Source organism: Prionailurus bengalensis, chromosome C2, assembly GCF_016509475.1.
Source record: "Prionailurus bengalensis isolate Pbe53 chromosome C2, Fcat_Pben_1.1_paternal_pri, whole genome shotgun sequence".
Taxonomy (NCBI): Eukaryota; Metazoa; Chordata; class Mammalia; order Carnivora; family Felidae; genus Prionailurus; species Prionailurus bengalensis.
In genome coordinates, this window is record NC_057350.1 from 109652537 (window position 1) to 110196400 (window position 543864).

The window sequence follows — 543864 nt, forward strand, 5'->3', positions numbered from 1 at the left end:
TACAGAAACATGTATATATGTGGGCTAAGCTACACATACTTATTTCCTAGTTTTGTCCACTGAGAAAACCCAGAAACAGCGATACACACCCCAATAGCAACAAGCACACTCAGCACCCAGATCTTGGTTTCTAATACCATTCTCCAATAAAAGAAACCAGGCTCCTTGAAGAAATGGCTGATTCTAGGGCTGATTCTTGAGGGTGATGAAAATGTTCTAAAACAGACTGTGAAAATGACTGTACAACTTAGTGGATATACTTAAAACCATTAAATTGTACACTTCACATGGTTGGATTTTATGATATGTGAATTCTATCACAATAAAGCCAGTATTTTTTAAAATGGAGGCATGTTCAACAAAATACCTGACCAGCATGCCTCAAAATCATCAAGGTAATCAAAAACAAAGTCTTACATACTGTCACACATAAGAGGCAGTGGAGGAAACATGAAACTAAATGTACAGTGGTATCTTGGATAGGATCTTAGAACAGAAAAAGGACATTAGGACAAACCAGTGAAATATGAATAAAAAATGTTCATAGCAATATACCAATGTTTGCTCCTTAGTTGTGATAAATGTAGCACACAGTAATGCACTCAGGTTTGACTCCACAGTCTGGTGTTTTTAACCACTGAACACCCTGTCTCTCTTGTAGCCCTTACTAATGGGAGCTGAGCCTTGTTCCTGCCTGAGTGCTGCTTCAGTCTGCGACCACCTCCCTTTCTGAGGTTGGGATTCATAGACATGTGGGGATTGGGAATAACCCTGAACCATGTTAGGTATACTCATCCAAGCCCTCACAGTGGAAGCTTATCTATCTCATCCAAGCCTACCTCTGAGATCCCAGGAGACACCATGAAAAAAAAGTTGCACAGGTTTAAAACAGAATTATCACTTTCTTCATAGCTCTATCTAGAGATTAAAATATAAAGCAGAATCAATATATCTGAGAACCATGTTAATGACTCTCTTCTGTTCAAGTCATGAGATGATTCACCATGGAGTGGGCATTCAAATGTTGAATAAATAATTAAATGAATTAGCTTTCAAAGGCATTAAGTATCTTTTCTTCAAACATTTAAAAAGTTAAATTCTGCTTTCCCAAAGACCTCTGAAGACTGAAAAATCACCGTCTATAATCTGATACAAATTAGCTTGAAAGAGGAAAAGATCTTGCAGATGGTGTTTCTCTCTCTGCTAGAACTCTGGTCCTGCTTCCAAGAGGCATGGTGCATTTCTAGTTTCAAACTAAACTTGACAGGGATGCCCCAAACGTTACTTTTGTGACCCAAGACATGGACAAGACTAATAGGAAGAGGCACTGGCTGTCAAGTGTGGAGGTTCAGGGGTTGAGGGAGGGGGAGGGGGCATGGCCTCCCTGACCATTAGTATCTGCAGGGCTGAAAGGCAGCCTGTAGCTATAAAGAAACCCCCCAAATCAGAGTTCTCCACCTTTAACCAGGTATGCAAACTTCCCACTGTTGGAGCCTGAGTTGCACTTCGGGATTAAATACAACCGTTTTCACAGATCTTTACCAATTCTCATCTTCTACAGACTGGAATGAACCACAGATTAAGTCTCAAATAACCTTGAGGCCAACAGTATTTCCTCCCCCACTAAACGTCTTTACAGGCTCAAGTATGAAGAAATAAAATTAGCTAGTTTGCGTTTCTATGCCTGTCCCTCTTCTTTCCTTCCCAATGACCAAGATGATAACAAGCAGTTCAGTAGCTATAAAGTCAGGTGGTAAGAAGACAGGAAGCAGAAAGCATAAATAATTGGGCTTGCATTAGCACGGATAGGTATCAATAAGCATTTTCACCTTAAATTATAATTGTACCAAGTCATGCTACACAAGCTCCAACAGCCTGCACCCACCAATTTATATACCCTATTTTTATTCTTCCTAGAGACCAAAAAGCTCCAGAAGTGTAATAACTGATAATTGCTTACAACAAATTAAAACTGACTTCACATCATTTTTTCCCCTAGACATCTGGTTGCAAATGTATTTGAGACAGGATGATTTTTGGTGCTAAAGGATGAAAAGAGAAAGGAACCAATTAAAACAGGAACTCCTTTCCAGGCTGAATCAGAAACTTAGCTGGTAAGAGCTGTCCCTCAACTTGGGTGGTGGGGGCAGGGAGAGGGGAGATGGGATATTCTGGACATGATTAACCTTTACTGTGCAAAGAGGACCCTTAGTAAATCTTATTTCCTGAACTATTAGAACAGAATGGATGGATTGTATTGGCCCATAATTTCATTGCCTAAACTGCAAAACTGAACTAAGATTTTTTTTCCCCTTTGTTGTTCAAATTTTCAACACAGGTAGCATTTAACTTCAGTTGTAAATGGCATAGTCTGTGGACTCCTGCTCTCTGGTTCAGTTCTTTTGGCTCCTAATGCCAAGCTCCTATCCATCACATGAGTCATGAGTGTGACCTACCAGCCCAGTGCTCTGTACCCTTGGGCCACAAGAGACATTTGAGCCTCCCGGGGAGAACAGACTACTTCTGTCAAGCCTCTCCAGTGCAGAAAGGACCTAGGGATCAGATTGCAGACAATTCCTTAGTAACTCCCTGTCTGGAGAAGCACACCAGGCACCAACTCTGCAGATACTGTGTGAACCTGCCTGACCAGCTAGACAGTCACAGCCCTAGGAGGACAGGACATAAGAGCAATAAAGCCACACACTACTCGATTCCACCTCTTGACTTCAGTGGCAACACGCAGAGGGCCACTCATACTTTCCAGAAAGCTGTTAAGAGCTACTCAGAACTGGGTCTGCCATCTCTTTCCCACCCTCCCTCCCCGATTGCTGCCCCAGTACAGTATCCCTGCTTTCTGTCCATCCACCTTCTCCTGGTTGCTCACAACTGCACCTTGCACAGGGCCAACACAGCCTCTCAAAACCCAACTTTAATTTACCTTAAGTTCCCACATCCCTATGTAACTCGTTCTTTTAGAATCACCTAGCTTAACTTCCTGCGGCAGGAAATAATGATCAACTATCTAGGAGAAGCCCTCATGCCTGGCCGTGTCTCAGGTCACTGGCCAGTCTTTGAACAGGCTGCCCAGCTCTGTTCCTGTCAGTTGTAGCTTGGAATGTTTAAGGTCACACGAGACAAAACCAGTGTACTGAAGCAGCGGAGGCTGTGGGCGGAACAGGCAATGTGTACATATGACCATTTGCTGGAAAACTGTTATGTGTCAGCATTGCACCGGTGCTACATTTCAAATACCTTATTTCGTCTTTACAACAATCCTAGTAGGTAAGTAATATTTTCATCTCATTACAAGTGAGGAAAAAGGTTCAGAAAGATTAAGTAAACTGCCCAAGATTATACAGCTGATCACAAATGCTGGAGAAACAGCCTCAAGAAATCTCCCTATCCCATGTTACTTCTCTGCTGCTGACCTGCTTGTCACGTACCAGCCGCCTTTGACCTACTTTACCCAGCCTTTTAAGTTTGGATGATGAGAGTCCAATTTCTCTTTCAAGCACAGATAATGGTACTTTATGAAAACTAAGCCAAAGAGCAAGCAATTAAAAACAAATACAAAGCATAGAACATAACCTTGACCAAGCATTTGCTGAGCACCTGTTGCAGGCCAAGCATCATTATGGGCGTTGATGGGACACAAAAATCAAGACGCATTCTCTCCCCTCACAAAGTTTACAACTGAGTATGGGGAATAAGCAAACAACTGCAAAGTAAACGGAATAAATGCCATAGAACAGATGTATACCATGTGTTACAGGAATGTAGAGGAGAGAGCTAATGCTCTGACTTAAACCAAGGAAGGCTTCTCAGAGGTGACTGGAGCTGGGCCCTAAAGCGGGAGCTAGTTTCATGTCATTTGGTGGTCACACCAGCCTGGGTAGAGCATGGCCTGGACCCCCACAGAGAAGAAAGATGCCTCAAGTGTGGGGAATGGCTAGAAAATAGTTTTAGAAGATCAATCTGGAAAAATAATTATGTGGTAGGTAAAGTGGCCAGGATGCTATTCTGTGGACAGAGGAGGTTATTGATGTGTTCTGGGCAAGTAAGGTGACCAGAAGGTTCTGAGTCCATCACCTGTGTTTTGAAATGGAGGTACTAGCTTGGAGAGGGAAGAAACAAGGGGTGGAGAATACTACTGTCACTGCAAAAACATAGTTCAGAGACAACTGAGGGCCTGGACTGTGGTGGAAGCTGGGAATGGAAAGGAGCCGACTGAAGGGCCATCTGGGAAGGAGGAAGCAAACTGGATATAGGTGTGGAGGGCTGGCTATGGTGAAGAGCCAGAGGAATGGAGCATGACAGGACCTCCTCCGGGTCTGGAGACTTGTTCTCTGGAGTCCAGCTGGGGCTCCAGTGCTGGGCACAGAGCAGGTGCTCAGTGGTTACTGCCCCGAATGAACTCAGGTCTGCTTGGAGGGTAAGAAGTGTCAAGTTACATACACCTTCTTCTTACTAAATAAAGCAAAATGTTTAGAGGAATTGTGATGATGGGTTAATAAATCTCTCTCTTCTATCATTGAACTACAAAATAAATGCAGCCCATGGCTGCCTCATGTTTGCCAGTCCACTCAGCAGCACCGATAAACCTTGGAAGATGAATCCCATTATTCTTTATTTTTGTTGGATAATGAACTAGTGTTCCCTGCTATAGCAAAAAGGTGAAAACACTGAAATCCTAAGACCCGTCTAACCTTCTTTTCTTCCAACTCTGCTTATATCTTCATCAAGAAGAGTACTTACAAGATGTCTAAACAAGAGATAAGAGGCTGGGGCGCCTGGGTGGCTCAGTCGGTTGAGCGACCGACTTCGGCTCAGGTCACGATCTCACGGTTTGTGAGTTTGAGCCCCGCATCCGGCTCTGTGCTGACAGCTCAGAGCCTGGAGCCTGCTTCAGATTCTGTGTCTCCCTCCCTCTCTGCCCCCACCCCCCCACCCCCACTCTCTCTCTCTCCTTCAAAAATAAACATTAAAAAGAATCTTTTTTTTAAAAGAAGAGATAAGGGGAGGACAGTTTCTGAAAGAAACCTCAATTGCCAGTTGGCCAGTCTAACCATAAGCACCATGGGAACTGCTAAGGCCACCTGACATCAGGACTACCACCCCACTTCTTTAATTCTTTGGTTTTCTGCTTGCCACACAGCCAGGCCCTTAACCAGCCAATCTCACTTAATACAGAAGATCGAACAAATCCCTAATAATTGCATGGTATTCTCCAAGCACTCGTATTTTAATTTACAATTCTAACAATTTGCCAAAGAACCAGACTGTCTGCCGAAAGTTAAAACAGTAATTTTTAGAAGCACAGCAACTGCACTTAGGGTTGTAACACAAAAAGCTGAAGCTACACATAGGTTAGAATATAAGCGGTTTCCTATTTGGTGATTTCAAGTTATGCAGGCTAGGTCACCTGGTTGAGCTCAGTTTCTTCGCTTAGGTGTCTGATGCTTGGAATTCTACTATTAGACATATATTCCTTTGAAGTATGCCTTGTCCTCCTGCAGGTCTTTCAAAAGCATTCCATTTTTACATTTTATGAACCAGGCTCTAGAAGTTCAAAGATGAGGAAATCACTGGTCCTATAAATCAAGAAGTTTATAGTCTGAAGAAGTGTTACTCGTAAAACAGAAATAAATGAAATCAACAGTCATGGAATTCACCAGCAGTAGTGGGAGCTGAGGAGTGCTCCATTCTACAGACATGATGAACTAACAAGTTTTCATAGAGGAAACCCTCACAAATATTCAAAGCTGACTGAATGTGTGCACCGTGGGGCATGAGGACCCTGGGTCTGGCGCTCCAGGCCGCAAGAGCAGTAGGGGCCAAGGTGAGAAGTGGAGCAGCAAGGGAGGTGAGGGACCCGTAGGGGATCAGTCTGCCAGCAGAAGGCAGTTAGGCCAGATTGGTGAGCAAGAGTGAGGCTGTGTATAGCCTCAAACATACAGCAGGTCACTTGAACCATACAAACAGCATGGGAAAAGCCTATGTGACTGACTAGCTGACTACAGCTTATCAGAGACATCATATACAGCAAAAGAAAAGGGCTGGTATGACTCTCAAAGGTAGCCGGGCCACCACAGACAGGAGCTTTTCGAGTGCTCCTGGCTTATCCAGCACATACTCCTAACTGGACACAATTCCAGCCTTTGGTTGAATCACAGTCCTCCACAATTTGGCACCAACTCTCCAGTTTTACCTTCCCAAACCACCCAAGCTGGTCAAAGTTGATTCGCTTGGGGCTCCTCCTGGCCTCCACTCACCTGGAATATGTTCTACCTCTCTGGAGCCTATCACCAAGACTCCGCTCCAATCCAGAGGGTGACCTAAAGCACTTGAACATCACATGAGCTTGAGGTGTTTCCCCTCACCTCTCCACATTCTATGGAAAGTGCTGCCTGAATATTTAATTCTGCAATTACTCACATGCTGACTTATCACTTCCATTTTGTTCCAAACTTCTTCACCCAACTATGAGATTGAGAGGACAAATGTCTCATTATTGCATACACCACTAGAATCAGAACAGAAAGAAAACCACACGAAATTTGTGTAGTTTTCAGTGCAAGATTGGAGGAGACAAGAGACAGTTCTGTTCCCTCTTAGTTAATATCAAGTGGCGTAAGTTTCATAAAGATGCATGCATACATAGCCCTTGCATAGTTGAAAAGAGATGATCCCATCCCACCCCATCCTCAAAATCTGAGATCTGACATGGTATAATTTTATTTGAATTATCCCAGCTAAATGAGCACAATGGGATTATTAATCTCGTATCTTTTGTTACATCTGTACTGCCATCTGTTTTAAATACCTGACTATGCTTACACCAGCATTTTACAGAGAAGGCATATTCTCATAATGTATTCACTTTTCCTACATTTTGTCACTTGACCAACCAGGTAATATTATTCCTACATCACATCCGAGTTAACCACTGCCCAGGAGATTGCTGCCTTGCCAAAGGCAGCACAGCTACATGGAGTCAGAAATACATCAAGTTAATTAGATTTCAGGCTAATGTTTTATAAGCAGAATTAGGAAGAAATATTTCTAAAATAGATTCCCAAAATAACACCTAGCAAATGAACTAGGAATCTTACTCTAGGTCATTAATATTCTAAGATTTCATGACAGATTCCTATTCCCAATTCTCAATGTTTTCTACAATGGTTCCCTTCTGAGATCCAGAGAAGTCACACAAAGGTGAAACTGTATATAAGAGAGCTATGCTTTCAGTAAGCTTTAAATTCAATTTATTCCCAAACTGTGATGAATGTTAATTCCCTCTTTGTGTCTTGATGAACTCTAAAAACATTCAAGGGATGGCCATCACTGTGTATTTAACAAAAAGATTTTTTTTTTAGTGTGTTATGTGACTGTTTCCAGTTGTTTTACAAAGAGAAATCAATATAGTATTTAATGTGTAGAAAGCATATTTGGCATGTGTAAACCCAGTAAATATTCACTTTTATACAGTATAGAAGGTGTATAGTCTACATCCTAAAAAGCACAGGATAGTTTTAAGCCTCCGTAGTAACAACTGTAACTAACAAAGCAAAGCTCCAAAGTGAGAAGTACACATCCAACTTCGATGTAGGCAGACTCTATACATGTTTACTTTATGTAGCATGGTATACCTGTCTCTCCCCTAAAATGTGTTGAGATTTTTAAACATCTCTATCTTTGCAAAATATTCCAACTCTTAACATCAAAACCAAGAAAGACAACTCTTTCAATTATTAAGGATACAAGTATATTTTATATGTATCCTTTGATGTGCAGAAAGGAAAAAAAATCAAAATACTCAAGACACCACGGTTCTCAAACTATTCAGAGGTACTCCAAGACACTGCAGCAAACTCAGATACACGCAAGGTGAACTACTAGCTTGTGGTAGGTCCATTTCAACACAGCAGCATGCTGCACTCCTTTCAATGTCTTATCTTTGCAAAGCTAAGTATTCAGTGGCTGCTGTGATAAAAAAAATACTGTGCAAAACTCAGCATGGACTAGAAAACGGAGATAGCAGTGTTCATCTATACCAGAGTTTATCAAGTTGCACAGTCCCCAATAGAGCATACATTTAGTAATTAACTCGTTATTCAAAAATGAGATACATTGTTTCTTTCAATGGATGTGTAATATTTTTTCAAGTGGCTACTATGTTGTTAGGACAAATATTTTTCAAGTTGTTTCAACATTACTATCACTTAAAAAATGGAACTATTACTTATTTTGGTCTAGGGTTGCTATTAAAAAATCACTAACAGAACTGTGAAAGGAAAGCGTGAAAACCCCTACTAAATTCACATCAGTTGCTTTAAGAACCTGACCAGGAAAAGAAAAGAAAAAAAAAGTAAAAAAGATCTTCCAAAATGTTTCCTATTCAATGGCAAATTATTAAATTTCTCTTTAAGCAAAAATCTGAAAACAGGCTAGAATGGCAACATAAATACTGAAATATTCCAAGATACTGCATTTACTTAAAAACCTCTCGGAACTTTTATCAACTTTGGGGAAATTTCAACTATGTGCTCTATGGTTTATTCAGTAATTAAGGAAAGGCACTATTTTAATTTTTGAATCAGAGTAGTTAAGAGTATGTAGAGAGTGCTAGCTGCACTAGTTCACTTTTTGTAGGCTTGAAAATGTTTAAGGAGATTCCTGAACACAAAAGGGTCATGATATATATCATTCTTGGTGCTTTTTTTCCCCCAAAACAATAAGCACTATGAACAAGTCCAATTCATTACATCCTCACCACCCACACTATAAGAGAAGTTGCTTTTGAAAAGAGTCAGAAGATGGAATTTTCTTGCACCTAGCTGAATACTTTTTGTCTGTTGAAACTTCTTAATTTTTTAAGTGATCTCTGCACCTAACATGGGTCTCAAACTCACAACCCTGAGAGATCAAGAGTCACACTCTCTACCAACTGAGCCCGCCAGGTGCCCCAGAAGCTTTTTCTTCTTAAGAACAGGTCAATCACACCACAGCAATGTAGCTACCTGAAAGTAATTACTTAATTCAGTTTCTGAACATGGTTATTTCCCTTTATCATATTAGTGACTTAATACATTTACTTTCATGGGTTTGATCAATGCTCACAGTTCTCAACAAATAGGATCCAACTTTTGTATCAAATTAATAAAGGTAATAGATGTTTGAAATAATTGAGGACAGAGTTGATCAAATATAAATAAGTATGCATGAAGTCAAATAAGTTGTGTGTGTGTGTGTGTGTGTAGGACTTTAATTTTCAAAACACATACACACAGCTAACTATTCACTTAAAAAGCTATCTAATATTTTGTGTCTATCATGTCCACTGTTATACTCTGGGCAAAATCCTGACACCCTCCCACAGAGACAGATTCAACTTATTATCCAGAAACCCAACAGTATATGCAGTTTCTTACTTCCCATACCCTGATAACGTCTGTCCTCTTTGTTCCTCCTTCACCTTCTCATAAACACTGATGTTTAACGACAAATTATGAAAGTCATCACTGCCTCCCTTACGAAGTGTATTGAAAACAAAAGGCATTAAAGTCATTTCATATTAATTTAGCAAAGCTATTTTATGCCAACATCACCACAACATACAAGGTATTTCAATATACCATGAACAATTCACAACTATACTACTTACTCCAATTAACAAAATACTTTTTTATAAAAAAATCTGTTCAAAAGGTTACATTCACTTCTTCATTTAATACCATAAGGTTTTAACAATGCCACATTAGGTTCAAAGACAGAAAATTACTTACCTTAAATATTTGTATTCTCCAAAGGCAATACTCCACTTGGATTACGTAAGGTTCAGGCTTCCTGAACAACTTGAAAGATTTTGGAGCTACTGAACCTAGTATACCCAAGAAATAACGAAACTCTCCCCAAAGTCTCATAATTCTGCTAATCAAAGAGCCCTTAACAAGGTCAAAAGATGCCACGGGATCCACCAGTAAACAAAGACACTAATGGATACGTAACTTGAAATGGAGCTGTTCAAAAAGTCCTCCCTCAGGGAACTTAGGTTACAGGCAGGTAATCTCCAGCTCTCTAATGAATTATATCCAAATGACACAGCTCCAGAAGGATTTCAGTGGGTGCAGTAATAGCTCAGTCTGTTTCATGATCTAGCTGGAGTCAGATTCAGAGAGGTGGCTATAACATAGGGGTGGATTGCTCCTCTTTGACAAAAAGCAAAAGAAGTTGTCGAGAGCCGCTAGTTCTGAAGTAATTTAGCTATGAGATGTTCAACAAGACGTTATCTGTCGCCTTCTCTTAGCATTTCTCTTATAGATTTGACTACGATTTTAAGCCATAACTAGACAGACCAGGTATATCTTTCAGCAATAGTTTTTTCCAGCTGAGATTTAAAACTATCAATAATGGGGCCCTACCAAGATTCTATTTTAATTGATTTGATTGTGGGGTCTAGACATTATACAGATTTAATTCCTAAGGTTGAGACTTAATTCCTCTCCAGGGTTGAGAACCACAGACAAAGGGTCAGAGCTGGGTGGAATACCTGGGCCTCTTTAATATGGCATTTTGCTGGCATTTTGGTACTCTTTGCAGGATTCCAAATCTCTTCACTTGTCATTAAATGGTCAGGGAATAAAAAAGCCAAGGATGCCACCATTATCGCTGTTATAACCCTACAGTGGTTAAAAAAAAAAAAGATACCCTGGTGGCTAAACTACCACAGTGAGAACAAAGAGGGTGCTTTCTAAGGGTAGAGACGTCCAGCTTATATTCAGTTCCCTATTACTTTCTGAATTGGGTCAATGACAGGAGTACCCATTAGCTGAGGTGTGTCCTTACCACATTCCAGTGAGAATTCAGGAAACAGTGGGAGAAAGGAGAAGGGTATGGAGTGGTGGAAAGGAATAAAATAGAATAAAAAAGAAACAGAGGTATAACACTGGGCATGACAGAATCTAACCATTCTATTATTGCAAATAAGGAGAGAATTTACACTTTGTAAATACATTTATCCTTGATGGTCAACTATCCGCTGAGAACCTCCTGTTAAGCCTTGCCTTGAAGGGCCTTCGAACATAACCTCTTCAATACAGAGAAGACAAAGCCTGGATTCTAGCTCCAGCTCTGCCAACAATTTGCTGTATATAACAGATAATGGGACACTTTTCATTAGTCTCAAAGCCAAAGCACATTCTTGGTCAATTGTTCCAAAAACACACAGTAAAGAGACTGCTATCAGGCACATATATTAATGGGTAGTTTCCAAGTATTGTGGTCACAACAGAAGATTAAGTGGTCCAATTTCGCTGATCTATACTACAGCTACAAAAAACAAGGTAATTAATATTTGATTTCACAATGTATTGTGATGTTTACCTATGACTGGGCAAAGGTCGCATCTACTATTAAAAGAACTTAAAAGCCAGGCTGTTATTTCCTGTACAGCTGAGGAGTATAAATGGCACCATTAAGGTGAAACTGGGTACTTGAAAATTCTTTTGTGCCTGCCATTGTGGGGAATAAATGATGTTTCCACTGATCTGCCTACCCAGCCCTCATGAGTACAAATAAACAAAATAATTAAATAGGTATCCCAGGCACGTGGTAAGTGATGGGAATGCAGTCATAATCTACCAAGGATCATATTTAATTCTGAACTTCACTAGGTAACCATCCCTAAGCTGAGCTTGTTTCCCTAATGTAAAATGGACCATAAATCTTAACTTTTCCCAGCTGCTTGGATGACAGACTGTGAAGATACAGACTAATACTGTACAGCACAAAGCAAAAAGCACTTTGCAAAGGAAAAGAGGATACAAAAAAACATCAGGGAAGATTTCTCAATTCCAGAAAAAAAAAATTTTTTTTTTTTTTTTTTTTTTTTTTACTTTATGATGTCAGGATATGTTTTGGAGAGACCATTTTTCCAGTATTAAGAATTATAAAAAGGGTTTCGCAGACAGTATCAGGAAAACATTAAGTTAAAAAGTTTTAACAATTGCTTTTAACATCAAAATCTCTCAGAGCTTTGAATATAATGTATACCATGACTTTCCAAGACAGGACAAGTGAACAGCACTTTCCCAATTTATATGACCACCTAACCCTTTTGACAAGGTTCATCTTGGTGGAGCAGTTTTCCACAGAAGATACATTAAAAAGAAAACACTTATTATATATTCTTCCTAGTTTCCTATTTGCTTGAATACAAAACTGTAAGACACTTCTGCTACAAGAGGAATTTTTTCACACAATGTAAATATTTGTAAGCCTTTTAGAGGTTGTCTATTCCAGGTCTAAGATAACATGAGTCCAAATCTGTTAAGGCCAGATCACTTACATTTCCTCTTTCCAAAAGGCAGTATGAATACCTCATCTTCAGGACAGAAAATAAACCCTTCAAGTTCTGTAGAAGTCAAATACCCCTTTGCTTTGGGGACGGGTCTGTTACAATAGACAGAAGTTCTTCCCTTGCAGGTCTGGCAATACAGTTTTCTTGTCCTCTGGACCAGTCAGAATAAAAAGTAGACTTCTACATCGCATAATTTTATGATTTACCTAACACTGAATCCCCAAGAAAATTTTGTACCTGATTGATACAAAGGATCTTGAAGAGGCAGCAACCTGAAATGGGTTTAGTATGCCAACAGAAACTAATCTAGTACATGTCAGTTAACCTCAATTTAAAAAAAAAACAACAAAAAACAAAAACTCACTAATGTTCTTAAATAGTAAGATCAGCTAAAATATGGAGAAATGGTTGTAGAATTTAAGTCTAGTACTATTTTTATATTGCATACATGGATGTTATAAAGGATCTGGTAGAAACCAGTGGCAATGGCAATGAGTCCTACACAAGTTCTTGAATCTTTTCTTATGAATGATAGAAAGACTATAAGGTTTGGCAATATCTTGCATGGACCAAGAACTGGTCACAAGTCTTCTGAGCAGTGGGTAATAATAAATCCACCTACAGATTGCATCTAAGAGTTCATTTTACACTCTTTACTAGATGATATAAACTGTGGGCATGCGTGATGGTTTCTGTAGGCTCAGAGCTGGCCCTCTGACCAAATGAGATTAAAATGCTCAGACTTTATTGATGCTACACCAGAGATAGCCTCTTGTGGGAAAAAGAACAGAAACTTCCTCGGCAAGGCTATGGGAGCTGGCAACACTGGGGTGGCGGCGGGGGAGGGGCGGTGATAAAGCTCCTTACTAATGAACAGGTTGACGGTGAACACCAAGGCATCTATGTGGAACAGGATTTGAAAACATTTTAAATTGAGGCCATTCATAGCTTCCTTCTCCCATGGCCTCCCATGACTGTGATATGGCAGCTTACATTTGATAGCCCCAGTTTCTGCAAAAGTGACTGAAACAACCCACCTACACCTTTATCTGATTATGTTCATCCCTCATCCCCACCTTTGGAGGAGTAAGGTTACTTACAGGAAAATTCAGATTCTCTGGAAGATATACATACTAAGTCACACTGGTAAATAATGGGTGTTTTCTAACAGCTCTTAGAAACTGGAAAGGGGACAGAGGCCCATTACTAATCCCAAACTCAGCCACCTTCATACATCTTCATTGACAGAGACATTAATAGCAACAGTGAGTTTATACATAAAGAACAAGTGAGGCAAAGGCAAAAGCAGTGTCAATCTGTCTGAGTGTAGGCAATGGTGCTTTGATTATACCCGTACAAACTCTTCAGTCCCTTTTAGTTATCCCCAACTCAGCTCTTAAGCCGTAGATTTTTGCTGTAGAGAACTCAGATGTGATGCAGCCGCTCCAGTAACTCTTTTCACAGTACCGCATGTCAATACTGGGAATGGTTTCTAATCAATTTAAACTGAACACAATACTTTAATAGAACAAGAAGTTTATTACTCCCACTCGGTAGTTCCTGGGGGCTTTGATGTTAAGTCATACATAATTCGAGAAATACCAGGAATCTTCTTAATCTCAGTGACCATCTTTAACACCACCTGTTATAAAACAAAGATCATAAATAGAAGAACCAGGATCCAGTGCACGTCCAACAGACTTAGAAGGCTTGCATTTACAATTAAAATGTGATCTATCTGTATTATTGTCTTTCATGTGTATGGCATGGTCTCTGATTAGTGTTATGAGGTGAACCTAATTTCCCTCTATAGATTGAAGTGACTTAACTCAGTACTACTCAAAGTGCAGTCTGCAGTTGCCAGTCTGCAAGTTACGTTTGTTGCTTGTGCATAATAAGTGTTTAGAAACACTGATAGCAATGTGACATCCAAGCACGTGATTTTATATGTTAAAGCCAATGTGTCACAAATTCTGTGTGGCTGAAACATACAACTCGGAGGCCAGCAAGGTGGCACATAATGCACTGTAACAATAACCACTACCAAGTGTACATGAGGAGGAGGAGCCCTGGTCACTTGAAAGAACAGAGATTTGGCAAATTTGAGCCTAAGGGAAAACAGCCACACTCCCCAGCCTAGCTATCCAGCTATAAGCAGAGCCTTGCATTAGAGTATGGGAGCTGCGGGCCACCTAATAAAGTTTCACTTTGGTTTTCATTTGCTATTATGCAAATAGCTGCTTTGGAATACTCCAGTGGAGAGAGAGATAACAAGAGAGGAAGATGGTGATCAAAAACAGTAAGTAGAGCATTAAGCAATTCATGGGTGCCTAGCCATCATTGCATCAAATCTCATCTTATTTTCTAATAAACTCTTCTTCGTTCCCAGGGCTTTCACCCTTTCTTAGAAAACAATATTTAAAAATATTATTATTGGCAAGATTAGACAGAATTACAGATTAGAGGTGGATACTCTCCATATAGTAATCAGACATCTGGAGGGTATAATAAATTTAAGGTCTTTTCTACTACGGTACATTAAATTATTATGTGGAGATTGAAAAAAAAAAGCCTATCTTATAAACAGAAAACCAACCCGAGAAATACGAATTTTATCATAGCCTATTCCATTCACCAAATTACAAACTATAAGAGATATTAAAAACGTGTATGAGAAAAAAATATATAAATTACCTCTACAGGGATTTCATTGCCAGGCGTTGCAGGTATACCAGTCATAAAATCACTAGTAATAAAGGTTCGAATAACCACAGATCTCTGACATGAAGGCTGCTTCTGAAGCGGGTCTCGATCAAAATGTAATGGTGTCAAAATCACTGGCATCTGGCTAATTTTCCCAGCATACCCTAGAGAAAGGAAGTTAACATGCAGAACCAATCACGTACCATGGAAAAAGCCCTCTAACCTAGTTCCATTAAATCTTCCCAGACAATATCTAAAATCACATACGTAAGCATAACAGTTAAGACCATCATCATGCAGCATTGTTTTCAACATCGTTGTAAGTAAACTCAATCACAAATACAAACAATAGAATTTGATGACTGTATTAATGTTACAGTGATATGATTTTATTCTTGTAACCCAAGGTAGTTATAGTCTATTCTGCAAACAGTGAATTAGTAAACAGTAAACCACTGTCCCTAGAGGAAAAACAGAGTTAGGTTCCTGTAAGCCTCTGGTCACAACATTTTCATCAACCAATCAATATATAACCTGGTTTTACATGTGTTTCTGTTTAAAGACACCTCATTTAATATTTATTCTGGATTCATTAACACTGAATTCATAGCCAACAGCACTGTAATTCATACATGAACAAAGCTTATCTAACCCACGTATTTTCTCCATAAGGCACATGACAGCCATTCTGTGCTTAGAAACCCAGACAGCACCTCAGCACTATGCTTGGGGGACATTTCAAATAGTAAAAAAGCAGAAACAAAAAGCACAGAAATGCAAAACATATGGTACCAAGTAGACTGCAAAAAGGACACTTGTTTACAGTAATAGAGTGAAACAAAAAAATCACCTTATATAACCTAAACTGGGAACATGGGAGTCAGGCAACTCAAATTTTTTGCCCCTATGGACATGTCCACAAATAACCATAAAGGTGAATAATTTTGTATAGCAGGCAATATCCCAGAACAATCCACAGAAATGAATAATAAAAATAAAAGCATCTCGAAATTCAAACTTGCATCCTCCTACTAGAAACTGTAATGCCACACTTCCAAATTCTAGTTACAGCATGTAGTGATAAAATGAGCAACTTACCAGACTCCCTGAGAATGTTATGCGCCTCAAAGTCAGCTTGGCGTAAAGTACTGAGCACCCCTGTTGTCAAGAAAGTGGGAGTAACATCTGTAGGAGGTTCTTTAACTGGTGGGCCAAATATATAGACAACTCTGGAAGGGAAGTAAAAATTATAGAGAAATTACATTTTAGTAGAAGCAAGGCAAATAGAGTATCATTCTTTCCCTTTATCCTGAGGCCCCTCTCCTACTTCCAATCACCACATGGGTAAGACAGGATGTAAGATTATAGAAGGGTCTATGTTCCATGTACCTTCCTGCAAGTGTATTCTTTGGAATAATAGTCTCTCAGAATGTACAAATATATATGGAATTATCACGATTCCCTTTTCATATAATGTACTGGATAGATGGGTATCCCCCAAACTTCATGTCCACCTGGAATCTGTAAGTGAAAATAGGGTCCCTGCAGAAGTAATCAAGTTAAGGGAAGGTTGTAAGGACCAGAGTAGGCATTAATCTATGAAGGCGTCCTTCTGAGAAGATGGAAATTTGCAAACAGACACACATAGAAAAAAGAGGGCCATGTGAAAATGGCAACAAAGATTGGAGTTATACTGCACAAGCCAAGGACTGCCAGTAAATACCAGAAACTAAGAGGAAAGGAAGGATTCTCTCCCAGAGCCTTATATCATAGGGAGCATAGCCCTGCTAACCCCCTGACTTCAGACTTCCAGCCTCTAGAACTGTGAAAGAACAAACGTCTGTTTTAAGTCTCTGAGTGTGTGATAATTTGTTATAGTACCCCTAAGAAATCAATCCACAAAAGTCTGGGGAAACACTGAATTGAACAAATAAATAGGTTGCTTTATGACAAAACTTCAGAAACTGTACTATGCTAATATGCACTAGAAACCTCCAAGATAAGTTTGGGAAATGCACTATAGGCTTATCTGACTACTCAATTTTGTTTTCACTTTGGGAAACACTGATCCCAAAGATTCTCATTTCCCCATTCTAAAAGGTGTGACCTGGGAATGCAAGCTGGTGCAGCCACTCTGGAAAACAGTATGGAGGTTCATCAAAAAACTAAAAATACAACTACCCTACGACCCAGCAATTACACTACTAGGCATTTATCCAAGGGATACAGGTGGGCTGTTTCAAAGGGACACATGCACCCCCAAGTTTACAGCAGCACTCTCAACAATAGCCAAAGTATGGAAAGAGCCCAAATGTCCATCGAGGGATGAATGGATAAAGAAGTTGTGGTATATATACACAATGGAGTATTACTTGGCAATCAGAAAGAATGAAATCTTGCCATTGGCAACTACGTGGATGGAACAGGAGGGTATTCTGCTAAGTGAAATCAGAGAAAGACAAAAATCATATGACTTCACTCATATGAGGACTTGAAGAGACAAAACAGATGAACCTAAGGGAAGGGAAAAAAAAGTAATATAAAAACAGGAAGGGGGAAAAAACATAGGAGGCTCTTAAATATGGAGAACAGGGTTACTGGAGGAGGTGTGGAAGGGGTGATGGGCTAAATGGGTAAGGGGCATTAAGGAATCTACTCCTGAAATCACTGTTGCACTATACACTAATTTGGGTGTAAATTTACAAAATAAAATAAAAATTAAAAAAAAAAAGTGTGACCAAAATAGAATCTGGCATCCTACTATTCCCTGCCAAAGGAATAAATCACTACTTCTTTAAGTATATGTTTAAAAGAAAGATATACGCTTCCTATCTTAATAACGGTGTTAATAAAATTAGCTTATAATAAAAGAACAAGGCTTGAGGAAATTGGGATCAGGTAAGTACAACAACTTGAGGAGTCTTACCACTGGTTGGGAGGATCTGTTCCACAACCTTCACCCAGGAAACAAGGGGCAGTCAGGACACGGGTATGAACATATCCTAGCTCTCCCCACTCTTGACTCCAGCCAGCACACAACCGTCCCTCTTCTCTAGCCCTATCTATCTTTACCAAAGACAATAAATATCTCTTGGCAACTTCCATGATAAAGTTTAATGAATTTTTTTTTCTTAGTAAGTACTTGGAATAAAAACACATAGAAGAAAACTGCATCACATCAAAACTGCCACTACCACCAACTAATTGACTGCCTCCTCCTAAACCTATGATAGCAAGCAGGTTTTTATCCCATGCATAAAAAGCTACACTTCGACTCAGCAATACAGTCCCTAGAGTTCATAAATGATTCCCTGAGAGGAAAAAGAATGCCATGAACTTGCTCTGTCTTATTTTTTACAAACAAGAGTGTTCACAGAATGTACAGGAATAGGTAGTCTTTTACACCGTACAGAACAGTGAAACTGGAGCAGTCCCTCCCTATACAAAGATTCCATAATGTGAATTAGGAAAATATTTGGCAAAAATAGAAAAAAAAAAATGTCTTTAATTATTTAAATTCCAATTCCCAAAAAGGACCCTGGCAAAGACATCTAAAATTCACCAAGACTCTTTTAAGGGTTTGTGATTCATGTTTTAAAAGCTATTTTTTGGGGCACCTGGGTGGGCTCAATCAGTTAAGTGTCCGACTCTTGATTTCAGCTCAGGTCACGATCTCACGGTTCCTGAGTTCGAGGCCGGCATCGGGCTCTGTGCTGACAGTGCACAGCCTCCTTGGGAGTCTCTCTCTCCTTCTGTCTCTTCCCCTACCCTCACCTCTCTCTCTCAAAATAAACTTTAAAAATTAATAAAATAAGATCTATTGTTTTGTTTGTTGTTTGTTAGACTTTATTTTTGGGGCTGTAGGGGAAATGTTTGGGAAAGGAGGGAGGAACACACAAGGGAAGAAGAAGACAGGCAGAGAAACCAGCATACAAAAGTCCAGAGATAAAGTTTAAAAAGGGTGAGTGTCCTTTAGCAAAAGAAAAACTGAGCGAGAGCTCAAACTGTTAAGAATGCTGTGAAATGAAAACCAAAAACAGCTGAGTCAAATTCAGGGAAAAGGAATTTTCTATATGACCTAAAAAGTTTATTTAGGCATTACGTATTCTCTAGAAGATGGATTATAAACCATTATTGTAACCAATTATCTCCATTCAAAATAAGCAATTACAAATTTACTGTTATTTATTAGTACTTCTTTTCAGTGTCATAAAGGTGCTTTCTGTATTTGCAGGCCTTAGATTCATCACGATAATAAGCCTTTTTAGTAAAACACTGGCTTCCCTGCAACTCCCTGTCTGAGAGCACAACCCAGCAGGCAGTTCTAGAACTATACACATCCTGCCAGGTGGACACCAATGGGTAGGTTCTTAATTACTGCAGCAAACTTGACTAAACTGAAACCTCAAGAATTTTTTTTGGAAGGGATTATGCTGAGTGAGGTAAGTCAGAGAAGGACAGATATCATAGGTTTTCACTCATGTGGATCTTGAGAAACTTAACAGAAGACCATGGGGGAAGAGAAGGGGGAAAAAAAAATAGTTTTTACAGAGAGGGAGGGAGGCAAACCATAAGAGACTCTTAAATACAGAGAACAAACTGAGGGTAGATGGGGGGTGGGAGAGAGAGAAAAAGGATGATGGGCACTGAGGAGGGTACTGGTTGGGATGAGCACTGGATATTGTATATATAAGCCAATTTGACAATGAAGTATATTAAAAAAAATATTTTTGGTTGTGAATTGCTTCATACTCATGCAGAAAACAAAAAAGTACCCAATGGTGAAACTGGAACATCTAATTAGCAATCTGGTACTAAACAAGTGATACTTCTTGAACTATAGATGGGACAATGCAATTGAGTATTACAAACAGATTATAAATCAGCTGCTGATACTCCCAACATAAGAAGTTAATGTGCAAATGAAAGGAAAACTAGACCTGAGAAAACCAAAATCAACATAAATTCTGCATGTATTTTAATGATATCTGGCATATGCCCATTTCTTCCCTTTGATTTCCCTTGGGATTGTTATTAAATTAACAAAGTCTCTATTGAAAATTCTATAACCAGGGCGCCTGGGTGGCACAGTCGGTTAAGCATCCGACTTCAGCCAGGTCACGATCTCGTGGTCCGTGAGTTCGAAACCCCGCGTCGGGCTCTGGGCTGATGGCTCAGAGCCTGGACCCTGTTTCCGATTCTGTGTCTCCCTCTCTCTCTGCCCCTCCCCCGTTCATGCTCTCTCTCTGTCCCAAAAAAAATAAATAAACGTTGAAAAAAAAAAAAATTAAAAAAAAAAAAAAGAAAATTCTATAACCTGTATGTATTCCTTCTAGTAGAAGAAACCCGGGGAGAAATCCTGGAAGAAAACATATTATCATAAACCAAGAACTAATAAGATGATAATATGAAAGATACGTTTTCTTTTCAAGTTTATTTATTTTGAGAGAGAGCATTGAGTGCAAGTGGGGGGAGGGGGAGGGTAGAGAGAGAGAGAGAGAGAGACAGAGACAGAGAGAGACAGACAGAGAGAGAGAGAGAGAGAGAGAGAGAGAGAATCCCAAACAAGCTCCACACTGTCAGCACAGAGCCCGGTGCAGGCCTCAAATCCATGAACCATGAGCTCACGACCTAAACTGAAATCAAGAATCAGACAATTGACTGAACCACCCAGGTGCCCCTGGAACACAAGTTTTAAAAGTGCCTTTAATATTTTATACTAAATAAAAAATCCTTCCTAGTTTTCCTTTAAACAACAATAGAAAGCTTTTTAATAAGCCAGTGACTACGCTGTGATGAAGGAAGAAAACACAAGCTATTATTAAGTATCTGTTCAATTGTTATCTATGTATATGTTGAGTCTTTTGGTCTCTCAACAGTGAGAAGATCTTAAAAAAAACACATCTTCCCATTTCACCTCACCCCCTGTCCCCTGCAGAACATACCTGTTAATGTTGTGACACATGCGAGGTATAAGTCTAGCCAGGAAAATAAGAGATTCCCAGTCAGGCTCATCTTTACTGGAGATTCCACACACGTAACTGTAGGAACGACAGTCACCCTGAAAATAAAAATTTTCGATATCAATAATTTTTAATGGTTTTATAGAAATCAAAACACGGATTGGAAAATATTTCATTCATGATAACACCATCAACAATCATTTTCTTTTTTTAAACAAAAACATGCTTGAATAAATGCATATTTAAGTATTTCTCTAATGATATAAATAAATCTTAAATTAAAATCCCATATTTAATTCTACCTAAATGAGCTCAGACAAAAAGTATCTTGGTAATTTTAGGGGCGCCTGGGTGGCTCAGTCAGTTGAGCCTAATCTTAGGGTCAGGTCATGAACTCAAAGCTCATGAGTTCGAGCCCATGTCGGTCTCTGTGATGACAGCTCAGAGCCTGGAGCCTGCTTTGGATTCTGTGTCTCCTTCTCTCTCTCTCTCTCTCTGCCCCTCCCCCACTCATTCTCAGTCTCGCTCGCTCTCTCGCTCTCTCTCTCTAAAATAAACATTAAAAAAAATTTTTTTTAAAAAGAAAAGAAAGTATCTTGGTAATTTTAAAAATTCATTCAATGCATGGGAGCCTGGGTGGCTCAGTTGGTTGAGCATCTGACTCTTGATTTTGGCTCAGGTCACGATCTCAAGGTTCATGAGATAGAGTCCCATATCCTACTTCAGATTCTCTCTCCCTCTCTGCCCTGGTCTGCTTGCGCCCTCTCTCTCTCAAAATAAATATTTAAAAAAATTATTATTCAACACATGCCAGAAGCTCACTGGGATTTCATTCTAAATATCTGCCAAACTGTATATAGCTGGCATACTTAATTTGGCAGACAGGATCTACCAATGTTTTACCTCAACATAACAAAGGCCACATATGAAAAACCCACAGCTAACATCATCCTCAATGGTGAAAAACTAACAGCTTGTCCCATAAAAGCAGGAATAAGACACATATGTCCACTCTCGCCACTTTCATTCAACATAGTACTAGAAGTCCTAGCCATACCAATCAGAGAAGGGGGGAAAAAAAAGTTATCAATATTGGTAAAGAAGTTAAGCTGTCACTAGCTGACGACATGATGCCATACATAGAAAATCCTAAGGACTCCATCAAAAAACTACTAAAAGTAATAAATGAATTCAGTAAAGTTGCAGGATACAAAATTAATGCCCAGAAATCAGTAGCATTTCTATACACCATACATAAAGAGAAATTAAGAAAATAATACCACTTACAACTACACTAAAGAGAATTAAATTCCTAGGGATAAAGTTAAAGAGGTGAAAGACCTAGCTCTGAAAACTATGAAATACTGATGAAAGAAACTGAAGATGACACAAACAGAAAGACAGGATTCCATGCTCATGGACTATTATTAGAATGTCTCTACTACACAGAACAATCTACATATTCAATGTAATTCTTATCAAAGTACCAACAGCATTTTTCACATAACTAGAACAAGTAATACTAGAATTTGTATGGAACCACAAAAGACCCTGGGTAACTAAAACAATCTTGAGAAAGAAGAACAAGGTCTTACAATTCCAGACTGGAAGATATACTATAAAGCTACAGTAATCAAAACAGTATGATACTGGCACAAAAAAAGACACATAGATCAGAGGAAAAGAATAGAGAGGCCAGAAATAAACCCACATTTATATGATGAATTACTCTATGACAAAGGAGGTAAGAAGGAAAAGACAGTCTTTTCAATAAATGGCACCAGGAAAACTGGACATCTACATGTAAAAGAATAAAACTGAACCACTAACACCATGTGCAAAAATGAATTCAAAAAGGATTAAAGACCTAAATGTGAGACCTGAAAACCCTAGAAGAGAACACAGGCAGTAAAATCTCTGGTATTGGCCACAGCAACATTTTTCTAGATATATCCCCTAAGGCAAGGAAAACAAAAAGCAAAAATAAGCTACTGGGACTACACTGAAATAAAAAGCTTTTGCAAACGAAGGAATGTGACAAACACAAAAGGCAACCCAGTGAATGGAAGAAAATATCTGAAAAATGATACATCCAATAAGGAGTGAACATCTAAAATATATAAAGAACTCCTACAACTCAAAACTAAAAACACCAAACAATCCAATTAAAACATGGGCAGAGGACCTCAACAGGTATTTTTTCAAATACCTACAGATGGCAATAGACACATGAAAAGATGCATCACTAATCAGGAGGGAAATGCACATCAAAAGCACAGTAAGATATCCCCTTATACCTGTCAGAATGGCTAGTATCAAAAAGAGTTAAGTGTTGGCAAAGATGTGGAGAAAAAGGAACCCTCATGCACTGTTGGTGGGAATGTAAATTGATAGAGTTATTGTGGAAAATAGATCCTCAAAAAATTAAAAATACAAATGCCATATGATGCAATAATTCTACTAATGGGTATTTACCCAACAAAAATGCAAACATCAATTTGAAAAAATACACACCTCTATGTTTACTGCAGCATTATTTACAATAAACAAGTAAAAACCTTAAGTGTCCATCAATAGACAAATGGATAAGGAAAATGTGGTGTCTACACATACGTGTATACACACACACACACATACACACAGAATATTACGCAGTCATAAAAAAAGTGAAATTTTGCCATTTGCAAAACAAGGATAGACCTAGAAGATATTTGAGGGGGTGGGGGAGGAGAATAGACCTAGAGGTTATTATGCTAATTCAGTCTGACTGAGAAAGACAAATACTGTATGATTTCCCTCCTATGTGGAATCTGAAAACCAAAGAGACGGCAGAATCAGACCCATGAATACAGGAACAAACTGATGATTGCCAGAGGGAAGGGTAGTGGGAGGATGGGCAAAATGGGTGAAGGGGGAGTGAGACACAAGATTCCCAGTTAGAAAATGAGCAAGTAACAGGAATAAAAGGCCCAACATAAGGAATATAGTCAATGACATTATAATAGGGATATATGGTGACTTGTGGTGAGCATTAGCATAGCATATGGAGAAGTTGAATCACTATGCTGTACACCTGAAAATAACGTAACATTGTGTGTAAACTATATTTAAAAAAAACTATGAAAAAATCTGCCCGTTTATTAGGTGGATAAAGCATTTCTAAGTCAGATAAAAATAATTTCTTAAACATTTATTATCAATTTCTTCAAAAATGAACTAAGAAAATCAATTTAAAAATAATGAATAAAACAGGGGCGCCTGGGTGGCTCAGTTGGTTGAGTGTCCGACTTCAGCTGGGGTCATGATCTTGTGGCTCGAGAGTTCGACCCTCATGTCAGGCTCTGTGCTAACAGCTCGGAGCCTGGAGCCTGCTTCAGATTCTGTGTCTCCCTCTCTCTCTGCCTCTAACCAACTTGCATTGTCTCTGTCTCTCTCAAAAATAAATAAACATTAAAAAAATTTTTTTAATAATTAAAAAATAATGAATAAAACATAATATTGATTCCCTTTTCCTTTGTCCTTTTTAATGCAAGTGATTTGCTTTTTATTTAAAATATTTTTTTAATTTTTATTTTAGAGAGAGGGAGAGAGCAAGCATGTGCGCAGGAGCAGGGGAGAAGAGTAGAGAGGGTTGTGGGGGAAAGGGAGGAGGGGGAGAGAGAAAGAATCTTAAGCAGGTTCCACACTCCACAGAGCCCAATGCAGGGCTCAATCTTATGGCCCTGGGATCATGACACGAGCCAAAATCAAGAGTCGGACACTCAACTAACTGACTGAGCCACTCGGTTGAGCATCTGGCTCTTGGTTTGAGCTCAGATAATGATCTCACGGTTCATGGGTTTGAGCCCCACATCAGGCTCCATGTTGTCAGTGCAGAGGAGCCTGCTTGGGATTCTCTCTCTTCCTCTGCCCCTCCCCTACTCGCTTGTTCACACTCTCTCTTTCAAAATAAATAAACTTAAAAAAAATTTTTTTTTTAAATTAAGGGGTGCCTGGCTGGCTCAGTCAGAAGAGTGTGCAACTTTTGATCTCAGAGTTGTGAGTTTGAGCCCCATGTTGGGTGTAGATATTACTAAAAAAAAAATAAAAACAAAAAATTTTAAACTAAAATAAACAATTTAAAAAGATTCATTAGCTAACTACCTACTAGCCAGTATACTGAGATATGAGAATTGACTACATGAACGCTAATTTGATAGTATCTACCAAAGTTCAAAATGTACATGCTCTTTAACACAAGACATGATATTATAGAAGCACAAATAACTGCTTAAAAATTATGATTAATATTTGCTGAAATACCTATAGTAATGAAAAAGTGAAACAGTTTAAATGTCCACTGTAAGGGAATGATTAAATTATGGTTATGACCATACGTGGAATACAAGGTAACAGTTAAGAATAATAATCTACTTGGGGCACCTGGATGGCTCAGTCAGTTGAGTGTCCAACTTTGGCTCAGGTCATGATCTCACAGTTCATGAGTTTGAGCCCCACATTGGACTCTCTACTGTCAGTGCAGAGACCGCTTTGGATCCTCTGTCCCCCCCAGCCCCCTCTTTGCACCTTCCCTGCTCCCACTCTCTCATAAATAAACATTTCTAAAATTTTTAGAAAAAATAATAATCTACTTGTAATGCCATGTAATAAGAAGCCCATGATGTCAAGTTAAAGGGAGAAAGGTGACAAACAATGTGCACCTATAATTCCCTTTTACTTTCTTTTTAAAGTAAAAGTAAAAGGGGAACTCTCTGAGGGGAGAAAAGATGAAAATATATATATATAAATAAATAAATACCAAAAGCAACAAAAGATTAGAAAGGAGGCACCACCACCAGAAACTCCAACTCTACCAGCATCATAATGGCAATAAATTCATATCTTTCAGTACTCTCTCTAAATGTCAATGGACTCAATGCTCCAATCAAAAGACATAGGGTAACAGAATGGATAAGAAAACAAGACCCATCTATATGCTGTTTACAAGAGACCCACTTTACACCTAAAGACACCTACAGATTGAAAACAAGGGGATGGAGAACCATCTATCATGCTAATGGTCAACAAAAGAAAGCCGGAGCAGCCATACTTATATCAGACAATCTAGACTTGAAAATAAAGATTGTATCAAGAGATGCAGAAGGGCATTATATCATAATCAAGGGGTCTATCCATCAAGAAGACCTAACAACTGTAAACACTAATGCGCCAAATGTGGGACACGCAAATGTACAAATCAATTAATCACAAACATAAAGAAACTCATCAATAGTAATACCATAATACTAGGAGACTTCAACACCCCACTCACAGCAATGGACAGAACATCTAATCAAAATATCAACAAGGAAACAGTGGCTATGAATGACACACTGGACCAGATGGACTTAACAGATCTATTCAGAACATTTCAACCTAAAGCAGCAGAATATACATTCTTCTCCAGTGCACGTGGAACATTCTCCAGAATAGACCATATACTGAGACACAAATCAGCCCTAAGTAAGTACAAAAAGATCAGGATCATACCGTGCATATTTTCAGACCACAATGCTATGAAACTCAAAATCAACCACAAGAAAAAATTTGCAAAGGTAACAAATACTTGGAGACTGAAGAAAATAGAATGAATGGGCTAACCAAGCAGTTAAAGAAGAAATTAAAAAGTATATGGAAGTCAACGAAAATGATAGCACCACAACCCAAAACCTCTGGGATGCAGCAAAGGCTTCCTAAAGAGGGAAGAAAGATCTCAAATACACAACCTAACCTGACGCCTTAAGGAGCTGGAAAAAGAACAGCAAATAAAACCCCAAACCAGAAGAAGACAGGAAATAATAAAGATTAGAGCAGACATTAATGCTATCGAAACCAAAAAAAACAGTAGAACAGATCAATAAAACCAGAAGCTGGTTCTCTGAAAGAATTAACAAAATTGATAAACAACTAGTCAGTTTGATCAAGAAGAAAAAGGAAAGGACCCAAAGAAGTAAAATCAAGAATGAAAGAGGAGAGATCACAACCAACACAACAGAAATAAAAATAATAAGAAATTATTATGAGCAATTATATGCCAATAAAATGGGTAATCTGGAAGAAATGGACAACTTCCTAGAAATATATACGCTACCAAAACTGAAACAGGAAGAAATAGAAAATTTGAACAGACCCATAACCGTAAGGAAATCGAATTAGTAAAAAAAAATCTGCCAAAAAACAAGAGTCCAGGGCCTGATGGCTTTCCAGGGGAATTCTACCCAACATTTAAGGAAGAGTTAACACCTATTCTCTTGAAGCTGTTCCAAAAAATAGAAATGGAAGGAAAACTTCCAAACTCTTTCTATGAAGCCAGCATTACCCTGATTCCAAAACCAGACAGAGACCCGAGTAAAAAGGAGAACTATAGACCAATTTCCCTGATGAACATGGATGCAAAAATTCTCAACAAGGTATTAGCCAACTGGATCCAACAAAACACTAAAAAAATTATTCACCACGACCGAGTGGAATTTATACCTAGGATGCAGGGCTGGTTCAATATACACAAAACAATTAACGTGGTTCATCACATCACTAAAAGAAAGGACAAGAACCGTATGATCCTCTCAATAGATGCAGAGAAAGCATTTGACAAAATACAGCATCCTTTCTTGATAAAAACCCTCAAGAAAGTAGGGCTAGAAGGAGCATACCTCGAGATCATAAAAGCCATATATGAGCAACCCAACGCTAATATCATCCTCAATGGGGAAAAACTGAGAGCTTTCCCCCTAAGGTCAGGAACAAGACAGGGATGTCCACTCTCGCCACTGTAATTCAACATAGGATTGGAAGTCTTAGCCTCTGCAATCAGACAACACAAAGAAATAAAAGGCATGCAAATTGGCCAGGAGGAGGTCAAACTTTCACTCTTCACAGATGACAGGAAGCTCTATATGGAAAACCCGAAAGATGCCAACAAAAAACTGCTAGAACTGATTCATGAATTCAGCAAAGTTGCTGGATACAAAATCAACGCACAGAAATCGGTTGCATTCCTATACACCAACAATGAAGCGACAGAAAGAGAAATCGTGGAATCCATCCCATTTACAATTGCACCAAAAACTATAAAATACCTAAGGATAAATCTAACCAAAGAGGTAAAAAATCTATACACTGAAAACTATAGAAAGCTTATGAAAGAAATTGAAGAAGACACAAAGAAATGGAGAAAGATTCCATGCTCCTGGATAGGAAGAACAAATATTGTTAAAATGTCGATACTACCCAAAGCAATCTACATATTCAATGCAATCCCTATCAAAGTAACACCAGCATTCTTCACAGAGCTAGAACAAATAATCCTGAAATTTGTATGGAACCAGAAAAGACCCCGAATAGCCAAAGCAATCTTGAAAAAGAAAACCAAAGCAGGAGGCATCACAATCCCGGACTTCAAGCTATACTACAAAGCTGTAATCATCAAGACAGTATGGTACTGGCACAAGAACAGACACTCAGATCAATGGAACAGAATAGAGAACCCAGAAATAGACCCACAAATGTATGGGCAACTAATCTTTGACAAAGCAGGAAAGAATATCCAATGGTATAAAGACAGTCTCTTCAGCAAGTGGTGCTGGGAAAACTGGACAGCGACATGCAGAAGAATGAACCTGGACCACTTTCTTACACCAGACACAAAAAGAAACTCAAAATGGATGAAAGACCTCAATGTAAGACAGGAAGCCATCAAAATCCTCAAGGAGAAAGCAGGCAAAAGCCTCTCTGATCTTGCCTACAGCAATTTCTTACTCAACACGTCTCTGGAGGCAAGGGAAACAAAAGCAAAAATGAACTACTGGGACCTCATCAAAATAAAAAGCTTCTGCACAACGAAGGAAACAATCAGAAAAACTGAAAGGCAACCAACCGACAGAATGGGAGAAGATAGTTGCAAACGACATATCAGATAAAGGGTTAGTATCCAAAATCTACAAAGAACTTATCAAACTCAACACTCAAAAAACAATCCAGTGAAGACATGGGCAAAAGACATGAATAGACACTTCTCCAAAGAAGACATCCAGATAGCCAACCAACACATGAAAAAACGCTCAACATCACTCATCATCAGGAAAATACAAATCAAAACCACAATGAGATACCACCTTACACCTGTCAGAATGGCTAACATTAACAAGTCAGGCAACAACAGATGTTGGCGAGGATGCGGAGGAGGAGGATCTCTTTTGCACTGCTGGTGGGAATGCAAGCTGGTGCAGCCACTCTGGAAAACAGTATGGAAGTTTCTCAAAAACCTAAAAAGAGAACTATCCTACGACCCAGCAATTGCACTACTAGGTATTTATCCAAGGGATACAGGTGTGCTGTTTCAGAGGGACACATGCACCCCCATGTTTATAGCAGCACTATGAACAACAGCCAAAGTATGGAAAGAGCCCAAATGTCCCTCGATGGATGAATGGAAAAAGAAGATGTGGTATATATATACACAATGCAGTGTTACTCGGCAATCAAAAAGAATGAAATCTTGCCATTTGCAACTACGTGGATGCAACTGGAGGGTATTATGCTAAGTGAAGTTAGTCAGAGAAAAGACAAAAATCATATGACTTCACTCATATGAGAACTGTAAGAGACAAAACAGATGAACATAAGGGAAGGGAAACAAAAATAATATAAAAACAGAGAGGTGGACAAAACAAAAGAGACTCATAAATATGGAGAACAAACTGAGGGTTGCTGGAGGGGTTGTGGGAGGGGGAATGGGCTACATGGGTAAGGGGCACTAAGGAATCTACTCCTGAAATCACTGCTTCACTATATACTAATTTGGGTGTAAATTTTAAAAAATAAAAAATAAAGTTAAATTATAAAAAATACATACATAAATATATAAATAAATGTTTCTGTAAGGATGCATACAAGGAGATGCAACTAGAGAACAGGAGGAGGGAAAATTACTAATGTACTGCATTTTGACCTTTTTTGTTTTTTTACAAGTATGGTTCATTTTGGTATTTAGAAAATAAACTTCATTGCTGTACTAACCATGAATTATGATTTTTATCTAGTTTTCCAAGGGTCTCACCTTCAAAAGCATAAAAGACTAAAATAAAGTAACATATCAAACAACAAAAGAAACCTTTATTTTGATGGAAAAAGTAGTGGAACTGGAATAAGCTTCATTTTTAAAAAAGAACTCATCTGGGGCGCCTGGGTGGCTCAGTCAGTTAAGCGGCCGACTTCGGCTCAGGTCATGATCTCGTGGTCTGTGAGTTCGAGACCCGCATCAGGCTCTGTGCTGACAGCTCAGAGCCTGGAGCCTGTTTCAGATTCTGTGTCTCCCTCTCTCTGACCCTCCCCTGGTCATGCTCTGTCTCTCCCTGTCTCAAAAAATAAATAAAACGTTAAAAAAAAAAAAAAAAGAATTCATCCAACAAATTGCCTCAAACATCTATTCATCTAACATCATCTATAATACTTATCTAAAAACAGGAGTAGGGAACTAATTCAATTCACCTTCCTGCCTAGCAGGAGTTAGTATACAGAGATGAAAATGCTCTGTAAGAGATCTACTTGGACTGGAAAAACTTTTACAAATCAAATAACTTGTCGGTTCTTCTGTTTTTTTAATAATAGGACAATAGCTGCCTGAATTATCAAAACAAATTTCAAAATGAATCTGTAGGGGCACCTGGTTAAACGTCCGACTTCAGCTCAGATCATGATCTCGCAGTTTGTGAATTCAGGACCCACATCGGGCTCTGTGCTGACAGCTGACAGCTGGCCAGAGTCAGGCTCTGTGCCAACAGTGTGGATGGAGACTGCTTGGAATTCTTGCTCTCTCCCTCTCTCTCTGCCTCTCCCCTGGCTTGCTCGCTCTCACGTACGTACGTACGTACATACATACATACATACATCATTAAAAAAAAGTGAAAACTGTATTATCCTTCTACGCTTTTACAATTAGAAAGACAGAACAATAAATATAAAAACGTTAGCTGTACATGATCAAAGCTAAGAGAGAACGTGTTAAAGAGGTGGAGAGCATTCGTTTAAGGAATACACAAGCTGAGAGCTAGACCTAAATAGTGTAAATGCTCATCTGGGAGCCTTCTTGCACTTAAAAGACTTCTAAAGCCAAAGTACATTTCCACACCAAGAGGGATACAAGACAACATGACCTCCTGGTACCTGCCCTTCAAGGCAGAAGCAAGCAAGCCAACTCTATAGCAAATCACTGTTTGAATTTTAACTTTTGGTTAGAGATGGCAGATGTTCCAAAATGCAAAATCTCAGCCTGAATTTTTAGTTCCTATAACCTCATTTACTCTACAAACATTTTATAAAATACCACCTTTTTACATTTCTAAATCTGATATATATACTTTCATATTTCATTTTCCTAAGTCATTCCTATTTCAGTATCAATGGAAAGAACAAACTGCAGAAAGTTCTGTCACAGATCAGTGAATCCACACAACTCACCTGCACACCTACAGTTTTAATTGGCAGCAGGAAGGCATTCAATGAATGCAAACTTGTAATTTGCATCAGCTTCTCCTGATCCTCTTCTGATGTACAAGCTTTGACTCTTTGTAATAGTGTATGTGGCTGAGAAAATCAAACAGATATTTCTTCAGGTTTCAAGAAATGAGGTATTCTTTTGGTATCTATTACTCTCTTATGTATCTACACTTACTGGTTTACAGCAATAGATCCTATTTGATATTTCTCTTTGACTTGTGTGTGCTACACAGTGTATCGGAATTTCACTCCTAAGGGCCAGGGCTGTAAAATCTTAAGCATCAGGGTAAGAAATACAGCTTATATATTTTGAAGATTTAATCTTCATCATCAGCGAGGGCCACACCTCACGTGACTCAAACCTTTTCCTTATATTAAAACTCTTTACCATAGTTACTTTTGTCTAAAATTAATGTATCTCCACCCACTTCCTTTTTTTGGTGTATTTGCCTGGTATATATGCTCCTTCATTTTTTTACTTTCACTCCTTCTATCTCTAAGTAAACAGACTATAATTAGGTTTTACTTCTCAATCTAGTTTGACAATCTATATCATAACTAGAGATATTAGTCCTTTTAATTAATTGTGAGTTAAAAACATGGTTGGATTTCATTCTACCATTTTATTTAGCAGTTTCTTTTTGTCCCAGTTTCTGGGTTTCTTTCTCCTTTCTTACATTTTTCTAAACTATTTCTCCCACCTCATTTAATCCCTTCTACTGGTCTTTTTTTTTCCCCCCCCTTCTACTGGTTTTGAAGTTAACTCCCATATTTTTATTCTTTTAGCAGTTCCCCTTAAGTGTTAGCATGGATACTTAACAGAAGAGAATCAATCTCTCTGTCCTCCTAGCAAACAATACAAGCATCTTTGAATGCTTTAATTCCAATCCCTGTGGCTTATATGCTATTTTACATGTATACCGTTATAATGTTTTTAAATAAATAACAAAAATCAGAGATTATTTTTATTATACAGCCCGTGTTTATTTCGGGTTGAGCAGCACTGCCTTTAGTTCCTTAAGTAATGATTGTTAATAGTAAATTCTGTTTATCTCAAAATGTCTTTATTTTGCCCTAGTTCTTACAAGACCGCTCATCTGTTCACTATTCACAATTATTCTCTCTTGGCACTTTGAAATCTTCTTGCTGTTACCATTACTTTCAGCGTAAGTCTTTCCTTTGAAGGGCAATCAATCTTTTCTCTGCAGCTGCTTTGTCTCTGGCAGACTGCTGTTTTGCTAGATATGCTTACTTGGTATCAATTTTTCTTCCCATTATTCTAATTGAGATGTGTTACGTTTCCTGAATCTGAGGCATGGTGTCTTCCACCAGCGTAGAAGAATTCAAATACTTTTGTCTGTTATCTCCTCTTGGACATATGTTAAAGTTGACCTTCTCATTCTATTTTAACCTCTTCTGTCCGTATTTTCTCTTTGATACTCTAATTTCTGGACAATCTCTTAGCATCTACCTTGGAGTTCATTACTTCTTTCTTTAGCTGTTTTTAGTTTTAGTTGTTTTCATTCCTAGAACTTACTTTTTTTCAAAGCTGCCCAGTCATTTATCATATACCTTATTATTCTTTGCTTCCTTTAATTCTACATATTTTACACTACCTACGAACACCAGTATCTGAATAGTGTTTCAGAGTCTTGTTCTGACAGTTTTTTCCACTAGCTCTCATTCATGCTGCCTCACTTCTATACATATTTTGCAATTTTTTAAATTTTAAGTTCATCTATATTGGAACTCTATATGCAGGAATCTTTTAAGGGCTGGTTGAAGACACTGCAAAGAGAATTTACACTGCTAAGCCTGACACCTGGATGCATGAGCAATCAAGCTTCACTTTAAACTGAAATTCTTGGCCTGCAGTTTTTCAGACCACACAGATTATGAATTCAGGCATCGAATCTACAGAAGGACTGGGAGACTTATCTTCACTTTCGAGTTAAAACGTTTTTCCTTATTTTCTTATACTAAATATACAATACTTTTAAACACCCTTTCATATCTAGCATTTTTAAGGATTCAAGCTATCTAATCTGTTGTATGGCTGAAAAGTCTGCATTTGAAAGTCTCTAGAGAATATTTTCTTTAGAGTCACTTAACATGTTAAATTACTGTGAATTTCCAAAAAATGAAACTACTACTGCAAGAATCCATCCAATTCCTTATACTGATTAGCTGTGTCTACTTAAAACACCTACAATATATAAACTCAATGCAAATTATTACCTTCTTAACACTTGCAGAAAAATCAGCTACTATTTTCAAAATATTGTTGGTTTCAGGAAAGTCCTTACAAATGTAAGGTTCTTCAGCACATATTACTCTGATTGCCAAGCCAGGACCTAAAGAGAATAGTAACAATGGTATTTAATATAAATTTTATATTTATATTAAAATGTAATACAAAAGTATCAGTTTCTAATATAAAAATCCTTCCAAAAATTAAAATCCATTGACCATTGTTTCCAACTTTACTGAATTATAACTGACATAACTATAGTAAGTTTTTTGAAGTGTTTAATTTCAAATGTGACTATTAATTTCCCGTCCAACTCATCATTTTTTAGAACGCTTTAGTTCTCTTTACATCTCCTTTACATCAAGGATTTTTATCTATTTTTGATAGTCCATGTATTGCCACAGTATTCTCCAATGAAAACTGTTTAAATCACAAGATATGTGCCAATCTTTTTTAAACTTATTAAAAGAATTTTTAAACATACAAAAGTAAAGAGTACCGTATAATGAACCACCTTATTATTCACCACCCAGATTCAACTACTAATCTAATTTTAGGAAGAAGAGTATGCTGTTTAAAAAAAAAAAAAGTACAACAGACTGTTTAACTCCAAAAATGCGAACTGGCATTTCTCTTTCATCAAATACTTACAAAGGATAAAAACATAAGGTATGCATAGATCTAAGAAAAATGGATTCTGCTTCTATATTGTAAGAACAGAAAAGGCATCCCTTGAGATGCCTGATTATAGACAAAACCTTAGCCATGTTCCATTAATTCCTGTTTCATTCTTCATCTGTAGAATCAACAGCTTATTTAAGGTAAGTAGTACCTAATTTTTTTTTTAAGCAGCACAATATTTTCTACTAAAGAAATCTAACATAATAAAAAAAATCCAATATATAAAATAGATTTTTAAAAGTCAAGTGAATCTATATGGTGTCTGGGTGGCTCAGTTAGTTAAGCACCCAACTCTTCATGATCTCACAGTTCATGGGTTCGAATTCCGCATCAGGCTCTGTGCTATCAGCAAGGAGCCTGTTAGGGATTCTCTCTCTCCCTCTCTTTCTGCCACTTGCTTGTGTGTTTTCAAAAATAAATAAAATAAATTTTAAAAAGTCAAGTGAATCTAATGCAATGATGCCCAAGGACACAGGACCACTTGGCCTCCATTACATTCATACACAATCCTTTGCCAACACACAGGTTAGGAATTAAACATCCTGAATTCCTAGATTTGAAGTTTACAGACACAAACAACACTAATTACCAAATGAGTTATAACTCTGTAACACTGTTTATGGAACCAATATGGTATTTAAGAGTACAAACTGTGAGGTGAAGCCATCGGGGCTAGAATCCCAGCTCCATACCTGATCTGTGTTAACTTTTGGCAAACTGGGCTCTGCCCCTAAAATTTCCTCATCTATAAAAGAGAATAATGGTAGTTTCTATTGTGAGGATCAAATGAGACAGTATGTGTAAATTATTTAGCAGAATGCCTGGCACATACTAGTATTTCTGAAATGTTAACCTTTACTGTGTTTTTTTAATTTAATTAGGCCATTCTTGCAAATCATCACCTAATAACTATTACAAAGAGCCAGAAACTGAGGTACAAGACTTACCCAAGCTCAAGAACTTATAACAAAAACAGTTTAAGAGTCTCAGTCCTAAATTTAAACCAATACCACCTCTAATTAGTTATTTTTCTATATGACAGCAGCACATGATTAAACAAAGTACTTCTTTTGTTGTTGTTCATGAATTAGTTACATACAGCACTATGCAAAGAAATAATTCATCCACTCAGACAATTTAACCATAGGATTTAGGATTTCAGAGAACCACATTTTAACCTGGTCTTCCATGGGATACATCATGGTATAGCAGAAATAACATATAAATCCCAGCTCTTGTGTGGCAATGTTATTAAAATATCTCTATGCCTTGTTTTTCTCATCTGATGGCAACATCATAGGCCAGACTCACTGGGCTGGTATAATATATACACAAATACAATGGAAAATGATTATGTAAGAAAATGAAGTATATATAATAGATACTAAGAAGAATTTTATCCCCTACCCACCCTTTCCTTTCTCTAAAGTTACATATTCCGTGAGATAAAAAATTATTTCAAAATTGTCTGAACTGATTTTTCTTCAACATGAAGGTATAACGGCAAATCAAGCAATGCTTTTTTTTTTTTTTTCCTTACCTGGAAATGGATGCCTGGAAACTAACTCTTCTGGAAGTCCAAGTTCTCTGCCTAAAATTCTTACTTCATCTTTATGAAAATCTTTCAGAGGTTCTATTACTTTTCCCTACAGAGGCAGAAAGCCAATTAATACAAATTAGTAACAAAATGACATGGAAAATAAAGAGTGACAAATTACTGGCCTCTCCTATTGTCTTCTACCTTAGATTAAAATACCATTCTTTAAAATTTCATATTTTAAAGTATATCTCCTCCCATATGTTTATAAGAAATTAGACACATATTTTACTGATCCTCATATTTCTCTTTGAAACACATTTTAAACATAAACCTTTCAAATATAAATAAATCAGAGCAGTCCTAACCACCATCTCTGATCTGGTTCTCATTAGAATACAAGACAATTAGAAAATACCATACTAGGGGCTTCTGGGTGGCTCAGTCGGTTAAGCATCCGACTTCGGCTCAGGTCACGATCCCATAGTTTTTGAGTTCGAGGCCCGCATCAGGCACTGTGCTGACAGCTCAGGGCCTGGGGCCTGCTTCATATTCTATGTCTCCCTCTCTTTCTGCCCCTCCCCTGCTCACGCTCTGTCTCTCTCTCAAAAATAAACAAACATTAAAAAAAAATTGATGGGCGTCTGGGTGGCTCAGTTGGTTAGGCATCCGACTTCAGCTCAGGTCATGATCTCACGGTTTGTGAGATCCAACCCCACATCAAGCTCTGTGCTACTGACAGCCTGGAGCCTGGAACCTGCTTCAGATTCTGTGTCTCCCTCTCTCTCTCTGCCTCTCCCCTGCTCACACTGTCTTTATCTTTCAAGAATAAACATTAAAAAAACAATTTTAATTAAAAACAAAAATACCATACTAGTGTTTCAAAATTAAAGCTCTCCAAATGATACTATCAAGTAAGTGAAAAGACAACCTAATCATACTTGATAAAGGATCTACAATTAGAATAAAGAACACTTACAATTCAATAATAAAAAGACAAACCAATTAAAAATGTGCAAAAGATCTGGGGGCACCTGTTAAGCATCTGACTCTTGATTTAAGCTCAGGTCATGATCTCACGGTTTGTGAGATGGAGCCCTACTTGGGATTCTCTCTCTGCCCCTCCCTTACTCACGTTCATGTGTGCACTCTCTTTCTCTCTGTCTCAAAAATAAATAAACTTTTGGGGTGGCTATGTGACTCAATTAGTTAAACATCCAACTCTTAATTTCAGCTCAGGTCATGATCTCACAGTTCATAAGTCAAGCCCCACACTGGGCTCTGTGCTGTCAGCTTGGGATTCTCTCTCTGCCCCTTCCCTGGTCACTCTCAGAATGAATAAATAAACTTTTAAAAAGTTTTAAAAATAAAAATAAATCAATAAACTTGTTTATAAATGTGCAGAAGATCTGGATATTTCTAAGAAGATACACAAATGGCTAATAAGCATGTAAAAGCATGATCAACATCATTAGTTATTAAGGAAATGCAAGTCAAAATCACAGATACCACGTCACATCCACTAAGATGCATAAAATAAAGACAGATAATAGCCATCCTAATGAGTGTGAATTACCAAAAAAAAAAAAAAAATGTGGGGGAAGTAATAATTGTTGGTAAAGTGTGGACAAACAGCAACACTTGTGCATTGCTGGTGGACTAGAATATGGTTGAATTGCCATGGAAATATTAAGAACTTCCTTTTAAAAATTAAAAAAAGAACTATAATGGGGCACCTAGCTGGCTCACTTAGTAGAGCATGCAACTCAATCTTAGGGTTAGAAGTTTAAGCCCCATGTTGGGCATGGAGATTACTTAAAAATAACACCTTTAAAAAAAAATAGAGCTACCATGATCCAGCCTTTCTTGTATATAGCCAAAAATACTGACATCAGGGTCTCTAAGCGGTATTTGCTAATTCATGTTCATAACAACACAATTCACAATAGGCAAAAGTGGAAGCAACCCAAATGTCCACTGACAGATAAATGAACAAAATGTGTACACATACAAAAAAATATTATTTAGCCTTTAAAAAGGAAGGCAATCCTGTCACATGCTACAACATGGATGAACCCTGAGGACCTAAGCTAAAAGAAATAAGCCAGTCACAAAGACAAATACTATATGATTTCACTTATATGGAGTACCTAAAGTAGTAGAATGGTGATTACCAGGTGTTGGGAAGAAGAAAAGGAGGGTAGCTGTTGTTCAGTGGGTATATGAAGTTTCAGTTTTACAAGATGAAAACGTTATGGAGCTCTGTCTCATAACAATGCAAATATACTTAACATTACTGAACTGTACAATTAAAAATGATTCAGGGAGGGATGAGCGAGAGGGAGAAAGGCTTTATGTTAAAATTCTCACAAGCTTTTACCTCTTCTCTCAACTTTCTGATAAGCTCTGTGTCATTGTGATGGGTTTTGATGAGTTCAGCTTTGCCACTTGCAACAAGGGAAGCACTTTCAATTAAATCAGGCCGTAAAGTACCTTGGGCAAGGAAAACCTCCTCTGGTTTCAGGTTCATTTCTCCAATCACTTCATTGGCAATCTATAACCAAGAGGAGTAAAACAGCCTTTTAGGAGACAAATCTTTTAAAAAGATAGCAGTCTTTTTTATACCGTCAGCAAAATTTCTCAGAGTCCTTTTACAATCCTGACCAAGAGATAAAATCTGCACCAACTCCCAGAAGTAAATTGAGAACATATGCTTTAGAGATTCAAAAAGGTATGGAAACATTCGAAGCTGAAAAGTAGCCATTGAAATATCCAAAGAACTGAAGTCTAACATCAATTGATAATATCTATTCTTAAATAGTTAAAACAATAGACTGGCAACATAAGTAAACATGGTTTTTAAAACATAAAATAGTTTCTACCAATCAGTATAATAGCAACATACACTAAAATTCTTAACCAAAAAAAGAATTAAAATTAGGTAGTAAACTTGGTTATTTGATATAACAAGGAAACAAATAGTAAAATTCACATCAAAAATAGCATACAATGTGGATATCAAAAAGGTACCTTAACAAAAGTATCTCCAATAATTTTTCTTTTCTCTTCAGGACTTGTAGTCATATTTAACGTTTTGCTAATTCTTTTTCGTGGAGTTCTATCTTCATCTGATATTGGTAGAGTTGTTGTTCCATTGTAGAAGGAATGAGCAGCATTTATCACTGAAGGAGAGGGAGAAGCACATTTTAAAATAGAACATTTTTAAAAACTATAAATAACAGGTCAAACCACGGAAAGAAAACCTAGATGGATCTTTTGATCACAACTTACCTTGCCTACATATTACAGAACTACCAACAAACCACGATTAACAGTGTCCAGACATAGGCACTCATTAAATTTTGTTCTTTTGAGAATCCTGTGCCATTTAATAATCCAAGGCCATGACATTATAAATTATGGTGGCTGCTTTCCCTGTATTCAATGCCCGACCAGAGCAATAAGGAAAAGCTAAAGGAAGAAACATAGCCCCAAGGGAATTGAAAGCAGTGGTTCATATAGAAGGGTCAAAGTCCTCAGAAGTGCACACTGAATTAACTAGTCTCTTGAAAAACTGATGTTTATCAACATATATGTAGCAATCTCTGGCTGTCCTTTTATTTTTATTTTATTTATTTTTATTTTTTCATTAATTTTTTTTAACGTTTATTTATTTTTGAGACAGAGAGAGACAGAGCATGAACAGGGGAGGGGCAGAGAGAGAGGGAGACACAGAATCTGAAACAGGCTCCAGGCTCTGAGCTGTCAACACAGAGCCCAACGCGGAGCTCGAACTCACGGACCGTGAGATCATGACCTGAGCCGAAGTCGGACGCTTAACCGACCAAGCCACCCAGGCGCCCCTGTCCTTTTATTTTTAAACAGCAAGATACTTAAAAATTGACTAAGATCTCTACTTGGTAGAAAGGCTGAACAACTGGTGAGTTTCACCGAAATACAGCTGGTCATTTCACTGGGATACAGCCGTGAATTTGTAGCTCTTTCTCTTAAACTGGTCAATTACCCCAGAATAGACACCCTAAATCTCCTGCCTATCAGCATTCTGATAATGGAACACAGAAAGTGGCAAGGAGAGGGAGTAGCCATTCAGTACACAGATTTTTGCTTAATCTTACTGTTTCTACTGTAGAATCTTATTTCTACCCTCAACTATGCCTGGTATTGATATGCCCAAATCCAGAGTGTCTTTTATTTAGCCTCTGTAGAGAGTAAATCTAGTCTTACGATGTGGAGGGATAGAACAGTTTATTCCTGTGTTAAGGAAAAGGATCTCCTTCTCAGGTATTCAACCAATCGGTTTTAGGATCACCCAGAGAACCACACCACACTGGGAAGTCAACCCTGAGCCTCCCCACAAGTCTCAACTTTGTTACCTTCCTCCCCTTAACACCCCTCCCACCAAAGTTTGAGAGTCCTCCATTCTACTATATCAGTTACCAGGGACAGATGCAAGTTTTTGTGAGGATAAAACTTTTACAACTTGGAGGCTCCCTTCAAGAAAAAGAATGAGGAGCACCTGGGTGGTTCAGTCAGTTCAATGTATGACTTCAGCTCAGGTCATGATCTCACAGTTCATGGGTTCGAGCCCCGCTTCAGGGTCTGTGCTGACAGCTCAGAGCCTGCTTCAGATTCTGTGTCTCCCTCTCTGTCTGCCCCTCCCCAGCTCATGCTCTCTCTCTCTCTCAAAAACAAGTAAATGTTAAAAAAAAAAAAATTTAAAGAAAAAGAATGAATAACCACAAGGTTTTTGTTTGTTTTTTTTTAAATCACAAGTTAATATTAGGATGGTTAACACAAACTACACATAGAAATGATTACAAATCACATATATGCCACTAAACCCAAACTAAATGTGTCCCCAACTCAGCTTTTTCTTAGCCTAATCCCAAAATGCCTGCAGTCACTTCAACACCACGAAACAAAGTTCAAGTTATGGTGGAAAGACAAAATGAATTAACTACAATTTATTAAAATATCTTACTTGCATCTTTCACAACAAGATAGAAATACGTAAAGACACTCCTAGGGTCCATTCCAGGATTTTGGAAAAAGCTTGGCTAGTTGAGGCATCCTGGTCAAGAGCCATTAGCTTATCAGAGAAAATCCACATTATCCATCTGCTTTCCACCTTCCAACATTTTGTTACACCATTAGACTGCTATCACCTCCCCTATTCCTTGTCCTGTGGCATTATATTTGTTTTATGCCTGTAATGTTATTTTAGTGAAGCTTCAAAAGAGAAAGAAATAGACTCGTCTTCACTTCGTGTTTAATGACAAGTCTTCATTTTACAGTCAACCTTCTGGCATCAATTCCAACTAATTCAATAATATGCATGGTTTGTATCATTAAAGTATGGACTTGATTTCAATGTAACTACTGATTACACCCTGTTTTTAAAAAGTATTAAAGATATGGGCGCCTGGGTGGCTCAGCTGTTAAGCCTCTGACTTCAGCTCAGGTCATGATCTCACAGTTCATGGATTTGAGCCCCACATTGGGCTCTGTGCTGACAGCGTGGAGCCTGGGGCCTGCTTCAGGCCCTCTCCCTCTCTCTGTCCTTCCTCTGCTCATGTTCGCTCACTCTCTCTTGAAAATAATCATTAAAAACAAAAAAAAGTATTAAAGATAGCTACAAACATAAATGCAGTTAAAACCTAAGAAGTTTAGGGGTGTCTGGTGGCTCAGTTAAGTATCTGACTTCGGTTGAGGTCATGATGGCTCAGTTAAGCATCTAACTTCGGTTGAGGTCATGATCTCACGGTTCATGAGTTCCAGCCCCATGTCGGGCTCTGTGCTGACAGCTCTGTGCTTTGGCTCTCCCTCTTCTCACCTCAAACCCCACGCCCCCCCCCCCCCCCCCGGCTCATGCTTTGTCTCTCTCTCTCTCAAAAATAAATACACATTTTAAAAAAAAACTAAAAATTTACTAGTGGACTTAAAAAAAAGTGACCAGGTTCCTCAAAAAGTTAAAAATAGAACTACCCAAAGACCCAGGAACTGCACTACTAGGTATTTATCCAAGGGATATAGGCATGCTGTTTTGAAGGGGCACGTGCACCCCAATGTTTATAGCAGCGCTATTGACAACAGCCAAAGTATGGAAAGCCCAAATGTCCATCAACAGATGAATGGATAAAGAAGATGTGGTATATATAGATATACAATGGAGTATTACTCAGCAATGAAATCTTGCCATTTGCAACAATGTGGATGGAACTAGGGGGTATTATGCTAAGCCAAGTCAGAGAAAGACAAATATCATATGACTTCACCCATATGTGGAATTTAAGATACATAACAGATGAACATAAGGGAAGGGAAGCAAAAAGAATATAAAAACAGGGAGGGGGACAAAACATAAGAGATTCTTAAATACAGAGAACTGAGGGTTACTGGAGGGATAATGGGTGGGAGATGGGCTAAATGGGTAAGGGTCATTAAGAAGGACACTTGTGGGATGAGCAATGGGTGTTACACATAGGGAATGAATCACTGGAATCTACTCGTGAAATCATTATTGTACTATATGCTAACTAACTTGGATATAAAATTAAAAAATTAAAAAAATTAAATTAAAAAAAAGTGACTATTAACAAATTAGGCACAGGAGTTAACATATCTCACCATAATAAAGGCCACATACAACAAGCCCAGTTACATCATACTAGATGGTGTAAAGTTAAGCTTTCCCTCTAAGACCAGAAACAAGACAAGGGTGCCCACCCTTATCAATCCTATTCAACCTAAGTACTACAAGTCCTAGCCAGAAAAATCAGGCAAGAAAAAGAAATAAAAGATATCAGAATTGGAAAGGAAAAAAAATCAAACTGTCTGGATTTACAGGTAACATGACTTTATATTGAGAAAACCCTAAAGACTGAACCAAAAAACTTAGATCTGATCAATGAATTCAGTAAAGTTGCAAGATACAGAACTAACATACAAAAATCAGTAGTGTCTCTATATGTTAACAACAAATTTTCTTTTTTTTTGTTTTGTTTTTTTTAACGTTTATTTATTTTTGAGACAGAGAGAGACAGAGCATGAATAGGGGAGGGCCAGAGAGAGGGAGACACAGAATCCGAAACAGGCTCCAGGCTCTGAGCTGTCAGCACAGAGCCCGACGCGGGGCTCGAACTCACAGACCGCGAGATCATGACCTGAGCCGAAGTCGGCCGCTTAACTGACTGAGCCACCCAGGCGCCCCAACAACAAATTTTCAAAAAAAAAAATAGAGAAATCAATCCCATTTACAACAGTATCAAAAACAGTAATACTTAATTTAACTAAGACGGTGAAAGATCTCTACTATGAAAACTACAAGATGTTGATTTAAGAAATCAAAGACACAAATGGAAAATTAATGAATAAATGGATTAGAAAAATACTGTTAAAATGTCAATACTACCAAAAGCCATCTACAGATTTAATGCAACCCCTACCAAGAACCCAACGGGTTTTTTTAAACAGAAGTAGAAAAAACACCCCTAAAATATGTGTTAACTACAAAAGACCCCAAATAGCTAAAGAAATCCTAAGAAGAACAAAGCAGAAGTATCACACTTCCTGATTTCTAGCTATCCTATAAAACTATATTCATCCAAACAGTATGGTATCAGCATAAAAAGACAAAAAAAAAAAACAGAATCAAGAGCCCAGAAATAAACCCAAGCATACACAATCAACTAATATTTGATAAGAGAGCCAGGAATACTCAATAGAGAAAAGACAGTCTGTTCAATAAATGGTGATGGAATATATAAATGTAAAAGAATGAAACTGGACCCCTGCCTTTTACTACTCAGAAAAGTTAACTCAACATAGATTAAAAACCTAAATATATAAGACCTAAAACCATGAAAGAAAACACAGAAATAAAGTTCCTTGACACGGGTCTTGGTAATGAATTTTTGCACAGGACCCTTAAAGCACAAGAACAGATCAAAAATGAACAAGTGGGACTATATCCAACTGAAGAACTTCTGCACAACAAAAGAAACCCATCAATAAAGTAAAAAGACAACCCACAGGGGTGTCTGGAAGGCTCAGTCAAACTTCTGACTCTTGATTTCAGCTAAGGTCATGATCTCACAGTCTTGAAATGGAGCCCCGCAGCTTGTCTCCGTGCTGAGCAGATTCTCTGCTGCTTGGGATTCCCTCTCTCCCCCTCTCTCTCTCTGCCCCCCCCTCCTCCCACTCACTCTCTCTCTCTCTCTCTCTCAAAATAAACAAACATTAAAAAAAAACAAAAAAGAAGGCAACCTACAGAATGAGAAAAAATGTTTGCAAACCATGTATCTGATAAGAGGGGTTAATATCCAAAATATGTAAAGAACTTCTACAACTCAATAGCAAAAACACAAATAACCCAATGAAAAAACAGACAGAGGATCTGAATAGATATTTCTCCAAAGAAGATATACAAAAGGTCAACAGGTACCCAGAAAGAAGCTCAATATCACTAGCTATTAGATAAATGCTAATTAGAACTACAATGAGGTATTACCTCATTCCTGTCAGAATGGCCATTATCAAAAAGACGAGATTAACAAATGCAAGGATGTGGAGAAAAGGGATCTTTGTGCAATGTTGTTAGGATTGTAAATTGGTACAATCACTATAGAAGGGAGTTTGGAGGGGGGCGTCTAGGTGGCTCAGTCAGTTGAGCATCCGACTTCAGTTCAGGTAATGATCTCACAGCTCATGAGTTCAAGCCCCACGTCAGGATCTGTGCTGACAGCTCGGAGCCTGGAGCCTGCTTCAGATTCTGTGTCTCTCTCTCACTCTCTCTGCCCCTAACCCACTCGCATTCTGTCTCTGTCTCTCTCAAAAATAAACAAACATTTTTGAAAAAAAAATTTAAAGAAAAGAGTTTGGAGGATCCTCAAAAAATTAAAAATAAAACTACCATGCGATCCAGCAATTCTAATTCTGGGATATATCCAAAGGAAATGAAAGCACTCAAAAAGATATCTGCATTCCCATGTTCATAGCAGCATAACTTCCAATAGCTAAGATACGGAGACAACCTAAGTAAGCGTCCATCAATGGGTAAATAAAGATGTGGTACATATATACAATGGAAAATTATTCATCCATTAAAAAAACAAGAAAATCCTACCCATTTGTGACAGCATGCATGGACCTTATATGTATTAAGAGAAATAAGTCACACAGAGAAAGACAAATACTGTATGATCTCACTTATATGTTGACTCCAAAAAAACCAAACTCATAGAAAAAGAGATCAGACTTACTATTAGAGGTGGAGGGTGGAAAGAAGGGGAACTGGGAAGAAGGTTAGGTTAAAAGATACAAACTTCCAATTATAAGATGAGTAAGCACTAAGGCTATATTGTACAACATGACAATTATAGCTAATACTGCTGAATAATACACAGAAAAGTTAAGAGTAAATCCTAAGGGTTCATGTCATAAAAATTTTTTCCTTTTTAATTTTACTGTCCCTATATGAGAAGATGGATGTAAACTGGAACTACTGTGATAATCCTTTCAAAATACATGTAAAATCGAATCATCAGGCTATTGTCTTAAGCTTATACAGTGATGTGTTATCAATGATTTCTCAAAAAAACTAGGAAAAAAGATGACCATACGGGTGGCTGGGTGGCTCAGTCAGTTGAGCGACCGACTTCGGCTCAGGTCATGATCTCACGGTTTGTGAGTTCGAGCCCTGCATTGGGCTCTGTGCTGACAGCTCAGAGCCTGGAGCCTGCTTTGGATTCTGTGTCTCCCCCTCTCTCTGCCCCTCCCCCACTCATGCTCTGTCTCAGAAATAAACATTAAAAAAAAAAAAAGATGACCATAGACTCTTCACTCCTCTGTATAAGCCTTTCAGTTTGTAAAATAATCTGTACATCCATACTTGTAGGAAAACTTGGGAAATTCTCATCCATAAATAATATTACAGATGGGAAAAGATAACCCAAAAAGAGAAATGAACAGAAGAGAACAAAATGGTAGCTGAAATTTTAGTTATCTGTATATAACATTAGGAATAATCAACAGTTTTAAAATTTATACTGGGACACCTCTTGAACTGGATACTCATAAATTTTTTTTAAGGCTTTATTTATTTCTGAGAGATAGAAACAAGCATGAGCAGGAGAGGGGCAGAAAGAGGGAGACACAGAACCAGAAGCAGGCTCCAGGCTCTGAGCTGTCAGCACAGAGCCTGACGAAATGCTAGAACCCACGAACCGCAAGATCATGACCTGAGCCGAAGTCAGATGCTTAACTAACTGAGCCACCCAGGCGCCCCTTGAACCAGACACTTATAATGTAAAAAACATAACTATAAGCTTATTGAGAAACCTGTACTTGGTTAAGGCAATGAGTTCATTCAAACCATAAGGCTAGATTTGATTTGTTAAATAAATCCTCATATATATATTTACTCTTCTGGGGTTCATCAATACCTTTGACCTGAATTCCAAGCTTTTTGAGGGCCTCTTCTACAGACTGGCTTTCTCGTTTTCTCATAAAGCCATTATCAATGTGCACGGCAATGACTTGATCTTGGTTCAAAGCACGATTCAGCAAAGCTGTACAAACTGTTGAGTCAACTCCACCACTGAGTAAAACCTAAAAGGTGAAATTAAAAGAAAAATCAAATTGAGTAAACAAACAAACCTATCAGCTTTAAAAACGCTGCTTTTAGCACAAGTATGTATGGTAATTGGAAAAGCACTCTGAACCATGCAACTCACAAAGCATCCCATCACCCAGTCAACATTTAAGGGCTATGGTGATGAAGCCAGTTTTGAGTTCTAACATTACTGAAATAAATTTGTAGACTTCCAGATGTAAATTCCTTACCAAAACTTTTGATGTGCCTACTCTCTCTTTGATCTCTCGAATGCACTCAAGTTCTCTGTTCTGCACAGTGAAGGTCCCACTGCACCCAGCTATATCATAGAGGAAATTCTTCAGTATTACTTTCCCATTTTCTGTAAGGCCAACTTCAGGGTGGAACTGTGCTCCGTATAATTTTTTAGATTCATTTGCTATACCTTTATAGAGAAAATAATCACAAATTAAAAATTTTTTCATGTTGAAGACTCAACTAAGTATCCATAGAAGAAATCCTCACAATTTCTTCCTCTATAAATGTGAAAACTGATATAAATCAGTGTATTTTTAGCTACAGGAAAAAAAAGACAACACATAAAACAAAAACTACATTGCCACAATTTTTCTTCAAAGGTCTTTATGTATGACAGTGAAATAAGTCCTACAGAGATTATTTCACAGTACTTTCAACTTCTCCACCCAGATTACTTTGTCTACATAATACAATGATAACTCAATTTTTAAAAATCTTTTAATGTTTATTTTTGAGAGAGAAAGAGAGACAGAGCATGAGTGGGGGAGAGGCAGAGAGAGACAGACAGAATCTGAAGCAGGCTCCAAGCTCTGAGCTGTTAGCACAGAGCCCAATGCAGGGCTCGAACTCGTGAACTGTGAGATCATGACGTGAACCGAAGTCAGACGCTTAACAAACTGAGCCACTCAGGCACCCCAATGATAACTCAATTTTGGCTCTCGGTCCCACGTAGCTTTCATATGCAATGTGCAGCTACCAACTTTACGTATTAGGCCTGTCAGAATATTCTAAGTACTCCTTTCTTAGATACTATTAACTGCAGATAGACCTTCATGGACTTGGCTAATGTGTTTCTGAAATTACTGATTACCTATTAAGCAACAGGTGTTAGGCTAAATGTTTTACATGTGCATGCATTACCCCTGTTTATGGCTCTGAGATATCAAGAAATGTACAGCTAGGTAAGTAGTTAAATCAGGTCTAGCAGGCTCCCAAACTCATACTCATTCTACTATACCAACGAACTTCACATTTTGTTTACTTGGGTTCTATTCTAGGACACCATTCTCTCTTGGTTCATTGCTGATTTCACTGTTCCTTCTTAATCTTTGTTGGTTCCTCCTCATCTTATCCATCTCTACAAATGAAAGTTGCCCAGTACTGAGCACTTAAATCTCTTCTCTATACATGGAGTGATCTATCACTCTCACGGCTCTAAATTCTACCCATATGATGGTATACTACCAAATTTATGCCTCAAGCCCAATTTTCTACTCTACAGTCTAGACCTACATATACAAATGTCTACTCATACCTTTATTTCTATCATTAATAAGGCGTCTAGAATTTAATACACAAATCCACATGACTGCATTCTTACCCATCAGGTAAACAAAAACTTCACCTTTCTGGATACTCAGGTCATAAAACTTGGGAGTTAAAGCCCAATTATACCCTTTTTTCCCCACTCCACATGTAATCCAACAGCAATTCCTTTGTCTCTCCTTTCAAAACCTATCAGAACCCAGTCTTACTTCCAGTATCCAGTCCAGCATGTAAGAACCTGAAGGACACTGCTCTGTCCTAACAATAAACAGAAAGTTAGCCACCGCCCTTGGAAAGACTGCAGATGAACACAGAGAATCATAACTTACCAGAGCAGAAACCCATGAGTGCAAACATCCACAGGAACCACTGCTGAGGTAGGGAAACTTAAACTATAATCAGTGAATTGCTAGAGATTCAGTGTGAAAATCTGAGAGACAAAAATTCCAAGAGTACCCACTCATCACGGGCCCTGACACTTTTGTGAATCTTACCTCCAGGAGATTGACTAAGCTCTCAAAGTAAATGTCAGGGAGAGGGAAAAAGAAACCATTTTAAAATATACCAGGACATTCTGTTCTTCTTAACTAGGTCTATCTACTCTCAGGAGAAACTATTTAATCCACTTAAAGAGTTAGCTTTCTATCAGAGACCACTGACCTGCTAGAAGGGAAATCTCCAAATCCAGCCCACTCTAGTCATCACATTCCATCTAACAGTGAGAAAAAACTGAATACTTGTGAAGTCCACAGCCCAAGGACCCAGGCTTACTAAAAAACTGAGAGCTACTCTTCCTATCCCCACACCTTACCATCACATACTAAAAGCCTATTTACAACAATTCCTTTTAACTAGTACATCATGCATGACAACCAAAACAAACAAAAAATTACAAGGCATCCTAAAGGCAAAGAACACAGTTCAGAGAGATACCATAAGCATCAGAAACAGATACCCAGACTAAGATATCGCAGGGATGTTGGAATGATCAGATCAGGCTTTAAAACAATTAGGATTGGGACGCCTGGGTAGCTCAGTCAGTTAAGCGTCTGACTTCGGCTCAAGTTAAGAACTCATGGTTTGTGAGTTCTAGCCCAACATCGGGCTCTGTCTCCCTCTCTCTGCTCCTCCCTCCATCACTCTTTCTCTCAAAAATAAATAAACATTTAAAAAAACTGTGATTAAGCAGCTAAGACTAATGGATAAAGCAGACAGCATGCAAAAACAAATGGGTAATGTAAGCAAAGGGATGGAAAGTCTAAGAAGGGATCAAAAAGAAAGCTAGGATAAAAAGCACTGTTAACAAAAATGAAGAATGCCTTTGATGGGTTTATTAGTTGACCGGACAGAGCTGAGGAAAGAAGCTCTCAGCTACAGGATATCTCAATAGAAATAACCAAAACTGAACAACAATGAGAAAAAACACTGAAAAAACAGAATGAAAATAAAAGGCATGCAGATTGAGAAAGAAGAAATAAAACTGTCTTTGTTCACAGATGACATGATCATCTATAAAGAAAATCCTAAAAAATTCACAGAAAAACACTAAGAAGTAATAAGCGATCATAGCAGGGTTGCAGGATCTAAGGTTGATACACAAAAGTTCACTGCCTTCCTACACATCAACAATGAACAAGTGGAACTTGAAATCGAAAACACAATTAGCACCCAAATAAATGAAATACTTTGGTATAAATCTAACAAAGTACATACAAGATCTATGCGAGAAACCAGTAACTGTTGACCAGTTGTACCTCTCCCACACTGTACCTTACACTCCCCTCTGCTAATTGCTACAATAGACTCCTAAGTGATCTCCCTACTCCTACATTTGACCCATTCCTCTTTGCTCTTCATTGTAGCCAAGGTAAGCCTAAAATTAGATTCAGTTTCTCCTTTGTTCAAAACTCTACCTCGCTATGAGTAAAGCCAAAAAGTTCACAGTGGTCTCAAAGGGTCTGTGTTCTGGTCCCCCAAACACCTCCCTCATCTCACCTCTACCACTCTCCCCCAGGCTTCTTCTGCTCCAACCACGTAGTCTCCTTGCTGTTCCTCAAACACGGTCCCATCCCAGGAGTTTTGTACTACTATCTCCTCTTCCCCCAACTATCTAGAAGGGTCACACTTCCTTCATGCCCAGTATCATTTTATAGGAATACCCTCCCTGAATATCCTGTAGAAAACAGTAACAAACCTAATCACACATATTCTGCAACACTCCTCTCTTCCCTGTATTTTTTCAATGCACTTAAACACCGTCTGACACTTGACATATTCTGTATTTGTGTATTGTCTGTCCCATCCCTCCTCCCAACTAGAATGTTAAACAGAGACTTTTGTCCAGTTTGTTCATTACTCTATCCTTGGCACCTAGAACCGTGACTGGCACAAAGTAGGTATACAAGTATTTGTTGAACGAAAAAAAATACATAAGCCATCTAACACTGTTGATCTTTTATATTAAATAAAAACATTTCAAGATGAAAACCATGATCAATCATTTCTATGTTAATGTACTAGTCTAATTAACTAATTGCAGGCAGAATACTCAATTCAGTTTATCCATGACAAATCTTTTCTTCAACTTATTGGTTAAGCGTGGCATTTCAAACAATAACTTTATTGATAAACCCATTTTCTACTGACTTCTAGGATTGATAATTATTTACATAACAACTAACCAAGTAAGCATGTCAAAAATCACAAACTGCCAGAAAATCAATTCCTCTTCCTCAGAAAAGTCAAGAATAAAAATGGGTTTAAAGCACAGATTGGTAAAATTTCTACAAAGGGCTAAATAGTAAAAATTTTAGGCCCTTAGGGACACATGCATGCATGGGACACAATCCCTGCCTTTTATTGTAACTCTTTAATAACAATAAACATCATTTTTAGGTCCTGAACATACAGAAACAGATTACAGAACACATTTTACCAATCCTGGCTCAGAGAAATGTCCTGAGTGCTTAGTCTGATGTTTTGCAAATGTCCATGTACACCTAAGGAAGGCATTTAAAAACCCAATTATGAATAAGGCACAACAGAAAAACAGACCATTCTCCAATTTTTCCTGAGCTCTAAAGGCAGTATCTTGCATCTGGAGAACTTTTATTAGAATGAACTTTTTTATTAACACCCAAAAAACAAATAATCCAGTGAAGAAATGGGCAAAAGACATGAATAGGCACTTCTCCAAAGAAGACATCCAGATGGCTAACCGACACATGAAAAAATGCTCAACATCTCATCATCAGGGAAATACATATCAAAACCACAATGAGATACCACCTCACACTGGTTAGAATGGCTAACATTAACAACTCAGGCAACAACAGATGTTGGTAAGGATGCGGAGAGAGAAGATCTCTTGCGCTGCTGGTGGGAACGCAAACTGGTGTAGCCACTCTGGAAAAGAGCATGGAGGTTCCTCAAAAAATTAAAAATAGAACTACCCTATGACCCAGCAATTGCACTACTAGGTATTTATCCAAGGGATACAGGTGTGCTGTTTCAAAGGGGCACATGCACCCCAATGTTTATAGCAGCACTATCAACAATAGCCAAAGTACAGAAAGAGTCCAAATGTTCATCAACAGATGAATGGATAAAGAAGATGTGGTACACACACACACACACACACACGGAGTATTACACGGCAATCAAAAAAATGAAATCTTGCTATTTGCAACTACATGGATGGAACTGGAGGGTATTATGTTAAGCAAAATTAGAGAAAGACAAATATCATATGACTTCACTCATATGAGGAATTTAAGATACTAAACAGATGAACATAAGGGAAGGGAAGCAAAAATAATATAAAAACAGGGAGGGGGACAAAACAGAAGAGACTCTTAAATATAGAGAACAGAGGGTTACTGGAGGGGTTGTGGGAGGGGAGATGGGCTAAATGAATGGGTAAGCGGCATTAAGGAATCTACTCCTGAAATCATTGTTGCACTATATGTTAACTTGGATGTAAACAATAAGTAAATTCTATAAATTAATTAATTTTAAAAAATGAATGAATTAACGAACATTTTTTTAAGTATTTCAGAGCAAACCAGTAAGTAACTTCTAAATAATCTAATATTGAATTCCCTTCATAAATTAATGGTCAATTTTATAACATTTACAATAACTCTTAAAAAAATCTTTTTGAGTACCTCATACAGAACATATTTTTAGACTTTTCAGATAAGGTTTTTTGAAATGAGATCTGCAAAGGTTTAAAAATTTTCACCTGCCACAATGTTCCCAGAACGTGCCACAACCTTGAATCCATCAGCTACTTTGTCTACACTATCTCCGTGGGTAAGCAAAACAATTTCTTCCTTCTGAAGGCCCCTAAACATACAAAAAATAAAACACAACATACAAATATCTTAGAGACATGATCAATGAGACCTTATGCTTTATTTTCCAGCTTTATTGAAATGTAATTGACATATGACACTGTGTAAGTTAAAGATATACAACCTGATGATCTGATATACACATGTATTATGAAATAATTACCACAATAAGGTTAGTTAACACGTATCTTTTAGCATAGGTACCATTTTTTTCATCTATTTAAGATCTACTCTCTTAGCAACTTTCAAGTATACAATACTGTGTTAACTGTAGTCATCATCCCTGAACATTAGATCCCGAGAACTTACTCATCACTAAAGTTTGTTTTTTCCCTTTAGAAATACTAGCTCACCGTACATGTAAATCAAAAAATTTAGAAACATGTAACAGTGGAACTCTGCTGGAATTTAAATTTATTCTATGCATCATTAAAAAAAAAAAGTCAATGAGAGCATTAAATACCAAAAAAGGCAATCTGTTGGGGCGCCTGGGTGGTTCAGTGGGTTAAGTGTCTTACTTCAGCTCAGGTCAAGATCTCACAGTTCAAGGGTTCGAGCCCCGCATCCAGCTCTGTGCTGACAGCTCAGAGCCTGGAACTTGCTTCGGATTCTGCATCTCCCTCTCTCTCTGCCCCTCACTTGCTTGTTTTCTATCTCTCGAAAAAATAAACGTAAAAAAAGTCAATCTGTAAAATTTAAAAACTGAAAAAATAAAGTTGGTGGTATAACCACACACATAAAAAATAATTTCAAGAAGCTACAAAATACTAATTTCAAAATTTTACCTATTAGGAAATATCTTAAGAACAAAAGGCATTTCAGAGAACTAAATATTCAGTAGTTTTCTACCAAAAAGTGATAGTACTAATACTGGTAGTGTTATTTTGCAGCTAGAGTACAAATACATACATATCACAGGGTAATATAAATATTAAATAATTAATATAATTAGGAATTGAGATTTTTAGCCTCACAGTAAGGAGATGCAAAATCAAAGGAGTTAGATAAAAACCCTATAAACATTCATTTTAATTGGAAATAAGAATGTACACTGATTTTGTTATTTCTAAAAGAATACATTTTGACTAACTTTGTTCACTGAAAAGGCCTAGAAACAAAGACAACCTGGTAGCAATGTGTATCTCTACTTCTCATGCCAAACAATGGCATGGATTAAAGGAAATGTCAGTAACATTTATCAAATGCAACGCATGGACTTTCTCTGACCCTGATTCAGACAAATCAACTATAAAAAGACATTTTTTATATTATGAGAAAATCTGAAAGAGGTCTGAATATTAAGAAGTTAAAAAAAATTAATTAAAAATAAAGCAAGAAGATAAAAGTATATTAAAGCCAAAACGATGTTTTGGGTTTACTAACTGCTGTCATCATTGTTGTTTAGGATTAATGAAGGGGAGTCCCAGAATTGTAGAATTAGAAGACAGAAAAACTTTAAATTTTAACCAGATCTTTAGATTTAAAAAATCCTCTTGCAGTATCATATACCACCATGACTCCTAAAATGGTTCTCAAGACTAGTCACTTGGGATACAGATGAATGTAAACAACAACCTCTCCATTATGAAATGGATAAGCACTGGATTTCAAATGTATTTTGGTAATGAATAGCTTCAGTTCATATAATTATTTTGAGCCATTTGGCTGTTTTGAAAAATGATAATCTTTGAACAGATACACTTATTTTTGCTCTTCCTCAAAATTAAAGAGGAGACCAGCCACGGCCTGTTTTGTGTATCAACTGGGGTTATGTCTCTATTTCAGATAAAAATAAATTGGATTTTAAAATTTCTGATCTGTCCAATTTGGAGAAAACTATTCATTAAGAATTAATTTAGGCACAAGTCAATGGAGCCTTTAAGAACCTTACACACAGTATGATCAAAAAGAATGAAATCCTGCCATTTGCAACAACATGGATGGAACTAGAGTGTATTATGCTAAGTGAAACAAGTCAGAGAAAAATAAATATTGTATGATTTCACTCATATGTGGAATTTAAGAAACAAAACATGACCATAGGGGAATAGAAGTAAAAATAAAACAAGATAAAAACAGAGAGGGAGGCAAACCCAAGAGACTCTTAAATACAGAGAACAAATTGAGGGTCACTGGAGGGGAGGTGAGTAGTAGGGTGGGCTAAATGGATGATGGGAAGTAAGGAGGGTACTTGTGACAAGCAACGGGTGTTATATGTAAGTGATGAATCACTGGGTTCTATTCCTGAAACCATTACTACACTAAATGTTAACTAATTCAAATTCAAAAAAAAAAAAAAAAAGAACCGTATAACAAACCCATAACTAAAAATAATTAGCAGTTAAAAGAAATGATAACAAGGGGAACATGATCTCATGGCTTGTGAGTTTGAGTTTGAGCCTGGAGCCTGCTTTGGATTCTAAGTCTCCCTCTCTCTCTGCCCCTCCCCTACTCATGCTCTGACTCTCAAAAATAAATTAAAAAAAAAAAAAAAAAAAGTAACCACATCATGGATAGACTTGTCTAATCACTATATTGTACCTTGAAACTAATGTGACATCGTGTCAACTATACTCAAATTATAAATAAACAGACTTCTTGGATTCACCAAAAAAAAAGAAAAACAGGTTAACTCTGTATCAATCGATATCAGCCTGCACTTTACAGATTTACTGCAGTAAGGAGGAAATGTAGTTTTAAAGTAAAAAAGAAATTTAAGGGGCACCTGACTAGCTCAGTCGGTAGAGCATGTAACTCTTGATCTGAGAGTTAAGTTTGAGCTTCATGCTGAGTGTACAGATTACTTAAAATATATTAAAAAAAAAAAAAAAAGAAAAAGAAAGAAAAATGAAACTTAAGTCAAAATGAATTAAGTGAGGGAGCCCTTGGCTGGCTCAGTCTTTGGAGCATGCAATTCTTGATTTTGGGGTCATGAGTTTGAAGCCCACATTGGGTGTAGAGATTACTTAAAAAAAAAAAAAAAAATCAAGAAAGTAAGTAACACTATTAATAGTCCACCAAAATGAGCTTTACCCAAAACATGGAAAAACCCAAAAAAGGAAAGTTTATGGTTCTTTAGAAAACTGAATGAGGGGCGCCTGGGTGGCGCAGTCGGTTAGGCGTCCGACTTCAGCCAGGTCACAATCTCGCGGTCCGTGAGTTCGAGCCCCGCGTCGGGCTCTGGGCTGATGGCTCGGAGCCTGGAGCCTGTTTCCGATTCTGTGTCTCCCTCTCTCTCTGCCCCTCCCCCGTTCATGCTCTGTCTTTCTCTGTCCCAAAAAAAATAAATCAAAAAAAACAAACAAAAAAAAAAAAACGTTGAAAAAAAAGAAAACTGAATGAAAACAGCATTTTTTTTTTAAGTCAAGCAGAAGATAAATGATTCTAGGAAGCTATGAATAGCTCATTCACCTATCTTCAAATAGATTAGAGCCATAGCACCTTATCTATTATCACCTAGCAACAAAATCAATTAATACATTCACTATATTAAAAGATAGTACACTAGGTAAAGTTACGCTCAACACAGAGAAAGTGAAGAGGGAAACATAACACATATTTAGTAATGAGTCCAACAATTTGGCTGTTTGCTAAGTACCCAGCAAAAAACATGAAGGAAGAGATATACAAACACACGTGGCAGATGCAAGATAGTTTAAAACATTATCAATTTGCCACACCTGGCACACGAATGTTTAAAATCGTACGCCAAAGAGTAAAAAAGAAAAGCCATAAATGTTAGCATCCCAGTCCACAACTCCAAACAGGAATCCAAGACTGCACAAGTGTTTTTAAATTAGGTCATAAGGGCTTTCACTATTCCTAATCAGCCTCCCCACCACCCTCTGCCATCCTGACACTCAAATGGAAAACAAATACAATTACACCGATGGCCACTAGGATGGCCTTAATTTCATTATTACAGATTCTCTAATTTTGAAGAGTAATAATCCCAACTTTAAATCAGGTACTCTACTAACCGTTCTTATTCATCTAAAAATATCTATAATACCTGAACAATGAGCATGTGTTGTCCACACTAATACTGAAGACTCCATCTTCTCTAACACTTTTTTTGTGCACAGTACCTCCAAATACCTTATTCATCATCTGTTCAAAAAAAGAATAAATTGACATTAATGTAAATCAAAAGAAAATTACCCATTTTATTATGCTAATTTAGTAATTTATATTTCTTATTTTCAGAATATCTGCTATGTTTGTGCCCCAAAAATCAAAGACTTGGATAAATATAGATAACTTGGTATCATATAAAATTACACAGTTATTAAGAAGAATAGTTATAAAACACAACTAGATTAGATATCTGACCTAAGGTTAATTTCTATTAAATACTGGCAGATTTTCCATTTAGTGTACTTTAATTCATCTGTTAAAAATGGAGGTTTAATACTTACATCTGAGTTTAATTTAAAAGCATTTTAAAAGGTACTCTGAGCTTAGAAAAAGAGCAGATGATAGAAGAGCTGTGGTATTAAAACTAGACAGGTATAAATTTCTCCAAGCGATTTAATCTTTGGCCCCAAAGGAACAGTCTGAAAGCCTGCAGAAGGCTATGGTGTGGACACAGCGTAAGCAAGAATATCTGGTCTTTCAATTAAATACATTTGTACAAATCCCATACACCTACAGACTCTTATTTCAAATAGTCTCTTCATTCTGCCCCTCCTTGTGTCAATCAATCTTCTAATTTATCATTCACATTTGCCCAACCTCCTCCCTAACACCAAAAAAAATACACAAAAGATTTTTACAATCATTATTTCTGATTGAGGTAACCACTACAACTCATCTGGGTTTGTCTGTTCCACAACAGGTGTCATAAGATACCTGCCATACCCATGCAGGTTACAGGTTGACCCAGCTCCCAACAAAAAAGCAGGCAGAGGGCTAAATAAATGTCCATTCTTACAATGCACAGTGGAATATTCCTCAAAATCATCAGCAAATGCTGCCCTCTACATTCTCCTCTGAAGACATTCAAAATAAAACTTCCTGCAATAAAGGTTTGGGTTAAGCCCAAAAGAGAGAAAAAAACAAAACAAAACTTGTTAACCCATTTAGCCCAAATTTCCCTAACTAAAAACCCAGGTATTAAACACTTTCTGCAGTACGTTAACTACCACACAGTTTAGGAAACATTGCTACAGTCTAACCAGTCTATATTCTAGAGATCTACCAATGTCAGCTACTAAAATATAAATATGATTGTGTTAGACCATGATTAATTTCTTCAATGGCTCTCTACCATCTACAGCAGGGTTGGTAAACTTTTCCTGTAAAGAGTAGGTATTTTGGTCTTTGCAGGCCCTACTGCCTCTGAAGCAACCATGCAATTCTTGCCATAGCATGAAAGCTACAGACAAGTATTGTCCACAGACAACACTTAAAGAAATGGATAGGGCTATGTTCCAATAAAACTTTATTTATGGACACTGAAATCTGAACTTCACTTAATTTTCACATCACAAAATGTAATTCTCTAAAAAAATTTTTATTTCAGGACACCTGGGTGGCTGAGTTGGTTAAGCATCCAACTCTTAGTTTTGGCTCAGGTCATGACCTCACAGTTCATGAGATACAGCTGCAAGTAGGGCTCTGTGCTGACAGTATGGAGACTGCTTGGGATTCTCTCTCCCACTCTCTGTCCCTCACACCCAAAATAAATAAACATTTAAAAAAAAAAAAAAACACACAGTTTAAAAAAATTTATTCCAAGTATTTGAAACCATAAAAACTGGGGCACCAGGGTGGCTCAGTTGACTGAGCAACCAACTCTTGATTTCAGCTCAGGTCATGATCCCAGGGTCATGAGATCGGCCCCGGGGTTGGGGCTCTGTGCTAAGCATGGAGCCTGCTTAAGGCTCTTTCTCTCATTCTGCCCCTCTCTCTGGCTTGTGCTAAAATAAACACATAAATAAAAGTAAAAAATAAATAAAAACACAGAAACTATTCTTAGCTTGCAGGTCATACAAAAAGAGGCAATGGGCCAGATGTGGAGGCAGGCCACAGTTTGCTGACCCTCTGTCTATAGGATAAAGTCCAAGTCGCTTATATTACACAAAAAGCTTTCATTACATGGCCCCTGTCTAGTATCACCTCTCTTCCCCACCCCCACTTCTCTACTCCAGCCAAACAAGTGTAACTGCCAAAACAATGAGACCATGTGTTCTCCCCACGTCTTCAGATTTCTTCACAGTCCCAGAGGCCTACCAAAGCATGTGGCCCAAAGCAGTCATTAAAATTTGCTGAATGGAAAATGCTGTCTTTCATATACTCAGTGAACCTTGTGCACCTCTACCTCCTTTAATTTGCCGTTCTTAATTAAAAGACAGCTGAATGATCAAGAAAACTAAAGCTGTTCAAACTCAACACAAATTAAAAGTTCACAAAACCTAAATTAAATGCTTTTACAAAGCCAAAGGCTTGCCCTAAAATTTGAAGTTATCTTACCTGTTGAGAAGGCTTTCATGTTTGTTTGGTTTTTTTCTTGGGGGGGGGGGGGGGGGTACCGTTCCTGACTACACTACTTAAAGTTAAAATGCAAAGAGCTGACAATCAGTTAAGCTTGTGTTTGTGAGAAGGGGGGATAACTTTACCTATAATAAAACAATTTGTTTTCTTGTTAAATTTTTGTTTCAGTATTCTGACTTAAGGAAATGGTTTTCAGTATGGATTCCTCATAACCCCAATGTCATAAATGCCTCAAAAGAAACTCATGCTGTACTCCAGATCTACTGCCCCAATCAGATCAGCTCTTATCTTGCCAGTTTTGCAACAAGGGTTAGGTTTGGGAGAGAGAAAGGGAAGGATACTCCCTTTTAATAGAAGTAATTTGACAAAACCTCATGGAGTGTGTAAAGAAACCAAACACTTGTAATAAAGATGTTTCTCAGGATGCAAAAAAAAAAGGAAAGAAAGAAAGAGAAAAAAAAAAAAGGATAAAAACAGAAACCAAGTGAAATTACAACAGTGAAGAGGCAAGCCACAATCTAGAAGGTATCTGCTATATGTATTTGGCTAATGTTTAGTATCCATCATATACAAACACAGTAAAATAACACACTGTAATAGAAAAATGGGCAAAAATCATTAACATGCTTCTACACTAAAGCAGACACTACTGGCAAATAAACATACAAATCTTACAATAATAAGGAAAATGAACATTAAGCCTACAATGTGATCCCATTTAATGCCTCTTCAGATTGGCAAATAAAACAAGAAATCTGACAATGTTAAGGCTTGGCAGGAATATAGAGCACAAGGAATTTTCACATACTGCTGCAAGAATGTAAATTGGAGGGAAATATTACTAGTAAAGCTGAGATTCAGCATTTCAGTTCATGGCTGCCCTAGAGAAAAGTTAGAGTATGCAGAACGCCAAAAGACAAGTACAAAAATATTCATGGCAGTATTGTCTGTAATAGCAAAAAATTGGAAAAAGACCAGCAATACCAATAGTGAAATGTATAATTAATCTGTGCTATTCAAACAAAAAATTCAGTAGTGAACATGAGTAACTTACAATTAAATGTATTAACATGCAGAATTTCATTTATATAAAGATCAATGGGCAACCTAAATAACATTATTTAAGGATATAAGCTTATGTCTAAAGCTGTAAGGAAAAGAAAGAATGAATAATAAAATTCAGGAAAAGTGCTGCCTCTGGTAGGAAAAAAATATGAATGGAGAAAAGTATAAAGAGAGTTTCAAAAGTTGTACTAATATTCTATTTCTTATGCTGAGTGGAGAGTAATAGAGATAAATGGAGCAATGAGCAGGACTAACTTTTTTCTTCTTAAGCAAAGAATTACCAGAAAGCAATTAGAAAGTCTCTGACAAGAGAGTCTCAAGAATGGGAAAAGATAGTACATAAAATAGTGAAATTACTAAAATTTCAGAATGCTGTTGGGGGCAAAAGTACATCCCAGAGTGAGACCTTTGGTGCTAAACTTACCCAACTAATAGCCATTAAGAAATATCAGTCAGTCCTTTATAGACCGCTTATTAGCTAGATGTGCCATCTATACCAGTATTTTATGGAAAGACGATTTTTTTTTTTAATTTTTTTTTCAACGTTTATTTATTTTTGGGACAGAGAGAGACAGAGCATGAACGGGGGAGGGGCAGAGAGAGAGGGAGACACAGAATCGGAAACAGGCTCCAGGCTCCGAGCCATCAGCCCAGAGCCCGATGCGGGGCTCGAACTCACGGGCCACGAGATCGTGACCTGGCTGAAGTCGGACGCTTAACCAACTGCGCCACCCAGGCTCCCCTGGAAAGACGATTTTTGTCTAAAGACCAAGATCAGCCTATTCCACTGTCCTACTATGTAAGTTCAGAGGACATAAAGGCAGATTGTCGTACACATTTAACCTGAGCAGGCCTGGCTCTGGCTACAATAAAGATCCCTAATGAATAACAGAAAAACTAGGCCTCACAGTTATATGAGGGACTGGCATGAGGAAGAAACAGTCACTAGCGCTTAAATTAAAGCAACATTTTCCACATGTATTTCACTGTAAGTGGGTCCTAAAAAAGGTATCTATGAGAGTCTTCCTTACAGAATGTTATAATACCTCTCAATATACTAAAAAACACTTAAGTCGTGCTGTATGATTAATACTGACTACTCTGGCATGGAAAATCCATGATGTAAATACATTACATCCTACAGCGAAGATATATTTAAAAAAAAAGAGTCATCCAAATATCAACTAAATCAAGATGCAGGCTCTTCTAAGAAAATGCATTTATTAGAATATTACATAAGAAAATCTAAAAATAAGTTATTAACCAAGTGAAATTCATAATCACCACTTGACATTTCAGAGAACATTAACGGGAAAAAGAGCCTTTTACTAGAAAATGTTTGTTGCACAGAGAAGAAAATATCTATTATAGCCTTTGGACTCTGTATGTCACATATTTGTAGTGATCAGTATTTCCTCTAAATCAAAGTGGAAAACTGTAACAACAATTAGCAAGAAATGAAATCTGGTAAAGCTGTTTAACAGACCGATGATTCCTAATATTCTGCTCTTGTATCAAGCATAGAGATAATGAAACATTCACTTTTTTTAATAGTTTATTTTTTAATTTATATCCAAGTTAGAATATATTCACACTGATTTATATTTTTTTATTTTGTGAACATTGATTTATATTTTTTTTACTTTGCTGAATACTCCAGAGATAGCTAAAAGAGAATATACTGACTGGTCTGCTCACTTTCTACCTTTTAAACAGCCTCCTTCTGTACAATATTCATATTAAAGCATAAAGGTTCCAATCAGATTGTTTTAAAAAAAAAATGACTCCCTCTGTTTTGCCCACTTACTAAAATTTCAAATTATCTTCAATCCAAAAACTTAAAACAACTCGGTCATTGGGAGAAAGAACACATTGTCTTAATTATTAAGCTACGCATACAAGTAATCAAAAATTAATAGGCAGTTCTCGATAATCAATTAGGGAGGAACAGAGTATCATGGGGAAGTAAAAAGCAGTATCTGAATTAACACCAATTCCATTTGGTTAATCAATGGATTAACTCTCACAATTAGATTAATTCCACTTGTATTCTGACCCTGTCCTCCCTTCCGCTTAAGGTGGGCAAAAGGGAAGAGATGAAGACAATTCACAAGCAAGTGAATCTAGTCATCATATTTATTTGGCTATTCTTATCATAGCAGAGAATTCTGAGTTTAACAAAAAAGTATCTTGCTTCTGACACTGGAAAAGTCAAAATACTGTAACATATCAATTAATAATTATTACTCAAGGAATATTTTCCCAGTTAACTCAATTTTCAGATGACATGGTTAAGTAAGACACACTGTTAAAAATTATCTCAATTAGAAAATCAAGTTGCTTACAACCACTAGGGATAACTTTTAAAAAAAAATTTTTTTTGACATTTATTTATTTTTGAGAGAGCACAAGCAGGGGAGGGGCAGAGAGAGAGGGAGGCACAGAATCCAAAGCAAGCTCCAGGCTCCGAGCTGTCAGCACAGAGCCTGATGCAGAGCTTGAACTCACAAACCATGATATCATGACCTGAGCAGAAGTTGGACACAACCGACTGAGCCACCCAGGTGCCCCAGGATAACTTTTCTTAATTTATTTCTATTCCCACCTCGTCAGTAAATAGACCGTATTGAACAAATCATTCTTTGCTAAGTGAGAATTTAGCAGGTTCTGGTTCATTATCTTCCATCATCTTATTTAGTAATCACATTCTACTAGTCTAATAAACCTATACTACCTAAAAATAAAGTAACCAAAGAAGTACCAAAGCAGCCAAAATAGATTTCTAAACACCTAACTCATAAAAGAATAGCTTATGTCTAGACCTCAATCCCTATTTATTCTTGTTTCTGATACAATTCCAAGGTGTATATTAATAACACAGTGGAGACACTTGGCAGACACCATCTTAACAAAATAATCAAAATTAACATTGTCTGTCATGGTACACACAGACATCGATCGGGTGCCTCCTAGTTAGATACTCTGAGAAGAGCACGGCATCACTTCTATGGTACTCCTGCCAAAGAAAATAAATAAATAATAACCTAAATCTAACAATGCAGAAACAGCAAATAAACCAAAATTGAAGCATCATCTACAAAGAACTGGAATATCCTTTTTTTTTTTTTTTAATCTGTCAAGGTCATGAAAGAGAAGGAAAAGGCTGAGGAATGGTTCCAAAGTAAAGGTGTCTGATAATAAGAAACATGACAACTAAATATACATGGTCCTGGTTTGGATCCAGGACTTATAAGGGACATTAATGAGACAAACAGTGCAACGTAAATTCACTCTGTGGATTAGATGCACAAGTGAATCAATGTTAACTGACGGATTTTATTATTTGTACTGTGGTTACACAGAAGAGAGCCCTAGCCCTTAGGAAATACAACAAGTAACAGGACATCATGTGTGCAACTTACTCTCAAAGGTTAAAAGTGTCAATAGTAAGGGAATTGAGTAAAAATACATAGAAGCTCTGTGTACTATTTCTGTAACACGTAAATCTGAATGTCTAAGTTTATTTTTTTAATGGATAGTGTTATGTTATATGCAGTAATATAGCTGTTTTTTTCTGAAAAGAGATTTCCACTCAGGTCAATTCTGCCATGCTATTGTAGCAATTTGTAAACCCTCGTAATATGCACAAATTAGCTCATACAACTAAATATCCTACATACTCTAAAGACAGAAAATACTAATACAATAAGAGTCACAAACAGGATAAAATTAAGTCAATTCTTAAGGCAAATTCACCGATGTACCTGCATGCCATAGCAAATTCCAAGAACAGGCTTGCCAATCGTGAATATTGCTGGATCAAACCAGGGAGCATCTTCTGCATACACAGAATTAGGGCCTCCAGAGATGATAATAGCACTGTAGATTTAAGGAAGAGAGTCAGTGAAGAATCTCTAACAGCTGATTTTTTTCTTTTCTTTTCTTTTTTTTTTTTTTTTGAGAGAGAGAGAGGGAGAAAGTGCATGAGCGGACGAGAGAGGCAGAGGTAGAAAGAGAATCTCAAGTAGGCTCCAGGCTCAGTGCAGAGCCTGATGACAGGCTCGATCCCACAACCCTGGGATCATGACCTGAGCCAAAATCAAGTCAGACGCTCAACCAACTGAGCCACCCAGGCGCCCCCTGTTATACAAAGTCTATATTTTCTCTCCTTTGAAGCACTGAGGGAGACTCAATACAGATTCAGGGATTATATTATGTTTTCAGTATATTATAGCAAATCCAGCCTCCTACACAGCTTAATCATTTTTACTCTACTGCAATGTGTTAAAATCTATCATTTCAACATTCACTTGTTAATAAGTACGAACTTCAAATACATAAATACTAATATTTGTATCTGTGAAAATTTAGCATGAATTTGTTTTGTCTTCTTCATTCATGAAGGAAGTAAATGAAAATGCTAAAGGGAGAAAGAGAAAATACAGATCTTCTGGGACCCAAGGAGTAAAGCACATCACAGAAAGACCCTAGATGACTCAAAGCAAGATACATCAAAGGATGACAGAATATGAATAATAACCTATGTTGGCTGAAAACCTGTCCAACATTCCCAACAGTTTTACCTAAGACCCAAGAAAAGGAACATATGACTTTTGCCCACATGGCATTCTCTCAGGTCAATATGATAACTTCACTATATTACAATTTACAGAACATTCTATAGGTTAACTTGGGAGTCAAACTGTTACTATGAAAAAGGCTGCAAACTGAGGCCTATGCTTCTCACCTGGCCACTGACAGATCCAATTTGGCCTTCAGAATTCACTCCAAAAATTTAGAACATTTTAATATTGAAAATTTTACATAAAAATCTGTATTTCTGGGTTTTCTTTAGGAAGGGGGGGGGGGGGATCTGGCAGCACCTGACCTTCACTCTCACATGGCTACAAATAACCAGAATCAGAGAGAGACCTGCACCTCCAGTACAGATTTAACTGTATAATAAGTTGCTAAAGGAGCACTTGGGTGACTCAGTCGGTTAAGCACCCGTCTTCGGCTAAGGTCATGAACTCCTGGTTCGGTCCGACTTCGGTTTGGTCATGAACTCACAGAGTCCTGCACTGGGCTCTATGCAGACAGCTCGGAGCCTGGAGTCTGCTTCAGATTCTGTGTCTCCCTTGTTCTCTGCCCCTCCCTACTTGTATTCTCTCTCTCTCTCTCTCTCAAAACTAAGCGTTAAAAAAAAATTTTTTAATGCATAAGCTAGAATTCTATAAAATATACTTAGTAATCAAGACCTCTAAAACTGCAATATGTTATACTTAGTTTTATAAAACATAACCACCATGGGACTGCCCAGCATCCTTCAATAATCTGCTAAACAACTCAGGACTGTAAGATTTTTTTTTTTTAATTTTAATTTTTTTTCATGTTTATTTATTTTTGAAAGAAAGCGAGACAGTGTGTTAGTGGGGGAGGGGCAGAGAGACAGGGAGACACAGGATCTGAATCAGGCTCCAGGCTCTGAGCTGTCAGCACAGAGCCCAGCACAGGGCTCAAACTCATGAGCCAAAGTTGGCCACTTAACTGACGGAGCCACCCAGGTGCCCCAGGACTGTAAGATTCTTAATACTATTAAAAAGAAAAGGTAATGGACTTAGTCGAGGATGAAACTCAAGGAGTACTTAAGCCAATTATGAAAATTCTTATCTCAGTAACTCTCAAGAAGAGCTAATCACTCATTCTGAGTCTTCTATTTCTATTCTGCAATTATTTTGAAACTAACTTGCAATTACAAAACCCAATAAGCCATAAGGCATTCCAGATACCAATTTTATGTAACAAGCAGGTCAAACTTCGGAAAACAAGGTTAAGAGGTCTTTCCTGTCATAATACTAATGTTTTACAAAAAGGGTGATCAAATAGATCTCTCAGAAGAAAGGATTATAGTAATCAAAGCCACAGTGCTATAGTTCCTATACTCCTATACAGAAAGAACCTCTAGACACAAGCAAGACCTAGCAATTGTTTATGATGGTGGCGAGAGGGCAGGAAAAACAGTTAGCATTCTATTGCCAAGTATTTGGCTACCCTATTCTTAAATATTCAGCCAAGGTTAGTTTGCTGGAGAGTGTTTGTTTGTTTGGGTGAGGGGAATGAAGGAGCTTAGATATGACAGAAGGAATTCAGAATTCTCGCACCATTTTTTGATTCCCTAAAACTGGTTCTCACTGGCGAACAGAGACAATTGCATTAAACTCAAGGGTCTCTTCTTACTCTAAAAATTCTACAGTTTAAAAGACAGAACTGTTTTTAACTGTATTCTAAGACTAGTACACAGTTAAATTTAAACCTGTCTTTTCTGATGTCCAATTCACTCTATTTCAGAAACAACACTCACAGGATAAACACGTCTACGAAGTCTTTAAAAGTTGAACATTTCTCTAATGGAAAAAAATTATGTTTTTAAGAAAAATTAAACATCTTGTATTTGGAGGAAACATAGCATTAATGTTTAAGAGCCTATCAAGGTTACAAATGGCAGTTGCTTGCTTCTGGCAACACTCTTAGTAAGGAAAAAACATTAATTACGTGAGAAAAGGCATAGCATTAACCAGAAATTGTTAAAGGAAGAGACTATATAGAAGTTGGTTGTCATTTTGACTAGTTATGAGCATGTAAGCTGTTGAATTAGACCTTATATTAGACTTGAGAAATCTTCATATTTTAGAAACTTAGTCTCTTGGGATAGGAAGCAAAAGAGACTCACTGGACACAGAATTCTTCTCATTTAGGTATTCTAGCCACTGTATATATTCCTTTGATCAAATGCTCTGGGATGAATGAAAGAATGACCATATTAGCCAAATTCAAGTACGACCCCAAAATCCTATAAAATATAAAATATTCAAATGAAAGGTTCTTGTAATGGTGCAATTAAAATTAAGTCAATCTTTTTAATTGAAAAACAAACAAACAAACAAAAAAACAAATTGGGGTGTCTAGGTGGCTTAGTCGGTAAAGCATCCAACTTTGTATCAGGTCATGATCTCCTGGTATGTGAGTCTGAGCCCCATATCAGGCTCTCTGCTGTCAACACACAGCCAGCTTCAGATCCTCTGTCCCCTTCTGTCTGTCCCTCCCCTACCTATGCACTGTCTCTCTCTCTCTCTCTCAAAAATAAACATTAAAAATAAGTAAAAATAAACTACGAATATGGTTTTTCAAAAAATAAAATTTCCTTTTTTTTAAATCAGAACCATGGAAAATTTCTTGTAAAACCACTGCATGTCTTACAGTCATTTAAAAAATTCACTGTCCAAGCAAATTAATAAAAATCTCCTACAATCTAAGCTCAATCTCCTTAGAAAACATAAGTGAAAAGTCTACCGGAATCCTTGCTCTTTTATAGCAAATGCTGGTGTTTCCAAGGGGAAGATTTCCGACTGCACGAACAGTTCTCGTACTCTTCGGTCTATGACTTTCCCATACTGGGCACCAGCATCCAGAATGACAACAGCTCCTTCATAGTGGTGGCAGCCATCCTTAAGGTCTCCTCCAGCATTCTCCAGCTGCAAATATTAAGACAAATGTCTGCTTAATTATGAAAAGTAGAGCTATTTTAAAAAATAGTGGTCACTATGAGCTCCAAAAACACACAGAAACAAAAAACTTAGGACTTTGAGTTGCCAATTCAAAGCACTTCTTTCAAAGGGAAGATTTTTCAGGTCGCCTGAATGGCTCAGTCGGTTAAATGTCCAACTTTGGCTCAGGTCATCTCACGGTTCTTGAGTTCAATCAAGCTCCACATTGGGCTCTGCGCTGACAGCTCAGAGCCTGGAGCCTGCTTCAGATTCTGTCTCCTGCACTTTTGCCTCTCCCCCATGCTCTCTCTCTCTCACACACACACACACACACACACACACACACACTCACTCACTCACTCACTCTTTCTCTCTCTCACATAACATTAAAAAAATTTTTAATGGAAGATCTTTATACATATCCATACATGGGCATACATAAACACTTTAATAAAAGCTACCATTTATTGACTACCTGATACAATCACTTTATGCATAAAAGTATTAAGTGTATTATCTAATAGGGTGGGCCTACAACAGTTGTGCCAAAATATAGTCCTGGTTTATGCCTGTTACACTGGCATTATTATTAAGAATGCCCCCTTTGAATCTCAAAAGCATCCTAGCTTGAACAATAAATAATTATATGGTCATCCTATCTAACAGTCACAGCATTCCTATGAAGGATTTTCTGATGAGGAACTGAAAGTTTGCAGCCAGAGTTTAGCATGCTCAAACTCACTTCATCAGAGTATTTTTGTATTACCCAAGGAAATGCTATATATGTGCATCTAACCCTTAACGTTAAAATATTTTTTTTAATTTTTTAATCTTACGTCAAGTATATGTTGATAACGCGTTTCTTGAAAGCAATTTGGCAAAATGTAAAATTTTTAACTATATATGCTGAAATAGTTACCAGGAACTGGCTTCAAATAACGCAGGAGTAGGTGGGTATGGATGAAACAAGACTGCCTATGCAATGAAATCACTGAAGTTAAGATAAGTACACAGTGTTCATTTTAGTCTATTCTCTATTCTGTTTTGTATATTAACATAAGAAAAAACTTTAAAAAGTGTTTGTACTCTGGAAACCCACTTGTAGGAAGCATATATAATCCCATTTTAAAATATTTTACCATGTAAAAGAATGTATGTGTATGTATGAAAAAGGACGTATGGACATAATATAGACAGATTTATACAAAAAATATTAACAGAGGTTGTATCTGAGTAATGAGCTACAAGTGATTTAAAATTTTTCTTTCCTGTGGTGCCTGGGTGGCTGAGTCGGTTAAGGGTCCAACTTCTGATTTCAACTCAGCTCATGATCTCATGGTTCATGAGATCGAGCCCCGCAACACACCCTGCTCAAAGTGCAGAGCCTGCTTGGGGTTCTCTCTCTCTTCCTCTCTCTCTGCCCCTCCCCTGCATGCTCTCTTAAAAATAAACTTTAAAAATAATAAAATTTTTCTTTCCTTGTAACTCTTCAGTACGTTTTAAAGGCTTGTAATAGGGGCGCCTGGGTGGCGCAGTCGGTTAAGCGTCCGACTTCAGCCAGGTCACGATCGCGAGGTCCGTGAGTTCAAGCCCCGCGTCAGGCTCTGGGCTGATGGCTCAGAGCCTGGAGCCTGTTTCCGATTCTGTGTCTCCCTCTCTCTCTGCCCCTCCCTCGTTCATGCTCTGTCTCTCTCTGTCCCAAAAATAAATAAACGTTGAAAAAAAAAATAAAAAAAAAAAATAAAGGCTTATAATAAACACTTCTGAGTTTTTCCCCCTCCACTTGTAAAATGTGCACATAAAAAAGCATAAGCCAGTCCTTCAGACACTTCTGTAATCCTTTCCATCCCTCTTCCCTCTCCATTTATGTGAAAAAATAAATGCAGACCTCACAACTTCACAAACACTTCTGATGCAGTAATGAAAAAAGCAACAATCACAGCCATCTACAAAGGATTTGCGAGAAGGACCAAACCACAGGCCAGAAAGGATTATTCAGATCTAAACAATGAATATTTTAATCATACGAATACTGAACAATGTAGAAAAATCAGATCACAGAAAGAAGTTTATAGAATATACCAGAGTGAAAGAAATGCTAAAACTTCTTCCTTTTAGATCTTTGCCCTTAAGACTATACACACACAGGTGCGTACACACTACTCTTTAAGGCATTTGTCTTAATGGCGCGCCTGGGTGGCTCAGTCGGTTGAGCGCTGGACTTCAGCTCAGGTCATGATCTCACCGTTTGTGGGTTCAAGCCCCAAACGGGCTGACTGCGTCAGCACAGAGCCTGCTTCAGGTCCTGTGAGTCTGCCTCTCTCTGCCCCTCCCTACTCATGCTTGCACACGCTCACGCTCTCTTTCCCTCTCTCTCTCTCCTCCCTCTCTCAAATATAAACAAACATTTAAAAAAATTGTTTTTAATTATTTGTCTAAAATTCCTTAATCTCAATTGGGGCGCCTGAGTGGTTCAGTTGGCTCAGCATCCAACTTCGGCTGAGGTCATGATCTCACAGTTTGAGTTTGAGCCCCGCAGTGGAACACATGCTGTCAGCACAGAGTCCACTTCAGATCCTCTCTCCCCCTCTCTACCTAATTTTGTCAAGAATAGAAAGTGTTTTTGAATGACCTCTTGGTTATTGTGTAAATTTCTCAGATTTCGGTCCCTTTATCACGGTCATAATTTTTTACCAAATCCAAGTACTAACCTGTTTTTTTACACTGCAGGCAGAGTTCTCGCTTTGCATGATTCTGACACGCACAAATTTCAGTCACCACTGTTTGTGTTGTTAGTTCAGTTAACTAACACCAGTCTGAGCCACAACATGGCTCAAATTTCAGTTACCATATATTAACTGTAATTACACAAAGTACAAACTTCGTTACCAGCTCTTCAATCCACAAATTTTCACATAAATAACAAACATTATGACGAGTGACTGATATGTCCTTTCTTTCAAAGTTTATTGGCAACTGGTCACTGCAAAACAAAAAAGCTAGAGTACAGCTGTGTTACCTCCTTGTTGCCCAGTGATAAATCCACATAACATTTTACTCCTATGGAAAATCCAAAGAGGGAACCAACCAATAAAGATGAAAGTGCAGCAGGGGCACCTGGGTGGCCCAGTCAGGTAAGGGTCCGATTTTTGGTTTCAGCTCAGATCATGACCTCAAAGTTCATGCGTTCAAGCCCTGCAATCAGGCTCCACGTTGGCAGTGCAGAGCCTGCTTTCGATTCTCTCTTTCTTCTCTCCTTCTCTCTCTGCCCTTCCTCCCCCCTCAAAATAAATAAATAAACATTTAAAAAAAAAAAGAAAGTGCAGCAAAGAAATGAAAAGTGACACTAGAAGTGAAATATGAATACAGTGTAAATGAAGCTGTGGAAGAAATTGCTGGCCATGACGCTGTTGACACTGCTGTGGTTTGTGTGCCTCTTGGCTAGATGTGCAGCCAGAAGAACTTGGTGAAGGTAAACTTACCATCATCAATGAGGAAAGTGACTATGCTGAAAAGGATGACAATGTACCAGAGAAAGTGACCCAAGGAAAATACTTCACATTAAAGAAACTCTTGGAGATACTTCATGACATTTCAAAGTGTAAAGGATAAAATGTCAAAAGCCACCAAGGCACAGAAAAGATGCAAAGAGAAGCAATATTTAAACTACTCTTAATCAGTATTTTACAAAGAAAACATAAGTCTCACTGTGTCTAATGCTTTAAGTTATTTTAAAGGGCAATTTCAGTATTTTATTTCTCTATACTTCTATAATTAACGTAAAATTAATGTTTTGACAAAAGATTTTAAAGGTCATAAAACCACTGTAATCTTCCCATTGATTAAAATTGCTTTGCATGATTTCAGTTTGCACAATCTTTTTTTTTTTTTTTTTAGCGTTTATTTATTTTTGAGACAGAGAGAGACAAAGCATGAACGGGGGAGGGTCAGAGAGAGGGAGACACAGAATCTGAAACAGGCTCCAGGCTCTGAGCTGTCAGTACAGAGCCCGATGCGGGGCTCAAACTCACGGACCGCGAGATCATGACCTGGGCCGAAGTCGGCCGCTTAACCAACTGAACCACCCAGGCGCCCCTGCACAATCATTTTTATGGTCGTTTTACTATTATACAGTGAGGACTATCTGTACTTCTTTAAATCAACTAATTTAAAAGAAAAATGTACACTGTTTCCTCATCAACTTTTGAAAATGTTTAATCACATGACATCAGAGGTCACTGAGGAAATACTGAATCCTTGCCTCATCTCTACCTCGGCTATCAACGTGCCTACATCCAGCACAAATCTTCAACAACTCAGGGAAAAGCAAAAAGATCACCAGTAATGAAAGCAAAAGTTCCTTTCCCTCAAAACCTTGACTCTATTTACTGCTACTTCACACAAAGTTGAAAAGTTTGATAATTAAACTTCCAAACTTAACAGATTAGAAAAAGGACCCTAATGAGAAAAGAAGTTGTCAGTCACATCAAGTAGAGACAAATGGAATTCAACACTACACAACAGAGAACTTTATTATACCTATTTGTAAAATCTATTAAGTAAATACAAAAGCCTGAAAGGTTAACACCCCTCTCAACTCACCTGATGTCTATCATTTTATCTTATCATGATGACATTTTTTAAAACATCAATAATACTAAGGGAAAAAACAAATCATATCAGTACCCTAATTTAACAATAAGACAAAAGAATCTAGAGATTCTCATAAGGTAGAGATGGTATCATTTTTGTATCTTCCTGAATTCCCACGTATCACTGAACAACTAGATAGCAAAACGAAACAGTAAATGACAAGATATTCTCCTAAGAATCCCAAAATACAAGCTTGTGGGAACAAACTACAATAGTCATAAACTCTGGTGTTAAACATTTATGTGGGAAACAACCTAGCTTCAGTGAAGAACTTGAGAATAGGACAATTCCAAAAACAATCAACAGATATTAGTTAGAAAGCACAGGCCAATTCAAGAACAGCAGCTGCACTGGGAGGTGTGAGAACTCCATCCAATAGTGCATGGGTAGTAGGAGACCCAAGGTAAGGCTTAAACGGGTGGAAGGAATTTAATACCCATGAACCTTATAAACTAGCGGGCCAGGGCTCCCTTGTAGGACAAGGCTCACAAACGAGGAGCAACTGCTGGCAGCAGAATCAAAATTAAGCAGGACAAGGGCAAGGAGGAAGGAAAATAGAAGGGCCAAACTACAGTGGGGGGGGGGGGGGGGGCGGGGAGGATCAGAGCAAGGAATCCTGAGAAAACAATCTGCCACAATTTTAACAGAAGAGCCCTATAAAGTTACGAAAGTTTTTTTTTTTAATTTTTTTTTAACGTTTATTTATTTTTGAGACATAGAGAGACAGAGCATGAACGGGGGAGGGGCAGAGAGAGAGGGAGACACAGAATCAGAAGCAGGCTCCAGGCTCTGAGCCATCAGCCCAGAAGCCCGACGCGGGGCTCGAACTCGCGGACAGTGAGATCGTGACCTGAGCTGAAGTCGGACGCTTAACCGACTGAGCCACCCAGGCGCCCCTAAAGTTACGAAAGTTTTATGAACCAAGATTCCATCTAAAAAACTCAGGAAAATTAAATTCATATAAAAGAGAAAAAGAAATTACACAAGTCAAATCCCATACAAAATTACTAAAAGTAAAAAAGAGAGTAAGGAATAAAACAACATCCCTACAAGAGCAAGCTGAAAAGAGAAACAGATCAAAACTGGAAAGTACCATTTTAATTTTTAAAAAATGTTTGTTAACTTTTGAGAGAGAAAGAAAGAAGAGAGTGGGGGAGGGGCAGAAAGAGAGAGACAGACAGACAGATGATCTGAGGCGGGCTCCGCCTGACAGCAGAAAGGCAGATGCCGGGCTCGAACTCACAAACCATGAGATCATGACCTGAGCCAAAGTTGGAAGCTTAACTGAGTTACCCAGGCACCCCTAAATGAACTAAAAAATATTAAGAAAATTATACAAGGCATAAAAGAACACGACTCAAAATTAGACTTTGAAACCAGAATGACCAATCTCAACACATACTTTTTAAATTTAAATTCCAGTTAACATACCATGTAACATTCGCTTCAGGTGTACAATATAGTGATTCAACACTTCCATACAATACACAGTGCTTATTATCATAAGTGCACTCCTTAATCCCTATCACCTATTTCACCCATCCCCCCGCCTACCTCCCCACTGGTAACCATCTGTTTGTTCTCTGTAGTTAAGAGTCTGTCTCTCGGTTTGCCTCTCTTTTTTTTCCTCTTTGGTCGTTTTATTCCTTAAATTCCATATATGAGTGAAAACATACAGTATTTGTCTTTCCTGTTTATTTTGGTTAGCATAATACTCTCTAGCTCCGTCCACATCATTGCAAGTGGAAAAATATGGAACACCTTATATATTTTTATGTCATCCTTGCACAGGACCCATGCTAATCCGCTCTGTACCAACACATATGCTTAACAAAATTATAGGACTTTAAAGAAAAAAAACTTTCAATATTTTGAATAAAAAAGCACACAATTTATAATTCATCCAACTATACATTTGTTGTGTGTAGTTTTCTGTGCCCATGTTTTATTTTACAATAAAAAGATTTTTTTTAATAAAAGAGAACTAGCATTTACTTCACACCTAGTATTTCATGTGCTTTACATGTTTTCTTATTCATAATGGTATGTGTTTCTATTTTACAGATGGAAGAAGGAGACTCAGATACTATGTCAGTTGCGTAGGGAAAAAATGGCAAAAGCAGGATGTAAATGTAGGCCTTTTCAAACCCCAAAACAATCAGCACTACAGAAGGAAAGTGGGTAAATATGCATTGTATTTGGGGTGCCTGGGTGGCTCAGTCGGTTAAGCTTCCGACTTGGGCTTAGGTCATGATCTCGCAGTCTGTGAGTTTCAGCCCCGTGTCGGGCTCTGTGCTGACAGCTCGGAGCCTGAAGCCTGTTTCAGATTCTGTGTCTCCCTCTCTCTCTGTCTCAAAAATAAATAAACATTAAAAGAAAAAAATGTTTTTTTAAATATGCATCGTACTTTTGGAAGACTACCTTCATTTTATTTTTTATTATTTTGGTACTTAAAGGAAGTAAGCTTTATTACTTTAGAAAGATTGCTTTCATGAATGAAATAATGTTCCACTGGTATCTGAGAAAAGTAGTATTATACCACATAAATGATTTTGAAAACTGGATTTCATCAGTACTAAAGTTATTCAGGTAGTTGTCCTTCAAAAAAGACATTTTAGGGGGCACCTGGGTGGCTCAGTCAGTTAAGCATCCAACCTCAGCTGAGGTCATGACCTCACAGTTCTTGAGTTTGAGCCCCACATTGGGCTCTATGCTGACAGCTTGGAGCCTGGAGTCTGCTTCAGATTTTCTCTCTCTCTCTCTCTCTCTCTCTCTCTCTCTCTCTGACCCTCCCTGACTTGTGCACGCACTCTCACTCTCGAAAAAAAAAAAAGAAAAAAAAAGACATTTTAGGAGCCTTCAGTTGCCAAAATAAAAGTTTTAGGGTTAAAGATATTTTGAACACCCCCCCCACACACACACACACATTTTAGTCATCTGGGATATTCAACTACCCAGAATAATCCTTTCATTACCAAAAGGCTACTGGAAGTTTGAACATATTTACTTTTTTAATCTCACTACACCTATACTCTGGAAAAAGTGTACATCTTCATAAAATTATCCAACACCTTAGGTACTTTAGAAACGTCAACAGGGGCACTTGGGTGGCTCAGTCAGTTAAGTGTCCGACTTCGGCTCAGGTAATGATCTCACGGTTTGTGAGTTTGAGCCCCACGTCGGGCTCTGCACTGACAAGTCGGAGCCTGGAGCCTGCTTCGGATTCTGTGTCTCCTTCTCTCTCTGCCCCTCCCCCACTTGTGCTCTGTCTCTATCAAAAATAAATAAATGTAAAAAAAAAATTTTTTTTAAAGAAATGTCAACAGAATTAACTGAAGGTTTTTCATAAGAAACCATCACCTCACATACAACACTGAATAAAGTCTGATCCTACAACTAAAGGGTTAAATCAGAGACCCTCTATCTCTTGACCTTATCATATGCTTGTTCAACCCTCCTTTTTGTCTGTTTGTTTTTTTTCCCCCCCCAAAAAACTTTAAACCTACAGAAAGGATGAAAATATGGCACAAGGGTGCCTGGCCAGCTCAGTCAAAGGAGCATGCAACTCTTGATCTTGGGGTCATGAGTTCAAGCCCCATACTGGGAGTAAGATAAACTTAAGAAAAAACAAACCAAAACTATGGCACAGTGAAACAGCACTCTCCACCTAAATTCAACAATTAGTAACATTTGTCACATTTGCATTATTCCTATCTATATATACTTCTTTCCCTGAACTACTAGAAAACAATTATAGATATTTTTCTCCCCAAAAAACCTTTTCAGAATGTACTTCCTACAAACAGGGACATTCTCCTACCTAACTACAATATATTATCACACCCAAGAAATTTAACACTGATAGTATCTACACACAAATTTCCCCAAATGTCACCAAATAATGTCCTGTATGGCTTTTTGTTTTTAATTCCAGAACCCCATCTAAAGCCACACACTTTGAACTCACATTGTCATGTCACTGTCTCCTTTAATCTAGATTTATTCATCTTTTTATGATCTTTTATGACAGTGACATTTTTTAAAAGTTCAGACCAGCTTTTTGCAGAACACGCCTCAAGCAGGATCTACTTGTTGCCTTATGATTAGATCCCAGATAAACATTTTTCTGGCAACAATCTCACACTGGTGATGTAATCATGCCTCTTCTTGACAGAACACGGTGGCAAGGACACAATGTCATTTTGTTTCATTACTGGTGACACTGACTTTGATCAGGTGATTAACAAGCCTGTGTGCTTAAAACGAAAAAAACTGTGATTTAAGTCCTTCTCCCCCTGTTTAATATCCTATAGTGACTTTCCCTTAGAATAAAGTTCAATTAAGTCCAAAATACCTTCCAAGCCCTACAAGGAAGGCCATGACCTACTCTTTAAGCCTAAACTGCTATTTAAACTCTCTATGGTCCCACAGAGTGCTATACCATGTCTTCTCTGGCCGAAAAATCCCAACATGGATAAATCAATCTCAGACATGCCAAATGAAAGAAGCCAGACAGCTCAAAAAAATCACACAATATCTTAAGTTTTACATTAGCTCAATGACACAGCTGTCACTGCCATGGTCATAGTTATGTACAACTTGACATAAAATCCCTTAAGGGAAAGAGATTCCCTGGAGTCTCTTAGAAAATTTCCTTCAGAGCAGAAAGATGCCCCAAGGATTCAGCAAAAGAAATACAGCTGAGCTTGGCTGAAATTCATCTAGGATAGACAGTCTGGAGCTTTAGGTAATTCACCAAGTACATCATTTTTCTATGTTTTCTACAAACACTTGAGTAAGACCCCTGGAAAGTGCAGTGGCTTATTACTCCTCATAGTATCTTTGGACAAGTTCAACCCCTTAACATTTCAGTCAGCAAAACATTTAAAGACCATTTGAATAAGGACTGAGTCCTGGTCATTATCTGAAAAACTTCCATTGACATCTTCTGATAAGATCAAGGAAGTACTAGCATTAAAACTTGCAGAATGAGTTGTCAATGGCCTTGAAAAAAAACCCAGAAGTAACTGAGCACTCTCAAGAAATGGTGAATTATCAAAATTCTTGATGTCGTGGAAGATGTGCGGAAAAACAATTCCTGGACAACTCAAGTCAAAAAGTAATTTCTTAGAAGAGTCAGACTGAACACGAAGAAAGTTTAGCAATACTAAAAGTAATTTATTTCATATACATATATTTTTATCTGTGTGTAAGTGCTATTATGATTCTCAAAAAAGCCTCTCTAAATAAATCTCTAATGACATATATAAAAAGTTCTAGGTGCCATTACTGAATACAAGTGATAGTTATGCAGTTCATTTTAAGTAACAAATGTATAAAATGCCCTCAGGAAATGGCTTTACACCTGAGAAAAATCTACAAGTCCTGAGACATCCCAATACAATAATATACAATACCGCATATACATTTAGTTGTACATGCAATGCTTACCCATCTTCAATTGCTTCATGTTGTTTAAGTTATGATTACTGACTTTGTTTTATTTATCTTAGAATTTCACATGTGTAGGCATTAAACATTGTGAACAAAAATTATGATCACTAGTTCACTGGAGTTCATTTTTCTCTATCTCCTTTAATCTATGTAACCTATAAGCTTCTATTGGAATTCCCTCAATAAATTACTACGTTTTTTAAGTTTTCAGTGTTCAACAGGTCTGGAAAATACAAGGCCCTAGTGACATAAACTTTTTGTGTTAGCATTTTACTACTCTTAGTTTGCTAATGATTTCATACATTGAGAAAATTCTTTTCCCTAATGAAATTTCAAGCACTTACTAGGTATATTCATCACTCCTACTTTATTTCTACATGTTAGATAGGACCAAGCCACCACCATCTCCATATTTTTATTTTTTTCTCCTTTACTGAATCAATTTGTACTTCTGACCCGAACTTCATCTTCTTTTGAATAACCAACTATGTCTCTGGATCCTTCAAAATCATTGCAAATCCTCTTCTAACCTGTATTTATGGTGCCAACAACTCCTTTCAAGTTCAAGGGCACGACTGCTAAATATAATGAACACAGTCTGAATGAACGACCTAAAATCAATGAATTAAAAAATAAAAAGCAGGTCAGCTTGGACTCTAATACTACTTCCAGCATCCACTTAAACACTATCAGACTCCCATATATAAACCTTAACCACAGGAGTGGTTGAGGAAGTTCATCTTCTCAGATGAGCTAAATACAGATCTAATGGATTTAATTTATACATATGAACACTGAGTAAGAAAATAAAACCACAAGTCTATATGCTCTGTGTCATCTAACTTGCAGGGAAATAAAAATTTAGTCCAACATTATAATTTCTAATACCAGTGTTTAAACTCTTTGAAATTATTAATTATTTTCCTCTTGGATTTCAATTATCCTAAAAGAGGTCTTTTCAGAAACCTATGGCAAGGTTACCTGATGGATAAACTATACTTACATAACCAGTTCTAAATTAAATAAAACTTGCACTGTTGGGGAAATCAGAATGTATTATTATTTACCTCATGATTTTTAAATCCTTTAAAGTTGTATTACAGTTTTTCCATTCAATGGCAAACATTAACCAACTAAGAAACAAACAAGGTTATCTCTAGGTAAATCTAAGCCACTGTGAATCAGCTCAAATCAACCTCATTCTAAAAGTTAGCAGTGTATACACATACACAGACAACATTCAGTAACAACTGTTCTCATACTATTAAAATATTGAAAGGAAAAGTTCTGAACTGTGTTTATCTCTGCTCACCCTCCTCATACATTGTTTTCTTTGTATTATCCCTTAGTTTTCTCTACTGATTCTGCATTCTTATTGTGACTCAGATCAATTATTCTAACAAAAAGTACCTCTTTTGAAAGTGATTTCAGGTGTGAGCATATGTGAGCACATAAACAAGCACCAAAGGTTCTTTGCAAAGACAAACAAAGAAATAGAAATAATAGTGACACCTGGGTGCCTTAGCTGGTTAAGAATCCAACTTTGGCCTAGGTCATGATCTCGCCGTTCTAGGCTCTGTGAGGATAGCTTGGGGCCTGGGGCCTGCTTCAAATTCTGTGTCTCACTTGCTCTCTGCCCCTCCCCCACTCATACTCTCTCGAAAATAAACATTAAAAAAATAAGAAATAATACAGATTTATCCCCAAACTTCACTGCCTCTTTTCTGATGACCTTAGGATAACACTTTTTATTTACAGATGAAAGATAATCAAAAAGCTATCTCTTCATACTGAGTTCCTGAAGAGATTCAATTTTGTCTCCCACATAATTATTACTCCTAAAATACCTTTGAGAATTTTAGCTTAGGGAGGCACCTGGATGGCTCAATCAATTAAGTGTCTGACTTTGTTTGGCTCAGGTCATGATCTCCCGGTTCGTTAGTTCAAGCCCAGTGTCGGGTTCTGTGCTGACAGCTCTAACTGGAGTCTGCTTCAGGTTCTGTGTCTGTCTCTCTCTCTCTCTCTCTCTCTCTCTCTCTCTCTCTCTCTCTCTCTCTCTGTGTCCCTCCCCTACTCATGCTCTGTCACTCTCTCGCTCTCAAAAATAAATAAACATTAAAAAAAAAAAAAAGAATTTTAGCTTAGAAAGAATCAATACACTTTTTAAGGAAAAAAATGCGAAGTTTGAGGAGATGTCACAATTTCACAGGTGTTTAGCACATGGTCCATTTTTCAAGATGCTTCTACTCTACTTCATAAACACAATCTCCCTTCTATATGTAGCCCTTTCTACTCTAATATGTGCCTGAACTACACTTTATTGCAAATAATAAAACTTGAAAAAACTATTAATAAATTTGGTCAAAGTAATGGGAAGGAATCAAGCATGCATTCTGCTTTTCCAGTAGGAACTCTACCAAGTAACCATATAGTTCATGAGACAGAGTTCTTTATAGCAGAATTAGAATATCACCATTTTACAATCCTAAAGGATCTAAGCTATTGTGGTTCACCAAAGGACCAGTTCTGATCTGAAATTGTGACCAAAGGTACATTAACAAAAGGTACGTAAGTTCTACATAAACATTCATATACTTATATAACAAGTTGACAAAATAATTTTATTTCTGCTGAGTCTACAATAAAAATTGGGGGTCTTTATGTATTATGTCTTAGATTTTTAAATTTCATGTCTATAAATTTATTGCATTAGCATCAGTGGGCTGAAAATTTAAAAACTGGTTCTTTACAGCAGATCTATGACAAGCACTAAACTAGGCATTGGTTATTAAAATCATTAGGTGAAAGATTCATGAGAAACTTGATAATAAATGGTTATGTTGGCAATACCTGAATCAACTGATCAATCTTAACATACAAAATAGAGAATATGTATGTAACTCTGTGAGGCACTAAGTAAATATATATGAAGAAAGATTGACCATGTGCTTGTAACCGTTTAGCTAGGTAGGCACTTCATACTCTCTGCTCTACATATGCATGTTTTTAACATTCTATACGTAATCGACTGTATAATTGGCCCTAATTCTTCACTATTCCCCACATCCATGCCATTTCTCATGTGACTTTGCAGTTCATTCTGTTTTAGGTGGAATATGTTTCTTCACTCTTGACATCAGGCTCAGGCATGAGACTAGTTTTGGCTTATGTAATGAGAGCAGAAGTGAGAGTGCCATGCCATAAGACAGCTTGGCTTAGGCGGAAGGATGAAAGTAGTAGAGCTCAGCAGTGCTGAGCTGACCCATAAACTTGTCAGCAATAAATCAGTATGACACATCCTTCTGAAAATGTTTACTGCCACCTAAAGTGAAATTTCACAAAAAACTAACACCAAAGCATCCATGGCAGGTTCTAAATCAAAAAACCATGATCCTGCTTTCCCTGGAAATACATGCAAAAATACGTAAGAACACAGGGCAGAAGTATACAAAATGGCCATAATCATGCTTAGGTCTCTATGACCCTGTCTTTAAGATACAGATTACACTGAAGGTGACTGGGTGGCTCAGTCGATTAAGCATCTGAATCTTCGTTTCAGCTCAGGCCATGATCTCACAGCTTCGTGGGTTTGAGCCCTGCATCGGGCTCTGCACTGGCAGCAGGGAAACTGCTGGGTATGGTTTCTCTCTGCCCCTCTCCCCCACTCGCACTGTTTCTCAAAATAAATAAACTTAAAAAAAAAAAATACACATTATACAGATTCTCTAGCTTTGTAAATTTAAAACATAAATGCATACTTAAATTTTTTTAAGGGGGTAACTAATGAAGGAAAGACATTAGGGAAGAGGAACCACTTAGAGGCACTATTAATTAACCTCTGGAGAGCTAGCCCTGGTGAATCCATGATTTGCCATACAAGGATAATACGCCTCACAGACAAACTGATAGAAATTTTCTTATCAAAAACCTGAAAATAGTTTTTATATGCAAATACTGCATCAATTCCAAAGGTTGCAATTAAGAAGAAGAGGGGCACCTCAGTGGCTCTGTCGACTAAGCATTGGACTCGGTTCTGGCTCATGTTATGATCTCACAGTTCCTGGGTTCAAGCCCTGTGTAGGGCTCTGCACTGTCAGCATGGGCTGGCTTGGGATTCTCTCTCCCCCACGCTCTCTCTCTCTCTCTCTCTGTCCCTCCCCGCCTCGTGCTATCTCTGCCTCTGTCAAAATAACTAACTAAACTTTAAATAAATAAATAATAGTTCATGCTTTGTCTCTGTCTCAAAAATAAACGTTAAAAAAAATTTAAAAAAAAAAGGGGGGGGGCGCCTGGGTGGCTCAGTCGGTTAAGCGGCCAACTTCGGCTCAGGTCATGATCTCATGGTCCGTGAGTTCAAGCCCCACGTTGGGCTCTGTGCTGACAGCTCAGAGCCTGGAGCCTGTTTCAGATTCTGTGTCTCCCTCTCACTGACCCTCCCCCGTTCATGCTTTGTCTCTGTCTCAAAAATAAATAAACGTTAAAAAAAATTTTTTTTAATCAATAAATAATAAAAACAAAAATAAAAACCCATCCTTATTAAATCAAGTGCTTCCAATTCTATTTTCTTTTTAAAAAAAATTTTTTTAACGTTTATTTATTTTTGAGACAGAGAGAGACAGAGCATGAATGGGGGAGGGGCAGAGAGAGAGGGAGACACAGAATCGGAAGCAGGCTCCAGGCTCTGAGCCATCAGCCCAGAGCCCGGCACGGGGCTCGAACTCACGGACCGTGAGATTGTGACCTGAGCTGAAGTCAGACACTTAACCGACTGAGCCACCCAGGCGCCCCATCCAATTCTATTTTCATCAGCTTTATTGTCAAATTATTTTTGAATTTAAAATTCAGGCTGTTATTATCAAATAAAGAAGTGATTCATGGGGCGCCTGGGTGGCGCAGTCGGTTAAGCGGCCGACTTCAGCCAGGTCACGATCTCACGGACCATGAGTTCGAGCCCCGCGTCAGGCTCTGGGCTGATGGCTCAGAGCCTGGAGCCTGTTTCCGATTCTGTGTCTCCCTCTCTCTCTGCCCCTCCCCCGTTCATGCTTTGTCTCTCTCTGTCCCAAAAATAAATAAACGTTGAAAAAACAAACAAAACAAAAAAAAAAAAAAAAAAAAAAAAAAAAGAAGTGATTCATTTCTACTGGTACAGGTTTATAAAGCCAATCCAAAAGTAGCCTCTTTGCCCACAAACCACATACTATTTCCATTAAAATACAGCTGAACAAGGTACTTTTGAAAATACTCTTAAAGATAAAATATTATGATGTAATTTTTTAAAGTTTATTTTACTATACCAAGGTTTATCTCTTCCAGGTATCAAGTAATTTATTATTATAACCTAAATATTTTTAAACTGTACAAAATAGAAAATACCAAAACCTATTAGGGGCTCTCCTCTGAGCCAAGAATTCCACTCCTAAATATTTATCCAAGAGTAATGAACATCTATGTCCACAAAAACTGGAAACAGAACACATGGCCATCAACATGTGAATGGATAAACAAATTATGGTATATCCACACAGTGGAATACTATGCAACAATAAAAATGAACAAACTACTGACACAACAACATGGATAAATCTCAGAAACATTATGAAAGAAGCCACAATCACTGTATGATTCCATTTATATATAGTCCAAAAGCAGACAAAACTAATGTCTGGTTATAAAAATGGGAACAGTGGTTGCTGCTAGAGGAGTGGAGGGATTAAGTGTCAAAGGGGCACACAGGAACTTGGAAATGATAGAAATGTTTTAGATCTTGATTGGAGAAGTGGTTACATGGGTGTGTTTGTGTGTGTATATGTATACGTGTGTGTGTGTCTGTGTGTGTGTGTGTGTGTGTATGTGTCAAAATTCAAATTGTACACTGAACAAAATGGGTGGCTCAGTCAGTTAAGCAAGCGCCCAACTCCTGATTTCGGCTCAGGTCTCACGTTTGGGGAGTCTCAGCCCCAAGCTGGGCTATGTGCTGACAGTACAGAGCCTGCTTGGGATTGTCATTCTTCCTCTCTCTGCCCCTCTCCTGCTTGTGCTCGCTCTCTCTCAAAATAAATTTAAAAAAATTCAAATTGTACACTTAAAGACCTGTGTATTTCAACTATGCACGTTTTGCCTCAATAAAAACAAGCCAAACAAAATACCTATTAGTGACCTTTTCAAACCATTTGTCTCCACAAACTGAAAAACAATGCTACAATAAGCAACTATTTACCTTCAGACTTCAGCGGGGGGCGGGGGGGGGGGGGGGGGGGGGGAACCAGATGGTCAGGCTCTGCCATGGTGTCAAAAACAAGGCCAACATTCAGTCAAATCTAAGAATCACTCCATTACAAAACCAAAAATCTATCACATTAAATCTATTAAGTGGATTAAGCATCCAATTAATCATCCATTAAAAATGTATACTTTTATTCCTAATTCCCTTTAATTACTTTTTAAAAAGTTACCTGCTCAGTCTAATGCTGTAAATCTGGTACCTTATTTCACTCAGTCAGATGTTGGAGTTGGAAGGAACAGATTTCACAGTTCATGACGATAATGCAATAATACGAAAATGTTCCACCAAATTATAACTTAGAGTCTCACAACAAAACGGATCAAAGACCTAAATGTAAAAGCTAAAACTACAAAGGCTTTAGAAGAAAACATAGGCAATTACACAAGACTTAAGATCATTAGGAAATGCTTCTTCGGAGGCAAACTATAAAACAAACTCTTGACTATAGAGAACAAACTGAGGGTTGCTGGAGGCGAGGTGGGTAGGGCGATGGGCATTAAGAAGGGCATTTGTTGTGATGAGCATTGGGTGCTATATTTAAGTGACCAATTACTAAATTCTATTCCCCAAACTAGTAATACACCATATGTTAATTAATGAATTTAAATAAAAACTTGAAGGAAAAAAAAAAAAAAAAAGGAAATGTTCCTTAGGTGAGATACCAAAAGCTAAAGTGACAAAAGGAAATAAATAAGTTGAACTTCATCAAAATTATAAGCTTTTATGTATCAGAGGACACCATTAAAAAAGTAAAAATCCAGAGGATGGCAGAAAATATCTGCAAAGCATATTTCTGATAAGAGACTTGTCACTAGAATAAAGAGCTCTTACAACTCAACAAAAAGACAAGTAACCTACTTTCAAAAACAGGCAAATGATCTGAACAGACATTTCTCCAAAGAAAATATACAAATGGACAATAAGCACATGGAAAGATGTTCAACATCGTCAGTCATTAGGGAAATGCAAATCTAAATCATAATGAAATACCACTTCACACCCACTATGATGGCTATAATCCAAAAGACAAGTGTTGGTAAAAATGTGGGGAAATTAGAACCTCATGCACTACTGACAGAAAATAGAAAATACTGCAGCCACTTTGGAAAAGTCTGACAGTTCACCAAAAGGTTAGACACAGAATTACTATATGACCCAGCAATTCCACCCCAGTACACATCCAAAAGAAATGAAAACTTATGGCTACACAAACACTTGTACAGGAATATTCATAGAACCATTATGTATAATATCAAGAGTGTCCATCAACTGATGAATGTATAAAAGGTGGTATATCCATACAATGGAACATTATTTGGTAACAAAAAAGAATAAGGTACTTAACACATGCTATAAGACAGATGAACTTTGAAGGCATTACACTAAAAGAAACCAGTCACAAAAGACTACATATTTTAAGATTCTAGTCATATATAATGTTCAGAAAGGCAAATCTTATACAGACAAAAAAGATTAGTAGCTGTCTAGCATTGGGGAAAAAAGGCAGATGGCCAAAGGAGGGCTGATTGCTAAAAGCTACAGGATGTTTTTTGGGGGTGATGAGAATGTTCCAAAATTGACTGTGGTGACGACGGTCATACAAATCTGTGAATATACTAAAAACCACTGAATTGTGCCCTTTATATTGGCACAATTTTATGGTATATGAATTATATCTCAATAAAACTGTTTTAATAAAAGTGAAGAGTAGAATCTAGGTGTATGCCTAAATGGTGACTAAAATTTCTTCTAACTTGTTAGCTTGAAAATTTTTCATAAAATGTTAAAGGAAAAAAAAACGTTAAAGGAGGAAGGGGCACCTGGGTGGCTCAGTCGGTCAACCATCGAACTTTGGCTCAGGTCATGATCTCACAGTTTGTGAGTTCAAGCCCTGCATCCGGCTCTGTGCTAACACCTCAGAGCCTGGAGCCTGCTTCAGATTCTGTGGCTCCCTCTCTCTCTGCTCCTCCCCCGCTCATGCTCTCTCAAAAAAAAAATAAACATTAAAAAAAATTTTTTTTAAGTTAAAGGAAAAATCACAGCATAAAAAGTTTCACTATTACCAATGAACACATCAAAACAATGATTTATCTGTATTTTTATATTCATCTAAATTTTCCCAAATTAATTTGGGATTGTTCATCCAAAATGTGTCCAAAGCAGCATTTTAGAATTCTGGAGTCTTAAATTTATATTCATAATGAGACTCAGAGGAGAAGAATTACTAAGACTAGTTCTCCAAATTATAGACAAGGTGAGGGTGTCTTAAATTTACATAGATCTCTGTAAGTTTTAAGACAGAAAAAGGATTCTATTCTCCTGGTGACAAACAGGAATAACAGAATTTTGCAAGTCCAGGCAGCTTTAAAAGTTTGGGAAATATCTGTTATGGTAGATTAGAGCAGATTATTTTACCTTTTGGTCAGTTTCAACACTGCTGGTTCTCATCTTTTAGAAAACAAGCAATTTGACACTCAATTTTTAAGAATTTTCATAACTCAGAATTTTATTAACTCAAAAATAACTACTCTGATATATATATTAGGATTAAATTTTAGCCAAATTTTAAATACCTGTCACTGTGAAATCAAGATCCAGACTCAGGACAATATGTGCTCTATAACTGAAGTGACCATATGGCAGTTTGCCCAGAAGGATCCTAATTTACACCTGTTATTCCAACACCCCACCCAGCTTAACATATTCTTCAGTTTTACACATATGCTTATGAATAGCTGCATTTAAGTAACATCAGATGGGTTTATTATACTTTCACTTTATATTTCCACCTTCTGACATGGTTTTGTCTAGTTCTGCATAGAGTGCAGGTGCAATATACAGTTCTCACTTCTAACTTCAGGTTCAATCTGATAACCCATTTTTTTATCCATTTCTGATAAAATGAAGTACACTTGGACCCTCGGCAACTAGGGATAGCTAACTCTATCCAGTCTTGAGTGCTCAGTTGTGCCACACAGCCACTGCTCAGCTTGCAAGATGCTCCAAACCTGTAGGCCACCATCCACTAGGTCAATGGGAAATGTGAATAAGGTGTTTGTAAAGTATATGCAAAAAAGAGATGTCGTGTGTTCCTGCACATAATGTTCAGACAGTAATCTGAGCATTCTTGCTACAGGAGTTTTGCCATTTATTTACTATATTGCATGAATCCAAACTTTTTGTTTGGTAATATTTCATTTTACAGCAATTACAAATTTATTTTCAGCAACTTCTTTTATGTTCTTTTATGTCGTTATACGCCCCAGTTTAGACAAAGAGAATATATGGTCACACTATTATAACCAAACACCTTACTTCCTATCACATTATAAAGGCCTATATCAGGGAATGTACAGACATAACTATATAACCATGTCCTTAATCCTCAAACCATGAACCTGAAGCCATGGCAAGAGCCCACCAATAAGAAAACCAACTAATAGGGGCGCCTGGGTGGCTCAGTCAGTTGAGGGTCTGGCTTGGACTTGGGTCATGATCTCACAGTTCAGGAGTTCGAGCCCCATGTCAGACTCTATGCTGACAGCATAGAGCCTGGAACCTGCTTCGAGTTCTGTGTCTCCCTCTCTCTCTCTCTGCCCCTCCCCTGCTCAGGCTCTGTCTCTTTCTCTCTCAAAAATGAATAAACATTAAAAAAATTAAAAAAAGAAGAAAACCAACTATCACATTATTACTATAGTAAAGCTGTTTTTTTGAACCACTGTGATTTTTTTTTTAATTTTTTTTTTTTTAATGTTTACTTATTTTTGAGACAGAGAGAGACAGCATGAACAGGGGAGGGGCAGAGAGAGAGAGGGAGACACAGAATCTGAAACAGGCTCCAGGCTCTGAGCTGTCAGCCCAGAGCCTGACACGGGGCTCCAACTCACGGACGGCGAGATCATGACCTGAGCCGAAGTCGGAGGCCTAACCGACTGAGCCACCCAGGCGCCTCTGAACCACTGTGATTCTTAAGCAAATACAGAAATGTCTCTATTCTACAAAATGCATGAAAAAAATAGCATTCTATTCTACACAACCCAGAATTATATATGCTATACAAATACTCAAATTCTATGAGACTACTTTTCCATTGATTCACAAAGTGCTTCAGAATTGTTTTATCCCTGAGGACTTCATTCATCTTGAGCATCTAACAGAGTTTAGGTTAGAAGGAAACATGAAGACAATTTAAGCATCATAACAGAGATACATTTTATTGTTCTGTATAGCAAATAATTATTCTTTACTTCAAACAGCATCCTTTGGAATATAATTCATTAAATAGCCTTTTAAAAAGTATCAAATACATTTGAACGAGTATAAGACAAGTCTACATCTTTAAAAAATTCTTAAAAGACAATCATCTACCTTACGTAACAAGTTGGCCTCGCTAAAGACAAGGCTATCTGAGGTTCCTGGAGGAATTTCAAAACCTTCCAAGTCTCAAAACCTTCCATGTCTAACGACAGGAAATAATAAAAACTATTCCTTTTGTAACAGCTCTTACATTCTAGATGAGCATCTTCACAAATATTTTAAAATCTCAGGCAAAAAAAATCATCTTTGACCTTTCAAAAAAATATATACTATATAGGATTATCATAAAAGGACAGTTGTCAATGCGTCCCAGGTAAAAAATCTCATCATCTTTCAACTCAATTCAAAAACTTAAATTTAGAAATGCCAAATTTAAAAGTTTAACATTAGGGGCGCCTGGGTAGCTCAGTCGGTTACGCGGCTGACTTCAGCTCAGGTCATGATCTCACGGTTCGTGAGTTCGAGCCCTGCGTCGGGCTCTGTGCTGATAGCTCAGAACCTGGAGCTGCTTTGATTCTGTGTCTCCTTCTCTCTCTGCCCCTCTGCCTCTGGAGCTCTGTCTCTCTCTCTCTCTCTCAAAAATAAATAAACATTAAAAAAATTTTTTTTAAATAAAAAAAAAGTTTAACATTAGATGTCATTAAAGATTCTGTATCACATGCAATCAACTTTAAAAACACATTAATTCAAGTATGATTACCCTAGTCAACATGTTAGGAAAGGTGATGGAGCAGGTCCCACCTCTACTGGAACCAAGAGTCTGAGGCTTAGATAAGGCAAAAAAAAAAAAAAAAAGGGAAACCTGACACGGAGTCCAAAGAACAATATTCTGATAATCCTGCCTCAGTAAAACAGAAAATAGTTACTATGTCTCATACTTGACCTATATACAATTCATATACAACATCAAGTAGCTGTAAAAAGTTTTTAAAGACATTATTAAATATGATCTTAACTTCTTAATTAAATAACATTATGTCAACTCCTTAACCAAGAAAACAATAACCTCTGCTTTAGGTGGTTAACCATTCAGCCCAAATGCTTTTACAGATTTTAGGTCTCTCCCTGATTTCTATCACACAAAAATGTCATTTTAGAAAATCCTGATACAGGGGCGCCTACAGCTGGCTCAGTCAGTAGAGCTTGCAACTCTTGATCTCCAGGTTTTTCTAGGGGTTTTGAGCTCCACAGTGAGTATAGAGATTACAGAAAGAAAGAAAGAAAGGAAGGAAGGAAGGAAGGAAGGAAGGAAGGAAGGAAGGAAGGAAGGAAGAAAGAAAGAAAGAAAGAAAGAAAGAAAGAAAGAAAATCCTGATACAAATTGAAATGTGCCAGGATAGAAATTGAAATCGCCTCTTTAATTTATGAACCAGGATTTACATACAATCGTCAGAAACACAATCTATGCGCAAAGTAAGCTTGCGGCCAAAGCTTGAGGCCAGTACTTGTATTTCACTCCAGAGAAGAGTAATTCAGGAGTAAACTATAGAAAAGAGATACCTACTCAGATTTCCAGACAGACCTCTTAGAAATATCTCATTTCACCTACTTTACTTGTACATCTCTTTACTTGTCAATACGATGTCAATGACATATCATGTTTTAATTGTAGGGGTTTTTTTTCTCCTTACTCATACATGAAATAATAATATATTTAATGAAGTATATTATTTCCCTGATGGCTCCTCCTGAAAATGTTTCCAATCCGGTTCACATCTATTAGTCCAAAATAAAAATACACATGAGTATGCTATAAAACATAAAGGACCTTGAAATTTAAAAAAAATCAGCAGTTCACTTGAAGCTCAAATACATCAAATTGATCAAGACTCTCTTTAAAATGCAAGTTAAACCAAAGTGTCAACTAGAAAAAAAGTTTATGTTCCATACTCCTGAGACAAATAAATTGGAAACTGAACCTTTAACTTCCTGCTGCCAGTTAATTTCGTGAAAATACTCTTATACCACTACATATTTTTCAAAGTCTGTAAATTAGGTTTCAGTTCTGTTGGTACAGTCATTTCTTCTATGAGCACAAAGCTAAGTTATAAGTCTCAAAAGAGAGAAGAAAAATGCTTTGCAAATGTACAGAGTGTAAAGAGGTGTACAATGAGGTTTACATTCGCTTCTGAGGTCTGAAACTATTTCAGGGTCTTCATTTACCTTCATAATCCTGAGACAAGAGCTTCACGGAGTCTAAGCATCAGTTTCCTTGGTTTAAAAGCGCATATCGCTACCTTACTATCTCTTCTCATTTGCTCAACAAATAGTTTTTGAATGTTTACGAGGAACTAAGCAATCATTAGCAAAAAAGGACCTACTAGCAAGTGACACTTAGGCACCACCTTGGAAACAGAATACCATGAGTAAGGCACTACTATCTGACTTAGAACACCAATTCCCACCTGACTTTTAAAATCCCACACACCCGAATGAAATTTAAAGTAATTTCTCAAAGCGAGGCTCTAAACAGCATACAGGAGGTACATCTTGCTCAAGTTAATCCCAATTCAAAACTGCAGTTTCCCGCTGACAAAAACGACTTTGTAAGGGTCTGAAAGAACGCCAAGCCAACGAAAATTTTAATACAGAAGTGAAAGCAAAGGTGCTCAATTTCAGAAGCGAGACGGACGAAGAGGTCTAAAGACAAAAGTGAGTTGGAGGTGACGAGAAGCGCAGCGGCGGCCCAAACGTGCTCTCCCCACATCGAGTTAGCAACTTTTCCAGCACGCCGGGATTCCCCACTTCTCCAGCCCTCGGCGGTGGCGGCCGCGGCTCGCGTCCCGGAGAGGGATCCGCACCGCGGGGAGGGGGATCCACCGCCAACAAACGAGTAAAAGCAGCCAGCGACTGGGGGCGGGGTTAGACTCACGCTCCAGCCCTCGGAGGATGGGGGGGGTGGGGAGGGCAGCGGAGTGAGGGGCCCTGGGCCCTGACCAGGGACTGACCTGGGGACCAGGACCGGAGGAGGGGGGAGGCGAGGGGAGCCGCAGTCACGCGGCCTCGCCGCCGCGGACCCCAAGGCCGGCGTTAGGGTACGGGGAGGGCCCCACCGAAGGCAGGCGGGAAATGGGGTGGCGGGAAGACGGGAGGCCGGCACGGCTCGAAAGCCGCACGCGAGGCCCCGACCCTGCCCTGCCTTCGGCGGGTCCCCGGAGATCCACAAAAGGCCCCCAGCCTCTCGAAGGGACGAGGGTGAGGGCTGAGGAAGCAAACACGCACAACCCGCTGGCCTCCCTACCTCCACCCTCCGGCCGCGCTCCCCAGGCTCTGAGCCCCACAGCGGCGCGGGGGAGGCGGGGGCCAGCGGCGCGGCCGCGGGAGGCTGACGCCCTCCCCGACGCCCAAAGACCGGCGGCCGCAGGAACCCCGACACGCAGACAAAATCAACAAAGCACCTGCCGCTCCCGAGGAGAAAACATGCCACAGGCCCCGACCAAGGACTCTCCGACGCGCAGCTGCCCGGGCCGCAGGGCTGCGCTGACGGGCTGGGGGGAGGGGGGGTCGAGCGGTGGTTCCCCGGCCCCGGAGCCTCGCCTGCGCCCGGAAGCGGTGAGGCAGGGACCCCCACGCGAAAGACTGACCTTGGAGTCTCCGTTGCACAGAGCCATCGGGGCTGGGGCCGCGGCAGCGGTGGCCACACTATGAGACGGGGCGGTAGAGGGCTGGCGGGGTCGACGCCGCGGGCAGGGGCTTGAGAAGGAGGCCTGGTCCAGAAGCCGGTGGGGGCCGAGAGGAGCTGGCCGACTGCGAGGCGCCGAATCGAGCAGCAGCCGCGGAACGCGGGCCCCAGCGCCGCGGGAGAGGAGACCAGCAGCGCGCACGCTGCCCCCGCCTCCTGCTTCCGCCCCGGCCGGCCACTGGGAGGAGCCAGAGCCCGTTTGGCTAGGCAGCCAAACCGCGGACACCCCGCAGCTGCCGCCACGGCCAAACAAGCCCGCCTCGGAAGGAGGGGCCTTCGGGGCCCGGCCCCGCCCCCAGGTCCGTTCGCGCCGCCGAGGCCCGCCCCCGGGAAAAGAAAACCACCGCTTCTCCGGCCTGCCCGCCCAAGGGAAGAAGTGCCCGCGGCGTCTGGCCCCGCCTCCGCCGCCAAAGTCCGCCCCATTTAGGAACCTGCCCCGCCTCCGCCTCCCCTGGCCTGCCCTTGGGAGGAGGAGCCCGCAGCTAACAGCCCGGCTCCGCCCTTCCCGCCCCCGCACCGGGCAACGGGCCGCGGGAGGAGGGGCCCTTGGCGGGCAGCCCCACCTTCGCCCCCAAGGTCCACCTCCGAGAAAACCCTAAGCCTCGGAGAGCTCTTCGTAGGCCTGCCTGCCGGCATCCTTTAACCACTGTGAGAGGCTGGGGGCGCGGACTAAGAAGCCTCCCGAGGGCTGGGCCCCTGGGGGAGCTCTTAGCCGTTTTCGCGGCCGTATCTCAAGTTGAGGGACGTTGAAGAGGCCAAGGCTACTATGAAGAGTTTTGTGGTAACATCTCCAGAGACATCAAAGCGAGACTTGCTCACATAGGGTCCCAAAAGTTCTACAACGGGTGCAGGTTTTCAAAAGGAAGAGGTTTGGGAGCGGCAATCTGGTGGGATGGTGGGCCAGGGAACTGGCCACGAAGTTCTGTTTGCACAGCCTCCAATGTTTTTATTTATTCTGGGGAGGGGGCTATAGTCCTTCCAGCTACTCCTTAGCACCCATCAAGAGGAGTTGTTTAAATTTGGTCACCTGGGAGCCTAAATCGGGGTTGGAGAATAAGTAACACTTGGAACAGCTTCCAGATTAACAAAGCCTTCTAACAAATATTCAATTATTACAATACAGCCATTTGCTGAGCTCATGCTATGTGTCAGGCTCTAGTCCAGGTGTCAAGAAGCCTGAATAAGACAACCCTGATTTACGAAACCTCCATTTTATTCTAACCAATTCCACGAAAGTACTGAGGTCGGATTTATGTTCTTATACATTTTTTACTAATAAAAAAAAAAAATGAGGCTCGGTGAGATAATGTTCTTCTCTGCCTCTCATTATAGGAGGTAAGGGGTACCTGATCTGGGAAAGGATAGACGGTTTATTAGTTTCAGGAACAAAAGGCCCCAAATCTTATCAGGCCTTGGAGTCAACGAAAGTATTTCACTTACCCTTTTTTGAGTTGAAAAATGGATACTTGAACTTTCTAAAGCCATGGATACTGGGCTCTCTTGGTAGGTCCGTATGAACCTACCGTGTAGTAAGAGAACGGTGTAGTAACCAATAGGAAAGACTCAGTTGCATCAATATTGACCCAGAATGGAATGGAATGTAATATGATGTGCCAGTATTAAGGATTGGCTAAAGCCCATCTATACTAGATAATGCCTATTTTAAATATGTTCTGATGGTCACCTGTGTTTATGGCTAAGCATATCAGCATGTACCACAATCCTTAAATCTTAAGGTCCTCTGCAACTTTTGACTTGACCCCTCCCTATTTCTTGAAATTGGATTTCTCTTACAGACACACCATTAGAGGTGTCTTTTCACCTGTAAGATTGTTCTTGGTCACTTTTTTTTTTTTTTAAGGCTAGCTCATCCTCTTTTGGTCACCTTTTCTTGCCCCTCTTCCTATATCTTCCTACAGGAGAAGGCTTCAGTGTTGCTTTTCTTCAATATTTCCATTCCTAACCCTCTTCTCATCTTAACTTTTCACCTTGTTTCTCTGGGGTTTTTAAAAATATAAATTCGTTTTAAAATATCTTTTAATAGGCTCTATAACAGCTCTCTCTTCTGAGCTCCAGATCCATATTACCCTGTAAATCCCTAGTTAGATGTTCAATGGCATTTTGGGCCCCAAAATCAACAATTCCAAAACAAAACTTCCCAAATGTCTGTGCCCAATCTCACTGGAACTATGATATTAGAGGGAAAACATTCAGTCTTTCACCCATAAGTTGTAGGTTTTTCATAGATAGCCTTCACCAAGTTGAGGAGGTTCCCCTCTGTTCCTGTTTTGCTGAGAGTTTTGATCAGGAATGGATGTTGTCAAATGCTTTTTCTGTGTCTGCTGAGATTATTATATGCCTTTTTTCAGTTTATGTGGTAAATTACATTGATGAGCTGATTTGTAAATGTCAAACCAGCCCTATATTCTTGGGACAAGTTTGAAGGAATCATGATATATTTTCCTTTTTATGTATTGGATTTGTTAAATCTTGATTTCAAATTTTTGTATCTATTTTAAAGAAGAATATTAGCTTGTAGCTTTCTTTTAATGTCTTTGGATTTGGTATCAGGGTAATGCTGGCCTCAGAGAATAAGGTTGAAAGTTTGTGTAGAATTTTATTTATTTTTAATTTTTTTTTTAGCATTTATTCATTTTTGAGAGACAGAGAGAGATGGAGTGTGAGTGGGGAAGGGGCAGAGAGAGAGGGAGACACAGAATCTGAAGCAGGCTCCAGGCTCTCAGCTGTCAGCACAGAGCCCAACACGGGGCTTGAACTCAGATCATGACCTCAGCTGAAGTCAGACTCTTAACCCACACTGAGCCACCCAGGCACCCCGAGTTTATTTGTTTATTTTGAGAGAGACAGAGACAATGCAAGCAGGGAATGGCAGAGAGAATCCCAAGCAGCCTCCACACTGTCAGTGTGAAACCAGATGTGCCATTTGAATCCTGAACCATGAGATCATGACCTGAGCTGAAACCAAGAGTTAGACACTTAACCGACTGAGCCACGCAGGCACTCCCTGAAATTTTACATAGAATTATTATTTCTAAAAGAGTTGGTGTGGAATTCATTTTATTTCTTTCTTACATGTTTGGTGTAATTCACCAATAAGGCCATCTGAGCCTGAAGTTTTCTTGGTAGTAAGGTTTTTAACTACCAAATAAAATTTTAAAAAGACCTAGGGCTGTTCAGGTTATTTTTTCTTGATTGGTCTTTGGCATTTTGTGTTTTTCAAGGAATTTGTCAGTTTTGTCTAAGTTGTCAAATTCATAGGCAAAGTGTTATTTGCAATATTCTCTTATTATCCTTTTGATATCTAGACTCTGTAGTGATGTCAAATTTCTCATTCCTGATACTGGTAATTTTGTTTTCTGCTTTTCCTCAGTCTGGTTAGATAGCAGTTTACCAATTTTATTAATCCTCTCGAAGAACAGCTCTTAGGTTTATTGTCTTTCTGCTTTCTATTTCATTGATTTCCACTTTAATCTTTATTATTTCCTTTCTTCTTCTTACTTTGTGTTTAGTTTGCTCTTTTCCTATTTTACTAAGTTGGAATCTGAGATCATCAATTTGAGATCTTTTCTTTTTCTTTTTTCTTCTTCTTTTCTAATATATGTAGCTCTATGTCTCTCCCGAAGAACTGCTCTACTGATATCCCACAAAATCTTATATATGATATTTTAATTTTCATTTGGTTCTAAATAGTGTCTAATTTCTCTTTTGATTTCTTCTTTGACCCATGGCTTATCTAAAAGCCTGTTATTCCATTTCCAAACATTAGAGGATTTTTCAGAGATCTGTTATTGTCTTCTAAGTTAATTCCATTGTGGTCAGAGAATATATTTTGTAATATATTTTGTATGATTTGAATCCTTTTAAATTTATTGAGGTTTGTTTTATGGCTTAGAATATAGTCTATCTTGGTGAATGTTCTCTGTGTACTTGAAAAGAATGTGTATTCTGCTGTTGTCATGTAGAGTGTCCTATAAATGGCAAATAGGTCAAGCTGTTCGATAGTATTGCCCAAGACTATTAAATTCTTTTTTTAAGTTTATTTATTTATTTTTAGATAGAGAGAGAGCACAAGCAGAGAAGGGGCAGAGAGAGAGGAGAGAGAGAGAATACCAAACAGGCTCCAGACTGTCAGCGTAGAGCCTGATGTGGGGCTTGAACTCACGAACTGCGAGATTATGACCTGAGCTAAAACCAAGTGTCATACACTTAACTGACTGAGCCACCAGGTGCACCAAGACTATTATCTTCTTGATTTTCTATTTGTTCTATCAGTTATTGAGAGAGGAGTTCTAAAATCTCCAATTACACTTGTGATTTTTATCAACTTCTTAGTTCCATCAGTTTTTGCTTCATGTATTTTGAAACTCTGTTGTTAGGGTCATAAATGTTTAAATTGTTATTGACCACTTTATCATTATGAAATGACGTTCTTTATCCCTGGTAATATTCTTTACTCTGACATTTACTTTGTCCAATATTAAAATAGCATGCCTGGGGTGCCTGGCTGGCTCAGTCAGAATGAGACTCTTGATCTCAGGGTTGTGAGTTCAAGCCCCATACTGGGCCTAGAGCTTACCTAAAAAACAAATGAAAAAAAAAAAATACAATTAAAAGCATGCCTGCTTTCTTGACTCATTGTTGACGTGGTATCTTTTGCAACTCTTTAACCTGTTTTTGTATTTATGTTTAAAGTGTTTCTTATGGGCAGCAAATAATTGGGTCTGGCTTTTATTGTCTGATCTGCTCATTTCTTTTCATTGGAGTATTTAGATCATTCACACTTTACATGATTATTAATTAATACAGTTATATCTATAATTTAGAGATTATCAAGGCAGTAGCTGGGGAAACTGAAGGGCTCATCTCTTTTGTTTCTTGTCTCTCACGGGTCACTGTCCTTTGATGCTTGATATCCAGTATTTTGAAACCATTGCTTCATATATTTTGTCTGAATTCTTGTTGTTGTTGCTGTTGTTGTTCCAGCAGGAGAGTAAATCCAGTTCCTGTTCCTCTATCTTTGCTGGAAGGGAAGTCTGAAAACCTTTTAATGAGTAATTGAAGCATCTGAAACCTACAAGAACTTCACCTGTCTCATACATAGTTTTGTCCGGGGTGGGGGTGGGGGGGGGAGGGGGAGGGGGGGGGACGGGACAACTTAGGCAACATAAATGAGTGATCCTAATACTTACAAATGTAATTTTGTGGTTTCTGGAGCCATTTTTTAAGGTAATAACATTGGATAAAATCCACAGATAGAAATTTTACATGACTTTTCAGATTTGGCGAGTATCGTATCATAAAATACTTATTTCAGGTACAATCCAAGGTCATTTCATCTTTCAAAATGTAAGATATTTTAAACCTCCCATTAAAAAAAATTAACTTTTAGGGGCACATGCGTGGATCAGTCAGTTGAGAGTCTGACTTCAGTTCAGGTCATGATCTCATAGTTTGTGAGTTTGAGCCACGCATGGGGATCACGGCTGTCAGCCTGCTCCACATTCTCTATCCCCCTCTCTCTCTCTGCCCCTCCTCTGCTCGTGTGCACACTCTTTCTCAAAAATAAATATTTAATAAATAAATAAATAAAAATTAAACGATTAACTTTTAAACTCATGAAAAATATTAGATGCCAACTTAAAATGTGGAAGGAAGTACATTGTTTTTCAAAATCCTTTTAGGGTGGAATGTGAGGGGTTTTTTTATTGAAGACAACTGTTCTAAAATGATTTTTTATTTTAATTTGTTTTAATTTTTTTAAATTTTGAGATAGAGTGAGAGAAGGGGAGGGGCAGAGAGAGAAAGGGAGAGAATCACAAGCAGGCTCCACACCATCATTGCAGAGCCCAATGTGGGGCTCAAACTCACAAATCATGAGATCACGACCTCAGCCAAAATCAAGAGTTAGACATTCAACGGACTGAGCCACTCAGATGCTCCAACTGTTCTAAAGTGATTTTTAATCATATATCCCTTGCTCAGAATCTTCTTAATAGTTCACCATTGCTCTCAGGATAAACTTAAAACTTCTAACATTATTTTGTCCTTGGAGACTTGGCTAGCCCCTGTTGACTGTATCCTGCTCTCTTACCAATGCCACCTCACTCTACTCTAGCCATATTAAACTGCTTTAGTTCCTTAAACAAGACATGTTCTCTCTTGACTCAGGCCTTTTGCGCATAAATATCTTCTGTCTAGAATATTTCTGTTCCCCTCCCAAAACTATGAAGGCTTGGGTTAGATGTCTCTTCCTTTTTGTGCTCTCATATCCCTTTCATTAGTACTCACCACCCTCTACTGTATTTACTTGTCTCTGTGCACAGAAAAAACCTGGAAGCAGTATCCACCAGTAGCAACAAGCAAACCTAGCCTCTAGATAGCGGTTTCTAAATACTATTCTCCCACAAGAACCAGGTCTTCTTGGAGAAAAGGTTAATTTAGGATCAAAGCAGGGACAGGATGACCAGGAACATCTTTTTTGTGTCAGGAAGTGAGGAAGTGTTCAGAGAATAATGGGGACATGTCAGTTTGGGGGAAGTCAGTTTGAAAGGACTTTGCTAGCCAAATCTGAGACAATGTATCAAAATAGTGACAGTAAACAAATTATACCCATTGATTAAATTATGAGCCCATCAGTCTCTGATGATATAAATAAACGAATGATTAAATAGAAAACCCTTGTGATAAATAGAATGTCAACTAATAAAACTCAAAAGAATAATTGAATTATAAAGTTATCATATTGCAACCCTCATAGAAATAATAAATTCAGTCAAGAAACATCAGTGGATGGTAAAACTTATGGATGAAAGATGGGTCACAAACAGGTTTTATTTACATTGTCTCAAAGTAGATCTCTACAAAATAATAATTATACAGGAAAAAATAACTTTATTATGGACAAAACTGAAGGCACATCCTTTCTCAAGTGATCAAAGTTAACATCAACGGTAGTGGAACAAATGGACATCATAACCCAACTGTGAGTAAACATCAGGCAAACCCAAATATAGGTACATTCCACAAGATAACGGGTCTACAAGTGTTCCAGTTATCTAATGGCTTGCAACAAACACCCGAAAACCTGGTGGTTTAAAACAACACTACTTTGCTACAATTTGAACAAGGTTCAGCAGGGACAACTCTTCTCCATCCTAAGGTATCAGCTGATACAGCCCAGAGCCTGGCTCCACTAGGCCTTAGCTAGTGTGGCTCAAAGGCTGAGAGCTAGAATCACATGAAGACTTTTGCACACTCACATCCATGACACCTGATCTCGAAGATTCAAACAGCTGAGGGCTGGAATGGCTGCAGCCCATCTGAAATCTCTACCTCTCTATGGTCTCTTCATCACCACAGCCTCAGAGTAACTGGATATCCTATACATGATCTCAGGACTTCCCAGGGAATGTGTGTATGTGTCTGTGTGTGAAAGAGAGCCAAATAGAAGATTATATGGCTTTTTCTACCCCAGCCTCATAAGTAACACAGGTCTACTTCTATTCATGGACTGAGGCACAGAGTTTGTCTGGATTAAGAGACAGAGCTCTAGAAGAACACGGGGAACTGGAAATGTGGGGCAATGCTGGGAAAAAATACAGTTAGCCCGATGATCTTAGAACATGAAGGTCAAGGGAGGGCTGAAGAACTGTTCTAGATTGGAGAAGAGAGCTGAGTAAATACATGCTCCTGGGTTGAGTCCTCTTGCTATAAAGGATATAATGGGATAATTGGCAAAACTTGAATGCCCTCTGTAAGGGAAAGGCAAATGGGAGCTTTTTGTACTGTTACTGCAACTTTGCTGTAAGTTTGAGAATACTTTAAAATTTTAAAAGATAATATACACCATGAAAGCTCCTTAAAAAAAAATCTTGCAGTTAATCCTTTCTTGAAGGAATGACTATATAATAAAAATAACCACCCATATATGATACATTCATATGTTTAAATATCATTAAAGCAGACCATTGGATATTATTATCATAATTATATTTTTATTGATTATCCCTGCTGTGCCCTCTGTCCCACTGTGCTCTTAGATTTTAGTCTCCTTCTCTTGTAGCTAAACTGACATCCTGCTGGGAGGAACTGATTCAGCCAAATCCTGTCCCGTCTCCACAGCTAGGAAATAGAGGGGTACAACTTCTATAAGTAAAATCATACAGTATTTGTCTTTTTATGACTGGCTTATTTCACTTAACATAATGTCCTCAAGTTTTATCCATATTGTAACATGGGACAAGATTTCCTTCCTTTTTAAGGCCAAATAATATTCTATTGTGTGTATGTATATACCACATTTTATCTATCCATTCATCTGCCAGTGGACATTGGGTGGCTTCTACCTCTTGGCTGTTGTGAATAATATTGCTGTTGGAGCATTTGTGTATTAAAAAAAAAATAGGGGCATCCGGGTGGCTCAGTCGGTTCAGCATCCAACTTCAACTCAGGTCATGATCCCACAGCCTGTGGGTTCGAGCCCTGCTTTGGGCTCTATGCTGACGGCTCAGACCCTGGAGCCTGCTTCGGACTCTGTGTCTCCTTCACTCTCTGCCCCTGCCCCACTTGTGCTCCGTCTCTCTCTGTCTCTTTCTCTCTCTCTCAGAAGTAAATAAATAATAAAAAAATTAAATATATATATAAGAATGAAAGAAGTAACCATAAAACAGCTTGCAGTGAGGGTGAAGAAGATGAAGTCCTCCAGGTTTTGAAATGCAGTATGCTATCTGTTTTTATACAAGTAATGGTAACACTTTCCATGGAATTTTTACCTTAGGACTTGATAAGCTGTTTTCCTATATTAAAACCACTTATCTTGGGGCGCCTGGTTGCTCAGTTGGTTAAGCATCTGACTTCGGTTCAGGTCATGATCTCGCAGTTTGTGGGTTCGAGCCAAGTGTCAGGCTCTGTGCTGACAGCTCAGGGCCTGGGGCCTGCTTCGGATTCTGTGTCTCCCTCTCTCTCTGCCCCTTCCCAGCTCACACTCTCTCTCTCTTTCAAAAATGAATAAGCATTAAAAATTTTTTTAAAAATCACTTATCTTCACATAATGTGCACAAATTTAGTATTCTGGCAATAGGCATCATAATACTTATACAAATACAGGGCGTTCTACTTGTAACCAATAATTTGATGATTTTTAAAAATTGTTTAATGTTTATTTTTAAGAAAGAGAGACAGAGTACGAGTGCGGAAGGGGCAGAGAGGGAGACACACAATCTGAAGCAGATTCCAGGTTCTGAGCTGTTAGCACAGAGCCCGACTTGGGGCTCGAACCCACAAACCATGAGATCATGACCTGAGCCCAAATAGGAAGCTCAGCTGACTGAGCCACCCAGGCGCCCCAATAGTTTGATGTTTTTATGTTTTTATTTCAACATCTTCCTAGTAATCAGCTCTTCATTCAGAGCCTCGGTTCAACCAAGATGCCACAAATCTGAGCTGAGTAGAAGAAAGCAGCATGACCCAACTTTACTTTGGGCCTGTTACAAGAATAGATACTTTTCCTGAAAGGAGAAACTTGACAAAGTTTGCCTTTCCATACCTACTTCTATTTTATCTAAGATGTCTTTCCCTATTGGTAGTGTGGCCCAACGTAAAATTCCACTAGTTGTAAAAAGTAGGTAAGAAGTTAATTAGCATTTCAAAAGACTATAAAAATATGTGAAGGTGTATCTTAAAGACTCCCAAGGGAATTTCAGGGTGGGACGAACATGGCTACCCAACATAGTACTCATGAATGTCCTTCTTTTCTCCACTTCCCAACCTCTCCCTCACACATTTTTACCTCTTTCTCCAGCTTTCTCCACCTCTTAGCCACTTAAAATCAGCTTAACTTACATAGAATTAAATAATTTATATGAAAGCACTTTAAAATGATAAAAGACGATACAAACTATTAGTTACTTTCAGAATATAGTCCCGTGACTAGCACATTGTGAGTACCCAAAACAGTAAAACCTTGGATTGCGAGTAACTTGCTCTGGAAGTATTCTGCAAGGCAAGCAGACATTTCTTACAAATTAAAAAAATTTATTTATTTATTCACTTTTGACAGAGAGGGCACGGGGAGGGACAGAGAGAGAAAGAGAGAATCCCAAGCAGGCTCCTCACTGACAGCAGAGAGTCCCATGTGGGGCTCAAACTCACAAACCCTGAGATCGTGACCTGAGCCAAAGTCAGCCACTTAATGGACTGAACCCCAAGATTCCCCCATTTCTAATAAATTTTAACTTGATAAAGGAACGGTGTCTTGTAATACAAATAGTATGTGATACTGAACATCACATGATCACAACTGAGCCAATGGTTCTTGAAATCTGCTTTTATATACAAGTGCTTTGAATTACAAGCATGTTTCCAGAATGAATTATGCTCCCAAACCAACGTGTTTACTGTATATGATTGTGGAATCATTTACTAAAGCATTATGTACTCTGTCCTTATTTTAAAAATCATGTACATTAAAATATGGCAAGATATGGGGAAATTTTTATAGCAAAATAACAGGCATAGTAATCGCTAAAACATTATTGAAATTAAGACAAACATCAAGACCCCAATCACGAAAGGGGGAGATAAATTTTAAAAATTAGTCACTACAAATAGTTAATAAACATAATATGCTACTTAAAATATTTTGGTATCATTTTCCCAGTCTTCTGAAAATCCCATAAAATAACACAAGAAAAAAATTTAGAAGTAAAACATGGCAATATTGGAAAACCAGGTAGGATGTCATAAGCAGAAAAAAAAATTGGTTGGAGTGCAAAATGGCACAACCACTTTAGAAAACATACTGGTAGTTTCCTATAAAGTTAAATATACACATACAACTCAGAAATCCTATTCTCGGTAATTGCCCAAGAGAAATGAAAACTTATGTTTACACAAAAACCTGTGCACAGTGTTTATAGTGACTTTATTCATAATTGCCCAAAGTGGAAACAGTCCAAATGTCCCTGAACTGGTGAATGGATAATAAACACATGCTGTCATATCCATACAGTGAAATACTACTCAGCTAAAACAAAAAAAGGGGGTGAGGAGAGGGGAGAACTGTCAATACAGGTGACAACATAGATGAATGTGTTTTGCTAACTTGAAGAGGCCAGACTCAAAAGGCTACATATTGAGTGATTCCATTTATATGACATTTTAGAAAAGCAAAACTATAGTGAGAGAAAACAGATCAGTGGGGGCTGAGGGATGGGTGGAGAGATTTCCCTCAAAAGAGCACAAAGGACTTTTTGGACTGGTGAAACTATTCCATATTTTGATTGTGGCAGTGGTTATATAAGTATTTGTCAAAATAGTTTATCAAAACTTACAGAACTGTAAAGTAAAATTTTACCGTATATAAATTAGACCATGGTAAACCTGATTCTACCTTTCCTCCCCACCTCCCCGCAAAAAAAACCAAAAAAACAAAAACAAAAAAAAACCAAGCAATGAAAAAATTCTGAGGGATGTATAGAAGACATAATTCAGATGGTAGTGAGCTGGGAAACAAGTCAAGAGATCTGCAACCACACATAAGTGTAGGAAGGAACCACTAGATGGTGGTGTTCATTTTTGTATCAGAGCCCAGGAGAGACTTGAAGCTCGAAGATCACAGGCCTGTCATTGGAGCTGTTTTTTGGAAAATTTCCTGTAATTGATAGCTATAACTCCTTGTGTCTGGCCTTGACTTGCATTGGTTTCTGTGTGTTTGCTAAGCCATTTCTCTGAGCCTTCCACTGATTCCGGGGGGCCATCAATATCTTTCCAGTAAAACTCTCTCTCTGCTTTTGTTTTTGTTTTTTGAAACAAACTGAAGAGCACAACGAATAACAGCTGTTAACCAATGCATTTTTTGCCTGTTTTTCTTCATTACAGAGAATTTTGAATATGTACAGAATAAATAGAACGGTAAAATGATCCCCCAATAAACCCATCAGCTTTAAGAGTCATCTTAAAGAGTCAGCTTTAAAAGTAATCTGCTGCTCTTAATTCATCAAATTTCCAACCATCCCAATCCCCGTGCAAATAATTTTCTACAATCATTTTTAATGAGATAAAATTTACATATTTTAAAATAGACTTATTTTTAAAAAATGTTTAATGTTTATTTTTGAGAGAGAGAGAGAGAGAGTGTGTGTGTGTGTGTGTGTGTGTGAGCCAGGGGAGGGACAGAGAGAGGGAGATACGGAATCTGAAGCAGGTTCCAGGCTCTGAGCTGTCAGCACAGAGCCTGACACAGGGCTTGAACTCACAAACTGGGAGATCATGACCTGAGTGGAAGTTGGACGCTTAACTGATGGAGCCACCCAGGCACCCCCAAAATAGACTTACTTTTAAAAGCAGTTTTAGGTTCGTTGCAAAATTAAGGAGAAAGTACAGAGATTTCCCATATACACCTGTCCCCACTCATGCATAGCCTCCACACTCCTCCCCCACCCCATTAACAACATCCCCCACCAAAATGGTTCATTTGTTATAACTGATGAACCTGCACTGAATTTCATTTTCACCCTGCCGAGGTCCAGCCCCAGCAGGTCCAGGGGTTCCCGAAGGATGAACAGCGTCGGCGAAAATAAAAAAAAAAGGACACAGACAACAGCAGTGTGTTAGACTGGCCGCTTTATTGTAGCAAGCGTGGCATTATATTTGTTAGCAAATTCCTTGTAGCGTGCAGTTATCTATGTTTCTTGGCATTACCTAATTCTAAAAACGCTCCTTTGTGTAGTCACCCATTAGGGAACAACATAGTAATTTTCTTGTAACATTCCCTCCTACCCTTTCAAGGTCATCTAGCTCTCAACACCTCAAGTGGAATGTCTTACAAGGACATGACTTCTAAATTGTTCCTTTGTGCCATTTGCGGTATGAGGGACAAAAGTATTCGCTTTGGTCTGGGGTGCCAGGAGGGAGCCAAGAGGGCACTGGGAACCCACGCCTTATGTGCTCCCAGAGAGACAATGTATACCTAGGAACTAATGAACCATTCTGTACCTTAACCCACCAGGTCCAGTTATCATCTGGAATGCCTCCTGGGGGCCAAGTGGGCCTAGGGGTTGGAGTAACTTGTATCCATAGATATATTCTTTTGTTGCCGGAGTGGGGGTTTCGAATCCATTGTCCCCCTTCCTTGGCTGGGAAATATATGGGGCTATCCTTCCTTTAGGTAGAGGAGTGTTTATAGGGGGTGGCAAGGGCTGGATGTAGGGCCATAATTTCCCTGCGGAATCTTATTTCTTTCCCCAGTGGTTCTTTTCCCAGGGGGCCCGTCGTGGGCAATTCCCCAACCAACAAATCCCCAGGTACTTTCATTGGTAGGGAGGCTGCCCCGACCGACGCTAAGGCCAAATTACATAAAAGCAGGAGTACAAGAAGCTTCACTGTCGGGCCGCCCTGCAGTCCCGATCCGTCCACCACCCGGGCCCTGCCACCAGGCTGGTTGGATAGCTCGGCTTCCAGCATCACCCAAAGTTCATAGTTTACATCAGGGATGACTCTTGGGGTGTACTTCCATGGGTGTGGACAAATATTTACTTTATGTAACCACCATTATAGTATACAGAGCAGCTTCACTCCCCTAAAGATCCTCTATGTTCTACAACCTATTCATCCCTTCCTTACCCTAAGCCCTGCCAAAGTGCACAAATTTTAACTGTACACTTCCAATTTTTCTTTGAAGGACTTGGTTTAGAAATTCCCAATAGCATAGAGCAAAAAGAAAAAAAAAATTTTTGAGAGAAAACTGAAGAGGTAAATCCAGTCAACAAATGAAAAGTTTACTAGGATTTTCAGGAATTAATAAAGAGGAAAAACAGAATGGAAAAACTGAACATAGTTTGAAAGACAATTTCCCTTAATTCAAGAAAGATTTGGAACTTTATTCAAAGGCCTAAAAAGTATTTATTAAGATTAATAGAAAAACATACATGCACATACCTTCATACATCATGGTGAAAATTCTGAACTCTAAGAAAAAGGAAATTCCACAAACTTCCAAATGGAAAAACAGGATACCACGGTAGGGAAAAATAGGAATACATAGGCAGAGAGGGAAAAGATTAGGACCTGATGTCCCTGTGTGGGAAAAACACATATTTTGGCACAATGCTGCGAGTGTCTGGCCACAGCAAACCCCCTCGGGCTTAAGGTTCCTCTTAAGCAAGTAACATACACCACCTACTCCCCCTCAGGTTTCCCTCAGGAATTTGACAACAGACCTAAGAATGGCCATAGACCACCCCTCATACAATGGAAACGAGCCACTCAGGAATGGACAAACCTGCGCCTAAAGTTGTCTAGCCAATGAGGTAGGACCTCAGAAGGAACAAAGGGGAAGGGAAGAGGGGGACGACCAGAACCTTATAAAACAAGAACCCTTGTCTTTTGTCGGTGGGCATTCACTTTCCAGTGTCCCCTCTCTGTAAAGAGAGCTTTCCTACTCTTCTTTCAAATCTTCTACTCTAATAAACTTTTGCCTACTGTTCATTTTGTGTCCACCTCTTCATTCTTCCAAGTGGCAAGTCAATGAATCCCGGGTCCTGAGGTAAAAAATCTTGCAACAATACCAGAAAAGGAACAAAAACTGTGTTGATATTAACTAACAATAATAAAATAATATGAAAACATTTTTTGATGTAATTTATACCTTATTTTTGAGAGATTCAGCCTCAGATCACAGAAAAAATAAATGAAATTTTAAAAAATGTATACATATATAATAAATGTGAACATATGCTTTTACCATTAAAAAAATACAAATTAAAATAACACCACATTTTTGTACCTGTCATATTGGTGAAGGCTGAAAATTTGATATATAAAGGGTTAATGAGGGAGTGCCTGGGTGGCTCAATCAATTAAGCCTCTGACTCTTGGTTTCAGCTCAGGTCAGGATCTCACAGTTAGTCAGTTCAAGCCCCAGCATTGGACTCTGCACTGAAAGCATGGAGCCTGCTTGGCTTTTCTTTCTCCCTTTCTCTTTGCCCTCCCAGCTTGCTCTCTCTCTCTCTCTCTCAAAAAATAAATAAACATTAAAACATTTAATTAATAAAGGATTAATGAGGATAAGCAGATGGAACTAACCAAAGTTAAACAGTGTAAACTGGCAAAAAAATTTTGTAGGACTATTGACAATATTATCACATTTAATTTTTAATTTTTTTTTAATGTTTATTTTTGAGAGAGAGAGAGAGAGACAGAGTGCAAGCAGGGGAGGGGCAGAGAGTGAGGGAGACACAGAATCTGAAGAAGGCTCCAGGCTCTGAGCTGTCAGCACAGAGCCTGACCTGGGGTTTGAACTCAAAAACTGTGAGATCATGACCTGAGCCAAAGTCAGATGCTTAACTGACTGAACCACCCAGGTGCTCCTTTATCACATTTTAAAAATACATTTTCACCCAGAAATTTTACTTCTAAAATATATACATGTATGTGTATATTATATATTATTATTGTACTGTGTGTAAATGCTATACATTAGATATATATATTATATATTATATATTATATAATATATAATATATTATAATATACATATATATACATAATTTGGAAGGGGATAGTGAAAACAAATCATCAAACTAGAAAGAACCTAAATAGACAGTATCATCAATTTGAGACTGGCTGGAAATTGTAACAAATCTATACAGTGGACTCTGATAGGACTAGAATGAACCCTGTGTTGACTCTCTGGTCATTCAAGCATGTGCAGTGGCGAAGGGCAAAGTAGGGAGTGGAGCAGTTGAAAGCAAGAAGGGACCGTGGCTACCATCAGGAGGGTTTGTGTTGGGCAGTTTCACCAGCTTTACCAGAACACCCCGATCAGGGTAGACCAGGAAAAAGAATGACATTACCAGAAGTGAGTGAGCACTGAGCACTGAGTATGCAAAAAGAATAGCTATGCATCACAGTGCAGGCTAAAGGTCCCATGCAGTATCAGTCTTGTTTTCATAGTGAGAGCTGGTCCACATTTGCTGAGGTACACTGAGACCCTGGTGGGGAAACATGTCCAGGTTTGCAGAAGAGTGTCTCAGCCTGTCCCACAAGACTACCACAAGGTCTTCTGAGAAAGAAATAGCGATTTGGGCATGGCTTAGCAGTAAAGACTTGTCTCTGCTCCACTGGCATCAGCAAGCATAGCTTAACTTGGGGCTGGAGGATTCACTTCCTAGATAAGTCACACACATGGCAACCAAGTTGGTGTTGCTGACTGGGAGTTTAGCCAGCAACTGAGAGCCATGGGCTTTAGGTCCTGTCCAGATAGTTCTTCCCTTAATGCATGGTACTCAGTTCCAAAAGAGACTGTCTCAAGAGACAGGAAGTGGGAATTGCCAGATTCTTAAGACCTGGACCTGGAAATTAGTCCAGCATCACCTCAGCTGTATGCTATTGGTCAGAGAGCCTAGATCCTAGGGAAAGGACACAGACTCCACCTCTCAAAGGGAGAAACGAGGGCGCCTGGGTGGCTCAGTCAGTTGTGCACCTGACTTAGGCCCAGGTCTTGATCTCATGGCTTGTGAGTTTGAGCCCCACACTAGGCTTTGCACTGATAGCGTGGAGCCTGCTTTGATTCTATGTCTCCCTCTCTCTGCCACTTCCCCGCTCACGCTCTCTCTCAAAAATAAACAATAAAAAAATTTTTTTTTTAATTTTTAACATTTATTTATTATTAAGAGACAGAGCGTGAATAGGGGAGGGTCAGAGAGAGAGGGACACACAGAATCTGAAGCAGGCTCCAGGCTCTGAGTTGTCAGCACAGAGCCCAACACGGGGCTTGAACTCACAAACTGTGAGATCATGACCTGAGCCGAAGTCGGACACTTAACCGACTGAGCCACCCAGGTGCCCCACATTAAAAAAATGTTTTAAAGAGAGAAATGATAAAGACTTTGGAAGCTATGTTTTAAAACTGCCACATTATGGGACGCCTGGGTGGCTCAGTCAGTTAAGCATCCAACTTTGGCTCAGGTCATGATCTCACCGTTCATGAGTTCGAGCCCCACATCAGGCTCTGTGCTGACAGCTCTGGAGCCTGCTTCGGATTCTGTGTCTCCCTCTCTCTCTGTCCTGCTCTTGCTCTGTCTCTCTCTCAAAAATAAACAAGCATTAAAATAAAATAAATTTTTAAAATAAAACTGCCACATCAGGTTAAAGGAAATCCGTTTGTTATTTATGGATCCTCTAAAAAGCCTTGAGGGTTTAAATGCAGAGAACGTATTACGTATGACCACCTGACTTACTATGTGTAATATCTGGCATCACATTACAGTGTCTCTTATACCTTAGTTAAGCCAAGATCAGACCATATTCCATATCAGAATTTCCTGACCCATCCCTCACCTCAACCTGTTTTTGGTTAAAACTCAGCTCCTATAGAAGAGCACTTGACTGAAAAGGATTTGGTCTCTTTTGATGCGGTATTATCAGCTGAATGTCAGCTTTGGATAGCCATATGGTAACATTTAAAGCTCTGGCATGGGGGAGGGGGGTGCCTGGGTGGCTTAGTTGGTTAAGTGGCAGACTTTGGCTCAGGTCATGATCTCACGGTCTGTGAGTTCGAGCCCCGCGTCAGGCTCTGTGCTGACAGCTCAGAGCCTGGAGCCTGTTTCAGATTCTGTGTCTCCCTCTCTCTGACCCTCCCCCGTTCATGCTCTGTCTCTGTCTCAAACATAAATAAACGTTAAAAAAAATAAATAAACGTTAAAATAAATAAATAAAATAAATAAAGCTCTGGCTTGCGGCACCTAGCTGGATCAGTCAGTAGAGCATGAGACTCTTGATTACAGGGTCTTGAGTTCAAGCCCCATGTCAGATGTGAAGTTTACTTAAAAACAAACAAGAAAACATCCAGGGCATCTAGGTGGCTCAGTCTGTTGAGCCTCACACTCTTGATTTTGGCTCGGGTCATGATCACCAGGGTCATGGGATTAAGCCCCAAGCTGGGCTCTGCATTGAGTGTGGAACCTAGGATTCTCTCTCTCTCACCCTCTGCCCCATTTAAAAAAAAAAAAGAAAAGAAAAGAAAAAGAAATCATTAAAAATAAATAAATAAAAATGGAATAGAATTATGACTACCCTGAGATCCTAGGGTAAAGAATACAGAAGAAGCTGTTTTTCAATATTTAAGTGGATGGAGACAGTATGAATAATTTCTAACATGAGTCTTGAACTAGAAATAACTTCTATTTACATATCTTAGTATTAAACTTTCTAATACACTAATCCATCACCCAAGTTATGTACCATGCATATGTACTTTAAAAAAATATTTCAGCAAGTTCCTTGACCTTTGAAGTCATTCTTTGAAGAATCTAAGTTCATAAACTATTCCTTAAAGAGTTGCAAAAAATTTCTTGAAACATTGCATGAAATTAGTTTTCAGAAATGTAATATTTGTATAGTTTGGTTTCCTGTCTAAACAGGCTACATTTAACAAATGTGTAACTTTTTGTATTAAAATTTTAATGTCAGTCTTCAGGAAACCAACCTTTTTCTTAATAATTTTGAGATAGAGGGGTGCCTGGGTGGCTCAGTCGGTTAAGCCTGCAACTCCTGGTTTCAGCTAATGTCATGTTCTCAGGGTGGGAATTCAGGCGCTGCATGGGACTCTGCGCTGACAGTGCAAGCCTGCCTGGGATTCTCTCTCCCTCTCTCTCAAAATAAATAAACAACAACAAAAAAAATAATCTTGAGATGGAGAAGTTATTGCAACATTTAACTATATTTGGGAGAGGTGGGCAATAACATGTTTTATCTTTTAAATGGTTTGAGGTTAGGTTTTTTTTTTTTTTAAACGTTTATTTTTGAGACAGAGAGAGACAGAGCATGGACGGGGTAGGGTCAGAGAGAGGGAGACACAGAATCTGAAACAGGCTCCAGGCTCTGAGCTGTCAGCACAGAGCCCGAGACCGGGCTCGAACTCACTGACCGCGAAATCATGACCTGAGCTGGTCAGCCGCTCAACCGACTGAGCCACCCAGGCGCCCCAGGTACGTTTTTTTAAAGTACAGGTTATTTTTGTTTTTAGTATTAGTTGCCCAGTAGAAAACAATATGTACCATAAGTAAATATTTTATGTAAAATTTTATAGGCATTTTCAATGCGTTACAAATAATGCTATTGGTTCCCTAAGGTTATTTTCCCTTATCATTTCAATAATGCATACATATTGAGTTAACATGAAACAAAATTTTAATATTTGGCTCTTATAAGACCTTTTAGGTCGCTCAAAATTAAGGAAGATGTTATGGAATCTTATAATTCCAACCTGCCCAATGTAACGAATTAATTATTCGGCCCCCGTTCCACTACATTTCTTCCACTGCACTGGAAGAAACGCAGTACAGAGAAACCCAGCACCTCTGAGCAGTTTCAATCATTCCATAAATATGCAGGCACGCACTTCTCCATTAGCCAGGCCTTTTATTACCCTTTTTGGGGCACCCTTGCCTGCTGATAAAGACATTCGTAAACTTCAGCCCTTCTCCACCCGTTTCTGTCTAGCCCACAAAAGCAAGGACCCCACACAATTACCGGCCCAAAGCTTGGGCATTGCCTTTCCCCACCTAATTACAAGCCCCAGCGCAACCGCGGCAACTTCAGAGGCAGCCTGCGCAGGCCTGGCTCAACCAGCCCTCACTCACGTGGCCGCGCGGGCCCAATGACCGAGGCCCACGCTTTCCAGACGGCCGCATGCGCTCACAGAGCAGAGCGCGCGCTGCGCCCCGCCCAGGCCTCAAAGTGCTCCAGCGTTAATCCTCCCATGAGGTCCCGATCGCCTGAGTTTCGGGTTCCTACCAATGGTTGTTTCCGAACTCGGTCTCGGGAGCATGCCCTGATCGGCTTGCTCTGGAGGCGGGGACAGGACTCATTTGAGCCTAGGACCACTTCCTGAGGCTCAACGCAGGAAGTTACCTGATCTCGCTGGAGTCCTGTAGAGAAAGTGCTGTCAGCTGCAGTGGTGGCGGCGAGAACTGGAGGTGGGTCGGGAGACTGGCCGTTCGGTCTCGCTGAAGCTAAGGGCCCGTTTCCATCGTGGCACCACGGCCCTCTCCTCCAGCCTCGAGCCCGGCGCGGATGCCGGGGGGACTCCTTCAGGCACCTTGACGCCGTTGCGAGGGCCACCTACCTGGGCATCGCCTGGGTCTCCAGCCAGGGGACTGGCTCCTGGGTTCAGTACTCGGGGCCACTGTAAGAAGTGCCCTTATCGCCCCTCGCTCTGTCCTCCTCCCTGAACCATCGAGGCCCTGGTCCAGAGCGACAGCCTTGGACCCGGGGCTAGGAGGATCCAAGACGCTCAGTCCCGGCACCCCACAGACGGGGCTTTGCATCGTCTCTGATATGTCACCCACCATCTCCCACAAGGACAACAGTCGGCAACGACGCCCAGGGACTTTCAACCACTCTCTGGATATGAAGAGCGGTCCTCTGCCGCCAGGCGGCTGGGAGGACAGCCATCCGGAATTGGTGGGTGGGGAAGGGGACAAAGAAGCTCTTTTGCGGGATACCGGCACTGGTGACTTCTCAAAACCCCCACGGAGCTGCCGGGCGGAATTAAGCAGCATTTTGCTGTTGCTTTTTCTTTACGTGCTTCAGGGCATTCCACTGGGCCTGGCAGGAAGCATCCCACTCATTTTGCAGAGCAAAAACGTTAGCTATACAGATCAAGCTTTCTTCAGTTTCGTCTTTTGGCCCTTCAGTCTCAAATTGCTCTGGGCCCCGTTGGTTGATGCAGTTTACTTTAGGAACTTTGGTCGTCGCAAATCTTGGCTTGTCCCTACACAGTATATACTGGGACTGTTCATGATATATTTGTCCACTCAGGTGGACCATTTGCTCGGGAACACTGATGGCAGAACCCCCGATGTGATTGCTCTCACTGTGACATTCTTTTTGTTTGAATTCCTGGCCGCCACTCAGGACATCGCTGTGGATGGTTGGGCGTTAACTATGCTATCCCGGGAAAACGTGGGTTATGCTTCCACTTGCAATTCAGTGGGCCAGACAGCGGGCTACTTTTTGGGCAATGTTTTGTTTTTGGCCCTTGAGTCTGCCGACTTTTGTAACAAATATTTGCGCTTTCAGCCTCAACCCAGGGGAATCGTTACTCTTTCAGGTAGTGTATTTAAAACTATTACGCGGTGAGGATTATTTTACGTTTACGAATCCTTTTGACAGAGGGTGTGACGTTGGAGGGAATCTCATAATTTAATTTACTGGAGATGATTTGCGGGGAGATTACCCGAGGTTAAGTTTTCTACTAAAATGAGCTTGAGCCAGAATGAGTACATCAGAGCAGTCATAATTGATGAATACTGGGCAATGAGCAGGGAGAAGTAGCTCATCCAATAACATTGTTGTGTAATGGCAAACAAAACTCTCAAGCCTAGGGAGCTGCTGACACTTGACTAACACACAGATGCACATTTTTTTTTTTTAAAGTTTGGCTAGTGTGAAGGCATGAATCCAGCCTGATTCCTGTGGTTCACATTTCCCTTTTTTGTTGGATTGAGATTTCTAGTTCCTTGCTTTCTGGTTCATTTCTGCCTCTACTCTTATACCAAGAGCCCTCTTCTAGCCTTCTGGTGAATAGAATAGGGTTAATTTATTCATCATTAATGAGTTGGCTGAGTGACAGAGTTCTGAGGGCCTCCTGTGAATTAAGTAGAGTCCAACCCACAGAGATGGGAGAAGTGAACATTTAAGGGGAGCTCAGGGTTGCCAGCCACTAACTGCTTGTGAGAGTCAGGATTCAAACTGCAGCTTAACAGTTGACTCTGTTGAATTATAAGCTTCCATGAGGTAGATAAGTGGAATTCTGGAATGCACAACACCAGGCGTGGAGACTGGGTTTGGAAGATGAGAGAAAAGTTGTGACCTAATTAGTAAGATTTTTTTTTTGAATTGCTAATAAGAGTTTGAAGTTTATTCAGTAAGCAATTTTGTGTAAGTTCTACAAAATTTCCCTATTTCTTCATGAGTAAAATACATGTCCCTGGAAAGTTTTCTTTTTTCTTTTCTTTTCTTTTCTTTTCTTTTCTTTTCTTTTCTTTTCTATTCTTTTCTTTTCTCTTTTCCTTTCTTTTCTCTTTCATTTTTTTTTAAAGCTGTCCTAACAATTAGGAAACAGAAGTAAAATTATCAATAGTAGGAATAACCAACATCAGGAATATGGTATTACCAGAATTCCTCATTCTGGTAATGATGACAGATTTCAGAGATTCTCTTGAGATTTAAGCAGTTAAACTTTCTCTCATCTTCCCAGTAGTAACTTAGGGATTCCTAACAGTGGAAATGTCAGGGGTAGTTGTGTGGTGAGGGAAGTGTAAGGGTTGTGTAATAAATTTAGGGAGTGTGGAGGATGGAGGGATTCACAACTGCACTACTCATCTCTTGAAATCTTACACACTCCCTCTGTACCCATAGGCCCTATAAAGGACCCCCTTTTCTTTTTTTTTTTTTTAACATGTATTTATTTATTTATTTAGACAGAGTGTGAGCAGGGGGAGGGGCAGAGAGAGGGAGACCTAGAATCTGAAGCAGGTTCCAGGCTCTGAGCTGTCAGCACAGAGCCTGACGTGTGGGGCTCGAACTCACATACCGCGAGATCGTGACCTGAGCTGAAGCTGGACACCTAACAGACTGAGCCAACCAGGTGCCCCAGGGGCCCCCTTTCTACCTCCTCAATTTGCGAGTGAGCTACTACTACTGATGAAATGATCATTATACTTTTTCTTAGTTGGTTTGAGGCCAAAAATGGTTGAGAGATATTGCTTTGAGCTTAAACAGATTTGTCTCCAAGCGTTCTGGAGTCCCGCTTCTGTTCTCTGGATAATTCTCTGCCTGGAAATACTTTATGAGTCCATTGTATTAGCACCTTACTGCTTTTTGTGCATCATTTCATTTGGTACTGGGACTGTTCATGTCACCAGGAAGGACTAATGAAATGATGTGTTACTTAACATGGAAAAGCCTCAGAAGAGAAATCAAGATTTTAGAGGCTGTGGAAAATAAATTACTAACTAGGCAAATTAGTGCTTTTAAGAGTGGTTGATAAAACATCATTCCAGGAATGCCATTATGCATTCAGGAGCCATGTTAATTTTATCTTTTCTTGGCCACAACTCTTCCCCAATGGGAAGATCAGAATTGTGCTGCCATTGGATTTTTTATTTACACTGATTTGTTATTTTGAATAGCGGTTTGTTCTGTGGAATTTGAACTTTGATATCCAGGAAATTGTAAAAATAGCTTACTTTTTTTTTTTAATTTTTTTTTAACGTTTATTTATTTTTGAGACAGAGAGAGACAGAGCATGAATGGGGGAGGGGCAGAGAGAGAGGGAGACACAGAATTGGAAGCAGGCTCCAGGCTCTGAGTGGTCAGCAGCACAGAGCACGACGCGGGGCTCAAGCTCACGGACCGCGAGATCATGACCTGAGCCGAAGTCCGACTGAGCCACCCAGGCGCCCCGCTTACTTTTTAATTTAACGTTTTCTGTCTGTAGTAGACGACTGTGTTTAGTTCAAACACTTAAGAGTTAAAGTGTTAAGAGTTGAAGAGTTTTCATTCACTTTTTTATTATTGTACATATCATTTATAGTTTTGATCTTTCTGGAATGTAGTAGCAGTATAACTAAAAAAATGTGTTTTTTTGGAATTTTAAGAGCATAGAAGGAATCCTGAAGGAAATAAAATTGCTTAGTTATTAAAAGAAGAGCCAAACACTGAGGCAGATGTTTAGAAAAATCAGATAATTACAAGGAGGCATAATTATTTTTTAGAATTTTAAAATACATTCTCTCATTAAGACTTTGTTTTGAGTTACAGATAAATAGAAATGGAATATATTTAGAAAATCCAGTTTTTGCCATTTAGAAAGCAGCAATCTAAATAACAAATTTAGAACATGAAGGATAAGATGAGAATGGAATCCTTTGGAAACAAAGACTTGATTATGCAGAGGTTGGCTTTTTGGCCCCTTCAGGGATCCAAGGCAGTCCTGAACTCAGAAGTGAGCTTTTACTGTCCTGCCCTGTTTGGTTTTCAAGGATTTTGGGGATCCAAAAGAGACATCCTTTTAAGTTAGAACAGATGATGAAAGTAACCCAGAAAAACACGGGGATTGGAACATAGTTTTATGACTTGAAAAGATTGTATATTTCAATTTCTTCTCTTTCTTTTTTTTTTTTTTTGTAATTTAGATTCTGATTTGTATTTGTGGAAACTGATATTTTTAATTGAGGTAAAATTGTTATATAATAATAGTTTCAGGTGTACAGCATAATTCAATTTTTGTATGTACTACACAGTGTTCACAGTAAATCTAGTTACCATCTCAATTCATTCCTATAGACAAAGAAACTAGGTCAAGCGCCTAGTTTGAGGTAGAGATACAGGATTCCCCCCACTATCTGAACATAGAGCATTCTTGGGAAACTTGAAAGCCAAATCGTGTAAAGCAGAGTATCCACACTTTCTTTTACAAAAGACTTAACTAGTGTCTTTCTTATAGTTGTTAGGAAACTAGGAAGAAACCTCAGGAAAAACCTTAAAACCTAAATACAATTTGTGCTGATTGGGCTCTTCTACTAGAGAAAAGTAGCACTCTGACTGCTGATGTCTAAAAACATCAGCCCAATCAGCCCTCTTCTGGAACGTCTGATGGTCTAGAAATGACAGATTAAAATTTTTTTGTTTTTTTAAGTAACGTGTAGCATTTATTCACTCAGTGCCTATTTGGTGCTAGCGATATGATAGGTGTTAAAATTTGATGAATAAGACCTGGAAATTCTCTGCTCCCAGGGAATTTGTAATGGGAATTTACAAACCAAAATGATGGACAGTGGAAGTGAATCAAGTGAGTTGGTACAGGATGTACGGTTTGGAGGGGAGAGTGGTAACCTGAAAAACTCATGCCCATGTAAAGATGCAAGTTTCAATTTCAATAAACTCTTGTCTTGTGACAATAGGATCCTACAATTGCTGGATCTTATCAGTGTTCAGAGAAACTAGAAATCCCTTTTTTATTTTGTCATTTAAAAAATGATTAATTAGATTCATATGAATTCTGTCTTTAGGCCAGATCCAATCTGTGAACTGGTAGTTGCAACCCATTCCTCTAGAAGCAGTGGTAACAACAATGAATAGAAGAAGTGATTGGGATAGGGAGCAAGGTATTTGAGTTTGGGCAGGAAGCAGATTAGTCTGATACTGGAGAAGAGAGCTAAACATATTTAGAGCTTATGGATTGGTTTGTCTATAGGTAGGTATGCACAGAGGAGTCAATCAAAAAAAAAAAAAGGAAATGTTTTGAAAAAAATGAGGCTGAAAGAAAACTAATCAAACTGGCAATGGATATAGTTAAAACAGTATTTGTAAGATACTCCTTTGAACTAGAAGTGAGTAGGACCAATTAATTCTTACTTAGTGACAAATTTCTTTGCTTTCTGAAACAGGACTCATTAATATATTTTGTGTGACTAGAAATGCTATTTAGAATGTGGACAGGACCAACTGACCCATTTCTAGATAGACCAGTTATTTTTAAATAGGCTGTAGTACATTCTTTAGCATATATATCTAGACTTAAAATATTTTCCTGCATTTTCAAAAGATAAAACTGTGGAGGTGGAGAACAGATAGGCAGTTGCTAGGGATGGTGGGTGAGGAAAAGGTGACTATAAGTGAGTGACAGCATGAGGGAGTTTTGGGGAGTGATAGAAATGTTCCATATCTTGATTATGGTGGTAGTGATTTAAAGTTTATAGAACTGTACACCAAAAAATTTTAGGTTTACTGTATAATCATTTAAAAAGTAATATTTATGGGCACCTGGGTGGCTCAGTCCGTTAAGACATTGGACTTCGGCTCAGGTCACAGATCTCATGGTTCATGAGTTTTAAGTCCCACATTGGGCTCTATGCAGATAGCTCAGGGCCTGGAGCCTGCTTCAGATTCTGTGTGTCCCTATCTCTCTGCCCTTCCCTGCTCACACTCTGTCTCTCTCTTTTCAAAAATAAATAAGCATTAAAAAAATTAAAAAGTAATATTTATAAAAAGTAAAAAAAATAAAATCCTTGAGATTAGTCCCTTTTTGCCTTGAATGGAACACGTCCATAAATCTGGTGGATCGTACATCTCCATACACACAAACTGAGCAGATTTGAACTTATTTTCAAATGTTAGGATGCTAGTAATAAAGTGACATAAGTGGAGGAACACTGGAGATAGTAGATTTAGGAGGGATTAGATATTAAAAACTGGAGCCCACACCCCAGCAAGGTCTTAAGAGCCTTTTTTCTTTTTAAAACAAGGCAAAGCTGTGCTTTTTTTGTTCAGTAAAGAATTCTGGGATTGGTTTTGTATGGAAAAGTCAATTTACAAAATACACTCCAAACCAAAAAAATATGTGATTTTATTTGGCATATATTTTACTCTGAATTTCACTTCTGATTTTATTGAAATTTATGTAGAAACCAATTGAATTAGTCTTTACTATAAATTTATTAATGAAAGAATCAAAGAACCTCACTAATTACCGGCAGTTTCCTACCTTCATTTAGTATTCCTGAAAAGTATAATTTGAGAAAGCAAAAGAGACTTACCTTATAAAAGATGTTCTTTTCCTAGAAAACGAAAAAAAAAAAAAATATATATATACATATATATATTTATATATATATATATAAAGCCCCCTATTTCACCTGGTTTTTTGTTTGTTTTTTAAAGACACAATCTTGGGTAAATCTGGCATTTTATACATGATCTTTCTTTAGTTTTTTTTAATGATTTTGTTTTTAAGTAATCTCTACACCCAATGTGGGACTCAAACTCACAACCCTGAAATCAAGAGTCACATGCTCTACCAAATGAGCCAGGCAGGCACCTCTGTACATGTTCTTTAATTTCATTCTTTTAAATAATTCATATCCTTTAACTTGGGCTTTTTATTTTACATTGTATATACTATATTAGTATAGGAGGTCACAAGAATAAAATTTATACATGAGTGTGCATGCTGTAACTTTAAAGAATGGGGTACATATTCAAAAAGCAAGATATTAGTTACCTTCCACCATTTCTATTCCTTGGTTTGGTGTTATCTATTATTATTTTTTAAATTTCATTCTTTCCCTTCACTTTTGAACACAGTCCTTACTGGCTGAAGTCCAATGGTGATCAATTAAAACTACAGCATAAGTGATTTCAACATACCTAAAGACTTCTTTTTTTGATTGCTTTATATTATCTTGTATTTGAGACCTATATTTCTTATTCCTACCCCAGTTTCATAATTTTTGCTTCCTTAAAAAAACAAAAAAGAAAGAATCTTTGTGTTCTTAAATTTCCCATTAATTAAAAAAAATTTTTAATTTTAAAATAATTATAGATTCACAGGTTGCAAAGAAATGTTTAAGGAAATCCCATGCACCCTTCCCTAGCCTCTTCCATTAACATCTTACATAACTACAGTACAATCTCAAAACCAAGAAATTGACATTGGTGCAATCCATACCACTATTCAGATTTTACCAATTATACATGTACTCATTTGTGTTTGCTTTTATGTGTGTGCACGTGAGTAGCTCTGTGTAATTTCATCATGTGTAGCCTTGCATAACCACCATCACCACAATGAAGATACTCAAATATACCATCACAAGACTCCTTTGTGTTGCCTGTTTATAGCTATACCCATTTCCTCCTCTCCATCCCTAACCCCTGGAAGCTACTAATCTGTTTTCCATCTTTATAACTATGTTATTTCAGAAATGTGATGCAAATGAAATCATTTGGTACATGTTCTTTGGAGATTAGCTCTCTTCACTTAGCATAATTTCTTTGAGGTTCATCCAGGTTGGTACATGTATCAGTGATCTGTTGCTTTTTATTGGTGAGAAGTATTCCATTTGTTAGACATACCATGGTTTATTTCACCACTCATCCATTGAAGGGGATTTGAGTAGTTTCCAGTTTGGGGCTATTTTTATGTGAAAATAAGTCTTCATTACTCTGAGATGAATGCCCAAGTATGCAAACGCTGGTTTCTGGTAAGTCCATTTTTATTTTGAAAGAAAGTGCCAAACTTTTTTCCAGATTGGCATGGATACACCATTTTGTCTTCCTACCAGAAATATATGAATGATTCTGTTTCTCTATCCTTGTCAGCATTTGATGTTATCATTATTTTTAATTTAAGCTATTCGAATGTACTCTGCATCTCATGTGGTAGTTTGGAATGTTCGTTGTCTACTGTTTTATAAATGTCTAAATTCAACTTACAAAAAATGATTTACGGGTGTCAAGATATAGGTTAAACAAAAGCTGAATGCCAGAACCTATCATAGCATCAGAGTAGAGATATATGTATATGTGTAAAATAGATTTTGTGCCTGACCAGGCACATATTTTAAAAATTAAAAGAGTGATTCACTTCCATCCATTCAGTGATAGAGGCCCAGAGTTAGCATGAGATGGGAGCACTGAATCTATTGGCTTCTCAGCCTCAGCCTTGAACCTTGGGCTGAGTTTGAGCCCAAATGTTGGGACAAGATGGCTCAAAATAGCAAGATAGCTGCTTAATCCAATGCTTGATTGAAGAAACAATCTCTTCTACCCCAGAGGAAAATCTAATGCTGGAGTTAATGAAAAGGTATGTGATCTCAAACATGGCTTCATTTTCCTAAGGGGTTAGGAAAACTAAGGGATTAGGAAGGTTTCAGAATCCGCTTTGTATTTTGAGTTTTGCATTACATTGCTGTCTTTTAAAAAGCCTAATCCCCAAATCAGATATGACTATATTGTATAATCAAATAATATTTTCTGGGAGGGCCCTACGACAGCATGGATATTTTGGGCAAATGTTTCAGAGAGAGATTTGTGGCATGGAAAGGTCAGTTTCCACTAAGAATCAGGTGGTGACCCAGGGCCAAATACACTATTTCTATTTCAGTTTCCAGCCCTGTGAAAATGAGAGCATTGGACTGGATAATGGGTGTCTACAGTCCCTTCATGCTCTAACGTGTGAAATAGAGAGCTGTGCCAAAAGCAAGAAGGTGAAAGGAAGGCCTGACATTTAGAACAAAGTTGAAGTTTTGCTTTCCTGTCACTGACTTCTGAAGGACTTAGGTTAACTTCCATAGTATGAGAGTTGGAGAGAGAATCTCATCTGAGACAAGGATGGTTGTATCAGATAATGCTACTTACTTGATTCTTCTATTTCTTCTGATGGTGGCAGAGTGAATCTACACCTAGTCCAAAATTGTCTGGGGACCTAGTCCAAAGCCTTGAAAATGTAAAAGCTTTTGAAGTCTGATATTTTATCTTAAAAATTCTTGGAAATTTTGCCATCCCTTTTTTTTTTTTTTTTTTCATTAAAAAGGCTTTCCTTTAGGGGCGCCTAGGTGGCTCAGGCGGTTGAGCATCTGAATTCAGCTCAGGGCATGATCTCACGGTTTGTGGGTTCGACCCCACATTGGGCTCGCGGCTGTCATCCTGTCAGCACAGAGCCCCCCTTCAGAATCCTCTGTCCCTTTCTCTCTGCCCCTTCTCCACTTTCTCTCTCTTTCTCTCTCTCAAAAACAGACCAAAAAAAAGGCTTCCCTCTAAACTGTTGAGTAAAATGAATTATTTAGGAAGATGTACCATGTTTGTTTATTCTATGGCTTTGCATACCCTTTACCATACTGCCATATGGGGAGATTGGAAGTGAGGACGGGGAATACAAGTAGCCAGGTTAAAGAAGCATACTGAAGAATCTATGTTCCAGACTTCATGGAGCTAAAATGGGTATCTTCTCAGGCATATCTGTTGATATGAAAGAGCCTAATTGCTGTAGATAGGTGTATCTGAGCATCTGGGTAGTAAAATGAGAGATATTATTGTTTTAGAATCAGATCTAATTTAGACCCACCTCTGGCACTTTGTGGACTGCGATTCTGTTTCATTGTGTATAAAGTGAGAATAAGGGGTGCCTGGGTGGCTCCGTCGGTTGAGCGTTCGACTTGGCTCAGGTCAAGATCTCGCAGTAGACGAGTTCAAGCCCTGCATCAGGCTCTGTGCTGACAGCTCAGAGCCTGGAGCCTGCTTCCGATTCTGTCTCCCTCTTTCTCTGCATCTCCCCTGCTCATGCTCTATCTCTCTCTGTCTCAAAAATAAAGACAAACGTTAAAAAAAATTTTTTTTAAGTGAGAATAATACTACTTGTCTTGGAGAGCGACTTTAAGATTTATTGCATTCTCCTATGTTTTGCTTTGGCATAGTAGAAACTTATGTGCTAGGTATTTATATCCTTCTTGGTTACTGGTGAATTGGCACATGCTCTTAAATTTTGCATTTATGGAAGTACTAGATGAGATTTAGTGGCCACTTAGAATATTTTGTTTGTCCTATAGGTCTTTGCCCAAAAGTCATGTTTATGAAATATGAACATCAGCTTTGATATCTTAATCATACACACACACACACACACACACACACACACACACACATATGAATGAAATTTCAGTGATGAAATATTTAGATTATTTTTGGTAACAATATCTTTGCAATCACCCTATGGATGTTCTCTAGCATCAAAGCAATGTTAATAAATAATAGCCTGTAGCCTAATGATAATTACTATTTATGGTAATTATGTTCATAAAACTTAATATATTTTCTGGCAGTGGCTAAGCCTCTTTTTCTGAGCTGTTGGCTTCATTCTTCTCTCCATGTGAGCTATTGGGAAAGCCTTTGAATTAGGGCTCTGAAATGACATGTTCTCACTACTTCCTCCTTTCTATGTACTGTTATTTTATTTAGAGAGCACAAAGAAATTAGAAATAATCTTATCTGGGGGGCCTGGGTGGCTCAGTAGGTTAAGCGTCCAACTTACACTCAGGTTGTGATCTTGTGGTTCTCGAGTTCGAGCCCCATGTCAGGCTGTGTACTAACAGCTCAGAGCCTGGAGCCTGCTTCAGATTCTGTGACTCCCTCTCTGCCCATCCCCCACTTGTGCTCTGTCTCTCTCTCTTTGTCAAAAATAAATAAAAAACATTAGAAAAAATAAATAAAATGGATACCTTTGTGTTTAAGAATGTTTCATATTTTTCTTTTAACATCTAAAATTAATTATAAATTTCTCATGGTGGAAAAAAGAATTGACTCCAAAAAACAAATTTCCATGTATGTTTAAAGATTTAGTTTCTTTAATTCTCATAATTTGAATAGCATTGTGGAGATTGAATAATTAGCCAATTCTAGTGGATTCTTATTTCAACATTAACTTTTAAAAAAATCTTTGTGCAGGCAGTGTGAAATAATTGAAAGAGTATGAAACTCCAATTCAGAAGATTTAGGTTCAAATTCTGCCTCTTAATTATTTGAACTTTGGCCAAGATTTAAATATTCTGAGGTTCTTTTCCTCATGTGTACCCACATAATAATAATGCCTGCTTTGCTTGTCTCACATGTTTGCTATGAAAATCAAATGAGATAACATAAAGAAAGAAGCATTTAAGTAATAAGGTGAGGGGCGCCTGGCTGGCTCAGTCAGTAGAGCAGGAGACTCTTGATCTTAGAGTTGTAAGTTTGAGCCCCACCGGTTCCACACTGTCAGTGCAGAGCCTGCTTGGGATTCTCTCTCTCACTCTGTCCCTCTGCCCCTCCCCTGCTCGCTGTCTTTCTCTCTCTCAAAAATAAATTTAAATAATAAATAAATCTTTTAAAAAATGGTAAGGTGAAATTGGTCTAAACAGATAATTCCATATGCCTGGGGTGCCTGGGTGGCTCAGTCGGTGAAGCTTCCGACTTCAGGCTCAGGTCTTGAGCTCACGGTCAGTGAGTTCGAGCCCCACATTGGGCTCTGGGCTGACAGCCCAAAGGCTGGAGCCTACTTCAGATTCTCTCTCTCTCTTTCTCTCTCTCTGTCTCTCTCTGTCTCTTTGCCTCTACCCTACTTGCACTCTCTGTCTCTCTCAAAAATAATTAAACATTTAAAAAATTTAAAAAAAGATACATAGGTAAAATGCATAGCACATTTGTGACACATGCGCACTTAATAAATGGTGCCTCTAATACTACTATTACTTTTAATTATTACACAGAAGCTTCCAGAAATTATTCATTCCCTGTGCTTAATTTGTTAAAAAAAAATGGCTAATTGCCCAGCTGTCTCTCACTGAAACAACCCAAACAATACTCTTCATTTGTCCCCATTGTGCATGTACAAGTAATGAGGAAATTCCTTCTGTATCACACTATTGAAGCCTATTTTCCTAAACAGATAAAAACATTAGAAAGTTTAAAAATAAAAGTTGGAAAATGTAAATGAGCATCTGTTATCTAAGTTGTCACAATTCAATAAAGAACTGAAATGGCTTCTGTGCTTAAGTATGACTTATGTGGAAAAGCATACAACTCGATCTAAGGATTGTGAGTTTGAGCCCCACGTTGGGTGTAGAGATTAAATAAATAAACAAACAAACTTAGAAAAAATAAGTATGACTGATGGATCATATGGTATATGAAAATCATCGGTCACCCCAGCTCACACTTTCCTTGAAGAAAATGACACGATAGGCTTTGGTTTCATTCAGCCCACAAATATCTGCATTCCATTTCTTTTTCCTTGTTAGACATCACTGTTTATTTTGTCTATATAATATATGTTCAACAGAGCCAGGACTGTTTATCTGCTATGCTTGATATGTTTGTTGCCTTGAACACCTAAGTATTGTTTTGTTTTGTTTTGTTTTTTAAACATTTACTTGATGGGGCTCCTGGGTGGCTCAGTCGGTTGAGCGTCTGACTTCAGCTCAGGTCATGATCTCACGGTTCATGAGTTTGAGCCCTGTGTCTGGCTCTGCAGACAGTTCAGAGCCTGGAGCCTGCTTCAGATTCTTTGTCTCCCTCTCACTCTGCTCCTCTCCCACTTGTGCTTTGTCTCTGTCTCTCTCTCAAAAATAAATATTAAAAAAAAAAAAAACCCACTTAATTTAAGTAAAGTTGTATACAGAATTATTTAGTATCAACGCAGATATGTCAGTTCAAAAGTTAGTTAACAGGGGTGCCAGTTGAGTGTCCAACCAGCTCACTTCACGATCTCATGAATTATGAGTTTGAGCCCCGCATGGGGCTCTGTGCTGACAACTCAAAAGCCTGGAACCTGTGCTTATTCTGTGTCTCCTTTCTCTCTGCCCCTCCCATGCTCGCTCTCTCTCTCTCTCTCTCTCTCTCTCTCAAAAATAAATAAACAAAAAAAGTTAATAGATTTTAACTTTTTAATTTCAGATTTCCTTTTTTTCTGGGGAACTGTATTTTTGATAACAACAACTCTAGTTGCCCTTCTGAAAAAAGAAAACAAAGAAGTATCAGTAGGAAAAGAAGAAACTCAAGGGATCACAGATACTTACAAGCTGCTTTTTGCAATTATAAAAATGCCAGCAGTTCTGACCTTTTGCCTTCTGATTCTAACTGCAAAGGTAAGAGATTTATAAAGCAAAATTTACCACTCTGCTAGAATTACCAATATCATGGAATATTTCCTTTGCCTTTTCATATCGTAAGTCCCTTCCTGCTACTATTAGAATTTAACAGTATAAAGCAGTATTTTCTGTTTGTTAAATTTGTTTTAAAAGGTGTGATGATATCAAATGTAATTTCAAAGTAAGCTAACTCTCTTGGGATCTTGAAAAGAATTATGCCAATTTGAAATACTTCTAATAAATGTGAAATTTTATCTAATGAATGATATTGCTTGGGATGGAAATGAATGCCTTGAAAAAATAATAGTTCACAACTGTTATAATGAACATACATTTAGTATAAAAAGTATCATAATTATTTACATAGAATGTGATCTACAAAGATATGGAAATATATAAGCATTAGAAATCTATTTAAAAATCAGTTGACTTATTTTTTTTAATGTTGGAAAGAAGTATACCATAAATAAATGGGCATTTTGGTGACTTTTATTTTACTCTTTATGTTTTCTGTATTAAGATGTCCTAATTTTATAGTCCAAAAACATTTTTAAAGATATTATGCTAGAGAAAAGGAAGTATATTTTGTTATAGTGAAATATTGGTAGTGTTAGAATTAATATTCCTAGAATCTGAAATCAGTTATAGGAGTTTCATATTACATATTTAAAGCTATCTACATAAAGAGTTTATAGGTGTCTTTTGACACTCCTGAAGTAAAATCTGGAGCCTCATTGTTTTTGAAATAGTGAATTTTTCCTCCTTCCTAATAGGGAGGGTTACATTTTAAGAAAACATTGGGAAGGTTAAACTTAAGATTCAACTTTAGGAAATAATGAAAAGTTCAAGGAAGATATTATCTAATTACATCATTTAGAGATAATCATTGGTAACACTTTGGTATATTTTCTTCCAGCACTCTTTTTTCTGTGTGTGTATACTTTACATATGTAAATATAATTAATGTTATAATCAACAAATTAATAATATAGATGTGTATATATATATATATATACACAAATACACATGTAAATAAAAGGAATTGGATCATATAATATATAATTTTTATCTCATTTTTGTCTTATTACTCCATGTTCCTTATCATTAAATAATTTTTGAGGGGTGCCTGGGTGGCTCAGTTGGTTAAGCTTCTGACTTCGGCTCAGGTCATGATCTCATGGTTCATGAGGTCGAGTCCTGTGTCGGGCTCTGTGCTGACAACTCAGAGCCTGGAGCCTGCTTTGGATTCTGTGTCTCCCTCTCTCTCTGCCCTTCTCCACTCATGCTCTGTCTCTCTCAAAAATAAACATTAAAAAAAATTTAAAAACATTTATTTTGAAAACATACTTTTTTATACCTATGTAATTGTTATAGTGTATCGATTTCCTGCAATTTACTCATTTTTCTGTTGTACATTTAATTTGCTTATTTTATTTTAATTTTTTAAAAATGTTTATTTTTGAGAGATTGCAAGCTGGGGAGGGGCAGAGAGAGAGGGGGACAGAGGATTCAAAGTGGGTTCTGTGCTGACAGCAGAGAGCCCAATGTGGGCCTCAAACTCACGAACTGTGAGATCGTGCCCTGAGCCCAAGTCAGGCACTTAACTGACTGAACCACCCAGGTGCCCCTAATTTGCTTACGTTTTTTAATTATAAAAACGCACTAGTGAGTATTTTTGTGCATATACATTCTGAATATTTCCTTTCAGTGGATTCTTAAATAGGCAATTAGTGGATCAGTGAATATGATTGCTAAATTGCTTTTTAAAAGATTATAGTTATACTGTTGCCAGCAATGTATAAGAATCTTATGTCCCCCTTTTATTTTTAAAAAAAACTTTTTTTTTTTTAAATCTTTATTTATTTTGAGAGAGAGACAGTGTGAGCAGGGGAGGAGCTGAGGGGAGGGAGACACAGAATCAGAAGCAGGCTCCAGGCCCTGAGCTGTCAGCATAGAGCTCGACGTGGGGCTCATACTCACGAACTGTGAGATCATGACCTGAGCAGAAGTCAGACGCTTAACCGACTGAGCCACCCAGGCGCCCCTTATGTCCCGCTTTTAAAGTAAACCTGGCCAAAAGTAACACCTCTTCTAACTTTTAATGTCTTAGGATAGTTTTCTCTGCTTTTGAATTTTGTAATCATTGGAATATCCCATATGTATTATGTCTGGCTTCTGAATTCTTCCACTTAATGTGATATTTGTGTAATTTATCCGTATTGCTATTTATTGCAACAGTTTGTTCATCTCATTGTTTATAATATTCCACTATATAAATATGCTACAATTTATTTATCCATTCTATCACCAAAGTTTAGTTATTTCTACTTTTGGACCATAGTTATTTCTACTTTTGGACTGTATTTTTATTAAAAATAAAAATAAAATATGAATATTCGTAAAAAATATACATTACTTTTGGTGAACATGGATGCACATTTATGATAGGTAAATACCTAGGAATAGAATTGTGGGGTCACGAGAAATGCTTTAGTATATACTGCCAAACAGTTTTCTGAAGTGGTTGTTTCCACTTTTCCCTACCGCCAGTGGTGTAAGACAGTTCCAGTTGCTTCACAGCCTTGAGAAGACATATTTTGTCCTTTCAAATCTAGCCTTTCTGGTGGGTGTGTAGTGGAATCCCATTTTGGTTATAATTTGCATTTCTCTGATGACTAAAGAAGTTGAGCATCTTTATATATGGTTATTGGCCATTTGAATATCCAGAGCTACCTTATTCTTTAAATTTGTAGAAGTTTTATATATGCTGGGTGTTTTGTTAGATATTTGTACTACAAATATCTCCTACTATAGCACTTTTAAGATAGAGTAAATGTTGAAGTTAGTTTGTATATCTAATATTTACAAAGACAGTGGGTGAAATAGTGAAATCCTTTTCTGGATTTAAGTGAAATTTCTTTGACCTTTAATTCTTCCATGGTGAAATTTGCCCTTTGGCTCCAGAAGTTAAAGTGCATACTATTATAATTCCTTTAAAAAGTGTTTTTTAGGGGGCGCCTGGGTTGCTCAGTTGGTTGAGTGTCTGACTTCAGCTCAGGTTATAATCTCACGGTTTGTGAGTTTGGGCCCTGCATCAGGCTCCGTGTTGACAGCTCAGAGGCTGGAGCCTGCTTCAGATTCTGTGTCTCCCTCTCTGCCCCTCCCCCATACGTGCTCTGTCTCTCTCTGCCTCTCAAAAATAAAGAAAACTAATAAAAAAAAATTTTTTTAGTATTGATTCACACTTACTGAAAATTTGTTCATATAGTTGAAAGACTTCCCATATATCGTTACTCAAATCCTCTAATTGTTAACATTTAATTCCACTTTCTGTATTCTGTAGATTTATGCTCTATCATATATTTCTTCTGAAATATTAATTTGTACATATTATGTGCCCCTTTATCCATAAATGCCTTGAGTATGTATTTCCTAAGAACAAAGGTTTTCTCTTCCAAGCCACAACTTAATTAAAAATTTAAAAAGTTTAGGGTGCCTGGGTGGCTCAGTTGGTTAAGCATCCAACTTGGGCTCAGGTCATGATTTCACGGTTCGTGAGTTTGAGCCCTGTATCAGGCTCTCTGCTCTCAACACAGAGCCTTTTTGGATCCCCTGTCCCCCTCTGTTTCTGCCCCTCCCCCACTGATTCTCTGTCTCTCTCAAAATAAATAAATAAACTTAAAAAAATTAAATAAAAAGGAAGAAATTTGAAATCGATATAGTACTATTATCTAATCACAATCTATATCCAAATTTCACCAGTTGTCCCAATAACAGCCTGTACAACTTTACTTTTCCTGGTCAGGGCTCCAGTCCAGATCACACAGTGGATTTAGTTGGCATCAGCCTTTCCTTGTCCTTCATGACCTGATATTTTTAAAGCATACAGGCCAATTATTCTGTAGAATGGCATTCCATTTATGTGTAACTGATGTTTCTTCATATTGAGGTTCATGTTATGCAAATATTGATGACTTCAGAGAATTAACATCAGGAGCCTTATCATGTCCCTTTATCCCATTAACAGTTATTAACTTTGATTACTCAGATAACCCATTGTAAAGTTACTATTTTTCTTTTTGTAATTAAAAAATAATTTATGAAGAGATACTTTGAGACTCTCTAAATATCTTATTTCACCCCAAACTTTTACTCACTACTTTTAGCATTCTTACTCTGTTTGTTTTTGCTTTTTTTTTTGGTTTTTTTGTTTTTGCTTTTTAAAAAATTAATCTATAATTTTTCTTCCCTCTTATTTAGCCCTTCAAGTATAATATTTTCTTGGAATTACTTTTGAAATGTTAAATATTTTTGGAAATTTTATTGTGATTAGTCAGAAATCATCAAAATGTATTTGTGTGGCAGTGATGCTTCATTTTATTTATTTTTATTAAAAAATTTTTTTTAAGTTTATTTGAGAGAGAGAGAGAGCATGAGTGGGGTAAGGACAGAGAGAGAGAGAGAGAGAGAGAGAGAGAGAGAGAGAGAATTCCAAGTAGGTTCTGTGCTGTCAGTGCAGTTCCCAACGTGGGGCTTGAACCCATGAACCATGAGATCATGACCTGAGCCAAAACGAAGAGTTGGACACTTAACTGACTGAGCCACCCAGGTGCCCCAGTGATTCTTCATTTTAGCCAGATTTTATTTGGAGTCAATTAAAAGCTTTTTTTTTAAAACTTAAAACATAGAGATCAGTAAGTTTGGGTTTGAATGTTGTTTATTTTAAGACATTAAAGTTTTTGAAATTTAATAGTAATTACAAGCATCTGCATTTCCTAAAAGTGATGAATTTTCAGTTGTTTTCACCAAATATTGTTAGTAGACCACAGGACAAAGTGTGCCTTCCATAATTTGATTGTTGTACCAGATAGAATAATCTATTTTCTTGTAAATCAGTAATGACATTGAGGTCTCGGAGAACTTACATATGCTTGGGGGAAAATATTTTGTAAGTTACAAATTAAAATACTTTTTGTTTTTATATTGCAGATTGGTTTTTCAGCAGCAGATGCAGTAACAGGACTGAAATTGGTAGAAGAGGGAGTACCCAAAGAACATTTAGCCTTATTGGCAGTTCCAATGGTTCCTTTGCAGATAATATTACCTCTGATTATCAGCAAATACACTGCAGGTCCCCAGCCACTAAACATATTTTACAAAGCCATGCCCTACAGGTAACAATGAAATAAAACCTTACTATGTAAGAAAGGTTAAATGAGTAATATTCGTCAGTATCATTAATGCCTGTGTGTAAAGTATATATGAAAAAGACTTGAAAAACGTCTTTAACTGCAATATCCTTTATATGCACTTTTACCTCTTTTTAACTTCTTAACAGGTTTTAGATAGCAGGCTTCTTTCACATAGTAAGCATACAGATTTCTGTTTTTGTTACTATTTTTTAACGTTAATGGAAGTAAACTCCATGTGTCTTTCTTTGTCTATAGATTATTGCTTGGATTAGAATATGCTCTACTAGTTTGGTGGACTCCCAAAGTCGAGCATCAAGGAGGATTCCCTGTATATTACTATATCATAGTGCTGCTGAGTTACGCGTTACATCAGGTAAGTTTGCCGTGGTTTTCTCAGGAAGTAAACTGTTTTTGGCAAATAAAGAAGACATTTTTCTACAGTTGCCTTGAAATAATGATGATAAATTTTAAGACCGAACCATGAATCTGACACTGAAGAAATTATTTAACAATGAACTTTAAACCTAGTGGCTTTTGATTTATTGAGCTCTATTTGTAGAAAGTTTCTTCCTCATTTTTTTGTCCATTCAACCAGTGTTTGTTACATTACAGAATTTATTCCAAAGCCAGTAATTCTACCCTTGCTAAGTATCCCCCAGTCCGTGTGTAAACTTGGGTTCTTTATTTCTTCTATTCCACATGCCTTTTCTTTCTGAAAGTACTGAGAAATGATGGCTACTGAGCTAGAAATCCCAGGTTTTCAGTTTAGATTCTGTGTTGAAAGTTATGACTGACTCTTTGTGATGTTGGAAGTTGTGTGTTAATATGCTTTCTCTTTCTTTATTAGGTATGTTTTGCCATCACTAAACTGTAGACTCCCAGCAGTAAACTTTGGGACTTGACTGCAGTTATTACCAATGTATATTTAAGAGTCACTTTGGATTTTTCTCTGGAACCTAGTTTAAATTCTTTGAAAGTTGTATCTATAAATTCTTCTCTTGTTTTTTAACTTAAACCTAAAATTATGACTACCAAGTTATCTCAATAATTTTTTGCATACAGTTCATTTAGGAGAACTCCATAATGGATCTGTCCAACTAACTGTATGTTTATTTTTAGTTATTTATTAAAAATTTTTTTAATGTTCATTTACTTATTTTGAGAGAGAGAGAGTGTGTGTGTGTGTGCTAGCAGGGGAGGGGCAGAGAGAGCGAGGGAAAGAGAGAAAGAATCCCAAGCAGGCTCCATGCTACCAGTGCAGAGCCCAGCGCAGGGCTCAAACTCACAAACTGTGAGATCATGACTTGAGTCGAAACCAAAAGTTGGATTTTGGCACCCCAAATAACTGTATGTTTAAATAATAACTGTAAAATAATAACTGTAAAATAATAACTGTAAAAATAAATAACTGTATGTTTAAAGAAGTACTTTAAGGAGCACCTGGGTGGCCCAGTCAGTTAAGCGGTTAAGCGTCCCACTTCAACTCAGGTCATGATCTCATGGTTCGTGAGCTCGAGCCCGAGTCAGGCTCTGTGCTGACAGCTCAGAGCCTGCAACCTGCTTCAGATTCTGTGTCTCCCTCTCTCTCTGCCCCTCCCCCACTCAAACTATGTCTCTCTCTCTCTCAAAAATAAATAAAACATTAAAATTAAAGTAGTACTTTAGCTTAGTAAATGTTTCACTCTCTGTGGAAGTAAAGGACAACTACAGTGAAGTAATCCAAAATCATTTGTTTGGCTTTGGATTTCATAAAAAAAAATTTCTAAAGTGTTGATTATTCAGACAGCCGGATGCTTTCTGGGAAAAACAGTACAATGCCACGTAAATTTGAGAAATAAATGATACATGACATAACCTTTTTTTATGTAGCATCTTAATCATTCTTTCAACAAATATTAATCGGACACCTATTCCATGCCAGGAACCATTCTAAGCACTAAAATATAACAGTGCATATCCCTGACCTTAGGGAGTTTATATCCTAAAGGCTTTCAGAGGCCTATAGTGAAAGAGACCTATTTATTTTTTGTGAAACTTAGTGTTTTCCATCTTATTTGTCTTTCGAACTCCTTTTTCTATGAACATCCCATGAAGCAGTATTCGAAGGAATGCAGTTTTGGAAACATGGTTTGTTTCCATGTTCCTAAATGGAGGGTTAATTCTTGCCTCTTAAGGAGATTTTTCTCTTTAGTTTGTCTCATGAGTTTTGTAATGTCATTTTTCTTTCATGGATATAAAATAAAATTATATACATATGTATGTATATAATTATATATTCGTGTTCCTTTGGATATTTGCTTACATGTGTAGTATACATATATACATATACATATATATATATACGTATATGTATATGTATATATGATGTATTTAGAAACAGTACAAACATGGGGTTTTGCTAATTGCCATATGTATCCTTGGATGGCACCCTATCTGTCATTTTCTCTATTGCACCTTCCTTGACTACTTATTGTAGAATTAATATCTCATTTATTTGGTCCCCAGTAGCACAAAGCGTGTACTTCTACTTACTTACTGTATTTCATCATAATTATTTATTTCTTATTTTCCTAGCCTAGAACAAGTTCTTCAAGGGCACAGACAGACTGTTGTCTTATTCATCTTTTTATTGCCATGGTCTGACCTGCCCTATAGTGGGTACTAAATAAATCTTTGTTGATTTGAGTTTAATACGGGTCATGAAAATTAACTTTTAGGTTTGTGATTTTGATGTTCTTAATTCAGACTGTAGTTTCATAAGGTCTGATTATGCTAAAGATGTTTTATATTTTCCTTGTAGGTTACATTGTATAGCATGTATGTTTCCATAATGGCTTTCAATGCAAAGGTTAGTGATCCACTTATTGGAGGAACATATATGACCCTTTTAAACACTGTGTCCAATCTGGGAGGAAACTGGCCTTCTACAGTAGCTCTTTGGCTGGTAGACCCCCTTACAGTGAAAGAGTGTGTAGGAGCATCAAACCAGAATTGTCGAACACCTGATGCTGTTGAGGTAAGTATTTTGTAACTATAGATAAAATTAAGCTAATATTAAGATATTGATTTTCAGGGGTGTCTGACTGGCTCAGTCCACGGAGCACGTAACTCTTGATCTCAGGGTTTTAAGTTTGTGCTGCACATTGGGTGTAGAGATTACTTTAAAAAATAAAATCTTAGGGTTGCCTCGGTGGCTCAGTTGGTTAAGCATCTGACTCTTGGTTTCGGCCCAGGTCATGATCTCACAGTTCTTGAGTTTGAGCTGCACCATTGGGCTCTGTGCTGGCAGTGCATAACCTGCTTGGGATTCTCTCTCTGTCTCCCCACTCACCTACCTGCTCACGCTTTCTCTCTCTTTCAAAATAAATAAAATAAAACTTTAAAAACTAAATAAAATCTTAAAAAAAAAGGAAGATATTTTCTTATTTTGCCTCTAGAGGTACTATGTCTTTTAAAAAAATTATGTCTGGGGGTGTCTTGGTGGCTCAGTCCGTTAAGCAAACAACTTAGGCTCAGGTCATAATCTCACAGTTTGTGAGTTCAAGCCCCATGTCAGGCTCTGTGCTGACAGCTGAGAGCTTGGAGCCTGCTTCAGATCTGTATCTCCCTCTTTCTCTGCTCCTCCCCCACTCATACTCTGTCTCTCAAAAATGAATAAATGTTAAAAAAAATTTGTTTTTTTTTTTAAGTATATTTTGAAGGGTAGAGCCTGTGACTCTTGATCTCCGGGTCATGAGAGCCCCACATTGGATTCTTTAAAATATAACAATAAAAAAAAAAATAAGGGGAGCCACCCATCATAGTTCTTAAGTTCGAGCCCTGTATGTGGCTCTGTGCTGACAGCTCAGAGCCTGGAGCCTGTTTCAGATTCTGCGTCTCCCTCTCTCTGCCCCTCACACTCTCTCTCTCTCTCTCTCTCTCTCTCTCTCTCTCTCTCTCTCTCAAAAATAAACAAACATTAAGAAAAATTTTTAAAAATAAACAATACTTAAAAAATATTTTTTGTTAATCTCTTAAATTACAAAGTAGAAACATCTAAATTGCTGAATACTTCCATTTTGAAACTGTGGAATATTTATTATAATTTTATTTTTGCAGCTTTGCAAAAAACTTGGTGGCTCATGTGTTACAGCGCTGGATGGTTATTATGTAGAATCCATCATTTGTGTTTTTATTGGATTTTGTTGGTGGTTCTTTCTTGGTCCAAAACTGAAAAAATTACAGGATGAAGGACCATCTTCATGGAAGTGCAAAAGAAGCAACTAATGCATTCACTACTGGACATTCTAGGAAGGTAACTGCAGTTTCATTTTAATTCAGACAGCTCTGATAATCAGTGTACAGGAGTATAAAATGTTATTTTAAACACAGAAATTATGAATATAAAATGCCAAATGATTAAAAAACAGAGACCTCTCTGTATAGTTGATTATATTTTCCTTGCCTTGTCAATGTATTTAAAGTTTACTTAAGGTCAGGACATTGGTTCTAAAACAAGTTTTCTGGCCTTGTTATTTGATTTATATCTTTTTAATTTACTGACCAAAGTATGTTTTAACCTGCAGTGCAGTAGTCATGGGTGACAACCGTGCAGTCAAGTATTGTTATCAGTACCTATCATTGAGCTATATTTAAAATTTTGGTAAAATATATTAAATAGAACAAAGCTTGATATCCAGGTACTAATTACAACTAGTCTGGCCTTGTTGGCAGTTAAATCTTACTTTGAATTGCAAATTGGTTAAATTCTATGTGGAATTTGCTGAGAAGAGAATGTAGACTACTGAAATGCCTTTTTAGTTGTTATTCTTCTGACTATAACCACATTGTACTAATGAATCTGTGTTAAAAAGACTCTTAAATGTATTTACTGCTTTTGTAAGCGTTAAAGATTTATAAGAAGATTATTCAAACTATTTTTTATAAAATGAAAGCTATGATTTTTAATTTAATGATTCCCCTGTTCCCCTTTTTTTGGAAGCTATTTTGATTCTGTGTTAACTTTTACCCTAAAGCTTACATATGTTTTTTGTCATAAGTGCTTCATGGCATACAGACAGCTCATGAAGGGATCCAATTTAGTGTTGTATGTATGTTCATGGCAAAGTTTTGAAAATAAAAAATGTTTTTCTTCAAGCAGTTTTTTTTATTACTGAGAGGAAAAAAAAAAACAGTAAAGCTTTCCGATTAAGTAAAATGTAAATGAGTAATTTAACCATAATTTTAAAGACTGATGCTTTAGAGAGACAAAGACATTTTGTGCCTTTGACAAGTTAAATCGTGTTGTAGAAGATGGTTTCTCAATTAAGCACTTTACTAGTGAGAAAACACCTCACAATTTATATGAAATCAGGTACTGTATTTCCACTTATGAAAACACAACTATCTGTTTGTAAACTGTAATTTCCAGTGGAGGATTGGTATCCCAGGAGAATTATGCTTTTGAATACGTTAGCAACTCCCAACATATTATGTATACCCAGTAATAAGGTTCTTTGCATATTTTGTGTTGTGTATTACTCTGACTCTAGAGATTATGTAAATCCTTCCAAAGTTATAGAAAAAGAAAGATTGAGTTTTACTTAATTTTGTGTTTGTGGGAAAATACTAATTTTTGATTTTGTTAATTTTATAACATAGGTTGAATTTTAGAGTGGGTTTTTTTATAAGTAATGGAGGATAAAAATGGGTGGGAGAAAATGGCACTCAGCATCTGAAGAAAGATAGAGGCAGTGACCTCTAGAACTCATGCATTGCCATTGGAAAGCCTGTGTTGGGCATCGATGCCAGATCCTGAAGAATCACCTGGAAAAACATCCTAGAAACAAGGAGGCTACACCAAACCATAGTCTACCATACTTTGTCACATGGGTTGTCCATTATCATGTATTATAACCAAAATGTTTACTTGAATAAAGAAAAAAACCCACTTAACTCTCAAATGTGAAATGTATTTTACTTTTTAATTGTTGGATTAATAAGGTCACATTGCCATAATTACCTTTCATTTCTTACCCATTCCTAAAATTTACATACTTTCAAACATACTTTGAAGTCGACAAATCTTTAATGACTTGAAGTATTAAAATATATTTTAAGCCTTTAAGGTGAAAGCTATTAATTGCATTTGCTCTAGAAATGAACAATTATTTTGGATTATAGTTGTTTGGTTATTTGGGTACATGCTTGTAATACATACCAAAAAATGACTTCTTAATAGCTATGTGCAACTAGGTTGTATACATTGATCACTGATGGCATCTTATAAATGATCTACTTGAATCTGAGGATCTGTTGATGTTAAATTGGTAGTATTAGAAAAATACTACCTATTTTTCCATATCTTTTTCTTTACTGATAGATCTGATAAACTCTGCCCACAAGTATGAACATTAACTTTTCCAGTTAATATATTATATATTTACTAGCTAATATTCTTATAAATCTGGTAAGATTAGCTAAAATTAAAACCAAAACTTCCTTCCTTTGTAGTTAATTTTGCCTGATTAATCATAAAAAAAATTGTTCAGCACCTAAAACCGATTCGTCTGTTTTTTTTAACATTAAACTTTTGAGATGTAAACCTATTGTTTGATTTAATTCCTTTATTACAAGGATTTTTACCCTAAACATGTGTCAGTGGGGTCTTGAAACCCCTGAATTGCTAGCAAAACTGGATATGTAATTTTTTGTCTTTCTGAAGACAGCTCTTGTTAAAATCTTAAATGCTCTGTGATCCAAAAAATTGTAAAAGCTATGCCTTATTGAATGTGAACTGACTTTGAATTGTAAACATAAATTTGAAATAATAGTTTTGAAACTAATTGTTTAAAGCATCCCAAAAACAATGTTAAAAGAAAAATCTATGATGAAAACTAGAAAATGTCTGCATTTGTAGTAGTGAACTTGAAGGGATTACTGGTAGGGGAGGGATATGAGGGTAAATATAACCCTAAGAAAAGATATTTCCTAGTAATTTAACCTTTTTTTCCTATGGATAATTTCTATTTGCCCTGTTAACAGATACCCAAAAAGTATGTTGTTTTATATTAAATGGCTGAGATAATATTTAATCATAATTTAATATAACATAGGACCAGACTTGTGTTTTGTATTTTGGGGGGATCATGTTTTCTCATGTGGTTGAAAGAATGAATAAAACTATAACACAGACTCTGCTAAAAATACAGAACCAATTTGTTGGGGACATTCCATGCATATTTCCAAAATGTATTTTACCTTAGTATTAGAGAAAGAAAATAAATGTTAAAAAATGATTCCATTTTAACCAGGATTAATATATTTTCATTACAGAAGAAAGGTGATAGAGTGCATTGTACTAGTGAGACTCTTTTTAACCAATGTCTTTGGTGAATAGCAAGGCATAATTATTTGATTTTTCTCTTAGCAGATTTTAAATACCAATTATAGACCTTGCTTTTGTTTTTGTTTTCCACTACAGCTTAATCTCTGCCTGATTTGACAGTGCCATTTTTTTTAATTTAATTTAATTTTTTTTTTTTTTTTTTTTTTTTACATTCTTGAAAGAGAGAGACAGAGCACAAGTTGGGGAGGGGCAGAGAGAAGGAAACACAGAATCCGAAGCAAGCTCCAGGCTCTGACCTGTCAGCACAGAGCCCGATGCGGGGCTTGAACCCACAAACTGTGAGATCGTGACCTGAGCCGAAGTCGGATGCTTAACCGACTGAGCCACCCAGGTGCCCCGACAGTGCCAAATTTTTAATGCAACCACTATTTAATTTGGGAGTAGGTGCCTTTCCCTTTCCTACCTGTCAAAACTGCTATTAGAATCTTCATTTTACTCCTTTAAATTGTGAGCAAGATAAATGGGCCTGGAGAGTTTATGTTTTTTCCTGGAATTCTGTTTTGGTAGAGGCAGGTCCTATATCAGGACAGTATAGTTAATGTACAGTACAGGACTCATGCCAGGACTCATGCCATCTCCTTATGTGAATAGAAACATTTTTATTTGTCAGATTATAAAGTTTGCTTTTAAGGAGGTTTTAGTTTTTGATTTTGTTTATTGTGGGATGGTGAACATTTTACAGAAAGCAATACTTTTATGTAGTAAAATGAAAATTTTATGATTAATTTCTCCTTAAAGAATTTTGCCAAGTACATAATTTTAAAGGTTATATTAAAATATTAGCGATATTACTTTGCATGATATATGAAGTCTTGAAGCATTGAGAAAAAGGTTGCTACATTTTACTAGTTTTTTATTGGCACTATAAGACATAATTTTTTATAACAATTTTGTGTGAAGAGTAACCAATAAAATGACTGAAATGAACAAGGTACTGGTATAATTTTTAGGGAATTATCATAAGTCTCTCAGTACCCTAGTCAATTACAATTAATCAGTACCAGTACCAGATTACAATTAATCTGGTACCAGTACCAGAACAAGGTACTGGTATAATTTTTAGGGAATTATCATAAGTCTCTCAGTACCCTAGTCAATTACAATTAATCAGTCACTATTATAAAATAAATTTAAATTATTAAAGCCTATTCTTATTTTCATCAAAATGACCTTATATGTTGGGAAAACTTTTTATAGCCTTATAGTTAATGAAATTGAAATTTTTATCACATGCATCTATAAAACTAGGAAAATATAAAATTGGGACAAAATTTGATATTTTAAGAAGTTAGTTTGGCATATTTGATAAATTGATAAGATTACCACTGTCAAGTTGTATCAGTGACTCGATATCTATTGTTCCTCAGATATTGCCTTTGCAAGAATTAGTGTAAAACTGAAAACATACTCAGTGTTGAAAGTGGTCATTGTTGGGGTCTTTATGAAATAATTGCACCCATGTACAGTTGTGAATTAAAAATGCACAGCACAAAATCATTTCTATTGTTATTTTTAGAAGATCTAACATTAGTTTTTATAGTTTAGCATTATTTAAGTGTTTTAGTATATGTGAAATGTTGATTTGGTTAATTTATTTTCAAATGTATAATAATAAATATTTATTAAATATTTATGCAATGTTTAAATATTTGAAGTATATTTGAAATAAATTCTCCAGATTTTTACATAAAGGATTACTTAAGTGCTCAAAATAATTGTTTCACAGTTGATCTCTAAAAAATAAAACATTAATGAAATATTCTTGTTTTCATTTTTATTAATAGCCAAATTTACCTGAAAATCAGTAATGTTAAAATTATACCAGATTAAAATTATGTAATTAAAAGCAAGGTAATTTCAAGAGGTGTACACCTACCACCAAACCTTTTTTTTTTTTTTTTTTTTTTTTTTTTTGATGAAGCCAGCCTGAATTATTGTATCTTCCATTATTAACTTGGGTAAAATGGAGAACCCGTGGAGGTACAACACTATATGGATAGTTTGGGATTATAGGGAATTTCACTGGGAAACTTCATTATAAAATATCTTGTTTTTTAAACATTTGTTATTGGATATTGGCTTCTTTAGTAGCTACAATTTTGAAGAATTTATTGAAATTAAAAAATAGTTTGGGATGGTAGAGAAGATATTTTATTTCTTCAGTTAGAACTTTCTAAGCAAATTTTACTGCAACTTGGGACCTGTGCTGAAAGAAGCCTTTGAGGCTAAATTGTGAATGAATAAATAGTGAGAGACATCCAGAATGTAGTAGTCTGCTAAGGGCCACCATAACAAAATACTACAGACTAGGGGGCTTATTAAATAACCAAAATTAATTTTTCTCACAATTCTGGAGGATGATCAAGGTGGCAAGGTCCAAGATCAAGGTGGCAGAAGGTTTGGTTTCTCCTGAGGCCCATCTCCTTGGTTTAGAGACTGCCTGCCGCTTTCTTGCTCTATCTTTACATGACCTTCCTCTCTGCCTGCACATTGCAGGTTTCTCTTATAAGGACACCAGTCCTATTGGATTATGGCTCCTTCCTTATTACTTCATTTAACCTTAATTACGTCTGTAAAGACCCTGACTTCAAATACGATCACATAGTGGGTTAAGGCTTCAACGTATGAATTTTGGGAGAACACAATTTAGTCCATAACACAAGAGATCTTTATTTCTCTGGTATGCACATTTCAAGGCAGGGGATGAGATTTAGGACCATGGACACATCTGTGGGTTCTAAATCTGGTCTCGACCCTGAAGACATATTTACATTCCAAAGGATAAGAACCCAGGATCCTTCCCAGGAGTATTTGCTTATATTAAGGACATAAGAAGTCTTCCATACAACTGTCCTATATAGTCACCCGGATTCATATTTTGAGCCTCCTCAACTACAGCACAAACCCTAGTATATTTAGTCTCTTAGTCTGATAAGCTGTTATCACTCTGGCTTTCACTGGTCACCATACAGGTGAAATAGGAATGTGGGGAACCAGTGTGGTTATTATAAGTAGTAATTAGATCTATTCCTGCTTTAGAAACTGTGTACTTCCAGTACAATGTGAATAAACCTAACTTGACAGACATGTTTTGTCTGAAATTATTGAAATTGTGTTCTGTTTAATTCATTTTTTTTGGTTATATATGTTCAGAAGCTTGGGATAATGAAAGTATGGGTTTTATTTTTAAACAATTAAAACAATTAAGTTTTATTGTTTTTTTACCCTATTGACTATTCTTTATTTTATCTTTTATTATTTTTAACACTTTGTTTATATTTTTAAAGATTTATATTTTTAAGTAATCTCTATACCCAACATGGGGCTTGAACTTACAATCCTAAAATCAAGAGTTGCATGCTCTAATGACTGAGCCAGCCAGGTGCCCCTATTTTATTTTTTATTTTTAAGTTTTTAAATTTTATTTATTTATTTACATAATCTACACCAATGTGGGGTTCAAGCTCATGACCTTGAGATCAAGAGTTGCACACACTTCCAACTAAGCCAGCCAGGTGCACCTTTATTTTTTATTTTTAATTCCAGTATAGTTAACAGTGTTATATTACTTTCAGGTATACAATATAGTGATTCAACACTTCCATATATCAACCATTGCTCATCAAGATAACTGTACTCTTAATCCTATTCACCTATTTCACCCATCCCCCATCTCTTCTGGTAACCGTCTGTTTGCTGTCCATAGCTAAGAGCTATTTTTTGGTTTGTCTTTTTTTTTTCTTTTTCATTTGTTTTGTTTCTTAAATTTCACATAGTGAAATCATATAGTACTTGTCTTTCTCTGACTTACTTTGCTTACCATTATATTCTCTATCTCCATGTTGTTGCACATGGCAGGATTTTGTTCTTTTTTGTGGCCGAGTATTCCATTTCAATTTTTCATTATCCATTCATTTATCACTGGACACTTGGGCTGCTTCCATTATTTGGCTATTGCAAATAATTCTGCAATAAACATGGGGGTGCATTTTTCCTTTTGGATTAGTGTTTTTGTATACTTTGGGTAAATACCTGGTAGTGCAACTACTGAATCATATGGTAATTCTATTTTCAATTTTTTGAGGAATCTCCACAGTAGCTGCACCAGTTTGTATTCCCACAAACAGTATGTGAAGACTTCTTTTTCACATCCTCACCAACACTTTGTGTGTGTGTGTGTGTGTGTGTGTGTGTTTAAGTTAATTTCTTTATTTTGAGAGACACAGAGACAACACGAGTTGGGGAGGGTCAGAGAAAGAGGGAGACAGAATCCCAAGCATGCTCTGGGCAGACTTAGGGCTCAAAGTCGTGAAACCGTGAGATCATGACCTGAGCTGAAAACAAGAGTTGGACACTTAACCGACTGAGCTACCCAGGTGCCCCACTTGTGTTTTTGAAAGTCTGGGTTTTAGAACCAAAAGTTCGGTCTCGAGTGATTAGATGTCTCCTTTTATATTTTCTTCTAGTTTAAATGGGCAAATTTTCCAAGTAGTTCAATTTAAAGTGCTAATAGGGGCACCTGGGTGGCTCAGTCAGTTAAGCATCCGACTCTTGACTTAGGCTCAGGTCATGATCTCACGGCTTGTGAGTTCAAGCCTTACGTTGGCCTCTGTGCTGACACCACTGAGTCTACTTGGGATTCTATCTCCCTCTCTTTCTGCCTCTCCCCCACTTGTTCATACTCTCTCTCTCTCTCAAAATGAATAAATAAACTTAAAAAAATGGTGCCTTTAAAAAAAAGGCATTATTACTCCTGTGGGTAGAAGATATTTTAAATCTAGAATTTCAGTTGTGAGGTGTGAGCGAAAGCAAAAATTGGGTTTATCTGAAGAAATCAGACCCTGTAAGTCAGGAAATAATTGAAAAAGCATAAAGAAACAACTCTGGGTTTAAAAAATGGTGAAATAATTTCAAAATAACACTTTCACAGTTTTTTTGAACATTTTATATTTTATTAGGTTAATAATTTCTGACAAAAGAAATAATAGAGGTTTTGTACTTTTTTGGTCATTCATTTCTCTCTAGTCCTCTAAAGAATAAAATTTTTTTAAGATTTTATTTTTAAGCAATCTCTACACACTGTGGGGCTCAAACCTACAACCCGGAGATCAAGAGTCACATGCCAACTTATCCAGCCAGGAGCCCCCTGGTTATGATTGTTAAACTGAGACTTGAAGGATAAGGGGGAAGGGGGCAGCTTGAGAGGGGCTGGAGGGTGAAAGGAAAGGCTTAGGGCATTGTAGGCAGAGTGAGCAGTAAATGCAAAAGCTCTAAGGCAGAGGGATGAACTTGGCCCGTGTGAAGAAGAGGGAGGTCAATGTGCTCAGTGTGCTTGAGGTAAAATGAGTGAAGTAGGGGGTAGGAAAGAAGAGCTTGAGAGAGAAGCAGAGCCTCGATTATGTAGCACCTGTACATGAACCTACAGTTTTGACATTACTTGAAGCATAATGGAAAGCCATACAAGCAGAGGTAATAAACTAAAAGTCTGTAGTCTCTGCCTCAAGATAAATTCTTTACCTACCACAGTGTTTTGCCAACAATTTTAATTTCAAAACAGGGTGACTTCATATGAAAGTCCAGATCTGCAGCTTTTCTTGAAAAAAGCTGAAGATCTCTCCCTATTGGACTCCCAACTGTTTGGTGGAGGTTGGGTGTAATGCAGTGCTGGGGTTTTGGCGGGCAAGTGCAAAGGAGGCAGAGAGGGGTTGGAGTTGAGGCTATTTTTAAGGGAGTGATTATAATGCTAAACCAGAGTCCAAGCTGGTTAAGATGGAAACTGAAGACTAGAGGGGGCTGATGAATAGGACATCGTGGTTCAATGGACTGATCATTTTACTGAGCTCAAAGAGCTATTGCCATAAGGGGTATTTTCTCGAGTGAGCCAGAAGAACAGGAGGTTGTGGTGGGAGAGGGCAGTGTCAGGGCTGTGACTGCAGATGTGGCGATTTCTGGTGAAGACAAGACCCAGAGTGTAACCATGGGAAGAGATGGCTGAGCTGGGGTAGAGGAAAAAGTCACTGGGCATGAGACTTGAGAGATCAGAATAATAACAGGGATTGAAATGAAGAGAAAGACTTTAAGTCAGCTGCTAAAGTGTTCAATGAATAAAAGAGAGTGACCGTGGGGCACCTGGGTGTCTCAGTAGGGTTAAGCATCCGACTCTTGACTTCAGCTCAGGTCATGATCTCACAAAGCGACCAAGAGATCACAAGATGACAGCCTCCATCACTCCTGACAGTCCTGAAGAGGGTAAGAGGGCAAGAGGTATTAGTAGCAATGGCAAGGAAGTTAGTGAGCTCACCTCCTGGTCCTGAGGTACACACGTGTTTTAGTCATCTTAGGCTGCTGTAACAAATTACCAGAACCTGGGTGGCTTAAACAGACATTTGTTTCCCACAACTGGGAAGTTCAAGATTAAGGGGCTGGCAGATTGGGTCCCTGTTGAGAGTCCTCTTCCTGGCTTACAGACTGTCACCTTCTCTCTGTGCTCACATGGGTGGAAGAGATGCAGATCTGGTCTTTATTCCTCTTTTATAAGGACTTAAATCCCATCATAGGGGTTCCACTCTCAAGACCTTATCTAAACCTAATTACCCCCCAAAGACCTCACCTTCTAACACCATCACATCAGGGGTTAGAATGTCACATATGAATTTTGGAGTGACATAAATATTCAGTCCATAACACAGTGGAATGATTGACTTTGACTGGAAATCAATGCTAGAAACTGAAATGTTTTTGTGAGAGGGGGTCCTCATTAAATATTCATTTTTTCTAATTCTTTGGGTTCTGGGAACATTCACATTAATGTCCAATTAATTTCTTTTTAATAATCATTCTGCATAGTTAACATAAAACTTCCAATAAAAGTCTTACAAACTCTGTCTTTGTGTTCACGGTATTGTGGGAAATTGAGGGGCGGGCAATGAATCTAAGTGTGGCTTTCATGCATACCTCTCTACTCATAGAAGCAGCATATCCAGAGAGGTCATCAACAGCAAAAGGAGCAGGAGTCCTTGGTAAAGCTACCCCAGGAGAATGGTAAATCTCTCAATCTGCAGAAATCCTGCAGCGGTCAGGATTCTCCCATCAATCATTAGCGGGATGCTGCTGAAATATTGAAAGGGACACCTTCAGATATCTGGAGGACTTGGAAACACCCAGGTGACTGATATCTGGGTTACAGAAAAGAAGACTTTAGGTTGGAAAGTAGGGATGTTGGATAGAACTGTCTTCAACTAGGACAGGAGAGAGAGCAGAAAGCATGTAGAGACAGGACACTGAAACAGCAAAAGAAGAATTGGGAACAGAATTGCCCATGAAGGAATCTTAGTTTTTCTACTTTTGAACTAAAGCTATTCAACATCTCTTAACACACATAACTGTTGTTTTTATTTGAAATAGTGATTAAGGATTTTGGTTATAGCATATCTTTTTTTTTTAATGTTTATTTATTTTGAGAGATGGGGAGAGGGGCGGAGAGAGAGGGAGACAGAGAATCCTAACCAGACTCCTCGCTGTCAGCCCAGAGCCTGTCTTGGAACTGGAACTCATGAACTGTGAAATCATGACCTGAGGCGAAATCAAGAGTCCAACACTTAACCGACTGAGCCACCCAGGTGCCCCTATAGTGTATCTTTTTAGTTGGCTTTCCCCCAAAACCATGTGCATTGCACCCTCTCTGAAAATTTATAGGGATTGATGCGTTTTAGCTGATTGCCTTTATGGGAAGCAGTGTCGTGGTCACGTGCACAGACTGAGCCAATTCACTGAGCTGAATCCCAGCATAACAGCCCAGCTCACCACTTCCTAGCTGGGTGACCTTGGCTACTGGCTTAATCACTCTGCATATTTACTCTTTAAAGCCGGTATTAATAATAGTGTCTATCTTATAAAGTTGTTGGGAGCATCAAGGGAGCTATTTAGAGAAGTATTTAGAATGGTGCCTCACACATAGTAAGATCTAAGTGTTAGCCAGTAATTTACTTTCTATTAGCTACAGTACTGAGGCAATACATTCCTTGAAGGTACTACTCATAATATGTGTGTTAGGAGTACAACATACTCCATTTTCACTTCTAAAAATAATATGTGCATAAAGAAAAGTAAAAAAATTCTAACAGTATATTGCTCTGTCCAATATGGTAGCCACTAGACACATGTGACTATTGAAATTAATTAAAATTAATAAAATTAAAAATTCAGTTCCTGGGGCGCCTGGGTGGCTCAGTCAGTTAAGTGTCTGACTTCAGCTCAGGTCATGATCTCACAGTCTGTGAGTTCGAGCCCGTGTCAGGCTCTGTGCTGACAGCTCAGAGCCTGGAGCCTGCTTGAGATTCTGGATCTCCTTTTCTCTCTGCCCGTTCCCCACTTGTGCTCTGTCTCTGTCTCTTTCTCAAAAATAAATAAACATTAAAAAAAATATATATATATACATACATATATATGTATATGTATATATGTATTTATGTGTATATATATATGTATATATGTGTGTGTGTGTGTGTGTATACACACACACACACACACACACACACACACACACATATATCAGTTCCTGAGACCCCTGGCTGGCTTAGTCTGAAGATCAGAGGACTCTGGATTCTAGTCATAAATTCGAGCCCCAGGTTGGGCTTAGAGCTTACTTTAAAAAAATAAAAATTCAGTTCCTGAGTTGTACTAGCTACATTTCAAGCACACAAGAGCCACAAGTGGCTATTAAGTTTGAAACCGAACAACGTAGATATACAACATTTCCATAATTGCAAAATGTTCTCCCAACCATTCCTACCCCAATCCCTCTCTCCAGGGGCAATCACTGTTGTAGGTTTCTTGCATAGATTTCCATGGTTCTCTCTCTCTCTCTCTCTCTCTCTCTCTCTCTCTCTCTCTCACACACACACACACACACACACACAATTCTTTTACACAAATGTTACTATACCATTTACACTATCCGGCATCTAAATTTTGTTTTAATATATACTTATATACTAATTAATACTACTACTAATATACGAAATATACTAATATAGTCAGCTTTCCGTATATATTTTAATTAACAGTTCAACAATTTAGAGCACCTAATAGGATTACCAAGGAACTGTGCAAATTTTAAAGCACAATTCAAACATAAGAAATATGCATCTTACTATATTTGGGAGCAGGTGAAAGGAATGAACTACTTCAATTTCCTTTCTGCATGGCAGAGGAGATTCGGTACCCACACTGAGGCTGGGTTAACTGAAGTCACAAACTGATCCTCTTCCCACCAGCATGGCCGGGAAGCCTTCAGCCCCCGTCCCTGTCCCATAAAAATGTCCGGCGCAGTGGAAAAACCCTGCATAAATGCTGGGGGAGGGGGGTCACTGATACGGGAGGCCCACCTCCAGGGAAAGAGGGAGAGAACAGCCAGTCGTAAGGCCACTCTCAGGCGACGCAGACGAGGACCCCACCGTCGACCACCGTGCGGCTCCCCTAACAGCTTGGGGAGCCCGGATCCTGGCCGTCCGCCCCAGGAGCGCGGCGCCCCCTGCCGTCCGCCCGAGGAGCGCGACGCGGGCTCGCGGGAAGCCGGCAACATGGCGGGCCGGCCTCAGGCCCCCGCCTCGCCGCCGCCGCACCCGGACGGAGCGGCGCCCAATGTGGTGGCGCACGTCTCGAAATGGGCGGACGACCACCTGCGCCTCGTCCGGGTATCGCAGACCGGCCGGGCAGGCGGGGGGCGCAGGGTCGCGCGGAGCGAGCCTGAGGGAGACGTGGCGCGGGCAGGCCACGGGCAGTGGAGCCCGTCGGGGCCGGACTGGGCGGAGGGCCACGTTGCCGGGGTCGCGAGTGCGGGGCGGGCGGTTGGGGAGGGAGCGCGGCCCGGCTGGGCTCGGTGAGTGGGGATGGCCGCGGTGGGCTGGAGAGACCATCTCTAATTACTGCCAGGGCATTGCTGGGCCCCGGAGATACCTCAGAGACCAAGACGCAGCACAGCTTGGTGCGTCCCCCGAAAGCAGTTGGGGACACAGCGCCCGGAGACAACGGGGTGGAAGATAGGGCACGTGGTCCTACTGTAGGCCTTGTGTTTTAAGTGTCGTGAGAGGGCACTGGAGTTCGACCAAGAATGGGACATCTTAGGTGTCCAGGCAAGACAAGATTGTGGCTAAGACCCTGTGGATGGTGTGGATGATTTAGGTGTGGGGTGCAAGGAGGAATCAAGGGGGCTGCCCACTGGGTGGATGGTGGTGAAAGTTGTTTCTGTGGAGGAGTGGGGGCCAGTGATTTGTTGGGAAAATTCAGAGGACCCTTTGGACATGTGAACTTGGAGGTGGAGATGTGTGAACTTGAAGATGGTTATTAGAATTCTAAGCGGAGTTGTAGATATTATCTAGGCAACTTAGATATAGGAATCTGGCATTGAAGGGAGATCGGAACTGGACATTCAACTTTAGGAATGAACTGCCTAAATCTTAAGTTTAAAGCTTGGATGACATCTTGGAGCAAGTCAGAAAAGCTGTGGAACAAGTCCTAGAATTCAGACATGGGACCTGAGGAACACTGAACATTTAGAATATGGGAAGTGAAAAGGAGGAGATCAGCAAAAACTGGGAAGAAACAGTGGAGGAGAAGGAAAACCAGGCGTTCTAGAAGTCAAGTGAAGAGAATTTTCAGAGAGAATGATTAGCTTTGTTACATCCTTCTGAGAAGTTGAGTAGGACCATCAGCTTTGCAAAAGCTCTGCAGCCAAGCAGCACAAGGGCCAGGGCTATGGCTGTTTCATTCACCCCTACAGCTCCTGTCCTTGGAGTATTGCGTGCCATTTACTAAGTGCTAGATACATATTGGTGGCATTAATAAATGATAGATTAATGAATGAATGAATGATATAGGTGTTAATTGGCAAGCCCTGGGTTCTTCTAGTGAAGCAAAAATTGATGCATGGGTCATTTCAAATTAAAAAATGACTTCAACAGATTGAGAGAGGAAACAGTTTAAATTAGCCCACAGATAACATTATTCCAAATATCTCAATCACAGAATGTATCCTAGTGTTCATTTTCTTTCTTTTTCCTTCTACAAATGCAAAATCCACAGAACAAAAAGCATTGTGTATTGGTAATTACAAAATTTCCATTGCCTTATTTTCTGTTTGCCTGATGTTTAAAGCATGATCAGAGTTGTATCTGTCTTCAACACTAAGACCAATCTTCGTATCTTCATTTCTTTCCTTGCATATAATTTTCAGGTTCATTTCTTACATACCTAGTTGTATTTATTGAAGGAAAGCATGTTAGATTATCACTCTTGTTGAGGCAGTTGCAGCGTTCTTTTTTTTAAATTATTTTATTTTTGAGAGAGAAACGGAGTGCGAGCGGGGGAGGAGCAGAGAGAGAGGGAGACAGAATCCGAAGCAGGCTCCAGGCTCTGAGCTGTCAGCACAGAGCCAGGCACAGGGCTCAGACTCTCAAGCAGTGAGATCATGACCTGAGCTGAAGTCGGGAAGTCGGGAAGTCAGACGCCTAACCTACTGAGCCACCCAGGTGCCCCGCAGGGTTCTTATTTTTAAATTAAACTCTCTTAGGTCTGTTTCAGCTTAAATGGAGCACTTTAAAAACATTGATAAGTTTTTCCCAACTGTTCATCCATATATACATCGAAGACATTGTATTGTAACATTTTGGTGGCAAATTTTTTTTTCAAAGATTTAAATTCCCACTCTAGGCTCGGGGTTATGCTAGTTACTGTGGGCATTATTCAAGAAGTATTAGACTGATTCATGCAGTTAAGGTACTCACGGTTAAAGTAAAAGGCAATAGAGAACAATACAATGTTATGTATATAATTACTATACATGTCAGAGTGTTTGGGAAAGAAAGGGGAGATTACTGAGTAGGTAGGCAGTTAAGGAAGTTTTTTTTTGGAAGAAATGGGCCTTTAGTTGAAGGATGTGTCTTATTTGGACAGATTATTGGGAGGACAGTCTTCTTTTTCCCCCCTTCTAATTACTACTTTCACTATTATGAATAATAACTAATGAGAATTAATCATTTAATCTTTTTCTGAAGAACATCAGCACCGTAATGGCCATAGCTGGAATAATGTTACTTCTAAGAAGTATTCGGATGGTAAGTTAAAAAATGAAGAAGGCACTGTGAACTGTGATAAACAAGAGACAGTTAATTTCTCACTTCAAAACAGTTTTTGTCTCAAGCTGGGTATCATTTTGTTATTCATATTAGAAGTTTTAAGTATTATTTTAGAACAATGAACATATTTAAAGACCTTGATTTAAAAGTAACACATTCGCAGGATTTTATGGAAAGTAATTGCACAGTCTATATTTTCATAATCACGTCTTCATGCTTAAAAAGGAATCTGTAAAGGATTTGGTTTGCTAGAATGCTATAATCACTAAATTTGCATTTCAGACATTGTGGAATGTCTCAAAAGTGTTTTGTATAGTGGTTTTAGATTTAGATCACAGTCGAATTATGTCCTTTAGCACTGAATAATTTATGCTTTCTCTGATTTGCAACAATCTAATATCTGTTCAATGAATAAAGCAGGGAGTATGATGTAAAAAAAATAATTTATCCTTTCAGTTAGCGTATTTTTTTGCCCTTTCAATAATTTTTTAATAATAGATACTGTGGAAATCCATTTAGTAATTCAAGATTTAGAAGTATTTTTTATATAACTGATTCTTGTCATTGGGTGTAATTTTAGTGTCATGTTACAATCTGGTATGGGTTTATATTTATTTCCTGTATTTATTATCTCTATATTATTTTATATTATCATTGACTACACAGTGTTACTCTACTATACTGTATCTTTTCCATCTGTTGCCTTTTTCCCCTGACTCCAATGTCAGAACTTTCATCCTCTTTATTAAGTGCCCTGCATTCTTTTTTAACCTTATATCTAATAATCGAATAGGCTTTTTCTTTTAACACTTCCATGATTTTGTAAGTCATTCATTTTTAGCTTATATATATTTTTAGAATGGAACTTTGGAAACTAGTTGTTTTCATTCATTTCATTTTTTCTTTATCTTACAATCTGTATTCCATGACATTTGTATTTTGAAGGTTTCAAAATTGTCAAAATATTAAATGATCTGAGTAAGAGTTGAGGTAAAAATACAGGGGGCCTGGGTGGCTCAATCAGGTAAGCCTCTGACTTTTGATTTTGGCTTAGGTCATAATCTCATGGTTCGTGAGATCGAGCCCAGTATTGGGCTTCTCACTGACAGCACAGAGGCTGCTTGGGAGTCTCTGGCTCCCTCTCTCTCTGTCCCTTCCCTGCTCATGCTCTCTCTCTCAAAATAAATAAACTTGACAAAAAAAAGTGTTTAGGTAAAAATAATGCTGAGGGGTTATTTCTCTTGTTAGCCCTTAAAAATTACATGAATCAGTTATAGATGATTTTAAGTTACACAATATTAGGTATGTTATTGATTTATGAAAATTATGCATTAATTAATACAAATTTATATTAGTATATTATGAAGTTATTCATTTTAGACTTTAGTTCTGGTGTCTTTTTTTTGGATTTTTATGGCTTTTGATAATAGTGACATGTGATGAGAAGAGCAGGCTAAGAAGCTAGAAAAAGAACATTGGAACTTTAGAGAACAAAAAACTCAGTTGTGTAACAGTTGAAGGAATTTGGCTACAAGTAAGAGAAACCCCAACCGACAGCGGCTTAACCAAGTAAAAAGGCTTTTTCCTCATGTCACAAGATGCCTGGAGTGATTCAGTGACAGAGGCTTTTAGGTGTATGATTCTCTGTGCCTTTCCTCATGGCACAGAATGGCTACTCTAGCTCCAAATAGCATATTCTTGTTCAAAGCAAAAGGAGAGGGAAAAGGAAGGTGCGAGCCACCTCTCATGAAGAAAGCAAAAATTTTCCCAGAAGCCTTCAGCAGACTTTTGCTTACATCCTTATATCGTGTGGCCACCTCTAGCTGGAAAGGAGTTGGGAAAGCGGCCATTTAACTTTCCCATCCCTTCCAGTGCCTGCTGATAAGGGAGAGAGGCTTGAGAATGAATATTGCATTAACCAACAAAGGGCCTGCCACAGGGAGCCTTAATAGTTCCCCTTCAGTGTTCTTTTTGTATTGCTGTTTGTCTCTCATTTTTCTTCCTCCTGAGTTTACCAAGCTCTCATATTCTTTCAATTACTGGTAGACAATTCCAAATTTCATATTAAAAAAATAAAAAAAATGATGATTGAGTTTAGTACTGTGCTAAACACTTCATATACATAATTTCATTTAAAATCATTTTTTAAAAGTGTTTATTTATTTTGAGAGAGAGAGAGAGAGATCGCACACCAGCAGGGGAGAGAATCCCAAGCAGGCCCCTCACTGTCAACACAGAGCCTGACTCGGGGCTCAATGTCATGAACCGTGAGATCATGATCTGAACTGAAATCAAGGTCAGATACTTAACCGACTGAGCCACCCAGGTACCCCTACGTAATTTCATTTAACACTTATAATAATCCTATGAAACCGGTATTCTTACACCCAGGTTTTATAGATGAGGAGATGGATGCTAAAAAAAGTTAAATTTATTTTCACAAGATCACCCAGCTAGTATGTGGCAGAACTGGATTTCAAATGTCATATTCCTGAATTTGAAACTCTTACTATTTTCTCTTCACAGAGCTTCCCGCTTTTGTCTGTTTGCCTCTAAGACACTTCACCATCTGAAGCTTAGGGACAGCATCCTTGTCAGTGGCATCATCTTTCTGCCTCTTCTGGAAAGCAGACTGTTTATCACAGGCTCAGGATTCACTTCCTTTAAAAATATCTTCCTCCGGTGTTCTTATCCTTTCCATTTTGACCTGTTAGCACTTACACTTTATCTTAAACCTCTCTATGTATTGCTCTGCAGTTGTATTCTGGTTTTATGTATATAGTTAGTTCATCTTCCAGATAGTGCCATGTCACAGAAACACAGCACTGAACTTTATGTTGTTGAGGGATTATTGGATCCAGAAAAGGTAGATACAGTGGGATCTGCCTTTAAATGTTTTTCACATATTCCTTGAGTATGAACTCAAGGAAATAGAACATTGGGTTCTATTTAGTTTCCTCTTTAGCTAGCTGCTTAATAATTTCTAAAACTCCAAAATTTCTAAAACTCCAAACATCAAGGCACTCTGGTGTCTTTTTTATGTGTGTCCTTTAATGAAAACACCTAAAAATTAAAAGGGATGGATGTTTAGTAATTGAAGACATCTTTAATGATCCTCTCTACTTACTGTCTGTCTCCCCTGTGCAAAATACTCTTTTTTGAAAAAAAATTATTTATTTTTGAGAGAGAGAAAGAGAGAGCGAGCAAGCATGAGTGGGAGATGGGGCAGAGAATCCCAAGCAGGCCCTGCGTGTCAGGAGCTGGGCAAGGGGCTTGATTTCATGAAACATGAGATCATGACCTTAGCTGAAAACAAGAGTCCGAGGCCCAGGAAACCCAAGAAACTGAACAACCCAGGCACAGCCTACCCCCCGCCCCCACTGGTGCAAAATAATCTTAGTTTTCTCATGTGATGTGGTTTCCAGACTCTATCATCTTTTTTCTCCTCTTCTAGCTTTGTTCCAGTTTGTTTGAGTCTTTTATGAAACGGGTACCTGGCACAGCATAGTATATTCCACTTAGGGCCTGATTTAGAGTCATCCCTTCCTCACCTCTCTCGTTTTGGATCCTGTTCCTTATAATGTTGCTTGGTGTTTGAACTTAGGTGGGCGCAGCGGGGAGTGTAGGGGAGAGGGAGTTTGCGTTTTGTTTTGCAGCTTTGTCACACTTCCACTCATTTTGAGTTCACAGTTAACTAAAGTTTCTTAATCTTTTTAACCTATGCTATAATTAGTTTATTCTCTTATCCTTCATTAGTTTTATCCCATCATCCTAGTTGTCAAGATCTTTTAAAATACTGACTCTAACCTGTAGTATTTCACATGTTTTTTTTTTTTTTTTAGGTGTTTATTTATTTTTGAGGGAAGGTGGGGAGCGGCAGAGAGACAGTAGGGGAGGGTCAGAGAGAGAAAGAGAGAGAATCCCAAGCAGGCTCCACACTGGCAGAGCAGAGCCCAGTGTGAGGCTTGAACTCATAAACCATAAGACCATGAGCTGAGCCAAAACCAAAGGTTGGACGCTTAACTAACTGCCATCTTGGTGCCTCAACACTTTTTTTTTCAAAAGATTTTCTTTTTAAGTAATCTCTGCACCCAATGTAGGACTCAAATCTTCAAGCCTAAGATCAAGAGTTGCATGCTCCGCTGACTGAGCTAGCCAGGTGCCCCCTTCCTATAAACACTTTTGATTAAATCACACTAAAATATTAATATATAAAATTAAGGGGTAAATTAAAAAATTTCAGGGGTTACGTCTTCTTATTAAATATTTAGGTAACAATTTGACATGCTTAATGTTAAAATGAAAATAATAATCAAATGTTATATTTTTTTTATAAATCAACAGACATCAAAATTTACAAGTTCTTCAGATATTCCAGTAGAATTTATAAGAAGGAATGTTAAGCTACGTGGACGATTACGCCGAATAACTGAGAATGGTTTAGAAATTGAGCATATTCCCATTGCTTTACCTATTATAACTTCATGGAAAAGTAAGTAAAGTACAAGAATAATACAACTGTTTTAGTATTTGTTAATTAGAAGTTATTTGTAAAGTAGCAAACAATGTCATTTTAAATTTTAATAACTTTCCACTGTCTATGAGAGAAAGTATAAACTCTTGGTTTTAAATACAAGGAACTATTTAATTGGTCTCCAGATGTTCTTTACTTCCCCCTCCTCTTTTTATTCAACCATTCAGTATTTCATTCAGGCAGTCAAGCATTCTTTCCACAAATATTGAGCAACTGTTATGTTCTAGGACCTATTGTAGCTACATGGCACTGAGTGAAACAAATAAGACTACCCTTTGGAGCGTACAGTCTAAGTAGAAAATAGACAACAGACAAATGAAAATTGTCCTAAGAGCTATGAAGAAAAGAGCAAGATGCTAGGATGAACATTACTGGAGGTCATGTGAATGGGGAACCGATACCTGTAAAGTGGTCAGAGAAAGCCTCATGGATGAGTTGTTATTTAATCAGAGACCTGAAGAATGAGAGGGGGCTGGCTAGGCAGAACGTGTATGGGAATGAGCATGGCTCTTCTGAGAAGCCATATGAAGACTAGAGTGCTGGGGCCTAGGGAAGAAAGGGACAAGAGTCACCAAAGGAGACTGGAGAGCCGAACAGGGGCTGATGTCCCCTGCTGCTTTCCCATTTCTCCCTGCTTTGTGTCAAAGACCCCACTCACACAGACCTTCCTGCCTGCTGCTTATTTGTGTTCTCATGCCCCTGGGCACAGTTTTCCCAGAGTGCCTTGGCTCCTGTTGAGCTCCAGTTCATTCTTTAGTATCCAGCTCAAATGTCAGCTCTTCTGTGAAGCTTTCCTTAACTCTGGAGCTGAATTAGCCTCTTTCTTTACTACACCCACAACAGTGGACACACACTGTGGTTACAGTACTTAAACACATTTTCCTATAGTCATGTGTTTTAGGTTTATATCCTCCACTAAACTGAACCCCATGTGGGCAGGGACCTTTTCCTACCTATCTCATTATTCACAGGCCCTAGAAAAATAATTGTTAGCCAATGGAGACTTGGCAAAGCTTGTTGAATAAATTTAGTTTTACTTATACATTCATTTTATATTTTAAATACATTTTTAAAAAGTTTATTTGAGAGAGAGAAAGAGGGAGAGGGAGAGAGAGACTCCCAAGCAGGCTCCACACTGTTAGCACAGAACCCAGCGTGGGGCTCGAACTCATGAACTGGGAGACCATGCCCTGAGCTGAAACCAAGAGTGAGACACTCAACCAACTGAGCCACCCAGGTGCCCCTAAATTTAGTTATATTTAAAGATCTTCTTGGGGTGCCTGGCTGGCTCAGTCGGTGAAGCATCCAACTTTGGCTTGGGTCATGATCTTGCCATTCATGAGTTCGAGCCCTGCATCCGGCTCTGTGCTGACAGCTCAGAGCCTGAAGCCTGCTTCAGATTCTGTGTCTCCCTCTCTCTCTCTGCCCCTGCCCTGCTCATGCTCTGTCTCTGTCTCTGTCTTTGTCTTTCTCTCTCTCTCTCTCAACAATAAATAAAACAACTTTTTTTAAATAATAAGGAGCTTCATAATATTATTTTAATTTTATGAAGGGTTTCTTATTTTTTAAAGTTCGTTTAAAACATTTTTTTTAATTTAATTTTTTTTTTAATTTGTTTTGAGAAAGAGAGAGGGTGCAAGTGGAGGGAGGGCCAGAGAGAGAGGACAGAGAATCCCAAGCTGGCTCCACATTGTCAGTGCAGAGACTGATGAGAGGCTCGAACTCACAAACTGGGAGATTGTGACCTGAGCTGAAATCAGGAGTTGGAATTTAACCAGCTGAGCCACCCAGGCTCCCCACAATTTTTTTTAAGTAATCTCTACACCCAATGTGGGGCTTGAAGTTATAACCTTGAAATCAAGAGTCACATGGTTTTCTGAGCCAGCCAATTGCCCCAGAAGATTCTTTTCTACCCTCAGATGAATGAATTTCACCTGTTCAAGGAGATATGCCTATAAAGGAATAAGATTGATTCCACCCCCCAAACATACCTACGTGATTGATTCTTTTAATAAATCAAACAGAATTTAAACAATTTGAGTGACTATTGTTACCTAAAGAGAGATTTATTTGTTGACCATTTCAGTCTAAGCAGGATTTAGACTTCATAAGTCCTCTACCTTCTAAGTTGTTGTCATTATGTTATAATAATTTAAATCACTTCTCCCTGAAATAGTAATGACTCTTCAGTGCCCAGGCAGCAAAGTTGCCACCTGGGTTTGTCCAGGCTGTACCTTATACTGCTCTGGGGATGATATTCAGTAGGATCTGCCCCCAGAGGCCCTGCAGCGCCACGGCACTGTAATTGCCATCTGTGCATATTATTATTATTAAAAATGTTTATTTTTTTAATTTATTTTTTTAAAGATTTTTTTAACGTTTATTTTATTTTTGAGAGAGAGAAAGACAGAGAGCAAGCACAGGAGGGGCAGAGAGACGGGGAGACACAGGTTCCGAAGCAGGCTTCAGGCTCTGAGCTGTCAGCACAGAGCCCAACGCAGGACTCAAATTCATGAGCAGTGGGATCATGACCTGAGCTGAAGTAGGACTCTCAACCCACTGAGCCATCCAGGCGCCCCTCTTGATTCATTTTGAGAGACAGAGAGCAGGGGAGGAGCAGAGAGAGGGAGAGAGAGAATCCCAAGCATATTCTGCACTGTCAGTACAGAGCCCGATGGATGTGGGGCTTGATCTCATGAACCGTGAGATCATGACCTGAGCCGAAATCAAGAGTCAGATGCTTAACCGACTGAACCACCCAGGCGCTGTTTTATTCATATTTTTATTAATGGGTTCTACATCCTGTTCTGGAGCTTACTGAAATGGGGGTTTTAGATTATTCCATCTGTTGTATGCTTAGGTTGCTTTAAAAGAAAACTTGAGGGGCGCCTGGGTGGCTCAGTTGGTTAAGCGGCCGACTTCAGCTCAGGTCATGATCTCTCGGTCCGTGAGTTCGAGCCCCGTGTCGGGCTCTGTGCTGACCACTCAGAGCCTGGAGCCTGTTTCAGATTCTGTGTCTCCCTCTCTCTCTGACCCTCTCCCGTTCATGCTCTGGCTCTTTCTGTCTCAAAAATAAACGTTAAAAAAAAAAATAATTTAAAAAAAAAGAAAACTTGAATACAGATGTAAATGAACCTGCAATCTAGAGTGTCTGGGTGTTTATAAATAAACATGTTTGATTGTTTGGCATAGGGGGAGCGTGATCTTGAAATTCGTTTTTGCAACATGGTATTAAAGCTATATTCCTTTCTACCTAAACTTTTTAGAAGAGCCATGTGGTGTTTTGCTGGTTAAGCTGGCAGGAGTAGAACTCACTGAAACCGGGAAGGTGTGGTTACAAAAAGAGTTAAAACCTTCCCAGCTGGTATGGTTTCAACTTCTTGCAAAGGAGAATTCAGCACTTATTTGCTATCTTCTAGTGAATAAGGTAAGTAGTATTAAGAAATAATGAGCAATATTTTATTCTTTTTATTTATACATAAACATTATTAATTAGAGCCTTGAATATATAATGGGACTGAATTTTTGCTTTTTTCTTAATTGGTACTCATAGTGATTATGTATAGAGAACCAGGTGTTTCATATATAAATTTTGTTATAAAATGTTACTTATATGTTTATTATAGAAAATATAGACAACTAAGAAAATGGAAAAAACTTAAAATCATTAATGACTTCAGACGTTGATAATTTAAGGAGTAGCTTTACAGATTTATTTCTACATGAGTATATTATATCCCCCTTGTTATTAGAAACCACTTGTTGAGTGGGTTTCCTGTCAACTGGAAACTACAAAGAGTAAGTGTGTTTTCTGAAGGTTAATACTGCTCAATCTTTGAACTCTAACGTTGAGTGTACTTGCATACTATTAATGATCAGTAATCAGTCATCTGAAGACTTTGCGTCAGAGTTTTCCTACCTTTATGATTGGCCATGGCCGCTGTGTAACTAGCCTCATCAGTGTTGCTGTGCCACTGTCCTGAGTCCTTGCGTGTGCCTTACTCCACACTGCTTTTAGTGGAAGAGTACTGGAAAAAGAGTGTAGAAAATTAATAGTTAAAATGTGATCACAGGATTAAGAACAGTTTTCTTATTTCTAAAGTCTCTTATTATGTAACAAACACAAACAATCTGAAGAAAATATAACTTCACATTAAAGTGATTAAAATTGTAAACATTTTAATTTTTTAGAGCCTTTGAACTGTTAATAGATAGCCTAATGAGACCCATTAATTTCTGTATGTCCAAGTCATCTTCAGTTCTTTCAAAATAAGAATTATCCAACACTGATCGGTTGAAGCATCATATGTTTAAAAGTAAGCTGGGAGGCAGGGGGGCACCTGGCTGGTTCAGTCGGTGACACATGTGATTCTTGATCTCAGGGTTGTGAGTTCAAGCCCCAGATTGGGTGTAAAGATTACTTTAAAAAAATCTTAAAAAAATAAAAAGAAACAATATCTTCTCTTTTAAGTTGAGGAGTGTATTTCATTTATCCTCAAAACCATTGTTCTGGAGTCCTTGTTTTTACTCCCATTTACAGGTGGGCCTCAGGGGAACCAAGTGATAGAGCCAGTATTCAAACCCAATGCTTTCTGGCTCCTGAGCTTCTACTTCACCTTATATACTTTAGTTTATATTCCTTCCTAGGTGACCAAACTATGCAGTATGCATATTGTGGTAATTTACATCTGTTGAATTTTACTAATGTGTCAGATTGAATTTTAGTTATTCTCATTTTGGTGTAAGGGAATGAGCTCTTAAAGTTTAAAATATTGAGGGGCGCCTAGGTGGCTCATTCAGTTCAATGTGATTTTGGCTCAGGTCATGATCTTATGGTTCCTGAGATCAAGCCCTGAGTTGGGCTCTATACTCACACTTTGGAACCTGCTCGGGATGCTTCCTCTCCCTCTCTCTGTCTGCACCCCTCCCCCGCTTGTGCACACGTGCTGGTGCTCTCTGTGTCTCTCAAATAAACATTTAAAAAATTTAAAAGATTGAGAAAAATATGATAAATCCTTTAAAACTATATTTATGAACTCCTTATTTTTTTAAATATTTATTTTTGAGAGTGTGCGAGTTGGGGAGGGGCAGAGGTAGAGGGGAACAGAGGATCAAAGCGGGCTCTGTGCTCACAGCAGAAGGCCTGGTGTGGGGCTCGAACTCATGAACTGTGAAATCATGACCTGAGCCAAAGTCAGATGCTCAACCCACTGAGCCACCCAGGCTCCCCATGAACTCCTTATTAGTATGACTCAGAGTTACTGCATTTAAGGGAAAAAAGATTACTTTGTTCCTTTGGATAGTCCTACTTTAAACCTGGGGTTTTCACATTTTTAGAATTTAATACTTGTCTAACAAAGCTATTCAGCTATTAATACTTTGTTAAAATTGATCTTGTTAGGTTAAAATTTCACAAGGACTATATAAATAACTAAACAGGATTTCCTTTTTTAAAAGATTAAAAAAAATTTTTTTTTATTAAAAAATTTTTTTTTAACATTTATTTATTTTTGGGACAGAGAGAGACAGAGCACGAACGGGGGAGGGTCAGAGAGAGAGAGGGAGACACAGAATCAGAAGCAGGCTCCAGGCTCTGAGCCATCAGCCCAGAAGCCCGACGCGGGGCTCGAAGTCACGGACCACGAGATCGTGACCTGAGCTGAAGTCGGAGGCTTAACCGACTGAGCCACCCAGGCGCCCCAAGATTTTTAAAAATTTTAAGTAATCTCTACATCCAGTGTGGGGCTTGAACCTACAACCCCCAGATCTAGAGTCTCTCCTCCACTAACTGAGCCAGCCAGGCACCCCAGCAGGATCTCCTTTATACTGTAAATTAGTGGGGAAAAAAGTCCCATTTATCCAGTTTCATTAGGAAGTAAGGTTTTCCATGAAGGAAATTTCTTTATGGATGAAGATTCAAGGTCTAGGACTATTTTAAATGTTAATAATTTTGTGGGAAGTCTTTAACATTTTTTTTTAACGTTTATTTATTTTTGAGACAGAGAGAGACAGAGCATGAACGGGGGGAGGGTCAGAGAGAGAGGGAGACACAGAATCTGAAACAGGCTCCAGGCTCTGAGCTGTCAGCACAGAGCCTGACGTGGGGCTCAAACTCACAGAGATCATGACCTGAGCTGAAGTGGGATGCTTAACCGACTGAGCCACCCAGGCGCCTCATGTGGGAAGTCTTTTAAAAATGCATTTACAGGGGCACCTGGGTGGCTCAGTCGGTTAAGCGGTCGACTTCAGCTCAGGTCACGATCTCGCCGTCTGCAAGTTCGAGCCCCGCATCGGGCTCTGGGCTGATGGCTCAGAGCCTGGAACCTGCTTCCGATTCTGTGTCTCCCTCTCTCTCTCTGCCCCTCCCCCGTTCATGCTGTGTCTCTCTCTGTCTCAAAAATAAATAAACATTAAAAAAAAATTTAAAAAAAATGCATTTACATGCCAGTGCCTTCCTACACAGTGGAATTCTGAACCTAATCTAACAGTTCAGTGATGATTCAGTTTATTTTGCATTTTATACTTTTTAGTTTCTTTTGCTGTGGCCTTCTGTCTTTTCGCCTATTTTGTGTGCTCCTTTACTCCTCTGAACAACAAACAGATCAAGAACACTTCTCATACTTTATTACTTCTACCTTCTTTGGGTTAGATGACCAGTGAGTCTGTGAAGAACTATTACGTTACAAAAGAGGCAGGTAACTTTGAGCAAGAATCTCTTTTAGTAATGAAATTCTTGGATTTAGCATTAGCTGTTTTGAGCTCTTGGGGACCCTTTTGCTTCCTGTTTTTTGGGTTTTCTCTGGAGGAAAAAATGCTGAACGACTGATTTTAAGTAAATGAATAAATTACTAAATTCTTAAGTAATTGGTTTGTTTTATTTTTTATTCAAGGGTAGATATTTTAGTGTGAGTCTGAATGAAGAAATTTTGAGAAGAGGCCTTGGCAAAACTGTTCTTGTTAAAGGGCTAGATTATGATTCTAAAATCTATTGGACAATTCACAGAAACTTACTTAAAGCTGAATTAACAGCGTTAAAAAAAGGAGAAGGAATATGGAAGGAAGAATATGAAAAAGAAAGTTATTTGGAAAAATTGAAAGGCTCCTGGAGAGAAATATGGAAAAAAGACAATTATTTAAAAAAAATTGGATCAGATTTCAGTTTGAAAAATGAAAGTTATTATGACAAACTTAGAAGGACTTATGAAACATGGAAAGACCACATAAATAACTACTCCTTAATACTGAAGTTCAGAGAACTTATGAATCGCATACATTTTCGTAGAAAAGGGTGAAATATTCTAAGAGGCCTGGAGGTGACCTACTCAGAAAAGAGTAAACTATGTAAATATATGGATATTGAGTTGAAACGGAAATTCCTCCAAATGATCAAAGTTGCATTCTAATGGTATTTAAATATTTAAGAGATGATTATTTTAAATGTCATATCAGAATTACTTAAGCAAATTGTGATTAATATAATATGCTTTTAGGAAAAATGAAATACTTTATAAAGTTACCAGGATAAAGGATGTATATCTGTAATGTTAATATTTGAAGACAGAGTTTAACTATTGGACACTGTATTATTTTAGTTATTTGGGGCAGCCATATTTAATTTTTGTTCAACGAGAATATTTTGTTTACTTTTCCAGTTTTATCAATTTTGATTACGTATAATAAAGGAACTCTATGCATCATGTCTGAGGCTACTCTTTTCCCAAGTGTCTTCTAACTGTGAATTTGGGGCAAAGTTTTGAGAAGATCACTGTAGATCATTTCTAGTAATAAAGAATGGCTAATTTCTACCTATTGTTAGATGAAGAGGGTAACCCTCTGGACAAAATCATGAGGATGATGATAATGACAGAAAACAGCTAAAAGCATATTCCAGCAACACCCAGGGAGAAAACACACAACCAAGGTCTCCTTACATTTTACTTTTCTTGTGTTGATATTTGTTAGTTCTGTCCATGAGACAGTTTCTTCTCTAGCACAATTTGGCCATGCTTATTCCTTGAGGGTTCTGTAGGGGCTCTCTATCATAGTCCCCTGGCTTGGGAGATTCATACCTCTTTCTCTCCCTTCCTTCTTAACTCCCAAGGCAGTTTAGTCCATAGCCTTTAACTCTTGGATCACCACCACTTGGGATGGAAAGGAACATGAGTTTGCTTGTGGAAAGTGACTGGGCTTACTCACTCCACTCATGGGTGTGTGTTGTGGGGAGTATTAGCAAGTCGGCTTCAGTCCTGCCACTTTCCATGGTGTCAGTTCCACTTGCAGGAAACTCATGTATTCTTAAACGAAGTGATGGGAATGTGGGCCACTCCCTCTCTCTTGCTTCCCTTTTTATCATGCTTCGTTCTGCTTGTCTCAGGTAAATGAGGTGCTAGAAGGCTGTGTAGCTTAGCAAATATCAGAAAAGACATAATCACTATTTCCTAACATAGTGGAAACAGGATATATGGCACTTTCAGTCTTGTCGAAAAGGAAGTAAAGTGCTCATGTCAAATCTTCCTCTGTGTGAACAGGAGAGGGAAGAGATGGTTGCTGCCCCACGAATTCTAACTGTCCAACTCTTACTTATTCCAAAACCTCTTACACCTTTTGGTCCTGAAACCTTCTAAATCAGCTTGATCTTTCCCAGCACTGGGAAAGCCTGGGGAATCTGCTGCCTGAAATGCCATTTTTAAAAAACTTGACTTAAAAATAGGGCCACGGACCTCAACAGTTCTGCTGTCTCTTACTTATGCCTGCTTTCTCACGTCACTCTGAGTGTAGTAAAGCTCCCGGTCAGTACCTCACACCAACCTGGTACACTTGCAAAACCACTTAGGAGAATTAACCACATCTGAGGTAGATAATATGCCAAGAGTTTTATCATCTGTATTTCTCCAGCATCATTTGGTTCCTCACCAAAGTGAAGTTTGGGGGGAGAGGAAAAATAATTTTCCCTCTACTCTTCTAGGTTCTTGGCTGAGACACACCTGTAATAAAAAGACAGATTAACAGAAGAAAATCAAACAGAAGTTTAATAACATGTATACCTCCTGTATACCTGGGGGACACCAAGGAAAACTGAGTAACTCCCCCAGATGGCCCAAGCCATCACCTTAAATAGTATCTCCAGCTAAGATGTTGGGGGATGGCGAGGCCAGTTAGGAGAGGTTACCCTGAAAAGCACAGTAAACAAGAGTAAGGTTGTTATACAGACTTAAATCCATGCCTTCTCCACTGGTAAATTTCTAGAGATTTAGAGTCAGATTTAGTTTCCTTGGTACAGAGAGAGACACCTTGACAAATGGAGATTTTCCTTATAAATGTAAATTGTTCTTACAAAAGATTAACTGTTACTTAGTTTTCACAGCTTCTCTTATGTCTGCAGTTTCTTAAAAATAACCCTCTGAAGATAATCCTTATGCCAAAGAAGAATTTTTTGGGATGGTGCATTTTGCTTCCCTACATTTGCATCTTTGAGATTTGAATCCCTCCTTTTGCTGCCAAGGGGCATATTGTTGACACAGTTTGTCACAAATCCAGCAGTTGTATATGGCACTGATTTGAACCCAGTGACTCTAACGAGAAACAACATGATTCAAGAAACCAAAAAACAGCAGCACTTCAGAATTTCAGGGCCCCAACGAATGATTATTACTTAAGCCACCATTAAGAGGGATGGCAGATACACTAAGGAGCTCATTTGCTGCTGGGATAGCTGGGGTGGTCTGGTTTTCAGGCTCTTCTTTGTGGTGAGGGGAGGAAAAAGTTTTCCTCCACCTTCTTTGAGTCGCTGGCTGAGTCTGAAAATTAAACCGACAAAGACAGATTAACAGGAGAAAGGTATGCAAATTTATTCAACATAAGTTTTATGTAACAGGAGAAACAGACCTCCAGCTATTGGGAGGACACTTCTCTGATGATGATAAGGATGATTTTATGAGCAGTTTCAGGGAAAAAGGGCAAGGGAGGGAGATCAGAATGACCTTTCTGCTCCTGCTGTTTTCTGACTCCTTCAACTTAAAATGTTCACTCCGCCAAGGTGCCACATTTGGGATAGTGTGTCCTCAATCTCTGGGTTTGGAGCTTCTCTAACGCCATTACCAATGCAACTCTTTCACTGAAGGCAAGTCACAGGAAGAAAGCAATGCAAATTTATAAAAAGACTGAAGAAAAGGGGCACCTGGGTGGCTCACTTGGTTAATCATGAATTTGGCTCAGGTCATGATCTCACAGTTCCTGAGTTCGAGCCCTGCATCAGGTTCTGTGCTGTCAGCATGGAGCCTGCTTTGGATCCTCTGTCCCCCTCTTTTTGCCTCTCCCCGCTCATGCTCTCTCTCTCTCTCTCAAAAATACATAACCATTAAAAAAGACTGTGGACTCCTGGGTGGCTTGGTCAGCTGGGTGGCCAACTTCGGCTCAGGTCATGATCTCACGGTTCATGAGTTTGAGCCCTGCATTGGACTCTGTGCTGAAAGCTCAGAGCCGGAGCCTGTTTCAGATTCTGTGTATTCGTCTCCCTCTGCCCCTCCCCTGTTTGCACTCTGTCTCTCGCTGTCTCAAAAAATGAATAAATGTTAAACAATTTTTTTTAATATTCAGCTATTGGGTCTTAAAAAAAAGACTGAAGAAAATTTAAAATGCAAGATTAAAAATTAAGGTATACTTTATTCTTATTCTTTTAATTTTTTTAAGTTTGTTTCATTCATTTTGAGAGAGAGAGAGAGAGTAAGGGAGGGGCAGAGAGAGAGGGAGAGAGTGAGAATCCCAGGCCGGCTCCATGCTGTTGAGAGACTAAGAGAAAAATTACCAGGTGTACTCACAACCGCAAAGAAAAGACCCCCCCCCCCCCCCGATTCCCGAAACCAGCCAGGGCATGCCCGGTTGTGGTCTGACCTAAAGGCGGGAACCAATCAAGGTCTGCTGAGTGGTTTGAAATAAAGGCGGGAACCAATCAAGTTCTGCTGAGTGTTCAAATTTAAATGTCAACCAATAACAGCTCTGTAACCTCGAAAAATCCCTAACTTGTTTGTGCCTGTCTATAAAAGAAGCTGTAAGATCCTTGCTCGGGGCCTCTTAGCGTCACCAGCAACGAGTGCGAGGAAGACCGGGTTCGAACCTGCAATAAACGACCCTTGCCGCTTGGCTTTGACTCTGGACTCTGGTGGTTTGTTTTTGGGGGGTCTCTCGAATCGGGGCATATCCCTGTCAGAGCAGAGCTCGACTCTGGACTGAAACTCAAGAACTACAAGATAACGACCTGAGTCAAAGTCAAGAATCAGAGGCTTGGGGCGCCTGGGTGGCTCAGTTGGTTAAGCGGCTGACTTCGGTTCAGGTCATGATTTCGCGGTCCATGAGTTCGAGCCCCACGTTGGGCTCTGTGCTGACAGCTCAGAGCCTGGAGCCTGTTTCAGATTCTGTGTCTCCCTCTCTCCGACCCTCCCCCATTCATGCTGTGTCTCTCTCTGTCTCAAAAATAAATAAACATTAAAAAAAAAAAAGAATCAGAGGCTTAAGTGACTGAGCCATCCAGGTTCCCCTAAAAATTAAAATATTAAGAACAGGGGCACTTGGTGGGCTCAGTCAATAAAGGATGTGGCTCTTGATCTCAGGGTCATGAGCTCAAGTCCCATGTTGGACATAGAACTTATTTTTTAAAAAATTAATTAAAAATTATTTAAAATATCAAGAACAGAACTTTAAAAATGAAACAGTAAAAAAGCTTTAAAAATGAACCAACTATACTTTTATTTCAAGATGGCCATGGAGTGCATTCATTTAACTTCCATTCAAGTTACATTAAAATATCAAATAGGAAATAGAAAAAGATGGTATAAATGATAGAAAACAGGGGAAGATGCCATTAATTAGCTAGAAGTTTTGCAAACTTCTAGCTTTTTGAAGTTTTGCAAACTCTGATGAAGTGCAATTGGATTGAGATAGGATTCTAGGGTTTAGTATTCTTCAGGAAAGATGGTGTTCATCTAGGAATCAAGTCCATGCCCTAGTTTAGGATCTCTGAGTAATATGAATTCCTTTTGTTCAGGTCCAGAGTAATTCCTCATGATCTGGAAGTATAAGGCCAAATGTCAATGCACCCAATACATAGGGAATGTAGGATGTGGAGGGAAAATGGGATGTCAGTAGATCATAGCATGTTACTTACTCAGCTGGACAGGGAAAATGATGACTCTCAGTCCTGCAGTGTGTGAATTTCTTGGTCAGTCAATCTGGATGCTCCAGTTCTGCTCTCCAGAAGATTGCCCTTATACTCCACAGTCTCTTCAAAGGATCCTCCATTAGGGAGGATTCACCCTTTGGGGACTGGACAACTTTAGAGGGCCTTTTTTGTTCATGTGGGTTCATGGTTAAAGGGTTGAGCAATCACAGGCCTTTTTTTTTTTTTTCTCCCAGAGACTTATTCCTATATGGCTTTGATATCTATTAATTTGCTGGGCAGAAAGTGTGACTTGGGGTCCTCCTGACCACACTGCTTCTGTTCTGAGCACTACTGCCATGCTTTTTCATGTTTGTTTTTTTTTTTTTACGATTTTTTTTTTTTTACGATGTTTTAAAGGTAATCTCTACATCCAACATGGGGCTTGAACTCACAACCCCAAGATCAAGAGTTGCATGCTCTACCAACTGAGCCAGCTAGGTGTTCCTCTTTTTCATTGTTACTAAAAAAATTTTTTTTAACATTTATTTATTATTGAGAGACAGAGAGACACAGAGTGTGAGCAGGGGAGGGGTAGAGAGAGGGGGAGACAGAATCTGAAGCAGGCTCCAGGCTCTGAGCTGTCAGCACAAGGGCTTGATGCCGGGCTCGAACTCACAAACTGCGAGATCATGACCTGAGCCGAAGTCGGTTGCCTAACCAACTGGGCCACCCAGATGCCCCTCTTTTTCATTAAAAAAAATTTTTTTCAACATTTATTTATTTATTTTTTCGGGACAGAGAGAGACAGAGCATGAACGGGGGAGGGGCAGAGAGAGAGGGAGACACAGAATCGGAAACAGGCTCCAGGCTCCGAGCCATCAGCCCAGAGCCTGACGCGGGGCTCGAACTCACGGACCGAGAGATCGTGACCTGGCTGAAGTCGGTTGCCTAACCAACTGGGCCACCCAGGCGCCCCTCTTTTTCATTTTTAAAGAACATATTGGAGTAGTGTTTTTCAGCTGTAGGCCATGATCTATTAGTGAGATATGAAATCAATTTAATGAGTTGCCTCCAGCAATCTAAAAAGAAAGAACAAAAGAACTGAGCAGGAGCGCAGGGCTGGCTCAGTAGCAGAGCATGCAACTCTTGATCTTGGAGTCCTGCGTTCAAGCCTCATGTTGGACTAAGAAAAACAGGACAGAGTAAAATATATCACAGTGCATTGCACATAGCAAAGAGAAGGGTTGTTTTGTTATTTTTTTGCATGTTGTAAATATTTGAATATGTGCACTGGCTTTGACGCGCAAAAAAATGCAGATCTCATTTTCTAGGACTTTTTTGAAGAAGCCTGATGAATAAATTTCCATAACTAAAGTGAGGACCACAAGTAATTGAGACACAAGCAGAGTTTTTAAACTTGATGTATTGGGATGATTCTATTTCCTGTTTTGGTTTTCCAAACATACTTTATATATACTTTAGCAATGAAATTGAGTAATTAGTGCCCTCTCCCGTTCTTCCACAACACTGAACACATATCTATTTTAGTGCTTGTGACATTATATTATAATTACCTGTCTTCTCTCTCTTCCAAAGTGGAATGGATCCTGCAACTCAAACCGTACCTTATTAAACTGTGGCGCATTTCTGCTTTCTCCACAGCATTTAGTCCAGTTTCTTGCTCATTGGGAATTCTACAAATATTTGTTAAATAAGGAATGAAATAATGAAGTAGACTGGGGTGCCTGGCTGACTTAGTAGAGCATGCGACTCTTTTTTAATTTATTTTTAAAGTTTATTTATTTTTGAGAGAGAGAGAAAGAGAACCAGTGGGGAGGGGCAGAGAGAGAGGGGACAGAGGATCCAAAGTGGGCTGACAGTAGAGAGCCTGACGCAGGGCTCAGACTCACAAACTGTGACATCATGACCTGAGCTAAAATCAAAAGTTGGACACTTAACTGGTTGAGCCAGCCAGGCACCCCAGAGCATGCAACTCTTGATCTCAGTGTTGTGAGTTTGAACCCCATGTTGGGTGTAGGGATTACTTTAAAAAAAAAATCGTAAAACAAAACAGTATGAAGTGAACCGTTTCTTTGTTGCCTACTCATCTTGACCAGAATCTATTTTTCCATTCTAATTTTCCTCTATACATCATATGATCCTACATTGTGAAGATTAATTTGCCTTCAGTGGTCTGAAAGAATATTTTAAAACTGTCAAATTTGAAAACAATACTTATTTTGGGCAAATCAAGCCCCCTAAATACATATTTAGTGCAAATACTTAAATGAAACAAAAACTAACATGGCTTTTAAAATGCAGTTTTTCCTTTTACTATGTATGGAAAAACCTAAATGTTTGTCGTCTGGTTAAAAAAACAGGTGTTAATAATAAGAGAGGTCATACACCAGTAGGTTTCCAAATAGTATAGAAATAGGAGAATTTTCTTTATGGTGTAAATTGCCTTCCCTCCTCCTCAGCTTTGAAAGCTTTAGAAGTTGCGTTCTGGCTTACCAGTTCTCTTCATTTTCTCTTCGCCTTACAATTTGCTCATTTGCCTAAACTTTTGTTCAATGTCTATAAAAATGATTGCTGTATTAGATGACTGGTCTGCAATTGAATAGATTGTGAAGATGCATTTTTCTTTTTATTATATTATGGGATTCTACAGGAATTTTTAATGGTGGTATGGGAGGGGAAACCCAGTATATTCCGTAATGAAAATATGTGATATCCGAGTTTCAGTATTATTTTCTGGGCCCAAGAAAGTACTTCAATTATGTCTGTCCTGCCCAGCAGACACTGACTATCTTGAAAATTATGGATACCGGCTCTGTGGGAGGTCTTTCTGGAAACAAAAGTCACAGAGCTGGGCTGGGAAGCTCTTAGGAGGAAGTCAAGGGGGCGCTGATACTATTGTCAAATATTCTCTAGAATACTTTATTCCCTGCCCCCCAACCACCAGGAGAAAACAGTGAAGTAAGTTGGAGAAAAACAGAAAATGGAGTAAGTTCACTTTAACTAGCATCCTTCCTGCCTTTTAAAAAGTACTCTTTCTGGGGCTCCTGGCTGGCTCAGTCAGAAGAGCATGGGACTCTTGATCTTGGGGTTGTGAGTTTGAGCCCTATGTTGGGTGTAGAGATTATTAAAAAAAATAAATGAACTTCTAAAAAAAGTATTCACTTAAAAAAAAGTATTCATTCTATGCTGGGAACTGAGAGTCTCTTAAGAAGTATAACTGAGGTATAAGAAAATCTTAGTTGAATTGATGGATTTAACCTAGACAGACTCAATTCTGCTATTTTGTCTTCACCCAGCATTGAAGGCTGGATTATTTTGCCAAGGTATTCAAGTAGGGAACCTGGAATTCAGAATTCCGATTTTTAGTCCAAGCTCTTTCCTGAGCTTGACAGTTTAACATGTGTCTTACTATTTGTAAGGTGAAAAGTCCATTTGCTTATAATATACTTTTAAAAAGATTTTTGTTTTTGAGTAATTGCTACACCCAGTGTGGGGCTTGAACCCACAACCCTGAGATCAAGAGCCCTATGCTCCACTGATTGAGCCGGCCAGGTGCCCCTGCTTGTACTATTTTTGATGTTTTCATATAGAAAGGGGGAAACAATTACATAGGCTTGTGCTATAAAAATTACAAATCACCCATTTAAAAATTGAGCACTTACAGGGCTCCTGGGTGAGTCAGTCAGTTAAACGTCTGACTTCGGCTCAGTTCAAGATTTCATTGCTTGTGAATTCGAGCCCCATGTCAGCTCTGCGCTGACACCTCAGAGCCTGGAGCCTGCTTCAGATTCTGTGTCTCCCTCTCTCTCTGCCCCTCCCCTGCTCACTCACATACACTCTCTTTCTCTCAAAATTAAACATTAAAAAAAATTTTTTTAATGGATCACTTAAAAATGTTATTGTCTATTGTCAAGGAGTTTAGCCTTAATTTGTTTTCCTCTGTAGCCCAAATACATTTCAATGTGTAGACTTTGCTAATGTTTAAAAGCTTTAAATAGGTTGCAAGTAATACCAGTAATTTATTTATTTATTAAGTAATCTTTACCCCCAGCGTGGGGCTCGAACTCACAACCCCAAGATCAAAAGTTACATGCTCCATCAACTGAGCCAGGCAGGCACCCCTAAAAAATTGACTTTTTTTTTAAAGACTGTTTATTTATTTTGAGAGAGAGAGAGCATGAGCAAGGGAAGGGCAGAGAGAGAGAGTCCTAAGCAGGCTCTGCACCTTCAGCAACAGAGCCCAGCGTGGGGCTTGAACTCACAAACCATGAGATCATGACCTGAGCAGAAACCAAGAGTTGGATGCTTAACCAGCTAAGCCACCCAGGCACCCCAATAATTGAGATTTTTGAGAGGTTATTTTGTGCTAGGCATTTTGCTAAGAGCTTCACGTGTAGTAGTCTTATTTAATATAGTTATTTTGTAGGCATGCATTCCTTCCATTAACCAAGATCACAACAGGGAAAAATGTGTTAATTTATGAAACTAAGTATTCAGTGAATCCGTCACATTCCTGAATAGATAAAAGATTTTCATAATATTAATAACTGTTGAGAGTTGGGTGACCAACATGTAGGGCTTCATTGTACTATTCTACTTTTGTGTACGTATGACAATTTCTGTGATAAAAAGTGAAAAGCACAAATACAAAACCACTCTTCTCAAGGTCAGCCATCTTGCTTATTTATGTTCCTTTCTCTCCTTTTTCAGCTTAGCAAATGGGGATATATGCTTCATGTGGGGGTATATGCTTCATATGGGGATATATGCTTCATTTGGGGATATGTGCTTCATGTGGGGATATATGCTTCATGTGGGGATATATGCTTCTGTAGCTAGGGAAGGAAAGATTGGTGGCATTTATACTGCCCGTCCCCTCAGTTCTTCCTAATGGACACAGGAAGTTTCTTTACTCATTTTTTTTAATGTCTGTCATACACATAGGAATCTATCAAAGGTGTTTATGGCTATCTTTGGTGGCAGATTCAGGAGGTGACACAGTAGGGGACCCTTGCTCTTTTTACCTGTCAGAATCCATTCCTACCCTCATTTGGAAAGAACAGCCCCCTTCCTATGGGGGACAAATCCTCCTGACTCCACATAGTTCTGGTGGGGCTGCTACTCAAGGTACCCCAACTCCTGGCTGTAGGGGTGGGTATATAATCAGAGACTGGCTATATATACACTCTACTTGTTGTTGACCACATTAATTGACCTATGGATGGACACGTGACCTGAACCAGGTCAGTTAGGATCCTTGCCTACAATCTTTTCTTTTTTCTTTCTTTCTTTTTTTTTAATTGACAGAGTGTGTGTGCGACAGGAAGGGGCAGAGAGAGAGGGAGACGGAAAATCCTGTGCTGACAGTGCAGAGCCTGTCCCACGATCCGTGAGATCATGACCTGAGCTGAAAAGACACTCAACTGATTGAGCCACCTAGGCACCCCACTTTCTTACAGTCTTATTTACAGATAGTAAAAGCAAAAAAAAAAAAATCCTCTCTTTACTCTGGGAACACTAGCTGAGATGATTGAGACCTGGAGCTGTCTCTGGTAATGCTTTCTCTACCCACTGGCCTATAGAGGAAGCTCCTATGTAATAGGAAAGAGTAAGGTTGAAACGTTGAGGGGTGCCTGGGTGGGTCAGTCGGTTAAGCATCCGACTTTGCCTCAGGTCATGATCTCACGGTTCGTGAGTTCGAGCCCCACGTCAGGCTCTGTGCTGACAGTTCAGAGCCTGGAGCCTGCTTCAGCTTCTGTGTCTCCCTCTCTCTCTGTCCCTTCCCCATTCGTGCTCTCTCTCTCTCTCTCAAAAATAAACAAACATTAAACAAAGAAACATTGAGAAAAGCAGGGAGAGAAAAGGAAGGATCAAAAGTGAGAATATGAGAAAGAAATGATGAATTTTGATTTCCTGGATCCAGTGATTCCTGAAGCCTTTATCCTTGCCTCTTTTGTAAGGTGGGACTCACTACACTGGCTATTTTACTCAAGCTACTTTGAGTTGTGGTTTTGTTATTTGTATTTAAAAGTAGGGCCGTTAGGAGAGCTACTGATCTGTACTTTAGGAGTACTATCTGAATTCCAGCTAAGAATTACCGTCTAGCACAGTGCCTGGTACATGGCAAGTACTCAAGAAATGTGTTGGGAGAGATATAACTCCTCCTTGGTAATTGTCAAACTCTTTGGTTATTCTTGTGACTTTTTGGTTCATTGGTTAAAATAGGGATAATATTCATCTCCTTCACTTTCTTGCCTTATGGATATAACTTGCAGATTATTGCTGATTAAATTCGAGTATCTTAAATATGCCTATTTTTGCAACTGAAAGCCACCCTTTTTGTACAGCTAGAAATATCTACTTCCAACATAGAGATTCCGAGTGCAGTTTTCTAAGAAACCCTTTATGATGCGCGGCACAGCACAGCAGGCCCACCTCAAAGCACATCAATCATCTTACCAGCTATCAGGCACCTTTTACAGGATTTTCTGTGATCCTGTTGTCAGTGCACATTCTGTATCAAGGCAGAGGTGATATGTAGAAATCTGGCAGCTATTTAGAAGGGAGGCCAGACAGTGCTGTGCCAGTATAATTAATGAGAGTCATCGCTCTGGAAGCCAGAGGAGAGTGGGGGTGGGGAAGGATGTCTTTCACCAGTAAATGGCATTTAAGAAAAATCGGTGCTTTCATAGCCCTTTTACTGCACAGAGGAGGTTAAGTCAAAGGACTGCTGTAAAGGGCTTGGCTGAACTTGCAGTACAGATGGAGGTCCCCGTGTATGGGGAAGCAAGGAATATTCAACTCCGGACTTTTCAGCGGGATTGATTTCAACCTTGAATTGAACTACCAGCAGAAGCCCTTATATTTGGAAAAGGAGTAAATCCACACTAAAAGATTAGTGTTTAGGTGACCAAGAGACCATGCAAAAAAGGTATTACTTAGATAGGACTTTTGTTTTACCTGCCCAAAGAAGTGTTAATCTAGATCCCATTTTTTCCCTCAATTCTCTTGTACCCAGTGAAGGAAGGGGGTAGTATTTGTTTTGTTTTTCTATTGACCATTCTGTAACCATGGAAGGGTTTGTGTAACCTAGAGAGGCTGTTTACTACCCACTGTCTAATCCCTTTGTTATCATTCCCCCTGTCACCAGCAGGGAAAAATAGTTCTGTCTGGCTTCTAAACACTTAGCAATGTAACAATATTTTCTTGGTTTTAGTTAGTGATTTTTCTGATTAATGGTGTTAAAAAAAAAAAGGACTCACAGGGAAAAGCTACATTAAAAGATTTATGGATATATCCATATGTCCTAAACACTTAAGACCATGATTAAGTATGATTCACACAATGGGAGGGAGGAGGGCCAGGAAATGGGGTTTTAGCTGTATCTGTAATGCTTTATTTTAAAAAAAGGTGTGAAGGAGCAGGAGTATTATATGGGTATTTGCCTTGATTTTAGTAGGTTTGAAACATTGCATAAAGAAATTTGAAGTTCTTGAAATTATGGAAATTAAACTTTCAAAATAAAGACTGCATCACAAACAAATGCTTGTTTTGAAACTTGGTGTCTGAGCTTATTTTAACACCCATCTGTGGGTTTTCAGGTATGAGAAAGACAAACACAGGAGGTTTGGAGTGGATAACTTCCATGGTTGTGTGAAGGGTTGTCTTGGTGTGTGTGTGCGCGTCTCTCATTCTCTCTTTTTGGACTTCCTGTTCACCATGGAGATTACCAGCAAAACAAATCTCTAAACAGCACATGTTTGCATGCAAAACAAGAAGCAATTTGGGGTTAGAAGAGTTACCTTACCTGTTTAATTTCTTATAAATTGAGGATTTTTGTATGGACATATTTAAAAAATTGGGAGGTTTCTTTCTTTGGAGCCAAACGACCTTATATGTGTTTTTCCAAATTGCATTTTCCCTGGTAGCCTGGCATGAAGAAATTCAAATGACTATTCCGGTGGCTTTTTTTTTTTTTTTTTTTTTTTTTTTGAGAGTCCAAGATTGCTTTCAGGATAAAGTTTCTTCATGCCCATGGTGCTTTGCTGTGACATTGTAATTGCCTCTGTTGAATTGAATAATACAAATGGGTTGTTTCTATGGTATCGGCTAAGTGGGATGAAAAGGTGAAACCCTAGATCTTGCACTGAGAGGTCACGGTGCTACCACCCCCACGCTAACTGTCCGTCAAAGCGGACAGGCAGCCCGGCCCTTCTCTCCAAGCTCGAGCACTCAGTTGTAACTTCCTGAGCAAATTCACGCATGAAAAAGAAAATGACTTTAGTTTATGTTGTCACTAAGCCCAGAAAATCCCTGCCAACCCTATGCTGCCAGCTTTTCTAGGACCTTCTTATTGGTGGAGAATTTTAAACTGAAGGTGAGTGAGGAGCAGAGTCTAGAAGTCCCTCCCAGCCAGGCTTTGAACTAACAATAGGGCAGGTTGAATGAAGGCTGATAAATGCAAATCCTGGAATCCTGAGACCGGATCACCCCGTGACTGCCGAGGCTAGCGGTAGTCAGCGTTCCAGCAGCCGCACCAACCGAGTCAATCACCTTGTCTTTGCACTCAGTGGATTTCATCATTTGCATCACTATTTGAGTACCTACTGTGTGCAAGCTTTCCTCCGCCCTGGCCAAGCTCTTACTGCCGGGTGGCCGCTGGAGTCTGCCAGCCACTAAACTGATCGATTGAATAACTGTCCCGTTAACGTTTAGGAGAAACATCTGGAAGAACTGACGGTGGGAGGTGGAGGGAATAAAGGCAGAGGGTTACCTACACTCCCTCTTCCTCCGTCTTAGTTGCACTTTACTCAAGGCAGATTTCCTTGGTTATAACAGCATACTAAATGCTATTTTCTTAGAATGGTAAGAGAAGGTGACATAAGATGGGCGGTTTGGGATTTTCTTTTAAGGTGTGGTTCTGACACTTTTTTACTTTGGTGCAAGCTGCAAACCGTTCCCATTCTGTTTCCTCGCTTCCAACTTCGTTTCTCCAAACTCCTTTATCCTACAACCACCGAGGCTCTTGGGAACACAGCCCCAAACTGAGAATCCAGGAGGTGTCCCTGGGTTTGGGAAACTTTGAAACCTACGGGTAAAAAAAAAAAAAAAAGACTTTATTCCCAGTGCTTCTGGCTCTTGCCCCCTGAGAGCCCCGTAAGGGCGCATGCGCCCGGGGGTGGGGGGCGGTCCAGATCCAGCCCTCGACCCCTTACCCCCGTCCGGCTGGGGCCCTTGGAGGAGGTGGGAGCTCCAGTCCGCTCTCTCCAGCTCCAGTTCCTGATTTCCTCAGGAGCTGCGGGGCCGGGAGGGAGGGGGCTCCAGTGTTAGCGTAAGGATTTGAATGAGAAAGCAGGTTGTGGCGGCGGCGCCCCGCTCTCCCCTGCGCGTCTCAGGGTTTTCTGTTGGCTGGTGGGGAGAAGTGCGCTTCTGGGGGGCTTTTCCGTCCCTCGACGGGGTTTTGGAGTTGAAAGTCACAGGGGCCCACAATTCACCACCCCAGCACTTTGGAGGTTGCTCCTGTGCCAAGGACTCCCAGGAATCCTTCAACTGCCGTACACTCAAAGTTGAGCAGGTCAGTGCTTTCGGGGGAGCTAGGCGGAAAGAGAACGAGGACTGGTACACCAGACCAGGTGTGCAAATGAGCAGGTGGCTCAAGTTCCTCTTCCCAGTCCCGGCCGGGACGCGCTCTTTAAGGGACTGTGTGAGTATTGTGCGTGGGGATCCCCCAACCCCCCAGCGCGAACTGGACCACGGCTAGTCCTGGAGGGGGTTGGTTGGGGGGCGTGATTCATAAGACGTGGGTGTGCGTGTGCCCGCGCCAGAAATGACTTCTCGAGTCGCCCGTGGCGGTGGATGGGGTTTCGTCCGTTGGAGGGCGAAGCTTTGCTGCAGGATGCTTCACCCACACGCGGGGTCCCCAGAACCGTACTCTGACCTCCCGACAGCGCGGAGAAAGCAGGTCCGCGTTTCCCAGAAAGGAAAAGTACGCTGTCCATTAGTCTTGGGGAGTCTCACGACTCTTCCTGTGCTCGGTGACCCCACTCAGGACCCTTTCGGAGAAGGCCGGGTACACTCAGCGCGAGGAGGATTTACTCCATTACCCTTTCCTGGAATAAACGAGGGCACCGGAGCGACGCCGCGCGGGGAGGTGGAGGCAAGTCTCCGCTGCGCGGCGTCGCTCTCTGCGCCTGCGCGGGGTTCCCATGGCGACGGCGCCGCGAGTCCGAGATGCCACCAGGCTCGCCCCTTAAGCCCAGTCCCCTGTTGGGCGTCTGCGGCCCCCTCTCTCCTCTTCCTTTTCTTTGTTTGTAACTCGGAATGAGTTTATGATCTCATTTTTACGCTAGCAGTTCAGCACTAAAACAATAACCAACTAAACTGAAATAGAAGACTGTCCCCCACCTCCCCGCCGTTTCGCATTACCATTTTGATCATTGGGGCAGTAACTGAACTGTTACCCCCACTAAATAAAATATATTTCCTTGGTGGTGAGGCATTAAAAAATTCATTCAGACCCTTGCTCTTGAGCAGTAAGGTTACAGACTTGGGCCTCCTTTGCGCAGGTGGTTAGTGCAGTGTGTGCAAACCCGAGCACCTGTGTCCTCCTTATGGCATGTTTATGAGAAGGAGATGAGCTCCAAAATGGACCGAAGTAAAATGCCACTGAAAAGAAACAAAAGCTTTCCCAGAAGGGGTGATTGTTTTTCCAGTTGCCCCTCAGTTTTGTTCACTTCTGAGGTTAATCTTCTGCAGGGAATGTTTCAAGAAGCCTTACTGGGAACCAGTCAGATTTCTCAAGCTTCCCATTAAGAATGTCCTTTTCCTTTTCTTGAAATTGTGAGTCTCCACAGCTTCTATCCCTTTTAGGAAATCCCATTTATTTACACACAGGTTAGCATTTGGCAAGGGTACACATCTTAAGGACCTGAATCTTGTTGATCATTTTTCTAGCTGCAGGATTAATATGTCTAGTTGTTATTAAATAAATATTGGTTAAAATTAAAATAGTAAAAGTTAAAAATGGAGTAACTCTTTCTGAATAAAGTGTGGCATAAAAATACTTTAGATGAAGAACTAGGGGTATGGTCTTGCTGTACCCTACTTTTAAACAATTTGCCTTCAAGAGTAGCAAATGTTTATTAGTGGTAGAAGTTTTCAGACAATATCCTTCCACCATCAGCAAATGAAGTCAACATAATATTACTTTTCAGCTGATTAGCAAATAACATGCTGTTAAAGTTATCTCTCCCATCCCATTCATTATAAATGCCTAGACATTATGCAATCCATCTAGCTCAAATGTTCAAAACTGTCCAATTAAGTTTTTTCCCCTTTTCTCATAATTAAAAAAAATAGAAACACTCTTAATTTTCAGGTTCAGATACTTTGTGACCCTATTTGGTGGTTTGTAACTGGCTCCAGTTCCGTAATTCTCAGTGACATGTGTTTCTGCTGGTTCCAGGAGGTGAACTGCAGTTTAGCAGATCATGGGATAATGAGATTGCAAGTGCTTGGGGGAAGGCTGGGGACAGGCATTGGGAAGGAGACAAAGGGAGGGAAGGTTGATGGGCAGAGCCAAGATTTATTGCTGCACCATATTCGGCGTAAAAGCTGTTAAAGTTACTGCTTCTGTTTGATACATTTTCTTACATCATCAATATCAATTGAACTTATTTTTAGAATCAGTCTTCTAAATAATTACAAGGATAGAATTATAAAAATAGAATATTGGTGCTTTGTGTTAAGGTGCCCTAATGTAATATACTGGGAAAACTCTTGATTAAATGAGATTTATTCATTTAGTCAACAAATATTTATTGCAAACTGTATATAAGGCATATAAATCAATCTATATTCCTGCCTTCGATAAACTCAGAGTTGAGTTCTGAAATAATTCTAATGCTGTTTCAGGTTTTCAGAGTAAATACTTACAGTACTCTTAGGGAGAACAGTTGATTTAGTGCTGAGCAATCATACGTCTAGATTCAGAAACAAATGTTTAAACTTTGATTTAAAATAATCCTGAACATTGTTTCTGAGTATTTTAGATAAGTATATTGTGAGAAGCATTGTGTGCATCTATTTTTTTTTTTTTTTACATTTTTGTAGTATAGACTGGGCCCTACAACTTGCTGTCTTCACAAGTGCAGTGCTGAGTTTGAGAGGAACAGGGAAACCCTGTAATTCTCAGGTTTCTTAGATGAAGATAAGGTGAGTGATTCAGTAGTCCTTTGTTCTGGCTCCATGTTTCATGACATAATAAACCTCCTGCAGCTCCCTTCTAAGAATAGTGTTGGTCTGCATGCTTCAAGGATCATGACTGTTATTTCTCTGGGCAAAAAAAAAAAAAAAAGATAAAATTATGATAGAAGGATAAAAGGAATACAGTAGAGCATTTAAACATTTAGACTTTTGAGCTGGAATAATTCTAGGCATTTGTAGTGAGTTCAGACTCGAAATCCATTATAGCTATGACAGACAACCCCCTGGCATAATACTGACCAAGGTTGACAAACCTTCCTCTTTTGGAGAATGTAGCAGGTTAGGGAGACTGTAGTCTCCTTTTTTTTCTTCCCACCACCTCATGAGTTTAATAACAATAATCAGCTCAGAAAATCTTGCTGAAGAGCATCTCCATTTGGTTATTGCTCTTTGTCTATGAAAATCAGACTCTGCTGTGAAGTGTGGACCAAGTGGTGCAGAACTCATTACTTTGAACAATGCCTCCTCAGCCTGGGAAGCATGTTTTCTCTTCTCACTAGTAGGGGCTTATTCCAGGCTGGCTTTCCTCACAAGGAAAATCATTTAGACACAGTTCAGTGGACACTCACTCACATCTCTTTGACACCCGTGACCATTTTTGTTTAAGGAGAAATTCAGTACTGCTGTGGTAGGGTGTACCGAATTAGAAGTGCGTTTTAAGGGCCCATGAAGAAGTTTACACAGCTTTGTGTTATTATCATCAGGGCCTCTGTTTTCTGTGCTTCAAAGTAGAAGAGGACAGGGTGGGTGCAGAGGGGACAACCAGGAGAACTTTTATAGCAAAGTTAAAAACATTCTCAATGACTGCATTTTGGATGCACTAAGCTAAGCACCTGTGCCTCATTTTAGTCATAAAATTACAGACCAGAAAGAGATGAATCTATCATGTTCATTATGTAAGTCAGGAAACCAGGGCCCAAGGTTGCTAAATGATTTTCTTAAAGTCACATGGCTAATAAATGGCAGAATTGGGATGAAGATGCCCAGTTTCTGATTTTTAATGATTCTGCTATTTCCAGGAAATCAAGGTCAGGCACATATGAAATCCTTGCTCTAGACTTGAAGTTACTATAGTTGTAGACATAAAATGATAAACAGCAATGTCCTGTGATTTAATTTCACTGAGTAGAATTGACAGTGAGCACCTTTTGATTATATATTTGGTTATACACATGTGTATATCATACGAACACATGGTTTGCATATATGCAGAAGAGCCTTCAATTATTATCTATTTTAGTCTGAGGAATTCTGGCATCATTATGATTTAATGTAATGGGAAACGGTTTTTCTGGTTATTTAGTAAAAATTTGAAGGTGTTCTGCAAGAAAAGGAGAAAATGAATACTAATGTGTTCTGACCACGTGGCTCGACATTCACTGTGTGTCTCTTTAAAGCCCACAATAATCAGGAGGCAGGAATTCTCTCATGTCCCTGATGAGGCTCAGAGAGGTTCATTTCTTGCCCAAGATCTAAGCCAGCATGGAACAGACTTGGAATTTGAGCCTGGGTCTTTCAGCCTATGTGTTCTATCAGATCATGTTGCCACTTGGGAAACAAAGACTAAGTTTATGAAAAATACTGGGTTGGTTTTCTTTTCAAACTCTTCTGTCCAAAGTACAGGCAGGTAGAAACGTTTCTAATCAGCTGTTTGGTGAGTGAAGAAGCTGCATTCCCTATGTGGAGTTTAGGAGGTTATAAATTCAGCCCTGGTTCCAGAAAAACACTCAAGACTGTTTGTAAACTGTGTTGGCTATTTGTTTAGAAGTGAGTGGTGTTTAGGTTCTCTTCTGCAGGGGCTTTTCTACATCAAAGCGGCTCACTTATTTATCACTTCTGGATTGTTGTCAAATTGCAGCGGGTCTAAGAGGACCCCTCATGGTTTTAATGTGTGTTTTCTGGCATCCTAAGACTTAAATATTAGTTTTATCTTCTGTAACCCTTGCCCACTTATTTTCTTGAAATAGTAGTGAGAGACATTGCTGGAATGAACCAGTGGGTATCTTCCTGTAATGCTTTTCAAATTGGAGATCAGAATTATCTTGGATAATTGCTAACTTGGATAATAACTATCTTGGATAGTTGCTGAAAATTTCTTTTTTTCTTTTAAAGATTATTTATTTTGAGAGACAGAGAGGGAGGGTGTGTGTATGCAAGTTGGGGAGGGGCAGAGAGAGAGGGAGAGAGAGAAACTCAAGAAGGCTCCAGGCTGTCAGTGCAGAGCCTGACACGGGGCTTGATCTCATGAACTGTGAGATCATGACCTGAACTGAAATTAAGAGTGGCTGTTTAACCAAGTGAGCCACCCAGGTGGTCCAGTTGCTGAAAATTTCTAAACTTAAGCTGGAGTTTTGGTGCCCCTAAAACAGCTCTGCTTTGTTGTTGAGAAATTGAAACTGGATTGGACTGGGCTGGTTTACCCACGCAGAAACTGAAGCTTACGAATGTCTGCACTTAACACAGCTGAGCTGCGTTGAACCTTGACATTGCTGGCAGACATTTGGTCTAGTGTTCTTAGTAGCAAACCATGCTTTAAAAGCACACCTCTCTCCTGGCCCTTCTTACTCCCTATGTCTGACTCTAGCAGGGAAGAGAAGTTTGAGGGTTTCAGAAAATGGATGCTGGACTCCACTTTGGAAATCAGTCTTGGCTTTGGGTACTACACAGGAAGGACCCCGGCAGGTTCCAAGGTTTCCCTCTTCTTGAGTATCTGTGGCTTACCCTACTAGCAGCCTCTTTGTGGCTGGTTCTTCTTAACTTAACAAGGGACTTACACAATTGTCTAGACATTCAGGTGCCCATGAATTATCAATTCCCGCTAAAAGGCAGAAGGCTCTAGTGCTAGCATATGTGTTACTGATTAACTGATCTGAGGCAATCCTGGCTTCTTTTCATCTGCCTTCACTTCCTTGTTGCTAATCCACAAGAACCAAACATTCGAATTTAGCTTCCTACTTCCCTCTTCTCTCCCTCTTGAATTTCACTGAAGGGGCCTTTGGACCCCGGAACAGGTTTCCATGGAGTGTTAATGTTGCCTCTGCAAAACTACCCTTGGTGGGAACTTTGAAGATCTATAGTTTTTTTCAGGGATCAATCAGAATCCTGGACCAGAAATTCAGTGAGTTGATTTGTTGTGTAATTGTATGCAGTTTAGTTTTTTAGATCTCACCCGTTTTTTTTTCTTTCTTCCAAACAACTCTCTCTTAACTTGGAGTGATATAGGAGATGTTGAAAAGAAATTTGTCTTTTTAAAAGACATTTCTTTATAGACAGGAGTAATGTGTTCATATAAGGAGTTAAGATTATGTAAAGATTTTTTGAGTTTTATTTCAATTTAAAGACATGGTTCCATGTAGCCATTTGTGTAAAAGAGAAGAAAAGGGAAGGTTGAGGAAAAAAAAAAGGTAAGGTTTCCTTGTATGCATATAGAATATATCTGAAAGAATATACAAGAAACTAATAATGTTGGTTGCTGAGAGACAGATACGAGGTAAACTATTCATTTTATACCCTTTTGTGCCTTTTGAATTTTGAAGCTTAAATTCAATACATAAAATTAAAGTAAAAAATAAAAAGAAGGCTTGGGTTTGAATAATAAAGAACTGAATAAGTAATCACATCCTGACTCCTAAGTGGTAAAAGTAGGAGACTGGGAAGTAATTCCAATATAATTAATGTATAGAGTCATATTAGTTTCAGGTGTATAACGTAGTTATTCAACAATTCTATACATTACTCAGTGCTCATCACGGTAAGTGTCCTCTTACTCTCCTTCACCTATTTCATCCATCCCCCATCCCGCCTCTCCTATGGTAACCATCAGTTCTCTACACTTCAGAGACTATTTTTTAGTTTGTCATTTTTCTTTGTTCATTTGTTTTGTTTCTTAAATTCTACACATGAGTGGGATCATATGGTATTTGGGTTTCTTTGACTTTTTTCACTTAGCATTTTACCCTCTAGGTCCATCCATGTTGTTGCAAATGGCAAGATTTCATTCTTTATTATGGCGGAATATTATTCTATTCTCTATCTATAGCGCCTCTTCTTTATCCATTCATCTATGGGTGGACACTTGGGTTGCTTCCATATCTTGGCTATTGTAAATAATGTGCTAAACATAGGGGTGCATATATGTCTTTTAATTAGTATTTTCATATTCTTTGGGTAAATACCCAGTAGTGGAATTACCGGATCATAGGGTAATTCTCTTTGTAATTTTTTGAGGAACCTCCATCTGTTTTCCACAGTGGCTGCACCAGTGTGCATTCTCACCAACAGTGCACAAGGATTCCTTTTTCTCCACATCCTCACCAATATTTGTTGTTTCTTATGTTTTTGATTTTCGCCATTCTGACAGGTGTGAGGTGATACCTCTTTGGGGTTTTGATTTGTATTCTCTCTTACTAGCTTTTTAACTCTCACCAAAGTTTACATTTAGTAATTGTGTTTTCACATTTAGTTTTTTGTTTTGTTTTGTTTTTGTTAAGAGATGGGGCTTGAACTCACAACCCTGAGATCAAGACCTGAGCTGAGATCAAGAGTCAGACACTTAACTGACTGAGCCACCCAGGCACCCCTCACATTTAGTAATTTGTAAGAGCAGTTTTCCTTAAACTCTTCTGAATGTCTATAACAGGGCTGGGGAAGTTTTTTGATTTGTTTTCTTTCTTTCATAAAACATCACCTCTTGGTTGCAGCCAGACTCCATGGGCCAGTGGAAATCACACTTTCCCACTCCTGCGCAGCTGAACCTCTCTAAAGGCTGGCAGTGTGTTTATGGAGCAAAGGCTAGAAAGTCCCCCGCCCATTACTTTCCCCCATAGAGAAATCTGTAACGTGATTATTCTTTTATTTTCCTGAGCAGTGTCTGAATGTGATTGTCAGAGGAATCTTTTCTTCTCAAATTGAAAAAAAAAAAAAAAAAAAAAAAGCTTGTATACAAGTGTTTTATTCTGAACCATAGTGTTTTGTTTTGTTTTGTTTTGTTTTAAATGAGTCGCGAATTGGAAGTATTTTTCTGTTTACTGGGTAAGTCATTAAAATACAGTCTTAGAAGAGAGTGAACACAAACTGTTTACAAACTTCTTTTTTCACTCATCAAAAGAGAGAAATGTGAAATCTGTTATTTAGTGTCCAAGTTTCAGTCAAAAGCAAAAACTGAAGTCAGGACCAGTTCTCAACACATTCTTAAGTTTCTCATCCCATTTTGGTGAAATAAATAAAAAAGTGTACATCTGTCTACAAAATTCTTCTTATTGCTGTGTATTTATTTGCTGGAAAAGAATAGCTGAATAGGTCATAGATTCTCATGCTTAACAATTTAAAAGACTTAAAAGGGCATTTAGTGAAAATCCTCTCTTACCTCTGTCCCTCAGTCATCCAGTTATATCTCTAATAGACCAACAGTATCATTCATTTCTTGTGTATTTTTTTCAGAACAACACACATGTGTAATTATGTATACAATATATATAATAGTCCCCACCTTGTCTGCGGTTTCGCTTTCCGCAGTTTCAGTAACTGGGAACAAAAGATCCTCCTGACGAATCATCAGAGGGTCAGTAGCAGCCTAACACTACGTCACGCTGCCTACGTCATTCACCTCGCTTCCTCTCGTTTCGCGGGCGTTTTGACATCTCACGCCATTGCAAGAAGGGTGAGTAGGTACAGGGTGTTTTGAGAGCGAGAGAGACCACATTTATTACATACATAACTTTCCTTACAGTACACTGTCATAATTGGTACACTTTAGTAGTTGTTAATCGCTTACCGTGCCTGATTTATAAATTAAGCTTCATCATAGGTACGTGTAGGGAAAAAAACGTAGTTCGTATAAAGCTCGGTACTATCAACCATTTTAGGCATCCACTGGGGGTTTTGGAACCTATCTTGTGTGGATAAGGGGGGGACTGTACATGCAAATACATATGGATGCTTTTTCCCTCCTTTTAAAAATAAAGTGGTAGTGCACCAGCCACGTGATTTTGCATTTTTTTTCTTATAACCATGTGTTTTATCATTCTGTATCAACATATAGAGCTTCTTAATTCTCTGTTAAAACACTTTTCTTTTTTCTTTTTTTTAATGTTTGTTTATTTTTGAGAGAGAGAGACAGAGTGCAGGCGGGGGGGGGGGGGGGGCAGCGGCGGAGAGTGAGAGAGAGAGAGACACGGAATCTGAAATAGGCCCCAGGCTCTGAGTTGTCAACACAGAGCCGGAAGCGGGGCTCGAACCCAGGAGCCGCAAGATCATGACCCTCTGAGCCAAAGTCAGACACTTAACCGACTGAGCCACCCAGGCACCCCAAAAAACTTTTATTTCTCTAGAGCAGTTCTAGTTCACAGCAAAACTGAGGGAAGGTACAGAGATTTCTCATATATTTCCTGCCTCCACGTGTGCGTTGCCTGTCCACATTATCAACATTACCATGATCAACATTCCCCACCAGAGTGGTTACATTGATTACGATTGATGAGACCTACACTGACACATCATTATCACCTAAAGTACGTGATTTACCTTACTGTTCACTCGGTGTTGTACATTCTGTGGGTTTGGACAAATGTGTAATGACCTGTACCCATCATTATGGATTTGTACAGAGACTTTTCACTATTGTAAAAATCCTGTTTTGTGCCTGTTTATCTCTCCCTCACTCTTTAACTTCTGGCAACCACTGATGTTTTCACTGTCTCCATAGTTTTGACTTTTTCAGAATGTCATATGGTTGAAATCCTATAATATGTAGCCTTTTCAGATTGGCTCAGTAGTATGCATTTAGGTTTCCTCCATGCTTTTTTTTTTTCTTTCATGGCTTGACAGCATGTTTTTTTAGCACTAGATAATATTCCATTGTCTGAATGTATCACAGTTTCTTTATCCATTCGCTTACTGAAGGACATCGTGGTTGCTTCCAAGTTTTGACAATTATGAATACAGCAGCTGTGAACATCTATGTGCAGGTTTTTCTGTGAACATAAGTTTTTATTAAAAAAAATTTTTTTAAGTTTATTTATTTTGAGAGCACGAATTAGTTAGGGGGAGAGAGCGAGAATCCCAAGCAGGCTCTACACTGTTAGCATAGTGCCCATCGTGGGGCTCCAAGCCATGAACTGTGAGATCACGACCTGAGCTGAAACCAACAGCTGGATGCTTAAAAGACTGAGACGCCCAGGTGCCTCTGTGAACATAAGTTTTTAATTCTTTCAGGTAAATACCAAGGAACATGATTGCAAAATTGTATGGTAAGATTATACTTAGTTTTGTAAGAAACCACCAAAACTGTTCCCAAGTGGCTCTACCCTATTACATTTCCACCAACAGTGAATGAACGTTTCATGCTCCACATCCTTGCCAGCATTTGGTGTTGTCAGTGTTCTGGATTTTGGCTCCTCTAACAGGTGTGTAGTGGTATCTCATCATTGTTTTATTTATTTTTTTAAGTTTATTTATTTATTTTGGGAGAGAGAACGAGCAGGGGCGAGGTAGAGAGAGAGTGACGGAGACAATCCCAATCCCATGCAGGCACCACACTGTCAGCAAAGAGCCCAACACAGTGCTCAATCTCATGAACCTGTCGGATCATGACCTGTGTCAAAATCTGGTTAAATTGGATCCTTAACAGACTGAGCCACCCAGGTGCCCCTCGTCATTGTTTTAATTTTTATTTCTTGGTGATATATGATGAATGACATCTTTTCATATGCCTATTTATCATCTGTATATCTTCTTTGGTGAGGTGCCTCTGAAGATTTTTGGCTCATTTTTAATTGGATTATTTTCTTACTGTGTTTGGAGTTCTTTGTATATTTTGGATAACAGTCCTTTTTCAGTTGTGCCTTTTACAAAGATTTTCTCCCAGTCTGTGACTTGTCTTCTCATTCTCTTGTCACTGTGTTTCACAGAGCAGAAGTTTTTAATTAAAAAAAAATTTTTTTAACGTTTTATTTATTTTTGAGACAGAGAGAGACAGAGCATGAACGGGGGAGGGGCAGAGAGAGAGGGAGACACAGAATCGGAAGCAGGCTCCAGGCTCTGAGCCATCAGCCCAGAGGCCGACGCGGGTCTCGAACTCATGGACCGTGAGATGGTGACCTGAGCCGAAGTCGGACGCTTAACCAACTGAGCCACCCAGGCGCCCCTTAATTTTAATGAAATCCAGCTTATCACTTGATTCCTTCATGGGCAGTGCTTTTGGCGTTGTATCTAAAATGTCAGTGGCACACTCAAGGTCATCTGAATTTTCTCCTGTGTTATCTTCTAGGAGTTTTAGAGTTTTGCATTTTACATTTAGATCTGTGATTCATTTTAAGTTAATTTTTGTGAAGGACGTAAAGTCTGTGTCTGGGTTCCCTTTCTTTACATGTGAATGTCCAGCTTTTCTAGCACAATTTGTTGAAAAGACTGACTTTGCCCCATGGTATTGCTTTGCTTTTTTATTTTATTTTTTAAGTCTATTTTGAGAGAGAGACAGCAAGAGCATGAGCAGGGCAGGGGCAGAGGGAGAAGGAGAGAGAGAATCCAAGGCAGGCTTCAGGCTGTCAGCAGGCTCGTTTTCATGAACTGAGATCATGAAACTTATGAACTCAACTTATGAACTGAGATCATAACCTGAGCCAAAATCAAGAGTCAGACGCTTAACCAGCTTAGCCACCCACACGCCGTACCTCCCCCCAAAAGAATTAAAATTTTAGCACATGAAAAACGAAGCTGAGTTTCCACAACTTAAACATATTTGACTAGATTGTATTTATGCTCTCTTGAGCTTGAGAATTCTTATGACCAATCCAGGTTTAATATCCCATTTACTTTTGTAACTATTGCTTTGAGGACCAATTTCTGATATCCCTATATCTGCATATAGCAGGGACTCTCTGTTGATCATTTCTCTGCTGGCTTTAGATAAACTAAACTTTAACTTTATTACTATTATCTTCGGCTAAAATCTTTTTTTTTAATTAAAAATAATTTAATGTTTATTTTATTTTTGAGAGAGAGAGAGAGAGAGAGCGCGCATGAGCAGGGAAGAGGCTGAGAGAGAGGGAGACATAGTATCTGAAGCAGACTCCAGGCTCTAAGCTGTCAGCATAGAGCTTGCCGTGGGGCTCAAACTTAAGAACCGCGAGATCATGACCCTAGCTGAAGTTGGATGCTTAACCATCTGAGCCACCCAGATGGTTAAAAGCCTCCCTTTTAATGTTTTTTTAATGTTTATTTTTGAGAGAGAGAGAGAGAGAGAGAGAGAGAGAGAGAGAATGAGCAGGGGAGGAGCAGAGAGAGAGACACACACACAGAATCTGAAACAGGCTCTATGCTCCGAGCTGTCAGCACAGAGCCTGACGTGGGGCTTGAACTCCTGAAGGGTGAGATCATGACCTGAGCCAAAGGCAGATGCTTAACTAACTGATCCACCCAGGCATCCATTAGGCTAAAATCTTTATAAAAATGTTTTATTATTGCTATTATCCTTCTAAAGAGAGGTCTTTCTCAAGACTTAGATTCTGAATAATTTATGTTTAAACCATTCTTGGTGAAATGTTATTTTTATCAATTTCTTTATATGTTCTTTGTTGTATCACATTACATTAAACAGCATACTAATAATGTATGTGAGTAATTTTTACCTTGATAACTGAGAGCAGTATTTTGGGCATATACCATTCCTTTCTCCTAAGATGTCCCTCTCACCTAACCCTCTTTCACTATTATTTTTTAAAGTTTTTTTTTTTTTTTTTTTTTTTAAAGTAAGCGCTACGCCCAATGTGGGGCTGGAACTCAAGACCGCCAAATCAGGAGACACATATTCTACCAACGGAGCCAGCCAGGCACCCTCTTCTTCCCTCTTTTAAACCTACTGATCCTTTGAGATCTGTCTCTACTATCCCACCCTCCAAGGCACTCTTTCCTGACTGACTTGGTTTCCTTTTTTGGACTCCTACAGTATGCTTCATTTGCCATCTTTCATATATCCTGCCCTTTCCAGGGTAGGTTTTTTATCAGTCTTTCCTCTTTCTAGGTATGCCCTGTTTTCCCATCTGGATTGTCAGTTTCTTTTCTTTTTTTAATTTTAATTTAATTTTTAAGTAATGTGTGCTGTCCACATGAGGCTTGAACTCACGACCCCAAGATCAAGAGTTGCATGCTTACCAACTGAGCCAGCCAGGTGCCCTTAGATTGTTAGTTTCTTAATGACTGGTGTTATGTTTAGGCATCTCTCCATCCCCTCAGTAACTGTAGGGCCTATAGTATGGCTCAGAACATACTCTTGAGTTACTTGATTCATAAATTGCGAACAGTTACAACCTTTTGCACCTTAAAGCCTCCTTGACTCCTATTTTTGGGCACAAGAAGGGGAGCAACTTCCCTGCTTACCCTGCTGTTTCGTTGGGAGTGAGAGGTGATGTTGACTGGAGCTTTAATTGACCAGTTGAAGTAGATCTCCTGTTGGAGCTACAATCATTGCTGAGTGGAAGGGGTAGGGAACGCAGCAGGCGAAGATGAGAATCCCAACACATTCCCTGTGATCACTAAGCTCCCTTCTTTCATTATTGGGTGGGTAAGTGGACACAAGAAGAGGGTAAGATGAACTCAGGAGAACTGGGAGATCTGCCCTTCTCTGGGAATGCCTTTTCTGAAATTAGATATTGGACATCCTTATATATGAAGGAATGGGGAGCAGAACTATTCTGAAGTCCATTTTCAATATTTAAAAAGTTTGGAAATTTCTGGTTTAGAGACTATTAGTCTGAATCAAGGTTTTTTGGATGTTAGACCTACACATAGTGGATAAAATTAGAATTGTAGAATAAAAAAAAAATCTGCTGTTAGAGTTTTCACCAGGAAAAGTCTTCAAATGTAATCAGAGGTGTTAATATTGGGCTAGATTGCAAGATTAATGGCCACTGAGAGTTGAAATCTAATTACCAGTCATTCCTTTGGGTGTTGTTTTATCAATGCAGTCTTCATTTCTAATCAGCCCTTTGTGCCCACTTTTTTAAAATGCAGAAATAGGGGCGCCTGGGTGGCTCGATCGGTTAAGCGTCCGACTTCGGCTCAGGTCATGATCTCATGGTCCGTGAGTTCAAGCCCCGCGTCGGGCTCTGTGCTGACAGCTCAGAGCCTGGAGCCTGTTTCAGATTCTGTGTCTCCCTCTCTCTCTGCCCCTCCCCTGTTCATGCTCTGTCTCTCTGTCTCGGGAATAAATAAACGTTAAAAAAAAATAAATAAAATGCAGAAATATATAAAAAATGATGGAAATATGCCAACCCTGACCTGAGCACAGGGAAGTGGAAAGGCTTATAAGTGGCTGAGTCTGGATTTCATTAGGACTCTATCATATCTAGTAGTGCATGCTATCTCTCCTAGTCTTCCCCTCTTTCCTTCTCTTACGTTATTTATTGAGAAGCAAATTACATGGATCTTAAGAGTGCAACCTTTAAAACAAAAGTGCGTTCTGTGGAGTTAGATTTTTTCAAGTGTAAATTCTAGTGTTGTCCCTAGATAGCTGTGGACCTTAGGTAATTACTTAACATCTCTGAGTTTCTGTAAAATGGGGATAATAAGAATCCCTAGCCCTTAGGATCATTGTAAGGATTAAATAAAATAATATTTACAAAATATTTACCACAATACCTGGCATATAGGAAGTTTTAAAATATCAACAGTTATTACAAAGTGACAGGCACTGAACTAATACATTTTTGGGCTAGATCAGATCCTGATTTGGCTTTCAAACTGCAAGCCTCTGTGGCTTTAAACGTGCATTCCCAAGATTGAATTCTGTTCCTAGTAATATAGTTTACTAACCCTCTGGCTGAAATAACTTAAAGATGCTGGATAAAATGGTATTTTAGATGCAGTGAACCAGTATGAATGTAATGACTATTCAGGACAAAAGCTAAGTGAAGAGAAGTCTATTGCAATGAAGCTGGCTTTTTCCTTGAAGACATTTGCTAAACCAGTTTAACTTGTTGACTTGTGACTATTTTTATGGTCCTGAGGGCACAGGGACAGCAGACATCTGTCCTTTGGTCTTTGGGAGTCTTTGGTCTTAAAGCTGGGAATTCAGAAGGTGTCTTGCTCAATATAAGGTTGAATTAGAATAAAAAGAAAAAACTCATCTCTCTTTTAAACTAAGAGTGTAAGAAAACTCACCCATTGAAAACCATGGTTCTGAACAAATGCTTGATATTTGGTGCTGAGAATTTGTGAAACTAAACCAGCTCTAATACAGATGCACATCTAGAATCACAATAACTAGGTGGTCAGAAAAACCTCAAGATGAAAATTTGATTTGAAGGGTTCCCATGGAGCATCTGGCTGGGTCAGTTGGTAGAGCATGCAAATCTTAATCTCAGGGTTGGGAGTTCAAGCCCTAGGTTGGGTGTGGAGCCTATTAAAAAAAAAAAGTTCCTGCATTGGAATTGTCCCTCATACTGCACAGAAGCCAATTTCCCCCTTTCTTTTGGAGGAATCTAATTTTGTTCTAGACTTCAGAGAATCCCTATCAATACAATTAGAAAGAAAGTAGTCATTTAATAGTAAAAGAAAAAAAAAGACTGAAAACAAGATGTGAGCGGAGAACAAGAAACTGTAAAGACTAAACCAATCTGCTTTGAAAAAGAGCCAGATATAGGGGGTGCCGGGGTGGTTCAGTCAGTTAAGTATCCGACTCTTGGTTTGGCTCAGGTCATGTTCTCGTGGTTCGCAGGTTTGAGCCCCACATCGGGCTCTGTGCTGACGGTATGGAGCCTACTTGGGATTCTGTCTCCCTCTCTCTCTGCCCTTCCTCTCCTTGCTCTCTCAAAAATAAATAAATAAACATTAAAAAAATTTTTAAAGAAAAAGAACCAGATATAAAACTTGAAAAATATAGAATAATTGAAAATCAGAACTCAGTGAATGGATTGAACAACAGATGAATACAAGCTGAATAGGGAAATAGTCAACTGAAGGATTCATCTGAAGAAGATTTTCAATGGAATACAGAGAGGCAAGTGATGAAAAACCCAAAAGAAGGGTTAATCAATGTGAAGTTGGAGAATTCAGATCCAACATAAGTTTAGCAATAGTTTCATTTTTTTTAATGTTTATTTATTTTTGAGAGAGAGACAGAGAGAATGTGAGCAGGGGATGGGGCAGAGAGAGAGAGGGAGACACAGAATCTGAAGCAGGTTCCAAGCTCTGAGCTGTCAGCACAGAGCCCAACATGGGGCTTGAACCCACGAACTGTGAGCTCATGACCTGAGCTGAAGTCAGATGCTTAACCGACTGAGCCACCCAGAGGCCCCTAGTTATAGCTTCAGAAAGAGAGGAGAAAAAAATGAAGGGAGACACCATTTAAAGAGATAATGCCTGAGAATTTCAAGGACCAAGAAAAAACATCACTGCCCATAAATCATGAAGTCAAATCACATAAAATTAAATTGTAGAATATAAAAGATAGAGAAGATCTTAAGGTCAGAAAGAAGAGGCCGTTTATCTTTAAAGATATGATGGATTATCCCGATAGTGCAACAATAGAAGCTGGAAGACAAAAAAAATACTATCTTTTTTGCAGTGACAGAAATTAACTGTCAGTTTATAAGTTTATTTCCATTAACAATACCTTTAAAAAATGAAAGCAAAGACTTTGCAGGCTTCACAGAAACTCTACAGTTTGTTCTAGAGGATCCTCACTCAAAGGGTATACTTCAGACAGAGGAAAATTATTCCCAGATGGAAGGTCTTAGAAACAAAAAATGATGAAGAGCAAAGAAAGGGAAAAAAACTGTAAGTTAAGGCACATACTATATAAAATAATAGTGTCTTCAGTGGGAAGTAGATAAAATAAATGACATACGTTGGAGAAGTAAAAGGAGTTAGTATCTTAGAAAGTTCCTGCATGGTTTTGGAGGAAGTTAAAGGTACTGGTTAAATTTAGATTTCAGTTAGTGAAGTGTGCATGTTAAAATTTCTAAGGCAACAACTAAAAATTAGTAAAAGACTGAACAACTTTCTAGCTAATGGGGAAAATTGAAATGAAAAAAATAAATTTTGAGGTCAAAACAGTGGAGAAAAGAGATATAGAATGAGTAAGACAAATAAGTACAAAATAAGGTATAGAAATAAATATAATTGTATCAGTAAGTATAATCTGAAGGAACCAAAGATTGTTACACTGGATGAAAAATGAATTCACTATTTACTCTTTATGAAAGACATGTCTGAAACATAAGGATACAGAGAAGTTAAATAGGGAATAGAGAAAGATGAATGGGTGATTACAAGCCAAAAGAAAGCTTGCTATATTGACATCAGGCAAAATCGACTTTAAATGCCAAGAAAACATATTCAGAAACAAAAATGATCATATTAAAAAGTTTCAACTCATCAGAGTGGTAAACCTTTTAAAATTTTATTTTAATTGCAGTATAGTTAACATACAGCATTAAAGTAGTTTCAGGTGTACAACATAGTGACTCCACAATTCTTTACATGACTCAGTGCTCATCACAATAAGTATATTCTTAATCCCCTTCACCTACTTCACTCACCGCCCCCCTGGCCTCCCCCCCCCCCCAGCCTCTGGTAACCATCCATTCTCTATAATTAAGAGTCTGGTTTTTTTGTTGGTCTCTTTTGTTTTCCTTTGTTTGTTTTGTTTCTTAAATTCCACATATGAGTGAAATCATATGAGATTTGTCTTTCTTTGACTGACTTGGTCCATTTAGCACAGAATGGTAAACTTGTATGCTCAATATAAAGCAAAAATTGAGAGGACTGTAATGAGAAACATATACAGTTGACCCTTGAACAGGTTTCAACTACATACGGATTTTTTTCAGTAAGTGAAGTCACTTTTTATAAATATTCTATGTGTGTTTGAAAAAAAATGTGTATTCTGCAGTTTCTTTTATGATTTTGTTAACATTTTCTTTTCTTTAGCTTACTTGATTGTAAGAATACACTATGTAATACATATAACACACGAAATATGTGTTAATCGACTATGTTATCTGTAAGACTATAGTTCAGCAGCAAGCTATTAATTTTGGGGGGGAGTCAAAGTTATATATGGATTTTCAACTGTGTAGGGTGTTGACACCCTTAACTCCCACATTGTTCAAAGGTCAACTGTATTCCTACTGAGATTTTAATATATTTCCTTAGTACTTGATAAAGTGGGGAAAAGAGCAGTGACCAAATACAAGATTTGAGAAGTATAGTTTGAATAAGTTTGAGTTGATAGATGTGAAGATCACTGTATCTCGAAACTGCAGAATACACATTTTTTTTCAAACACACATAGAATATTTATAAAAAGTGACTTCAAACTTTGACATCAGGCAAGCCTTAATAATTATTAAATAATTGGCATCATCCAGACCAGATCTGTGACCACAATGCAATTAAGCTAGATGCTGACAAAAATATAACTATGAATAAGCATGGAAATATTTCAAAATGAACTTTGGATCAAAGAAGAAATTCTAATGGAAACCAGAAAATATTTTTAACTAGAGGAATACTGTGGGTCAAGATTCAGGGTTGGGGAAAACAGCTAACGTATGTATAAATGCCTATATTAGAAAACCTGAAAGTTAACTAAATGTTGAAGTTAGAAAATTTGAAAAAGGTGCAATATAGACTCAAAATAGAAAAGAGTAATAGTAATAATTTCATGTTAGTCAATGGAGAGGATTAATAATGACAAATTTTAGCTCATTTGTAAAAGCTAGTGATATTGATAAACATGTGAGATTGATTTGCATAGAAGAGAGCAGTACAAATAAACAGTATTAGGAATGGAAAAGCAGATGTTTTAGAACTAAAAAGACTATATTATGAGCTAATTTATGCTAAAACATTTGAAAGCTTAGAGTAAATAAGTTACTAAAGAAATATAACTTAACAAAACTAAATTCAAAAAAATAGAAAGGCTAAATCATCCTATAATTTTTATTTTATTTATGTTTTTTAAAGTTTGAGAGAGAGAAAACATGTGCGCACGCACACACACACACACACACACACAAGTAGTGGAGGGGCAGAGGGAGAGAGAATCCCAACCATGCCTCTCGCTGTCAGCACAGAGCCTGACAAGGGGCTTGAATCCACAAACTGTGAGGTCATGACCCCAGCCGAAATCAAGTGTTCAATCCTAATCCAGGTTCCCCAATTCTGTATTTTTTTAAATAAAATAAGCCAGTAGCCAAATATTTCTCCGTAAAGGAAGGTCTAGGCTTAGATGGGTTTATGGGCAAGTTTTACCAAACATTCAAGAAAAAGATAATTTCAAACTTGCATAAATCCTTCTAGGGAATAGAGATGCATATTATAAAGCTATAGTCTCAATGCAAAAAGTGTTGAGAACAATATTAAAATGGAAACTATTATAGGCCAAACTTGGGAATATACTCGAAAAAATCATAAAACATGAGCAAGCTAAATCATCAGTGTATTAAAAAGACAATACACGGGTGCCTGGGTGGCTCAGTTAGTTAACCGTCAGACTGTAGAATTTGGCTTGGGTCATGATCTCCTGGTTTGTGAGTACGAGGAGTCTGTTGCCACATCAGGCTATGCTCTGGCAGTGTGGAGCCTGCTTGGGATTCTCTCACTCTCTCTCTCTCTGCCCCTCCCCAGCTCGCTCTGTCTCTCAAAATAAAACAAAACAAAACCTAAATAAAATAAAGACAATATATTGTGAACAAATTGGATTCATGCTGGAATTGCAGGGTCGATTTAACATTAGAAAATTCATCATATTAATAAATTAATGGTGAAAGATCGTATCACATGCAGAGAAAGTGTGTTAAAATGTTTAATGTCATGTAAAAAAACTTTAAGAAATTGAAATAGAAGGGAGCTTTCTTAATATGATAATTTACAAGGCGCCTGGGTGGCTCAGTTGGGTGAGCGGCCGACTTTGGCTCAGGTCGTGATCTTGCAGTTCGTGGGTTTGAACCCTGCGTTGAGCTCTGTGCTGACAGTCCGGAGCCTGGACCCTGCTTCAGATTCTGTGTACTCCCTCCCCCCCGCCCCTCCCCCACTTATGCTCTGTCTCTCAAAAATAAACATTTAAAAATATTTTTTAAAATATGATAATTTACCAAGACCCTACAACAGACATGACTGTTAATGGTAAAACATGGAAGTATTTTTTTCTTGTTAAGATCAGGATCCATTATTCTATGCAATATTGTTTTTCCTAGTTGATGTTTCATATCCTGCTTTTTTTTCATATAGTATGATATCATGAGCATATTCCACACTCATTTACAGAGTCTTTGCAAACACAATTGTTAATATCTGTATGACCGTCAATGCTAACCCAATAGTTGGATATTTAGAGTTCTGATTTTTCTGTGTCATGAAAAATGATGCAGTGAACATTTTTATGTGTACATAAAATTTCTTTATTTTTTTCTGATGTATTTCCAGAAGAGGAATTAGTGAAGTGAAAGGTAGGTACTCTGTCAAGTACTGGATACATACTATATTTTAAGCCAGCCTTTTCAAATGAAGCATCCATGGGTCTTTGGAGGGTGCATTGCAGCTCATTGCTCAACTAGCTCAGAGCATTTTCAGCTCCTGATTGCTGTAAAGAAACAAAACACACCAGGAACTTAGGGTTTAGTGGTGTCCCCTGTGAGCCTAAAAAAATGAACAAAGTGCCCTTTTATTTCTTTCCCTTTCTGTACATAGTGGGGAGGGGGGCTAGCTATGGAATTAGGCTGTTTGTAGAGCCCTTTGACAACCAGTTTGGCAGTGCTTGAAAACCTGTGGGAAGTGGAGGAGGGAGCTTGTGAATGGGGGTGGGAGATGGATACAGGACAGTGACCTGCCAGCTGAGGAGTGGAGTGGGGCCCAGGCCCTCCGTGCCTCACCCAGGGTTCTGAACTGCTTTAAAGCCATCAGTTTGGGTTTGGTCCAGAGGAAGAAGAGCTATGGCCCTCAAACCTCATCCCTGCACTGTGTAATTCTCGTAACTCAGAATTGGTGCAGAAATGCAAGAAGAGAAGCTTTCTTTGAAATCTTAGCTTTCAACTGGATTTGACTTGAATTCTGACCTTCTAGGGATGCCTGGGTACAGAAATTCCCAAATGTGTTGTCAAAGGCCGTGTGGTGCTGGACAGTTTTGTGGTCTTTTCCCCTATGCCTTCCTGTTTCTTATTGTTTTATGAATAATGCTGTCAGAGCCTATTAATTATGTCTTTTATCTCTCAGCAAGGCTTAAAGAAAATCACTACTTCTCCATATAAGTTAAATGCTATAGTATCTACTAATGGAAATCAACTCTGCTTTCTCCGGGCTATTTTAATTTGTAATTTTAATTTATAATTTAACTTGTAAATAAAGATACAGTTTGGGATACTAGGGAGGAGTTGCCCATAATCCTTATTAATTCCTTTCTGACAACAGAGTTTATGCATTATATTTTGATTTTTGGCTATAGCGTTCTTCACTGTTGTTAGCAATTTGGAGAATACATGAGCTCCTCAAACAGTTTTCACATAATGGCTGGCTAGAAAATTTGGCCTTGGTGTTTCTGAACTTGGTCCAAGTAGTTCACTCAAATATCATTGCAAAGAAACCTCCCACCATTTGATAGAGAACTGACACTTTACTCTGATCCCTTCCAATCTGTGTACTTCAAAGGCTCCCGGCTGCAGGGACAAGGTATGCATTTTTTTTTTTTTGAAGTAACATTTCATTTAGGCCTTGCCTCCTGCCGCCTGCCCTTCTTTGGCCCCTAGTGGAGTTGGATTGAGGGGTGGGAATGAGAAGAATAAATCTTACCTATCACGAGTAACACAGCCCTAGGCTCTTTCCATAGGAAGCTGAGTGTCAGGGATGGAACACTGCTGGACAGAGGATATGGACTGGACAGTGGATTTGGTGTCAGAGGACATAGGTTTGCAACCTGTTGTTTCCTATTAACTTCTTTGAACTCATACTTCATGGTCCATGATTCATAGGGCTATTCTAAGTGTCAGGTTTTTTTTTAATGTTTATTTTTGAGAGAGAGAGAGAGAAAGAGAGCACAAGTTGGGGAGAGGGACAGAGAGAGGGAGACACAAGAATCTGAAGCAGGCTCCAGGCTCTGAACTGTCAGCCCAGAGCCGGATGCATGGCTTGAACTCACGAACTGGGAGATCGTGCCCTGAACTGAAGTCAGACGCTTAACTGACTGAGCAACCCAGGAGCCCCAGTGTCAGTTTTTTAAGAAAAGAAGATACAAATGAAAATGTTGTATAAACCATAAAGGGATTTGCAAATAATATCCTGTTAAGAAAGAATGGGAGGAATGGGAGTAGGAACGTCGGTTTTGACGGAAGAGGGGTGTCAAAGGAGAACGGGCTGTAGTAGCAGCGGTTGCAGTAGGTAAAGAGGTAGAGGAGGCAGTCAGCATGTAGCAGACCAATCCCTCTACTTAAGGAAAACGAAGCGCAACAACAGGGAACGAGCTAGAGAGTGTTACGGTAAGCGAAATAAGCTAAGCGAGTAAGTCAAAGAGAAGACAAATACCATATGATTTCACGCATATGTGGAATTTAAGAAACAAATGATCAGAGAATAAAAGAGGCAAAAAAACAGACTCTTAACTGTAGAGACTCTTAACTACAGAGAACAAACAGATGGTTACCAGAGGGGAGGGGGTTGGGGGATGGGTGAAATAGGTGATGGGGATGACGAGTACACTTATCTTTTTTAATAAATATATTTATTTTGGAGAGACCACAAGCAGGGGAGGGGCAAAGAGAGGGAGACAGAGGATCTGAAGCAGGCTCTGCACTGACAGGCTAAAGCAGCGAGCCCAATGTGGGGCTCAAACTCACAAACCGCAAGATCATGACCTGAGCTGAAGTTGGATGCTTAACAGACAGCCACCCAGGAGCGCCAAGAGTATACTTATCTTGATGAGCCCTGAGTAATATATGAAATTGTTCAATCACTATATTGTACACCCATAACAAATTTAACATTGTATGTTAACTGTACTGGAGTTAAAAAAAATTATATATGTATGTATAAGTGTGTGTGTGTGTGTGTGTGTGTGTGTGTGTGTGTGTATGTATGTATGTATGTATGTATGTATGTATAGTGTTCCCTCCACCCTGCAAAGTTCTCTCTCAAAGATTTTCTGTCTTTTGATTCCTTTAGCACGATGTTATTAGAACTCTGGTTTCCATGTATAAACTTGAATAATTTATCTTTTATTAAGCCATTCAAATGACTTGAATAGATTTGTAGTGTTTCATAAAACTCATGTTAAAGCACTGATATGGGTTTGCCACACATTTAAAAAATGCTGAGGTTTGGGGTGGGGCACCTGGGTAGCTCAGTCAGTTAAGCCTTAGGACTCTTGATTTCCGCTCAGGTCATGATCTCACAGTTCATGAGTTTGAGCCCTGCATAGGGTTCTGTGCTGACAGTGAGGAGCCTGCTTGGGATAGTCTCTCTCCCTCTCTCTCAAAATAAACTAAAGAAAAAAAGAAGAATGATTAAAACAAGACAACCAAGAAAAACCACTAAGGGAATTCTAAAGCTAAAGAGAAAGTTTCAGGTTTTGCTGTGCTTCATACACCTTCAAAGGGTGTGAGGGGATCCTTTGCAACCAGAACAAAGGACTTAAATGCAGTGTTACCTCTAAGGAAATCCCAAGAAAATACAGAATTCTATTGTGAAACTCAGGACCAGTTAAAAACAACTTGCCCAAGGTCTCCCCTGAGTCATTGTTAGAGATGAAACTAGACTAGAGAGCTCATAACTGCCAGGTGGATTGTCTTTACACTTTGCTTTGCTGACAACTTTCACCCGTCAAGACCCTTTGGCTGCAAGTGATAGCTCAACTCCATGTGGCTTAAACAAAACTAAACAAAAAAGGGAATGTACTGGCTCATTTAACTAAAAAGTGGAGGGATGGATCCAATAGGACTTAGTTTCTTTCCATTCTTCTGGGTTGGATTACGCAGATTGTACCTTTGTAGGGATAAGATTGCTGCCAGGAACTTTAGGTTTTGAGGGCTCACAACTTTAAGTCTAACAGAAAAGTTTCTTTTCTCCAACAGGTCAAACAGAAATCTATGCCTGACTCTCGGTGGTCCGAAAAGATGTGCACCTCCTGTACTGTGGCCTGGAGGGTGCGGGTCTCTGATTTGACAGGCCTAAACCACATGCCCACCTGGGTCAGGGGATAAGCTGACATGAGCTAAGTCTATGGATATAAAGGAGTTTCCTAGAGGAAAGCCAGAGGAAGGAGGGTTGGGTACGACAACCAGCAGATGCCTGCCACTCTGGAGCTCTTCCTGAGGGGACTTTAGTTCAGTTAAGTACTTGTTTGTATGAAGGATTTCTTTTTAATTTGGAGGGTGCTAAAAGTAATCCCCCTCCCCCCTTTTTTAAATTTAAAGTCTAGTCAGTTAACGTATAGTGCAATATTGGTTTCAGGAGTAGAATTCACTGATTCGTCACTTATAACACCCAGTGCTCATCACAACACCTGCCTTCCTTACTTGGTACCCATCTAGCCCATCCCCTACCCACCTCCCTCCATCAACCCTCAGTTTGTTCCCTATGGTTGAATCTCTTGTGGTTTGTTTCATCTCTTCTCTCCCTTCCTCCCTTCCCATGTGTTCATCTGTTTTGTTTCTGAAATTCCACATATGAGTGAAATCATATTGTATTTGTCTTTCTACAATTGACTTATTTAGCTTAGCCTAATACATTCTAGCTCCATCCAGGTCATTGCATGGCAAGATTCCATTCTTTTTTTTTTTTTTTTAACATTTATTTATTTTTGAGAGAGAGCATGAGCAGGGGAGGGGCATAGAGAGGGAGACACAGAATCCAAAGTAGGCTGTAGGCTCTGAGCTATCAGCACAGAGCCTGATGTGGGGCTTGAACCCATGAACTGTGAGATCATGACTTGAACTGAAGTTGCACACTTAACTGACTGAGCCACCCAGGTGCCCCAAGATTTCATTTTTTTTGATGGCTGAGTAATATTCCAGTGTATAGTAAAACCTTGGATTATGAGTAACTTGTTCTGCGGGTGTTCCACAAGATGAGCAAACATTTCTTTCTTTAAAAAAAATTTTTTTTAACGTTTATTATTGAAAGACAGAGAGAGGCAGAGCGTGAGCAGGGGAGGGGCAGAGATAGAGGGAGACACAGAATCTGAAACAGGCTCCAGACTCTGAGCTGTCAGCACAGAGCCTGACACTGGGCTCAAACTCACAAACCACGAGATCATGACCTGAGCTGAGATCATGACCTGAGCCGAAGTCAATGCTTAACCGACTGAGCCACCCGCGCGCCCCGATGAGCAAACATTTCTAATAAATTTTAACTCAATAAATGAGTGATGTCTTGCAATACAATTTGTATGTGACGCTGGATGTCACATGATCACAACTGAGCCAATGGTTCTTAAAATTTACTTTGATATAGAAGTGCTTTGAATTACAGGCATGTTTCCGGAATGAATTATGCTCAAAAAACCAAGGTTTATATATTTTTATATTTACCATATCTAAAAGCATTTTTAAACATCTTTGCTTTTTACTGAAAATACTTCCTGCTTTTCTTAAAGGTATCAATCCTAGGGGCACCTGGGTGGCTCAGTCGGTTGAGTGTCAGACTTCGGCTCAGGTCATGAACTCGCCGTTTGTAAGTTCGAGCCCTGTGCTGACAGCTCAGAGCCTGGAGCCTGCTTCTGATTCTGTGTCTCCCTCTCTCTCTGCCCCCACCCCTGCTTGCACTCTGTGTCTCTCTCTGTGTCTCAAAAATAAACAGTAAACAAAATTAAAAAAAAAAAAAGGTGTCATCCTAGAATTTCTGTTTTCTTTGTTGGTGGTGTCCTGCTATAGTTTTCTGATTGTCCTATAGTTTGACATTGGCAGTTTTAGTCATGAACCTACAGGTGAAACGGCAAAAATGAATAAATGTAGAATGATGATAAAAGATACTAATCATAAAGCAAACTTAGGAGTATTTAAACTTTGTGGATGTTTATCGGTGCCTCTGATACATGCATCCTCTCTGCATGCTTGTATGGCTTCTTTCATTTCTTATGGCTGCCTTATTTCTTATTGAGTTTTTGGAATGTGGGGGTCTTTGAGTGGAGTTGATTACAACTTCTTTCTCAAGTTACATTTATCTTGTAGAAATATATTTATTGATATGGCTAGAGTAAGTTACTAAGTAAGAAAAGTAGACTACAAAACAGTAGGATCTGATTTGTGTTTTAAAAAAAGAAAATAGGCCACAGTGTCCATGGCAGCTGTCTCTGGGTGGTGAGTGATATCACTATGTATGTTTTTTGAGCTTTTCTATGTGTTTAAAGCTCTAAAAATGGATAAGAACAGTTAAAGATAAATGCATTTATACAGCATTTCCTATAACTTTACCATCCACTAAAAAAAAAAAATTATTAACCTTGTTCTGGAGGCAGAATCTGAAGCCAGTTTTAATAACAGTTACTTCCCTATACAATGTTTCTTAGTCATTGTAAGTTATTAATTTTGTGAATCATTGCAAGGATTGGGGATCTGTATGTTCTACTAAAGAGTTCTAAATGTAACATATACATTCCATAAACCTCTTAGGAGGTGGAGTGAGCATTTTCTAAGTCCCAAAAGAAAGTTGAATCAGTTTAAAAAAAAAAATTTTTTTTAATGTTTATTTATTTTTGAGACAGAGAGAGACAGAGCATGAACAGGGGAGGGTCAGAGAGAGAGGGAGACACAGAATCTGAAACAGGCTCCGGGCTCCGAGCTGTCAGCACAGAGCCCGATGCAGGGTTGAACCCACGGACCGCGAGATCATGACCTGGGCTGAAGTCAGACGCTCAACCGACTGAGCCAACCAGGCGCCCCAAGTTGAATCAGTTTTTAAACATCTTTTGTTTTTGCTTGAAAATCGACCAAACAATTTCAAATTGAGTACATGGTGCAGTGAAGTACATCTCTGATGTAATCTAAATTGTTATTTTTTGAAAAATCAATGAAAGTATATTTTAGTAGATATTTTCACATATTGTGTTCACAAAAATGGGACCATGAAACACTCAAGAGATCCTTGCTTTGAGACTCCTGAGGCTGGGTTTCCTGCCAGCTTTATCTAACAGCTATGCTATTCTGCAAATTATTCATCCTTTCTGGGCCTCAGATTTTTTTTCTGGCTTCAACATGAGAGGTTTATCTTAGCTGATTTCTAAGGTTTCTTTCAGTTGCTTCCCCTTGGTGAGCACTTGCTTCCCCTTGGTGAGCATTTGGCCCTGGGATCTTTTAAATCTGATCTAAACCAAGATTGAGTTTGTTGCACAACTCTCTCTTTCTCTGCCCTAGCCCTACTAACTCCATTATCTCCATCTCCATCATCTCTAGATTTTGAAATCATTTGCTCTGATTCTAGAGGCCAGAGTGAGCCCTTTCTTCCTTCAGTCTTCAACAAGTAGGAATCCAGGAAATGGGGCATATAAGGAAGGCATCGTTAATGTTTACTAAGGGCCTGCAGTGTGCATTGCCTGGGTCAGGCACCCAGAGGCAGCTTACAATCTTCTATCCTTCAGCAGCAAGCAGATGCCAGGAGAGGTAAGATGTGTAAGCAATTAACCAAAGTAAGGAGGCTTACAGCCTGGAAGCCATAGGGTTCAACTACTTAGTCTTTCGTGCTCTAGTTCAACCGTATATATTCTCTGAGCCTCTTCTTCCTAAAAACACCCACCCAGAAGAGTTTCTTCAAGGAGAGATAATATACGTGAAGAATGATTTTTAGCTTTGGATGCACTTTGAAATCACCTGTGGAGTGATACCTAAGTTCCACCCCTAGAGATTCTGATATAATTGGTCTAGGGTGTGGCCTGGGATCTGGGATTCTAAGTTTTCCCAAGAGATTGATTCTAATGTGTAGTCAAGGTTGAGACCCCATGATGTCAATAAAGCCTTATCACAGGAACTGTGATAAGGTACTCAATAACTGGTACTTAGTAACTGGTGCAGCCACTCTGGAAAACAGTGTGGAGTTTCCTCAAAAATTTAAAAGCAGCATTACCCTACAGCCCAGCAATTGCACTACTAGGAAGTTATCCAAAGGATACAGCAGTGCTGATTCGAAGGGGCACATGCACCCCTATGTTTATAGCAGCACTATCAACAATAGCCAAATTATGGAAAGAGCCCAAATGTCCATCAACTGATAAGTGGATAAAGAAGATGTGGTAGATATATACAATGGAATACTACTCGGTGATGAAAAGGAATGAAATCTTGCCATCTGCAACAACATGGAATGAACTGGAGGGTATTATGCTAAATTAAATAAGCCAGTCAGAAAAAGACAGATATCATGATTTCACTCATATGTGGAATTTGAGAAACTGAACAGACAACAATAGGGGAAGGGGAGGGAAGTGACGGAAAAATAAGATAAAAACAGAGAAGGAGGCAAACCATAAGAGACTCTTAAATACAGAGAACAAACTGAGGGTTGATGGGGGTGGGGAAAACGGGTGATGGGCATTGAGGAGGGCACTTGTTGGGATGAACACTGGGTGTTATATGTAAGTGATGAATCACTGGAATCTACTCCTGAAGCCAAGACTATACTATGTTAGCTAACTTGAAAATTAAAAAAATTTTTTTTTTTGGTACATAGTAGGTACTCAATAACTGGTAGCTAGGATTAAGGCAGTTCAGTGCCTGAGAGAGTTTCAGGTAAATTGGAGGGGGAGATCCTGGGGGTATTTCAGGAAGGCAGTGGTTTTTTTAACCAGCCCTTAAAGAAAAGGGCAATGGTTATAGTGTGAATAAAAAGATCAAGTTGGAAAGGTGGGTCCGTAGAGGACTGGTGATCAAATATCTCTATTACATACATCTGTGGGAATTTGTATTTCTGTCCTCAAAGAGTTGAAGGTCTCAGTCCTCACTGAATGTATCTGAGGATGTTACCTATATTCATTATATATTGCTGTATGATAAATTACCCAAATCTTAGTGTCTTAAGGCAACAATAATTATTAGCTTTCATTGTTATTGTGGGTCAGAAATATAGATGGGGTGCAGAGGAGATGACTTGTCTCTGTACCTCTGTCTCTGGGGCTTCATCTAGAATACTTGAAGGCTGGGGTTAGAATGGTCAATAGATTCATTGATGTTGGCTGTTGGCTGAGGGCCTAGCTGGTGCTGTCAGTTGGAACACTCATATCTGGGCTTCCTTACAACATGGTGCCTTGGTTCTCAGGGTGAACATTCTGAGAGCCAAGGCAGAAGCTGTATCCTTTTTATGATGTAGTTTTGGAACCAATTACACAGCATCAATTACAGCTGACTTTGCTAGAAATGAATCACTGAATGCAGGCCATATTCAAAGGAAGGCGAATTAGATTCTACCATTTGAAGAGAGGGAGAAATGTACAAGAATTTATAGGACATATTTAAAAACCACCAAAAAATTAATTAAAAAAAATAAAAAAAATTTAAACCACTGCATTACATAACAGTCTAGTTCTTTATAGCCTGTTATGGCTAGAATCTTGGGTTTGGAATCTGAAGATATGATTTCAAATCCCACCGCCACCTTTTCCTAGCAGCATGGGTGAACCACTTATGCTAACACCCTCTTCTTTCCTTCTTTCATCTGGTTAAGAGGACGCCAAGTGAGAGTCAGGTATGTGCATGTGTTTTGCTAACTATATACAAATGCACATTGTTCTTTCACCTTCAGATGCCTCTAAACTTCCTTGGATTGAGAACGAATAGGGCAAAAGAATGACACAGGAAACCACAAAATCAAGTGAGTAAGGAAAAATGAGCATCAATACAGACAGGGTTCTCTTTAATTCCATGTACCTCAAAATATTTCCAATATGAATAAACAATACATTTTTTTAAGAAAATGGGTACTACTGATAATCCCAAAAGTTATTTCCAGTTCTTTCAAAATGGTATTATTAAAATATAGATGTCTTTGGGGCACCTGGGTGGCTTAGTTGGTTAAGCATCTGACTCTTGATTTAGGCTCAGGTCATGATCTCACTGTTCATGGGTTCGAGCCCTGCATCAGGCTCTGTGCTGATGGTGCAGAGTTTGCTTAGGATCCTGTCTCTCCCCCTCTCTCTTTGTCCCTCCCCTGTTTGTGCTCTCTCTCTCAAAATAAATAAATAAATTTAAATAAAATTTCATGTATGTATTTGTATTTATACATACATATGTAAATACATAGGAAAAGAACTGGAATGATACACACCAAACAAAGGTGTTCATTCCAAGAGAGGGATGTGGAATGAGGGAAGCGGGGTTTTTTAAATTTTGAAAAATTTTTGATGAATTTGTGTTGACATTAAAAAATTAATAAATGTATACAAACACATTATTTATATAACTAAAGTATTTATTTAATGCTTATTTTGAGAGAGTGAGCATGTGAGTGGAGGAGGGGCAAAGAGAGAGAGCGAGAGAGAATCCCAAGCAGGCTCCACACTATCAGCACAGAGCCCGATGTGGGCTCTCACACAAATCGTGAGATCATGACCTGAGCTGAAATCAAAAGTCAGACGGTTAACCAACTGTGCTACCCAGGCACCCCTAAAAATAGTTTTTAAGAGGAGAGCTCTTTGTAGTATTCACTTGGATTGGAGGAGGACATTGTCTCCAATAATCAGTTGTTTTCTGTCATATTTTACAATGGGATCCACAGATGGTTTTAACTTGGAGTGGTGGGACTCATCTTCAGCCTGAGGGAGTAGGGGCGGCAGGCAGCCAGACTTAGCCAGGTGGGGATAAGGCAGGAAGTAGGCGTTGAGGCATGGAGCCAGAAGAAAGGTAGGATAGGTAGGAGTCAGATAAGATTGCTGTTAGAGAGGGTTAAGAATGGGCCTTTGAGCCAAGGAGAAGTTTTAGGGACTTTCACCAGTTGTTCCATTGATGAATAGACAAAGCTCTGATGATTTATTTTTTTCACTGGGTGGCTGACTTCATCCTGGAGTATCTTTACAAAACTCTAGATTGTTCTACTAGGACAGATAACAAATTGTTTCCCACCTGTGGGTTTTCCTTCATGCCAGCCCTGCTTGGTGTTGCCTGGCCTTATTCCGTGACCAGAAAAGAAGCTGGAATTCTGAAAAGTTGCTTTAGCCAAATCCTGTGAACAAAGGGGGCCTTGTTCAGGGTTATGCACATCAGCTTTTGGAGGAGTTTAATTCATCAGCTCAAATCTCTGCTTTTCAAGCCCTTGCTCTAGTTAGCATTGTGTTTCTCTGTGGAGGGGAAAGCCTCACGTGGGGGCAGGCAACACTGCTTGTTCACCCTGCTTGAGGCCTGCACCCAGCTCTACTTACACCAGTAAGTTCAGTGTGGGTTGATCCAGACTTAATGGTACTGAATGGACCACCAGTGAATCCAAAAGGAGGCAGGCTTTGTTACTGTGTTTAGCTTATCCATTGCTCCATGGACACTGTTAATTTCTAAGATTTCTGTGGATTGATTGCATAGTCTACCAGAGTGGTACTGACACAAAATTCACCAACTGGTAATGACAGTCACCCTCCTGTTACTCACCTCCCTCCTGCAGATGAAATTTCCTGAGACGTTACCAGCACTGGCTGGGTTGAGTCCTGGTCAAATATGGGCAAGGCCTAGAGCCCATAAACTAGTCCTGAAACTTATTCCCGAATGGTAGATTTTTTTTCCCTTGAGACAGCAATAACTTTGCGTCCTGAAAAGTGCTATTTGAAAAAGCTACCGTTTTCGTGCATTAAATGATGTTCTACCCTCTGGGAAGGCTTGTGGGAAATTTCTCAGGACGTACGGGACTCTGCTTCCATGTGTGGAGAAGTTGTGTGCTGCATGGGTTGCCTCATAATGCTGGGTAACTGATGCATTGTGTTACTGGGGTGAGCGTGTGGCTGCCATTTTCTTCATTTTTGTCTCATTCTGTTTCCCTTGACAGCAATTTGGTTTTGATGCTGTGCCAGAAATCTTCTGACAATGAGCTACTGGAACTTGGAGAAAAGAAACTGTGTGCAGTACCGCAGGCATTTTCTGGTGGACAACAGTGTGTTTCACGGTGAGCTGCCTTTTATGTTTATGGAGTTGGATCTTTTATTTTGTTTCCGACAGCACTTTTATTCTAGCACTCTGGATGCAAATATGGCGTCATTGTTGGGTTGAATCAAGAGCTTGAGTTAACTTGTTGATGGATGATTTGCCTGAGAAGCCCCAGTGGACTTACTCCCTACAGGTGTAAGCAATGTGCCCATCTCAATAACCATAATGCTGTTATCATTTTTTTCTTTACAAATTAGTTTATATCAGTGCCTTTCCTCTTTTATGCTGCCAACTCCAGTAATACCTCTTTCTGATGTTTGAAATTCTGGGAGGCTAGACACATAGTAAGTGTTCAGTTAACATATGTGGATCACCAGTCCGTGCTCCTTACCAGCGTGGTGTGTGTCACACTCTCAGGCCACCTATAAAAATAGAACAGAGCCATTCACAGCACTTGCCTATGAGGATCAGGATTACTGCAGCCACAAATCAGAGAGTAATCAATATTAGTCATTTTCCTGGCAAACTAAGATGAATTGCCTTCACCCTGCTGGTGCGTTTGTTTTGTGATATATAGTCAGGGATAAGCTCTGTCAATCCTGCTATCAGGATACCCTTGAGGGAAATTTATTTAAGAGTCAAAGATTTCCATGTTGCCGGTATTTTGGGAGTAATCTTCATCAAAAGCCAGGGGCATCGTAGAGGGTAGAGAGAAATTTCCCAGGGATCAGAATGCTGTTTGTATAACATCCTGTAATCTAGGCTGCCTTCAACTTACCAAGTTTAGTTTTTCTTCCCCTACTTGATGACAGACTTATGCTTTTTTATTGCTTTCAGTTTAAGATAAACTTAGCTTACTTACTTCAGAGGTTATTAAAGTACTTCGGAGGTTACAATGCTTGTTTCACATTTATTATGCTACCTTACTATAGGACTTTACGAGGTAAGTAGTACTTTATCTTACATGTCAAGAAAGAGATGAAATGACTGGCCCAAGTTGATCTAGTTAATTATTAGTAAGGTCAGAAGTAAAATTCCTGCCTCCACCTTTCCAGACCGGCTCTCCTGGCCTTGCAGTGGTGAATGCAGGGCCCTTAGCAAAGGAGACAGGGGAGCTGTGACCTTATACCGTGACTGGGACACTGAGTTCTGCTTTGTTTTTCTGTGACCTTCATCTAAGGGTTCTGTTCACTGCTTCAGCATTTGCTGTGGGGTATTTGCTGTCACAATTTTCTTACTGGTAATAAAAAAAAAAAAGAATAAATATGATAACTGAAGCAACACAAGAGTTAGAAGAACTAGCTTTATTTTTTCAAGTTTTATTTTGTGCCCGATTAGACAAAGTTTGGAGTTAAATGCCGCCAGATAGTATTTTAGAATGCCTTTGTCCAGAGATCTCAAAGGCTATAACAATTTAAAATAATTTCTATGTATTTTATAGTTGTATTACCACTTCGTGTATTACTGTATTGCAGATACTTACTGAGGGCTTGATGAACATGGTCATACTTAATTCTTCGGACAACTTTGTAATAATTATTATTCATCCCATTTTATAACTAGGAAACAGGCTTGGGGAAAATTGTGAAGTGGTGATCTTTCAAACTCTGATCTTTCTAACTCCAAAACACCATTATTTCTTTTCTTCCAGGCTGCAGTCTCCATTTCAGTAGAGAAATTAGCACTCAGAGGCTTAAGTTCCATTCAGCAGTATCTGCTCTGCTATTAACTAGCACTGTGATGATCTGGGGCAAATGATATAATCCTTCAAGATCTCCCTTCTGTCCCCTGTGGAATGAACATGCTGGTCTTGATTTTGAGTTTCTTTCTAGTTCTAATATTTGGGATTCTACTGAAGTATTTCTGAGAATAAAAAAAATTGCTGTATTTTGTGAGCTACCTTTCCCACTAAACATGAGATACACAAGGGGGCAGTAGAATACTTAAAATAAGAATTGGTTCCTTATATTTAAGAATTCCTCTTTTGAAAGGATTTAGGGATCTTAGATCTACCCAAGATTAAAAGGATTAAGGCCAGTTAGAATTATGATTCTATTCATTTATAATAAAGCAGTAGCTTTAAGTGTTTCTGATAGTGTAAAGTATCATTTTGGATTTCTCTGCGTGAGGATATTTATCAGGAAAGAATGATGCCTCTACTCTTCCTCTTTACCTCTGTGAACATGAATATCTGTTAAGACATGAACTTCTTTAACTTAATGGAGAGTTGTGAGGAGCTTTTGTATATTTTAAGCCAAGGGACCACTAATGATAGTATCTTTGTAGAGGATTTCAGAACATCTCTGAGAGAAGAGAAATGGCAGGACATGTTGAGTCAGAAATACCAGATTTCTTTTGGAAGGGGCTTCTGGAATATGGGATGAGTAGTTGGATGCTTTTTGCTTAATAGCTTGGCTTCACATGGTCTATGTTGATAGTTCTCCTCACATAACCAAATCATTCAAAACAAAAGGAAACAAAATCTCTTCCATTATAAACAGAAAAGAACCACTTCCTCTGCAAGATACTCGACTTCTAGACTGTATAGACTTGGCTGTGCAAATTGTGCTGGCCAGACACTTTACATACAGATTTACATGGTGGTCAGGAGAAAAGAGCTACATTAGAATGAGAACTATATGAGCTACAATGCTCAACAAAAGTAAAAATAAAAAATGTAACATTCGTATACTGCTTCACAGTTCATAAAGCATATTCATAGTCTCATTTTCTGAGTATGGAGGTAGTATGTTCTCATTGGAAACAATTTGGAAGGTTACCTACAATCCCACCGCCCAAAGAGAAACACTGTTAATAGTCTGTTTCTGTCCAGTGTTTTATCTTCTCTTTCCTCTGCAACAATCCTGATGGTAGGAATGAATATCTGGAAAAGTTAGGAAATGGTGTATATTGGGTGACAAAAATGACCTGGTTGAACTGACAGAATTCTATGTTCAGTGATGAGAGGGGTCCTGATAGGAATTATAAAAAGCTGTTTTTGTATTTCTCACTCATCTGTCCTTTGCCCAGATTTCTAGGGAATCTATTGAATCTAAAGGGTTTGTATACCTATTAAAGATGCCCCAGTAGCTGAAGTTTTTCTGTACTTGGCTTTTATGCACCTGATGTTTGAAATAGAAAAAAAACAAAACAAAACTTGCAAAGAATGATTTGTGTAATATGAATCTTATTTCTTTCTAATTTAAAAAATTAAAATTTAATTTAAAAAATTAAAAATTAAAAAAAAATTTTAACGTTTGTTTATTTTTGAGACAGAGAGAGACAGAGCATGAACGGGGGAGGGTCAGAGAGAGGGAGACACAGAATCTGAAACAGGCTCCAGGCTCTGAGCTGTCAGCACAGAGCCTGACGCGGGGCTCCAACTCACGGACCGCGAGATCACGACCTGAGCCGAAGTCGGACGCCTAACTGACTGAGCCACCCAGGCGCCCCTAAAAAAATTTTAATTTAAAAAATTAAAAAAAATTTTTAATTCTTGAGAGAGACACAGCATGAGTGGGGGGTGGGGGGTGAGCAGACTGAGAGAGGGACACAGAATCCAAAGCAGGCTCCAGGCTCTGAGCTGTCAGCACAGAGCCCGATGTGGGGCTCCAACTCACCAGCCGCGAGATATGACCTGAGCCAAAGTCAGATGCTCAACTGATGGAGCCGCCCAGGCATCCCTGTATGAATCTGATTTTAATAGGTTCTAGTTTCATGAATTATTCTTATTTGAAAATTACACTCTCAGCTGTTTCTCTTGGTTGCAACGAATTATAGCTTTTTTTTTTTTTTCCTGACCTGGGACAGATTCTTAAACCAATAATCAGTGTATTTGCAATTAATATATATAATTTTTATGCACATAAGTTTTTTTCCCACACATTTGAGTTCCTTAATAGAATAAATTTAGAGGTGACTTAACTTTTGTTTTCATGAACTGCTAATTATAATTGTGATGTTGGAAAGAATTATTAATTGCTTTCATTTTAGTTATGTTGTCACCCCAAGTTATAATGAATGAAGTTTATTTCTGTTGCTATCATGTTTTATGAATGTTTCTGAATGATCATCACAAATCTAGAGTAGAAAGGTTGTTTTTTTTTTTTTAAGTTTCTTTATTTCTGAGAGAGAAAGAGAGAGAGAGAGAGAGTGCGCATGAGCGGGGGAGGAGCAGAGAGAGGGAGACACAGAATCCAAAGCAGGCTCCAGGCTCTGAGCTGTCAGCAGAGCCTGATGTGGGGCTCAAACTCGCAAACTGTGAGATCATGACCTGAACCGAAGTCGGATGCTCAACCCACTGAGCCACCCAGGTGCCCCTAGAGTAGGAAGGTTTTAAACCGAATTATGAGTCGTCTTCCTACCTAGATAAAGTGAAGAATAGTTCTCTTATTAAATGTGGAATATGTCTTTTCAAAAATTGCTCTCTATATACTTTTACTTTGCCTCAAGAAACCTTCTAATACAACTAATTAATTTAATGAATTAATTTTGTCTATTATTAATTTTATCATTAATTTAATGTTTATCTAACCTCCCTTCCTGGCCAGAGGCCTACTCAGTAAATTTAGAAACTTAACTACCAGTTTATGAAAGAAAGTAAGCTGGGATGGGATCCTGGAGATTAGCTCTGTTTCCAGTTTCACTACCAACTTGTGTTGCGTTTGTCACCCAGGGGATCCTCACTTTCTCTCTCTTTCTAAAATGAGGGTTTTGCCAGATTCCAAAGTTCCCTCTAGCAGTAATGCTTGAGGTCTGCGTAGTCAGACATCAGAAAGTGTGTATGGTGAATGAGAGCATCCTATAGGCCAGGATGTGGGAAGGAAAGTCTGGCAAGATACTGATTAAGAGGAGGTAAGAATCTCTTTTGACTGCTAACTGTAGTTAGCTTTGTACTGGCAGAAACTTACATTTCCCTTCAGGGAGAATGGATGTGTGTGCATGTGTGTGTGTGCACGTGCTGGGCTCACGAGTTCCTCCTAACCATGGAGAGACCAGTACTTAGGACAGATAAGCAAGCTTTCAGGACAGACATCATTATATTAAAAAAAGAAGAGTGGAGAAGTTCCCTCCCCCTACACTGGCATTCCATCTTTTCTGGAAAAAGAAGGAAGAATGCCAGATCCTACCTGCTGTATATGAAAGGAGAATGAAATTATGCAGAAGTGAATTAGGGTTCTCATTAATTAGGCCATTTTATTAACAAGTTATGACTTCAGCAGCCTGCCTGCTTTAGGGAGGTGGGGACATCACTAGATTTTATATTAGTGTCATTACTGAGCTAAAGCCTAGCTTTTCCATCCGAGGATTGTATAAACATGTTCTAGGTCCGGAAAATACCAGTGCACATAGAATTACTATTAATGCAGTGACAGTCAAGATTTTGTGAGCATCATTAAAATCGAAAGTATTATCTCTTGGAGGCACCTGGCTGGCTCCGTTTGTAGAGCATGTGACTCTTGATCTTGGGGTCATGAGTTTGAGTCCCACGTTGGGCACAGAGATTACTTAAAAAAAGAAGTATTGTCTCTTGGAGACTTACACTGCATGCAAAAAATATCAAACACAAGTTGAGAGAAAGGGTGGGAATAAACGAAGATTGGCCAAATGGGAGAAAATGTATTGAGTTCTACATTTTATAAATTACAATAGAAGTAGTTCTGGAAGTAGATCTTCTTTAGCCCTCTCCTCAAGTCTCCCCTTCCCCTCCCTCACCCCCTGTCCCCAAAGGATCTGCCATTATGGCAGAAAGCATCGAATGAAGCATTCTTTCAGGTGTATGATGTTCTGGTGCACCTTGCAAATATGCCAGAGGCAGTGAAGGCTTAGGCAAAGGCAGGCATGGCCTGCCTTATAGGGGCCTTGCATAGGGTCATGGCACCCTGTAGGGCCAGCCCTCCAGCTGGGTCACTTTGGGTGAGTTGTTCCCTGTGGGATAGACTTTCCATGCCAGCAAAATGCTGTGATTTAGGACAAATGACTTCTAAATGTCTAAGTGCTTGGTTTAAAAAGATTTTTTTTAATGTTTATTTATTTTTGAAAGAGAGGCAGACTGCAAGCGGGGGAGGGGCAGGGAGAGAGGGAGACACAGAATCCAAAGCAGGCTCCAGGCTCTGGGCTGTCAGCACAGAGCCCAACGCGGGGCTTGAACCCATGAACTGTGAGATGATGACCTGAGCCGAAGTCAGATGCTTAACCAACTGAGCCACCCAGGCGCCCCAGTGCTTGGTTTTTTAAAAAAAAGTATTTTATTTTTGGGGCACCTGGGTGGCTCAGTCGATTAAGCATCTGACTAGTTTTGGCTCAGGTCATGATCTCATGAGCCCTGCATTGGGCTCTGTTCTGAGAGCGAGAGCTTGCTTGGGATTCTCTCTCTCCCTCTCTCTTTGCCCCTCCCCCACTCATGTCATCTCTGTCTCTCTCAAAAATAAATAAACTTAAAAATTTTTGTTTTATTTTATTTTTAACCTCTCCTCATCCCACTTTCAAACAGAGGTTAATTGGAGAATTTGCTGTGAATTAACTGACCAAATTGATTTATGCACTTTCCTCCTTCTGTGGTCTGAGACAGATCACAGCCAGCCTTACAAAAGTGGATACTTATATATTAGTTATAACACAAAGGAAATAACCTTTAATATGAGCTGGTATGAAACAGACTTACTCTATAGCTTTTTGGAAACGTGATGTTTCTTCATTTCCTAGACTTATAAAAAATTCTCAATGAAAGCCTCAATGAAATGCTATTTATTTTATATTTTAAAATTGCAAGTTAATTTCTTTTTTTATCTTCCTCCACGATGGGCATTTCATCTGTAGCTGGTTTATTGAGTATTCTAAAGTTAGTGTAGCATTTACAAGAAATTATTTAATCTTTCCCCAATTAATGTTTTTAAATGTACTCTTTGCAACATCTTGGGCAGGTTCTATTACTTTCTTGGCTATTTTTTGATTACCGAGGGTTTGATCTAATTTAAAACATTCATCTCAAACTCCTTTTTTTTAATTTTTATTTTTTTCAACGTTTTTTATTTATTTTTGGGACAGAGAGAGACAGAGCATGAACGGGGGAGGGGCAGAGAGAGAGGGAGACACAGAATCGGAAACAGGCTCCAGGTTCCGAGCCATCAGCCCAGAGCCTGACGCGGGGCTCGAACTCACGGACCGCGAGATCGTGACCTGGCTGAAGTCGGACGCTTAACCGACTGCGCCACCCAGGCGCCCCTAATCTCAAACTCCTTTAAGCCGCATCTCCTCCCTGACTCCCAGCACAGGCTTGAGCTGCCTGTTGGGGGCTGATGGTGGAGGTTCATGTGGCTCTTCTGTACTTCTCCCCCTTGAAGAGGAATTCGGACTTTCCTCCTCAGGTTTTGGTACAAGGAAGAGAGATGGGGAAGCAAAGTTCTTCAAGCCCACACCTGGGCACCTGTTTGTATGTCCATGGTGGCGAGGTGATCAAGACCTGCTCTGGGTCCATCTTCCGTGGACGTTTAATTTCACTTGGCCCCTCACCAGGGACTCTTCAGAGAGGGCCTGCTGTCTCCCTCCAGCCCCCCTCATTCTCTGTTCCTAATTGCTTCTGGCTGAGGCATGGCTTCCCTTCCCCTGAGGACACTTGGGCAGCTGTCCGGCCCTACTTGTCTCTTATCTCCATGTTTCTTCATGAGGAGTTGTGTGCAGACTGCTGTGGGCTTTGGAGGATGGGAAGGGGTATACAGCCGCTGTCTGCTCTTCCCAGCCTTACTGCCTGTTGTCTGTTTTGTCTGTTCTCACACTGTTATAGGGGTGAGTCCCACAAGCCTGAAGAAACCTCTGAAACATTCTTTTCTGGCTCTTCCCCTTCTTGTGTCTGGCAGCGAGGGGTGCTTCCTCTGATTTCACTCTTCAGAGTGCTGTCCTGCCCTTCAGGCTCTAGGCTGTACACATAATAGGGGATCAGGTTATGTGACTTTGATTGGGTGGAATCCTACCCCCTAACCCCTGACAGTTTCCTCTGACCCCTCCAGAGCCACTCTGATTCTTGTCCACACCAGCTCGAATTAGGGTGACTTCATTTCCCCAAAGGTACTGGTGGTTTTCATTGTGCTTGCTTTGCTCAAGTTTATGTAGCTGGATTGATCAGAACCAAGCAGTGATCTAGATTTACAAAAATCCACGCTGAGATGTCTCAGCCTCTTTTCCCCATTTGGGAATCTAATGGGGAGATTTTCCTGGGTAACCGAGTCCACAGTGACCTCTTTCTTGTCAGGCTTTCTATGTCGAGGCCACTCACATTCTGTAATGACAGGGGATGAAAAGATCTGAGTCGAGTGCAAAATGGCAAACTGAAGGTCTGGATATTTGGGAAGCCTAGGTTGGTGAGAAGTAACAATGTTCAGTCTTTGAAGCGTTAGCTTCAGCTGCTAGGAGCCACAAGCCTGTTGCAGTTAAGTGAGATCCGTGGCGGGCCTTTCCTGTTGGACCTTCGAGTTCCTTCTCTTAAACCATGGCCATTGGCTGTCCAGCCAAGCAGAAAGGCCCGTGATTGTTTTACACCTTTATGCTTGGGAGTACCAATTTTCTGATTACTAAATTAGAAAGAAGAAATAACATGTCTAATAAACAGTCACCGTTTCCTTCAGATTTGCAGACTTCTCACATTGTAAATGGTTGCTCCTGAGAATTATTTCCCCTTAGACCTGTGTTACAAATTTAAGCCTTTGTTCTTTAAGCTGCATTTCCATAATTATAATTAATTTTCCCCTGCTCTCTCATTTTCCCAATTGTCTTTTCCTCCTCTGTGCCTAATGTATGCACAGAGATTGATGGGAGGATGGAATGTCTTTCCGTGAGTAGATTCAGGGTTGTTTCAGGGCAACGTAATTATTTAATTTAGTTGCACAAAAGATCCAGGTTTTTTTTTTTTCTCTTGGACCACAGTAATAATTATTAGTGATTGCATTTGTAGTCACAATACCTTTCTATTTTGCAGCTATCAAAACAGAGGTTAAAAATTGCAGTCTGGGGGGGCGCCTGGGTGGCGCAGTCGGTTAAGCGTCCGACTTCAGCCAGGTCACGATCTCGCGGTCCGGGAGTTCGAGCCCCGCGTCAGGCTCTGGGCTGATGGCTCAGAGCCTGGAGCCTGTTTCCGATTCTGTGTCTCCCTCTCTCTCTGCCCCTCCCCCGTTCAAGCTCTGTCTCTCTCTGTCCCAAAAATAAATAAACGTTGAAAAAATTAAAAAAAAAAATTGCAGTCTGGGGACACCTGGGTGGCTCAGTCAGTTGAGCGGGCAACTCTTGATTTCAACTCAGGTCATGTTCGCAGGGTCATGGGATCAAGCCCCACATCAGGTTCCGTGCTGAACTTGGAGCCTGCTTGAGATTTTCTCTGTCTCTGTCTCTGTCTCTCTCTCTGCCCCTCTGCCATGCTCTCTTGCTCACTCTAAAATAATAAAATAAATAAAAAATTGTAGTTTGTTCTTTTGTATTGTGTAAATGAAAAGTCATCCCAATAGACCTTTGATACTTTATGTATTACCTTAGGACTCATTTCGCTCAGCAAGCATGTCTGAGGTTATTACAAGTGCAAACTCTTGGTGTCAAAGGATATTCAGATCTCATATTTAAGGCTCGTGGCCTAGTGTGGAGTGGTTTCACCCTTCCACAGCTTCAGCTCCCGTCCACATGCTGGTAACTCCCAACGGTGCACCCTGGTTTAGACTGCCCTTCGGTGCTCCATACCCAGATGTCCACCCTCTCAGCTGACACTCTGCTGATGCCGTCCGGGCCCTCAGACTCACGTCTGCAGCAGAACTCCACCGTCCCGCTGGTACCAGTTGGCTTCGCCAGCCTCAACTTGCTCTTCCCCTCCTTCATTATGCCCTGGCTGTGTGGACTTTTGCATTCCATGCTCACAAAACTCACTCCTTCACTTGTCCAGCTTTCAACTCCTCCTTCAGATCCCAGAGTAAAGGCCCTTTCTGCAGAGAAGCCTTTTCTGACTTCCCAGACTAGGTCAGGCTCCTGTTTTAGGCTCTCCTGTCGCCCTGCACTGCTGACTCACTGTGTTATCCCTGTGGTAATACAATAGTTTCATGAAAACCAGTTTAATTTCTGTCCGCCCCATTCCTTCTAAGTTCCAGGAGAATAGAGACTTTTCTGACTTCTATCTCTGGTGCGTTGTACAGTACGTCGCATACATTATAGTAGGTGTTCAGTAAAATACTGCGGAGTGAATTCACTCAAGAGGGGAGTTAAGAACCACCTACTGTTTCATTATTTTTGCACTCTGAGCTAAGCTTTTAATCTTTGTGCTGTGGAATGCATCAGTTCTCTGGCTGCAGACCCTCTTCTTTCCTTCACTCATGCTTTTTCCTTAGAAAACAAAGCAATACCCATAAACCATTCCTTCCTGAGACTGAGAAGGAAAAGGCCACTTCTGCTGAGAATCCGAGTGTGCTTTAGAAGAGATTATTACAGATGTGTAATGGCTTGAAGTGGAAAAGGACAAACACATTTCTTTAAAAGAATTTTAGACTTTTTGAATTCATTTAAGACTACCCTCCAGAATTTCCATGTTGGTCATATGTGTGTTTATTTTATTCAACTCTGAATATGGAGGTTTCACTCATTAAAATAACACTATCAGCAAAACCTGTTTAATTGCGGTGTTTTGCATACTGTTAAAATTCTCTGCTTCTTGTGTCTGAAAAATGTTCATTCCACAGAAGTGAGTGTTGTCTGTGGGCTAATTCTTACCCCAGAGAGCATAGAACAGACCTGCACCAAAACAAAAGCACCAGTTTTCTCTGTAAAAGAGGAGGATAGGAGGCCTGGGGGTACATGAGAAGAATAATCAAACAGAACAGGATTTCTTTAAAACTTTAGCAGATGCACTTTATTTCAGATTTACAAACAAGAAGAATGGTCAGCACCTAGGTCTTTCATCTAAGAATCTCAAGCAATATAACAGTATAATTCTGACTACCAAGTAGCAAAGTCACTCAGAAATAACACTGACCTGAGTAAGATAAATGCAGAGTTTGTGAAAACATTTTTTGTCCAATTTTGTTTTGCCTATTTTATAACTGGGTCAGAATATGTGACAGTGTTCTTAGACTTTTTCATATTTAACTATAAAAGATGGTGACTTATGTCCAATTAAAAGGGAGAACAGTGAACACATTTATTATTTAGTGTCTATTTTTATTCCTTTCCAACCTGAAATTGAACATCGATGCATATTCACAAATGACCATTCTTTGAAATTACACCAAGGTATTGTGCTTTTAAGCTAGCAGGAGCTTACTGCTAGATGTGGAGACTTGTATTAATTAACTCTTAAAGCCACTGGTTCCCAGCCTTGGCTGCACGTTGGAGTCACCTGGGGATATAAAACTGTTGTGTGTCCCACTCCGAGATTCTCATCTAATTGGTCTGGGGTGTGTCCAGGATGTGGGGGAATTTTTAGAACTCCCTGGGAGATGCCAATGGGCAGCCAATTAGATTCTGGTGGATTGAAAACCCCGGACTTAAGGTGGCAGATACAGAGCTATAGAATTCATGAATTTGATAATGGTTATTTTCTATGATAGCCTGTATTGTACTAAATCATAAAAGTACGGGAAGAGGGGACATCTAATAAGAAGGATGTGGACACAAATAGTGTGAATATTGAGGAAGAGGGAAAATGTAGAAGGGTCATTTATGCTTGGGATTTTGTGGATGCTGGTTTCCTTAAAACATTTTTTTTTCCATTTTATTTTTCTGGTGATAGCAATGCAGCCTCACTGTAAAAACAAGTTGGAGAGTATAGAAAAGATCAAAGAAACAGAAAACAGTAATCTCAGTATGTGTTTTATTTATTTATTTAAAGCAAGCTCTACGTCCAATGTAGGGCTTGAACTTAAAAGCCCTGAGATCAAGAGCTGCACGCTGTACCAAGTGAGCCAGCCAGCCGCCCCTCAGTATGTGTTTTAAGTCTCTTCTTTCTTAAAATGATTGAAAAACCAAAGATTAAGTAGCAATTCTCAACTCTGGTTATACATTAGAATCTAAAAAATATTGATGCTTGGGGTCTAGTTCAGTCCAGTAAAATAATCTCTTGGGTGTGGGACCCAGATATCTTAATTCACTGATTCCTTATATCTACATTTTTATCTAGGTATATATCTATACCTCTATATCTCTATATATTTATCTTTAAGTGAGTTTGATGCACTAGGAGGGGTGAGAATCAGTAGACTAAAGTTGTATTTTGTTTTTTAAAGTTTATTTATTTTGAGAGAGTGCACGCAAATGCAGGAGGGGCAGAGAGAAAGGTGTCACAGACTATGAGTCTGGAGTTCTCTCTTATCCAGCAAGAGAGCGGATGCAGAATTGAATATGAGAGAGGCTAATGTCCCGGAGGAGACAAGAGCCCTGAACAGGAGCTTCCTCTCCATATTTTGTTGAGCTCACAAGACATTATCCTCGTGAAAACAAGATCTTATACACGTGATGAACATGGAGAAAACAAGTTATTACCCACGTGGAGAACATGAAGAAAATAGGATCTTACACACATGAACATGGAGAAAACAATCAGATAGTAATCATTAACTTGGGTAGGTAAGAAGCAAAGGGTCTGGGAGGAAAGTGGAGTTTGTGATCAAGGTACATTGGTGTCAGCTGGGAAGCAATTTCTTGCAGGTGGTATAACAAGTTACTCATGATCCCATTACAATATCTCGCTAGCTAACCTCGAGTGCATTCATCCTGTGGTGGTGTCTTTCTGCCCTAAGATTTTCTTCTTACCCATTTATGTAAGTAGAACCTATTTCCCCACATAAAGGGAGAAAGAGAGAATCCCAAGCAGGTTCCACACTGTCAGCCCAGAGCCTGATGTGGGGCTTGAACCCATTAACCCTGAAATCATGACCTGAACCAAAACCAGGAGTTGAATGCTTAACGTATTGAGCCACCCAGGTACCCCGAGGACTAAAGTTGTTGATTGACTGAAACATTGATTGGTAATGATAGTAAGCTAAATCAGGTATTAGTTTACTGATATAATTCAGTATGTAATTTTTCTTTATTCTGGGCAAAAGGGATGCTTGAAAATCTTGATTTTTATGCAGAGGCGTTGTGGGGGGGGGCAAGTGATATGCTCACCTTCATATTTTCTTTCCTAACAGACTTCATATTTTTTTACGTTTATTTATTTTTGAGGGGGGGGGAGAGAGAGAGGGAGGAGAGAGGGGGGGAGAGAGAGAGAGAGCGTGAGTATGAGTGGGGAAGGGGCAGAGAGAAGACGGCAGAGGATCCGAAGTGGGGTTTTTGCTGTTAGCACGGAGCCCAATGCGGGGCTTGAACTGACAAACCATGAGGTCATGACCTGAGCTAAAGTTGGACACTTAACCAACTGAACCACCCAGGTACCCTTACTTCTTACTCTTTTTTAATATCATATTTTCTTAGTGTCCTGTGATTTGTCTTTATAGCCAATATATCTGTTACATGATACAAAAATGAACCTTTGAGCGTTAACTGATCTCACAATGTTATCCATGGCCTCCTGATGATGAACAGAAATACTTTGGGAAGGTTCCTAAGAAGAATAGGTAACAAAGAACATATAAATAGTATTTTGTTGTGATTAATCCATAATGGTTACTACCCAGTTCACAGCAGGATAATTTAAGAATTGATAGAGAAATAAAAATGAAACACAGGAATTAGAGGGAACAGTGCCATCATTTGGAATACATCAGATGTAATCCTGCATATCATTAGAATTGTTTGCCTATCTACCTTGGTAAAGGGGGTACCTAGAGACTTAGAGAAACACATACATTTTTTTGTAGATGGCGAACCTTGTCAGCCCTTGTAGACATCTGTTTCACCCCTAATCTGTCTTCGTGTGAGAAAACTAACGCTGAGGACCCCTGTGTTATTCCTAGAAGTTTCAGAGTGTGAATGAGAAATCTTGGATCACTTGTGTGCTTGCCTGATACCTCCTTCTTTGCACATGGGGTTGTATGGCAGACACAGCAATTTGGGGCTAGTGTTAAGATAACTAAATTTAGACCTAGTCAGGAGGAATCCATGGATTCTACATTTGAATAATCTTGGGGCACCATCAGGGAATTTGAGTTAATCCTGAATCAAATTGGTGATGGTGGTTGCTTTACCAGCATTCTCTCTCTTGAGTCTTTCAACAAGACAGTTTTACAGATGAGACTCAGAGAAGTAAACAATTTGCTATCAGACCACATTGTTAGATTATGGTGTTCAAACCCAGGTTTGTCAGACTCTTAAATCCTGGGGTGTCTCTGCTTTGATACAATGATGTGTTACACAAACTTTTTTCTTTTAAAGCAATTGAGGGTGTGGGTTTGCGTGTTTTAAAAAGGCTTCTAGATCTTTTAGGGGCTACTGAAGAACTCCACAGAGACACCAATGTGAGTTGCCTTTAAGCTGAGAAGAACACTTAGGGAACCAGTGCACGGGGGCTGAGAACTGGTATCAGCTGTAGTGGTCCTTGGGAACATGTTAGAAATGCAGACTCTGAGTTGCACCTGGTACCTACTGATTTGGAATCTGCATTTTAACATGATACCCAGGTGATTTGTATACACTGTAAAGTGTAAACACTCCTCTGAGATCCACTGGGCTTAGGTGTGAGCCCTTGAGCATATTCCTACCTCCAAGGAAGAATTGGGAGAGGAAGGGAGTTAGGGGGAAGAGAAGAACTATTTCCCACCAAATGATACATTTGGATGGTGGAAACTTGTCTGTAAGGGATATAGTTAAAGACAGAGACCCCAAGTGGTATCCCAATGCTCAGATTTTCTTTTTAAAAATTTTTTTAAAATCTTATTTGTTTTGAGAGAGGGAGAGAGAGCAGGGGGGTGGGTGGGCAGAGAGAGTTGGAGACAGAATCCCAAGCAGGCTCTACACTGTCAGCACAGAGCCCGATGCAGGAATCGAACTCACAAACCATGAGACCATGACCTGAGCTGAAACCAAGAGTCAGACGCTTAACTGACTAAGCCACCCAGGTTCCCCCACAGTGCTCAGATCTTCAAGTGGGAGACATGAAGCTATAAATGCCCAGGTAATTTTCTTTGTAGAATGGACTTAAAAATATGAACCTCCTATGTCTAAACCTAGGAAGGTATAGCTGAGGATATAAGCAATACCCTGGTCTGCAATGATGCCTGGCATATCAGAACTAGCAAGGACTTGGGAAGCCATCTGATTGAAGGATTCCAAACTGAACCTGTGACTGGGATTCAGGACATTAGTGAAATCATTGAACATTATTCAAAACACGCTATGTATATATGTATACATTTGTGCATCCTTCTATGAACACAGTCCTTAGTTTTTATCATATTTCAAAGTAATCTGTTATAAACCTGTCACTAAAACCGCTCTTTTTTTAATAGATAAGAAGGTGACTGGTTCGTATTCATACCAACCAGCTACTGGCAGAGTTAATTCTAAATGCCAACCTTCTGCTAATGCAGTTCAACTGGTCTTTATGATCTGAGCTAAGTATTATGAAATGCTATATGGATTTTCTGCAGGATACCTCTTGTAAATCTCTTCACTTTCTGGTTATGGGAAATGGTTAGCTCTTTACAGCATTGGAATATTGTGACATAAAAGGAATTTTACCTGAAAGCATTTCAAAGCCTCTGTGTATTAGCCAGGTGACTAAGAAGATATTCATTGCAGAGATGCAACAACAGGGCAGAAAGTTCTGGGCATTGGCCCTGTTTGGCCCTTCATTGAGGGCAGCAGGGTTCCATGAGACAGGGCTCTCCCCACCCGGTGGCATCCAAGTGACTTTTGTATCTGTCTTCGTAGCTAATAAATGATTATTAACTCTCTGTGGGGAACCAGGTGCTGAACTTTACAAATAGAGTAATATAATCCATGTAGCATTTGGATCAAGTAATGATTTCACTATCTGGTAATTTACTATCTGGTAAAGTGTTGACTCCGTGAATCCAAAGGACATTTAGAACATTTTTCATTTCTAAGGATAAAGCTTTTAAAGCTGCTGCTCTGTAAAGCTGTAGAAGAATGGCCTTTAGTTGTAGAAGTTAACTTGTTAAAGTGGTCCCTCTTTGCATCTACCAAAAAATAATAGAGTGTCCAGATCTTTGTGAATTACGTCAGAGTCCATGAGGATGGTTTTTGAAGGACAAATACTTGGCATCTCAACTTGCAGCCTGTGTTTGAGACCAACTTTCATAGATCTGTGCTCCCACTTTAGCTCCTGAGAATCCATCTGGGAAATACTATTTTCATATGCCTCTTATTTTGAATCTTTAATTATATTTTTGATCTCTTGTCCCTTACCATTTGTCCTAAATTATATAAATCAGTGCAGATGTTTAATATCTGGCAACTGTAGGTACCATGATACTAATATTATAAATTTTTTTCTTGGATACATAACAAGTTCTGCATAAAGCATAGTACTAAATTATTTTTAAATTAGATTAATTTCTATAAAGTGATAAAATGTTATTGGTTTCCTATTTTATCATCTTTAGTATTCATGAAGGAGCAATTCTTTCCTCTTTTCTCCAAGGTCTTTAACAAAATTAGCCTTTGTAACCATTTTTATGCCAGTTGACTGTGAATGAGGAGGACTAATGAAGCAGAAAATTAAAACACTTGGGATGTTTTAATTTTAATGCTAATTATTATTCTACACTTTACAGTTATCTTTCTCATTGCTAAATTTATTGCTTTAAAAAGTATTTCTATCTTTTATAATGTTTTTTTTTCTAGCCACAGAGCTTTATTAAATTTTTGAAATTCTTACTATTTGTATACCTTGTTAAGGAACAAGAATTTTGGTAGCTAAAAATCAACCTGATTATTGGTAGAAGGTTTAATTGTGTATGTTCTCAAGCATTTCACTGCCCATGTGTATGTAGATTAAAAAAAAAAAAGTTAACCATAGGGGCTCCTGGGTGGCTCAGTTGGTTGAGCATCCAACTCTTGATTTCGGCTCAGGTCATGATCCCAGGGTCTTGGGATCAAACCCCACGTCAGGCTGTGCTCTGAGCCTGCTTAGGATTCTCTCTCTCTCTCTCTCTCTCTCTCTCTCTCTCTCTCTTTCCTCTGACTCTCTCTCTTTCTAAAATAAAAATAAATTTAAAAAAGTTAAACATAGGCCACTTGAATATATTTTCACCTTTAGGAGAGTATGCATTTTCTTTCTTTTTTTTTTTTTTAAATGTTTATTCATTTTTGAGAGACAGGGTATGAGTGGGGGAGGGGCAGAGAGGGAGACACAGAATCTGAAGCAGGCTCTAGGCTCTAAGCTGTCAGCACAGAGCCCGACATGGGGCTCGCACCCACAAACTGAGATCATGACCTGAACTAAAGTCAGATGCTTAACTGACTAAGCCACCCAGGTGCCCCTATTTTTTTTTTCCATTTTCTATGACTACTTCAGAGAGTGGTTATACCATAATATTGGTGCTATTTTTTTAAGTAAAAAGCCCCATAGTTTTTGTGTGGAATTTTCAGGGCTGGAAAAGACCACAAGGATCTCAAGAAAATCTGCATCCAGTTTGTGAGATCCTTCTAGAATGAAAGCTGTAGAGAACAGGGAATGTGACTTTAGGGCCTGGCATATGGGAGATGCCCAGTAAGTGAATGCACTCGTAATCTCCCACATTCTGTCAGTGAGGATCCTGAAACCTGGGAAGGTCAAATGGTGGGCCTAAGATGAGTTTGCCTGAACTATTAGCAAGTGATAAGAACTGAGGCCCTGTTCAGTGTGGTGCAGGGGGTGGTACACACCATGTGCTACTACTGTTCGCCCATATTCACATGATTCTTGGTCTCATGCTAAATGGAGGCAGCTTGCTGGTTCCCAAGTGCTGGTATAACTATCAACCATCTGTCCCTGCCCCGGGACCTTATTCCCCAAGGTAGTTTGAGCACAGGATGTTGCTTCTTTTCTGCTTCCTGCCTTAAATGTTTGTTGACCTAAGTTCTATGCTGGAATTCTGCAGTTAACAAAGTTGAAATGGCCCCTGTCTGTATAGAGCTTACAGCCTTGCCTCTCCTTTGCTGTTGCTCTCTTCCTCTGTCTCCACGCCCCCCAAGCTCACGTGGGAACTTTATGTTATGGAAGCTTTTTCTTTGGAAGTAATTGGCTCCTCAAGAATTGAGGTTGCAAGAATAAGAATACAACAAAGCAACTTCATTTGTGTTTTCCCAGATTTACTTACTGATAACTTGCTTTTTAATTTTTAAAAAAATATTTATTTTTGAGAGAGAGAGACAGAGACAGAGTATGAGTGGGCAAGGGCCAGAGAAAGAGGGAGACACAGAATCTGAAGCAGGCTCCAGGCTCTGAGCTGTCAGCACAGAGCCTGACACAGGGCATGAACTCACAAACCGTGAGATCATGACCTGAGCTGAAGTTGGACTCTTAACCGACTGAGCCACCCAGGTGCCCTACTTACTGTTAACTTTAACACCATTTGCTTTATCATTACAAACTTATACACTCACTCTCTACACACATACACACACACACACAAATTATTTTTTATGAATAATTTGAAAATAAGTTCCATACCTCATGGTCTGCCCCTAAATACCTTAGTATATATGTCCTAAGAGTGGGGATATTACCTTTTATAATCATGGCACGATTATCAATTTAAGTTAATTTAAAATTGGTAAGGCCCTTTAAATGTTTTTTTAGGTCCTTTATTTTTGAAAGGTTTTTTTTTTTTTTTTTTTTTTTTTTTTTTTTTAAATCTGATCTCTATAGGGAAACAGACCTGGGGAAGGACACTAACAAACATAGAGAAAATGCTATGGCATCATAAAAACTACTAAATGGGGCACCTGAGTGGCTCAGTTCGTTGAGTGACACAGACTTAGGCTCAGGTCATGATGTCGCGGTTTGTGAGTTCAAGCTCCACATACAGCTTGCTGCTGTCAGTGCAGAGCCCACTTTGGATCTTCTGTCCGTCACTCTCTGTCTGCCCCTCCCCTGCTTGTGCACTCACAAAAATAAATAAAACATTTAACAAAAAATCTTAAAAAAAACCAAAAACAACAACTAAGTTCTCAGGGTTGGGCTGGCCCGAGGTGTGTGTGATGGGTCCTTGCTTTAATACTTTACTATTGCCATCTTGAAATTCTTTATTTTTTTTTTTAAATTAAGTTTATTGGGGCGCCTGGCTCAGTCGGTTAAGCATCCGACTTCAACTCAGGTCACGATCTCGCGGTCCCTGAGTTTGAGACCCGTGTCGGGCTCTGGGCTGATGGCTGGAGCCTGGAGCCTGCTTCCGATTCTGTGTCTCCCTCTCTCTCTGCCCCCTCCCCCGTTCATGCTCTGTCGCTCTCTGTCTCAAAAATAAATAAACGTTAAAAAAAAATTAAAAAAAAATTAAGTTTATTTATTTATTTTGAGAGAGAGAGAGAGAGAGAGAGAGAGAGCGAGCGCACGAGCAGGGGAGGGGCAGAGAGAGGGAGAGAGAAGATCCCAAGCAGTATCTACACTGCTGGCGCAGAGCCTGACACAGGACTTGAACTCACGAACTGTGAAGATCATGACCTGAGCTGAAACCAAGAGTCGGTGGCTTAACCAACTGAGCCACCCAGGTGCCCTGTTAAAATTCTTTCTGTTTGAACAAAGGCCCATGTTTTCAGTTTGTACTGGACCCAGAGATTATGTAGCTGGTCCTGCTTAGAGGACTTTTATACTGGGCTAGGAACTTCTGAATCTGATACCGTAGGTACTGTTGTAGATACGGAAACTGAGGCTTAGGGGAATTTAAAATAATTTGGCTCAGGTTGCTGAGCTAGCCGGTGGGAACAAGATTTGAACTTGTGTCGTTTTGATTCCATATCTGATAGCTGTCACATAGTTTTCAACTACTCCGTGCCCCTAACTCTTGCCCCTCTTCTTTTGGTACCATAGGCTGTGTCTCTCTCTCATCCTAGATCTCTGGGCTAATGTGTTTACTAGAAGGCCATTTGGGAAACTTTAATAAGTTGATAATAATTTTTGTGTCAAGGGAACAGCCCGTGAGTAGTTTCCATCTTCATCTTCTCTCAGATTTATAGAGAAAAGACTTCCTGTGGTCGTTCCCTCATTCAGCCTTAACATATACTCCTGTCGCAGTAACTGGTTTTCTTCATGCTCCCCAGTTTTGGATTCCTTCCATCATCCTTTGGGGTCTGAGGTCCTGCTTTATTCCCAGAGTCTTCCTGGCAGTTGGACAGCTTTCTGGAATCTGAGCTTCTGTGTTCAGGTGGGTCTCCCTGCTCTCAGACCTCCTTGGTGCCCACAACTGGCCTGACGCACTCTAGGCCCCGGGAGTGCATCTGTAGACAGGAAATTTACTGTTCCTTTTTTCGGAGTTTATGTTGTAGTCCTCCCTGTGGCTATGTCCCACCTACATAAGATGGCTATTAGGCAGAAAAAAAGATCAATAAGCCAGGATTGTTGTTGGGGGAAATAATAGAAGAAGAAAGGAAGGCTGAAGAAATGACATTACTTGACCCAGGGAAGAGAGACTGGAAAGGAATACGTGGGAAATGCACTGTTGAAGGTGTGGAGGATGACCATATTCTGTCTCATCAAGAAAGCAACAAAGGGGTCGACTTTTCAATTCTGTAGAGTAATTTAGGTTAGGAATTTAGACTGTTGTGATAATGTTTGCATTGTGACATATTGAAAATTGTTACCAGAGAAGTCAGTACAGTCCTTTTCCTTGGTTTTCTTCCAGAAAGAGGGCCGGGGTCTCTCTGCCTCGGTCTTTTAAGGTCATCCTTGCCCTGAAGGTCATATTTTGTTGTTAAAATATCCTTCCCAGACACTATGGGATTAGAGTTTCAGAGGAGTGCATCTTCTTCCTGTCCTTTAGGGTGCTTATGGCCATTCAGTTCTCCCTGGAACCTGCTTCCTGTTCTCAAGAGCGTCTCTGGTCAGCTGCACAGAGGCAAAAACAGCTCTGAAGCAGGCTGGGGCTGGGGTCAGCTGGCTGTGCAGAATGAACCGTGCAGTTTGGTCCCTACTTAACCAGGCCTTGGCTTTGGGTGGCCTATGACACTTTACAGAGATGTGGCTGCTGTCTGTTTGGCCTGAGCTGTTGGGACTACTGACTGCATTCAGGGATATGAGTTGCTCTCCACTCTGTACTCAGAAGAGCTTTGCTTAGAGGGAGGTCATTTAATAACCTAGAATCTCCTTCTCCCCTTTCCCTCACTCCTTTCTCCTATGGTTATCTTTGTGTTTGCACTCCTCGTGGGACCAAGCTGTATAGGTAGTGTTCTGGGGTTCAGTATTAACGGATAAGGGGGTTTGCATTATGATGACCACGTGTGCCTCCCATTTGAATGCACATATTATAATCCCTCTTTGACTGTAAGCCAAGCAATGCCTGGGAAGATAATATCATTTACTTTTTATTAAACTCAGAGATGTCAGATTAAGGCATGTAAAACGTCCTCTACTAAAATATCAGATAGGCACAAGCATGGTTATTATTTAAGCAAATGGTCCTGCTTTGGCTGGAGTGCTGGAGAGTACAAGTACCTCGGGTTAATTCTGGACTCTTACACTCCATCTGTCCAGTCTCTCCTCCCAAGGGGGGAGGTAAAGGGGCTTCTCTGTTCAATGATACACATGTCTCCTGAGTGCTGTGGGGGAGTTTGAATGTGTCACTACTTAAGTTTTGAGAATTTAATTAAAGCTTCAGCCCCAAGAGAAGATACTTGTTTTAATATATGTCACTGTCAACAACTATTAGAGATTCCCATGTGCCTACCTATCTCTGGTTAATTCCCCTCTCTTGATGTTATAATTAACACTGATCAGAACTGATGGTAGATATCTAAACAATTGATGCTGACTTTATAAAGTCTAGGTACCTTTATTTATATCTAGATATGAATTCATGAAACTCAAATGTCAGTTGAGTTTTCACATTTTCCATGTCTCTACCAAAAGCATTTCAAGTGCCTTAAGTGTTCACTGGCTGCAAGCTCCTGGGTTTCTTACAGGGCCTGTATACAAAAACTTGCTCGTGAGGTCTCAGTTATTTGTGGATAGCTCAAACTGAAATCAAGCTCTGAGCCTACCAAGGATTTTATTTTGAATTATATTGACATCTTCATGAAACTGATAGTGATGTGCCTGTAAATTTTTATGCTAACCTATAAAATTTAAAGTGACATGACCAATAGTCATCTTTCAAAAAAAATGAGAATGTTAATTTTAACGCCAAGAGTCTTGAGAGAGAGATCAATAAATCATCAAGGAAACATCATTTCAAAGAGGCAGGGGGGCCAAAGGGTGGCTCATCTCTGTCCTGTGGAACATAGCAATGTTAAATATGGGTAATACTTAGTTTATTTTGGGATTCAGACATTTAAAAATGTGTAGCAATTACTGCCCACTGATGCACATCAGGTATTTAATGAAGGAGAAATCCAAACTGGTTTATTTGACAAGCATGTGTGATCTATAGGACATGTTCCATATCATTAGAATACGTAGTTCTCTGTCTCCAGTGATGAATAAACAGCCATGGTAAGCCTGCTGCCTAAATAGAATCCTTGTTTCTGCCATTCTCAGCATAGTTTAACAGTCATTGGACAGAAACCTGTGTTCCTCCAGATGTTCCTCGGCTCTCAGATGACATTTTTGTAGTGCACTGGGTTTACAGTTCTTGGTTATACTCTATTGTCTAGCAGTTATTTCTTGCTGGCAGTAATGTTAAGGGTGTATACACGATATGGGGGAAGAACCCTGTGTTTGGATTAGAAAGTCCAGTTTCAGGTATTCCCTCCCACCCTGCTGTTACTTTTGTGATCTTGGGCAAGTCATGAAGAGTCTCTGAGGCTCAGCTTCCACGTCTGTAAGGCAAGATGATCCTGGTCCTCTCCCACTTCATATAGTTGTCAGGTTCACTGAGGCATCTGTTCCTTAAAGGGCTTTGTAAGGGATAGAATGGAAAGCACCACACAGGAGTGGCAAGGTTATGATTACCGCCACTGAGCGTTTAAGGACATTACATACCCCTTTGTGGAGCACCTTAACTTTTTCTTTGAAGGTGAACTCATGGTAACATTCCGTTTTGTTCCATGGCACTTGATGCAAAAGCTCTAGCAGTTTTCTGGGATAGTCCTGACAGGAGTTTCTGAGCTTCATATAATAGTGATCTCCTTAAATGCATTGGTGATGAATAGGTCGTGGGTGTGTGCTGTGCTGGTTTGAGTGGATATAGTAGCCCTACTCTTTTTAATCCATGTAACTTCAAATCTGCAACGACTGCAGCAGCTTTCCTTAGTTGAGTCCATTGTAAATATAAACCAAGAGCAGATTTCCAGTGCTATCCCATAGATTAATAGACCCTCAGGGGCAAAGGTCTCTACCCTTCAGTTAGCTGCTCTTCTTTGATGTCTGTGATTTGCATAGACCCACTAATTGGATGGCGCTGCCCCTACTTGAGAGCCAGGTATTGCCTAAGAGAGCTAGTAAGTACAGATGGTCTGGAGTGGTCAGGGGATTTTGTTGAAGGACTGGTGCCCAGTGTCCCCAGAATGACCTGAGCCAGCTTGGGGTGAAGAAGGGAGGCTCAGGCAGAATAATGCCGCAGTGGAGGATCCCCCTGACTTACCGAAGCAAATGTGCTCGCTCATCCTGGTAGCATGGATCTCCCTGGAGCATCCATTTGGGGGTATCCTGAAATCTAGCTCTTTAAATTTGTATGTATGTATAGGATTCTTGTTGGGGTTTCATCTGTTTGTGTAGTTATATGGGTGATTTTGCTATATTATATTGAGGATTTGGGGCTCCCTGTGTAGTTGAGCGCACAGTGAGATTTCATAAAAGGAATTAAGCTCTAATAGTTCTATGTGCTGCTGTACAAGGCTTTCAGATGAAAAAATAGATAGCAGGATCTCTGTACTGCCTTATGTGGTGAAGAGCATTGGTCCTGAATACAGGCTGTGGGGATTCAGATCTCAGGTCTATGACTCATTTGCTGGGCCAGCTCAGGGAAGTGACTTGACTTCTCTCTGCCTCAGTTTCCACATCTGAAACTAGAGAAAGGATTATACTTAATTCACTTGTACAGGCATTGTAAGGATGAAATAAGGCATGTGCAATGCTAGGAGCAGTGTCTGAAATGTAGTCAGTGCTCCATAAATGTCAGTAATTCTCAAAGACATTTCTTCATTGTTTCAATACACCAGTGGGAAGGGATTATTTCTTCCCTAGTTGAGTATTACTAAACTGGCTGTACTCTAAAAAATGTCGTTTTGTTTCCTGAACAAAAGAAGTAAATGCTAGTTCTAAAATATTAAAATATAGTTAAACTTCAGAAGAAAATAAAAATACCTAGAGATATCATTGTTAATCTTTTTCATATATTTTTCTAGTCCTCCATTCTGTGTTTATATACACATTTTACATAATAAAAATCGTATATTTAGTTTGTATCTTTTTTCTTTTTTAAAAATTTTGTTTATCTTGAGAGAGAGAGTGTGTGTGTGTGAGTGTGAGCAGGGGAGGGGCAGAGGGAGGGAGGGAGAGAGAGAGAGAGAGAGAGAGAGAGAGAGAGAGAGAGAGAGAGAGAGAGAATGAGAATTTTAAGCATACTCTGCACTGACAGCATGGAACCTGACATAGGGCTGGAACTCCCGAACCATGAGACCATGACCTGAGCCAAAATCAAGAATTGGATGCCTAACCGACTGAGCCACCCAGGTGCCCCTCCTTTTTTCATATAGTATGTCAGACATTCTTCAGGTAATGCAATGTCTGGAACATTGTTAATGGCTAGATAGAATTCTAAAATATGAATGTATATTTTAGTAATCGTTCTCTTGTTGATAGGCATTTATATTGACAGTTATTTTTATAACTAATACTAATGAAATATCCTTGTACATAGATTTTTATATTTCTCATAGCTTTATGATAGCTTTCTAGCAGTAATGATTATTGACTAAAATAAATATAGACATTTCTATGACTCTTGTTGCATATTGCCTCCTGACTTTGCAATAAGTTTGTTAAAATTTATACTCTTAAAAAATTTTTTTTAACATTTACTCATTTTTTGAGAGACAGAGAGCACAAGCAGGGGAGGGGCAGAGAGAGGGGGAGACACAGAATCCGAAGCAGGCTCGAGTCTCTGAGCTGTCAGCACAGAGCCCGACATGGGGCTCGAACCCATGTAATGCGAGATCATGACCTGAGCCAAAGTCAGACGCCCAACCGATTGAGCCACCCAGGCTCCCCAAAATTTATGCTCTTAACTTACAGTTTATCAGCAGTGTGTGAAAGTTCCTGTGAAATCAACCCTTCACTAAGTTACCTAGGTGCTCTAAGAGTAAAGGACAGGTTCTGTGCAAGGATGTGGCTCGGTACCACCCAGAGGCTCTTTCACTGTGAAGTTACCACTGAGTTCCACTTGCGTTTGTACTACTTTGAATGCACATAAAACTTAAAAAACATAAAAAATTGCATGGCTAATTTGAAATGATGGTTTTCCAGATGATTTTACTTACTAAGCATCTCTGTGTTCCTAAGCCAGAGGCCCTAACAGCTTCTGACAATGAGGAACATTCTCTAATTGGGAGAGTGAAGAATTCTGAATTTAGGCCTGAAATCTTTAGATGGTTTTCATCTGGCCTGAAACATGGAGCCGGTGGACAGGGCCTGACCTAGAGTTAGCTTGGGTTCGAATTCTGCTTCTAGCACAGCTGTATGATCTTGGGCATCTTGTCCAACTTGAATCTGTCTCCTTACCTAAATTTAAAATAAGAATACTAATAGATCTCCTTGCATAATTTTTATGAAGATTAGAGAAGGTAATGTTTATGGTGTTTGGTAAATGGTAGCTTTTATAATAATGGCCTCACGAAGTGATGTGGCTCCCATGTTTGGTGTCAGTAGGCTTTCTAATTGGACTTGGGAGTCTTGAGGCAGAGATATATGCCATGCTTTTGCCCTGAGTTGGTCTCAATTTGGAATTATGTGGCTGGTGAGATTGAGGTGTGTGTGGAGACAGTATAGTGTACAACCTCTTTAGCATGTGACTTAATTAAATAAAGTTATATCCACCCAGTGATTGGAGTGGCCATTCACTTAACTTCTGGATACTGCATACTTACTTGTCCAGGTACGGGGAGTTGGCTCTTGGCCTATACTAGCTCATTTACCCTTCAGAAATACCCTATGAAGTGGGTGCTACAGGCTCCACATGAGGATATTTTAGTCTCAGAGAGGCCCCCTCAGTTGGGTTGTCAGATTTAACAAATAAAAATATAGGAAATTTTGCATGGGACATACTTATACTAAAAAATTTTTGTTGTTTATCCAAAATTTGAATTTAACTAGGTGTTCTGTTTTACCTGGCCACCCCACCCGCAACTCCGCAAGGTCATGAAAGCTGGGACTCAGATTTTCCTCCATCTGACTCTGAAGCCCATGCTGTAGCCTGTTACTCTGTGATGTTTCTATAAGAAATCTGAAGTAGAACTCAGGTGTGAAAGGTGAGGAAAATGTCGTCAGATGGGGCTTAAAGTCGTTCACTCATTGTAAATTGAGAAGCTGAACTCGGAGACACTTTTCTTTTTCACTTGATTGGTGGAAGAGAATTTCCTATTAGGTCTAATGATTAGAAATTGGAGACATCTAATGAGGTACCTATTTTGTATGCCAACTACTGTGCTGGAACTAATCTGGAAAATGCTCAGTCTTTTCAAATGAGAATTTCAGGTAAGAAGTTAAAAATTCTAAAGCTGTATGGTTGTTGGGTGACCCAGTCAAAGGAAGCATCACCACCCCTTAAAGCCTGTTGACCTCGACTTTATACATGACCTTCTGCTGGGAGAACTCTGGGGAGTAACTAGGGGGCAATGTGTTAGTCATCCAGTGTCTCTGCCAACCCTAGAATAGGTGTTTCAAAGGAGTCTTTCAAATGGGCTGCATAGAGAATTATTTGCTGCTGCTGAAGAATTGGATATTTAATAAGGTGTAGATATTTCTGAACTCTAAAAAATCCTTGAGTTTTCCTTGGTGGTCAAATGAATACTCATGGGCCATGCCTGTTTTCTAAAACCTCCCCCGCCTGCTCTGTGGAGCTGCTGAGTGCTCACCATCACATTCAGGATAAACCTGAGGCACTGCCCATCGCTGTGGTGGTGGGCTTCATGTTTGAGCCTTTCTAGGGAGGAGCCTGGGGAGCTTTGATGGCTAGAGGGCCAGAAGCATGAAGAACCTATTGGGAGAAAACTCCCTATGGATGAGGAGGGGGAGGAGCAGTTTGCCCCCTTCCTCTCTCCTGACCCTACCTTGTGTTAGCATCACAAGATTGTGGTGGGGAATCTTTGGAAGGGAAAGGGAAGGGAGATTTTTCCCAGCCTCCCTTGGGAGCACTTTGGCCTCCATCTCTTTCCTGGATGCAGTGAGAGATTGACCGAAAGATGCCTTTTGCTTTTCAGGTGGCTTTGGTTCTGATAAGTCACAGGAATTAGAAAACCCATCACTTTGCACAAATTTTGTGTTATGGGAACACAAATCTTTTGTATAAGATTATCTGGTAGTATTAAACGTTTGAATTTAACAGGAGTGAGAATTTCTGAGATACCTCACATTTGGGGGGTACCACTCTACTTTCAAAGTACTGGTTCATTAAGACTAAACAATGAACCCCACTGCATTTCTGTGTTGATGTAAAGGATTTCAAGACTAATAACCATAGTATGATAATCATAATATAAAATAATTGATTCTAAGCACTTTATGTGTATTAAATTCCTGCAATAACATTTGAAATGGGAACTATTATTATGCCTATTGTGCAAATAAAGAAATTGAGGAGCAGACCATTTAAATAACTTGCCCATGGTCACACAGATGGTTGGTGGCAGAGTCAGGATTTGAACCCAGGCAGATAGGCTCATAGACTCTTAACTGCTATTTTGGGTAGGTGTATCTCTCTCTCTCTCTCTCTCTCTCTCTCTCTCTCTCTCTCTCTCTCTCTCTCTGTGTATATCAGATGCAATCTTGCAAGAAGGATCTCCTAATTATATGTACTTGCACATACATCTTTGACATTCAGATTTCTCAGAGTGTTTAAGAGTAAACAGTGGGGTTTGCAAATTGGGTGAGGGGCAATTCAGTTGGGAAACAGGTGAACAGGAATGGAGTAGAACTTGATGCCTCTGAGGAGAGGGATGGGTTAGTGATCTGGGCTATGTGGTCCTAATGGGAGTGGAGTAGAGGGGTTGATGCTGGCATGTACAGAATGGGTGGTAATGGGAGTCTCAGGGGCACAGCTGAAGCTGGAGAGAAGAAAATGGCAAGGGGCCCTGATAGTAGAGAATTCTGGAGTGAGGGAGTTAATGCTCAGGATGGAGAGACCTAGTTAGAGCTTTTAAATGCAAGACTACGGTAAATTGCTTTGTGAAAGACTTGCCTGCCTGTTTTGTCTGTCTGTCTACCTATCTCTGTGAAGAAGTTGATTAAAACATACAAATAATTCTTATGTATATTTTAGGGAAAATTGTACTTTAATAATATGCTTGTTCATTCACTAAAAACTGGCTTTCTCAGACCCATTCTTGCTACTTCCCTTACCCACAGGCATGTGATTTTTACCTGAGAAGTAGCCTTTACTGCCAAGTATTTTGAAACTGTCACCTCGTTCAATCTAAGTTGGAAACATTCCAGTCTTTTCTGTAATCATTGCTACGTTTGTGTGTGGAATAAGGACAAAAATCAAGGAAAAGCTTCAATGCTGTCAATAATATGTGCTCACCCTGACTGGCACAAAAGTAGTGTACAGTGTAGAGGACCACAGATAGCTTATTTTTTAATGGCTTGTTTTTGCCTCCAATGGAGTGATGTTTGCTTCCGAGAGTGTGCGTGTCTGTGTGTGTGCTTCTGTGTGTTTCTCTGTGTGTGTGCATGTTCATTTTCTGCATTCAGCCTGCGTCACTACCATGGTAATCAGTGTTTCTCAATGGCCTCTGTAGGTGAGGAGGGTTTCTTTGATGGTTAAAGACCTACACTTCCCAGACATTAAATGTGCATAATGCCTGGAGGGTTTTAAGCCCTGCACTAAGCATGCATGTCTCATACCCAAAGTAGCCACAGCGCCTGCATTCCCACAATAGCGGCAGCCCTGAGCAGATGCTTCCAGTGTTCTTAGCTGGCTGTGCTTTTCAGTTTGGGACAAAGTTCTATAATCATATCTCATGGATTTATTTTCTCCACACTGTAAAGCCTGGATTGTGAAGATCTCCTCATGCCATAAAGGGCAGAATGAGCCAAGTTCCTGGGGCTGCTGAGGATTTCTTTGCCTTTTTTTTTTTCTTTTCCTTTTTGGAGATGTGTATCAGAAAAAGGCTTTGCCTTTAGAGAGAAATTTTACTGCTCTTGCCAATAATGTATAACAATATTAAATTTAATGGCAGACCTTGAAGTGTATAAAAACTTGAGTCCAGAAAAAGGTAAGAGTCATACTACTAATTTTAAGGTAAGTGTAATAGTCCTAGTAAAAGATGGTAAATATTTCTTATTTTATCTTATGTTTAATTAAGTTTAAATATTTATTTGAACTCTTGACAACATATTTGAGGTATTCTATTTCGATATGAGATGAAAAGGTAAAGTATTTTTGATCAGGCAAAGTGTTTTTTTCTTGCCAATGTGTACTTTTTGTAACAGTAGAATTTGCATGCTGATGAATTGGGAGTACGTTGTAATAAAGTGGTCAGTGACAAAATCATTTGTATTCTTAGGTTACAAGTCAAGGATATAGATGTGCTTAAAAATTTTGTGTGCCTGACACTTAGGAATAGTGAGTTTTAATTTTAACATTCCAAGTCTTATTCAGTTTGAAAATGACTAAAGCTGTATTTTAACTTTTTACAATAATCTGGACAGAATCATTCCCAATTTGTATCAATTAAAGATGGTCATGGATAGTGAAAATAATTAGCTTTATAAAATGACATGGTATAAGTACTCAGCATAGATAAAATGGAGGCAGAATCCATGTATCATGTTCTTAGAGTCTGTCAGCTCCTGTAGCATGAGAGAAACATTTGAAAGTGTGAGTTAGGAGATCAGAAATTTAAAATAGATGGACACTGTTCTTGAATTATAAGAAATATTCCTGCCTGTTCAGACAGAATAAATGACACGTCAAGAAATGTCTTCTAAACTTGTCTTCAAACTGAAATTCGTCTGTCATTTCAGATTATTCATGTGTGTCTACTCAAATGTGACTTTATCATGCCAGTGCGCTGAGAGCCTGTCTTGAGATTGTTGCTAGTTCATGGTATCAACTTCAGTGTGTCATGTTCACAGTAACCAGCATTGATGCTTCCTTTTTATTCAAAATATAGATCATGGATGAGATTTCTGAGCATGACCGAGTTTTCTAAGCCTTGGAAGGATCTTTTATATAGAAATAGGTTAGGGTTTGGGGATTTGGTTAACTCAACATGCAGTTTGTCAGAAGGATTTTCCATTTAGAGTTTTGTCTTAATATGTTTGGCAACTCTTTCGTATGCTGAATATAGGAGTAAGTTGAAATGCACAGCATACTGTCAAGTTTCTCTTGCTTTGCACATCAGGGAAGTAATGATGAAAATGACTTCCATTACTTTGACCATATAATGATCTTTAAGACTGAATTAAAGTTAAAATGAAACAGTATGGACATTTGCAATGAGTTTTTCTAGTCATGTATAAGCTTTTAAGGTAGATGAATTTAAGGTGTCTTGTTTCAGGGTAGATATTTTCACATACAGATGGTCTTACCAGAGATTTTTTTCATGAGCATATATTTCATATGTTACTTAACACATTTTCAATTATTCAGGTTAATGATTCATTTTGCTGAGTGAAAAATTTTTCTCTACTGACTGCCTATCTTGGTATTAATCTTACTGGATAGCAAGACTATTTTTAAAGAAATCTTTCTTCTGAATTCCAGAACAGTTTTAAATGATATATCTTAGATTAAAGAGATCAATTCATTTTCATAGTGTGTTAAAATTAGTAGATTCTAATTTTCACCAAACCTGAGTTATATTTATTATTAAACGATGTTAGTGGAAGTTGTTTCAAATGATGGGGATATAAGGTTGAAAAATGTTCTTTGAGAGCCAGAAAGACCAGAGAGAAGAAACCTGAGTTTTGATGCCATATCTGTAGTGCTAAAACTGTGTTAAGTGTAAAACTCATGCTTGCTCCTATATTGTGTGTATTTATGCATATACTTAAGGAAATACTATTAGCCTCAAAATTTAGTATAACATAATAAGCCTCTGAGTTGGAAGTTATCTCAGTGATTCTTACTACATTCAATATACTGTAAGATACTTGAATTGCAACATAAAAACAGAAGTCAGAAGAAGCTTTAGGCATATAAGGCAAGCGTTTTTATAATCTTGTATGTCTATGAACCCCAACTTCCTTTTTAGCAACTAGGGATAATACTACTTCTTACTTCATAAGGTTATTATAAGAATTACTGGTATAATGCCTCTGAAAGCATTTGGAAGATGGAAAGACCACAGAAATATAAAATGACATAAATATAGAAATAAGGGTAATGCACATTTCATCTACTTTAATTGAAGAGAAATTTTATTTGTTCTGGAGTGCAAATAAAAAACACTTTGACCTAGAACCTTGGTAGCATCTGCCACTAATTTTCCCTTTGGCTTAGTATAACCTACATGACAGCAGGGTGCACACTGTGTATTGAATACCTTATGCTGATGTCAATGTAGGAATGAGTCCTAGATTTCTAGAGCAGGAAGAAACCATAGCAATCTTACTCTTTTAAGGAGGAAAAAACAAAAACAAAACAACCAGGCTGTACATTTTCCTCTGTGACATGAAATGGATCTGTGGCTGGAATTGAGCCCTCTTATTCCCAGATGATGATGGCTGGACCTACTCTTTTTAATCAAACAGATTTTTGCTTTTAGAAGATGCTAAGCATTTTAGATACTTGTGATTTCTCTCTTTATGTCATTTGAATTCTTTGTACAAGGGAGGGGAAAACTACTTTGTACAAGGGAGGGGAGTTTCTGTTGGAATCCATAACTGCTACTAGTTAATTGGTACAATCAAAGATGTATTGAATGCTTTATGTACAAAATGCTGGTAGGGGATATGAAAGTGAATAAAAGTATTAACTTTTTTTTCAGTAATTCATAGTATATTGCAAAGACATGCTTATATCAATGTAATTATGGTAGCACTGTAATAGAGGAATATATTCCAGTGGTAGCTTGAGCATAGAGAAGTAAGCAAAGGATTTCTGGAGGTTGAAACATTTGACTAAGCTTTGAAGAATAAGAAGGATTATATCTGGTTGATAAGCAAGGATTGAAGATGAAGAAGTAGGCCAGGGCCAGGTGTTATACTAAAGACCTCATAATCCAGGCTAAGAAATTTGAACATTATCCTCCTTCCCTCACCCCCCACTCCAGAGGAGAAGGTTTTAAGCTGGGGAGAGATTAATCTGATTTGAATTTCAGAAAGATCTCTCTGACAACAGTTTAGAGACTGAGGGGAGGGATGAAGCTAGAGCAAGGGAGACCAGAAGGCTCTTGCAGTAAATAGGTGAGAACACAATGGTCCCAAGTTTCTTAGCTTAGATCTTTCATGAGAAAACACGGGACTCTGAAGTCTACATTGCTGTCCTTTGCCCCTGATCAAAGCTGCTCTAGAATTCACCCTGCTTCTTCCTTCCACATTTTATCCGATCACTGTCTTGCAATTGGAATATATTAGCTACAAGTAGGTAATATTACCTGATGTGAAATTTAACATTTCCGCTCCAAATTTCTGACCTCTTACTGTCTATTAGTATTGTGCCTGATTATGTACCTGTATTTCTTTTATGGAGAACAGAAAATATTTTTCCCAGGAAGCTCAGAGAACCCCAACTCAACCTTTTGTTTTAGGTTACAAGACATTGATTTGAATGTTGTCATGAAACTTGCATAATCAGCTCAAATATAACATTAGAGTAGGGAGGTCAGTGATCATTTCTTGGTATTTAACTTTGTTAAAAATTATGATTTCCCTATTTCACAAAAAGGGTAAAGCTTATGATACTGTGTACTTTATTCTGTTCCATAGATCAGTTAGTCTAGTTCTGAACTATCTAGTAGGGCAAGTTCTTTATCATTGTTCTCATTTAAATTTTTTTCTCTTTTCATGTGTTTTTTTGTTCTAGATGATTTTAGAAATAGCCTGGAATGTCCCCAAAGTAATTCTGTTAGGATTTTTTTTTAATTGGAATTGCATTGCATTTATGGAATAACTGAGGAGAATCACCAACTTTAAGACACTGAGTTTTGCCTTTGAGGAACAAAGTAGGACTCACCAAATTTTAAGTCTTTTTTCACATCGATGAGGATTAAGAGTTTTCTTCATGTAGCTTGTTTACATGTCTTGTTAGGTTTATTCTTGTGGTTTCAGTTGGTATTATGAATAGATTTTTTTCAGTTACCTTTCTCTCTTTCTTTCTTTCTTTCTTTCTTTCTTTCTTTCTTTCTTTCTTTTTCTGGGAAAATAACTTTATTTGGGGGTGTGGGGTGTGGGCAGATGTATAGTCCCAGAATTTCTAGAATTGCTTCTTGGTGCCAGTGGCCTTCATGACTTTGAGCATGTTGAAGTGCACACTCTTGCTTAAGGACTAGCACTCGCCCACTGTAACAGTGTCACCATTCTGAACATCCCTGAATCGGGGACAGGTACACAGACATGTTCTTGTGTTTCTCAAAGCAGCTGTACTGTCAGATGTAGTGGAGGTAGTCTCAGGGGATGACGGTGGCCCTCTGCATCTTCATCTTGGTCACCACATCAGACAGAATCTGCCCTCAGATGGCATTACCAGTAAAAGGGCATTTCTTGTCAATGTAGGTACCCTCAGTGGCCTCCTTGGGAGTCTTGAAGCCCAGACCCATGTTTTTATAGTACCATGGGAACTTCTACTTGCCAGTTTCTCCAAGCAGCATTTTCCTCTTATTTTGAAAGGTGGTTGACTGTTTTTGGTAGGCACGCTCCATCTGAATGTCCACCATCTTCCGAGAAAAGAGTTACATTTTCTTATGTTTAAGACCAGTTGAAAATCTTTCAAAAAAATTTTTTTTTTTAAATTTTTTTTTTCAACGTTTATTTATTCTTGGGACAGAGAGAGACAGAGCATGAACGGGGGAGGGGCAGAGAGAGAGGGAGACACAGAATCGGAAACAGGCTCCAGGCTCTGAGCCATCAGCCCAGAGCCCGACGCGGGGCTCGAACTCACGGACCGCGAGATCGTGACCTGGCTGAAGTCGGGCGCTTAACCGACTGCGCCACCCAGGCGCCCCCAAAAAAATTTTTTAATGTTTATTCATTTTTGAGAGACAGAGAGAGACAGAACATGAGCGGGGAAGGGGCAGAGAGAGGGAGACACAGAATCTGAAGCAGGCTCCAGGCTCTGAGCTGTCAGCACAGAGCCCAGTGAGGGACTCGAACTCATGAACTGTGAGATCATGACCTGAGCTGAAGTCAGACGCTCAACTGGCAACCACCCAGGTGCCCCAAGAGCAGTTGAAAATCTTAAACACAGTAGTATAAAAGAACTAGTACAAGAAGTATGATTTTATCTCTTAGCCCTCTTCACTTCTTTCCTAAATAAATTACTTTTAACTCTTACTATCCTTTTTGTAGGGTTTTAGTGTTCCTTTCATATCTCTATATGATGTACTTACTCTACTACCTATTGATTTTTCAATTTTTGATATTCTCTATTAATTTTCTTCTATGGTAGATGAGGTATTAGCCCACTAGTAGCATCCCCACATCTCTTTCAGTTACTTTATTGGTTGTCTATCTTTGTAACTTTAACAATTCACTTAACTTTTTTTCCTACTCTGCCAAATAGAAATACTCTACCTGTGACCATAGTACTCCCTTTACCCATCCTTTCTCTCACTTGTCTCTCTAACTTCTCATCATTACTCCTTCCATGTTTCAATCATAGGTTGATTTTAAAAGTTTAATATCAATAAGCAAAGTTTACATACTATGACTGCATAAAATTATGTTATTATGACTATATAAATGTTCACCAGAGCAAGTTATCACCTAATTTAATTTTTAATTGCTTAATTTTAATTAAGGGTACTGGTTCAGAACATGGTATCTGAAGAAAAGGTTGGATTCTGGAGATTTCTATACCAGATGATGGCATCAAATTCATTAGAAAAAACTGAGTACCTAAAAGTAATTTTGACAACTAGCAATGTTCATCAGAACTCAATGAGATGACCATAGTTGTTATCTCAACTTTTGGGATGATGAATCTCAGGTACAGAGAGAAAAATAACTTGCCCTAGATCATACTGTAATTTTGTAATTAGTAGAGCTGACATTTGATCCTATGAGCAGACTTTGGAGCCTGGACTTGCAGTCAGTCATGTTCTCTTTCTTAGCCATACTGTTACTTACTTGGAGTTGGTAATATAAATAGGCAAGAAACAATTGATTGTCTTCTCTGTTTAAAAGAAAAACAAAAAGCATTACCATTTCTGTAAAGACATCTTAATTTAACTTCTGCTTTCTGCATATGCTGTTCCCTTGAGTAAATAGACTTGCAAGTGAGTACTTATTGATTAAGAGACAAAAGACTTGTGAGGCAGATTAACAGGGTTTGGTGTAGGAAAGCAGTGGGGTAAGAATGCTTAGGGTGGAGCCAGATCATGCAAAGGTTTTTAATTTATTTTTAAGTTTTTTTTACCTCATGTTTACTTACTTGTTTATTGAGAGAGAGTCCTTGCGAGGGAGGAGCACAGAGAGAGAGAGAGGGAGAGAGAGAATCCCAAGTAGGCTCCATCCTGTCTGCACAGAGCCCAACACGAGGTTTGGTCTCATCAACTGTGTGATCATGACCTGAGCTGAAATCGAGTCAGACTAGCCACCCAGGTGCCCCTAAGCAAGGAAGGCTTTTAATATCCCCCTGAGGAGTTTGGGTTGGATCTAATGAAGAAGGAAAGAAGATGATAAGCTTTGGATTTGACAGGTGATATAAAAGTGGTATTTTAGGGAAAAAGACTGGTATTTTAAGGAAAAAAAAGTGGTATTTTGGGGAGAAAAATCCTGTGAAGGATTGATAAAGGGTCCTGCAATCTACCTGAGAAATTGGTTCAGGCGTATTAAGATCATGAACCCTAGTCATTGAGGTTTTGACAAACAATCCATTACTATCTCTAATTACTTGTCAACAACACAGAAGCTATCATGAGTGAGCTAGAGTTACTTCAGCCATCTCTTTGAAGAAAGGTAAATGATTGTTTCTATTGATCTGTTTAAAGAGTAAGTCATGGTTGTAGATGTGTGTAATATAAGGTTTTCATCTAATTCAGTGACTTGTTGCTTCTTGCTTTTTAAAATCAATGTCAGTACTGTTTGGTTTTCCAGGTAACATGTGAAAAGAAAACTTGACATATACAGCCAGGGGTCTGAGCCCCCCCCCCCCTTCTCCCAAATGCAGATAGGAAATCAGAAGAGAAGGGACAAAATAAGACCCCTTTAAAGGACAGTTGTGATACTCTCTTTTATAGTTTCTCTTTGCACATTTTTTCTCTCGTGTCTAAATTCATTCGTCATTATTTGCTTGTTTCTTTATTCTTTATTTTGAATGTCCAAAATTATACCTGCTGACTGTTTTTAAGAAACCAAGCAATATTGATTTATATTGAGTTCTAAGTAAAATTTCCCCTTGCCTTTCTCACTCCTCAGGTGTAACCACAGTTGATTCTTTTTCACATCTGGACTTACATTCTTCCAGGAGTGTGCATACTTATGTGGACACACATACAGAGGAGCCACACCATACTTCAGGTCTCATAGGGAATTACATTTTTATGTGAGCAACAAGGACAATGAAAAACATAAATTGTGTGGGCCATTTCATAACCTACCTTCCTATTGCTACTTGTTGATCCCCCATATGAACACAAGATAGGACTTCAGCCTGGACTTAGTCACTAAATGCCTCTTATACTGTGAGCAGTCTGCTGGTGTTGAGGTTTTTTGTTTAAAAGATATTTTTAAATTTTTATTTTATTTTTTTTTTTTTGAGAGAGAGAGAGAGAGAGAGAGAGAGAGAGAGACAGAGCATGAGTGAGGGAGGGGCAAAGAGGAAGGGAGACACAGAATCTGAAGCAGGCTCCAGGCTCTGAGCTGTCAGCACAGAGCCTGATGAGGAGCTCAAAACTACAAACCACGAGATCATGACCTGAGCTGAAGTCGGACACTTAACCAACTGAGTCACACAGGTGCTCCCTGGGCACTCAGTCTTATACTGGTTGTGATCAGTCTTCCACAAAGTCCTCCTTTTAGTTTCTAACCTTCCTTGCCTTAGTTTTCTTATTTCCTTTCTCTTTTCACAGAAGTAAAATTTAGAATATATTTATTTATAAAGCTACATGTGAGTCCATGAAGATAAGGATCCATGGTTGGTATTACTTTGGCTCTGATGTATATTAGTTGTTAAGATGCTGGAGCAGTTGTCTGCCATTTATGTTGGGCTAGGGGATCTTTCTAGGATGCCTTCCACGATTTTTCTTGTTCAAATTCAGAAGAGTATCATTAAGAACAAACCCAAAGTTGGGGAGCCTGCTTCAGATTCTGTGTCTCCCTCTCTCTCTGCCCCTCCCCTGCTTGCGCTCTCTTTCTCAAATATAAGTAAACATAAACAAAAATAAGAACAAATCCAAAGCAACACAAATCACAAATATTGGCAGGTCTGGCAAAAGCCCTGAAGATCATAGAGAACGACAAACCGATGAATTCTAAAGTTGTCAATGATCAGTGGAAATGATGCCGTGGGACCTGGCTAACATTCTGTTTCTATTCAGTGGGTGGATATCACCCTTACTTGAAGACAGAGTTCAGTTTTGGTCACTGCATTTAAAGAGGGTGGTGGAGAAAGTGGCATATGATAATGAGTAGCAACAGAATGGAAAATGGGTCCTTTCCATAGGAACAGGTCAAGTTTAAGGGGCTGCATATAACATTTCTTGGTTGAACCACCCGGTTTTATAATTCTGTGGCTTCTAGTTATTGCTTTACTTTTTCTATTTTTCAATTTCTTCTTTTGACTAATATGCGTTTTTATTCCATTCCATTGCTTTATTGTGCTACTTTATTTTGTTTTGTTTTAAAGACAGAGTGTGCATACATGGGTGGGGGAGGGGCAGAAGGGGAGAGAATCTCAAGCAGGTTCCACGCGCAGCACGGAGCCTGACGCAGGGCTCAGTCCCTCGACCCTGAGATCATGACCTGAGCTGAAATTGAGAGTCTGACACTTAACCAACTGAGCCACCCACGCGCCCCTGTTCTACTTCTTTATCCTATACTCATTTATTATTGTCTTTTGGATGCAATTTTAAGTTGACACTTCTTTGTTCAATTTCTTTAATTTCTCATTTACTCAGCACTTAATTTATTTTCTTGTTTTTTATTCATATTGCTATAATCTTCCCCCATTCTCACACACAACCTGTTCTGTTTTTTACTTTATCATTTCTTTGTTTCCTTGTATCCCCAGTGACAAAAGAGGGACACTGGTATCAGGGTGAGCCCCGGAAGTTCTAATCCAGGGTTTACTCACTACTCTGGTACAGTGCGGGGCACAATATGGAATCTGGAGTAAAATAGCAGCAGACAACTGAAAGTTCTAATGACAGGGGCGCCTGGGTGGCTCAGTCGGTTGAGCGTCCGACTTTGGCTCAGGTCATGATCTTGCAGCTTGTGAGTTCGAGCCCCACGTCGGGCTCTGTGCTGACAGCTTGGAGCCTGGAGCCTGCTTCGGATTCTGTGTCTCCCTCTCTCTCTCTCTGCCCCTAACTCACTTGCATTCTGTCTCTGTCTCTCTCAAAAATAAACAAACATTAAAAAAAAAGTTCTAATGACAGCTTAATATTTTAGGTAATCACCTGGGTCAATTTTTCTGGCACTCCTTTTCCTCATTTAAAAAATACTGATTCTTTGCCTTTCAAAGAACTGCGAAGATTAACGAGATGATGAGTGTGACAAGTCTTGCCCAGTGGTTGGTACATAAGCCTTAATTAAATGTTATATCTTTCCCTTAATCACACATACCTGCTCATTTTAGTATCTGTGATACACACAAACACACACACATACACACAGACACAGACACACACACACACCCCTTTCTCTCTGGATTGACAACCTATATCAGTTTTCTTTCTGTCTTTTCCTCTGATCCCTGTATACTTACTCTTTTTGCCTAGTTACTACATACTCAAAACCAAAGTCAAATGTATGACAAAGATGCAAAATAAAAACATCAGGAAACAATAAGTTAAATAAATCCTTAGTTGATTTTAATTAGCAAGATAGATTATTTAGAGTACGTAAATGTGGAAACACATTACCCACTCAATTCTGATAATCACAGCTTACCCACAATACTTCATATCTCCTAAGAAGAACTAATATTTAATCATTTGTTTTAACTTCTTTCATGCTGTTTTTCTTTTTTTTTTTTTCCAACGTTTTTTATTTATTTTTGGGACAGAGAGAGACAGAGCATGAACGGGGGAGGGGCAGAGAGAGAGGGAGACACAGAATCGGAAACAGGCTCCAGGCTCTGAGCCATCAGCCCAGAGCCTGACGCGGGGCTCGAACTCACGGACCGCGAGATCGTGACCTGGCTGAAGTCAGACGCTTAACCGACTGCGCCACCCAGGCGCCCCTCATGCTGTTTTTCAAATCAAAAAGTCGCCTGGCTTCTAATCACTTAGACAATTGCGTAAATTAAGCAAACTGTCCCTTTACCAAAGATAACTTCTAAGTGTTATGTGTTTAGGATTTCCCACAGGCTGGAGGGTTTTTTTTTTTAATGTTTATTTATTTTTGAGAGAGACAGAGACAGAATGTGAGTGGGTTGGGGCAGAGAGAGAGGGAGACACAGAATCTGAAACAGGCTCCAGGCTCTGAGCTGTCAGCACAGAGCCCAATGCAGGGCTCGAACCCATGAGCTGCAAGATCATGACCTGAGCCATGACGCTCAACTGACTGAGCCACCTAGACACCCCTGGAGAGGATGTTTTAAAAAATATAAGAAGAGGGCTTGTTTATCTGTTTTTCAAAAATTAAAAAAAATGAGATATGGTTTATTTTTACCTTACCTGACAGGCAAAGGATTAAAAAACAAACAAAAAACCCCAGATATCTAGTATCAGCAGAGGTATGTGAAAATGGGCACTTTTCTGTACTGCCAGTAGGAATTTGAATTAGTGTTTCTGGATGGCAGTTTGACAGTAAACAAACCCTTTGGCTTGGTGTTTTTACTTTCAGAAGCTTTAAAAAGTACTTGCACATTTGGACAATGATCGGGTGATAGGAATGTTTATTGAAGTTGTTTTTTTTTTTTTTTTGTAGTAGCAAGAAAGGTGAACAACCTAAATGTACACTAGTAGATAGGTTTTATTTTTAATTTATTTTCATTTTTTTATTTTTTAGGAGAGAGAGTACATGAGCAGGGGAGAGGGGCAGGGGGGAAGGGAGGGAGAGAGAGAGACAATCCCAAACAGACTCATACTGTCAGTGCAGAGCCCTGTGCCGGGCTTGATCCCACAACATTGGCATCATGACCTGAGCTGAAATCGAGAGTTGGACACCCAAACAACTGAGCTACCCAGGTGCCCCAGTAGATAGTTTTTTTCCTTAATGCCTAAGTGTATGTGCATAAAAAAGGTAAAGTAAGCTCAAAAGTTTATGCCTTGGACTAGTAGTACCAGTTATCTTTGACTATAGTATTCTGTATGATTTTCTTCATACTTCTTTGTGCATTTATAATTAACTTATATTACATTAATAAAAGATAAAAATCAAATCTGGTTAAAAATCTGGCTACATAGAAAAAAAACCAAACCACTCTTTTGCTGGCTCCCAGCTGTGCTCTGGTTAGGCCAGTGCTATTCTGAGACCCTAGAGGTGGTCTCACTGCTTCCAGCCTCTTCCTCTGGTTCAGTGTCTAATTGCTGTCTTTTGTTCTTTCCCAGTCCTTTTCCTTCAGTGTCGTCCTTTCCCACTGTTTATCTTTTCTGCCTCTCCCTCCACAGCCTTGCTAGTTTACTATGAAACCATTTACAACAATTTGTTCTTTCTTGAAGGCATCCTTTGTTTTTCCTGATATTTCCCTTGTCAGAAATATGATCTCTTCTGCCTCATTAGCACGGTAAACTCATCTTCTATGCCTCAGCTGTATTAGTTAAGGCAGTACTAGCTATTGTAACATTATTAAATCTGTGTATTTCTGGGGCTTAAGACACATTTCTTGCTGCTTTCACAGGTGTTCCTGGATGAGTGGCTCTCTTCCAGGTGGTGATTCAGGGGCTCAGGCTCCTTCTATTTTGTGGTTCTGCTGTTGTCAACATATGACTCACAAGGTTACCTGAGGTGTGTCTCCTCTCCAGGCCACCGAAAGGGGAAAACAAAATAGACAGTCCTGTGCAGATTTTTATGAGGAAGTTCTTAATGGGCAGTGCCTAAATTCTACTGGCTAGAGCCTAAGCACATGGCCAGACCTAACCACAAAGGATCCTGGGAAGTGTAGTCTGGTGTGTGCCCTGGAGGAAGAGGAAATGAATTTTGGTGAACACATAGTAATTGCTGCCTATTAGGCAGAAGCTTAAATCCTAGTTCCAGCCCTGGCTGTGTGTTGGTATGAAGATTAAATTTTGAGGCATCAGACATGAAATAGCTTCATGAATTCTGAAATATTATACAGATACAAGAAGGACAACTTCATGAATACAGATCTCACTGTTTTGCTTTTTTAAAAAAGTGTACCTGACATGTAGATTAGACCAGTAATTGGCAAACTATACCCTGTAGGCCAGACCTGGACAAATGCCTACTTTTGTAAATAAAATATTTATTGGAACACAGCCATGCTCAATAGTTTATGTATATTATAAGGCTGCTTTTGCACTACATGCAAAGTTGGTTGAATGCCACAGAGACTGTATGGCCTGCAGAACCTAAAATGTTTACCATCTGGCTCTTTACAAAGTTTGCCAACCTTTGGACTAGACTGTGAGTGTCTGAGGTCTTATTCATTTGTGTTTAGTAGTGTCTGAGATGTAGCAGATGCTCAGGGAATCTTTACTGAGGGGTTGAAATCTCTTTTTAGAGCTCTGTAGTTCAAAAATTGTGCAGCTGGAAGGCAGTTTCAGGAGGAGAGATGCCTCTCCACTAAAGTGGATGAACACTGTAGGTTCCTTTGCACTCTTTGAATAGCTAAATGGCCATGATAATCAGGCAACCTGAGTTCAGTCCCAGCTGAATCCCCTCTACTGTGCTGCCTTTGCCAGGTTCTTTTCTAAACATAAGTAAATGCCCCTTCTCATCATTATAATTGGAACAGTCACCAAACAGTCATCATTATAGCACATCACTATTCAACTCATTATGGTTGGCAAATATTAAACAAATGATTATTGCAGGGAGTAAAGGGCAGAGTAATGGACAGTTGACTAAGAAATGCTTTCATATTGTAAATGCACTGTCTTCATTAATGTTTGTTTCTGCTTATTACATAGACTGGCTTTTGCTAGCTTGAAGATATAACAGCCTGAACAATGGCAGTGCAAATTTGATGGTAACTCTTTTTCTCTAATGATCGGCAAAATAAGAGTTTCTCTCAGCCAATCAATACAAATTCAACATTTAACATGTAGAGGTATAAAGCTAGATGATTGAGGGGAAGTTTATTGAGCTAGCATTTATTGATGCTTGGTAGCTGTTATGCATCATGCACTGTACCTGGTTCCAAAGATGGTCAGGTAAATAAGCCCATTGTCCCTGCTTGAGGCATGTGTAGCTTAGTGACAGAAGATACAAAAAGGATGGGCACATATCTCCTTACCTTTGAGAGACAGGGAGAATTTTGCTGGGAGTTACTTTTATAGATAGTTAATATCTGGAGTAGCAGTCTCTTTAACTAATAATCAGGAGGTTGAATACTTTGGCTGGTTTATGAAAAGTAAGGAAGAGGGGCAGAACAAGAGAGAGAATAAGGGAACAAAGGTTTCAGCAGTTGGTTAATGATAGAACTGGGTCAAGATTTACTTTTCCATGCGTATTCTTAGTTACCCAAATCTGACCAAAGGCACTTGCCTAAATTGATTAAATCACATGTTATGAAAGAGGTGTTTTTGCAGCTATGTTTAGTACACACAAACTTGTAGCTTTCTCTTTCGTCTTTTTGTTTGGAGCAGTTGGATTTTAATAGGATGCCAAAACACAAGGTATATACTTAGAAAATCTTTGTAGAATTTAGCTGTTCAGGTATATTGCTCTAAGAAATTTGCAGAACAGGGACAATGTCCTACACGGAGTCCATGCTCAATAATTGTTTATTGATAAAATATTTCGAGTTTTGCAGTTGGAATGAAAGATTTACTATCCCTTTTAGTTACAAAAAAAGGGAGAAAGAAATATATAACATAGATGATCAATGAGGGGCGCCTGGGTGGCTCGGTTGGTTAAGTGTCCGATTTCAGCCCAGGTCATGATCTCACGGTTTGTGAGTTTAAGCTCCACATTGGGCTGACAGCAGAGCCTGCTTTGGATCCTCTGTGCCCTCTCTCTGCCCCCCGCCCTTTTTTCAAAAATAAATAAACATATGAAAAATTTAAAAAAGCAATGAATAGTTCAGAGTTCTCACTGGGGTGGAGATATTTGGTTGCAATGCATTCTCTTTTCTTTCTGGCCTCCTACTTTGCCTAGTCTCAGGATTATCATAAAAGGTTTTAGATTATGGCAGTAGTTCCTCTAATTCTGGTGAATATCTATATCTTAAGCTTATCTAAACAGTACTTTTAAGGTCTTTATTGAACTACACAGGTGATAGGCCCCCCAGCTGGGATATGGAGGATGACAGCTCCAATTTGGGTCAGCTGGTAGGCTTTCTCTATAAATTCTGCTGATTCACTGAGGGGACCATCCTCCCCTGTTCTTCAACATGCCAATTGTTCATGTGGCATTATGTTTGAAAACTGCAGGCAGATAGGGATTTGGGCTATATGGAATGTTCTGCAGAGCACATCAGACCTGTGTTATTTGGTAAATTTCATATGAAATTGAATTACCTATGAAGTCACCCTAGGGGAGCCACTCATTCTAAGGTAACATAGGAAAAAGAGAATTGTCAATTTGTTTTCCAAGAAGTGATTTTTTTTAAAAAAGGAGCATGTTGATTTTCTTTAAATAATGTAAAATCCAAATGCACAATGAGACAAAACTCATGAGACTAATATGGGAAAATAAGTAGAAGAATTATTTTAGCCACCCAGCCTCACCACTAGACTCCTGCAGTAGTTGAAATAATTTAGCTAAAGTTCAGGTGCAGCTGTAGTTAAGAGTACCTCTGATATTAGGATATTAGGAGAGAATACATGTTTCTTGGGGACAGAAACAGTATATTTCCCTTCATAAATCTCTACATTCTTTAGTATAGTGTTGTGTACACGGCAGGTTTCTAGGGGCTCAACTATTGAAAAAGCCTTACAGTATGAGGCCTGCTATCACTGGCTGGGAATAGCCTTGGAGTTTTCTGCTACAATGTCAATTTCAGATGCCTTTAGTTTCTGCAACATTCTTAAGAATTTCAGAATTTGTGCCAAGAGCCAGCTTGGAGAGACAATAGGTCGCTAAAAGTGGCTGTTGACTTCTGAAAGGAACAATAGTTTACCCAAAAATGGTGTGTTCAGGTGGCCACAGGTCTGCACTTTTAAGAAAAGTCTGACTTTTGGGACGCCTGGGTGGATCAGTAGGTTAAGCATCTGACTCTTGGTTTGGGCTCAGGTCATGATCTCGCAGTTCATGAGTTCAAGCCCCACATCAGGCTCTACGCTGACAGTGCAGTGCCTGCTTGGGATTCTCTCTCCCTCTCTCTCTCCCTCTCCTGCATGTGCATGTGTCCCCTCTCTCTCTCAAAATAAATAAATGAACTTAACAAAAAAAAGTCTGACTTTTGATTGTGTTCAGCCTATAGGCCCTGAGGACCATGACACAGAGTGGGCAGCACCTTCATCAGGTGTGGGTGCTTTCTTGAAGGATCCATACATTCTAGAAGATTTCTGGCTCCCCCATCCATGGGTATAGGTAATGAAGCGAAGAAATGCTTTCCATGTTAAGTAAGTCACATAGTAGGCCTTTGGCATACCAGTGTCAAATGAAGCAGAAGGGTCTTTCCTCTAATGGTTGACTGATGTTTGAAAGGGATTAAGTGTGAATAACACCTCAGCTGGTGCTGAGGAGCAGTAAAAGAATATTCTGCAGTTTAAAAAAATTTTTTTAAATTTAATTTTGAAGGAGAGAGAGAGACAGAGCATGAGTGGGGGAGGAGCAGAGAGAGAGGGAGACACAGAATTCGAAGCAGGCTCCAGGTTCTGTGCTGTCAGCACAGAGCCTGACGCGGGGCTTGAACCCACGAACTGTGAGATCATGACCTGAGCCGAAGTTGGACGCTCAACTGACTGAGCCACCCAGATGCCCCAGAATATTCTGCAGTTTAGAGCTCCAGAGGGCTCCTTGGTTCTTCAGATGTATCCCTTGTTACCCTGACAGACTAGGAACTTCAATGGCTTGTGCCCAGTGTCCTTCATGGGCTTCAGTTCCATTGCTTCCTGATGCTGCAAAGAAGCTGGGGAGGCTTGGTTTCCAGTGATGGGTGGGTGGTGATGGGCTCCACACATTTCCAAATGGTGCTGATGGGATAGCTACAGAGACAGTTTGGATGTTGCCGTTCAGTGTGGTACTGCTTCTTTGAGCTTTAACTCATGACAAGTAGATAAGTTGATTCTGTGGTCTGCTGGGTAATTATGTGTTCTAAGTAAGATTAACTTCTTAATTACTTCTGAAGGAGAAGCTGTAATATTGAACTGTGATTGCTTTTGGCAGGCAGCCAGAGAGAAAGCATAATTAAATGTGTGACTAGTTCTTTCCAACTACGAAAGACATACTTCTAGGTAGGATTATTCAACCATTGGAGCAAGCCAGACTGAAGTAGATGCATCAAAGATAAATAGAGATTAACTTAATAGAAACAAACTTCTTTATTAAAAAAATTTTTTTAATGTTTTATTTATTTGAGAGAGAGAGAGAGAGAGGCAGAGGCAGAGAGGGAGGAACAGAGAATCCCAAGCAGACCCCATACTGACAGCAGAGAGCCCAATGCGGGGCTCGAACTCAGGAACCATAGGATCATGACCTGAGATGAAGTCAGATGCTTAACTGCTGAGCCACCCAGATGCCCCAGAAACAAGCGTCTTTGTTTTATTTATTTATTTATTTATTTATTTATTTATTTATTTATAATTTAAAAAAAATGTTTATTTTTGAAAGAGAGAGAGAATGAACTGGGGAGGGGCACAGACAGAGGGAGATACAGAATCCAAAGCAGGCTCCAGGCTCTGAGCTGTCAGCACAGAGCCCAATGCGGGGTGTGAACCCATGAACCATGAGATCATGACCTGAGCCAAAGTCAGATGTTTAACTGACTGAGCCACCCAGGTGCCCCCAAACTTCTTTAAAATCAAGTTTTAGGGGCATCTGGGTGGCTCAATCAATTAAGCATCTGACTTCAGCTCCGGTCATGATCTCAAGGTTTGTGAGTTTAAGCCCCATGTTGGGCTCTGCTGTCAGTTCAGAGCCTGGACCTTGCTTTGGATTCTGTGTCTCCCTCTCTCTCTGCCCCTTCCCTACTCACCTCTGTCTCTCAAAAGAATGAATAAAAGTTAAAGAAAAAATAAAAAAAAGCAAGTTTTATTTTTTTATTTGTATTTAAATTTTTTAAATGTTTGTTTATTTTTGAGAGAGAGAGAGCACATGCAGGGGAGGGGCAGAGAGAGAAAGGGAAAGAGAGAATCCCAAGCAGGTTTTGCACTGTCAGCACAGAGCCAGATGTAGGGCTCTATCTCATGAACTGTGAGATCATGACCTGAGCCGAAATCAAGAGCTGGATGCTTAACTGACTGAGCCACCCAGGTGCCCCTCAAGTTTTATTTTTTAAAGCATATTCTTTACTAAATTATTTTGTCCTTTACTGATAAACCTTAAGGAGTAAATAATGGGAAATGATAGGGAGTATCTTACCTTTTTCTCAAAAGTATAGTTTCACATATTATAATTTAATAAATATTTTCGAAATAATATAAGGGAGGAAAGTTTCAATTTCCTAGCACCCTTTTAGGTTCTCTGGCTGGGGCTCTGTGAGTTGGATGGACAAAAGGCAGAGATAAGAAAAAGCATTCAAATTTATTTAATATAAGTTTTATATGACACAAGAGCCTTCATAAGGAATTGAAGACCTGAAGAAATAGTTAAGTCTGAATGTTTTTATACTAGGTTTGGTGAAGAGTAATAAAAAAAAAAAAGTTTTAGGACAAAAGGGTATGAGCAAAGGGTAGTAAACTGTGGGAAACTGAACACTGGCTCTGTGTTTGGGTTTCTCTTGGCCTCCCTGTCTTCACAGGTAAGGATGCTCCTTATAAGGAGGTTAAGGAAGGGTACCTCTCACAAGAGGGTATTATGTGTGACCTATTTCAGAGGAAAAGGAGGAATACAGAGAATTCTTCCTGTATCTGCTATTTCAAATACTCAGTATGCCAAGGTGTCATATTTTGAGGTAGTATATTCTGACTCCATTAATATTATTATTGTAAAGTTAAACTGAGTTCTAACTCTTGTTTCTTCTAATTCTTTACATGTTCTAATCAGTACTCAGCTGAAGGCTGAAAGGGGACCCTCTCAAAATCTCCAGAGGGCTCTCTCTAGGCAGTTCTCTCCTCTCCTGTAATCTGTCCTGTGAACTCTACCTAGCTTGGTCTCCCGGGACTCCCAACTTTGTCTTCTCAACCCAGAGAGACTGTCAAGCTGTTCCTGGGTTACCCCTTTCTAAGTCTAGAAAATCTCCCCAGGCAGTAAGCTGGAGTAACCATTCAACTCACTCCATTTGATTCCCAACTCTTAGGGGTTACTGTTCTTCATGGTCTGTGATGGGGTTCAAGACATGCTACCTCAGAATATGGCACCGTGGCATGTCGAATATTTTAAGCTAAAGGAATTTGAGAAATGGCATGTACAGGAAGGACTTTCTGATCTTCCCCTGTAGCAGGTCATAAAACCCAAGAAGGACTTTCCCCCCACAGCTTTATTGAGATAGAATTGACATATAACATTGTGTAAGTTTGAAGTGTATAGTGTGTTTTATTTGGTACATTTACATGTTGTGAAATGATGGCCACCCTCAAATCAGCTCCATCATGTCAAATACTTACCATTTATTTTTTTGTGGTGAGAACTTTTCAGGTGTACCCTCCTCACAGCTTTCAGGTATATTAATATAGTATTGTTAGCTATAATCACCATGCTGTATATTAGATCCTTAGAACTTCTTCATCTTAGAACTGATTTATAATTTGTAATTTATAATTTATACCCTTTTACTAACATCTCCCTGTTTTCGCCCATTCCTCAGCCTCTGGCAACCACTATTCTGTCTCTGTGAGTTCAGCTTTTTTAAGATTCCCCATATAAGTGATATTACTTGTCTTTGATTTATATCACTTAGCATAATGCCTTCAAGTTTCATTCATGTTGTCATAAAAGGCAGGATTCGCTTCTTTTTCATGGCTGAATAATAAATATTCCATTATATGTATATATGTATGTATATATGTGTATGTATATGTATACCACATCTTTATTGTTGATGGACACTTAGCTTGTTTCCATGTATTGGCTGTTTCAAATAATGCTTCAACGAACATAGGAGCGCAGATATCTCTTTGAGATCCCGTTTTCATTTCCTTTGTATATATTCCCAGAAGTGGGATTGCCGGATCATATGATAATTCTATTTTGAATTTTTTGTGGAACTTCCATACCGTTTTCTATAGTTGCTGTAGAATTTACATTCACGAACAGTGCACAAAAGTTGCCCTTTTCCTGCATCCTTGCCAGCACTTGTTATTGCTTGACTCTTTGGTGATGGCCATTCTATTAGGTGTGAAGTGATGCCTCATTATGGTTTGGATTTGCGTTTCTCTGATGATTAGTGATAGCAAGCATCTTTTCATGTACCTAGTAGCCAAATATTTGTATGTCATCTATGGAAAAGTGTCTATTCAGGTCTTGTGCCCATTTTTTAACCAGGTTGTTTGTTGTTGCTATTGAGTTACATGAGTTTTTTTTTTTAATATATTTTGAATATTAACCCCTTATCAGATGTATGTTTTGCAAGTGTTTTTTCCCATTCCTTAGGTTGTGTTTTCATTTGTTGACTGTTTCTTTTGCTGTGCAGAAACTGTGCCATTTGATGTCATACCACTTATTATTTTTGCTTTTCTTGCTGTGTTTTTGGTGTTATATCCATAGTATCATTCTGAGGGCCAGAGTCACAGAACCTTATCCCTGTACTTTTTTTTAATAGGAGTTTATGATTTCAGTTCTTATGTTTATTTTTATTTATCTATTTATTGTTTTTTTAACGTTTATTTATTTCTGAGACAGAGAGAGACAGAGCATGAACGGGGGGAGGGTCAGAGAGAGAGGGAGACACAGAATCTGAAACAGGCTCCAGGCTCTGAGCTGTCAGCACAGAGCCCGACGCGGGGCTCGAACTCACCAACTGTGAGATCATGACCTGAGCCGAAGTCGGAAGCTTAACTGACTGAGCCACCCAGGCGCCCCTTCAGTTCTTATGTTTAAATCTTAATCTTTTTTGAATTAATTTTTGTGAGTGGTGTAAGACGGGTCCATTATTACTCTGCATGTGGTTATCCAGTTTTTTCCAATATCATTTATTAAAGAGAGTATCCTTTCCTCATTGAATAATCTTGGCTCCCTTGTCAAATGTTAGTTGACTATATGTGCAGTGGATTTATTTCTGGGTTCTCAGTTCTGTTCCATTGGCCTGTGTGTCTGGTTGTCTGATTGTGTTGGCTAATGCCTCCTCTAATACCATGTTATGTAGAGATAATGGGTATCCTTGGCTCATTCCAGACTTTAGCAGTATGATTTGAGTGTTTCCTTATTAAATAAGATGTTAGCTTTGTGACTGAGGAACACACACAACACACATGGAAATATCCTTTAATTTCTATTTTATTGTGTGGTTGTTTTTTTAAATCAGGAAAGGTATTATTTTGGGGGAGGGACTTTATTTATTTATTTTGAGAGAGATAGATAGAGGGAGGCAGAGAGAGAGGGAAAGAAAGAATCCCAAACAGGCTCTGTGCTCCCAGAGCAGAACGCGATGTGGGGCTCAAACTCACAAACCAGGAGATCATGACCTGAGCTGAGATGGTGTTGGATGCTTAACTGACTTAGTCACCCAGGTGCCCCAGAAATGGTTTGTTTTCTCCCTTCCTCCCTCTGTTCTTTCCTTCCTTCCTTCCTTCCTTCCAGAAACATTTATTTTATTTTTTTAATTTATTTTTTTATTTTACATCCAACTTAGCATATACTGCAACAATGATTTCAGGAGTAGATTCCTTAGTGCCCCTTACCCATTTAGCCCATCCCCACCCCCACAACCCCTCCAGTAACCCTTGTTTGTTCTCTGTATTTAAGAGTCTCTTTTGCTTTGTCCCCCTCCCTGTTTTTATATTATTTTTGCTTCCCTTCCCTTATGTCCATCTGTTTTATATCTTAAAGTCTTCCTATGAGTGAAGTCATACGATATTTGTCTTTCTCTGACTAATTTCGCTTAGCATAATACCCTCTAGTTCCATCCACATAGTTGCAGATGGAAAGATTTCATTCTTTTTGATTGCCAAATAATACTCCATTGTATATATATACCATATCTTCTTTATCCATTCATCCATCAATGGACGTTTGGGCCTTTTCCATACTTTGGCTATTGTTGATAGTGCTGCTATAAACATTGGGGTGCATGTGTCCCTTTGAAACAGCATACCTGTATCCCTTGGGTAAATACCTAGTAGTGTAATTGCTGGGTCATAGGGTAGTTCTATTTTTAGTTTTTTGATGAACCTCCATACTGTTTTCCAGAGTGGCTGCACCAATTTGCAAAGAATGGTATTCTTTGAATGCCCTGAAGGCCATTTTATAAGTGAGGTTGGTCTGTAGTTATTTTTTGTGCAATCTATTATGAAGTCAAGTTAGGTATCAGTATTATAGCTGCTACATAAAACAAATTTGGCAACAGCTTATGATTCTTTTTCTATGTTCTGGAATAATTAAGTAGCATAGAGATTACAAATTATTTGAAGATTTGGTAGAACTTCTGTCATAAAGCCACATAGGTCTGGTGCTTCTTTTGGGGGATAGTTTTTATCTGAGGGAATAATTTTCTCTATTCTATGAAAACTGATATTTGAGTTACTATCTGCATTGGGATCAAATTAGGGAAAGTGCATCTTTTTTGGAAAGCATCCCTTTAATCTAGGTTTTCAAATTTATTTGCTTAGAGTTAATGAAAGATTGTCTTTTGGTATTAAGCATATCTTCTGTTTCAATATTCTTTACTCTATAATTTTCTTATTTTACTTATGCTATGTCATTTTTTTCTTGAGTATATTTGCTAGTAAGGGTTTTCGTCTCTTGTTTTATTTCTCTCTTGAAGAATCTGCATTTTATTTATTTATTCTTTTAAAAAGTGTATTTATTTTGAGAGAGACAAACAGCATGAGTGGGGGGAGGGGCAGAGAGAGAGGGAAAGAGAGAATCCCAAGCAGTGTCCACACTGTCAACATACAGAGCCTGATGCAGGGCTTGAACTCCCTAAACTGAGAGATCATGACCTGCGCCGAAACCAAGAGTCAGATGCTTAAGCAACTGAGCCGCCCAGGCATCCCAACGAATCTGCATTTTAAAGTTTATTTAGTAATCTTACTCTTTTGTATAAAAAAAAAAGTGTTTCCTTTCTGTTTCAGTTCACTAGCCTTTTAGAAGGTAGCTTTTCTTTCCAGAAGAGATTTTTGTTTGTTTCAACCACTTCTAGGACTCCACTATCCCCTTCTATTTTCTACATGGTTGATGTCTAATTCTGAGGTTGGCTATGTTGGGTTATTTATTTTATTACTTATATGTAAATTGAAATTCACAATTTTATCTAACTCCTAGTTATTCTCTGGGTGTGGGTTATGGATGGTTTTTCTTGCTTTCCTTTGGTGGGTGTATGGACAGATCTGGATTCAGGTAGTTTCTATTATCTGTAAGGGCTGGAAGATTGACTCGGTAAAAGATCGATTCCGTAAAATAAAGTGGTGCAACTGAGAAATATTGACTAATGGGGAATTCTTAGATAGACAGATCTAAGAAGACCTTTATATGAGGTGACTTTTGAGTAGAGGCCTAAATAAAGTGAGGAAGTGAACCATATAACAGCTAAAGGCAAAATGTTCCAGGAAGAGGATACAGTAACTGCAAAGGCCTTATGGCAGGGTAAGGAGGGAATGGCAAGGATGCCAGGGCAGTGGAAGTAAAGTCAATGATAGAAAAAATAGTAGCACATGGCGTCAGAGAAGTAGTCAGACCATGCAGTTTCAATTTTTTTTCTAATGGTAATTGGAAGTTATTGCAGGGTTTTAAGGGGGAAGTGATAATGTCCTCTTTAGAGAGACCTCTTAGACGGTACCAGAGAAGATGGGCTTATGACTTAGGAAAAACAGAGAAACCAGTTATGATGTTATTGCATGAGACGGTGGACTGGACTGAAGTGGTAACTGGGAGGTTATGAGAAGTGGTCAGATTTTTAAGTGTTGGCTTGATGGGATGTCCTGATTGATTGGATATGGGATGTACAAGAGAAGTATTCAGGATAAATGAGGTGATGCTGATGTCATTTCCTGAGATGGAAAGGCATGATTGAAGAGCATTTTTTTGTTGTGGTGCTTGTGGTATACATGTGTGTGACAAGAATTCTTCCTCGGCATGTTAAGGTTGACATTTCTAGATGGAGATGTTGATAGACAGTTTGAATGCTTGGTTCTGGATCTCAAGGGAGAGGGCATAGCTTTGTAGATATACATTTTAGAATCATGAGTATAGATAAGATCATGATACTTGCTAAGATCACTAAAGAATAAATGAAAGGTCACAGACTGAGTCCTGGTTTTCCCCAGACTTGAGAGCCCAGGGAAAAGATCATCCAGCAAGGGAAACCAAGGAGGATTGGAGAAACACCAAAGGAATAGCATATCCCAGGAGTCATGGGAGGAAAGATTTCAAGGAGAAGGATGTGATCAGCTGGGTCAAATGCCACTGCAGAGTTGAGAACAATGAATGTTGAGAAATGATCATGGGATTGGCAACTTGGAGGTCATGAACATGTCTGATCATCATGGTTTGAGTGGGGACTTGAGGATGCAAGACTGGTTGGGATGGATTGAAGAGAAAGGGGGAGGGAAAGAAATAGAGAGATACAACTGTTTTGAGGATTTTTTTTCCCTAAAGATATGTAGACACATGGGGTGGTCACTAGAAAGGGATGTTGGGTCAAGGGGTGGAATTTTTTAAAGGGACTTTTTATAGAGTCCCTTTATTTGAAGACTATTACAAATGATCTAGTAGAAAGAAAACAAATCGATGATGCAGGAGAGAGAGGAAGCAGAACAGGTGGACATAGATAACATGGTAGTGGAGTGAGGAATTTCTCTACTTGTTTCCACTGTTAGTGAAATTAGAAGCAAAGTTATTAGTTGAGAATGGGAAGGGTACTGGAGATCTCAAGAGAGGAGCTTTGTTGAAGTCATTTTAGAGTGTGATATAATAAACTGAGAAGGGAAAGGAAGGCCCATTGGGAAGTGAGGACACAAATTTAAAAATGAGCCTTATTCCTGTATTTTGTTCTAGCCAATTGCATGTAGGCACAGAGAAGGTGGAGAATAGGAAATGACTTTGGTGAGGGAGAGTGGGATGAAGGAGTTGGATGTTTATGCAAGGCTGTGGAACCAATGCTGTGTAAGGAGGGCTATGGGATAAGACATTAAAAAAAAAAGAAGCCAATGATTTGGAATTCTTGATGGGGTTGAATAATAGGATCTTTACCAGAGAAGAGTGAGAGGGAGGGAGGGAGGGAGGGAGAGAGAGAGAGAAAAGAAAACCAAATCAGTGGTGGCAGTCTAGTGGAAAGCTTGAAGTGAAGATTCTAGGAATTATACAGTTAGTGGTAATTGTATAATTAGAGTCTAGGTGGGACCATTGAAGAAGGAGGCTGAGGTAGGGGAGTGACAAGATTACTGGAAGTGAAGAGATCCAGGAACTAAAATGCCAGAGTATGGATGCATCATCCAATACTAAGTCAATGTTACCTGGAATGATTGCAGGAGTAGAAGTTGGTACAGAAATCAAGAGATGAAAGAGAATACCTGGGGGGTGGTTCACAACTGTAGGAGGGTAGGTAGCAGGTGGTATAGGCACAGACATGTGCTTTGTTTTTAGGTGTGTGTTTGGGGCGGGGGTCATGGTCTGAAAGCAGCAGTGAGGAGGAGAAGTAAATGAGATAAAAGGACTTAAAGATCTTCCTGTTTATAATAAGCACTTTATAAATGCTAGTTGATACCTAGTAATAAATGGTGAATAAATGATCTTGAACATGTAAAGCTATCTTCAAAGTGAGCTCAGAAAATGTGAAAGTGTTCAACAGGGTCCCAAACAAAAAACAACTCTCTCCCTCACCAACCTGAAGGGGAATTGTGGTCTCCTATAACAGAATGTGGATTTGTCCTACTGACTCAAAAGAATGCTGGCTGATAATAATCTTAGTCTAGTGATCTCTGCTGTGCTGGTTTCTTTGTGTGCATTAGATAAATGATGCTGTGCAAATGCAGATTAATAGCAATCTATGAAATAATCAGATGTAAGAGGTTTAATGGGGCGCTTTTTAGTTTAAATGTTATGGCTGTTTGAGGGATCTAGCAGCATGAGTGATTAAAGTTAACTGGCTCCCTATTGCCCAAACTTTCCTGGAATGCTTGGAAAAATAAGAGTTAGGGTTAGATGTAAAGTCAAATCAATGCTAACCTCTAACTTGGACTTTGCCCTGGCTTCCTGCTCATTTAGAATGATTTGATCATTATGTTCACTGAGAAAGTCAAATTAATAAGCTTGTTCTGCATGGTTAACTGCATGGGTCCAAAGGCTCTGAGGCATAACTTATATATTTTTAGAGATTCCTGAAGGGAGGAAAGCCTAGAAAGTTAGGACTTAAAAATGGTGACCAACAGATATTCGTGTTTCCTTCTAGTTTATCCTAGGGAATATTGATCATTTCCAAGGATTTGGATTTAGAAATAGTACATCTGAGAAGATAATTGGAACATTTAATCTGCCTGTCAGCAACAGTGGAAGAAGAAAGCAGAGATTTCTTTTATTAATGTTTCATGTGAGATCAGCTGGTAAGGTAATTTCATATTGAAACCGAGAGCGATTGAGAAGTGAGTAATAATCGAGGACGTTTACTCAGTGTTATAGTTTACTTGCTGAAGGACATTAAGTTCCAGAAGTTTTTCCATATTAAGATATTCTTATTAGCTTAAAAAATTATTTATATGTGGTTGTCATTGGAAATTTTAAGAATGAGGAAGTATATGGTGTAAAATGTAAATGCCCTCTTTTGGGATATGTTCCTCCACTCTCGTGCTTGCTTTCTACCCTTTGTACATATTCATGACAGTTTGGTGTATGTCCTTTCCTAACTTTTACCCTATGCACATGCAAACATAATTTACCTTAACACTAAAAATGTATCTTATTATACATTCTGTTCAATTAATTGAATTGGATTCTTTAAAATTTTTGTAAAGTTTATTTATTTATTTTGAGAGCGATGAAGACAGTGCAAGTGGGGGAGGGGCAGGGAGAGGGAGAGAGAGAATCCCAAGCGGGCTGTCACTGCAGAGCCTGATGCAGGGCTCAAACTCATGAACCATGGGATCATGACCTGAGCCAAAACCAAGGGTCAAATGCTTAACCAACCAGCCACCCAGGCACCCCTGGTTTTGCTTTATTTTCTTCTCTTTTGCATTACACACACACACACACACACACACACACTGTTTATATTTATTCATATTGTTATTTACCCATCTGTCCCATTCCTTTTAACAGCTGTATTTTCAATATTATGTTGTACCATATTTTAAGTAACTAGGTCTCTGTTGACCGTTGTTTGTTTTTTGTTCTTACAATCACGCCATAACAGATACTCATTTACATATGCCTTTGTACCCTTGTGCAGTGTGTAAATGCCAAGAACTGAACTTGCAATTTTGAAAAATAGGAAAATTTGGATGTGGCTAAAGCTCTCCAGTGGATGAGAATGCCTGTTTACCCACACTCTAGCTAACACTGCATGATGTCAGCCTTTTAAATCCAGGCAACAATAGGATATCATGGTTTTAAGCTACATTTCTTGAATCATTAACATTGTTAGCATCTTCATTAGCTAACATTGTAAGATGTTAGTATCTTCTCATGTTTATAGTAATTTTCTCTTCTCCATATTGTCTAAAGTCTGTAACCATTTTTATGGCAGTTTACCTTTTTTCTTTTTTTTAATGTTTATTTATTTTGAGAGAGTGGGACAGTGCCAGAGAGGTGGGGAGAGAGAGAATCCCAAGCAGGCGCCTTGCTGTCTGTATGGAGCCCCATGCGGGGCTCGAACTCATGAACCATGAGGTCATGATCTGAGCCAAAGTTGGACGCTTAACCTACTGAGACACCCAGGCTCCCCTCCATTAATCTTTTTCTTATTGATTTGTAAGAGCTCACTGAATATGAGGCAAATGCAGTTCTGTCACATGTACTGGAAATATATGTACTCATTTCTTTCAGTTTCTTTATTTTATTTTATTTATGTTAAAATTTTTAAAAATATTTATTTATTTTAATATTTATTTATTTTTGAGAGTGAGAGTGCAAACAGGGGATGGGCAGAGAGAGAGGGAGGCACAGAATCCAAAGCAGGCTCTGAGCTGTCAGCACAGAGCCTGACATGGGGCTTGAACTCCCAGATTGCGAGATCATGACCTGAGTTGAAGTCACTCAACCGACTGAGCCACCCAGGCGCCCTGATATTTATTTATTTTTAAGAGAGAGAGGGAGGGAGAGGATCCGAAGTGGGCTCTGTGCTGACAGCAGAGAGCCTGACATGTGGCTTGAACTCACCAACTATGAGATTATGACCTGACCCAAATTCTGATGCTCAACCAACCGAGCCACCCAGATGCCCCCAGTTCCTGACTTTCTTTATAGCGTGCTTTGTCATTTCTCTTGCAGTTAAAAGAAATATTCCAGTTTGGTGACTTAAGGCTAATTCCAGGATGCTAAATTACATTTGATTTGAGGGGCCTCCAGCCAGCTGTGCCAGTGGTCATCTCCTCTGGCAGACTCTCCAAGGAGCCCATGGAGTGCTTGTTTGTGGCACTGCTAGATTATTATGGCACTTACAGGCAATGTGTTTTAGTGGCAAGAGTATGGATTTAGATTTAGAAGTCCTTGGGTTTTATTTGTTGTTGTTTCTTTCTTTCCCTGTATACTAATTGTGTGATCTTTGGGGAGTTTCACTTTTGAAGCAAGGGTTATACCTGTCATGTCTCACAGGACTATTGTGATAGTCATATCATATAATGAAAATAAAATGACATTAGCTATAAAGTGCCCTATACCTATTTTTATTATGTGACAGGTCTTTGAGGAAGACCACAGGAAGTGGTAAAAGTGTGACACTGTCCTTCCCCATGCCTCTCTTGCCCTAACTCACACATTTTGAGTTTTATTAATTCTACTTTTTTTTCTTTTTGAGAGAAAGAGTGACTGAACACACGAGAGCAGGGGAGGGGCAGAGGGAGAAAGAGAATCCTAAGCAGGCTCTGTGCAGTTAGCACAGAGCCCAACACTGGGCTCAATTTCATGAGCTGTGAGATCATGATCTGAGCCAAAATGAAAAGTCAGACGCTTAGCTGACTGAGCCACCCAGGTGCCCCAATTATACTTCTTAGTAGACTTTGGAATTCTTTTCTGTCCCTCTGTTCCTACTACAATCATTCTAATCCAAATTAGAGCTGGGGTAAAGATGAGTCAGCTTGCTAGCTGACCAGGGAAATGACTAGAAAGAGGAGATGGAGAAAATTGGTTGGAAGTCACTAGGGGGTAGAGAAGTGAGACCCTGACCCTCCCCACCAGCCAATAGGGCTGTCCTGAACTGTAGTATAGGGTGTGCACTGCACTACTTGTGGGCTGTACAACCAGCACACCATATGGGGTGGTCCTACCTGAAGGATATGCCCTTGTCACATGGCCTGCAGGAGGAGGACAGGGTCTACTGAGTGTCATGGTTTGTTGTGTTGGTCAGGGTATTTTCAGGCTAGACCGTTCTGAAGGGCAGAGAAAGAGAGGCTTCTTTGCCCCACATTTGTCAAGCAGTTTCAGACATGTTTCTAAATCAATGTGGAACAAATATGTGAAGAACAGTGGTTGGAGAAGACCTCAATTTATGAGCCCACATAGCTCAGTTCTGCCCTGAGTCTGTCCTGGTGCACGTGGGTTTCTCCAGTTGTCCCCTCAGCCACACTCTTGTCCTCCCAAACTGTCCTCCATGCCACAGGGTGATGGAGGGTGATCTGTAGAAAAGGCCAGCCTCCTCATGTCCTCTCCCTTCTTGAAAGACTTCAGTAGATTTCTCTGGCTCTTAGGATGAAAACCAAAATCCTTAGCAAGACCTAAGAGGCCCTGTGAGGTGGGTCCTCTTTCCCCTCCCAGCACATTGTCCCAGCACTCCCACTCGTGTTCAGCCCTTGTGATGGACTGCTCGTGACTGTCTTTTCCCTGGCTAACTGCTGCTCAGCCTGAGCTCGGATTGAAAGCATCCTCCACAGAGAGGCTTTCCCTGACACCCCAGGCTGTCATGTCCTCTGTCATTTGCTTTCTCTTTCTGTCTTGCTCTTTTTGTAGCACTAATGACAAATACTACGAAATACTTTGTTGTCTAATTTGTTGTATGTTGTCACTCACTCATGGTTAATGAGGACAGGCATTCTGTCATGTTCATCATTGTATCCTTAGCATCTAGAAATACATCTTGTACACACTAGACACCCAGTATTTACTTGCTGCAAGATATATAAATAATTGTGGTAATTTGGGAAACTTAAGTGTGACTAGGCTTTTCTCCTGCTGGAAGCTGAGCATTTGCCAGGAAAGTGGGCCTTTGTAAAGGAGGAGAGTCCTTTTGCTGAGAAGGATACCATGACAGAGGCATGTAAACATACCTAGGCTCCAAATGGTCCCGCCTACCCTAAAGATGCCTTAAAAAATTTTTTTTAATGTTTATTTATTTTTGAGACTCCAGATGGTCCTGCCTTCCCTAAAGATGCCTTAAATTTTTTTTTAATGTTTATTTATTTTTGAGACTCCAAATGGTCCCGCCTTCCCTAAAGACGTCTTAAAAAATTTTTTTTTAATGTTTACTTATTTTTGAGAGAGAGAGAGAGAGAGAGAGTGTGTGTGTGTGAGTGGGAGAGGGGCAGAGAGGGCGACCCAGAATGGGAAGCAGGCAACAGGTTCTGAGCTGTCAGCACAGAGCCCGACGCAGGGCTTGAAGTCACGAACTGCAATATAATGACCTGAGCCGAAGTTGGACGCATAACTGAGCCACCCAGACGCCTCTAAAGACTCCTTTTTAATGATTTCTTATCTCTCGCAAAGCCACGCAGGCACCAACATCTTATTGTGATAGTTCTTCTTCCAGTTTTTGTCTCTTCGTTTTTAATCTGACTTGATGAATGGGGGAGGGGCAAAGCTGGGTATCAGGGCATCTCCACCACTACCGTCCTTGCCCACTGGGCTTGGGGAAGAATTTAAAGTCCTGAGCTGTGACCCTATGGATATGCTACTCCTACAAGAGGTTTTAAGATGACCCTATCACTAATTAGGCTTTTTCTCTCTTTTGATCCAAGGGTCAAATTTTCAAGTAGTCTTAGCTTTCAGTTTGAAAGAATGAGCCAGGCCTCTTATCACCTTGCAGTAAACTCAGCAGGTTGAAGACACAAATTGCTCTTTCCCAGAACCCTGCCAAAATTCCTCGTATAGTGAAGACAGTCAGTACTAGGGAAATGGAAGAGAGGAAGTTAAATGCCCGGATTTGGCTCTGCCATAGGCTCAGAATTCTCAGACAGAACTGGATTAGATGTTCCATAGTTGCTCGAAACTCCTTGATGAGTGGATAGGAAAACTAATGTTTACTCTGTCCTGTCTTCAATCATTTCTTTTTCTCCTGTCTCAGGGGTTTAATTTTTATAAATTTTCTAACTTATTTATTTGCTTATTTTTAATTTTTAAAAAACGCTTATTTATTTATTTTGAGAGAGAGAAAGCAAGTAGGGGAGGGGCAGAGAGAGGGAAGAGAGAGAATCCCAAGCAGGCCCCACACCGCCATCAGCACAGAGCCCGACTCTGGACTCAAATCTGACAAACTGAGATCATGACGTGAGCCGAAATCAAGAGTCGGATGCTCAACCAACTGAGCCACTCAGGTGCCCTCTAATTTATTATTTATTTATTTTATTATATTATTGTTTTTGAATTTTCTTTTTTTCAACGTTTTATTTATTTTTGAGACAGGGAGAGACAGAGCATGAACAGGGGAGGATCAGAGAGAGGGAGACACAGAATCTGAAACAGGCTCCAGGCTCCAAGCTGTCAGCACAGAGTCTGACGCGGGGCTCGAACTCACGGACTGCGAGATCATGACCTGAGCCGAAGTCGGCCGCTTAACCGACTGAGCCACCCAGGCGCCCCCATGAATTTTCAAATGTTTATTCATTTTTGAGAGAGCCTAAGCAGGGGAGGGACAGAGAGAAAGAGGGACAGAGGATCCAAAGACTGGGTATTTGTTTCTTAATGCTCTTTGTACATCTTTTTCCTTTCTGATCTCCTAAATTGGCTGCTTTGTTGATCTGCACAGGAAATGCAATTTCCTGTTAATTGTATCCTTTGAGCTATCTAAAAGATTCTGCAAGTTTGGGAGCAAGAGGTTTAGGAAATGTGCCTTGGCTTGATAGTGCTATCCCCAGGAACATTCTTATTAAAGTACTTTTGAATGAAGCAGTCAAGTGTCTTTCATCCTGGGACTGTTAAAGTGTATGTAGGGAGTTACTTAATTGTTGGGAGCACAAATGCTTATTGTTATGCTGGGTGGGGGAGCACATTAATTTTTCTTATTGACTCTCAGGTTAAGAATACATGCATTTTTTATTAGCTAAGCATTTACATCCTCAGCCTACTAAACAGGAAAAGCAATTGGGGCTGGCCCTGCATGATACTGCGTTTATACAAAATCATTTCACTCTCTGGGAAGAGAGTTGTAAATCAAGAATGAAGGTGATGGTTAATTTTGCACAACTGCAGAGAGTCTTGACTCTATATCCTATGTGTTCTGGTGATGCATCCTATTTGTTAGATATGAGTCACTAAGGCTAGCCCATACCCAGAGTTTGAGGACTTGGACTTCATGTCTCCATGACAGGAGTGTCAAATAATTTATGGTTATATTTAAACATCACCACAGGTATGTCCCCTGTACTTACTGCTTTGTTTCATTGAGCCGTTTTATCCAAAGCCAGCCAAGCAAAATAAGTCAAAGACTATCAGAGGCATGGTGTGTCCACGGGCTTACATTTGCAGAGTTAGTGGTGTGTCAGGGGCATGAGGTTGAGGTAGGAGGCAGGTTGTACAGGGAATGAGGCCGGCTAGCTAGGAGAGCTGCTCCGGGAAGGACTTCAGTTAGGTTCTCTCCTTAGGTGTGTGTTTTCCCAATTGTGATGGCCTTACCCCCTAGTTCATTTGAAGCAGTGTCAAGATTAAAAAGGGGCTATTCCCAAGGGATACAGGAGTACTGATGCATAGGGGCACTTGTACCCCAATGTTTATAGCAGCACTCTCAACAATAGCCAAATTATGGAAAGAGCCTAAATGTCCATCAACTGTTGAATGGATAAAGAAATTGTGGTTTATATACACAATGGAGTACTACGTGGCAATAAGAACGAAATATGGCCCTTTGTAGCAATGTGGATGGAACTGGAGAGTGTGATGCTAAGTGAAATAAGCCATACAGAGAAAGACAGATACCATATGGTTTCACTCTTATGTGGATCCTGAGAAACTTAACAGAAACCCATGGGGGAGGGGAAGGAAAAAAAAAGTGGTTAGAGTGGGAGAGAGCCAAAGCATAAGAGACTCTTAAAAAATGAGAACAAACTGAGGGTTGATGGGGGGTGGGAGGGAGGGGAGGGTGGGTGATGGGTATTGAGGAGGGCACCTTTTGGGATGAGCACTGGGTGTTGTATGGAAACCAATTTGACAATAAATTTCATATATTGAAAAAAAAAATAAAAAATAAAAAGGGGCTATTCCTAGAAGGCCAGTTTTACTCAAGGATATTTGGGAATTCTTATTGAGGAAGTTGAAGATACAGTTTCTCATATTTTCAAAGGATGAAAGAAAATCTTCAAAGAATTTGAGCACGGGACTCAGGAGGGTCAAGCTGCACATTGAAGGGATTAGGGTTGTCAGTGATGAGAAGGAGAGAAGGGGAGAAGGAGAAATAGGTCCATGGCACTACCAGCCTCCAGGATGCCATTTAAAAGGTTACGGAGAGAGCCCTGGTTGGAGATGAAGGACTGAGTGGTGAGGGGAGCGAGGGGAGATATGCAGGAGGGAGAGGCCAGGCTGTGTAGTGTGGGAGAATGGAGAAGGCCATAGGGACGCCGTGTCTAGCTTCAGCCACTGGGTGGTTGGTGATGACACCCATTCATGGGACTGAAACCAGGTAGGGAACAACGTATAGGCGGGTGTGTGAACCACTTTTTATTTGCTGTATTCAGACACTTTCACGTCTTGGGGCCTTATAGACCCTGGAGGGACTGCCCCTCCCAGGGTTAGCTAATTTCTACTAATAGTTAACAACTCACCTGTGAGCATACTTTTCCTATTCAAACTAACCAATCCAGAGTCCTCACTCCCAGTCATCTCCTTTTTGAGCCTCTCACACCTGGGTCAATAATCACCTTTCCTAATCACCCCAAGGCCAAGTACCAGACAACTAGGAGCGGGGCCCTAGGCCCCAGAGCCTGCTAAAATGTATCAAACTAGCCAACCTAAGTCTGCTTATTCTGCTTTGCCCATTCCTTCCTGTGGAAACCACACCAAAGGCTCTTGCCCTCATTTTACCCTCCCCACCCCCAACCCAATCCCTCTGCCTCCTGGCTGACCCCCCTGTGCTTCCCTGCGTGGCTTTCCGGTAGCACAGGTGCCTCCTAATTTTAGGAAACTAGAGAGTATATCAGACTTCTTCCTTCATGACTGTCATTTTCATGTCTGTGTGTTTTACATACATAATAGGATTTAACAACAAATCCTGGGTACACTTAAAACAGTGGGGCTGATGGAGAGTTTTATTTCATACCTGTGGTGTGAGGGTACGGGGACATCTGGATGGAGATGTCTGGGAGCAATCAGACATAAGGACTGGGGCTTCAGGGGAAGATGGCTCAATATTTCCTTCCCATTATGTCTCATAGGGTTGCGGTGGAAAATAGGTGAGCTTATGTGGGAGAAGGGGCTATGAAAGTGATGAAGTACTACTAAACAAAGAGTATTCTTATTTCATCACTTTCCTGTACAGTCTAGGGCTGTGTACTGTTGAAATGGCTGAACTTCACTGAGAATAAGTGAAAAATGCACTTGCCCATATCCCTTTGTTTTCCAGTCTCTATTCAGAGATAAACTTTTACAGTTCCACTGGCTGCGTGTCACTGCCACCACACTGACTTGGGTTTGATTTTTAAAAGGGGAGCCTGTCCAGCCAACAGAAAAGGGGACTGTTAGGAAGTGAATATTTTCCTTTGTTCTGATCCAGAGATAGTAATTGGAGGTGTAAAATGCAAGTACACAGAACATGGCAGCATAAAATCAAGATTTGAATTTCCTTTCTTGGAAACTAAACTGTGTGATATAAAGGAGAAGGATGATGGTATAAGGGAGAGAGCTAACTTCCTTGTTCAAGGAAGCCTTGTAATTACAAGATGGCTGCTGCAGCTCCAGCCATCAGATCTACATTCAGATAGCAGGAAGGGTCAAGAGCGAAAGGGAACTTGTTAACTGAATCAGCCCCCTTTTATTTTTTTATTTTATTAAAAGAAATTTTTTAATGTTTATTTATTTTTGAGAGAGACAGAGAGAGCATGCGCATGAGTGGGGGAGGGACAGAGAGAGGGTAGGGAACACCAGAGAATCCAAAGCAGGCTCTACACTGTCAGTGCAGAGCCCAACATGGGACTTGAACTCCTGAACTGTGAGATCATGACTGGAGCAGAAGTTGGATGCTCAATCAACTGAGCCACCCAGGCTCCCCTGCCCACTTTTAAAATACCTTTCATGGCTATGAACTTGTACTTAAACCACATTGACCAGAATTTAATCACATGACCACCCATATATGTAAAGGAGGCTGGGAAATATTTTTAAGTTAGGCACATGGCCATGTGCTTATATAAGCAATGAGCAGTGTCTGCCCTAGGTAAAAACAAAAACAAAAACAAACTATCTCATGCTCTTTTGCTTCTTGTGTAGATTGATTGCTGATTACCTTAAACTCACCTTTCTTATCAATAATGGGGACTGCAGGTGTGCATTTCTGGTCACATGGACAATTATTTGTAGGAAAAACACATAACAAAATAAAGCCAAAATACGAATTTCCCTGGATGAAATGATTTCTAGGGGCCCAGTGTTTGAGAGCCATTTTACCAGGAGAATTTGTTTTCCTTAGCCCATAGAAATTCAAATACTACAGTTCTTGTATATGAGAACAGTTCTCCATGTGAATTTTCTGCCATTATCCAATCAAGTGCCTGACACCATCCAAATTGGACAAAGAATAGGTATGCATGCTGTTCCCTGTGGATTTTTTTTAAGTGCTTGTTTGCCTTAAGCCTTATCTGCCTGGACCAGAAAATAGGAATGTTTGGTCCTAGTTCTACATTGAGTTCTAATTCCCTGGTTATTTAAAAAGCCCAAACATAAATTTGATGTCCAGAAGAGATGAGGGAAAAGGCAAAATTCTTTACTAGTTAGTATGGAAGAGAGACAGTTATTTAGAATAAGCTGTTAATCACTAGGGATAAGGAAGGCTTTAGATCAGTGATTATTTTTTTTAAGTATTCTTTTTTTTTAAAGTTTTATTTATTTATTTTCAGAGTATGAGCGATGCGGGGTGGAGGGGCAGAGAGAGAGAGGGAGAGAGAGAGAATCCCAAGCAGGCTCCATGCTGTCAGCACAGAGACCCACATGGGGCCTGAACTCAGGAAACCAGGAGATCATGACCTCAGCCAAAACCACAAGTCTGATGCTTAACCGAGCAACCCAGGTGCTCTAGATCAGTGATTCTTAAAGTATATCCCCATAAAACAAAACAAAATTTGGTGGGCTAAACTAAGGTTAGTTTGTTGAAATTCATGTAATGGAAGTTCCCCCAACCTCTACTACACAAATGGGAGAAAAATCTAAGACAGTGGAGGGATATTCACATGCATTAGAAAAAGTCCTTTTGGTGTCTGTAGCCAACAGTATTAATGGGGAATACTGAAATAGTTGACCATACTTGGTTGATTTCTTTGTTGACACCCTGCCCGAGTGTCTGCCGTATAATTATGACTGGTGTGTACGGTGGACTTAAATTATGTGGACTCCTCAGAGAGCCTGAGTTGCATCCCAGAAAGAACATGTGCCCTGCTGTTTCTCTGCACCCTCCTCCCCATGCACTGGTAGTCTCTCCCAGCTTGAGGGTGTGGCTTCCCATGACCCTTAGTTGGGAAAATGCACTTCACCTCTGGGTGCCACAGGACTGTTCTGATAGTAAAATGATATACAATAGAAGTCTTCAGGATGCCGTGTATTTATACATTTGTCTTTTTTAAATTGGTGATTGGTATTTTTTAAACTGGTGATTGGTAGAGAGTTTAGAACCTACTGTAGTAGAGTGGAATCCCTTAGGCCTTTCTTTCTTTCTTTCTTTCTTTCTTTCTTTCTTTCTTTCTTTCTTTCTTTCTTTCTTTCTTTCTTTCTTTCTTTCTTTCTTTCTTTCTTTCTTTCTTTCTTTCTTTCTTTCTTTCTTTCTTTCTTTCTTTCTTTCTTTCTTTCTCTTTCCTTTCTTCTCCATGCCTAAAGTGGGGTTTGAACTGATGACCCTGAGACCAAGAGCTGCATGCTGTACTGACTGAGCCAGCCAGGCACCCCCTCTTAGGCTTCTTTCAATAGAAGTGATGGTGCCCTTACTGGTAAAGATAAAGTTTTACCTCAGAGTCGTAGATAAGTTGTAATAAACATGTTTTAGAAAATACAGTCATGTTCTGGAATGTATTGATAAACAGTTGTATTACTTGTAAGCAAGATCTACAAACAGTTATGAAGTGAGTTAGACAATGTAGGGTGAAACCAATCAGAATATAGACGACGTAGCTGCAGGGTGTAGAATGGAAAGAACACTCAGAGTGCTCAGGACCACTTTAGTTTGTGGAAAAGCCCGGCCCACCAAGCAGACACTAAGGATTTATTCCGTATGTCTCTCTGAGGTGCACTGAGCTGGCTGTAGACCTCCACCCACCGTAACATGACTCCTTCTGTGAAGAGGTCACTAGATGTACCAGCTGGAAGTGAGCAGGAGATGAAGCAGATGGAAGAAAGACCAATCACTGGACCAAGTAGCTGTCCACCTCATTTCCCTGGCTTGCTTGCAGATACTGTTTAGCTTGTTGGGAAAAAAAGAAAAGAAAGGAAAAAAAAAAAAAAAGAAAAAGAAAATGATAGTGGAAGTAGCGTGGAAGAGTCTGCAGTTTACCTTGAGTGAATCTTGTCCTTCTTTTGGTGTATCAAAGGATGCATGATGTTAAATCCCAAGTAACATCTGGGCCTCGGGCAGTAGTTCTGTGTGGGTGCTGGAATCCTGCTCTACCACTTGCTGGTTGGGTGAACTTGGAGAGGTTATTTAGCTTACTTAGGCTTCAAATTCCTCTGCTGAATATAGAGTGAATAGTAGTACCTGCTCCTAGGGTTGTTTTGATTATTGAGTGACTCCATCCATGCCAGGCTCTGTGAGTAGTGAATTGTGAGTGCATAATAAGTGTTCAATAAATTTTAGCAGTTCTTTTTTTAAAAAAAATAATTGTTCAAGCTTTTGCTATTTTTGTCACTGGAAAAAATTACACTTGACCTAATTTTTAGTGTGCAACCCTTCAGCAGCTGGTGGGTCTTTGAATTAGTGGTTTTATTAAGGTTTTTGGCTGATCTAAACAGTATTAATTTCTGGCTTAGTGTCTAATAACTTCTCTGCCAGAGAAGCAGTAGATGTTTTTGAGGGTTTAATATGAATTTTTAATTTGCAGGATTCATGTGCCCTAAGCTTGAGTTTTGATGAGGATCTCCCCCTGCCTTCACATTTTGACCATAAAATGGATCAAGCATATTTAAGGAGTATTTATTTGGTTTATTATACAAATAGAAATATGAGACAGTATAACATTTATGACCATTCAAGTCTAAGACATGATCTATAAAGGATCTATAGGAAACATTGACTTGAGTTATTAATTATTAAGGGTTTTAATTAAAAAAAGGATAAATGCCAGGGCCAATGAAATATCTTAAAAGTTGTTTGTTTTTGTGGTTTATTTTTTGGATTGAAGGTCAGTTTTGAAAATGTGTTCCAAGAACTGCATCTATATGCGGTTCAGGTAGTTGTAGAAAGCAGAATTCATTCTTTTTTTTTTTTAATTGAAAAAAAATTTTTAAGTGTTTATTTATTTTTGAGAGACACAGAGACAGAATGTGAGTGGGTTGGGGCAGAGAGAGAGGGAGGCACAGAATCTGAAGCAGGCTCCAGGCTCCGAGCTGTCAGCATAGAGCCTGACGCGGGGCTCGAACTCACGAGCTGTGAAATCATGACCTGAGCCAAAGTTGGACGCTCAACAGACAGAGCCACCCAGGCACCCCCAGAATTCATTCTTATTACAGAGCCATGCTGGTCCCCATTTCAGTGCCTAACTTCCACTCTACCTGTCTTTAGCCAGGTTAATATTCAGTGATATTTAGAAGAAGTGTAGAGAACTGCAAATCCTAAGGGATTTAGAAAGATTTTGTGAAATTAGCAAAAGTATCTGCTACCAAGTGTTACCTTATGAATTCATTTGTTGAAATTTACTTTCCGAGGCTTAGGAAAGGATCTCCAGCATTCAGGGAGAAATGTTAGAGACTGTGCTAAAAGAGCAGTAGAGTGATACTGTCCCTGGGTGATTCTGAAATACAGCACTGTTAAATAATGGAAGCTCCCTGGTGACTTAATCTCTAGTCTTAATGATTTAATTACATAATCATGGAGCATTTGGACTAACAGTCTTATAATTTATTGTAACATGGCAGCAAAGAGTGAGTTTTCATGTAATGTTTAGAGATCTTACATAAAACATGACCTTTTGAAAAGATATAGCCCATCTTTTTAAATTATGCCAGCAAGGAGCACCATGCGTTAGCAACAAATACTTCTCTGGGACCGTGGGCTGTTGGATTACCATAAAAGTCTCCTCATTGCAATTTTGCTCCACTCCAACCCATTCTCTATTCTTAGCCAGGGTGGTGTCTGTAAAGATGAATCCTGATCATTGGTCACTCTGCATAAAGCCCTTCAGTGGTTTATAGAGTCCTCAAAGGAAGTCCAGACTGTTACTGCATCCTTTCTCTTCAGTTCTTAATTTTATTCTACCTCCCTCCTCCCCCATTTGTTATCCAGACATCTTGGATATTGAGTCAGCTCAAGAAACACAAAGATGGTCAGGCTTCACAAGAGACTGAAGCTAGATGCACAGGTAGACCTCGAGGCCCCAGCTCTGATCTCTGGGGCTCTCCCTGCCCCCTGCCTCATCCTGTCTGCAGATTGCGTTTCTCTGCTTTGACATGCTTGCTGATGGCCATGCCACAACCCCTGGTCCTCTTTCCTGAAAGTGATCAGCTGAGATAGGGACTAACTTCTCAGGTACTCTTGCATTCTGGGAAAGTAAATCTGATGGACCAGAGTAAGATAGGCTTTCTCCTATTCCCCTGAACCTAGGGGATGGTCACATGAGTAGTACTGGCTGTGAAAGCAGTTAGCTATTTTGCTGGATAGGAGTGTTCAGAGTACTTCCATATAAAACCACAGAGAACAGTGTTAGATATCAACATTTGATATCTCCCCACCCCTGCCAGTTACCCTCAGATGTCTTTAAATAGACTTGGGCTTTTGTCTTTGGTATCAGGCAATCAGATAATTGCCATCTTCATGATTTATTTAGGAGAAGCTTAAAGCAACTGGGAATTTACCTTTACAACCAGGTTGTATATCTTGTGAATTTTTTCATTTACTCGTTTGTTTATTAAACAATTATTACCTAGGGTTTTTAAGGTGCTATATAATATATAGATGCATGGAATATGATTATATGCAGTTTAAAGTCTAGTTCATTTTTTGGAGGAAACTAATGTTGCATATTTAAGCTGTATTCACTTGCCTGCCCAGGATTATAATTCTTTATTCATTAATATTCTCCCCCAGATCTTGTTCCAATATTATGGTAGACAGTTAAACTCTTTCATCCTTCTCTTGTACAGATGCCTTTGACTTATTTAGAAGTTTTATTCATTCTAGTTATGTGTAGGAGAATAGACATGTTCGAAAAATAGAGATTTTCCAACAGCAATGTTGCATGGCATTGAGTTTGACATTAATTAAATAACAGAAGATAGATTTTTGTATAATCTGGGAAGCTGGAGGCTTTAAGATTATGAACACGGCAACTTGCCCAAATCCTTTCTAGAGTTGGAGGTAGCTCAAAGTTCAAGTTGTGACAAATAAATATGCACATGCAAAGAGAAAAATCAGAAAAATCATAGCCTAAATTCAAAATGAAGTCACAGCTGGCTGCTCCAGGAAAAGAAGTATGATCTTTGATGGCAAAGTCAGCTATTGTGCATGTCCACAAATATAGGTAGCAGAGTCTGAAACAAATAGACTTTTGCCTCTTTCTTTAATGAGGCTTACATTTAGCTCTCTGTGAGAACTGCTCCTGGTGGAGGACTGTGCATGGCCGAGGGTATAGCATTGTATTTTTATTTTTTTTTATTAAAAAAAAATTTATTTTAACGTTTTATTTATTTTTGAGACAGAGAGAGACAGACCATGAACGGGGGAGGGTGAGAGAGAGGGAGACACAAAATCTGAAACAGGCTCCAGGCTCTGGGCTGTCAGCACAGAGCCCGACGCGGGGCTCGAACTCACGGACGGACCTCGAGATCATGACCTGAGCTGAAGTCGGCTGCTCAACCAACTGAGCCACCCAGGCGCCCCTAGCATTGTATTTTTAAAGTTCAGTAATGGGAACTGTTGAAGGGATCATATCACTAGATTTCTTAGGGTGATAGTGGATGAAAAGTAGTAGACCTCTCTAAAGAGACCAGTAGGTGAACCTATTTGTTAAATATTTGAAACCACTTTCTCCTATAACGAGGGAGGGAGCATACCTGCACTTGACTTCCTAAAATGGAATACCCCCAAAAAATCATTTGGAGAACTGTGCCATGATAACCAATGGGAAAAAAATAAGGAGAAGGAAGCAACCCACTCACACATGCCATTAGTGGATGTGCTAAAGTTCAGAATGACTTTTACTTTCAAGCTTCAATTTGAGAATCAATTTAGCATCCTTAACCTTGTTTCCCTTCTGGCCTGGTTAGTGCTCTCAGGGATGTCTGGGAGCCTTTCATAAGAAGATGGTATGTTAACAGTTTCTTAAAGCTTCATCCAAGAGCCCAATTTGAATACGTTTTGAAATGGAATGTTATTTTTGCACTTGGTGATTTGAAGATTACTTTAAATCCGCTGAATAAACATACCCAAGTAGGTGAGAGGTTCTTTGGTTATGAAAATGTGCTACTGATGTATGCAAATTATGGCAGAGGTAATCTCCTAATTTTCACTTGACTAAGGTCTGTCCTGTCCTTCATTATGGAGAGGTGCAAGAATTAATTAATAGGATTTCTACCAGGAAAATAAATATGATAAGATGTGGGACCGTGTACAAAACACATCTCCATAGCAGAAGAGTTGAATTGCTAATTGAATGTAGGTAATCTTCCTGTTTGAAGGAAAAAGTAAGATAAACTTGGAATCCCTTCTTCAATGACAATGATATTTTGTTCATCATAAAGACTTCTCTCATCTTGTGATAGAACAAGACCTGACATGTTTTTTTCCAGTGATACTGCTCTGTCAAATTCTACCCAACTTTCTCCTACTCCCTTTTTACTATATACTGTGTTAGGGGATGGTCAAATTTAAAGGTCTAGCCTCTTCTGGAACTGACTAGCCCACCAGGTAATCGACCTCTGTCTTAGGGATCATTAGTCCTACCCAGTTTTATTTTTTAATGCAGTTTTTACATTCAAGGGAATTGTGCAATGTTTAAACTACATACTTATCTCTAAGAGTCCTAGACCTTAATCCAGTTTGGAGGAAAAAGCTCCTGGGATTTGTTATGACAGTTAAAAGTAAAGTTAAATTGTACTATTTATAACATTTAAACTAAAGTTAGACAAATTGCATAGGGCAGTCTGTGATGAATTTTTAAAAATTTTCAGGCCATTGTGGACTGATAATTTTGTAGACTATAATAAAAATCAATTGCTACTAATAAATACCAAGACACAAAGAAAGCTCCAAATTTTTCTTAGATTTAAGAGCTATAAAATTAACCTGTCAAGTGTAAAAGTATCTAAATTCTTTCAGTTTTTTTTTTTTTCACTCATTTCACTTTGGACCCATCACAGCCAGTTTGCAGACTAGCATAAGTCCTAGGATTATACTTTGAAACACCAAATCTAATTACTTAGTTGAAGATGAAAAAGTTAAATCCTATCTAGAAGCTTCTATTTCAAAAATTTTGGGGGGCACCTGGGTGGCTCAGTCGGTTAAGTATCCGACTTCGGCTCAGGTTATGATTTCACCGCTCATGAGTTCGAGCCCTGCGTCAGGCCCAGGCCCTATGCTGACAGCTCAGAGCCTGGAGCCTGCTTCAGATTCTGTGTGTCCCTCTCTCTGTGCCCCTCCTCTGCTTGTTCTCTATCTCTCAAAAATAAATAAATGTTAAAGAAAAATTTCCCAGAATTGTATTTTGATCTAAAGTTGCTAGGTTAATGTTGTTGCCCAACAGCAACCACCTTTTTTCTAACAAATTCTTTGGCAGGTAAATCCTTTATTTAAGGGAAGCCTGAGCATCTGCCCAGTCTGGGTGAACATTGGTCAGATTCCTTATTCCAGTTTCCTCCAAATTATTGGTGTAGGTAGGAACCAGTTTTGGCCACTGAGATGTGAGGGAAATTAATGTACTTCTGAGAATATTTTATTTCTTCTTAAACAAAAGATACCAAGAAACAACACAAGGATATGATGCCTGGAGCTACCACAGCCATCTGGCAACCTATCAGTTTAGGAAGAAACTTGGGGTTTTAATAAATTCTTGTACTGTGAAATAAACTAACCATGTTACTATCTTTCAAACTTTTTATTCTGTGGGGTTGAAAAAGCTATTGTTTAGGCAATGTGTAGTTGATCCTTTGCTTACTAGCATCATAAAACATATAAACAGTAATTTAAGAGTAGTTCAAGCTCCCGGCTAGATCAGTCGGTAGAGCATGAGACTCTTAAGAGTAGTTCAATGCATATATTTTAATAATGAGTTTTTAAGGAAAAGCAATAATTGATGAGGTGCTTAAAAATCAATTTTCTATGCCGTGGTCTACCCCGAGGCATGGCTTTTCATGAGGTGGCAGCTTCTAGATTTGTGGGCAAAAAGCCTACAGGGAATAGATGTCTCTGTAGGATTTATTTTGTAAGGCAACCATTTTAAGCAGCAGTGTATGTAATATAAACACCCCCCCCCAAAAAAAAACCCACAAAAAAACCAAGGTGTACTATAGCTGTAAAGCCTGTTTTGTTTTGAGATATAGGGTGTTTCTAACCCTTGGGGTGGGTGCACAATGTACGTAATACTCTCAGAGCTGGCTGTAGGATTTAGATTATCAATAACTGCTCCGAGTTCAGACCCAAGGGTTGTACCTTCTTTTTTTCTTCCCCTTGGGCACTCTGCTCCCAGCCTTTAGAGTTGACTGAAAAGCCCAGATGGAGGGAGACAGAAGCTACAGGGCTTGAGAAATACCGAGTGGTGTAAAAAGAACTACCACCAGACATTGGGAAGTCAGAGTGTTTGAGAAGTGGACAAGAAGGAAACAAGGAGATGGAGGCCGACTGTGGCCATGTGTGCGTGGCTGGTAGTAGAGCTGGGAGATTTTAATTTTTACAGTTATGAAGTGGCACTTTAAGAGTGCGACATTATTATATACCAGGTATTCTAAGCATTTTTCTTATATTAATTCATTTAATCTTGACTGAAGGAGATACCATTATCATGTTACAGATGAAGGAAGTGAGTCCAGGGAAGTTAAGAACTTGCCTGAGGTCCACCACTCCATAATCTATGCTTTAACCATTGAACTATACTCCCTCCATATGGAATACTTCAACTGTACAGACAAGCACAGAGAATGGTGTCAGAATGATCCAGGTATCCAGTGCTCCCCTCTGCCATTTAAAGAGATACAATGGTACAGACATAGTTGGTCCCTGAGCACCTTTCCCTGCTCCCATCTGCCCCCTCTCTTTGGGTCTGTGATCTTTCTTTCTTTGCCATGAAGTTTGGTTCAGTTTTCAGTAGAGAGGCTCCCTCTACTTTTTCGTACCTCCCAGGCCCTTCTTAAACAACAGTTCTGAAAGCAATTGAAAGTGGTTTTCTTCAGTCTCCTTTCTGGACTCCAGAGCCACACCTCAGCTTTGCATCCTAGACAGTGAGCCTACCTCTGGACCCCCATTCTAGGGTGGATCCTTTTAGTTTTCATTTGATCCTCATTTCCTTGCAAGTGTCCAGCGATGTCCCACTGCCCATTGCTGGTCCCGGTGACCTGCTGCCCGCAGACACAGTCTCTCTCATCACTGTGAGCCTGAGATAAGAGAAAACAAGAAGGGTGATGCCCCTGTTGGTGTGATTTGGGGAAGAGGCTCCTCTTGTTCACCGTTACCCTGAAGAGTGCTTATTCCTTATTCATTTAGGAAGGATATGTGAAATTACTTTAACAGTTAAATTAATTTGATATTGAAATGTAAGTTTTCCTACAATCCTAAGGTGATAAGCAATGGACAATTTATAGGCCTTCTTTAGGATTAGTTATTGACTCATGTTGTTCAAACAACTCAAAGGAATTTGGAGAAGATAGGGGTTTTAGCCCATAACCTCCTAAACATATGTTTACCTTAACTTAAAAAAAAAAATGATGGAGGGGGCACCTGGGTGGCTCAGTCAGTTGGGTGTCTGGCTTCAGCTCAGGGCACGATCTCGCAGTCCATGAATTTGAGCCCTGCGTCAGGCTCTGTGCTGACAGCTCAGAGCCTGGAGCCTGCTTCGGATTCTGTGTCTCCCTTTCTCCTTGCCCCTCCCCTGCTCATGCTCTGTCTCTGTCTCTCTCTGTCTTAAAAATAAATTAAAAAAAAAAAAACAAAAACATGATGGAGTCAGGAATGCATCAGCATGGAGTCTATTATAATTTATCCTTTGATTTATTCATCAACTATCTATTGAGTTTTCATTGGCAAGTATGGGGGGATATAGCAGTAATAAAAACATAAAAATTCTTAACCTCATGGGACTTGCATTCTCGTGGGAGAAACAAGCAATAAATTAAACAAGTAAGATTATGACATTTAAAATACATCGCCTCTTAGGGCATTCGCAGTTTTGGATTGTGATGTATTTAAGGAGATGGGCATCTGAATGGTAGGCAGAGGGAGCTGTAGAACACTCTCAACCCTCAAGGTGACCCTTTGCATGCTTTACCACATTTCCTGCCCCTTCTCCCCGTTGGCCCCATCAAGTAGAACTCACCATTGTAAAAAAGCAGATAAGAGGTTTTCACACTTGAGGGGGAAATGCTGAGTCTGGAAATGTTTTAAGGTAGCCTGCTGACATCATTGGCAATGTTAGTAGGAGAAGTAAAGTGATTTTTCTTTTCTAGGAAAGAATTTTGGTGTATGTGTGTTAAGTGGGCTAGGGAAAGGAAGGCAGCCTAGGAACTGGTAAGTTGGAAATGAGCATGTTATTAATATCAAAAATCCAAATGGAGATTAATTTCTTAATGTGATTACTATGAGCATTCATAATATTAATGTTATAGATCATGCATAGACTGTCCTCTTTAGTTTACTAATAAAAGATTCTTATAAATAAAACTTTAAGAAAGTTGGCCTATGTGTCTTCCTTCCTTCCTTTTACTTATTTGTATGTTTGTTTATATATACACACTTTTTTTAAGTCATTCTTTTCATTTTAAATAAAACTATGCCAGGAACATTATTTTTCTTTTTTAAGATCTTCCTTTAAGCAGAACCCTTAAAAATCTTTTGTGAACAAGCATTTTAAAGTGCCTACATGGGCATGGCTTTGTAGAGATAGTTAAATTGACTTAGACCTACTTGTCTCAGAATACAGAGGACAAAGCAGAAAATTGTATTTTAAAGCTGCATTTTTGACTGGGAAATAATTAATCTCCAATGATAAACTGCTTTACAGCTGATTTGTTCATGGATATAATGATGGCTCCAGAAAGTAATATGCTTGATTCAGTTGCCCTCAATAATTCCATATTCTGGTTTAAATCATGGTAATTGATTTAAAGAAGATACGACTTTTTTGGTTGTTGTTGCAATAAGGATATAGGGAGTAGTGTGTGCTAAAGTGGATTGGAATAGAATATTTTTAAACTACGAATCAGCTGGTTTTGTGGGGTTTCCACCTGTAGTGTTTTTGTAGCTGGAATATTTCTTTCTTTCTTTTTTTTAAGTTTATTTATTTATTTTGAGAGAGAGCATGCAAGCAGGGGAGGGGTAGAGGGAGAGAGGGAAAGAGAGAGAATCCCAAGCAGGCTCCGCACTGTCAGCACAGGGGGGCTCTATCTCACGAATTGTGAGATCATGACCTGAGCCGAAATCAAGAGTTGGACACTTAACTGACTGAACCACCCAGGTGCCCCAATAGTTGGAATATTTCTGCCACTGAGAACAGCTCTTTTCCAACACAATAATTATCATTTGCTGGTATGGCCTTCCCCAGCCACATCCACCATATGACAGAGTCAGTGGTCTCTGTGAAGCTACTGAAAACTGCTTTAGGTGAGTCAAGCTGGCCAGTGTGGCTGAAACCTTGGATCCACACCTTGCAAGAACAGAAGGAAGGGTACATTGATCAGAAATGTGATTTCAGTTAAATGAACCTCGATTATTTTTACGTTCCTGAGTTGAGTACTGTAAAACAAAACAGAGTCACTAGTTCACCTAGGATGGACTTGGTTAAATGGCCAGTATTGGTAATTGTTTCCTAAATGCTGACAGATGCTTTTGCATTATTCATCAAAAGTTTCTTCTATCATTAGAATCACACTGCCTTCACAGTGCTGCAAATGTTTTCTGAGATTTGAAGAAGATGTAGGCTTCGTTGGGGCTTTTTTATCTTTCAGATGGGGATGGTAGGGATAAATTCTGATGTTTCAATTGCCCTTGTTCTGCTAGAGGAAAAGAATTTCTGATTACAGTACTTATCAGCAATTGGAGTGATGAATCAGTTGCACAAATTCAAAATAGCACACGACATAATTGTCCTGTGAATAGATCTTGAGGGAGGCAGCCTTATGGGATGAGGGCCTATATGTTGTTCACTCCTGTAGTGAATAATATAGGGTGAGTAGGCATCTTGGGAAGGCCTGTACATCTCCTGGGTCTTTACTGGTACTGGTTCCTCAAGTGCTTTGTTTGAAACTGAAGTCCTAATGTTTCAAGTGCATGCATCATGTTCAAATACAGCATACCTTGCATTTAGCAACAATCTTAGCATTATATGGGGGCTGATACAATCACTTACATGTGAGAGCACCATCCCATTTAAAAAATTTTTTTTAAATATAATTTATTGTCAAGTTAGCTAACATACAGTGTGTACAGTGGAACACCATCCCATTTTTAAAGCTTGTAATTGTTTGTTGGGAATCTACTCTGTGTTCTTGTGAATTTATCAAATTACCAAAATTGATTCCTATGTTATGCTTAGTTCTGGCTCTAAGTCAGGCATGTAGGACATAAATGTGGACTGGTATAATTTTTTATAGTAAACTTAGATCTGAATTTAGGGTTAGATAAATAAATTACTTTTAAAAATAACACATATTTTTCCCTTAAAAATTAAAAATTAGAAGTTGTTTTGTGGTGAGTGATAAAGCATATTATGAATTCTAAAATTTTCCTTCATCATGTTAAAACATTTTACTATTTGTCTTTTAATTTTCAAATCTTTTTTCAGTTCTTATTCCATATGGGCAAATAGCGTATTAGATAGTTTTAAAAAATTAAGCTTTAATTTTAATTATTTATTTTAAGGGTTTTTTTTTTTTAAAGACAGAGAAAAAGTGAGAATGGGGGAGGGACAGAGAGAGAATCTCAAGCAAGCTCTGCACTGTCAACGTGGAGCCCAATATGGGGCTTGAGCCCATGAACTATGAGATCATGCCATGAGCCGAAATCAAGAGTTGGATGTTTAACCAACTGAGTCACCCAGATGCCCCAATTAATTAGTTATTTAATTTCATTGTATTATTTAAAAAAATCACTTGTTAACTGCAAAAAAAAAAAAAAAAAAAAAAAAAAGAAAAACACAGAAGAGAATAAAGAAGATTATGAATCATGTGTAGCTTTGTAATCCAGAAACAACTTTGGTTGGCGTTTTTGGTATAAAGCCTTCTAGTTTCTTCTCCTTTTTCCATGATCTACAGTATCCAAATGCAATGTTAGAAACTCACTTTTGTGTGGTTCACCTAGTGCTGGAGTCAGAAAAAAGTACATGTAGATGGTAGACACCAAATGAGGGAGTAAGTCCCAGAAAAACTGAAAGGGCCTGTAATATGCTGCCTCATATATAATACAGAGAAATCTTGCAGACAACCCGAAGACCTGCTTTAGGAAGTTTACCTATCCTGAACTTGGAGTTCTAAGAGAATAAAATATTATGATTGGATAAGTTTTCTAGCCAGCTGAGTTACTCCACTATACTTTGAAAAATCTAAAAACACTAAAAAAACTAAAACTAAACTAAAACTAAACTAAACTAAAACTAAAACTAAAAATTAAAACTAAAACACTAAAAAATCTAAAAACAAAAAATCTTTGAAAAATCTTAAAACACTTCCAAATCATGTTCTTCAATATTTAGCAGAAGAGACAACACATTGATTACTGTTTAAGCTAATAGTTATTATTTTTTACAGTTGTATTCACCCTTAGTCAAATCTTAGGTTTAAATGCTAAAAATCACTGTTTGTGAGATAAACGCAAATTGACCCCCAGCTTCTATTCGTAAAATACTATTTAATTTTTTTTTTCATGGCAACCTAGAAGAGTTGGGGATCTTGTTTAGATCAGTTCATTGAGAACCACAGATTCATTAATCTAATGAACAAAAACATATGGCCAAAAATGTGTGCCAGGCACTATTCTGCACATGAAATCATGGGTAAATAAAACATTTTTGTCCTTGTGGAACTTACATTTTAGTGGGGCAAACCCAGAAAATAAACAAATAAATGGCTATTAATAACTGGCAATCAGGAAGCCTGTTCTGTTTGAGTGTCAGGATCTACCCCTGTGGGTTACTTAATCTTAGGCCTGAATTTCAAGAAGGCCTTAGCCATGCAAAAGTCTAGGGGGAAGCATTCCAGAGAGAAGGAGCAGTGAGTGCAAGGTGTACCGGGGAACTGTATGGATCCCAGTGATCAATAAAGAACAGGAAAAGGAGAGCCTGTTAGAGTGATAGTATCATCACTTTACTGGGGTAATTATGCTTCCTGGGGGAGGCTGTTGGATTGTTTCAAAAAGTCTAATTGATCTTTAAAAATTACCACATTAGCTATGACATGTCCACCGATGGATGAATGGATAAAGAAGATGTGGTATATACATACAATGGAGTATTACTCAGCAATGAAAAAGAATGAAATCTTGCCATTTGCAACTACGTGGATGGAACTGGAGGGTATTATGCTAAGTGAAATTAGTCAGAGAAAGACAAAAATCATATGACTTCACTCATATGAGGACTTGAAGAGACAAAACAGATGAACATAAGGGAAGGGAAACAAAAATAATATAAAAACAGGGAGGGGGACAAAACAGAAGAGACTCATAAATATGGAGAACAAACTGAAGGTTACTGGAGGGGTTGTGGGAGGGGGGATGGGCTAAATGGGTAAGGAGCATCAAGGAATCTACTCTTGAAATCATTGTTGCACTACATGCTAACTAATTTGGATGTAAATTTTAAAAAATAAAAAATAAAATAAAAAAGTACCACATTAGCTATGAGATGGAGAATTGCTTATGCGGGAAAAACAGGGAGGCCATCTGGAATGCTCAGACATCCAGGAGAGAGATGATGTGGGGTTTGGATCATGGGGTTTCCATCCTGATAGACATGGTGAAGTTGGGTTATGCCTAGATGAAGAATCAAGGCTTTGTGAAGGAATAGAGAAAGGAAACAATGACTTCCTGATTCGGGGGTCAAACAATTGGGGGGGTAGTGGAGCCATTTACTGAGATGGAGAGGCTGGAGAGAAATAGGTTTTAGACTTATGTTTAAGATTCTTATTAGACATCCCAGCTCTGTCATCTGGCAGCCTAACATACCGGCCTTTATAAAACTGAAGGTAGAGGATGGTATTGGAGAGTTACGTTTGAAGTCATTTGTGTGAGAACAGAATTAATGCTCCGGGATAGGCCACGTTGCTTGGAGTAGCATAGAAACTTAAGTTCCTTCAAAATTTGGGAGCAGTTTTATTGTCCTGCCATAGAATTTTCAGTGATTCAGAATCTGCTGACAATACCTTGAGTCACTGCTTTTTCTGAGCTCTGATATCATATAGGAAGAAGGAAAAAACTGGTATTGTTGAGAGTCTAATGTGTGCTGAGAATTGAGCAAGACATTCTTTGTACTTTGTTTTTGTGTCTAACGTGAGGAGACTGGCTCAGAGTCAACAGAGTAGGCCAGGTGACAGTGGGACTGAGCAGTGAAGCCAGAATTCACATGCAGGGCTTTTGCCTTGCGTTTTGCTTCATCATGTTTGCAATAGGCAGTTATAAAGGAGTGGCAGTATTTTCCGTTGGTTTTTCTTGCAAATTATGTGCAATTTTAAGGTAAATATAACATTGCCCATATGTTTACTAAAAAGATGTTTCAAAGCAGTACTTGCTCATGGCAAAGAGAAAAAAAAATCCTCAACAATACAAAAGACTTTAAGGTGAGAATTAAGTATCTTTGTTTCTTCAAGTACTATGCTCATTCTACAAATTTCGTAGATTTTTGAGACTATAATACCTTCAAGTAGCATCATTATGCCATAATGGTTGTAACTTAAAAAAATTTTTTTTAATGTTTATTCATTTTTGAAAGACAGAGACAGAGTGTGAGTGGGAGAGGGGCAGAGAGAGAGGGAGACACAGAGTCTGAAGCACGCTCCAGCCTCCGAGCTGTCAGCACAGAGTCTGACATGGGGCTCGAACTTACAGACCATGAGATCATGACCCAAGCTGAAGTTGGAGGCTTCACCAACTGAGCCACCCAGGTGCCCCGTTAACTTTTTTTTTTTTCCCACTTAACAATGTATCGTGGACAGCTTTCCATTTTGGCAAATTAAGATCTATGAGATTCTTTTTAATGACACTCATAATTTCTTTAATATTACATTTTATGGTTAACCTCATGGACATTTAGATTATTTCTAGTTTGTTTTTAAACAATTACTAAGAAGGTGGCAGTGATCAGCCATTTATCTTTATCTCTATCTCTATGCTTCGTTATGCCAGTTTTTTAAAAAATTTTTTAATGTTTATTTATTTTTGAGACAGGGAGAGACAACATGAACGGGGGAGGGTCAGAGAGAGAGGGAGACACAGAATCTGAAATAGGCTCCAGGCTCTGAGCTGTCAGCACAGAGTCTGACGCGGGGCTCGAACTCATGGACCGAACTCATGGACTGCGAGATCATGACCTGAGCTGAAGTTGGATGCTTAACCGACTGAGCCACCCAGGCGCCCCTCGTTATGCCAGTTTCTATACAGGATAAATTCCTGGTCTTACGATTGCAAGGTCAAAATGCATCTTTCTTGTAAATTTAGATAAATATTGCTAAATTGATTCAAATAATGTTACTCAACTTATGATCTTATTATCTGCCCCACAACTTCATCCACAATAGCTTTTAATAACATTATAATTGGTGCTTATTAGGTAAAATATTGTTTTGCCTTGACTTTAAACTTTTAACCATGAATAAGGTTAAGCATTTTCTTCTGTATTTTTATTGGTCATTTCTTCTGTGAATTGTGTTTATAAATATATATTTTTTGCCTATTTTTAATTGGCTTGTTGTCTTTTTCTTACTGACTGGCAAGAACCCTTTCTATCATAGATATTAGTCCTTCATTTATTATGTATGTTTGCAAATATTTTCTTCTAGTCTGTTGTTTATTTTGAATTTTGTTTATGATTTACACAGTGTTAAATTTATCATCCTTTCCATTAGGACTTCTGTCTTTTGTTTACATTATAGAATGTGTGGAATCTATACTCTGAAAAAGCTTCTAGGAAGACAGACTTTGTTATACAACATTGCCTAGCTGTTAAAAACTGTGTGTCCTGTAGTGGCCGAAATATATATTCTATATTTCACTGACCTACCATGTCAGATATGATTCTCCCAACAACCTATGCTTCTGACATTAAGATGGCTATCAGGGGGTCATCATTTTTCCTACCCACCTCTTACTTTTTTTTCCTGGGCTACAGCTCTTTCTTATCTTTTTTCTTTCTTGATGTTACTCTTTTTCACCATCAAAACTTTTGCTTCCAGTTGCTTCTTCTTGTCAATGCCACTGTTGTGCTGTGTGACCCATCCCTAACATTACCTCTGCCCTCTGTGACATTTTTTCATGGTCAAATCTTGGATGCTTCCCAAGATTTACTTGAATCATTCCACCAAACATAGGGTAAGTGTGTCACTTCTCGACTCTGTATTCTCGCTTGGTAGTCACCCTTGCACTGCTAAAGAAGTACATGAATGCTCATGTTCACATACATGTGCATGTGTTAGTGTGTGCAATTATTTCTGAATGGAGAGACTCAAGAATACTTGTATCCAGATAGTTATGGTTTTAACGCTGGCCTTTTTTTCTGGGATTGACTATTTAGAAAACTTCATAGCACATCTGCTCTGATTATATATGCCAACTTTGCTTGAAAGAAGCTCTCAGGTTTTTTTTTTTTAATTTTCTCCCATTTTTAGATTTTTCTATTTAAAAAAGTGATTTAAGATCTACAGTGCAGTGATTAGGGATAGCAATTCCAATCACAATTGCTGCTAATAGGCTGTGTGAATACTCAGTTACTCAATGATGTTTATGTGGTATTATATTTTTTAAAAAATGGGAAGCTTATGATATTAGGACCAGGGTTTGGATGAGGACAAATGACTTTTGAAACATAAACCTGAGAGGATTTTCCTAGGCATTTTCCTTACCACACAGATATCTATTTTTATGTTTTTTTAAGCATGGATTTTTCTTCCCCACAAAAACACCTGCCCCAGAAATAAGTTGCCTGTTTTAAATGCCATATGACTTGATTTCCAACAGGCTGTGTGGCCAGAAGGTGCCAGGCCTGCTTTAGCTCAGAAGGTGGTCTCTGAAACCTCCTGAGAAGCCATTGGCCTGAGAGCAACAAAGGCTTGGAGGGAGGGATACTTTGTTTTCTAGAGAAATGTGATCTCTTGTTCCATTTTCTGTTATTTCACTGTTTGATGGAGAGCCTTAAAATAGGACCTCAATGGACCAAATTAGGACAGTTTGCATGAAATCAGTTAAGCTTTTTTGTCTTTTGTTGTTGTTGTTGTTGTTGTTGTTGTTGCTGCTGCTGCTGCTGTTGTTTTTGACCAAAAAAAAAAAAGAAATCAACTCCATTAGTCAATAGTTAGTGAAGGAAATAGGGGCTCAAGTGTAAGAATTGGGGATTCTGGGGGTATGCGAATTTGTTGGAATACAGAACAGGCATTCTCTTTTAAAATGTAATTCAAGTAAATGCAGGAGGTAGGTGGAAGGTGCGCTTTAAGAAATGAGTAAGACGGTAACCACCTGAACAAATACTTGTTCTGTGTATGTACTATGTGCAGCACACTGTGTCAGTACCCTGTAGAGACGTTTTTTCAACTTCTGGATAAAATGCTGATTGGTCTTTAAGGCTTAACACTCTGTCCTATTCAGCAGCTACCTACAAGTTATAACAGATCTGAAATTATGAAGTATTGAGCAGCTGTCAAGGAGACAGAGTTTATAGAGAAACAATCGTGAATGACTATTTGAATATCAGAATTTCATATCTTCTAATCCTTGCTTAAGTTGGGATGTTTCCTATTTTATCGGTGGGGGGCAAAACCTTGTGCTAATGTCCTAATAGGTAACTGAGCTTCTGAGTAAGTCTTTGCTTCTTTCACGTAAGTGACTGAATTAAGGCCCAGGGCTGTGCCTGGGAAAATGGCTCCCATTGACCACCATGCTAAGTGAAGGTGCCCAGCTGTGGTCTCCAAAAATGGGTCTCAGCATTATGAAGAGGAGCTTTTAAAATGCAGATTCTTAAGAAACAAGAATTTCTGGAGATGTAGTCTGGGAGTCTGTATTTTAAAGAAAGCCAAGATTGGGGACCAGTTGCTACCTTAGGAGAAGTTGGATTTGTCCAAAGAGCACATTCAACTTCTGTCTTCTAATAGCCATGTACGCTTCCATTTTGATCTAATCGCCAATCAAATAATAAGCTAGCACTTTGAAATTAATGTGTGATATGGTAAACTGCTTGTTCTTTTTAACATACCCATTAGAAATACTTTGATGCTCTGCCATGACAGCGCTTGTAGAACTGAGAGAAAATATCTTGCTGACTTTCAGGAAGGTTAAGTCTTATTCATATAGCTGAATAAACTGCCCTTGCCCAGTGTTACCCAAGAAACCAGCCAGGAAGATTAGGTGTGAGAAATAAGTGAAACTGGCTTTCTAGTTACTAAGAACAAGAATTAGAGTCTAGGGGCACCAGGTGGCTTAGTTGGTTAAGTGTCGGATTCTTGATTTCAGTTTAGCTCATGATCTCATGGTTGTGATATCGAGCCCTGCCTCAGGTTTGGTGCTGGGCGTGGAGCCTGCTTAAGATTCTAACTCTTCCTCTCCCCTTCCCTGTTCATGCTTCTCTCTCTCTCAAGAAACAAACAAACAAACAAACCAGAATTAGAGTTTATTTATTTATAAAACGTTTTTTAAAAGTAATCCCTACACCCAGTGTGGAGCTTGAACTCATAACCCCGAGATCAAGAGTCACATGCTCTACCTACTGAGCCAGCCAGGCACCCATAGAGTCTAATTTTTTAATGTGGCAAACAGAGTATTTATAATTCATTTAAAATAATTACAACTATCATTTATACATTCTAAGTGTGGAGGGAAAATGTGCACAGGCCCAGCACAAGAACAATTGGAAAAAAATGCACCAGGTGCTCTTATTATGATCTTCAGGGGCCAGGCTTAAATTCTGTCTCCTCTGGAATTCACCTTGATCCACCCCGGCCTTCCTTGGTCCTTATCGTGCTTATTTTTTTACACCCCCTCCCTATTTTATTAATTTTACATATTACTTACCAGTCTTATCATTACCATGAAGTAGTATCACCACGGTACATGAAGTTTCTAGTAGCTAGACCATATGTTATAGACTCCTAGTATTTGCTAGAAGAGGTCTTAAGAGCCAGCAAATCTGATTCCTTATTTCTATACATCAGATCACTGGAATCAAGACTGCTTAAAAAACGTACCAGTGATGAGCCAGTTAGGGGCCTGGACAGGACGTGAAGGCAGACATTCTGTGCACTGAAATGGAGAGAGAACTGCCCTGGGAAATCAAGGTACCTGGTGTCAAAGCTTGTCTGCCATTTACTAGCTTTATTATCTCAGACAAGTTCTTCACTTCTCTGAGTCTGTTTGATTCACTCTACAGCGAGGGACATTTAATCATCTTTACTTCACAGGGATATTTAGAGGAATAATTGAGATAATATGTCAATAGTCTTCACTCTGGATTCCCAGGAAAATCCCTGCTCAGCCCCATTCTTAGAGATGGTGACATAATTGGTGTGTGGTAGGGCTTTGTGCTCAACGCTTCTAAGGAGGTCCCTCAGTGATTTTGATTTACAGCCAAGGTGGAGAACCACGAGCGAGCCTTGTTAGTTGGCAATGTTCTCTGTAAGTAAAGGCCAGTATTTATTGTGGCTTGGGAGTTCTTCTAAATATCTAGTACAATGTCATATTACTTAATAAATGATGGAATAAAAATCTAGTATGTATGTATTTTATAGCCATATTGTGGAATGGTGGCAACACTGACATTTCTTCTATTGAAGCAGAAAACTCTTTACATATTAGACAGAACTAAATTTAGAATTTTTGAAATTAACTTATATCCCCCTCCCCCATAGGGTGACATTAAATAAAACCAACAAAATCATATTGTTATGAGTTCTCTCTTGTATCTCATTTGTTTCCCAGGGTTAACAATTATGGAGCAGAAATAATTGTTGAATACAAAATAGGTCTCATTAAAACAGACAGTGTTATCTGGAAGGCTTTAACAAAATAGAAGAAAAGGTTCGGACATATAAAAACTACTGATAAATTCCTTTCACCCTTTCTTTGATCTAAATCCCCCATACGTATTTATCAACTTTGCAAACATATTGACTATGTGCATATAAAGTTTGCAAACAAATTCCAACATGTTACTGCCAACCAATTAGTTTCTAAAAACCTTTCAAATAATTTTCTCCACAGGAGTGATTTAGGTATTGGAAAGAAAAATCAATGAACTCTACATTGTTTGCTCCTCACTGGGAAGAATCAGGACTTAAGAGTGGAGCACACTCCATGGTTGTTTGTAAGCACATTTATTCATAAGCTGATATGATTTGACTTTAAGCCTCCATTGCTGGCAAGCAGGAGCTTTTCAAGTGAAGCCATTCCCTGTGAAGAGCAGTTATATTTTATATAAAGATCGTTTTAAAAATTCATGTCTCTGGTAAGCTACCCAGATGTTAATCAGTTTTTTTTCTTTAAAGTTATTCTGAAAGGCTTTTGGATGAACTAGAATTTTATCTTCTTGAAAGATAAGATAATACTTGTGAAAGCTAGATCAGCTTTTTTACAGACTCATACAACTTAGAGGAAAATGCATTTTTAGGTTGAGGGTAGTGGGATATTCAGAGATATTCTTTGACCTTCCGAAATGCACACAGCCAGTTTGACAGAGCCAGAAGTAGAATTCTTCTTGCCCCTCTGCTTCTGCCCCCAACCTGTGGACTGACCCTGAGACCCAGCTGCATGGCCCATCAACAAGCTGTCTCAGTACTTACTGGGCAATGGGTCCCAAATTATGTTTTGGTCCGTGTGGAGAATGAAACACCCTATTCTTCTGCTCTGATGATTTTAGGAAATCTCCCTTTCCTTCCTTTGAGGGAAACATTATCTGCATTGTTTGACACTTTCCACATAGAAATGAAATTGTTTCCAGAAGCTAATCCCTTTCAGTCACTCAGATTTACTCTAATCGGTAGAAGCTGGCAAGAAATCAATTCACATTTTTCATGTACCTTTTGCTGAAAGATTCTCTTGCAGGGGAACTGGACCTTTTTTTAAACCTGCTAATGCACAGTTTGATGAGCATTGTCCCAGAATAAATGTGTTTACAAAAGAGCGCAAGTGATATTCTCATATGGCCTTAATACAGACATGGTTGTAACCCCGTATGTGAGAAAGTGTCTCAAGGTGACATTTAGAGCAGAGAATGAGCAGGGCCCTGGTTTTGCTTATTAGTGCGGGAGGTTATATTCTTCTTGGCCTTTTAAAGAGCAGCACTAGGAAATACATGCAGGTCCCTGTGTGTGTGTATACATATATGCATACAAATACAAACATACAAATATACATACACAAATATGTATACGTCTGTGTTCCTGTTTACTTTGTGTGTTTCTTTCTCTCCTTCTCATTCTTACTGAGTTAATTTTAATTTTGAACATGTAGGATACCAAGAGAGGTCACTCCCATATCCCTTCCACTTGATATTCTCCCATCCTTGCAGGTAACCAGCTTCATTGTTTTCTGGTTATCCTTCTTGTTTTTCTTTTTGTAAAGATAAATATTTGTATATTTAAAAAAAAAATCCCAAGCTTTTTTTTACACAAAAGTAGCATACTATATATATATGCTTATTTATACTTTGCCTTTTTCACTTACTAATACCTTCTAGAAATTATTTCATATCAGTTTATGGAGATCTTTTTTTATTCTCTTCTACAGTTATATAGTAGTCCACTGTATGTATGTATGTATATATTATTTTATTCAACCAGTTTCCTGTTTAGGATCATTTTTACCCTGAATGGCTGAGGAAGAGTTTAATGTGATATGAAGGAGGGGGGAAGAGAAGACAAAAAACAAATGAACACAATCATTGTAGAAATCGCAAAAATACGCTGAGTGAAAGAAGCCAGACACACAGGACTGCGGAATGTAAGATTTTCATTTATGTGAAATATCCAGAGAAGACTCATCTATAGAGACAGTACTGGTTAGTGGTTGTCTAGGGCTGTGGGTGAGTGGGTGAAACAGAGAATGACGGCAAGTAGACATGCGGTTTCTTCTTGGGGTGATGGACATGTTCTAAAATGAGATCAGTGGGGCTCCTGGGTGGCTCAATTGACCAACTATTGATTTCAGGTCAGGTCATGAGATTGAACCCCACTTAGGTCTCTGTGCTGAGCAGGGGCCTGCTAAGATTCTCTCCCTCTCCTTTTGCCCTCCCCTGCTTGTGCACATGTGCGTGCATAGGCTCGCTCTCTCAAAAAAAAAAAAAAAAAAAGATCGCAACTTGGTAGATGTACTAAAGGCATTAAATTGTACATTTAAAACAGGTGGATTTTAATGTATATAAATTGTACTGCAATAAAGCTATTAAAAAATTCACATCAGGTGATATGTTAGACATTCCTACCAGAATGTGATGACCTCTAATTCAAGCATGGCATAAAGAGTTAAACCCTCTTAGATGTCATATGCACTTAGTGGAAATGTTGGGAATCTCTCCTCCAATGATATATACTCTCTATTATACTTCAAATCAGAAGTATATTTTTTATAGCATTTTCTGCTTGAGGGTTTTAGTGAGCCAATAAACCCTACGGAAATTTACTTATTTTAAAGGGCAGAAATGATTGATTTAATCCTTTTAAAGAATTGAATTCTAGGGGCGCCTGGGTGGCGCAGTCGGTTAAGCGTCCGACTTCAGCCAGGTCACGATCTCGCGGTCTGGGAGTTCGAGCCCCGCGTCGGGCTCTGAGCTGATGGCTCGGAGCCTGGAGCCTGTTTCCGATTCTGTGTCTCCCTCTCTCTCTGCCCCTCCCCCGTTCATGCTGTCTCTCTCTGTCCCAAAAATAAATAAACGTTGAAAAAAAAAAAAATTAAAAAAAAAAAAAAAAGAATTGAATTCTAAAGGACCTTGCAGATCACTTTGTTACGCCTTTCGTTTTACAGATAAAACTCTGTTAAGAGTTTTAAAACTCTAATTATGTAATAAAGTTAGAAATACAGTCTTCTCATCTGTTTTGCTCTTTAAATATTTATGCTATTTTGTTAGCAGCCATTAAAATGATAATTATTAAGACTGTGTAGAAACATGGAAAGCTGTTTATTATACAAATGAAAAAAAGCAGCGTGCCAAATGACCTAAATATCATGATTGCAACCAGTATGTCAAATTTGTGTACATATTGAAGTCTGGAGCATAATAGACAAAAACAATATGTGTGTTATGGGTGTTTCTCTTTTAATATTCCTGAATGTTGCTGTGCTGTATCAAAATAAACTTCTTTCCTAAAAACATTAAAGCTATCATAGACAAAATGTAGAATCAAAGGGATTGTGCTTATGTTGGTTGTTGCCTGCATTTGTGACCTGCATTGGCAGATTTTCCTAGACACCTTCCAGCCCTGAGAATGTGTGTGATAAGGTTGTATCATTCTAAGCCCCTGGAACTCTTCCCCTGTTTACCTGTCACTGGAAGTCTTCCTTTGTTCCCTTGTTTCTTGTCCTATTTTATGGAATCTACCCATCTGGCCTGTTTGGAAAATGACTTCTATGTGGGTAGCAACTACTGTTATCTGTCGCTACAGAAGGCAGAACATAAAGAAGTTGGCTTGAGCTGACACTTTGTGATTTAGATGACATTGGGAGAATATTTTATTTTCAACATTGAATGAGTTACAAAGAATGATTGAGGTTGGTCCTTTTTTGGTTAGCTTTACTACTCAATGGATTGTCTACAATGAGGTTTTGAGGAAGGGAGAGATACGTTACATGACTCTCAAGACTCCACTGAACTTGAATTTTCAATTTAACTCTAAATGCCTTTTCTATGTGATAAGACGCAAAAAGCAGCTACGTAAACAATTTAAGCAGCACATTGTTTCAGAGCCTAGCTCTGCCAAATACGTTTCTATCATGTATGCTTGTTTACGGCAGTGGATGAAGCTGAAGTCTTCAGCTCATGGCTGAATTGGTGGGGTAAATATGAAGCTAGTGGATATTAATATATAATATAAAGGCACTTCCACATTGAAGGATTGGATACTACTTTCTAAAATATTTGGGTTTCTCTGAATGATGCTTGCTGAATGGTAAGTGGTATTTATTAGCTCAAATAACTGATTACACTTCTATATCATTATGCTTTCCCTGTTAAAGTGATGAGATTTTATAGCCATAGCAGTTCCATTCTAGGTTAAAAAATGTGGGGGGATACTGTGAAAAGGAAAGAAAAAGAAGCTGCAGTGTGAACAAAGTAGAGGACACTGTGTCAGATGTATAAGTAGCACTTGCTATCAGATCTTTGACAGTACAGTTAATTCAGTTTCCATAATTTCCAAAATTGTTTAAACAATTTATTTTATTCTTTCTTCCCAAAGAGACATCTTCCTGAATTATGTTTCTATCCCGCCCATCTTTTGCTCAGAAATGTCTAGTGAATCTCTCACTGCCAATAGATTAAGATCTTATTCTACCAACATCCCGACCCCCTACAGCCTGGTTGTATCCAGCCCATAATCATATGTCTTGTCATTTTCCTTTTGAGTCACTCTTCCAAAGTTGGAGACCCATCGTTGCCTACCCTCTGAGCATACCTCTACTCTTTCCGTCCCCAGGCATTCACTGATACTGTGTTATTACCACACTTTTCCCCTTTCCAGCCCACTGTGTTCTCCTTTCTCTATGGACTCCCATAGTATTTCCGTCAATAATAAAACCATAATTGTAACTACCATTTATAGTGTTTATGATATGCCAGGCACCGTTTTTAGTACTTTACATGAATTGGCTTATTCAGTCCTCAACGTTTGAAGATTGTTATCCTCATTTTATAGATAAGGAAATGGAAGTGCACAGGGATTAGGTAACTTGCCCAAGGTCAAAAAGCTAGTTAAGTGGCAGATCTGGAATTTTATCCCAGGTTGTGTAGATTCAGACTCTTGTGTTCTTGACCATAGCTCTAAACTACCATTAATAAATTTTCCTTTTAGATGTTTTATTTTCTTAAAGTTTAACCAATTTAGGTCAAAGACAAAGTCTCCTTGTTCTCTGCTTTACTTCATTACATAACCCTGTGTTTGGAATTGCCGTTCCAAAATTGCTGTGACCTATTATTATGATGTATTTTAAATTATTATTTATTTATTTTTAATTGATGAGCATTTCTTTATTTTATTTTCTAATTTACATCAAGTTAGTTACCATATAGTGCAATAATGATTTAAGGAGTGGAATCCAGTGATTCATCCCCTACGTATAACACCCAGTGCTGATCCCAACAAGTGTCTTCCTTAATACCCTTGCCCATTTAGCCCATCCACCCCACCACCAACCCCTCCAGCAACCTTCAATTTGTTCTCTATATCTAAGAGTCTCTTATGTTTTGTCCCCCTCCCTGTTTTTATATTATTTTTCTTCCCTTATGTTCATCTGATTTGTATCTTAAATTCCACATATGAGTGAGGTCATATGATATTTGTCTTTCTCTGACTAATTTAGCTTAACACAATACCCTCCAGTTCTATCCACGTAGTTGCAAATGGCAAGATTTCATTCTTTTTGATTGCCGAGTAATACTCCATTGTGTGTTTGTGTGTGCGTCTGTGTGTGTGTGTGTGTGTGTGTGTGTGTACATACATACACACATCTTCTTTATCCATTCATCCATCTATGGACGTTTGGGCTCTTTCCATACTTTGGCTCTTGTCGATAGCGCTGCTATAAACATTGGGGTGCATGTGCCCCTTTGAGAGCGCCGAATCCTAACCACTAGACCACCAGGGACGGTTCATGTGCCCCTTTGAAACAGCACACCTGTATCCCTTGGATAAATACCTAGTAGTGCAGTTGCTGGGTCGTAGGGTAGTTCTATTTTTAATTTTTTGAGGAACCTCCATACTGTTTTCCAGAGTGGCTGCACCAGTTTGCATACTCATCAGTAGTGCAAAAGGTTTCTCTTTCTCCGCATCCTCACCAACATCTGTTGTTGCCTGAGTTGTTAATGTTAGCCATCCTGACCGGTGTGAGGTGGTATCTCATTGTGGTTTTGATTTTGTATTTCCCTGATGATGTGTGATGTGGAGCATTTTTTCATGTGTCGGTTGGCCATCTGGATGTCTCCTTTGGAGAAGTGCCTATTCATGTCTTTTGCCCATTTCTTCACTGGATTATTTGTTTTTAGGGTTTTGAGCTTAATAAGTTCTTTATAGATTTTGGATACTAACCATTTATCTGATATGTCATTAGCAAATATCGTCTCCCATTCTTTTGGTCGCCTTTTAGTTTTGCTGATTGTTTCCTTCGCCATGCAGAAGCTTCTTATTTTGATGAGGTCCCAGTAGTTGATTTTTGCTTTTGTTTCCCTTGTCTCTGGAGACATGTTGAGGAAGAAGTTGTTGCAGCTGAGGACAAAGAGGTTTTTGCTTTCTTTCTCCTCGAGGATTTTGATGGCTTCCAATCTTACATTTGGATCTTTCATCCATTTTGAGTTTGTTTGTTTGTTTGTTTGTTTATTTATTTATTTATTTATTTTTAACGTTTATTTATTTTTGAGACAGAGAGAGACAGAGCATGAACGGGGGAGGGTCAGAGAGAGGGAGACACAGAATCTAAAACAGGCTCCAGGCTCTGAGCTGTCAGCACAGAGCCTGACGTGGGGCTTGAACTCACAGACCGTGAGATCATGACCTGAGCCGAATTCGGCCACTTAACCTACTGAGCCACCCAGGCGCCCCAGTTTTGAGTTTATTTTTGTGTATGGTGTAAGAAAGTGGTCCAGGTTTAATCTTCTGCATCTTGTTGTCCAGTTTTTCCAACACCATTTGCTGAAGAGACTGTCTTTATTCCATTGGATATTCTTTCCTGCTTTGTCAAAGATTAGTTGGCCATACATTTGTGGGTCCGTTTCTGGGTTCTCTATTCTGTTCCATTGATCTGAGTGTCTGTTTTTGTCCCAGTACCATGTTGTCTTGGTGATTACAGCTTTGTAACATATCCTGAAATAATGAATTGTGATGCCTCCACCTTTGGCTTTCTTTTCCAGGATTGCTTGTGCTATTCAGGGCCTTTTCTAGTTCCATACAAATGGTAGGATTGTTTTCTAGCTCTGAAAAATGCTGGTATTATTTTGATGGGATTGCATTGAATATGTAGATTGCTTTGTGTAGTACTGACGTTTTAACAATATTTGTTCTTCCAATCCATGAACATGGAATGTTTTTCCTTTTTGTGTGTGCGTGTTTTCTTCAATTTCTTTCATAAGCTTTCTATAGTTTTCAGTGTATAGATTTTTCACCTTTTTGGTTACGTTTATTCCTAGGTATTTTGCGGTTTTTGGTGCAATTGTAAACAGGATTGATTCATTGATTTCTCTTTCTGCTGCTTCATTATTAGTGTATAGAAATGCAACCGATTTCTGTGCATTGATTTTATATTCTGTGACTTTCCTGAATTCATGAATCAGTTCGAGCAGTTTTTGTGGAATCTTTTGGGTTTTCCATATAGAGTATCATGTCATCTGTGAAGAGTGAAAGTTTGACTTCCTTCTTGCCGATTTGGATGCCTTTTGTTTCTTTGTGTTGTCTGATTGCTGAGACTAGGACTTACAATACTATGTTAAGAGTGGACATTCCTGTCGTGTTCCTGACTTTAGGGGGGGAAGCTCTCAGTTATTCCCCATTGAGGATATTAGTGGTGGGTTTTTCTTATATGGCTTTTATGGTCCTGAGGTATGATCCTTCTTTTTTAAATTTTTTTTGTAATGTTTTATTTATTTTTGAGAGAGAGAGAGAGAGAGAGAGAGAGAGAGTGAGCGAGCAAGCAGGTGAGGGGCAGAGAGAGGGGGAGACACATAGTCTGAAGCAGTCTCCAGGCTCTGAGCTGTCAGTACAGAGCCAGACACGCAACTCAAACTCACAAACTGTGAGATCGTGACCTGAGCCGAAGTTGGTCATCTAACTGACTGAGCCACCCAGGCACCCTGAGGTATGATCCTGCTATTCCTACTTTCTTGAGGGTTTTTATCAAGAAAGGATGCTGTATTTTGTCAAATGCTTTCTCTGCATTTATTGAGAGGATCATGTGGTTCTTGTCCTTTATTTTATTAATGTGATGTATCTCATTGATTGATTTGCAGATATTGAACCAGCCCTGCAGCCCAGGTATAAATCTCTCTTGGTCATGGTGAATAATTCTCTTAATGTATTGTTGGATCTGGTTGGCTAGTATCTTGTTGAGAGTTTTTGTATCCATGTTCATCAGGGAAATTGGTCTGTAGTTCTCCTTTTTAGTGGGGTCTTTGTCTGGTTTTGGAATCAAAATTATTCCTTTAAAAAATATTTTAAAGTAATCTCTATATCCAACATGGGGCTCGAATTTAACAACCCCAAGATGAAGACTCACATGTGCTACTGACAGCCAGGCACCCTGATGTGACCTATTATAATCAGTGGTCAGTCAAGTACTTGGGTTTTTCTAGGAGTTTTGGCTTTGTTGGTTTGACTTGATGATATTATCTTGATACACTGATACTGTCTATTCTTCCTCTTATTACTGGTGTGAGATGGTCAGTGTGGCTGCCAAGAATTCAAATCTGGGCTTTTGTTACCTAAATGAATGGTGCTCTGTAGTGGGTGACTTTTCTAATGCATGCAAAACCAAATCTCAAATTTTGTTCTGTGCTTCAAGTTAAACACTTAAAGTTTGTGTTTGTTTTCTGAAGCTGTATTTTTATTATTTGATGTCAAGTAAAATGAGAAAGAGCAACCTATACTTCACTTTCCTTGCAATATCAAATCTTAAAGTGATACTTGATACTATGCAGTTCCTCCTTAATTTCTTTGGAAAAGAAAAGGCTCTTCATGTGAAGAAGAGTGGAAGTTGGTTACATTGAAGTTACTTGTAGCGAGTACCCTGCACGTACAGTGTTAGGCTTTAAGATCACATTATCTTTCTTGGTAAAGGCAAGATACTTAGTCAAAAAAGCTGAAGTCTGATGTTGCTGGAATCTGTTTTCTGTGTTTATCTGTTTCTAACAGCATACTGCTTGATAAGATAGGTACTCAGAACTAGATGTTTCTAGTGCTCTAGTGGTTATATATGTGCCTGTGTATTAGCAGGTGAAATAAAAGCTATCTCTGGCTAATATAATGAGAAAGTATTTGGAAGAGTATTGGATAACTTACAGAATCAAAGGGAAAATGTCAGCCGCAAGGATAACTGTAACAACTATCGCATCTTAGGATGGCCAAGCAAGAGCATCTCTTAAGTCTTGGCCATTGAAATGGCTCCATTCTGTTTTCTTTCAATGGTCAGATCAGGATTTGTGTTCTTTGGAAGGGAGTCAAATTTGTTCTTAGCTTAAGTTAGGTGCCCATTTCTTAGTTGGGGGTCACCAAAAGCACATGAAATGGGAAAGGAGTATTTCCAGTTACCAAAGAAGGGGAAACAGGCAACACCAACAGATGCCCACTTCTAACAAGGTTCATCTCAAAGCAGAGAGAATTTACATGATAGTTTTTAAAAAATATTTTATTTTATTTATTTTTTAAAGTTTATTTATTTACTTTGATGGGCAGGAGGGACAGTAGGAAGGGGAAGGAGAGAATCCCAAGCAGGCTCTGCACTGTGAGTACAGACATGAATTCACGAACCGTGACATCATGAGTTGGACGCTTAACCGACTTAACCACCCTGGTGTCCCTAGATGATAGTTTTAACTTGGACAGTGAGTGATTTGGATATTACCTGAATTCAATCACTAAGCTGTTCTTCTAGGTGGAAAATCTTGGCAGTTTATTTCATTAATCAACAGTTGTTTTATGTTCATTTGTGAAAACATGATTTGTTTTCTAATCACATTTAAAAAATGATATGTATCTATTTTCAAATATACACAAAAATCTAATAATGTGAACCCATAAGTAACCATTATCCAACTTCAAAAATTGTTAACATTTTGTTGATCTTGTTTCTGTTGATTGTATGTGACAGCATTATTACAAGACGTTTTTACAACTGGCTATATAAAAACTCACAAGACTTAATATGAAGTCCGCGAATTGCTTTATGAACTTAAATCCAGGTATCAAATGATCAGTCTCATAGCAAAAAATATGTTGCTGGTTAGAACAAAAGATGGCTCTGTGCAGCATTAATGCATTGTTTATCTGGAAGTAGAATTTTATTTCAACCAGGAAGGCTTTTCACTGGCTTAAGACTGGTGAATCAATTCCTCAATAGCTCTTTCTAGATTTCCTTTACCAACTTTGTCTTTTGGTCCTTGAAATCTTTAGGAATAAATCAGAGGTTTTATTTGACAGTGAAGTTTCTGAACACCCATCTGCATGTGCATTGTGTAAGAGCTGAAAGTGCTGTAATCTCTTTTGTAGTTGAAAGATGCATGAGTGTGATGCAGTCCGGGACACAGATGATCAAACTGAAACGTGGAACCAAAGGGCTCGTCCGGCTCTTTTACCTGGATGAACATCGGACCCGCCTCCGATGGAGACCCTCAAGGAAGAGTGAGAAGGCAAAAAGTAAGAACAACCTTTGAATTCTTTTCGTGGCTTGAAATAGTAATACATGGGTTATATTGGCTGGGCTCTTTGGCAGCCTCAGATCTGTGAAACTTTGATATTTTTACAAGATTTGGGGTCAGTTGCTAAAGGATACAGAGAAACTGAATAAGTAGTGACCATTTTTGCTTTTTTATTTCTTTGGAAGTTTCACTCCATAAAAGTTTTCTTGCCCGTGAATGCTGTAAATGTTAATATTTCCCCTGTGTTGGAGACATGATATATTTTTTAGTGATGTTTTATGGCCCGAGGCCTTTTATTTTTATTTTTTTTATAAAAGGTGAAGGATATCATAAATCCAGTGGGCTTTAAAGTATATTGCATTATTCTGAGCACGGTAACTGATTAGTGAATTAACAAAATTGTTTTAATGATTTTAAGCAAAAGAGCTTTGGCCTGACTCCTACTTAAACCCTCTCTCCCACACCTTGTACATTCAGCACCAAGTCCTTGTTGGGTCCTGTGTAATGGCTGTCTCATCTCATTCCTTCCTGTTTTCATAGGAATCTCCTTGGTCTGTGGTCTCTTTACCTTTTGGGCCTCTTGAGAAACTTCCTAGCCAATCTCCATTTTGCTAGTTTCTGCTTTTGTCTGTTAAGATACTTTCATCTTCAAGTAGCACAAGACTTGGACTAAATTAGACTTACATGATAAATATATCGTCTCACATAACAAGAACTTTAGAGATCAGCAGGCCCAGGCGTGGGACATGAGTCTCTAGCTCTGTTTTCCCAAGTGCTCTTGGCTCTGTTCCTAGTGTGTTGGCCCTGTAGTCAAGGCAGCAGCAACATGGTGCTTCCTTTTCAGGAGAGAGGATTTCATTCCAGAATTTTGCCTCAAAGCAGACTACCCCATGTCTCCTTGGTTAGAACTGAATTACATTCCTACGCCTAAAGTAATCATAAGAAATAGGAATGGGGCCACCTCAATGGCTTAGACTCACCAGAACTTGCCCTGGAGTGGGTGTGGGCTCATTTCCCTGTGAATCATTTGGGGAATGAGTTGATACCAGAAGAAAATTGTGACTCTGCCATTAAGGCACAATGGAAGGGAAGATGGGGTATAGGAGCAAATCAAGAAGATTACAACACTTCTGATGCATGCTTAAAAACAAGCAAACAAATAAGAAAGTACTGTTTTCGTCTAAAGTAATTGTCCCTGCTAGTGCCTCTCTGATCCAAACCTGCAGTGTTGCTCTCTTACCTGTATGATGCCAATCTCTGGTTTCTTGTATCAGGCTCTCTCTGATCTAGCCTTTCTAGCTTTATCCCCCGCTTCCTTTCTCTCTTGAGCTTTATAGTCTGGTGTAAATGGCCTATTTAACATTCCTGGAATGGATCTCATGTTTCTGTATCTTACACTTTTTCTCCTGGGATGCCACCTTGTTTCTCTCTACCTCTCCAAGCCCTGCTCTCCCTTCATCATCCTAGCATTCTTTCTATAAATGCTCATCACATTTAGCTCTGCTATTCGGTTTTTTCCCTTCCAGTTTTTAACTGTCATCTTATATGTGTTGTAAAACTCCAAGGTCAGTTCGAGGTCTTCATATGTTTTCCCTGTGCAAATATGTAAACTATAAATTTGATGTATTCATAATCTCCTTTTTCTACCAGTCTTTTTGCCCTGATGCATACATCAATCTTCCTATCATAAATTTCAACATATCCTGACTAAAAGCTTGAGAGGGCATTATCCAGGCTGCGCAGGAAGGTAGAGTGGTATGTGGAGAGGGTTAATGGCAGGAAATGACAGGGCTTGTAGTTCACTTTTGAACTTAATACCATGATTCACAGACAGTGAGTTTGTTCATGCTTATTTTTTTTAATGCTTATTTATTTTTGAGAGGGAGAGAGAGAGACAGAGCACAAGCGGGGGAGGGGCAGAGAGAGGGGGAGGCACAGAATCTGAAGCAGGCTCCAGGCTCTGAGCTGTCAGCACAAAGCCCGATGTGGGGCTCAAACTCACAAATCGTGAGATCATGACCTGAGCTGAAGTTGGACGCTCAACCGACTGAGCCACCCAGGCGCCCCATGTTCATGCTTATTTTTAAAATTTAAGATGATTTTGCTATTTTTTTCTTAATACATGTACATATCTCCACGTGCCACATAACTGCATTTCACTTTCCTCACAGTACTTATTGACTCCATTTACAAAGTCACCGAAGGTCGGCAGTCTGAAATATTCCACAGACAAGCTGAGGGGCACTTCGATCCCAGCTGCTGCTTTACCATCTACCATGGCAACCACATGGAGTCTCTGGATCTCATCACCTCCAACCCTGAGGAGGCCCGCACCTGGATCACAGGCCTCAAGTACCTGATGGCCGGCATCAGTGATGAAGATTCACTTGCCAAGCGGCAGAGGACCCACGACCAATATCCTCCCTAGAATGTTAATTTTGAGCTGTGTGTGTGTGTGTGTGTGTGTGTGTGTGTGTGTGTGTGTATTAGACTTTATTTTATTTTTTCCTATAATTTTGGGACTTAAAGCTACTTTTCTTTCTTTCTCTTTCTTTACCCCTAGCACCTTTCTGCTCTCTCCTCACTCTCATCCCAAGTAAATGAATGCGTCGAACATACAGAAACTTAAGCTTGCATGAACTCAGGAGCAGGCTTTTTCTGAGGAGATTGAATTTAGCTTCACAATCTGAGAGGTCTCCAACTGCAGCCTAATGTTTCCTAAGAGAGATTAGATAGCTGGGAAAGTGTTTATTTGATTACAAATCCTGCTTTGTAATCAAGTCAGTTTAGTTGAACAAGTACTTTTGAGTTCCAATTACACACACGGTATTAAGCTCCTTCCTGCCTTCTCTCTCTCTCTTTAATTTACAGTGTGGAAACTGATTGATACTGAAGGGGAAGTCATTTTTTACACAATACCATTTACCTTCTCTAAATTCTTCAAGAAACTGGGAGACTCATCTGAGTCGCCTTAATTAAACTCATTTCTTGAGGTCCTGTGGTGCTGACAAGATAAATAGTTAACATGCTTGGTCTGAAGGCACCTCTTCTGCTGCTATGGAGCTGGTCATGTGACATGGCCTTTTTGGCCTCAATTTCCTTATGTGTAAAGTGAGGGCGATAGAGTTGTTGACTGTTTTGGTTTCCTTCTGCACATTTTGCAGGGTCTTAAAACACATGTGCCCCAATCTATGAAGGGAGTAGTCCTACTTCCTTGGAATGTGTGTCCTAAATTTGTCCCCCAGAGTAGTGATAAATTTGTGCTGCTCTAGTTATAATTCCAGACCCAGGGTATTGTTTGAGCAGAGTGGAAATATTCAGCCCATGAAAGGATTTTTGACAGTGGGAAGGTCTGAGCTGATGAGCCATGATATTTTCATCAATATTCACAGCATGCAGATAAAGGCACCTGGGATTCATAAATGAACAAAATGCAAACATAGAAAGGAACTTTCTGTGCTTTATTCTTTCATTTGGTTCTTAACTCCTTAACATTTGGTAAAAAACAAACAAAATGCTGAATAAAATTGCTTTCTTGTCTAAACCACAGAATCATATTAACAGTGCCTCGAACTAAAACAATATTCATTTCTCATGAACAGGAGATGTGAGATAGGGCAGTTCAAGAACTGGTTAATCAGTGGCTCAGTGATGTCACCCAAGACCTGGGTTCTGCCGTTCTCAGCATGTTGGCATGGTCCTTGGGCGGGTTGCCCCTTGGTCAGACAGAGGTGCAGCAGCTTTGGGCAGCAGCTCCAAACACAGCCCTGCCCAGAGGAAGCATAGTTTTCTTCTCACAAAGCTTCTTTTTAAGAGGATTGTAAATCTTTCCAGGATGTCCACCCCAGCCCAAGACTAAATATCATCATTGGCCAGAATTGTTACTGCAGGTCCATTCCTGAACCAGTCTTCGATAAAATAAATCAATTAGCGTAACTGGGCTTTGAGCTCAAGACTCTTTTGCATGCTTAAAAACTAAAGACTCTATATAGAGTTTTTGTTTATGTGGGTTTCATCTTAATGTTTATTTTTGAGAGAGAGGAAGACACAGAATCCAAATCGGGCTCCAGGCCCTGAGCTGTCAGCACAGAGCCTGACGCGGGGCTGGAACTCATGAACAGTGAGAACATGACCTGAGCCGAAGCTGGATGCTTAATCCACTGAGCCACCCAAGTGCCGCCGAAAACTATTTTTCAAAGCAAAACAAATTTGTGAGAAAGAGTAGTGTTGCTTTTCACTTTGCAAGTCACTTTAATGTGTATCTGGATAGAACACATGCATTTTCCTATCTGTTTCTGCCTTCAGTCTGCATGTTGTATTGTTTTGGTGGAAATGCATGAAGAAAATTTAGCCTCACACACATAAAAAGTGGGAAAAGGGGGCTCCTCTTGGTTATGAGGACCCTTTGAATTGTACTTTGGAGACAGCTATACTAACATCCATCAAAATACCCCTTCTGCCTTCATTAAAGCTCATGGTTCTTGCACACCTGAACAAAATAGAGGTTCTTCAACAAGGAAGAAAGAAGGAAAATTGCCGTAGGGGAGGACAATCAATTCTAGAGGTTATTAGAACTTTACTAGAACAAGTTCACAATATTCCAGAGCTTTTAGCCACTTATATAAATGACTTTCATAAGCCTTGAAGTAGAGCAGTAAGAGAAATGGGCATATTGTTTCTTTTTAAGTGGTAGCAAAATTTCCCCCTTTGTTAGATCTTTCTAGTTACCCTAGAAATGCATGCTCATTGAGGTAAGCCAGAGAATACAGAGTTGCATAAAGAAAACGTCAGTAATCTTCACCCCTATCAGTTTTGCACCTTCTTCTCCAAGGTTACTGATGTTAACAATTTGATGCGCACTCTTATCTCCCCCACTCCATTTTTGGATCAGGTTGTTTGTTTTTCTGTTGTTGACTTTTAAGAGTTCTGTATGTTCTGGATATTAATCACTTATCAGTTACATGATTTGAAAATATTTTCTTCGATTCTGTTGGTGTTTTTACTTTATTGATAATGTCCTTGGTGCACAGAATTTTTAAATTTTTCATGAAGTCCAATTTGTTTTTTTCTGATGTTTATTTTTGGGAGAGAAAGACAGAGCACGAGTGGGGGAGGGGAAGAGAGAGAGGGAGACACAGAATCTGAAGCAGGCTCCAGGCTCTGAGCTGTCAGCTCAGAGTTCAAAGAGGGGCTTGAACCCACGCCATAAGATCATGACCTGAGCTGAAGTCTGACACTTAACCGACTGTGCCACCCCAGGTGCCCCTGTCTGTTTTTTTCTTTTGTCACCTGTGCTTTGGTGTCATACCCAAGAAATGATTGTCAAATCCCATGCTATGAAGATTTTGTTCTCTTTTCTGTTAAGAGTTTTATTGTTTTAGGTCTTACATTTATGTCCTTAATCCATTTTGAGTTAATTTTTGTGGATAGTGTTAGGTAGTGGTCCAACTTCATTCTTTTGCATGTTGATATCCAAGTTTTCCAGGCCCATTTGTTGAAAAGACTGTCCTTTTTCTATAAAATGGTCTTGGCAACCTTGTCAGAAATCATTTGACCATAGATGTGAGGGTTTATTTCTGAGCTGTTTTATTCTATTGGTTTATATGTTTGTCTTCATACTAATACAACACTGTTTTGATTGTTGTAACTTTGAGATAAGTTTTGAAATCAGGAAGTGTGAGTCTTTCAAGTTTGTTCTTTTTCATGATGGTTTGGCTTCTCAGGGTCCCTTGGTATTCCATATGAATTTTAGGATTGGTTTTTCTATTTCTGCAGAAAAATATCATTGGGATTTGGATAGAAATTTCATTGAATCTGTAGATTCCTTTAGTAGTATTGACATTTTAACTAAATTATCTTCCAATCCATGAACATCGGATGTGTTTTCATTTAGCTATGTCTTCTTAAAATTTTTCAGCAATGTTTTGTAGATTTCATTGTGCACCTTTTTTACCTCCTTTATTCCTATTTTATTATTTTGATGTGATTATAAATGGAATTGTTTTTGTAGTTCCTTCTCAGATTGTTATTGTTCATATATAGAAATGCAACCAATTTTTGTGTGTTGACTTTGTATCCTGCTATTTTGCTGAATTCATTTATCCTAACAGCTTTTGTTGTGGAGTCTATAAGGTTTTCTCTATATAAGATCATATCATCCACAAACATAATTTTACTTCTTTCTAATTTGGATGCCCTCCCTCCCTTCCTCCCTCCCTCCTTCCCATTGCCTAATTGCTCTGGCTAAAACTTAGTACTGTGTTGAATAAAAATGGTGAAAGCTGGCACCCTTGCCTTGTTCCTGATTTTAGAGGAAGAGCTTTCAGTCTTTCATTATTGAATATGATATTTACCGTGTTTTTTTTCATATGTGGCTTTTAATATGTTGAGGTAGTTTTCTTTTGTTCCTATTGTGTTGAGTGTTTTTATCATTAAAGGGTATTGAATTTTGTCAAATCTTTTTTCTGCATCGATTGAGATGATCATGTGTTTTTTTCCTTCAGTACGTTGATATGGAATATTACATTAATCCATTCTCATATGTTGAACCATCCTTATTTTGCAGGAATAAATCCCTCTTGGTCATGGTGTATAATTCTTTTAGTATACTGCTGAATTTTATTTGCTAGTATCTTGTTGAGGATTTTTGCATGATTGTTTATTGGTCTGTATTTTTGTTTTTCTTGTAGTATCTTTGCCTGGGTTTATGAGCATAATGCTGGCCTCATAGAATGAGTTAGGAAATGTTCCCTCTTCTTTAATTTTTTGGGAAAATTTGAGGATTGGTGTTAGTTCTTTTAATGTTTGGTAGAATTTACCAGCGAAGCTATCAAGGTCAAGTCTCAAGTTTTCTTTGTTGAAAAATTTTTGGTTACTGATTCAAGCTCCTTACTAGTTATAGATCTGTTCATGTTTTGTTTTCTTTGTGGTTTAGTCTTTGTAGGTTTTGTGTTTCTAGGATTTGTCCATTTCATTTAGGTTATCCACTTTGTAAGCATTCAATTGTTCATAGTACTCTCTCTCTTTTTAAATGTTTGTTTCTTTGTCTGTTTGTTTTTTAATATGAAATTTATTGTCAAATTGGTTTCCATACAACACCCAGTGCTCATCCCAACAGGTGCCCTCCTCAATGCCCATCACCCTCTCTTACCTCCTTCCCACCCCCCATCAACCCTCAGTTTATTCTCAGTTTTTAAGAGTCTCTTATGATTTGGCTCCCTCCCTCTCCAACTTTTTTTTTTTCCTTCTCCTACCCCACGGTCTTCTGTTAAGTTTCTCAGGATCCACATAAGAATGGATAAAGAAATTGTGGTTTATATACACAATGCAATACTACTTGGCAATGAGAAAGAATGAAATATGGCCTTTTGTAGCGACGTGGATGGAACTGGAGAATGTTACGCTAAGTGAAATAAGTCATACAGAGAAAGATACCATAGTACTCTCTTTAAATCCTTTTTATTTCTGTAGAATTGGTAATAATGTTCTTACTTTTGTTTCTGATTTTAGTATTAATTTGAATTCTTTCTCTTTTTTTTCAAAGAAACCTACATTTTATTTCAATGATTTTTTTTCTCTTGTTTTCTTTCTCCATTTCATTGCTCTTTCCTCCAATCTTTCTTATTTTCTGCCTTTTCTGCCAGCTTTGGATTTTTAAATTTTATTTACTTATTTATTGCTAGTTTTGGATTTAGTTTGTCTTTTTTTTCTAGTTCCTTAAGTGGTAAAGTTAAATGTTAATTTGAGATCTTTCTTAAATTTTATTTTTCATCTTTAAAAACATTTATTTTTAATTGAAGTATAGTTGACATGCAGTTACAGTGGCTTCAAGTGTATTTCTTATTTTTGAATGTAAGCATTTATAGCTGTAAATGTCTCTGTTAGCACTGCCTAAGTTTATATGTTGTTTCCATTTTCATTCATCTTTAAGTATTTTCTAATTGCCTTTATGATTTCTTCTTTGATCCATTGGTTATTTAAAAGTATATTGTTTAACTTCCATAATTTTGTAAATTTTCTAGTTTTCTTTTTGTTATTGATCTCATCCCATTGTGGTCAAAGAAGATACTTTGAATGATATCTGTGTTTAAAATTGGAGACTTAATTTAGGCCTACAATATTATCTATCCTGGAAAATGTTCTCTGTGTGCTTGAGAAGAATGTGTATGCTGCTGTTATTGTTGGTTCAAGTGTTCTGTACATGTCTGTTAGACCCAGTTGGTTTATTGTGTTGTTTATATTCTCTATTTCCTTACCTTCCATGTGGTTTTTCTATACTTTATTGTGAGTGGGATATTGAATTCTCCAACGATTACTGTAGAGCTATTTCCCCTTCAATTCTGTCAGTTTTTGCTTCATATATTTTGATTTGTCATTAGATGTGTAATTGTTATAATTGTTATATTTGAAACTTTTATCAACATATAATGTCCTTTTTTATCTTTTAGAAACATGTTTTGATTTAAAGCTTATTTTGTCTAATATTAGTAAATCCACCTCTGGTCCGTTTCTATTACTATTTGCATGTAATATCTTTTTCCATCATTTCACTCTCAACCTGTTCAGGTTTTTGGATCTTAAGTGAATCTCTTGTAGACAGCATATAGTTGGATCATGTGTTTTAATCTATTCTACCAATCTCTGTGTTTTGATTGGAGAATTTAATCCATTTACACTGATAAGGAGGGATTTTCTTCTCTCATTTTGCTGTTCACTTTCTATATGCGTTATAACTTTTTTGTCTTTTGTTTCCTGCATCTGCATTACTGTCTTTTTTGTTTGGTTGATACTTTTATAGTGAAATTTTAAATTCCTTTCTCATGTCCTTTTATACATTATAGCTGTTTTCTTTATGGTTACAATGGGGGTTACATTTAACATCATAAAGTTATAATATTCTAATTTGAATTTATACTAGCTTAGCTCAATAGCTTTTTGAACCTGATTTCGTTTGCCCGTGTTTACTGGCAATAGAAAGTTTTTGTGTTTGAATTAACCAGGTTGACAGCTGAGGGATTTCATATTCTGAAAATATGCTATTTGGAAAGCAAATGTACCCCAGAATTGCACAGGGAATAATTTTATAAGAAATATAGAAACAGTTGATGCTTGTGTCAGTGAGGAGAGAAAAGGACAGAGGAAATTAATAATAAAGAAGCTGATGTCAAAAATAGAATAGTTATGTTGAATCAGAGGACAATCCTCATACATATTTGTCAGGATTTGATAGGGTTGTAGGTAATATTTTAATAACAGAATAACATCTTTGGTTGGACATACATTTAATTACATTAGTTGAGGACAACATTACAAATAGGCCTGAAAATTTCAGCTGTGAATGAATAATGAGAATAGTGAATCTTAAGTGGCTGTATGAAAAAAATCCCTCCAGTGTAAAATGTAATTCAGGTTATTTCTGGAATATGGCCATGTTTCATGGAGGTAGATGCATTACTCATGTCTATTAATAGCAGTATAGTGTTGTGTTTAAGGACTAGTATTGCACTGCCTGGGATTTGGCCCCAATTCTGCCATGTACCGGGTAACTTTGGATAAGTAACTTAAACTCTTTTGCCTTAGAGTCTTTGTCTGTCACATGGTAATGGTGTTAATCATAGTGTGTGCCTTATGTAGTTGTGTGAAGATCAAATGAATTGATGTACACAAAGTGTTTAGAACACTGTCCAGCACAAATTAAACACTTATAAATAATAGCTACTATTTTATTGCTGAAGAGAGGTAAGGACTGGCAAATCTTTTGCTTTCCTCTTCAGATTAAGTCTGAAATCTCAGTGGCCCCAGCATGAAAGCCTCGGCATTTTTCTCCACCAGTCTGTTCTCCTCCATGATTTACCCACCTTATCTCTTGACCCCACAGGAGAAATTATTACCTCTGGAAGACTTTGGGCAGTCTCGAAAGGATGTTGTCAACTGAAGGTTTACACCTTCCCAGTAAATCAGGGGCCCTGCAAACTGTAGCCTGTAGGCAAATCTGGCCTAATGCCTTTTTTATATGTGGTCCTGAGCTAAGAAATGGTTTTCAGTGATTGGAAAAGTAAAATCAAAAGAAGAAGAATATTTTGTGAAATTCTGAAAATTATCTGAAATTTAAATTTCACTGTCCGTAAATAAAATTGTATTGGAACATAACAATGCCAATTAATTTATGTGGTGCTTATAGCCTCTTTTGTGTCACAATAGCAGAATTGAGTAGTTGCAGTTGAGAGCTGCAAAGCCTAAAATATTTACTATCAGGCCTTTTCCAGAAAAAGTTTGCCCAACCCTATGGTAAATACTACCATTCAGTACTTAGAATTTCCTTTAACTTTCTGATAGAAGATTCTCGGCCATAACTGTCATTCACTTTTTACTATCCCAGTTTTTCTTTGCAGAATGATTGTTTCTCTTCTTAAACTCACCCTGTATGATGATGTGAATCATTAATTTAGAGCTTTCTTGAGTCCTCATATCTTAATTATGAAGAATAGCTTTAAGATATCAGAATACTTTTACCTGTAATTGTATACCATGTGTACTGTTACTGGGAGAGAATGGTTTTTCCTTTCATAGAATCTTAGAGTTGGAAGGGACTTCAAAGTCATCTAGTTGTGTTCACTGACGTTATAGATGAGGAAATGCAAGGCCCAAGAGGTGTGCCATAAGTGAGCCACTGTCACAGTGCCAGGTCAGCAGAATCAGGACTAGTGTCTGTTTCTCAGTTGGATTCTACCTCTATGTTTTACCAATCCCATATTCCCTAAACCAATTGTCAAGGCCAGTTTATATGTTGACACTGAAGGCCTTATAGACACAGGCCTATTCTAGGGTTTGTACTGGCAGAATACTCATTTTTAGGGTTTGCTTGTCCTTGACTCTTCTCTGGAGAAATCTTTGAGAGGCTTTGGTAAGGAAGTATAAAATAAAAGGATGAAAATATGACTGCTCTTGGACTCATTTCATGACTTCTTTGAACACAGAGCAGTGTCCACAGTCATAAGAAATAGAGATGGATGGGGACTGTGTGTCCAGAAAACAGAAAAAAAAATGAGATTCAGGTATTTATTAATAATTGGCCCAAATGTTTCACTCTTTTGATTCTTCAGTTATTTTTACCCTAGTCCTGGGTCACCTGTTAACTTCCCGACGTCATGTATAATGAGGTCCTTCTATGAGAAGTTGAATTATAAAGAACTGGGCTGGTTATTTTCCAATGTTATAAAGGGAACAAAATGTGAAACAAGGTATTTACAGTATTTAGGTATTTAAATCTAGAAGAAATAAGTCTTTATGGTTGTTTTTACTTCCTGAGGTCCTGTCTCCTACAATCATAATTTGAATTGCCTAAGAAATGTAAATATGCTATGTTATACTTTTAGTGTTTTGACTTAACATGAAAATCAGTTTGATATCATCTGCTTGAGGCAAATATTATCCATTTTCCTCTCTCCACCTACTCTCATTCTCCTATTTGTTGGTTTTAAACCTATGCCTTCCCTTACTTTGATTTTCTGGTTTCTTTCCACCACCTTTATTTCCCTTCAAATTTTGAAGCCCAGTTTGGTTTTCTAAGTGTGCACATGATTCCTGCACACTTGTTTATTTGTTTATTTTGAGAGAGGGAGAGAGAGAGAGAGAACGTGAGCTGGGGAGGGGGAATAGAATCTGGAGCAGGCTGCATGCTGTCAGGGGATGGGGCTCAATCTCTCGAACCCTGAGATCATGACCTGAGGTGACATCAGAGTTGGATGCTTAACTGACTGAGCCCCACAGGTGCCCCTTGAATTATTCATTTAAAAAAAAAAATTCAGATCACCCATTGGTTACCATTTATTCTGCTTCCTCATGATGTGAAACAACCCAAGAGTCACTCCCCCTGAGGGTTTTTTTTTTTAAAACCTCAGGTCACATGATGTAAATCTTCTGTATCTAAACTCCGCTTCATACCCTCAGTCACTGAATATCCTACCTGCAATTTGAGCGTAACCTCTAACATATGAGGTTTGCTTTTGATTTAGAAATTTGAGGCTTTTAGGTAAGAACCTTCCAAGCTAGTAATATGGAGATGAATATAGTATAGAGACGGATCTGCTGTATAGGAGATAAGAATACTAGACTAAGTTTCCAAAAATGTGGATCTCTTACTAATTTATCCTTAACAAATTTCTGCTGGGGGACCTGGGGGGTCTGGGGGGATGGAGTGTGCTGGGTTCTGCACTGACATCGCGGAGACTGCTTGGGATTCTCTCTCTCCCTCTCTCTCTGCCCCTCCTCTGCTTGCTCTCTCTTTGTCTGAGTAAACCAACATTTTTTAACAATTTCTCTTCCTCTAGTTTTATATCCTCATCTGAACAATGAGGAGATTCAACTAGACAGTTTCTAAATGTAGGAGTGGACTGAGAAAGGGGAACTGAAAAAGTTGTCTAGTGTGGGGTATTGTGAAGGTAAAAATACGCTAACTGGAAGGTCATAGAGGAAGAAGATAAGGCCTGAATTTGGTATATTTGAGGTTTCATCACATCGTATTCCTTTACAGATTAGATAAAAATGTGTGAGTTAAACAAACTCCCAGAAGAACTTGGTTTGACTCTCATTTCAAAGTGAAGGGAATCACCTCCAAGCACTCACTCCCCTGTTGCCTGTTGTCACTGGTAGCAGATCACTAGTCCGTGGATTGCAGGCAGGGCCTTCTCCAAAGAATTTCTTCTCAAGCTCTGTGTTAATGATAAATGTCCTTGTGAGTATTCTGTGAGAGCAGTTTTTATTTTCATGAAAAAAGTGTTTCTCTTGACCTTTCTTCATGTGGGTAAAGCAGACCTTTGAGGAAGCTGATAAGAATGGTGATGGCTTATTGAATATTGAAGAGATACACCAGTTGATGCATAAACTAAATGTCAATCTGCCCCGAAGAAAAGTCCGACAAATGTTTCAGGTATGTTTTCACAAATGGGTTGGCTTTTTGTAAAATACACGTTGCATGTTATTGATGTACTTAGATATTTCAAAGGCTATTTTGTTATGTTGGAAGTTGGTATCACCTGCTCTGTAGTGTTTTATTTTTCTTTGATGAAAAGAGAGGCGTTTTGTTTCATGAAGGAAAAAAAGACTTCCGAAACTTAGCATGTGTCCACAGTTTCACTTCCTAAAATGCTTTTTTATTGTTGCTCTTTTCAGAGAGTAATTATAAGACTACCTGGCACTTAGATATTGGAGCAAACTCCGTGAAGTCCCTTCGAGAGGGTGATAACATCTCATGTGTCTACCTCACAGAGCTCTTGTGAGGATCAGAGTAAAGACTTAGTAACATGAAAAAAACAGCACTTATTAAGTTCTCAAGAGACTCTGTTTTGTTTCAGAGGAGTTTAAGATTTAGAATCCATGATTCTCAGAAGTGCTACATCACTCCTACCATTTTGGGAGCTCTCCAGAAGTTCATTCAACTGCCTGTTAGTATTAGATGAGATGCCCTTTCCCTGTTGGTCAGTCCTTGAGGAAAATCTTTGGGCCCAGACTTATTCTGTGGCACCCAGCTGGGATTGCACTTAGTCCTCTGTCTGAGGTGCAGAAGTGAGCTCTGTTAAGTGGGTGCGAAGACAATGTTAGATTATAACTAACAGCTAATATATTAACTTAGGAAGTGCTCTTATTTGGAGATAAGTCATAACCACAATCCATGTTTTGCGATAATTTTCTATTCTAAGTGATATTTTGTATCTCGGTGATATTTTGTACATATAAAAATAAGCAGAAGGTGTGAAATTGTGTGATGGTTAATGTTTTGTGTTTCCTTTGTTTTCTAACCATTTGTCCTTAGAGGTGGGAAGGGCACAAATGACATGAGGGATGAGGGGCAGTGAGGAATGGTGGAGGCTGGCTCCATTCTGTGACCTCTTACAGTGGGCCTGTGCTTGGGAAGCTCTTGGCTGGACACGGTTTGCAGCGAAGGGAACTTGGTCCCGTTGCACTGGAGAACAACATAAGAGAGAGGAAAGAAGACGAAGGAATATGCTCTAGAAGGAACCCTGGAGATGGAGTGAGGGACTTGGGAGGGGAAATGTGTTGTCACAAAGAAAGTGAACTGTCCTTCAACTTAATGGGAAGTTTTGCCATGTTCCTGGTACTCCCTGTGACATCTCACTTTTGCTTGTTGCGAGCCCCACACTCCCATCTGTTCCTTTTCATAGAAAATGCTCATTGTACTGAACAGTAGCTGCTGATTAAATCAGAAGGCCCAAGCTTAAAGAGAAAGGCAAAGTCTATACATGCAAAAATAATGATGGGAGAGTACTTTTTGGAAGTAAGATAAAGAAATAACATAAGCTATTGATCTATTTTTACTTATATGTTTTCCCCCTTCAGACACTTTTTAATTTCTTTTAAAAAATTATTTTAAATGTTTATTTATTTGTGTGTGTGTGTGTGTGTGTGTGTGTGAGAGAGAGAGAGAGAGAGAGAGAGAGAGAGAGAGAGAGCGCGCGCGCATGAGTAGGGGAGGGGCAGAGAGAGAAGGAGACACAGAATCTGAAGCAGGCTCCAGGCTCTGAGCTGTCAGCACAGAGCCTGACGCGGGGCTCAACCTCATGATCCATGAGATCATGTCCTGAGCCGAAGTAGGACGCTTAACTGACTGAGCCACCCAGGTGCCCCAACACCTTTTTATTTCTAATGCACTAAACGTTGTAGAGGGTAAATCAGGAAATGTTTATGTCACATGTTTTATGCATTTTAAGTAAATCCTTTAGACAAACTTTAAGAAAACATCAGGGGGGTCTTTTTGTGACCTTTAGGTTTAAAGACTTATCAAGCCAGAAGTGATAGAACATTTCTAGATAGAACATTTCCACTGTAGGTCTTGCATCTAGCAGGGTTGTGTAAATGCCCTTCATGGGAGTGAGAGGACCAAAGATCTTAGCATTGTCTCAGGAACATTCTTCTTCTGGCTGAATTGCTGGTACAGACATTGAAGCCTTTCTAGAGGTTTCTTCGCTTTTGTTATTGTAGAGCTAGATTCAACTAAAAATTTTTAAAATAATCTATTCATTTATGGATAGCTCCTTTTGAAGTCTTTAGATGCTGTTGTTTAATGTGAGAGTTTTACTGTTCTTAATTGTTACAGCATTTACAAGGAAGTTGAAAAATGTTTCTTCTCTGTATCCAGGGTTAGATACTTTGAAACAAAATTAGGACAGAAATTTGAACATTAGACCCAGTTTCTTAAAATGCGGTGATTCTACAAACAAGCATCTCATACAGCAAAAATGTGGATATTTTATACACCATTCTCCTTCTACCTTTAAAAGGATAGAAGGCAACAGCAATCTGCCCTATAACGAAACTGTGTATGATTTAAATATTGGCTAAAGTATGTGTTCGTAATTGTCCCAAAGCTAACAAAGTTTTTAAAAAATCTATCTTTTATGAACATGTTGACTTTCAAAGCTATGTTTGTGAGTATATGTCATAAAACCCATGCATTTCAAGTTGCCATTCATTCCCTGTCAGTTTTCGTTCGGTTACAACTGTGTTCATTTAAAATGGAGATCATGTAAATAGATTTGTTGCTCATAACATATCCCCAACAATTTTAGTGTTTTCTGGCAAATTCAGCCAATCAGAAGGAAGATACATGGTGAAAGATTCTTGCTCAATAATTACTAGAAACAAATTATTTCAACTAGAAATCAGTCTAAATGGATTTCTCAGACTTCTGTGGAGAGGAAACAAGGAGGTTTCAATGATCCTGATAGCTGTAAGAACAATAAACTACGTCTGTCAAATTAGGAGGGATTCTGTTATATTTAAAAACTGTATTGATTGGATTACATTCAGAAGCTGGTTAGAGACTGGTATTTTCATAACGTGTCGGATATTTTTTCTCTTTTGTTCATGATTCATTTTCTCCAAGATTTCTTTTTCATTAGTTTCTTCAAAAGATCAGCTTTTGGTTTAATTGCTCTCCCTTTGCTGATGTATCTATTTGGTTCTTTATTTCATTGCTTTTTGCTTCTGTTTATAATTTTTTTCCTTATATTTTCTTTAGCTTGATTTTTCTAGCTTTTTGAGTTGAATTATTATCTATTTTTAATCTACCTTGCTTTCTAATAAATTGAAAACTTTGTTTTCCTCTAATTACTTTTTTTTAAAGCTTTCTTTGTTGGTTTATAAATTTGCTGTGATCAGAGAAATTGGTTTTTATAAGGTTGATTGCTTATAACATGAAACTTTTTTTGTGGCCTAATAAATAGTCATTTTTTAAATGGTTCCATGTGTGCTTTAAAAGAATGTGTTTACCATTTGTGATACGCGTTCTAGCCTTTTTATAGTAAATATTATTTCTCAGCATCTCTGTACTGAATTTCCTATTTCAAACTCTCACACTGCCTTGTTTATTCTATGCCTCTTTCAGGAAGCTGATACAGATGAGAATCAGGGAACTTTGACATTTGAAGAATTCTGTGTTTTTTACAAAATGATGTCATTGAGACGGGACCTTTATTTGTTGCTCTTGAGCTACAGTGACAAGAAAGATCACCTAACTGTGGAAGAACTGGCTCAGTTTTTGAAGGTGGAACAAAAGGTATCATTGGACTGTTGAATTACATGTTTACTAAAAATATTTATGAATATACAGGCTTTTTCTGTTGGATATAGGTATACCTTATTTTTAGGATAGATGGGTAAATATCACAATTCCACCCAAAAAAATCTTATTTATGAATTATTTCTAACATGTTTCTAGCAGCTTTTAAGAGGGTGTGATAAATTGAACACTTGTATAATTTTTTACCTTAAATATGTTGAGTGTAGAAATGTACATTTTTCCACAAAGTAACGGATGTTAACTCATGTGTTTCATTGTACATATAATGGTTATGTTTTCTTTATACTAATAATATAGATAGGCATTTGTTAACTATGACATAATTCTTTTAACTTTTTAAAAGTGTTTGTTTATTTATTGAGACTGGGAGAGAGAGAGAGAGAGAGAGGGAGGGAGGGAGGGAGGGAGAGAGAGAACCCTGAAGCAGTCTCCATGCCATCAAGCACAGAGCCCGACATGGGGCTTGAACTCAGGAACCTTGAGATCATGACCTGAGCCGAAATCAAGAGTCAGACGCTTAAGCGACTGAGCCACCCAGGAGGTCCAAGTATGACATCATTTTTAGCTAGCAATCTAGTAATTCGTTGATAACTCTGATAGAAAATTGACATTTGATTATATGAGAAGACTAAGTAAATTAAGTCCCGATTAGCAAAGATAATCCCTAAATATATTTAAAACAAGACTTTTGATTTTAATACTATGTAGGGTCAACTGTGGTCAACAAAGCTGGTCTTCTCATACTACTTTTTTTTATATTGCCTTAAACTCTGTTTCTCACTAAAGTAGAAGAATAAGTGAGTGATTGAGGGGGTGTTAGCTTTATTGAGTATTACTTGACCAATGAAAATTGTGTATGTTTAAGGTGTACAATGTACGGTTTTGATATAATGTACACATTGTAAAATGATTACTACAATCAATCTAATTAACATTCATCACCTCACACCGTTCTGATTTGTGTGTGTGTGTGTGGTGAGAACACTTAAGATCAACTCTCTTAGCAAATGCCAAGTATATAATGCAGCATTATTAACTGTGGTCACCATGCTCTACATTAGATCTCCAGAACTTCTTGCTGTTTAATTGAACTTTTATACTCTTTGACCAACACCCTCCCATTCCCCCCAGTCCCTGTCAACTGTCACTCTACTCTGCTTTTATGATTTTGACTTTTTTAGATTCCACTTACCAGTGAGATCATGCATTTGTCTTTCTGTGTCATTTCACATAGCATAATTTCCTCTAGGTTTTAAATATGTCACAAATGGTGGATATGATTTAATCAATCTTGCCTACATAATGGGACATCTACCAAGACCCCTAAACCATGAGGTTTGGAGGGCTTCTGGGTTGGCGAAGCTACATGGACGGACTGGGAAGCGGAAGGGGTATGCCCTGAGAGGGCACAGATGCTCTGAACACCTTCCCCAAGGCTATTCATGAGTTGTACACTTTGTAGTAGACCAGTCCTAGTAAATAAAGCACTTTTCTGAGTTCTGGGAGTCATTCTAGTGAATTATGGGAACTGACAGAGACTTTTCCTTGACTAAACTCTAGATAGGCTTTTCTGAGTCCTTTTTTTGACTAGGCCCTGTTGTTGGGCCTTGTCCTCAAGAGTCCAGCTGTAGCAAGAATCCTGCTAAGACTCTTTAACCAAACCCCACATCCTTGATATCTAATCAACTCGATTTGTGATAAAATTCCCTATCTTTCACCATCTCCCACGTGATATCTGATCACTTTCTTTCCTTCAGCAAAGAACTCTGTTAGGTAGGGTTAGCCAGAATCCCACTTACCTCTAATGTTCCCTCCACTCCACCCTGATCCTTGCTATAAATCCCCTTGCCCATCCTGTATTTGGAACTGAGCCAGTACTGAGTTCTCTTTTCCCCTATTGCAATCGCTACTGATTAAAATATGTTTTTCTTGCTTTAACTACTGTCTAGGTCTGTTTTTTTATTTGATAGAGCCCCTAAATTTGTAGTAGGCCAAGCGGAAATGGGGGAAGCCTGAACACCTCATTTGCAGCTGGCATCTGAGATGGGTCAGTCTATGGGACTGAACCCTTAACCTGTGGGGTCTAATGCTAACTCCAGGTAGTTAGTGTCAGAACCAAATTGTGTTGTTGGACACCCAGTTAGTGCTGGAGAATCTAAAACTTGGTTGGTGTCAGAAAAAAAATATACTAGATGTGGTAATGATTTACTTTACCCCATTCCACAGTCACACACATTTTAGGAATAAGAGATTGAGATTTAATGAATTTTGATGTTGCTTTCTTAAGGATTAAGTGTTAGCAAAATGCTTGTATCAGAATCAGTTATTTTAATTAGTTTGCTAATTTGGCAAAGGGAGCAATTCTCCATTAACAAAGTTAGCTATAATACAGGTAGAACACAAGATGGAATAAAAGATTTATTGTTTTGCCCAGAAAATATGCTCTTCTACATATTTCTCCACTCCTCTCTTCTCTGCTCTGGTAACTACTTTTTCCACTCTCACCTGGAGAGCTCCTCTAATACAGAAGAAAGAACATTAGACCAGGGGCCTACGAGACCTACATTCCACATCTTACAAGCTTTTGTGGCTGGAGGATCTTGGGCAGATCATTCATTATCATTTCTGAGCCTTTATTTCCTTATCTATAAAAGGGAGCTTACATCTACCTTTCCTATCTCACAGTGTCAACTTGGACATTGATCGTAATGATGAATGTGAAGGCCCTTTGACATAGATGTTCAGAAGCACAGCAATGTGACAAATTAAAATTACAATATTTAAAGCTACTGACTTCAAATTCATTTGGACAAGTGGAAGTAACCTAGTCCATTTGAATAGCAATAGTGGATATCACTTGCTAAGGGGCATGTGTTTCTGTCCTCCTTTTGGTTACATTGACATTCAACCAGTAGACTTAATTGGGGAAAACAGAAGCCAGTGTTCTATGACATCTGCTTCTGGTGGATGATTACCTGTATCCAGTTTAATTTTCTAAATTAACTTGAAGCTACATATGGGTGTACTCTGAAAGAAAGTTTTAAAAAATTATCATATATCGAGATGCATAAACCATAAAGGAAAATATTAATGTCTTGAAGCTTTAAGTTTATATGTGGTCCAATTTATCAAATGCCATAAAGTTAATGTCTAGCACAAACTAGGTATTTGTAACACACAAAGGGAGAAATAGTGAAATTCCTTAATATGGAAAGTACTGTCACAGGCAGTTGAGGGGAAAAAAATGAATACCCAATAGAAACACAGGCAAAACATTTGAAACATGAAAAATTTCATAAAAACTCAATAAACCTATGAAATTTCACCCTTCATTAGTAATTCAAATATCTATAACAAAATGAAAAGACCATTTTCCACCCGCCAGACATATAAAAGTTAAAAAAAAAATACCATCAAACATGGTATCCATTTCTTAGATTTCCAGTGAAGTTGTGGAATGGTATAATCTTTCCATCAGATAGTTTAATTATTAAATTTTATATAATTTATAAGACTTTGACCAATTTGTTTTACTTCTAATAGTTCATTCTAAGGAAATAATTGTGTACAGAAAAGAAAGGATGTAAAGTTGTGCATTTTATTTATTTATTAAAGAATTTTTTTTGTTAATGTTTATTTTTGAGAGAGAGAGCGAGAGACAGAAACAGAGAGTGAGTCGGGGAGAAGGGGTGGGCAGAGAGAAGAAGAAACAGAATCTGAAGCAGGCTTCTGGCTTTGAGCTGTTAGCACAGAGCCTGATGTGGGGCTGAAACTCACCAACCACAAGATCATGACCTGAGCTGAGGTCCGACGCCTAACTGACTGAGCCACCCAGGTGCTCCACTTGTGCATTTTATTTTATTTATTTTTAAATTTTTTTTAAGGTTTATTTATTTTTGAGTGAAAGAGAGTGTGAGTGGGAGAGGGGCAGAGAGAGAGAAGGAGATACAGAATTGGAAGCCGGCTCTGAGCTGTCAGCACAGTGCCTGTCATGGGGCTCCAGCTCACCAGTCATGAGATCATAACCTAAGCCGAAGTCGAACACTTAACCGACTGAGCCACCCAGGTGCCCTTTGTGCATTTTAAAATAGAGAAAAATTGCTCCCTCTCTCTCTCTGCCCCTCCCCTGCTCATACTCTGTCTCTCTCAAAAATAAATAAAACACATTAAAAAAATTAATAGAGAAAAATTGGACACAATCTAAAATGTGCAGGATCAGAGTCATTGGTTAAGAGTTTTGTGGGATTTTGAATTTTAAAATGGAATTTTTCACAATGGAGCAAATTGGAGGCAATTTGACCATTCATATGGCAGTAATTCATTCATTTCTGATGGCATAAAATTGGTGTAGACATCAGAGTATTCAACTTACAGATTTACTCAGTTGTGAAATAAAATATCATTGCTGGCCATATGTGATGTCAAAGATTATCTGAAATCAAATATTGGCCCATGGGTCAGACTTTTATTTCACTGAAGTCCTCTGAAAATTGAATTTATACCTTTGACAGGTCCAAATGCTGTTTGATTACGTCTTTCATTTTTAAAACTTGTATGTGCTAAGAGAAATTCTCTCTGTCTTTTATACCCATGAAGAAGTGCCAATTAGAAGAGACCAGCTGGCTGACATTTCTCTTTCATTCTTCCTTGCAACCACAGATAAAGATCACTGACATCCGCTAGCTTGTGATTCCAGAGTACTAGGTTTGGTTGAGGTTTTTTGGTTTCATTTTCCCCCCTGTGTTTGCCAAAAGGCAGTCTATGTCTCCTCCAGATTTACTCTCCATTTACCGTCAGTCTACATCTCCTCCAGATTTACTCTCCATTTACGGTCACTGGGGCAGAATGTGTTTCGTATTCAATGCTTTTTTAGAGTTTTGGTTCCAGAGCTATAATTGGATTTCATTCCCCCATCCCCCTTGACAGCCTTTCTTAACAAGCCTCTACTCTCTTTCTATCCTTTTGTTTCTTGTGGCTTAAGGCGAGAAGAAGAGAAGGCAGGACTATTGAAGCATCCTTACAGTCTGAAAAACCAGCTAGCTGTTTCCTGAGCACAAAGGCTATCTCCATGGATAAGCCAAAAGCAGGCTTCTGTTTATGCATCACTTTCATCTGAAATATACATATGTGTGGTTAATTCCAGGGGAATTTTCAGAGCTTTACTAATCTCATGCTGGAGGGCCCTCTTCTTATTGTAACTGCGTTTATCTGACATAGATCTATACATTATCTCATTGTGGCACTTCTAACAGTTGCCCCTTTTGTGTCTTTAAACTCTCCGCTAAAATATTCCCTTGATTCTTCTAATCCAATTACCAGTGTTGTTTGTACCATCTCCCTTCATTATTCTTTGCTGAATCCAGAATGATTTCGTGAGAGTCATGGTCATTCTAACCTTACCTCTCTATGATAAATACTTAGAAACTCTTCTTTGCTTATAACTATCCCTTTTGGGGCTAGTGTACCTTTGTCTTTTTTTTTTTTTAACGCATTTTCTTCATCATAAAAGCATTCCTTTAAGAGTCATTCCTGAGTTTCTGTTCATTTACTTAATTATTCACAGTTGAAGAAATTGAGAGACTTTTCAGAGTAATTACATCTTGTAGTATTTTTGCAGCCTTTAATATAGTTCCAAATGGCATTTTTCTGTGAAATAGTCATACCTTCAAATGCTTTGAAAGTTGTGCTTTAATTTCAAGATGAGTTAGAGGTAGCCATTTTGGGGAGGAAAATTCTTACTTATTTGGTTGAAAACTGAAGGGCCATTCACTGAGAAATGTTTCTCCACTCCCTTCTGAAATTAACCAAAAATAGAGGGAAGAGGCTTTTTCTTCTGTATAAAACTATGAGGACAAAGAAAACGGGAGGAGACAGGAACAACAAAATCTTGAAATTTGTCTGATTTAAAGGAGACCTCAGAGCACTGAAACTCAAGCCCACAGAGCAGGAAACCATGAAGTAATTTCATTAGCCCAGGGGAACCCCAGAAAAGCTCAACAATTGAAGTCACGTGATGCTCTTGAAAATACGAGATGAGAAGGGGTCAAAAACCCAAGTACTGGTTGGAAGTAGGGCTCTAGATCCTATCTCCTACTTCTTGCAGCAGAGCAACTGTCCTTCCTCCATCCTGGCCTAAAAGTAAAAGTCAGAACCGGAGAAAGATGGCCCAGAAGGGTCTACACTGAGGCATACCAGGCACACCTGAGTACTGAAAAGATGGGGATTGTGGTAGATAGTCTGTGAAGATGGCTGTGGCAATTCTCCTATTCCTATATGCATGCCCCTTGGCAAGGTGACTTTGCCTCTCCTCCCATCTGTTTTCCTGTCCCTTTAATCTCGTCTGGCTTCGGGATTTGGTTTGACTAATAGATTGTAGCAGATATGATGTACAAAGAACCTACGCCTCCGGGAGCCTTGATGATTCCACTTTTGCCCTGTTGGAATTGTGCGACTACCACGTGAGGAAACCAGGCCAAGGTTTTCTGGATGAGACACTACTCAGAGAAAGAGGCCCAGGGCCAACAGCCAGCACCAACCACAGACATGTGAGAGAGGCCCCCTTATACACTGAGCTGTAGTCAGGGGCCCAGGTGCCTATAGGCACTTGAATAACCCGTAGGTGAGAACAGCAAAATAACTGTCCAGCCAAAGCTGGTCCCACTTGCCATCCTGCACAAATGTGATTTTAAAACAGTGGTTGTTGTTTTAAGTTTCTAAGTTTGGGTGGCTTGTTTCAGAGCGATAGGTAACGAGTACAGGGGTGAAATGAATGTCTGTGCGGTGTGGGAGAACCATAACCCTCTTCTAACACTCTGCTCCCAGGTTTCTATATAAGGGAAATTACAGGTAGGAAATAGGAGACTATGACAAGCTATAGAGGGTTGGATAGTGGCCCCAGAAGATAAGTCCAAGTCTTAACTCCCGGTACCTTTGACTGTAACCTTATTTGGAAATAGGGTCTTGGTAGACATAATTAAATTAAGGATGTTGAGATGAGATAATGCTAAATTTAGAGTGGACCCTAAATCCAACGATGAGTGCTCTTACAAGTGACAGAAAAGAGGATCCAGACACACAGAAGAAGGCCATGGAGGCAGAGGCTGTACTTACGAAGCCCCCAAGCCAAGAAATGCCACGGTTTGCCAGCAGCCACCAGATGCAAGGAGGGAGGCATGGAACAGATTCTCCCTCAGGGTCTCCAGAGGGAACCAAGTCTACCCACACCTGGAATTTGGACTTCTGGTCTCAAGAGCTATGAGAGAATGAATTTCTATTGTTTTAAGCCACGTTGGCGGTAATTTGTTACAGCAGCCCTAGGAAACTAATATACCAGTCCCAGGAAAACCCCCAAAATCTGAAGATATAGGCATCAGACATCTAATAAAATAGTTCAGACAGGGAATTCTACAGCGAGCCCCCTAGTCACTCGGCCTGCTCGTGAATACAGAGCTTCCAACCAATTTATTACTGACTTTATTTTAAATACATTTTTCAATAGCTAATTTTATTTTTTATTTTTTATTGAAAAAAAATTTTTTTTCAACGTTTATTTATTTTTGGGACAGAGAGATACAGAGCATGAACGGGCGAGGGGCAGAGAGAGAGGGAGGCACAGAATCGGAAACAGGCTCCAGGCTCTGAGCCGTCAGCCCAGAGCCCGACGCGGGGCTCGAACTCACGGACCGCGAGATCGTGACCTGGCTGAAGTCGGACGCTTAACCGACTGCGCCACCCAGGCGCCCCTCAATAGCTAATTTTAAAATGGGTTTTAAATAGCCAAGGCTTACCACATGTTTGAGGAAATCCTCGACCATAAAATACAGAGACCAAGGTAAACAAATAGCATTGAGAAACTTGGAGGAAATAGAGGCAATGCAGGGAGAAGGAAATTTTAAAAACTGCCCTTAACATCAGAGTGATGAAACAGAAAATTGCAGCCACGAAGCAAGAGCAGTATGCTGTGGGAAAAGATGGTTCTGAGGAAAAAAAAGAGCAGAGAAATAAACTCAATAAGTGGCTTAGAAGATAAAGAGAACATTGCCCATAAAATAGAACAAACACAAAGAAATGAAAAGTAGAAAGAAGAGATAAGGAAATTAGTGGATTGATTCAGAAAGCCCACTCTGAATAATCAGAGGTACAGAAAAAAGATAAGAACAAATAGAAGGGAGATTATAAAATAAATAATACAAAAAATGACTAGCATGGAAAGGTAGAACTCTCTAGACTAGCAGGGCCACTCAGTGCCAAGCACACTGGATGTAAAAAGAGATCAATGATAATGAAATTTCACAAAGCCAAGGGTAGAGTAAAACCCTAAAAGTTTGCAGAAAGAGAGAGGGAAAAAAGCGCTGATCCAATTAATGAGCAAAGGCAGGTCCTATAAAAGGAGTAGATTCACTATGGCATCAGACTTCTCAACAGCACCTCTGGAAACCAAAAACATGGGAGCAATGATTTCTGACTTAGAATTTTCTACCTGGTGAATCTGTCAACTGAACGTGCGTGCAGAGTAAAACACACATGGAAGAACACAGAAATACAAGCAAGAAATAAATAATTTACTTTCTGAGTACTCTCTGATGAGAATGACAGAATGAAGTCAGAACAAAACCTGAATAAAGTGCTGAATCCCACCAACCTGGAAGAAGGACAACCTTTATAGGGGATAAAAAATTGGAATTCATGGATTGTTTGTTGTCTTGGTAATCGAGACACCATTAGCATCATGAGGAAGAATTTATGAGAGGACACTAAAAATTAACCAAATGGGTAGAAATAGCAGCAATTAACAAACTGAAAACAAAAAAAGTTCAAGAAACACAGTCATTATTCAATAGACTCAATGTCCAACACTTGCATAATCAGAATAATTCAACACTGAATAGCAATTAAATTAAAAAATTAAGATATAACTATCTTAGGTGGAGGGGTAGAGGGAAAAAGTTAGTTTTGCTGGCTCAAACAAGCTAAATTTTTTTATCCAACACAATAAAAACATCCATAGATAATGCTTAAGGTGTATAAAAATAGAAAATAGCATCATTAACATAACAATTCGGAATATAAAGACTCCTTCCAACAGAAATATCTAGAAATGTTGACATTATTTTTCTTGGAGAGTGATTATCCATATAGGAGGGAAAATTCTGCTTTCAATCATAAGCTTCTTGGTTTTGATTTACTTAATTATGAATATATATTACTTTGATAAAAATGAAAAGAGTTTAACAATATTAAAATTCTGTGCAAATTATACTATGATTTTGGATTTGGTGTACTTTGGGAATCATAGCTATAAGAAATATAATTATTTACTTCTGACTTTGTTTTGAAATTCATACTCACTGTCAGAGCTTTGCCAGATAACTTATAAGAAGTCTGAGGATAAAATGTTAGTATCAGAATACTACTGTTATATAGGGATCTATGACTTTGGTTTCTACAACTAGTCCACCTGAAGTGGATTGACCTTTAATATGAGGGCCAGTTAGTCTTTTTTGGATGAGATTAAAGTATTATAGCAAACTAGGACAAGAGAATGGAGTCCAACCTGGAATAATCAAGGAAGTCAAATTATAGTAACTGACTTGACAGTTTAAAGCATCTCAAAAAATAAGAAGATTCAGGAGTTTCAGCTATATTGAAAAAAACAATCCGTTTTGAAAGTAAGCGTTTCGATTTTTCAGTAGAGATGAAGAAAAACACCCAGACAATAGGTATAATGTAAAAGTAAAGGCTTTGGATTTGAAGTCAGAAGAATGAAATTTGAACCTTGATTTTGCTTCCTGTTAGTTTTGTGACTTTGAGATAGTGAACCTTTTCTAGCATAGATTTGCATATTTTAAAATGGGAATAAAAACACCAAGTTTATGAGACTGTTGTAAGAACTATTTAAGATTTTATGTGTAAAAGCTCTTTATAAACTGCACAGCATTGACTACATTATTTAAATGTAAAGAATCATTATTAAATCCAGGATTTTTAAAGCAGTCTTAGCACCACTTGCCTGGTATAGTAAGAAGAGTCCTTCATGTTGGAAACAGCAAGTGGTTCAGATACTGCTAGCAAACAGAACTTTCAAATAAGCTTCATGAGAAATAGGAGTAGAGTAGGGAGAAGTTCTTTTCCGTTTCACCTTATTAGCTATGTGGTATACGGAGCAAAACAAAGGGGAAAGAAACAGTAAAGAGCATTACCCTATGTCGAACCTTCTTTCATACAGTAGAATTTCACAATGGCTTTTGAAGTAAGGTCCAAAAAATTCAGTTTTGTGAAATGCCGGATTTTGCTATTGGGAGTTATTTAAATTAGACCAGGAGTTGGGGGAAGGAGGGAAACTGACATGTACATTTCATTTCTCATTATTATGGGGTTTTACTGTATTTCACTGAGTTAATCCTTAATACTTGAATTTTGATAGGAAGTGGATTATTTCCCATTTATTGTTACATAATGCCCAGGAAATTGTGAGCTTCCTAGAATGCCTACTGATATTTTCATCAATTTACTGAATGCTTCTCGAATAGGATGCTTTTTGTTAACATGTTCTGCTTTGTATCTTGAACCAATAACATGTTCTCTGCTCAACTGCAATTAGTTTTATCCCAGGATGATATTTTTGATGTTTGTTACATCAAACATGGGCTCCTGGTAGACCTAAGTCTAGGACAAGGCCCCTACATCTCTGAACAAACAGCCTCATAAACCAAATAATTGCAGTGTAAACTCAGGCTTCCCATGGCACGTGAATTTTATTTTATTTTTTTTTTATCAATTTTTTAAAATGTTTACTTATTTATTTTTGAGAGAAAGAGAGAGAACAAGTAAGTGGGGGAGGGACAGAGAGAGAGGGAGACACAGAATCTGAAGCAGGCTCCAGGCTCCGGGCTTGTCAGTACAGAGTCTGGCGCGGGGCTCCAACCCACAAACTGTGAGATCATGACTTGAGCTGAAGTCAGACGCTTAACCAACCGAAATAACCAGGCACCCCAATTTTATAAAATTTTGTGAGAAATTACTTATTTTTTAGATTGCATGTGATAGTATATAGTAGACAAATTAATGAGCTGCTTAAAGCCTGACTAGGTCAGTAGAGTTTTTACAGGTATCATGATTTCATTTATTTTGTGGTATTTTCTGGTGTTGTCTGGTAATATAAGCCTCTGAATGTAGGAACGATTGTAAAATTTGCTCAATGGATTCATCAGCCATTGTGCAGCTAGTTTGGGGGGGGGGAGGGGAAGCATTCCATGCTATTTCAAGCCAGCAAAAAAACCAAAAACAAAAACAAAAAAACCCTGCAAAACAAAGCTTTTGTTCCCCTGCAGAAGGTTTAAGTGCTGTTTAAACTGTTTAGACAGGGGTGCCTGGGTGGCTCAGTCGGTTAGGCGTCCAACTTCACCTCAGGTCATGATCTCACGTTTCATGAGTTCAAGCCCCGCGTTGGGCTCTGTGCTGACAGCTCAGAGCCTGGAGCCTGCTTTGGATTCTGTGTCTCCCCTTCTCTCTTCCCCTCCCCTGCTTGTGCTCTCTGTCTCTCAAAAAAATGAGTAAATATTTAAAAAATTTTTTTAAACTGTTTAGACAAATGAGATTTCACTAAAACATAAGCATCAAACCTAAGAGATAATAGAATATTTGAGAAATATTGAGAAGTGGCTCATAAGATTAGTTTTCTCTATCACTATTCATTAGTATTTTTAAATGTCACTGTTAGACTGTGGGACTCAATTGAATTTTGATCAAAATATCACACCTTTCATGTTGCTATTTAATTAATTATTCCTGAAGAGTGTACTTTGCCCAGTGACACTAAGTATGTGTGTTCATGCAGCAACCTTGAGAATGCCTCAATAATAATAGCATGCACTGCTTCTCTGATGTCACACGTTAATAGTAATGCATTTCATTTTCACAACTACCTTATAAGGTAGCCGCAGAGAAGGTAAGTGACTAGTTCAAGATCCCGCTGTTAATAATATGAGATGGCTAATTGGGACAAAAGCCATCTAACTCCAGAGTACTTTGTTATGCTAGCTGCTTCATCTAGGTTTTTGGTTTTATTTTCTCTTGCCAACCTTTGTGATCTTGAATCACCATGCTCTTGTGATTCAGTGGAAAGATCTGTAGATATGTACACCCATGAGTGGATTTACCTAGAACATCCTGTTTTGTCAGGGGATCATTTTCTTTCTGTATGTATTTATGATTAGCAAACTGTAGTGTTTGTGTAGAAAACATTAATTTTCAAATAGCTACTAGCTTATGGTAAGTAGATTTTAACAGTGGATTTGCACTGATTATTGATTTAATTTTATTAATTTTGCTTCATGGAATACATTTGTCTATTACTTGAAGGGATGTTTTCACTGATTAAATCTGAAGGGTAACATGGTAAGATTCAGATCATTTTCTAAAGATAAAGTTGCTATGACACTAGTGAATCTCAAATAATGCTCATTAAATCACTTTGCACTATATCATGAATGCTTAAGCAATGTGCCTTTTTAGCATAGAAGAAAACATCTCATGGAATTGCAGGTACTCTACTAATGTTTTGTTTTGTTCAGATGAACAATGTGACAACAGACTATTGTCTTGACATCATAAGGAAATTTGAAGTTTCAGAAGAAAATAAGACGAAAAATGTTCTTGGCATAGAAGGTAAAATAACTAATTTCTTAATTTCTCATTTTTCAGTTCAGTTTGTGAAGTTAAATTCTAGCAAAATTTTTAGTAAAAGAAGTCAGGAAATATTCATGGATTACAGGTGATTCAAATAAAACCCACAAAACAACATATTTTCCTATAAAACAGATGCCATGATATTGCTATTTCTCTTACTTTGGCAATGATCATATGCATGTTCTACTCTAAGCAAGTCAACCTGATGCCACCATGTGGGTGATAGATGCCAAGAAATATTTGGACTTCTCTCAAATGGCAAATTTTGGAAAGAGATTCAACCTGGTGATTTCAAAAAAGGAAATTTGGTCTTCAAATAACTAATCTATGACATTAGTGACTTTGAAAGTACAGGTTTCTTTAAAAATCTTGGCAATGAACTTGTTTTTACCTAGTTGGTAGCAGTGGAGATATTGTTGGAGCCACAAATTTTGTTAATACAACTACTTCATTATATAGTTGAGGAAAGTGAAGCTCTCAAAGAAATTAAGTAATTTGCCCAGAGTTATATACTTAGAATGTAGCTTCAAGGATCTTGCACATAAATGTGAATATAGCTACATGTATGTGTAAGTTATATATACTTAAAATACGTGGGGAAATAAATTTCAGGCTGCTACCCAAGAGAAGAACAAATTTCAGGCAGAACCAATAATCTAATGAAGGACCGCCAAGGCCCCCCATTGCCCTCAAGACCATCCAAAGCCATGGTTTATCTTACTGTTTTTGATTCCTGCCCCCCCCCCCCCACACACACACACTGGTTTCAGGCTCAGTGTGGACAAGGAGGTTTGGTACCACATGTTTACTTCCTGCGGTGGAGGGTAATTAAAAGAAAGGAATAATTTAAAACTTATATATATTAAGAACCATTTTAAAACACCTAGAGAAGATAAACTAATTTGGGCCTTTTCTTTAGCAAGAAATGAATGTTTTGCTTGGTGGGCCCCCCAAAATGGAATTAAACATGATTTCTACATTATTGTCATAAAGATAGGCATGAAGAAATTCTCCAGAGTCTCAGAGGATATTTACAGATACAGATACAGTTTCTTGAAGACTTGAAGCAATTTAACCTGATAAATTGGAATGTCATTCCACTTAAGTACTTGTGGTCATTCAAGTATTTATTCATGTATTAATGAATGCCTCTTCTACCTAGGTATTATGTTTTGAAAAACTGTAGAAAAACTGATCGGGTTTTCTACAAAATTGTTTGTTTGAGTATAGCTGATACACAGTGCTACACTAGTTCTGGGGGTATATCTTAGTGATTCTACAAATGTATAGCTTATGCTATGTGTAGCTACTGTCTGTCTTATTACATCGCTATTACAATATCATTGACTCTAATCCTTAAGCTGCACTTTTATTCCTATGACTTGTTAATTCCATAATTGGAAGCCTGTACCTCTGTCTCCCCTTCACCCATTTGGTCCAACCCCTCATCCCCCTCCCCTCTGGCAACCATCACTTTGTTGTCTGTATTTCTGCATAATCTTTAAACATTATTTTTAAGTTACAAATGTGCTAGCTATTAGCAGCATCTTCCCAAACCAATTTCAAAGTCAAATAACCACACTGTCAATTTAGGCTGTGCCTAACTTTTGACCTATTACTTCACCCATGGCACTAACAGTACTGTTTTTTAAATGAATAACTTATCAAATTGATGGTTGCACCAGTGTATCACTTTGTGTAAAAATTGCTTTAATACTGCATCAGTAACCCATTAGATCATGCTGCATAATCCTAGCTTGACTTCAGTAGCTATTGAATGGCTTTGGAGTAAGCCCTCTCTCATACTCAATCAAAATTCTTGAAAAGCCTACTTATTTTTCTGTAGGTTATGTTCACATTGCTATTCCCCAGTCATGTTTCAGTTTTTAACACTATTTGACCTGAAACAAATCTCTCATTGCCTTAGTATTCCTCATAGTACCTGTCCTGAGTGTAAGTAAGATAATCATTAAAACATACTTTAATTAAAAAAATTTTTATTAATGTTTATTGATTTTTGAGAGAGAAAGAGACAGAGTGTGAAGTGAGGAGAAGCAGAGAGAGAGAGAGAGAGAGAGAGAGAGAGAGAGAGGGAGACCCAGAATCCAAAGCAGGCTCTAGGCTCTGAGCTGTCAGCACAGAGCCTGAACTGATTTTTTAATGTTTATTTTTTTGAGAGAGAAATAGAGCATGAGTGGGGAAGGGGCAAAGACAGAGGGAGACACAGAATCTGAAGCAGGCTCCAGGCTCTGAGCACAGAGCCTGACGTGGGGTCCGAACTCATGAACCATGAGATCATGACCTGAGCCAAAGTTGGACGCTTAACCAACTGAGCCACCCAGCTGCCCTGCTATGAACATACTTTGATCTCTGTTGTCCCTGATGGAGTCAGTTAAGTACACTTTGAAAGCTAAAGTACTTTACTCTCTCTTTCTTCCAAAGGGTTCACGAACTTCATGCGTAGTCCTGCTTGTGACATATTTAATCCATTGCACCATGAAGTGTACCAGGACATGGATCAGCCTCTGTGCAACTACTACATCGCTTCCTCTCACAACACATACCTGACGGGGGACCAGCTCCTTTCCCAGTCCAAAGTGGACATGTATGCACGGGTGCTACAAGAGGGCTGTCGCTGTGTGGAAGGTTTGTGCTTTGTCTGAGCTCTGCTGTGTGTTGATGGAGACTTAAAATATGTACTCACACTAATCAGAACCATTTTTCTGCTTATTGTAGAGTCATTATTTACTCATGATGCTCTCTGGATCCTCCTTATTATCCAATCAGGAGGAGAGAGAGAGGGATGTACTAGAAGTTAGGAAGCACACCTTCAGTTGCTACAAAACTGTGATGAAAATGAAAGTTTTCCTAGAAAGATTTTTTTAAATTTAAACAATGACAAAGATAGTTCAGGATAACTTTTTTTTTTTTTGAGACACTTCATCAGTCAGCAACATTTATTAAATTTCTTGTGGGGTCTTGATTGTGAGGACACAGATATAGGACATGGTTTCTGCCTTCAAGGAGCTGACAATCTTATAGACTGGGTGGCCATTAAAAACAGTAGTACAACATGAGAATTCCTCCAGGCAAATCATATACATATTGAGAAGTGTTGGTACAAAGAGTAAGATGTGAAATAAAATGCGATGAGAAATAGGTAGGCTGGGAAAATAAACTTGGGTCAGTCATAAAGAGGTAAAGGATTTGAGTGCTGTAGTGAGAAACTTCAGCTCTAGCTTTTGGTAACGGGTTCATTGAAAGGTTTTCATACATATGGTGATATGATCAGACTTGCAGTTTAGAAAGATCATTTGGGTCACTGTGTGGGAGGACAAGTTTTTTGAATATGTGTTTGTGGCAGGGAAGAAGAGTGAAGCTAGATAGAGCAAAGAGAATGGTAGGAAGGCTATTACAGTGATACCAAGGAAGGGTTCACTGGACTGAGTGAGTTGGAGAGACAATTGCATAGATATTAAAGAAGTAAACCCAGCAGGACCCAATGCAAGAAGTAAAGGATGTAAGGAATGAGGGTGAGAGCTGTAGTAAATGAATGGTGCCCTCACATTATGTGGGAAATCTGGGGGGAAGAGCGTTAACGAGTTCAGTTTTCCATCAGTTGAGTTTATAGTGACTTTGTAACATTTACATGGACATTTTTATCAGTCGGTTGGATAATAATATCTGAACTCAATGGAAAGATCCAGGCAAGATAAAGATAATTTAATTCTGTGTTTTACTTTTGTATTTCTGTATTTCTGTATGAATGTATGTATGTATGTATGTATGTATGTATTTATTTATAGAACGAGACCACGAATTGGGGAGAGGGTCAGAGGGAGAGAGAGGGAGAATGAATCTTAAGCAAGCTCCATGCTCGGTGTGGAGCCTGATATGGGCCTCGATCCCTCAATGCTGGTATCATGATCCGAGCTGAAATCTAGAGTTGGACGCTCAACTGACTGAGCCACCCAGGCACTCCATAATTCTGAGTTTTGTATGTGATATTTAAGATCATGAAAGTGTACAAGATCACTTACAGAGACGAGTGGACAAGTGAATGAGGCCTGAGTAGGGAAGTGATCCAGCATTTAGATGTAGGAAGAGCAAGGGTAACCAATGGGGATTAACTTAGAATGGTTACTGGGTCCTAAGGGATGAAATGGTCATAAATTTCCCGTGCAACAGAAAAGTAAAATAAGGTAAAAATTAATTATCCAATCTGGTTGCATTTAACAGCTAGGAGGTTATTGGTGTCTTAAAAAAGTTTTTTTTAATGTTTTATTAATTTTTGAGAGTGAGGGTAGGAGCAGGATTAGGGGAGGGACAGAGAGAGAAGGGAACAGAATATCTGAAGCGGGCTCTGGGCTGATAGCAGCAAGCCTGATATGGGGCTAGAACTCACAAACTGTGAGATCATGTCCTGAGCTGATGTTGGATGCTCAACCAGCTGAGCCACCCAGGTGCCTCTGGTGTCTTTTGATAGATAGTTTTGGTGACATGTTAGTGAGAAGTTGGGGGTAGCTAATCTGCTATGGGTTAATCACTTGGCATTTTTCTGCAGTAGAAGAAAACTGGATGATACAAGTTTGGGAGATTTTGACACTTGGAAGAAGAGAAAATGAGGACACAAGTTTTGTTTTTAGATGGGATAAGGGGACCAGATTTTGAAAGGTTTCATGTCTGATAGCCTGTCTTTTCTCTGGGGTGAGAGCATCATCTACTAAGTGTAAAGTGAGTGGAAGTTAGCTTAGAGGCTTAGGAAGATCAACAAACAACGGGAGAGGAGTTGACAAGATAAACTGGGAAAGTTCCTAGCTAGTTTCAAAAACAGTCTTAAAACAGTCTGTTTGTTATACAAGATCTGCATGTTTAGATTCCTCCCACCTCACTCCCATCAGATTAGATATAGGAGCAGTGAAGATAGATTATAAAACTGATCCATGCCTCTAGATTTCTAGGTCATATAAAATATCTTCAAGGTGTTGGTGAGCACTCTTAAGTAAGTAGTCAGTAGGTCGGTGAGTCTAAGAAAGGAAAATAAATGAATAAGGGGCCATTAATGAGGTAAGGAAACTAGAAAACTCCAAGAAATAGAAATATGGGGAAAGTTGTCATCACACACACACAAAAGAAGAGCAGAGAGTTGTTATCACAGAGCGCGGGCTTTTGGACATAGTTACAGGTGACGACTGTATCCAGGGTGTGTCATGGGTGGGCATGAATGAAGTAGAGTGGGGATGGGATTGTTAGCATTGGAGAGGTCAAAGGTAAAAAGATGGAGTAAGTTGCCCACCTGTACTTTTACCTCACAAAGGATGTTGACAGGTAGATTAAATGTTAAAAATTTTAAAGATTAACAGTTGGAGATTAAAAACTAAGCCAGATATTTAAATGCAAAAAATATACTATAGGAAAGACACTTGGAAGATTACAGAAAGGTAGAGTTGGATGAAATGAGGTTCAAAAGTAAGGAGATTTTTTTTTCTTAATGGATGTAGGAGAGAAAATGTTTAAAAATAGCAATAAGGCCTAGAGAAAAATTAAAAATAGATCTACCCTGTGATCCAGCAATAGCACTGTTAGGAATTTACCCAAGGGATACAGGACTGCTGATGCTTAGGGGCACTTGTACCCAATGTTTATGGCAGCACTTTCAACAATATCCAAATTATGGAAAGAGCCTAAATGTCCATCAACTGATGAATGGATAAAGAAATTGTGGTTTACATATACAATGGAATACTATGTGGTAATGAGAAAGAATGAAATATGGCCTTTTGTAGCAACGTAGATGGAACTGGAGTGTTATGCTAAGTGAAATAAGTCATACAGAGAAAGACAGATACCATATGTTTTCACTCTTACGTGGATCCTGAGAAACTTAACAGAAGACCATGGGGGAGGGGAAGGAAAAAAAAAAGAGGTTAGAGAGGGAGGGAGCCAAAACATAAGAGACTTAAAAACTGCGAACAAACTGAGGGTTGATGGCGGATGGGTATTGAGGAGGGCACCTGTTGGGATGAGCACTGGGTGTTGTATGGAAACCAATTTGACAATAAATTTCATATTAAAAAAAAATAAACAAATTAGACATAAAAATAAAAAAAAAAGCCCTAGAGAATGACTCTTGGTCTGTGATTTATGCTAAAAAACATCTGTGGAGAAAAGTAGTGTCCTCCAAGGTAAGCTGATTGTTAAGATGAGGAGGTTGAAAGAGAATTCCAAAAAGAGTCGGATGATAGAAGGGAGTTTGTGATGGAATGGAGATTCCATGGAACAAAGGGGAATCACTTTTTGGTGGGGATGTGCTGGGAGTTAGCAGTAGATAACAGCACATCCTGGGCTGGTGAAACAGTGTAGGGGAAATGAATAAAGCAGTAGGGTGATAAGACTAGTAACTAGATGGGCCTTTGTCATATAGTTTCTGGCATGTTATCAGGGTCAATTAACATTTTAAAACTGGACAGGCATTAAGAACTGTCTACATACAGAGCAGTTAGAACCACTACAAATTTAGTGTTCTGGAAATTTATGCTTTAAGAGATGTCATTTTTGCAGTCAATGCAGTGAGCACCTACTGACAGTGAGTGAGTGACAATTGAGTAGCTTAAGCAACTAATGAAGATGCTTATAAAATATTAACATAAAGAAAAACCTTTTAGAAGATCTCAAGATGACATTCTGCTCTCAGCCATTATTCAACCCTTTGTTCATTCAGTACTCAGGAAGTTTTACATGTCTGACATGCACAGAGATTCCCTGGGCAAAAAGCCTCTTTGGATTCACAGTGATGGTTGCCTATCATTTTAAATGGTGACATTTCCTTGGAGGCCAGGTATGGAAAATGACTTGTAGTGACTCCATGAAATGATAGTTAACTCCAGACAGTTTTGCAGTTTTGTTAAGTGCTGTGTCCCGTATGGTATTTATTTTGCTTTTCAGGTCCTCCAGGTACCTGGTCTTCTCTTTTTTGCTTTTTTAGTCAAAAATCATGTCCTACCCAAGCCCAACCATGTTCCCATGATCAACTCCTTATACTGAATTAGAACATCTAATCCTCCAGCTTAGTTTTGCCTATTAAGAAGGAAAGTTATCTGATTAAGACAATTTATAGCAAGGTACAAATGATTTTTAGTCTTAGCCTTTTTTAGTGTCTTTTGATTTTAAAATGAGAATGTTTAGAAATTGTGTGCAGATGTTATTGAATATGGGCCTTCCCTTGTACATCCCTTCTTTCTTCCTAACTGCCATTCACCAAAGTAATAGAAAGAAGCTACTTGGCTCTCCTTTTCTAGTAGGAGCTTGTCTGCTCCAGATATTCACACAAGCTGAGGATATATACAGTTACGGTGTAATTTTAAAGGACACGCAATCTGTCAAATATCTCCCTTACCAGTTCGTGTCAGTAAATTCCTCCCCTTGTATTTGGTTTACTTGAAGTTATTTCTGTTGAAATAATCTGTAAGTGGACAGTGAAAGTCAAACTACTATTTCTGGAAGGTTTTTGTTGAGGACAAGAATTATCTTTGTTTGGGAGACTTGATCAGCTTTGTCCTTGACCTATTTCCTGTTCCAAATTAGGGTTATCACTTTGGCTTTGAATGTACTGTAGGAAGGAACTACCATGATTTCAGCCCCTTTTGTGAGTTAGGTCCTGAGTGAGTGCTTTCTATACATTCTCATTTGATTCTTACAACCTTAAGGGGGATAGAATAATCTCCTTAAGAGGATACCCCATCTTGGAGTAGGTTAAGTGGCTCAAGTTTCCATAGCTGGGAAGCTTGCAGCCTGATGTTTTAACTCAAGTTGATTTAACTCCCCTGCTCCACTTTTCCCTGGGAAGTCTATGTGCTTTTTGGAGGAGGAAGTTTGAATGGCATGATCAGCCCTAACGCGGATCAAATGACAGTCATCAGTCACATAAGGAAAGCTAGAAAAACTGAAGTGAAGCACTGAGGGGACGTTGGCTTGAGAAGAAGGAATTTGCTTGGTTCAAGATTAGGACTACCGTCTAACTAGATGTTCCCAAAGACTTAGAATTTGATGACACGATCTTTTGTGCTTTCCTAACAACTTCTGTCAGCGCTGTGCTTTCGAGATCTTAGTTCGCATCTGAAGTTTGGACCTGGAGACATCAGTGTATATATACCCAGTGATATGTCATCTACCTTGGGTCCAGATGAAGCTGTTTTTACTCCTAAATAGATGGAGCTAAGATTTAAAGAACCTGATGTATAGAGTGTAGCAGGTCATGGATTGAAAATCTCAGTTACCACAGACATTTTTCTGAAGCAGCTTTTGCCAAGGATAGCACTTCAAGGTAGAGAATAATGATTCTGGACAGGTTCTTCATGGTATTGTGACCTGAAGAATCTCTCCACTTTCAAGCTTCTAGTTTTATAATGTTGTGTTTTCCATCTCCATTAGTACAGCTGTAGGAATGTCTTTGGTAAGGATACATAGAGAGTATTGGGGAAGACTAATAAGTCTTTTTTGGTGAAGTGGGCTTGTCAGCAAATCAATTTGAGAACACTTTTTACATGGCCTTACCTTCCCTTGATTTTCAGCCCAAGTTGCCTAATAAATATGGATGTTCTGTCCAGGGGATTTTCACTCTCATTATGGAACTGATGTTGCATCACTGCTATAATTGGTTTACAACCTTTCCTGTTATCTCTGGAAGTGCTATCAGGATGGAGTACTTTTAAGTTCCATTATGAAAAGCTGTCATCTTAGCTGCTCGTCTAGGCTGCAGAACTAACCACCTCTTTGTCCAAGTGCTTTCGGAGGGCTCTAATGTGTGATGTGATTGAAAAATGGGCCACTGGCAGTTTTGTGGGCATGGGAATTAGTTAGAGGGTCTCTACCTTGCTAGCATTCCCATTACAGCATTAGTTCTTACAGGAAACTTCCCTGTCATTTGAATTTGGCTATGATTGCCACATGTTAGGATGCTGGTACCATTTGGGAGTGTGGTTATCCTTATTCACCGGATAGATGATGAAATAGATCTAAAGTGTGAACATTTTTAGAAGAGCTGTCCTTGACTATGGATATTCTGCCTATGTTTATAAATAATAGGAAAAGAGCACCTTATTTCATGATCCATGTGGTTTAAGAGCTATTTTTATGTGTACATGACAATCAAATAAGGCATAGCATTGCCTTGTCTACATTCATTCTTTTTGAAAGGGTATTAGTTCTTTTATGAGGAACCGTTATGCCGCCTTTCCTCCACAAGGGGGCTAAATCAGAGTATAAATTAATCAAATTACGTACCTTTGAAACATCTCTGCCTTCTTTCCACACCCATATCCAAAGACAAATTAAAGAATATCAAGTGCATGTCAAAAGATGGATGGAGCTTCTCTTCTTAGAAAATGTCTTTGATACATTTGACCTCATTTGCAGGCCCAAAGGAATAATACAGTTCTTCATGCTAGTATCTCCAAGCCTTTGATCTTCTCAATGGCATCTTTATTCTTAAAATTTGTTTTTTATATTCCTATGGTGTTAACCTTGAAAATTTTTTTCTCCTTTTACCTTTTTCATTTTTTCCCCTAAGGATAATTTATAGCCAATGTTTAATTGTAATATAGGTGACTGTACTAGGGAACAGAACTAATGGGATCTCTCTCTTATATATGAGAGAGAGGAAGAATGATTTTAATAAATTCGCTTACGTGATCATGGGGATTTCCTAGTCTGAAATCTGTATAGCATGCCAGCAGTTTGGAGACTTACATTACAGTCTTTAGAAGAATTCCTTTTTCAGGAAATGGGAGTCTTTACTCTTCAGACCTTCAACTAATTGATGGGCCCACCCACCTCATGGAGCATAATCTACTTTACCCAAAATCTATTGATTTAAATGTTAATCGCATCTAACAAATATCTTTACAGCAACATCTAGACTGGTACTTGATCAAATAAGTGGGCACCATAGTCTAGCAAAGTTGACACATAAAATTTACCATTGAATCACATTATGGTTATGGTGAACAATTTGAAAGTATTAGAATAAATAAACATAGCATCTCCTGACATAGTATACAAAGCACACATATGAGGAAGGTACTAAAATAAAGAACAGGTGTAGTCATGAAATGTCTGGCTCTAATTAAAAGTCAGAATTTTAACTGGCATTCCATTAGCCAAAGAATGTTTGGCTCATATTGTAATTTAAAAACTAGATTAATTGTTGATATTTAAAAATTGGGAAAATTCACAGGAGTAATGTCTAGATTTTTGATTTCTCTCGGCTCTGGCAACCAGAGCTACCAGACTACCACAAGGAAGGGCAATGTCATGAGAGCTGGCAGGATTCTTTGGGGGTCCTAGCTTAGCCTTGACTGGGATTTAGATAAGGAAAGTGAAAGAGGGCATTTTGGTTGACCTTAAATGAAAGACACAAAATCATGGAGGTTTCCTATGTGAGGAAACGTGTGTAATGGAAGAACAAGTCTGTGAGTTCAGGGGTAGGAGAAAATAAGATCGATTTGTCAGACAGAAGCTACGATATTAATTAAGGCAACGGTGGTTCCTTTAAGAATTAAATCTAAAATCTCTGTTCCTTGAAACAGAGGAAGTTTATTTCTTGCTTATGTAAAGTCCAAAATAGGTGTTCCTTACAGGTGAGTCTTTCAAGCAATGATTTAGGGGTCTAGGCTCTTTCCATCTTGTGGCCATGCCATCTTCAGCACATGTCTTCTGCAGTGATAGCAGAAGCTGAGAAAGTCTGGATGGCTTTGTAGGGAAAGTTTTCACAGACCAGACCTGAAAATGGTGCACATAATCTCTGCCCACAATTCGATGGCCACACCCTGCTGCAAGGGAAGGCTGGGCAGTGTAGTCCAGCTGTGTGCCAGGGTGAAAGTGGATACAGACTGAGTGAATGGCTAGCCAGTCTGTAGTACAAGAGATAAGGACCTTGGGGTTAAGCAGGCAGGAGGAGCTATAGGATATTAATAAATTCAGCCTGTGTCTACTGAGTACCTACTGTGTATGTGTTGGATGCTGTGTTATGTACTGAGTAGGCTTCTGAGCAAAGGAACAACGTGGTGAAAGCATTGTTTTGAGAATCTAGTCTGGTGGTAGAGTGTAAAACAAAGAAGACAAACTCTAAGGGTGGATGGTGAGGAAGTGGTTGTCTTTCTCTAGCTGGGAGCCACTGAAGCTGTCTATACACATAACAATAACAGTATTATCAATAACAATCATAATTACTATGTATCACGCAGTATTATAAGCAGCTTTACATATACTTAGTCATCACTCAAACTTATGATGCAAATGGTACCATGATTTTCTTTTATAGGTGAGGAAAGCAAGGCTTTAAATGATTAAATCATTTGCCCATGTTGATATAAATCTTGGCAGGGCCTGAGGATTTGAACTTAGGAAGTCAGTGTTATTTTAGAGCTATTGTGGAATTAATAAAATGAAAATGTAATAGAAACCTAATGAGTTTAAGTGAGGAGTAATGAAAAACCCTGTTATCGATTTGGGAGGGCCACTGCAGCTTCTTAAAAGACCTTAGTAAACTGAAGAGGAAGAAGTGAAATTAGAGGAGCAATCTGTTAAGAAATATCACTACCCTTGGGCCACTTGATTGGATTTAGATCGATTTCTAATGAGCATTCTTGGTAAATGCTGGGCTGCTTGTGAATGTGACATCTTTGTTAACTGTAAGTACTCAGAAACAAATCACTTATTATCTTTAATTCCTTATTCTGATAAATATGCCAGAACACCCATCTCTCCATTTGACATCTTTGTCATCATCATAATAGGCATAATCTCAAATAGTAAAATAATGTTTGTCTGATATTGCCAGCAATATTAGCAAAACCAGAAACTTTGTGTTGTTGATGTGAAGTTCTGTTTTTGACAGTTGACTGTTGGGATGGCCCAGATGGAGAGCCAGTAGTACACCACGGTTATACTCTCACTTCAAAAATTCTCTTCAGAGATGTTGTGGAGACCATCAACAGGCATGCCTTTGTGAAGAATGAGTAAGTATAGCGACAGTTGGGAGCTAAGCCAGCATAGAGAGCATTGGCTGATGTACCATGACTACAACACCACGCACTCTTGCCTTGAGTCTTCATCTCCCTTTCTACTCCCCTCATTCTCTCCCTCCTTGCCAACAAAACATTGTGAGCAAATAATAAGGGCTCCATGTTTGTACTTTCTCATGCTCCATTTATTATGTACTCCATTCTCTCTCAAGACATTGCTTCCTTGAAGCATGTTCTTGCAAAGACTGACCTCAAAATTTCTATAGAGTGTTCATAAAGTTTGGAAACACAGGTTACTGTACATGATAAACAGTTTGTTGATATTATATTAACATACAGTAAAATAGTAACAGCTAGGTTTTCAGACTTGCTGGATGGTCCTATATATACCGAAGTGTCTAGCATCCTTGTGTTACTTGACTCCTCCTTGGCATTGGATAATGGTGACTCTTTTCTCCTCAATACTTGCTTTTTTGGGGCTTCTATTATAACATTCTCCTCTATGCTGTCATTGCTTCTCTCTTGGTTTTGTTTGTTTGGCCTATGGTCTGCTATTCCATTTCCTCATTCCTTTAGTCACTATTTCTTAAGTTGTTGCCATTGTTCTCCTTTTGGGTTGTTTAATTATATGTCCAGAACTTTTACCTGAGTTTCAGAGGTGTGTAGCAAAATTCTTAGTAAAAATTCATCTGAGTGTCCCATACATACCTCGGAATCAACAAATGTCATTATTTATTCAGATATTTAATGGTGCCTACTCTAAGTCAGGCATACTGTAACAGGTGCAGAGAGGCACGACCCTGAACAAAAGAGATGACTCCTACCATCATCAGCTCACATCTCAAGCCAAAGTCAGCATTTCATTCTGCCGAACCTTCTCTTGCTCTGTTTCCTTCCAATTTTTTTTAATGTTTATTTATTTTTGAGAGAGAGAGAGAGAAAGAGAGCAGGAGAGGAGCAGAGAGAGAGGGAAACACAGAGTACGAAGCAGGCTCCAGGCTCTGAACTGTCAGCACAGAGCCCAATGCATGGCTTGAACCCATAAACCGTGAGATCATGACCTGAGCCGAAGTTGGACACTTAACCAATTGCGCCACCCAGGCGTCCCTCTTTATTTCCTTTTAGTTAGGAGTAGCACTTACCTAGTCAGTGTCTTTAGCCAAAAACTGAGTCATTCTAAATTCAGCCAATTCTTGACAGTTATACTTTCTAAATTATCTTTTGACTCCATTGCCTTCTCTTCATTTCTCTTTGGGCCATTGTCCTCGCTGGTGCAGTGTTTTCCTTTCTGAAACTATAAGCATAATGTTGTATTCTTAAAGTCCTTCAAAAGCTCCCTGTAGTACACAGTCATGTCTTATGTGCCCTTTAAGGTTTGGCCTCTTCTTTCTCTTCCAGGGTCTTCTTCCACCAATGCTCCACAGAGATGGAGGGTTCTTCCTTTGTCTTTCGGATCCTCTGGTGACCCCAGTTCTTTCACATCTCCCTACCTTGCATATGGTGTTCCCTCTGCCCGGCACACTCTTCCTCATTACTCCACGTGTCTAATTCTTATTCATTCTACAAGACTGCTTAAACATTGTCCCTCTGGCAAACTTACTGTTACACTATCTGATTTAAATGCTCCTTTCCCTGCTCTTAGCATTCTGAGCGTATTTCTGTTATATCTATATAGCACCCTCTTACAATTGTTGGCTTCCTTCCTTCTTTTGAGTCTTTAAGACCAAGACCTCATTGAAACTATGGGGCTCTGTCTTATTCATTCTTTTTTATTTTTATTAAAAAAAATTTTTTTTACATTTATTTATTTTCTGAAAGACATAGAGAGACAGAGCACAAGTTGGGGAGGGACAGAGAGAGAAGGATACACAGAATCCGAAGCAGGCTCCAGGCTCTGAGCTATCAGCACAGAGCCTGACGCGGGGTTCGAACCCACAAACCAGGAGATCATGACCTGAGCCAAAGTCGGACACTCAACCGACTGAGCCACCCAGGCGCCCCTGTCTTATTCATTCTTTATTGCCTAGCAGATGCCTGCAATATACCATAAAGCTAAGAAATGATTTTTGAATAAAAAGAAAATTACAGTTGCATAAAATCAATTTTATAGAATTTAGTGGCCTTGAAAATTTTTAATATTTGGTCTTCTTATTTATTAACCATGAGGTTAAAAATGCTGTTTTAATGAGAGACACTTGCTGCATGGCAGGTTTAGTTTATGGTATCTGCTATATGGAAGAGTCCCAAGTACTGAATTCTGATGGGTCTCTTCTACCTTGATTGCTACTAGATTTAGCGAAGTTGATGAAGTGATTTTGCCATTATTTTCCAAAATGTGAAGTTGGGTGTTGAAAAGATGTGCTACCTTGGAGGACCCTTTGATAACTTGACAGTGCTTCAAGTTTGGGAATACTTAGGAAAGCACTTCACATGAAAAGTTACTATGCTTGTTGAGCACATTTTGAAAGTTCAGTCTTTTTCTTTCCTTTCTTAGGCCTTCCTTATACCAGGATTTCTCAACCTTGGCACTATTGGCATTTTGGACCATGTAATTCCTTGTCATGGGGAACTGTCTTGTTTATTGTAAGATAGTTAGCAGCATCCTTGGCTTCTAGACACTAAATGTCAGTAGTACTCCTTCCCTCCCTCATATTGTGACCACCAAAAATGTCTTCAGATGTTGACAAATTATCTGTCTGGGAAGGGTGCCATACAGTCTCCCCCCTCCCCTGTTGAGAAGCACTGCTTTATGTTTAGCATCATTAAACACTAATAGGCTTTTTATAAACAGATTAATAATTTATTTACTTATTTTTTAAGTTTATTAATTTAGAGAGAGAGAGCGAATCTTAAGTAGGCTTGCACTGTCAGTACAGAGCCCGATGCAGGGCTCGAACCCATGAACCATGAGATCGTGACCCGAGCCAAAATCAAGAGTCAGATACTTAACCAACTGAGCCACTCGGGGCCCCAAACAGATTGCTAATTTAAAAATTCGTTGTTAGAACCCCTTGATGTGATTGCATAGACAATCTCTTGCTAGTTTGTTGTTCTTTTTCTCTCTAACACTCTGGGATAAAACCTATGTGGTTGCAAGAGCAAACAGATTATAGCAAGATAACCCACTCCAGTCACAAAGGTTCATCTCCGATATTACCTTTGGCATCAGGTTTTACTAATGGGGAAAGAATGTAGTTTCAGGAGGTCATAACCCTTTCTATGGAGCATGTGCTATTGTCAGACAAGCCCAGAAATAAATTGTTTTTCTCTACATAGATGTATTAGCCAATTTAAATATTGGCTTTTGTACTCTGAAAAATAGATATTGCCTATTTCTTCAGAAGATATGTGATAGAAAACTAGAAAAAAAACCACAACAAGCTAATTTTGAAATAATTTCTTCCTCTGAAGAAAAAAAATCAGAAGAAGAGTAAGATCAGTAATGAGTCCTTGTTCCCTTTCTGCCTTGGCCACCAGCTCCCCAGGCTGTCTTTGGTAATCAGTCTGCTTGGGTTTCACATACTCCGCACAGAAATCTGAGGGCTTGTGGGGAGTGAATGCTTGACTTGTTTTCCTTTCTGAAAGTAAAGACTAGTATATAATTTTATACAAATGATTTTAAAATGCTTGGCATAGGATGCTATAAATCACAAAATTCCATTATGATATTTTATCCTCAATAGTAGTTTTCAAACTGGGGGCTGATAATATATTTTTAGAGTAAATGTCAGCACATAATGATACACTGTGGTCTCTTAGACGCTTATAGACTTTTTTTGAAAATTGAATTTATTTAAGTTTTCATACTGAAGTTTATTTTTTTTTTAGTATAGTTGACACACAATGTTACATTAATTTCAGGTGTACAACACGGTGATTGGACAAGCTTACACATTATGCTATGCTCACCACAAGTGTAGCTACCAACGTCACCATACAACATTATTACAATATCATTGACTGTGTTCCTTTTACTGTGCCTTTTATTCCCATGACTTACTCAATTCATAACTGGAAGCATGCATCTCCCACTACCCTTCGTCCATGTTGCCCAACCCCTCGCCCTCCTCCCCTCTAGCTACCATCACTTTGTTCTCTGTATTTATAGGCCTGATTCTGCTTTTTGTTTGTTTATTCATTTGTGCTTTTTTTTTCTTAGGTTCCATATATGAGTGAAATCGTATGGAATTTGCCTTTCTCAGGCTTATTTCACTTAGCATAATATCCTTTAGGTCCATCCATGTTATTGCAAATGGCACAACCTCATCCTTTGTTATGTCTGTGTGATATTCTAGTGTGTGTGCGCGCGCGCGCGTGTGTGTGTGTGTATACCACATCTTCCTGATCCATCTGTCTATCAGTGGACACTTAGGTTGCTTCCATATATTGGCTATTGTAAATAATGCTATAATAACATACGGGTGTGTGTTTTCAAATTAGTGTTTTGGGGTTTTGGGGGGGGTGAAGGCCAGTAGTGGAATTATTAGATCATATGATATTTCTATTTTTATTTTTTTGAATCTTCATACTGTTGTCCACAGTGGCTGTACCAGCTTACATTCCCACCAACTGCATATACCTCTATATCGACACTTGTTATTTCTTGTGTTTTTGATTTTAGCCATTCTGACAGATGTTAAGATGATATCTTATGTAGTTTTGATGTGCATTTTCATGATGACGAGTGATGTTGAACATCTTTTTATGTGTTTGTTGGCCATCTTACATCTTTTTTTTGGAAAAATGTCTATTCAGGTCCTTTGCCCATTTTTAATTGGATTTTTGGGGGATTGGTGTTGAGTTGTATGACTTCTTTTTATATTTTGGTTATTAACTCCTTTTTGGATATATCATTTGCAAACATCTTCTCCCATTTAGCGTAGGATACCTTTTTGTTTTGTTTGTTGATGGTTTCTTTCATGCAGAAAAGCTTTTTATTTTGATGTAGTTCTAATTGTTTATTTTTACTTTTATTTCCCTTGCCTTTGGAGACCTATCTAGAAAAATGTTGATATGGGTGATGTCAGAAAAATTGCTGCCTGTGTTCTCTTCTAGGATTTTTGTAGTCTGAGGTCTCACATTTAGATCTTTAATCCATTTTGAGTTTATTTTTGGGTGTACTATAACAAAGTGGTCCAGTTTCATTCTTTTGCATGTTGCTGTTCAGTTTTTCTCAGCACCATTTATTGAAGATTGTATGTTCTTTCCTCCTTTAGATTTTTGAATAGATAAGACAAAATTCCATTATATGAGTTTTTTTATTTAGGCTTATCTCTCTTAAAATATTCTCTCTTTTTCTTTTAAAAGAGACATAATGTATGTACCTTTTTTAAAAGCAAAATATTAAATGAGGGCATCCCATCATGCCTGGCAAAATATATTTGGTTAGAGGAGTTTCTTAAAAAACTGCTCCTTTCATCTTTCTCATTTTAGTCAGTACTGCTTTCACAAATACTGTCATTAGGACTATAAGAGCATAGTGAATATATAGAGTGATTTTCAAACACCCCTGTGAGTTGCCTATACTTGATGCCTTTAGAATATGTCGCTATCCTCTTAGGTTCCCGGTCATACTGTCCATTGAGAATCACTGCAGTGTCCAGCAACAGAGGAAGATTGCTCAGTACCTGAAAGGAATATTTGGAGACAAGCTGGACCTGTCATCTATAGACACAGGAGAGACCAAACAGCTTCCAAGCCCTCAGAGTTTGAAAGGCAAAATCCTAGTGAAGGTAATTACCTCCAGAAATGCAATGAAAGGCATTAATGACCAACTAAGCCCTCCCTCCCTTAAGGACTAAAAACTGGTTTATCAGGAGAATAATAGAGTTAATCCATGAAGGGTCGCCTAGATTTGCGTTTGCATCTTGTTCCAATTTATTAATAGTTATACGTTCAGAAAAAGCTTGTTATTGACTAACCACATATTTTGGGAGTTGTTTTTGTGAAGTGAGAATATCAATACTGAAAGCCAAATGTTTAATATTTGAGTCTGTTATAGTTTACACTGGCCAGAAGTATGTGCATAGGAGCGAGAGAAGCCTCCTTGTGTCCACATCTGAAAGCATTTCTTTCAGATTCTTCTCTCCCATTTCAAGCTCCAATAACTGTCAAAAAAAAAGAAGGGGGGGAAAAGAAAAAAAACAAACAGTCTTTACGGTTGATCAGCCCTTGGTTATGTAAGTGAGAAGAGCTCACTTGAAAGCAGAGCATAGGCACAGACATAATGCCCCACAGGACTCATGTGTATGTGAAGGAGCAGTAGGTGAAGAGAATGACATTTTATGAACAGATTTTCTGAGGGAGGAAATTTACTACCTGCAATGAGTATTATTAATACGAAGAATAGCCAGAAAAACAGTTACTTGAAATCTCACAGGGCTGACTTTGTGATTTTACTTAATTCCTGTTAATTTTACGTGTTTGGAATAAATCCACCTTGGATAGTTGTATTATTTTGATACCAAAAACCTAAGGAAGAGCAAGAGGGTATTAATATTCAAATCAGGTCATATTTTACTTAACAGAAATGTGTACCAAAAAACCCGATATCACAAAGGAGGCATAGGAAACTCAAACAATGTAATTTCCTAGGAATAGTTTAATAGGGTCTCTAACGGAGGGCAGCAAATAGGAAAGATGTGAAATATTCATCTTTGGAATAGGTCAAAACCCATTTTTCTATCAGTTAAATGAAAATTACAGACTGAATTCATCAAAGAGGTATTGTCAGGCATTTGTATGTGGGACAGCATTTCGAATAAAAGCTCCAAATAATGTAAGAGATAACAGTAAGGTCAATTTTCCTGAAATCTTGCTAAAGCAAACTCTTGTGGTAAAAACTGATTGCTGGGTTAGAAAGCTAAATGTCACCTTAGTAGCCTTGTAAATGTTTCCATGTTTCCTGTAGTCTTTAGCAAGCAGTCAGAAGGTTAAACGCAGAGTAAGTCCATTTGATTGAAATGCTTCCCTTTTGGACAGTGGAATTTAAGACATTTGATATGCACTGAGTCCTTTCTGCATAATTGGACTTTGGGTCATTTGTCATAGAATGTCCTAGGGCTTATGGGCACCAGGATGCACCAGCTGGTCTGGGGCACTCAGTGGGAGGAGTGGCAGCAGTGTGGACTGCGAGCATATGAAGGCATCTAAGGTTCATTCGCTAGTAGCAATGTTCTTCAGACTTTAAGAAGATCTCCTAGATCTATGGACCAATGCATTTCCATTCGAAGCAAAAATAAAGGAATGGGTTTTCCTATGTACCTTTGGCATCAGAGCCACCTTTGAACCGAAAGGCACCATTTAGTGGCCAATTAACACTTTAGAGATTGACAAGTTGTGTATTATTATAATTTTAATACACATTCTTTCCAAGTATATATATACACACATATCTCCTGAAAAGTAAACAAAAGTTGGCTTTTGAACAAAAATAATAACAAACAGTAATTTTCCATAGATTCTTATTGCCGAAAGAAACTGTAACTATTTGGTCTAAGCTTCTTACTTTTTACAGATGTGAATCACGGAGTCGTTACCATTCTTCTTGGGTCATATAGCTTAGAGCTGAATGGTAGCTATCATTCCAGTCTCTAGCAATACTTGTATGTATCATGGACCAATTAATCTAATTCTTGATAACTCCTGCATGAAATAGTATGTAAATCGGAAAGAGATCCCTAAAAGACAACTGTACATTCTTTGTATCTACTGGACCACAGCTAAGTTCCTTAAGTCACCTTAAGTTCTGCCTTAATTTATTCTATAATTTTCCTTAGATGTAACTGTTGATAAGAAGCACCAAGAAACAGTGTTCTGTTGCATTGCGTTTCTTCCTATTTGCCTGGATAAATTACTTTTGAGAACCAGAAATATGGAAGAGTTGGTAAAAAATATAGCCCTCATATCTTTTAATTCAATTTTAAGGATGGAAAATTAGGTTACCTATGGATGCTCTGAGCATCCATAATAATGTGTTCTCCCACCTGCCACCACATTTAAATGAAGGGGAACTAAAGCTTGGTGCAGCTCCCTACCAGCTCATCACTGCTTGCCCATCACGGTTACACTTTTGTTTCCGTCTTGTGGTATCAGAACTGTTTATATCATTCAAGGATTATTACTCCTTACTTGCAGATGTTACTTCTCATATTTGGTAGCTCTGTTCTGCTGAACATTTAAAAAATATGTTGGCTTTGTTCTATTTCAAAGAGGGAATTGCTGTCATTATATTTCACATGTCTTGTGGACAGATCCATCTTGGTTATCTGTCATTGTACCCAAAACAGAGTTGACTCTGAATAAGTAGTTGGTGGTGAATAAATGAAGGAGGTCATTAACTTGATGTCTTGTGTTCCTGAACACGTCTGGTCACCATTAGGTTGAGTACTTTATTTCTGATGCTGCTATATTAACATAGCTACTCTATAGTGCCCTCTAAAATAAAGAAAAATAAATTCATTTTATAGAAGTCTTCTGTATCAGAAAAGACTTAAATCAATATATAGACATAAATGCTTTAATTGTGAGCTGTTTTGTTATTAATGATACAGAGAAAGTTAAAAAATGTTCGCCATATTTACTTAGAATTATATATACGTATGTATGCATGTATCTATATCTATCTCTACAAATGTTTGTGTGAAATGGAAAGAGTGTAGTTTTCACTTTGCAGATAGCACATACAAATAAGGAGTAAAATACATATCATTACAAAGGGAAATTAAATCTTACCCTTTCAATCCTATAAATGATCCTCTATACGTTGAAGAAAATGTTTAAGTATCCAAACCCCAAGACTTTAGAGTCTTAATATAGGTTTTGTGTTCATTATATAAATGATTTAATCAGCTTTGAAACTATCACTGTGCTAAGGACCCAAGGTCAAGAGCTCTGGGTATCAGGGAAGGTATAGGAAAATAGGGATGGAGGGGCGCCTGGGTGGCTCAGTTGGTTAAGTGTCCGACTTCAGCTCAGGTCATGATCTCGCTGTCCGTGAGTTCGAGCCCCGTGTCGGGCTCTGGGCTGATGGCTCAGAGCCTGGAGCCTGCTTCCGATTCTGTGTCTCCCTCTCTCTCTGCCCCTCCCCCGTTCATGCTCTGTCTCTCTCTGTCTCAAAAATAAATAAACATTTAAAAAAATTAAAAAAAAAAAAGGAAAATAGGGTTGGAGAGTTCTCTGAAAACCTGACTATGGTGGTGGTCCTGTGCATAGAGGAAGTGGGTGAGGAGAAAATCCAGCATGTTGAAGAGGGCCAATAGTGGTGTGGAGAGTGGGAGAATGAGAAGTCACTAGGGCTTGAGTTTAGAGAAGATCAGCCTGGTTAGCAGTCAGGGATGTTTAGAGATTTATCATTATTTTTGGCTGCCAAGCATATGAACATCCTTCCATGTTTAAGGAGTTCTCCCCATCCCTATGTTGTTTTTGTTGTTTTTTAAGTTTATTTATTTATTTTGAGAGAGACAGAGACAGTGCATGAGCAGGGGAGGGGCAGAGAGAGAGGGAAAGAGAGAATCCCAAGCAACCTCCACGCTGCCAGTGCAGAGCCCAAAGTGGGGCTTGAACCCACGAAACTGTGAGATCATGACCTGAGCTGAAACCAAAAGTTGGATGCTTAACCGACTGAGCCAGCCAGCCGCCCCTACCCCCGATCCCTATATTTTAAGGAATCCCCTCCTAGTGGCTGAACATGCTAGACATTTTGGCTTTTGCAGCCTCTCGGAGCTAGGATGTAGGCACATGCTCTAGATGCTCCCAATCAAGTGAACCTGCCCCAAACATCAGACATGCACACTGTTTTCATTTTTAAATTGGGCGTGTTGCTCCATTTCAGGGCAAGAAGTTGCCTTATCACCTTGGGGATGATGCAGAGGAAGGGGAAGTTTCTGACGAAGACAGCGCAGATGAAATTGAGGACGAGTGCAAATTCAAGCTCCATTATGTAAGTTAAAGCCTTAGTTATAATTTTTACCCTCATTGTGTTGCGGTAGGAATTACTGCTGTGTTGGAATCCTCACAAATATGGTAGCTGTGGTGCAAAAGGGATATTTGTTGAAAGTTACTTCGTTTTTGGGGAAACAGACACTTAGATGCTTATTGAGTCAAGGATTTTTGTGTCTTACACTTGGAAGGAATGTTCGTGATTAACCTTTCTGACCCTCTATCTAGGGACAAATCCTCTCCTATTACAACTTTGTCAAAACTCAGATTGCTGTTGGAAATGTCACAGTCTTTGCTGAAATAAACTGGCTTTAGCATTGTCTCCTCTGCCTCCTGCTGGCAACCTCACTATGCTGCTTGTCAAGGCTGGCTTGCAGAACCCAACGGCATGTGGTCTGCTCCTCTAGGATGCCCATCCTTGTCCTGAGAAGATACTTTGGATCAGAGGGTTTCCAAGCTCTGCCAGAAATAGGACTCTTGGATAAATCTTTAATTTGCCACATCTTGGATAAAATGGCATAGGGTAGTTTGCTGTCTGTGTGGTACTTCAGACCCCTGTCTGAGATCAAGGAGCTGCCTTCATAGAAAAGCATCATTTAGGCAGATAATCTAAAGGAAATGCAAACCTAGGGGAAATGTAGAACTTAAACAGATTACCCCCCCTCCACCTCCTCGTGGGGGGCTAGGATTTCTCACCTCTACAACTCATATGATTGTCAGGATCACATGGCAGCCTGAGAGTAACCCCCCCACCCCAGCCTGACATTAGTTTGTTACAGGGTTTGCAGTTTCATTTCTATGGATAAGTAGTATTCCTCTAAATATTAGAACTATTATTCTTCTCTCAAAAAAAAAAAACTAGATAAATTTTGTACAAAATATTCAAATTTACACCATTGCCCTGAATGCAGTAATTACATTGCAAAAAACAGTCCATTCTCTTTGAAATAATAGTAATGGGTATGACTTCCTATAGTTACCAAAGGGAGCCAGCATTATTACCAATGGGACATAAGTACAGTGACAGCTGTTGTCTCAGTAGACACTTTTTTCTTGACTCTAATGCAATTTAAAAAGGATGAAGTGGGAAAGATTCAGCTTGAACTGAAAAGGAAAAATTACCATCTGTATTAATCTGTTCTCTTTTATAGTTTATATTAGTGCAGTCAAGTACCACCAATAGGGCTATAGTCATAGAAAATTAATCTAAATAGATTTACATTAGTGAAAATGGTTAATATATTAAATAGTTTATTTTTTACTCTTCCAGTTATTTACTATTTTTGTAATTACTTACATGCAATTATGGATAATGTAGCTCTATTTTTTAAGCTTTTATTTTATAAACCAAATTTTTGTCTCTGCTCTTCATTATTTTTGCATCTTTTTTCCAAAATCTCTTGATTACCAGCTTCAGAGTAGTCTATCATTTGAAAGTAGGGAACAGAGAGGCTTGACTAAAGTATGTAGTTAGGAAATACTGTTTTTAGGGAAAATGAGCGATGGAAATTCAGCTATTACCACAACGTAGTCATTTATTGCTGAGTAAAACCCAACTTGTTTTAGATTCTAAATCCACCCAGTTATATAATTTTTCTTCTACTATCAGTGAACTCCTAACTTTTCATGTGAAGTATCTATAATTATAAATAGAGTTAGCTGTAGTTTTATGGAAACGAATCAGAAACTTCACCTGTGAAAATATCCAGCTGACTCCTCCCATCTTCAAAGCCTCCTAGATGGTTTCTAGGAAGCCATATAGGTAGATAGTTTAGAACATGATTCTGTAAAGATACGTATGATCTTTTATTTGGATTCTTTGATTTGGGCTTTAGTAAAAGCAGAGAGCACCTAATTTGTGACATTTTACAGGTATCTCTTTGCTGGACTCTAGGAGAGAAAATACATAAAGGAACCAATATTCCAGTGGAAATATATAAAGTTTTACTTCACTTTTTTGAATCTTTTTTTCCTGTTTTTGAGCTCTTCTGAGAAAAGGCAGTGCCATGTTTAGAAAACCAAAGTGTAATTCTGTAATCAGTCAGTTTATAGTCTTATTGTCTGCACAGGGTTCAGATGCCTTATCTGAGTGTTAAATGTAAATTGCCCGATCACATTTCTGCAAAAGAGGATGTACCGTGAATAACTTATGTGAAACCAATAATTACCTTAGAGGAAGTTCTTAACCTCAGTTTTAAGTTAACAGAATGTGGTCAGATTTACAAATTATATCTGAATTATTGCAATAAATAAAAATTTTAGCTTAGCATTCATGAATACCAGGTCACTGACTCTCACCAGACTTATACAAGACTCATGGGTATGTTCAACATTTTTTATTGAGCATCTCTTTTTGGAAATGCAGCCATCATGTTGTAGGTGTTGGGCACATATCAGTGAACAAAAAACACACAAAAATCTTTGCCTTCATGAAGTTTACACATTAATGGGGAAAGAGGAGGATAAATAAGAGGTAAAACAAATAAGTAACCTGTATAAGGTACTAGGCAGTGATAAGTACTAACGGGAAAAAAGTAAGGTAGGGAAAACGTGTAGAAAGTGTGTATGTGTGTGTATGTGTGCACATGTGCATATGTGGGCATGTGTGTGTGGGTGTGTGTGTGCACATGCGCATATGTAGGCATGCATGTGTGTGGGCACGCGTGTGTGTGTGTGTGGGCATGTGCATGTGTACTATGTAAAGAGTCTATTGAAGTTTTAGATAGGTTGGCCAGGAATGATCTCACAGAGGAGGTAACATAGGAGCAAACACCTGAAAGTAGTGAAGAGTTAGCTGTGCTGATATCTGAGGTTCCCGCACGTTACCTGGTGTAAAAAGCAGAGTGGGAGGCAGGACCCTCACACAGGTCTTCTTATTCCTCCTGGTCTATGGTTACTTCTAACTAAGGGATTCAAACTACACCAAAATTTTTTTGCTTGTTCATTCAATCTTTCAGTTGTTGAATTAATTGAATCCTTTCGGTGTCTGCCTGATACATTTTGTGGCTTCAGCCACAGACAAAATCTGGCCTGATATATGTAAGCCCCATGGAAAAGCCAGTGTGTTCAGTGACTCAAGAATCACACAGCTCAAAACACACAGGGGACAGTTTCCTTTCAACCACAGTACAGTTATCTAACAGATTTGATTCAGTGAGGCCAACTCACCATTATTCATTTTTACGGGATCCTCTAATGTCAATGTGACTTAAAGACTTTCCACCCCTATATTTCAACTTCAATGGTGTTTTTCTTCTAATACTGAGTTATTCACTATCTTTTCTCTTGTGTTCTGTGAATCTATATTCAGCCAGCCTCTTAGGCACAAACATTAGCTGTCTTGTACATGAAGCTCATCCCATAAATACGAAGCCTTCCAACAAGTTTTAAACGAGCCCTTGTACAGTAACACGTAACTACTTCTGCACACCCTGTAAAGGACTCAGAACAGTTCCTGGAACATGATTTGTGCTCAATAAATAGTAGATGTTGTTTGTAACAGGAAAAGCAGTAGCAGCACCATTATTGCTAATGTGAGTCCTGAGCTGGACCTTGAACAGAGGGTGCTCTAAGAGAGCTAAAGGAGCAGGCAGGAGACAGTAGAGGATAGTAGTAAATGCACACACTTGGATGGCTGAGAAGCAGCTGTTCTTTAGCCCAAGACCTTCAGATACCAGGCTTGGAAAGCTCTAAGGCCCTCACAAAGGGTGGCTGACGTATTATCCTTCCTGTCTCCAGATTTTAGCCTGGATGCAGAGAAAGAAGCATTTTGGGATGGTGAGATAGTCCAGTGTTTTGTTTTAAAGTAAAGGCCCTCAGCTTTGGCTGCACATTGGAATGACAGGGGAGCTTTCAAAAATCCCAGTGCCCAGTTCCAACCCAGAGATTCCCATGTAATTGGTCTGGGGTGGGGTCTTGGATTTGGGAACACTCCCTGGGGGTTCTGGTGGGCAGCGGAAGTAGAGCACCACTGTTTGAGAGGGTCCCTCTGTAAGGGGCAGCCCCTCCAACCCAGTTCCTCCCCTTTCCTGCTGTTTCCCAGCCTGGGGTAGTAGCTGTGGTTCTGGCGGTCTACTTTTCCAGTCCTTCAGTTTTACACTGGAGAAAAAACAAGGAAGTGTTGTTTTTGGTAGATATTCCTAGGTCTGATTTACCTCTCAGAAACAGGAATTAGGAACCTGGATTTCTTCTTTGGTGGAAACTACTCCCAACCATATTAAAGAGCTGCTTCCTGTCCCCCCACCCACACCCCACCCCCACCCCGCCCCCGGCAACTGCAGCATCCTTCCTCTACCACTGGCTCAAGGAACAAAAGAGTGAGATGCATGTGGCTTTCAGCTGTGGTCCCTGCTGCCACTGCACAGTGGCTAACAGGTCGAGGGGTTAAGTGTCTGTCTCAGCTTTCTTTCAGTAGTGCTCCTGGGTTCTAGGACCAAATGATAACACATTAATGAAACCTCAGCCACACGTTTATTTGTTCTCCACGGCTACTAATTTTCTTGTGCGGTACATCACAGAGAAGAGAAAGATCAACAGGCAGTAATATCATTCCTTCAGCAACTCCCAGTGTTTGGAGGATGTGAGGTGAATAATTAGAGCCTTTGTATTAAGCCTTCATTATTTCCAGCACCGGTTGGCCAGGCTTTGTATTTTTAGCTTTGCTTTGCTGACAGTGAAAGTATCTGGGCATAGCAGCCACAGTTCATCTCCTCACTATCTCTGGCTTCTGCAGCCCTGAGCCGGAAAAGGAGACTGATATTTATTTAGGGTATTCTATATGGCCTGGGCATGCTAGGAGCTCTCTGGGGATGCTGTGGTTACCTTCTCTTTTGGTCCTCCCAACAAACGTGCTCCTTGCCAGGTTCTGGTCACTTGATCCGATGTGTTGACCTGGAATTCTTTTCCTTTAGAACTTAATAAGTAAAACTTACTATTTCCCACAGAGGGATTGTGGGGATATAGTTCCCAGGTGTCCTATAAGAATAATGGCTGTCAAGGGTCATCTGGGTGGCTTAGTTGGTTAAGTGGCAGACTCTTGATTTTGGTTCAGGTCATGATCTCATGGCTCGTGGGTTTGAGCCCCGAGCTGGGCTCTGTGCTGATATCATGGAGCCTGCTTGGGATCTTCTCTCTCCCTCTCTGTCTACCCATCCCCTGCTTGTACATATGTTCTCTCTCTCTCAAAATAAAAAAAAAAAAACTTTATAAAAAAAGGATAATGGCTGTCAAAATATAAGCCTGCTCATGGTTAATTAGAGTCAAGAATTTATCTTTTTCTGTAACAGTATGAGAGGGATGGCTGCAGCATTATATGGTGAAATAGACACAGAATTTTGAATTGGAAGTCTCAGGTTCAAGTCCCAATCCAGCCATTTCCTAGGCATGTGTTTTTGGACAAGTTTTGAATCTTTCTGCCTCTATATCATGAATATAAAATTTGGCTAAACCTAGTGCTACCTTAAAGGGTGCTGGGCAGCTCAGATAAAGTATTAGTATATGACTGTACTTTGTGAATTTTAGCATGATATATAGTCTTAGTTGCTTTTTCTATATTTCCTTGTGCTTTTTTCCATGTTCATATGGATACTATTCTTATTGATACTGTTGGTTTTCTCTGCACCTTTACCCATGTTGGAATGCTGTCACTCTACCCTCTGTCACATTCATCAATTCTTATTCATTGTAGGAGGTTGATTTGTGGCCACCAAAAAGCCTGTTCAAGTCTTAACCCCCTGGTACCTAAGACCTTATTTGGAAAAGAGTCTTTGTAGATGTTATTAACTTAGGGCTGTAGAGATGAGGTCATCCTGATCCATAACCAAGTGGGCCTTAAAAATCCAATGATGAGTGTCCTCATGAGAAGAGAAGACACAGCAGAAGCAGGGGACACACAGAAGGAGGCTATGTGAAGAAAAGAGGCCCTGGCTTGAGTTAGGCTGACAAGCCAAGGAATGCCAGGAGCCACCACAAGTTGGAAGAAGCAAGGGAGGATTAGCTCTGCTGATACCTTGATTTCACACTTCTGTTTGTTTTTTTTTTTAATTTTCAATTTTATTTAATTTTAGAGCATGAGCAGAGGAGAGGGGCAGAGGGAGGAGGGGAGAGAGAGAGAGAGGGAGAAAGAAAGAAAGAAACAAGAAAGAAAGAAAGAAACAAGAAAGAAAGAAAGAAAGAAAGAAAGAAAGAAAGAAAGAAAGAAAGAAAGAAAGAAAGAAAGAAAGAAAAAGAATGAATGAATCCCCAGCAGGCTCCATGCTCAGTGCAGAGCCTGACACTGGGAGTTGATCTCACGACCATGAGATCATGACCTGAGCTGAAATCAAGAGTCAACTGGCTCAACTGACTCAGCCACCCAGGCACCCCAAAGTTTCTGTTGTTTTAAGCTACCAGATTTGTAGTAACTTGTTACAGCAGCCACAGGAAACTACTATACTCATCATCTAAGGGTTGGCTACAATTTCCTCTGCTCTTGGAAGTCTTTCCCACCCTCCCAGGACTGGATGAGGTGTCCCTCCTCTGTATGCCCTTTGACACTCCTGACTTCTACCATTTGCACCTGCTTGTGTAGTTATCCATTCATGTGTCTGTCTTGTCCATGACACCGAGGGTTCTGAGACATTGGGGTTGTGCCTTAGTAATGTTTCTCACCTGGCATATAACAGCTCAATGGGTTTGTTTTACACAACATGAATTTTGTTTTCAAACCCTATCTTTGTTGAATCCCTCCCCAGCCTAGGCGCCTAGTACTGGGTGTAGGAACCAATGTGTCTGGCTTTTCCTCTGCAGGCCCCTGTCCTCTTTCTGCCCATACTGCCAGGTTAGTATTATTTCTAAAATATTACTCAGATACGTACCTACCCAGAGACTTTGAGCAGCTCCATACCTCTTTAATCCAAGTACCTCTACCATCTGGCCCTAACATACATTTCTAGCTTTATCCTCCAGTACCCTCTTCTGTGAACTCGTGCTCGAGGAGAACTAGTCTGCTCCTGTGTACAGAGCACACATTATTAAGGTGAAACCTCGCCGGAACTATGGAGGACGGGACCCCCCCTGTCTTCCTCATTGTTGCTGAGCCCCAGACATGTTCAGCTCCTCTTGGACGATTTGTTGGTTGCTTGGGCAGGGATGCCATGCTCCTTCTCGGAACTGCTGTTGTACTGGATGTCTGTGCTTTCATACGCATCTGTAGCATCTATGCAGGCACAGGCAGCATGCAGATCAGCTCTTTTCCATCTTTGCATTTCCTTCAGGACCTGAGGGCCTCCAGTGAAGTAGAGTGCCTTGTTAACTAGATATATTAAAGACATTTGTGCATGTGATTTTAATACAGGGAAAGTCAGCAACCTACTGTGGTGGAGGCTTATTTTTCCAAATTTCCCTTAGGACATTTATATTGCTTCTCTCTTATAAGATTTTGTGAAAATGGAAGGCATTACCAGAAAACTACCTGGTTCTACAGGGTTTAAATATAATGACCTCTTAGTAACAAATGTGCAAGTAGAAAACAGTCCTTAAACTTTTGGTGAGGAATAGAGGCATTGTTCTCTTGGAGGAGGACCGCTCTCCTTCCCTGTGGCTAGAGCTGGCCTCCAGCAGGTGTCTGAAGAATTAAGCACAATTACTGGGTCTAGGGCGAGGGGAAAGGAGCTGAGGAGCCCAGGGCTACTGGTATCAGGCAGAGCAAGGTGCCCAAAAAGCCATGCTAAGCAAGACTTCAAGGAAATCTATGTCCCTTGTTCACCTGAAAATTGCCTAAGTTGTCATCTGGATGTGAGCATAGCTTTATTATCCAAAATATTTGTGATCTTAATGTAATTATAATGATGAATCATAGCACAGGTCAGTAAGTGAGTTCTCTTTAGTTACATATTGGGATAAGAGATACCAAAGAAATTTTTATCTCAGAAAAATTCTCAATTCCAAAGATTTCCATAGCATTATTTTCCCCTCAGTGAAGCAAAGTGATTTTTAAAAAATAGCATATTTTGGGTGCCTGGGTGGCTCAGTTGGTTAAGTGTCCAATTTTGGCTCAGGTCATGATCTCACAGTTCATGAGTTCGAGCCCCATGTCAGGCTCTGTGCTGACAGCTCAGAGCCTGGAGCCTGCTTTGGATTCTGTCTCCCTCTCTCTCTATGCCCCTCTTGTGCTCACACGCACACCCTCTCTCTCAAAAATAAATAAACATTAAAAATTTTAAGAAAAAAATAGCATATTTTTTTGCTCAAATTTGCCTATGTAGATATAGAAAACTTAGTTTTCAAAAACTCTCCTTTGCTTCCTCTCTATGTAGGGGTGTCTGAGTGGCTCAGTTGGTTAAGCATCTGACTTCGGCTCAGATCATGATCTCACAGTTTGTGAGTTTGAGCTGTCTGTGGCACAAGACAGAGCCTGCTTCGGATCCTCTGTCCCCTTTTCTCTCTGCCCCTCCCTCGCTCATGCCTGCTCTCTCTCTCTCTCAAAAATAAACATTAAAAAAAAAAAAGAAAGAAAGAAAGTGCAATGTAGCGGTGCCTGGGTGGCTCAGTGGTTTAGTGTCTGATTCTTGATTTTGGCTCAGGTCATCATGATCCCAGGGTCGTGAGATTGAGCCCCACATTGGGCTCCACGTTGAGTGTGGACCCTGCTTGAGATTCTCTCTGTCTCTGTCTCTCTCTCTCTCCCCTCCCCTCCCCTAACTTTCTGGGAGAAAAAGGGGAAGGGAGGGAGGGGGGACAAAGAAGGGAGGAAGGAAAGAAAAAGAAAGAAAAGGAAAGAGAGAGAGCACGCACGAGGATGCAGTGTAGCATGGTGGGAAGCATTTAGGAAACCTAAGTTTGAATTCTGCCTCAGCTACTTGCTAGCTTTGTAACCTTGAGCAATTTAATTTCTCTAAACATCAGATTCTGTATCTCTGAAAATAAAATAAGACCTTGTAAGGTTCTTGAGGGTTGAATACAATCATAGTAATCATTATTTTGGTGGATCAGTGTGTGTGGTGGGGAGGGAAGGACCAGAATCGTATAACGTGCTTAACTTCTTGCTGGTAATTGAAAGATAATCAAATTATAAAAGCAGTGGTGGCTTGAATGAAGGGTGTGTTCTAACTGATTCTGTGTTTCTTCAGGGAAATAATTTACATTGCTTAATTCTTTGCAGAATAATGGGACCACTGAGCATCAGGTGGAATCTTTCATAAGGAAAAAACTGGAGTCATTGTTAAAAGAATCTCAGATTCGAGACAAAGAAGATCCTGATAGTTTCACAGTGAGGGCACTACTGAAGGCCACACACGAAGGCTTAAATGCACATCTGAAACAGGTATACAATTCTCCCTTGGACTTGTCCTTCAACAGGAAAAAGAATGGACCTCATACTCTGTTTCTAATCATTTGTCATTTGTGAACTGCTTCTCCAGTTTCTTGCATTTCTATCCTCATCTTACTTGAGAAATGAAAATCTCCTATTGCAAAATGATGGGAGAAATTGTTAAAAGTGGATGGGCAGGGGTGGAAATAACTCAAATACTGCTTCACTGGGATCCTCAGGACAAAGTGCGGTGGCCCTGGACCCATCTTCCCCTGCCTGCTCAGGTGTGGGAGGAGCTCGAGCCCACCACGTGCGTCACCCTCCCACCTCTCCAGCCAGTCATCCGCTGTGCTGCATTGATTGCACCTCCTTGAGTGTGTCTTCCGTCTGTCTACTTCCCTTGTCCATGGCTGGGTCCTGTTCTAGGCCAATGTCAACTGTCACCTAGACCTTTCTTGCCCTCCTTCAGTCTATAATCTCCACTCTGAAATTAGCATGATGTTTTAAAAGGTAAATCTGATCATGTCACTCTACTATTCAGAATTCTTCAGTGGTTTCCCATTAGGATTTGGATGAATTACAAACTCTTTAACCAGGTTTTCAAGGTGTCATTTCATCCTTGTCTACCTCTCAAGTCTTCTCATTTTCCCTATCACACTGCTTCCCACCATTGTCCCACTAAACACAACTGTCTGTATGCCATGGTCTTTCTCACATTCTGTTCCCTCTGCCCAGAACACTCCATTCCTACATCTGCTCTTACTAACTTCTTCTTAGTCTTTTAAATTCCACCTTCAGTGTGGTGCCCTAAATGAGTCCTGCCTTGACCTGGGATTAGGTTAGTTATCCCCCTTATATTGTCCAGGGTAGCTTCCCATTATATCTTCTCTTTTATGAAGGTTGTTTTTTTTTTTTACACCTTTGCAATTATTTGTTTAATATCTGTCTTCTCAACTAGATTATAGATTCCATGAAAACAAGAACTATGTCAGTCCTAATAACCATGATTTTTCTGGCTTATTATAGTGCCTGGGCCTTAGTGCGACTTTCATATTAAGTTGTTGAATGAATGAATGATTTGGGCTCTGGCTGCGATTTTAACTCTACCTTCTAGTAGAAATATCAGAAATGGGCAGGGAAGAAGGAGGGTGGGTTTATTGCTATTATCCTTGCAGGGCATTCAGGGCACTTATTCTGGCCTAGAGATCCATGAACTCACTGGCTCAGCCAGTAACAGACTTCCCCGCTTGGACCTCCTGTCTCTCAGGACTCAGGAATCCTCAGGTAGTGGGAGGACCATATGGGGTGACCACCCTTGAATCTAAGTGACAACCTAGTGTCGTGGTTACTGTCTAGAGTTTGTGCTGAGCTCTAGTTTGGGCAGCTTAGCTCATGTGCCCACCCCTAACCTATTGTTCCTTCCTGGAACAATAACTTGCCAAGGCCTTGTCTTGTTAATGCCATAAGACAACTTACTCCTGGAAGTGGTGCCAAAGTCAGCCCCTCTGCAGCTGCATGTTAGAGGGGCAGAGTGGAATAGTGGGGAGGCAACCAAAATGTAAATTACAGCATTACTGCCACTGCCATTACCGTTGATCATGCAATTTTGAATTTTCTTAGAAACTTCTATAAATAGCAATAAGGTTCTCCCCCTCACCCTCTCCTTCCTGCCACTTAGTTTTAGCCACACAAATGTCTATAAAATTGGGTAGCTTATTTGGTTAGCTCAGTTTGATTCTGCTTCTTGTTCTTACTGAATTCTCATTAGCTAATCTGGGCTAATCGCTCCCCCTGATGCTTTTGGAAAACTTTTTGTTCCATCCTAGATCATTCCAATTGGACAGGCCACAGCAGGTCTTAGAGATTTTGGATAAAACATATTAAACCCATCTTTCTTTTGCTATTCATGAAAGAAATTCCAATGGTAACTTTCCTATCAGGTAAGATAGTAAGAGATCTCAAAGTTCCAAGATGTGGTGGAGCAAAACTCATTCCCCTCTTGCTTATTCTTTACTTTCCATTAAATCTGAGTGACTACAAGGATGCAGTAGACTGAGAAAGTGGAGCTTGTGCCTTCAATAAAGTGGGCTGCAAAGTGTTGAGGTTTTTAACACTGCTGTTCATTTTTAAAACATGGTTTTGGTTCAGTAGACAAGCAAAGACAAGTTACTGTTGAGGGAAGTACATCTGTGTTGAATACACGTGCATGTTGAGATCCAAGGCTGAGGATATGCTGTGTGGTTCAGGGCAGCATGTCACCCCGGCTTCCTTCTTGCTGGGCTGTCATTCAGCAGTGCACCACCGTGTTCTCCTGTGCTGTCTTAGCCCGGAAGAGCTTATTTTATTTTTACTTCAGTAAAATAAGAATGAAGTGCTCCTCCTTCAGCCTGGAAGAATTTAGTAGACCAAGAAAGATGCCTGCCTTCTTTGGAGTCCTTGAAATCTACTCCCTTCTCTGCATACTAGTGGCAACTATCTGGATGGCCGTAGTTTTTCCCTAAATGGACTTTTCCCACTCTTTTGCCATCCCACCCACTCCATTTTCTCATGTATGCCACTACCATAGTGATATTTCAGAAATGTGTATCTGAGAATGCCATCCTCATGTTTTAAACCATTCACAGATAAGTTTGGAAGATAATGTTCACACTCCAGGATGTAGCCCATAAGATCCTTTCTCCATGCTCTGGCCCCAGCTCTGACTTGTCCATCTGTGCACATATGTACAAGTACACACACACCCTACTTCCTTTGTCTCCTAGAAAGTACCACGTTCTTAGCACTTGGCCTTTGTGTTTGCTCTTCCCTTGGCCACCACACACTTCTTCCTCCTCATCTCACTTAGAAAATGTCTACCTCTTGGGGCACCTGGTTGGCTCTTGATTCCATTATGAGGTCATGATCTCATGGTTCATGAGTTCTAGCCACCTGTTTAGGTTCTATGCTGATAGTGCAGAGACTGTTTGGGATTCTCTCTCTCTCTCTCTCTCTCTCTCTCTCTCTCTCTCTCTCTGCCCCAACCACACTCTCACTCTTCTTCTCTCTCCATATAAATAAATAAACTTAAAAAAAAAGACTTTTAATAAAAAAGAAAATGTCTGCACTCTTCCAGCTTCAGCTTTTGCCTCCTGTCCCCATGGAAGTCCTCCTTGATCCTCAAGTCTGGGTAGATGGCCTTTCCCTGCCATCTTGCCATGCCCTGCACTTTCCCCCATCATAAGTCTTATTACTTATCACACAGTGTTGTTCGCTTGTCTCCACCATTAGATTGCAAGCCCAGTGAGGACAGAGTCTGTATGTGTTTTCCTTGCTGTCGTCTTCATATACATGCCAAGTTCCTAGCACAATGTCTGATCCATGGATTCATTAAGAAATGTGGTACTGATGCTCAGGGGGAGGTCAAGTTGGAGATAGATATTTGTGTGTATAACCCTTCTATGTAAAGAGGTGGTGTGCAATGGGAGAAGTTGGTGGGGACAAGCCAGAGAGAAGATTTAGAGCTACACAGAACCCCTGTTTTATCAGCTACTAGCTTTGTAACTTTGGGCATATTATCCAACTTCACTGTACTTCTTATTTGTAAAATGGGATTTTAACCGTACTTCTCTCTGAGGGTGGTTGTATATACTAAATAAGAGTATATGGAATGCACTTAGCATAATCCTTGGAGATAGTTGCCTACCAAATAGGGTGACCATATACCTCAACTCGTATGGGACAGCCCTGCTTCATACCTGTTGTCCCAGCGTAATTGTTAAAAGTGCCTCATTTCACTCTTAAAAGGGTTCTGTTTTGGACAATAAATAATGGTCCCATGACCAGTAGATGGGCTATTAGAAGCAGAAAGGAGCTCTGAGATTAGTTGATCCATTCTTTTCCCATTTCACAGGTAAGAAAACTGAGGTCAAGAGAAAGGGCTTGCCAGAGGACATTTATCTACTTAGTGTCAGAACTGGGTCTCCTAACTTGGAAAGAGGTGTTACTTTTAATGACTTTCTCTGGCTACCTTCTTAACTCCAGGGTTTTTGAACATTTAATGATCAGCTTCAATAGATCTTGAAAGGCAGTCAGTATACATTAACCAGTCAAATGAAATTACCCTGTAATCCCCCTATCCCACTGCTCTAGCATTTTCTGAACTGTCTCTTTCCCCAACCAAGTCTTAATCTTTCCTCCTCCCCACCTCAAATTACATCTTTGACTAGTCTCTATGGATATATGTCAGTGCCTCCCTGGCCTTTTGATTTTAAGTAGTTTTGCTCACCCACATTTACTCCATTTATGTGGTTATCTCTGTTTCTTCTCTGTTTAGCCAGAGCCCTAGGAGGATGGGGCCTGCCTATCTGTCCTTATATCATGTCATTAGCTGTGAACCAGCTAATACATATTTTTAGGGATGACGATTGAAAAAGAGTCTAAACCCTTTTCCCAGGGTGTCCTTTCTTTCCCCTAATGAGGCTTGAGCAAGGAGATCTCTAGCCTGGAAAATTAACCCACATGAGGCTACAATACCTCTTCCAAATGCTCACCACAGAGGGAATTAATTTCAGTGAACAGATAAGCTCTGCTGTGGTTTACTTAAACAAACAAAACCAATCTTATTATCTAATAGATGTGCTTGGATTTTATTTATTTTTAGTGTTTTAAAATCCCAAATAGCAGTATTCAATCAGTGTGATTATTATTTTTTCTCATTCAACAGAATTTAGCTCTTAATGACTTGGCCATTTTTCAAAATTAAATCTACCTTTTAACTGAAGATGATTTATCCCCACTCAGGGCTTTTCAAAAGAATATACCTTGTGCTGTAGAGAGCCTTGCGAACAGGCTCTGGAGGGACCTGCACAGCTGGGCATTACTGAGAGGCCTTCGACACCAGTTTGGGGAAGTTGTTGGCAGTTACTGTCTCCTGGTTGGTGCCCAGACCTCTCCATGCCAGTGTCTCCCTTTCTTGAGGCAGATCCCACAACCTTTGCAGTAGTGAAGGTGTGGAACAGCAACAAATGAACAAGACCTGTTTGCTCTCCCTAAGGCAGAGAGGGTTCCCCCGCCATTCCACCAGAACTAAGGAAAAAAAAAGAGGGAGGAAGAGAAATAGTCATATTATGTTTTATTTACTCAGCATCCAGACGTGAAGGAAAATGGAAAGAAATCACATGGACGATCCCTCATGACCAACTTTGGAAAACATAAGGTATGAATTAAGAGCGACAAATGTGCATGATTCAGTTAATTTCAAGAAACTAGAGAGTAACAGGACAGTATCATCGCGACTTTGGGATAACTGAAGATTTCTTAAATAGGACTCCAGAAAAGAAAAAGATTAATAAGCCACTTTAAAATTTAAGAGCTTCTGTTCATTAAAAGTATCAAAAAGCGAAGAGCATACTGGTAAGAGTATTTTCAATATATATATCCAACAAAGGACTTGTATCTTGAATATATAAAGAATTCTTATAAATCAATAAAAAGATCCCATAGTTTTGTTTTATTTTGTTTTGTTTTGTTTTTAAGTGTTTTGAGTGGGCTTTCACAAAAGATTTCCAAATGGCTAATATGGAAAAGGTGGTCACCCTTATCAATCCTCTGGGAAATGCAAATTAAAATGGTGATGAGATTTCCTACATATCCATCACAATAGCAGATATAAAATGATTGACAGCACTAAGGGTTAGTGGAGATGCTGAGCAACTTGAACTTTATACACTGCCAATGGGAGTGTGCATTTGTGCAACTACCTCACACTATTTCACAGTATCTACTAACGCTGTATTGTGCACCATGTCTTATCAGTTCCATTGTTGTGTTTCAGCCTCATGACATATACCTAATATTTATAGTGACATTATTTGTAATAGAATAAACAGGAAACAGTTCAAATGTTTGTCAACAACAGAATGTATAAAAATTGTGATATATTCACATAAGGGAATATTTTTCAGCAATGAAAACGACACAATTACAACTTTTTGCAATAAAATCTTTATAAACATGACATTGAACAAAAGAAGCCAGATCCAATGTAGTACATACAGTTTGATACCATTTATATGAAGTTTAAAAACAGGCAAAAAAGATCAATGAGGTCAAAGTCAGGATAGTAGTTACCTTTAGGGAGAAGGTAATGACTGAACGGGAGAGTCAGAAGGCTTTTGGACAGCTAATCCTCATTTGGATGATAGCACTTTGTGGAAAGTCATCATGCTGTGTACTTAAGATTGTATTTTTCTAAATGTGTACTATACTTCAATAAAAAGGTAAAATGTGTTATACAAGAAATCAATTATTGAATGGTAAACTTTATGCATGAGGTTTCTGTAAGGCTATTTCCTTACTTTAAGTAGTGTTGTATCTGGAGTTTCCTGCTCCATCAATAGGATAATTTATTAAAAGGTTGGACAAGGTAGTCATTATAATAAAAAATTAAAAACAACCAAAATGTTCATCCATAAAGACTTATTCAGTCCATGATTCATTCACAGAACGAATAATTATACAGCCATTGAAAGATGATCACTCTGAAGAGCTCAGCATGCAAAACATTGAATAAAGGAGTAAGGTCAAAAACTGATTATGTAGTACGTTAACTTTAATAAGATGTCACATCTATATAGAAAGAAAACATATCCTCATTTTTCCAAATACTAGGCCATTGGTGATTCATTACTTATTTCTACATTTTACATTTTATATTTAAAAATGAACTTTGGGGCGCCTGGGTGTCTCAGTCCGTTAAGCATCCGACTTTGGCTCAGGTCGTGATCTCGCAGTTCGTGGGTTTGAATCCTGTGTCAGGCTCTGTGCTGACAGCTCAGAGCCTGGAACCTGTTTCGGATTCTATGACTCCCTCTGTCTCTCTGTCCCTCCCCTGTTCACACTCTGTCTCCGTCTCTCAAAAAATAAATAAATGTTAGAAAATTTTTTAAAAAATGAACTTTAAAAAGACAGATCTATTATTATAATACCTCAAGTTACTGACGATCTGTAGAATTGGAGAAAATTTCATTTCTGATTACAACTACTCATTTGAATTAAAATCATTTTCCAAAGTAAATATTTCATGGAATATTTTAGCTGCTATAGAATTAAAATTTATTATATCTCAAATCATATGAATGAATGTTCATAAGACTACATACAGCTTATCTTAATAAACAGGATTTTATTATTTATATTGAAAGCTAACATTATGTAGCTGACACAGTGACTTTCCACCTATCTCATTCAATCATCACAATAATCCTTTAAAATTGTTGTTACTGTTCTGTCCTTTTAAAAAACACAATAGGAAGCTGGAGAGGTTAGCCAGCTTGGTGATAGGCCAAGCTGGAACATGAAATCATCAGATGCTAGGGTTCCCACACTGTGCTCCCTGAGGTTCTCAAAACATCAGTAACACCTGAGAAGAATCCAGATTAAATTGGCGCCTTGTTATCAGTGCAATAGACCTGAGTGTGTTTGTGCCAGCTTGGGGTTTTATTTGTTGAGTAAGAGAAAATCTGGAGAGTGATATGGCCCCATGGTAACGCGGGGGTGGGCTCCCTTTTCCTTCCTAAGCTGCAGTCCTCAGATATCCAGGGAACTCATCTAAAGGTCTTACTTTTGTTTGTGGAAGGCGTAGTTTTGGTGGCAAGGTTTTCTGCAATTAGAGGTTCCCTCCCCATCTTTTGTTTTTCTGTTACGTATTGATAAATATTGGGGTTATCACTAATGTGTTGGGATGAAACTGCATCATTCCAAAAAGGCTTTTTTTCTGATAGCCTTTAGTCCTACAGCCTTTCAGCCTAAATCCTGTGGGTAATAATTTTCATCCTTTTGCTAGAAATTAAAATGGACCACAATCTCAAAAGTGCAGTTTGATTTAGGCAGTTTGTTTGAATGCATGCTGATCAAAAGCAGGAAAAAGTTATTCGTGAAAAAAAATTACTACTGTCTTTTTTTAATCAAATTTGCCTTTTTTGAGTCAGCAGGAGTAGTAAGTTTCCTAAATAAGAGGATATTTTATCCCCTTACAGTCATTTAAATAGATGTGACAACTCTGACCCTTCCATTCATGGAGACCTTCAATGCATGACTAAGAAAATCTTTCTAAAATCTACAGCTTATGTGGCTTAGAAGTCAGCCTTAAAGCATGAAACCCTCAGTTTTGCCTTAATATTCTAATATGATTATGACCATAGGCATGTTTGTTATTGATAGTAAGGCAAGCTGCAATATTTGGTTAATTTGTTTTCTTCCAGGTAATTGTCCTTTTTGTATATATTATAATGCCGAGTCCATTCTCCATACGTTGTAGATGTACCTGATGCAGTGAGTTTGTTGTTAAGTTTACTGTGATTTTTCCGGCAGAAAACCACAAAATCACGGTCTAAGTCTTATAGTACTGATGATGAGGAAGACACACAGCAGAATTCTGGCAAGGAAACTGGCCAGCTGTACAGGTAAGAATGTCCACGTTTTTTGCTCAGACTCCTAGAGCCTCTCCACCCCCATCAGCTTGGCTTCGTTATATGTATCTAGAGAATCAAGTCACATGGTCAAGTGCTCAGTGCAGCAGGACATGTGAAGATCAACTGGGTATGAGATAATAAGACATGTAAGGGACTTACACTGTGCCTGACACTCTTCCCAAGCAGTAGCTATAGAGAAGAGAGAGGGGCCACATGAGCTAGTACAGGGAGCTCTCCTAGGTGACTAAAGGAGAAGATGGGTCATGAGCACGTGTTAAGAGTCAGGCATCTAAGATCAGCCAGACTTGAAACTCTTGCTCCTTCAACATTAACATGGGGCAAGTTAGGCTTCTCATATGTATCTATTTCTTAGGCTCATTGTAAAGATTAAAGGAAGTAAACTACTTAGCCCAATAATCCCTATTCCAATGAACTAAGCACTCAAAAATATTAGCTACTTTTTTTTATTGTTGCCAATAGAATTTCATATGAGTAAGATGATTTTCTGGCAGTTTGTGTACACAGTAGAGTCACAGAGGAATGTAAATTTTATCATAGATAAGTGCACACACACACACCTGTGTCTTTATTGAAAGACTGAAATTAAATGAAATTAAGAGCATGTAGGAATGGATGACATTTAGTGCTCAATTAAATTTTATATTTAGCTTCACTTTGACGGAATGTTCATACATAAGAGAGTAACTAGTGAGGGCAGAGAGGATGTGTGTGGTTCCTACCCTTAGGGTACAGAAAATTGAACACATATAAAAGTGATGGGATCACCTTCCAGGAGACCTCTGCTGTGAATGTTCTCAAATAGAAGTCCAGGTTCTCCTGCCAAAGTGGAGGAGATGTCCAGTGAACTCTGGTGTTCCTCACTAGCTGGGTAACAATGGCAATCAAGCCCTTCATGACAGAACTCACAAATACATAAGAGGATCTTGTGATTCTCAGATGAGCATTGAATAAAACCACATGAGTTAGGGTGTTGTGATGGAAAGAGAGCTGAACTAGGAATCAAACTTGGGTCCTAATCCTGGCTCCATTAGGAGCTGGTAGGGAAGGTTGAGTAACCAAAAGCCCGAACGTCTTCCAGCTCTACAATGACATTTAGTCCTGGGTGTGTATTTCACAGGTTGGGTCGCCGAAGGAAAACCATGAAGCTCTGCCGAGAGCTCTCTGACTTGGTGGTATATACAAACTCTGTGGCAGCCCAAGACATTGTGGATGATGGTAAGGACTGAGTTTTTCTTCTAGGATAAATTCTTGACCTTTCTTTGTCAACTGTTTGTTAATCATCAGCACACGTTTCTGGAACTGTGTAGAATCCAACGTAAGTGTCAGGAAACTGACTGCCAGTATAATGCTTAGTTCACCAGGAGGAGTATATTGATTACTGTGGTTGCCTGATTGGCTGGAGCTAGAGAAATTTCCTTCAGGGCCGAGGAGGACTTCATTATTCTGCAAAGACAAATGCATTACAGCAAGGTCTTGCCCAAGGCGTGAACTATGGAGACCTGACCTAGTTTGGTGGCCAGGTAACAGATGGACGTTCCTAATGTGAATGACCAGAAGAAAGAAGAAATTAATTGGCTAAAATAGCACCTCAAAAAGCCCCACATTTTCTCATTGGAAGTTTTTACTTTGATGAAAATTATTTATTTATTTATTTTTAAATGTTTATTTTTGAGAGAGTGAGAGAGCGAGAGCACCCCAGATAGAGTGGGGAAGGGGCAGAGAGAGAGAGAGAGAGAGAGAGAGAGAGAGAATCCCAGAGTGCAGAGCCTGATGTGGGGCTTTGAACTCATGAACTGTGAGATCATGACCTGAGTAGAAATCAAGAGTCAGACACTTAACTGACTGAGCCACCCAGGCACCCCAACTTTGATGAAAATAATTTCATGCACAAATTGAAGTTTTAGCAGAGAGAGCAGGGATTTCAGAAGGACGGACTTTTCACTGTTTTTCACCTATTATTTGCCTTGTGTTGAGTTGAGAAATCCTAGTCACAGGTGTTCTTACCCTGGACTTTTCTGCTCTTCTTTCCTTTACCCTCTTCCCTTCTCATTTCTGTTTTGTTCAGTTACTGAATATGCTTATAGAAATGAAGTACAGTCATGTGGCTTTTCAATCTAATTTTAATTTTAGTGGAATGAAATGTAAATTAAAAATCTCTCATTTTCCCAACAAGTCTTAGTGAAGGAAAAATGACATTTTGGTGAGTCTTCTGTCCATTACAAACCTCCAGGATTCTTCCCTCAGATCTGTCTTTTTTGTTTTTCCCATTCCACAAGTGTATCTTTTTCTGTGTACAGATTTTCTTACCTTTTGTGTTGATTCCTTCTTCAAATGGTGACAATAAAAAAAAAGTAATTTCACATGAGGGAACATGAGAAACTGTGGTTTTCTTAGCAAGTGAACAACGCATCCTTATAATAACCACCCATAGCTAGAAAATAAACTCAGTGAGTGGTTTAATGGTGTTACAGGTGTATTTGGTTTAGAGGAATATAATTTCTTTTTTTAATTTTTAAAAAGTTTTTATTTATTTATTTTTGAGAGAGAGAAAGAGAGAGACCAAGGGAGGGGCCAAGAGAGAGGGACAGAGAGAGAATCCCAAGCAGGCTCTGCATTGTCAACACAGTGCCCAATGCAGGGCTCGAACTCACAAACTATGAGATCATGACCTGAGACGAAACCAAGAATTGGACACTTAATCGACTGAGCCACCCAGGTGCCCCTAGAGGAATATAATTTCTTTTTTTTTTTTTTAATGTTTTCAACGTTTTTTATTTATTTATTTTTGGGACAGAGAGAGACAGAGCATGAACAGGGGAGGGGCAGAGAGAGAGGGAGACACAGAATCCGAAACAGGCTCCAGGCTCCGAGCCATCAGCCCAGAGCCTGACGCGGGGCTCGAACTCACGGACCACGAGATCTTGACCTGGCCGAAGTCGGACGCTTAACCGACTGCGCCACCCAGGCGCCCCTAATTTCTAATAAATATTTTAAGTAATCATAATTCTCTTAGCTTAATGGAAAATAATATTGAGTACTCTTTAGCTCTTGAAGTTAGGAGTTTCTGTTGTGTGTGTGTGTGTGTGGCCACAAAATGAGCATTAAATAATGAATGCATGTCTTATCCCAATGCAAAGCAACTCAAATCTATTCATATGCTAATTTATATGTGCCTAATTAGTAAGGTCATCTTAATGATAATGTGTACATATTTATGTGGAGAGACATAGAAAACAGTGGTACTGATTATAGCGTTTCTGCATCTGAATGTGGCTTGTCAAAAAGAGCGTATTTCTTCCTATCTTGTTTAAAGCATTGCTCATCAAAATCTGCAGAAGAGGGGCGCCTGGGGTGGCGCAGTCGGTTAAGCGTCCGACTTCAGCCAGGTCACGATCTCACGGTCCATGAGTTCGAGCCCCGCGTCGGGCTCTGGGCTGATGGCTCAGAGCCTGGAGCCTGTTTCCGATCCTGTGTCTCCCTCTCTCTCTGCCCCTCCCCCGTTCATGCTCTGTCTCTCTCTGTCCCAAAAATAAAAATAAAAACGTTGAAAAAAAAATCTGCAGAAGATTATTTTTAGTATGCTTGACATATGTAAACTTTGTTAATCAGTATGTCAATAAAATATATGTGATAAGGAAAGAGTCTATATGAGGGAAATCATCTAATTAAAAACTGCAATGCTCTTATTTCTTTGCCTCTATCTTGTATACATGATCATCCCAAGTTCCATCTCTGGAGTGTAACTGGCAGTCATTTGGCCAGCATTTAATATCTAAGGGTATACAATCCTGAGGACAACAGGGACCCTGGGAAACTGTGTGCTCCATTGAACATGCAGTGCGGGTATGGTTCTGGCCCAGCTGGCCCAGCAAGACTCTGTAGTTCAGCTCCTTGGCTATATGAGCTGTGTCCCTCAGTCTGGGTTCCAACATATTTAGCTTGTCAGAGTAAACACTGAAATGGGAATGAGGCTCTGGGCAAGTTTGGTTCTTTATTTAGGCTGGCTTCTTTCAGAACACATATGGCTGGTCATTTTGGAGGTAGGGTGTGGATGTTTGGTGAAGGGGTAGGAGTAGTAGGGGCATTATAGACATGGGATTGGGAGGAAAGGGTAGGAAATTGAATGCTTGGTGGGACGTTACCTCCATCATGACCCTCAAATTGGCAGCCACCTTGGCCCTGGATTGACACCTCCTGATGATAGTCAGGAAACGTTAATATAGGCTTCCTGTTCTTTTTCCTCCCTTTATATTTCTCATTGTATGTATGGAGGGTGGATGATCATTCCTGTTTCTGAGACTTTATTTTTTTATAATGCTCTTTACAAATCTTCCTCCACTATTACTCCTACTCATAATTCTATCTAAGTTAACATTAAAACTCATTTTTTTCTTTTTTGGAATTGGTCTTTTATTTTCTTGGACCCTGAATGCTATCCGTTAATATGTGTTTCACATGAATGTTTTGTAGATGAATGCCTTCAATGAATGTCTCCCTGTGGTCAGGAATAAGTTTCATAGTTTTATTTATCCATGACTGTCTATATCTTTGGCAAAGATACTCTGTTGGACTCATGCCCCTAAAAAGCAATTTTTGTGCCAGCCCTCATCATACTAGCCAGATAGACATGAATTAGTGACATGTTTTGAATTCCTGGGAGAACAGGGGACTCAGAAACATGCAGTTATGCCAGCCAGACGTGCACCTCTGATTTGGCCTCAAAATGGCTAAAGAGTCCTCAAAATGGCTAAAGAATGGGGCTTTATGGATCTTTCTTGGTTAGAAGCTACTGCTACTCTGGTTGAATTCACTCTTTTGCTTTGCATTTTATTATGGGTATAATCTGACATAGGTAAAAGTTCTTGGTGACTGGTGTTTTCTTGGCAGGGGCTCTCACTTTTCTTTTTCCTTTATTAAAAACTGCCAGGAACCACAGGGAATGTGTTATCATTTAGCGAAACAAGAGCACATCAGGTGGTTCAGCAGAAATCGGAGCAGTTCATGATTTATAACCAAAAGCAGCTCACGAGGATTTACCCCTCTGCCTACCGCATTGATTCCAGTAACTTCAACCCTCTGCCGTACTGGAACGCAGGCTGCCAGCTAGGTGCGTATGCCTTGGGAAGAAGCGGTTCTCCGTTATGTCCTGACTCTATGCTGCTGTCTTGCCTAATTCTCTCAAACTTTGAACTTGCACAGTGGCACTGAACTACCAGTCTGAAGGGCGAATGATGCAGTTAAATCGAGCCAAATTCAAGACAAATGGCAATTGTGGCTATGTCCTCAAACCCCAGCAAATGTGCAAAGGTGTGTGTTCATTTCATGGTTGTCTCTCTGAATGCAGGTAACCTTATTGAAGGAACTCTCTACAAAATGTGATACATCAGTGTTCTCCAACATGATTCTTCTAAAAAAATTTTGATACTGATTTACTTTTGAGAGAGAGAGAGAGAGAGCATGTGGGGAGGGGCAGAGAGAGAGAGAGAGAGGGAAACAGGATCGGAAGCAGGGTCTGCACTGACAAAGAAAGCCTGATGTGGGGCTCGAATCTGTGAACCATGAGATCATCACCTGAGCCGAAGGCATCCACTTAACCGACTGAGCCACCCAGGTGCCCCTGCAACATGATTTTTAAAAAAATAGATAGGTTAAGGTATTGGCATGCAAATTGTCACAACTGTTTAATGTTTGGGTAGCATGGTGTTTAGAATGTTCTCTTGTGAGGTTTTTTATGTTCAGGGGGACGTGGATAGCCATGGATCATTATCTGAAACCCAGTGTCCCAGCGTGATACTCCCTGGGCATCACTTATAAAATTGTGCTGCCTTCTAAGGTCTGAGCCCTGTCTTTCAGAAACTCTGTGAGTATAAGTGAGTCTGAAACCTGCTAGCAAAATTAAAATACCACCTGAAACAATTGTATCAAGCCCTTTTAGTCTTTGTTAGCACTAACAAAAAAGAAAAGATAATGTAGCGTTAGATCAAGAAACACTTCTTTTTGGCTCTGCTCATTAAAATTCTTTTAAAAATTTCCAAATTGGCTTTTTAACAATTCAGGTAAAAAAGCGTTGACAGATGTGCCTTCTGGATTTTATGCTTTGCATGTTTTCTTACTCTTCTATTTACTCAGTTTCAGGTCTTCTTTCCGTTTGTTATATTCACTGTCTATACCTATGATAGTTTAAGTTAGGGGATTATTCACATCTGACATAACTGCTCTTCTTCTCTACACTATTGGCATTCCAATAACATGCTTCTCTTCCCTCATGCCATGATTGATAATTGCATCACAGATGTTTCAAATTGGCCCATTCTTTTGCCTTTGGGAGCATGGATTCTAGCAAAAACCACAGCTATAGAAATGCCAGCTGGCATTGCCTTCGGTCAAAAGCCACACTGATAGTTATGTGATCATTTCTTTTCTCTAGAAAACACTGTAGTAATTCAGCATTTGTCGTTTCTTTGTTCTACATGCTTAAACTGTGTGTGTGTGTGTGTGTGTGTGTGTGTGTGTGTGTGTGTGTGTGTGTTTTCCCATGCTACCAGCCTCAGATTTTAACCTCTACTTTATTTGGCTTAGGTACTTTCAACCCTTTCTCTGGTGATCCACTTCCTGCCAACCCCAAAAAGCAGCTCATCCTGAAAGTGATCAGCGGACAGCAACTCCCCAAACCTCCAGACTCCATGTTTGGAGACCGAGGCGAGGTAAGCCACATGTATGAACATGTTAATTACGTGATTACTTTATTATGTTTATATTGTATCTGAAATATCTTCAGAATTCTCTGTCTCTCTCACTCTCTCTATGTGTGTATGTGTATGTGTTCACAAATGAGCACTGACCTCAGCTCATCAGATATCAACTGACTTATTGGCAAAGCACACATGGTTCCTTCTGGAATGCAGTGTACCTTCTATTTTGGAGGCATGCTCATGTCCTTCTTCTCAGAGAAGGTCTATCACCCCAGGCTCTTTGCCTGGATCTTGAATGTTGACCGGGGACACCACACAGCTCTGGTGTTGGGTTCCACCATAAGCTCTTTGTTGCAAATTTCAGCTGACCCGTGATACCCTGCGGCCATCCACCTCACCTTGTCAACCTTCGTTCCCATTCTCCACAGTGGCCATTTCCAGCCTTCTCTCTCCTCGAACCTGTGTTCTCATCACTTCCTTCTCATCTTCAACAGATGGCACTGTGTCCTACTTCTCAGAAAGTAGGAGCTTCATATGGGACCATTTGTTCCATCTCCGTTGCCTCCAGCCTAATCCACACCACCGTTGTCTCTTGTCAGTTCTGCTGTGGTAACCTCCCAGCTGACTGGTCTCCCTATGGCCATTCTGTCCTCTAAGCAGCGGGAGTAATTGGGCAGTGTCAGAATATGTATCCTTACCTCTCCTTTCCTTCTTTCTCTTCTTCACTGTCTGCAAAAATGAGGACTCACTTCTTACTTTTTCTCTCAAACTTTTTATTTTGAAAATTTTTAAACCTCAGAAAAGTTGGAATAGTAAAATTAATGCCACATCTCCAGCACCTAGATTCACTTATAAAATTACAAAATTTGTTACATTTCCTTTCTCTCTCTTTCATGTGTAAATGTATTTATATATGTGTGCATAAGTATATTTTATGTGTGTGTGTGTGATATATATACACACACACACATACACACAAGTGCAAATACACACATTTGCATATATACACACACACACATACACACAAGTGCAAATACACACATTTGCATTTCTTTGCAGTCATTTGAGAATAAATTGTTGGCATTATGACCTTTGACCCCTAAATACATACCATCTTCAGCATTTATCTCCTAAAAATAAGAACGTTCTCCTGTATAGCCATAATAAAAGCATGACTGTTAACATTCATGCAATAATATTATCTAATATAAAATCAATATTCAGTTTTCTCCAGTTATCCCCAAATTGTCCTTATGTCCTTTTTTTTCTTTATGTATTCAGGATCCAATCAAGGATCACATATTGCTTTTAATTGTTATTTCTCTCTGGCCCCCCTTTTTTTTTTTTAAACAACAACAACATTTTTAAATGTTTGTTTATTTTTGAGAGACAGAGAGAGGCAGAGCATGAAGGGGCGGGGGGGATCAGAGAGAGAGGGAGACACAGAATCCGAAGCAGGCTCCAGGCTCTGAGCTGTCAGCACAGAGCCCAATGTGGGGCTTGAATTCACGAACCGTGAGATCATAACCTGAGCTGAAGCCGGAGGCTTAACTGACTGAGACACCCAGGTGCCCCTCTCTGGTCCTTTTAAATTCTACAGCAGTCCTCCAGCTTTCTTGTTTTGTTTTCATGATATCGACATTTTACAAAATGCCCAAGTCAGTTATTTTTAGAATGTCCTTCAATTTGAATTTAATGTCCTGATTGCTTCTTCATGAATGGAATAAACATAAATGTATTTGTCAGGAGTACTCCCTGGACAATGTTGTGTCCTTCTCAGTACATCACATCAGGATCTGTGTGATGTCACTTTATTCAGTGATTGATCACAGTACTTGAATAAGGGGGTTTCTTCCAGGTGTTTTTCATTGTCTAGTTATCTCTTTACCTTTGTAACTAATATATAGTGTGGGGGAGTTAGAGTAATTTTTTATATATATGAGGAAATATGGTTTTTTTTGGTCATTAAAATAAAACCCAATCTCCTTAACTTGGCTTATAAGGTTCTCTATCGGGAGATTTCAACTTTTCTTGAGCCATGGAACCCTTTGGTATATAATGTGGCCATCTGGACCCCTTCTCAGAATAATAATTTTGATGCATAAAATAAAATATGTAGGGATATACTGGAAATCAGTTATATTGAAATTCACTTATCAAAATATTAAAAATAAATTGTGATATGCATATATCTATTAATGCAATAAATAGCAGGATCTAGGGGTTGGTTTATTAACTATTAGAATTTTGAAGCCATGATAAATGTAGATGATACATGGAAATTTCTGCAACAACTGTAATAGGACACAAAAGCATCCATGATTTCTACCAGATACAAAATTACAATTCTAGTACTATTACATTGGGCTTTAGTCATAAGCTAATGAAAATAAAGATAAGATAAAGATACAGTTTTTCCCCCTATCCAGGCTCCCTGAATTCTCAACCCATGATCTCTCACATTGTTTATCCATCTGAGAATGAAATAACCATTAGTCTTGCTTTCATTCAGAAAACTGATTGTCATCTTAAATTTTCATCTTGTCTTTGCTCTCCACATATGATATATTACCATCTCCTCGGACTTCTACCTCCCACACCTCTTTCCAGTCTTGCTGCCAACCATCCAATTCTGTTCTTCCAGCATCTCAGCTGGATTACCGTATGTGGAAGCAGACACTGGTGTCTCAGGTTTGCATTTGAGGAAACTGAAGCACAAGATACTTGCCTAAGGCAGCACAGGAGCCAAGTTTTGAAGCAGGAAGTTGCTCTTCAAGTCTGTGGTTTTCTTGAATTCCTTATGAACAGAAGTCAGAAGTCATACTTATTAGTTGCCCCCCAAAATCTGAGCTACCCAATTGTCCAGTTTTAGCCCAGGGTTCTATTAAAAGGAAAAACCTCTAGCATAAAATGCCCTATTGAAAATGAATAAACATCAGAGTTTATGTAATAGACAAAAAGTATGTGTATCCACCCAATTTTCTCAGCATGTTTTTCCAGCATTCTTCTAGCTCTTATTCCCTGAAGCTCCCCCCAAAACACCATATTCCCCTTACTTCCCCAGTTCCTAGAACATGTTTTCTCAGACTTCATTAGTCTCTCCTTTACACTTTTAGATCTGCTCTTTCTGGACTCTTTAGGTTCCAGTCTTTCATTGCTCATTATCCAGAACTTGCATGATAAAATAGCTTATTTGCATGATAAAATCAGGATCCCTTCTGGAAGATAGGGGATGTGGGAAAGAAGACTATGCATTCAGTTTTTCTATTGATTCCTTCTTAGTCTTTTAATTTTTTGACCTAATGTAACTTAAAATTTTTTTTTCAACGTTTTTATTTATTTTTGAGACAGAGAGAGACAGAGCATGAACGGGGGAGGGGCAGAGAGAGAGGGAGACACAGAATCGGAAACAGGCTCCAGGCTCTGAGCCATCAGCCCAGAGCCTGACGCGGGGCTCGACCTCACGCACCCTGAGATCGTGACCTGGGTGAAGTCGGACGCTTAACCGACTGCGCCACCCAGGCGCCCCGACCTAATGTAACTTTAAAAGAGCAGTTAAGTGTCTGACTTCAGCCCAGGTCATGGTCTCATCAGGCTCTGTGCTGACAGCTCGGAGCCAGAGCCTACTTCAGATTCTGTGTCTTCCTCTCTCTCTGGCCCTCCTCTGTTCACACTGTCTCTCTGTCTCTCTCAAAAATAAATAAACATTAAAAAAAATTAAAGTTACATTATAGTACTCAGTTGATTTAAATACAGTAAAGTGCACAAATCAAATGTGGATAGCTTGATTAATTATTGTTTATGCAACCCAGATCCAGACAGAACATCTGAGAACCCCCCAGAAGGCTTCTATTCACTCTTCCAGTAAATATCTATTCCCAACCCCCAAATCAAACACCAACCCATATCACAACAGATTAATTGTGCTATGCTCAACTTGTATGTAAATGGACTCTTACAGTATGTACTCCTTTTTTTTTTAAGATTTTATTTTTTAAGTAATCTCTATACCCACTGTGGGGCTCAAGCTCACAACCCTGAGATCAAGAGTTGCAAGCTCTTCCAACTGAGCCAGCTAGGCACCCCTAGTATATTCTCTTCTATGTCTGAATTGCTCAACGTTATGTCTCTGTACCAGAACTTTTTCTTTTTCATTGTTGTATGATAGTCATTAAATGAATAGTCCACAATTCATCCCTCCTACTCATGATACACATGTAGGTTGTTTCCAATGTGTGACTATTATGAATATGGCTGCTCTGAGCATGGACAAAAGGTCTCATTTCTGTTGGGTATATACCTTGAACTGGACTTGTGGGTTCATTGGATAAAATTTGTGTAGCATCAGTAAATACTGGCAAACAAAAATTTAATCTTCTAGTTATGTTTCATATATCTAAATCTGTCGTTCAGTTTCTCTTTCTTAGTAAGCACCTAATAAAATGGTTTGCTGTTGAAATGTGGCCAATATTCTCAATTAACACACACGTAGAAATGTATCAGTTGTAATAATACTCTCTTTATTTACGTAGATCATTGATCCTTTTGTTGAAGTTGAAATTATTGGATTGCCAGTAGACTGCTGTAAAGATCAAACTCGCGTAGTAGATGACAATGGTAAGATGATAATCAGCTTGCTTTTCTTTTTTTAATGGTTGGTTATTTATTTATTTATTTATTTTGAGAGAGAGAGAGAGAGAGAGAGAGAGCGAGCGAGCAAGTGGAGGCGGGGGCGGGGGGTGGGTGGGTGGCTGCGGTGCAGAGAGAGAGGGAAACAGAATCAGAAGCAGGCTCGAGGCTCTGAGCTGTCAGCACAGAGCCTGACACGGAGCTCAAACTGCGAGATCATTGACCTGAGCTGAAGTCGGGCGCTTAACCGACTGAGCCACCCAGGTTCCCTCATAATCTGTTTACTTTTTATCAAGAAGCTCTAAAAATAAAATTCGTACTGAAAAAGAAAAATTTATCTATGTGGAAAAGAAACAGATCCCTAAAATTTGTAACTGCCATCTGAATTTTATGTTAAAATCTTTTAAACACATAAAACTGAGTAAATGTGGGTTTGGTGCATGGTATGTTCTGGTGGATGTTGTAATCTAGGCTCCTAAATTCTTTGCTTTTGAAGCAAATTGTGTGTGTGTGTGTGTGTGTGTGTGTGTGTGTGTGTTCCCTAATGAAGAGAATAAATGTTATTTTAAAGGGCTGGGTTGAAAATTAGGAAAATGCCTCTGTGTTTTCATGACATAGTTGCTTCAAAGCTCTCATTCATGAAGCCTACATGTCTTGATGATTTTTCATTCTTTTTCTGGAGCATGTAAAACTCTAAAGGCAAGTGCAGCATGCACTGGCAAGTTGACTTCTTGATATGTGCATCTGGTCTATTGGCAGCATTCTTGTATTCTGGTCATGATGTAAAACAAACTTTCTTTACCAAAGCCTCATGTCTTTTCCTTGGTAATCTTCTTAAATGGGGTTTGTTCATATATTTGACAAACATTGTGGCATACCTATTTTTTTTCAGTCTCTAGTCGTTAATACTTGAACTCTAAACCTCAATGCTCAAAACATTCAGGAAATTAGAGGTTCATAGTGAGACCCTAGGTATTTTCTAGTTTAAGGAAAGGAATTTGGGGATTCAAGAATAGCATAAGCCTATGACTTTAGGAAATGCCATGCTTAAAGGAAGCAAACTTCCTATATTGCATTTTCCTACCAATGCCCATTGGTGGTGTGTTTTTTTCTGGTTTTTGTTTTTGTTTTTGTTTTAGTCTCAGTCTCAGAAGTAATTGAGAGGTCATTACTAAGTTAACAAAAACATAATCTCTTCTCTTGTTCAGGAGGGGCATCTCAGTGATTTCAGTCCATAATTATTTCCTTACCTGAGGCATTTAATAGGGTCAGGTGGCTGATGCCTCCTGACTGCTGTATTTGATAAAACTTATTTGCATTTTTAGAAAAGAGAAACAAATTTACAGAGTATTTGAATTTTTAGCAGTTTATATAATTATTTTGTCTGAGAAAATTTTTATCAAGAAATAAGTGTATTTTTACTTTGAGAATATGAGTTGAATTATATACCTTTCTATTTATTTTCAATGGCTATGAAAATATATCTTTCATGTATTAAGGTGTAGCTTCATGAGAAGCCACTGGAAAACAATAGGGTGTAGTCTAATTCAACTCTGTAATTAGTGTGACTTTAGGTGTATTATTTTCTCGGAATATCAATTTTCTCAACTACAAAATGACTTATAAATACTTACATTTCTTACCTTAAAAAAAGCATTTATAACATGTGTAATTTAAAAAAGTTGTGTAGTTTTGAAAAATAGTATGTATTTTTTCTGAATTAAAAAAACCCCAAAACCCTGTTTTGCCATCTGTAGAGGATTGCCATAAGAATTAAGTAAGATGCCATATGTACAGTGGCATTGGAACCTGCACAGGACCTTATAAAATGTTTGCTGGTGATTATTATAGTAGCAGAATCTTTTGTGGGTGAGAAGCATGATTATATTTGGCAAAGTATCTCTTTCTCTTTCTCTCTTTCTTTCTTTTTTTTCTTTCTCTTTCTTTCTTTCTTTCTTTCTTTCTTTCTTTCTTTCTTTCTTTCTTTCTTTCTTTCTTTCTTTCTTTCTTTCTTTCTTTCTCCTTTTTTCTTTTTTTTTCCTAAAACATTATTCTTAGACCACTACTAAAGGTACTTTTTGAGCTTACTGAAGCATTCTGAAATTGCCTAAAGGAACTTGCCCTACAATGCAATTTGGCATCAAAGATTATTAGAATTGATGTAATCATTTAAAGGCAATTTTCCTACCAATTATTTTCTGGCAATGGGGCAAATTCCAAGGCTTTATTTCAGGAAGGCATCCTGGAGTGGCTTGGTCATCTTCACGAGTTTAATAACCATTGCAAGCAATTTTCAGTCTGCTTTGCAGGCGATGCTGCCAATTCATTTTTAGTCAAGCCCTTTGCTTTTCTAATTTTTCTCTTCCTATTTCTCTGAGGATTTAACCCTGTATGGGAAGAAACCCTGACATTTACAGTACACATGCCAGAAATAGCTTTGGTTCGGTTCCTTGTGTGGGATCACGATCCGATTGGACGAGACTTTGTTGGACAAAGAACCGTGACCTTCAGCAGCTTAGTGCCAGGTAGGTATAGGCTGGCTTTTCCTTTCTAGGCTGACCATTCAGTTTTCTTTGGAAAACTTAATATATGATATGTGATATACACAACATATGGCATATATGATATATAAACTATGTATTATATGAGTGTTGACATGTTTTATGAAATGTAAAGAATTATAGTAAAGTCAAATACTTAATTCAGTTGCACCAATGGGAAAGCCAAATGTAAGTTCAAGTAAAAAGAAACTGTTTTCTCTGCTTTTGTCAGGCTACCGGCATGTCTATTTGGAAGGACTGACAGAAGCATCCATATTTGTCCACATAACAATCAATGAAATCTATGGAAAGGTGAGAAAGATTGTAGTGCTTAAAGCCACATGCAACAACAATGCGGTCCTTAACAAACTTATTTTTTGACTAATTGCTTAAAAGGAACATATATCTTGACAAAGCTGTTCTTTAGCAGAAAACTATTGAGAAGCCTAGCGAGCCCAGTGTGCTATCCTATCAGGTCCTATCTTGATCCACATGTGTTCCTTCCATTGTTCTGGGGTGTGTACTCATTGCTTCCACCCAGGGGGGCTCTCTGGGCTTATGAAAAAACTGCTATTCTCTCAAATGATCATTTGTTTCACTAAAACAATAAATATATAGTTAAACGTTAAATTTTATTTAAATACTTAAGAGGACCTAGCTGACTGCAGCAGGAAATGTAGTGTCTCAGATGTTTGATGAATTACGAGTACTAACCAGACTGTGATTCTAGCCAGTTCTAGGCAGGAGATGTTCATTTGGTGCCTTTGTATTTAACTGAAAACCTAAAACTCCCCACCCACGGGAATTTAAGGACTTTATAAGGACTCTTTCTTTTAAGAAATAGACTATAAAAATGTAACCTATTTTTCTCCTCGTGCTGTTCTCTTCAGTACACAGCTCACTTGAGGTTTACAAATCAATGGGCTATCCTGTAGGCATGCCAAGTAATTGGGGATTTGGCCACTAGAATGAATTTCCAGGACCAGATGTGATTTGGAGGGACTGTAAGAGCATTGACTAGCACCTTGGAATGTCCAGTGTTCTTTATTAGAAAGTCTCCTGTAGACTTCTATATATTCTCTGTGCCTTATCTTCCTCAGCTATAAATGTAGGGTAAAAATAGTACCTACCTCGTCAATACGCTATCCTTATCCTTAAAAAGCTGCCTACCATACAGTAAATGTTCAAAAATGTTGGTTAATATTAATACTGTTATAACTACAAGCCAAATTCTAGGGAGTGGACCAATTCAGGCTGAATTAGAGGGTATAATGTTTAGCTGTACATCGGCTGGTATGGGAGGGGCACTAAGGATTGTAATTTCTAAGAGTAGTGAAGTTTTATTCTGTGATGTTCTGTGTTTAATCCTTGGTTTCTGCCCATGCTGTTTGTTGAAATACTTCCTCTGGCACAATTGCACACAAATGTAAACGTTAGAAAATGATTCTTGAATTTCTAGGAATCCCAGGTTAAGAAAGTAGTAGGATCTCTAGCATTTATCAGGCTTGAGGGAAACAATAAAATTCAGAATTTGTTTAAAACTTGAACCAGAAATAAATTAAAATGTGAAAAAGAAAGTGTTCCATAGGATTTCCATGTTCCTACATAGATGTCTTCCTCAAGTCACATTATATATTACTTTCAAGGTGTATTTGGGTTGGGATACATAATCCACAATGCGGAGGTGATGAGCTGAGCAACGAATGAACCTGTGACTAACACCAAAGTGGAAGAAAGGGTTTATAGAAGCATTTTTATTCTTCTCCTTGGTTTTTACTTGTGCCACTTTTCTTGAATGAGCCCAAATTGTGTTTTGTTGTGTTTTGTTTTTTTCCCTTGCAGTGGAGTCCTTTAATACTCAACCCCAGTTATACTATATTGCACTTTCTAGGAGCTACAAAGGTAGTTTCTCAGCATGGTGCTTTGTTCTTGCCGACATATTTCTTTTTAAATGGTTATGGCAGCATGCTCTCTCATATCACTCCATTTCCTGCTTACCACTTTGAAACATGCATCTGTTGCTTTAAGGCGGCCGAAGTTCATAACAGTCTATTAAGTGTGGAAACTTTTCCTATCACCTCATCATCTCTGGGTAGGAAACTTCTGGGTAGCTTGGTTGTGAAAATGGAAGGCTGCCTCCTCACAAAGTAAGGTCAATAAGACTTGCATGGTGTTGTGTAGACATGCTGTGAGCTGCCATTTTCTTGGTTTGAATATACTTCAATGGCTGTAAAATTTTGTTTTGTGTTCATTTTTCATGGAGCTGTCATGTCAAAGGCAAGCGGTTGCCACAATGGGATTTGCTTAACTTGTGCTTCATTCTTTTGTGTCTTCAGAACAGACAGCTCCAAGGTCTGAAGGGATTGTTCAATAAGAATCCCAGGCACGGTTCTTCAGAAAACAATTCCCATTATGTTCGGAAACGATCAATTGGAGATAGAATTCTGCGACGCACCGCCAGTGCTCCAGCCAAAGGCAGAAAAAAGAGCAAAATGGGTTTCCAAGAAATGGTAGAGATAAAGGATTCTGTGTCTGAGGCTGCGAGAGATCAGGATGGTGTCCTGAGGAGGACCACACGGAGTCTGCAAGAGCGCCCTGTCTCTATGCCTGTTGACAAAAGTCTGCTGGGGGCTTTGTCCCTACCTGTATCTGAAACAGCAAAGGACACTGACGGAAAAGAAAGCTCCCTGGGTAAGATGCCTTACGTTTCTCTAAGAATAAATCCTTTGAACCCATATTCTGGTCCCTGATTACCATTAGGACCTGGTTGACATTTTATAGTCAAAGTAAAAATATACTAAAAAATAAGTAATTTTTAATGTTACCTTTAGACAGGATTTTAAACTTTGGGAAGAGGGCGGTAGAAGAGCTATTTTCTAGTCACCTAAAGCCTTAGAATAACATCGAAGTTTGTAATGGTAGGGGAACGATCAGGTGTGATGGTACAGAGCCCGTGGGGCTGCGAGGTGCCGTGCAGGGAAACCTGCAAAATAGGAGCAGAGATCTTGTTTTACCAAGTGGGTACAAATGTTACTGATGGTTCTGGGGTTAAATAGAATCATAGTGATTCTTCTGAGGTTAACTGTAGTTGCATTTCTTTCCCCAACGTATAACACATTTCCATGATTGGAAATGTTTATGGAGAATGAAGTAAAGCTAGATGTTAACAGCAAGCCATCTTCTTTACTTGAGAAATCTTTGCTTCTTCAAGAGGTAGCTCAGGTGATATTTTCCTGTGGTCTCATTTCCTTGATCCCCGGATACTGGCAGGGAAGGAAGCATGTCCATGGTTCCTGTCCGGTTATAGGCTCCTCAAGCATAGGGACCAAGCATTACCCATCATTTTCTTAATCTGAGCATAATGCTTTTTCATTCATATCAAGAACTTGATAAAGAATGATGCCTGCTTTGCACGGTACCAAAGAACTCCTGAATTGTGTCAGTGACTCCTTCCCCCGCCCTTGGTAATTTAAGCATCAAAACTGTCCATTTGATGTCTCTGCAACAAGAGTTTTAATTAAATCAGAATCCTGTCAGACAAGTATGATGTGATACCTATTTACTTTAGGAAAATACTCCTGTTATCAATCAATTTAATTTCAGTCTTCTCTTTTCTCGCAAACTTCATTTTGCTTATGTGGATTTTTATTATAAGATATTCTAAGGGAACAAATGAATTTTTGAATGGCCTATTTGAAGAGAAAAAGAGAGTTTAAAGGTTTGAAATTTTGCTAGGAGCAGTGTCAGAGAAGAGATGAAATACATCTCTTAAAGTTTATTTCAAAACCCCATTTTGGGGGAAGATAAATCTGTACTCAATAGAAATCAATACTGGTTAACCCAGAAAGCAATATTTAGTTGATGTGTGTATCCTCCCTTTAACAGCTATATAGGTTTGTCATTTTCATGTATATTATATGAGACTTATGGTAACAATAGAACAAACATAGCCATGCAGTGATTCAAGTTATAATGGAGAAAAAAAAGTAGAGAAATGCAGAATACAAAATTTTGTATATAATTTTGTCCCTCTAAAGAAGGTTACAGTAGCTATCTCTGAGTGGTAACATCATAGGGTATTTAATTTTTTCCTTGATAATTTTTGGGTTTATCAAACTTTTTATGATGGATTTTTCTTTAGTTAGGAAGGTATTTGGTAAGTTAAATAAATTCTTCTTTTTTATATATCCCGACTGAAAGCATTGAAAAAAGCTATTAATTAGATCAAGAATAATTGAACATTTGATATTATCTTAGCATCATCCTAAGCATGATGGAGTAGCCCAAAGTATTGTGAATTTTGTGTTTTTATAGCTTTCCATACGGTGCCCAATATTTTACTGCCTCTTTTAGGGGAAAATGCAGTATGAAATTTGTGTATTAAAAACAAAAATATGATTAACAAAAAATTAGATATTAGCACCAGCATAGAATTGGTGACCAAGTCTTTAGTTTTACACCTCAAATAGATACTGGTATTTTAATACATTTATTGTACCTTCTAACCTGCTTCAGAACCTGATTAAAGTAGCTGTTTTGCCAAGATGTTTTTTAAAATAATATGACTTGTGATTTTTACTAATACATGTGTAACTTTGAAAGCTTATAGTATCTTGCTTGCAGGTACCACAGTACTTTGTTTAACAGAACTGTCTTGTTCTATTTTTATTGCCATGCTTCTGTGTAGTACAAATCTGAATAGGAAACAACTTAAGGTAATCCTCACTGTAAAAGTATGGTAACTCATTGACATTTTTTTTGACAATGAATATTACATCCTTAGCTGATGTAATAGATACTCAAAGGGAAGCTTCAGTGAAATTCCTATAAATATAGTTTACCATTTATTCATCACACAGACACTTTGTTACAAACCTCTGCAATCCATAACTATATTCTGTCACGATGTAACAGATCTGCATTCTCCATTTGTCTGTCTGAAGACAAACATGAGTGTTTGCAGGGTCTATAAAAAGTGATACATGTTACCTAAAATGTTCTTTGTTTCATTCAGCAGAAGATAAGGATGGAAGAAAAGGGAAGGCAAGTGTAAAAGACCAACATTTTCCAAATTTCAACAGAAAGTTGTCCTCTTCCTCTAGCGCTCTCCTACACAAAGACATCAGCCAAGGCAACTCCACCACGTCTGTTGCCAGCATGGCAATCACGGGAGAACCGTGGGGAGTGCCAGGTCCTAAGGGTGGGAGAGCCAAAGCAAACGTGTCAAGTGATTGCCGGGAACATGAATGCCCCAGCCAATCCCTCTCCCCGCGGCAGCGTTTGGTTCTTGATCCTGCCATTACTCCAACACAAGGTCTGTGTGGTGTGAAAACCAAGGAAAGTGGCAATGTGGGGGGTTCTGTGGAAGAGAAAAGCACGTTGTCAGGAAGCATTTTCTCTCAAAGCAATTTGGAGATTAAGAACTTGGAAGGTCACTGGGGTAAGGGCCGAGCTGCAACATCCTTTTCGTTGTCAGACGTCTCTACGCTCTGTTCTGACATACCTGACTCACATTCCACTGCCGTTCTGCAGGAGAGTGAAATTTCCCATCTTATTGACGATGTCACTTTAACGAATGAGAGCGAGCCAGGCAGTTCCATCTCTGCCCTGATTGGCCAGTGTGAGGAGGCCAGTGAGGAGGCAAACCTCACAGTTGTTTCTCACGTCCATGGTGCCAGTGCCGTGTCACGTCATTCTCCCTTGCCCCCCTTGGATGGAAAATTGCCTTTCAGGCATGACTTTTCCATGGGAAAACCCAGGTCATCCTTCCTGTGCTCATCTCCTGAGCCAATTGCTTTCTCAAGTCCCGAGACTTCCAAACACTCCACACACACAGTTTGTGAAACTACCTGCACTCCTGTCTCTAAAACCAAACCAGATGACAACCTTTCTGGTAAGGCCAAGACGGGGTCTGTGGAAAACAGCCTGCCTGGGTCCTCTAACACTTCTCACTGCCAGTTACCAAAAAGTCCCAACCATGGAAAAGACTGGGAAATGCTAAAGAACCACGGCCCTGCCACTTGCACGGACTCGACGCTGGAAGATGTAATAGCCGATGCCACTCTCTGTTTAAATTCTGGAGAGAGCAGTCTCGTGGAAATGGATGAGGACTCAGAAAACCTGTCTATAACAGCCTATGAATATAGAAGAGAGGACACAAGTCACCTTGATTCTCCTTTAAAACTGAAGTACGGTCAGGATGTGGTGGAACATTTTCAAAGAGGTTTGAGAAATGGCTACTGTAAAGAGACTGTCCACTCTTCTGTCTCTGAAATCTTCAACAATATTCAAGATGTCAAAAATCAAAGCATTTCTTGTCTAGCCTTTCAGGGTGCTGGTTTTATGCATAACACCTGCTCAAATTCAGATGCAAAAACGAACCAGACCTGTGTGCCCCTGTCTAGTGATGAAGCCACGCATGCCCCCATCCCCAAGCAGCCCACACATCCTCCCCTGCCTGCTCTGAAGCTGCCCAGTCCTTGCAAATCCAAAAGTCTGGGGGACCTAACGTCAGAGGACATTGCCTGCAACTTCGAAAGCAAGTACCAGTGTATCAGTAAGAGCTTTGTTACAACTGGCATTAGAGACAAGAAGGGTGTGACTGTGAAGACAAAGTCCTTAGAGCCTATAGACGCCCTGACCGAGCAGCTGCGGAAGCTTGTGTCTTTTGACCAGGACGAGGGCTGTCAAGTGCTCTACTCAAAGCAGGATGCCAACCAGTTCCCCAGGGCACTGGTCAGAAAGCTGTCATCCAGAAGTCAGAGCAGAGTGCGCAATATTGCCAGTCGTGCCAAGGAAAAGCAGGAAGCCAACAAGCAAAAAGGTGTAAACCCCAGCCACGCGGGAGGAGTGGTTCTTCGAAACAAGCCGTCAGCGCCCCTGCCTGCGGGCAACCGGCACTCCACCGGCTCCTACATCGCAGGCTATCTGAGGAGCACCAAAGCTGGGGGCCCGGAGGGCCGCGGCATCCCTGAAGGGGCGTGCGCAGCCTTGCGCCCTGGCTACGTCGACCAGTTTTGTCCGGATAATTCTGTTTTGCAGACCGAGCCAAACAGTGATGACAAACCAGAAATTTATTTTCTTTTGAGACTGTGACTTACGTAAAGCTGCATTTTCAGTGTTTACAAGGTATTCCTTAGAGTTGTCAGAGTTTTCGGTAAATACGGTCTTGGCTTTGAAATGATTTTAAAATGTATTTTTAAACTTGTGCTTTGGTCTCCCTTTGACTCCACATGTTCTCCTGTTTATGTGTTTGTATATAGATTGGGGTGACATTTCCCATGTGCATATGATCTCTCTTCCCCGAAGTGTAAATGCCGTCAGTAAGAAATATGTGCATGCCCTAGGTGTGACAGTTCTCAGCGGCTTGGGTTATGATGTGTGTACGTTTCTTTACCACCCCCTTTGCTCTGTGTCCTCAGATCACAGTCACAAATGTAGTCAGTTTTACTCTCTAATTGCTGAGTTCGTTAAGAAACTTTGCAAAGGACAAAGGGGTACATTCTTTATTTTAAAGCTCTCGTCATCATTCCTAGTTTTCCTTCTTCGCTGAGAAGCCCAAACTCATTTTTATAACTCAGCTAAAAGAAGATTGAAAGAGTTACCCTACCTTTTAAGATTTCTCCACCCCAGGCAGAATAAGAGTTCAAAGGAGATTGGTAGCTGTTCCCCCCACACCCTCTCATTTTAGAGTAGGCTGGGAGGGTGTGAGGGAGAAAACAAACTTCTGTATATAGAGACAAAATTGTTTGTTTTACATAAATTTTGTTACATATTTTTGCTAACGGCTTTGTATGTAACAAGAACACAGTTGCCAAGCTATTTGTTGTACTTTTGAATTTTCTGATTAAATTATAGACTGCAAATAATGGCTTTCAGAACGAGGGACTTCTGTCAGACGCTAACAATAATTGTAGCACAGATTGAAAACATCCCCAAAGCTGTAGAGCAAAAAAAAAAAAAAAAACAAAACATTTTTCTCATAATAAAATCCAAGTAAATAGATAATTAGAAGAAACCTTTTTCCTTCACGGAGCCACGTAACTATATTTTAGAACCAACATACGTTATTTTCACTGTGAATCCATTTTTTATTGCATGTTCAGATGTCCCTCTCTGCTTTTTTGTAATATTAACTGCAATGATGTTCTTCTTGGAATTCATGGAAATATAATTAAAGCAGATTTTTAAACACTTGGTGAGTGTTTTTTTCAGTTGCAGCTCATATGTGACTGCTGAGTAAGGGACCCAGAGCACTCAGAAATATTTTCCTTTTCATCTGTTCACAGCAGAAGATAGCTTCTAAAGGGGATAGGTTTAAGCAGCAATTTATGTCTCTGAGTGTTTTCATTATGCTTTAAAGACCATATTTGTAAGGTAACTTGAAAAGAAATCAAATGTAATGAGTTTCTTGCATTTTGTGTTGCTATTGCTAGTTTAAAAATAATCCTTCCCAAATCCTGCCCTGGGCGTGGGGACAGGCAAGATGCTGGATTCAGCAAATCAGACTACTTGAAGCTTTGTTGTGTGGGGAAAGAGCGGGGCAAAAAGCAATCGCACCCTGATGGCCCTAAGTCCCCAACTCAGAACTTTTCCCCAGTGCTGAGGGTCTTCTCTTTGGACAAACACTGGGATGCTGGTTGGGGTAGTTGTGTCCTGGTGAAAGGGAGAGGGACCCAATTTCATTCCCTTAATGAACCTGAGATATTTTTGTCTTCTTGGGGGTGGTTCGAAACCTACAAAGTTGTATCTTTAGACCTTGGCTTGTTTTTAAAGTACCCTTATCTTAAAAGAGACTGACATGATGTAAAGTTGTTGAAATTCATTTGCAAAGGGGTAGAAGTTAGCTGCCTTGTTTGATGGAATTGGTATTCTTATAAAAAAAAAAAATCCAAGAGTTTACATTTGGATGTTAACCCTATTTCAAAGTGGTCTAGTGGTGACATAAATGGTTGATGTCAAGTGATGGGTTATCAGACCCACCCCCCCAGCACCATGTGCATCTGTTACCCACACAAGTAGTATTCTTCTCCTGATAGGACTTAAGAAAAAAAAGGAGAGAGCAAATTCATACATACTATGTGGCACTGCTAATAAAGAAGAGGAAGCAATAACGCTTGACTTTTACTACAAGCTTTCAGTGTTCAGATTAGACTCCTGATTAGGATTTCACTTGTTTGGAGGATGGATCAAGGACTCATTCAGTCACAAAGAAATCACATAGCAAGTAAAATCTCAAGCAATATATTAACAAGTTTTCCAATTTTTTTTCTTTTGAGAACTAGCAAGACACCCCCTGTCTCTGCAAAGTGTGACTACAGCAAGCCCTGCGAAGTGTCAAAGTTTCTCATCTGACTCCTTTCTTAGAGACCAGACAGACTGTTCCAAGGCTGAGCGGCAACAGGTGCCTGGGAGAGTTGTCTCCAGCAATAGCAATATCCACAGAGGGTGAAAGTAAAGCTTCTTAATATAAATCTGACCAAGCCATCTTAAAACCCTTTAGTGGATCCCCATCATATATGAAATAAGCTTCCATAGCCTTGCATACAAGGTCTTCTTTGATTTGATGCCCTTGTCTGTTTCCACTGCCTAGTCTCTGTCTTGGAATGCCCTTTCCTTCTTTGCTGACTACATTTTCCATGATGTGTCCTGGGGGATCCTTTCCCCTAGAGAGCTTTCTGTGTCATCTCCTTTCCCCTACCTGTACCCAACCCATTAGGGTTTTGTGGGAGGTGGGGGGCTTTGATTCCACTCCATTGTATAAATCTGTTCACATGTCTGTTTCTTCCACTAGACTTAGACCTCTCTGAGGACTGTGATTGTGCCTTGTGCCCTTTTCCTAGCTCAAGGCCTGGTACCTATTTGCATTTGGTAAACACTTGAAAAATTGGTGAGTAAGAGAACATGAAGAAAATGTGAAAGAAAGCATGTGTCTGGTATCTGTTTGTTGTGTGCATGGAAGGAGGAAGAGGTACGGAACCTTGTTCCAAATAGTTTGAATGGTGATAACTGAGTATATCTTTGTTTTCCTTTAACTTTCTCATTTCCTTGTTTCTATCCAGCCCTTTCTTCCTTTTCTTTCCCTTTTAATGTAGTATCTGTCTAGTCATTTGCCATGAGTAAGAGTAGCTGATTTTTTTTAAAGCATTCTGCAACTTAAAAAGACTCTTATAGGTGGTGCATCTCATTTGGTCCTTACAATTTCGCAAGGAGTGGAGGTTATCTCCATTTTATAGATACCGAAAATGAATCTCAATGGACATGTGATTTACCCAAGGTCATGGGGGTGGGGGGGTAGGAAATAGCCAAGTAAGGTTACTGCAACTCCTACTATGGTTTTCTTTCCCCTTTCTTTCCCCTACCATTGCTTTTCCTGAAGCCTTTAATAAACATTTAGTTAACATCTACTCTGGGCTAGGCATTCATCTGGGTACTAGTATTATGACAATAGGGACTTGTGTTTAGGGAGTCACAAGCTGGTAGAAATGCTGAGACATGATATACTGGTTTTGTTCCAGATGTCCAAACAATTAGAAACTTATTACATATGGTAGTTGAAAATGGAAGGAAAGAATTAGAAAGTTATGTTGCTGTACATATGATATCCATGAATACCGCACTTTAAAAAATTAATGAACTGTCTTTTAAAGAGTTTCAAATTCACAGCAAAATTGAGTAGGAGATAGAGTTCCCGTATACTCTCTATCCCTCCTCCCCCATACGCACAACTTCCTCCACTATTGACATCACATTTATTATAATTTATAACCCATGTTGGCACATCATCACCCAAAATTCGTAGTTCACGTTAGAGTTCATGCTTGGCATTATAGAGTCTTGATGTTTTAATGAATGTATAATGATAAGTATGCACCATTGTAGTATCATACAGAATAGTTTCAATGCCCTAAAAATCCTTTGTGCTCTGCCTATTCATTCCTACCTCCAGCAAACCCTGGAAACCATGATCTGTTTACTATCTCCATTAGTTTTACCTTTTTCATAATGTCATATGCTTGGGATCATATAGCATATTCATACTGGCTTCTTTCACTTAGTAATATGCATTTAAATTTCTTTCATGTCTTTTCAGAGTGTAATAGCTCATTTCTTTTTAGTGCTGAAAATATTCCATTGTCTGGATGCACCATAGTTTACTGATTCACCTACTGAAGGACATCTTAGTTGTTTCCAAGTTTCAGCAATTATGAATGAATTTGCTATAAATACCTGTGTGCAGGTTTTTGTATAGACATAAGTTTTCAATTCGTTTTGATAAATACCAAGGAACATGATTACTAGATCCTATGGCATAAGAATATATTTAGTTTTGTAAGAAACTTCCAAAATGTCTTCAAGAGTGGCTGTACTATTTTGCATTCCTATCAGCAATGAAGGAGAGTTCTCATTGCTCCACAACCTTGCTAGTGTTATTCTTCTTCTTTGATATTGAGTTGGCTATTCTGAGTCTTTTGATTTTCATATAAACTTTATTTACGTTTTTAAATATTTTATTTATTTATTTATTTGTTTGTTTGTTTGTTTTTTGAGAGAGAGAGAGAGAGAGAGAGACAGAGTGTGAGTGTGGGAGGGGCAGAGAGAGAGGGTGACACAGAATCCGAAGCAGGCTCCAGGCTCTGAACTGTCAGCACAAAGCCTGACACAGGGCTTGAACTCACAAACCACAAGATCATGACCTGAGCCAAAGTTGGATACTTAACTGACCCATCCAGGTGCCCCTGGTTTTCATATAAACTTTAGAATCGGTCAGTGTCCACAAAATAACTTTGGGATTTTGATTGGGATTATATTGAATCTGTAGATCAGTTTGGGAAGAACTGACATCTTGGCAATATTGAATCTTTCTGTGAACATGCAGTACCTTTCCATTTATTTCATTCTCCTTAGATATCTTTCATTAGAGTTGTATAGTTTTCCTCCTATAGATCTTCTACATACTTTGTTAGGTTTATACCTAAGTTTTTCATTTTTGGGGGTGCTAATGTAAATGGTAGTGATTTAAAAAATTTTTTTTAAATGTTATTTTTGTGTGTGAGAGAGAGAGAGACAGAGAGAGAGAGAGAGAGAGAGAGAGAGAGAGAGAGAGAGAGAGAGAATATGAGCAGGGGAGAGGCAAAGAGACAAGGAGACACAGAATCCAAAGCAAGATCCAGGCTCTCAGCTGTCAGCACAGATCCCAACGCAGGGCTCAAGCCCATGGACCACAAGATCATGACCTGAGCCAAAGTCAGACACTTAATCAACTAAGCCACCCAGGTACCCCAATGCTAGTGTATTTTTAATATCAAATTCCACACGTTCATTCCTGGTACAGGGAAAGCAATTAACTTCTGTATATTAACCTTGTATCTTAAAACCTTGCTGTAATCACTTATTAGTTCCAAGAGTCTTTCCCCCTTTCCCCCAATTATTTTAGATTTTCTATGTAGACAATCATGCCATAAAACAAAGTTTTATTCCTTCCTTTCCAATTTGAATACTTTTAATTTTGTTCCTTTTATTGTTTCCTTTTCTTGTCTTATTGCATTAGCTAGGACTTCTAGTGCATTGAAAAGCAGTGGTGAGAGTGGACATCCTTTCTCTTTTCCTCAGCAGGAGAGCTTCAATTTTCTCACTATTGTGATGATAGCTGTTGGTTTTTTGTATATGTTCTTCATTAAGTTGAAAATGTTCCCCTATATTCCTAGTTTTCTGAGAGTTTTTATCATGAATTGGTGCTGGATTTTGTCAGAGCTTTTCCTGAGTATGTTAATATGACCATGTGATTTTTCTTCTTCAGCTTGTTGCTTTGATGGATTACATTAATTGATTTTTGAATGTTGAACCAGCATTGTATACCTGGCATAAATCCCACTTGATTTATAGTGTATTATTCATCCCATATATTGTTGGATTCTATTTGCTAATACTCTGTCAAAGATTTTTATATCAATGTTCATGAGAGATATTAAGTGAGATTTTAGTCTATGGTTTTCCAAGGACTTGTCTAGTCTTGGTATTAGGGTAATACTGACTTCATAGAATGAGTTAGGAAGTATTCCCTTTGCTTCTGTCTTCTGGAAGAGATTGTAGAGAATTGGTATAATTTCTTTCTTAAATGTTAGGTAGAATTCATCAGTGAACCCATCTGGGCCTGGTACTTTCTGTTTTGGAAGGTTATTAATTATTGGTTCAATTTATTTAATGAATATACATTTCTTCTTTGATTTATATGTTATTTAGAAGTGTGATGCTTAATCTCCAAGGATATGGGGATTTTCCAACTGTTGATTTCTAGTTTAATTAATTCCATTGTGGCTTTTAGAGCAGACATTGTATGATATTTATTCTTTAAAATTTATTAAGGTGTGTTTCATGGTTTGGAATGTCATCTGTCTTGATGAATTTTCATGTGAGCTTGAGCAGAATATGTAATCTCTTGTCTTTGGATGAAGCAATCAGTAAACATCACTTATATCCAATTGATTTGTGGTGTTGTTGAGTTCAACTATGTCCTTACTGATTTTCTGCCTATTGGATCTGTCCATTACTAATAGAGAAATATTAAAGTCTCTAATTATAATAGTATATTCATCTATTTCATTTTTTTCCTCATGTATTTTGATGCTCTGTTGTTAGGTGCATACACATTAAGGATTATTACATCTTCTTGGGGTAACCAACTCCTTTATCATTATGTAATGTCCATCTGTAACCCTGATAACTTTTCTTGCTTTGAGTCTGCTCTGTCTGGAATTAGTACAGTTATCCTCACTTTTTAGAAAATTAATGTTAGCTGGGGTGCCTGGGTGACTCACCTGAACATCCAACTTTGGCTCAGATCATGATCTCACAGTTAGTGAGTTCAAGCACCGCATCAGGTTCGCTGCTATCAGTGCACAGCCTGCTTCAGACCCTCTGTCTCCCTCTCTTTCTGCCCCTCCCCTACTGGTGCTCTGTATCTCAAAAATAAATATTTAAAAATAAATAAAAAATTAATGTTAGCATGGTATATCTTTTTCTCCTCTTTCGCTTATCTGTATGTGTTTTTATATTTATAGTGTACTTTCTTACAGCCAACATATAGGTGGGTCTTTTTTTGGATCCACTCAGACAATGTCTTTTTATTGGCTTACTTAGTTTATTGACATTTACAGTAATCATTGATATAGTTGCATTAATATCTACCATGTTTGTTACTGTTTTCTATTTGTTGCCCTTGTTTTTTGTTCCTATTTTTGTCTTCTACATTTTTTTTTTTGCCTTTTGTGGTTTTAGTGAGCATTTTATATGATTCCATTCATTTTACTTTTTTTTTAGTGGTTGCCCTAGAGTTAGCAATATACATTTACACCTAATTCACTTTGAGGTAACACTACACTTCACACGTAGTATGAGTACATTATAATAGCAAAATTAATTCAAAGTCTTCCCTCCTGTCCCTTGTGTCATTATTGTCATTCACTTCACTTATATACATATACATATACATATACATATACATATACACACATATACATACAAGCACACATAGTTGAAAACATTGTTGTATTATTTGAACAAATTTAATTGTTAGATGAGCAAAGTTTTACTTTATCTTCACTTATTCTCTGATACTCTCCTTTTTTTTCTTTTATGTAGAACTGAGTTTCTGACCTATATTATTTTTCTTCTGTCTGAAGAATTTAACATTTCTTGCAAAGTAGGTTGAATGGGAAGAAATTCTCTAATTTTTGTTTGTCTGAGAAAGTCTGTATTTCTTCACTTTTGAAGGATACAGAATTCTACATTGATAGGTTTTCTCATTTAACACTTAAATATTTCATTTTACTGTCTTTTTGCTTGTATGGCTTCTGGGGAGGAGTTGGATGTAGTTCTTATATTTGTTCCTTTATAAGTAAGGTGCCCCCCGCCTTGGCTTTTTTCAAGATTTTTATTTTATGTTTGATTTTCCACAGTTTGAATGCCAAGATGTAGTTTGTTTGTTTGTTTGTTTGGCATTTATCCTGCTTGCTGTCCTCTGTGCTTCCTGAATCTGTGGTATCTGACATTTAATCTGAGGAAATTCTATCATTAATGTTTCAAATATTTCTTTTGTTCTTTTCTTTCTTTTCCTTCTAGTATTTTCATTATGTGTATTATGGTACCTTTTATAGTTGTCCTGCAGTTTTTGGATATTCTGTGCTGTTTTTTGGTTTTGTTTTTGTTTTTCAACTTTTGTTCTCTTTTCAGTTTTGGAAGTTTCTGTTGTCACATTTTCAAGCCCAAAAGATGGGCTTTGATGACCCCATCAAAGGTGTTTCTTGATCTGTAGTATTTCTTTTTGATTCTTTCTGACAATTTTCATCTCACTGCTTATATGTTCTTGTTCTGTTTTTGCATGTTGCCTACTTTTCCCGTTAAAGCTGTTAGCATATTAATTACAGGTTTGTTTTTTTTTTCAAATTCCTGTTCCAGTAATTCCAACATTCCTGTCATATCTGACTCTGGTTCTGATACTTGTTTATGTCTCTTCAGACGGTATTTTTTTCCTTTTAGTATGCCTTGTAATTTTTGGTTGAAAGGTGTACATGATGTACTGGGTAAAGGGAACAAGTATCTAGGTCTTTAGTCATATGATGGTAATGTGTGTGTGAGTAGGGGAAGTATTCTATAGTCCTATGATTAGGTCTCTGGTTTTTGGTGAGTCTGTGCGCTGGACTGTGAACTTCACCAGTACTTATCAATATTTCCCCTCTTAGGTGGGACAGGATGGATTAGGAAGGGCTTTAGTTGAGTATTTTCCTTTTCCCTGGTTGGTTAGGCTCTAATAAAATCCCAGCAGGTTAAGTTCAGGTAGAATAGTTTCTCCTAGGGACAGCCTTGTTAAGAAGAACAGAACCCTCTGGAATGTTTCAACAAAGTTCCTTTTCCCTTCCACTGCTGGAAGCTTGAGGGGATTTTTTCCAATATTCACTGTGAGGACCTGGTAGAGCTCCTGGAGGTAAAACTCGCAAAAGTGTAGGGACCTTCCTATGACTGGGTCCCTCTAGAGTTTTTAACTTCCCGATTTGTCCTCATTGAGCATGTAGCAATTCATCAAGTATAGCTCAGGTTTTCCTACCCTGGCACTGGTTCCCAAGGAACTATCTACTGATGGGTTTCTGTTCTGGTAAGTTGTGATTTTCTGTATTCACCTCTGTGTTCTTCCAATTTTGAGGGCAGCAGTTTGCCCTATGACCTCACTTCTCTGTCAGATCTAAGAGGTGTTGATTTTTCAGTTTGTTCAGATTTTTACTTGCTGTTGGGCTGCAGTAGGTGACTTGTAAGCTCTTTACCTGTTGAACTGGAAAGTGAGAGTCCTGAATCACCTATTTATTTAAAAACCAAAACAGCTGACACCTTAGCTCAGGATCACAGAAAAATTACCTATGGCAATATCTAACACGCTAACATTTTACTGGGGCGAGGGTACATTCTCAGAGAAGAAAGAATGAGGGTAAAAGGGAATTGTGGCAGAAAAGGAAGGAGTGAAAATTCAAAGAGATGGGTTACTGATAAGGCCACAGCTTCACAACACAATCAGACAGTTGCTTAGATTTTCAGAATGTCTCCAGAGAAGCCATATGGAAAGACTGCATCTCAGAGCAATCCACTGAAGAGAAGGAAGGGTAGGAAATAAATCTCCTGATGTCCTTTACATCTCCTTTTTTCCCGTGGTGAAGTCCACCTTATAAGGCATTAACTTCTTGTGTGTCCAGGTGGTGCTATGCAGCCATTGGTGCAGCCAGAACCTCTGGCTTGCAGCACAGAAGGCTCTCCATGTCAGTAGGGGATACATGTGGGGATCTGTAGTGTACAATGGCAATAGCAGTGGCTGGGACTTAACCACTCTGAAAATATTTTGAATATTTGCAAATGGTTGATGCCTGGGTAGAATGGGGATAGGCAGGGATGGGTGGATCTAGGGTGATACATCAACTGTGTCTCTTACATCACATCCCTTGCACCAATCAGATTTACTTTTTTCCTGTTATAATATAGTAGACCTTGTGTGAGGACAAGATGCTTTCTCTACTTCCTTAAGAAGAGAAGTGAGATGCAAGGCCAGGCCTAAACAGTAGTCATTTTCAATCCCTTAAACAAGATTCACACAGGGTTAGCAAACCAAACTGTAGTCCTCACTGTTGCAATTGGTCCCAGGGTCGTAGCTAATACTTATCAGCTCCCTCCCTTGTCAACCATTACAGTTTCTCTCACCGTCAGTTAGCATTTCAGCTGTTCTAGGTTGCTTGTCTGATAGGTTGAACCCTTGGTGGTTTTCCTTTGATCAGACAATAGTTGTTGTGAGTGTTCATTTACAACTGTCACTGGGCACAGAATCATCAAGAGGTGATGCCCCAGTGAGTCCTATAGTCCAGATGTACTTGTATTTGCCACCCTATTTTATAGCAACCGCCCTAGCTTCTTATAACAGTCAAGGTCAGTTAAATCAATCTATACAGTAATGCTTTTCTTATTTATCCATTAGCATGAAGAGCTCAGAGTAGTTCAGTTTCCAGTTCAGTGAAACATTTAATAGAGTTTCTAGGAAGCAACGTTCCTCTTGGAATCAGGGTCTCTAATCCAGCAGATATAAGGTTGTGGGAACAACAACAACAAAAACAAACAACAACAACAACAACAAAACCAACAAAAACAAGTTCTGCAACTGGATAATTGAGAAAGATGGTGAGAGAGGCTGATCCCAGTTCTACCCCTTGGTGCCTGGAGCCCTTCTTTTGGATCTCTATATAGGATCTGGGCCTGACACTATAGCCACTTTGTTCATTAGCCCATTGTGCAACCAGTGGATTGACCAAGAAGAAAACCTCACTAACACCCAGAAAATGGGTCATCCTGTCTACCGACTTGTTGAGAGTCTCCTTGCGGCTATGCTCTTCTTTTAGTCACTCCTAAGCAAGATTTTATTGTTGCAGTGATCCATTTCTATAGACCCCACTATGGCATACCAAACTGTTTTTGAACTGGATTCAAGATCTTTCTTTCTCCTCAGTTGGTTATAGGGAATTTCCCATGAGGCCACAGATGTGAGCTGAGGAAGTGGCACCAGTGCAACAGAGGTGATATGGTCTAGCCCAGCACGTCATATTTTTTTCATCTTCTGGACTACTTGAGTCTTTTCCTAAATCTATTTCCTTTATACAGTAGTTTATTTCTATGCCTCTCGACCTTTTTGGTGTGGCGGGGAGGAGTTTCTGTTAATACCAAGCTCAGGATGGACAGCTCCCAGTTGTACAGTTACTTGGTGTACCAAAGTCAGGCTCTTAGGCTTTACTTCAAAGGCTGTGTCCCTCCATGTTCCAGATCACTGGACCCCTAAAAATTTCACTGATATTGCAGGCCCTTAATCATTAAGGACTTAAAGCCTAGTCTCTGACATATGTGTTTTATTAGGGCATTCAAATTACTTGACCCATTCACCTTATTTGGTTGAATGAGTAAAATGTCAGTTAGCATTGTAAAATGAAGTAAAATGTAGTAGTAAGATACTACATAGTAGTATTTACATAGTAAAATGAAGGTTAGCATGATGTGCTGCAGAATATCAAGATGACTGAGATAACTACAGAATAGACCACAACAGTATACAACACAGACCTAGAGCAAGACTATGAAGATTTACTATTGTCCTTGCAATGTAAAGGTGAGCTGCGTTTGATCCTCTCTATTGGTAAAAATCAGGAATAAAGCATTCAAGGGGCACATGGGGGAATCAGTCAGTTGAGTGTCCAACTCCTGATTTCAGTTCAGGTCCTGATCTCATGGTTCATGAGACTGAGCCCCACGTTGGGCTCTGTGCTGTCAGGAAGGAGATTGGAATGCTCTCTCTCCATGTCTCTCTCTGCCCCTCCCCGTCTTCTTCTGTCTTTCAAAATAAATAAGCATTTTTTTTAAAAAAAGGAATAAAGCATTCAAAATAATAGCTACAAATGAAGTGCCAGAGGTGAGTTGATTTTCTCCAATAAAATTTCTATCTAGCACAGACACTGTAATTGGGGATACCACTTTAAGTTTATAGTAATCCACTGGTGTCCATCATGATCCATATGATTTTTTTTGCAGAGGCTAGATAGGTGAAATGACTAGATATTTTATGAGAATCACTATCCCTGGTTCACTTTGTTGGTAATTAATTCTGCAGTCCTGGGAGATGATATTGCTTCTGATTTACTATCTTGGCTGGATGGGAAGATGGATTGCAACTTTTTATCATAATGTCCCTTAAGTCACAGTTCAGGAAACTAAGGACCAAATTCTAAGTATATCTAGTCCTATTAGGCAGTCAGAGACTAGAGAAATGCAACAGTGCATCCCTGGACCTATTGGATTCACAGTGAGATGGATTTGAGCCCAAACACTATTTACACTCTGGAATCTATTAGGTGGCATTGTTATTGGAAGATGATGGTGGTAGGGTGGGTTCCCTAATATCAGTGTCAGCTGTGACTTCATTCTAACTATCCTCAAGAAATCTTGGCATTCCTTTTTCTTCAGTGCACACTCTGTCAAATTTGAGGGAAGGCTAGGGAAATATTTGCCATGTTTGTGGTGGCATTGTGGGGACCCAGCTTTCCCTTAAATGGGCTCTCGATAGGTGAACTGACTTAGGTCTAGTAACTGGAAATCACAACTGTCCATCACAGTGTCTGACATCAGCCTTTTATGCTCCTCAGCTTTCAATTCCTTCTGGTTATATAGATGAAGCAAAACCCTAGTGCAATGGTTTTCAAACTTTATCAAGCATCCTAATCACCTAAAGGGCTAGTTAAAATATAGATTGTTGGGCCACATCACCAGAATTTCTGCACTGGTAGATCTGGAGTAGGGCTTGAGAATTTTTATTTCAAACATGTTTCTGGGTGATGCTAAGCTGCTTAATCTGTAGTTCTACACTACACTACATGAAGTGGTGTCCTACATTTCAACAGCCATTGCTTTAGGTGGTTGTCTATGTTTCCTTTGGAAAACCATCATCAATTAGCTGTAATACTAGTTTACTTTGCCACGTCACCTTGACTGCCATTTTGGCTATACTGCTTACTGTGGTAATTATATCCATCTGGCTTCTGCCTTTCCAGAATCTCAGTATCTCTGTTGATACTAAGAAGCACAGTGCTATGCCAGGATCTTACATTGTCGACTCTGGCCCAAAGAAGGCAGCCAACAGTGGGTTTCTCAGTGATTTTGGCACCCCCATCATCGGTGCATTTCTTAGTGAAGGGTGTGTCCCCTGGGCCCTCCTGGAGAATGTACTCAAGTAGTGGGTTTGCATGTCTTTATTCTAAAATTCTCCTTTTTTTCCTGAGACTTTTGAGCCCTTTCTCATTATTCTGCCAAGTAAGTTCCAGCAATTCCACCTCAACTTAGCCATTGTGAATCCAGGCTTTAAGGTGTCATCCCAGCTAACTATTAGGTCTGGTAGACATTATATTTTATTAGGACATAATTAAGGTTTGCTAGACATTAAGTTCCAAGTTATGGGCAAGTTGTCCATTTCAACATACTCTCTCCTGTTCAGTCTTATATTCACTCTCCTGGTCTAACACCCTCAAGATCTACCCCCATGAATGCTTCTCTAGTCTTGCTGGATGTATTCATGATCTGCTCTTACCACCTGCCTTAGAGCCATTGATGGCTTTCAAAGAATGCCTTAAAATGACTATTAACTGCCCTGAACCTGTCAAGGATTTCAATGCCTTGTAAGTAGTCAACCACCACAAAAATTCTGTAATTTACCACCCCCATATAATCAATTGCAGTGGCAACTTGATATCCCAAGACTCACTATAAACCTCCACCTTATCCCAGTCAACCACAAGTGAGAACATTAGTAATTCTGATGCCATAGCATATCATCCATTCTTCCTACCCCACTTTTATTTCAGTTATCTTAGGCTGGGTTTCTCAAAGACAGTCTGAGAGGATAGCTTTTGTGCTAATGATTTACTGAGATACAGTCACAGGAAGGCAAGAGTCAGGGGGAAAAGGGAAGGAGAGACAAAGAAGGAAGGAGAGAAACCACAAGGAGGAGTTTTGCCAAGCTGACCATGGCTTCAGAACAAATAGCTGGTTGCCTAGCCTTGTGGGACATTTGCCAAGAGGCCAAATAAAATGACCATGTTTCAGAACAGTCCATCAAGGGAAGGAATGAGAGAAAAATATTTGCTGACTCCTTTCTATCTTTTGCCTTTCACTGCTAAAATCTTCCTGCTTAGGGTGTTAACTTTCCCACCTTTCCAGCTGTGTTACTCAGCCTTTCCCAGCTACCCTGAGGAAGATAGGTGCCATCTGGCAAGTGTTCAGAGGTGATGATCTCTCCTTGTTGGTAACAGCTGCGTGAGAACTCCCCAGTCAGTGGTGGTGGAAGTGACCACAGCAGTTGGGATGTAAAACTGGATCAGGTGTGATCCACTGCTGGACTTTTCTGGCTGGGATGCAAGGGAGGTGGCTGTGGCAGTGGTGGTGTTGGCAGGGCCAAGGATGGATGGTGCATAAATTGGGTCCAGCTCAGCCATTTAGTGTATTTGTTGGGCCATTTAAACACATATCAAAGACCTATTGAGAAGCAGCTTCAATAATGTGACCCAGTTTTACTATATATATATATATATATATATGTATATATATATATATATATATTCCACATCCTTGCCAATATATATATACACATATATATATTTTGTAAAGCATACATATAAATAGATAATGTACTAAATGCAGTGAGAAATACAAACATGGGGTGAGCAGGGAGCACATAAAGGGGCAGTTAGCTCAATTTCTGGAGGATAATTTCTTGGAGGCAGGACCACCTTCATTGGCATGCAACCAGTAGTTTAGGGCCCCATGCTCAGAAGTGCCCATGCTAGGGGTTAAATGCTTTGTGGCCCCCTTTTGTAACTCTTAATAGTTTCAATTTTTAAAGTGTATTTATTTTAAAAAAAATTTTTTTTTTCAATGTTTATTTATTTTTGGGACAGAGAGAGACAGAGCATGAACGGGGGAGGGGCAGAGAGAGAGGGAGACACAGAATCGGAAACAGCCTCCAGGCTCCGAGCCATCAGCCCAGAGCTCGACGCGGGGCTCGAGCTCACGGACAGCGAGATCGTGACCTGGCTGAAGTCAGACGCTTAACCGACTGCGCCACCCAGGCGCCCCTAAAGTGTATTTATTTAGAGAGTGAGAGAGAAAGAATCCCAAACAATCTCTGTGCTGTGAGCACAGAGCCCAAGGTGAGGTTCAATCTTACGAACCATGATATCTTGACCTAAGCTGGAATCAAGAGCTGGACGCTTAACTAACTGAGCCACCCAGTTGTCCCTGAAATCCTTAGTAGTTTATAAAAAAAATTATTTAATTTATTTTTTTAAATTCACATCCAAGTTAGTTAGCATATAGTGCAACAATGATTTCAGGAATAGATTCCTTAATGCCCCTTACCCATTTAGCCCATCCCCCCCTCCCACAACCCCTCCAGTAACCCTCTGCTTGTTCTCCATATTTAAGAGTCTCTTATGTTTTGTTCCCCCCCCCCCTGTCTTATATTATTTTTGCTTCCTTTCCCTTATGGTCATCTGTTCTGTGTCTTAAAGTCCTCATATGAGTGAAGTCATATGATATTTGTCTTTCTCTGACTAATTTTGCTTAGCATAATATCTTCTAGTTCCATCCACGTAGTTGCAAATGGCAAGGTTTCATTCTTTTTGTTTGCCAAGTAATACTCCATAGTGTGTATGTGTGTGTGTGTGTGTGTGTGTGTGTATACACACACACACACACACATACATATATATATATATATATATATATATATATATATATATACACATCTTCTTTATCCATTCATCCATCGATGGACATTTGGGCTCTTTCCATACTTTGGCTATCGTTGATAGTGCTGCTATAAACATAGGGGTGCATGTGCCCCTTCGAAACAGCACTCCTGTATCCCTTGGATAAATACCTAGTAGTGCAATTGCTGGGTCGTAGGGTAGTTCTATTTTTAATTTTTGGGGAACCTCCATACTATTTTCCAGAGTGGCTGCACCACTCTGCATTCCCACCAGCAGTGCAAAAGAGATCCTCTTTTTCCGCATCCTTGCCAACATCTGTTGTTGCCTGAGTTGTTAATGTTAGCCATTCTGACAGGTGTGAGGTGGTATCTCATTGTGGTTTTGATTTGTATTTCCCTGATGATGAGTGATGTTGAGCATTTTTTTCATGTGTCGGCTGGCCATCTGGATGTCTTCTCTGGAGAAGTGTCTATTTCATGTCTTTTGCCCATTTCTTCACTGGATTATTTGTTTTTTGGGTATTGAGTTTGAGAAGTTCTTTATAGATTTTGGATACTAACCCTTTATCTGAAATGTCATTTGCAAGTATCTTCTCCCATTCTTTTGGTTGCCGTTTAGTTTTGCTGATTGTTTCCTTTGCTGTGCAGAAGCTTTTTATTTTGATGAGGTCCCAGTAGTTCATTTTTGTTTTTGTTTCCCTCGCCTCCGGAGATATGTTGAGTAAGAAGTTGCTGAGGCCAAGGTCAAAGAGGTTTTTGCCTGCTTTCTCCTTGAGGATTTTGATGGCTTCCTGTCTTACATTTTGGTCTTGAAATTCTTAATAGTTTTAAAGTGAAGTCCAATGGGACAATGAAGCATGTGCAGGGGACTTAGAGCCTCAGCTCCGCAATCCTACCTTCCACTGCTTCCCTGTCTCCTTCGGAGGGGTTCTCAGCAGCCCATTCTCATGCCATGAAGCAGCAGTGAATTGGGCAGGGAAGGTCCACTGCCATCACCCTTCACCACCAGCAGACACAAGGGCATAGGGGTAAGGAGGGTCAAAGTCAGACTTTGGTCCTGCATTGTCTTGGGGTGGAGCAAAGTGGCAGTTGTCCCCACTCTGCTCTCACAGTGCCACAGCCATGTTTGGCAGGGAACTTGGTGGAGCCTCTCTCCCACCCCCAATTGAGGTACCAAGTGTGTCTCTGTGAAGAGGCTACAATCCCTTTGGTTGGGGCGGCCAGCTGTGTGGTGGTAGGTTGACTTCACCCATGTTCTCATTTTGCAGAGATGAGATGCCCAGAAAATTATTGATCAGTCCTGCCTGGAGGTCATCATGTTGGAACTGACTCTTGAAGGATAATTAGGAATTTTCATGGTGAAAAGGAGAGGATAAGGAGCTGAAAGGATCTCCTAGGGAGAAGGAAAACGCAAACAGATTGAAGCATAAAATTACACCATATATACAGAAAGTGCTTTTGTATGTGTGTCTTGGACAACTTGGTGGATTCCATTTCCTGAGATGAGGAAGAGAAGGTATGGGTAGGTCAGGGAAGAGTTCCCTCTTGGTCATGATAATTTGATATTTCAAGTAGACATTCATTTGGAGATAGCAAGTTGACACAGTCTATAGTGTCAGAAAGAGGACAGGTTGGGTATAGGTTTGGGAATCTCTGGCATAAGTGGCTTCATGCTGTAGGATCAGGTGGGGGTGCCCAGGAGGAGGATGTAGATAGAGAAGGGGAACCAAGATACCCTCATTTAAAAAGAAGTTTGTTTTATGGGGCACCTGGGTGGCTCAGTCAGTTAAGCATCCGACTTCGGCTCAGGTCATGATCTCATGGTTCATGGGTTCAAGCCCCGCGTGGGGCTCTGTGCTGACAGCTCAGAGCCTGGACCCTGCTTTGGATTTTGTGTGTCCTTCTCTCTCTGCTCCTCCCCCTCATGCTTTGTCTCTCTCTCTCTCTCTCTCTCTCTCTCTCTCTCTCTCTCTCTCTCTCTCAGAAATAAACATTAAAAAAATTAAAAAGTTTGTTTTAATGTTTATTATTTTTGAGAGAGAGAGGCAGAGCACGAGTAGGGGAGGGGCAGAGAGAGAGACACAGAATCTGAAGCAGGCCCCAGGCTCTGAGCTGTCAGCACAGAGCCCAATGCAGGACTCAAACCCATGAGCAATGATATCATGGCCTGAGCTGAAGTCAGACGCTTAACCAACTGAGCCACCCAGGCGTCCCAGGATACCCTCATTTTAGATGACGAGCAGAAGAGGAGGATCCAGAAAAGGAGATGAGAAGAGAAGGAAGAAACGACTCAAGTATCATGGAAGAAAAAGTAAACGTGTTTTAAGAAGGGGGTCTACACATAGTTTGAGAAGTTACAAATAAATATGGGGAGTTCATGATATTTCATATAAAAATGTAGATTTTTCAGCCTCTCTTGAATAATCAACAGTTCTGACAACAGTTGGGCCCACATTCTGCATGGTAAAAACCACTTGTGGACATACAGAGCCTGTGCCCATCAGTTGGCGTGTACTCTCTAGCTTCCATTCTCCCCTCCTCCCTCTCCTTTCTCTGATTATTAGGGCTTGTCAGTCCTCATTTATCATCACACTCACATTGTTGAAAGTCTCGTAGGACAGAACTATTTCTCTGTGCATAAGTCAATCCATCAAAGCCAGGAAAACAAAAGATAGCCCAAAAGAGCTGTGTGTTTAAAAGCAAAATTGGAGAGAGCGTATTTCTTTGTGGATGTAATGAATAATCTATGTGTTTGGTAAGGAAACAAAACCTCTTCGAAAGAAGCAGTTCTGCCTGTTTCACTTGATTATAATCCATTACCTCCCTGGCTTCTGTAGGCTTTTAAGTTGACCCTCCTCTAAATTCATTTTCAAATTCTGCTCCCAGAACAAATATTAGTCAAATGTTTTCATTATGTTATTTTTCCTATTCAATTAACCTTAGTGAGTCCTGATTCACATTTTCTTTTCTTTCTTTCTTTCTTTTTTTTTTTTTTAACTTTTATTCATTTTTGAGAGACAGAGACAGAGCATGGGCAGGGGAGAGGCTGAGAGGGAGACACAGAATCTGAAGCAAGCTCCAGGCTCCACACTATCAGCACAGAGCCTGATGTGGGAATCAAACTCATGAACCATGAGCTCATGACCCGAGCTGAAGTTGGACGCTCAACCGACTGAGACACCCAGGTGCCCCAGTGTCCATATTTTCTGAACACAGAATATATGAAGTGATTGAGGATGTTTTTCAAATCTAAATTCACACTTAGGAGAATTTGTCCATTGTCCACCACTGATTTTCTTCCCAGATGCCAATTTGCAGCCCAGTGGTGCCTGTGACAAGGCCTGATGTCACCAGTTCAAATCAAATTCTACCCAAAAGTCCATTTTCTAATCATTCCACATTCTAGAGACATTCCTGGGGAAAAGACAGTGTCTGTATGGCAGTACCTCACTCTGGTCCCTTGAGAGCCCCTGCCACCAGGGGAGCTACAACCAGCCTCACTGACAAGGTGTGGGCTGAACCTCCTCACCACCTCTTCCCCTCCTTCTGCTCCTCACCTTGCCACCTTGCCCTAGTCCATCCTTTCCTGGAGACAGGAAGGTCCTATTCCTGGGGACTGATCATATTAAGGCCTAACTGTATTGTAAATTAGAAACTGCATCTCCCAGGAGTACAGGAAACCAGTCTCTTTAGTCAAGGCTGTTCTTGCAAATTCAAAGCAGTGCGATCCTGTGGTTAAAAGCTTTACCTCTGGGCCAAACTGCTTACAGTCAAATTCCATTTTTGCCATTTACTTTTTTTTGTTTATTTATTTTTGAGAGAGAGAGAGAGAGAGAAAGTGCACATATGAGAGCACAGGAGGGGCAGAGAATCCAAAGTGGGCTCTGAGCTGACGGCAGAGAGCCTGATGAGAAGGTCAAACTCACAGACCCTGAGATTATGACCTGAGCTGAAGTTGGACTCTTAACCGACTGAGTCACCCAGGCACCCCACCATTTACTTTTTACCATCATCTATAAAATGGGAATAACAGTACATCCATCATCTATGTTGTAAGGATGATATGGATTAACATGTAAAGTTGTTGGCTAATAGTGGTTGGCAGATACTAAATGCTCAAATTTTTGCTGCTATACTATATCATTATCTTATGGCATAATATTACATATGCTTTTCAGTTTGTTGTATAACCACTGGGCTGATCAGTTTCTCTTTGGAGTACAATTCCAATGTTTTCACAGGAGTTTCTAACTTATGGACAAGTCCCTATACCCATCCTTTCCTACTTACAGTGATGTAGAGAAATTTCTAATTTATAGACACATGCATACTTATTAGAAAAAAGGGAATATGTTCACCTATAGAGATTACATACTTATAATTACCAGAAATGAATAGAAGAAGGATATCACTCATATGTCAACGTCCTTCACTTGCTTCCCATCACATTTATCTTAATACTGCCAAATCATTCTTCAATCAGTTCTTTTTTCTGAATCGTTTGACATTTGTACATTGAAAAAGTGGTCATTTTGCATTGTTCTTTGTGCTGTTTTGTGATTTTTTTACATCTGGTTTCTTATTTCCATTTTGCTTTTCATGGTGAGATCACAGCTTGCTTTCAACACAGTATGATTTCAGAGGGCCTAAACAATATCTGAGATATGTTTCACATTTATTCCCTCAGTGTATCTTCTATCTCCAGTTGCTATTTCAGTGCATGTTTGTGTAATTTACTTTAATGTTTTGAACTTCCTTTTTTATTTTTGAACTTTTCAGTCTGAGATCGTTTAAGACTTACAAAAACAGCTGCAAAAATAACACAAAGAATTCTTATATACCCTCCGCTCAGCTTGCCCAATGTTAACATCTTATATAACTGTGACACAATGATCAGAAATAGGAAGTGAATATTCATATAGTACTATTAACTAATCTAAAGTTTATTCAAATGCTATCAATGGCCCCATTGATAATCGTTTTCTAGATCAGATTCCAATCCGGGATCCTACGTTGCATTTAGTCTTCTTGGTCTCCCTGAGTCTGTGAAGTTTCTTTAGCCTTTGTCTGTCTTCCACTCGGTATGGGGAGATCTTTCCACTGTCAAAGGAGACTCATTAGGATTTAGGAGCAAAGTGTCCCCAGCTCCATCTGGGGTCTTCCCACATAGCCCCATGCTAGCTTACAGGATCCCATCCTTTCCCAACCAATGCTCTTACTTTAACAGTAGATACTCTGTAAGTCTGGGAATTCAACTTGTGCTCTAATTCAGTTAATCACTGGATGAGATTCTGCTTTTGATTTTCAGCAATTTCAGTCCTGCAGCTACAGGAAAGAAGCACCCTTCAGGGCACATTTGGAAGCTTTTGGGTCATTTATGTGGTGCCTGAACTGGGAATTTGAATCCACCAGCTCACCCTTTTTTCCCCACTGCTTTGTTTAACAACTTTAGGAGCAAACAGCCAAACTCATTATATTTGTTAGATTTCCAAAAATGTTTGAAAGTATCATATACACCTATCATTCAGCTACTTCTTACAAGTGGTTGATTAGAATTATCCAATGTGGATATATTATATCTCTATTACCAGATCATGCCATGGACTATCAGTGTTCTCTTTACTACCCGATATGGAGTCATTACTATTTTTAAATCTAATCAGATTAAGGAATCAATTCCAGACAGTCCAGAATAAAATCAGAAAACTCATCCTTACAGAGGAAATTCTGTTCCTCTAAAACCATTCTCAGTAGCAAGATATCTGTGTTAGTCAGGTTCTCCAGAGAAACAGAACCAATAGTGTGTGTGTGTATGTGTGTAAAGTTGGCTCATGCAATTATGGAGGCTAAGGACTCCAAGGCCCAGGAGAGCCAATGGTATAGTTCCAGTCTAAGTCTGAGCCCAAAGGCGGCAGAAGGCTGATGTCCCAGCATGAAGACAGTATGGCAGAGAGAATTCTTCTTTCTCATTCAGTTTATTCAACTCAGGCCTTCTACAGATTGGATGAGGCCCAATCACATTGAGGAGGGTAATTTGGTTTACTCAGTCTACCAATTCAAGTGTTAATTTCATACAGAAACACCCTCCCAAATACACCCTAAATAATGTTTAGCCAAATAACTGGGCACCACATGGCCCACTTAAGTTGACTTATAAAATCAACTATTACACCTTCTCAGCACATCAAATCAGGAGGCACATAATGCCATTTTGTCTCATTACTGGTGATGTTAACTTGGATCACTTGGATAAGGCAGAGTGGTCTAAGTTTTTCCATTACAACCTTACTATTTCCCTCTTTATATCTGATAAGTATCTTGTGGGGATATATTTGAGACTATGTAAATATTCTGTTTTTCATCATACTTTTCACCTGCTAATTTTAGCATCTATTATCTTTGAGATAATTATTACTATAATGTCACCAACTGATTGTATTTCCATTATTCCTTCTACATTTATTAATGGAATTCTCATTTATTTATTTATTCATTCATTCATTCATTCATTCAATTATTTATATCAGTATGGACTCACAAATAGATGTATTTTATATTATGGGTTATAATCCATTACTCTCATTATTTAGTTTGTTTCTCAACTTGTCCTAGATTTGGGTATTCGGAGCCTCTCTTTAAATCATATTTAAATAGCTTTTCTCTATGAATTTTCATGTTCAGGTATGTAAGATTAGCATAAATAAAATTTCTCTATGATTATAGCATTATGGATTTCTTGGCATGGAAATCTCTTAAGAACTTTTTACTCTTAAATACATTTAATTTAAGATTCTACACCAGATGATGGGAACTTAATAGCCACCCCAGATAAAAACACAACAACAACAGCAACCACCATGACCATCAATTTATTTTGCTCTTCTGTATTAATAGCTGTTTGTGGGAATTATGTTAAAATATTAGAAAGACATTCTCATCAGCTAGAGATACCATTTCAAATAAAATGTGAAGAAACATGAAAACACTGGTATTTTAAAGTGACTTCCATGGATTTTATTTTATGAATAATAAATATATAGCATTTAGTGCTCTTATACTATTTATAACTCATTCATTTTTATCACAAAATCTTTATAGCTGAAAGAGGCCTAATATATCATCTATATTCATTGATTTCTTTGACTGTAGGTCGGAGAAAGCAATTGTAGCTATCTCATCCTAAAATGAATTTATTGAAAGGATATGGAGTAACTCTTAGACTGGGGAAAAAAAAAACTAAGAAATCTGGCTCAAAAAAGACAGGTGTTAGAGGGACTGCAGAAATCTATAAAGAAGGAACTAATGAGTAGACCCTTGGAAAAGCTTCTGCCTCCCTGAAGATAATCTTTATGTGATTGCATTTGAGATCCAAATATCAAAGACAGAGCAGGTAATGCACCTTGATTGACAGTCTCAAAAAGATTGGGTTCACTTGGGAGGAGATAGTGTCTTGTTTGGGTTCCCCTGGAGTCTGACTCTGAGACATGGATCCAAGAACAAGTGGTTTATTTGGGAGCTGATCCCAGGGAGGTTTATTTGGGACTGGAGAAGAGAGACAGGGAAGGGAAAGAAGCCAATAAAAGATGTGTTACCAAAGCAGTTCCCACTCTGGAAAACTGGACTTTGATCGTATAAGGATACAGTGTAGAACACACATCAGAATTATCTCAACTGAAAGATGAGGAAGGTAGGATATTTTCCAACTGTATTCCTTTAAAACATTTGTTGAGGGCTTCTGGAACATTAACTTTTGGGTACTACTGGCTTATCTTGTGTATGAATTGAACATGCTATTACAAATAGAAAAAAGTTTTCTGGCAAAGAGACCTAAGGAGTTTGCAGTGAGAAGCTTTCTGTGAGTAGAAGTGAGTGCTGAGAAGACAAGGTCCAGGAAAGACATGTTTGCTACAGTGGTTCCCTTAAGCAAAATTGTTACTAGAAGATGGAGGTTGGAGGCTAGGCAGGCAAAAATGGTAGATACTCACTTCACCATGAATGCAACCCTCTCATTTTACAAAAATGGTTGTTTGCAAATTGCTGTACATGTTGTATCAATTAGGATGCTTTCAGCTATACTAGCAGCATATCAGGCACCATAGGCTATATTATGTGATGGTAACAACACAACCTCCACCTATGGCTTAACACAACATAAGTTTATTTCTCACTCATGCTCAAGCGGTTGAGAGTCCAGGCAGTGCTCCACAGAAACTGTTTTTAGGCATTGGCTCATCATTCCAGGCCGCTTGGATGTTAGGTGCCTCCCTCAGTGTATGTGCTCCCTGATTACCACTGCAGGGAAGAGCAGCTTCCAGTCACAGTTCATTTCAAGTCACAGGGCCATGCTTTGGTGGCAGAGAAGTGCTGTGTCCTGTGTGTCCAGAAGTAGAAAAGAACGGGATATTGGCAACCAGAAGTAGTAAGTTCTCTCAAGGGCTTAGTTTTTCCCCAGTAGAAAATTTGGAGGTACATAGTCCCAGGGTTGTTTTAGTAACTCAGCAGTTATTGAAGACTTAAGTGCTTCCTGTCTTTCCAATCTGGCATCCCTGATTTGTCAGGGACATTTTTTTTTTGTCACAAGATGACTACTGCAGCTCCAAATATCATATCCTCATGCCAATATCCAGAAGCAGGAAGAGAGGGGTAGGTTCTCCTTACCTCTTTTTATCAGGAGGAGTAAGTCCTCTCTTTCTCTCTCAGTTCCCACCCTGATTTCTTAATCAAAGAAGAAAATTGTTCTTCACATCAAACTTCCCATTATTCCTCACTAGTCAGAATAATTCCCATTATTCCTCCCCCTGGCTGCAAGGGAGGATGGCAAATAAGCATCTGGCATTTTCAGCCTCTCTCATGAGAGGCAGGCTCTGCCAGATTAGAAAAAGAAGTAGGGAAATTGTTGTTGAGTTCAAAGTCAACATGCATGACAATAGTGTTCTCAATGTCCAAGGATAGAAGCATCAAATATTTGCCCCAGATCACTATGCTGTTGAAACACAACCTCCTGAATTCCCCTCTTGGGGGCTCTGAATCACAGTCGCTGATGGCATAGTTGCATTCAATCACAACTTCCTATTCTGGAGAAAATTGAGCATTTCCTGAGATCTAATATCAAGCAACCTCCTGGGAACAGGTCTGTTTGGCTGATAAGATGAAAAATGATGGTTCTTGCTTGATAACTCAGAGTAATTTAAAATAAGTTTCCATTATACAGAGTTTTTCAGATCTTCCAATCAAAACTGTAGACTACAAATGAGTAGGAAACTAGGGCTTGATTGTGAAAAATTTTCCCTCCTGAAAAACAAACTACAACTTGGCTTATTTTTCAAAGAATCAACTGCTCAGACTCTAGGCAGAAAAACGAAACCACTAAATCACTTGTTACTGTGTATTTCAGAATCATGCACATTACCTGGGACTTTAATAACAGTTAAACAACAGAAGAGATGGTAGCGGAGGCTCCTGTTTCAAATGACAACTGTCTAACAGCTTCCAATTAAATTGCTTATGACAACAGACTAAAAAAAAAAAAAGGATTGCATTACCATCAAAAGCTGAAACTTAAAAACAGTTCTAATAAACTGCAAAGAAATGTACTAAGTTTAAAGCAAATGGAGCTGGGCTGAGGGAAAAAATTCAGTATTTTATTCTGGAAACAAAAACAGCATAAAAAACAGTAGGAATACACTTTATATCTCTTCTGTCTGCCTCAGGGATCCAGAGTCTATACCAACCAAAAAAGACACTTGCTTCTCTAAGAAGACTAGAAGAATGTTCTCCCAAACCTGCCCCCAGATTATTTTAGAGATCTCAATCTCACTTCACTCTTTACCCCCTGAGAAATACAGCACAGGAAGTGTGAAGTCTATGGTTTCTAGAATGCAGTGCACCATCACCATTTCACAAATCAAGCACTGTGAGAAGGGGGTTGGGTTGAAAGAACTATGGCATCAGTGCATTCTTGGGACTGTAGTCAATTGTGAGTGACTCACATAATTGTGAGTGAACCCCAGGTTCCCCTCATCTGGTGTCACAAACTGGATGGGGTCAAAGACTGTCAACACTTTGTGAGGTCAAAAGGGCTTTTGGGGAAAACCTCAACTTGTTGGAAGCTCCCCTTTTCTAGCGTCAGCACCTTGTGATGACTAACCCCATCTCCAGAATGCTATAAGCACTCATTGTGAACATTCCTTGTTTTATGTGTACAGTACGTAATAACTAACATTTTCTGAATACCTACTATGTGCTATGTGCTGTTTTAAACACTTTACATGGGTCAGCAAGTAATCTTTGCAATAACCCCATGAAATAGGTGATATCATTATTTATTCTCATTTTACAGAGAAATTAAAGCATAGGGAAGTTAAAACTCTTTAAAGTTTTTTTTGTAAATGTTTTATTTATTTTTGAGAGACTGCAAGCAGAGAAGGGGCAGAGAGAGGAAGAAAGAAGATCTAAAGTGGGCTCTGCTCTGACCGCAGTGAACCTGACATGGAACTTAAAGTCACCAACTGTGAGATCATGACCTGAGCCCAAGTCAGACACTCAACCGACTGAGCCGCCCAGGTGTCCCAGGAAGTTAAAAATCTTGCTCAAATTTTTAGTCAGTAAATAGCTGAACTGGGATTTGAACCTAGAAGATCTAGCTCCCAGTTCCATACTCTTAATTACATTTCTATACTGTCTTTGAAATATAAATAGTGAAATAGAAGTTGTTTGTATTGATGTGTGTATTTACATAGGTATAAACTTATATATGCTTACACATGTTTGTCAACTGACCAAGATGATGACAAAGTCATTAGCTAATAAATTGGTGCTGATATGGTGCACGGCAGGGGAGGGCATATATTACTCTAACTAAAATTTGTATTTCAAGCCAGAGGCAAGGAGACCCAAGTGGAAAGAAAAATGGAGACTCACACTGGGTAAAATACTACTACTGTAGACCAGGCTCCTGGCCATGCCCATGATATATCAGACTACAGTCAGTTAATGGCATGGCGATCTTAAGCAAGCTAAATAAAAAAGAAATAGGTTCCATGGATTGCTTCTTACTCAGAATTCTTCAAGGGGCATCCCTACATGTCATCCGCAAAGAAGTGTAGGAAAACCGTTCTGTCCTGTCCTATTAGCTGCGTGTTCTCTATCTCTTGGTGCCGACCAAGACCCCAGGTGATAGGTGATAGAACTTCTCCCACCCTTCGTTTTCTCCTTTCTGTTTGTTGTGGGTAAATAAGTAGAATGGGGTGGAAGAGAGACAAATAAACATCCTTTCAATTATGCCTGCCTTTATGTTTGTTGTTAGGTTCACGTTATGTTGAAGGTAACAATGACAGAAAAATACAAGCTCAAATGTATTTTAAAAGTCTGGAAGGCTAGAAATTGGTTATATAAAACTTCTAAATTTATTTTTTAAATGAGACAAAAATGCAACAAATTACAAAACAAAATGAAATCACAGCATGAAAAATAATCACGGAAGAGTAAGATTGCGGAGATAAATCTTGAGTAGTTCGATACTCATAATTGTGAGTGACTCTCAGGCTGTACTAAAGTCTATGAGTGATGTGTACATGAGCTATCTAAAATGAAATGACTTAGAAAGACTGAAAAATAAAGGAATAAAAAATGTATTCCAGGCAAACAGTTGTTAAGGGCACGTTCTCTCATCATCATCTGGCCTGGCAAAAAACTCCAAGGACAGCCTGGGGTCATCAGCTTGGATGGAAAAACAATTTCACCCTTATTTTCACTAATCTCTAACAGAAATTCGATATTTCTTTCAATCACTGTAAGCATCAAACCATAGTAACTAAAAGTAATTCTGGGAGCGCCTGGGTGGCTCGTTGGTTAAGTGTCCAACTCTTGATATCAGCTCAGGTCATGATCTCACAGTTTGTGAGTTCCAGCCCCCGAGTCCTGCCCCACACTGACAGTGTGGAGCCAGCTTGGGATTCTCTCTCTCTCCCTTTCTCTCTGCCCCTCCCCTGCTTGTGCTTTCTTTCTCTCAAAATAAATAAATAAACTTAAAAAAAAACAAAGGTAATTCTGAATTTCTTCAATACCACCAGTCCTTTCTCCTATGCTAAGAATCCTCAGGAGTGTAGTAGACAAATAAACAAACAAATGAACAAATAAACAAAATACCTTTCTCATAGCAACAACAATAAAATAGAAAATAAAAGGGGAAAAGTGTTTCAATTCCAAATAGCTGCTAAGAATATTAAATGTTTATCCAACCAGTTCTATATAAGAAAGCTAAAATATTTTATTGAAGGACATGCATGACTTGATTAGCTGTTGAAGGGAAGACTTGATTTTGTGGAACTGTCAGTCTCCCTTCCTAATATATAAATCAAAAATATAATGTAATCTCAATCAGATAACAATGGATTAAAAAAACAGAAACAGTAAAAATTGCAGAATGATCTTAAGGAGGGATCTATGTATAGGAGGTTTTTTTTAAATAAAGAAGAGTGATGAAGAGGTTTAAATCTAGGTTGAAAGTATGAATTATTTAATAAATTCTTGGCCAATTGACTAACTTTTTGGGGGCGGAGGGGTGGAGAGCAGAGGAGCAGGTAGCTTCCTAGTTCACATTTAAATCTAAATAAATTCCAGATGAATTAAAGATATAAGTATAAAAAATAAACCCATAACAGCTGCAGAAAATGTTGATGAATATTTATATAGATTTAAGGTAGAGAAGTCCCTGCTCAGACAGACACCACAGGTAGAAATAGCCAGGTACAATAAATAGGTTTGATGTCATGAAAATTTAAAACTTTAGGACATTAAAAACACTTTAAAAATATAAAGACAAATGATAAACTGTGAGAAAAAAGATTTTTTATAAAATTTATGAAAGACAAAGGGTTAATAATATTAATACATAAAGAGCTCTTACATGCCACTGAAAACAAGGTAAATGAATACCCCAAGAGACAACACATGTAAAGGAAACAGTCATTAAATTGGTAACAACAAATAAATTTTACAACTTATAACCAAAGACATTCAAAACGAAATAATGAACTACTTTTCTAAATGATCATGTTGTCAGAATAGATCTGTATTTTGAAGATCATAACTAATAGAGGGGAAAGAAGATTTTAATTTTTTTACTGGTAGATTTATAAATTAGCCTTTGTGGAGAGCAATTTTTAAAATTTGTCCAAAGGTATTAATTATAAGAAAGAAAAACTTAGCTAAGGGAAGAAAAAGTCATTTATAAAATGGTTTACATTGTAGGTATATTTTCATAGATGAATTTTATATGAAAATTACATATAATTAAACATAAAATGTTTTACAATTAATACAAATTACTCTCTAATGAGAAAACAATTTCATAAGTAGTAGTTCTTCCAGTAATTATAAACCACTGTACTTAATGTTGTCTTTTCCCCATAAAAACTTAACTACTACTGAAATTCCTTTAGAGTATTATTGATTTAAACTGGTGCTTAAATTTTTGTTTTAATCTTTGGACCATAATGTAAGATATATAAGGAGAGAATGATTTTATGAATACCCTCTATTTTCATACCACTAAACCTTTACCAAGAAAGCACAAAAATAAATAAAATAAAGGAGGGGGGGCAAAAGGGAGAAAAGATGTATTCCAAACTGTATATAGTAAAGTTTTTAGAAAACATATTGTTTAGAGAATTTAGGGGTTGGTGAAGTATTTGGAATGTATTTCCAATATTACGCACAATTTGGTGTGGTATAATTATGTGCAGTTGTGGAAGGACAATTCTCTTTTTTTTTTTTTCTATCTTGAAAGAATATGACTTCTCATTTTGTCTGTTCTATTCCTTTTCTCTTATGTTGGTATTCCGCCTCATGCCTTCATCAAGAATATAATTCTAGGTCAAGTTAACCTGAGTGATTTGGAGATTTTCAATGTTCTGCTCTATTATCTTGCTTTACAAGATAAGGGAATGAAAGCAAGCATTAAGTTAGTCTATGTGCTGCACATACCATTTAAAAATAGCAAATTGAATCTGCATGAAGCAGTACTGCTGGCTGCAAATATGTACTGGTCCCAGTGTTGCTAATTGTTGGTTTACCGAGAAATACATAAGCAATGTAAATGCTTATGAAAAAGAAACCCCCATTTCCTTTAAGAAACTTAAAGGAAGCAAGTCAATGGAAACTAAGCTGTTTTTCATGTGGCAATCCCTGGGGACACAGCCTTCTATGGTTAATTTTATGTAACATTTCCTGGGTCATGGGATGCCCAGATATCCAGTTAAGCATTATTTCTGGGTTTCTATGAGGGTGTTTCTGGAATAAATTAACATTGGAATTGGTGGGCTGAGTAAAGCAGATGGCCCTCCCCAATGTGAGTGGGCTTCATCCAATCTGTTGAGGGCCTGCAAGAAACAAAAAGGTAGAGGAAAGCTGAATTAGTTCTGCCTGGACATCTGGACATCAATCTTCTCTTGCCCTCACCTCCCCTAGCTCTCAGGTTTTCAGAGCCAGACTGGAGTCCACACCATCGACTCTCTGGCTCTCAGGACTTCAAACTATGCCACTGGCCTTGCTGGGGTTCCAGCTTGTAACCGAAGATCATGGAACTTCACCCCATAATCATGTAAGCCAATACCTTACAATAAATCTCTTTCTACATATATCCCCTACTGGTTCTGTTTCTTCAGAAAATTCTGGCTAATATGTGGAACAATGAGAACCCCCCCCCACCCCCAATATCCAATAACTGACTTGAGGAAAAACATGGGAGAACAGAACCCAGTCACAGAACTGAAAATCACCTGCTCAGTTAGCAAATGCTCTGAGATCACATTTCACTTCCAGCTTCCACTAAATCAGAAACTAAAGTGGAAACCCACAACCATCTGAACCATGATCCAAAAGGAGGCATTTCCTACTACCAGCCATTCTATGTAAAAGTTTCCTTTGAGACTGGAACACCAACTCACCAACTCACAAATTGAGGTGATTAAATTGCTTATACAACTGCTAAATACTGATACATCATCCATAATTTCCCAGAAGAAGAAACTGAGATGCAAATTTGTTCACAAATCCCAAACCATTGAAATGCTAGTAACTGTGTTTATTGGGTTAACCTGGGCAAAACAGGAGTTGTTGCCTGGGTTGGGGAACCCGGAGGGAAAGATGTAGGGATAGAAATAAGGGTTGCTCTTAGGAACCAGGTGAGCTAGACTGTCAGTTTCACAGACTTATAGCTGACATGCCAGGCATAGCTGTGCTTGCTGTGAGTTCAAATGGGTCAACCCTGTCGAATGTTCAGACTGAATAGTATTGAGAACAGATAAATAGGCTGGTAGATCATCTGGGGCACATTTCTGAAAATAGATACTAAGTCCAATAAAGTCAGTGTAGAATGATATTAACTACCTATACCCCAAAGTGATATTAGATGTTAACAAGCTGTCTCAGTTATTATGACTCATTCTCCTGGGTTTTCTGCCTACTTCCCCTTTCTGCACTGTCTAGAATTGGCCTGATTCAAGTATCTGAGGTTCAGATGACCTCATCCTGAAAACTTTGGGTCACTCAGTGCTTCAGGGTCTTCACCTAAATATGAGAGAAGAAAGAACTCATATTGCTTCTCAGCATTGGTTCTTCTCAATGGGTTTTCATTTGAGGGAATTTCTGGAATTCTTTTGAGTTTGCATGGGAAAATTAAAAAAGTATATAGACCTTTATGGAAAGATAGAATCATTCTAAGTCAGAGGATTTGCAGGGCAGGGGAGGGGGGATAGGATTTAGGCTTTATCAAAACTTAAAGGCTGAAAGCTAAAAGTGATCCTAGTTTTTGAAATAGACTCTTGTCCTGAGGGGCAGGTGTGCTTCTGAAATTTCAAATCTGTGTAAAACCAATACTCCTTCTAAAAGGCTTATTGCCTGTCTGGCTTAATTTGTCTTACAGTGCCATTTGTTCAAAGGACAATGCAAGAAAGGTTATTTTTTCAAAGAACAAACTTCTAAAATAGGTGACTTTTTTCAAATTCCATCAAACATTTCTTTAAAAGTTCCTAATAACTTTTTTAAAAGTTTATTTATTTTGAGAGAGAGAGAGTGAGAGTGAGGGAGGGGCAGAGAGAGAGGGAGAGAGAGAGAATCCCAAGCAGGCTCCTCACTGCCAGCATGGAGCCTGACACAGGGCTTGAACTCACAAACCATGAGATCATGACCTCAGCTAAAATCAAGAGTCAGAGGTTTAACTGACTGAGCCACCCAGGCACCCCAGTTCCTAATAGCTTTTAAAGAACTTCCCAGAGCCCCGAGTTAAACTAGTTACATATGTGAATGATAATTTTTTGGTCTTGATGAGTACAAAAGCATGTTGATAATTGCCCAAGCAGTACAAAACAGAAAATTGGTAAGTGGGAAACTCATTTTATATGCAACTTTATTCATGCTGGCAACTTATTCAGCACATATTGTTAATTCATTACAGTTAATAAATTTCAACCAAAAAAATCCCATAATTATGTCCATTGTGAACAAAATTAATTGAAAAAACACCAAGAGCCTTTTTTAAACTACCTATTTAAAAGTTGAGCTTTAAGATGCCAGAAAGGATTCGCATTAAATACAGAAACTTGGAATAAAATAGTATTTATAGATGCTATGTAATTGATGTGATCGATAAATCCATGGGTGGGAGTATAGTTTTTTGTTGTTGACTAAGCATCAACATAAGAACTAGAAAAAAGTCTTTTCTATTTTGTTTTGTTTTGTTGAAAAATTCTTTTCTAATTGCCACTGGAGTCTCAGTCTTATACCAGGATGATGCTTTAGTCTGGGCATTCTTCAACAGAGTCTATGAATGGGCAGTGTTGTGGGTTGAATTGTGTGAGCCCCAAACCTGCCCAAAACATATTCAGGGTCTTTACAGAGGTAATCAAAGGTGTGTCCTGATACAAAATGACTGGTGTCCCTTATAAAGAGGGAAATTTGGACCTAGAGATAGATGCAGATAGAAGAGAAACAATGTGAAGAGGTACTGAGCAAAAATGGCCATCTGCAAGCCACAGGGAGAGCCCCAGAATAGATCCCTCCACCCTCAGGAGGAATCCACCCTGCTGACACCCTAATTTTGGATTTCTAACTTCCAGAACTGTGAAACAGTAAATTTCCATTGTCCAAGCCACCCAGTTTGTGGTACTTTGTAATGGCAGCCCCAGCAAACTACACAGGCAGTGAATGTGTGTCTTCAAGTTATGTACAAGATTGTGTGTGTTTGTGAGTGGAAGGCCATGGTTTACCTCCTTTCCCTTGCACTTCCTAGCATTGGACATAAAAAGTGCTAGGATGATGGAAGGAGACAGGTTCTGTAAGAAAGCTTAATAATATTAAACAAATGGGCAGAAGTAGATCAGTATACTGTGCTGCATATTCTGAATGCCTCAGACCACTGGAAAAGGAGTCCCTGTTCTCAGGTTCACATTGGAGAATTGAATGTTACCAGACCCATGACTGAGGAAGACAAGATAAGCCCTGAAAAGATGCCTACATTCTGCTGAGAATTTTTGTCAGGCAAGACTCCTCACCACTGCCCCTGTGGGAATGGGGTGGGCAAGATCCCCAGTGAGAAACTTTGGGGCCAGGGGCAGTGGACAAAGGTGGAAAAGTGAACCCTGTAACAGGGAAGGTACATGGCTTTTCCAGGACCAGGAGGGCTCTGCTCCAGAAATGAAGTGTCCTATAAAGTCACTGAGTGCACCATAGATGGGGTATTTGAAAATAGTCCCTTCTAGGATCCAGGATACTGCATGATAATTTGAGCCATATGGAGAGGAAAGATGCACTGGAGATACTTAGGGTCATTCTTCCATCTCTGATGGTGGGAAATGTGGTGATAAAATGAGACTGCTGAATCTGCTGTATTCAGGGAAAGTATTTTCCCTGAAGGCAGCACATCTGGAAATCATTCAAGCAACAAACCCCTAAAATTAATTGACCTTGACTTGTTTGTTTGTTTGTCTGTTTGTTTGAGGGCTATACATCTGAACCTTGGTGATATACTGGTGGTAATGGACTGTTTATCCTCTCCCCTCCCCCAGGTAATGGACTGTTTATCCTCTCCCCCTCCCCCCCGGACATCACACAGGTCCAGAAAAAAAAAATCTAACAATTTAAAGATCTTTCTCTTGGGTCTATTCTGATCAAGGATGAAATTTTGAGAGCTGTTTACCACTGAAAGTGGTTCAGTTGTTTGAAATTAAAAAGTTTAGTGACTTTTTAAGGTGACTAGTCCCTTGTCACCTGCAGAGGCATCAGCAATCCAGCGTACTTAATAGATGGTACTCAATAGTATTTGAACCCCAAATTCAGTCTAATGAAAGGCCAGCTAGGATACCTTCAAATTGATAAAGTTTGTCTGAAGGTTGGACCAAGCCAGGGCTCAGAATGCTCTCCTGTTTATCTGGGAGCTGGTAGGGGGAGAATGTGCTATTTTTCAGAAAGTTTACCTGTGTCCCAAAGTCAAGAAGAGTCCCCTCTACTCTCTTTAAGGGTAGGAAAAGATGTACAGTGGGAGGATGATGCTTGAAGGGGAGAGCCTACAGGCTTAGTGATTCTTCTTCTCAGGTGTGTGAGGAGTTTGTTTTTACCCTTCCAAATTAAGGAGGAAGTGTGCTCCTTGTAAAGTACTTGATCTGGAGCCAGCAGTGTCAGGATGGGTATTGTAAGTGGTATCCTGGAAGCAGAATGACCTCTGGTGTGTATAGTGTATAGATGTGACAGAGAGAGCGCTGTTGGTTCAGAGTGGTGCCTAAGCTGTTGGTCCTGGAAGACTGGCTCTGAGTCTAGAGACTGAATGGTGAAGGCAAAGTACATATGGAGAAACCTTAGTACCTTTTCACACATGAGTAAGGCCAGTGAGAGAGATACTGGCTTTTGTGAGGAATGAATGAGGTTTCCATAGAAGGGGCATAGAAGGATGGATCCGTTTTCTCCTTCTTTTCTCACTAGTGGAAAAACACATAAGAATCCTTTGGAGACGTCTGGGTGGCTCTGTCAGTTAAGCATCTGACTGTTGATATCAGCTCAGGTCATGATCTCACAGTTCATGAGATTGAGCCCTGTATCAGATCCTGTACTGAGAGCTAGGAACTTGCTTGGGATTCTCTCTCTCCCTCTCTCTCTGCCCCTCCCATGCATATGCTCTCTCTCTCAATCTCTCTCTCACTCTTTCTCTCACAAATAAATACATATTTAATTTTTTTTAAAGAACACTTTGGAGGTGCCCACCGGATTTTCTGGGAAGTGTGAAAGTGTTCATCACTAGGAAGCTATTGCATCTTAAATGAAGACATCCATGAGTGCCCCTCCTCCTCCTTTTCTCCACCTCCCAGAGTGCTCTGCCCAGGAATCTTCTAGATAGCATTTGGTGAAGAGATGATTACCAGTACACACAAAAAAGAATATTCTAAAGGCACAGAATGAAAGAGGAAACTTTTCCCAAGGAGTCCTGGGGAAGATAAAGCTAGGGTAGGAGAGATTTCTCTACTGTCTCTTAGGCGATGCATTAAGGGTTAAGAACTAAAGTCCCACCCAGTCAGAAGTCAAATCTGAGGAAATGCATTGCTTTATATATTCCTTTGGACTCAATGTGTCTGATGGGCTGACAGTAGGACAATTTGGATCTAGATTTTACTACCCACCCTTTCTGTGAGAAACCAATAATACTAGAGTTTCAGGAACATGTGTGGTTTATTTTTTCCTGGACAGAGGGCACACTACTTAAAAGACTGGATATAATTTAAGAACCATTACTTGAATTAGGGTTCTTATATTTTTCCTTGCCAGCCTATTATAGCTGGGAAATGGTAAGGATGAAAGATGTGATGAACATCACTGGATGTGAGCTTACTATGTGCCAAGTTCATGTGCACATAATACCTTATTAGTCCTCACAAAACTCCAAGAGGTAGTTATTATTACTTCCATTTTCTGAAGGAAGGACTTTAAGGTCAACAAGTTTGAATGATTTAATCAAGATGAAGAGCTTGGATTCAAATTTGGTTCTGCCCTATTATAAAGCCTATCCAGGCTCTGTTCATTTTACCACACCATCTTCCTAGGATGTATATGAGTGTGTGCGTGTGTGTGTGTGTAAAGAGTCCTCTTTTGGGGCGCTGGGTGGCTCAGTCAGTTGAGCATCCGACTTCGGCTCAAGTCATGATCTTGTGGTTCGTGAGTTCAAGCCCCACGTTGGGCTCTGTGCTGACAGCACATATATTTATATATATATAAAAGAGTCCTCTTTTGAGTTGAATGGCACCACTTACATGGCCAGAGGCCTTTCTCTTTTCTTTTAGGCAGCTTTAGGACAAAATGGTATGACTGAACCCCACCTCTATCTTGAAGGCTCAAATGAGGCTTACAGCTGGGATCATCTTGTTGAATTATTCTTTTTACCATTAATATCAAGTGAGACACTTTTCAAAAGCATTATTCCTCTGAACGTATTCATATGTGAGACACTGAGTGAATTCAGTGGGAGACCAAAAGGATTTGGAGACTTTTAACAGAAATGTTAATTTATATGCACATATTTTGCCAAGTGAGATTTGCAAAGTATAATATTTTATTCAATCTTTTTTCTTAGTCATGCAAAATATTTTGGAAACAAGTTATTACATTAAAGAACAAAGAAAGAGCTATGGAGGTGATATTACCAGGTCTGTTGTGGTGGGGGTGAGTGGGGTTGGGGAGAATGAAATAACCTTTAGTGAAAATTGAAATCCAAGTGGTTACAGATGATGGAGTTGATATTGTGCCATTTAGCTTGTTTTGATAACTGCACTTTTTAGAATCTCCTATAGTCAACAGTGGTAAACAAAACCTTTGAAAATGTTACTTCTCAGAGGTTGTACCATCACAAGAAAATCTGAGTCTAACTGTTCTTGCCTCTGTTTGATAAGGAGATCAGAGTTTCATTTGCTTGTCCTTTTTATGCTGTGCTTATGAACATATCTAAAATGTTGGTTCTCAGCAATTTTTCTTCTTAATGTCATCACTGATCACTCATATAGTTGGAGACATTGACATGCTTTTGAATTTGTAAAGGTCTCTGAATCTACTGTATCTTGCAAGGTTGTGCTCAGTCACAACATGGTGTTGGGAATGCAGGAGGGAGCTTTTCTCATTTCTCATTTAATGCTTAACATGCTTTATTTAGTGACCAAAAGAATGATGGTAGGAGATGATACCTGAAAGATATAAAATCCAGAACATTTTCCTAGAAATTCTGAAACAAATTAGTTATTTTCTTTTAATTCATAAATTGCGGACATGATTAACATTAATATTCAAGGACTTAGGAAGCTCACTAACAAGGAACTATGAGGAAGGAAATTATTTTTGGTCTGATGAGCCAGTGACAAGAGAATTATACTATATTTACTCATATTTGTCTCCATGAAGGCATACCTGTCCGTTTCCCAGCACCCCTGCCAACTCTACCTCCAGTTTTGAGGATAAAATCTGTTTTTTCCTCAGAATCTGTCATATTTTTCTAGGGTAAGTACTGTAGTTGGCATTGGCTGCAGATGATATGTGGAAGTTCTTGTTAGGGCAGTTGAAGGAGCCAGAAAATTCCTGTTCCTTCAGTGTTTCCTAAGTGTTGTCAAGCTGGATAGTTTCTTAGCATATGTTTTCCTTCTCTGGAGTCTCCAGGCCTTTGTTATACTTGAAGACATTATAACTTGCATGATTTCTTCTCACTGCCCCATTAGAGTTGTAAAATATTTTCCTTAAGGGGTAGATAGTTACTTAAATAAATGTAGAACACTTCTGAAGCTGCCCTCTCATTTTTTTTTTTTTTAATTTTTTTTTTTCAACGTTTATTTATTTTTGGGACAGAGAGAGACAGAGCATGAACGGGGGAGGGGCAGAGAGAGAGAGAGACACAGAATCGGAAACAGGCTCCAGGCTCTGAGCCATCAGCCCAGAGCCCGACGCGGGGCTCGAACTCACGGACCGCGAGATCGTGACCTGGCTGAAGTCGGACGCTTAACCGACTGCGCCACCCAGGCGCCCTGCCCTCTCATTTTTATTCACCTGGAATGAACCTAGTTCCATTCAGAATAACCATAACCAAAAATGCAGGTTTTATATTCTCTCATGTCTCAGGTTTATAAATGCTCATATGTTGCAAAGCCTCTTCTTCCAGAAGAGTTTAAATGATATTGAGGTGTGCCAATGTTACATTTTTAAAAGCATAGAAGATTCTTGGTTTTTAGTTTTTCGTAGTAAACACTTAGGACTGTTCCAAGCTGAAGATGTTAATTTTCATTCAATGTTCCATTCTTTCTCTTCTTAGGTTATATTATATCTTTCTCACCATTCCCAGAAAGAAAAATAGGTGTAATTATTCTTATTCTTCTTATTATTTTATTCTTATTCTTATTCTTATTTTGTCTAAGTGTTCTACTACAGAGCATACTAGAAAAGTTTGTAGCTCTCTGCCTATCTCTATTCAGGTTCCCTATATTTATAATAGAATTCATAAAGCTGGTGGTAAATATCTAGTTTTAGTTTTATATTTTATTAAAACATTTTTTAATGTTTATTCATTTTTTGAGAGAGAAACAGAGTGTGAGTAGGGCAGGGGCAGAGAGAGAAGGAGACACAGAATTTGAAGCAGGCTCCAGGCTCTGAGCTGTCAACACAGAGCCTGATGTGGGGCTCAAACCCTTGAACTGCAAGATTGTGACCTGAGCCAAAGTCAGACCCTTAACTGACTGAGCCACTGAGGTGCCCCTAGTTTTAGTTTTAGAAGCAGGCCCACAAAAGGATTAAATAGCATAGAAAACACTGAAAATAATAAAGGAGAGAAAAATGTTAATGAATGCCACACAAGAATCATAACCCATGAAACAGAATGTCTTAGTCCATTTGGGCTACCATAACAAAATACTACCAACTGGGTGGTTTATTAAAAAACAGTAATTTATTTCTCACAGTTATGAAGGCTGGGAAGTTCAAGATCAAGGCACCAATGGATTTGGTGTCTGGTGAGATCCACTTTCTGGTTCATAGATTGCTGACTTCTCACTACAACATCACGTGGTGGACAGAACAAGAGAGCTCTCTGAGACCCCTTATATAGGTTTACTAATCTCATTCATGAGGACTCCACCCTCATGACCTAATCACATTCCCAAAGCCCCACCTCCAAATATTAGAAATGAAGTTTACAACATATAAATTTTGGGGTAACACATTGAGTCCACTGCAGTAAGGAATTAAAGTTAGGTGTATTTCTCCAGATTTTATTTCTTTAATGTCTCAAGATTGAACTTCTGTAAAATATACAAGAAAAAGTCCCTCACTTTAAGTACTGAATATAATGAAGATCTCTTCAGTACCCAGTGTAATATCCCTTGCTAGAGTAAGGAGACTCAAAAAACAGACAAATAACATCAGGTTGAAGAGAGGTCTGTATAAAGTATCCAAACTGAAGAAAGTACATAGAAAAAACAAAATTTAAAATACAGAAACAAATAGGGGTGCCTGAATGGCTCAGTTGGTTAAGCATCCGACTGCGGCTCAGGTCATGATCTCACAGTTTGTGAGTTGGAATCCTGCGCTGGGCTCTGTGCTGACGGCTCAGAGCCTGGAACCTGCTTTGGATTTTGTGTCTCCCTCTCTCTCTCTACCCCTCCCCCACTCATGCTCTGTCTGTGTCTCTCTAAAAAATAAACATTAAAAAAATACAGAAACAAATATTAGAAACATGGGACTTGATGAAGAGGTTTAACACATATGTGATTACAGTCCCAAAAAGAGATGAGAAAGAGAATGGGGCAGAAATACTTGAAGATCTAATGACTAAGAGTTTTCAGTTATCTCTGAAAGATATCAATTCACAAATTGAAAAAGGCCCACAAACTATAAAGGAAATAAAAATTTCAAACCTTAATGACATAATTATATTGTTGAAAACTGGAGACAAAAAGATTGAAAACCAGAGACAAAAAGAACATTGAATAAAATTTTTAGTGTTTATTTATTTTTTGAGAGAGAGAGAGCACAAGTTGGAGAGGTGTAGAGAGAGAGGGAGACAGAGAATCACGACCTGAGTCAAAGTCAGATGCTTAACCAACTGAGCCACCCAGGTGCCCTCAAAGAAAACATTTTAAAAACAGAACAAAAGGCACAATCTTTTCAAAGGATCAACAGTAAGACTTACAGCAGACTTCTCAACAGAAACAATAAAAGCCTTCGGTCAACTAAATGCTATTTTAAAAGTGTTCAACAGGAGACCCTGGGTGGCTCAGTTGGTTGAGTGTCCTATTCTTGATTTTGGTTCTGATCATGATCCCAGGCTTGTGGGATCAAGCCCCACATCAGGCTCTATGCTGAGCGTGGAGCCTGCTTGAGATTCTCTCTCTCCCTCTGCCCCTCTCCCCTGTTCACACACTCTCTCTCTAAAAATTAAAATAAGAATAATAATAAAACAAAATCTTAAAAATAAAGCACTCTACAAAATATTTCTGCCAACCAAGAATTCTATATATAACCAGAGAAAATGAAGGTGAAATAAATTTTATCTAAAATATATTCCCTGTCCTTAAGAAACATTTAGCATAGTAGGGGAAATGTAAACAAACATAAATCACAATGTAATAATACCATAAGGATTCTAATAATAACTATGTCAATAGCTGGCATTATGGGAAATTTCTCAAATCCAAGGTATTGTCTTTTTTCCCTAGCTTTATTGGAAACATAATTGGTATGAAAAAAACCACACATAATTAATGTATAGAATTTGGTGAGTTTGGACACATGTAAGCACTCATGTTACAGTCAGGGTAATAAATATATCCATCACCTCTAAAAGTTTCATTAATCTCCCCCCTTTTCTTGGTAAGAAAACATGAAATCTACCCTTCTAAAAAAATTAAAAAAAATTTTTTTTACATTTATTTATTTTTGAGAGCGAGACAGAGACAGAGCACGAGTGGGGGAGGGGCAGAGAGAGACAGAGACACAGAATCCGAAGCAGAGTCCAGGCTCCGAGCTGTCAGCACAGAGCCCAATGCAGGGCTCGAACTCACAAACTGCGAGATCATGACCTGAGCCAAAGTTGGTCGCTTAACCGACTGAGCCACCCAGGCACCTCTAAAAAAATTTTAAGTGTACAATACCTTACGGTTAAATATGGGCACTATTTTGTATAGCTGGTCTCTGGGACTTACTCGTGTTGTATAACTATAACTTTATACCCATTGAACAATGACTCCCCATGTTTGCCCTCCCCCCATCCCCTGGTAAGCACCATTCTAATGTCTACTATACCTTGGACTCTTTTAGATGCCTCATATAAGAGGAATCATGTAGTATTTATCCTTTTGTGACAGACATTTCACTTAGCATGATGTCTTTCAGATCCATCCATATTGTCACAAATGTTAGGATTTCTCTTTTTTTAAAGGCTGAATAATATTCCTTTGTATGTATATACCATATCTTCTTTATCCATTCATCTGTCAGTGGACATTTGGTTTCCTTCTATATCTTTGCTATTGTGAATAATATTGCATTGAACATGGAAGTTTACCTGTCTTTTCAAGATCCTAATTTCAATCAGGATCTATATATACCCAGAAATGAGATTGCCAAAGATATGGCAGTTCTATATTTAACTTTTTGAGGAGCTTCCGTACATTTTTCCATAGTGACTGAACCATTTTATATTCTCACCAGCAGTGTGCAAGTGTTCCAATTTCTCCACATCCTTACCAACACTTATTGTCTTCTTTTTTTGATAATAGCCAAACTAACAGGTGAGAGGAGATATTTTGTGATTTTGATTGATATTTCCATGATGATTAGTGATTTTAAGCACCTTTTCATATACCTGTTGGCCATTTGTATGTCTTCCTTGGGGAAATGTCTATCCAAGCCCTTTACACATTTTTTAAGTAGACTTGTTACTTTGATATTGAGTTGTAGGAATTCTTTACACATTTTGGATATTAGCCCCTTATCAGATATATGGTTTGCAAATATTTTCTCTCATCCTTTAGGTTGACTTTTTCACACTGTTGATTGTTTCCTTTGCTGTGTGGAGTTTTTAAGATTGATGTATTCTGTCAAAGTTCAAAATAGCCAAAGTAAAACAAATGAATCATTGAAGTAGTTATTGATAAAATTGTATAATGCACACACTAAAAAGACAGCTTACAAACCAGGAGCACTCAAACCAGAACATGGAATAAAGCTCAGTGACATATTGTTATAAAGCAGCCTATATAGTGGGAAGGCAGTGACTGTATATTCTTCACAGTGATTGGTTATAATATTATAATATTCAGAGGTCACCTCATATCACCCTTCGGAAACAGTTCAAGTTTTTGCTTATCATTTCCAGAGACACAAGCAAGAAATGATCTACATCAAGTTAGCCTTGCAAAATAAGCTAAATTAAGCTTTGTTTCCCACTTGTCTATTTTTACTCTGGTAGATGTGCTTTTGGTGTCATATCCAAGAAATCATTGTAGAGACCAATGTCAAGATTTTGTACCATGTTTTCTTCTAGGGGTTTTATAGTTGAACTCTTGCATTTATGTTTTTTAATCATTTTGAGATAATATTTGTGTATAGTATAAGATAAGGGTCCGATATTTATGTTTTGGACATGGCTGTCAAGTTTTCCCAGGACCATTTATTGAAGAGACTATTCATTTTCAATGTGTATTCCTGGCACCTTTGTCAAAGATCAGTTGATCATATATGTGTGGGTTTATTTCAGGGATCTCTTTTGTATTCTATTGGTCTATACCTTTCTTTTTATGCCAGTAAAATACTATTTTGATTACTATAACTTTGTAACATATTTTGAAATCAGGAAAGGTGATGTCTTCATGTCATTCTTTTTGCTCAGGATTGCTTTGGCTCTTGGGGGGTCTTTTGTGGATTTTAGGATTGTTTTATTCTAATTTGGTAAAAAATGTCTTTAGGATTTTGATAGGGATTATATTGAATCTGTAGATTGCTTTGAATAATATGCACATTTAAACAATATTAATCCTTCTAAACCATAAATATAGGATTTCTTTCCATTTATTTGTGTTTGCTTTAATTTATTTCATTAGTTTTTATAGATAAGAAAACTCAGGCTGAGAGAGGTTACCTTCTTTTTATTTTCTTCTCAAAGTTATAAGTTAATGAGTAGAAAAACCAGCGTTTACATCTTGGCCTTCAGACACTGTAGCCACTGTACATAGCTTTCTGTGGGAGCAGAAACGAGTACCTATCTTAGAGAAAGAGAGAAATTTAGATGGTACATCTAAACTAAATGTTGAGTTATCCAGGGACAAAAGAGGAGCAGAGAAAAAGTATATGTAAAATTATATATTGTCTGTACAAGAAAGTTAGAAACTCAGTATTTAGGGGGAATGCTTTCAGGAATCCATGCCACTTTGCAATAAGCGAATTTACAATTCTCCTTTCTAATATTAGGATTATGGTTCATATATATATATGTATATATATATTTCTTTTATTTTAATATTTTTTAATACTTTACATCCAAATTAGTTAGCATATAGTGCAACAATGATTCCAGGAGTAGATTCCTTAATGCCCCTAACCCAACTAGCCCATCCCCCCTCCCACAACCCCTCCAGTAACCCTCTGTTCTCTATATTTAAGAGTCTCTTCTGTTTTGTCCCCCTCCCTGTTTTTATATTATTTTTGTTTCCCTTCCCTTAGGTTCATCTGTTTTGTCTTTTAAAGTCCTCATATGAGGGAACTCATATGATATTTGTCTTTCTCTGACTGACTAATTTCCCTTAGCATAATACCCTCCAGTTCCATCCACGTAGTTGCAAATGGCAAGATTTCATTCTTTTGGATTGCCAAGTAATACTCCATTGTGTGTATGGGTGTGTGTGTGTGTGTGTGTGTGTGTGTGTGTATATATATATATATATATATATATATATATATATATATATTACATCTTCTTTATCCATTCATCCATCGAGGGACATTTGGTCTCTTTCCATACTTTGGCTATTGTTGATAGTGTTGCTATAAACATGGGGGTGCATGTGTTCCTTCGAAACAGCACACCTGTATCTCGTGGATAAATACCTAGTACTGCAATTGCTGGGTTGTAGGGTAGTTCTATTTTTAGTTTTTTGAGGAACCTCCTGACTGTTTTCCAGACTGGCTGCACCAGCTTGCATTGCCATCAACAATGCAAAAGAGATCTTCTTTCTCCACATCCTAGCCAACATCTGTGGTTGCCTATGTTGTTAATGTTACCCATTCTGACAGGTGTGAGGTGGTATCTCATTGTGGTTTTGATTTGTATTTCCTTGATGATGAGTGAAATTGAGCATTTTTTCATGTGTCAGTTGGCCATCTGGACGTCCTCTTTGGAGAAGTGTCTATTTCATGTATTTTGCCCATTACTTCACTGGATTATTTGTTTTTTGGATTTTGAGTTTGATAAGCTCTTTATAGATTTTGGATACTAACACTTTATCTGTTATGTCGTTTGCCAATATCTTCTCCCATTCTGTCGGTTGCCTTTTAGTTTTGCTGATTGTTTCCTTCGCTGTGCAGAAGCTTTGTATTTTGATGAGGTCCCAGTAGTTCATTTTTTTGTTTGTTTGTTTGTTTGTTTCCCTTGCCTCTGGAGACGTGTTGAGTAAGAAGTTGCTGCGGGCAAGACCAAAGAGGTTTTTGCCTGCTTTTTCCTCGAGGATTTTGGTGGCTTCCTGTCTTACATTGAGGTCTTTCACCCATTTTGAGTTTATTTTTGTGTATGGTGTAAGAAAGTGGTCCAGGTTCATTCTTCTGCATGTCACTGTCCAGTTTTCCCAGCACCACTTGCTGAAGAGACTGTCTTTATTCTATTGGATATTCTTTCCCGCTTTGTCAAACATTAGTTGGCCATACGTTTGTGGGTCCATTTCTGGGCTCTCTATTCTGTTCCACTGATCTGAGTGTCTGTTCTTGTGCCAGTACCATACTGTCTTGATCATTACAGCTTTGTAGTATAGCCAAAGTCCGGGATTGTGATGCCTCCTGCTTTGGTTTTCTTTTTCAAGATTGCTTTGGCTATTCGGGGTCTTTTCTGGCTCCATACAAATTTTAGGATTATTTGTTCTAGCTCTGTGAGGAATGCTGGTGTTACTTTGATAGGGATTGCGTTGAATATGTAGATTGCTTTGGGTAGTATTGACATTTTAACAACATTTATTCTTCCTATTCAGGAGCATGGAATCTTTTTCCATTTCTTTGTGTCTTCTTCAATTTCTTTCATAAGCTTTCTGTAGTTTTCAATGTATAGATTTTTCACCACTTTGGTTAGATTTATTCCTAGGTATTTTATAGTTTTTGGTACAATTGTAAATGGGATGGATTCAATGATTTCTTTCTGTCACTTCATTGTTGGTGTATAGGAATGCAACCGATTTCTGTGCATTGATTTTGTATCCTGCAACTTTGCTGAATTCATGCATCAGTTCTAGCAGTTTTTGGGTGGAATCTTTTGGGTTTTCCATGTAGAGTGTCATTTCATCTGTGAAGAGTGAAAGCTTGACCTCCTCTTGGCCAATTTGGATGCCTTTTATTTCTTTGTGTTGTCTGATTGCAGAGACTAAGACTTCCAATCCTATGTTTACTAACAGTGGCGAGAGTGGACATCCCTGTCTTGTTCCTGACCTTAGGGGAAAGCTCTCAGTTTTTCCCCGTTGAGGACGATATTAGTGTTGGGTCGCTCGTATATGGCTTTAATGATCTCCAGGTATGCTCCTTCTAGCCCTACTTCCTTGAGGGTTTTTATCAAGAAAGGATGCTTTTTTTTTGTCAAATGCTTTCTCTGTATCTATTGAGAGGATCATATGATTCTTGTCCTTTCTTTTATTGATGTGATGAACCACGTTAATTGTTTTGTGGATATTGAACCAGCCCTGCATCCCAGGTATAAATCCCACTTGGTTGTGGTGAATAATTTTTTTAGTGTATTGTTGGATCCGGTTGGCTAATATCTTGTTGAGGATTTTGGCATCCATGTTCGTCAGGGAAACTGGTCTATAGTTCTCCTTTTTAGTGGGGTCTCTGTCTGGTTTTGGAATCAGGGTAATGCTGGCTTCATAGAAAGAGTTTGGAAGTTTTCCTTCCATTTCTATTTTTTGGAAGAGTTTCAAGAGAATAGGTGTTAACTCTTCCTTAAATGTTGGGTAGAATTCCCCTGGAAAGCCATCAGGCCCTGGGCTCTTGTTTTGTGGCAGGTTTTTGATTACTGATTCGATTTCCTTACTGGTGATGGGTCTGTTCAAATTTTCTATTTCTTCCTGTTTCAGTTTTGGTAGTGTATGTATTTCTAGGAATTTGTCCATTTCTTCCAGATTGCCCATTTTACTGGCATATAATTGCCCATAATATTCTCTTATTATTGTTTTTATTTCTGCTGTGTTGGTTGTGATCTCTCCTCTTTCATTCTTGATTTTATTTATTTGTGTCCTCTCCTTTTTCTTTTTGATCAAACTGGCTAGGGGTTTATCAATTTTGTTCATTCTTTCAACGAATCAGCTTCTGGTTTCACTGATCTGTTCTACTGGTTTTTTTTGGTTTTGATAGCATTAATTTCTGCTCTCATCTTTATTATTTCCTGTCTTCTGCTGTTTTGGGGTTTTATTTGCTGTTCTTTTTCCAGCTCCTTAAGGCGCAAGGTTAGGTTGTGTATCTGAGACCTTTCTTCCTTCTTTAGGAAGGCCTGGATTGCTATACTTACCTCTTATGACCGCCTTTGCTGCATCCCCGTATTTCTGGGTTGTGGTGTTATCATTTTCATTGACTTCCATATACTTTTTAATTCCTCTCTAACTTTTGGTTACCCCATTCATTCTTTAATAGGACGTTCTTAGTCTCCAAGTATTTGTTACCTTTCCAAATTTTGTCTTAATGTTGATTTTGAGTTTCATAGCGTGTGGTCTGAAAATATGCACAGTATGATCTTGATCTTTTTGTACTTACTTAGGGCTGACTTGTGTCCCAGTATATGCTCTATCCTGGAGAACGTTCCATGTGCCCTGGAGAAGAATGTATATTCTGCTCTTCATAATGAAATGTTCTGAATATATCTGTTAAGTCCATCTGGTCCAGGGTGTCATTCAAAGCCATTGTTTCCTTGTTGATTTTTTGATTAGATGATCTGTCCATTGCTGTGAGTGGGGTGTTGAAGTCTCCTACTATTATGGTATTACTATCAATGAGTTTCTTTATGTATGAGTTTCTATATATTTGGGTGCTCCCACATTTGGCTCATCAGTGTTTAGAATCGTTAGATCTTGGTGGATAGACCCCTTGATTATGATATAATGCCCTTCTGCATCTGTTGATACAGTCTTTATTTTCAAGTCTAGATTATCTGTTCTAAGTATGGCTACTCCGCCTTTCTTTTGTTGACCATTAGCATGATAGGTGGTTCTCCATCCCCTTATCTTCAATCTTTAGGTCTAAAGTGGGTCTCTTGTAAACAGCATATAGATGGATCTTGTTTTCTTAACCATTCTGTTACCGTATGTCTTTTAATTGGAGCATTGAGTTCATTGACATTTAGAGTGAGTACTGAAAGATATGAATTTATTGCCATTATGATGCTTGTAGAGTTGGAGTTTCTGGTGGTGTTCTCTGGTCCTTTCTAATCTTTGTTGCTTTTGGTGTATATATATATTTTTTCATCTTTTCTCCCCTCAGAGAGTCCCCCTTAAAATTTCTTGCAGGGCTGGTATAGTGATCACAAACTCCTTTAATTTTTGTTTATCTGGGAAACTTTCTATCTCTCCTTCTATTTTGAATGACAGCTTTGCTGGATAAAGAATTCTTGGCTGCATATTTTTCTGATTCAGCACGTTGAATATATCGTGCCACTCGTTTCTGGCCTGCCAAGGTTCTGTGGATCGGTCTGCTAGAAACCTCATCTGTCTTCCCTTGTAGCTTAGGGACTTTTTTTCCCTTGCTGCTTTCATGATTCTCTCCTTGCCTGAGTATTTTGTGAATTTGACTATGGTATGCTTTGTTGATGGTTGGTTTTTGTTGAATCTAATGGGGGTCCTCTGTGTTTCTTGGATTTTGGTCTGTGTCTTTCCCCAGGTTAGGAAAGTTTTCTGCTATGATTTGCTCACATAACCCTTCTACTCCTGTTTCTGTCTCTTCCTCTTCTGGGACCCCTATGATTCTGATGTTGCTCCTTTTAATGAGTCACTGATTTCTCTAATTCTTACATCTTGCACTTTTTGCCTTAATCTCCCTCTTTTTTTCTGCTTCATTATTTTCTATAAGTATGTCCTCTATATTGCTGATTCTCTGTTCTGTCTCATCCATCCTTGCCGCTGCTGCATCCATCCCTGATTGCAGCTCAGCTATAGCATTTTTAATTTCATTTTGGCTATTTTTTACTTCTTTATCTCCGCAGAAAGGGATTCTAATCTATTTTAGACTCCTTGTTCTTATTATCATGATTCTAAATTCTGGTTCAGACATCTCACTTGCATCTGTGTTGGTTAAATCCCTGGCTGTCGTTTCTTCATGCTCTTTCTTTTGGGGTGAATTGCTTTGTTTTGTCATTTTGAAGGGAGAAAAAGAATCAATGAGGTAGAAAAATTAAAATAAAAAGAATTAAATTTAAAAAGTTAAAAACACACACACCAAAAAAAAAAAAATCAAATAAATGATGCTAGATCCTAGGTGTGTTTTGGCCTGGGTGTTGAAAGTGGTTTGACAGATTAGAGAAAAAAGTGGGGGTGGGGGAAGGAAGTCATTTGAGAATTTGAAAAAAATGAATACACTGAAGTAGACTAAAATTAAATGATGGAAGTAAAGCAGAATTTTAAAAATTTACACAGAAGTAAAGAATATACTAGAAAAAAATTAAAGAAAAATATTTTTAATAAAAATTGAAGTAAAAATGAATTTTTTCTCTTTCTGTATTCAAGGAAAAGAAAAGAAATGAAAAAGAGAAAAAATAGAAAAGAAAGAAAAAAAGGGGATTGTTTGAAACTTTGAAAAAGTGAATACATGAAGTGGACTAAAATGAAATGATGGAAGTAAAACGGAATTTGAAAAAATTTACACAAAAGTAAAAAATATAGGAAAAAAAATAAAGAAAAATATTTTAAATAAAATTTGAAAATAAAACTCATTTTTTTCTCTTTCTGTATTCAAAAAAAGAAGTGAAAAAGAGAAAAAAATAAAATTGAATAGATGGACCTGCTAACAGATAGAAATATGACTGAAATTACTTCGTTTCCCCTGGAAGTCAGATTATGAAGCTCTTTATCATCCGTAAACTAAGCAGGCAGTGAGACTTGTGTTCTTGAAGAGTAGGTTGGCCCTGTTGGGCGGGGCTTAGTATAACGGCTCTGTTCTCCACTAGATGACGCTGCTAACCTACTTGGGTAGATTGTTGTGGCACTCATAGGTGCGTATGCGCATGCGTGGAAGTGGTGAAAATGGCGTCATCCAGCTACCTAGTCTCTAGTATCGGAACTCTGTTCTCCCTGATCAGCAATCGCGCACCCTTCCACCGCCTTCTGCTTTTGTCCACTCCCCACTTTTTCACTGTCCGTGACCAAGCCCCAGGTATTTCCTCTCTCCCGAGTTTTGTCTCAGATGCAACTGTTTTCCCTAGCCCCTTATTTCTAAAGGACTGTGGCTTTGGCCCATTCCGTTCCTCTGTGAGAGGGTCTCACCAAGCAATGGCCAAATATCGGCTTACCCAGGAATGCCTGCTGGACACTGCTGCTGCCGCCAGTGCCCTGAGACTGCAGCCAGGTGCCAGCTCGACCCAGAAAAAGTTCGTGAGATAGTGTAGCAGCAGCGTTTCAGGGATTATGGAAAATCACAACACACATCTAGCACCAGGCTTCACCCTTAGCGACATTGTTCCAGCATCAGCAAATGTGGCCGCTCTCTGGTTTCTGCTGGGACCAGGTGGCTTCAACAGTCTCTACCAAATGTCCTTCCAGCAGTGGAAACACTTTTCCCCGTGTGGCCTGAGAACCTCCCGGACCCCACTCTGCTCCTGGGGATTCGCCCTTCCCACCAGAGCACCGCCAGGTATCAAGCTGTGGAGTTGCAGACTCTGCACTCCCCTTGTTTGCAGTCTTACTGGAATTTAAACCCTCTCCTTTCTCCTTTCTCCCTGTTTAGTTTAGTCCCTGTGGCTGTTTCCAATTTTCCACTTTCTCTCCAGCTGCTTTTGGAGAGGGGTGCTTTTACCGTATTCCCCCCCCCCCCCCCTGCCGCCAATCTCCATCCTCTCTCTGCCCACAAAAGCTGCTCCCTGCCCATCTTGGCTTCTTGCTCCCCAAGTTCACCTCTCCGTGCCATGTACCTGGTGAATTCTGTGGTTCAGGTTGTGGAGATTGTTGTGTTAATCCTCAAATCAGTTTTCTAGGTGTGCAGGATGGTTTAATGTTGGTCCGGCTGTATTTCATGGAGGCAAGACACACAAAAAACTTTCATGCTGTTCCACCATCTTGGCTTACCCCCCCCCCCCCCAGGATTATGGTTCTTAAAAAAATACAAGATTCAAGCTGTGGCCATTCTTTTTGTCTTCTTTTTTTTTCCTTTTTAAATGTTTATTTATTTTTGAGAGACAGAGTGAGTGAGCGAACACGCACATGAGTGGAGGAGGGGGATAGAGGATCTGAAGTAGGCTCCACACTGACAGCAGAGAGCCGATGCAGGGCTTCAACTCATGAACTATGAGATCATGACCTGAGCCAAAGTCGAATGCTCAACCAACTGAGCCATTCAGGTGCCCCCAGGATCTGGCCATTCTTTTCTCCTTTTTTAATGTTTATTTTTGAGACACAAAGAGATAGAGCATGAGTGGGGGAGGGGCAGAGAGAGAGGGGAAGACAGAATCTGAAGCAGGCTCCAGGCTCTGAGCTGTCAGCACAGAGCCCCACAATGGTCTCAAACTTGTCAGCCGCCAGATTGTGACCTGAGCTGAAGTCAGATGCTCAGCTGACTGAGCCACCCAGTTGCCCCAGGCTCTGCCATTCTTAAGGAACAAGGTCAACAAGGTCAAGATCCTGAGATGTGTAAGAAGATCAAAGATTTTTCCTACTGACCCTCTTCCATATACAATGAAATTGAAGGAGACAGTTCTACATCTAAGCACTTTGTTTTATTCCAAAATAATAAAGTCTCATTCTGGCAAGTTGGAAAGAGATGCAAGGAAGAAGGATTGAAAAATGCAAACTAGAGGGATGAAAAGTTGAATATTATGCCTTTTTGCTGTGGTGTGCTTGGTTTTTACCTTTGAGTAATCATATTTTGAAACCTCACATGACTGCTAGTCTGAAATGACGAAGCAGTGTAGGTCACTTCACCTTGGAAGAATAAGATGAATCACTTCAACTGTACAGAGCGTGTACTTTATTGTTTTCTTTAAAGTAAAGATGAATTCCTGCCAAAAGCAAGGAAAAATCATTAGAATATTTAATTTTTCTCAGACAATATCTGTCATTTATTAGTATTCTTTGAATGAATTGTCCTTTAATGTAATTTTGATGGGATAAAATGATTTTCTCTAAGTACTAAATTTGAAATGGGTGTGGGAAGAGAGACAGAGGTGGGGGATGGGAGGAGATGGAGGGAGATTAGAAGCAGAATAGATTGTGGGGAAATAACATATTACTATCGCTCTCCAGAAAAGTATTTACCCTTTTCTCCTCTTCAGCTACCTTTTAACATTTCAGAATGGAAGTTTCTGGGGAAGAACTGTGGTGACTTCATACAGTGGTGAGCTGGAGCCTTGGAATCTCCTTTATTGACAGCTCAGATTTACAATCTCTCCCCATCTGTTTACAGGCATAATATGCCGCTTGACAGACATTAAATAAATTAAAGGAATTTTTAATCAAAGAAGAATGAAAAATGTTTTCAGTAGGGTCACACTCCAATTCCAACACTATCTAAAATGGATTTGCAGTTGAGATTACTTTTGTTAACTAGTATTTCTAGCTTAGTTTACCAACTCTGCAGCTAGTGTTAATTCTTGTGCTGGCCATTCCTTAGACTAGTTCTGGCAATGGTTACCTGAGTTAGCTTGTAACTAGATGAGCAGATCTTGGAGCTAGCACTTGGTATATTGCTCAGAGCATGGCATTAGTTGTTTTAAGATCTGTGGTCAAGTTTTGGTTAGCATCCTCTCCTAGGGGCTGACTCTTGGAGTCTCTTCTTCTGCTTCTGCAAAATGGGAGTACCAGATCTACTTTGTTTATTTGGCCCAGGGAGTCATGGTAATAGTCAAACAAAACTGTTACATGTGAAATAGCTTTGACAAGTACAGAGAATACAAATGTAACAGAAGGCCATTACAGGAAAAGCAAAGTGCTTATTTGGAAGGATGGATGCTTGCGCCAGCCTGTGGAAGGACTTGGTTAATGCGATTGCCTCTCATTCCTGTAAGGGGCGCTATGAAGAGGACATTGGGTTTGTTGGCAAGTGTGCTAGTACTTTGCTTGCCGACTGTGCCAGAAAAGAGTATATAACTAGTGGGAAGGTACTCCAATAAGGTCTAGTGCATCTTGGTTCTGCCTTAGATGGACAAAGCTGGACCCCAGGGGAAGGTCTGGAATTCATCCAATGTGAGAGCTATCTGTACTCTGGAGAAGTTTCCTGTGAAGAAGACCTGCATCCTCATCCCTGTCAGCTCTGGTACATGTGTCACCAGTGACTCAGAGTGGGGCAGAAGGGAAGAGACTATGTCACTTTGACAAACATCACACATGAAGTTGAGGATTATAATCTGCTGTCTTTCATTATTTTTTCAAACAGCATTTATTGGGTGCCTACTCTGTGATAGGCCATGTATTAGGAGATTGAAAGATTAAGAGATACAAATGTAATTGGGATATGGTTCCTGCCATTAGGATGCTTAACCAGGTGGGGAGACAGCCATGGAAAATTCCCAACAGTACAATGGTGTGACACTGTACAAGCACAGGCAAGAAAGTGGTTAATTCTACTCAGGACCGGGTGAGGAAAGACTTCACAGCCTTCACTGAGCTGGGTCTTAAGGAACCAGTATGAATTACCAAAGATGACAAAGGAGGGAAAAGTATTCTTGGAGGAAGCAGCATATTCAAAAGCATGAAGGGGGTGAATAAGCATGGTGTGATTGTTGGGTATGTAAGTAGAGTGTGGGGATGGGAGTGGAGAATAGTGATGAGAGATGATGTCAGAAGTGTAGAAAGATACCAGATCATGAAGGGCCTTTTTATCTGCCTAATAGACTGAGGGTTCTTAATGATAATCTTGGGTTCCCAATCTATAGTCTTCTCTAAGATGCATGAAAATAACTTACTCGGTCAGTAGAGTGGAGCCCAGAAGTTTTCTCAAGGTGGGGGATAAAGAAGGATTCAAGTGTTTTAAATTCCTCTAGGGTGTGTATAAGAAAGAGTAGATAAGCTTGAAAAAGCACCCCTGAAGATTCCCAGTGGTCTTTGCAGAGAGTCACAGGACTGATTTGGGATAAGGAGAACTGGGTAGAACTGGAGACATAGATCTGTTCAGTCAGTGAACAGTGCTGCTGCCTCACTCTGATTCTCAGGGACAGATGCACCTACAATGTGGAGACAGTGCTCACAAAAGCTTGGGTTTGAAGTAGAACATCCTGGGCAGATTATTCTCACCAGAATGCTTCTACATTCATTCCTTAAGGTTGACCTTCCAAGATGCCTACAGAATTGCAGAAAAGCTTTATGCTTTTTCACCTACTGGAGTAACCCTATAGCCTTTGACTTTCTCCTTAAGGGGTCTGAAGAGCTGAAACAGGGTGAAGAATGTCCTTTCATCAGCTGACAATCCAGCATATCCAGGTACCTCATGGGTTAAACTATCTTCTCCCTTCACTTAATAGATACCTATTATTTTAATTTTTTTTAACGTTTATTTATTTTTGGGACAGAGAGAGACAGAGCATGAACGGGGGAGGGGCAGAGAGAGAGGGAGACACAGAATCGGAAGCAGGCTCCAGGCTCTGAGCCATCAGCCCAGAGCCCGACACGGGGCTCGAACTCACGAACCGCGAGATCGTGACCTGAGCCGAAGTCGGACGCTTAACCGACTGAGCCACCCAGGTGCCCCAATACCTATTATTTTAGATGCCATTAATTTTATTACTACATGTTATTAACATGAGCCACCTAGTATATTGCAAACAAGATACCACTTTCTCTTCTATGTGTATTAATTGCTGTAGTTGTATTATTATCATTGCTTCCAGTACTTCTAGCCCTAACTACTACATTATTAGCATGACTTCTTTTTTTTTAATTTTTTTAATGTTTATTTATTTTTGAGAGACAGAGTGAGAAAGGGGGAGGGACAGAGAAAGAGGGAGACACAATCTGAAGCAGGCTCTAGGCTCTGAGCTGTCAGCATAGAGCCCAATGTGGGACTCGAGCTCACGAACCATGAGGTGATGATCTGAACCAAAGCCAGATGCTTAACCAGCCGAGCCTCCCAGGAGCCCCTAGCAGGACTTACTTTATCAAATTTCTTATCAATATTTATTTTGATTCTTTGAAATTTTTGAAAGATTTATTCTAATTTTACCTGGAGTCAGAATAATTTTACTTACATTAACATATTATTCAGGAGCCAAATTAGTCCTTTTGTTATATAGAAATAATATGAGCAATATCATTAATTGGATTTTTGGAATATATTCTGCGTATGTCATTTAGTTACCATAGAAATGGTGCTAGAACCAGTTGCATACTTCACATTTTCTACAATAATTATTCCTCACTTAATATGGGTAAAATTCTTCAGTTGACTAGATATTTTACATAGAATAAATATTAAGTGATGGCCAGATATACAACAAGCCTTAGGCTTTACTTTCTTATTTACTATTGATGGGTGTGAAGGTTAGTCAACTCAGCTGAGGTATAGTATCCAGTTATTTAATCAAACACTAATCTAAGTGTTTCTGTGAAGGCATTTTGTAGATGTGGTTAATATCTACAATCAGTTGACTTTAAATAAAGATTAATCTTGATACTAGGGGTGGGCAGTTGGAAAGCCTTAAGAGCAAAAACCGAGGTTCCTTTAGAAGAAATTTTGCCTTAAGACTGCAGCATTTTTATGTCTGGGTTTCCAGCCTACCAGACTGCCCTACAAATTTTAGAGTTTTGCTCATTTCCACTATGTCCTGTCTAGAGGAGTTAGTGGCTTTGTACACTTTTCCATTAGTTTCAGGATATACAGCATGTTACATAAGCCAAAAGCCAACATTACAATGATATTCCTAAGTGTTAATTTAACTCCCTTCCTCAAAATATATTCTTAGTCTTTCTACTTTGTTATATGCTTACACAGCATGAAACAGTGTCTCATCTATAGGGTCATTTATTTCACTAAAAAAAAGTAATACTAATAGTTAATAATTAGAGAAGCATTTGCCTGAAATAAGAAGTATGCTTTCCATCATAGCAAACATTTGAAGAACCAATTTTTATAAAAGCTTAAGTATTCATAACATTTGAAATACCAAAAGACCCAGCATCTTGAGAATCAAATTTCTCAAAATTAGTTTCAATTTTATGCCCCTAAGACTTTTTCTTAGCAGATAAATTATTTGTAAAAATTATCATACAACCTTGTCAAAGTGGCTTATTGACTCAAAGTCCTGTGCCATGATGGTGTGGCATTCTAACTGTAGTTTCAAAATGCAAGTTCTCCTATTTTAGAAAAATTGTTATATTTCCATGACCATGTCCTTATAATTACATTTAATTATGTGCAAAATTATCTTACATAAGCACAATAGACACTCATGAAGTAGAAATGATATGAACTAAGTTATCTGCAGTTATTTTAATTTTCATTTTTTATCTTTGTGAATTCTTTGCTTAATTCCATTTTTAATGGATAAAATTAATAACCTGTTCTTAGCCACAAAACAATAGGACATCAAAGATATTAAAGTTATGAATATATAGACTATGAAATCTTAACTTTGATTCATACATGATTTCAACACAGACTAACTTAAAACATAGACAATTTCATCAACTAGAATTTGATAATCAAATGGTACTACTCATGAAACTTTAGATCCAGATATTAATCTCATCAAAAGATGTTCTCTACCTATGAGCTGTATCATCTTTAAATTTAAAAAGACAGACATTATTCTAGGAGTTTTAAATCACGCAAAATTAATATTCACAAGACTTGGTATCCGTTAAGAGCCGTGCTTTGAAATCATGATTCAGTCCATAGTGCTTGAAATGGCACCTACAGAATATTTTAAAAGCCAATCTGCATGCATACTATAAATTAATTGAGGAGCTCGCATAACGTCAACATTTTCAATTACACATTGAGAATTTAAATTGCTCCTCAATGACATGGCCCAATTAGATACAGCACTGTCTTATCAGGAATTCTAGCATCATTTATCAATTTTCAATTTAAATCTCTGGTTTCATACAAACACACACACACACACACACTCAAATGTATGTTTGTTTATTTTTAAGTAGGCTTCATGCCTAGTGTGGAGCCCAGTGCAGGGTTTGAACTAAGAAACCTGAGATCAAGAGTTGGACATTTAGCCAACTGAGCTACCCAGGTGCCCCTGATTTTATTTTTATGCTATCAAACCTTGCTCAAAACACTTGAGACACCAAAAATGCCCAGCTCTTTGAGACACAAAATGAAGCAAAATGTATTTGCCTTTTTCATTACTCCATAACATTGGAATTGTCTGTTATAATCTTAATTATGTTTTAAACAGTTCTGTTCTTTCCCCAAACTGTTTTATTAGGAACTACATAGTTCATTACATTCCAGAAGTGATTAGTCTAACAACTTTAAGAATAACTAATTAACAACAAACTAATAAACAACAAGCTAATTAACAAAAACAAACTAACTGACAACAAACTTGATCTTTAGTATTTCTATCACGTATTTTATTTATTGGGACTACAAACTTGTTAGAGGTGCTATACCAGACATTCACCCCATCCACTCAAATATCAATAACCCTACCAATAGTGGTTCTACTGTAATAAGCAAGAACAGTTATTACTGGTTTCCGTTATAAAACTCAAACCTCACTGTACATTTTCTACCTCAAGGCATGTCTATTTCACTTATCCCTATGTTAGTAGTCAACCATAGAACCATACAGCTTAGAACCAATTTACAGCTGGCCATCTATTAATTCACCAAATTTGGAGAGAAATATTAGCCCTATAATCAATTTGTCCACTTGTCCACTGATACTGTCAATAGAACTTATTATTTTAGTACTTCTTACAGTTTTAGAGTTAGCAGTTGCCTTAATCCCCATGTCTTCACTCTTTTAGGAAATAAATCAAGACTCACAAAATATATATTTACTATATAGGAAACCAGAGCCATTAGCCATTAACAGGAGCAGTATTGATTCTATTATGTATTAATAATCTCAGGATTGACTATGATTCTATTTCAACTCATTAGCCCTATTAATACTAGGATTATTAATCAACACATTAACAATATACCAATGATGGTGAGATATTGTATAGGAATGTATTTTCCAAGATTGTTGCATATCAGTTGTATAAAATGACTTTGAACATAGAAAAGTCCTCTTCATTCTGTTAGAAGCACTTTTCTTTGCAGGCTTTTCCCGCATTTTCTTAAACTTAATGCTTGGGCTAGGACATGGTAGATGCTGACCAACAACAGGTGTGTGTGTGTGTGTGTGTGTGTGTGTATTTTTTCCTGCTATATTCTCTAGAAGTGCCGTTATTTGACACTTTAATCTTCCAAGCTTCTGCCATTCTTATTACTTGAGCCCATCACTGTCTAAGAACAGGAAATCACTAGCAGACATTACAACCAGTATTTATCACCATTGCTTAAGGAGTTTACATTATTACAGGCTTTAGGATATTATGAAAGAGATTCACTGTCTCTGACAACATCTATGGCTCAACATTTTCTAGAGAAAGAAGATGTCATGGATAGCATGTAATTATTTATATCACACTCCTTAATCATGAGCTTTCTGTGTCAACTAGAATTCCACTTCACATCTAATCAGTGCTTTGGGTTTAAAGTTGCTGCCTGATATTGACCCCTTCTAGATGTCATGTGACTATTACTTTTTGTATTAATTTATTGATAAGGAGGCCATTTTTCAAGTATTAATAGTATAATTGACTTAAAAGTAGTTACTTTTGACATAAATCTAAGAATAGTTTAGTATGATTACCTGTAGTTAACACACTATTCATTTCTGTATTAGTAATTATCACAACCTCATGACCACAATTAAACTAGTCACAGAAAATCAAGTCCATATCAATATAGATTTGACCCATTAGGATCTGCTTGCCTACCACTTTCAATAAAATTCTTCATAGGGTCACTTACAGTCTTACTATTAAACTTAGAAATTAGGACTTTGGGGGCACCTTGGTGGCTTAGTCAGTTAAGCGTCCAACTTTCACTCAGGTCATGATCTTGAAGTCCCTGAGTTTGAGCCCTGCATCAGGCTCTGTGCTGACAGCTCAGAGCCTGGAGCCTGCTTCAGATTCTTTGTTTCCCTCTCTCTCTGCCCCTCCCCTGCTCATACCCAGTCTTCCTCTCTCTCTCAAAAATAAATAAACATTAAAAAACATTTAAAAATAGAAAACAAAATAAATTAGGCCTTTTGACCATTACCTTGGGTTTCCCACATAATCAACCTACAAACTATCTTGTAGTGTGTATTCTTATTCCATTTTTTGCCAACCCACAAATGAATCAAAGAGGTACTTGAAGGAATAGAATGAACCTAGCAGGAAGTTTTGCTTTCATTTTGAAGTTCTTTCATCACTGTCTTAACAGCTATGATGTCAACACTTTATGCTAAAATCTGTTATGAAGTCCCTGATACAGAAAAAGTGCTCTGCAGTAACAACTCTCCCCTTTCCTTTCGTGTTTCTATACTTCTGCTCTGGAGACACTTGTCTCTAACTGCCTGTATTTTAATCGCTTGTTTTTTGTTTTTTGTTTTTTGTTTTTCTGAATAAGTCAATGAAATCAAGGGAGAGCCTCAGCCCATCATGTGAACAGACAAGAAATGCATGGGCAGCAGTTGGGCGTCCTGCCTGCACTTTGTCCTCTTCTTAGAGCTCCTCACTTTTCTCCAAGCCTGTTGAATCATTTGCCTCATAGGTCCTTCTACCCCAAGTTATTCCATCAGCAGCAAGAGCTTATTGCCTTGTCTTCTTATTCCTCAGACCAGCTCAAAGAAGTGGAACCTAATTATTATTGGCTCTACTGCTTTACTGTGCTCAGTGCAGTTTAGTGACACTTAGAAATTCTTAGAGCTCTAGGTGAAGTAAACCAATACAAGTCTACCCAGTTCACTTTACATCTAAACCAAACATACAATGATATCAGAAATGACTTCCATCCTTTGGATCCTAGTATCACAGATTGAGATAACTACACAAACAACTATAAGAACACTTCAGTACAGAAGGTGATTGTAGGTTACTGGAAGGTTGGGGCACCAACGACCCAGAATCATTCAACCACACCCTGACTTTCTCAGCTGTTCTTTTCTCATTTTGCTTGTAACCAAAAGGAACAGAAACAGGCATTTCCCTTTGGGGAGAGATTTTCATTTAGAAAGCCGGGTGGGGTTTGACAAGATGATGTGGACCCAGTTTGTGCTCTCAGCCTCCTCTTTTGGGTCTGCCATTTTAATTGACTATCATCTTCCTCCAACCTCCTCTGAAGGTAGGATCTGGTAGGAGCTGAGTCAGTCATGTGTACCTTAGCATGAACTGAAGCATGGTTACTTTTTGTTTTCTAAGAATAAGAGGCTTGGTCTCAGCTGGGAATCTCATAACTTGGTAGTGTATGTCAGTGAAGGAGGAGGGTTGGTCTGCCTGGGCTCAACATGTTTCATCACTAAAGCCCCTAAAGTGGTAGTTTTCACTGCGTTGTTCTTGGATCAGCTGTATTAGCATAAGCTGGAAACTTAATAGAAATACTCACACCAGATCTATTGACTCAGATATTTGGGAAGGTGAGGAGGAGAGGCAGCAATGCAGAATCACCCTCAGATTTGAAATCCTGTGCCCCAGGAATCAGGGGCCATATAAGCAAGGGAGGCCCAGTTGCTGTGGCAGCATCTATTGCATGAAGTTATTATGTATGGAAAATTTGTTGTAATCGTGTGAACAAAGCACTGGGCCAGTCCCAGGGATTAATATTTGTGATTATGGGAGAAACTGGGATTAATTTTTGTGATGAATATTACTCTGTAATGGGATTTTATGCATCCAAGAGAATATGATTTGCTAATGGAATTAAGAGCACGAACTAGGGAAATGCTCATCTATTTGTGAGTTTGAATTTGCATGCAAACAATGAATAGGCTAATTACAACACTGATCCATTCAGGCTCAAGGCTTTCTTATTTCCTTTTCAAAGTGTTATCTTTTGCCCTTGGAAGTAATGAAACTGTATTTCTTTTGAAATGCTCTCAGACTCACCAGACCATCACTTGTTCTCAAACAGGGAAAATGTGCAGGATTTTATAATTTTGAAAACCCTCAAATCTAGTATTAGAGAACAAAAACCATTAACAACGAGGAAAGGAAGGAGAGAGAAAGAGGAAGAGAGAAGATCATAGTACAAAAGTGTAATTTGGGAAGAATGTCAACCTAAAAACAAGAAACCAGTGCAAGGGGTGAAGTGTTTATTTAGAAACAAAGAATTGTAATTAGGGGTATGCAAATTTAGGTAGAAACACAAATAATGCCCTGATTACAGAGGATGAACTAAGGGTTTTTATGGGAAAAAATATTAGATGAAGTTATTTTTTTTAATTTTTTTTAATTTTTTTTTCAACGTTTATTTATTTTTGGGACAGAGAGAGACAGAGCATGAACAGGGGAGGGGCAGAGAGAGAGGGAGACACAGAATCGGAAACAGGCTCCAGGCTCTGAGCCATCAGCCCAGAGCCTGACGCGGGTCTCGAACTCACGGACCGCGAGATCGTGACCTGGCTGAAGTCGGACGCTTAACCGACTGTGCCACCCGGGCGCCCCGATGAAGTTATTTTTAAGAAGAGTTCATTGGGGCTGATAAGCAGGGCTAGATTGTAACTTATTGATTAGTCAGCCAAAGTGGTCACTAAGCAAAAGTTCACTTTTACCAATCTTTTCAAACAGCATTTTCTCATTCTTGCTGACTTCTTGGGATGTTGATGATTTGGCTCAGTTCAAAGGTTTAGAAAATAGGATGTGCAAGGCAGTTCCTCTGAAATGACTGCTCCCGCTCTATTTTTAGGAGATTCACTTTGTCATTTTTCACATTTCCCCCTTTTGAGCAAGATCTTTACCTGAAAGCATTGTTGATCAACTACTAGAATTGGGTTTTCTCACGTTTTTGGTATTTAGTCCTTCATTGCCAAGGAGATTCATTAATTCCTTGTGGGCAGGAAGGCTCATTCCTGATATTTTTTGTCCCAGGATGGAGGAAAAATGGCTTCTTTAGTAGCCTTTAGGCCACATTTGAACAAGCGCACCAGAACAGAGGAAGGCTTCTTGTCAGGTTTTATAAATTAAACAGAGTTTGGTAAAGTTCTTTTAACGAGCCAAATCAATATTGGAAATCAATTCACAATGTTGGGCTACCATTATTTGTATGGAGTGGGTTTTTTTGTTTGTTTGTTTGTTTGTTTGTTTTTTGTGAGAGAGGGCACAAGTGAGCAAGGGGCAGAGAGAGAGAGAGAGAGAGAGAGAGAATCCTACAAGGGGCAGAGAGAGATAGAGGGAAACAGAGAGAGAAAGAAGTGGGGCTCACCCAAGTCTCGTGTTTCACCCAAGGTGGGGCTTGTATTCACTCAATGTGGGACTTGAACTCATGAACCGTGAGATCATGACCTGAGTTGAGTCAGATGCTTAATGACTGAGCCACTCACATGCCCTGTGTGGAATTTTTATAGCACTATGATAAACAATAGAAGCAGAGTCTTATAATAATAACAATTTCTAGAGTCAGAAGTAAGGCACAAATTCCAAACTGTATAATAGTTTTAAACTATGAGGCTCTATCGGATGGTAGACAATAAAACAGGTCAAAAGGCCAAGAGCTTTCTAGAAGTACCTATTATACCTGCTTTCTAAAGGTACCAGTGGGGTTGTTCTCTAATTTTGTGCAATTGTGTTTCAATCACACAAACTTATCCAAGTATAGCAGGTGGTATTAACAATGGAGCAGATGCCATCTTGCTCTGCTAAGGTATAGTCAGGAGCAAATCTGTCACGCAGAACAACTTGAGCAGGTGAATTCAAAGATTGTTCTTGGGCAACTATTGCCTTAGTGGTAGATTTAGCAGTGACCCCTGAAGTTTTATACAAATTTATGATCATGTATGACTTTGTATTAGCACCCTGCCATGGAAATAAGATTCTCAAAAATCGTATTCCTTTAGTGTCATAGACACCTCTGGAAATTCTTTCTTTCTTTCTTTTTTTTTAATTTACATCCAAATTAGTTAGCATATAGTGCAACAATGATTCCAGGAGTAGATTCCTTAATGCCCCTTACCCAACTAGCCCATCCCCCCTCCCACAACACCTCCGGTAACCCTCTGTTCTCTATATTTAAGAGTCTCTTCTGTTTTGTCCCCCTCCCTGTTTGTATATTATTTTTGTTTTCCTTCCCTTATGTTCATCTGTTTTGTCTCTTAAAGTCCTCATATGAGTGAAGTCATAAGATTTTTGTTTTTCTCTGACTGATTTCACTTAGCATAATATCCTCCACTTCCATCCATGTAGTTGCAAATGGCAAGATTTCATTCTTTCTGATTGCCAAGTAATACTCCATTGTATATATATACCACATCTTCTTTATCCGTTCATCCATCAAGGGACATTTGGGCTCTTTCCATACTTTGGATATTGTTGGTAGTGCTGCTATAAACATTGGGGTGCATGTGTCCCTTTGAAACAGCACACCTGTATCTCGTGGATAAATACCTAGTACTGCAATTGCTGGGTTGTAGGGTAGTTCTATTTTTAGTTTTTTGAGGAACCTCCTGACTGTTTTCCAGACTGGCTGCACCAGCTTGCATTGCCACCAACATGCAAAAGAGATCTTCTTTCTCCGCATCCTTGCCAACATCTGTTGTTGCCTGAGTTGTTAATGTTACCCATTCTGACAGGTGTGAGGTGGTATCTCATTGTGGTTTTGATTTGTATTTCCTTGATGATGAGTGAAATTGAGCATTTTTTCATGTTGGCCATCTGGATGTCCTCTATGGAGAAGTGTCTATTCATGTCTTTTGCCCATTACTTCACTGGATTATTTGTTTTTTGGATTTTGAGTTTGATAAGCTCTTTATAGATTTTGGATACTAACACTTTATCTGTTATGTCGTTTGCCAATATCTTCTCCCATTCTGTCGGTTGCCTTTTAGTTTTGCTGATTGTTTCCTTCGCTGTGCAGAAGCTTTGTATTTTGATGAGGTCCCAGTAGTTCTTTTTTTTTTTGTTTTGTTTGTTTGTTTCCCTTGCCTCTGGAGACGTGTTGAGTAAGAAGTTGCTGCGGGCAAGACCAAAGAGGTTTTTGCCTGCTTTCTCCTCGAGGATTTTGATGGCTTCCTGTCTTACATTGAGGTCTTTCACCCATTTTGAGTTTATTTTTGTGTATGGTGTAAGAAAGTGGTCCAGGTTCATTCTTCTGCATGTCACTGTCCAGTTTTCCCAGAACCACTTGCTGAAGAGACTGTCTTTATTCTATTGGATATTCTTTCCCGCTTTGTCAAACATTAGTTGGCCATACGTTTGTGGGTCCATTTCTGGGCTCTCTATTCTGTTCCACTGATCTGAGTGTCTGTTCTTGTGCCAGTACCATACTGTCTTGATCATTACAGCTTTGTAGTATAGCCAAAGTCCGGGATTGTGATGCCTCCTGCTTTGGTTTTCTTTTTCAAGATTGCTTTGGCTATTCGGGGTCTTTTCTGGCTCCATACAAATTTTAGGATTATTTGTTCTAGCTCTGTGAGGAATGCTGGTGTTACTTTGATAGGGATTGCGTTGAATATGTAGATTGCTTTGGGTAGTATTGACATTTTAACAACATTTATTCTTCCTATTCAGGAGCATGGAATCTTTTTCCATTTCTTTGTGTCTTCTTCAATTTCTTTCATAAGCTTTCTGTAGTTTTCAGTGTATAGATTTTTCACCACTTTGGTTAGATTGATTCCTAGGTATTTTTCAGTTTTCAGTGCAATTGTAAATGGGATGGATTCCACGATTTCTCTTTCTGCCACTTCATTGTTGGTGTATAGGAATGCAACCAATTTTTGTGCAATGATTTTATATCCTGCAACTTTGCTGAATTCATGCATCAGTTCTAGCAGTTTTTGGGTGGAATCTTTTGGGTTTTCCATGTAGAGTGTCATGTCATCTGCGGAGAGTGAAAGCTTGACCTCCTCCTGGACGATTTGGATGCCTTTTATTTCTTTGTGTTGTCTGATTGCAGAGGCTAAGACTTCCAATCCTATGTTGAATTACAGTGGCGAGAGTGGACATCCCTGTCTTGTTCCTGACCTTAGGGGGAAAGCTCTCAGTTTTTCCCCATTGAGGATGATATTAGTGTTGGGTCGCTCGTATATGGCTTTAATGATCTCCAGGTATGCTCCTTCTAGCCCTACTTCCTTGAGGGTTTTTATCAAGAAAGGATGCTGTATTTTGTCAAATGCTTTCTCTGTATCTATTGAGAGGATCATATGGTTCTTGTCCTTTCTTTTATTGATGTGATGAACCACGTTAATTGTTTTGTGGATATTGAACCAGCCCTGCATCCCAGGTATAAATCCCACTTGGTTGTGGTGAATAATTTTTTTAGTGTATTGTTGGATCCGGTTGGCTAATATCTTGTTGAGGATTTTGGCATCCATGTTCATCAGGGAAATTGGTCTATAGTTCTCCTTTTTAGTGGGGTCTCTGTCTGGTTTTGGAATCAGGGTAATGCTGGCTTCATAGAAAGAGTTTGGAAGTTTTCCTTCCATTTCTATTTTTTGGAAGAGTTTCAAGAGAATAGGTGTTAACTCTTCCTTAAATGTTGGGTAGAATTCCCCTGGAAAGCCATCGGGCCCTGGGCTCTTGTTTTGTGGCAGGTTTTTGATTACTGATTCAATTTCCTTACTGGTGATGGGTCTGTTCAAATTTTCTATTTCTTCCTGTTTCAGTTTTGGTAGTGTATGTGTTTCTAGGAATTTGTCCATTTCTTCTAGATTGCCCATTTTACTGGCATATAATTGCCCATAATATTCTCTTATTATTGTTTTTATTTCTGCTGTGTTGGTTGTGATCTCTCCTCTTTCATTCTTGATTTTATTTATTTGTGTCCTCTCCTTTTTCTTTTTGATCAAACTGGCTAGAGGTTTATCAATTTTGTTCATTCTTTCAACGAATCAGAGTCTGGTTTCACTGATCTGTTCTGTTTTTTTTTGGTTTCGATAGCATTAATTTCTGCCCTATTCTCTATTATTTCCTGTCTTCTGCTGTTTTTGGGTTTTATTTGCTGTTCTTTTTCCAGATCCTTAAGGCGCAAGGTTAGGTTGTGTATCTGAGATCTTTCTTCCTTCTTTAGGAAGGCCTGGATTGCTATACTTTCCTCTTATGACCGCCTTTGCTGCATCCCCATATTTCTGGGTTGTGGTGTTATCATTTTCATTGACTTCCATATACTTTTTAATTTCCTCTCTAACTTCTTGGTTATCCCATTCGTTCTTTAGTAGGATGTTCTTCAGTCTCCAAGTATTTGTTACCTTTCCAAATTTTGTCTTAAAGTTGATTTTGAGTTTCATAGTGTTGTGGTTTGAAAATATGCACGGTATGATCTCGACCTTTTTGTACTTACTTAGGGCTGACTTGTGTCCCAGTATATGCTCTATTCTGGAGAACGTTCCATGTGCCCTGGAGAAGAATGTATATTCTGCTCTTCATAATGAAATGTTCTGAATATATCTGTTAAGTCCATCTGGTCCAGGGTGTCATTCAAAGCCATTGTTTCCTTGTTGATTTTTTGATTAGATGATCTGTCCATTGCTGTGAGTGGGGTGTTGAAGTCTCCTACTATTATGGTATTACTATCAATGAGTTTCTTTATGTATGAGTTTCTATATATTTGGGTGCTCCCACATTTGGCTCATCAGTGTTTAGAATCGTTAGATCTTGGTGGATAGACCCCTTGATTATGATATAATGCCCTTCTGCATCTGTTGATACAGTCTTTATTTTCAAGTCTAGATTATCTGTTCTAAGTATGGCTACTCCGCCTTTCTTTTGTTGACCATTAGCATGATAGGTGGTTCTCCATCCCCTTATCTTCAATCTTTAGGTCTAAAGTGGGTCTCTTGTAAACAGCATATAGATGGATCTTGTTTGCTTAACCATTCTGTTACCGTATGTCTTTTAATTGGAGCATTGAGTTCATTGACATTTAGAGTGAGTACTGAAAGATATGAATTTGTTGCCATTATGATGCTTGTAGAGTTGGAGTTTCTGGTGGTGTTCTCTGGTCCTTTCTAATCTTTGTTGCTTTTGGTGTATATATATATTTTTTCATCTTTTCTCCCCTCAGAGAGTCCCCCTTAAAATTTCTTGCAGGGCTGGTATAGTGATCACAAACTCCTTTAATTTTTGTTTGTCTGGGAAACTTTCTATCTCTCCTTCTATTTTGAATGACAGCTTTGCTGGATAAAGAATTCTTGGCTGCATATTTTTCGGATTCAGCACATTGAATATATCGTGCCACTCGTTTCTGGCCTGCCAAGGTTCTGTGGATCGGTCTGCTGGAAACCTCATCTGTCTTCCCTTGTAGCTTAGGGACTTTTTTTCCCTTGCTGCTTTCATGATTCTCTCCTTGCCTGAGTATTTTGTGAATTTGACTATGGTATGCTTTGTTGATGGTTGGTTTTTGTTGAATCTAATGGGGGTCCTCTGTGTTTCTTGGATTTTGGTCTGTGTCTTTCCCCAGGTTAGGAAAGTTTTCTGCTATGATTTGCTTACATAACCCTTCTACTCCTGTTTCTGTCTCTTCCTCTTCTGGGACCCCTATGATTCTGTTGCTCCTTTTTAATGAGTCACTGATTTCTCTAATTCTTACATCTTGCACTTTTTGCCTTAATCTCCCTCTTTTTTTCTGCTTCATTATTTTCTATAAGTATGTCCTCTATATCGCTGATTCTCTGTTCTGTCTCATCCATCCTTGCCGCTGCTGCATCCATCCCTGATTGCAGCTCAGCTATAACATTTTGAATTTCATTTTGGCTATTTTTTACTTCTTTATCTCCGCAGAAAGGGATTCTAATCTATTTTAGACTCCTTGTTCTTATTATCATGATTCTAAATTCTGGTTCAGACATCTCACTTGCATCTGTGTTGGTTAAATCCCTGGCTGTCGTTTCTTCATGCTCTTTCTTTTGGGGTGAATTGCTTTGTTTTGTCATTTTGAAGGGAGAAAAAGAATCAATGAGGTAGAAAAATTAAAATAAAAAGAATTAAATTTAAAAAGTTAAAAACACACACACCAAAAAAAAAAAATCAAATAAATGATGCTAGATCCTAGGTGTGTTTTGGTCTGGGTGTTGAAAGTGGCTTGACAGATTAGAGGAAAAAAAGGGGGGGGGGGTAGAAAAGAAAAGAAAAAAAAAGGAAATTGAGAATTTGAAAAATTGAATACACTGAAGTAGAATAAAATGAGATGGTGGGGGTAAAATGGAATTTGAAAAAATATAAACAAAAGTAAAGAATATAGTAGAGAAAAATTAAAGAAAAATATTTTTAATAAAAATTGAAAATAAATATGAATTTTTTTCTGTAAGAAAAAAGAAACTAAAAAGAGAAAAAGATAAAAAAGAAAAAAGAAAAGAAATCATTTGAAAATTGAAAAAGTGAATACTCTGTAGCAGAGTAAAATAAAATGATGGAAGTAAAATAGAATTTGAAAAAATTTACATAAAAGCAAAAGATATAGTTATAAAAATTACATAAAAATATCTTTAATAGAAAATGAAAGTAAAAATGAAGTTTTCTCTTTCTGCATTCAAGAATAAGAAAAAAAACTAAAAAGAGAAAAAAAGAAAGAGAAAAAAGGAAATTGAAAATTGAAAGGTGAATATACTGAAGTAGACTAAGATAAAATGATGGAAGTAAAATAGAACTTGAAAAAATTTACACAAAAGTAAAAAATGTAGTAATAAAAATTAAATAAAAATGTTTTTAATAAAATTTGAAAATAAAACTGATTTTTTTCTCTCTCTGTATTCAAGAAAAAGAGAATTGTAAGAGAAAAAGAAAAAAAAAGAGAAAGAAAATTGAATAGATGAACCTACTAACAGATTGCAGTAGGATTGAAATTACTTCGTTTTCCCCTAGAAGGCAGTCTATATAGCGCTTTATAGTCCATAAACTAGCCAGCAGTGAGACTTGTGTTCTTGAAGAGCAAAGTTGGCCCAGTCGAGTGTGGCTAAGTGTAACAGCTTCGGTCTCCACTAGATGGAGCCGCTAGACTACTGGGGTGGATTGTTGCGGGGCTCCTAGGTGCGTTTGCGCATGCGCGGGATTGGTAAAAATGGCGATACTGTTACCCAGTCTGTTTTCCGGGATCAGCAATCACGCACCCATCCTCTGTCTTCAGCTCTCAGCCACTCCCCGCTTTTTCCCTCTCCGTGGCGAGGCCCCGGGCAGTACCTCTCTCCTGAATTTTGTCTCAGATGTGGCTGCCTTCCCCGGCCCCTTACTTCTGAATGACTGCGGCTTTGACCCATTCCGCCCCTCTGCAGGAGGGTCTCACCAAGCAGTGGCCGAATGAGCAATGGCTGAATGTCGGCTGCACCCAGGAACGCTTGCTGGACCCTGCTGCTGCCGGTGCTCCAAGACTGCGGCCAGGTGCCAGCCCGTCCCAGAAAATGTTCGCGAGACAGTGTAGCAGCAGTGTTTCAGGGAATATGGAAAATCACAACACCTGGCACCAGGCTTCACCCTTAACGACCTTGCCCCAACACCAGCAAATGTGGCTGCCTTCCGGGGTCTGCTGGTACCAGGTGGCTTCAACAGTCTCTACCAAATGTCCTTCCAGCAGTGGAACCACTTTTCCCCGTGTGGCCTGAGAACCTCCCGGACCCCACTCTGTTCCTGGGGATTCACCCTTCCTACCAGAGCACCGCCAGGTATGGAGCTGTGGAGTTGCAGACTCTGCACTCCCCTCGTTTACAGTCTTAATGGAATTTAAACCCTCTCCTTTCTTCTTTTTCCCTTTTAGTTTAGTCCCTGTGGCTGTTTCCAGTTTTCCACTTTATCTCCAGCTGCTTTTGGGGAGGGGCACTTTTCCTATATTCTCCCCCCCCTGCACCCCAGTCTCCGTCCTCTCTCTGCCTGCAAAAGTGGTTCCCTACCCTTTCACGGCTGCTCGCTCCCCAAATTCACTTCTCCGCGCTTTGTACCTGCTGAATTCTGTGGTTCAGGTTGTGCAGATTGTTGTGTTAATCCTCCAATCAGTTTTCTAGGTATGTAGGATGGTTTAGTGTTGGTCTGGCTGTATTTCATGGATGCGAGACACACAAAAAACTTCCATGCTGTTCCTCCATCTTTGCTCCTTCTGGCAATTCTTATTTTAGTGTATGATATAGATTAATGGGGGATGTCCAAGTCTGAGTCTCTGATTATTTAATGAAATAGACGTAACAATAAGCCAACTGTGTAGTAGCCTCCAAGTTGATAAAGATTTAAGCAATGTCTTCCCCACAAATCTTTGTGCCACTACAACTAAAAATAAATCTGAATGGGGTGCAGATCATGAAGTTTTCCTAATGATATTGATTGAACCAAGGATTTGAAGGATGCAAGCAATTAAGAAGGCTATCTGCAAGTGGAGTACAATTATATTGACATATAGAAGTAAGGGCTGCAGAGGAAAAACAGTTGAAACCTGGAATGCTTGGCAAGCTTAATGTTTCATTTTTACAAATGTTACCTCTTAAATCTCTGGAGGGTCTATTGGTTAGGCAAGCAGTTCTAAAAGGAATCCAGGTGGACCTTACACAATAGAGAGGTTTAATAGTACACTTAGCACGAGGCATTGGAGGAAGAATGGTGGAGATATTGGTAATTAAATGTACTAACAGATCTTTAGATTTATGTATAGAGTGAGGCTTTTGATGGCAAACCCTGTTGATTCGGCAGGACAGCTAGGAGTAGGAACTTTCTTTAAGTGGGAAACATGAATCCTAGAATCAATACCATTGAGCTTTGCAGTACAAAGTTCAGGTAAGAGTACCTGATATGGTCCTTTCCATCTTGGTTGTAAGGATTTATTTTGGAGATGTCATTTTCCTTTTTTTTTTTTTTTTTAACGTTTATTTATTTTTGGGACAGAGAGAGACAGAGCATGAATGGGGGAGGGGCAGAGAGAGAGGGAGACACAGAATCGGAAACAGGCTCCAGGCTCTGAGCCATCAGCCCAGAGCCTGACGCGGGTCTCGAACTCACGGACCGCGAGATCGTGACCTGGCTGAAGTCGGACGCTTAACCGACTGCGCCACCCAGGCGCCCCTGGAGATGTCATTTTCAATAAACAAAATCGCTTGGTTGTAAGTTGTGGTGTTATATTACTTCGCCTCCAGGGAGCACACTGAAAAGATTGTATGATTTTTGTTCATGACCTTAATTAATCCCTTAAAAAAATAGAGACTATCTTCTTTAATTAGTTGAGCATTAAATGCAGCTGGGGCCAGATACAGAGTTCTCCCAGTTACAATATTGAAGGGAGATAACTTATGTTTTCTGAGAGGAGTGCCTCTTAAATTCAACAGGACCATAGGAAGTGCATAGACCAGGTCAATTTTAATGTTTTCACAAATTTAGCTGTGTTTTAATGATGTCATTTGTTCTTTTCACCAGTCCACAGGACTGAGGGTGGTAGACAAAATGGAAATGTTGTAATATAGGTGAAATAGAGCACATTTGCTTGAAGATGTGGTCAGTAAAGTTCATTTCACAGTCACCATGGGAGTCCAAGGCTATGGCCCAAGCAGGTATGATCTTTTGTAACAATACTTTTGCAACAGTTGAAGCAGTAGCCTGCCAGCAAATAAATGCCTTAGCCCAATTAGAAAACATAGAGATCATGACAAGGACATATAGTATTTGTAAACTTGAGAAGGAGACAGCTGGATAAAATTTGTTTGCCAAACCTCAAAAGTCCTATTAAGTCATGACCCACTAACAAAATGGCCAGCAGCTATCTGAATGATTTTCCCTGCGTTAAATTTTGGACAAACAGTGCAGGTTAACTGAGCTTCCTTAGCAGCCTTAGTGACATTCCCTCACCAGCATTATTTCATAAAGCTTATAAGTTTGTCAGTTGTCCAGTGAGTCATTTTGTGGGTCATTTCAAGTAGGACTTTTGGTTGTTTTGTTTGTTTTTCATAAATTCTGATAGCACTGGTTTATTGTTTGAACCATACCGTGAATTAAAAAAAAATTTTTTTTAACATTTATTTATTTTTGAGAGACAGAGCAAGACAGAGCATGAATAGGGGAGGGCCAAAGTGGGGTGGGGACAGAATCCAAAGCAGGCTCCAGGCTCTGAGCTGCCAGCACAGAGCCTGATGCGGGGCTCAAACTCATGGACCGTGAGATCATGCCCTGAGCCTGAGTCAGACGCTTAACTGACTGAGCCACCCAGGCACCTCTCATGAATTTTTTAATGAACTGAAAACATGACCATTGTGAGTCCAATAAAGTTTTTCCCTATGGGATGCCTTGGATTGGACACCCTTAACAATAAGATTCAAATACTCTTTTGGAAAATAATATTTGCTATAAGGTTCTTAGTTTCAGTGGAACTTAAGGCAGTTGTTTTTGCTGCTTGATCAGCTGGGTTATTTCCTTTAGCTTCATCTGATTCTAATTTTGAATATCAGGGAACTTCATAATGGCCAAGGCAGAGGGAAGTTGCTAACAATTCATTGACAAAAACTCCATTTTTAAAAATGTTTATTTATTTTTGAAGGAGAGAGAGACAGAGGGTGAGCAGGGGAGGGGCAAAAGACAGGCAGACACAGAATCTGAAGCAGGATCCAGGCTCTGAGCTGTGAGCACAGAGCCTGAAGCAGGGCTCGAACCCATGAACTGTGAAATCATGACTTGAGCTGATGTCAGATGCTTAACTGACTGAGCTACCCAGGTTCCCTGACAAAAACTCCATTTTTAATTTGCTATCTTTTGGACAGTAAAAATCCTCTTTGTTTACAAAGCACACCAAAATCATGAACCACCCAAAGGTGTAGTGATCATTTGTGGAGATACTTGAAGTTTTATCTTTTACAAAAGTAGAAACTGTACACATTTTGCTAAAGGTTCAGAGCAGGGAACTGTGGCCTCAAAGCAAGGTTTCTTCCTGTATGGTGGTTGATGAGCTGCCCAATGGGATACTTTGCCGTGGATGTGACCCAGAACCTTTCAGGACCTGAAAGCAGGATTTTTCTTTAAAAGCCCCCGCATGCTATAGCCAATCTGAGTGCTCAGCTTTCTGGTGCCATGTTCCTTGTTTACACTGGCCTCCCTTCTGTCCTCAAATCTACCAAGTTCTTCCATACACAGGGCTTCCTAACATGCTGTTCCCTCTGCTTTCAGTGCTTTTCTGATTATTCACTTAGCTGGACCCAATCCATCCTTCACAGGCTTAAACATTATTTCCCTAGATACCCTCTGCCTCAGTCTGGTATATTCCTTTGTTTTTTATTCTTCTGTGGCCCTATATTTTTCCTTTGAAATGCTTGTGTAGGGGAGGAAAAGTTTTCTTCCACCTTCTTTGGGCCCCTGGCTGGGTTTGAAAAATTAAACTGACGAAGACAGATTAACAGGAGAAAAGCATGCACAGTATTTGGGTTGTATGTGACACAGGAGCCTTCATAAGGAAATTAAGACCCAAAGAAATGGCTAAAATTGAGTGTTTTTATGCTAGGTTTGATGAAGAGTGTATGGTCATGGAAAGATGTGATAGGATAGGACAAAGGTGAGCTAAGGGTAGTAGACAGGGGGAGACTTACCAAGTCCTTTTGTTGGGAAAATGAATAAAGTTTTACACCATAAGATGGCCTACGGGACTAAAACAAGCTCTGGTCTCTAGCGTAGAGACCCCTCTTCTGTGTTCTTCTTGCCCTGTTTGCCGCGTGCCACAGATAAGGAAGCTGAAAACTATGAATTACCCTTCCCGCCCTCATTCAGGGTTCAGATCTTTGGAGAAAAGGTCTCCTCTGAGCCCGCTGGTGTTAAATAAATCTCTGATCCGCCAAAATCTCCGAGTGCTGAATGGTTTTTCTGCCAGTGTTCCAGCTTGGTTCTGTAACACTGTTAGTTTAGATTTCTCTCAGTTTTTGGAGGCAGATAGAAGTGCTCCTTTCCTCTAGCATAGGGAGGGCATCTCTCACATGAGGATTTTATGGCTTGCTTCAGGAGAAAGTCAGAAAGTCTTTTTTTTTTTTTTTAATATTACATTTTTTTTTTAACTTTTAAATTTTTTATTTGAGAGAGAGAACATGAGTGGAAGAGAGAGGCAGCGAAAGAGAGAGAGAGGGAGAGAGAGGAGGAGAGGGAGAGAGAGACTCTTAAGCAGGCTCTACACTCAGCATGGAACCTGACATGGGGCTTGATTCCACAACACTGGAACAATGACCTGAGCTTAAATCAAGAGTCATATGATGAGGGAGCATAAGGCAAGCTGAGGGCAAAGTACAAGCTAGTATATCCCCCACCCCCAGGTGGAATATGTGTTATATTCCTCAAGCACTCCTGCTTGCCCAGGAACAAAGGAAAGGAAAGAAAACAAATGGTTAACTGATAGAGGTCACAGGACACAGGATAGAGATATTCAGGACACCAGTCTCCATCAGTTCATACATATCTTAGTAAATTATAAGAAAAAGGCAATCTTATCAATAGCCTAATCTCCAGAAACCTACTGACTTAGTTTCCTGAAGCCCCTATTATCGCCCTCCCCTCTATAGTGATGTGGGGAATAAAGGCAAGAAGGAAATGGCAAGTAAAATTAAATTTCTTTATAACCTGCAGCCCATTGACAAATACTTGAGGCAAATACAGAGTATACCATTTCCCCAGGAACCCCCTACTGTCCTAATGTTAATGCCTGACTAGAGGAAAAACAACTGTAGCTTGATGATAGTAAGGCCTCCGGTATCTTAGGAGTCCTCTTTAGTATATCAAAGTCCTTCTGGAGGCTTCTGTTTTGACTTTACCACCCCCCCCCAACTCCATAGTATATAACCAGTCATTCTTCACAATCCCAGGGCAGCATTTTCTGCCCATGGGTCCTGTCCTATGCTTTAATAAAATCACCTTTTTACACTAAAGACGTCTTCAAGAATTCTTTCTTGACCATCAGCTCCAAACCCTCCTATCATTCCAAAACCTCATCATCGGACACTCAACCAACTGAGCCACACAGGCACCCTGAAAGTCTTTTCTGAGTATGCTTTTTCTCAAATTCCTTCAATTTGAAATATTCAACATGCCAAGGTGGCATTTTGGGGTAGCCTGTCCTGAAACCTGTCACTTATCACAATTCAATTGCACACTTATCTGATTATTTGTTTAATGTCTGCCTTGCCCACCAGACTGTAAGTTTCCTGGGGGCAAGAACCATGTCTGCCTCCACTGCTGAATCATACCTGCACCTGGCACAACACAGTGCCTGACATAATAGACACACAATGTATTTTCTTTTTTTTTTTTTTAAATTTTTTTTTTTTCAACATTTATTTATTTTTGGGACAGAGAGAGACAGAGCATGAACAGGGGAGGGGCAGAGAGAGAGGGAGACACAGAATCGGAAGCAGGCTCCAGGCTCCGAGCCATCAGCCCAGAGCCTGACGCGGGGCTCGAACTCACGGACCGCGAGATCGTGACCTGGCTGAAGTCGGACGCTTAACCGACTGCGCCACCCAGGCGCCCCCACACAATGTATTTTCGTTGAATGAATGAAAAGCACAGTAAAAATTCTGTGACTGCTCTCTTCTTCTAAATCTGATTCCCCATGGATTAATCTAACTGCTGGAGTTTCTCTTCTCTGCTCCAGCAGACTGTGCTTAGGCTCCCCCAAACTGGCATGTTTTCTGCCTGAAAAATAACCTGCATCTTTCTCTCAGAGACCTAGTAGCTTACATGCCCTGGTTCTGCCAGTCTCTTCCTGGAATTTGCCTCTGTCCCTCACCAAACCTCCATTCCTTATTCTATCATTTGTCTTTATTTTCTACAAGGGAAGGATAGGTTGGATCACCAAGGTTCCTTTCCTTTTGTCATTTAAAAACAAGAGGTAGGTATCACACTACAAAGACTGAAGGAGCAATGGCTTAGCTCAGGGTGCAGTCAGCCTGGGCTCTGAGCTGGACAACTATTTTGATGCATAACCTTCACATATGTGCTGTGACAACAGTGGAAGAGACTGTGTCTGAGAGTACAGATTTTGTGGGGACTAGCTCTCAGGCACTAGGTGTATGCTGTTTGCTGGTTTTTGGAATAGCTATTGTTTGTTATGACTGCTGCTGTAAAACCCCAGGGGCTCCATTGACATAGAATGCAATCTGAATGGCTCCTCTTGGAGTTTGCAATGTGGAGGGATTGCTGTTGTGTATTCCAGGCCTTGTTTATGGATAAAAAAATAAATAAATAAATTCGAATTTTGTTCTGTGGCTTTTAGGATGAAGTTGTCTGGGTCTGGGCCTTTAAATCAAATAGGCAGCAAATTTATTAAGTGACAAACATAAAATATCCCCTAGGAAAGTCTTAATTTTCCAAGTCAATAAATCTGAACACCAATAACCAGACTGAAATGATTATATTAAAAAGAAAGAAAGGAAAAAAAAAAACTTGTAAGTTTTGAAGTAGTTGATTTGTAAGTCTGTAAGGATTTTAAGGGTCACTCTTGATTTTAGCATCTGAGTATGTGAGTTTCTTTCTTCTTCCAAACAAAGTACAACAGTTCAAGTTCATCTGGGATTTGGATCATGTGGAGTCTATATGAAATGACCCTGGGGCTAAGCAAGTGAGTATGGTAGTGAAGAGGAAGGTAAAGACAATGGATTCTTCTGCTGTGTTTTTGTTGGGAATATTTTCCACTTGTGCACAGAATAGAAAATCTAAACAACTGTTCTCAAAATGTTTATTAAATGCACGGATGAATAGTTAGGTCTGGCGATGGAAAGGGCTCAAGGCTATGAATGAGACAACTTGAGATTTAGCCAAATCTTTCCGCTAAAGGGAGAGGGCATGGAAAGGAAATATCAGTTAGGAGTCTGTTAGAGAAATTCTAGGAAAAGATTATGGTCATTGAACCAAGGAATTGCTATACAGCAAAGGCTTTCTGGTGACTGAGAACACATGACAGACACTTTGGGTTGGCTCCCTGATGGCCATTTCACTGTACTTCCATTAACTGCCTCCTATTATGGCAGCTGAGAAAAGTCAGATGCTTACTTTCCCAGCCTTCCTGGCAGCTATAGTTGTTCATATAACCTGGTTCTGTCCAGTGAGACTAGAGAGAGTCAGCTGGGAATACTGTGAGTAGAACTTTACTCTCTGATAAAAAGAGAGAAGACTCTCATGATGGTTCTTTTTCACACCCCTCTCCCTGTTGTGCAGCCCTCCACTCATCCTGGACATGTTCATGTAGACTTGGTGCCTGCATTTGCAATGTCCATCTTGTGACCAAAGGTGAACACTCATAAAAACTACAGAGATGCTGACTCAGGGTCCTGACCCTGTGTTGCTTTTGAGCGAGTTTTAGAATTATTCATGTCCAGATTTAATTTTTTTTATAGTTAAAGATACCCTTGGTTTTATTGTTCTGGTTGTTATTTATAGCCAAAATCATTTCTAATTGATGCAGAACATAATATAGTTTTCACTAGTCTATGGAAGCAGTGTGGACTGATAAGGAGAAGGCTGGGTTTTATTTTGAATCATACAGACCTTGCTTCATCATTTACTAGCTATGTGAACTTGCAAGGTAATATATATCATGTGTTAAATGAGGGAATTGGAAAAATGGATGCTAAGATCATACCATGAGGAAAAAAATAGTGCCCTAATGATAATGGTAAAAAAAAAAAAAAAAAAAAAAGGGCGGGGGGGGGTGGTGGTGTTGCTGGTGGTGGCAGAATGACAGTGTATACTGTAGGGACGACCAAAGGAGATCTATAGTCTCAGTGTTCCATAGATTGGGTTTAGTTGCCCCAGACATGACCTAGCATCATGTGTTTTTAAAGGGCAAACAAGAATTTTATTTATGACAGTTATGTTCTTACGAAGAGCTTACTTCAGAGCATGACACCATCTGCAGCATGTCAGGGGGGTTTTCTTGTTGCCTTAATATGTAATTAGCAGATGCATCTTACTGTTGCTGTCAGCTCTGAAGACCTGGTCTCTGTGGAGCCTCTGCAGCATCTCAAGTTTTGGCTGGATGGGTGCCATGTTGCTATGGCAACAGCTACACTCCTAGCACCAGGAATGTGCTTGTTTTTCTAAGAGCCAGGCGTTGGCCTTCTACATCAGGGGGAGCATGCTTTCTCCTTCGTGAAGTCTGCCACAGAAGTCTCTGGCCCCACTTTTAGCCACTGGTTTATCCTACAACTCGACTCCCTCCACTTGGCTGGCCAGACAAATGCTGTCATTTTAGGCTACATGTAGGATAGAACTTTCTGGGTTGGGACTTTTTGAGGTAGACACTCATTTGGATATAATTTGCTGGATCTAGCAAAGTGCTTCTTTTGAAGGGAAAAAAAGAATTTGATGATACACATCCCATTCTTTAAACAGCAAGGTTTTTGGGGGAGGCTACTGGCCAAATTCTCACCTGTATTTTCTAGGAGACCAAATGAGCTCTGCCATGCAATAAGAAGTCTAAGTAAAATGCTGGGTTCCAGGGGATGCCTAACTGAGGGTGATTAGAAACTGGAAAGTATGTATACAACTTTTTTCCCCAGAGAGGTTTAACCACAGCCTGACCACCATAGTGGCTCACTATGTTCAGCTCTGACTTCATCAGCCCATCTGTTATCCCTTCCCTCTGTAAACTGGGCTTCCAGGGCTGAAAGAAGCAAGAAAATTGATGAAAGCCCAGACCAGGGCCCACACTTACATACAATCTTGAACACTTACATACAATCTTGAACAACCAGAATTTCCTGAATTTTCTCTTTTATCAAAGAGGGGGATCTGGAAGGTGTGCATTTTTTCTTTCCGTGAAGGATTAAATTATAATAGTATATTCAATTTATTAAAAAAAAATTTTTTTTTTTTCAACGTTTATTTATTTTTGGGACAGAGAGAGACAGAGCATGAACGGGGGAGGGGCAGAGAGAGAGGGAAACACAGAATCAGAAACAGGCTCCAGGCTCTGAGCCATCAGCCCAGAGCCCGACGCGGGGCTCGAACTCACGGACTGCGAGATCGTGACCTGGCTGAAGTTGGACGCTTAACTGACTGCGCCACCCAGGCGCCCCTATAATAGTATATTCAATTTAAAGAAATAACAGCCATGTGCTATTTAAACCTTGTATCTAGTCTTACAGACGAGAGAGCAGTGGAGATCCTGGTTTGAACCTAAACTGAGTTTATATCTGAGATTTGGAGCTTTCTGGGCAACTGTAGAATACAGGGATTGGGGGGGGGGAGGGGCAAATGACAGGACCACCAGGAGTCTATTCGCATGTGGAAATAAGAAACCTACTGGAGAAGAATTTCTCCTGAGGGATAAAGAGGACAAGCTATGCCCAAATTTATGGTCTCAGCCATTAAAGTGGAGGGTGGCTTTGAGAATAGAATGGTGCCTGAATCTCATTTATTCTCTGGATAATGAACCTTTGGCAGAGAGCTACAAGTGAAAAACAAAATAAAATAGAAAACTGATTTCACACAAAAATCTCTAACAGGAGCAAGAAATTCGGTCTATGTGGCACAGTGTGGACTCAGCCATCCTTGAGGAAGGGCATGGAGGCTTAAATGGTACTATCAGACTCAGCAACAGCAATAGGTAATAGAATGAAAAGTAGCCCAACAGGGGCCACTGTCTGCAAATGGGCACTGGAAGTAATCTCTAGTCAGGACCTCAATATCTGGTGTAGATGAAGGGACTGATTCATTAATGAATGTGACAATTCCCACAAGAACTCCCACAAATGTAAAAGCATGATTTTAAGGGTGCAGGAGATCTAGCCAGAGTGGGTCAGCACCAGAAAACCACAGCTCATTTAGTGATCCTGGGCTGGCATGCCCTTGGGCAAAGCGCTTGTAAGAGTATCTGATTCTAATATACCATGATAAATGCATGAGAGAAGGAATACCAAGACACTATGGGGACACACCAGAGACACACTCAAATCAGATTGTGCAGGTTAAAGGAAGCTTCTGAGAACATGTGATTCTGTAAGTAAAAACTAGTTAAGTGAAAAGGGCCCGGAGGGGCATTCTGGGCAGAAGGAAGACTGTGTGTCAGGGCAGAGAGGCAAGAGGCATGATGTGAGCAGGGATTGTAAGTGGAGCTTGGAAAGGGTGGAACACAGGCTGCCTGTAGGAGGATGGCATGGTGGGAGGTGTAAATGGTGTTGACCATGCAGGCAGATGACAAATTAGGAAGGGCTTTCTCTGGCTTGTCAAAGAGTTTGGGCTTAATCTTGAAGGCTGAGGTGAGACTTTTCAGTTGGGGGAGCAATGTGATTAAATTTACTTTTCAGAGAACTACTTCTAGCAGAGGTACATGGACAAACAAAGTAGGGAGTCAGACTCGTTTGGAGGTTCTTATAGCATGTGTAGCAAAAATTGTGAGAGCCTGAACTAAGAAGCTTTTATATTGCAGGTGTTTGTCCGGAGAAGGTCAGACTGTAAGGATGTAATGCAGTTTCCACAAGTGTAAGGGGCATTGTGATATTCTGGGAATATAGAGGTTTTCTTTGGAAGCAGACAGCAGTGGGTTCAAATCTCTTGGCCTGCAGTAACTGACCAAGTTGTCCTAGTAAGATGCATATGCCAGCTGTATGAATCTACATTTTATTCATTTATAAAATGAGGATAATGCTACAAACCTCAAGATATTGTGATGGTTGAATGAAATATGTGGTATGTAAATAGTCACTCATAAGTAGATTAAGATATATGACTTCCTTTTCCTCCTCTTCTCATGGTGTATATACGAAGACTTGCCATGTTGTGGTTACCTAAATCGAAGCACTAATTATTATTTTTATAGCAAATCCCCACCCCATTTAAACATTACTATGGAGACCTGACTCTCCCAGGAAGCTCAGAAAAGAGGTTGAAGCAATAAGTAGTTGTCATATCCTTCTGTGATTTTTATGTCTACATGAATATAAATTTGAAAAAACAAAGAGATGTCCTTCTAAAATGTGCTTTTTAGTAACACTTTTCTAAGGCCTTATCACCATAATTTTAAAGAAGATAAAAATGTGGAAAAAATTTTTCTTTAAAACAAAAGGATGCATCTGAAAGTTCTTGGAAATAGAGTATATTAACTGACTTTTTGGATGTATTTAACCAGGTGCAACAATTTAACACATGTTATATCAGCAGTCTCATTTAGTATTCATGAACTTGGGGAATAGAGATCCTGCTGATAATAGAATAAAGGGTACTTTCAGTTCTGAGCAGTCCAAAGCTGAATTCGCATAAAAAATGGTCTCCAAGTTGTTCCTGATGGAGGAATAAAAGAACAAAAACTGTTCCTTGAGTGGTGGAAGCAAGCATCAAGCATCCCCTGGAGGGCTTGTTAAAACACAGACTGCTGGGGCCCAGCCCTAGAGTTTCTGATTCAGTAGGTCTGGGGTGGGGCCCAGGGATTTACATTTCCAATAATTCCTGAGGTAAACCTGCATTAGTTGGTTTGGGCTGCCATACAAAATACCATAGACTGGGTAGCTTAAGCATCCCAGATATATCCCAGATATTTATTTTCTCATAGTTATTGAGGCTGGGAAGTCTAAGAATCAAGATGCTGGCTGAGTCAGTTGCTGGTGAGGACTTTCTGAATTGTAGATAGCTTCCTTCTTGCCGTGTCCTCACATGGAGGAGAAATAGAGTATAGATGAGCAAGTTCTTTGGTATCTCTGCTTATAAGGGCACCAATCCCATCACAAGAGCCTATCCTTATGACTTCATCTAACCCCCATTACCTCCTCTCAAAGGTCTTATCTCCAGATATCATATGAATTTTGGGAAGGACAACCTATGAATTTTGGGAAGGACACACCTTAGGTCCATAACATTCCATCTCTGGCTCCTCCAAATTCATGCACTTCTTACAAGCAAAATACATTCATTCAGTCCTAATAGCTCCCAGAAGTTTTAACTGATTCCAGAATCTAAAGTCTCTAAAGTGTAAGGTCCAAAGTCTTATTTAAGTCTTAATCTCAGATCTTAATCTTATCTCAGATGGGATTTAAGATATGATTTAACCTGAAGCAAAATTCCTCTGTAACTCCGAACCTGTGAAACCGGGAAAGTTTATGTGTTTCCCAAATGGAATGGTGGGACAAGCATAGGACAGACATCCTCATTTCCAAAAGGGAGAAATTTGAAGGAAAAAAGGAATGATGGGTCCCAAGCAAGCCCAAATGTTGGCAAGACCAGTTCCATGAGATCTTAGGGTTTGAGAATCATCCTCTTTGGTTTGATGCTCTGCCCTCCAGGTCCACTGAGGTGGCAGTGTCAATCCCATTGTTTGACAGGGTGGCTGCCCCTTCAATTCCTACAGAATACCGCCCTGATAGCTCTCTGAGAGGACCCACCTTCTTCAATTAAGGAGGAAGAAAGCTTGGGGCCGTTAGAGTGGTAGCCTGGATGATGTCTGAATTTCTTCCGTTTCCTTGAAGAATAAAACATATTTGCAGCTGGACAGCTGTATTCGTTCCTACTCTTTGGCTCTGTAGGATTCCAGGAGTCTGACAGTCTTCTTTCATTCTATCCCGTTTTTTTTTCTTCCCCTTTAGTCCCAGCTGGTAGTGTTTTTGCTGGTCTTTTCCCATCTCTGTTCTGACTTCTGGGGAGATTGAGTCCATGAGTCACAGCATAATCTTTTTATCAAACAATTGGTGAGCCACACCCTTAGTAATCTGATCTTTTTGCAACCTCCAAATTCTGGTTCCTTTTCGCTTAACAATTCCTTAATTTCTCTCTTCCTTTACCCTGTACTATAAGCAGGTAAGAGGAACGAAGCCTCTTCTTCAAAGCTCTGCTGAGAAATCCCCTCAACTAAATATTCAAGTGCATCCTTCACAAGTTCTACTTTCCACAACATACTAGAACACAGTTCAGCTAAGCCAAGTTGTTTCCCACTTCATCATGAGGATTGCTTTTCTTCCATGTTCTAATCATCTGTTCCTCATTTCTGTCTGCAATAGCACCAGAATGGCCCTTTACCATCCATATTTCTACCAACCATTGTATTCACAGCAATTTAGCATATTAATTTTGGAGAGACACAAATATTTAGTCCATAACCATGCTGCTGGTCTGGAGATCACACTGAGAACCATAGAGCTTGGTAGGTCAACTGTTGCATTTTATCTTGCATACTTCGTAGGTGACACTAAATAGTCTTGTGACCCTAAGTATATTATCAAAAAGCCACAGACTACACATGCCTCTCAATCTGTATCATTCTTAGATTTGACAATGTTGAGTCCTGCTCTGTGTCCTGCGCTTTAAAGGGCCCCATTCTGGCCTTTCTCTGGCCTCACCCTTCCCCATGGGTAAAGAGTCCATGAAGCCAAGTAGTTTGCCACCATGGAGCCTGTGTCTTTCTTCTGGACCTGATATGCCCCGATTCGAGAGTCCCCCCGAAAACAAACCACCAGAGTCCAGAGTCAAAGCCAAGCGGCAAGGGTCGTTTATTGCAGGTTCGAACCCGGTCCTCCGCGCACTCGTTGCTGGTGACGCTAAGAGGCCCCGAGCAAGGATCTTACAGCTTCTTTTATAGACAGGCACAAACAAGTTAGGGATTTTTTTGAGGTTACAGAGCTGTTATTGGTTGACATTTAAATTTGAACACTCAGCAGAACTCGATTGGTTCCCGCCTTTATTTCAAACCATTTAGCAGAACTTGACTGGTTCCCACCTTTATGTTAGACTACAACCGGGCGTGCCCTGGCTGGATTTGGGAACGGTGGGGGGAGGGGAAAGATCTTTTCTTTGCAGTTGTGAGTACACCTGGTAATTTTTCTCTTAGCCTCTCAGACCCATTCCTCTGGATTCCTGGGACACTGGAATTCCCTGTCCAAAAGGCCCTGGGCCCATTATTTTCCTAGGGTAGGGGGAATAGGAAGACAAAGGGGCAGGGCTGGACAAGGACAGACAGGAGTTCTGATATTTCTACCCTTGAGCCTGATTTTCCACATCATCATGAAGGTGTATTTGTCAAGACATAAGACAGAACATTTTTAAACCCCTTTTCTTTCAGCATGATTTATAACTTTTAAATATTTACACAGATGGTACATGGAAGTCCTTTTGTACTCTTGCCCTGGGCTCCACAAATGTTATGGCAGGCCTGCTTCAACTAACAATAAAATAGGCAGGAAAAGTTACCCATGGTCTCTTAACTTATAGAACATTAATGTATCTTTGTATGTTCTATATTAATTCTACTCAAAATTGTGGTCCCCAGACTAGCAGCATCACCATTACCTGGGAGATTATTAGAAATGAAAATCCTTGGGACCCACCCCAGACACACTGAATCAGAGTCTGGGGGTGCAGCCAAGGCATGTGTGCTTCATCAAGTCCTCCAGATGATTCTGATGCCTACTAAAGTTTGAGAATCTTTGTGCTAGACCACTGCTTCTCAAGTTTCAGTGTGCATAAAAAAATCACCTAGGATTTAGTTAAAATGCAGTTTCTGATTCTACATTTGGAGTTGAGATTCTATAATGCTAACAGGCTCCCAAGTGATGCCAATGCTACTGGCATGTTGCCCTTATTTTAATTAATTAATTAATTAATTAATTTTTAGCGTTTATTTATTTTTGAGAGAGAGAGAGAGCATGAGCAAGGGAGGGGCAGAGAGAGGAAGACACAGAATCCAAAGCAGCCTCAAACTCACAAACCGTGAGATCATGACCTGAGCTGAAGTCTGATGCTTAACCAACTGAGCCACCCAGGTGCCCCTGTTGCCCTTATTTTAAGTAGCAAGGCTAAATCACTCCAGCCTGTAGCTATAATTACAAAAGATGATAGCCTTTTCAGTGGATCAGGATTATCTTCTGATTTGACCCCACCCAATGCAATTTGTGGTTATAGACAGAGTATGTTGACCAGAAGTTGGATGGGAAACTGAGCTTCCTGCTCTCTTAGAGAGGATATTCATCACACTGTGTGTAAGTAGACCACAGACGTTGCTTCTTGGCCATGTTAAGTGGAGATGGTGTGATCTCAGAAAAGAAAAACCATGTCATGGTGCATATAGATAGGCTTATGGGACCATTGTGGCCTCACAGAAATTCCAGTGTGGACAAAGGGGATGTCATAAAGCCCATAAAGTAAGGTCCTTGCCTGCCTTCCCCATGCTGTAGATGAGGTTAAGTTCTATGCTGCTTGAGGTGGGGGTTCAGATTCTGAAATTACTTGCAAATTGAGCTATAGAAAAAGAAAGTACTAGTGTTTCTTGAATGCCTGTTTTTTTCTTTTGTTTCTTGTTTTTGTATTTGGATTGAGACTAGTTGCCAACTATATATTTGTCTGCCAGGGTTGCCATAACTAGTGGTTTAAACAACAGAAATTTATTTCTCACAGTTCTAGGGGTTAGAAGTCGAAGACCAAGGTGTTGCAGGTTTAGTTTCTCCTGAGACCTCTCTCCATGGCTTGCAGTTGGCTAGTTCCTCACTATATCGCGTCAAGACACACACGGTCTTTCCCCTGTGTGCGTGCATCCCTGATGTCTCATCCTTTCCTCATATTGGATTAGAACCTCACTCTCACGACTTCATTTAACTCTAATTAATTCTTTAAAGGCTCTATCTCCAAATACAGCTGTATTCTAAGGTCCTGGAGATTAGGACTTTAACATGAATTTTGAGGGACACAATTCAACTTATAACAATATTGTGTAGTGTGCAGGGAGCCCCTGATCTGGGCTGGAGACCAAGTCTGTACTCCTGGAATGGCTTAGCTGTTAGAGGAACCTCTTTCTGGAGCTTTAAATATGGCTTGATCACTGTCTTAGACCTTATGACTTGCTTGTTTTGTTTTTGACAGATGCTCTGTCTACCCAGAGTGGGGCTGTGGCTGCTCTTTTCCTTCCCAGATCCTGAGGTTTCCCACACTCTCTCCTGTAACCCCCTCTTATTCCCTGCTAGGAAGCCCACTTGCTCCTAAGTCAGGCAAGTTGTCTACAGGTTTGGCTGACATCTTAGAGTTCACTTGAAAGCCTTGCTATCTGAATGTACACAGAATTTAACTCCTACTTCAGCTGACTTTTCTAAACTGCTGTTATCTGCCTACCCTTCAAAGATCAACTTTTAATTTAGGGTAGACTGATTATTTAAGCATCTCTAGGCTAGAGACAAGGCGACTGGAGTTAGAAGAGGGGAAAAAGTTTAAATTAATTCTTTCTCTCTCTTCCTACCTGTCAAGTACCCTCACCTTTTAGAAAACAAAGCTTGTTTTGCTGTCATTAAAGAGCGAGACCTTTAGGGGTATGTGGGTGGTTCAGTTGGTTAAGCTGCCGACTTCAGCTCAGGTAATGATCTCACAGTTCATGGGTTCAAGCCCCATATCAGGATCTGTGCTGACAGCTCAGAGCCTGGAGCCTGCTTTGGATTCTGTGTCTCCCTCTCTCTCTGCCCCTCCCCAAAACATGCGTGAATACTCTCTCTCTCTCTAAATTAAATAAACATTTAAAATAATTTAAAAAAAGAGTAAGCCCTTTAAGAACCTTTGCTTTGAAGAGAAAAAGACTAAATGAAGTTTCCTGATAAGAGAGTCTCCTAAGAGACATTTGAGAATCCTAAGTGACTGAGTTTGGAGGAGTGCTCTGTTTTTAGGGACACACTTTTCCCCTGGTCATCATATTTAAGATCTTAAAGAAGTACTGGGAGCAACCACATTCAAAAAGCAAATGGAAAAGATTGGTCACTGCTACAGAACAGAGTCTGGAACAATGATTTTTATGGTAATTCTTGGAAACCAAGGCCATAAGCTGTTTCTAGACAGTGAGTTACAGTAATTTCAGGTATGGTCATCATAGAATCACTGTCTCAAATTGTAGCATGGGTATTGGTCCCTTTTGGTATTCTGGTCAGATACTCAGGGGATGTTTATCATCCTTGTTTTAAAATCAAGAAACTGAGTCAGGAGAGTAATGTGACATGCCAAGTGATACAGCTAATATGTTGCAGAAGCAGGGCTAGAACTCAGATGTGGCCACTCTACTGCATCGCAGGCAGGCAGGAACTCCAGAGCTGCTCCACCTCACTCACCATGTTTCAATAGTGAGACCTATCAACTCGATTCTTAAATCCATGTCATTATTTGAGAAGGATGAAACAACACCATTGATCAGAAACCTGCATTTCTCAGAGATTACATGTACCTCTTGGCTTACAGACAGCTTAAATCTCAGCCATACAGAATATGGTAAGTTAGCCTGTTTTTGGATCTCAGACATTTCTTCTATCTCTGAATTGGTTGTGGTGCCTGATTTGAGATGTTATGAAATCCTGTCTTTTAATGAAGCCTAATAGGGTGTACCTAGCAGGGCCTCACTTACCATGAAAGTCATACTGGGCACTAGAAATGTTTGAATAAACAAGAATCATCCAACAGGATAATTTGATAAAGGGAAGATTTGAAGCTTTCTGAGTTTGTAGCATCACCTGGCGCAATAAGCCAAGTTGTCTCCCCCCCCCCAAATTCATAAGCTGAAGTCCTAACTGCCCCCCCCCCCTATAATGGTATTTGGAGACGCCCTTTGGGAGGTAATTAGGGTTAGATGAGGTCATGGGAGAGGGGTCCTACTGATGGGATTACTGGATTTACAAGAAGAGGAAGAGAGACACATTGTGAAGGTGACCATCTGCAAGCCAGGAACAGAATCAGCTGGCAGCTTGATCTTGGACTTCCCAGCCTCTAGGACTCAGATAAATAAATATCTGTTGTTTGTAAGCCATTCAGTCAATAGCAGACAGAGCGGACTAATAAACCTGGTTTTAAACCCAAGGAGTTCTCTGGGAAGGAAGCCCTCCAGGACTAATATTTCAGACTCATTTAAAAGCACAATGAAAGGAGGGGGCGCCTGGGTGGCTCAGTCAGTTGAGCATCCGACTTCGGCTCAGGTCATGATCCCACAGCTCATGAGTTGGAGCCCCGTCTCCGGCTCTGTGCTGACAGCTCAGAGCCTGGAGCTGCTTCAGATTGTGTCTCCCTCTCTCTCTGCCCCTCCCCTGCTTGTGCTCTGTCTCTCTGTCTCTCTCAAAAATAAATAAACATTAAAAAAAAATTTTAAAGCACAATGAAAGGACAGTGGACTTTTATTAGCCCAAATGTTAGTGTATTTCTCACAATCATAAAGTAAGCCTGTTACAATGATAATCTTTATTTTTGGTGACAGCTCTTTAGAGGTGACTGAGCATGGAGCCTTTTTTTTTTTAAGCAACTGGTGATTGGAAAAAAAGAATCTTCTGGGATTATTTAAGGTCCAATGCATTGGCTGTGTGCTCTTGTAATTCATGGATCTCAGTTGTCATTATGAGACTTAGACAGAGGCGAGTAACTTCTGAGACAGACTGCCTGGTCTCTGTTCAACACTTCCTGGTTGACTGAGAGGAGAGAGAACAGAAAGGACAGGGGTCACAACTGGGCCTGGAGGAAATTTGGGAGCTGTTTTCCAAATCATTATCAACTAGCTAAATGGTCACAGATACAGTAGGATGGGTACCTGTGTTCTAAGGAAGGAAAAAAGCAAAGACTATCCCCCTATTGGATGTAACAGTAATATCTCAGCTGTCAGTCAGGAGCAGGAAGGTTAACACCGTGCAGGAAGGCTGTAAGAGGCAGGCAGTGCAGTGGAAAGAACTGGGCTCAGGAATTAGACAGTTGTGAAATTGATTCTGGCCTTAGCCACTGGTTGAGTTAGAATAAGCCACTCATCTGTGCTGATAACACTGCTTGTAAGATGGTCCTGTGGGCTGGTGATAAGTCAGAGAATTTCCTAATTGGCTTCTCTATCTCCATGGGCACCACACAGGCCAGTCCTCCATCACCTCTCATCTGGCCAACAACAGACACCTGACTGCTATCCTGATTTACTCTTACCCCCTTCGGCCTGTTCTCCACACAGAAGCCAGTATATCTTAACACATTAATCAGGTCATGTTCCCCCTGCTTAAAACCTTTTAACCCCGTGGGTATATAATCATACCCAAACTACCAACCACAGCTTATAAGGCTCTGCCAAATCTGCAGCGTGCCTAGATTTTTGAGCCTTATCTTATGGTTCTTCAAATATGCTCAACCCTTTTCTGCATCAGGGCCTTTACATATATTGTACCCTTTGCCTAGAATGTTCTTACCTCCTCTGTTTGCTTACTTAATTTCCTTCTCATCTTTCAATTCTCAGGCCTTCCTGAATTACATTTCTACCTTCTTCATAGAACTCAACACAAACTGCAATTACTGTGTTTTCCTTTGTTTTTTAGATCTATTTTCCCTGATAGGATGGAATCTACACTGAGGACAAGGACCATGTCAGTCTTGTTTATCATTGATTCTCAGTGCTTAGGACTACATAATTGTATATATATGATACATCATTGTTTAAGGAGGTCACATATACATGCACACACGTACACGTGTGTGTGTATACAGCCTACTTGATGTAATCTAAATGCTAAAACATAAAACTGAAGAAATAACTCTTTTAAACATAAATAAATGACTCCAACACATAAGGCTTTCAAAACAACATAGTTAAAATTTATTAAAGCATAATGAATCTTATAATTATTCATAATTATTATATTAAAGTCATGAAAATCGTATTTTCTCTGTTATTTTTACTGTATGAAAACATTACTTTTAAGAATATTAAAGACTTAATTCAAACCATATGGAAGATGGTAATTGTATGAAGTACATATTAATGTCCAAAGAAAAATTCTTCTGGGATCACACTTTGGGAAAGGTTATTGATTAGGGTTCATTGATGACACTGAAAATGAAGTTGTAGGCTCACAGAGAAGCTAATGCTTAAAACCAAGTCTTAAAAGATAGCTTTTGCCAAGTGGGTGCTGGTGGTGACAGTGGAATTGGTCCTAGTGGTGGTGGTGGTGATGATAATGACTGTGTTAATGTAATTAAATGGGATAATACTCATAGTGGCGGTGCCGTTAGCACTGATGGTGGTGGTGGCGAAGCTTGTGTTCATTTCATCAGAGCATGTGGAAGTATAAAGAAAAAGAGTGTGGTAGAGAACAATAGATTTTCAACATAACTGGTACCAAGGAGCATGTTTTTTTTAGAAAACGTGAAGATAAAGAGGAAGGCAGGAGTATCATAGTGTGCTAAAAAGTTTGTACTTTATCCTATGAGGATAATGTGTTCTTTGTAGATGCTTTATTAGAACCCTTATTAGGGTTTATTCAGTAGACAGAAAACGGAGATTTGGATTAAGAAGGTCATTTTGGCAGCAGTGAGGTAATGGATTATAGTGGAAACAGTGCCTTAATTGGTCATAGGGCAGTTTCTCGATTCTGACTTATCTCCGGCTCCAATTCTTTTTCTTTTTCTTTTTCTTTTTCTTTTTCTTTTTCTTTTTCTTTGTTTTTAAAACTACTTTATTGAGGCATGACTGACTTGTTAAAAAGTTACACATATTAAATATATATAGCTTGATGAATTTGGGAAGAATACACACTTATGAAACCATTACTACCATCAAGGCCATAGATATATTCATTACCTCCCAAAGATTCCTCCCAACCCCTTTCTTGTTGTTGTTATTGTCATTGTTGTTGTTGTTATTATTATTATTATTATTATTATTTTGGTGGCAGGAACACTTAATATAAGATCTATCCTTTTAGAAAATTTTAAGTATACAATACAATACTGTTAACTATTGGTACTATGTTGTATAGCAGATCCCCAGAACTTATTTACTTTAAATAGCTGAAACTTTGTACTGTTTTGCCATCATCTCTCCATTTCCCCCTTCCCCTCAGCCACTGGCAATTACGTCATTCTGCTTCTATGAGTTTGTTTCAGATTTCACGTGTAAGTGATAACATACAGTATTTGTCTTTCTGTATTTGGCTTATTTCATTTAGCAAAATGTCCTCCAGGTCCATGTTGTCACAAATGTCAGGATTTCCTCTTTTTAAGGCTCAATAGTCTTCCAGTCCATGTGTATACCACATCTTCTGCATTCATTCATCTGTCCATGGATATTTAGGTTGTTTCTGTATCTTGTTTTTTGTGAGAAATACTGCAATGAACATGGGAGTACAGATATCTCTTAAAGATTCTGATTTCAATTATTTTAGAAATATACCCAGCAATGGGATTGCTGGATCATATGGTAGTTCTATATTTAATTTTTTGAGGAACCTCCATATTTTTTCCATAGTAACTTCACCAATTTACATTCCCACTAGCAGTGTACCAGGGTTTCCTTTTCTCCACATCCTTAACAGCATTGTTATCTTTTGTTTTTGTTTTTAATAATAGTCAACCTAACAGGTATGAGGAGATCGTATGGTTTTGGCTTGCACGTCCCTCATGATTAGTGATGTTGAGCACCTTTTCATATACCTGTTGGCCATTTATATGTCTTTGGAGAGGTGTCCATTCATGTCCTTTGCCCAAATTTTAATTGGGTTATTTGGGGGTTTTTTGCTGCTGAGTTGTTATATATTTTGCAAATTAACCCCTTATCAGATACATGGGTTGCAAATATTTTCTCCCATTTTGTAGTTTCCCTTTTCATTTTTTAAAAATGTTTACTTTTTTTTTTTTTTTTTTTTTTTTCAACCTTTATTTATTTTTGGGACAGAGAGAGACAGAGCATGAATGGGGGAGGGGCAGAGAGAGAGGGAGACACAGAATCCGAAACAGGCTCCAGGCTCTGAGCCATCAGCCCAGAGCCTGACGCGGGGCTCGAACTCACGGACCGCGAGATCGTGACCTGGCTGAAGTCGGACACTTAACCGACTGCGCCACCCAGGCGCCCCAAAAATGTTTACTTTTTGAGAGAGAGAGACAGAGACAGAGTTCAAGCAGGGGAGGGGCAGAGTGAGAGGGAGACACAGAATCCAAAGCAGGCTCCAGCCTCTGAGCTGTCAGCACAGAGTCTGATATGAGGCTCAAACCTACAAACCATGAGATCATGACCTGAGCCGAAGTCTGGCCCTTAACCGACTGAGCCACCCAGGCACCCCCGTTTTCATTTTGTTGATGGTTTCCTTTGCTGTGCAGAAGCTGTTTAGTTTGATGTACTCCTACTTGTTTATTTTTGGTTTTGGTGTCGAATCTAAAAAACTATTATCAAAATTGATGTCAGGGAATTTACTCTCTATGTTATCTTCTAGGAGTTTTACAGTTTCAGGTCTTACAGTTAAGTCTTTAATCTATTTTGAGTTGGCTTTTGTGTGTGGTTTAAGATAGCGATCCAATTTCATTCTCTTGTATTGGCTGTCCAGTTTTTCTAATACCAGTTATTAAACAGTCTATCCTTTCTTCATTTTGTATTCTTGGCATCCTATCAAAAATTAGCAAACTATACAGGTGTAGGTTTATTTTGGGTTCTCTACTCTGTTTTATTGGTCTGTGTGTCTGTTTTTATGCCAGTACCATACTGTTTTGATTACTATAGATTTGTAATATAATTTGAAATCAGTCAACATGATGCCTCTAGTTTTGTCTGCTTTCTTAAGATTGCTTGAGCTATTTGGACGTTTTGTGACTCCATATGAATTTTAGGATTGTTTGTTCTATTTCTTTGAAAAATGCCATTGGATTGATAGAGATTACATTGAATCTGTAGATTACTTTGAGTAGTAAAAAAATTTTTTAATTTTTAAAAAAAATTTTTTTAATGTTTATTTTTGAGAGAGAGAGACAGAGTGTGAGTGGGGGAGGGGCAGAGAGAGAGGGGGTCACAGAATCCAAAGCAGGCTGCAGGCTCTGAGCTGTCAGCACAGAGCCTGACGTGGGCTGCACCCACAAATTGTGAGATCATGACCTGAGCCAAAGTTGGACTCTTAACAGACTGAGCCACCCAGGAGCCTCTTTAATTTTTTTTTTTTAACATATATTTATTATTCAGAGACAGACAGACAGAGCATGAGCATGGGAGGGGCAGAGACAGGGAGAGACACAGAATCCGAAGCAGGCTCCAGGCTCTGAGCTGTCAGCACAAAGCCTGATGCGGGGCTCAAACCCACAAACGTGAGATCATGACCTAAGCCGAAGTCGGACATTCGAGGGACTGAGCCACCCAGGTGCCCTGAGTAGTACAAATATTTTAACAATATTAATTCTTCTAATCCATGAGCATGGAATATCTTTCCATTTATTTGCATCTTCTTCAATTTCTCTCATTAATGCTTTATTGTTTTCAGTGTATAGATCTTTCACCTCCTTGGGTAAACTTTTTTCTAAGTATTTTATTCTTTTTGATGCTATTATAAATGGGAGTTATTTTATTTTATTTATTTTTAAAAAAATATATATTTTTTAATGTTTATTTATTTTTGAGAGAGAGAGAGACAGAATGTGAGTGGGTTGGGGCAGAGAGAGAGGGAGGCACAGAATCTGAAGCAGGCTTCAGGCTCCGAGGTGTCAGCACAGAGCCCAACACGGGGCTCAAGTTCACAGACCGTGAGATCATGACTCGAGCTGAAGTTGGATGCTCAACTGACTGAGCCACCCAGGTGCCCCAAAATGGGATTTTCTTAATTTATTTTTCAAATAGTTCATTGTTAGTGTATAGAAATGTGCTGATTTTTTACGTTGACTTTGTATTCTGCAGTTTAATTGAATTTGATTATTAGTCCTAATAGGTTTTTGGTGAAGTCTTTAGAGTTTTCTGTGCATATGATCATGTCATCTGCAAACAGATAATTTTACTTCTTCCTTTCCATTAAGCCCCAATTCTTATCCTAAGAAAGCATAGACAGAACAAGTTAATTTAAAATTGGAGGAAATCCATATAATTCCCAGCTTGGTTAAATACTTCTTATTTATTTCTTCCCTATTTAGTCCAGGAACACCTCTTTTCTGCTGTATGCCTGGGCTGAGCACTGATATCTCTCCTATTCTTTTTTTTTTTTTTTCTGTTCCCCCTCCAGAATGTTCCATACCTGACAGATACGTCTTTTTGTAACTCCTTAGTTCCTTTACTGATGCATCATCATGTATAATCATGATACTTGCAAACCATGGTTGAGGATATAATTTTACCCCAAAATGATTAACATCTGTCTTCTACTCTCATTTCACCTGATTAAGCTGAAACTTGATCTTGTATAATTCAAGGCTAGTCACTTCTAGGATTTTCTCAGATAAATTCAGCATCTCTCCCTTTTCCCTACCCACACTCTGTGGGTGTGAATGGTAGGGTGGTTTATATGGGGCACTAGATAGATGGAAATGGGGCATTGTGTCCTTGACTGGCATCCACTGTTGAGATAAACCATCTTTTTTTCTAATCAGCATTTATCCTATGGTATCTACTGAGGGGGCCAAGTCTCTCAAATGGCTTGTAGTCAAAACCAGTGGCTGTTTCTTTAATATGGATATGAGACTCTTATAGACCTGCATCCTCTACATAACATAAGTGTCACGTGGGAAAAAACTGAGTATCAGGTGAGGGCATGTAGGAAGTATCCATTTGGCTTCCCTCGCCCACTGCCTCTATCCCCCATTCATTGACATGTTGCTTACTCTTGCCATGCGTGTTGCTGTAAAGACCCTGAGGGTTTACCCATATTCTGAGTTAGAAAGAATACAGGCTTCCAGTTATGAAATGAATAAGTCAGAGGAATACAAGGCACAGCATAAGAAACAGTCAATGACATTGTAAAAGCATTGATGATAACAGATGGTAGCTACAGTTGTGGTGAGCATAGCATAATGTATAAACTTGTTGAATAACCATGTTGTACACTTGAAACTAATGTAATGTGTGTCAACTATACACAAATGAAAAAAAAATGTAAAGAAACAATACTGGTAATGGAGACCCAGGTGTATAATCGTAGGTCCTCTATTTGTAGTATTGCTTCTTCCTAACTTTTTTCACTGCCGCCTTCTTCTGATTTTAATATTTGGATTAATTGAGATTTTCCGTACTTGTGAATTATCATCAGTCCGTGTGCTATTCTAAAAAGAGCAGAAGATACTATGCTGCATTCACTCTTGTCAGCATATGATATGTGGTTAAATAAGGTTAATCAGCTTTTGACAGTTATAGAAGAATTTTGGGAGTCATGTGAGTAATATCTTAAAGAAAAAATCCACTAGAAGGGAAGAAATAAAAAAATAAAGAAGGAAACTGACATTGAGTCATGCTTCCTGTCTGATGGTGTGCTTGGCCTTTTCATATGTGGCAACTTTTAAGACATAAAACAGTGTTTTATGTGAGATAGGCATGTGTTATCCTGCTTTTAGAGCTGAAGTAATTAAGGCTCAGAAAGACCAAGTAACTTGCCTAAAGTTAAACATTTTATAAGTAGGAGAATCAGAATCTAAATCCAAACCCCATTATCTCCAAAGGCCAAGCTATAAACAATAGTTAACTGAATAGTTAAATTAGAAAATTCTTTTGAAATCACTGGCACATAAAGAATTTCAATAGGGTAAAACCACAAGATTGATAAAATATACTTTATGTTATTCTGATATCTATAAAGGAAATATTTTATTTTTAAAAAACTTTTAAAGTTTATTTATTTTGAGAGAGAGACCAAGTGAGTGTGTGCCCACAGGAGAGGGGCATAGAGAGAAGGAGAGACAAAATCCCAAGCAGATTCCACACTGTCATCACAGAGCCCAACAACGGGGTTCAATCTCATGAACCTTGAGATTATGACCCAAGCCGAAATCGAGAGTTGGACATTTAACTGGCTGAGCCACCCAGGTGTCCCTATAAAGGAAATACTTTAAATGGAGACAATCCACAGAAGAGTGAGCTGGCCCTTTGGTACTTTAACCATCATTTTAGACTAAAAGCCACAATACTATGTCTCAATTGCTGAGCTTTCTTGGAGAACTTGTTCTAATCAAATTGCATATTGATTAATATTGGAATAAAGAAAACCAAATCATTCTAGCACATAGTGGTTTCAATAAATACCTATTGATTAGGGGGGGCCTGGGTGGCTCAGTTGGTTAAGCGTCTGACTTGGGTTCACGTCATGATCTTGCAGGTCGTGGATACAAGCCCCTATTAAGCTCTGTGCTGACAACTTGGAGCCTGGAGCCTGCTTCAGATTCTGTGTCTCCCTCTCTCTCTCTGTCCCTTCCCTGCTCACACTCTGTCACTCTCTCTCTCAAAAATAAATGTTAAAAATTAAAAAAAAAATACTTTATAAAATAAATACCTACTGATTAAATGAAAGAGTTCTGGGGCGCCTGCGTGGCGCAGTCGGTTAAGCGTCCAACTTCAGCCAGTTCACGATCTCGTGGTCCGTGAGTTCGAGCCCCGCGTCAGGCTCTGGGCTGATGGCTCGGAGCCTGGAGCCTGTTTCGGATTCTGTGTCTCCCTCTCTCTCTGCCCCTCCCCCGTTCATGCTCTGTCTCTCTCTGTCCCAAAAATAAATAAACGTTGAAAAAAAAATTAAAAAAAAAAATAAATGAAAGAGTTCTGATAATAAGAGTTTAGAAAAAGACAGTAAAATACAGACACAATAGATTTAAAAATATATTTGATAGAAAAATCTTAACTTGAATTAAGAATAACCATTAAAATAAAACTAGAATAAAACTAGAATAAAAATTCTCTGATGGATCCAAAAATATTATATATCTTTAGATCATTTTTAAATAGAGCCAAGTTAACCATTAATATCAGTTTGAGAGTCAACTGTAGAGAGAATGAGCAGAGAGAAAGAGATGCAAGCTACTGTTTTGAATAGGGATTTATTTTAGTGGATTATTTATATATTAATAAATAGTCTCAATCCAGCAAACTAATCCTCATAGGATGTTCTCCTTTTACTTTGAGTTTGTTCAGTGCTTTTTACAGCAAAACAAAATAACGAAAGTAATACTTTTATTCTTTAAACAAAAAGTTTTTAAATGTTTATTTTTGAGAGAGCATGAGCAGGGGAGGCGCAGAGAGAGAAGGAGACACAGAATCTGAAGCAGGCTCCAGGCTTTGAGCTGTCAGCACAGAGCCCCACGTGGCGCTCGAACTCACAAACTGTGAGATCATGCCCTGAGCCAAAGTCAGATGCTTAACTGACTGAGCCACCCAGACACCCTTGCTTTTATTCTTAATGCCACTTCAGACTACTGAATTTTTGATATAGTATAGAAATCACAATGTTTCCATGGCACCAACCATTTGGGTCAGTGAAAAATGAGATGAGTCTGTTACTGTGATTCAATATTTTATATCTTTGCAATGTGTATAAAATTTCTAAACCCATGATATAGGTCATAGTAATATTCCTTGCCCCATAAATTAATAGCAGTTGTCTTATTTGGTGAATTAACCCTCAGTGAATAACTTCTGAAAAATACACATGAATTTATGGTACTTAAATGTTTTCCTATTTAGAAGAAAATAATTCTAATTTAATTTTTTTTTTAACGTTTTTATTTATTTTTGGGACAGAGAGAGACAGAGCATGAACGGGGGAGGGGCAGAGAGAGAGGGAGACACAGAATCGGAAACAGGCTCCAGGCTCCGAGCCATCAGCCCAGAGCCTGACGTGGGGCTCGAACTCACGGACCGCGAGATCGTGACCTGGCTGAAGTCGGATGCTTAACCGACTGCGCCACCCAGGCGCCCCAAAATAATTCTAATTTATGTAAATGTTCAAGCTGATGAAAGGACCCCAGGAAAGGATAGGATGAACCTTTTGATCTTGCTACCTAAAGTGAGAATTAAAATGCTTGCTACCACTGAAATGCTTGATTTAAGACATGACCCTTCCTCTTTGCCTCTCAGTCTCTGTCTCAAATAATTACCAAAATTTATAGCAACTAATTTGGAAAAATGACTCCATTTTAGCTTACAAACAAACCATCTGAAACTTCAAACTTTCTGCACATGGAATAAAGTGGGCTAACTACTGAGTAAGAATATCGTTCTGTGTTGACAAAAAAATGTAATAGGAGCAGAGCTACTATTTTCCATAAGGCAGCAGAGAATGCTAACACTCTTACAGTCAAGGGCAGGACTGAGCAGACCAAAGGACACATTTTCAAGGGCACTGGAGTCACATCAGAAATAGCCACAGCCTCACTGCCTGCCTAATTAGGTTGCCTTTGGACATTCAATTTAGCATATTGAATCCCTATAATGAGCAAATGGCTGTGTTTGATGTGTGTCTGCTTTAGCAGGAGAGGTCAAGAAAAAATCTTTTGGGTTTATAAATACTTTGGGTGTCATGTAGTTCCATACTCTTGATGTGATGCTGAGGAAGTTGATGTCCTCAGAGGTTAATTGACCTCCCCCAAGGTCATACTGCTACTACGATGGGCAAAGCTAGGGCTATCACACAAGCCTCCTGAATTTCAGTTCATCTCTATTCCACTTCATCACCTGTCTCCCCAGATGTCTACTTTTTGCTTACTTTGCATAGCAAACAGATGGTTCTTCTCTAGTTCTCATTTAACTGAATGGCCAAAGCATCTTGGACCTTAGCCATGCTGTATTCTTTGCAAGAATGAACTTGGCTTTCTTTGATCTTCCCCTAAATGATGAAGCATTTTGATCCTCAGCTACCAAGAAGAGTTCACAAGAGCATAATGACTATACTTCACCTTGGTCAGTTATAGGCTTTAAGTTTCTCACTCCCCTTGTTGGGGAAAGGCACAGACCTGGGACATTGAACACAGCTGGTTTTCCAGGCACTAAGATGAAGTATGGGAATGGAGTAAAGACAGGAGGGTAGGTAGCAAGTAGGGAGCTAAGAGTAAAAGGAGGGTCTGAAACCAAAACCATCTCGATAAAGCAATAAATCCCATTGGGGCTGGGGAGCTCAGAGTGTAGGATCTGAGCCCGTCTGTTCCTTCCCACCCCCTGCCTCCATGACTTTCCTAGCACTGGAGGGCTTGTCTGGAGTTGTACCACAATGGAGAGTGGGCTTTGCTCATTCTAGCTCTTTGTGGCGAGTAAGCAGGGGGCTGTCACGGAGGACAGTTGGGCACCTGCTGTGGGAATTATATTTTTAGGGGAAAAACGGCTTCCAAATTTTTCCTGAAAACAAAATAAAACAAATAAACAAAAGCAATTCTTAAGATTGTTTTATGTATTTCAGGGTCAGAGAAGACCTACTCCAGAAAACATACCAATTCCACAGAGTTCCATAATTAAATTACTACTTGAGTTTTAGTAACTACCTCTAAAGATCACTTCTGGCTGAACCCCATACAAATCTAAACATGCCAATGATATCTTTTTAAATGAGTGCTATACTTCTATTTGAAAAATATCTCTTCATCCACCAAAATTTTTCAAAGAGAGCAAGGAAGTAATTCAAAATTAAAGAAGTGCAACAGCCATTAACTACTATATGACTTTTCAATATTCTTCACAAAATTTATGCTTAAGAAGTTCTTTAAGAAAAGAAGTGCTTCCAAAAGCTCAGCTAGGTGGGAGACAAAGTATTTCCAATGTGCTGATTCAAGAATGTTCTTCAAGCGTATGTATTAGGTTCCAGTTGAACAAGTGCTCATGGAATAGATTACACATGAAAGATGTTTGTTATAGGTTTGCGTCAAAGCAAACATCCAAAAGAAGCAGATGCCAAAAGCACTGCTATATGTGTGGAGATCTTAGAATCTAAACGTGGAAATATTTATTGATATATTTTATATTTAAGACTATGGAGAAAAAGACTATGATGCAGCCCTTGGTTTACCTGGTCCCAACTCTGTTTCCCTAAGAGGTATGCATTCTCATCTGTGAAGAAGGCTTCAAATGAAAGCTAGAGGTGGAGATGATGACCTTGACAAACCATGTACTAAATGCAAAAACAAAACAAACACACAAACAAACAATAAACTGCAAACAACAAGAGGGTTGTGATTTGAGTTAATTTAGTAAATTAAAACATTCCATATTGAAAATAATTATATTTATAGATAGCATTGGAACAAAACAATTAAAATGTTCACCAGTGAGTGACTTCAAAGATTGATACAGGTTGAGCCAAAAATAAGAAAAACTTGCCTTTGGCTTTATCAAAATGGTAAGCCAGATCCCTTCCTTTTTATAATTGAAGCCATTCACTACTTTTATTCTGGTTTATTAATATGGAAATACAAAAGACAATATGAGGAACCTTTGTTTTTCTATTCTTTTGTATACTAGTTGATAAGGAATGCCAAATGTTCTGGAAAAAAGGAAACGAGGGAATATATGAATTAATTTATAATGAGACACATGTGTCCTTTAGTTTTACCAAGATGAATATATTTATAATTATTCTTTTTTATTCTTTATTGATTAAACAAACTTAGAAGATAGTCATGTATAATATATGCTGATCTATTCACTTGGGCTTTTTTTTTTTTAAAGGTAATTATGTAAGGTACAATATCTAATGGAATTTTTCAAAGTAGTGTGGACTGAGAAAACTTATTTCAAACATTATATTCCAAAGTTTACCATGTTCTAATTTCCATACTACATTTTAATATAATGTGTTATCTAAAAACAAGCTGAACAGTTTGTGACATTGAACATGTGGTTCTTGATCAGTTGGCAATATCATATAATCTTGGCTCTGAGGATGACATGGAGCTAAGAGAGGCAAGGTCAAATCTCAGAATAAAGATTGTGAGAACCACCTTAGGAGGTGGAAGGTAATTGAGTCTCTTTATGATGGAGGTGGAGTGGAAATAATGGGGATTGGATGAAAGAGCAACCTGGAACAGAGAAGATGTAGGTATCATGAGTAGAAGTAGCTGGGGGAGAGTTTTTATCGAGCCCCACATTTCCCTGAGTGGAATATTACCTTCCCAAAGCCATGTGAGAAGGGACAATGGCAGGGCCAGCCCCTTAGCTGGAGGCTGCAGGACAATATTAAGCTCATAGTCTGGCTGTCCATAGGTATCAGTGAAAGCCCTGAGCTGGGGACTCTGAATGGTCAGTCCTTTCTCCACTCTCCACTTCAAGAGCTGGATTATCACTGAGTCACCTATTGACAAAGAGCAGAGCCTAAGAAGTAAGCACAGGTGTTTCTTGAGAACCAGCATTGCTTGATGAATGTGTTGGGAGGAGGTGGATGAAACAAGTAGTTGAGCCTAGATTGACAAAAGGAATGTAAAATTAAAAAACAAATCAAAGGCTAAGAAAACTGGTCTAATGACTTCAGTAAAGAAGTGTTTTAATAGCAATATTGGACACAAAGTAACGATGGGAGGGAACTTTGAAAAATTAAACTTAAGTATAAAATAAAGATATTCTTGAACATGCAAGGCCCCGAAAAGTATCCATTTTGACAACATTGTTGAAAGAATTATATATTCTGGAAGAAGAAAAATAAACCCAGTACTCTAGGAAATACATAAATACGTAAAATGTATTGCCTAAAAAGAAATACAAATGCGCATATATTTATTTACATGGAAAACAACCAACTAAGCATTCAGAATGAAAGCTGAAGATGATACTGCATTGCATACACATATGATATTGCACATACACACATATATGTGCATGCATGCAATTGCCTAGTATTCACATCTTCACGCATATCCTTTCTATACTGAACCTGGGCTGACCTGTGTAGAATGTGGCAAAAGAGACACTGTGTGACTGCTAAGGCTAGGCCTTGCAGTTTCAGTCTTGGTCTCTTGGAATGCTTATTCTGGTGAAAATGAGCAGTCATGTAAGAAGCTTAAATACCTTGAGAATGTCCAAGCTAACAACATGGTGAAGCCACATGGAAGTAAGTCCCCAGCTATTTCAATATCTCAGCTGAGGCACCAGAGCTGTGAACTGTCTTGGATGTTAGGTCCAGTCGAACCTTCAGATGACTCCAGTCCAGCTGTCACTTGAGTGGAACTGCATTAGAGACGCTAGTGAGAACTATTTATATAACTCTGGTCATTGTATAGAACCATAAGAGATAATAATGAGTTGTTGTAAGCCAAAACATTTTGGGGTGCTTTGTTATAAAGCAATAGATAGCTGAAACAATCGAGTAGTAGTTTGATTGCACAATGACCCTGATTATCCCTCTCTTCCTGCATCTTTGCCCTTTGCAGTGTGAAATTGGTAGCTTATTTAATCAAGAAGTGGAGTCTATTTATCCATCCTTTGAGTCTGCATTGGCTTTGTGATTTGCTTTGGCCGTTAGATTGTGGTAAAAAATGATAGTGCTTCTGTGTTCTCTCTCATGGAACTCTGTTACCCCCTTGAAAACATGTCCAGGCTAGTGTGTTGGAAGATTATAGAGCTGTTAAGCAGAGATGTTGGCTCAGTCATCCCAGACAAGGCCCAAGGCATACAAACCAGCCAAGAGATTTAAAGCCATCTAACCTGCAGTTGACCTCAAAGGCCTGAGTGAACACTGTCAAGCCTAGCGAAGATCCTTAGAACTGCCTGGGTAACTCGTACACTTGTGAGCAAAACTAAATGTTTATTGTTGTATGCTGTAGAAATTTTCTGTTTATTGCATAGCATTATTGTGGCAACAGGTAACTAATCCATTTAGAGAGAAAAAAGAATCCATTCCAAATTTAGAACAAAACCTATGATGATACTAATATACTTCCAAGGTAGTAGTAAAGATATCACATGGATGTAAAAACATGTTAAGATATTGTTGTTCAGGATCTTGATCAGACAAGTCTGATAAGACTCATCAAAGATACAACAGAACGTGCAAAAAAACAAAATATTCTGTGAAAAGAGGAAATAATTCTAAATAAGAAATTTTAAGACAACAAAATTATAATCAATTATCACTTTTAATTTAAACATCGAAATCCCACATGAACCAATGATTGGTGAAAAGAATTAAAATTATTGGGGCACCTAGTGGCTCAGTCGGTTAAGCATCTGACTTCTGCTCAGGTCATGATCATATATGGTTCGTGAGTTTGAGCCCTGCATGGGGCTCTCTGTTTTCAGCACACAGCCTGCTTTGGGTCCTCTGTCTTCCTGTCTCTTTGCCCCTCCCCCACTTGCACACGCACTCTCTCTCTCAAAAATAAACAAACATTAAAAAATAAATTAAAATTATCTTCTCAACCAAGAAAAAGTCTTGGTTGCAGATAACAGAATTCACTCAAGGAAGTTTAAATAAAAAGGACTTTTAAGGGAGTATGGATTGCTCAGACTATTTTTAAAAAGCCTAATGAAATAGTCTTTAGGCTGAACTTGCAGGAAAAACTCCCCAAAAACTTCACTGCAGAGCTGAGTCAGCTTGGAACCTGCTTCTACTGTAGTCAGAAGAAGGCTGAATTAAGGAGTCACTAGTAAGACTGTTAGCTCCTGAATCATGCTGCATTTCCCACAATCTAAGCCAGAACTGTCTGCTTCTGTCACCATATGACTTGGTTCTGAATCAAGATTTAGTGTGCATGCCGTAGATTGAGGGAACCTAAGTCATATTTGGCACTCTAGCTGTAAAGAAATCTTAGAAATATGATTTTCAGCTTTCTAGTCTCTGAATGCTGGTATAAGTTTCGAACCTCTGTTGAGTGTGTAAGTCTATAGTATTTCTCACCCTTGTTTGCTCAGAATATAAAAATGTTATATTAATAAATTAATAGGAAAAAAACCTCCAAAGTATAGATCTTAAAAGTTAGGGATAATCAACCAAAGTACGATAATAAAATGTGTAACTTTCAAACTATCAGAAAAATATATTGATTTATCCAATGGAAGTTTGGAATGAAAGAAAAAAAACCCCACTATATGATAAATTGAAAATATGTTGATGACTGAAAACAAGAAATAAAATTACAAAAACAAATTCTGATGTAACAGTAATTACAATAAATGTAAATAGACTAAACCAAAAATAAAAGACTCTGAGATTGGAAGAAACATGTTTTCTACAAGAGAAAAATTTAAAATAGAATTCTGCAGATGGAAAATTGAAAAAGTGAAAGTAGTACTGCTTGACAGTAATAATGTCAAGATTTGTTGGACAGAGCTAAATTAATTTGTACAGGAAAAGTTATAGCTTTGATCTATCTGATAAAAAATAAAGTATTTTATTTAAGAAGATAGAAGAAGCACACGAAACAAAAGCCAAAGAAAAATGGAGAATAGAAACAATAAATATTACAGCAAAAATATTAAGAGCAATAAAAATAGAGGATAGCAAAGTGAAAACTCAGTCATAGTTTTTATTATTTATTTATTTATTTATTTATTTATTTATTTTTAATTAAAATTTTTTTTTTAATGTTTATTCATTTTTCTGAGAGACAGCATGAGTGAGGGAGGGGCAGAGAGAGAGGGAGACACAGAATCCGAAGCAGGCTCCAGGCTCCGAGCTGTCAGCACAGAGCCCAAGGTGGGGCTCGAACTCAGGGACCATGAGATCATGACCTGAGCCGAAGTTGGACGCGCAACCGACTGAGCCACCCAGGCGCCCCTCATAGTTTTTAAAATACCTAAAAAGTTAGGCAAATCTTTAATTAATCAAGGACAAAAGAGAATATGCAAATAAAACATTTAATGAAAAAGGGAAACAGTTACAAGCAAAGTTAGGCTTTTAAATAATAAAGTTATAAGCAACCATCACTCTCAGATTTGTAATAGAAATTCCAAATGGATCAGGGCTACTAACGGAAATGAAATGAGAATTATCCTACCTTCAACCTAGCTATTTTAATGGATGGGTTCTAATAGAATTTCAATGAACAAATAATTCTCATTTAAGTAAATTGTTCCAGAAACTTGAAAAGACTAAAAGCAAAATGAGTCATTTTTGAGGATAGCATAACCTTGATTCTTCAAGCAGTCAATAAAACAAAAGAAAATTGTAAGTCCAGTTATGACAGAAAAATCCAGTGTAAAATTTTAGATAATGAAAGCCAATCATATATTATAGAAATGTAATATGATGTAGTAGAATTTATTCCAGGAATACAAGACTAACTGAAAATCAGAAAATCTATCATTAAAATGAATCACATTAGGGGCTCCTGGGTGACTCAGTCGGTTAGGTGTCCGACTTTGGCTCAGGTCATGATCTCATGGTTTGTGGGTCTGAGCCCCGCATCGGATTCTGTGGTGACAGCTCAGAGCCTGGAGCCTGCTTCGGATTCTGTGTCTCCTTCTCTCTCTGCCCCTCCCCACTTGTGCTCTGCCTCTGTCTTTCAAAAACAAATAAATGTAAAAAAAAAAAAATTTAAAAGAAAGAATCACATTAATAGAAAGAACTTGATAAATTTTAACATCTCTTGATGGAAAAAAAGAAGTACCTCACAGTAAATTAAGACATGAAGGAAACTCCATTAACTTGATAAATATTGCGTACAAAAACACTACAGAAAATATTTAGTGGATAAACTATTTATTTATTTATTTATTTATTTATTTATTTATTTATTTAATGGAGCAACTTTAAATTCACTCCCTTTTAGATCTGGAACAACAGAAGAACATGGCATATAAGCAATGCTTACTGACCCACAAATAATTAAAGGTCCTGGCTAATGCAGAAAGACAAGAAATAGAAATGAGAGGGAAAAGAGTTTGGAAGAAAGAGCAAACTTGTTATTTGCATACAACATAATCATCTGCATAAAAAACACAGCACAATAAGCAGACAAACTCTTAGTATAATGAGAGAGTTCAGAAGCTTGCTAGTTAAAGGTAAACTTAGGAAACTCCACCATAGCAATAATTGAAAATGCTATAGAAAAACAGGCATGATAACAACAAATTACATATAAAATTACATATTACATAGTTAGGAATCAATTACAAAGAATGCAAAAAAATTATTATAAAAAATTTTAAACTATAAGAGAAATAAAATAAGGCCTGAATGATTAGAAAGCTATAGCATGTTAATGACAGAATGACAATGTTGTAAAGATCTAAATTGTCCTCATGTTAATCCACCAATTTAACACAATTCTAATAAAAAGTTCTTGTGGTGTCAGAGTGGAGGATATTCTCTTAAATATGATAGTAAAATTGCAAAAATAAGGTAAAAATAGTAGACTTAGTTATATACAATTAAGGATTTCTATTAAAGAAGACTATAGGTAAATTTAACAGAATGAGGATGAGCTTGGAGAAGATATATAGTGTATACTAACAAGTGATTAATATCTAAGATATGCAATGAACAAATCAGTAAAGAAAAGAAAATGCTTAAAAGAAATAAATAAGCAATCCATAGAAGGAGAAATCTATATGGGTAACAAATATGTGAAGAGGTATCCAATTTCAGTAGTAATCAGAAATGTAAATGAAAACAGTAGCAATCTCCTTTATAAGCATCAGATTGGCGAATGTTAGAATGTTGGAAAATCCCAAGTGGGCAAACAAGAATTCTCATGCATCCCTCCTGGGAATGTAAAGGAACAATTTCTGAAGTACTTCATAATAATGAAATACTATATAGCAGTCAGAGGTAACAATATTATATCAATGTAGATGCAGTCATCATTGTATAATATTAATACATATTAATATTATATATATATTTTTAATTTTATTGTTTATTTTTTAAAATTTATACCCAAATTAGCGTATAGTGCAACAATGATTTCAGGAGTAGATTCCTTAATGCCCCTTACCCATTTAGCCCATCCCCCCTCCCACAACCCCTCCAGCAACCATCAGTTTGTTCTCCATATTTATAAATCTTTTCTGTTTTGTCCCCCTCCCTGTTTTTATATTATTTTTGTTTCCCTTCCCTTATTTTCATCTGTTTTGTCTCTTCAAGTCCTCATATGAGTGAAGTCATATGATTTTTGTCTTTCTCTGACTAATTTCACTTAGCATAATGCCCTCCAGTTCCATCCACGTAGTTGCAAATGGCAAGATTTCATTCTTCCTGATCGCCAAGTAATACTCCATTGTATATATATACCACATCTTCTTTATCCATTCATCCATCGAGGGACATTTGGGCTCTTTCCATACTTTGGATATTGTTGGTAGTGCTGCTATAAACATTGGGATGCATGTGTCCCTTTGAAACAGCACACCTGTATCCCGTGGATAAATGCCTAGTAGTGCAATTGCTGGGTCATAGGGTAGTTCTATTTTTAGTTTTTTGAGAAACCTCCTGACTGTTTTCCAGAGTGGCTGCACCAGCTTGCACTGCCACCAACAATGCAAAAGAGATCCTCTTTCTCCACATCCTTGCCAATATCTGTTGTTGCCTGAGTTGTTAAAGTTAGCCATCCTGACAAGTGTGAGGTGGTATCTCATTGTGGTTTTGATTTCTACTTCCCTGATGATGAGTGAAGTTGAGCATTTTTTCATGTGTTGGCCATCTGGATGTCTTCTTTGGAGAAGTGTCTATTCATGTCTTTTGCCCATTTCTTCACTGGATTATTTGTTTTTTGGGTATTGAGTTTGATAAGCTCTTTATAGATTTTGGATACTAACCCTTTATCTGATATGTTGTTTGCAAATATCTTCTTCCATTCCATCGGTTGCCCTTTAGTTTTGCTGATTGTTTCCTTCGCTGTGCAGAAGCTTTGTATTTTGATGAGGTCCCAGTAGTTCATTTTTGCTTTTGTTTCTCTTGCCTCTGGAGACGTGTTAAGTAAGAAGTTGCTGCGGGCAAGACCAAAGAGGTTTTTGCCTGCTTTCTCCTCGAGGATTTTGATGGCTTCCTATCTTACATTTAGGTCTTTCATCCATTTTGAGTTTATTTTTGTTAATATTATACATATTAAAAAAAAGCAATGGAATAATTCAGTGCTATTTGTATACATTGAAATCACATTCACATATCTTTCCAAGACACCTGTAGATGCAATGATATACATTAAGCATGTTAGAATTCATGCCTATGGGGCAAGGGAAGGGAAATAATTGTGTGGGTTATGATGGGGAAAAACACAGAAATAAAACAAGAGAAGAGCTTTGCATGGATTGATGATGATAGCCTGAAACTGAAGAATATTGTACGCAACACTCTCTGTCCAAAGTCCAAAAGGAGGACAATAACAAAACAAAGTAAGGAGTGTGAAGCACAAGTCTGTGGGGCTGAGTGAGGAATCCAAGTGTGGTAAAAGTGCCATGTAGAGAGAATTTCAGAGGGCTGAGCCTGTTTCACCTGACATCAGTATATACCAAACTCAAGGTTGGTTTTCAAGGTTCTTCCTGCAAGCCGTGGGCACCCTAGTGAATTGTTCATGAAATGGGAATAATTTGATACTAAAAATATTAGAATTGCTAGATGAGTGCTGGGGTGCTATATAACAAAGTACCACAGACTGGGTACTTGGTAACAACAGAAATTTATTTCTCACAGTTCTGGAGTCTGGAAGTCTAAGATTAGGGTTCCAGCATGGTCAGGTCCTGGTGAGACTCTCTTCTGGGTTGGTTGCACACTCCTGTCTTCTCTTTCTATCCTCACATGGCAGAGAATAGAGAGAGGGAGCAAGGTGTCTCCTGACTCATGAGGGCACTACTCTCCATCATGGGGGCTCCACTCTTATGACCTCATTTAATCCTAATCATCTCCCAAAGGCCCCACCAACGAACACTATCACATTGTGGGGTAGGGTTTCAATGTATCAATTTGGGAGGTGGGAGACAGTGGCATTCAGTGCATTCACATGCTATAAGGATTCATTGCCAGTGTATTGCAAGGCAATTTGCAGGGAGCACATTAAGCCTCTCTTTCCACAAAAGAGCTCTTTGAGGAGAAGTAACAAATGCACATCTCCCTGTATGACCCTTGTAGTATTTTATTTGGCCATCCTCTTATTCATCCCACCACTTGAGAGTGGTTCCTCTTCACATCAGAGTGGCATATCCAGACTCTGCATGCAGGGGTAAAGTGGGCTTCAGTCTTGGCCCACAGCTTTGCACAGGGCTTGGTATCCAATCATAAATTAGTCCCTAAGGGGGCATGAGAACATCCCAGTAATTTGTTCTGACAAAAGCTGGATTAAACATTTCCAGGTCATTTGGTGCTCAGTGTGGCTCAATTAGGCACACCCGAACCCACAGGCATCTGGCTTTTTGTACTTTTGGAGAACAAACCAACATGAGAGAGAAAGTCACCACAGCAACTCCATGTGGCTGGGAGACAGAAAGTCATAAACACTGGATTCTTCCCAGCCCAGCCCTGGGACAGACTCCATTTATGTACCATTTGATGCAGTGAGCTTATTAGGTTCTCTTAGATGGCTATATGCATTCCACAAGAACATGAATTTGCTTTTTTTTTTAAATTAGACTTTAAGGTGCCATTATTAATACAAGCACTTCTATCAAGAATGTCAGATCTCATTTTTATTTTAATTTCAAATCTCAAATTTATGTTCTCTGCTATTTTTAATTCAGAAGTATTATGTGATTCATCACACAGCATGTGTTACTAGATTCCTTAGGATTTCATATATTCTAGCAACTTCTAATGATTTACATAAACATACCTGGCATGCATTAAATGAAGTTTAGTCATTTTAAATGCAGGGTAGTCTCCACTGCATTTCTATCTTTTAAAATTTGTTCTGCTTTTAAGCTAGTGGTTTCATTATTTTTCTTTTTAACACTCAACTTATTTAGGGTTTAGGACCATTTTTCCCTGTGACATTAGTTTCAAACTAACTTTTTTGCCTTGAATTATTTTCCTGATGAATTTTTGTCATGATGGAGTAGGCTGAATAAAGCTGTGAGTTAAGTATATTTCCCCCCACTTAATCCATTTGAACACCTTTATATCAGCTTAATATTCCATAATATACAAACAGCTGAAATATTTTCCCAGTTGTTTTCAGATTTGATTACCTAAAAAAGTTTTATAACTATTTTTAAAGGGGGATTAAAAACCAATAACAGTGGTGGTCCTTAAATATCAAATTAGAATTCTTGCTGAAAAATTAACAAGTGAAATAAATCAGTCCAGTGTCTGATTGCACATCAAATGATAAAGATCAACTTCCCCTTTGTGGAAATGCTAAAGCTGTTCTCACTGCACTTCTCTTCCTGTCCTTTGAAAATTTGAATGAAATATTATTTCGGGGGCGCCTGGGTGGCGCAGTCGGTTAAGCGTCCGACTTCAGCCAGGTCATGATCTCGCGGTCCGTGAGTTTGAGCCCCGCATCGGGCTCTGGGCTGATGGCTCGGAGCCTGGAGCCTGTTTCCGATTCTGTGTCTCCCTCTCTCTCTGCCCCTCCCCCGTTCATGCTCTGTCTCTCTCTGTCCCAAAAATAAATAAACGTTGAAAAAAAAAATTAAAAAAAAAAAAAAAAGAAATATTATTTCAGTGGCTAGATATAAAGCTAGCAATATATGTACATGTGTAATCCTCTAGAGTTGCAAGGAAACTACCAGTTGCTTGTCTAGGTGACCACTGAATAGTGTCTTAGAACTTCCAAAATTAGAGGTTGTCTCTGAAGGCAGGATTAGAAGTTATTGATATTGTTTCTTTGCAAGGAGGTGGATATTTTAGGGTTCTAAGTCAAAGGATTTTGTCATCTCTTTCTCCACTATCAAATACAGTGCTAAAAAATGTTGTCTATCCTATCTAGCTTCTAGTTTTCTGGCAAAAGTGAGATTTAAAGATATAAATAGCTCTGGAACCCAAGGTGGCAGATAGGGGATAGGATACAGCAGAAAGGTTTTGCTCTCCATTCTCAAGTCTTTGGCAGAAATGCATTGGTTGTTCCAGGAGTAACAGTAGTAACAGAGAGGTAGTCTGATCCTTTTCAAACCTTCTTCAGAAGAAAAATTTGGGTCCACTATGTCTGTCAATACTAATTGTCTTAATTCATTCAGGACAATGGGAGATGAGATTCTTTCTTTCTTCTAGAAGAATTATAGATAGCAAGTCAGCACAATCTTCCAACAAAGAGTTCTGAGCAAGGTATTTGGCAGATATTACATTTCTCCTCCCTCAGTGTATTTATCTTCTGGAGAACAGTCACACAGATCTTCCTGTAACTTGCTTACAAACAGTGGTTATAGTCTATTAACCTCCTTTGTTCCCTGAGGAAGAGAAAAATAATTACGTAGGTATGTTAGATTGTCCTAAGGTTTTTGAGAATCTCTTCTAACATTCTACACCTTGATTGTATCAATTGGTAACCAATGTCTGTCACAATCTTTGGTGCATAAAATATTCCCTTATTTGATCTGTTAAAGTTAAATAAAGATGGATAGTTATGATTGCCTGCCTTGATAACAAACTCCCAAGTCAAATTAATGCAGAATTTCTATGCAAGACTACTTTCATCCCAGCTGTCTGGAGATTACCATTACAGATTTCAGATTGCTCACGTTTATTCAATATATTTGGCTTGTTGCTTTCACTTAATTTTCTTTTTTTTTTTTAATTTTTTTTTTAACGTTTTATTTATTTTTGAGACAGAGAGAGAGCATGAATGGGGGAGGGGCAGAGAGAGAGGGAGACACAGAATCGGAAGCAGGCTCCAGGCTCTGAGCCATCAGCCCAGAGCCCCACGCGGGGCTCAAACCCACGGACTGCGAGATCGTGACCTGAGCTGAAGTCGGACACCCAACCGACTGAGCCACCCAGGCGCCCCTTAATTTTCAACTTTAGAATTGGTTTTATTGTGTTTTCTATTCTTATTACAACAAATAGGATTCTTCTAATTGAGTCCAATTTAAATGGAGTCTGAAAACTGAGGCAAGTGCCAATTTACCTCAGCATATTAGATTTGAAGCTGATGTCATGGCCTTAATAAGTCTTAACTTAAACACTGTATGTGATTTTTGAGCAACACCATTTCCTTCTGTAAATTGGGTTTTACATTAATTATAATCTCTTATATGTCACCGTATGTCTTGCATTTGCAAAGCACTGGCTGTAACATTACACAGTTTATTTAAATTGACACACAGTTTTTCAGTATTTACCACTTTAATTACTTGGTGATTATTTAGTGCCTAAATTGGAACCTTGGTCATTTAAACATAAAACACTTATTGGAAGGTTAGTCCCCTGTAACTGCTAGAATCAAGCATTTACTAACAGCTGCAATATGTTTTTGAACCTCATATCCCTCCAAGTATTAGGGCAACATAACTTTCTCAAAAGGCCAGGGTAGCTGTTTCTTGTATCCCTGACAAACGATGATCCTTTTTCTTCCTGAACATCTATAGAGACAAGAAGCTGACAGCTTCCCAAAGCAGGCATTAAGGCACTAGATACCACAAAAATGTGGGCATAGGGAGTGGTGGAATGAGTGTACTATAAGAACAGAAAATCATACTTGAAGACTGAGATCTTAGAGTTTAAACTTGAGGAATTGAATTATTCTCCATATTCACAGAATTCAAGCCACACCCATTGGGTGATTGAAATGGGTGGAGCCTAATGATGTAACTGAAGTTTAGAAAGTCTTGGAGATGGGAGCCTCCCTGGTGAGTAAGTCTCCCTTGTGGACTCAGGTTCTCCAGATGATGGGAGAAGTAGTTGGGGCATAAAGTTGTGGAAAAGAAACCTGGAGGTCAGTAATTGCCATTAAAAAAAGAGAGGGGGGTGGTGCCTGGGTGGCTCAGTCGGTTAAGCATCCAAATTTTGATTTCAGTTCAGGTCATGATCTTACAGTTTATGATTAGAACCATGCTTGGGATTATTTCTCTCTCTCTCTCTCCATCTCTCTCTGCCCCTCCACTGCTCACATGTGCGTGCGCTCTCTTTCTCTCTCTCAAAAATACATAAATGAACATTAAAAAAAAAAAGAATAAAGGAGCAGTAAAGTTGCCACTCCCAGTGCTATTAGGATGATTTCATATTTCTCAGTCACCTATCTTTCCTGAATCAGGATTACTACTATGTTCTATTTCCTGAATGCCATTCTTCTATCTGTACTTTAAGAACTGGTGGCTTTTCCAAGAACAACCAGATGTAACACCACTAGAAAAAAGTCATGACGTACCTTTTCCACATAGACTTTTCAGTAAAACAGTTACATAGTGAGCTGATATGCTTAAGTTCTATTCACTCAGCCCTAGGAAAAAGAAAACAAAAAACACTTCTCCTACAGAGAGATAGACAATCTTAGGTTATCTTAGTGTCAAAAGGCAGCACTTTTTTCTTAAAGAATTTTTTAAGTTTATTTATTTATTTTGAGAGAGAGAATGAATGTAGGGGAGGGGCAGAGAGAGAGGGAGACAGAGAATCCAAAGCAGGCTCCAGGCTCTGAGCTGTCAGCATAGAGCCTGACACGGAGCTTGAACCCACAAACCGCGAGGTCATGACCTGAGCCGAAATCAGATGCTTAATAAACAGAGCCACCCAGGTGCCCCTGATTTGGACCTCTTTAAGTCTCCTTTCAAATCTGGTTTCCTCTTATTCCAGTCCATCTGAAGATACACTGGCTACTATAGAATTGTTGCAGAGATTGGATATTTTTGACTAAAATGAAATTTTTGGCTTCTGTATTAGTTTTAGTTATCAATGTGATCTTATTACTTGGAAGCAAAATCGACCATCAGAAAAGTGAGAAACTTAATTTTTGAGGAGGCTTCAGAGGAATGGAATAGATAATTAAATTGAGGCTACATGACTAAATCACTGCAAAGGCTTGTCTTGCCTATAAAAATGGTCAGTCTGTTTTTATTTTTAGCAGAAAAGCTGGGACATTGAACAGAGATCCTTGCCTATCTTCACTTCTCCTTTTTGTGGTAACAGGGATTTGCTTCAGCTGTCTGCATCTTCCCCCAGTAGAATAAGGTCCCTGTCTATTCCTGAGGATTCAGGTCAGACCAAGACATTCCACCCTCACTTTGTCCCCTAATGTCTATCACACTATTCTGCATATTCTCTGCACCTATCTGTTATGATCTTGGTTATTTGTTAATTTCCTTAATGGAAGTAAGCTTCTTGAGCATGTTATTTATTTGGTTTTGTTTGTTGTGCCTAGTAGAGTGCTGAGCACATGGTAGGCACCCCTCAAATATTTACTGACCCGATGGTGGAATACAATTACAATTAATCTTGGGCTGCTTTCCTTTGTTCTTTTTAGTCATCCATGACTTTCTAAAGGAGGAGAAAGGACTGTCCCAAAACCTAGAGCCATTGTTCACATTCATTTACTAATTTAATGACACATAAACTGAACAGTTCTAATATTGGTTTCCTTCAATGATATGCATATATTCCATTCACTGTTAGAATTAGTTTGACCATGATCACTTGGAAATGAATCCTGGAGAACAAGTTTTAACAACAACCACCAATATATGTATCTACTGCTTCTTAGGTGCCAGGCATTGTTCTAAATGCTTTATTTGGATGGTCTCATTTAATTTTTACAACATCTTTGGCTATAGGTACTCCTGTTTTCTCAATTTCTAGAGTGGGAAATTTGCATAGAAAGGCTAAGTAACTTGCTTAGGGGCCACCCAGGATATAAACCCAGGTAATCAGGCTCCAGAATCTGTGCTCTCCACCTAGGAAAGGTGATGGATGGAAGGGGTCTGTCTCTCAAACATTCTCAGAATCGAGATGGTTCTTAAATATCTTCCTTAAAACATCACTGCCCAAGTATTTCATGTTTCTCCTGGAATACTTTCAGTGATAAACAACTCACAACCTTATAAAGTAGAACACCCCATCTTCTGACCAAGTTCATATTTTTGAAAAGCTTTTCCTAAATATTGAACTAAGGCCTTTTCTTCTCCACTTTCTTATTTGTTCCCTTTGGTGCATGAAACAATTCCAGTCCTTCCTCCAGCTGACTGTCCTTCTGACACAGGACACGGTCTATCACAAGCCTTCTGAATTTTCTCGTCCCCACGTTGTACATCCCCAGCCTCATGATTGTTTAAGGATTTGTTTAAACCATGTACGACATGGTTTCACATGTATTCATCCTGGCCTCTGTTATCTGAATGCATTCCATGTTCTGCAAAGTTTGTCTTTCAACTTAAAGCTCTTCTTGAATTAAACCTTGTAATTGAAATACATGAATCATGATATCGTCCTGTCTAGTCCTTTTAAAGTTCTCTACCTTTGGCTTTGGTAATACTATCTGAGTATTTTTTCTTTCTTTCTTTCTTTTTTTTTTTTTCTTTTTTTAAGTTTGTTTATTTATTTTGAGAGAGGGCAAGCAGGGTAGGGGCAGAGTGAGAGAGGAGAGAGAGAGAATCCCAAACAGGCTCCGCTCTGTCAGCACAGAGCCTGATGAGGGCCTGGAACTCACAAACCGTGAGATATGACCTGAGCGGAAATCAAGAGTTGGACACTTAACTGACTGAGCTCTCCAGGCGCCCCTGAATATTTTTTCTTTTATTTGCTAATATGATGCCAAAGTGAAGCTCTTGTAGGTTTCAGGAAACAAAGATAAGTTCAGGAGACAGAGATTTGCAGCAAAGCCACATGAGGAAATAAGGGAGACTTAGGGCCACACTGAGGCCACAGCAATAGCTCTGGGGCATGACAGGAATTTCAGTAGATGTCCCCTCAGAAATGGGTTCCTGTGTTTCCTCTTTGCTGCCCAGTCACTCCTGGGATTCAGCCAGTCTCCCACTTGGTACCTGTTGTTCCTGACTTCTGGCTATTTCATATTCTCTTTTCTCCTATTCTGGCTTCTATTGTTTCTGTGCTTCTTCCTGCTCCTTCTCTATGTATGTTTTTCAGATTCACATTAAGATATTTAGGCTGGAAAATGTGTAGGCTTCTCTCCCCACTCTTAACTATCCTGAATTTCAAAGTAAATGCCATGTGAAGTTTTATGATAAATATAAATAAGTCCAGAAAAAGTTCTGATTTTTTTCCCCTGTAATTATCATTTTAATGCTTTCAAAATAAAACAAATATCAATTATTTCCATAATACTTTCTTTGGCACTCTGGTGATTAGATATGAACTTTGCCTATTCAGAAATCAGAATGTTTTTATTTCCCCTTACGAACTGCTAATTCTTTTTTTTTTTTTTTTTTTTTTTTTATGCCAGGTTCTCAAACGGTCTAAGCAATGAGATCTGATCAGCTCAATTAGGTCACAATTGTGCCTGTTTGGCAGGATCCGTGAGCCAGGCTGCTCTTTAATCAGGCATGCCTTCTTGGTACAACCAGTTGTAACCAGGATTTCAGGGTTACGTGGTACCAAATAGCCCCCTGGGTGGCTGTAGCTGAAATCCTAGAGTGGGTGAGGAGTCTGTCAGGCAGATTGCATGGCCATTTGTATATACATATATGTATACAGACCGCTGGAGGACTTGCTCACTGCCACATTCTACACCATGATTAATTCTTTCACCTTGAAATGTGGTGTCCTCAGCGAAGTACAAACTAACTCATGTTGCCAACCGTCCTAGGGGACCCTGGTCTTCACAAACCAGGGCTCCAGTGAGACACATGGCCCTGGCCAGACCACTCTAGGGTGTGCAGGTGGCAATGGAGAGGGGGAAGCCATCTGGCTCTCCACGTACAAGAGACCTGTATCCTGCACTTGGCTCAACTTGAGTATGGGAAATAGACCAGCTAGCAACCTTTGGAGGGTGCTGATATTTCTACCACTCTATTAAGGATTTCAGTGATACCAGTTTAGATATGTGTGTTTTTGCTCTAACCTTATCATTGTTTTTCCAAGAAAGTGATATTCGTGTATAGAAATAGCGCCTGTGAAAGCCGACAGAAACACAGGCAGACCCCAGAGAGCCATCTGCTGGACTCTAATCTGCCCTGATGCTCTCTCAGGCTTATCTGCAGGGTCTGTTTGGTGGCCATATCTGAGCTGTCCTGAAGGCTTCTGCTTGGCCCTGGAGTCTTCCCTTCTCCTTATACTATGCCTGTGACAGCTGATGTTTGTTCCAGGGCAGCCTGGCAAGTTGCCCAATAGCAGAGAGCTTATTTCCAGACATGCAAAGACGCTGGCAGATTGGGGAGAAAAAGTGGGTTGTTTTTATTTTCATGCCCAGGAGTAATTGCACAGAAAGGCGATGCCCTGGGCGTTTCCCCACCAGCAGCAGATGTCACTGGTTGGGGGGAAGAAGTGCAGCCTCTCCTCCCCTCCTCACTTCCCTTTTCCTGGTAAAGCCCAAGGCAATAAAATTAAATCAAGCATTACTATTTTTTACATTGAAAATGCTCTTGAGTTTGAATTATGGATTCAAATGGCTCTTAAAGAGAGCACCCGAGGGGCTCTGAATGCTGCCAGATGGCAGGGGAGCCAGGCAGGGGAGCCAGCACCGGCTGCCTCTGACAGAGATAAGACCACAGGAGGCTCCTTTCTCTTGTAAACTGTGAGAAACCAGCCACACACATCTCCAGTTCAAGGTTTTCCTCCCCTTCCTACATTGGTGTTTGTGTTCGGTGGGATTCCTTGCCCAGGGTTGACTCATTAGGCCTTTTGGGTAGCTGGACCTCATTTGCGAGCCACATGCAAGGCTGCTGGTGTCCAGACAGGCAATTCAGGTCTGTGACTTGTATCCTGTAACATCCCCCAGGCCTTGGAGACACTTGATCTGGCACCTGGGGAAGACTGGAGAAGCTCCCGGTCTATAAAAGCTTGTGGGGGAAGGTAGGGAGGAAATGCACAGAGGGAGAAGAGAGAATCTGCCAGAAATTAAATGCAGACAGTCTGCTCCTCAGAGTAGCCAAGGCTCTTTGGAGATGGGCATGGGGCTTGGTTCTGCTGCCCATTCCCAGAGGATATGACCTAAACTGAAATCTTTTTCAGGCTCCTCTCAGTCTTACAGTTGTTCAGAATGTCTCAGTCCACTGAACATCTGTCCATCCACTCACCCACACTCCCATCCAACAAAGATGGGTCTTCTGCTGATGCTGTGCTGTAGGCTGGATGACAAAGCTGAACAAATCACGGGAGCTATTATCTACTATGAGACTCCCACATGTGGCTGCTCTCAGAACTCCCCAGGAGCTTTTAGAGAAACTCAGCATCCCTGGTTTCACCCCAGACCTATTGAGTCTGTATCTCTGGGTGTGAGGAGGCCTGGAAATCTCATTTTCCAAGCTCCCCAGGTGATTTTGATGTGCGCTTGAGTTTGAGAACGACCTAGGGGGTAAGCAGTTACAGTCAGAAGGTGGGACACATGCTAGAAAATCAATTGCAAGTGCCAGGTGAACCCCTGAACAAAGTTCTCTGAAAGTTCACTCCATTCTGGGGGAGTGGGGAAAGGTAAGAGAGGAGGTGACATGGAGGAGGTTCTTGAAGGGTGAGCGGTTTTCCAAGCAAGATATTGGAGCAAGAAGATTCTAGGCACCAGAAATGGCAGTCACAAGAGCATGGAAGTGTTCAAGGGATTATGGGGAGTTCAGTGTTGTGGGAGGATGGGGTACCCCTGGGGTACACAAGCAGTGAGTCTGGTACTGGTGCAAACAAAAAGTAGTGCATGTTTCAGGGGAAAGTTGGCTTGAGTTCGGGTTTCTCTAAGATGATCTGCGGTGATGTTCAAGAAGAAATGTGAAATGCATTTAAATCCCAAGAAAGCTGTCTGACTGGAGACATCATTTTGGAAACCAAAGCATATGGTTAGATAGGAAGGTGGCCTGGGCATCTGTGTAGCAACCTCCGCAAGTAGCTGTGAGAGCTTCAGGGTGGGCCCAGGATCCAGCCCAGACCCTGGAGGTAGTCTGGGAAACTCCAGGCCTCTAAAACTCTAGAGGGGACCTGGAGCTTTCTTTGGACGTAGCTTTTAGAGGATGTCTCATGTCCAGACAGAGTCCTCTTGAGGCTGACTCTGCAGTGGGTGCGAGTAGTAGGGTGAAGTGCCTTTTAAATAGGACACCCTCTTTGTGTTCAGCCAGCCAGGGCCACGAACGTGGTAAGCCCCTCCACCGAGCCCCTCTACCCAGTCATTCTCCAACAGGGAGCTGGTTGGGGCACAGGATCTGCTCACTCCTTTATTTGACAAACAAGTACTGAGCATCTGCTGTGTGCCAGGGACTGTGCGTGGCTTGGCGGATACGAGGTCGAATGAACGCAGCTCCCTAGGTGTGTGCTACTTCTGCCATTGATGTTATTTGTAAAGCTTTATGTTCCCCTCCTTTATTTTTCTTTCTTTCTGAGTGAAACAGGGTAAATATGCTGCCACTTCTTACCAAAAAATGTGCTATGCGTTGAATAAACCCAAATGAACAAAGAAAACCAGAAGAATCCATCTTTGCTTACTCTGTTCTCCAACAAAGCAGTTTAATGTTGTATTTAGTGTATAAGTCATTCCCCAGGAGAGCTCCACTTGAGAACAATCAGCGGAATGAAGTCTCTAGTTCTGAATTGTCTTTTTGGATAACAAAAACTTGGGGTGAATAATGATAATGATAATGATAATAATAATAATAAAAGATGTACTGGAAGATGCCTTTTGTTAAACGAGGGAAAAAAACTGCAGACATTTTTTAATGCTATGTCTGGTCTCTATACAGAAGCCTGTCAGCTTCATGCTGTTTTTAGTCAATTTCACAGTGGGGGAGAGAAATGCCGATGACTTAGGAGAAACAAGTTCAAAGTAGGTAACACAATTGCTGAAAGCATTTCCTCAAAAGGAGAGCTTTATAGTTGTAGCTAAAAGCAAATAGAAATCTAGGTGCATATATGGAGGGTGTTTCCAGGTGATGGTTGTGGGAAGTACAGACCCAGGGAGGGTTGGGAGGCTGCTTTTTTGGAGAAAACAGGGAATTTTGTGCACCTACATTGACTCTAAGTTTACATGTAAGGGTGCAGATGTTGCTCTTCTGTTCTTGGAAGAATGCCTTCCCCAGAGTCCTCACCTTGGGGTGAGGACGGGATGTGTTGAGCAAGAGCACCGGAATTTTCAATCTCAACTTGTTTCTACTCAGGATTCATGGCAGGCTCAATGAGTATTAACTGAATGAATAATATGCTTGTATTTTATTATATCATATTAATATTAACAAATGCTCTAAGACAGTGATGATCCTGGCACTAAGACCACTCTCCCAGAGTTCAGACTACTAGCATAAAGCCCAGGACGAACTTAATTGAATTATTCTTCCTCATTTCTGTGTCAAGATGCTTTTATTTATTTATTTTTAATTTTTTAAAATTTTTATTTATTTTTGAGACAGAGAGAGAGAGAGCGAGAGCGAGAGCGAGCGCACAAGTGGGGGAGGGGCAGAGAGAGAGGGAGACACAGAATCCAAAGCCAGCTCCAGGCTCCGAGCTGTCAGCACAGAGCTTGATGTGGGGCTCGAACCCACCAACTGTGAGATCATGACCTGAGATGAAGTTGGATGCTTGACTGACTGAGCTGCCCAGGCACCCCTGTCAAGATGCTTTTAAAGGAGGGGAGAAGGTTCAAGTTAGTGAGGTGACCCTTATTACCATTAGGTATACCTTGGACTTCACCAAAGGAATGTCCCTACAGCGACTATACAGAGGGAACTTGCCACCACACACCTTGGCCTAAATACTGGAGTGGGAGCAGCTGTTTGGATTTGACCACAGGCCACATTAAGATCTGAGATGAGTGTGGCAGGGTGAATGGCAAGGAGACATAAGGTAGTGATGGAAGAGGATGAGACGTCTGTGGGAGAATTATCTTCCCTAACTCAGTGCCTTAGAAAGGGAAGGAGGCAGGAGATATTAAAACTATGAATAAATTGGGGCGCCTGGGTGGCGCAGTCGGTTAAGCGTCCGACTTCAGCCAGGTCACGATCTCGCGGTCTGTGAGTTCGAGCCCCGCGTCAGGCTCTGGGCTGATGGCTCAGAGCCTGGAGCCTGTTTCCGATTCTGTGTCTCCCTCTCTCTCTGACCCTCCCCCGTTCATGCTCTGTCTCTCTCTGTCCCCCCAAAAATAAATAAACGTTGAAAAAAAAAAATTAAAAAAAAAAAAACTATGAATAAATGAAAATAGGACTCTTTCCTGGCCACTGAACATTTGGACCATTGCTGCTTCTGGAAGTCCCTTTCTGATCCATACCATTAATATGATGCATGGTGTTTCCTTCAACCAATGTGTGCCACTCTTTAAAGTCTGTTGAATTACGCTCACAAACTGAGTGTTTTCATTTACTGTGTTCTTTCCCAGCTCTTTTCCTTATACACGTGTCCAGAGACAGCTCCCGATTGGTCCAAATGGTCATTTGGGTCATATGTGGCCCAGCTGGCACTGCAACTGTCACCGCATGCCTTCCTTCACTGTTTATTAGAATGCCTTTCATTCCCAGTGTTCTTCCCAGAGGCCAAAATGTTTGTGGCTACCATATGGTACCCACTTCCCTTATTTTATGGGATCCTGGCAGCCTCCCATCTCCAGTCGTTTCTGGGTCCTGCTTTTATCTGACAAAGCAGTTCATTCACATGCAAAAGTTAGTGAGTTGTCTGGCTAACTGTGGGGTAGAGTGTAGCAGCTCCTTCTCCACAGCATGTGCATAGGAAAGTCTATCAATTCTTCCTAGACTTTGATTTATTTCATGCAATATCTATTATATTTGATCTGTATGGTTCCAGAAGTCAGTCTATAACATCCTAAAGTGAAAATACCTTGCTTTTGTCATTTTCCTATTTTTTGATAATTGTATCACCATGCCAAATAATGCTGAGATAAACATTTGTAATCTATCTCCTTTCTTTAAAAAAACAAAAAAGTTTATTTGTTTTGAGAGATAGAGAGAAAGAGAGAGTGTGCAGAGAGAGAGAAAGAGAGCTGGAGAGAGAGAATCTCAAGCAGGCTCTGCACTGTCGGCACAGAGCCCATCGTGGGTCTTGGCCTTATGAACCATGACATCATGACCTGAGCCAAAATCAAGAGTCAGACACTTAACCAACTGAGCCTACCATCTTTTCTTTGGGATGATTTTTCTTAATGAATCAACCTTAATTTTTAAGGTTAACTCCCATGAGGGGATCATGAATCAAGAATTTAAGTTATATTGGCCTTTACAAAGATATTATGGTTACTTGGTCATGTCCATAGCTTACTGGACTGAGACAAACCATCAAGGTAGATCTCTTGAAATATTTCTATTTTGTCAGGTAGGTAGTGCTATTTCCCATGTTCATGGGTATGTAGTCAGGGCAAAGAGGTGATGACCCTTGATATGGGCCTGCTTTGTGGGCCTTTTCAATGAAGTTCTGTGAAAACAGAGCTGAGCATGGACAATACTGTATGACTTAAAAAATGCTAATCCCTGTGATTTATTTTAGCACATTTGAGTCTTTATTTGTAATATTTATTATAGTCTCAATGGATTGCCTGATCTACTTTCCTGCTATTGTTTTAAAGAAATTTCTCTCCAGATATAGTACTGAGTGAAGTAATTTGCTTGAATGTAATGTCAAATTAACTGCACATAGCCTAGGTAGAGAAATCTCCTTGTTGATTTCCTGAGGGTCAGCGTGAGCTCACCTTAAGTGTGCCAAGTGGGTCCTGTGGGGCTGCGGAAGGTCACAGCACCAGCAAGAGGGGCTCCTTTGTCGAGAACGGTGTTGTAGAGCCTAGGCCTCCAGGAAAACCCAAGAGAAGGAGAAGTGTTGGCAAAGCTGTGAAGTCATTGCCCAGGAAACTAGACACCTCTGGAATAGAGTCACATCTGCGGTGACAAAATTGCCACAAAGTTGAATAGACTTGTGTTTTACTTGGAGAGAAGCCGGTCAGCAGGAAGCCCTGAGCAAAAGGCAGCGTCATTCTGGAGCCACTCTACTGGCTAAGGATTTACCTTCTGCCTCTTTCCCCTCACTTCCTTAATCCCCTGACTTTTAGAAATAAGAATGAAAGCTATGGGGCGCTTGGATGGCTCATTGGGTTGAACATCCAACTTCGGCTGAGGTCATGATCTCATAGTTGGTGAGTTCGAGCCCCGCATGAGGCTTGTTGCTTTCAGAGTGGAGTCTGCTTTGGATCTTCTGCCCCCACCCTCCTTGGCCCCTCCCCACTCATGCTCTCTCTCAAAAATAACTAAACATTAAAACAAATAAAAACCCAAAAGCTAAAACCATGGTAGATCTAGTTAAAATATTGTATTTTTATATTCAAATAAACATTACAGGCAAATGTGCAAGGTTCAGGGGTAAAGAATTTTCTTTACACAGTGGAAAAAAAGGTAAACAAATGAGACTTCCTACTTTGTTAGTTTATCTTGTTAATCACAAATTGCAAAATCCCTCACTATTTTTCTATCAAATTAATGAGAGAGAAACCCTCCTGTATTAGTTTGTGAGGGCTGCCAAAACCAAGTCCCAGACACTGGGCAGCTTACATAACAGAAATGTATTTTCTCACAGTTCTGGAGACCAGAAGTTAAAGATCAAGCTGTCATTGGGGTTGGTTTCTTTTGAGGCCTCTCTCCTTGGCTTGTAGATGGCTGTTTTCTCCCTGTGTCTTCACATGGTGTTTCCTCTGTGTGTGTGTGTGTGTGTGTGTGTGTGTGTGTGTGTGTGTGTGTGTGTGTCTGTCTGTCTGTCTGGGTCCTAATCTCTTCTTATAAGGACCCCAGTTGAGTTGGATTACAGCTTGCCTTAATGACCTTATTTAACCTTAATTGCCTCTTTAAAGACCCTATCCCCAGATATAGTTACATTCTGAGGTGCTGGGATTAGCATGGATTTTGTGGGGACACTTTAGCACACTTTCTTCATGAGAGTTTTGGAGTACATTCTAAAACTGTGCAGATTTTCTGTGATTAAAAATTATATTTAAAACATTTTAAGTTCCTACCAAATATGTGCCCAAAACTCCACGAGGTCCAATGTGAGCCTCGAGGGAAGGAATTGGAGTCCTTTTCAAAGTAAGATTGAAATGAGTGTGAAGACAGAAATAACTTTAAAAATGGGAAAGTTAAAAGGATAGTTTATAACAGTCTGCTAAAATGAATATTAACTGTAAAAGAAGAGAGTCATGGGAGCTGGAATTTTCAAGGTGGGATTTTTGGAAGAGGTAGATTTTTAGCAAGAACACAGTGGGGGGTGGGGGGGGCAATGGTGCCTGGGTAGCTCTGCCCATTAAGTGCCCTACTCTTGATTTTGGCTCAGGTCATGATCTCACACGCTTTGGGATATTGAACCTTGCGTTGGGCTCTGTGCTGACAGGGTGGAGACTGCTTGGAATTCAGTCTCTGTCTGTCTGTCTCTCTCTCTCTCTCTGCCCCTCCCATGCATACATTCTCTCTCAAAATAAATAAACTTAAAAAAAAAGAACACAGATAATATGCTGTCTATCCCTCATCCCCTTTTTTCTCAAGCTCTACCAATTCCACACATGTGTACTTCATCTTTTGATGGCTTAATTAGCACAAAAAGTCTAGGATCTGGTGGTTCCTGTTCCTCTACTAGAGTAGGAGGAAAGTTTGGGTGTCCTTTCCCTTCCTCCCCTTCCTCTTGTTAGTTATATTGTCCTTATTTCTTTTTCTTTCTATAAAAAATAGCACAGTACTCACTAGCAAAAGCTCTTATACCTAGGATTATATACATTAATCTCAGGGTGCCTGGCTGGCTCAGTCAGTGGGGTGTGTGACTCTTGATCTCAAAGTTGTAGGTTTGGGCCCTACATTGGGTGTAGAAATTATTTAGTAAAATCTTAAAATATATACATATATATCTTGGTGGAAGTGAAAATTATCTGCATACCTAATCCTTTTGGAGAGAAGTAGTGTGTCTGCCTTAAGTAAAAGCAGTTATTTTTTCTTGTGTGAGAACACTCAGACTGAATGCTTAACGAGTAAATTTAGGAATAAGTTAGAACATTCACATTTAAGTCAGAAATAATTATTTTCTGAATGTTGGCTACTAATATTGGCTATAAAATTGCACTAGGCTTTGGATGACAGAGTGCAAAATATAAACAGGAACATAATCCAGAGCTTTCAGTGAGCAAGAGGGCAGCAGATAATGGGGGTTAAGGTGTAAGCAGACTCTTCTTGGACTGATATTAAAATGCCGTTTCTGTGTTTCCAGTAGCTCCCAAGATCTAAGAAAAGTTTTGCAGATCTTCAAGTTTTGCTGACCAAACCTGATTTACCTCTACCCAAGAAGCAGTTATCAGTATTAATTTTAGTCACTTGTTTGGTACTTTTGTCACAAAGTAGATTACATTCCCTGAAATACAATAATTTTCCTCTCCAATATCTATCACATTATTCCTACCAAGCAGGCCTCTAGCACAGGTAGGAGAAAAGATGAAAGGACAAAATTTCTGAATGCTACAGTTGAAGAATTCTGGAAAAAAACACTCTTGGGCAAATGTCTGTTGAGCACCTGCTATGTGCTAGGCATTGTCCTTGGTGATACAGTTAGAAAGATGAAAAATGCATGATTCTACACTCAGGAAGCTCACATTTTGGTGGAAGAGATGCTCAAACCTCTTAATATCATACAATGTCAACCAACAGCACTGTACTAGAAATACACACTAAGTGATGTAGAAACTCTGACTAGAAAGTAACTGACTGTGAGGAGTTAGTTACAGAATAGGTTACTCTGCAGAACAGGTGAAGCTTGAGGCTAGGGACTTGAAGTGTAAGTGAGAGTTTACCAGGTAGAGAACAGATGGAAAGATGTGACAGGCTGGTAACAACATAATGACAGCAGAGAGGATAAAGTGCATATGATCGGTACACGTTGTCATAGTGCAAAATGGAAGCAATTTAAATGCTCGACACCACAGGGGAATGCATAAGTACATTGCTAAATATTCATACAGTGGACTATTATGTAACCTTTTTAAATGATGTTTACAAAGACGTTTTAATGTGGGGAAGTGCTTATGCTATAATATTAAGAAAAAAAATAAGCAAATATAATGGTCTATATGGAATAAGCTCATCTTTTATGGACATAAAAGTCTGGAAGAAAAATGTACATATCATTGCTTTTTGCTAGTTTGCAGTATTTGAATTCAGCTTTCATGAGTTTATATTGTTTTAATAGAAAAACAAGAGTCAGAAAATTAAAAAGAGTGTATGTCAGGTTGCAGAGTAAAGACTAGAGTAGCTGGAGCTGAGGCCTGGGGGAGGGAGATGAGGCAGGCAGGCCACCCTGCTGCGGTCACTTACTTATCCTGGAGCTGATAGGGAATTATGGAACTCCAGTTTGTACTGAACACTGAAGCCCTGTTAAAACAGAAAAATGAGTCATGAGGGGCAGAACACTGAGCTTCCATCACTTGTAAATTTTTGCCTTGAGTTACAGTGGTGGTCATGCTGCTGGGTCCACAAATACCGTGGACCCAATTTTCTATGCATTCTGTTGCCTCTTGATAAGCCCTATACAGCAGTTTTTCCCTCTAGAGCTGGAATAGATTACTGCTACTACTATTGAACACTTGGAGAGCTACTTGGCTTGCATTTACATAAATATATTTTTCCATTGTGGTTTTCTACCTGTGTATAATTAAATTTGCACAAGTTAAATACGCATACACCCATGCTGTACTGGCTTTTCTGGCAGAGCTGTGTCCTCAGGAATAGGGACATAGGACTTCCAGGTTTGGAAGGGGACAGAAGGGCGAAGGCTTAAGATGTTTTTTGCCATCATGGAGTGTTTTCGTGGAACACCCTGGGAATCTGGGGGTCGGTGGGGAAACCTTCAGTGTTAGGGTCGGAAGTCCAAGGAGTAAAGGTAGGGGAACCTTAAGCTCAAATTTACTTACTTCTCAGGTTTTTCTAGGGTTGGAATGAAAATTGCAGCTAGGCCATATTGTTATTTGACATCAATACGTCTAACTTGTGAGATTTTATTCAAGCCAGTGCAAAAAAAAAAAAAAATCTATCTAGCCAGCCAGCCATCTAGGATGACAAATTCTGACATCGATAAATAAGAGTGCGCCTTCTTTGTTTACACAAGGCCTTTGTTACCTGAGGCCAGGCTTGACACAGTCAGTCTCAAAGGATGGAGACTGCTACCGCACCTTGGAAAGAAGCAGGTGTAGAGACACCGACCACATCTCCTCACTCCTGCCCTCTGTCCTCAGCTTGTGGGTGCAAGCTTCCCTGAGAGAACAGTCTCGTGGCAGAACAGAGAGAGAGGTCTGAATTTGTGCCGGTGGTTGATGGAGCATGTCAAGGGCTCAAGCAATGAATTTCTCTAGAACTAGTATGTAGCTACCCAGAGCATACAATGGCCGGGAGCTGGTTAAGGCCAGGCTCTTGCAAAAACAAATTACCCACATCACTATGACCCAACCAAATTTATGAAAGTTGAATCTGAAAAGAAGTGTTATCAGTGAATGAAAAAAAAAAAAAACCTGGCTCAAAAAGTTCCTGGGACTTAACGAAAGAGTCTTAGCTAGTCAGTGAGAAAGCTGGGGCTAAGAGCTCAGCTCCCCAAGCCCCCAGACTGTACTCCAGAAGTCAGCACATCTCATTTCACTGTTGTTCCATGATTTCCATTGGCAACATGAGATTATCCTCACCTTTTCCTCTTTTAACACAATGGTACACACATAGGCTTGAAATTTTTTCTCAGTTTTGGTTCGAGGAAAGCTGGTGGTGCCCTTTGTTTTACAGTCGAGCTGTTGCAACCTGACTGAGCAGGCCAAAGTGGAAATGTGAGAAGAGCCTTTCCCCAGACAGTTAGAATACATAATGCAGATGGAAATTTCCAAGATCTGAATCCCTAAACCTGGACAGATCTCCCCTCTGTCCTTGAAATATATAAGTAAACTAGCAAGATGTAAAAAAATTGAACCCAAGTAAATATTCATCATTTTCCTTCTTCCATTCTGGATCCTACAGAATATAACAGGTGGTGCTCTTTGCACTGGCTCTTGGATTTTAAAGTGTACGTGTGCAGAGGGCCTGGGTGGCTCAGTTAGTTGAGCATCCGACTTCGGCTCAGGTCATGATCTCACGGTTTGTGGGATTGAGCCCCGCATTGGGCTCCGTATTGAAAGCTCAGAGCATGGAGCCTGCTTCAGATTCTGTGCCTCCCCCTCTCTCTGCTCCTCCCCCACCCCCGACTCACACTCTCTTTTTCCCTCTTTCTCTCACAAATAAACATTGAACAAATTTAAAACATTAAAGTGTATGTGTGTATAGGAGCAAGTGTGTGTGAGCATCTGTGTGCAGGTGTGTGAGTATGTGTGCATGAAAGTGTGCCTGTGTGGGTGTGCATGTGATTATGAGTGTGTGAGGACATGTAAGCACATGTAAGCACAAGAATGTGGGTGTGCCTGTGTCAGAGTGTTGTGCATGTGTGTGCACTTTGGTAAAAATAGGAGTTGAGACACTAATTTCTTTTGATAACCAGTCCAACTTCTGCAGCTCCAGTTATGACATACACCTGTTCACAGCACTCTTAAGATGGGAAATTGTATTCATGTTGACAGCACAGTTTTCAGAGTAGTGGTTTTAATAGGTTGAAGTCACATCAGCGGTATTTAGAGATGTTTGACAATGTCAGGAAAATATTTGCCTTCATTTCTTAACTGCTCCAAGTTTTGATGCAAGTACCAAGGCACGTATTAAAGGCCAAGATTTTACTTTCAGATATAGCAAAGGCTTTATTTATAGGAAAGATATGTGTTCTAGTCTTGCCTTCCTCCATTTCAAATTTCATACCGCAGCCAAAATGATTTCAAATTCATGATTAAATTTGTTACTCTCTACCTGAATTCCTTTAATTATTTCTGTAGAAAACAACAAATATTGGTTGCCTACCCAATTCACTCCCTGCTTCCGATGGATGTCATTTAGTTGGACATCCCTGACCTCAGAGCTCCAATGCCATAGCACTAGAGATGGATGCTGGCTGGCTGAAGCCTCAACGACTTCACCTTCTCAGCAGCTTTCCTGCCCACAGTCACCTGCTCAAGGCTGGAGTGTGCACTCAGCTGGGAGGCCAGGGTGCATCTCAGGATCTTTTCTTGAAATGCTGGGACCGAGACATGCCCTCTTTCAGGATAAGCTGAGGCAGACCCAACCCTAGGAAATGTTGGCATCTTGAAATCGGGATGGGAGCCAGCCTGGGGAAGCTGTGATCCTTTAGAAAGTGAAGTAAAGAGAAAGAATGTGAGCCCGTAGTGACCCTATTACAATAGTCCTGAAGCTCACCTGCTTGAGGGCTCGCTGTGAGACCTGAGCATTCTTGGGGAGAGTGCCAGTGACCCCACCACTGCACTCTCCACCAGCCTCCATTGCCTCCTGCCCGAAGGTGTCTCCAGGTGTGAAGTGGGCCCCAGTCTCTGTTCATGCATGCCCCCACTCAAGAAAATGTACAGCAGTTTCTCCTACGTGCTCCCTCCCTCTGCTCCTCCTTAGAGGGGGTGAGCCTGTGAGATTCTGCCACTCCCGGATAAGGAGACTGATGCCTAGAGTCAGTCCCCCCCTAGAGGGAGATCCCCCTCCCTCTAGGCACTTCTAGGTGCTCCAAGAGATGTTTTTGACCTCCTCCTTTTGTTCCAGAGTATTCAAAACAGGGGGATGAAAGTGCCCTCTCCAGACCTCTTTGCCTTGAGGACTTCCTTCTGGATTTCTACTATTTTCCTTACATAGGACACAGAGATAAGTGAAGTCCTGGGGGATGACTTGTGTATCTTTCAGTAATTCTCACAGAACATGTCCAGAAGCTCTTCTTTAAGATTTGAGGACATTATTGCCCTCAGCATTGGGACTTAAATAAAGTTTTGTGATAAGAACAAAAATACCATCCAATGTCCTATTATAGGTCTCAAGACTAAGGGTCCACATTAAAGACACTAATTGTGAAAATATTTTTAAGTGACAAATTATAGGTGCACAGTGTTTCATAAAAGAATGGCAAGTACACATGGATTTCTAATTAGCAATAAAAAGAACACTTTCAGAAGTACTTTTGTTGAGAGAAAAACAGAATGGTTCTGGCAGATAATATGAATGAGGTGTAATGGGTTGTGCATAAGACGATAGAGAGTAGTGGGGATTGTGGTAAACTATACCACAGAGCTATTTAAAAAGGTCAGCTGAAACTCAGTTCCAGAGATTTTGTTTCATGAAGAAACATGGCCTTAAAACTAGGTCCTATTGTGTCTTTTTTAAAACAGTTTATTTTTTTTTTGAGAGAGAGAGAAAGAGAGAGCAGAGAGAGAGGGAGAGAGAGAATCCCAAACAGACTCTGCACTGTTAATGCAGAGCCTAATGTGAGGCTCGGTCCCACAACTAGGAGCTCCTCATCTGATGCAAAATCAAGAGTTGGATGCTTACCTGAATGAGCCACCCAGGTGACTCTAGATCCTATTATTTCTTAAGAGGAGTTGGAAATACTTTTTTTTTTTAAATGTAAAGTCCCCCAAATTTTAAATAATGGCAACTAAATCAAAAAACATACTGGGCTCAACAGAAGCCTAACACCTGGCCAAATGTGGTATTTAGAACAACAGTTTACCACCTCTGAGAAAGTGCTATATAAATATTAAACGTTATGATGATGGGAATGATGAATGCTGTTCAACATTTTCTTTTTTTTTTTAAATTTTTTTTCAACGTTTATTTATTTTTGGGACAGAGAGAGACAGAGCATGAACGGGGGAGGGGCAGCAAGAGAGGGAGACACAGAATCGGAAACAGGCTCCAGGCTCTGAGCCATCAGCCCAGAGCCTGACGCGGGGCTCGAAATCACGGACCGCGAGATCGTGACCTGGCTGAAGTCGGACGCTTAACCGACTGTGCCACCCAGGCGCCCCAACATTTTCTAAACAATGCTGTAAAGTGATAACTGTGTATTTCAGTAATCTAAAATATGTCCAGGGCGACTGGGTGGCTCAGTCGGCTAATCATCCACCTTCGGCTCAGGTCATGATCTCATGGTTCTTGAGTTCAAGCCCCATACTGGGCTCTCAGCTGTCAGCACAAAGCCTGCTTCAGATCCTCCTTCCCCTTCCCTCTCTGCACCTCCCTTGCTCATGCTCTCTTTCTCTCAAAAATAAATAAAACATTTAAAAAATATGTCAATCTGGGGCACCTGGGTGGCTTAGTCAGTGAAGCATCTAACTCTTGATTTTAACTCAGATCATGATCTCACGGTCATGAGATCAAGCCCCATGTTGGACTCCACGCTCGGCATGGAGCCTGCTGAAGGTTCTCTCTCTCCCTCTCCCTCTTCTCTCTCTCTCTCTCTCTCTGCCCCTCCCCTGAGCTCTCTCTCAAAAAATAAATAAATGAATAAAATGAAATATGGTGATCTGATCCTATTGTCCTGAAGCTCAGCATTTCTACCAGGTGGACTTTGCTGGAAGACAGACTCTATAGGTATTAGGTGGTGACATTTAATTCCTAGAGCAGTTGTCCACTGTGCTCCAAGTGACAGGACCAGCATACCCTTCATCATTGGGTGGCAGGAGTTAAAAATATACTGAATCAAAATCTATTCTATTCACTTGCATATCACTATCCTTTGACTCAAAACGTAGGATGGGTCAGGGAGAAGGATGGGAAGTCAATGACCAGTACCAAACAGACTCTTACTGAAGAAACGAATGAAATGGGTGTAACGCCATGGTTGTGTTCACATCCATGTATTTTTATCAACTGATTTTGAAATTCGGTCTGATTCATTCATTTTCAGTTCAGTGAGCCCCATACTATGGAAATGATTTTTGTAAACATCTCTCAGGCCAAGAGGCTTTTGTTTAGGCTTCACGAAGAATTAGCAGTGCAAAGCTCTGAGAAGTTTTGCCCTCCAAATCAATTTATGTGACAATGTTAGAATAATTGCTTGTGTGATATGCAGAGAAAGACACTTGAGGCGGTGGTTCCAGATGAGGGCTCTTTGTAAAATGCAAGCATACAGCCGGCTGACCAATGGCTGCTAGTGCTACCTTCACAGGCTCTTCCTTGTCGTCTTGGAATTTGTCCTGCTGCTGGTGGGGGCGGAGTTCTCCCACATGCATTTGCTTTAATGTCAACTTCTTTAAGTGGCATAGAGGTGGGAGGCTGGTTCCTAGGGTTTTCCCTTCCCATTCTTTCTCCTCACCTACTCTTCTGCCTCCCCTTTATAACTTGTGCTCACACACACTCAAACATTCACAAATTCCTACACTCTCATTTTACCTCCAGACGAGTACTGGGAGAGCATCCTTTTGTGTAACGAGGCCATTGGCTTGGGGAAGGAAGGAAAAGGAAAAAAGAATACCCTCCTAAGAAAGATGGTTTATAGTCTCATCAGGTTTATAGTCAATCTTTTAGAATTATTCTATTTTACTTAAAAAATAACTTTTCACAAGGAGGAGTGCCTTTGGCTATGTTTCTAACTCTAAAAGAGTCTAGACTGGCTTTTTATACTGGTTGGCTTAGTCACTCATTCAATTAATATTTCTTGACCCTCTTCTAAGCATTAGGCACTGTTCGAGTCAGTGGAAAGAGAACAACAACAACAAAAAAAGACAAAAACACCTACTTTTCCAGTGGATGTAAATGAATTAGATTAGAGCAGCGAGGTTGTATTCAGAGGGCAAATTATCAGCAGGTGGACAGTAAGATCAAACACCTGTTGAAGATGATTTGCATTTTAAGTGCACAAACACTGTTTTCTCAAACAAAGCATAGTTTCTTATTTAGAAAAAAAATCACAGTCGATTCTTAAATACAGAGAGCAAACTGAGGGTTGCTGGAGGGGTCATGGATGAGAGGGTGGGTAAAATGGGTGAGGGGCATTAAGGAGGCACTTATTGGGCTGAGCACTGGGTGTTATATGTAAGTGATGAATCACTGGGTTCTACTCCTGAAGCCAAGACTACACTGTATGTTAACTAACTTGAATGTAAATTTAAAAAGAAAAAAGAAAAAAAGAAAAAATCACGGTCTTCAAGAAGTGAGGCATTCATTGGGTTTCAATAGAAAATATACTTGGTTTTATTATGGTTAAAAAGTGAAGCACTATCCCTACTCATAGATGCAGAGGCTGAGACTGCATCCTCACAACTACCATTTACTAGTGTTAAAAGAAATCTAGGCATATTTAAATTTTTTTAAGTTTATTTATTTATTTTGAGAGTGTGTGTGTGTGAGTGCAGGAGGGCAGAGAGAGAGAAGAGAGAGAATCCCAAGCAGTCTCCATGCTGTCAGTGCAGAGCCCAATGTGGGGCTTGGTCTCACAAATCTTGAGAGCATGACCTGAGCCAGGATCAGGAGTTGGTTGTTTAACTGACTGAGCCACCCAGCCACCCCACATATTAAAAATTTTGAGTTTATGTGAGCAAAATCAATTTAAGTCAGGCAGTATCTAATCTAACAGAAAAGAGCTCTGAGGAGCTGTACAAAATAAAAGACTTTTATAGGCAGAAGGGAGCAGGGACAGGAATGTGATAGTAGGCAAGAGGGAATTGATCATTGCAAGGTTATGTTCCTTTGGGGGATGGCAGGGGTCTATCAGGCATATCACCTAACTAGTACTGATCAGAAGATTTCTGAGAGACTGGTTGAAGCTTCCATTTCTAGGAAAGACAAAATTGTAACTAAGCCTTGGTTTGGTGATGTGGGGCTTAGCATAAGTGGCTCAATTTTGGGCCTGTTTTCTTATTTTTAACCAGCATTGCCACCTTGGGAGTGTCTCCTTTTTTCCCTGTAAGTACCCTTGTTTGTAAAATGGGGTTAGTCCCTAATACAAGATAGACCTATGATGGCATTTAGATAGTGTACTCTCAGGAAAATCATTTTGTCTACTGTGAAGTGCCACAGAGGATATTATGGTTAAGTTTGGGAGTAGGTGAGGTGAGTTGGAAGGGAGAGGAGGCAGAGGGAGACCAGGACCCAAGTGGAGACAAATGTATCTAAAGAGATGGTCCAGGCGGGGGTGGTTGTTGTGGAAATGGCCTGATCTCCTAGTGCCCTGGATGAGATTATGGCAAAGAGACCTTTTCTGGAGGCAATGTCCTCACTACTCTGTTATTATGCAAGTGAATATGACTAGTTTCGGGTCTGGGCAGGTACTTAGGAGAACTGGCTCTGTTGTCCAAGTTCATTAACTACCCATGTGATGCTGGGAAGTTACTGCACTATTCTGGGTTCCACGTTCCATGCCGCTCACTGGCAAACAGCCTCAGGAGATTGGGCTTTTGGTAGGTTGGAGGTGGAGGCAGGAGGACACTGGCAGTTTCCCCATATAGGAGTCTGCTTTGCCTTTCTTCGGGAGCTGAAAATTTCAGTGTAGTGCAGTTTAAATGGTTTAAGAAGGACATGAGGAATAGAGGACGTGCTTTGCTGAAGGTATAGATGTCAGATTATAAATCAGAGAGTGGTAAGGGGCCTTGGACCACCTAAATCCAAATTCCACATTTTGTAGGTTAGGAAGAGGGCTGGTAATGGTACATCCCATGTGATCTACCCCCATGAGAATCAGCACCCTCTTTACCTTTCTCCACATGCCTTTGTCTATAAGGCTTATATTAGGGTGGATCTTTTACATATAAAGTTGACTTTATATCGAAATATTGTTATCATAAAGGATTATGAGTTTTATAATACTGAAGGTTTGTTGTACTAGTTCCATGAACTATTGATCTCTCTGTGCATATGCTTGTGCATGTGTGTGTGTGTGTGTGTGTGTGCTTGTGTGTGGGTCCATGCACGTGTTTGTGCGTGTACATGAATGCCTATGTTCTGTTGACCCAACTGTGCTGGTTGATCTGGTTCACTGTAATCCCAGGTCAGGGGAAAGGGAGCAGACACTCTTGTAAAATACTAGAAGTATATCCAAACACTATGGTAACCAGTAAATTTATATTTACATTAGCTTATCACAATCTTATTTTAGTATTTGACTTAGTTTCATTCATTTTTAAATTTCACTTTCAAACTTTTAAAGCTCTTTTCCTCCCCCTGGAGGCCACACCTGTCTATGTTTTCCCAGCGCGCGCGTGCGTGCGTGCGTGTGTGTGTGTGTGTGTGTGTGTTGAGGGGCAGGGGTGTGGTCTGTTATTAATTAATTAATTTCTTTATTGGCCTATTTAGGTCTGTCCCTACTTCTAAGCCAAGCCCTTCTGGTGCTGTGGGATACAGAGGAGAGGCACAGGGCAAAGATGTCACTCTCCCACTGAGCAGGCTATAGTTCCTTCATTGTTGTTTCTCCCGCTCATACAGGCTGCCTGGCATCATGCTCCCCCTGCAGTGGCCCAGGTCCAGTGTGCCTCTCCAGGAGGCGCCGCTGTGGCAGGTTTCCTCCTGCTGGAGCTCCCTGCCCTGGCCTGGGAGAGCCAGCTCTGCTGGACCTCCTCCACCACACCTGTTAAGCCCTCAAAAGACTGTCCCACAGTCCCATTTGCTGGGTTCCCAACCCCAGCTGGAGGACACTAGGGTGAGGAATTGGCAAGTATGAGTTCAGCTCTGTCTGAGATGGCCACCCCACCTGTGGGGACACCTGACATCCTTGCCACGGCCATTCCAGGAGTGTGGGCCACTGCTCTGCTGTCCGCTCCCCATCCCTGATCTCACTCCTCTTGTCCTTTGCTGGGAGCAGATGGGCAAGCCAGAGACTAAGAAGACATGGGTCAGGGACCGAACTGCCCTCCTCTCTTTCTTCCAGACACCCCAACTTAATGAGAGGTTCTCTTGGGGTGCTCCACTCTTGACTTTGGAGAGAGTAAGCACTCCCTGTCTCTCCACAAGGAAGGCCTAGCTTCTCTCCATCACTGCACTCCCCTAGATGGCAGACTCCTCCTTCTTTGGGTTTAATCTGAGTCGGGGGTGGGATGTTCTTGGAGGGCTGGTTGGTTCCAAAGATTCTCAGTGAGCCTGCAGGCCCCTACTACCCACTCTAGCTGCAGGCAGATGTCAGCTCTCTGAACTAGGAAAGGGCTTTTAGTGCCTTTGTTCTTGGCCTTGGACCTTTGCCACAATTCTGAGACACCAGGAGAAATCCCTCTTGACATTCTGTATCACAGCCAACATACTCTGTTCTCTGTCAAAGAGCTCAAATCAAACCTCTGGTGTTTCAAGGCAAGATGTGCAATCCGGAATCCCACTGATTGCTAGCACATAGTTCAGAGGTATACATTTCAGTTTTAATGGGCAAATATGTCCAATTTTCTCTAAACTCTTGACTAATGTATAAAGAGCTAAATTTTTCTTTAATATGTTGCTTTTGTATTTTTAATCCTGAAGAGAAATTTCCAGAAAATGAGATTTTCACATAAGTTTAACTAGTTTGTAAATAGTTGTACATAGTAAACTGATAACTCAACATTTGTTTGGTTATTTTAATTAATTATTAAAAAACTCTGTAGCAGAGAAACAGACCTGCCCAATGTCATCCAGTGGGATTAGTCAGTGGCCAGGGAGGGCCAGATACTAAGGCTCCTGACACTTTCCACCATAATGGGGCTCACGGGTTCTCTATTATATACCCTAAATCTTCCAGAAATCATCTTGACCCCCAACACCTAATTTGATGGTTTAACTGCATGATAACTGTACCTCACACTGTGTTTGAGAGTAACAGACCTCCATGTAAGTGTAAGTCACGAGGTGGAATTTTTTAAAGTTTATGTAATAGTAGTTTAATTATTTCAGTGCAGCAACTATCTGGGCCACCTAAACCAGGTGACAAAATATTCCTTCTGCAATGATGCAAAATCTTTCTTTTGCAGTGAATACAGAAATGAGGTATCCAATGGGTTTCAATAGAAAATATACTTGCTTTTAGTATGGTTAAAAAGTGGAGCACTATCCCTACTCATAGACACCGAGGAGAGCATTTGCAGTCTCCTACACACAGGGGGTTTAACTGCAGCCATCAATTTATATGTGTCTATTGTTGGGGAACTTATTGGTGCAAACACCAGCATGTATATTTGATGGCCAGTTTTTAAAAATGTTTTAATAACTGGCTTTATTATCTTTTAGCAGACATATAAATAAATTCTTTTTGGGTTACAGGGGGAAAATAGTCAAAAAGATTGATTGGAGAAACAATTTTCCTAACTGCATCATAATGGAGTAGAAGCAATAATTTTATTAAAGAACTTTTTTCCTCAAAAAGAAAAAGCTGGAAGGAGTTTATGCATTTATCAGACCTGCCAGAGATCCAGAGATGTCTCTTTCACAGTGGCTAGAATTTCCCAAATATGCCAAGTGAAACATACATGGAACCAGGGAGCCTCATGGTCCTGGGGGTAAGACAGTTGACTTTGAAATAGGAGCAGACCAGCCAGGTCAGCCAGCAAATGGGTGAAGAACAAGAAAGAAGCCAGACAGACACTTTGAAGCCGATCATTTAGGGACAGCATGACTGACCATCTTGGTATTTCTGAGTTGCAGAACTGCTTGAATCCCTGCTTTAATGCCCTGCTTTATGAGGTCCCTAAATAGTTCTTCCTCAGAGAGAGATCTGGCCTTATGGGTGAACTGTGTAGGCTTGCTTTCAGGATATCTTCTTTTGCTTTGCTTGGTTGATAAAAGCATAGTCACAGATTCATTCTTTTACCTAGTATATGTGTGTTTGTTGGGGGCTGTCTTCTGCAGCCACCACATTGGGTGTCTTCTATGGGAAGTGGCACAGAGTGTTACTTACACAGGGCAGGACCTGGTCCTTCAGGGGACCTGTATTAGTCTTCTCAGCTGCCATAATAAAATACCACGGGCTGGGTGGCTTAAACAACAGACATTTATTTTCTCACAGTTCTGGAGGTTAGAAGTCTGCCCCAGACTGAATGTTTGTGCCTCCCTCCCCCCCCCCATTCATATGTTGAAAGCCTAATCCCAGTGTAATGGTATTTGATGTGAGGCCTTTGGAGGTAATTAGGTAGTTAGGGTGGAGCCCTCAGGTATAGGATTTGTGCCCATATAAGAAGACACCAGAGAGCTAGCTAGCTCTCTTTCCACCAGATGAGGATATAATGAGAAATCAGCAGTCTGCAACCAACCCAGAGGAGGGCCCTCACCTGACCTTGTTGGTACCCTCATCTCAGACTTGCAGCTTCCAGAGATACATTTCTGTTGTTTAAAAGCCACCCAGCCAGCCCATGGTAGTTTGTTGTAATATACCAAACTGACTAAAGTTCAAGATCAAGGTGCCAGCAGATTTGGTTCCAGGTGAGAGCTCTCTCTGGTTTGCAGATAGATGCCTTCTTGCTCTGTACTACCCACATGGCCCATCTTCTGTGCATACAATCAATGACAGAGAGAGAGAGAGGACAGAGAGCACAAAATTAGCTCTGGTGTCTCCTCTTTCTATAAGGACATTAGTTTTATTGGATCAGGGCTCCAGCCTGATGGCCCCGTTTAACCTTAATTACCTCCCTAAAAGTCCTATCTCCACATATGCTCACACTGGGGGTTAGGACTTCACTATACGGATTTTAGGGATACACACTTCAGTCCATAAGAAGACCCATGTGGCACACCCGTATGAACTGATGTCTGGCCCTTGTGGGCTCCAGCACTGATGTCTTCACCTGTCACCTGACTTAATCCATTCTGGGATTCACCTCCTGGACTTTTCCAATAGTCTCTATCCACAAATGAACTTTTGCCCCTTACCTGTCTCCATCCTACACACATTGCTTCAGCTCCCCCTTCCTACTTCCTGCCCCTGTGTCAGAGTCACCTGCCATGGGCATATTGCTGCAGAAGAGGGTGCATTAATCCATGTCATTTTTGCTTCTACCATGTACAAGACAGATTATCAGGATCTATGTCAAAGATTCATCTTGGGAGAAAACTCCATATTGAAGTCCCCAGGGCCTGGAAATTAGCTCTTGCCATTCAGTAGATATTACTGTGTGAGGTGCTCTGCTAGGACTGAGGAAGATGTAGTCTCTATTCCCACAGTGGATGGGATCCCTTTCAATCCATGATGAACTGTCAATTTAACAAGAAAACCCTTGAGTGATTTATTAAAAGATAGACTTTGACAGCAAAGTATTTGCAAACATATATCACCCCTCTGGAAACCATAAACCTGCTCCTGTTTGTGGCGATGCATTTATTCATCCAGCAATCACATGTGTTCATTATAGAGGGAGTGTAAGTTGCCAGCAGAGGCCAGAGTAGGTGAGACTGGAAAGTTAGACAGGATTCAGATTATGAAGGCCTTGTGTTCCTAGCTGAAGACTTTGTTCTGGAGGTAATAGGAAAGGTAGAGGCACAGGGGATAGATTCATGTGACTCTGAAGTTGTGGAACCCACAGGATATGGACCCTGAGGGCAAGGGCTCACTCCATAATAACCCCTGGCTTCTGGCTGGTGAGCCTGGGGGGCTGTCTTCTAGAAAGAGAATGCAGAAGTCAGAGCGGGCTTCTGGCAGGGGTGATGGTTTTGCTTGGGGAGCATGGAAGTGGCAGATGCCAGGGGGGCATCTAGGTGGGGATTCTGAGAGTCTGTGTTTCCCTTGAGCCTGGGTGCTCTGGAAAGAGACCTTTTCTTCTCACTCTCTCCTTCTTTGGTACCTGCTTCTGTCTGAAAGCCTTTCTCCTTCTGCCTGGCTCATTCTCAGGCCATCTTCAAACTCCTTTCCCGGAGTTCCTTGGAGGGATCCTCCCCAGGAGTACCACTTTATCCACCAGGTCCATGGCTGACTTTAGCCCCTAAGCGTGATTATTTTGTCACAACTGCTGTCCTGCCTGGACGCAGCCTGAACCCCCCTCCCCCCACCCCTTCCCATGTGCTCAGACAGGACTTGGCTTGCCTGTCCCCAGCTGTTTGTGCTTCCGGGTTGGCTAGCCAGCTGCATCTTGTGGCTCCCTAGTTACCCCTTTACTAAAACACTGTAGAGTCCCAAGCTCTTCTAGGTACAGACCGTTCCTGGGTACACTTAGAACTTAAGGAAACAGAGAGACAACATTAGGACATTGCTATCACAGAGCCTTTTTGGAAAGTAGACCCAGTAATATAAATAAATGCATGATGAAAAAAAAAAATCAAAACATAGGAGGTCCAGGGCCCTTTCCTGGAGGGGAGACAGTACAGAAACAAGGCCCGGTCTTTCAGGAAATGCATTTCATCCCCTTCCTCATTTTCTCAAACTCAGGTCAGAGAACCTCTTATTTCAGGTTCTGGTGAAAACACGAGGTAGAAGCCCTGTTTCTGAATTATAATAATAAAAATCACAACAGTAGTAATAACTAATGTTTATTGACTGATTACAATGTGCCAGGCACTGAGTACATTGCATGTATTATGCCATTTCATCCTCATAGCAAGGCTATACTTACTGTTATATACTGTTATTAGTCCTTTTTTTTTTTTTTTTTTTTTTTTTACAAGAAAAAGACATGGAACTTAAACAGGTTACGTCACTTGTCCATGGGTCCCACAGCATGGCAGTGGTGAGACTGGGCTCAAACCTACCTACCCAGGACGCATGTTTTGTGTGTATACTGGGCCTAATAGTGTCTCCCCCAAATTCAAGTCCACTTGGAGCCTCAGAATGTGACCTTATTTGGAAATAGCTCTTTGCGGATATGATTAGTTAAGATGAGGTCAATGCTGGATTAGGGTGGGCCCTAAATCCAGTGACTGGTGTCCTTATGGGAAGGTCACATGAAGACACAGAGACATAGGGGTGAGAAAGCCAGGTGAAGATGCAGATTGGAGGGATGGGTCCTTAAGCCAAGAGCACCACGGATTGCTGGCGACCACCCATGCCAGAAAAGGATCTTGGGACAGATTCCCCCTCAGAGCCTCAAGAAGGAACCAACCCTGCTGGCATGTTGGTGTCAGACATCTAGCCTCCACAACTGTGCACTGATAAATTTTTGTTGTTTTAAGTCACTCAGTTGTTACAATACCCCAGGAAACTGACACACTGGACTATGGCTGAATTAATTTTTCAAATCATTTCTGAATAGTCAAAATGATAATCATTTTCCAGGTACTTTCCACCTTCTTCCAGTGTTGATCTGACAAGGCTTATTTTAACCTAGATTCATTTCCTCCTTTATACAAAATTTCCTGGTTTATTTATGTATAGGTGTGCCATCTAGTGGCATGAAGTGAGAAATGCTTGTTATTTTTAGAAATGGCTATGATTTGAGTAGTCTCATTTGCTTGCTCCCTGAAGAATATCAGAAAGAAAATCCTGCAGTAGAATCTTTCCTAAATATCTGTCTGAGTGACACAAGATAATTCAGATGATTTTCTAAAATTATATCTAGGTTTTAAAAGAGGTAAAATTAAGACATTAATTTTAAGTTGGACTTACAGCAAAATTTTTTTTTTGCACTATTTTTACAATTCAGCGTATATGAGGAAGTTTGTGTTAAAAATACATGAACCTTGTGGGAATATCTTTTAGTTTTATTGTGAATTAAAGTAACTTTAGTAACTTAACCAACTTTATCTCTGCATCTACAGATCTACCTACCTATCTCCATATATGCATATTTTATAAGATTTGATGTTATTATTGGGAGATTATTATACAAACAGCATTAACAGATTTAGCTGCATTTAACCTACATACATAGGGTAATTCTGCCATACAAAAATAGAATGAAAATGGATTATGCTACTTTCAACCCCACTGCCTTTTTGTAATGGTGAATGATGTTGTTTTCAAAATTACCCATGGATTAGTCCTCCTGGCAGTGCCCCGATCATCTCACACCTGGAATGGAGGAATTCTCACTGTGCTCTCCTCCACCTCGTAGAGCACTGCTCAGTTAATCCTTGCAAGGCTCTACTTTCTTCCCCTGCTAAGTCAGTGGATTTTTTTCTCTTACCTTTCCAAGCTTCCTGCTCTAGGGCCCTGGACTAAGGAATGATGGTGTCACCACCCCTCAACATTTATCTTACATGATTCAAAGTAAAGCATCCCCTGACCCATAAAAGACACAGGTTACATCTACTTTGGAAGGTAAATAGCCCCTTCTTAGAATTTTGGTTTGCAAAATTCTTGATAAACTTGGCCAAGTTTAATATTTCTCCTTTTCAGGGACCTCTGCTTGCTCATGCCCTCAACAAGTACTCAATTTGCTTCTTAGATCACGCACCTTAGTTGTCAAACTGATTTGCTTCAGTGCCTCATTTATAACCTGTCTCCCTCGTTGCTCTCCTTCCTCAGCCCTCCCTCTCATGCTGACTAATGTTCGTTCTGGTCTCCATGACAGACTTGTGCTCGGCTCTCACCTGAAATGGAGCTGTCTCTCTCCATGAGCCAAGTTCCAACAATTCCCTAAGGCCCACACCAAATCATGCCTTCTGCAAAGGCAGGAACATTTTTTAACCCCACTTTGGCCCTGCCAGCATCAACATGTGTTCTGTTTTTCTTCATCCATAACTGAGAGTTTGGAAAGACCGGGTGGCTTTCCATGGAACACTTCAAGATCTGTTTTTAAATCGTTCATTTTAGACACCTTGTAATCTGAAAGATGTAAACAGTGGAAATACTGCTTGGCAAAACCCAATAAAGAAATCAAGAAAGATTTTATTTTATAACTCTCCCTGGATGATGCATGGCTTGATAGAGCAATATTTTTTAGATTGATAGCACTCGGCAGAGCTTTCTATGGGGAATATTGTTGACTCACGTACAACGAATAATTTTTATATTGAAATTCACTTCTAGCTTATCTGATGTTTCTATCTGCCTTGAGACATTAGCAAACATAAAAATGAAAAAAATATTGGCATATAACAAGAGAATATTTTTAATCTAGCATTTTTACTAGAAACACATTATTGCTTTTTTAAATGGAAAAGCCAATTATTTTACACTCACAACAGAATCATTCAAATCATAAAACATCCAAGAAAGTGCTTAAAAAAATAAAAATGATTGACACTTCAGACTCTGATTGCCCTGACACTGTATGTTCTAGCTTGGGAATTTTCTGATCTTGTAAAAAAACCATCTTTCTTTCATCTCTTCTTCCCACAGACCTAAGAAGTTTTTGGTTGGGGAGAGGGCAGTTACTTATGCTTAGGAAATTTTGATGTGACATTCCTGCCCTTTGGAGTCCTTTTTTTATGACTGGATTTTCAGTTTCTTCCACAGCTTGTTACATGATGCCAGGAATTAATCATTAGTTGTGGCTGCGAAAAGGAAAAAAAAAAAAAAAAGGAAACAATAACTATAATAAATACATAATATATTTACTTGTTATATTTAATAAATAATAAATATGTAATACATAAAATGTAATAAAATATAATGAACACTGTGTCGGTGCTTGTTATAGTGAAAATAGTAGGCACTGAACTATTTGTCACTAGAGGTGCCTGTTAAATTGCCATGTGCTACAAAATCTTTCTCTCTTTATTTTTATTACTTTTTTATATACATATATAGAGAGATTGAAAGCAAGAGTGCAGGAGAGGGGCAGAGGGACAGAGAGAGAGAATCTTGAGCAGGCTCCATGCTCAGTACAGAGCCTGATGCGGGGCTCACTGCCACGACCGGGAGATCATGACCTGAGCTGAAATCAAGAGTCAGACGCTGAACTGACTGAGCCACCCAGGCTACTAGAAAAGAGAAGCCTCATACACAACATGGCTACCATAAACTTTGTTATTTGTGTCTTGATCAAATCAGGCTATGATAATTAGACATTCAATTAGATTAGATGTCAGAGCTGTTATTGTCAAAACGCGGAATCTGTTGCATACATAATGCATGTTAGAAATAGGCTCTTCTTTGTAAGCAATGTGAGATAGTCAACATATAAGGATTGGCTGTTCCTCTTGCATGAATAAGATGTAAAAACTGGAGGAGGCCTACAGTCTACATCCTTAGGGAAGATACCACACGCTCAGTCCCTAATGGTCCCGTGTCCCATTGGTGTAAGATGATTGCTTGCTGATGCCTAAAAGTCTAACAGAATGTTGCCTCTATGTGCTGTTGTATCTACCTCAAGTGAACTTGTCAGGAAACCTAAAAGGGATCCAGGAAGATGGGACTTCTGTTAGTTTATGTGGAGTTTTGTGCTGCTTGCTAATGAGTGTGTGGTCAACACGTACCTGTATACGTGTTACCTTTGCTTTTGTTATAGCCTGAATAGCAAGAGTGGGGCCACAGCTCACCCTTATCTACATCAAACTGCTCTATAGGCTCCTGCTAAGGTCAGCTTCTGCTAGCTGAGGTTAGTTAGTAACAGTATATAAACTTGCCTTTGTAAAATGCCTTAGTTGAGGGAATACATGTCAACATCTTATCAATCAACATTGATAATTGGCTAGACTGTATTGCCCTTTGGCATAACTGAATTACATAGCATGCTAGATGATGAAAGTCTTATTTAAAAAAAGAAAAATAGAGCAAGGTAAGAAGAAGCAGTTGTGGGGGCAGAGTAGTTGGGTCCTCTGGGGTCTTAGCTATTTTAAGTACTTTGCCTTTTTCTCTGAGACAAATAGGGGGACATTGCAGGGTTTTGAGCAGAGGACTGATATAATCTGATTTAGGATCATTCTGATAGTTGGATTGAGAATAGTCTTGGAAAGCTGGGCTGGAAGCAGGTTCACCAGTGAGGATGCTTTTTTGGGAATCCAGGAGAGAGATGACAGTCTCTCAGGCATCAAGGGTATCCAGGAGTGGTTGCAGCTAGATCTGTTTTATAGTTAGAGCTTACTAGATTTGCTGATGGATTTCATCGAAGATATATGAGCAGGAAGAGCCAACAATGACCCCCTTTTGGCCTCAGCATCTGGAAAATGGAATTTCCATTAGCTGAAAAATTGAAGCCTGGGATGAAGTAGGGTTGAAGAAAATAAATAAATATGGGGATATCTTGTAATCCATAACTGCTATAAAAATGTCAGCCTGTAGAATTTGGCGTGTTTATCAAGTCTATGTAATTTAGCATATTTTAGTAAACTGTTGCTTTTTGCCTAACTTACTCTTATGTAAATTTCCTGGTTTCTGATGATCGCATCACACCCCACACAAGAAATCTGCTTTCATTTGCTCTGATTGCTTCTTGTCTCCCTCACAACCTCCTGCCCTGCCTCTAGTCCAGCACAGTGCTGAGGTAAAGATTATTGGCGGGAATTGGCAGGAATCGGACCATTTGCACCTGTTAGCTAGTGAGGAAGTTTGCCATCTGCTTAGCTTATGAAATCACTTAAAGAGCAGAACATAGTTTCTGTCACCAGTTTGCCTCCAACAGTCATTAGTAATGTGAGATGTTTATTGAATTTGGGGTTCCTAGGGTCTGGCCTGTCAGGATCTGGTTCAACTTTTAGATTTCTCTTTCTTGGAGACTTCACAGAAAAACCTCATGGTGCCAAAAATATACATGATATGTTAAGCATTAGCGTGGAGTAGTGAGGTGAGATGTGCCATCCAGATCCTAAGAAGGAGGAAAACAATGAAATATTCAAAACACCATATTCTTGTTTACTTAAAAAATAACTAACGTACTTTCTAGCCATGGTAACACGTAACAGAGACTGGATTCAATCTCTAACATAAAAAAGGAAAACCAGACAAAATGTAGGAAACAAAGGTTTCCACACATTGGCTACGAAGCAATGCAGGACTGTGATCCTTGAGGAAAGGACAACCAAATCAATAAGATGAGCTCTGGAACTGACCCAAACTGTTGCCCAAAGGCAGTTTCCAGGCTGCAGAGTCTGGAAGTCTGGCTGAGTTGAAAAGCTTGAAATTGGAATTCTGGGGGCTAGATGCCTGGAGTTTGTGGGACAGAATATCAGGGAAGAGAGCTACAGAGAGTTTCTGAGACACACAGATGGGTCCTCTCTGGTCTTTGGCCGAGCTCTGATCTGCTCGTGTGTGAGAAGACACTCAGCCAGCACTAGATCAAACATGTCCCAGAGCTCACACTGGGTTGGGAGTATATCATATCCCCACAAGCTAGAGTGGGGAGGCCTTGTAAGATGTGGACATTGAGTAGGATGAGAAGAAGGGGGTTAGCACGAGACTGCCAGTTTCTCCTGACCCATCCTGGTGAACTTTAAAGCAAGTTTCAAAAGGATGAAACTGTTCCTAAGTAACTTGGGTCTAAGTAACTGCGTGCTAAAATAGAGTCCAATACTCCTTCAAGTGCTACAACAAAATCCAGTACCCCGCAAAATGTAAAATTTACAATATCCAGCCAGCATCCAATCCGAATGACCAGGTATATTAGTTTCTTGGAGCTGTCATAGCAAAGGCACACAAACTGGGTGGCTTAGGATAACAGAAGTGGATTCTCTCACAAGAGAATTAGTTGACATAGATGTTGCAACAACTATGATAAAAATTCTCCATATGCAGGGTGCGTGGGTGGCTCAGTCGTTTAAGCGTCTGACTTTGGCTCATGTCATGATCTCAAGGTTTGCATGTTCGTGCGCTGTGTGGGGCTCTGGGCTGACAGCTCAAAGCCTGGAGTCTGCTTCAGATTCTGTATCTCCCTCTCTCTCTAACCCTTCCCTGCTCACACTCTATTTCTCTCTCTCTCAAAAATAAACAAACATGAAAAAAAATTACAAAAATTCTCCATATGCTCCATTTTGGATAGTTTTTTTTTATTATGTGTTCTTTTAGGTTGTTTTTTATATAATTTCATCTAATCTCTGTAATAGCATAGAAGACAGAGATTAATATTGTAAGTCATAAGTAACCCCTTAAAAAACTTTGCGAATGTGAGTCATGGAAATTTTCATAGTTCCTTCCTTACTTTTAAATGGAAATAATAATACTTAAACCTCACAGATAAGTTGTGATGATCAAGTGAAAGCTTTATAAATTACCTGGTATATAACTGACTCTTATTAAAGACTAGCAAGTATTTTTGTTAATAAAAGCCGAGGCAATGACAAAAGCAATTATAGGTCCAATTATGATAGACCTATGATGGATGAGGCTGACCACAATAGTTTAATTATGATGGTTTTGATTTATTGCTTTTGGTAAGAACTGTACCAATTCAGACAAGCTGGGATAAGGCGAAAGTCAAATTTGAGTGAGCAGTCTTAATTACAGAATTTGAAGAAATGGTTTTTGATTATTGTCAACTACATGCAGTAATTTGAACCAGGCAGCAAAGTTTTGCCTAGTATATATCCTTAAGGGACTGGGCTTTAATGATTACATAAAATGATCTTTCATTAGCATAACAGGCTTTCAGTTGCTATAAAACAGTTTCTTTACATAAGCAGTTTGTTTTCTTTAGCGATAGTATAACTCCTATTGGAATGATTTGACCAGCAACAACCATATGACAATTTCTTTATAGAGCCAGGCACCAGCCTCAAAGCACCAGCTGAGGGCTATAGCCCTGGCCATTGGGGCACCTGCACCCTGGGGAGCCCCCCTGTGAATGCCTGGCCTCTGGTGATGCCACTTCTTTTCTGTTGTTCCCCCACCTGTGGCGGTGGTAGCTGCTTCCTGCAGTTAGTAATATCCAGATTATTTTAGCCTGCGAATTTTTGCTCTTTCAGTGCTCCAACAACCATACAACCAAGTCCTGAGTTAAATCCCCTCTGTTTTAAATACCTAGCATAACTATTCTCTTGACCAGATCGCAGCTGATAGCATATACCAAGAGAAACAGTTGGCACTGACCAGACCAGAGAGATGCCAGAGATGGAGCAGAGGGGCAGTAACCAGAGAACGAGCTGGAGCTGTGCGGGGGGCAGGAACTAGAGGGAGGATTTCTAGGGCAACCCACCCAGTTGGTTGATGATGCAACTTTGGCAGAGTGTGCTGTCATAATGGCGCCCCCACCAGCGTTTCCTGCTCTCTAGCTGAGTGGCCTTGTCAAAGCCTCATCCACTATTTACAACATGGGTCTTCAGTTTGCAAAATGTGAAGGTTAGTCCAGAGGAATCCCATGCTATGCTTCTTTTTGGCTGTAAGTTTCTCTTGAATGGTTGACAGTTTTGCCCAGGTCCAGGTCGGGAAGACTCTCCTGTTTCTTTCCATATGCTAAGGGAATACAGGATTAAGAAAGCAGAATGATTTGGCCCCCTGGCATGCACTGCCTCCTGAACAGGTAGCAGAAAGGTTTTGTACAGCCTCTGTCAGGTTCAGATACCAGTCAGCCAGAGGAGGCAGCACATGTCAGACTTGGCAGAAAGCACTGCCACATGGCACTGACCATGTCACAGTGCAGCATGTTACATGTCAGTATGATTGTGTTTGAATGGTGGTCATTCCAAGTGTGGCAGCAAGATGAAGTCATAACCAGAAAGCTTATTAGGTTCCTGGGATGGTGCAAAAGGAGGCACTGGGCGGGATTCCTGAATATGGTATAATTAAAATGACTATGCATGTTTTCCCGTATATAAAATGTACTGCCTTTTCTGAATAAGTTTTACAAGAAGGAATAAAGTCTAACTGCTTGCCACTTAAAAAAAATTTTTTTTATGTTTATTTTTGACAGAGAGAGAGAGAGAGAGAGACGGAGCATGAGCGGGGGAGGGGCAGAGAGAGAGACACACAGAAACTGAAGCAGGCTCCAGGCTCTGAGCTGTCAGCACAGAGCCCAAAACAGGGCTTGAACTCACAGACCGCGAGATCATGACCCGAGCTGAAGTCGGATGCTCAACCGACTGAGCCACCCAGGCATCCCAGTTTGCCACTTTTTAAAGAACTGGACTTTTCATTTTAGGTCTATTGTACGTGGCAGCTAGGTCTCCTTGGTCTTAATATAATTAGTATGGAAAAAGCTTTGAATTTGTTCCTGTGAAATTCCCAGGGATGTGTCTGCATCCTGCCCATGGGCTTCTGGCAAAACCTGTTTTGTATTCTGATATAAGGTGACCCGATATCAAAGCCTTATACCCTCAGCAGGTGAAGATGATGATATTGGACACTGAAGGGATCTGGGACTCTGAAAAGCATCATTTGCAATTAGTTTGAGGGTAGGTAGCTCAGCTGGCTGGCTTTCACGTTGTCAGTTACCATGAAAAAGTATCTGCTGGATATTGAATACCTATGACAGTAATAGTATCCTGGGTATCAATCAGTTGGAAAATAAATCCTTTCAGGGTGGGTCAGATGTTGTTGGTCTTTAATTTGCATGGGCCAGATCATTTTCTGGTCCTGATGTAAGCATTCAGAGGACTTGAAACCATTCTTTTTGGCCACATATGAGTGAGGCTAAAACAGCCGCCATCCATTTTCAGCTTGTACCACCTACTGAGCCAACCTATCCCCAAACCACGGTCAGCTGCTCGTAAGGGATCCCCCATAAGGCTGTGGCTTTGGGTTGAGAAAACGACAACGTGGTTGACAAGGGGGTCTGAGCTACCAGCTTACACAACTTGCTTGTGCCCTTTGATCTTGCTCATTTGGGATCCCAGACATACTATTTCCATCTTGTGATGAATTGCTGCTGGGCTCACTGGACACTATGACTTGGTGGGTCTGATAATAGGCCCACACTCATGCTGAGCAGTTCTGGATGCATGATTGTTCTGGTGGTGTCCCATGGCCAACCACTCGCCCTCACACATAGCCCAGGAGCAAAGGAGAAGGTGTTTTTCTTTAAATTTTTTTTTAACTTTTATTTAGTTTTGAGAGACAGAGCATGAATGGGGGAGGGGCAGAGAGAGGGGGAAACACAGAATCCAAAGCAGGCTCCAGGCTCTGAGCTGCCCAGATGCAGGGCTTGAACCCATGAACTGTGAGATCATGACCTGTGCCGAAGTCAGACGCTTAACCGACTGAGCCACCCAGGAGCCCCGAGAAGGTGTTTTTCAAGAGGCCTTGAATTCTTTCCTGTATGGGACATGGCCGTGTGCAAGACGCCCAGGGCCTGTGTGGTCATCCTCCACTGGGGTTTCCTACACACTCCACACGGCGTCCCTTCCCACAGCTACTATCTCTCACGCTATAGGGTCTGCCGGTTCACAGGCCCAGGTGACAGGACTCCTTGTGCACCAGAACCGAGACCTGCTGTAGAGCTCTTCTCTTCTCTGGGTCCCACTTAAGGCTGGTGGACTTTGTGTCACCCACTATGGAGACTGAAGCATATTCCCAGGTGTGGCACATGCCGCCTGTAGAACCTCAATGCGCTGAGCTGTTTCCAAGGTTGAAGGTGTAAGATATAATAATTTGTCTTTTCCTTTGGAGAGGATTTACTGGCATGCCTCTTGCCACTCGACTCCAGGATTTTTATTGATGAAGTCCCTTGAATCTT

At 39.3% G+C, this 543864-nt stretch overlaps 4 protein-coding genes, 2 long non-coding RNA genes, 1 other non-coding gene and 1 pseudogene across 17 annotated transcripts; 3 read left to right on the plus strand and 5 right to left on the minus strand.

Annotated features, from left to right (window-relative positions):
* Nucleotides 1–13877: 13877 nt before the first annotated feature.
* Nucleotides 13878–93614, minus strand: GMPS (guanine monophosphate synthase). 2 transcript variants are annotated; one of them, XM_043595060.1, is made up of 16 exons: nt 93514–93614; nt 67491–67672; nt 63905–64019; nt 56593–56690; nt 52469–52572; nt 46893–47086; nt 46493–46658; nt 39060–39211; nt 38410–38583; nt 36033–36138; nt 33799–33914; nt 31522–31647; nt 21007–21122; nt 16160–16290; nt 15053–15225; nt 13878–14000 (listed from the first exon to the last, which is right to left on the minus strand). In XM_043595060.1, the coding sequence occupies exons 1-16, from the start codon at nt 93556–93558 to the stop codon at nt 13899–13901; spliced, it is 2100 nt and encodes a 699-aa protein (XP_043450995.1). In that variant the 5' UTR covers nt 93559–93614; the 3' UTR covers nt 13878–13898. The 2 variants fall into 2 exon arrangements, with proteins under 2 accessions (XP_043450995.1, XP_043450994.1); XM_043595059.1 differs by lacking the exon at nt 93514–93614 and adding an exon at nt 91976–92664.
* On the minus strand, nt 74084–74185 carry LOC122492491. The gene has a single exon (XR_006299670.1). It is a non-coding gene; the product is annotated as a U6 spliceosomal RNA (small nuclear RNA).
* Nucleotides 93615–111812: 18198 nt separating the features above from the next.
* Nucleotides 111813–137923, plus strand: SLC33A1 (solute carrier family 33 member 1). Of its 4 annotated transcripts, XM_043595062.1 has the most exons (7): nt 111816–113206; nt 125365–125555; nt 130548–130732; nt 131006–131123; nt 133551–133766; nt 134849–135044; nt 136391–137923. In XM_043595062.1, exons 1-6 carry the CDS (start codon nt 112432–112434, stop codon nt 135014–135016), a joined length of 1653 nt encoding a protein of 550 aa, XP_043450997.1. In that variant the 5' UTR covers nt 111816–112431; the 3' UTR covers nt 135017–135044; nt 136391–137923. The 4 variants fall into 4 exon arrangements, with proteins under 4 accessions (XP_043450996.1, XP_043450997.1, XP_043450999.1 ...); XM_043595061.1 differs by having other exon boundaries at nt 111813–113206; nt 134849–136684; XM_043595063.1 differs by lacking the exon at nt 133551–133766 and having other exon boundaries at nt 111869–113206; nt 134849–136684.
* A 9757-nt stretch (nt 137924–147680) lies between these two features.
* Nucleotides 147681–162502, plus strand: CC2H3orf33 (chromosome C2 C3orf33 homolog). The gene is made up of 5 exons (XM_043595067.1): nt 147681–147832; nt 150191–150250; nt 154616–154763; nt 158072–158232; nt 161696–162502. Exons 1-5 carry the CDS (start codon nt 147719–147721, stop codon nt 162095–162097), a joined length of 885 nt encoding a protein of 294 aa, XP_043451002.1. The 5' UTR covers nt 147681–147718; the 3' UTR covers nt 162098–162502.
* A 12260-nt stretch (nt 162503–174762) lies between these two features.
* On the minus strand, nt 174763–176063 carry LOC122492397. Its single transcript, XR_006299607.1, has 2 exons — nt 175758–176063; nt 174763–175045 (listed from the first exon to the last, which is right to left on the minus strand). It is a non-coding gene; the product is annotated as an uncharacterized LOC122492397 (long non-coding RNA).
* Nucleotides 176064–176307: 244 nt separating this feature from the next.
* On the plus strand, nt 176308–395901 carry PLCH1 (phospholipase C eta 1). 7 transcript variants are annotated; one of them, XM_043595074.1, is made up of 25 exons: nt 176308–176554; nt 208183–208299; nt 304693–304839; nt 307013–307256; nt 317640–317769; nt 321244–321414; nt 334011–334104; nt 336568–336771; nt 346022–346142; nt 351709–351880; nt 355981–356088; nt 365227–365388; nt 370499–370570; nt 373726–373817; nt 374965–375062; nt 378775–378954; nt 379047–379154; nt 380427–380551; nt 385072–385156; nt 387547–387693; nt 387941–388020; nt 389551–389610; nt 390045–390399; nt 392396–392423; nt 392726–392842. In XM_043595074.1, exons 2-24 carry the CDS (start codon nt 208221–208223, stop codon nt 392404–392406), a joined length of 3045 nt encoding a protein of 1014 aa, XP_043451009.1. In that variant the 5' UTR covers nt 176308–176554; nt 208183–208220; the 3' UTR covers nt 392407–392423; nt 392726–392842. The 7 variants fall into 7 exon arrangements, with proteins under 7 accessions (XP_043451009.1, XP_043451008.1, XP_043451003.1 ...); XM_043595073.1 differs by having other exon boundaries at nt 392723–392836; XM_043595068.1 differs by lacking the exon at nt 392396–392423 and having other exon boundaries at nt 176311–176554; nt 392723–395901.
* Nucleotides 238264–242375, minus strand: LOC122492229 (annotated as a pseudogene).
* A 140286-nt stretch (nt 395902–536187) lies between the features above and the next one.
* Nucleotides 536188–542138, minus strand: LOC122491825. Its single transcript, XR_006299455.1, has 2 exons — nt 541284–542138; nt 536188–536815 (listed from the first exon to the last, which is right to left on the minus strand). It is a non-coding gene; the product is annotated as an uncharacterized LOC122491825 (long non-coding RNA).
* Between the last annotated feature and the right edge of the window lie 1726 nt (nt 542139–543864).

Bases quoted from the DNA above. Each gene is read 5' to 3' on its own strand.
- SLC33A1 (XM_043595061.1), top strand. From the start codon at position 112,432: ATGTCACCCACCATCTCCCACAAGGACAACAGTCGGCAACGACGCCCA. The intron at 113,207-125,364 runs GTAGTGTATTTA...TTTTAATTTCAG, and splicing joins GGGAATCGTTACTCTTTCAG to ATTTCCTTTTTTTCTGGGGA. The intron at 130,733-131,005 runs GTAACAATGAAA...CTTTGTCTATAG, and splicing joins TACAAAGCCATGCCCTACAG to ATTATTGCTTGGATTAGAAT.
- GMPS (XM_043595060.1), bottom strand. From the start codon at position 93,558: ATGGCTTTAGAAAGTTCAAGTATCCATTTTTCAACTCAAAAAAGG. The intron at 47,087-52,468 runs GTGAAAATTTTT...TTCTCTATAAAG, and splicing joins TTCTGGGAACATTGTGGCAG to GTATAGCAAATGAATCTAAA. The intron at 33,915-36,032 runs GTAAGGAAAAAA...TATTCTCTTTAG, and splicing joins TTCCAGGCATCCATTTCCAG to GTCCTGGCTTGGCAATCAGA.
- CC2H3orf33 (XM_043595067.1), top strand. From the start codon at position 147,719: ATGGCGGGCCGGCCTCAGGCCCCCGCCTCGCCGCCGCCGCACCCGGAC. The intron at 147,833-150,190 runs GTATCGCAGACC...CTTTTTCTGAAG, and splicing joins ACCACCTGCGCCTCGTCCGG to AACATCAGCACCGTAATGGC. The intron at 158,233-161,695 runs GTAAGTAGTATT...TTTTTATTCAAG, and splicing joins GCTATCTTCTAGTGAATAAG to GGTAGATATTTTAGTGTGAG.
- PLCH1 (XM_043595068.1), top strand. From the start codon at position 208,221: ATGAGCTACTGGAACTTGGAGAAAAGAAACTGTGTGCAGTACCGCAGG. The intron at 307,257-317,639 runs ATATCCTCCCTA...ACCTTTCTTCAT, and splicing joins CGGCAGAGGACCCACGACCA to GTGGGTAAAGCAGACCTTTG. The intron at 390,400-392,722 runs GTAAGATGCCTT...TGTTTCATTCAG, and splicing joins CGGAAAAGAAAGCTCCCTGG to CAGAAGATAAGGATGGAAGA.